The sequence below is a fragment of the Chamaea fasciata genome, unplaced genomic scaffold, assembly GCF_029207755.1.
Source record: "Chamaea fasciata isolate MVZ Bird 193981 ecotype frontalis unplaced genomic scaffold, bChaFas1.0.hap1 SCAF_1, whole genome shotgun sequence".
In the NCBI taxonomy this organism is placed as follows: domain Eukaryota; kingdom Metazoa; phylum Chordata; class Aves; order Passeriformes; family Sylviidae; genus Chamaea; species Chamaea fasciata.
This window is the reverse complement of record NW_027094086.1, coordinates 150,718,646-151,283,508: the sequence shown is the minus strand read 5'-3', so window position 1 is coordinate 151,283,508 and position 564,863 is coordinate 150,718,646. Positions and strand designations below refer to the sequence as shown.

At 46.6% G+C, this 564,863-nt stretch overlaps 17 protein-coding genes across 36 annotated transcripts in view; 11 read left to right on the top strand and 6 right to left on the bottom strand.

Moving 5' to 3' along the window:
- Positions 1-246, top strand: part of WNT3A (Wnt family member 3A) — a 14,033-nt gene extending 13,787 nt beyond the window's left edge. Inside the window, exon 3 of the mRNA XM_066193143.1 lies at positions 1-246. This exon is cut by the window's left edge and continues 8,109 nt beyond it. The gene's annotated coding sequence lies outside the window, so the exon portion shown is untranslated.
- A 100,494-nt stretch (positions 247-100,740) lies between these two features.
- On the top strand, positions 100,741-114,423 carry ARF1 (ADP ribosylation factor 1). Its single transcript, XM_066202094.1, has 5 exons — positions 100,741-100,856; positions 110,127-110,306; positions 110,919-111,029; positions 111,706-111,830; positions 112,804-114,423. Exons 2-5 carry the CDS (start codon positions 110,159-110,161, stop codon positions 112,963-112,965), a joined length of 546 nt encoding a protein of 181 aa, XP_066058191.1. The 5' UTR covers positions 100,741-100,856; positions 110,127-110,158; the 3' UTR covers positions 112,966-114,423.
- Positions 114,424-116,672: 2,249 nt separating this feature from the next.
- CUNH1orf35 (chromosome unknown C1orf35 homolog) lies at positions 116,673-120,094 on the bottom strand. 2 transcript variants are annotated; one of them, XM_066202013.1, is made up of 9 exons: positions 120,023-120,094; positions 119,021-119,155; positions 118,762-118,915; positions 118,628-118,673; positions 118,459-118,541; positions 118,296-118,368; positions 117,894-117,973; positions 117,469-117,627; positions 116,673-117,292 (listed from the first exon to the last, which is right to left on the bottom strand). In XM_066202013.1, the coding sequence occupies exons 2-9, from the start codon at positions 119,112-119,114 to the stop codon at positions 117,040-117,042; spliced, it is 942 nt and encodes a 313-aa protein (XP_066058110.1). In that variant the 5' UTR covers positions 119,115-119,155; positions 120,023-120,094; the 3' UTR covers positions 116,673-117,039. The 2 variants fall into 2 exon arrangements, with proteins under 2 accessions (XP_066058110.1, XP_066058102.1); XM_066202005.1 differs by lacking the exon at positions 120,023-120,094 and adding an exon at positions 119,774-119,958.
- A 61-nt stretch (positions 120,095-120,155) lies between these two features.
- On the bottom strand, positions 120,156-121,699 carry MRPL55 (mitochondrial ribosomal protein L55). 4 transcript variants are annotated; one of them, XM_066202082.1, is made up of 4 exons: positions 121,663-121,699; positions 120,998-121,082; positions 120,709-120,892; positions 120,156-120,371 (listed from the first exon to the last, which is right to left on the bottom strand). In XM_066202082.1, exons 2-4 carry the CDS (start codon positions 121,018-121,020, stop codon positions 120,228-120,230), a joined length of 351 nt encoding a protein of 116 aa, XP_066058179.1. In that variant the 5' UTR covers positions 121,021-121,082; positions 121,663-121,699; the 3' UTR covers positions 120,156-120,227. The 4 variants fall into 4 exon arrangements, with proteins under 4 accessions (XP_066058179.1, XP_066058151.1, XP_066058170.1 ...); XM_066202054.1 differs by having other exon boundaries at positions 121,610-121,670; XM_066202073.1 differs by lacking the exon at positions 121,663-121,699 and adding an exon at positions 121,613-121,661 and having other exon boundaries at positions 120,998-121,083.
- GUK1 (guanylate kinase 1) lies at positions 121,693-132,001 on the top strand. 3 transcript variants are annotated; one of them, XM_066202035.1, is made up of 9 exons: positions 121,776-121,812; positions 122,831-122,975; positions 127,047-127,160; positions 127,891-127,932; positions 128,670-128,766; positions 129,577-129,715; positions 130,951-131,035; positions 131,330-131,415; positions 131,824-132,001. In XM_066202035.1, the coding sequence occupies exons 3-9, from the start codon at positions 127,049-127,051 to the stop codon at positions 131,857-131,859; spliced, it is 597 nt and encodes a 198-aa protein (XP_066058132.1). In that variant the 5' UTR covers positions 121,776-121,812; positions 122,831-122,975; positions 127,047-127,048; the 3' UTR covers positions 131,860-132,001. The 3 variants fall into 3 exon arrangements, with proteins under 3 accessions (XP_066058123.1, XP_066058132.1, XP_066058141.1); XM_066202026.1 differs by lacking the exon at positions 122,831-122,975 and having other exon boundaries at positions 121,693-121,812; XM_066202044.1 differs by lacking the exons at positions 121,776-121,812; positions 122,831-122,975 and adding an exon at positions 122,981-123,055.
- Positions 132,002-135,080: 3,079 nt separating this feature from the next.
- On the top strand, positions 135,081-173,062 carry GJC2 (gap junction protein gamma 2). Of its 5 annotated transcripts, XM_066201969.1 has the most exons (4): positions 135,081-135,182; positions 135,680-135,759; positions 138,375-138,483; positions 166,990-173,062. In XM_066201969.1, the coding sequence occupies exon 4, from the start codon at positions 167,010-167,012 to the stop codon at positions 168,255-168,257; it is 1,248 nt and encodes a 415-aa protein (XP_066058066.1). In that variant the 5' UTR covers positions 135,081-135,182; positions 135,680-135,759; positions 138,375-138,483; positions 166,990-167,009; the 3' UTR covers positions 168,258-173,062. The 5 variants fall into 5 exon arrangements, 3 of the variants coding, with proteins under 3 accessions (XP_066058066.1, XP_066058074.1, XP_066058081.1); XR_010723601.1 differs by lacking the exons at positions 135,081-135,182; positions 135,680-135,759; positions 138,375-138,483; positions 166,990-173,062 and adding exons at positions 140,297-140,528; positions 146,007-148,500; XM_066201977.1 differs by lacking the exons at positions 135,081-135,182; positions 135,680-135,759; positions 138,375-138,483 and adding an exon at positions 140,300-140,528.
- Positions 173,063-177,345: 4,283 nt separating this feature from the next.
- IBA57 (iron-sulfur cluster assembly factor IBA57) lies at positions 177,346-181,185 on the top strand. 2 transcript variants are annotated; one of them, XM_066201956.1, is made up of 3 exons: positions 177,346-177,654; positions 178,525-178,857; positions 179,482-181,185. In XM_066201956.1, exons 1-3 carry the CDS (start codon positions 177,404-177,406, stop codon positions 179,801-179,803), a joined length of 906 nt encoding a protein of 301 aa, XP_066058053.1. In that variant the 5' UTR covers positions 177,346-177,403; the 3' UTR covers positions 179,804-181,185. The 2 variants fall into 2 exon arrangements, with proteins under 2 accessions (XP_066058053.1, XP_066058044.1); XM_066201947.1 differs by having other exon boundaries at positions 178,525-178,868.
- Positions 181,186-190,397: 9,212 nt separating this feature from the next.
- LOC136299914 (meiosis-specific coiled-coil domain-containing protein MEIOC-like) lies at positions 190,398-209,910 on the top strand. The gene is made up of 8 exons (XM_066201939.1): positions 190,398-190,457; positions 194,395-194,517; positions 194,755-194,906; positions 196,719-196,820; positions 197,364-199,167; positions 201,603-201,734; positions 202,386-202,566; positions 204,095-209,910. The coding sequence occupies exons 3-8, from the start codon at positions 194,776-194,778 to the stop codon at positions 204,346-204,348; spliced, it is 2,604 nt and encodes an 867-aa protein (XP_066058036.1). The 5' UTR covers positions 190,398-190,457; positions 194,395-194,517; positions 194,755-194,775; the 3' UTR covers positions 204,349-209,910.
- Positions 209,911-220,150: 10,240 nt separating this feature from the next.
- Positions 220,151-402,998, top strand: OBSCN (obscurin, cytoskeletal calmodulin and titin-interacting RhoGEF). 2 transcript variants are annotated; one of them, XM_066201928.1, is made up of 119 exons: positions 220,151-220,423; positions 227,997-229,138; positions 234,612-234,881; positions 237,341-237,601; positions 240,414-240,716; positions 242,270-242,536; positions 243,353-243,628; positions 246,914-247,186; positions 250,414-250,689; positions 251,556-251,831; positions 252,456-252,731; positions 256,677-256,952; positions 257,339-257,614; positions 258,752-259,027; positions 260,166-260,441; positions 260,751-261,026; positions 261,921-262,196; positions 263,056-263,331; positions 263,836-264,102; positions 264,567-264,836; positions 265,133-265,396; positions 266,954-267,220; positions 268,001-268,113; positions 269,095-269,248; positions 270,538-270,699; positions 270,819-270,923; positions 272,034-272,300; positions 272,890-273,159; positions 273,970-274,236; positions 275,709-275,975; positions 277,047-277,313; positions 278,190-278,459; positions 279,090-279,356; positions 280,088-280,354; positions 281,924-282,196; positions 285,902-286,168; positions 287,040-287,306; positions 287,920-288,183; positions 289,385-289,651; positions 290,490-290,753; positions 291,676-291,942; positions 292,997-293,263; positions 294,573-294,836; positions 295,684-295,950; positions 296,804-297,067; positions 300,099-300,362; positions 300,672-300,935; positions 301,238-301,501; positions 301,938-302,201; positions 303,160-303,423; positions 304,804-305,070; positions 305,922-306,185; positions 306,847-307,113; positions 308,183-308,449; positions 309,141-309,407; positions 310,663-310,929; positions 312,599-312,871; positions 315,275-315,541; positions 316,432-316,701; positions 317,292-317,558; positions 318,970-319,236; positions 321,059-321,325; positions 321,984-322,256; positions 325,600-325,866; positions 328,129-328,401; positions 329,601-329,873; positions 332,127-332,402; positions 333,883-334,155; positions 335,154-336,509; positions 337,056-337,334; positions 337,708-337,786; positions 338,580-338,698; positions 339,637-339,834; positions 340,227-340,259; positions 340,349-340,447; positions 340,903-341,121; positions 341,893-341,959; positions 342,065-342,084; positions 342,380-342,508; positions 343,248-343,387; positions 343,751-343,951; positions 344,289-344,371; positions 344,749-344,922; positions 345,955-346,114; positions 346,515-346,631; positions 347,831-347,995; positions 349,069-349,227; positions 350,289-350,466; positions 352,368-352,481; positions 352,891-353,058; positions 353,880-353,982; positions 354,534-354,663; positions 356,058-356,163; positions 373,344-373,604; positions 376,129-376,252; positions 376,578-376,711; positions 377,055-377,167; positions 378,386-378,554; positions 379,131-379,212; positions 379,722-379,922; positions 380,505-380,565; positions 381,191-381,268; positions 381,418-381,590; positions 382,142-382,168; positions 382,455-382,607; positions 383,341-383,386; positions 383,808-383,885; positions 384,745-388,354; positions 388,929-389,051; positions 390,717-390,827; positions 391,439-391,606; positions 391,957-392,079; positions 394,336-394,506; positions 396,441-396,561; positions 397,407-397,646; positions 399,285-399,508; positions 399,960-400,035; positions 401,175-401,324; positions 401,448-402,998. In XM_066201928.1, the coding sequence occupies exons 2-119, from the start codon at positions 228,010-228,012 to the stop codon at positions 401,623-401,625; spliced, it is 29,970 nt and encodes a 9,989-aa protein (XP_066058025.1). In that variant the 5' UTR covers positions 220,151-220,423; positions 227,997-228,009; the 3' UTR covers positions 401,626-402,998. The 2 variants fall into 2 exon arrangements, with proteins under 2 accessions (XP_066058025.1, XP_066058015.1); XM_066201918.1 differs by lacking the exons at positions 321,984-322,256; positions 325,600-325,866; positions 332,127-332,402.
- Positions 402,999-404,482: 1,484 nt separating this feature from the next.
- CYP8B1 (cytochrome P450 family 8 subfamily B member 1) lies at positions 404,483-406,163 on the bottom strand. Its single transcript, XM_066197194.1, has one exon. It carries the CDS (start codon positions 406,145-406,147, stop codon positions 404,618-404,620), a length of 1,530 nt encoding a protein of 509 aa, XP_066053291.1. The 5' UTR covers positions 406,148-406,163; the 3' UTR covers positions 404,483-404,617.
- Positions 406,164-407,958: 1,795 nt separating this feature from the next.
- Positions 407,959-411,479, bottom strand: ACKR2 (atypical chemokine receptor 2). The gene is made up of 2 exons (XM_066197081.1): positions 411,414-411,479; positions 407,959-409,912 (listed from the first exon to the last, which is right to left on the bottom strand). The coding sequence occupies exons 1-2, from the start codon at positions 411,457-411,459 to the stop codon at positions 408,798-408,800; spliced, it is 1,161 nt and encodes a 386-aa protein (XP_066053178.1). The 5' UTR covers positions 411,460-411,479; the 3' UTR covers positions 407,959-408,797.
- Positions 411,480-414,977: 3,498 nt separating this feature from the next.
- On the top strand, positions 414,978-420,613 carry HIGD1A (HIG1 hypoxia inducible domain family member 1A). 2 transcript variants are annotated; one of them, XM_066201906.1, is made up of 4 exons: positions 414,978-415,027; positions 416,860-416,967; positions 418,766-418,900; positions 419,674-420,613. In XM_066201906.1, exons 2-4 carry the CDS (start codon positions 416,865-416,867, stop codon positions 419,721-419,723), a joined length of 288 nt encoding a protein of 95 aa, XP_066058003.1. In that variant the 5' UTR covers positions 414,978-415,027; positions 416,860-416,864; the 3' UTR covers positions 419,724-420,613. The 2 variants fall into 2 exon arrangements, with proteins under 2 accessions (XP_066058003.1, XP_066057994.1); XM_066201897.1 differs by lacking the exon at positions 414,978-415,027 and adding an exon at positions 415,434-415,549.
- Positions 420,614-421,830: 1,217 nt separating this feature from the next.
- Positions 421,831-447,520, top strand: CCDC13 (coiled-coil domain containing 13). Its single transcript, XM_066201886.1, has 16 exons — positions 421,831-421,880; positions 423,795-424,012; positions 427,342-427,490; positions 429,390-429,532; positions 431,808-431,897; positions 432,131-432,247; positions 433,040-433,144; positions 434,322-434,486; positions 435,029-435,205; positions 436,599-436,787; positions 437,574-437,680; positions 439,724-439,807; positions 440,565-440,693; positions 443,038-443,177; positions 446,281-446,380; positions 446,563-447,520. The coding sequence occupies exons 2-16, from the start codon at positions 423,801-423,803 to the stop codon at positions 446,720-446,722; spliced, it is 2,067 nt and encodes a 688-aa protein (XP_066057983.1). The 5' UTR covers positions 421,831-421,880; positions 423,795-423,800; the 3' UTR covers positions 446,723-447,520.
- Positions 447,521-453,442: 5,922 nt separating this feature from the next.
- Positions 453,443-472,132, top strand: HHATL (hedgehog acyltransferase like). Its single transcript, XM_066201874.1, has 12 exons — positions 453,443-453,655; positions 455,704-455,852; positions 456,551-456,618; positions 456,912-457,025; positions 457,161-457,355; positions 458,938-459,147; positions 462,820-462,991; positions 464,337-464,481; positions 464,828-464,863; positions 465,616-465,817; positions 467,819-467,960; positions 469,217-472,132. Exons 2-12 carry the CDS (start codon positions 455,747-455,749, stop codon positions 469,336-469,338), a joined length of 1,512 nt encoding a protein of 503 aa, XP_066057971.1. The 5' UTR covers positions 453,443-453,655; positions 455,704-455,746; the 3' UTR covers positions 469,339-472,132.
- A 2,701-nt stretch (positions 472,133-474,833) lies between these two features.
- On the top strand, positions 474,834-486,634 carry KLHL40 (kelch like family member 40). Its single transcript, XM_066196953.1, has 6 exons — positions 474,834-476,097; positions 479,992-480,152; positions 481,533-481,640; positions 482,733-482,918; positions 483,536-483,682; positions 485,424-486,634. The coding sequence occupies exons 1-6, from the start codon at positions 474,952-474,954 to the stop codon at positions 485,533-485,535; spliced, it is 1,860 nt and encodes a 619-aa protein (XP_066053050.1). The 5' UTR covers positions 474,834-474,951; the 3' UTR covers positions 485,536-486,634.
- A 6,745-nt stretch (positions 486,635-493,379) lies between these two features.
- Positions 493,380-511,870, bottom strand: ZBTB47 (zinc finger and BTB domain containing 47). Its single transcript, XM_066201863.1, has 6 exons — positions 511,358-511,870; positions 499,932-501,299; positions 496,576-496,723; positions 495,183-495,298; positions 494,605-494,749; positions 493,380-493,865 (listed from the first exon to the last, which is right to left on the bottom strand). Exons 1-6 carry the CDS (start codon positions 511,358-511,360, stop codon positions 493,498-493,500), a joined length of 2,148 nt encoding a protein of 715 aa, XP_066057960.1. The 5' UTR covers positions 511,361-511,870; the 3' UTR covers positions 493,380-493,497.
- A 17,559-nt stretch (positions 511,871-529,429) lies between these two features.
- Positions 529,430-564,137, bottom strand: NKTR (natural killer cell triggering receptor). 7 transcript variants are annotated; one of them, XM_066201798.1, is made up of 17 exons: positions 564,101-564,137; positions 563,770-563,849; positions 555,487-555,561; positions 553,212-553,319; positions 552,532-552,576; positions 550,718-550,805; positions 542,675-542,704; positions 541,712-541,857; positions 540,568-540,790; positions 539,887-540,039; positions 538,768-538,855; positions 537,204-537,349; positions 533,339-536,275; positions 532,653-532,748; positions 532,464-532,523; positions 531,500-531,598; positions 529,430-529,769 (listed from the first exon to the last, which is right to left on the bottom strand). In XM_066201798.1, exons 2-17 carry the CDS (start codon positions 563,825-563,827, stop codon positions 529,691-529,693), a joined length of 4,431 nt encoding a protein of 1,476 aa, XP_066057895.1. In that variant the 5' UTR covers positions 563,828-563,849; positions 564,101-564,137; the 3' UTR covers positions 529,430-529,690. The 7 variants fall into 7 exon arrangements, with proteins under 7 accessions (XP_066057895.1, XP_066057913.1, XP_066057930.1 ...); XM_066201816.1 differs by lacking the exon at positions 564,101-564,137 and having other exon boundaries at positions 531,500-531,595; positions 563,770-563,894; XM_066201833.1 differs by lacking the exon at positions 564,101-564,137 and having other exon boundaries at positions 540,595-540,790; positions 563,770-563,894.
- Positions 564,138-564,863: the final 726 nt, after the last annotated feature.

Sequence of the window (564,863 nt, the reverse complement as noted above, 5' to 3'; positions counted from 1 at the left end):
TTTTTTTTTTTTTTTCTTCCCCTCTCTCTCAGTATTTTGTTAAGTCTGATGATTTTTTTTTTATGATTATTTATTTTATGAATAAATGTATATATTAGTAAGAGTATATATTTGCGGAAATAACTCATCGGGACAGTGTTGTTGCTCTGCTGTTGTGCTTGTGACCTCATTGGCTTTTACCCTATTTTCTACTGACAGCACATTAGCAATGTCTTGTAACTGTTTTTTGTTACCAGTTAAGTTTGATAGATGTGTTAACTTTATAATGAAAATTAAAAGAAAAAAAAAAAAAAGCATTAATTTTAACTTGTGTTTGGGTGCTTTTTCCTCACTGTTCCATAGTTTTGACTGGATGGTATTTCATATCACGGGCTGAGATTCAGCAGGAGGAAAATAAGAGATAAATATGCCTTCCTCTTGTAGGACAGGAGCTGTTTGCTTTGGAAGAAGAGATGTCACCTGTGTTGTCACCATTTAACCCATGCACAGCTTCTGTGGGTGGTGACAACCCAAATATAAAATAAATAAATAAAATAATACCACAATATTGAATTTTGAATAGAACAAATCCACTTAAACTACCACGAGTCCGTTTCTCAGCTGAGCATCACGAGGACAGCGACCCAGTTTCTTCCTCCAGAGCAGTAAGACCCCAACATGACAAAGGGATGAGTTTTCACAATGTCTCTGGAAGGCCCTAAGAAATTTTGTGTTGTTTTTGCCTATTCCAATCATTCCTTCCTTCCTCTGTTATTACTTCATGTTGGGGACCTCTTGGACAGTCCTGCTGCTTCCAAGGCTGCAATTATGCTGGGAAAAGGAATAGATTGCAAGGATACCATTAAGGGGGAGACACTGTTGACAGCAAAATAGGGAAAACCATGTTCCTTTCATTGGAACCACCGTGGCTGTGTGCAGATAAATCTGCTCCCAAAAGGAACCTTGGAACAGCCTTCCCCATCCTTCTGTCCTCAGTGAGGAAAGGCAATGGGTTCATGGATCCAGAAAGCAGCACAGCTCCTCTCTGGAATTTTCAGTTTGGCTGGATGGGGGTGGGTTGGCTGCAGTGGGGACAAGGCAGTATTTCCGAGAGCTCTGTCCTTGTTCGCCTCCCACCCCACTCAAACAGAAATGGATCAGGTCCCACAGGAATCCCTGTGGCCTTCACGTCAGGAGAGTTTCAAGCCACCCAGTTTTATCCCTCACAGACCAAGAACCTCCTCTAAAACCAATCCTGATGAGTTCTTTACAACTGATAGAGGGATTGAGGCACATCCAGAGATTTATCCCAGTTATTTAAACCACAGACCCGAGCTGGTATAAATCACCCTCTGGAGAAATCTGTTTTCTTAAAGAGGCTCTAAATAACACATCTATAAATGAAAAACAGCTTTTCCCTGGGAAGGGAGGCGGGCAGCACACTGGGACACCCCAGATGAAATATCCCCTCCCAAAACACCCCCCATGCCTGGATTTGAACCACACAGGTCAAACACCACGGAGAGCTTTCAGCATTCCGGGCTCAGCATATTTTCCAGAAATAAATGATAAACATTCTTATTAAAGAGCACTTGAGATAAGCCTATTTGTTAAGCTATGTTGCCTGCTTCATCAGGTTTGAGCAAGAGTCTTTTTTCTTTTTTTTTTCTTTTTGAACCTTGATAGGGAAAACTAAGAAATGAGTGGATGTCTCAGTTACTCTCAGCTTCCACATGCTATTAACCCCCCCAGATCCTTTTAGGGATGAAAGTAAACAAGGTCTTGATAACTTATTGCTGCCTCGTGACCTGGACTTTTCATTATTAGGGAAACTCATGAAGTTTCATTTTATATTTGTAAAAGAGTTATTTCCCCACGGGAAGGCAGCGTAAACTATGGCCACGTTTAACCATGGCAATGGCCTTTGCTCAAGGCAACCCAGGTCACAAAAATCACCTAAAACTGTTCCACAACCAGGTGGGAGATATTTAATGTGAGAGCCAAGAGTCGAATCTCATCCCCAGACATAATTTAAGGACTGACTGCAGAGGGGTATCAGGCACCTGACAGTCAGAAGAGTTGAGAGCTCCATGTTCCTTTGAGGAACAGTGCACCGAACTGGGTGAGGCTTGGTCACCAGCAAAAAGAAATCATGGAATTAGAATTAGAATTAGAATTAGAATTAGAATTAGAATTAGAATTAGAATTAGAATTAGAATGATTTTGGCTGGAAGGGACCTTGAAGTTCATCTCATTCCAGCCCCTGCCATAGGCAGTGACACTTTCCACTGTCCCAGGTTGCTCCAAGTCCTGTCCAGCCCAGTCTTGGACACTTCCAGGAATTCAGGGGCAGCCACAGATCCCCTGGAAAACCTGTACCAGGGCCTCCCCACCCTCAGAGGAGAGAATTTCAGCTGTATCTAACTTAAATTCCCCCTCCTTGAGTATGAAGACTTTTCCCATTCTCCTATCACTACAGTTCCCGATGAAGAGTCTTTCTCCAGCTTTCACACAGCTGCTTCAGATCCTGGGAGGTGCTGTGAGGTCTCCACAGAACCTTCTCATCTCCAGGCTGAACAGCCACAGATTTCTCAGCCTTTCACCCCAGCACTGACTGAGCTACTCCTCAGCAAACCATGGCCAGCTTCACACTTCTGGCAGCACTTCATGCCCTCTCCTGACTGCCTTCCTTGCACAGTCCTGCACAAACAGTACCTCAAACCAGCCAGGGATGTGCCAGAACCATAGGAACCGTGCAAATTGTCCTGTAGCAGAGTCCTTTCGCCCCAGTCTGGTGGAAACCATCCACCCTTGATGTGAGCAAGGCACCCAAAGCCTCCATGAGCTCACAGCCTTGCCACACAGGCTGCACGGACTGCAGGGAGTGGGGTTCAGCTCAAGGGATTCACTCACAGCAGTGAAGGTACCCACAGAACCACAGACAGGGCAGAAACACAGAGCCACAGACAGGGCACAAACACACATCCACAGACAGGGCACAAACACACATCCACAGACAGGGCACAAACACAGAGCCACAGACAGGGCACAAACACAGAACCACAGACAGGGCACAAACACAGATCCACAGACAGGGCACAAACACACATCCATAGACAGGGCACAAACACACATCCATAGACAGGGCACAAACACAGAACCACAGACAGGGCAGAAACACAGAACCACAGACAGGGCACAAACACAGAACCACAGACAGGGCAGAAACACAGAGCCACAGACAGGGCAGAAACACAGAGCCACAGACAGGGCACAAACACACATCCACAGACAGGGCACAGACACAGAGCCACAGACAAGGCACAGACACAGAGCCACAGACAGGGCACAAACACAGAACCACAGACAGGGCACAAACACAGAACCACAGACAGGGCACAGACACAGAACCACAGACAGGGCACAGACACAGAACCACAGACAGGGCACAGACACAGATCCACAGACAGGGCACAAACACAGATCCACAGACAGGCCACAAACACACATCCACAGACAGGGCACAAACACACATCCACAGACAGGGCACAAACACAGAACCACAGACAGGGCACAGACACAGAGCCACAGACAGGGCACAAACACAGAACCACAGACAGGGCACAGACACAGAACCACAGACAGGGCACAAACACACATCCACAGACAGGGCACAAACACACATCCACAGACAGGGCACGAACACAGAGCCACAGACAGGGCACAAACACAGAACCACAGACAGGGCACAAACACAGAGCCACAGACAGGGCACAAACACACATCCACAGACAGGGCACGAACACAGAACCACAGACAGGGCACAAACACAGAGCCACAGACAGGGCACAAACACACATCCACAGACAGGGCACAAACACACATCCACAGACAGGGCACGAACACAGAGCCACAGACAGGGCACAAACACAGAACCACAGACAGGGCACAAACACAGAACCACAGACAGGGCACAGACACAGAGCCACGGACAGGGCACAAACACACATCCACAGACAGGGCACAAACACAGAACCACAGACAGGGCACAAACACAGAACCACAGACAGGGCACAGACACAGAGCCACAGACAGGCACGGGGATGCCCTCATGGGATTTCCAGCTCCTCTGGGTGCTGCTCCAGGAGAACCACGGGTCTCCTGCAGGTCTGTGTCATGTCTGGCAGCTCCAGGGAGATGTCTCAGATCCCCCGGGATATGTCACCAGGCATGAGATGCTTCAGCAAAGTGACTGACCCCAATTTGCCTGAACTTGAGGTCTGAGTTCCAAGTTCCTGTTATGGTTCACAACAAGTCGAGGGGTTCATTTCACCATAAGGGCTGAGTGCTGCCTGGATCCCTTTGGAAGTCTGAATGTCACATGGATCTGGCACATACAGACCCTCTGGGAGGTCCTTCTGGGGGATACCCAGAAGAATTACACTGAGATAACCACAGATGGTCCTGGACACCTGTGTTCAGTCAAGCACACGGAAAATCCAGTCTCCACTGGCTGTAACAGGAGCTCAGAGCCTTGGAGCACATGCAGGCAGCACTTTGCATGCTGCCACCCAAATTATGATGTCTCAATCTGCAAGTTGAATCCCGCTCAAGCAATCAGTCCAATCCAACACCCTTTGAAGCTGCGAAATCCAGCTGAAAGCAGCTCCTGACCAGCAGCTCACCAGGCCATAAAGAAACACACCGTGACCCAAAAAAATCTGAAAGCTTTGCCATCTCATTGCTACCCATCCTGGCTTTGGAATTTGCTTACTGATGTCTTTTATTTGCAGGTGTGGAAGGGTTTTTTGTTTTTTTTTTTCCCCCCCCATCATGCAGTCATTTGGAGGCACATAGCCAGATTTGCATTCCACAGGGCTACAATCCAGTCTGGGATTTGCCTGCGAGTGTCAACAGGTGAAGTGTTAACTAATGAACTTGGTGGTGGTGTTAAGGTGAGGTCAGCTCAGTTTCTCTTCAAGTTGGTTTTGTGCAAGGACAGCAAGGTTAAATCACTTCAACGGTGATTTTAAACAAATCTGTGGTCTGGACCTGACCCTTCGAATCCTTGTGCCATTCTTCCTGGTTTAGGAACATCCCAACACCCTAAATTTCATCCACTCTTTCGCCAGAGAGGAGGCACAGCAAGGCTGTATTAACTACATCTCACCAAGCCCTTGAGCTCTCAGAAACACATTTGCAATATAATTCTTTTTTCCCTGGAATGTGTGAGATAACTCTCAATTCTGCGTGTGGGAAAGAGTGGGGTGGTGAGGAAGTGCCAACTTCACCGCAGTGAGAATTTCCTTCATGCAGGAATCCGGGGAGAGCCTTGAACCTGTTTGTTCTGCCCTAATCAATGCAGCTGGTTCGTGCAGGAAGTGTCTTTCATCCTGGGAATGTCGAGGTCTTTGTGGCAGCATATGGAAATCCAGGTCCAAGCCTCCCCTCCCTATCAGACAGAGAAGCCAATGCCCTGACTGAGTCACCAGCCATCTCCCAGGGACTGATCACTCCAGCCCGGTCTTGAGCAACCCTGCTGGAATTCCGGTTTCAACAAATTCCTGCTTTCTGGAGGACAAATGCTTCCTCTGGAATTTCTGTTCCTCAAGCTGCTCCTTCACAAGCAACACACCCAAATTCCAGGGGCCATCAAAAATAAAGAAGCAGCTTGGGTCCTGCTCTGCCTTTTAGACCCAAGTTCACTGAAGGGACCACAGGGAAGACTTTGGTTAATCAGGATGAAGATGGGGGAGATCTTTTGACAAAGAACTGTCACTGTGAGTGCAGGATGTAATGAGACACGGCCCCTTCAAACACCTACAGATGGTTTTATCTTCCACACTGCTATGCCAGGACTTTGCAGGGGATTTCTCTCTGTTGTGATTTCCTCCGTGTCCGCTGGGACAACGCCGTGTCTCAATGAAGTGGAGAGGGGCAGGACAAGTCAATAGCCCTGAAGTGGGCAAGAGAAGGACTTTGGCTGACATGAACAGCTAAATCAATAAGGAAACTCGCTCCTGGTTCAGCCATGGAGTGGGAACACCACCCTCCAAGCACCACAGTCACACAGACGGAGTTTGGCACACGGAGGGCTGGCAAGGAACTAACCTTGAGGCTTGTTAATGAATGATAATTGAGTGGTCCTCAAGAGCTCTGAATAAGTTCCCCGGCTCCCAGCTGCTGTTTCAGGCTGGCAGGAGCTGCTCGACACACCTTGCCTCAGCAGCAGATGTCGTTCCTGCTGGGGGAAGAGAAAGGTTACTCATTAAAAGGCAGCAGACACTCCAAACACGGGATAAAATGTGACCGAGAGACTGGCTGTGCAACTTGGACGGGTTAGTTTTCCTCCCCTTTAATTAGGATGTTTTGATAGCTGGGGAGCACAATGAGATCCAGGTGTCACGGCTGTTATCACGGCCTTGATCACAATGATAATCCTTGTTTTGTGGCGGTGCCTCTGGGCTCCTCACTCCTGAGGACCATCCCTCGTGCTGGGTGATGCCCAAACACAGCTCAGGGTGGTGGACCCTGTCCTAAAGAACTCCCAGGCCCAGTGATCTGCTTTTGGCTATCTCTGTTTACATCCACAGTGATGCTGATACATAAATCCAGCTCTCAGCCACGGCCCTGGGCTGCCTGAGCCAGTTTGTCTTTAAAAACAACTGTACCCAAGGAGCTCACACAGATCTACATGTCAAGCAGATGTCTTGCAAATCATCTCAATGCAGAAAAAGCATCAGATTATTAACAGCACAATGAGTGGTTAACTAGAGAAAAGTCAGGTCCACCTTTCAGCCTCATTTATCAAACCCATAATGTCAAGGAAATTACTTTTTTTCCACTTGCGGCTTGCAATTAGTACAAGCCAATAAAAAACTTAACGTTCTGCTAGCTCATCAAGCGGGTGGTTAGAGCTTGCTGGCATGAAGAAGGTGGGAACTGCTCTGTAAGCACAGGTTATATGGTGCAAGCCTGCATAATCCTCTGAAGAAATCCTTGGGGCAGCCAGGCTTTGGGACACAATAGTGCTGAGAGGTGAATATGGATCAAATACCCACCGTTTCTCATAACATTACACCCAGGAGACATCCACTGTAATTAGGGTGAGAGCAACAGAAAAGAGGTTTTCTGCTCATGGGGTTTGACGGAAGAAATCTCCGCCTCAGGGAGCTGTAGGTATTTAAATTTATCTGAACTTAAGAAGCAACTGGACAGTATTAACAAAGAAAGACACGTGAGGAGTTTTTATACTGAAAGACTCAAGTCTTTTCCATTGGAAATCCTAGCTGTGGGTTGCTGGAGTTGGGTGGGAGGATCACCCTGGGTTTGTCCCGTTCTCCTGCTCTTCCCCAGTCACACTTGGCCTGTGTCAGAGACAGGAGATGGGGCCAGCTCAACCTGATCATAAATTCATAAATGTCCATGAAACAGATCCAGCAGAAACTACTGTTCCTTCAACTCTTCAGGGTGGAATGACTTTCAGAAAAGGAGAATTTATTCTCTCAGTTTGGCTGAAAAAAAAGAAGACAGTGGTCATTTCATCTGACTTTAGAAAGATTGAAAACCTGACAAATCTTTACGGCCAAAGAGAAAGCGGGACGTGTCCAGAAAGTGATTTGCATGACCAACCTTGGGTGTCTGTTTTAAGAGATGAATCTCCCCCTCGGGATGACTCTCCTCTCCCCTGACCACAAAACAAGCCTGGGCTGACTAACTTGGACCTGGGCATCTCACTTTTAGAGGTGCAAATTAGGGCTGATGAAACCTTCCCAAAATTGCGTGCCTCACCTCAGATCTGCAGGTTTCTCGATTGTGAGGTGGAACTTGGGAAAAGTATCCCAAAAAAAAGGTATAAAACACTAAAGTAAAATGTACATGTGTTTCAAAACTGTGTTGCATGGGTTAGATAAATTTAGGTATCAACATTTTCTTTGAGCATGTCAGCTCCTGGCCCAAAAATAGTTCTCCCTGAGAAGTCTACAATGCCTTCCATAAGAAGGAAAACCTCTTGATAATCACAGGACCTGAAGAGTGAAGGCCACTTCTAACTAGGCAGAAACTTGCAGCTGAAGACACCAAAACAAATTCCATTTTTGACCCAAAAAACAGCCTCAATGTCTGCCCAGACCATGAAATAATAAATCCTTAATGGCATTAACCTGAACAGCTGCTGAAGAAGCACAAAAGGCTCGAGTTGAGTCAGCTGGATTTCAACTCTGTGGCTGCAAGGAAGATTCAAGCCTTGAAGGTGCTCAAACCCAGCCCTCACCTTGCTAAATCTTTCCCAGTGTACCAGTGGTGGTGAGTGGGCTCCTCTTCCCGATCCAAAGTCATCAGAGCTGTCATCATTCGCTTGCACAAGGACTCCTGTTGGACTCAGGAGCTGGCAGTAAATCCAAATTGAGGGTGATTTTGGAGGGTAAATTTAAGTGGCTGTAACTCCACAAACTCAGTTCATGCTGCTGTTTTTAAAGAAAAATGTGGATTTTCCACGGGAAAAGAGAGGAAATTTGGGACACTTCATTCCTAACCTGCTGCAGGTTGACCACTAAGCAGAATTAAATGATCATTCCCATTGGGAAATGAAGTCAGTCATGATTTGTGAGGACAGAGGAACTTGCACTTACTTCGTGTCCATGACCTCTTAGTCTCAGGAATGTTCAATTCCATATGAAATTCCCTGTTTGTTGGGAATACCCTAAAGTGTCCAGTTCGCAAAATGGTCTTTAACCATAAACTTCTCAAAACAAATAGAAAGCAAAAGTTGCCTCAGACTTTGCATAGTTTGAATCTTGGATATCTGACGGATGAAAAGGTTGGGAATCAGCAGTTTGGAAAAATGGTGGAGGTTGGAACAGAGTCTTCTGTAGGTGTGTTCTCCATGCTCTAAATTCATGGTTGGATGTTCTTTGGCTACTCCACTCCATCTTGGACACTCCTCACCTTGAAACCTCTTCATTAAAGACCATCTCTTCCATAAATCTCCTCTGACCTCCAAAGTGACCTCACTGGCACTAATCTTTCAGCAGTGCCACCATGGGCAAAAAGAGCTCCAGAGGGAATTTATTCCAGCCTCCTGAGCCCATGGAGATGCCTCAAAACCCATCCCTGAGGCAGACTACCCATCGAGATGGTGGAAAAACCAATTCCAAGCATCTGGTTTAATGAAGACAAGAGCGCAAATTTATAAATAAGCATTTTCTTCCATGTGACTTGACTTCCAGTTTTGTCCTCCTTGTTCACCAGGGCAGCACGGAGAGACATCTGGTGGCTGAATGATTTCCTGCAAGCAAAACTGCAGGAGGTGTGTGTTTGGGGAGGTGTTTTTGGAAGGGGGGCATCTCAAGAAGAACGTGTGCCTTAAGAGAAGTGACACCACTGAGTTTGTGTGAAGCACCATCATGTGCTGCCACGTCTCCCGCTTCAACAGCAAACCTTCCATCCGTTCTTTGGGGCAAAAAATGTGCCAAAACGTGTCTGTCGAGACAATGGATCTCTTCTTGGTGCCTCAAATGTTGGATTTCACTGGAAACTGCCGACAGCCTGTGTCTCTCATCCCAGTCCTCTCTCATTTCAGCTCAGGGGACGTCCAAAGGGTGGTGATAAATTGAATCTTGATTTCTCCTTTTCTAAATAAAATACTGGGAAAAAAGAAGGTTTTGTCCCACCAGGCTTCAAAAGAAGCTCTTCTGCACTTGACAGCAGAAGTCCAAGTGGGGCAGAAGGTTGGGTGATCCCTGAAGTCCTCCAAGAAAAAAATCTGTCTGAAGAGGTGCAGCACTAAAACCAGGATCTGGAATTTAATCCCACAGAGGGACTGTCAATAATTCATATAAATTCTTCACTCTCATGACATAAAACCTTCTCAAGAACTTCAGGTACTAGAAGCTGAGCATTGATGTTTCCATCCAGACACACCTTTTCTGGTTGTAAATCCCTCCAGACTCTAAACCAAAGAGCCACCAGCACAGGGATTTGATCTGGAATTTTCCTCTCACAGGATGAAATAATAGGGAAGAAAAAGTGACCCAAACGAGCTGCATCCTGCAGTGTTGTCCCACATTGCCTTGTTTTCCCGTTGCTCCTGGCACTTTAAGAGCTGAAGTGCAGTATTTCCATTATCCCTATTTTTTTTTTTTTCTGGGATTGGCTGAGGTACCTGGATCTCCAGTGGCTGTTGTAGGCTGCAAAGGACCCATCACCAAAGGTGTTTCCATAGTGACAGAGACTCTTTGCTCCTCTGTGTTGGGCAGGGTTTTTAGACCAACATTTCTGTCAGGTTCAAGAGTCCAAAAGTGTCAGCACAGTGAGGGATAGACCTGCCCACGAGGTCAGTTTTGGGCATCAACCATCCACCAGTGACAACAGCCCTCCATGCTTTTCCACCACCGTTTCTTTTGACAACAAATCATGGTCAGGGACACTTTCCACTAACCCAAGTTGCTCCAAGCCCTGTCCAGCCTGGTCTGGAGCACTTCCAGGGGTGACCACAGCACACACCTCATGTTCTTCAACACTTCTCTATCCACACCTTCTCTGTGTTGGGGCAGAGGCTGCTTATCTTTATTTTACAGGTGACGAGCAGCAGCACTAAGAAGCCAGAAGATGATTTGGGTTTTTTTAACCACCTGGCTTTGCTCTCCTGAAATTGGAGGTGTTGAGTCTCTTGCTGCCTCCTGGAGAGGCAGATGGAGATGTCTCATTCTGCAAAAGCTGCTGAAGTGAGGCTGGTGTGCCACACCAGGGTTTAGTGTCTCACTCGACCCCCAACACGGGTGGGATAAATCACTTTCCAGACAACCAGACATCTCTAACTAATTGCAGAAGGTGTAAGACTACTTTGGATTAGACATTAATTTTTTGGTAAATAATGTGAGATGGGTCCCACAGCAAATGACTCCCCCAGTGTTGCACTTGCATCACAGGAATTGAATCCCCGCATCCCAAGGGCCAACCCAACCCCTGTAAGATGCTTTTTGCCAATATTTGATCCACATTTTGGGTAGGGAATGGGTCTTGCGACACACTGGACTTGCAGCCTGTGCTCTCCAGAGCCTTCCATCTGTATCCTTAGGGATTGTACAAGTGATTGCAGCAGGAAAAGGCCCCTGAGGTTCATTCTGAGCATAACTTGATGAGATAAGGCTCAGCCCACGTCACAGATGGGAGGCTGCAAACCCTTCACCACCACAGGGCACACTCTAATCTACAGACTTCGTTTGCCTGATCTCTCCTAATTTTTACTAATCTAGATGAGAAGAAGATTTTGTGTACCCAGAAGCACATTGCTCCGCTCTGGTCATATCAGATGGCCCAGTAAAAGACATTCCCCCTCTCCACAAATTCTTGAGTGGCCTTTATCCATTGTAGGGTTGATTTTCTCCTGCGTTTATGGAGCATCTTTCAGTCTGAGATCGGGGGCTGGACCAATACCCCCAACAATACTTGACTGGAAGGAACACCCTCACACTTCTCTCCCCCCCAAAAAATAAGATTATCTATTTTCCATCAAACCTGGAGAACCCATGCAGACATCTCTCCTCTGGGGCAGTTGATATGGGGGCTCTGTGGCTCACAGATGCTGCCTGAACACGTGTTACTTGTTTTTATCATTCCCCATGGGCCATACGTGGTTAAAAATCCAGAATCAACACCTCCACCATGGACAGGGTGGGTATTTCTGCAGGCAGGGCAGGGCCAAGCAGTGGGGGCCAGTTTCCCAGTGGGGCCAAAAGCCTTAAAAACATTTTAAATCCAGGACAGAACATGCACGTGGAGGGAACTGAGCCACACAAAAAGCAATACTTGGCAAGAGGAAGCAGTGTGGAGGAATTCAATGAGAAGGTGGCAATTTCTGAGAAACCCAAATACACCACTGAGCTCAGGGGCACAGATTTTGTCCGCAGGTGACCCGATGGCATCTTAAATGTTTATCTCAGGGGCTGCAACAACTTTTGTGTGAGGTGTGCTCGCCCTGAGAACACAACCTGCAGCTGATCTGAACTGGCAGGATGAGTCCCACCTCCCATCTCAGATGAGAGGTCACCTGAAGGAGGGTTTGTTTCACCACCACTCCTGCAGTTCTAGATTAAGCTCTGGATTTTGGCTTCCTTTCCAATAAAAGAGGGGTAAAATTTTATACAGAGCAATTCTTCCACCCAGAGACATCTGAAACAGCTGAGATCCTTGTGAAGGAGCCTCTCACCCCATTATCCGGTGAGAGAGACGAGGTGGGGCAGCTCATGCTGAACGAGGTATTTTAGTAAAATACATTTTAAGGAGGAATACTCTATTTTTCCAACATGATGATGCAGATAACACTATGACCTGAGCACGGCATTAATGTGGTTTTATCATATCTGACCCTCTTTATGTCAGATATCTCTGCACGTTACCATGCGCTGTCCTACACATAGCAGTGTTTTAGTTGCCAAACAGCAAGCGCTTTCCTCAACGGGGTAATTCATCTGGAATAAGATCCCTTTCCTCTGGAATAGTGACACCACAGAAAGCTAATTCCAAAATAGCTATTCTGGTCACATTTGCCATGAAGACAAGTCCTAAGGAGATGTAAAACTGGCATCACAGACCTCGGCGTCGTGTCCCCTGTAGAGAATTTCTCAAGGAATGTCTATTGTCCTGCTTGCCTCTGACTGAGAGATGATAAAAAGCAAGGAGCTGAGGGGAGCACAGAAAGGAAAAGCTCTGCTGTCTCCAGTGTTCCACGTTGCATGGGAAATCTGGGCTCTTTTCTGGCAAATGTATTTTAATTACCTCCTTTTGTTTACGGGACCATTTCGTGTAGCACTGCCCTTGCCAGGCAGCCCAACAACCTCTCCAGGCATTTCTCTGCCAAAATTATCAGATCTCTTTTAAACATCGTGGCATCTTGAGAAATAATTCGTGCTGGATCCATGCAATTTATTTTATGAGTTTTGAGTCCTCACGGGAATGTTTCTCCTACCTGGTTCTGAGTGCTAAAAACCCAGGGAAGAGGTTTTGTTTCTTTTTCAGCTCATTTGTCACATGGCTGAAAATGTAAACGTGAGGAAAAGTCCAGATACAAAGGTCCGCAGTTGAATCATAAATTGCCATAAGTAAGAAAAAAAAATCAGGCAAAAAAGCAGCAATAATTCAACAGGGCACACCAAGTTATGCACAAAAATAAATGAAAACCATATTTGTTCATCCTGATGATGGTGTAGGTAGAGGAGACACCTTTAATAATTCTTGTCCAGTGAACACTGCAAACAAACCTATGTGAGAGTCTTGGAATGAAAGGATTAAACTTTTTCTAAGGCTATCCAAAGCCTTTTTTTACATTGCAAAGAGATCAAAAACTGCTGTCAGTGAAATCTCTGCTAACTTGGACTATAATGACTATGCAATAACGATGGCATTAAGATTTGTAACCAAAGAAAAAAATCACCTGGCAAATCCTCTTTGCCAAATTGTCATCCTTGACCAGAGTCTACCTCAGAGAAAGCAGTCAAAGGCCCAGTGCAAGGGGAACATTTTCTGGAGTAGAATTGATTCCAGAGAAATTCAGGAGGATCTGAAACAAAAAAAAAAAAAAAAAAATTGTGTGAATGAACAGATGAATAATTTCTATCTGGGACTTATTCACTCGTGGACTACCCACAAATTAAAAAGAAAGAGGAAAATTTGTTGGATTATTTCTGCTGTGTTGGGACTGCCAAGGGTTTGTTACTGTCCTTGTTTCTGTATTCCATTTATCCAGGATGGTCCTTGTGCCTGGAGTAGCTCTGCTGGGTTCAGTAGGAACCTTGCAGGAGTGAGGATCACCTGTGGCAAGGCAGCCCCAAAAAAAAAAAGCTCTGATCCTCCAGCTATCTCCAGGGCAGGGACCTTTCATTTTTAAATTGTTAATAAAGGGACGTGCGTACCACCGGCAGCCACCACCCACCTATTTAACAAGCTTAACTGTGAAATTGGATCCTTCCCATTTACCCTGGGTTTGCCTTTGATGCAGTTCCAGAGCTTAGGTTGCCTTATTTGCCTTTAATTTCCAATCCAGGCATATAGCCAAGTTTAGGACACACCGTCTCTTGTACAACAGTGTCTTCAGCACGGGCTGTAGCAGGTCCATGAGCATCCTACAGCTGGAGGAGAGCTCTCAAGGATCAACCAAAAGCCCCCTGAGCTGCAAAACTCATCTCCAAGAGCAGACAAAAGAGGACAGCTGGAGGTGACCATGAGAGAGTTTGGGAACGATCCCTGCGATGCTCCTTGTCTGATCTCCGAGATTGTGATGAGGAAAGCTGAGTGTTCTCAGGATGAGAAGTGTCCTTGAGAAGGTTTTTCTCCAACAAACTCCCTCAGCCACCCCTGCTTAGCCCCTTCCAGGTGTATGCCCTTCATCCTGCCCTCAGGTGTCCAACAAATGGTGCTGGGGAGTGAGGTCAGGAGCGGGAATCACAGCAGGAAAGTCATGGAGAACCCGATGGATAGTGCTGGGTGTTCTCTCCTGTGTATCCACAGGACGCGGTGTTCAAAGAGGGACTGGTGATTGTTGGAACCCTGGAGGCTGGAAATTTCAGCCTTTCTGAGCTGAGGGGTGCTGACCCTCAGGCAGGCACCACACTTGACCTGAGGCCTTGGAACAGGCTCCCAAGATTGAGTGAGAGCACTGGGGTTGTGGATGTGAAGGTTGAAATGGTGTTGTGTGATCACACAGGGTGAAAAACTTGGATTTAAGATTTTAGCATATAGTAATGTGTGTGAGCCAAGATGGAAAACTTTGGGCATTGTCTAAGTCCTTCTTCACCTTCTTCTTCCTTCTTCTTCATGGGTTTGGGTGGTTTTCTGTAATTGGGTGGAAAATGTCTGCATTGCAGGCCTTGCGTGGTCATTATTGGGTCAAAAACATAAATAATAGAGGTGTCAACTCCTTATTGGGCAATTATCACTTAAATAGCCTTGGAAAAAGTTAGAAGCTCTCCATTTTACCTCGTTTCTCTAACTTGCTAGTTAGAGCACATGGCTTATGAGACTGTAAATGGATAAGAAATAATAAATATCCAGGTCCAAACTCTAATCTACATTTCCTGTGTCTTTCATCCTGACCCCGGCAGAGACAAAGAAACCAGTACTGTAACAGGTGACATCCCTGAACGATGCCTGAAAAGGGGCAGAGAAGGCTCCAGGACAGCAGACTAATGGTGGTGAGGTCTGACTAACGAGGCAAAGGCGTGCAAGGCCATGAACTAACGTCTGAGGGATCTCTAAGGCAGGATTCCTTAGTAGAAGATCTCCTTATCACCTGCCCTGAAAAATCCAGGGATGTTTTTACCCTTGAAAAAGGGCCGGGAGCAACATCACACAAAGGTGCTTCAAGTGTTTTTTTTTTCTTCTGAGACATTCCCCGTGACCTCAGATGGAAAGCACGCTGATGCTCTCTCCTTCCTCGGAGCAGACTGAAGAGGAAACATCCTGAGGTGGGATGGGGAGTGAACACCTTGTCCAGAGGAAGATAACCAACAGCTCCTCTGTGTCTGGCTCATCACCAGACATGTCAGTGTCTTGGGCTGCAGTGTCATATCCACCTACACTGGGCTGACTCACTGGCGAGATCCCTCAACATCCTCCCTTCTTCTCCCACCGTTGCAGGTGATTCAAGCGAGCAGGGGTGAACTTGCCCTCTCTACAAGTGCCAGGAGAACAAAAAAAAAAAGTCCCCTCCCAAGCCAGCATTATGCCCAGGGGTAGAGAGACAACTTTATCCCTGGGAGCGCACACAAAAGAGACTCGACTCCAGAAAACACCGAGATAAAGCAATGCCTCCCTCCCTCAGCTAGCACAGCAGCCCTGGGTCCCCACGCCTTTCCCCCAGCCTAAACCATCTCAGGCTTCCTGACTGAGCTTGGCTGAGCTCTAAAAACATGAATACGCTTCCCCTGTCCCAAAGCCAACTGGCTTGGAGGGGACCCTCTGTTTGTTACGGGGAGAGCGGCCGGAGCAGTCCCCCTCGTCCAGCAGCCGCTGGTGGGGACAGAAGGACACGAGGTCTGTTTGCAGCACTGGACACACAACCCCTTCCAGCCCCGAAGACACGGAGCTGGCCCCAAATCTACCCCGTTCACCGAGATAACCTAGTTCTGTGGTCAATTAGAGCAGAGCAAAGCTGAGGGAGAATGTCCTGATTGGAGGGATCTCCCACAGAGGGACAGTGAGTGCCCTTTTGTCCCTTGATTTTCACCCCCAGCCCCTGATTCTGGGCTTTCTATCCACGTTATAACTTGGAGGGTTGCAGGCTTGTTTACATCCAGTTTAACTCTGCTGCCATCAGCTTTTCTCCAAGAAAAGATCTGGCATCGTGCTTTGTCACCCTGGTGTTGGGTTCTGGGGATGGAGAGGTTTTGTTTTGATAATTCGATTTTTTCCCCCTCCTCTCTTTTCGTACCTCTGCTCCATTCCTGAGAAAGCCTGGAAAAAGTGGCACACACTTTGTTGCCCAAGCAAAGGAGCTGTGACCCTGGGCTTCCACCCCCCAGGAAAGTTGGGGTGCTCCACACAGCCCACACCCAGTTTCTCTGGCTCCAAGGGACCAGCTGGGTTCAACATCCACGCTGTGTCCAGCAGCCTTTTCCTCCCATCTCGCAGACAATGCCTCTCCTCAGTGCATTTAGGGTTGGTGTGTGCAGAGGAAAAACAGCCCAGAAAAGAGATGGATCACACGTGAAAAGCTACTGAGTCCCTAAATAAAAGAGGAGAGTGATTAAATTGCTTGCCTGTATCTTCCCTGATGGGGTGAGGATGGACAGACAGGCAGGCAGACATTTCCGTACTGATCTTGAATGCCATTACAGTGTGCTAATTAAATACTTCTCTAAATTTAGCATTTTAAATTGACATTTAAAAACATGACACATTTTTCAGCCAGCCCACTGAAGAACACACTAATGATTTATTAACCGCTTCTAAACGTTAAAAATAGAAGCTTGAAAGAAAATGTTTCCCTTTCCTCTTCCCTTTTCTGGTGGCTACTGTTAATAAAGGATTTAATCACCCATTTTACATCCTGTTTGAAAAAGAAGGGGCTTTCCTGATAACAGATGCCCCTCTGGCCAACTGGCAAGGAAAAGGGGAATCTATGAGGGATATAAATGTATTTCAGAGGGGAGCCAACAAAAAGAGGGAGAGGGGGAGAGAGAAAGAGAGGGAGGAAGAGGAGGAGGAGGAGAAGGGGGGAAGGAGGAAAAAAAAAAAAAAAGAACCTGAAAGGATTAGAAATTAAAAAGAAGGTATTTTGTGCTGAGCTAAATATTATTTTGTTTCCATTGAAAGGGTTAAGAAAACAAAGACAGAGTTGACAATTTCTCCCGACTGGAAGCTGGGAATGGCCCACGGTGGCACAATGCTATTATTCTTGCATGGGCCCATTCTCACTGGATTTTCCACAAAATCTTTAATAATTTGATTCTTTTCAGCCTCAGCAGCCAGCTGAGCTCTTTAAGAAACAGTAACAAAAACCCAGAGAAAAACCCACTACTGAGAGGGGAGCTTTGGCGGAGAGCTGAGCTGAAGCCGATTAGTTTGGCCTGAATAGAGCCAGCCGGGTCCTCGAGCTCTTGCTCAGCCTGGAGCCCTCTGTCTCATTCATTGCAGTACAATATCACCACCAGAGCCCGGGCCTAGACACTAAATTACACTATTATAAAACTAGATTGATACACAAACTTTCCCTCCCAGGCTGAGTAGGGGACTTTTTTTTTTCTCAACAACTTTTTTTTTTTTTTTTTTTTTTGGGGGGGGGGGGGGGGGTTGGGGTTCTTTTTTGGGTTTTTAGTTGGGTTTTTTTTTGGTTTTTTGGTGGTGGGGGCAAGCTCGGGGTCTATTCATGCATTTTGAAGTATGGCCATTCATATCGAGCATATCAATTCTAAATGGTGCCACACACACAAATTGCAAGCACGGGGACACAACCCCGCGGGTTTCCCCCGGGGGGGGAGGGCGGCAGGAGCTGGCGGGGGTTTTTGTCGGGGTTATCTCCCCCCAAAAAAACCCAGCAGGGCGGGAGCCTTTCATCGGCCTGAGGCGGCTGGCATTGTCTCCTGGATTTCACATCGGGCCAGGGGACAGCGTGGAGTGGGAAAGGCAGAGGTTTGACCCCAGCCTGAGCATCCCTGAGTGTCACCTGTCCCCATCCCTGGATGGTCTTCGCATCCCCTGGGCCAGTCTGCATGTCCCTTGGGAGGGTGACATCTGTAAATGTGCATTTTTGGGGGGTGAGGGGGGAAAAATAAACACCCTCGAGGTCGCCTTTAGGGGCCTTCCTCTTTCATTTTGACCGGGTTTGGCCACATGGTCCCAAAAAAATGGAGATTTTGCAAGGTTGGCTCTGGGTCCTGTGTTTTAACCGCGCAAAACCTCATCAGCTCGGGGTGGCAAAATCTGGTTAGGTCACACAGAATATTCCTGCAGCTGCAAACCTTCCTGCAGCTGGTTTTGGGTTGTTTTTAAACCCTTGAGAAACACTAAATCCTTCTTTAGGAGGCACAAGGGTCCTCAGCAAGGAGCCCTCAGCATTGTCACCTCCTTCAGCCTGGAGGGAACCTCCTCTTTTGTAACACTCTTTTGTAACTCCTGTTTTGCTCATTTCGGGCTCCAAAACACGGGTTTAGGGACGGCACTTTGGAAAGGAGCAAGCTGGAAGTGGGGAGGGGAGGGAAAAGAAGGGATGTGGAGGAAAGAGGGGTTTACAGAGCAGAAAACATCCCTGCATCTGCGCATCCCCATCCCACACTCCCTCATCCTCATGGACAGGAGGCAAAACTCCATCTGAACACATGGGACACAAGGATGTCCATGGAAAGCTCTGCATAATCCCCTTTATGTTCATTTTCCAGTGTATTTTTGGGTGCAGGCTGCATGTCTCCATGAATCCTTCTGATTAATCTTTGCCTGAAATTTATCTACCTTAATCCCTGCCTAGTTGTTTGTTTTTTTTTTTTTTTTCCTTGCCCTTGCTGCAGTTATTTCTACTAAAGCAGATATTATTAAAAAAGGAGGAAATACAGGGTTTTGCTTTTTTTTTCCTGGGAAAAATGCATGGGGGAAAAAAAAATCCTCCATTTCCTTGCCTGTGCTGGCACTCGTGGAATTTATTTTCCCCAATTTTTCGCTTTCTTTTCTCAAAGCCACATCCATCAGTGAAAACAATCTCCCCCTCCTCTGCCTCCAAACCTCAGGCTCCCCAAATGCTCTGAATATATTAAAAGCAACACAAAAAGAGCAGCAACCCAACATGCAAATTAAATTAAAACCTACTCTCCGCAAGGGGGAAATAAACAAACAAACAAAACCCCCACAGCTTATATCCCCACAAAGAGGAGAAATTAAAGGAGATTTAACAGTTGGAGGAATTTGGACTCTTGTCAATGGTTTTTCTGAATGGGACCTGTTCCGTGACATCAGCACCAATTCTAATATTGTCTGGAAGGGAGACAGTTTTTCCCAAATCATTCATTAACCGGAAAGTGTTTGGAGCAGTTTCCACTTGGAATATTTTGGATATTGTGGGTAAAAAAAGTCGGGAAAAAGAATCCTGGCTACTATCAATCCCATCTTCATCATTCCAAAGTGTTTACGGGCAAACTGGGCGCATGGCTGCAGCAGGTTTGGAACCCCCTAATTAAGACAAGCACAATTAAGAAATGAGACAACCCATGGTTCTCTCCCCAGTGACTTTTATTTTATTTTTTTGTGTTGTCCTGAGTGTGGCTGTGGGGAGGGTTTGCTCTGGTGAATTGGGTGTGCTGCGGTGGCCTGGGTGCCTGGGAGTGATATGGAAAACCCAATTAGGGCAGGAGAAATAATTAGCATTGCAGCACATGGAGGAATGACCCTAAAACATCTGAAAGCTGCTGGCTGCTTGCAGAGGGAAACAAAGGAGCCCGAGAAGAGAAGAAAGCAGCAATTAGAAGGGGGAGAATGAGCTGGGGTGTTGAACCACAGATCTGCAAATGGACACAAATTGTCCCGGTTTTCCTTTTTTTCTTTTCCCTCTGCTTTCCTCTCAGGGGCTGGGTAGCTTCAGGAAAAGTCATTTGGGCAGGATTATATCAGAAGAAAAAATCCAACCGCCAGGATCCAGTCTCTGCATTTGAAGCCTGGTGAAGCCTCTTGGATTTTCACAAATTAATTCTGACCTTCACCAAGATCAACGGGAGAGATGTCTGGGGAGCAGCCAGGTATTTTCCTTCCACATCATGCTGATTGGGCACAGCACAATTTGCAGATTTCTCCTCAAAATCGTCCTCCACATTTCAACAGCTCCACGGGTTCAAGGCTGAAGTTATTCCTGGCAAGAGGCAGGGGAAGTGGTGGGTGGGAAGTGGCTCAGCAGCTGCCTGGCAGCAGCACCAGCTCCCAAGAGCATCCATCAACGAGCTGCCTCCGGGTCAGGGGCACCAGGTACCTCCCAACAGGTGACACACCAGGGTTTTCTTCATCAAAAACCTCGCCCTGAGCCCAAAACCAGCCGTGTCATTCTCTGGCAACGGAGCCGACAGCAGCAGATCGCACTGATCTCGGTGGCTTGCTTAATAATTAGGGTAGGAATCCCAAAAGGCTCCAAAACGGGAGGAAAAACCCCCAAATTTTGTTATTTCTGGGCATCCCTGCCGTAATCTGGTGGCCACAGGGAAATCCGTGACAAAACTCTCCTTTTGCTGCCAAAACATCCGTGAGCCAGCAGGTCCCAAACCGACACCAGGCTCACCCCGGGGAAAGGCGCGCTGGGAATCCATGAGGAAGACAAAGTGGGAATGACACGAACCAAAAGGGTTTCACTCTCCAGAGAAAACAGGATTTTTCATCCTTGCAGTGAGGGGGGGGACCATGGACAGCTGGGGTAGCAGCAGGAATGTGTCCTGTGTCCTGTGTCCCAGTCCCCCACCCTGTGACACCCAACTCCCCGTGGCCGGTTGAATGACAGGGAATAAGGAGCCACTGTGGAGAGGTGACTCAGGCCTGGACTGCCAGCCTGTGTCCTTCCAAACACCTCAGCCACCTCAGGTCCCCTCCCCAGGCACTGCCATCCCTCTGGGGACATCTTTTCCCGTGGCAGCAGGCAAATCCAGGGATTTGGAGATGCTCCCGTGCGAAGCTGGTTGTCCGTGTTTATCCTTGACGTGCAAAATTAGGGGCAGTTGTAAAAAAACCTCTTATTTCACTTATTCACTGGAACATGAGCACTTGTGAGCTGTCAGAGGTCCAAGCGCTCCTTCAGATGCTTTTACTCCTGTAAATCACTTTATTTCTCCATTTATTTCCCCCCCGCCTTTTCTCTTTTTATGATGGCACAGCAAGGAATTCCCCAGATGGGGACACAACACCCCAGCTGCCGATGGCTTGTGCTGGGTTTGCATCCCCGATTTTCACTCCGACAGGAACCCAGGTGATCCATCCTCTTCAGGAATGCCTTTCATACCACAGCCCTGCCTCTCCTTCCAGAGCAGACGGATTTTTTTCCCCCCCAGCTCCTTTTATGGAGCTGCAGCACCACAGCAAGACAGGTCGTGCCCTGCATGAAATCCCCCAAAACCCATCTGTCTCCCAGGTTTTGGGGGAGTTGAGCAAAGGGCAGATTCAGGCCCTGGGGTTCTGGGTGGCCTCATCCAGCAAGAAAAAACCTTGTGTGACACCTAGACCGAGCCAGAACGGGGTCCCAAACTGCTTCCTCACACCACCAATCCCCACACCCCCACAATTTGTTGTTTGTTTTTTTTTTTCTCTGCATTTTTCTGACATTTCCCAACGTGTTTTTTCTTGCGTTACATTTCTCCAGGAAGGCTGATGAGCAGCAAATCATTATTAATTCGTCAGGTATTTGTCCTGATACGATTAACCCCCAACACCCCAGGGTGCACTTCCCAAGAACCCCCGGGTCCACATCCATCCCCACCACCTCCAGGGTGGTGTCTAAAACCCAATCCATGAAGAAAAAAATTGTGAGAGCATGATCCAACCATTCATCCCCTCTGGATATGGAAATTTAGAGACACTGTAGGAGTCCATCTTAATTTTTCCAAGGTTTTTAAGGGACGTGTCCCAGGCGTCACGCCCACAAACCTTGCACTGCCCTCCACAAGAGGCATCAAAGCCACTTGGAGGATTTTCCAGCCTAAAAATTCAGGGGAAGTCAACAGCAAAATCCTCATTTCTCTTCTGGGAAAGCCAGTTGGAGAACGAATGACGCAGTCAAATTTTGGGGGAGCTCAGATAACTCTTTCTGCCTTATCCAGGTCAGAAGGACGTTTCTTTAGATTTCCCTGGCAACAGGATTTTTTTTTTTTTTTTTTTTACAGCTCTTGCACTGCCTCTTTTCTACAAAATCCAAGGAAATAGGGGTGGCCTCCCTGCCCGTGGTGGAGAGGTTGGAGCAGATGATTTTTAAGGCCTCTTCCAACCCAAACCACCATTCTGTGATCCCATGATTCTGTGGAATATCTCCCTGTGTCCCTCTGGGGAACATTTGGGTGGGAGTTTTCTGAGCACCACTACGGGGAATTTTCTCCCCTTTGGAAGGGGATTTGGTGTTTGCCATGAAAAAAAACCCCACTGGAACGGAAAACTGCTCAAGTCTGGTTCTTCTCCTGCAGTGGGGTGATGCAGGAGGGGAGGGAGAACTTAAAGCCCTTCCAGACAAAGCCACACTGCAGCTCCCAGAGTGCAGCCCGGAGCTGTGCCTCACTATCCTTCTTTTCCCAGGGGGAAACTGAGGCAGGGAGACTTGCCCAGACAGCCAGAGAACACACCTGACAGCTCACATTTACTCTTCTGAAATCACCCTGCTCCCAGTGACCGGAGGAAATGCTCATAAATATCTTTGGGGGGTGGTTTTGGTGTTGGTTTTTTGTTTGTTTGGGGGTTTTTTTTGGTTTTTGGGAGGGGTTTTTGTTTAGTTTGGGTTTTTTGGGGTTTTTTTGGTTTTGGTTGGGTTTTTTTGTTTGTTTGGTTGTTGGTTTTTTTTTTTGTTTGTTTGGTTTGCTTTGGTTTTTGGGGGGCTTTTTTGGCTGGTTTTTGGGTTTTTTGGGGTTTTTTTTGTTTTGGTTTGCTTTGGGTTTTTTGGGGGTTTGTTGTTGTTGTTGTTCTTGTTGTTCTTGTTGTTGTTGTTTTTACTGTGGTGGTTGGAGAAACCAAGATGATCCTTCCTGTGTGACTTTTCCTGAAACCACTTCTGCTACTTTTTCCAGCAGCCACAGCTTTAAAATCGGGCCTTTAGAGAGCAGAGCCCAACCCACCTCCTCTGAAGGAGATCTTTACAAAGCTGGTTGGGAAATCACTAATTTTTTCTCAACACCATCCAGGAATTCCTAAAGGAAATGTTACACTGAGAGGGGAGAACACCCTGTTTCAGATCTGGGACGTTGGAATTCAAAGAGAGTGTTGGGGATTTGGGCCAAACCCCCTGAAACAACCCCAGATTTGGGGCTGATCCCTCCTTGCTCGTGCTGCGCTGGGAACACAGCTCACAGCCCTTTTATTCCAGGGGGAATGTGCAGACAAAAAGCAGGATCAGCCCCGTGCCAGGCGGTCAGCTGGGCTCCAAATGCTCCGGGATTGCTGCTCTGGGATGCTGGCTGGTGAAGCAGGAGCTAAAAGGCAAATTGGGATCTCTGCAGCTCCAAGATAACCCGGGGCAGGAGGGGATAACCCGGCTTCCTTCCCCCGCCAGGTTGTCCTCAGCACCTCTGCGGCTCGCCATAAAATCATTAAATTTGGGAAAACCCTCTGAGACCACCGAGTCCAGCCCTATTCCTGCAGCATTTCTCGAGCTGCACCACTGCAAACTGAAGGAAAATAATTTCCGGCCCTCACCACTGCAAACTGATGGAAAATGAGAATTTCCAGCCCTAGTCCTGCAGCATTTCTCGAGCTGCACCACTGCAAACTGAAGGAAAATGAGAATTTCCGGCCCTCACCACTGCAAATTGATGGAAAATGAGAATTTCCAGCCCTAGTCCTGCAGCATTTCTCGAGCTACACCACTGCAAACTGAAGGAAAATGAGAATTTCCAGCCCTCACCACTGCAAACTGAAGGAAAATGAGAATTTCCAGCCCTCACCACTGCAAACTGAAGGAAAATGAGAATTTCCAGCCCTTTTTGGCTGCAGTTTCCCCAACCAAAGACGCTGCCCCAAGTCCGGGTCCATCCAGCCGCAGCCAAACTGGGGAAAGCCTCAGCGAGGGGCTGGAAAATCCGAAAGGACGTGGGACTGCCGCCTCCCCAGCCACGTGGATTTCGCTCCAGCATCCCACAGAAAGGAGCCAGCCCCGGGATAAAGGAGCTTGTTGACTTTTAACACCACCTGGGAGCGGGGAAGGGGCGCGGGGGAGGCAGCAGAGCAACAAACCCAGCCGAGGAGGAGGAGGAGGAGGAGGAGGAGGAGGAAAACAAGAGGTTTACAGCCTGCCTTGAAAAGCTCTAAAAAAAGAGGGGAAAAAGAAAAAAAAAAAAAAGAGTGACATTCTTGGCTGCCCTCACACCTATTAGTTTAGGAAATGGTGCCCGGTGTCCGCTGGGACCTGGCTGAGACCAAAGGCAGGGGACCTGTTAGCAGGTACTTGAGAGAGGAGCTGCTGCCCGGAGGGGGCTGCGGGGGTGAGAAGCCCCCGTTGAATCCCTCACTCGGCTGCTCTAATGACCATATAAAAGGCCCGGGGGGAGCAATCAACCCCCAGCCCCGCACAAACCCCCCGCCCGGAGCATCCCCGGAGGAACGCGGCGTTCCTGCATATCCATCCCTCCGTGCTGGGGGCTGCCGGAGCTGTTTGCCCAAGGAAAACCGGGATGTGTCACACTCCGGAGTCGGGAGAATTCGGCCTTTGATGTCTGCAGGAGCATCTTTGGGAATCCCAGATGTGCCGTGCCGGGATAAAGACAAACCAGTGCTGCAGGTTTTGTAGGGAAATCGCTCTTGTTCTCCTCCAGACAGGCATTGGGACTTCCTTGGTGAAAACAAAAATTGCTTCTCTCCACCCATCATACTGTTGGGGTTTTTTTTGGCCCCATATCCCCGGTCCTGAAATGCATTTTAAGTTTGGGGCAGTTTAACTGGTGGTTTTCCTTCATTTTGCCTTGTAAAAGACAAAAAAATGCCATTGTCTGAGGAAAATCGAACACTTTTGTTTCAGCCTTTCCAAAGGAAGATGTGCAGATTCCAATCTTCAACCTGACTCAATGACATCTTTGTTATCAAAAATATTTTTCCTTGGTTTAAACAATTTATTTTCAAGGGGATATTTGAAATGCCAAAAAAAAAAAAATTGATCAGACTTTGTCTCCATCACTTCTGAGCCATTTTTTCCCCACACACATTTAGTTTATTAGGAATGTAATTTTTGATTTTAATAGGTCACAGCCCTTTTTCTTGGTTTTTTTTTTTACTTGTTTTGAGGGTAGACTTTTACTGAATGAAGAGAATCTTCTGTTCCACCATAAGGCAAGTGGATCACTCACACTTGTGCGGGGTTGAAGAGGTCACATCCAGCATCTACCATCCGAAATCCAACCTCCTGTACCCACCTATGCTCAGTGAGAAGACTCAGGCACCCCAAGTACCTTAGACAATATCTCTTTCCCCATCACCTGGCCCCTAAATTTACACAGAATCTTGTATTTCCCTTCAAAATTAAATATTCTTTAGCATAAGAGATGCTCATGGGTCCTAAACACACAAATGCACCTCTGGTGTTCTCTTCCACAGGGAGGTCAAGGTTGCCCTCAAAGATCTTCCCACATCCAGGAGGTCACTGGGGCTTTTGGAAAGGCCTGTCAAAGGACTGGATCACCAACCTCTTCCTTTCCTTTCCTTTCCTTTCCTTGCCTTGCCTTGCCTTGCCTTGCCTTGCCTTGCCTTGCCTTGCCTTGCCTTGCCTTGCCTTGCCTTGCCTTGCCTTGCCTTGCCTTGCCTTGCCTTGCCTTGCCTTGCCTTGCCTTGCCTTCTCTCATTTCCTACAAAAAAGGGTGAAATAATTCAACCCCAAGTTTTTCTCCAGACCCCAGTTCCTGTGCATTCCCCCAGCTCCACTGGGATCTCCCATCCCTGAAATTGGGCACAAGAGCACAGGAAAGAGAAGCAAGAGACACTGAAGTTGTTCTGAGGTCACTTTTCAGGTGGAGGGCCTCAACCCAATGTTAGAAACTCTCCCCAGGTCCCCAAACAACTTCCTTCTCTCAATAAACCCCACACGTTTTCACCTCTTTTTCTCAATCCCATCAGCTCTGGAACTGAAAAAAAAAAAAAGATCTTCATAATCAGATCTTTTAACTCTCAGATCCTCTGGGTTTGTTTCAATAGATTCTCTGAGAGCAGTGCTTTCTTCTCAGGAAACTAAGAGGAAAAAAAACAAATAAAAAAAACCCCAAAATAAAAAAGAAATAAAAAACCCCAAATAAATTAAAAAAAAAAAAAACAAAGAAGAACAAACAAACAAAGGAAAAGAGAAAATAAAAGGAACTAAAAAGGGAAAAGAGCAGCTCATGTCTCCTGTCCCAACACACAGGAAGCATCCACAGAAGCTCTGGTTTCAAAAGGAAGAGGTGCTGCTCCCTCACTCTTTCCTACCTTCTGCCACGACAGCCTCAGCCATTATTGAAGCAACATCAGGATATTTCCCATGATAAATCACCCACTTCTGCTCTCCTGGCTGAATAATTCCTAAATAATTCCGCCTCCCCCAAAAGGTGAGAGTCGCTCACCCAAAAAATCCGTGCCATGGGAGCCTCTTCCCCCCTCTCTCTCTCTTTCTCATCCACATGGAGTGGCCCAGGCTCAGAGCCATCCTTCACCTGTCTTTGCCAGTAATTAATTAATTGCAAATTAACTGCACCAAATTGCAATTTGGTGCTTTGAAGCATTATTGTTCCAAACTGTGGAAGGACCTGGAAAAGGAGCTCTGGACACGGCCGAGGGGCAATCAGTGCTGAGATGTTGTGAGTCCTTGAAGAACAGCGACAGGTTGAAAAAGATGCTTAATGAAGCTTCATAAAGAGGCCCAGAAAAAGAGGGAATTCTCCTGAATTCCCAGGAGCAGCCACATTTTCACAGCCCTCAGTCCCTCCCCACAGTCTCCTAGAGGCACCCCAAGAGATGAGCAGAGCCCTGAGCTGCTCAGGTACATGAATGGCCTTTGCAGAAAGGTCTTTGATGTTTCTTCCTTTCACAAGAACAGCTGGAAGTTCAAAGCATTTATCAAAAAGCCAAAGGAATCCCATCACTGTGTAGATCTATGTTAAAAAAAAAAACAAAAAAACACCCAAAAAACAAAAACAAACAAACAAACAAACAAAAACAAACAACAAAAACCAAAACCCAACAAATTTTAATAGGACTTGCTGGGAAGGCTTAATCTAATTTCTCTTTCCCACTTGAAATCCCAAGTATGAGCTGCATCCTGCTGGTAAAAGGCGAATGCAGCGCTTAGTTTGGAAAACTCTTTCCTTGGAAATCTCTGCTGCGCAGGAACAGAGGTGAGCTGCTGTTTTGCAAGAGCTTTCCTGTCCTCCAAAAAGCTGGTACAGGAAAAACCCTCTCAGGTGTGTCAGGTGTGTGAGTGAAAACCCTCACATGAGTGCTGGAAAACCATTCCACCTTTGGCCACCTTCTCCTTCTGGAGGGTTTAAGCTCTTGATCTGAACTTCACATAACCAATTTCTAAGTTCTGAGTTCCCACTGCCTGGAAAAAAACATTTCAGCCAACCTGGAAAAAGGAATAATCCCAGTAATTTTGCTGAGATGAAGACCTGCATCTCCCATTCCAGAGGTGCAGAAGTCAAGGCTCAGCCTGAAACATCCAGCTCTGGTTTAATTCCTGTTTCAGTGGTCCTGATCCCCCTATCCAAGATCAGATCTTGGGAAAACATCAAGTCTCATTTTGGATTTATTTTGCTGCTGGTGCAGAGGAAGGCTCAGTTTATGATCCCAGGCTTTGCTTCAGCATCTTCTCTCTCATGTTTGATGGCATCCCAAACATGGCCTGTTTAAATTCTGGACATTTCTCCTGGCCGAGAAGATTGTCCCAAATCTTTCTTTCTGCTAGAGGCAAACAGCTGGGCTGGTTTTCCCTCCTGGGGCACCTCTGCCTTATTTCTATTGTGAATTGATCCACGTTTTCATCTCCTGCTCCCTGTTTTTGGGCAGATTGAAGAGCCTTTGAGCAGGCAGTGCTCGTTCCCCAAGGCACCTTTTAACGCCATCCTTTGAAAAATCCAAAAGTGCTTCCCCAAGATGGTGGTGGGAGGCTGTGAAGCAGAAAAAGGTGGGAGGGAGGAGGTGGTTTGGAGTATGGAGCCGTCACCCCCAAGGACAGTGACAATGCTGATGTCTGTTGATGTTTCAGATTTCATGTGTTTCATGTTCTGCGGTGCCCAGGGGTGCAGCTCTGAGCTCACAGTCAGTGTCACTCAGCTCTCTGCACACAGCAGGGACACTAAACAAATCCTTCTCCTGCTGCACACCAAGGACAACTGGCACAAGTGTTCAGGCCCCAAAGCACAAACAACGGTGGCTGAAGGGAGGAAACAAGAAGGATGGGACTGCATCACCTGCAGCTGGAATTGGACAATTCAACCCCAAGATGCAAATGGACCAAAACTGATCAAAGTGGGAGACCTCGTGAATGTTTGTCCATTTTGTGACCATTTTGTGACCATTTTGGGTCCACCTTGAGTGTAGTCCTAGCCAGGCTCTTGTCCTGCCCAAGGTGTGTCCTTAAAGGCCTTTTAACAAATATCTACTTTATTCTCTAGCTCTGCCCAGTCTCTTTTCCAGCTCAGCCTTCCCAAGGAAAATGACAGTGTCACCATTGTCACCTTGGTTTTGCAGGACATGGGGTCCGAGGCTCTGCTGGAGGGTCCCAGTTGAGTGTTCTCCTCCCTGTTGAGCCCAGCCTAAAGGGGGACTGCTCAAACTTTTGCCTCCAGCCCTCACTTCTGGGCCAAGTTTCTCATTTCTGACCCCCCAAAAAACAATCTCCTAATGGGCTTCACTGCTTCCTTCCTGTTTAGCAGCTGCTGCTTGCTGCTCCTCAGGCAGATCTACAATCGGCCGGAGCAGAAGTCACTCGGTGGGTCTTGCGCAAGGACAGGGGGGGAAAAAAATCCCCAGCCCATAAATAAATAAAAGAGGAAGTATAAAAGGCAAGGCCTCCTCAAAGCAATGGCTTGCAGCTAAGCATTTTCAGTCACCTCCACTGACCAGACAGGTTATTCGGAGTAATTCCAGCCCTGGAGATGACATTTGACATGACATGTACATGAGATGTGTCATTTAGGTCACTGTGCTAAAGCAGCAGACACCCCCCCCCCCCTTCCTCCTCCTCCCCCTCCTCTGTGCCCCTCGGGGAATCTCAGAGTTCAGGGTCTTTAAAGCTGAATTCCCTGCACAAGAGTTCAGCACCTTTCAACCTTTCCGGACCTATTACAGGAAGAAAACTGAGTGGAAGGAGTGTGGAGGGCAGGAGGGAGGGTCGGGGGTTGTCCCAAGGCAGGTTATTTACAGGCAGGTTTGGAAGCTGAAGAGAAAAGGAGCTTTTTGCAATGGTTGGAAGGGAGATAAAAGTCCCTGGAATTGCTCATTTCCATGGCCGGTGGCAGAGCACAGGCTCCTCCTAAAAGCCTGATAAATGCACTTTTAATTCTGCAATAATCCCTGCGTAATTGAGAGATAAAGGCAACAGAGTGGGATATCACCACGGGGCACTGGTTTAAAATTAAGAATAAAGACATCGGAGGGGGGGGAAGCAGCACAATCAATCCAGCCATGATCAACTGATTGACATTTGAGTTTGTGGGTTTGTGCCATTTGGTCTGGCACTGAGCGGCAGTTTGGGATGAGGAGGTGCTCGTGGAGTCTCAGACAAAGCCCTGTGCCATGATCAGATCAGCTGCTCCTACCAGAGCCTGCTGTAGGAGGATCACCCATCCATGAAAATCCACTGGGATTCATATTTTACTCTATTTTCTTTCCTTGAACCTGTTTATGTAGTTCTCTAAAGCTCCCAGCTCAGAGGAATGGCTGGAACTATTGATATATGAAGGATACAGCCCTGAGTGGGATCAATTCACAGGACCACACTTCCCACACAAGGAAATGCTGGAATTACCATCCCTGGAGATGTTCAAAAATCACGTGGGTGTGGGTCTTGTGGACATGGTTTAGTGGTGGCCTTGGCAGTGCTGGATTAACACTTGGATCTGATGACCTTGGAGGCCTTTTCCAACCTCAGCAATTCCATGATTCCATGAAATAGGAACGGTTCAGAAGCTGCAGGGAGGCAGATGGGGCATTGTAGGACACGAAAGAAAGATGAGAGACTCCAAATATTTCAGAAGGCAAAGAACATAGAGAAAAGGATTTATTGTCTAATTCTTACTACCTTTCATAAGGTGTCCTGATACAGACTTAACATGGTTGGTGAATAGGAACGACACCTCTCTGATCCCATGGGTTAAACCAGAGAAACAGCAAAACACCACCTGGGGAAAGATTGTTTTGAGGAAGGAGAGTTGTTTGCCAAGATTGTTTTGAGAAGAAGCTTTCTTGAGAAATTTTTCCTTGAGAAAAAAGTTAGCAGCTGCTAGCAGGCTAAAATCTCTCAGGCCCAGAAATATCAGGCCCACGCAGATGGGGCATTGTGATGGACAAACATTCCCTTGTCCCATCAGGAGAAACTTCCTAGGCCTGTCTGTGGTCACATTTGCAAGGAGCACGGGCAAAGGGACAGGGAGATGGAGCTGGAAGGGAAATGAAGGTGTTGTCAGGTGTCCCCCAGGTGGTGTTGGTGTCACCTCCAAAGTGTGGAATGTCTGCCTGGCACTGGTTGGGAGTATCAAGAGGTGACAGTGAAGGACTGCCCAGGAGCAGGGACACTTCTAGGAAGTGTGTCCACCTGTCCTGTGGGGGCAAAACAAGCCAGGGGCTGCCAAAAGCAGTTCCAAGTATGGCTGAATCCAAGGATTTTGGGGATGGAGCCAGGAGGGGTTTCACAGTGGCTGTGCTGCATCATGGTTGCTTGTTCCTCCCCACTGCAGGCTCTCAGCATGTCTCCTGGGATGCACCTTCTGGCTGTGAATGGCTCCTGAAGTTCTCCTGAAGTCCTGAGAGCAGAAGGAAACAGGCGTTGCAGGCACACAATGAAATTTTGGAAAGTTGGATTATCTTGGTACAACTGTTCTGGAATGATTTCTGTGAGAGGTCCCTTCACCTTGTCAGAGACCAGGGAGGTCTGGGCAGGTGGTGGCAGAGATGATCCAGATGATGCCTTAAGTTTTATTTTCATGTATTTCAGGTTCTGTGGTGCCCAGGGGTGCAGCTCTGAGCTCACAGTCAGTGTCACTCAGCTCTCTGCACACAGCAGGGACACTAAACAAATCCTTCTCCTGCTGCACACCAAGGACAACTGGCACAAGTGTTCAGGCCCCAAAGCACAAACAACAGTGGCTGAAGGGAGAGAACAAGAAGGATGGGACTGCATCACCTGCAGCTGGAATTGGACAATTCAACCCCAAGATGCAAATGGACCAAAACTGATCAAAGTGGGAGACCTGGTGACCGTTTGTCCATTTTGTGACCATTTTGTGACCATTTTGTGTCCATTTTGTGTCCATTTTGTGACCATTTTGGGTCCACCTTGGGTGTAGCCCTGGCCAGGCTCTTGTCCTGCCCAAGGTGTGTCCTTAAAGGTCTTTCAATAAATATTTCCTTCATTCTCCAGCTGTGTCCAGTCTCTGTTCCAGCTCAGCCTTCCCAAGGCATCACAGACACGGGTCTGTTGCACCTTGGAGATGTTCCCACATAAAGGACAAGTGTCTCCATCCCTGTCTTTTTTTCCCAGGGTTTGTCCAGCTCCATAGGGCTTAAACCAGGCAAAGTTCTCCTGTTATCCTCATGGCTGACTCATCCTGCAGGATTCATTGCCCCAGCTGTGGGACACAGCCCTCCAGTAACTGCGTCCCAAGTTCTCCAAGCTGCAGATTCCTTTAGCAAACAGAACATTCCCTGCTCCATGGATTTACATGTCCTGATTTTGGCCACACAAGCTGCTCTCACACTTACCATGCACTTGCAGTGTCACAAATATCCTGACCAATATCCAGGGCTCATTCTTTAAAACTTCAGTTCCCGTTTGGGCTGTTTGGGTCTCAAGCTCCCTATTCTCACTAAGTTGCTGTTTTTATTCCTAAGTGTGGGTGAGTTATTCCACATTTCAACCCAACTCCATCCCCATGGGGGTTTATCTGACTGCTCCCACTGGAAGAACCAACTAACTGGGTGAATGTGATCACCCTTGAGCCTGGAGAGAGACTCAAATCCTGGATGATGAATTTCATGGACCAAGAGTGGAGACCACCTCATCACCTCACAGCTCCATATCACCATCCGTATGGTTTTCCTTCCAAGTTTGCATCTTGGGAGGCTAACCGATATCAGCAAAACCTCATCCAAGTGGACCCCACGTTTTGGAAGGGAAGATCCTTGGCTTTGTCGGAAGCTGGAAATGAATTAAAACAATCTATAGTTGCCCAGCTGTAGTTCAGGATTTAAGAGTGACAATTGGCCATATTGGCCTTGTTCAATTAAGGAGAATTCAGCCAAGGATTTCATCCCATCTGAAGGGCAGAGGAGCATCCTTAGAGCTGCCTGCTTCCAGCAGTTGGGTACAAAAGGAGAGTGAGGAGCCTTGTTTGGCGTTGAATGTTTTGACCGCTTAAGACAGGTAAAACTATTCTGTAGCGAAGTGTCTGGAACAGCAGGTTTCCTTTGGAAGGCATTTGATAATTTGTGGCTTGATAATTTACAACGTAATTTATAAATTTATAATTTATAAATTTGATTCTTTTTCTTGCTCTGTCCTAAATGTATCCTCAGTCAGTGTTTTTCTGTCCCTGCTCTTTCCAATGCTCCTAGGAGAAAAGCACACACTGCTTCCCTTTCTTATTTCCAGAAAGCCTTGGAAAAACGGGGGTTCTCAAGGTTAAGTGGATAAAAAATATGTAAACATAAGCCTGAAACTCTTTGAATGCTCTGTGCTAGAAATGGGCACAGCTTCCTTTGGATGTCATTCCTTGGGTACCAAAAATTTGTGTTTTCCTGCAATCTTTTCACCTACACCTTTTACTTAAAGGAGAAAAATCTCATTTTGGCCATGCTACCTTCACATCTCTACATTTCATTTCTTTCTGCTTCCTTTGGGGTCGTGGACCTCTTTTTTTCACGTCCTCCTACAGCAGGGCTTGCTCCTGTTGTGTTTTCCAAAGCCCACCTAGACCCTTTGGAGGTTTTTTGCTGACCACTGGGCTTGGAAGCAGGTGGGGAACACCTGTGTTGCATCAAAAAACAGCAGTATGGAATTAAAAAAAAAAAATTATGAAGCATTTCTGTCCCAGCCCACCTTGTCCCAACCCATCTGCCAGATATAAAAGAGCATCCGTAATCTAATTAATTCTGAGCATTGCCTGTCACGGCTGGAAGGCAATTTTGAAAGACTATCGCCCTGTGTTTTACTCCAAAAGTTAATCTCCTCAAAGCACAGGGACTTCCCACTCCTCCCCAGCCCCACAACCCCTTCATCTTCCTCCTGCTCCAGAGGCTGCTGGATGTGGCTGGGTGGAGGAATGTGGAAGAGGGGGGCATCCCCTCGCCCTCTCCCAGTGTACAAAAGATGATTTTTGAGAGGAGCTGCTGCTCACCCCAGACTTCTCCCACTGCAGGAGGACCTCAGGAGGAGCCAGCTTCACTCTGGGCCCGGCCAATTCTATCTCTTCCATCATCCAGCTCTTTGCTCCTTCTTTTTCCCTCTCCCCCCCTCTTTTTTTTCCCCCCTTTTTGGGTGAAGATTAAAAGATCTCACATGCTTGGGGAGAAGAAAGAGCCTCCAGTCCATCTCCACCTTGTCAATTATAAGCAAGAGGCTGGGGAGGGTTATTGCACACTGTTATTGACTTAAGCACTTTGGGAAAGGTCATCTTCAAGGTCTGAACCTTCCCTTTTTCCACTCCAAGCTCACCTGGGCCCATTAGGGAGGAATTTCGGGTCCGTCCTTGTATTTCATTCTGGGCCCACTGGCACTTCTGAGGGCTAATAGACGAGGTGGGGAGGAGGGAGGAGGCGGGTTGGGGGCACCGAGGGGAAAATGAAGACAGGTGAGGGGAAAGAGAAGTCATTGAGAGACTTCAAAGTGGAACAAAGGCCCATCCAGATGTGAATAATTGCTGGGTCAGCGCGTTAATCACAGGCAAGGGCTCCACTGCAAGACATCCCTGGTCGCTTCACGGGGGCAAGGAGGGGAGGGGGGGAGACACAAAAAGGCAGAGATATGGGAACAAAGCTTTGATATAGCAAAGAACAAGCCTGAGAAAAACATTTTCCAGGTGATTATGTGAAGAACGAGCCAAGCTCTGTTTTATTAAGGGCACGGGCGGCCTGTAATTGCTGCAGAGGAGCTGCGGCTTGGGGGAAAGCGATGGACACACCAGCCTCTCACACAGCCCAACAAAACCCCACCTGACAGAGCATTTCCTGCCTGCCCAACACAATATCGGGGCTTTCAGATCTCACCGTGGTGGGAGGGAACGATGAGGGTTTTGTTCTTGTGCCTTTGAGTGAGTTACGACTCCAACAGCCTCTAACCAAAGGTTGAGAAGATGCTGGCTCGTCATCTTTGCTTTTTTTTTTATTATTTATTTTTTTTATTTTCCCCTCTCCCGTGTTCCCGTGCCACAACACCAGCTGTGTTTATCTTGGAAAGGTCTTTCTTCTAAATCAAGCCACAAGGTTTCACTCACTGCAGACAAAACACCTTCCCACGTGGCTCTTTGCTGTGTAAATAAACATCCAGCATCTAAACAGCTCGGGGAGATGCTGCACTGCTGATGTTTGCATGTTCCCTTATTATAAAAGGAGTTTCTTATTGCAATTGCAATATTATTTTTGGGGCAGCAGCTGGTATCTCTCCTTCCCTGAGCTCATTTTTCAACCGGTGTTTTTTATTTAAAAAAAAAAAAAATCTTATTTTTATCCAATATTCTTCTTTTAATATCTGACCCCTTTTCCCAAATTAAATGACGTGGGATCTGTGCTTTCCTCCACAGAGATGTTTGGGGTGGTGGACTCAGTTTTGGTTGGTTTCAGTTGAGTTTGGTTTGGTTTTTTGTGGCCCTGCTATTCTCAGTGAACGTCTGCACAGGGTCAGTGCTAGTGAGGGAAGAGGAGGGAAGAAGTTCGGGCTCTGCCCCTGGAGCAGGTGACGTTCCCTGCTTGTAGCAGGATCTCTGTCCAGGGCTCCAGCAGGCTCCTGCAGCCTTGTCCTGGTGACAGAGCATCCCCTCGAGCTATGAAATGCCATTTCTTCATCCTCCCCTTCCATCCCCTTCCTTTCACCACCTCCAGCTCCTGTGCTAGGATCCTCCATTCCTAACTTGGGGAAGTCTGGACACAGTCACTGCATTCCTTGGAATCCCCCTGATCCAGCTGGGACCTCGACAGTGGCACAAAAACTTACGCAGGAAATTTAAACGAGGTTCCCCCTTTAGGATTCTCCACCTCCATCCTGGGCAGAACAGTTTGTATCAAGAACCTTCCAGACTGAACCTCACCTGCCACAAAGACCTCAGATCCCTGATCCACAAAACCCTGGATTTGTAAGGAATTGGGAGGGCAGAGACTCCTCTTGTAGTGATTCTCTTTTACTGCAATTTGTGAGGTACTGTGAGATACTCATTTGGAGTGCAGACACAAAATCTGGAGTCAGGAACAACCAGAAAAGAGAGAAGTTCCTGACTTTAAAAGTATTCCTTAATTAAGCAATGTGTAAGTGAACAGAGTCATTGGTTTAGTTTAGGACACACAATTTTAAGTAAGAAAATTTGGAAAAGGGTAGAGAAAGGAAAATCCTTATCTACCTAGGGAAAAAAATTAAGAGTAAGGAAGCTTAGAAGAGATTTTGGTCTGGAAAAAAGGGGTCTGAAAACCAGAAGCAGAGGCTCTCACTCATCAGAGGGTTTAAAGACAAATGTCTGCCCAAAACATCTCGACTTTTGATGGAAGACAACTATTGATATAAAACATTTCTCCCATAAAGTCCTTTGACAGTTCTCAGTCATGTCCTTGCCGTGACCAAGAGCTCTGTAGAATCTCCACAGGACAATGAAGAACATGATGTCTGCACAGATAAAAAACCCCAAATCATATAATAGTTAAAAATAAATGTTGGAAGGGTAGGAAGCCTCAAAGTACAGGAGGAGAAGAGCTCATGGAGGGAAGGTCTGAAACAACATTGGAGTTCCTACATGAATTTGTCAGGACAGTGAAAAAGATGGGATTTCAGGCTGTCCAGAATGGTGAGGAAAGGACACCATGGACACTTGTTTTCCATAGAGCTCAACACCACACTCTTCTTCTCACACGACCTTTGCTGTCCTCTTTGGATGCTGGAATTCTGGAAACTTGGATTTTGGGATTTTAGTATATAGTAATACATGTGAGTTCAGATGGAGGGCTTTGGGTGTTGCCTAAGTCTTTCTTCTTCACCTTCTTCTTCCTCCTTCTTCATCTTCTTCTTCCTCCTTCTTCATCTTCTTCTTCCTCCTTCTTCATGAGTTTGGGTGGTTTTCTGTAACTGGGTGAAAAAAGTTGGCATTGCAGGCCTTGGGTGGTCATTGTAGGTCAAAAGTATAAATGGTGGTCAAAAGTATAAATAACATATGTGTCATCCCATTATCGGGTAAAAATAACCAGAACCATCACACTCTTTGCAAAGAGCTTCTTGCTCAGCTGCCAGGACCTGGGGAGGACTCCGTTCTTGCCCGTCCATCCCACGGCCGGGTTAATTGGGAAGAGTTCCTCGTCAGGATTCCCAGGGAATGCAATAAGCTCCCTCTGTGGCTGAGCCTGGAGAGATGGGGCTGTGCCAGTCGTGGCTCAGAGGAGCTGTTTGGCTTTGGCACTACCGCTGCCTCATAAACACCTCTCTGGCCTCTGCCTCATCAACATCTCATAAACAACGCTCTCGGCTAGCTGTGGGTCTCCAAATTAGTGTTTATAGCCGTGCAGAGAGCAAGCTGCTTGCATAAGTAATCCTGAAGCAAATCTTGCTTTCTCAGCCAAAAAGAAGAAAAAAAAAGTAAATAAAGGGAAAATTGCTCAGCTGCATCTCCTGCTTTGCTGCATGTGCACGGGGGACATCGGTGCCACCAGGTCTCATGTGGCATTAACCCCAGGGACAATGCTCTGCTCCTGCAAACCAGGCTCTGATTCCTCGAGTTGAGGAATATATTTCATTTCCTAGGTTGATGATCTGCGGATTCCAGGTGCCTGGGAATAATGAAATGGTACAGAGCTGAACAAGTCTGGTGTTCAAGCTGGCACAAGCCAGCAGAGGATGGGATTCGTTGCAGTTCACCTCAGATGGGAGCTGCTCACACAAGAACCCTCCCAGGGTCAACAGGGAGGAATAAGGATTAAGGAATCATTTTATCTGATTTATCTAGGGTGGTTGTGCTTGGGCAGATAAACCCTAAACAGCACTGGAGAACAAGAGGACCAGAAATCCAGAAATGTAGAAGCAGAGGTTGCAACACTCAGGGGACAGAGTGGCAAAGTTTGGGGTCCAGGTCACTGTAGCAGAGCCGTTTGATTGGTGTGAAGGTTTTCCTTGAGCAGGTCTCAGCTCCCTGAGTTCCTGTGATGATGAAAACTTCATTAAAAACAGTCAAGCTGCTGCCATTTGTTGGTTGAAGTGCCATTCTTGGAGCTCTGTGCCCCCAAGGAAACTGCAATTCACACAGAACGTGCAGTTTTTACCAAATTTTCATTATTTCCACCTGCGTGGTGGGGTGAGTGTTGCCTTTTGTGAATCTGAGAACAATTCCTGACAACTCCTGGGATATCTCTGCCAGGCCCAGCTGGACTCAGGGCAATGCTTTGCCCTTCCTCTCCCTCTCCATCACCTTCATCACAAGCTCTTTACGGTAAGAGCTGCCCCTCTTCAGCAGCACAAAAAAAAAATAAAATAGGCATAGAATTGAGGATTATCCGTGTTTGATTGAATTTTTTAGCCTGTGCCCGGCACATATCGACCCTGTCCAGTGGCTGGCTCAGTCTGGGAGCCTGAGGAAGGCACTTGGGATGCGGCTGTACTATTTTCAGGGAAAAGTGAGTTTGGATGCCAGCCAGGTGGTTCCAGTTGTCTGCATGACTGAGGACCAGCCCTTTGCCCATGCACAAATGCAGAGTTTAAGTTTCTGCACAAAACCAAGCACAGTGGAGACTTCATTTCATGGAGAATTGAGATGCTGCTATTAAAAACAAACAAAAAAAACCCCCAAAAAAACCCAAAAAAACAAGTTTAAAATGGCAACATAAATCAGCTTTCTGTGGCTCACGGAGCTCTTAGCCAGGGGTGGTACCTCTGTCCACCATCTGCCTGCCAGTTGTGTTCCAACACCAACACAATATTTCTCAGGGATATTTATCAGTTTGGGGTTTCAGCAGCAAGAGGAAACTGTTGCTAAAAGGAGGGGGAGTTCATCTGTAAAGATGAGTCAAGGTAAGAGGGTAACTCAAATCGACCTGTGTTTATTTATTCTGGTTCTAGAGGAAAGTCAAAGAAAAGCTCAGGAAGGCCTGAAGTGAGCTGATGTTGGGTATGAGTGTCCCAGTTTGGGGGGGATTCATGAAAAAGTAGAAATTCTGCTCTTTTCCAACTCAGTTTTGATGCTCTTCTGGCTTTTACTGCAGCAATCACTGTTTCATTGAGCCACCAAGTCAAATGAACAACTCGGATTTTTTTTTTTTTAAATTTGCAATCCCAACAAAACACCCAGGGCTGCAGTGTCACGGAATCACAGAATGTCCTGAGCTGGACAGGACCCACAAGGATCATTGACTCCAACTCCTGACCCTGCATAGAACAGCTCCAGAACTCCCACCATGTGCCTGTGGCTCCTGGAATCGTCAGGCTTGATGCCACAATCACTTCCCTGGGAAATCTGTTCCAGCCTGGGCAGCATTGACTCGGCAGCTTTGTCCTCAGCAAGAAAAAAAAAACAAAACCCAAAACTGTATGTAAAATTATGAGAACCTATCAAATATATTGTAATTCCTGACCTATACAATCCAGATCATTTTTTTGTATTCTTCTTGGAGCTCTGAACATTTCTACAGCCACAGATAATCCTGCTCAGAGGAACTTGGAGAAATCTGCTCCCTCTCTCTCCTCTAAGCAAAATTAACTCTATTTTAAATATAAAATCCCCTCAAGGATGTCCCTAATTGGCTTGTTCTTATCACAGTCATTCCATTTCTGCAATACAGCATGAAAAGGGTCGGTTTTTCTTTTTTTTTTTTTCTTTTGCTGTCAGAGAGGAAATATGACTCATTATGATTAATTATAGATTTGTGCAAATAATTGTCCTCTCAGAAATTTCAGTTTCTGTGACATCACTTTGTCTACTCATCACATCCTTCCTCGGAGAAGAGGGTGCTGCTTCCCAGCCTCTTTTAAAGTCGGAACCTTCAACCAAGGTCATAAAGGGGATGAAGGGAATTACAGAAGGATATGAGAGGTTTTCTTCCCAGCTGGGATGAAATGAAGATTCTGGGGTTATAAATGTCCTGCTATCCTGGAGCAGTTCTAATTTTAAAGTCCAATACATCACAGCCTATAAAAACAGTCCTTTACAAATGCCAGTAATTATTTTATTCAGATTATTTTTTAAAAATTCTTTTCTTTTCTATTTTTAGTATTTGTTATTTATTATTTTATTTTTATTTTTTAAATTCTTTTATTTTTATTTAGGCATTTTGAGATAGAGTCAATTTTGGCTTTAATCCCCCCTCTCTCTGCTCGTGGGTCAGCAGAACTGTGTGAGGATCCTGCTGGGAGGTGTGGGAGAGAAAGATCTCATCCTTGGTCGGCCACAAGATGGAAAGGGCCCAGTTCCTGCAGAAAGCTGCCAAACCCCCCTCAGACTCCCTGCCTCTCTGGGAGTGCCCAGGGTTTGCCTCCATCAGATTTCCAGTGCCCCTTCTTAAGCCTTTTTTCACCATTTACTACTTTCAAACAAATCTGACCATCTCGAAGCCTTTCAAGCAAATTTCCCTTTTCTTTGCTTGAGTCCCTCCTTCCTGAGCTTGAGTATTTATCACAATAAACATTTTTCCCTGTTCACTACGAAATTTAAGTGCTGGTTCCATAATGCTAGGATCAGTTTTGATCTGGCCATATTTCAAAAATTTCCCATCTTGAGCCATAAATCCATAGAAAAACTGAGGTCAGAAGAGACAGAGCTGGCCCTGAGCTGAGGCTTCCATCAGCCTCCGGGAGAAAAGCAGGGATCACCATTCCCTCCATGGAGGAGAAAAGAAGATGCCAAGGGGGTGCTGAATGTCTTTGAATAGAACTTGGAGATTGTGTGAGCGATTTCAGCCTTGATTAACGAGGCCACCCCTCTTCTCACACCTCCTCACGTCGTGTTCTACCCTCACCCCATGGAAAGGTGCCATTGCCCCTGAGGAATTGCAGGATTGGGAATAGGATTGGGAACTGGGTTTGAGATTCACCTCCTCTTCTGAGATGTTCACTCTGATTTGGTCATCCAGGGCTCTGCTCTTTCGATCCCTCCAAAGATCCATCACTTTGGAGTCTCTGGTGCCTGTGCCATGGCTGTCAACTTTCCTGCCTGTGGCAGGTCCTCCGAGGCATCCCAAAGGGCTGTAAAAATCTCCTTGTGGCTCCAGACCCTGTGGTCAGTGGGAAAATCGTCCTACATTTGAGAATCTGATTGGATTGAACCTACATTGGAAAATCTGATGACTCCAGTGAATCCCGGAATCATGAGATTGATCCCAGAAAGTTTTGGGTTGGAAGAGACCTTTAAAGCCCATCTCACCCAACCCCCTGCCATGGGCAGGGACACTCCAATAGGTCAGGTTGCTCAGGGCCTTCTACAAACTGGCCAGGAATATTTCCAGGAATGGGACATCCACCACCTCTTCGGACAACCTGCTCCAGCGTTTCACAACACTCATTAATAAAAACCTTCTCCCTAAAATCACCCTCCCAAGGCTCTGACCTGTCCCCATCGACCACGGAGACAGCTGGAACGAGCAGCTCAGGTGAAAAACTTAATTTTCAGGGGGCTGAACTGGCTTCCACCTTCCTGATACCACCTTCAGGAGCGGCAGCTGGCTCGGTTAGGGCTGCAACCACCAGCGTCTTATTCCTGCTTGTGCTGCAAACTCGCTCGGGGGTATTTGCGTGTCCCTTCTCGCCCTCCTGCCCCGGGGGCAGCAACACTTCCTTTGTTGTCTCCCTGTGTCTTGTTTAGACTCCGGGGTAGGGACTCTCCTTTGGAACACCTCGCCCCGCAGGACTCGGATCATGGCTGAGCCTCTCGCTGCAGGAGTAAATAATAATAACATGCATTAGCTGCTAAGTAGGGGAATTAGGGGTTAGCTTATGTATAAGCACCGTGCATGCTGTAATGATATCCCCGTGCTTAATGCAACTGGATCCTTCCATTATTAAAGCAGCAGGAGAACTGATGTTTGATCTACAGGGCTAATTCTAGTTTTTGGAGACATCAAACAGCTGCTTTTCTTTTCTTTTTATTCTTTTTCTTTTTTTTTTTTTTCCATTTGGCAAATGCGCATGTTATAAGCAAATCTGAAATTACCAGGTTCACAAGTTGAGTTTCATGCAGAGAAATGTTTACTTTGATGCCAGAGGACCTGGCTCATTTCCATTTACAGTAAATGAGGAAGAAAATTGATTTGCAGCAGCAGGAGGGGTGTCAAACCTTTATTGCTGCTCGGGACATGTATGCACTGCTAACCAGGAAGATAATTAACCTAAATTAACCTTCTGCCTTGAGATGAGTCATAGTTTGGGGAGGGGGGAGGTGGGAAGCGGGGGTGGAGAGGGTGTAGGGAGGGGAACAGTGCTGTAGAGCTGCATGGACATGTCCTGTGCATTTCCAAGCAGAAACGATGGGCCCATGCAACAACTGATTAGATTTAAATGGAAATTCTCGATGGGCATGAAGGAATTAAGAAAAAGAAAAAAAAAATCTGATGTTTAAATTAGGGCTGGACTGTGAATTGCATAAGTTGTGCCTGTAAAGTGGGGCAGAAAAGTGCATTTCCAGGTGCTGCTGAGCCAGGAAATAGCCAGTTCATGTCTTTGACCTGCCATTATTTACTGGCCTCATCTGAAGGTCTGCAGCTCTTATCCAAGGCTGGGGAGGAGCTGCCAGGGGTGGGGGTCTCTGCTCCAGACTGCTTGGATGAGGTGGTTCCCAGGTGGATGTTATCCACCTGCCCAGTTAACGAAATCTGAATTTCATTATTAACTCAAAATAAATAACCATATAACCATTCCAGGCAGTCATGGGTGATGGAGGTGGAATACTGGCTCTGTTCCAGTTTTGTTTGAAGTAAGAGCCTGAAATCTGGATCCTTCATTTAGTGACGTTGGAAGGTTCTAGATCCAGACAGATCCAGCAGCCACGTGCTCCATGTCCTAGGAAATCAATCATCAGAACTGACCTCTTGTGATGGAACCATTAAGGTTGGAAAAGACCTCCAGGATGTCCAGAAGCTGTTCCATGACCACTCCAACCTCTTCCAGGGCCAGCAGCAGGTGGGCTAGAATCTCCTTTGTCTGGATTCAGGCCCTGGACATCCTCTGGGTCAGGGAACGGCTGCGTTACTGCTTTCCACTCCCTTCACCACAGAATCACCAACACCTCCCAGATCACCGAGTCCCGGCATTAACCCAGCACTACCAGAGCCACCACTTTGTCCCCAAGTGCCACATCCACACGGCTTTTAAATCCCTCCATGGACGGTGACTCCACCACTTCCCTAGAAAACCAGGCAAATTCAGACAAAGCCAAAGCTGGATCTCTTTTATTTAAGGTTTTTTGGAGGGTTGTTTGTTTTTGGGTTTTTTTTTGAGGGGAGTGTAAGGATTTCAGATGCCCAAATGCCTTTGACACAGCTCTGTACAAAATCAGAGTCCTGGAGGCAGCAGAGACTGACCTCCTGCATGCCTGGATCCTTCATTTAGTGATGGAGGCAGAAATTTATGATGAAGACAGAAATCCCTGCAGAGTCACTCATCCAGAGGGAGGATGTCCTCATTCCCAAAGGATGGGTGTCCTGCTGAGGAGGGTCCATGGGAACAGCCCTGGATCTGTGCCCACAGCCCTGCACACCCTAACACAGCCCTCCAAATCACCCCACACTCCCTCCAAATCACCCCACATTCACCATCTCCGCTCCCCACCTCCTGGAAGAACCTCCATTCCGGTGAGGCTGTGCAGAGCTCATCCCAAATTAATCCTCATTCCCACCAGCCGTTTCACAGTTCCTGCCCTTCAGAGGTGGAATCCAGGATACTGGGCAGGAAACGCCTCTTCCAGGGAAACAAATCGCAGGCCAGAGGCGTCCAGGCTGAGAAAGGGACAGGCAAAGCTGATCCAAGAGCCAGGAGGTCTCAGCTCTCACCTGAGGGACAGGTGTCCTGTGTGGATCCTGTGTGTTATCCATCCTCCCCCTGGAATGGTGGAGATAATCCAGGTGTGAGGATGCAGACACTGAGGAGTGGGTTGACACCTCAATATCATGATCAGTCAAGCCTCCACTTCTTCTCTCTCCCTCATCTTTGAAGGGGACAAGTTATCAGTGACCCAACACAGCCTTGACTCATCTCAGGTCGTTTTTTGGGAGAATTTATGATGATTTAAGCCAAAAGCTCTTGGGGAGGTGGGGGAACATCTCAAAAAAGTCAGACCATGATTCTGTTTTCGCCAGACATTTCTTGCCTTTAAACAAAATCAAAAATTAAGTAATTAAAACCACCCAAAGCTTGGGAGCAGCACAAAATGGGCCGCTCTGGAGCCGAGCACAGCATTCCGCTCATCTCCAGGCAAAACGGTTTTGACGTTTTTTGGTTCCCTGAGCAATTTGGGAACTCAGTGAACCAAAAGAGCAGCAGTTGTGTGCACCACCCTCCACCTGGCCGGCACAAACATCAATAAAATGATGAAATGAGAAACCAGACGTGGAAGCAAATGCATCCTGCACCTCTGGTGGGGTGCATCCGAACACGTTGGCTCTCAGCGGGGATTTGGGGATTTTAAACCACATAGGCCACCCCTCATTTCCCCCATGAACTTTTTAAGCTCCGCGTTGGCTAAATCCAGCCACAATTTAACAGTCCTGTTGACGGAAGCCCTTCCACATCCTGGTGGATCCGTGCAGGACCTGCAACAAAAGCGCTGCTCCCACTTCCCCGAGCCCAAACCGGGGTCTCCCCTCCTCCAGAGACAAACAGGATTTCTTTTGAAGTCTGAATGTCTGTCCCTGGGCCAATAAAGCGCCTCATTTTCCCAGCGAGAAGGTAAAGGTGGTGAAAGGTGTTAGAAGCACCTCCTTGTGAAGTGCAATTAGCAGCTGGGTGAAGGGGGGAAGTGCTGGCACAACAAGGGGAGGCCGAATGGCTGTCGCACCTCACCTCGCTTGGGATGGGCCAGATGGGCCAGGCAGGAGCCCAAACACCGGCCCTGGAGACCGTCTGGCACGGCCACTGGAGCCCTCCAGGAAGGCAGAGAGGTTTCCTTGCTCCATGTCTCATCCTGCTGGTTGTGGGAGATGGATTTGTGGAGAATTCTCAAAGCCTGACAGAAGGTTCACACAGTCTTGTGCATCTGTGTGCACAACTCTGAGTTAAGAAATGCTGACTTAGAAATGCCATGGGATAGGACTGACACTGTTGAGAGAGAAATGGAACTGGAAACAAGTTTCAAAGGGTGGCCTTGCAAATAAGACTGGATACTTTGGAGAAATTAAACTATGAAAGGTGCATTGTAGTAGGACTCACAGGGGGTGATTTTAGATGATTGGCTTTAAGGCATTGACAGCATTGTGTGGCAAAAGCTGATAGGCCAAGAAACGCTTATAATGGGTTGTAATTAGGAAATAGTTTGGCTTCTGATTGTGATGGCGTGAATTATAAAATCTGTACTGTCTCACTCTTCACATGAGACTGAAAATGGAATGAAAGTTTTTAAAACGCCTCTCAGTTGCCCCATCTCTGGGTCAGAAAAAGGGTATAATCCGACAAAGCTGGTGACACATGGAGGGGGTTGGATGAGCAGAAGGGGACGGGAGCTGCTTGTGGAGTTCAGCAAAGCAGATATTTGGGGTGAGTCAGAAGACAGGATCATGTTAATCTTCTGTTAATAGCTGTTCTTCTATATTTATATTATTATACCCAATTCTCGGGTATAAGAATTGGCCATACAACCAGCCCCAAACCCATCTAGCCCCAAATACAGCCCTTGTAGACAGTAAGACCTGTTGTTTCAGGTCTTTCTTTGTTCCTCTGGTGTCTCCAGAGGACGTGGCTGTGGAGGGAAACCACTCAGAGTCAGAAATAGGGAGGATTCAGAATAGAGGAGAAAAGTGTGGCTACTGTGAGAAAAAGGACATGGAAATGTAACCCTGTTAGAAGATATTCCAGGCAATTTTCCAAGGTAGCAATGCTTCTCTAAAAAAAAAAAAAAAAAGTAACCAACAAAAAACCACCAAACAATCCAGGGAATGAGAGGAAAATGGAAGAGTAGTGAAACTCCATAATGTGGTTTCTGGTGTCTAATCCTCCAAAAATGAGCCACACGAGGTTCTGACTGGAGGTGGTGGCAGTTTTGGGGTGGCAGACCCTGAGTAACACGATCTGCTGGGGCTGGGGCTGTTGCCTCCATCTGATCTCACCGTTAAATGAAATAAACCTCAAGCAAACAGGAGAACACAAGGACATCCCTGGGATCAAGCCATAATCACACCTTTAAACCTAAACCCAGCTCCCTCCACCAGACACTGTCACATCTACACAGCAACCCTTACATCAGCCTGCCAGCTGGGGAGAAAATGTCTGCGTTTTGGGACTCAGGTGGATCAAACATTCGAGAAATCTGGGGTTTGTACATCTGCTTTTATCAGCAGGCAGTTCACTTGTACAAACACATCCAGTCCAAGGGCAAGGCGAGCCCTCTCCAATATTAAGCCACTAAAAGACAGGGGAATAGGTTAAGGACTGGCTAGCAGCCAATGGGGTTTGCAAAACAGTGGAATCTAATAAAAATAATTGAAATATTTAAAGGCAGTTGCTTCACTTTATAAAGAAGCACCTGCAATGATTACCCAAAACATTTGCAGGTGGAAAAAGGGCTGAGCACGTCATTGGTGTTAATATCATTTATGCTCAGAGGGCAAATTAGGCGTTGTAATTGTCAGGAACCATTGGAGCTATTTCAACAGTGGGATGAGTCTGATAATGAGGGATGATTCCTTTAGATCACCTTCAGTGTGTAACAGTGCAAAGCCAAGGCTTGGGTCTGTTAAAAACCTGACATCGAGGTGAAAGGTGTTCTCTGCTGGATGTCCCAGGGATCATTTCCCATCTCCAGCCTGTCCCTGTCTTGAGAAAACTGAGGCTAATTCACCTAAACTCCCTGAAAAATCCCTAAATCCACCTAAATCAGCCAATCCAGCTGATACAGCTCAGCGCATTTCCACTGACTCAGTTAGGAAGCTGCAATTCCATTCCATTCCGTTCTGTTCCATGCCATGCCATCCCATTCCATTCCAGCTGAGCCTTTGGCCTTTTGGGTTTTGGTTTGGGTGCTGATCCATCACACCCCTATTGCCTGGATTCTGGAGCACGAAGGTGTCACTTCAAAGAACAAACAAAGGATAGAGATGCACAGGGAAGGGGGATTTTATATCCACATCTTTTTATCCAAATGGAGCCACAGGAGCAGCCAGACACCAGCCATGGCAACAGCCTGTCACCAAGCAGAATTTTGGAAGCAGAATCGCCTGTTCTCTTTTAAAATAGGTGTATTTAAGCACACACCCCACCCTCACTCTCCTGGGTTCCCAGCAGGATATTGCCACCCCTCTAGACCTGATACAAAACCCACTTATTTCCACGGAAAGACACTTTATTTCCCATAAAATTTATACGAAGCACTGTTAAAATTCATTTCAAGAGTCGGCAAGCAGGAGGAGTGAGCCTCTGCTTGTGCCACCAGGCAGACTCTTGGCATCAAAAAATAAATGCACTGAAGAGCCTGGGGTACAGAAAACTGTGAGCCCAGTTAGTGCCATCCCAGAGCCAAATAACTTAGGAACTAAAATATGGAAGGGGACAGCTGGATGTTGTTTGATGCCTTGCTGCCATTTTTTAAAATCTTGTTCTACAGTTGGTGCCTTGGGTGTTTTCCATCCCAGGAGAAAGAGGACTGGAAGGGAATATTCTTTTCCCTGAGGAGCACTTCAGCCTTTATAGAGGATTCACAAATTTAGAGAAGACTTTTCATACAGAAGCTGGAGAAGACACTGTGCAGACACCATCTGGCCAAGTGCAAACACAAAACAAAGCCTTCTGGCTTTTTTCTGGTCCTCGTGGACTCCTTTGAGGGACCATGGAGATCTGGACAGCACCATCAGTACAACTTATCTCACCCTAAAGCAGGAAAGCTGAACCTCATCCTTAATTCCCACTGGATCCGAGGATCTGAAAATCTCCAGAGGGGCAAATTGTCCTGCAGGAAGCACAACAAACGTGAATTCCAGAGTATTTTCACAACGTTGGCCCCAAAACTTGGAGACTCCTGCCCAGCTCTGGCAGTGGCTGACCAACCACCTCTGCTGAGGAAGTACATCACAACATCACCATCATCTGGGATACAACTTCCTTTCCAAGGAAGATGTCTCCAAGTCCCTAAAGTCCTTAAAGGCTTTGTGCTGCTGCTCATCACCTTTTCCTTTGAGGATTTGAGCTTTGGTGCCCACAGGTGGGCACAGATGGACAACTAAGCCAGGCATTAAGCCAGATTTTGTGCGTAGCCATCAGCCTTTCCCAGAGATCTGTAAATTCCTTCCTAAAGCAAATATCTAAAATTAGACAGATGAGTCACTAGATCAGCTGGGGCTAGAAATAAAAAAAATCAGCTTTCAACTAGGACTGGAATTAATCTACTAGTTAATGAGACAAACTCATTAAATCATAGAATCATAGAGTGGTTTGGGTTTGGAGGGACTTTAAAGATTATCTCGTTCCAGCCCCTGCCATGGGCAGGGACACCTTCCACTGTCCCAGGCTGCTCCAAGCCCTGTCCAGCCTGGCCTGGGACACTTCCAGGGATCCAGGGGCAGCCACAGCTTCTCTGGGCACCCCGTGCCAGGGCCTCCCCACCCTCAAAGGGAAAAATTTCCGCCCAAGATCCCACCTAACCCTGCTCTCTTTCAGCTTGAACCCATTCCTCTTAATTTTGTCACTACACACCCTTGCAAAACCAGTGCTGTCCTTTTTTCCACAGAGAGAGTTTGGATTGGTTTTTAAAACCTGCCCCTGAAATCACCAGGTGGAGTTGGTTTTGTGTAATGCTGGGGATCGCATGGCCCTTGGTGTAGTTACCCACCGGTTTTAGGAGTCTAAGAGTTTAATTTTTTTATTCTTGGACTTTACAGCTTAGTCTGTAATTGCCCCCAAAAAATGCCATCATGTGAGGTTGGATTTGCAAAGATCAGCTGAAGATAAATGAGAGGAGAGGAGAGGAGAGGAGAGGAGAGGAGAGGAGAGGAGAGGAGAGGAGAGGAGAGGAGAGGAGAGGAGAGGAGAGGAGAGGAGAGGAGAGGAGAGGAGAGGAGAGGAGAGGAGAGGAGAGGAGAGGAGAGGAGAGGAGAGGAGAGGAGAGGAGAGGAGAGGAGAGGAGAGGAGAGGAGAGGAGAGGAGAGGAGAGGAGAGGAGAGGAGAGGAGAGGAGAGGAGAGGAGAGGAGAGGAGAGGAGAGGAGAGAGGAGTCCAGCTGCTGCAAGAACTTTTGCATCTGAACTTTTTCCCTCGTGGCAGGACACAGCACGAGAGAAGCCTGCTTGTTCCCAGGAGACACTAGCCTAATTGCACAGAGTCAGCAAGTTGAGGCCTTTGGAGCATTTTTGGACAACATCCCATGCCTCTCACCTTGCACAGCCATGCCCAGTGCCCTCCAAAGCCTGCTTGAAGCCTTCTGCAGCACCAAGGGCTGTTGGACCAGGTTCACAAACCCGAGCACCATTAAGAGAAAATCCTACCAATATCAGCACTCTCCGCTCACTTACACCTACTTTACATTTTAAATGCCAGTAAATGACTGCCCAAGGGAACAGAGAATCAGACCCATCAATGTGGGCACATTTCAGCAGCCCAGACCCCAGGAATTTTGGAAGCGTACCAGCATTAAGCATTATTAATGCATATTGAAAAATAGCTGGAAATCTCCCCGGCATTGTTAAAGAATCATTTAATTATTATTAACTGAGTCACGGAGGGCAGGCAGGCGAGTTTCTGAAACCGATACACTGAGTAACCGTGGACTCTGGAGGATGAGGTGGTTCTAATGCCAAGGTTTGTAATTAAGCTGTGGCCCAGGGCCGGGCGCTGATGCATTCAGCAAGTGCCCTCTGCTGGACTCTCACACCAGCTGGAACCTTCCCCATCCGTCCCTCACCCTCCTCCTCTGCACCACGGCATCCCCCCAGCGTGGCTTCCAGCCCGCTGCCCTTTTTCCAGCAGCCACCTCCCATGAGGTTTCTCATCAGGAGCGATTATTCAGGAAAATAATAATAAAAAAAAAACAACCCCAAACCAGCACTATGAGGTCACACCCCGTTGGTTGGGCTGGAAATGCGGGTGCAGCTCTGGGGAGCTCACTGCCCTTTCCTCCCCCATTCCCAGCAGGGACTGGGAAATGTCCATCTCCAGCGGCTTGTTCCCGATGACTAAAACAGGTGGGGCTCAGATATGATGTGAGAGTGCAATTAAACAACAGGGCTTTCAACACCCAGCTCCCAGGGCCCTTATTTAGCTAATTAAGAAAGCCGTGCATTCGCTCCCCTGAGGTGTTTCCAGCACCCTCCAGAGCGCTGCCAAGGTCAGATTTTTGCTGCTGACCATTCACAATGGCCCGTGCTGACCATTCATAATTCACAATGCCAAGCCACAAGAGATTAAAGAGATTTGGGCTTCCCTAACTGGGACACATAACAGTCCCAGACCTCTAACTGGTCACCAGGAGTCCAGCACTGCACTGGCCACTGCCAGGGCTTTTTGCTCCATTCCCATTTTCCATCCCCGTCGCCAGGTTTGGCTGCCAAGGTACTCAAGGCAGGAACGGTCTCTCTCCTTAGGCCCAGCACTGCAAGGCCTCTAGGCATGCTTATAATGCAAACAGAGAGATTAGATCAGGTCTGGCCTCTCTCTCAGCGCTGTAGGCAGCAGAAGAGTGGAGTGTTTGCCTCTTATCTGGAGTCTTGGGGGATTGGCCCAACATATTGACATAAACTCCTGCCAATGTCAGTTTACACTGAGGAAAATGGGTTGTAAAATGTGTTGGCTCGGGAGCAAGATCCGAGTCCTGGTAAAGGCATCTCCTCTGCAGAGCCCAGAACCTCCCAGGGAGAGGAAGGGACCATCCAAGCCCCTCACAGCTTTGGACCCCCAAATAAACAGGGGTGCCTGGGCAGGGGGCTGTCACTCAGCAAGGCTCCAAGGCCAGGAGTGTGGGACATGTCCTTAGTGGGTTCCAGACACCTGCAGAGCTGCTCAGAGTCACGCAGAAAGCAATTCCTGGCAACCTCAACAGTTAGAGGAGGGAAAGGGAAATTTCAAAGTGATCTCAAATGAAAAAATGTGTTATCACATCAAGGATTGTCGTAAGAAAATGGAAGTGCAAGAAAGACTTCATTGAGTCAGACCAGGAACCTGTCTGGGACCTCAGGGACAAGAGATGCTCTCCAGGGTGGTCACTTTCTGCAGTCACTGCCCTCAAGTTGTCCCAGCTGCCACCTCCATCACCCAGGGATGCTGGAGAGTGTCCCTCTGCTGCTTGTCCCTCCATCCATGGCTCAGCCTGGTATCCAAAAGTTTTTGAACCCAATGATATCATGTGCCCTCAACAACCTTTTGCAGCAACAGATTCCAGGAATTCACCAGTGGGTTTTTTTTCACACGTAAGAATTAAAATTCATGGAATCCACAAAGTTGGAAAAGACCTCTGAGGTCATGGAGTCCAACTGACCAAATATCTCCATGTCCAGTAAACCAAGAGCCTCATTGCCAGACTCACACCCACGTGCTGGGTGTTTCCAGGGGGTCTTGGATGTCAGGGCTCCCACTGACAGTCCCTGGTGCTTCAGACTGACACAGGGCCATGGAATGTTCTCCGTGGGAAGGGACCCACAAGGATTATCTCATCCAGCTCCTGGCTCCACCCAGGATACCCCACCAATCCCACCCTGGGCATCCCTGGGAGTGTTGTCCAAACGCTCCTGGAGCTCTGGCAGCCTCGGGGCTGTGCCCATTCTCTGGGGAGCCTGGGCAGTGCCCAGCACCCTCAGGGGGAAGAATCTTCTCCTGACTGCGGCTTCAAAGGGTGCAGGACTCCCCCAAGCCCTGTGAGCAGCTCAGCTGAGCCTCTCAGGAGGAGATCCCAGGGATCCCACACCTTTTTTTTTTTACCTCTGTCATCATTAGGAAGTCTCAGGCACGAGCTTAGAAGCTGAGGACATCTAAATGTAGGTGGCCAAGTCTGGTGCTCAAACCCACCCGGAAACATGCTTAAATTAGAAGAGACATTTTTGAAATTTAGGCAAATTTGAACATTTTGGTTTTCAGACACCGTTTTCTGTTTTTAAGTGAGGAGATTAACCAAAGAATAGGCTTAGAGCATAATTCAGTTTGGAAGGGTCTCCACCTCTCCTCCAACCACCGGCTCCAAGCAAGGCCAGCTGTGAGGTCAGACCAGGCTGCTTGAAGGAACAAACCACAGAATCTGGAACTAGAAAATCCCAAAACAAGGTCCAGAGCTAAGGAGCAACGTGGTTTTAGAGCATGGCTTGACAGCCAAGGTCCCTGACAGGAATTTAATCCAGACGTGAGGGAAAGCTTTGGATGAGCACACAACAAGTTAACAACCACAATGATAATGGTCCAGAGGTGAGGCATGGAAAGGAAGGGACCAGCAAATCTTCATAACCACACAAGAAAGAAGAGCAGGTCAGGGGTTAATGTGGATTAATGACAGCCAGGTTTCAGTGAAGAGCCAGACAACCATGTCCTCCAGCCCCATTGTGCTCCGTGAGGGACACTGGAAACACACAGGTGGAACCTGAGTGCTGTAAATTGGGCCACACACCAAAGACCTTCAGCATTCTGGGAAATTAAGGATGGAAAGGATTCATCCATCACAGGCTGTGTCCCAGGGAGAGGAATTCCCTACAACCCTCATCTTGAAACAAAGGAGGAACAGATCCAAGTGGTCAAACAGCAGCAGCTTCAACAGGAGAGACTTCACATGAGTCAATATGTGAAGTATTCAAGAGCGTTTCTGCTTGCTGATTTAAAATCTACGGCCCTTATCAACAAGGAGAGGGACCATAGTGGCTTTTCTTTAAGGCAGATTAAGAAGGAAAACAGAAGTAAGTATTTAAGATAAGAAATGAAACAAGCGAGTTGTTGTATTAAAATAAAACCAGCATAATGTACAGTTAAAAAAAGACATTTTTGTCCTAGCTAGAGCTCAGGAGTGGGGGAAATCAATGAGGGAAATAAAGGACTTGAAGAAACATTTATAGTCAGCAGAGTCAAGGCTGAAGAGAAGGCACTTTTCTTGTGCAAGCAACAAAGAAACCCTGACGAGAGCATTAATTTGTTACTCCAGGGGAATGGTGGAACCATGGATAATAACCAAGAAAAGCCCTGGGTGTTCAATAAAGACCTCAGTTCTGCATTTTGAGAAAAAGCTGCACAAGCTACTTCTACCACATGCTGCTGATGATCACACTTAGGGCTCTAACCATAAGCAAGGAGATGGTAATCAGCATCTCCCACAGCTAGCCATTAATAAATCTGCAGATTCAGATCATTTACATCCAGGAGGTTTTAAAGAGTTGGCCAAGAAGGCATTGGATCCTTTTCAAAAGACTTTGAGCCCCAGGGAAGTTCTAGAGGACCAGGAGAAAATGAGTGTTTTGTCAGTGTTTTAAAAGAGGACAACACAGGTTCTAGAGTGCCAGCCTGCCATTAATCCCAGCAAAAAAAAAAAACCAAAACACACCAAAAAAACAATAATGGAATAGCTCATATGAGATTTGTTTATTATAGAATCAAAGGAAGGTAATATAATTGCTGCCAATCAACTTGGGTTTATGAAAAATAGATCTTGTCAAATTAATTTGATGTATTTTGTGATAACAGCACAAGCGTGGTTAATAAGGGGAAGAGTGCTGATGTAATTTTACTTGGATTTTCCTCAAGGCAACTGCCTGGGTACTGCGTGATATTTTGATTAAGAAACTGGAGTCCCAAACATGGCACACATTAAAGGGATTAAAAACCAGCTAACGTAGGTCTCGGAGCGTTCCTCTAAACAAGGGATCTCTGCCAGATGGGTGTGTTCCCAGCCAGGTCCCACTGGGAACCGTTCCTCAACGCACTTTTTAACATTTTCCTCATGTCCCGGGGAGGGGAAAAAAAAAAAAAATTAAAAATCGCTGATGGCAACACAAGGCCTACTGGATTAGCAGGTAAGGAAGAGGCTGAGGTCAGTGGGGTGGAGGGAAAGGATTCCCTTGTTGAGGTGGGTGAAGGCAGGTGAGGGCCAAATGTAAAGGCAGATGTGCTGAGGAGAAGAAGATGGCTTGTTCCCCCTCCTGGGAAGGAGCAGGAGAGATTTGGGCAGCACAGCAGCAGCTGTAGGGGGAGAGGCTGAGGGCACTTGGTTTGCTCAGCTGGAGCAGGGGAGGCTCAGGTCAGACCTCAGTGGGAGCTGCAGCTCCTCCAGAGGGGAAATGGAGGGGCAGCTCTGACCTCTGCTCCCAGAGACTGGGGACAGGGCCCAAGGGAAAGGAGCTGTGTCAGAGTATTCAGTGAACAATTCCTTGGGTGAATGATGATCTGTGAGGAGAACAGCAGTGGGACACCATCCTGACACCAGCACCATCCTGGATAAAGATCCAGCATTCCTGCTTGAGGGTGAGCAGAGCTGGTTCTGTGTAAAGGAACCAGCTCTGAAAGGGTGGGTTAAAAGCCTGACTGCTTTTCCCACAGCAGGAAACGGGACTGGAAGGTAAAATAAATGAAGAAATGCAAGAATTCTGTGTGCACGGGAAGGAGAGAATTGGAAAACCAAAGGGACTTTGGAAACCCTTTGGAGACACAAGTCGGAGTTTTCCAAGTGACAGAACCATACAATGGTCTGGGTTGGAGGGGTCCTTAAAGACGATCTTGTTCCAAGGTCTAGGTTGGATATCAGGGAAAGGTTCTGCCCCCAGAGGGTGGTGGAGCAGTGACCAGGCTCCCCAAGGAATGGCACTTTCCCAAGGCTGCCAGAGCTCCAGGAGAGTTTGGACATCGCTCTCAGGGACAGGCTGGGATCGTTGGGGTTGGACTCATGATCCTTGTGGGCCCCTTCCAACTCAGAATATTCCATGATTCCATGATTCAGCCCAGCCTGCCTGCAGCTGGGGTTTATTGATGAAATCTCCAGTGCTCTTGGATGCTGGGAAGGAGGAAATGTTGAATTTTTGGGATGTGCTCATGACCCCACACCCCCCGAGAGCCCTCGGATTCCCCTGGGCTGCTCCAGCAGGCAGTGGAGGGAGATGTTCTTGCTGGGCAGGATCCAAAGCAGTTATCAGGGATGGTGAAGGAGGTGCTGAGTGGTCCTGTTAAGTCTTCCCACTGCCCAAGCCAGTCCTCCCAAACTGGGCACAGCTGAAATACGAGGAGGCAGAGTCATGAAAATGTGCTCTTAAATCAAAGAGGAGCTGGAGGTGAGTCTCAGAAATGGAGGAAAGGTTGGAAGTCGTTAGAGGAGTTCAGTCCACCAGCTCCATGGACAGAAAGCTGGTGGTTTGTGAGCCCATGAAGAGTCCACTGAATTGATGTTCAGAAATAAAGAGCTCTCCAGTCTGTCACACAAAGGTGTGAGGAGGTTTAAATGCAAATAAGGTTAGCTACAATCAAACACCAAACATGGCGCCTGTTTTAACACTGAACTTGACTGTGTGATGGGGAAATTCAGCAGGGAGGATGACAATTCACATCACACTGGCTTTAGAACAGACAAATGTTTTATCTAAACATATTTTCTACAAGGATTTTTTTTTCTTTCTCTGGTTTTTATTTACACAAGAAGTCTGTGAGTGGCATCCCAGCACTTCTCTGGGCTATTTAAACTCCCTAAGCTGAGGCAGAGGATGAGGAGGAACACTGTCCTCTGAGAACCATGGGAGAATCATCTCATGAATCACTCCCAGCCCAGTTAGGCTCCCACACAGACACCATCAGATGGGAATTCGTCATGAATTGCCTGGAGAAAGAATTACACCTGTGAAGACCACGATTCTCAGAAATCCTCTCATCCTTTCTGTCAAGGGAAGAGTTTCTTTGCATTCCTCCCATATTTGGACTCCTCCTTTCCGTTTGTGTGTTCACACAAACTCATTCCATTGAACCTCTCCTATGAGGAAAGGCTGAGAGTGTTGGGATTGTTGAGCCTGGAGAAGAGAAGGCTCCAGGGAAAAATGCTTATAAATGGAAAAAGGAGAGATTTAGGTGAGATATTATGAAAAAATCCTTCCCTGTGAGGGTGGGGAGGCCCTGGCACAAGGTGTCCAGAACAGCTGTGGCTGCCCCTGGATCTCTGGACGTGCGTTAGGTTGGATGAGGCTTGGAGCAGCCTGGGACAGTGGAAAATGTCCCTGCCCATGGCAGGGGGTGGGACTGGATGGACTTTAAAGTTCCTTCCAACTCAAACCATTCTGGGATTCTGTGTCTATGAAACAGCAGCACCTTCTAAGAGCAGCAAGGGCAGCTTTGGTGCCTCTGTTGAGAACGAGGCCCCCACCCATTTGCCTTCCTCCCATTTCATCTCCTGCCATTGCTCAGCCTAATTTTTAGACTCTTATATCGGTTCAATCAGTCCCAGTCCAAACCCACCAATGGTAACTGGATTGAGGAGTATTCCATTTTATCACTGTCTTATTTAGGAACCATCTCATATTTACACTTAACACATAAATATCCAGAAGGAAATCAGCTCTGGGACCAAATCTATCAGGAGGATAAACCCATCAAAATCAGATAAGCCTACAAGAGGGGAGGCCTCTGGATCAGAGAATGTTCCCCACACTTCCAGGCTCCATCTCTTCCCATCTCCTGCCCACAGAACTCATCTTCTTCAGGGTTTGCTTGCAGAGGCCCTACCACAGACAGACCCTTTTCCTGGTCAGGACCTGGACTCTTTCACTCAACTACAGTGTGGGAGGATGTCATTCCCACAAGCCATCCCAGGGAGAGCAGAGGGAGGGGACCTGGCTGTGACGAGCCCGGGATGCTTCATGCTGGACTCTGGGAATAACAGTGGGATCAAATCCTCCAGCCCCAGCACAGCATGTCACAGTGACAGGGAACAGCATCACCCCATGGCCATTCCTCACCCCATGGCCCCTGTGGGTTTAACCCACACCTCTGAGGGTCCAGCGTAGCAGAGACGTGGCAAAAATCATTTAGCGAGATGGCACGATCGAGTGTGTCTTGAAAAATCAGAAAGGTTTTAATAAAGAAAGAAAATAATACGAAAAACAAAGGCAAAGCTGAGCACAATATAAAGTCTTCTTCTTGCTACAACACCTTGGAAAGCCTGGAACTTCTTTATTCTTTCTCCTTAGTACTCAACAGTTCAGGTGGGCTTTTTGACTTTCGGCCCAATGAAATTAACAACAGGCTTTGAGTTACACTCTCGGAGCCCAACCCATGATTTTGTGCTGAGCCAATTACAATGAGAAAAAAAGCAGAACTATCTAGTTAAACTTCCTACAATGTCTAAAGGCAAACTGAAACTCTTTCCCTGTTTGAGAGCACCTGCTGGGGGTGTGGGGTGCATTACCCCAGGCCCCACACACCAGGTACAGCCAGTCCAGGGGCTGATTTGGGGACAGCTGTCCTGGGACAAGAGGCTGCTCCTTCCCCAGGCCCCGGTGCTCTTTGAAGGGATGTCTGATGAAATCTGCCCAGAAAAGCTTTTTATAAAGATATTTATGATGCAGGCATCACTCAGGGTAGTTAAGCCAACACCACAATCCTGCCATAGATTGTTCTGGGGAGATCAGAGCCCAGCTCAGCTCCTGGCCAGGACAGCACGAGGCCAGGGGAAGGGCCAATTACACCCCAAAGTGCCTGGAAATCAGTCCCAAATCAAATAAAGGCAATAGCAGCCCCTGGCACCCTGAGGTTTGTGCTGTGGGGGTCACAGCCTGCTCGGATTCACCTGCTCCAGAGTCCTGCTCCCACCACCAGCCCTGCCAGGGATGGGATTCCTCCCCTTGGTTTTGCATTTTTGGGGATGTAGGGAGCTGCCGCTGCCCCTCTGGAGTCAGGAATCAGAGTCACTGTAGATCTTTTTACCCCTGTTCTTCCCTCTATGCTGACTTCACATCATTTAATTTGGATTAAAAGCAGTATAAACCCTTTGCATACAGACTGATTTTGTCCCTGTTATATATATAATTAATTATTTATTCATTTATTTATATCTATTTCTTTATATATACATACACAAATTTCTTCATAAATATATATATTTATATATATATATCTTTTTTGTATATATTTCTTTGTATATATTACTTTATAGTTATATATAAAAATATTTATTTCTTTTCATATCTATTTTTATGTATTTCTTTATAAATATATATAAAGAAATACATATTTCTTTATATTTATTCCTATATATGTATATATAATATATTTTAATATATTCTTTATTGATATGTATTTTTTGCTCTTCTTTCTATTTAAAGACATCTATCTACACAGACCTTAGACACATATATACCACATACATATATATATAAGGATAAATATGAATATAAATATATATATATATAAATATATAAAAATAAATATAAATAATATAAAATATAAATATAATGTATGTGTATATATATATATATATAATTTTGATGTTGTGTGTGTACCCCATAAGGCTCCCCCATACCTGTTTCCCTTTTGACAGCTGTGTGATCAGTGTTACCCAGCACAGATAACACAGGTAACACCAGCCCAGCCCTCTCTGGCTGTGAGCTGCAGTTTATTGGGCTTACAAAAAAGGCATAAACAGGGAAATGGAATCAATCTCCAAGGACTTAAAATTGTAGAACCAGTGGATGCAGATTTTTAAGATAAACGTTCGTTTTTCAAAAGCATCCACCTGTCAGTGCCTGGAAGTTTATTTCTAAACTCACAGAGCCAGGGATGTGCGTCCCATGGACCATCTGTTCCTGCTCAGAACCCTTTGGAAACATCCACCCAAAATTCATAGCAGGAAGAAATACTTCAGAATAAATTGTTCTTTGCCCCAAATGTATTAATCACCTTCCCATCAGGAGTTGTACATTATCCTCAGCCTTTGGTCTAAAGGGATGCATTTACACAAGGAATGGTTTTTATATGAGAGGTCAAACCCCTCACAAGACATTAAATACGAGTATTAAAAACGGGCGTGTTTTCAAACGGGACAGCAGGGCTTGGAGTTTTTTATGGCTGACAACTGAGTCTTGAGACAAAATTTTGGGACTTGGTGAGCCAAGGGCAAGGTCCTCATTCCAGGAGCCAGTGCTCGGTGCCAGACAAGGCAGGTGATGGCTGGTGAGCAGCAGGCTGGGAAGGTGGAAACACCACGCTTGGCAAGGGATTGCAAACATCACTGAGTTGGGATGGACCTTCTAGGTCTCACCACACCAAAACCTTGCCAAGGAGAAACACCACACCCTCACAGCAAGCAAATGTTTCCCTCCAGACCCCAGCCAGCTGTGAGGGAGGGCTGAGGGTGTGGTAATGCAATCCCTACACCTCTAGCAGGTGCTTCCAAATAGGGAAGGAGTCTCACTTTTACTTTTTGACATGTTAAGAAGTTAGCTGGGAAGTTCCGTTGATTTCTCTTTGTAATTGGCTTGGAGCCAGCCCAGAAGTGTAGACTGGACCCTGGAAATGTTACTCAAAGACTGTTGTTATTCTAATTGGGCCAAGGGCCAAAAAGCCCACCTAAGCTATTAAGTACTAAAGAGAGAAAACAAAGGAACTCCACGTTTTTTGAGGTGCTGTAGCAAGCAAGGAGTTTGTCTCTTCGCTCTGCTCGGCTTTGTTGTTTTGTTTCTTGTAATTTTTTCCATCTTTATTAAAACCACTTTGATTTTTCAAGGCACTCTCCATCAGCCGTCTCGCTCCTTATTCTAGCCACGTTCTGCCAGGCTGGCCCTCAGAGTGTGGGTCAAACCCAAATGGGGGTGTTCCTCAGCACCTGCAGCCTGGCTGGGCTCAAGGCACAACCTCTTTTCCTCCAGCTGTTGCCCAGCACAGCCCCTCCCTCGTGGCACCATCCCACTGGGACACTCCAGGCCAGCATCCCTGCTCCCCTCGCAGCTGACAGCCCTTTGAAGGGCCTGAGCCCTGGGTTTGTCTCCAGGATTTTTCTAATGAGCTCTTAAACCTTCTATCAATGACACATTCCATCAGTGGATCAAGGCACCTAAACAAAATTGACATAAGGCAAGGGCCTTTTAATTATCCAATTATTTTGTTTCAAGCAGCAGCTGGTAAAAAGTAAAAAGACTTAGTGTTCTTCTCTCGTCTCTGTCGACATAAAATCAAGGATCAAAGCCCCTTAATTTTTGGCCTCTGATTTTTCTTTCCTTGATTTAAACACGCCTGTTATGAGTTCAGTGGCCTTCCTGCCCCTTTGCTTATTTAGCAGTGATTAGTGAGTGCTGAAGCTGCAAAGCCTCCGAGTTTTGCTGTCATGGGGTGAAGCCCCCATGGCACTGGGAGCTGATGCCCTCACCCCATCACCAAAACAGTTTTCAATCCCAAGAGTGAGACAGGAATGATTAATCCATGGGGAGCTGACACAGATGAAGGGCTGCGTGGAAAGTGTTTGGGAGGCAAAAGCACCTGGTGCAGGTCACACCTTTGTTCATGGACCTGTTGGAGGTGCTGGTTTGAAATTCCATCAGTGCTGGGTCCTCAGTGTCTGACCAGACTGGAGATTTTAGGTCCTGCCTGGTTTTTACTTCCCTCACCTTTGCAGAGAAACCTGTAGACCCAGCTTGGATCTCCCCTGGATTTGTTAAATACAGATACTCTGTGGATACACGTGGTCACACTGATTTTGCACCAGGTTCCGTCTGAGATGAAATTTCTGAGGAAACCTCCTCCCTATGGGCAATCTGGACCACCCTAGATTAGACCTGCCCCTGGAGAGGTCTGTCACTCTCTCCAAGAGAATGGTGATTCCAGGTTCCAGGAAGGTGAGAGGGAGAGATCAGGGCTGTAGCACAAAAATAAATCCCACTCAGTTTCCTGATTTCTCCTTGCTGAACCTGGACCTGCAGGTGTGGTGGACTGCGAGTCTCTAACTGTGGGAAATGGATTTGTAGAGAATTCTCAAAGTCTGACAGAAGGCTCACACAGTCTTGTGCATCTTTGTGCAAACTTCGAGATAGAAAATGTTGACTTAGAAATGCCATGGGATGGGATGGGACAGACATTGCTGGGAGAGAAATGGAAATGGAAACGAGTTTCAAAGGATGGCCTTGCAAATAAGACTGGATACCTTGGAGAAATAAAACTATGAAAGGTGCATTGTAGTGGGACCCACGAGGGGTGATTTTAGATGATTTGCTTTAAGGCATTGACAGCATGGTGTGGCAAAAGCTGATAGGCCAAGAAACGCTTATAATGGGTTGTAATTAGGAAATAGTTTGGCTTCTGACTGTGATGGTGTGAATTATAAAATCTGTACTGTCTCACCCTTCCCATGAGACTGAAAATGGAATGAAAGTTTTTAAACTGCCTCTGAGTTGCTCCATCTCTGGGTCAGAAAAAGGGATAATCCAACACCTAACCTGGGATGCAGAGTCCATCCATCCACATGCATTCATGGACAGGGATATTCGTGCAAGGATGGACAGCTCTGAGGGGCATGCAAGAGCCCAGGGGAGGGTCCCCAAGAGTCTGACTGGGCAGCAGAGGCTCTGCAGGAGTCTCTGTGGAGCAGGGAGGTGGTGGCAGAGCGGGGTGCAGGAGGACACTCCCCTGGCAGGAGCAGAGCGTGGGGTCCCGCGTGCTCCGGCACGGCCCAGGGGCTGCACTTCCGGGAAACACGGGCTCATGCAGATGTCTCCATGGGTGAGATCCAGCAGACACCAGCACTGTGCAGGAGGAGGGCTCTGCAGAGCCCAAACGAGACAATTTTGGGTGGTATCATTTCTGGGTCTGATATTTCTGGGCCCGAGAGATTTTAGCCTGCTAGCAGCTGCTAACTTTTTCCCGAGATAAAATTTTTCAAGAAAGTTTCTTCTCAGAACAATTTTGGCAAACAACTCTCCTTCCTCAAAACAATCTTTCTCCAGGCTGTGTTTTGCTGTTTCTTTGCTTTAAACAATGGGATTAGAGAGGTGTCGTTCCTATTCACCAATCATGTTATGTCTGTATCAGAACACCTTATAAAAAGTAGTAAGAATTAGACAATAAAAACCTTTTTTCTATGCTCTTTGCCTTCTGAAATATTTGGAGTCTTTTTTCGTGTCCTACTGCGACAGTATCAGGTACACCCAGCTCCTCCATTGACTCTGGGTGTCCTTGAATAAAGTATTTTTAAGCCTCTCTTGCAAGACTGGCACCGAAAAGCTTTTAAAGCCCTGCCAAGGCTGTTAAGCTGGGCAGTTTTAGGTCAGCTCTAAGTGGGCAGAGCTGGTCTGAAGTTCTTCTTGTCACTCAGGACAGCCATGCTGGAGGACCTGCTTCTAATCCATGCAGCTTCCTCTCATCCAGTGCTCCCAAATCCAAAGAAGATCTCTTTTGCTGTGGTGTTGGAAAAACGCAGCTCTACAGAGTCGGGGAAACTGAGAGGTGCTTGTAAAAGATTTTATTACATTCTCAATCTCACAGAAGGGTGAGGCACAAGAGGTGTAAAACTCCATGCCATTCTATCAGAAGCCGACCTATTTCTTTGTTACAACACCTTATAAATGTTTTTCAACCTATTTTCTTTTGCCACACAATGCTGCTAATATTTCCATTAACACTAATCACCGATTATTTGACCCCACGTGGTCTTGCTACAATGCATCTTTCACCGTTCTAATTCCCCAAAATATCCAGGTCTGTTTGCAAGGCCATCGTTTGAAACTTGTTTCCAGTTCAGTTTCTCTCTCTACAACCTCTCTATCCCATGACCTTTCTAGGTCAGCACACCTTATCTCAGAGTTTGCACACAGATGTACAAGACTCTAAGAGCTTTCAGTCAGGCTTGGAGAATCCTCTACAAATCCATTTCTCACACTATGGGACATTGCAAACTCCAGGCTCCCCACCACCAGGAGAAGCTTGCTGAGCTATCCTTCACCTCCCCTTCCTTAGCTGCAGCTGTGAAAGAGCAAAAATTAAATAGATGAGTGATTCCAATGCCAAAGCAGCCTCTTGCCAGTAGCACAGGGTGGGAGGTGAGGGGCACATTCGTCTTCCCAACCAATCCCTGCAACAGAATGGTGACTCCATGAGTTCTTTGAACAAACGACATGCTCAAAGTCACCACCACTATCTGGAGTCTCTCCTAGGGTGTGTCTCTGGGTGATCCCACGCTGGTTTTATGAGAGGACTTTGCTTAGGAGGTTGGCTGATTCTAGGGCTCCTGTTGATAAAGCCAAGGAGGCCAGGGTCATTCTTTGTTGTCTAGAGGAGCTGGACAGTAAATGTTAACCCCATGGGCAACCACACATTGTGCTGCTGATGTCTCCAGGCTGGAAAAATTCCTCTCACCAGCTCTTCCCCTTCAGTTCTGTCCTGTCATGGGTCTGGCTCCTTCTGTGACCTTGGCCAAGCTCCTTTGCCTTGTGCTGTTCTGTTTTGCAGCTCAGGAAGGTTTCTTTGTGTCCCAAAGGTCCAGCTGACAATGTCCAATTTACTCTGATAAATGTCCACCTGTACAGTGCACGCCACATTCAGAGACTCGGTCACTTTGGCTGCACCAGGGGTTGGACTCAGTGATCCCTGTGGTCCCATCAAACTCAGGATATTCCATGGTTCTGAGGACACAAATATAGCCCAGCTGCCGTGCTCCCTGTCAGAACCAAGCCCACATGGAGACCTTGGGAATTGTCCAACCCTCCTAACTTTGAACATCCAGGGAAAGTCCAACCTCTCCCATCTCCCAGCTCTCCTTAGGCTGAACCTTTCCTCAAAGCCCTCCTGTTTTGTTTTTATGGGCATCAAAGGGCAGGAGACAATCCCAGGGTGCCAAACCAACCCTGTGGCCATCTAAAGGCAGGTGTGGTGAGCACCATCCTCGCTGAACCTGCTGCACTTCAGTCCAAGCCAAGGGGGCTGAGATTTCTCTGAGCTGGCACCAAGGGTGGCTCCAGGTGTCCCAAAATCCTGTGATGTCCAGGCTGCCATTCAGCAGGGGAATGACCACAGAAGAGCTGGGACAGCAGAAAGTCGGGGGGCCAGGGTTTAAATCTGAAAAAACCCAGCTTTGGCATCACCTGAGGACTTGGGGCAGCCTAAGGAGCAGAAAACTCAGACCTCAGAGTAAGAGTCCATCTCTGAGGATGCAGCTTCATCTGGGGTTAACAGGAACAGCATTTGGGAAAAAGAAACCCAGAGCTGGGTTTGAGCACTCCCACAGACCAGAGTTTGGGGTCTGGTAGCCTACAGACACAGGCTGACTCAGGTTAAAGCTGTATGGGAAGTTGGGTAGAATTTGGGTTTCCAGAGCTTAATCACTTCAGCAATCCCAGGTTATTCCTTTCAAAATTAAAGAATAATTAAAGAAGAAAGCCCAGGCAGAGCTCAGCACTGGGTCTCGCTCAGAGGAACACGGATTTCACACAGCAGGCACAGGAATGACAAACCATAATTAACATCTGGGAGCAACCAGTGAGGACCCGGAGAGGGAATGACTCCTGTTGTAAATTAAATATCAGTGTGGTCAGAGGGTCAATAAAAATAGGCTTTCACCTGCTCCTAATTATTTCTCCCACTACAATAGCTGTTTGTTCCCACTCAGGGGAGGACAGGGCTGTGAGACTGAGTGTGGCAGAGGGTGGAATTCACCTCTCTGAGGCAGCTCTGACCTGCACACATTCAGGGCTTGGCGAGGGCAAAAATCCTTGGCATAAAGGCACTTTTTACCCCCGTGTGAAGCTCAGAGCACCTGAAAAATTGCGTATTTTAATCTGCTGAGCCCGTGGCTGCTGCTGGCTGGGCTCTGGCAGCGATGGAAGTGGCTGCAATCCAGCTGCAGAGCCAGCCCTCCCCGTGTGTTCGTGTGCAGGCAGTGTGTGCTCGTGCATCCATGCAAACGCACCAGCAGCGTGGTTTTAATGCGTTCAGATTTCATCACAGCTTGAAGTTAAAAACAAAACAATAAAAAAACCCCATAAAACCCAACCAACCAGAAAAAAAAAACAACAAAAAAAAAAAACAAAAACCAAACCAAAACAAAAACAAACAAACAAAAAAAACCCCACAAAACCCCAAACAAACAAAAAGTATTAGAAAAAGAAAAAAAAAGAAAGAAAGAAAGAAAGAAAGAAAGAAAAAAGCCCCACATTTTTTAAGCCTTCAAAACAAACGCTCTTTTCAACCCACTGGCAATTAAGGAGAGGTCCTGATCCTTTCTGCATGTTACTGTCAAACAAGTTTTCAGTAGGATTCAATAAAGTGATCTGACATTTCTTTGGAGATCTTTACACACGGTAGCTCAAGCCACGAAAGAACTTTACTTCTGGCAGCTATGTGAATATTTTATTTTGCCCAAAGCTAGACAGGTGTGATCAAGAAGAACGGGGGGGGGGGGGAAATATATTAGCAAAAGGCCTTTCAGTGGCAATACAGGTGTTTGCTGGAGTGTAGTCGGTTTTGGGTTGTGTGTGTTTTTTTTAAAAGAAGAAAATCTTAGTAGGGTTAAGATTAAAGGCACAGCACATTTATTTCTCATAGACTGAAACTCGGGGAAGCATTTTCTAAAAGAGAGGGCAGGGTTTGCCCCTGGAAAGGGCATTTTGAACTAGATCTGAAATAAGGATTAAGCTCCTATTCCCATAAGCTCAGAGAGACTTTGGCACATTAGATATTCCCTGGATCCGAGCCCGTCTCACCAAGCACTGGGGAGTCACTAAGGAGTTAAATGAGTTTATAATTCACGGAACAAGTCAATACATTCATTCAAACAGTTACAGAAAGGTCACAGGCTGGGATGCCTGAAACCGGCTTAAGCAACAAATTTTTGCTGCTAAGGTAAGGCGAAACGCAGGGCACGTTTCCTGGAAGAGGCTGGAGATCCTGCTAAAGCACCAGGACAGGGGGAAGAAGCTGCACTGGGCTTTTTGAGGTCTGGGAAGCCTCCTCCCAGCTCAGAGGCTCAGGGAGTTTGTTGGAGATGAGAGACGGGTTGAGAAAAATCTGAAATTGAGTGTGTGTAGAAGAGTCTTTAATTCAATGACAAAACGTGACAGAGGAGTTGGGGCCAGCCTGGATGGGGGCCAGCAGGAGGGAGAGACCGAAATCCCACTGCAGCCTCTGCCCTTGGCAATGCTGGGACATTCTGAGGCTGTGTCTGGAGCTGGGATCCAGGAGAGGCCAAAGGGAAAGGTGAGGGGCAGGTGGCCTGGAGGGAAGGAGCAGCTGGACAGTGGACCAGGGTGATTCATGGAGGAGGCAATGATGCCTTGAGCTTTAGTTGGTATATTTTCACATTCTGTGGTGCCCAGGGGTGCAGCTCTGAGCTCACAGTCAGTGTCACTCAGCTCTCTGCACACAGCAGGGACACTAAACAAATCCTTCTCCTGCTGCACACCAAGGACAACTGGCACAAGTGTTCAGGCCCCAAAGCACAAACAAGGGTGGCTGAAGGGAGGAAACAAGAAGGATGGGACTGCATCACCTGCAGCTGGAATTGGACAATTCAACCCCAAGATGCAAATGGGGTTAAAACTTATCAAAGTGTGAGACCTCTTGACCATTTTGTGTCAATTTTGTGTCCATTTTGTGACCATTTTGGGTCCATTTTGGGTGTAGCCTTGGCCAGGCTCCTGTCCTGCCCAATTTGTACCCTTAAAGGCCTTTTAATAAATACCTACCTTATACCCTAGCTCTTTCCAGACTCTGTTTCAGTCAGCCTTCCCAAGGCATCAGCAAAGATGATGTGTCCGAGTACCTCCAGCTGGGATGGCCTTTGGAGATCCTGCAAGGTGTCAACTTGACCCCAGACTTTACAGAACAGGGCCCTCAGTACCTGAGCTCACAGCATTTCATGTGAAAATCCCTCTTTCTGGTTCATAACCTCCATCGGCTGTTTCATCTTTGCACCACTGCACACAGGTTTTCAGGATCTCACACAGGGATGGACGAGAAATCAACCTGCAGGGGTTTCCAAAGCCTGAAGGAGAGCGGCCCTGGTGAGGAAGAAGAAGAAAGAAAAACGCAGATGAAATAAAAAAAGTAAAAGAAGGAAGAAGGAAGAAGGAAGAAGGAAGAAGGAGAAGGAGAAGGAGAAGGAGAAGGAGAAGGAGAAGGAGAAGGAGAAGGAGAAGGAGAAGGAGAAGGAGAAGGAGAAGGAGAAGGAGAAGGAGAAGGAGAAGGAGAAGGAGAAGGAGAAGGAGAAGGAGAAGGAGAAGGAGAAGGAGAAGGAGAAGGAGAAGGAGAAGGAGAAGAAGGAGAGGAAGGAGAGGAAGGAGAGGAAGGAGAGGAAGGAGAGGAAGGAGAGGAAGGAGAGGAAGGAGAAGAAGGAGAAGAAGGAGAAGAAGGAGAAGAAGAAATAGAAGAGAAAGAGGAAGAAAAAGAGGAAGAAAAAAGATAAAGAGGAAGAAAAAGAGGAAGAAAAAGAGGAAGAAAAAGAGGAAGAAAAAGAAAAAGAAAAAGAGGAAGAAAAAGAGGAAGAAAAAGAGGAAGAAAAAGAGGAAGGAAAAAAAAAGAAAAAGAAAAAGAAAAAGAAAAAGAAAAAGAAAAAGAAAAAGAAAAAGAAAAAGAAAAAGAAAAAGAAAAAGAAAAAGAAAAAGAAAAAGAAAAAGAAAAAGAAAAAGAAGAGAAAGAAAGAAGAAAGAAAAAGAGAAAGAGTCACTGGAGGGAAGTGGTATATTTTTCTTTAGGTTAAGTCTCTTAAGTCTCGCTTTGCATTGATCACAAGCACAGTGAGGCACAAGGGATCCCAGCTGCCATAACCAGAGAAGAAATGTATTTAAGATCCTTCAGAAGAACTGAAAAACGACCAGGAAAAATGATCAGGAAAAATCAGGTGCCTCTGGGACCTGAGTCAGGGCAAAACTCCATCTCAGGAGCTCCAAACGTCCTTGTGGAGGAAGTTCCTCCCCGAACCCAGGGCCGGATGAGTTGGGAGTTCCATCACCTCACTGAGGTGCCTCCATCTGACCAACGTTAGCCCTGTGACACCTTTAGGGGGCTGGCCCATGACAGGTCCTCATTTTTTTCAGCAGGAAATGGAAGATTTGGAGCTGACGAGCACAGATGGGACAGCACAGGATAAAGAGAAAGAGACAAGGTTGTTACTCAAACAGAGCGGGCACTGGAGGTGTCTGGTGTGGGCTCTGGCACCTTTTGGGGCTATCGGGGTGTCAGGGACCAGCAGCCCTGTTGTGACTCGCCATCGGAGGCTGCCAACATTCCCTGGACTGTGCTCCCGGACAGCCCTGCTTCCCTGCAAGGTGAATTTCAGACTGACCACAGCGGTGTCCTCCCTCCGCCACGGGCAGGCTGTGACCCACAAACGCGTAAATCACCTTCGGAGGTCAGCCCGAGGTGAGCTGCAGCCAAAGGGGAAGAGCAGGTTGAATCACGGCCGCGGGTCAGCAGCAAACCCCACCCGCTCTGGGGAGTGACAGCAAGCTGGGAAAAACCCAGGAGAAGCCACACGGCTCTGGGAACTCAAGGCCACTGATGTGGCATTCACCACCCGGTCACTTCTCCGGGTGAAGAGCCATGTGAAAATCTTTTCTTTTTCTTTTTCTTTTTCTTTTTCTTTTTCTTTTTCTTTTTCTTTTTCTTTTTCTTTTTCTTTTTCTTTTTCTTTTTCTTTTTCTTTTTCTTTTTTTTCTTTTTCTCCTTCTTATTCTCCTTCTTATTATTCTCCTTCTTATTCTCCTTCTTATTCTTCTCCTTCTTCTTCCTCTTCTTTTCCTCCTTCTTCTTCTCCTCCTTCTTCTCATCCTTCTTCTCTTTCTTCTCCTTCTCCTTCTCCTTCTTTCTCCTTCTCCTTCTCCTTCTCCTTCTCCTTCTCCTTCTCCTTCTCCTTCTCCTTCTCCTTCTTCTCCTTCTTCTTCTCCTTCTTCCTTTCTTCTTTATTTACCTTTTTTCATTTCATCTGCATTTTTCTTCCTTCTTCTTTCTCACCAGGGCTGCTCTCCTTCAGGCTTTTGAAACCCCTGCAGGTTGATTTCCTGTCCATCCCTGTGTGAGATCCTGAAAACCTGTGTGCAGTGGTGCAAAGATGAAACAGCTGACGGAGGTTATGAACCAGAAAGAGGGATTTTTCACACAAAAATCACAGCAAATGGGCCACCAGACTTCACTCGTGGTACCCCAGGGCCCAGATAAATGTTACCCGTGTCCAGAAGTGGTGACAGGGTGACACAGGACATGTTTTCCGTGTGGGGAACCCATGTTGGGTGTGATGGTTTTGGCTTTTTTTTGGTGGTGGTTTTTTTGGGGTTTTTTTGGGTTTTTTTTCCCTGCTAGGGTTAGGATGGATAATACAAGGGAAAACGAGGGATCGAGTTTGGCCTTGGAATGTTTATTATATTTTATTGATTTATTTACAATATTTACAGACTGAGGACCTGTGAGCCTAAACTAGTAAGCCAGAAAAACGAGGTAAAATGGAGCGCTTTTAGCTTTTTTTAAAGGTTATTTAAGTGATAATTACCTAATACTAAGGTGTACTTCTATTATTTATACTTTTGACTTAATAATGAGTTAGACACTCATTACTATATTACTAAATACTAAAAATCTTATAGTATATTACCATATACTAAAATCATTACATATTACTATGTACTAAAATCTTAGTTTCTGGCATTCCAGCAGTTGGGAAGTTCCCTGAATTACTGAAAACATCTGGTTCTGTTTTGGGGAGGAAAAACCACTTTTCTCGCTGTTCATTCAGCACAGCCCCACACGAACGCTTCAGGATCTTCGGAGCCTCTCAAAAACCTTTTAACTACCTTTGAAAAAGGACAGGTCTCGCTCTTCGGGGAACATCACGAGACCTGAGAGCAGAAAAAAAAAAAAAAAAAAGCTGAGAGAGCTGGTCCCACCGACTCCCTGCTCCAAGCCAAACAGGTTTGGCCAGCCCTAATTAAGGTAATTAATATCCTCAAGCCTGTTATTAAGCGAGAAGCAGCCAAAAGGGAGTCTCCCCTTTACCTTGGGGTCCTGCTGAGCTCCTCAGCCCAACAAGCAGCCCATTGTCAGCCCCAGGGCTGGTTCCTGCTGCTCAGGGGGACCTCAGGGTGTCACCAGGTGAGCCCCCGTCCCCTCCTCAGCACTGGAGAGGAGATTCCAGGCCGTGTTCCAGCCACATGCTTTGGACACAGCGATGCCTGGTGGGATGTTTTGGGCAGTGGGAGGAGTGGGAAAGGTGGCCAAAAAAACCCCCAAAACTTATTCCCTGCTCCTCACGGATCAGGGTGGGTCAGGTGGGACCATCCCCAGGGCAGGGTCAGGTCTGCACATCACCCCCCGGAGTGCTGGAGTGGGAATTTGGACCTGAATTTGGGCCTTGGGATGGAAGACCCGTGGAAATGAAGCAGCACTGGAAAGGGAGCTCATTTCAAAGACCCTGGTGAGCCTTCAAAATAAAATAATTAACGTAAATTGAGAGGGATAATTTGGAAATCACATTTAAATGTAAGAAGCAGCTTTTTCACTGTGAGGGTGGTCAGACAGAGGACAGGGTTTCCCAGAGGAGCTGTGGCTGCCTCTGGATCCCTGGAAGTGTCCAAGGCCAGGTTGGAGTAGCCTGGGACAGTGGAAGGTGTCCCTGCCCATGGCAGGGGGTGGCACTGAGTGAGTTTTGATGTCCCTTCCAACCCAAAACCGTTCTGGGATTCTGTGACCCTGTGAATTTGCTGCATATCATTATTTAATACATATTTAATTTCATAGAATCCTGGAAGAACTGAGGCTGCCAGGGATCTCTGGACATCACTCTGCTCAAGCAGGGCAACCTAGAACACGTTGTCCAGGACCATGTCCCATTGGATTTTGCCTTTCTCCAGAAATGGAGGCCACAGCCTCCAGCCCAGCCTGTCCCCACCCTCCCAGCCAGGAATTCCTTCCCAATATCCCATCCATCCCTGCCCTCTGGCACTGGGAAGCCATTCCCAGTATCTTGTCCCTCCATTCCTTGTCCCCAGTCCCTCTCCAGCTCTCCTGGAGCCCCTTCAGGCTCTGGAAAAGGCTCTGAGCTCTCTCTGGAGCCTTCTCCTCTCCGAGGGAACATTCCCAGCTCTCCCAGCTTTTTCTCACAGCAGAGATGCTCCAGCCCTTGGAGCACCTCCATGGCCCTGAATACACATAAATATATAATATATAATATATATAAATTATATATATTTATATATTAATTAAATATATATTACATATTATATATTATATTTATAAATATATTAATTATATTTATGAATATATTTATTCTATTCTATTCTATATATTATTATTTATATATATATGTGTGTGTATATGGATGTATAATGTACACCCTGGTGGAACACAATGTATTCCAGCCTTCCTTTCCTGATGGGCCTCACCCATCCAGCTTCACCAGGAAAACACCACGAGGCATCCAAGGCACCCATCCCTGGTGCGCAGCAGATGCAGGAGAGATGCTCTGCCACCAACCTCCCCGTTTGCTTGTGCAAAAAAAAAAAAAAGGGCCTGACCATTTTTTTTAACCTCATACCTGTCTGTTCAAGCCCTTTTTTCCCCCTCAGCGCCCCCAGGTAGGAAAATTCCTCCCAGAGGAAAGCACTGTTGCAATTTATTTTGTTTCTCAGTTCAAGTACAAGAGTTTGGTATTTTTCCACTGGAAATTCTTCTCGGATGCCTTCTCTCAGACATGCCCAGAAGTAAAATTTGCTTTTCCACTGCTGGCCTGTGAGGGCCCGAGGTGTCAGGCTGCCCTGCAGGAATGTGGGGTTGGATACTGTGGGAGAGGGAGCTCCAAGGAGAAGAGCAGCACACCCAGGGAATGGCTGCTACATCCCAGCCAGCCGTAAAGAGGGAAGGGAAGAGCTTGAGGGCTCAGAAAAGCAGCAGCAATGTGGTCCTGGATGGTTTTCCATAGGTGGAAGGAATAGGGGTATCCCAGTGTGTGCTGGGAGAGACCTGCACACAAGCAGCTGGAGGTGTTCAGCCCAAAAAAGCACTTTCAGCCCAAAAATGGCACAACTGAAGGACATTTCCTATAGCAGCTGATATTCTGAGCTTGATAAATCCCATCCCCATCCTTCCACTTCCCTGGAAGTGTCCAAGGCCAGGCTGCATGGGGCTTGGAGCAACCTGGGATGGAGGAAGGTGTCCCTGCCCATGGCAGGGTTGGAATGAGATGAGCTTTAAGGTCTCTTCTAACCAAAGCTGTTCTGTGACTCTGTGAGATCCTTCAGGGTCTGGGTTCCCTTTTCATGAAGATTTATTTGTCAAGCCTTGCTGACCTCAGGGTGGATGACAACCGCTGGAATGGAAAGTCACTGAAACAGAGAGCTTCAAACTCTGACCAGCACCATCCCAGGACCAGGACTGGCCGTGGCAATGGCTCTGTGCTTGGAGGGTTATCCATGAGGATGGGATGTGGCAGGATTTGGCCTTCGCCCTTTTTAACTTTAGTTTCTCCTGGTCGTGTGCAAACAGGAGTTTTCCTCCCTGGAGGAGGACAAAATCCTCAGTTAACTGGATTAACTGGGGTAGAAGGTTCTGGGGTAAACTGGGGTAGAAGTTCTTGCCCCAAAAATGTGTGAGCTCACACCACCAAAGCCAGCAGCTGCTGCTGAGAGGAACAAACCACCGAGATCTCCGCTCTCAGCAGCAGCAAATAGGCAGACGTGGGCTTGGGAAATTTCATCCCAAATACTGAACGCAAAATTTCGAAGACCAACTTCCAGTAGGAAGCGTCAGACCAAATTCCAACGGGGCTGGACAGAGCCCAGGAGACAGGAGAAGCTCCAGCCCTCTGCTCCAAACCACCCTCTGTGCCAGGACCTCCCTCATCCTGGTCAGGCACCGACCTTCACTTCACCAGCTTCATGCCCTACAGAGCTGGAGAAGAAACTTTAATTACTCCAAACAAAACCTTTCAAAGCTTTATAGGGACAGGTAAAACACCCATGTACCTGTGGAAAAGATAATAAAGGAATATTTTTTTAAAAAAAATCAGGCTTTATCTGAGGTGTGTGGTGACCCTGGGGAACAGAGAACGAGATTCCAGCTGGTTTCAAAAGCAGAGTGGACATCGATGCAGATGGGGATTCAGAAGAGTGACCCCTCTGGTGCCCAGCAGGGAGAGGATCTCCAGTGCCTGGCATTCCAGGGCGGGGGGGGTTTGGAGACAAGCTCTTTCTTCATTTGGAGAAATCTGCTATTTATTGTTTTGCTGCTCAGGTGTGAGTTTGTGGGCTCAGAGAGCAGTAACTCCGCATTGACTGCAAGAAGCTTTGGATCAGGCACAGAATGAACTCAAAGCCAACATCTTCCAGCTTCCTAAGGAGAAATTCCCTCTCTTCACATTTCTGAGGCCAAGCAAACACTTTAGCACAGTGGCTGCTTTCAGGGCTGGGCTCAGGTACACGGCCTCAAGTACATTTGCCACGGCCAAGGAGGAAGCTCTCCACATGAGTGGGGGCTTTTCTGGTTGGTGGAGGAGAAATCTCTTCAGCAGAAAGTGTCTGACTGGACAAACATCCTTCCTCAACATCGTCCAGCCCTGATAAGGTGCCAGCACTAGACAGGCAGAATCACTGCAGAAAACCTCTCTAATAATTCTTCCCCCTCTTGGGCAGGTGCCAGTTGCTCAACCCAGGGTAATAATTTGCTTTGTGAGTGAGAACACTCAGATCCCTCGTGCTTGACCTGTGTCCTGCCTGGAAAATTCAGGGGAGTGACCAAGGACCCGTGGTGGCTGTTGGACAGAGCCCTGCTCCCACGGGAATGTCCTTGTTGGCTTCTCCATCCTCTGCTGGCGGGTTGGGATGGAGGCTGGTACACAACTGGTGTGCAAAGCCAGGAAATCAGTGTTGTCCCCGTGAAGACAACAACTGGGAAAAGCTGGATTTTATCCTAAATTCCTGGCCTGGGGAGAGCGGCAGGCAGCCGTGCCAGCAGCCGGAGCTCAGCTCAAGCTCTCCCTCCCAGTCCCGCCGGAGTGCGGAGCCAACAATCTGTCCGGGGAGACGGAGGGGAAATGTACCAACACCAGATCTATATTTCTTAAAAGGGATTAATTAAATCGACCCAATTCACCTCGCTTCACGCAGTCAGCAGCCCGTCACCGAGCACAACAAAGGGAGGGAGGGAAAGGAGGAGGATAAGATGGGCCAGCTCCGCTCCCTCCGACTACGCCGGAGCAAATCATGCGGGAGGCTGCCAGCCTCCTCTCCGTGCCCTCCCGAGGGATGCACGACGCTGGGGAAGCACATCCAGATGCCTGCAGGGAGGGACAAGTGGCTAATTAGAGTCCTGGCCATGAAGGGCACTCAGCAGCTCTCCGAGGGCCTCTCCCTGAGCCCAAAGATGAGCTGCCAAAGGGAAAACGTGCCAGGGGCAAGCTGGCAGCTTCAGTCACACCGGTTTTTCCCGTTTTTTTTTTTTTTTTTTCTCTTCCTGGTGGTGTGATAATTTTTTACTGATTATCAGCTTGTGTTGCTTTAACCACCTCAGGAGCACGGGGCTGGAAACTCAAATATCTGTCGGCTGTTGAGCAGTGGAGCTCTTGGAGGGATGAGAAGGTTGGGATCAGTGAGGATTCCAAACTCACGTAATCGTTTCAGCCACACGGACTTTGGGCACAGCCCCTCTTCTTTCCATCAGTTCTGAATCTGTAGCTTTTCCGTGATCTGTTGTGCTCCTCCATGAGCTAAAAGCTGCTGGTTCCTCAAGAGGAAATCTTGAAAATTCCAGGAGCCCAGAAGCTGAAAGAGCAGGAGGAGAAATGTCAGGAGCCCCAAGCATCACACAGCAGTTGGTAATGCTGAAACCATATTCCCAAAGGGGGGAAAAATAAATCTGGAAAAAAACACTGAAAATAATTAGTAGGGAAAAAACCCTGCTGAGGTTTTCTCTAAACCAGTGTATTTATTTTGCCGTTCAGAATAGCAGAGGAGCTTTGAAACTGCTCCTGGCTTTTTTAGTGAGTGGGAAAGTGGGGCTCAGAATGATCAAATCATGTTTCTGAGCCCAGCCAAGAATTTTTTTTCTCCCTCTTTGGGGCCCTCTGGCTGCCCTCATTTGGACTTGCCTTGGGAGAGGTCACTAAATTCAGCTTTGGTGATGCACCTAAAACCAGCATCCATTTTTCAGCTGCAGAATTGAATTCAAATAAAGTAATTTACCAGAAATGATTAGAAAACCTGAATTTCTCACCCTTGCCTTGACCATATATCAGAGAGGGCAACCAAATTTTCCCCAGGTGATACTGCACTCGTTCTTCTCTCTTATTTTAAAATTTCTTTGGAAGAAGTTCCTATCCCCACTTTTTGTCCTCAGCTGTCCCCCTGAAGTCTCCAGCGGAGGTCACAAATGAATCATTTCTGCCATGGGCTAACCCAAACATTTACTTGCAGAAACTGAGAGGTGAAAAGGGCTTTTTCAATATTTTTGAACTATTTTGCTAGTTTGTTCCACTTGGGCTTACCCGGATAAAATTACCACCCAATTTAGGCCACCAAAAATGCTGTTCAGAGCACTTGGGTGTGAGTTGATGTTTTGGACAATTTTTGGAGCGTTTTTTATTTCATAAATTAATAAAACTGTCTCAGGCACATCCCATTTCGCACCAAAGTTGCCAGGAATCATTTTTTTTTGTCCCAAAATTTCTGATTAAAAGAAGTGGAGAAGTATCCATTGCAAGAGCAGTTCATATCCACTCTAATGAGTAATTAAGTAATTGCATCACCAAATCCCTCCCTCCCTTGGGGATTTTATGATAAGGGCAAGGCAGAGGGAAGGAGAAAGTCAAACTTGGATCTCTGACCTTCTGAGGGGCTGATCCACCAGTGATCCTCACACAGAGCTGCTCCTTGTCCTTTCCTTGGTGGCCTGGATCTCACCTTGCTGAGGAACGGGAAAAATCCTATTATTAAGATAATTTCTCCCCCTGTTCAAGCTGGAAGGAACCTACTGGACCCCACACAACCCACAGGGGCCTGAAATATGTGGGAATAAAAACCTATTCTGACCCTTGTGCAAGATCTTCCCAAGGCACTGGAGAAGGGGACACAGGAACAGGAGCCTGGGTGGCCCTGCCAGCGTCAAAGCAGCTTTTTCAGAAGCCCTTAAACAGCACTCAGGGCTAGATCTGCTGGCACATCTTTTATTTATTTTAATGCAGAGCATTTCTTTCTTGGCACACAGGAGGCATTGAATCCATGACTTAATCCAGCAGATCCGCACCAGAAAATCATCCAAGTGTATTGGCCAAAAGGGGTGGGGAAGCAAAATGAAAGAGGGGAGGAAAAAAAAATCAACAGCTGGTTTAAAGTCTAAATAACTGTGTTGGGTGACAGCTGCAGGTTGAAATCCTGAGTGGGGAGACGAATGGAAATAACCCCAGAACACAGAGCTGGTGTGATATTTCCCATCCCCTGTGGAGCCCACGTGGCCAGGCTGGGTTTGTGTGAGAAGAAAAGGAGGACAGAAGCTCTAGTGAGGAATTGTAGCGTGGTCCCACCACTTCTAATTGCAGCTGAGGTGGGATTCATCCCACCTAAGGATAGGGATGAAAGTCAGCAGACGAATTAAGGCCCCCAAATTGAGGTGTTCATACAAAATGTCCTCTTAGGCACCTGATGTTTGAGCTCCTAGAGGAAAGAGCGAAGATCCTGAGCTTTGTCCAGGCACTAAAACCTCGAAGAATTCAATCTGAAAGATGTTTTTCCACTAGGACCTGAGCTCCTGAGCACAGGCCTGTCGAAAACCTCTGCTCCACCTTCAAATTTTCTTCCTGATCCTCACCTGGGGAGGCAGCAGCCTGCAAAGAGGCAGACTGAAGCATCACCAGCCTTTGGCGTTATCCATCTGCTTGGATTGGCTCCATGTGACACGAACACAAGCACGCTGGAAATGCCAGGAATTGCCCCATTTTGCTTCAGGGAGGGCCGTAATTAGATAAGCACGGGAGAAGCCACAGCAGTGCAAAAGCATTAGAAGGCATTTCAGAGCCAGCTTTGTCACTCAAGAGGAAAACGATCCGGGGGAGGATGGCAGCTTGCCACGAAAATGTTCCCGATCCTCACGTGGCATCGGGAGCTCCTTGCCTGGGACGTGTCCCGACACAGAACTCCACACCTGACACGCTCCACGGCACTGCCTGGGAGATGGAGAGGCCTGGAGTGGACAGGAGCCCGTTCAGACCTGGGGAATTGCAGTGGAGAAACCAAATGTTGCGTGAGAAGAGGGCCCAGCCCAGAATTACCCAACTCGACATCGTTCAAGGGCTTAGAGGGCCGTGTTGGAGCACTGGTGCCTAAGGTGGGAACAGGGAGGGAGCAGATCTCTCCCAGCAGGGAGATTTGGTGGGATCGGTGGCCCCGAGAAGGTGCCTCTGTTGATCATGACAGTTGCTCAAACGGGGACATCTCAGATTCGGTGGAACAGGTTGCCTTGGGAGGGAGAGAGCTGGGGATACAAAACAAGAGGAACCCTTAAGAATCCACCTTTTCTCAAGGCCTGGTGGATCCAAGCCTGGGAATTGCACTCAAGGAAGTTCATGTGAGGATTTCACTGGCCAGGGCTGCGCCAAACACACCCAGCACTCCCACAGGGACCAAAATGAGGCACAACCCGAGTCAAAATGAGACTCGAACATCAGCTTGCAGGAAACTTTTGGGATTTGGGCACCTGAAGAGGAGCAGGTCGAAATTAAACCCTTCCTCACAAAACCAGTGATATTCCCAAACAACCAGCCCTCAGTGTCCTTGTGCCTGAATTCCCTCAGGAAGCCCTAAGGACCCTGAGCCATCTTTTTTCATGGGGATGGTCGCAACTGGCTTTGCAGAGGTGGACACAAACTCATTTTGGGTCCGTTTTGGGTCCACCTTGGGTGTAGCCCCGGCCAGGCTCTTGTCCTGCCCAAGGTGTGTCCTTAAAGACAATATTTCAATAAATATCTACTTTATTCTCCAGCTCTGTCCAGTCTCTGTTTCAGTCTCTCTTCCAAAGGCATCATCAGCACAGTGGTTATGGAGAGGGATTTTCCAGATCCTATCAAAAGACCAATTCAAGGAGGGGGAAAAGCTGGGCAGTGCACATGGAGTGAAGCTGATGATGCTGCAAGCAGAGTCTGGAGGCAGGAAAATCTGCAGGATCCAGAGGGAGAGGAGGAGAAAGTGACTTCCCTGCTCAGTCCACGCCCAGGGAGAAGTCAGGGTTAACCTGGCCTGGAAAATACCCACAGGTGGTCCATAGGGTCTGGACACAAGGGATGAGGCTTCTATTCCAAACCGCCACATCCAAGCTGCCTCTGGAATTCTCAGTTTCCCCCTCCTCGCACTGTTTGGAGTTTTTTTTCACATGTCTGTCCTCACCTGCACAGCTTCAGCTAAAAGGCTGCTCGGGAGGACGTGATAAGGTGATGTGAAGGCTGTTTGCCAGCCTGCCCAGCAGCAAGAAGCTGCTTTGACAGCCAGGAATGACAGGGAAAGAGGAGAAACTTGGCTGGCTGGCTGCCCTGGGAGCAGGGAAAACAGTCAAAATGTCCATGGATTTTTATCTGAAACGTCCAGTTACATGCAGGAGGTGAATGAGGAGCAGGGGAGATCCACTGATCCTTACCACGCCCAGCATCTCTCTACAAAACCCAATTTTCTGCTCCAGGGACTGTTTCTCCAGTGCATAAAATTCCCAAAACTCGCTTGTCCCTGCTGGTGACCGGGGTGGTGAATGAGAGGGGACATTTTGGGGTTTTGCACATCACTCAGTCCCCAAGCACTCGCTGGCATCTCCTGGGAGAGTGGTTTTGTAGGGACGTTGTAGCTGAGCACAGATCACCACCATCATAACTTTTAAAATTATTATTATTAATAATAATAATAATTGAAATAATCCTACCAATAACTGCTCTGAATTATTACTGAAGGTGGCAGTGGAGGGGGCAGACAGGAACTTTCTCGAGACAAAACCAGTGAGTTTTGTCCCCCTGATCTGCCTCGCAGGGACATCTCAAAGCCTTACATCAGTGGGAGAAATCAAAGGAGCTCATCCTGGGAGATCAGCAAGGCCACGCTGAGTGTCCTCCTGGGCCTGAGCAATTCCCTCACCCACCAGGTGAATTTCACAGTGAATTATCAGTTTCTCTGTGCTCTGCTGTGCAGTTCTTGGCTGCAGCTGGGACTGGGGAGCTGAGGAGCTCTTTGTTGTCGCCCGGATGTCCAAAAACAGGTCAGCTGTTTTCCATCAGCTTCTCCTGCTGGAAAAAAGCACCTCCTGAAGAAATTCCCAGCTGGGGATGGCCAGCTGCTCTCACAGGAGACAGGTGAGCAGTGATACAGGCGTGAAGGTGGCGGCTGGTGTTGGATGGAGCCCCTTGTTCACCTCCCACCACTTCAATATTCACCCTCTACTTCATTATTCTCCACAATTAATATTATTAATTATTATCGCCACCGGCCACCACGCCTCACCCCCGTGCTGGCACCCATGTGCTCTGAAAGTAAATTTGCTTTGCAAGGAGGCTGAAAAACGTGCACTTGAAGAGGAAGGGAATAGACCCAACTCGTTTACACAAACAAGCAGGAGAACAGGCTTGTCACATTCCAGGCGTGTTTCCCCCGGCTGCCGGGCCCCCTCCTGCTCCCATGAAGGGGAAAAAAAAGGCTTTTTCAAAAGAAATCCAGCATGGAAAGCTCCCCATCCACAAAAAAAAAAAAAAAAAAAAAAAAAAAAAAAAAAAAAAAAAAAAAATCCTGAGGGGGATCGATTTGTGAGGTGACCTGGTTATATTTGAGCTCACGGGGTGATTTTTCCATCCTTGTTTTGAAACACGGAGGGAAAGGGTTGAATTTTCCCCTTGGGAGGGATGCCAATGTCTCAATCCCTTCCCTGAACGACATGGGATGGCTCCTGTCCAAGCTGGGGAACTTTTTAGTGTCCAAAAACAGGGGCTGCGCTCTCCATTGGGGAACATTCCTGGATCCACTGCCTCTGGGAAGATTCCAGTGAATCCCACCGGCACCTTACTGATGCTCCCTTGGGATGTCTCGGTCTGGGAGAGCCCGGAGGGCAGGCTGAGCCTTGGTTTGCAGGGCCGGGGAAGAGAAAAAGAGAAAATCCAGGAGGGAAATCAGATAAGGCGCATTCCTGGGCGAACGTTACTGGAATGACTCCGCGTTGTTGTCGCCGCGTTAATGCCCATACTTGACCGAGGAGCCGCACAAACCCACTTGATTTATGGAGCAGAGGCACGGGCAGAGCCCGCCCGAGGAGGGAGGGTGTTCTCCCACCCCCCGTGGAACAAGGACAATGTCTCTGCTGTGTGTGAAGTGCTGCGAAGAAATGGGAAATGCCAGGGGAGAGATAAGAGCTGCTCCAGGCAGGAAGGCAAACCCGGAGCGTGTCCGTCACTCCTCGGCTCCTTATCAGCCACCTGGGCACCTGGATGAAGGGATCCTGCCGGCTAGGGGCTTGCAGGCACGGAAAGAACTCGATATTAATGAGGGGGGAAAGCAGCTCAGCCTCACCCCACAGCACGGGGTTGTCCCTGTCCACCCCACAGCCGATGGGCACCAGTAATGATGGACTTCGACAGCTCTCCACCGTCCCCAGGTCTCCTCCACACACCTCCCAACAACAGATTTGTTTTCCCTCTTTCTCACTCAACACTTAGCAAAGAAAATTTCGGGATGCTGTAATTATGTTCAGCACACACCTCAGAATGGTTTGGCCTGGAAGGAACTTTGAAGATCATTAATTCCAACCCCCTGCCACATGCAGGGACACCTGGTGTCATCCCAGGTTGCTCCAAGCCCCATCCAACCTGGTCCTGGACACTTCCAGGGATCCAGGGGCAGCCACAGCTCCTCTGGACACCCTGTGCCAGTCCTTCATCACTCTCACATTCAGGAATTCCTTAATAAGAATGAATTAAAAAGCTCCTCTGTCAGTTTAACCATCACCCCTGTGGGTGACACTTGGATTGGTCTCATTCTGCAGAGGAAACTGAGGCACTAAAGGGACAGGGTGACATCCATTCTCTGCACCAGTGACCAGGCCTGAAAATGGGCTGGAATTGCCTGTGCTGATGCTTCAGCTTCCCTGGGAGAAAGTTCTTTGCCTTCACTCCTCAGGCTGGAGGAGGAATTCAGGAGGGTCAGATGTGAAAAGCCCCGTTGGGATCCAGCCCTGAGAGCTGAGATTTGGGGCTGTTTGTTTTCTGACCCCAAGAGAAATCAGGGTAACACAAGGATTCAGAAACACCAGAAACACGGGCTGCCAACTCCTGTGTGCTCTATGCCTCAGTTTCTCCACCTCCCATGGGATGAGCTCTGCTTTGATCCCCCCATCCCAGCAGAAATCCAAGGGGAGAGATGTGATTTCACCCAAAACCAGGGCTGGCTGCAGCAGCCTGGCTGTTCCTCAGCAGTTCAGCCTCAATCTGCACCGGGCTCAGCTCCCAGCACAGCCCAAGGTGCTGTGATTATCAGCCCAAACCTGATGTTTTGGGTTGTGCTGCTATGGCCCCAAAATTCCAACCCCCTGACCACCACCTCTGTCCATCCCAGCCGTGGGGTTTCCTGGCTTGCGGCTTGTTTACTCACATTTCCTCCCCGAGCCGTGACTCAGGCCTCACGTATTTGAGAATTTGGTCATTCCTGAGCTCGGTCACCTTCCCAGCACTGGGAGGGGAGAGATGGAGCACCCAAATTCCCACCAGCCCTGTCTATGGCATCGTTTCCCCTGTCCCAGGCATCCCTGGAGTGATGGAGAAGCCTGCAAGGGATGACCCCAATATGTGCCTTGACACCAGAGGGAGTTTTTTGGGGCTGGGGCCAGGACAGAGAAACCAGACCCACATCTTCCAGGTCCAGCTTGAAAAAGCAGCAGCATCTCTTTTTTGGGCAAGTCTGAGGCTTCTTGGCTGGGGGTGGAAGGCAGGAGGTCTCGGGGCTCAGTGTGGGTTTGTCCTGGCATGGGGATGGTGTGGGACGTGGACACAAGGTCCTGCACTGAACTCACTGCTCCTTGATGTGCTCCCACAGTTCCCCCTGTGAAGATAATTCAAAGCCACATCGATGCCCAGACGCACCCAGCAGAGAGCAGGAGCTTGGCTGAGCTGCCTCAGTTGGGAATTGGACATTTTCTGGAGCCCGGGCACCTCCAGACTCCAAACAGTCCTTCTGGGCCGCAGAATTCCATGGAATGGCACAAACAGGAGCTGCCAAGGGCCTGAAATCTGGGGGGGGGGGGGGATCCAAAAACTGAGCCTGATGTGAAGGCTCTCCTCTAACTCACAGCAGCACATCGTGTCCCAGAGACACCACCCAGGTGAGGGACAGCCCACACGTGGCACAGCAGCCCTGAGAGACCCTGGCACAGGGTGTCCAGAGAAGCTGTGGCTGCCGCTGGATCCCTGGAAGTGTCCAAGGCCAGGCTGGACAGGGCTTGAAGCAACCTGGGATAGTAGAAGGTGTCCCTGCCCATGGCAGGGGTGGAATGAGAAGAGCCTTAAAGTTCCTTCCAACCCAAACCTTTCTATTATGAGGTAAACTGAGGCACCAGCTTGTGGGAAGCCCCATCCTGGAGGCTCCTGCTCATGTGCCACAGAAGGCATTTCCTACAGACACAACCAGGGCTGAGGGACCACAGCATAAATATCCCCTTGAACCACTGGGAAAAAACACTTTGGTGCCTAAATCTACCCCATTAGGTCCGAACACAGGTATCCCACGTGGATGAGGGATGGGGAATCTGTCAGGGAAGGAGAAATGTGCAAAGGGGTTTTCTTTGATTGGTCTCATTTTGCAGAGGAGACTGAGGACCAAAACGTGCTTTGCTCTGCATGTTCGGAGCAGCTACGGCAGGTGGGGACGAGCCAGAACAGCCCTGTGCCACCACAGCAGGCTCGGATGAGAGCTCCGAAGGACGCCCCTCATCCCTGGAGAAACCCCAAAACACATCCCTGCAGCCAGTTCATCCCCAAAGCAGGACAAGCAGCCCGGGCTGACCGCTCCGTGTTCCGTCCGTCACCTTTTAATCCCCAACCTCTGACCTCCCGCCTTTGTGCAGCCCGGGGGGAAAACGCCCGTGTTAAGGCAACAAGGAAATGACCCCGAGTGTGATCCCCCCTGATCCCTGCTCCTCCTCCCAGGATGGGCCGTGGCCCTCGGCAGCCAGAAGTTTAATCAGTCCAAGTGCCGAGTCCTGCACTTCGGCCACAATAACCCCCTGCAGTGCTTCAGGCTGGGGACGGTGTGGCTGGACAGTGCCCAGGAGGAAAGGGACCTGGGGGGACTGGTGACAGCAGCTGGATGTGAGCCAGCAGTGTGCCCAGGTGGCCAAGAGGGCCAATGGCTCCTGGCCTGGATCAGGAATGGTGTGGGCAGCAGGAGCAGGGAGGTCATTCTGCCCCTGGACTCGGCACTGGTGAGGCCACACCTCGAGTGCTGTGTCCAGTTCTGTGCGTCTCAGTTTAGGATGGACAGTGAGATGCTCAAACACATCCAGAGGAGGCCACAAGGCTGGTGAGGGGCTTGGAGCACAAACCCTGTGAGGAACGGCTGAGGGAGTTGGGGTGGTTTATCCTGGAGAAAAGGAGACTCAGAGGTGACCTTATCACTCTCCACAACTCCCTGAAAGGTGGCTGTGCTCAGGTGGGGGTTGGTCTCTTTCTCCAGGCAGTAACTGACCGAAGGAGAGGACACAGTCTTAAACTGCACCAAGGGAAATATAGGTTGGATATCAGGAAAAGGTTTTTTACAGAAAGGGTGATAAAATATTGGAATGGTCTGCCCGGGGAGGTGGTGGGGTCACCATTCCTGGATGTGTTTAAGGAAAGACTGGATGTGGCACTCGGTGCCGTGGTTTAGCTGAGGTGTTAGGGCTGGGTTGGACTCGATGATCTTGGACGTCTCCTCCAACCTACACATTCTGTGAATCTGTGATTCTATGACCCCAGTCCCACCGAGGGACGGTCCCCACCCAGCGCAGGACACCGAGCATCCACCAAGGGCTGGCCACCTGTCTGAATGCTGGAAAAGGGCTTTTCTGCCCCAAATTCCCTCCGGGCCCGAGGTGGAAGGCAGGGATGGAGAGGATGAAATACGAGCGGGTTATTCCTTCATGTCTAGGGGCACTGCTCCATCTAGCGCTGGAAATGTCCCTCCAGCAGCCGGGAAGAAGCAGATCGGCAGCCTGGAAAACGCGAAACTGAAAACTTTTCTGGAGGAGCACAAAGTCCTGGTGGCTTAATTCTGTTTGGTTTCCGGGTGGGGTTTTTTTTAATGGGTGTTTTTTTTTATTTTTTTATATTTGCTTGGTTGATGGGGTTGGGGTTTTTTTGTTTGTTTTGTTTTTTGGGTTTTTCTTTTTTTTTTTTTTTTTTTTTTTGGCATATGGAAGGGGTTTTTGTTTCTTTTGGGGTTTTTTTGTAGGTTTTTCTGTTGTTGTTTTGGTGTTTTGGGTTTTTTTGTGGTTTGTGCTTTTTTGTTTTGTTTTTTGGGGTTTTTTTAGGGGGGTTTGGTGTTTTGGTTTTTTGGGGGTGGGGTGGGGGTTTTTTGGTGGGTTTTTTGGTTGTTTTGGTGTGGGTTTTTATGTTTTGTGGGTTTGGGGGTTTTTTGGAGGGTTTTTTTTTGGGGGGGTGGGGGTTTTTTGGTGAGTTTTTTTGTTTCGGTTTGGTTTTTTTCCAGGAAGACCTGTCTCTTTTCTCTTACACATCCTAAAAACTTTGCCAGGTGATCTCCAAAAATTCCACAGAAGGAGCTGGAGAATCAGATCAGCTCCAAGCCTACAAGTGTGGGTGGTCACTTTATTCCCAGATCTCAAATGTGACACCATGACCCCCAAATGAAGCTTCAGGTTCAGGGGAAATCAGGAAAACCCTCCAGCAAAGTCTGGCACAGCCAAGGGGAAGAATTCATGATGTCACACAAAAAAATGCCACCAGCAGGGTTCAGAGTAAACACTTTCTCATTTTGGGAAGGCAGCTGTGACTCTCTCCAAGGAATTTTAGCAGGAAGGATGATTTGCAACCTCTCTGTAAACCTTACAGCCATCTCAGACCAGCCTGGGATCAGGAAGTTCTCAAGTTTTGGGGGTGAAACGGAGGAAATTGGTTCCTTTTTCAAAAATAGCCCAAAACGACCATTTGTGTCTCAGCTGGGTCTACCATCCCTGGGATACCATCCCTGCAAAACCCCACAGGCTGTGGGAAAGGGGGGAAAGGAGACCCTTACCCAGCATTTTGAGAGAGCTGGAGGGTTTGGATCCTGCTCCAGGGGAAGTAGGATCGGGTCACACCGTGGGGAACCCAAATTGCAGTGTTGATGTCGGGAACCAAAAGTGCCTTCCCCCAGTCAGCAGAGTGAGATGGGCTCTGCTGGGGCAGCTCTGGGCACGGCTCCGGTTTGAAATCCCTGAAGAAACATGATGCTATTGGAGCATTTCTAAAAAGAAATTTAAAAATTAAAAACCCAACTCCTCTTCTCCACCCAAATGATTATCTGAAACAGTCATGCTCCCAAAATAAAATGGATTTTTTTCTTCCTAGCTTGTGAGTAACACTGGTTGCTTCCAAATTGTTCTGATGAAATGTCTGTGAGAGCAAAGTGAATTTTAAAAATGCTGGGGTGGGAGAGAAATTTTAGTTTTTTAGGAAGCGCCACATATGGATCTGGGTCGATGCCAGAATAGAACCTTTGGGACCTTAACAGAGTTTTCCAGGTCTGAAAGGAGGCTCATAAAAAAGAGGGGCAGAGACTTTTGAAACAGGCAGGCTGTGGCAGTACAAGGAGGAATAGTTTTAAACTAAGAGAGATGAGTTTGGAATTTTGGGGCCATAGCAGCACAGCCCAAAGCATCAGGTTTGGGCTGATAATGAGAGCTGAGCCCGGTGCAGATTGAGGCTGAACTGCTGAGGAACAGCCAGGCTGCTGCAGCCAGCCCTGGTTTTGGGTGAAATCACATCTCTCCCCTTGGATTTCTGCTGAGATGGGGGATCAAAGCAAAGCTCATCCCATGGGAGGTGGACAAACTGAGGTAGAGAGCACACAGGAAACACAGCTTGTGTTCCTGGTGTTTCTGAGTCCTTATGTTACCCTGATTTCTCTTGGGGTCAGAAAACAAACAGCCCCAAATCTCAGCTCTCAGGGCTGGATCCCAACGGGGCTTTTCACATCTGACCCTCCTGAATTCCCCCTCCAGCCTGAGGAGTGAAGGCAAAGAACTTTCTCCCAGGGAAGCTGAAGCATCAGCACAGGCAGTTCCAGCCCATTTTCAGGCCTGGTCACTGGTGCAGAGAACGGATGTCACCCTGTCCCTTTAGTGCCTCAGTTTCCTCTGCAAAATGAGACCAATCCAAGTGTCACCCACAGGGGTGATGGTTAAACTGACAGAGGAGCTTTTTAATTCGCTCTTATTAAGGAATTCCTGAATGTGAGGGTGATGAAGGACTGGCACAGGGTGTCCAGAGGAGCTGTGGCTGCCCCTGGATCCCTGGAAGTGTCCAGGGCCAGGTTGGATGGGGTTTGGAGCAGCCTGGGACAGTGGAAGGTGTCCCTGCACGTGGCAGGGGGTGGCAGTGGATGAGCTTTGATTTCCCTTCCAGCCCAAACCATTCTGGGATTCTCCTTCAGAACCTCTGGTGGTGTCCCAGCTGCCAGGACAGACCCTGGAGTGGCAGCTCTTGGCTTTGATGAACCCCTCCAGCTACCACAGGAATGAGAAGAGCCTCCAAACCCACGGGCAGACAGGACAGGAGCAGGGACCTCTCATGTCTTTGGGCTGCAGGATAACTCAGGTGGGAAGGGAACCTCAGGAGGTCTCAAGTGCCCAAAACACGAGGGATTGGGGCAGACCAGGAGGTGCAGGACATCACTCAGAGCTGCCCTGAAGACTCATTTTGCCCTCTGCTTTATCCCTGATGTCAGTGAAGGGAATGTGGGTGGAGGAATCGCTCTCACACAGCAGCTGGTGACCACCCCATGTCCCAGGGGCAGGAGTGGGGTAGGGATTTTGGTGTGCAGGTGTTTGTCAGGGTTGCATCATTGTCGGGTTTGGTCTCCTCACCTGAGCTTAAAGATGGTAAAAAGTTTTTTTCCCTCTGAAAGCCCCGAGCCAGGTCGCAAGAAAGAAGCGGAGTCTTCAAGGTCTGGTTTTCTTGATATTTCGTGTTGTTTATTGTTTCATATCTTAAAATGTTCCCCGTGCCTGGCCAAGGTCTGAACAGCGGCTGGGACACGAGGCGAGTCCCCCCACAGTGGGATGTCACAGTCCCTTTATACAGGAAGTTACGGATCGCCTGTTTACACTGAAATTCCAATACCTATCACCTAGACTAAAATGGTCAACTTTGCTCTAATCCAGTCTTCTTAAACTACTTTGGGGCACCGTCACCAAAAGATGGAGGCCAGGGGAGAAGAAGGAAGAACTAAGGGCAACACCCTAAATCCTCCATCTCGTCCCCCATGTACCTATATTCTAAAAACTCAGACCTACATGCTTTTCTCATCCTATACCAAACTAAACTACTTTTTTCATCTTTGTGGGTTGTAATTCTTCCCTCAGTGTTGGAAGCCGTTCCCATGGACTGAAGTCAAAAGGCAGTGTCCTCCTGAGCTCCGTGCCAGGGTCTCCAACCCCCCTGTACAGCTCCAAAACCCCCCTGTACAGATTCCAAACCCCCGTGTACAGATCTCAAACCCTCTTGCTCAGGTCTGTGGCCTCCCAGGGCATCCAGAGGAATGCCCTGGACTCTGACACATCATCACTTCAGAAAACTTCAGTGACACTTCTTGTCACTGCAGAAATTAGGAGAAAGGGAGGAAAGCTGCGGGAACAGGAGCTGGCAGCGAGCACAAGCCCCTCTGTGCATCCCATGTCCCTTCCCAGCCTCGCACACCTCCTGTCACGGCTGCCCCAGCGGCCACCAAGGAGTTTAATCAGATCATACCTTAAAGCCAGGGACATTCCAGGAGGAGCTGAATGCGCTTTTGGCTTCCCCCCCACCCCCGAAAACAATTCCCCAGCAAATGGTTATTTTGAACGGGAGGTTTGCCCAGGACATGAGATCGCCCAGCCCTCGGGTATTTCTCTCGGCATTACACACTCTGAATGCTCCGAGACAAGAAGTTACGCAGAGAAACGCCTTTTGTCTGGCAACACAATCTGCTTTTTTGTTCCAAGGGGGCCAAGATAATTGGAGCTGCGAAGCGCTACCTTAACGCTCTTCCACCAGTCATGGACTTAATTCTGGGGAGAATAACTCCCCGCAGTTATTGCCATAAAGCAAACGCAGCGATTCAGAGAGCCCTTTTCACTCGCCGGTGCCGGGGGGGGACCACCCAGGCGCCGGCAGGACAAAGCCACCCCGGAGCCCGCTGCGAGGGGCAGAGCCGACCTGGGGCCGTGGGGAGGGACGCCCCTGGCTCTGGTCCCCCCCCGGGTTTGGGGCAGGGATGCAGGTCGGAGCCCCGGAGCATCCCGCACGGATGAGGCACGTGTAGAAAGGGATGTGGGGCTCGCTGTGGGGGCTTGGCTGGGATTCGTTTTTTAGGGGTGCACAGAGGCGGCCGCCCCCTCTTTGCCACCTCTTCCCTGCTGCTGTGCTGGTGCATCAGTTGCAGAGGCGTTTGCCGGCTCGGGAATGCAAATCTGTGCATATAAATCCATAGAAATGTATGTTAAGGGGGAAAAAAATCAACCTTTTTTTTTTTTTTTTTTTTTTTTTTTTTTTAACAGCCATTATCTGGTTTCTACTCGTGTGGATTGGGACTGGATAGTCTCCCCTTCTCCCATCCTCTTGTCCTCTGGAGCGGGGCATGCTCAGACATCAGCTCCCTGACCCCACAAATAGGAGCTGTCCAGAAATCTGAATTAATTCCAGCAGAAACGAACCTGGAGAAGGGCTCAGCCACATCCCCCGAGCCACATCCCTGAGCCATGTCCCTGAACTACATCCCCTGGGCCATATCTCTGAGCCACAGCCCTGAGCCGTGTCCCTGAGCCAAATCCCTGAGCCACATGCCTGAACTACATCCCTGAGCCACATCCCCTGGGCAACAGCCCTGAGCCACATCCCTGAGCCATGTCCATGAGCCACATCCCAGAGTCACATCCTTGAACTACATCCCTGCCAGATCAGGCTGGCTGTGTTGTTCCCAGTCCCCAAGGAATGCCCAACAGGAGCACACCAGCATTCCCACCTCTTAATGGAGAGAAAAGTCTTAATTTTCTCTGTCCTGGGGACCAGAGGCCCCTCTGCCATTGCTGTGTGTGGCCTTGGGCACATCACTTGTCCCTGTCCCCCTCCCCTGTTTACACCAGGCACGGGCTGGATGTCTGCTCCCACAGGGATTTCATTCAGTATTTGGGAAGAGCATTTTCCAGAACTGGGCAGAAATGAGCCTATAGAACAGGAATCCTGTGGGGAGGACGCACCAATGACATCAGACCCCTCCTTGATTTCAGAAAGTTGGCTAAAAAAAGAATTAGAAAAAAAGGGGGAATGTTCATTAGGAAGCAGAGATTATGAAGAGACTGGCTGAGACTCCCAGAGGAATCTCCACTGCGGAGAAATAAGGATGAAGTGGTCAGGTTCTGTCTGTGCTCCCGTCCACTCCAGCCCCAAACCACTGCAGGAGGGGATTTGGCCTCAATATTGAACACACGGAATGTTTCTGGGATCATTGGAATGAAAATTCAGTGTCTGGGGGCATTTCTGCTCAGCAGCCCCCCACATCCAACCCCAGCACCGGGAATTTCAGGGGAGGAGGAGCTGCTCAACCCCTCTGTTGGACACGGGGTAACACACACGATCCGCTGGGATTTGATGCTTTGCTGTGGTTCTTGGCTCATGGACGAGGCGTTTCTCTCCTGAAATCCCTGCTGGAATCCCGGGGTAGGATGCGGGAGCTGCCCGGACCTGGCTCCGGTGGCTTCTCCAACCCGCTGCTGCCATCTGCTGCAAGAGACCTCCCTGGGAGCCAAAAATGGGGCTGGAAAAACTTTTCCCGAGCCAATCTTGCCGCCGTCACAGCTGGGCAGGTGCCCGTGCCTCAGTTTACCTGCAGGGAGCGTCTATCCCTGTAAAACCCGCGGATCCACGCAGCTGATTTCAGCGTCAGCCCCGTCGTGAAGGGGTTATCTCAGCCAAAGCATCGTACGTTTATTCTTTTTGATGCAATTCAAATATCATCCATTTCCCCTCCAGGAGGAAATACGGAGACTTTCCAACGGGACAAATCCTCCCCCGTGAGGCTGTAATTCATGGAAAGCAAAAAAGAGCAGAAAAAGGCCACGTTTGATGCAGTTTCTCCCTGGAGAAGAGTGGTCAAAACATTCCAATCTGGCTCTTTTTTTTTTTTTTTTTTTTTTTTTTTTAATACTGACCATTTGTTTTACTTTTTCTGCCCTTTCGCCCCCCCCAAATTTCCATGGTTTCCTACTTGATCTCAAGCCAGCTGGGACCAAAATGTGCCCTCTGCCATTGAAAAGAGCTGTTTTTATTATTTGGCCCCAAATTTAGGTTTTATCCAGAGTTCTGCTTTTGTTTCAGTTGGAGAGGGAATAAAAGAAACAAACAAAAAATAAACAAAAAACAAACAAAAAAAAAAACCCCAAAACAAAAACAAAAACCACCCAAAAAAAAGACCAAAAAAACCAAAAAACCCCCAAAACCACAAAAAACAAACAAACAAAAAAACCCCCAGAAAACCAAGCAACAAAAAAAAAAAAAAAAAAAAAAAAAGGAAGAGAAAAAAAGAAATGGAACCACAGAAATCTTCTCAGAGAAGAGCAAGTCCTTCTCTTGTCCTGCTCGAATGCAAAGAGCAGCTGTGGCTGGACCAAGGACTTAAAAAAAACATTTGTGATCTTCTTAAAATGAGGGCAGCAGCCAAAATCATCCCAGCATAGCCTTCAGTTCCCTGCAGACAGGATTCGACCTGTTGGGATCTCAGAGCTGGATTTGGGATCTTTTTGGGGGAAAGAACCAGCAGAGAAATCAGGATGATTGTTCTTGGTTTAGGAGATGTTCTGGAAAGCTCTTTAACCCAGGACCTCCTGGAGCAGCTGCTGGAGGGATTTCAAGCCAAGGAAACTCACTGCTGTAGTTTGTTCCTTGGAAAATGAGGATTTGGGCCCAGACTCCTCCTGGGAGGTGTTGAACTGGAGTCAGTGTGAGCTGGAGCAGGAGCCAGAGGGGTGGAGGAGCATCCAGGGTGACTCAGACTCGGGAGTTCATGGATCAACAGCTGATCCTGTGATGGCCAGAGGGAGACTCTCCCTCACCAAAAGCTTGCACCCAAGGAGAAAGCCTTTCAGGGAACTAGAGGTTGGGATTGAGCATTTTACAGCTAAAGAAATTCCAGGTGGCACATCCCAAACCCATGTCTTCCCCTCTGCTGAAGCCACCAAACCAGGAGGAAAACACCCCCACATGAAATCCTGTCCCCACCTGAGCTTCACCTCCACCCAAGGGCCCCATCCCAAAGCCACGTCCCCACCACACTCGTGCCGTGCCCAAGGACCAAGCCCAGGGTGCACAGAACTCACCTGGAAAATGTGTTTCCTGTACCCGGCTGTAATTACAGGTTTCACACCTCTGGAAATCCCTGGGTTCAGGTCCTGGATGCTGGGCTGCCAGTGGATGACAGAATTCACAGAATTTATGGAATACAGAATCACCAGGTTGGAAGAGACCTCCAAGATCATCGAGTCCAGTCCAGCCCTGACACCTCAACTAAACCCTGGCACAGAGTGCTACATCCAGTCTTTCCTTAAACACATCCAGGGTTGGTGACTCCACCACCTCCCTGGGCAGACCATTCCAGTACTTTATTATTCTTTCTGCAAAAAAACTTTTTCCTAATATCCAACCTGTATTTCCCTTAGTGCAGCTTAAGACTGTGTCCTCTCCTTCTGCCTGGAGAAAGAGACCAACCCCCACCTGAGCGCAGCCACCTTTCAGGGAGTTGTGGAGAGTGATAAGGTCACCTCTGAGTCTCCTTTTCTCCAGGCTAAACACCCCCAGCTCCCTGGGGAGAGCTGCTCCCCAGTTCACAGCCTCAAGTCTCCATTTTCCCGTGCCTGCCTCTCACACACTGACGGGAAGAGGGAGTTGGTCCCCTCCGGCCTCTCCATCCCACTTCACCAGCTCCCAGCCCCCGTGGTGAGCTCACATCCATCCCCGCGTGTCGTCGAGGTTTCGGCGCGTCCCCACTGAATCCCAGGAGCTGGGTGGTTGTGAAAGCAAAGCCCTTTATTGCATGGTTAAATCAGTCCCATGAAGGAAGAGTTATCAGAGTCTGCAGCAGCATGCAGAAGGCTTCTAACACAAAATTTCCAAGTCCCAAGCAGAATCGGCAGCCACAGCACTCCTAATCTGTGTCCTGTGAGCGTCTCATCAACAGCAGTCACAGCAATATCAACTACAGCAGCATCAACGTTTCTCATGAATCTCTGTGTGTAACGTTCTCAAAGCAGTGGATTTTTATTCTATTTTTAGCCAGTCAGGTACCTACACGGATTTTCTACAGTCTTGCTGCACCAATCCTAAGTTAAGATTGATGTGCAGCAATATTTGTAATTTCTTACAAGAATTCTACCCATACAGCTCTATCTGTTCTATCTAGGAATGTTTTAGCAAGGCTACATTATTTTTGTTATGACTAGAATTTAACCAACTTGGCAAAAGGCAATGCCACTTGAACTTTAAACCAGGCTTTAGGGCTTCTCTTACTAACTAATACAGGCTCTTATTTGTTTAAGGCACTTAAAAAATCTCCATTTATTTGAAACTAAACTTGCATTGCTACCTCATGTCCGTGTGGATTTGTGTATTTTACTTTTTCCGAAGGTTCTAATTCAATCCTCACATTTCTGGGCACTCCTGGGCCTGTGTGGGTTTGGCCCAGGGGGATTCATACTCCAACACCCTCAGAATAAAACACGGAATCATCCTCTATTGTGGCTGCAGAGACAAGTTTATTGTCACATCCGTTTTAATTAGTGACCAGCACGTGCTCTTCAGAGCCTGGCCAGTGGATCAGGGCAAGGTGGAGCTGTTTTGGCAGCTCTGGAATCAGTGATAGCATTTTCTGTTGTATGCCCAGCTCCCACCGGGGTGAGATCATTATTAAAAACCTGATTCATTATATTGCCTTGGTAGCTGCATCATGGGCACAGGCTTAAATGCTAATTGCAATCTCTTTCCCGAGGATAAATCCCAGCTGTTTCCCTAGAGATGAGTGTGGCACATGCCCTGAAATTGTAAAGAAAATGAGTGTTTTTCCAAGGGATGGCAGAAACCCAGGGGAGGGATTTTAGGTTTTACCCTCTTTCCCTGAGGTGCAAGATAAAAGACACACCAGGATCTCAACCACAGGGTCGTCCCTTGTCCTTGCTGATATATCAAGTCCTTCCCCTCTGCCTTTTGGTTTTGGGCAAGGAGATGTCCTGGCAGGTGATTCCTGAACTACAGAGACCTCTCGAGGTCCTCATTTGTGATGTTTGGAGGTGTCACATGGAGTTGTTGATAAATGTCATGGCCACCCATGGTAGATCCCACCCAGGGCTGCTCAGAGCTGGAGTCCTTGAGGGCTTTTCCCCCTTGGGAATTCTGTTGGATCTCTGTGAAGTTTCAGCACTGGCAGATTCCACCCTCACCTGCAGTAAATGGGAGGGTGCTCAGGCTACAAGCCTCGGTTATTTCATGCCTGAATTTGCCTTTGACTTCAGCAGATTTACCTTTGGTCGGAGAAAAACCTCCAGATCCAGCCCACGGGAGCCCAGAAGCAGAATCTGCTGAGTGAGCCCACCACACCCCTGCCACCCAGGCAGGTCCTTTGCCCCATGCCCAGGGAAAGAAGGGAAAAAATGTCCTCAACTTCCTGTTGGTGGGAAGGTGCAGGAACTTTAGAACACAGAGAGGGATCTCTGCTCCTGGGGGCAGCTCTGAGACCCCTCAGGTCTCACCTGAGCTCTGCATAACGGTAGGGAGAGAGTAAGCCCAGGGCCTCTCTCATCCCTCTGGATATTCTCTTTCTTCTCCTGGCACAGAGATCTGTAAAAGGAGGATGGAGATGCCCCAGCCCTGGGAACATTCAGGATCGTGTTGGACAGGGCTCTGAGCAGCCTGATCTGGTTGAAGGAGCCCCTGCCCACTGCAGGGCTGGACTAAATGTTCTTTAAAGGTCCTTTCTGACCCAAACTGTGCCATTTTACTACGATTCATAGGGAATGAACTTGTCAGGGGGCTGCTCACGGAGACACAAAACGAGATTAAACGACCCTGTCCTGTTGGGAGTTAGACATTCACCACTTTTTGACCTCCTGGTCAGGAAAAAGTTTTTACAGAAAGGGTAATAAAGTACTGGAATGATCTGCCTGGGGTGGTGGTGGAGTCACCCTGGATGTGTTTAAACAAAGACTGGATGTGGCACTCGGTGCCATGGTTTAGTTAAGGTTAGGGTTGGGTTGGACTCAGTGATCCTGGAGGTCTCTTCCAACCTGGTGATTCTGATTCTGATTCTGATTCTGATTCTGTCTGCACCACACCTTTCTCCTACCCTCAAACCCTTCTCCGTGGCCCTTTCCCCAGCAGCCTCCCCAGCCCAACTCCTTCTGCCTTGCAATCTAACCCTTCCATGCTGCCATTCCTCCCTCCTGCAACGCTCATCCCCAGACTTCCAGCAAAACGACGCCGGCGGAACAAAGCCCTTCAAGGTGACATTTTTCCAGCCTGGAAACAGCAGCTGGACCCCACTGTCTGGGGTTTGTTTGTTGTTTTTTTGTCTCTCTCCATCAGGCAGGTGTCCAGTGAGGGGCTGTGACCTGACATTGATGTTCTAATCAGGCTGGTTTCCATCTCTCCCCTCCCGGACGGAACAATCGCCGTCATTCTTGCTGGCGGTCAGAGTTCACCCAGGGCCTGGCATGGCTGTGACATTGATTGGCAGGTCCCAGGGCAGCCAATGTCTCCTCCTTGTCAGCTTTGGGCTTATCAATTAGTGGCTGCACAGCTTAATGAGGTTTTGATGATGGAGGGCAGGCGAGATCTCATTCCCACCCAGGCAAACACCGTGGCAATAACTTCGCTCCCGGTGGTGTGATATTTTCTTCCAGAGCTCCACAGCCAAGTGACTTCATAGGGAAAGGAGGAGCCTTTCTCTCTTTTTTTTTTACAAGGAATTCTGGCTGGAAAAGTGTCCTGAGTGGCAGGACGCAACATTAAGAGTTTCTGAGGTGGCAGCTTTGCTTTGGGGTTTCAGAGCGCTCTGCTGATGTGAGGGGAAATATTTCGGCTGAGCTTTAAAAGTCCATGCTTTCTGTCAGTGGTCATTAAAAGCAGGAGGGTTCATGCCACAAGAAATCCCATACAGCAGCGTGGTGCCCTGGTGATGGTCAGACAGCTTTCCCCGATGGAGCTCCGTGAAACTGCACACAGCTCTCCAAATGGGATGTTTTAATGCTCCAAATTTTGTTTTAAATACTTCGATGGGTAATCCCATGGCCCTGCCATGAAGACCTTGAGGAGTAGCTGGTGTCCTCTGGGGATGCCCAAAGACAGGGGACAGTGGTGTTTGTCCATCCCCCCCCACCCCACGTGGACCTGAGCCCCATGGATCATGACACCTGATGGAGCTGCCACGTTACCTCCAACATTAAAACACTAAAAACCCAAAACTGGAGAAGGTGGAGGGAGGCACCAACCATTTGTGGCACCAACCATCAGCCTTGAGCTGCACAGACCCCAATCCTGGGCTCAAACATGGACATCATTCCTCACTCTGATGCCTTAAGTTTCAGCTTTCATGTATTTCAGGTTCCGTGGTGCCCAGGGGTGCAGCTCTGAGCTCACAGTCAGTGTCACTCAGCTCTCTGCACACAGCAGGGACACAAAACAAATCCTTCTCCTGCTGCACACCAAGGACAGCTGGCACAAGTGTTCAGGCCCCAAAGCACAAACAAGGGTGGCTGAAGGGAGAAAACAAGAAGGATGGGACTGCATCACCTGCAGCTGGAATTGGGCAATTCAACCCCAAGATGCAAATGGACCAAAACTTATCAAAGTGTGAGACCTGGTGACCATTAGTCCATTTTATGACCATTTTGGGTCCACCTTGGGTGTAGCCCTGGCCAGGCTCTTGTCCTGCCCAAGGTCTGTCCTTAAAGGCCTTTCAATAAATCTCTCCTTTATTCTCCAGCTTTGTCCAGCCTCTGTTCCAGCTCAGCCTTCCCAAGGTATCAACTCCTAAAACACAAGCTTGAAACTTTCAGGTCCTGCTGCAATTTGCCTCAGCATCTCCCCACACTGGTCAATTCAGTTCATCACCCCCTCTGAGTTGAGGTCTGGCTGTCCAAAAAAGAGATGGGGGCTCAGGGCTGTGTTTCTGCAGCTGCAGGTGCCCCAAATGCTGCCAGCTGTGGCTCTGGCTGATGGTGACCCCTCTGCACCTCAAGTGCTCTGGGGAAGGTATGCAGCCAGTGAGTTCTCCTTGACCGCAGATGTTTGAGTTATAGGACAGGCTGAACAGATCACAGCAGGTTTTTCAGGCAAAACATCCATCCAGAGTACATTTTCCAACCTAAATACTGAGTAAATTAAGTGCTTGGGGTCAAAACTATGTGGGAGACATGGCCAATCCGTGCCTGTCCTCCCAGGGGGAATCCCACCAGCTGAGTGTGGTCATCTCCCCAGGTGATGGAGCCTGCTGGAGGTGATGTCTGCAGCAGGATGGGTTAATCCTCTCTATCTCCATTGACACCTGAGGGTGGGGAGGCTCTGGAAGAGACTTTCTGGTGTTTCTGAGTCCTTGTGCTACCCTGATTTCTCTTGGGGTCAGAAAACAAACAGCCCCAAATCTCAGCTCTCAGGGCTGGATCCCAACGGGGCTTTTCACATCTGACCCTCCTGAATTCCTCCTCCAGCCTGAGGAGTGAAGGCAAAGAACTTTCTCCCAGGGAAGCTGAAGCATCAGCACAGGCAGTTCCAGCCCATTTTCAGGCCTGGTCACTGGTGCAGAGAACGGATGTCACCCTGTCCCTTTTGTGCCTCAGTTTCCTCTGCAGAATGAGACCAATCCAAGTGTCACCCACAGGGGTGATGGTTAAACTGACAGAGGAGCTTTTTAATTCGTTCTTATTAAGGAATTCCTGAATGTGAGGGTGATGAAGGACTGGCACAGGGTGTCCAGAGAAGCTGTGGCTGCCCCTGGATCCCTGGGAGTGTCCAGGGCCAGGTTGGATGGGGTTTGGAGCAACCTGGGGTGGTGGGAGGTGTCCCTGCCCACGGCAGGGGGTGGGATGGGGAATATTTCAAGTCCCTTCCAACCCAAACCATTCTGTGTTTCTATGGCAGCACAAAAAAATCAACTTTTACTGCCCATGCCACCTCCCCTGGGTACCAAAAGGCATCTCCAAGGCTGCCCAAAGAGGGCATCACTGCCCCACTCCCGAGGTGTCAGCAGTCAGCAGCGCCGAGGTCAAACATCCCCTCGCTGCCGGGTTACCCTGCACTCCACTGAGTCATGTAGAGCAGCTGCTTCCAAATGAAGGAGGAGAAAAAGAAAAAATGAGGCAGAGAGAGCTGAGGCAATTTTCCCAACATCCCTGGGGAGTCGGTGTCAGAACGTGGAGCTGATCCTCTCCCTTTGCTCTCCAGCCCTCAATTCCACAGCTGAGGGGCTCTCAAAGGTGCTCCAGCTGATCCTTCTGCCACCCAAATCAGCTCTGAGAGGAGAAATCACGGCAAAACAAAAGCTCTGGCTGCAAGTATTCTGATTTTTCTGCCTCTCCAGGAAGCCGTGTAGAGTTTTTCTTGCTTTTCTCCTCTTTCCAGCTTCCTTTTTCTTCCAAGATGGTGAAATATGAGCAGCAACATTGGATCTGTCATGTTTTCAACAGCCCAAGCCCATCTAGAGGTGACCCCGGGACCACAAATCCCAGGAATCGTCGCTATTTTTGGTAGGCAACATAGCAAATTGCTGGAGGGGTGGAGGATGGTGTAATTTCTCAGCTCCTGTGGGTAATTGCAATTCTCACCTCAAGGTGACAGACTCGGAGGTGAGAAACCCTCAACCTGACAGAAGCCAGGAGCTCCAGGGCAGCAGAAAACGGAACAGCGATGAGCCCTGGTGTCCTTCAGCCCCTTCCACCCTTTTTATGGTCAGGTGTCCACCCCAAAACTACATTTCCATCATCACCAGGAGGGATTTAATGGTTGGATATCGCTGCCACCTGCTCAGGGGTCTCCACCACCACGTCATTCCAAACATTCCCATCAAGAATCTTCTCAATAAAGACAACTTGCCCACGCTTGGGAGAAAAGATTATTTTGGGGGGACCCTGAAGCAAGAGCAAATCCAGCCTGTGGTATTTTTTCCCTGGGGGCAAATGCAGAGGGAAAAGCACGGCTTGGGAAGCGCTTTGAGGCTCTGGGTGATATTTTTATAACCTCAGAAATCGCCTTGCACAAACAATTTTTTTTTTTTTTTTCCTGAAAGGGCAGCGAGAACAGGGCGTAGTTCAGATGCAGATTTGTCATCAGAGGCTCCCAGCGGGGAGGAAAACTCTCCAGCTCCAAAGGGGCCATCCAGGAAAAGCCAAAGGGTTTTCTGGGAGCACCCAAAAACTGATCTGAGCTGCCCTGAGGGATCCCTTCCTGTATTTTGCTTCTCCCACAGGGGTTTTTCTTAGGATGGAGAAAGCAAGGGGCGCTTCTTCTCCCTCAGCTGAAACAGAAACTGAGGCCTCTTTTTTCTCCTTTCCACGAATGCTGTGAGTCACGGGGCAAAGGGTTCCAGCTGCATCACAGCAGCCTCAGGAATGAATCAGGAATGGACCTCGAGCTCAGCATCCACTCGGGTCTCCACAGGATGATAATGATGGAATCAGACCTCACTGGTGACGTGTCACGGACCATAACAATGAAATCACCTCCTCTCACTTGCTCTGCACCCCCACCAGCTGGATTTTCACCCCGATGGGGTGGAGGGGTTGAGCTTCTTCTGCCCTGAGCGAGCTGAAACGAGGAGTTGATCTGGGTTAAAAATAAAGAAAGAAAAAAAAAAAAAAAAGAAAAAAAAAAGAAAAGAAAAAAGGGAGAGAAGGGTTATTTTTAACTCAGAGCAGCCCTGATCTGGTTCACCGCCCGGGCATGGAGACAGGGTTGTGAAACAAGGGCTGCTCAGCTCAGCTGAGGCCAGGAGAGGATTTGGGGATGGGGAGAATTTCCTTAACGAGGTTTTGCCGTTGATTTGGAAGCAACTTCCTCCTATCACGGACACACAGAGCCTCCCAGCTCCGCTCCTGCCCCAGGGCTCACCCAAAATATCCAGCAAGGACAGAGGCAGATACTCCCCAGAAGCCCTGAGCAAAGTCTCCTTTTTCTCCTCAAATCTCACTTGGTATTTTTGGTTCAGCTCAGTCTCTCTTAAACCGGCTGTGCCCCAAACAGGTCACAAAGGCAGGGCTGCACTGAAGAGACAGGGACATCTGTGATCCCAGTGGTAGCTGTCCATCGAGGTGGGCAACAATCTGTCCCCTGGAACAGTTTTCCTCTTCCTGAAACCCCCTGTTTCAGCCAGGCCAGCTTCCACAGTGCAGGAAAACGGGATTAATTTGATTTCTCAGCGTGTCTTTGCCATCACTTTCTCAGCCCATCAGTGCTGCTGAGTGACCGTCTGGGGAGATTTAATGCAATTTAGGCACTTTCTTAAGCAAAACAATAATGATACTAATTTATACCTGCTCTGCATGGGGGTGGTGCCTCCCTGGAAGAAGCACAGGGATGACCTTGCCTCTTACCCAGGCTCCCTCCTGGCACTTCTCAGCCCTGTTTGCTGCCATCTCTCTTGCGTGTGACCCAGTTTTTTTTTAGGAAAAGAAGCTTTTGGGCTCACGCCCATCTGCGTGTCTGCCTTCTCTGAGTAATGCCGGGTGATTTCAGCTCCATTTGACAGGGGATGGAGGTCTTCGAGGTATTCATTTCCTATGAGCATCAGGGGGGAAATGTGGAAACAAGCAGTTTTGGCGGCTTCCTGCTGTGTTTCAAAACTTCTCGTCCTTGTCCTTAACAAAGGAAGTATTTAGTGTTTAGCCTGGGACAGCATATGACCTCGATTTATCTCAAAGTTAACCCAAACCAGAAAGGAGATAAGCCCAAATTTATTACGCACAGTTGTTTCTACGCTGACCTCTTTGAGCTTTGGAACCATGTGAATTATTCTCTTTCCACGTGGAGATACCGCTGTGCTGACCTGTTCCCTCTATCTATCCCGTGTAACGTAAAATGAATTAATATAAGTTTAAATAATGACATTTAATTGCTTAGGTAAAAAATAAAAGTAAAAATAAAGGAATTTTTTCCTGTATGGGGAAACTGAGGCACAGAGAAGCTGGAGCAGCACCCAGGGTGTGAGAGCTCAGAATGGATCGATCGCTGGCTGCTTTGGGAATGGGGAATGGTGCAGGAAAAGGGGGAATGGTGCAGGAAAAGGGGAAGGATTGGTGCAGAGAAGATGAGGGAATGGTGAAGGGAAAGGGGAATGATGTAAAGGAAGGGGAATGCTGCAGGGAAAGAGAGAACGATGAAGAGAAGAGGGGAACAGCGCAGGGAAGAGCGAAGGATTGGTGCAGAGAAGGTGAAGGAACGCTGCAGGGAAAGGGGAATGGTACAGGGAAGAGGGAAGAATGGTGCAAGGAAAGGGAAGAAATGGTGTAGGGAAGGTGAAGGAACGCTCGAGAAGAAGGGGAATGATGCAGGGAAAGGGGGAGCGGTGCAGCGAAGGGGAGGGCGGGGTGTAGTGAAAGGGGAGCCCTGCAGGAAGGGCAGACACGGTCCCCACGAGCTCTATTCCCATTCCATCCCATTCCCGCAATCCCGGGGGATCCCGGCCCCGCGCACGTCGCGGTCCGAGTGGGCGTGACCAATCCGCAGGCCACGCCCCCGCGCCCGCTTCGCGCCTCGGCTCCCGCCGTGGCCGCGCCCACTCACACCAGACCACGCCCCCGTCCTCCCAGAGCTGTCACTCCCGATGTAGCCACGCCCACTGCGTCTATACGCCACGCCCCCGTTCATCCCGGCGCTGCGGCAGCCCGCGTTGGCCACGCCCCCTGCGCTCAGGCCACGCCCCCCTCTCCCTCCTCGCCTCCCCGTGGTGCCTCGCGCGGGGCGGGCACTGACGTGGCCGCATCGCGCCGCCATCTTGTGCTCCAGGGCGGATCGCGGCCGGGGCGAGCGGGCTCCGAGCGGGACCCTCCGAGCGCAGCCAGACCCACGGCTCCCGACGACGCCGGTGGGTTTGCCGACACCTTCCTCTCCCCTCCTTTCGAGCCTTTTTTCCCCGCCTGGCCCGCCGCGCCGCGCGCCCGCCCGCATCCCGCGGCCTTGGCGCTGAGGGGAGGCGGCGGCGGCGGGCGCTGAGGAAGCGGGGCCGGGCTGTTCTTTCCTCCTCTTTCCTTCTCGTTCCTTTTAATTCCTCCTCGCTCCATTTTGTCTCTACTCATTCCTTTTCCCCCGCAGAACCGGAGGCCTCCGAGAGCGGCGTTGCCCCGTCCTTCCCCCATTCCACGTCTGTGGGGCGGATTTTGGGGGGGGGGGGTGGGGGTCGGGCCTTTCGCTTCCCTGCCTGTGGGTGGGATGGGGTGGGAAGGGCTGGGAGAGGCAGGGCTGGGAAAGGGGAATCGCTCCAGCTCGCCAGCAGCTGCACAAGGCCCAGCTCCGCTCCCTCTAGCGATGGGATTAGACGGGATGGGCTCGTCCTCCCTTCCCCAAACTCGCTCATTCCGGCCTCTGCCCCGCCCGTGGCCAGCTCCGAGGAAGGAGAGGCATTTCCTCCTTCTCCTCTCCCCCCAAACCCCCTCCTCTGCTGGGGGAAACGAGGCCGGGATGAAGCTCGTGGGGCAGAGGTTGTTTCTCCCTAAGCCCTTGGCTGCTGAGTTGGTTTGTTTTTTTGTTTTTTTTTTTTTTTGCTGGGCTGAGGAGTTGAGCTTTATCCAGGAGAAAACAAGTCCTGTTTGCCGTCCATCGGCTGGGGTTTGGCGGTGCGGGAGGATCAGCTTTCCTCGGCGGAGCGGCTCCCGGTGGGAGGATATTATATTCTCTCTGAAAATACTCTGTCCTGTCTCTCGTGAGAGGTGAACGTGATACTTTGGGGGCTGATAAACCTCGGCGTGATGAAGTGATCGCCCCGGGCTCTGCCCCAGCAGAGCGGGACCAAAACTCTGCCGGGGCCATAAAACTGCCCCAAATGTTGCCGTGTTTGACATTGACCTTGTGGCTTCGCCGCTCGGCTCCTGCCAAAGCAAATTCCACAGGTTGATTAAAGAGTCGGGACCAGAGGTCTGGTGGTGAAATTGTAGCTTTGTCAATAAATAAAATTCCAGGTGTTTATTTAATACTTGGAGCTGTGTCTTGCGAGGCTCGCAGCACCTCTTTGCAGGGTATTCCATTAACCTTATTTTCCAGGCAGAGAAACCGAGGCAAAGTGGATTTTTTCCAAGGTCATTCAAGCAATATCTTTACTGCTATTTTTGCTGCTGATTTGGAGCGCTTCTGAGGGGGAAAAAAAAAAAAAAAAAAGGAAGTGTGGCTGAAGTGGGGGATTGCTATTTTGCTTTTAATCACGGTGTTTATAATGGAATGAAACAGGAGGGCAGCCTTGTGGATAAAAGGATTCTGTGAAAGGAAAGCTTTGGGGGTCGGTTTGATGCCACTGGTTTTCTCTGCTGCAAACGTGTCTGGAGAGCCCTGTTGGGCCGCTTTCCCTGCTGGAATAATTGCACTGGGTGAAAGGGTGAGGAAACTCACCTCGATTGAACCCTCCACGGCTTTGCCAAGTTTGTTGGTGTTTCCTGTGGTGGAGCATCAGGAATTAAAACGGGTTCTTCCCCTCAAGAGGAGCTTTGTGTTCGTGATGTAAGTCCTGTTCAGAGTCAAACCTCCTCGGTGTGAATGGTCTGAGGATCTCGGCTTGGTTTCTCTGAACAGTTTCCTGGGGTTGTGAAATAGCTGGAATGTGGAAGGGCCTGGCAGGAGCTGTGCACCGAGTTCCCTGTGAGTGTTAGTCATGCTGACCGAGTGGGGGGAGGACCAGGCACAGCTTTTCAAGGCAAACCGAGCCTGTGTGGGAGTAGGGGCTGGATTCTGCTCCTGGGAATTCACCAGTGTGCTGTGCTCCAGCTGCTTCGAGCACAGGAGCATTTATACAAATAATTATCAGCTAAGCCATTGATGACATTGATTGGTGGAAGGGAGGAAAAGCTCAAGACCCAGGGTTCCAGCTGAAATGGCAGCGGTGAGGTTTAAAGAACCACCTCTACACATCCCAGTGGCTTTTATTTCTAAAACAACCTCTTCTTTTTAAAGACGGGCTTTCAAGCAAGAATCCTTGTGGGTTTCAACAGCCTTCCCAAGCATCCAGCTTGCTTTTACAGTGGATGAATTTGGGGAACGTGAGGTAACTTTATCTGAAAAGGAATACTTCTGATTCTTTTTATAGAAATCTCTTGGAAGTTCTGCTCCTGGAATGCTACAAGAGCTTGTGTTAGAGCTGGCACCGTCCTCAGCCATTCCCTTTCTTTAACTGATGAGTAAAGAAGTTCAGAATCAGCTTCCTACTACAGCAGCTGTTTTTTCTGTATAATTCAGCATTTTTTTCCCTTTCTGCTTGCGAGTATCCGATTTTATTCCTTATTTTTAACGCAGGCAAACGTCTGAGGGGCTGTGGTGGAGCTTCTGCTGATGTTTCAGTTCTGATAAAACTCTCGTGTCTAACAGGAGCTCTTGTTCCTCACAAGTCAGAGGCTCTGCCTTGACATTTCCTCCAAACCAAAAGCCAATTTCATTGCTGGATGGAGCTCTCCTGTGAGTTCTTGCCATTTCTACTAGGAGTGTAAATGTTGACTTAGTGCCCAGTTCCTGGGAATGAATAACAGGATATTTGGCTTAAAATTGAAGATTTTAAACTCAGGAACAACTCAGCCTCAAAACCAAAAAAAAAAATACCCACCCCAACTGTGCACCTCTTATCTGAAAAGAAATTCATTGTACCCACCAGTTCTCCCAGCAGTGTGTACCCAGTGCTGAACTGGGGAGCAGCAAGTCACAGGCCATTCTTGGGGTTCACAGCTGCATTATTGGCACCACGATATTTCCTGAGCAGGGAGGGCATGGATGCAGCCCCCTCTGTGCTTTAAATGAGATATTTTTCAGACCAGGTACCTGTTTCTCCTCTTGGTTGGTTTGTGTGCTCTCCAGTTATAGTAGTGTATAAATCTTTAAAGTAGTTGGAGGTTTTGTTGTGAAACAGCCGCAGTTTGCTTTCCCTGCTTGAAGAAGGTGAGAATAAGGGAATAATTCTGGTTTGGGATTTGAGTATCAACCCCCTGTCTTTGATACTGACTCTTTATTCTGGCTGTTATTTTAGGAGTGAGATGTTCTCATGTCTGAGAGACAGGCATGACCCCAAAGGAAATTTTCACTCTTTTGTCCTTGTTTTGATCTTGTAAGTGAAACTCTTTTCTGTCTTCTGCCATTCCAAGCCCAGCACTCTCAAGGGAACGTTCCAGCATGTGGGAAATGTCCTGTCTGGGTTAGGTGTGCAGACAGCAGGGTCTTCAACCTCCTTGGGTGAAACAAAAGTGCTGGACAAGGAGATTTCTGTCACCTGGTGTCTCACCTGTGCTTGGCTTGTCCTCCATCCGCCTGGGACATGCTCTGTGCTTTTGGACCCTTTTTAGCTAAACCCTGCAAGCCTTTGGTGCCCCAATCCAACAGTTCCAATTTTTAGATGGCAGCACAGTTATGACTCTTGAACTTTTATTTCAATGCTCCCACCTTTTCCCTCAAATAACCAGGTTTCGATCCTTCAGGACACCTTTTCCCCCTCAGGCTTGGCAGAAGCACTCCCAGCATGAACTGGGGGGAAGTGGTTGCAGTGGTCAGTGTTGATCTCCACCCTCCTGGTTCTGATGGTTAAAATTATAAAGGAGTTAGGACTTAGTGAAGAGCTGTGGGAAGATGTTGTTGCCATGGCCTTTTTTACAGTGCTGTGTGTGCAGGGTAATGAATCACCTGGTGAACAAAGGGCCTGGCCTGCCTTGTTGGCTGCTCTTCCATTTTACACGTAATCCATGCCTGCTGATACTGATATGCTCTAAAGGAACTCAAATCAAAATTACCTGAGCTAAATTTCCCTGTTAAAGCCCCCAAGTTAAAGGGTTTGAATTGATAAATTGTCACCTCTCAGGTTAGCAGATGTGGAAGGCCTGTAAACAGTTTCTAAAAATAGGTGAATGTAACTGCACTGGGACAGTGTATTGGGCCACCCTGGCTATATATAAAGAGGTGTTTCCAAAATTTGCTGTAACAGAACACTTTAATCTGTAAAGGAATTATTTCAAGTTCAAGAGAACACATCAGTGCTGTTCCCTGCTGAGTGGGGGTGTGAAACACTGGGGCTGTAGATTAATCCTGAATTTTAGCAGTGTTCTATTCTTGTTGGATCTCTTCTCACATTTGCCTTTAAATCACACTTTATATTGTTAAGAGCAAGCTGTCGGGTTAGACTTGCACTTTAAATTATTTGCCAGTTGTTCTTGCATGTTACACCAGGAACAGCTGCTGGAGTTGCATGGGTTTTTTAAAAAATACTTTCTCACCTCTTATTTGCACATTAGTTTGGTGATCTCTCGTGTGAATATTTCGCTTTTCTTGATAATTTAATTTAAAACATTCTGGAATGCTGTAAATGAGAAAGAATGGTCCAGGCCAACCAGTGATAACTGGCTGAATTTCAAATCAATATTTCTGGTAAATATCAAACTGATCTATTTTTGTTCCCCTGGCACTGACAGAACCAGTATGTTAATATGAATTAATATGAATTATTATGAATTACGGATTTGAATTATGGATTTGGGGGTTTTCTAATTGCTTTAGACGCGGAGTTAAAGCTTAGGCCAGTATCAAGTAGATTTTCCTTTAAATGGAGGTGGAATTTCGGTAGTGACTCCACTGCCTTTGTAAGGAGGCCACTTTTACTTGCCAAGATGCCCAAGCAAATGGAACAAGGTGCAAGAAGCAGCTTTTTGGTAAAGCTGCAGCTCTTGGGGGTTTTACCTGTGCTTTAATATTTTGTGTGACTGTGGCTGTGTAGCTCCATGTGTCACTGGTAGTGGTGCCATGTTTCTCTCCTTGAAACGGGGCTTTTAAACCAGGATAGGAACATCCCAGGGAGACAACAAATGCCCTCTGTACCTCTATCCCAGCCTGCAGTGCAGGGGAGGGGCAGAGGCTTCAACTTTCCTTCACTGATCTTATCACAGAACCATAAAATCCTAGAATGGTTTGGGTTGGAAGGAACCTTAAAGCTCTTCTGGTTCCAACCCCCTGCCATATTCGTGGCTGCTGGGATTTGCAGATTGCCAAAATGAGGGGCCCAGCCAGCTTGATTTTAACACTTGCAAGGTTTGGAGCCTTATTTTGAGCTTTATGTGATTAATGCTGCTCCACGGAAGTGAAATAAATGTATTTCTACAGTGCAGTATGGTTTGATTAAATAGTGCACATGGCATCCTCTGCCTTGGCCTCTCATTTTGTCTCTGGTCTGTTTAAAGAAATGGTGGGAACCTAAAGGAAACACAATTCCTGTCTCAGGGAAGTTTAATCGCTGCGTGGTCTAAAAGAACTTTTCCAGAGGTGTAAAACTGAGGTTCTGTGGGGATTTCAGGGGATATTTGATGGCCTGTACACCCTTCTGGTCATACATCCCTGGGGTTCTTAACCAAACTCACCCAAGGAGTTGGGAGGTCAAGCAGCAGATTGGACTTGTCATGAATGAAATGACGTTCAAATGCATTAATGCACGTTTGGATATGAAATGCTGCACGACGATTAAATGTTTAATGCTCTTTGGCCTCGAGATATTCCTCAGAGCTCTTTTATTCTAACCACCTACAATTAATAAAAGGAGATTCTGCTTCTTCCTCATGGGCCGTATCGCTTTAACAACCGCCGGGCCGCTGCTGTTGCAGACGCTCATTCATTTTTAACTCCTCACTCGGAGCCTCTCTGCAAAGGGCTGCCTATTCTCCTCATGGCTTATCTGAATGTATCACTTACTAGAAAACAGGCGGCTGAAAATGCTTTTGTTTCACGAAACGAAACTGCAACTTCCCCATTGAGCGTCAGCGCTGCTGTTTACCAGTGGCACGTTGCGTCTCAGCCGAACCTGCCTGACGGGTTCTTAGCGCTGCTCAGTGTGTTAAAAGTGCTCTAGGGTTTCCATGGGCAGGGACGGACAGACAGACAGCGCTGGGCTGATCTGGGTCTGCTCAGGGGTGCTGAGTTGCCTTTTCCAGAAGCTGCAGTTGTGCTGATGGAAAATCCACGCGCGGTGCCCTGTGAAAAGAGTCTGTGCTGTTTATTCAAATCGTTCCCTTTCATACTCAAATCTTCCCACTTAGCCTGATGGATCCCTCTTTTGAAGATGTGCTGCAGCACTACAAGCAGCTCACAAGCCGCAGTCTTTTATGTTTTCGGGGAATTTTATCCACCTCGTGCTCCTAAAACGATCAGTGTAGCAATTACAACATTTGGGTGGAGGGGAGGAGGAAGTTAAACTTTAGTAAGGAATACAGATCAGATATTGGTGAGTCAGGATACACATTGCAAGGGGTGAAAAGTAACAGGGTTTTTTGCTTAACTTAATATAGGAGGAGATTGCAGACTTTTCAAAGTGTGCACGTTCTCGTGGTGCAAGTAATGGGCTGGGCTGGGAATTGAAGCTCAGTGCTGGAGTGCAGAGGGGGCAGTCCCGTGATCCCTCAGCTGAGCTGGATTAACACAGGCAGCCAAGGCTGGGGAGCAGCTCGGGCCCATCCAGGCAGTTCCTGTGGCAATGCAGGGTGACTTCCTTCCCTGTAGGAAGAGATGAGTGTGAGGAACTTGTGGTCAGGGGAAGGCAGGGACCCTTCCCCAGCCCCATCCAGCAAAACCCTGATGGGAACCAAAACAGTTTGTGTTTGATGAATTCCTCCTGGTTTGTTTGTTTGTTTGTTTGGGGGGTTTTGTTTGTTGTTTTTTTCTTTTGGACAGCGAGGATTCAGCTACTTTTTAGTCAACTTGTAAACACACTTTTCTTGCAGGAGTGGGCTGTAAACTCTACTGTGCTGCCTGTAAAAATAAATGTGACTTTTCATAATGCCACCTACCGTGAAGTACCAAATAAAGTTACAGAATCGCTTTGGAAGAGAACAAGAGGGAAATGGAATCCAAGTGCTTAAATGGATCTTAACCTCTTATTCTTCACAAAAAGTAAAAATAGGGAGCATGGGTTGCTATAAAAGCAGCTTCAGTGGTGAAGGGCAGGCTTGACCTGGAAATAGCTGCCAGGAAAACAAGGATCTAACGGGATTCACTGCTGTTAGTGCCAACTGCAAGCAACTCGTTCAGCAGCCTGCAACTCCTCTGGTGTGTGGAAAGATGTTGTGGATATAAATTACAGGATTTTGCTCTTTTACCTAATGGCTGTGATCAGTCCAGGCACTTGATAACCTATGATGCTTTTAAACGTGTGCAAACCGAAGAAAGGCATTCTTTGTGCAGGCTTCTAAGGTTCTCCGGCTGCAAAAGTTCTTGCAGTCCCATTCTGTGAGCTCTGGTAAAAGGTCACAGTTCAGGCCTGGCTGCTGCTTTCCAGATGAGGCAGGAGATAGAGGTGGCATGAGCAGCCAGACAAAGGGAAGCTTTACAGCCTCGCTGCCCTCCAGCCCCGGGGAGAGCTGGGCTGTGGGCTGGGATGGGAGATTTCCTGCTGTGGAGAAACGGGGACTGCAGCAAAACTGTTTTCTCTGCTTCCTAATTAACCTTCCTGTTTATACAGCCTTCATCTAGTCCAGTGGAGGGGGGGGGGAGAATATCCATGGTCATGCTGCAGAAACACAAAAGGAAATGGTGGAATAACAGAATTTTTAAACCTTCCCTTTGGTTTGAATCCCCAAGCTGCCCAGTCTGGTTTGTAGAGGAGTTCAGTTTTAAAGCTTCAGGGATATAAAATAAATGAAATTTTGACTCAAGTTGCTTCAGCAAGTTGGTGGAGCTCTGAAGTGGACTCTGAACTTCCCTGTGAGCTGTGTGTCCTTAACACGTGACTTGGTTAATGTTACAGAGTTTAACTTTTGGGTTAAAAATGGTATCCAGCCAAGCTTTCTGGAGAGGACAGAACTGCTCAGCCCTTTCCCAGTGCAGAGAATGGGGAAGTCAGGCTTCAGACATGACCAGGACATCACTAAACAAAATGGGAAAAGGCTCTTGTGTTGTGGTGTGCTTTTCAACCCAAATCTTGCTTTATTTTTCTTAAAGACTGTAAAGTCTTTCTAGGGAGAGTTTTTCTTTGAGTACAACTTCATAGTGAAATACAGAACATTTCCAGAGATGATTCAAACTTCACTTTATGCTTTAAATTTGATTTGGTTTACAGGAAACTCATGCTTTGAATCTATTGGCTGTTTGTGCATCTCGTCAGAAACTTGAATTTTCAGTTGGGTTCTCTCTCTCTTCTCAAACTGACATCTGAGAGCTTCTAGAGGCAGCAGCAGGGAGGGTGTGAATTGTCCCTATCAGCCTGTAAGGTGTCTGTGAAGCTTCCAAGCTGCTTTCTCATGCCTTGTATGAGCACAGCCATAGTTCTCAGGGGGATTTCAATTCTGCTGTAAACTGTGCAGGAGTAAGTTTGGAAAGTGGGGGGGATTTGTGATGGGATGGGTCAGGTCCCAAGGGCACAGGGATGTGTCTGAGGCTGGAGTGCGAAAGCAGCTTCTGCACTTCCTAAACAGGAAGCTCCTGCTGACATGAAGTTAATCACTTTAATGACCCAGGCGGGAGCCTTGGCTGTGAAGGAAGTGCTCATCTCTGAACCTGCTCATTTAACGTGGCTGTTAATTCTCCATAGTTAACTTTGATTAAATGTGGGTTTGTTTCCTACAGAAGGTCTCCCTCCGCTGTTAATGAAAGTAACTGCTCTGTGTTTATGTGCTGTTCACAGCCCATTTCCTCGGGGATGGAGGGGAAGGAAGCTGTTCTGAGGAGGAGAAAATCCCAGCTGCATTCAGATTTTCCTTCCCAAAAGAAGCACCAGCTATTGCTGTGCTAAGCAAAAACTTGTTATCTGCAGGTCAACTGGGAAAAGTTAGTTTAATGGTGAAACTTTTCTGCAGATAAATTATCCCGTAACAGTGGGCAGCAAAGTGGCTGAAGTGGTCAGCTGCATGAATTTTACAGGCAAAAGTTTGAGAACAGCAATTTATGCTAAGATCTCTGAAAGAGTATTTGAAGCATGTCAAGCACTTCAAGCTATTAAAGTTATTTCATGAGCACCGAGTTTTAGCACATCTGTTCATCTTTGTGTTGCTTCAGTGAGGGGAAAATGTTCAGTGCTGGCTGGGATGTCTATAAGTGATTCACATTATCTCTTACTTTGGGGTTTTTTTGTGGTGTTTATGTCGTGGTCAGAACACAGCTGTCAGTAACTCATGAGTGATACTCTGATCTTTTTTTCCTCCAGACTTTCCTGGCCAGTGAGAACATATCTCAACCATGGGAAATATTTTTGCTAACCTCTTCAAAGGCCTTTTTGGCAAAAAAGAAATGCGTATTCTAATGGTCGGCCTGGATGCTGCAGGGAAGACAACTATTTTGTACAAACTTAAACTTGGTGAAATAGTAACTACTATTCCTACTATAGGTAAGAGTTTTCTGTTTCTCTGACTGATGGCTTTGAGATTTGGGTCTCAGCTGATTTAAGTGACTTGTCTGTCAGAACAAACACTTGCTAAAGCCCGTGGTGTGAAGGTGGCACAGCCAAATGTTCTGCCATGGGAGGGGATTGTGACTTTTCTCACTCCACTCTCTCTCATCAGTTGCTTGTGGAATGAGCTTTGTGGGCCACAGAAGGGCAGTTTGTCTCCCAGGCTGTTGTGGCATCCTGTCAGTCAGATTGAGTAGCAGAGGGTTCACCTTTTTTTTTTTTTTCCTTTTTTGTTTTAATTGGAAGGTATTGAGATTTGCAGTTCTTTAAACCCAGGGGAGGTTGGGGTTTTTTTGTGGGGTTTTTTTAGGCAACATAGTTTGCTTTTGTAGCTTTTCAGGTAGCAATTAGATTTTTTCATTCGGTGGTGGTGGGAGCAGGACAACCCCTGTTTGTCTCCTTCAAGACCTTCAGCACAGGACTCTGCTGGTTTAAAGCAATTCCAATTTTAACTGAACTTCTTTTAACGATGCCAATCTGAGCGTGACTTTCTAAACACAACAGGCCAGTTATATTTAAGTGAGATTTGTGCCACAATCTCTTTTTTAGGTTTCAATGTGGAAACAGTAGAATACAAGAACATCAGCTTCACAGTGTGGGACGTGGGCGGTCAGGACAAGATCCGACCACTCTGGCGCCACTACTTCCAGAACACACAGGGTGAGTGTTCTCCACATTCCTGATTCCCAGCTCTCCACAATCTAAGAGAGGTTTCCGACTCTCTTCACTGAGTTAATTTTGCAAGTTTCTGTGTCTCCAGAACACGCAAGGTGAGTGTGTTCTCCACGCTCCTGATTCCCAGCTCCCCAGAATCCAAGAGAGTTTTTTGACTCTCTTCACTGAGTTAATTTTGCAAGTTTCTTGGAGAGGAGTGGAAATACTTATTTATTATAGAAGGGTGTGTTTGTGTGCTGCTCTGGCTCTTCTCTTAAGCCACTGCAGGTTCAAAGAGGGATGGGAAGAATTCCAGAAACCAGTCTTCCTTGTCCTTCTGACTCAGAGCGAGTTCAGGAGTTTGTTTTTCTTCTGTCTGCATCACAGCTCTGCTCTCACTTCAAAGCAGAGTCTTCTCTGAAAGCTCTGCAGCCCCATGAACTGAGAGTTTGTCACTTGTGTCACTGCTGGGCCTTTTTCATGTGCCTGTCTTTGAGTCCTGTCACAGCATCTCAGGAGCTGCTGCTCCCTGGAAAATGCCAAGTGGTTCTGAAGAAAAAATAACCAAGTTGCAAAAACAAATGTGAACCAAAACCAGTTTTCACCAACTTCCAGCAAGAACAGACTTTCTCTCAGATGTGAGACTTCAAGTTTATGTTTATTCTTGTTTGTTTATTTTTAGGTCTGATTTTTGTGGTTGACAGCAATGACAGAGAACGTGTGAACGAGGCCAGAGAAGAGCTTATGAGAATGTTGGCAGAAGATGAGCTCAGAGATGCTGTTTTATTAGTGTTTGCTAACAAACAGGTATGCCCAAGAAAGGTGTCTGTCTGTCAGAACCCTTGAAAACTTCCAACATCCTTTTTGAGTGCCAGATCTTGACCTTGATTTTCATATTTTCAGTGTAATGATAAACTCAGAGTAAATGGCCGTTAAGGTGTGTTGAAGGGAGAAAATGATGGATTAAATTCTCACCTGGAAGGAGCATCATTCTAAACAGTCTTGGCTAAGAGATTTTCAGTTTTAGTAAAAACCGGTTTGATTTTTAAGGTTGCCATGGCTCCATTACAGCACCTGCCCAAACTTCCTCCAAATAGGAATGCTGGAATGCCAGAACCTCCCTGAATTCCTCATTTAGGGTGTTGGAGGGCACTGCTGGTGCTGGTGGAAGCACTGGAGTTTCAATGTGCTTGTGTTGACCTGCGAGCAGGGCTCCCCCAGCCTCAGAGTGAGCTGAGACTTCTGCCTTTTATTGCTCGTTTGTAAAGGTCTTGGCAGCTTAACCCCAAATGTCAAGGGCCTAAAATGTGACCAGGAAATGTAAAGAGGGAATAGCATCCTGCTCCACTGATTGCACAGCCTCTGCTGGGAAGGGTGAGGATTCCATGTGTCCAGGAGTAGGAGAGGTGGGCTCTAAAGGAACTGGGCTGAGCAGAATAGTGCTGGGTGATCAAAGTTGATCTTAAATCATAGCTGCAGTCACAGAAAGGATACTCTGGAGTGGAAACAGACTTGGAATTGTGAGCAGTATCAGCACTGGGGGAATGACTGGATCCAGGCATCAGCTGCCTGGCTTCCCTATGAAATATTCCATAATGTTGATTTAGATTGGGCTGTTAAACCTCTGAGGCTTTGGTCAGTGTTGGGGAAATAGCTTGAATATCAAAGTAATCCACTAGGGTTTTCTGAAAGAGTTGTTCTGAGAGCTCTCAACTTTGTTGTAATGCTATTAAAGCTGGTGGTGGAAAGAGTGGGGAATGACTGTTGTTGCTTCCCTCAGGACCTGCCCAACGCCATGAATGCAGCAGAAATCACAGACAAACTTGGACTGCATTCTCTTCGTCACAGGAACTGGTACATCCAGGCAACCTGTGCCACTAGCGGAGACGGTCTCTATGAAGGACTGGACTGGTTGTCCAATCAGCTCCGAAACCAGAAATGAAACCATAAACCTTCCTGTTCCCTCTTTTTCCACCCCTCTCCCTCTTATTTCCTCCTATTCGCCCTTCGCTTTACTCTAATGTGGCAAACTGTGCTACTTTGTGGTATTGAGTGCCGGAAGCTGTTTTCATTTCTTTTTTGTCACAGTATATATTGCATCATGCTGTAAATGTGGCAAATACAAGCCTGAAAACAGTTAGGTTTCTTATTTAATGTAAATAGTTTTTGTTTCCAATGAGGCAGTTTCTGGTACTCCTATGCAATATTACTCAGCTTTTTTATTGTAAAGAATCAAGTCACTGTTTAGTACCTGGAATGGAATTAAGTGGGTTAATAACGTAAGGGTTGCCAGTGGTCCTTGTGCAGTAGAGCTGGATTCGATCTTGGTTGGGTTGTGAGATCTGTGAGATCCATTTTGGTGGTTGGTTTTTAACCTGAATTCTGTATTTTTTTAAATAGACAAGGAAAAGTAAAAACACTTAAAACACACAAACGTTTGACATCGCTTCTGCTGCTCCAGCTCAAACGTGTGGTGACTCTTGATTCTTTTGAAAGGGTGAAGCAATGACTGACACCCAATTAGCTTCATCTGCCTAACGAACAGATCATAAGTAGTAGATCTCTGGCTCTTTCTGTAGCTCGTAGTCTGTGCTCATCTCCCTTCACAACCGTTCAAAGATTGGCCGGGCCTGGTTTAGATGAGCTTTGCAGACTCATGCTAAACATCTGACTTTTGGTTCAGGTGAGATTTCTTGTTTCCATTGAACTTGAATCATTTCCAGGTGTCGACATTTTTAGCCGGTCGTATTTGTCAAAAAGTGTTTTGTACTTTTCTTGTGTGTAAACCACTCCAGAAGGCAAAACCTTTCCACAGGAAGCACAGCCTGTCCTAGTCCTAAGCTCTATAGGCAGAAAGTACTGTACTTAACGTAAGAATTGCCATGAAAAACACCAAACATCTATGTATAGTGTCTAGGGAAAAAAAAAAAAAAAACAAAAAACAAAAAGCATGAGAGTTTGGAGAGTCATTCCACTCTACAAGTATTCAATCCCATTCTGGAACAATCCCATATCTGTATATGTGTGAAAACCCTTGGCATCCCTCATACTGCAAGGTTCAGATTTGCCATCAGAAAAATAAAAAAAAGACCTCTTTACTTTTCTTTTGTATTTTGATAAACACTGAAGAAGCTGGAGCTGTTAAACTTTAACTCGAGGAACTATCAGAACTGGTTTATTTAGTGTTGTGGAAACCTTTATTGCTTTCAATACACAACTAGTAATCAACTGTTTTGTATACTTGTTTTCAGTTTTCATTTCGACAAACAAGCACTGTAATTAAAGCTATTAGAATAAAATCTCTTAACTATTTCATGTTTTTTATGCCTTGCTGTTCATTCGATCATCTTGGCAGAATCATAATTAAATACTTGTTGAATAAAAAGTTTCATGAAACTTGCACTGGTATCGTGTTGGTTCGTATCATCTTTGTGCAGGAGATCCAAATCCAAGGCAGCATTTTGCCACGTTGTGATTTGCACGAAAATTTGAGGGTATCTCCTGTATTTTCCAAGAAATGTTATCACTCCTGGTTGGAACCCTGCAGGTGAAAGGGTGGGTGATGCTTGTTGGGTTCTACTGGATTCATGTTGTTACTTCTGGGGCAACAACAGGGCTTCATCCTCTTGAGTAGCCCCATCACTTCCCCCCCCAACAGGTTATTCCTCCTGCTGGTCCCAGTTAATTATGGGATCTGTGAATTAGCATTTTGTGGGGAAAAAAGTAGGAATTCCACCTTCCTAAGTGTTTTGTTTCGCATTTTTCCTTTCTGCAGTCCCCTCTGGATCTGGGACAGAGCTCCTCTTTTGGATGATCCTCCTGCCTTCCTTGTCAGCTGCAGCTTCTCCTCCCCCGTGCTCATGCTCCTGGCTGGAGCTGCAGCAGATTCCCCCTTACACAGGCTGGAAAGCTGTAGGATGAAAGGTCTGACCTGCAGGTTAGAGAGCAAATTCCCTGCGGGGAAACCTGGGACTCAGGGTGGGTAACAGGGACTGTGGCTGGGGCTGTAGCAAAGGGTAAATAGCACTGGGCAAACTGGGATCACAAACCTCCTGCTGGTCAGAAATCCACCTTGGAACTTCAAGCTCTGAATCAGGATATTTGCATCCCGAATAGGGCAGGACAGCTCTTTATTCCTGTTCTGGGAGGGAATTGTAGGGCCAGCTGGGTTAGGGTGCTGCTCCTCTGCATACAGAATTTGCTGTGGAGAACAGGGAATGTGGTGATGTTACCAGAGCTGTGGGGGCTGTGCTCTGCCCTCTGCTCTGGGCAGCACAGGCTTTGCTCTGTTCCAGGCTCTCAGCCTGCAGTTTTGGCCACCCAGCAGCGGGGCAGGAGGTGACTCAAGCTCAGTCCCCCGGGAACTTTGCAGCAGCTGGACAGGGAGGTTTGGGGGTGAGGAGCCTTGGGACAGGGATTGGGCTCCTTTACCCCTCTCAGTTTTGGCTTCCCATGTTTCTCAAACTGATTTCCTCAGATCTTGGTTTTGAGAGTGAAACAGGAAGGGGGCGGAGAGCAGGAGAAAGCCCTGGAGAGCTGAGCTGAGCTGGGCCAGCAGTGCCCCAGCCCCCCTGGCACAGTGCTGGGCAGATCAACACCCTCCCTTTGCTGAGGAGCTGTGGGTGCAGATTATCCTGGCAGCGCCCAGCCTTGCCACAGCACCCATCCCAAATCCTTGGAGCTGAAGAGGGGAAGTGGGAGCCCATGGAGGGAGCAGGACACTGGGATTTGTGGGTTTTTTTTCCTCTGCTTGCTGTGCTGTTTGCACTCTCCCATGGCCCCTTTTTCAGCCTGTTGCCCAGTTCCCTTTAGGCACAGTCCTGCTCTGGGATGTTCCCAGCAGGCTCCAGCCACAGTTTGGATCCCAAAATCCCGCGGAGCTGACCTTGAGCTCAGCCTGGGTGCTGGCCAGGGAGTACAGGGCTCAGGGCCCCCAGCTGGGGATCCCTTGCTGGATCTGGAGCTGCAGCTGCTCAGAGCACGAGGAGCAGCCCTGGTGCCAAGAGGCGGCCAGCCCCAAAATCCGTGCTGGGGTGGGGATCACCGAAGGCTCCACAGCATCTCCCACTGCCGGGGCCGAGCACCTCGGGACAGAAGGGCTTTGTCAGCTCCTGAGCACGGCCCCACTGGGCTTTTGTCCACCAGGGACGCACAAACCCTCCCTGTCTTCAGTTGCATCATTAATTACACAAATGAGGCCCTTGTGCTTGGCACGGCCGGCGACGCTCCAGAGCCGCTCGGGACACCCCCTTTCCATTCGGATCAATATTTCTGTTTATTGCTGTAAAATCACCCTCTTTCAGCATGCCAAGAACATCAATAATCACGTGCTGAGGGTTTAAATCCTGGAGGGGAATGGAGTTTGCTGCTCCCTGGGGTTGTGCATGTGGCCAGGGCAAAAGCCTATGGAAGACACCTGGTCCTATCCACTTTCTCCCCATAAATTGAGGGATTATTTAGGTATCCAAGGCCAGGTTAGACAGGGCTTAGAGCAACCTGACCCAGAGAAAGGTGTCCCTGCACATTGGAACTAGATGAGCTTTAAGCTCCTATCCATGCAGCTGATGAACTTCAGGAATTTTTAAAGAAATTAACTCTTCTTGTACTGGCAAGCACTCAAGGGCAGGGAAAGAAGACAAAACCCCATAATAATAATAATAATAATAATCTCTTCCAAAGTCTCTATACATAAACACGAGGTATCCACAGCATTTTCAGCACCACAGCCAGAACCACCCCAGCACCAGCCCCCACCCACAGCATCCTCCGTGCTCAATCCTGCCTGGATGGATTTTAGGGAGTGAGGAGAAGGGTGCCCAGGCCCTGCTGCCCCCCGCACCCGCTGCTGCTGCCCCTGGGCGGGCAGGGAAGGGGCTCTGCTGGCACCACAACCTCGATGCCCTTCGCCAGACTCCGCCCCGGCACCCGCGGGGCTCCGACATTCTTTAATTTAATCACCTTAAAAAATAAAAATCTCTTGGAAGATCTCCCTGAAACAACCCCCAGCGCTCCTTTCTCAGTCCTCCGAGTCGGTGTCGCGGCGCTGCCGGACCCCGCGGGCCGGCGGGGAGCGGGACCGGCTCCTTTTCCTGCCCTTTCTCCGCGGGGACGGGTGGCGGCCGCGGCCGTCCCTGCTCCGGCTGCGGCGGCGGGCGGGGCTCGGGCCGGACCCGCCGCTGCTGCCCGAGGATTCCGTGTCGTGCCGCCGCCGGCCGCCGTGCCGCGGCGCCTCCGAGGGCGGCTGCTGCTGCGTTTTCCTGCGGTGGTGCCTGCGGGGACAGCGGGGAAAGTGACAGCAGGGATGGTGGGGATGACAACAAGGCGATTCTGCGGGTGAAATAGGGGGTTTTGGAAAGGCAGGAGATGCCAGCCATGACCACGTGGCTCTCTTGAATCCTTCCTCCCGTTTTTTTCCACTGATGATGCCCCATCCCAACCCAGCTACCTCTTATGCTGATCTGGGGAAGAGTCGGAGGATGATGGGGCTGCATCCTTCTTGGAATGCTTGTCCTTGTCCTTCTTCTTTTCCTTCTTATGTTTCTTCTTTTTCTTGTTCTTTTTCTCCTTCTTTTTCTCCTTTTTGGATTTTTTGCTGCTCTCAGGTCTGCAGGGAAGAGGTCAAGCAATGAGAATCCCTGCATTGTGCATCCCTCTGGCTCCCAGAACTCATCCCCATCCCTTTTTTCCAGGCACATCCCACCACATCCCTCCTTTGCCAAAGAGAAGCCCACAGAAGCTTTTGGGGATGATTCAGAGAGATGCAAAACAAGCCCAGTGCCAAGAAGAGCCATGGAAACATTTTGTAAAATATTTCCCACAAAAGCCAGGGCATTTCTGGTGGTTTCCCAACAAAGTGGGAAAAATTCTCACCGTTTCTCCTCCACCTTCTCCTCCTTTTCCTGCTTCTTCTTGGAGCCAGGTATCTCTGGGCTGCTGGAGACTTTCTGGTGCTAGAGTTGGAGAGGGGGAAAAAACACAGAGTGAACCCACAGCTTGTAGTTACAAGACAAAGGGTTTTTCTCCCTTTAAAAATTAAACTTGGAAAAAAAAAATTGCATTTGGGAAAAAATGAGAATTCCCTTAAGAGCTGCTTCTAAATTAAAGCCCCACAAATGAACTCTGTGCCAACAGGACACAGGAAACTCCTGCAGGTCTCTGTGCTACAATACCCAGATGGGTTTTTAAATAAAACATTCCAAGTGTGGGGCACTGCTCTTTGCCTTTTTCCATCTATTTTTGAACCTTCCGGGGACAATGTGACGGGCACCGTACCGTGAAGACCGAGAGCCCCATCTTGGCTGCCTCTTTGTCCTCCTTGGAGAGCAACACCCTGCCAGCGCTGCCACTGCAGAGAGACCACACAGGAAAAGCATAAAAACACTAAAATCAAACAAATCATTCAGAAATTGGTGTGGGATCCTTGCCCTCTCCTTACCTGGAGCTGCCCAAACCCACCACCCGATCCACGTCCTTCTCGTCCCGCTCGGCGCCGTCCCTCTTGCACACTTCAGCCAGGTCCTGTGGACAAGGGGGACAGTGTCCTGTGTGTGTCCCCAAAATCACAGCCGTGGGGACACTGGGGGGACACGCGGTGCCCCTGTTACCTCTTTGCTGAGACCCGTGGGCTGCCTCTTCAAGTTCTTGTAGCCCCTATAAAAACAAGAGCGGGCGATACGTGTGGGGACACACACACACACCTCCCCCGTTTTTTTGGGGTTTTTGTGGGGTGTGAACTCACAGTGCTGCCATCATGGCCTCCTGCTCGGCCAGGCGGACAGCAGCCAGCTCTTCCTCCCGGGATAACGGGGGCCCCGTGTCCTTCTTGCCCTTGGCATACCAGGTCAGGTCCTTGCCCTTCTGCCACCGCCCCACCGGCGCCATCAGGGAGTTCCCTGTAGGGGAACAGTGACCCCCTCCTCCTCATCACCGCACCCCAAAACCGCGGCAGAGGGGACAGGGAGGGTGGGACAGGGGATCTGAGCAGGATCAGCCCTTACCCAGATAATTCTCACGCTGTTTGTCCGTCTTGACATCCTCCCAGTTGAACTGATCCTGGCCGCCCCGGACCCCGCCCCGGGAGGAGCCGAACATGATGCCACACCCGCAGCAGGTTCGGGGGGGATTCTGGTGACCTGCAAAGAGACCAGTCCAGGGTTCACCCACTTCAGATCCTCCACGCAGCTCGGGGAGGGGCTCCTGAAGGTGTAGGGAACCAAATTTGCCCCCCCAGGGGTCAGTGGAGTAACTAAAGGCTTTTGTGGGGTGGAAGGGGGGGTTTATAACCCGGAGGTGGGAGGGGATGCAGGGCTTAGGGAGGGTCCCAGCCTGGGAAGGGGTTGCTGGGTGAGGAGGGGGGTTTAGGGCAGCCTCGAGGGGGTTCATGGCCTTGGGGGGTTCAGAGCCTCAAGCTGGGTTTAGGGCCAGCAGTGGGGCTGTCACAGGCTGGGGGGTTCAGGGTCTGGGAAGGGGCTGCAGAGCAAGGAGGATTCACGGCATGTGGGGAGAGAGTTCAGGACAAGAAGCGGGAAAGTTCTGGGTCTGGGAGGAGGTTGCAGGGTTGATGGAGGGGTTTAATGCCTGCACGGGGGTTCTGGGTTTCAAGGGGAAGGGCTCATGGCCTGGGGGGGTTCAGGGTCTGGATGGGATGAGAGCTGCAAGAAGGGGTCATGCCCTGGGGAGGGCATTACACGGCCTGGAGGAGAGGTTGTACAGCCCGAGAAGAGGCTGCACGGCGGGCGGTGGGACATTACCTAAGGGAGAGTTTCAGGGTCTGGGAAGGGCGTCAGGGCCGGGGGAAGCTGCAGGACCCGGGCGCTGCAAGGCCTGAGGCAGGAGTTTGCCCGTCCCCAAGGTGTGTGAAAGCAGCTCGGGGCGGTTCCCTGCACCCCGGGCCCCTCCGGGTTAGGGAGTGCGAGGACCGAGGGAGTCCAACCCGCGGGGTCACACCCGGAGCCCCCAAATCCACAAATCCCAAAGTCGGCCCCACTCCCCTCACGCACCTCCGGCCGCCGAGCGTGAGCCCGCCCCGCCGCTACCACCGCGGGCACGGCCGGAGGGGGGAACAGACGGGCGGTACCACCGCGCCGCCCAGCGCGGGGGGAGCCCCGCAGAGCCGCACCGCCGACACACGGCTTGTACTTTTAGATATACGTTTATTTATTTATTTATTTATTTATAGGTTTATACATTTCTGCTTTCAGCGCTTCACTTCTTCCAGAACTTCTTGTAGGTGTCCAGGTCGATGCCCTCGAAGGTTTCCTCCTCCTTGGCCTTAGGTTTGCTGGGGAAGTGTCGGCGCAGACGAGCCTTGCGCTCGGCTTCGGGCAGCGTGCTGCTGTCCAGGGGCATCTGGGGACACGGGGATGAGACAGCGGGGACACAGTGTGACTACCCTAGGACACGGCATGAGCTCCATGGACACAGCAGGAGACGCCGGGACATGGTGTGAGGCCCCCCAGGGACAGGCATTAGCTCCCAGGACATGGCGGGAGGTTCTGGGACGTGGTGTGAGACCCTTGGGATGTGGTGTGAGACTCCCGGCAGGCAGGGTGAGCTCCCAGGGACATGGCGTGAGCTCCCAGCACACATCATCACGCCCCGGGACAGAGTGTGAGACCCCAGGGGGACACGGCGTGAGCCCTTGGGACAGCGCAAGAGGCTCCCAGGCCTCTCGCTGTCCCCGTACCATGAGGATCCTCTTGGGCTCGCCGTAGCGCAGGCGGACGGTGGAGCCGTCGGTGTTGACCAGCAGCACGGGGTAGAGGCGGCCGTAGAGCTGCCGGTGCAGGTGGGAGATGGCGGCGCGGTTGGAGTTGCTGCGGACACAGGCCGCGAGCGGCAGCCGGGACGCGGCCTGGAGGCGCAGGGAACTGGGAGAAGGGAGGGAGAAGGGCAGTGTCACCCTGGGGGTGACATGAACTCCGCCAGGCCGCTCCCAGCGCCGTCCTGCTGGGTGACAGGCAGGCCGTGCTCACCTCAGCGCCCGGCTCGCCGCCATCTCAGCCCAGCTGGCAGAGACGGGTCCAGCAAACGGAGCAGGTGACACGGCCTGGGGACACGCTGAGGGCAAGGAAAGGTCCTGGTGTGGCTGTGGGGCGACCCCGCCGTGTCCCCATCACTGTGAAGCTTCCGCATCCCCTCAGCAGCACGGAGCAGCCCCACGACAGCTCCTGCCATGGTTTGGCACCATGATAGCTCCCCCCGCCCCCGCAATGGTTCAGCCCCAAGAATGGTTTCCCCCATTCCCGCAATGGTTTTAGCCCACCACGTCTTCCCCAGCCATGGGTCGCTTCCATGATTAGCTCCCCCCTCTCCCGGTCATGGTTCAACCCACCACCGCCTCACCACGGTTCAGTCCCATAATGCCTCCCCCCACACCCACCTTGGTTCAGCCCTCCCACCTCTCTCCAACCATGGCTCCCGGCGCCCCAGCGTGGCTCGGCCCAACACCGCCCCCCCCCTCCGCCCCACCTATACTGCCTCCTCCGTTCTCCCCCAACTCCCCCCTCCATCACGGCCCTGCCGGTGCTGCGGTGCTGCCCCCCCCACCATCATGGTTCATCCCCACGCGCCCCAGCCGCGCTCACCCTCCCCCCCCGCCCGAGGCGGCGCGTGGTCCGTCCCGCCGCCCCGCACTCACGTGACCGCCCGCTCCCCAGGGCCCCGCCCCCGAGGTGACGTCAGGGCGCGCGGCGGCGGCGGCTCGCGCTCGCGGGGGCTGCCGGGAGCGCCCCCCCCCGGCCCCTCATGATCCTCGGGCGGATGCGCGGGGCGGGCATCGCCCGGGCGGGTGAGCGGGGACGGGGCCCGGGGCTCGCACCCTCACGGGGACCGCGGGCTGAGGGGCACAGCCGGCCACGGCGTGCCGAGACCCTCTCAGAGGCCATGGACGGAGGGGGTGCAACCAGCCCGAGGAGCTCGGTCACTGACAGGGGTCCTCGGCCGAGTGGCCTCAGGGGCGTTCAGCCCCTCACGGAGGGCCTGGAATGAGGGGTCCTGGCCGGCTCCGGGGTCCTCTGCCCCTCACAAGAGCCCTTGGCTGAGGGGGCCCAACCAGCCCTGGAGTGCCGAGCTCCTCACGGGGTTCCTCTGCTGAGAGGTCCCGGGGGTGCTCAGCCCCTCCTGGGGGCCCTGGGCTGAGGAGTCCTGGCTGGCCTTGGGGTGCTCAGCCCCTCGCAAAGGCCTTGGGCTGAGGGGGTCGGGCAGGCCCCAGGATGCTCAGCTGATCACAGCGTCCTGGACTGAGGGCCCTGAGCCCCTCATGGGAGCCGTGAGCTGAGGGGTCCCAGCTGGCCCCAGGCTGCTGAGGGCCTCGTGGTGGTCCCGGGACACTGAGGTGCCGATCTGGGGGTGCTGATCCCCCACAGGACCCCTGCATGAGGGGGCTGACACCCAGCCCCGGGAAAGCTGAGCTCCCCCTGATCTGCTGCGTCCTCCGTGTCCTGTGTTACCCGTGTGGGATGGGTGAGGGGGGTGGGACAGGTCACAGCCCCACAGGGCTGTCCCTGGGCTGGCTTTGTGCCCTTCCCAACATCCGCATCATCACTGAGCTGCTCCAGGGTGGCTCCAAGATGTCCCTGGTTAGATAAGCCAGATAGGGATGCCCTTGGGGAATCAACTGAGGTTTGTGGGGTGTGGTGAGGTAAGAGGGGTTTAGGGATAAGCATCCCTCAGGTATCCTAAAACAAACACCTGCGGGGAAGTGGGTGGTAAAACCACACCTGTGTGAGCTTCGCCTGTGCAGAGGTTTTCCCAGGTGGGTAAACTGGTTTTATCCTACTGGTGGGTTAAACTGGTCTGGTTTACAGGAGGACATGGTCTTGGAATAACTGGCTTGGACCTCCCTGGTTTCTGCAGTGACCTTGAGCAAGTGGTTTGTGTTCTGTCTGCAGCATCACTGCTCCCTGCGAGCTAGGAGTGCAGCCAGTGGAGTGGCTAATTACTGCTTTTTAGGTAATTATTTCCAGGAAAAAGGTGGCTGAGTTCCAGCTCTGAACTGCTGTGCGATGCTCTGCTCCTCACAGAATCACAGGGTGGGTAAAGTTGGAAGGCTGGAACCTCCCTGCTCCTGTGCTGCGGATAATTCCCTGTCTGTCACAGCAGGAGCTCTCTCTTTTTGGAACCTGTCCCAAATCTTAGAAAGGTGGGGGTGGCACCTTTATAACAAACCTGCTAAAAATAGGGGCTGGGATTATAATCCTAATCCGGGAGACCTTTCTCAAGGCTCCAGGGAAACTGTGCTTTAATCTTCTTTCCTTCTTCATAAGGGGGCTTTGCCTTCCCCGTAAAGCCTCTCTGCTAATCAGTTTTAATTTGGTTAACTCTGGTGATGTCTGTCCTTTGCTTCCCTGGTTATGTTGCCACCTACGAGGTGAAATCCAGGGTGAATTTAGCAGCAGGAGCAGACCAGGAACCATTCCTTGCATCCTCCTGTGACCACCTCATCTTTTTGCAGCCCGGGAGGGTTCTGTGTGGCTGTTTGTCCTCAGTCCCAGGTGTGGGAGATAATTAATATTCTCAATTAGCTGGGCTGTTCTCTTGCTGATCAACTCCACAGTGGTTTTGGTGGATTAGGCTGGATGCCAACCCATTTTTTTTTTTTTTTGGGAAACCTTCTGTGCTGGGTGTTTGCAGATTGGCTGCTCTGAAAATGCCAAAATCTGACAAAAGTGGGGGGGAAAAAAACTGAGCTTCTGCCTAAAATAAATCCATCTTTATGACATTCCTGCTGCAGCCAGCTTGGAAATGTCATGCACTGATGCATTCCTGGAACCAAACGGGAGAGAGAAAAAAGCCCCACATCCACCAGATCTGGGGTTTTGGGGGATGGTTTGTTGCTTTAGCTGTGAGTTTTGTGGGGTGGCGTGGGGAGGAGCTGTTTGGCAGGGATGGGGGAGCAGGGAATGAGGGCAGGGATTGCCTTGGGAAGTTTTGGATGCTCCATCCCTGGAAATGTCCAAGGCCAGGTTGGGCACTGGGGCTTGGAGCAGCCTGGGATAGTGGGAGGTGTCCCCATGGCAGGGGTGCAACAAGATGAGCTTTAAGGTCACTTCCAACCAAACCTTTCTGGAATTCTGTGAAATTCCCGGTTCCTTTCCACAGATTCCACAGAATCTTTCCTCCTGTGAGGGCCCAGCCCCATCCTCTGGGAGTGGAAATGGCTTTTGTTCCCTGTCAGTTTTCCCCTGCAGATCCCCAGCAGGAGAAGGGATTCACGAGGGAGGCAGGAGGAAACACCTGCAAGTTTTCAGGTTTATTTTTAGCCCTTTTGAGAGAAGTGAGACGTGACCACAACCCAGGTGTCTTTTCTCTGAGTTATGAGTATTTGGGGGAAAGAAAAGGGAGTAGAGTGAAGGAGAGGGTCCTGCTGTGGAAGTGGTTTGGATCTGTGAGCAGGAGAAATTTTCTGGTTGTGGACCTGAGGTGAAGCTGTGTGGATTTGGTCCAAAGGAAGAGGAATGTTCCTGCAGAAGGAAAGTGCCTGGGAGTGTTCCAGCTTGGATGGAGCAGCCTGTTCTAGTGGAAATTGTCCTTGCTGGTGGCAGAGGTTTGGAGTTAGATGGTCTGGAAGGTCCCTCCCAACACAAACCATTCCAGGATCCTACACAGACACAATCCCTGTGCCTTCTGTGACTGCAGGGACAGGGACAGCTTTGCTGTTTCCCATAATCCCAGCCCAGCAGGGGCTGGAGCCCCTCAGCTTTTTGGGGCTGTTGGATGCAGCTTTTCCAGCCAGGAGAGCAGCGAGTGGAGGAGGCACCTCCAGGGGAGATTAAAGCTCAGCAGGATTGTTCTCATTGGCGGCTCATTAATTAAGGCTTTAGGAGCTCACAAATAGCCCGGCTCTGTCCCCGGGAGCCTGTGCTGCTGCCAGGGGCTGCACTGCTTTCCTGGGCTGGAAGGGAGCACAGGGGAAAGGTAAGGATGTGTTGGAGCCTGTTCCCAGCCCATTCCTCTGCTCCCTTCCCCAGTTTGTCTGGGCTTGGATGGAACGATTTCGGAAGGGATTTGGGGCAGCTTTCGATTTCTGCTGCTGTTCGCTGTGGAGCAGGTGCAATTTTGAGGGAGAAGAGAGGGGGAAAGCTCTTTTCCTTCTGGCTGGGATCTGGGACTGGGATTTGTGCATCCAGCACAGTTCCAGGAATGGAATCTGGAATACCTGGAAATCTCCTGCTGGCATCCCAGTGTCACTTGTGGGGTTTTTGGGGTGCTTATGGGAGCTGGTGTGTGATGGAGGAGCATTGTTTGGGGGCAGATGTGAAGCACATCAGGGTGGCTGAAGGGGATGAATTTGTGTGGAGAGGTTTGGTTTTTTTCCAAGGAATGCTTAGGGCTCACCTGATGGAATTATGTGGGAGAGAAGAACTGAGGGACATGAGAGAGGGAAATGTTTTGGATAACTCCTCAGGGACTGCTCTGCTCCCTTGCTGCAAGCACCGAATAGCATTTCCCTGGTGCTTTCTTCTGGTATTGAACATTCAGGCAAAACCTGAGTTTTTTGGAAATTACACAAGTTTAAGGACCAAGGGAATGCTCGGAAGGTCCCCAAAGGACTTTCTAGAGTTTGTTCAGCCCTCTGTCTTTGGGATGATGGATCCTAATCCAGCATTGGTCCTCCCAAGATTTCCTCTGTTCCATCCCTGAGGCTGCAGCGCACTGGGGGCACCAAGCAGGAAAAAAAAAGAAGGAATAAAAGAATTTCCTTACGGACGATTACTGACCACGGGTGTTTTCCCCGCCCGCCTTGCCGCTGTTGACGCCTCCTTATCCTTTTGTGCTTTAACATCCCGTCCCTTTGGCGCAGCCTGGGATGAACCGCGGTCAGACAAGTGACATCCTCAGGGAGCGGAAGGAAAAGTTGTGTAATTAATTCCCCGGCTGTCGAGCTGCCCGAGGGAGGAGGGATTTAGGGCCGAGGAGGCGTCCCGCTCACGCAGGCGGGGTCAGGGAGAGGGAGCCCGGCGGGATTAGCCCGCGGCCGCTCTGGTGAGACAGCATTTGGCTTAAGGCTGTTTGAAAAGTGATGTGTGAGGTCAGGGTGACATTGCTGTGAGCTAATTTAAAATGGAAAGGCATTATCTGCCTCTTGGCTGGTGGATCCCCAGGCCACACCCAGCCCAGGAGGAGAAAAAAAAAAAGATTTTCCGGGGATTTTACTGCTTGCTGTGAAAGGGCCTGGTTTTAAATTGGAAGAATTTGTTTGGTTTGTCTCACTCTCACCATCACTTCTGGCCTGGAAGCTGCTGATGGATGAGGGTCCCCAGTGGTACCCCCTGCACCTTCACACAGCATTTCTTCTTTACCCGTGAGGATAGTTGACCTTTCTTCCTCTCCAGAGACACAGGAACATGAAAACACTTTATCTTTCTGGCTGAAGAAACAACTGCAGCAAGTTCTGTGTGCCCTCAGGCTGCTTTTTTTCTGACTGATCTCTGGGATCTCTTTCTTCCTTGCCATGAAACACCTGCAGATGGAGTTGGTGCTTCAGGAAATACAGGAATAAACCCCTGAGCATGTTCCTGGCAGTGATTGCACCTGAGTTCAGATGCTGTTGCGAGGGTTTGGGGGCTGGTGATGCAAAATCTGATCTGCAAACTGTCCTTGAAGCTTTTTTTCTCTCTGTGAGAGGGAAAGGGCTGGGACTGTACCTCTGCCCCATGATCCCAAATGCCACCAGGATTTTGTTCCTTTTAGAGAGAGTTTTCTTTAGGATTTTGGCCCCAGTGAGACCCAGCTGCGATGGAAAACAGCTGCCTTGACTGATCCCAGTTTAGTGGCAGCAAAATCCCAGTTTCCTCCTCCTTTGAGTTACATCCTATGAGTTTAACCTCGGTCTATTGAGAAGTATTTCTGCACTCCCAGTACTTCTTATCAGCTCTAGGCTTGGGATTTTGCATCATTTCAGATTTTCCTGCAGAAATTTGCACCCAAGGGTAAAGGATTGATGCAGTTTGGAGGGGCTGAGCACTGCTGGGAATTCCCATGGGTGTTTCTGACCGGACGCATTTTCCTATCTCTCCCCAGTCATGCAGGGACCAAGGCCTGTGGTTCTGAGTGGCCCATCAGGTGCAGGGAAAAGCACTTTGTTAAAGAAGCTGCTCAAAGATTATGAGAATGTCTTCGGCTTCAGCGTCTCCCGTGAGTATCCAGGGCTGGGCTGGGCTGGGGAGGAGCTCAGAGGTGCCAGCTCAGAGTTACCTTTATTTATACCCCAAACTGTGGTTTTTCATGGTTTGGCTGTGTCCCACTCTGTCTGTGGGCTCTTGGGGGTGTTTAAATAGTTCAGGGCACCTTTTACTCCTGGCAAGTCTAGGATTGGTCTGGAGTAGCGCCTTTCCAGGTCTGGTGACTCCCCATATCTCTAAACACAACTCAGAGGAAACAAGAACCTTCTGAGTGATTCTTGACTCTGAAAGTAACAAAATCGCCCCACATTTCTGCTTCAAAAGCCATTTGATTTTTCCTTGGAGCTTTGTAAGGTGTTTTTAGGTCCATTACCAAAATGTATTTTATTGTCCCAACACTTTGCATACTGCACGTAAAATCTGTGCTTTGAGATCTGAATTTACTCCACCGTGAAAGAACAAATACTGGATGTTTAAAAATTTGATGATATGGGAGGAGAAAAAAAACCTTAAAATTATCTATTGTGTGAGTGTCCATCATCCTGTGCTCCTGATTCAACTGAATCTCTCATCTCACTCCAAACTAAACCTTTTTTTTCCCACATTGCCTCTTGGTAGAGATTCTTTTCCTAGAAGTCCATGTGCCACTTAGACCTTGGCATTTCTTTGATCCTGCAACACCTGTGGGTGATGTACAGAATTTAAAGGGCTGTTTTTTCTTTTCTTTTTTTTTTTCCCTGCAGATACCACAAGGCAGCCAAGACCTGGAGAAGTGAATGGCAAAGGTGAGCCTGTTGCAGTCAGGTCTGTCTCACTGGACTCTCCAAATAATTCAGGTTTTCAAAGCAGGGCTCTCATTTTAGGTGCTATGCTCTGAACTTGGGTGTTGGGTGATTTGATTTTCCAAAGTTCCAGGTAGTCCTGGGGAGATATCTCCAACGGCCACTGCTTTGGGAAGTGCAGCTGCCGAATGAGATGGTTTTAGCTGTATTAATAGCTTGTGCCCAGCTGTTTTCTCATGTATTTGCATATTTAAGAAACAATCAAATGAGGTTTATTCCCAATTTCCAATGGCAGTTTTTCCCTCTGAAGTGAAAGGAAGGAATTTCAACGGAAGATAAGGAAATATTCCTTTTTAGTTAGTTTGGTTTTGATGTTCCCTTTTATCTCCTTCTCTCTCATCCCATTCTGGTCTTTAATTAGAAATCCTTTCAAATGGAATAATGTCTCCCACACCTGCGGGCAAGAGAGGAGAAATTCCCACTGCACCAGACATGGGAAAAGATGTGAAAAATGGGGTAGAGCAGCATTTTTGGCCACACAGAAAACTCCAGAATGTTTTGAGCAGGTGTTTGGACAGCTGGTGTGGAAGTAGGCAGTGAATCTCTGCAGTCTGCCAGCATTGTTTAAAGCAGATTTTAAGTGTCTTCTCCCCCAAAACCCCATGGGTATCATTTTCACCGTGAACTTTACCTTCAAAACGTTAAATTTCTGTCCATTTTTCCCGTTTTCCCTTCTCCAGATTATCACTTTGTGACCAGAGAGGAAATGCAGAAAGAAATCGACGCTGGTGAATTCATCGAGCACGCAGAGTTCTCCGGGAATATGTACGGGACAAGGTAGGTCAGGTGTCCCTGCCTGTGCCACAGGGGCTGGGATTAGATGGTCCTGAAGATCCTTTTCAATCCAAACTGTCCTGGGATTCTAGAAAATAAATACAGAATCTCTCCAAGCCCCTGAGGATGTTCCTGCTCAGATGTGGGATAAAATAGAGAGTCCCTCATGCTCAGCAGAACAGTTGGAGTTCTCGCCAATCCTTTCTGCTCCCTAAGTCTCATCAATGAATAATAAATGATTAAAAAGCTTGAGGTAATTCCCCATGTTGGGGAAGAGAAATTGTCTTTGCAGCATGTAAAAGCCACCACTTGAAAAATTAAGTGGAGGATTAAGTGACCCAGATGGAGCATCCATGTCCATCCAGCATCCTTCAGGAGAGTGTCTGGGGTCAGTAGATCTCTGGAGAAAGGGAGTTCTCAGTCTTTTGCTCTTTGGTGAAGGTTGTTCCCATGTTTGTCACAGAATCCCAGGATGGTTTGGGTTGGAAGACACCTAAGAGATTATCGAGTTCAACCTCCTGCCATGAGCAGGGAACTTCCCTCTAGGTGGTGAAGTGGGATAGTCACACATGATCCATTCCCACACCTTCCAGCATGGCTTTGCCAGCCTCTCTAGTAGGAGACAGCAGCTCCCTGCTCCACCCAGAGCAGTGACACTTGGAGAAACTCTTCTATCACGAGCAGAGCAGGCTCTGTCCTCTCCTGCCACAGTCTGGGCACAGGGGAGCCCTGCGAGGTTCCCCCGCTGCTGGAGGGGGACACCCCAAACTCCCTTGGCCTCTCTGACCCCTTCCCTGTGTGCTGTGCCCACAGTAAAGGAGCTGTGCAGGCCGTGCAGGCCCAGAACCAGATCTGTGTCCTCGACATCGACATCCAGGGCGTGAAGAACATCAAGAAGACGGAGCTGAACCCCATCTACATCTCGGTGCAGCCGCCGTCCATTGAGATCCTGGTGAGCGCCCGCCTTGCTTTGCCCGTAGCAGTTAGAGGTAATCAGCTCTGCAGCCATGGGGCTCCCTCTTCCCTCGGGGCTCCTCAGGGCCCTGCACTGCCTGGGGAGGACATTCCCATATCTCACAAGGATGGTCAGGGGCTTGGAACACAAGTCAGGAGCGGCTGAGGGAGCTGGGGGTGTTTATCCTGGAGAAAAGGAGACTCAGAGGTGACCTTATCACTCTCCACAACTCCCTGAAAGATGGCTGTGCTCAGGTGGGGGTTGGTCTCTTTCTCCAGGCAGTAACTGACAGAACGAGAGGACACGGTCTCATGCTGAGCCAAAGGAAATACAGTTTGGATATTAGGAAAGAGTTTTTCACAGAAAGGATGATAAAGTACTGGAATTGTTTATGCAGCGAGGTGATGGAGTCACGATCCCTAGATGTGTTTTAACAAAGACTGGATGTGGCACTTAGTGCCAGGGTTTATTTGAGGTGTCAAGGCTGGGTTGGACTCGATGATCTTGGAGGTCTCTTCCAACCCAGTGATTCTGTGTGTGTGATCTCTGCCCAGCCCAGCTTTCCAGACTCTGGCTCTCAGGGATGCATCTTCCTGTGCTTTGTTTTCTGAGTCCTTCCTCATATGCTTCCCACACCTTGATTATGGACTCCACTGTGGCATGGCCAGTCTTGAAATGCATTAATTGTGCTTCATGCTGTGCTGAGATTTGCCTCCACAGTTAAAATTAAACCCAGGGAGGCTGGTTCTGTGCAGCAGCTTAAATTCTGTGCCCCTCTGGTCTTACCCTAAGTGATTGCAGTGACTCTTGCAGAAGTGGAATCAGTGTCATGGTTCAGAGAGGGCTGAGGACACATGAGGACAACTCCTGACTCTCCCCTCTTGCTCTCAGTACATCAAGGCAGGTTCTGTTTCTCGTTGAGTTTGTGGAGGAGGAAGCCAGCAGCACCAGATGCCAGAGCCCAGCAGAGAGATCTCATTTCCAGCAGTACCTGGAAAAATAAATAAATGAGAGGGAGGTGAAAGAAACCTGGGACCCTGAACTCTAGGTAGGAGATCCCAAGCCCAGTTTGGCCACTGGTTTGCACTGGGCTGTGAGTGAGGCCCCTCACCCTTTGCAGGGTGTTCTCACGTGCCCGTGGTCACAGACAACACCAGCCTGAGGGTGGGGGTGGATTCTGCCTGCAGATTCCAGAACACTCATTTCTCCCCTGTCTTTGTCCCTGGGTTTAGGAGAAACGACTACGGGACCGAAAGACTGAGACAGAGGAGAGTTTACAGAAGCGTTTGACTGCAGCCCGTGTGGACCTGGAGCTCAGTGAGTGCTTGGAGTGTGGTGTGTGCTGGGTGATTTGGGAGCTGCTTTTTGTGGGAACATCTGATTTGTGCTCTCCAGCAGTGCTGGCAGGGCTTGCCAAGAGCTGAGTTGGGTCACTGCTGCATTTCCCACTGCAGATCCTTGGGGGTGGTTGGCAGAGCAGTTCATTAGCAGCAGCTGAAATAATAATAATCATGCTGAAAAATAATATTAAATGCCACGGGACTTTGCGCACGAGAACTGACACAGGGAAGAAAAATTCTCCTCTAACTTTGTCCTCATCTCCTTTCCCAGGTAAAGAGCCTGGGCTGTTTGACCTGGTCATCATTAATGATGATTTAGAAAAGGCCTATTCCAAATTGAAGGAGGTGCTGCTGGAGGTGAGTCCTTGGGGATTTTTTCTGTCTCATTCCTGGGCCAGGCAGGTGAGGGTTTGTTCTCAGGCAGCCACAGAAATGTCAGCTCATCCCACACTCTGCTTTGAGCTGCTGAGGGACAGATTGAGTGCAAGCGATGATGGATCAGTGGCCTTAGAGTGGGAAATAAATCCAGCACAATCCTGAGCTGGGGCAAAATAAACATTGTTCCCTGGGTAGGAGAGAAGGGGATTCCTATTTCTGAAGCTTCCAAGTCAAACCTTGCCTTGTCCCTAAAGCTGAACTCAGGGCTTGGTCCTGTGATGTTGTGGATCTGAGTTGTTGGTCACTCCTGGTCTCCTAAGCTGTGTAACCAAGAGTTACTTCCCAAAGAGTGGCAGATTCTCAGTCTCTTCCGTGATCTCCTTGCAGGAAATCAAGAAGACCGAAGAATCCAGGAAGTCCTGAGCTGACCCTGCTTGGGCGTTTCAATTTTGCACATCATTCCCGAAGCATGTCACACTGTTTTATTCCAAAAGACATTCCCTGTAGGCTGCTCCTGCCCCCAACTTACTCTAGGATGTTTATATTAAAAGGAAAGAAAAGGAAACCTGGTCATGCTTGTGTTTCTGTTTGCTGCATGCTCAGTATGTGCTCCCCCAGGTTTGTACCTCTGGATTCTTTGGGAGCTTCTTTGAAGGCAGCAATAAATCCCTTTTCCTAGGGGGAATCCACTGCATCCAGGAACTGCTGCTTGTACAGGTCTCTGTTCTGAGACCTGGAGAGCTTTGCGCTTCATTTCCCAAGTTTTCTTTAGCCTTAGCATTGATGTTTCCATGAAACTTCCAAGCCCTTTGGTCCCTCCAGCAGGCCATATCCTGAGTGTCCTTGGGTTTGGTTTCTCACACTGTGAAAACTGGGGGGACAAGCAGGAGGGCTGGGAATGTTCACCTGGAGAAGAGAAAGCTCCAGGGAGAGCTCAGAGCCCTTGAAGGGGCTCCAGGAGAACTGGAGAGGGACTGGGGACAAGGGATGGTGGGACAGGACACAGGGAATGGCTTCCCACTGCCAGAGGGCAGGGATGGATGGGATATTGGGGAGGAATTCCTGGCTGTGAGGGTGAAGAGACCCCAGAGAGGCTGTGGCTGCCCCTGGATCCCTGGAAGTGTCCAAGGTCAGGTTGGACAGGGCTTGGAGGACCCTGAGAGAGAGGGAAATGCCCCTGCCCATGGCAGGGGACTGGAACAACATGGGCTTTAAGATCCCTTCCAACCCAAACCCCTCTGGGATTCCAGTCCATGGAATGTCCAGTCTGTCTGAGCTCCCATCCCACAGGTGGGGTCTTCAGCTGCTTTCCCCCAAACCACACAGCCCCAGAGAGCTGGGCCTTGCACTGCCAGGCTGGGGTATTTCCTCACCCAAACCACATCTTACCAGAGCAGGTTTGTGCCTAAACAACTCCCATTTTTGGGTTTCATCCTCTTCACATCCCATCCCTCCAGTTTATCCTGCTGCTCTGCAGTACCTCTTGGTCCGGGTCATCTCCTGGCTTCCACACTCCACTTTATGGAGACAACAAGCAGAAACCCCCCTTGAGCTGCCTTTTTAGTACCTTGCATTCACAGCCATGATTTGATGATTATTTTGATCATTTACCTTTTTTTGGACTGGTTTGATACATCTTTCCTAGATTTCCTAGAAAATATCACTTCCCGTTGTGGGTTTCCCGCTGCTTGGTTCTGGAATTGGGCAAACAAGCAGGAAAAATCCCGTATGGATTCGTGGTGTGAACCACTGTGTCCGGGCTCTTCCTGCGCCATCAAGTGACAGGCTCGGATCATTTTTCCTTCCGAATCGTGGGAATTTGTTACAATTTGACGGACGCGTTTGCAGTGGGAAAAGGTCTCCTCTAGATGGCAGGAACGGCAGCGGGAACGCGCCGGAGCAGCAGAGCGGGAGGTGCAGGACACGGCGCTCGCCTCAGCCCGCGGCTCTGCGGCCACCGCGTGGCACCTGCGGGGCTGTCACCAGATGGAAGCGCCCGGCTGCTCCCTGCGGATCCCTCCTGCCAGCGCCCCCGGCCCGGCCTCGGCTCATCCCTGTGGGACAGGTGAGTGCCCCCGGGAACGGCGGCGATGCTCCGGCCGCCTGGCAGCTCTTGGGAAACGGGGAAAAAACAAATCCTTTGGATCGTTTGTGTCCCTCTTTCCCTGGTGAAGGGGAGGGAGAGGGGAGTCCCAAATGTCCCAGGCTGGTGGGGTGCCCTGCCGGAGCTGCCGTGTGTGACGGAGCTGACGGAGAACGCCTGGAAAGCCGGCACTGACGAGGTGACGGGATGGCCATCGGGATGGCGATGGGAAGCACAGGGAGCAGGAGTGGGTGGTGGAGTCAGGCTGCTCCCCGGGCTCTGGAGCATCTCCAGGGAGTAATTTTGGGTGCTGTCAGCTGTGCCCCTCTCCAGGGTTGTATTTTAGAGGGGCCGTGCCGTGCATCGAATCCCAAAACTGAGCGGGTGAAGGCACTTGCTGAAGTTTAATTCCTGCACCCTCAAAAATGGGATGTCTGCTTTGTTAATTGCATTTGCAGCCATAAATCCTTTTCTGGATCTGTGGGTTTGCTACTGGCTCATTGGGGTATCCCATCCCCACATCCCTGGGGAAGGCAAGGACCACGCTGAGCATGGCAGGTGTCAAATGCTGGGTTCTCCACAACTGCAAAAGATCTGCTCCCAGTGCTCCATGTGGGGCTGGGATTGAGGGATCAGACTGGGAAAGTGAGGATACAGGAGCCTTCCAGCCCAGGGGTTGTCTGTGATTAAAGATGGTCCTCCTGGAGGACCGTTTTCCCACCTCAGTCTTCCAGGCAGGAAGGTGCTGTTCCCATCTCAGGGTACACCCAGGTAAAGGAGCAGGCCTGCTCCTGGGTTGCTTCCAGAAATGTCAGAAATAGGGATTTTATGTAACTATATATTCACTGTTCCGTCAGATTGAGATAAATTTGGACAGACTTCAGCTTTTTTCAGCTGAGATGCTTTGCGAAATGTGGCAGTACCTACATCCCTGCAGGAAGAGGATGCTGAGGGAGGAAGAGGAGTGCAGGGGACAGTAAAAACTGGGAAAAAACCTGCCCTGGGAGCTCTCCTGTCTGAGGCTGAGGATATTCTGGAGCCAATGCCAAAAAAAGATAACAACACCCTGTAGCACTTTTGCTTCAAAGCTGTTGCTTTGCAGTCATTGCATTGTGTTTTGCTGAATCCAGGCTGACATGCTGGTTTTGAGGCAGGAGCTGATTATTTTCCCCCCATTTCTCAATTTTCCTGCCTACCCGAGATCTTTGGCAATAAAAATACTCCTTTCAAGGAGTGAATGTGAGGTTTGTACTCCGAGGTCACCTCTGCTCTCACCCTGCCTGGGAAGGATGTTGTGCAGTTCCCAAAGCCCAAATCATCCAAGAAAGGCTGGAGCCACACTCCAGGACACCTCGAAGCAGCCAACATTAGCCCAAAGCCCATTTCCCCCCATCCTGATGAGCCCACGGTCCAGAGACTTGTCCTTGCCGTGCTTTTCCTTGGCATCTCAGCGCCGTTGGAGCCAGCTCTGATTTTCAGCCTTCCTTCCATGCCACTGCAGAAAGGCACCGCGGGGCAGAGCCAGCCTGGGAAATAATTGGGCAGCCGGCGTAGAAAATGAGCAATGAGGGGAAGAAGGAGCAGGAATAACCCTGATTTTCCCGCTTGTCCGTCAGGGTCCAGCTCGCGTTTCCCACGGCGGCGCAGGGATTGAGCATCCCAGGTACAGAAGTGGGAGGGGATTTGCTCGTGTCGGGGCACAGGGAGGGTGTGTCATGGGTGTCCTGAGTGCTGCCACAAGTTATCTAGTGAGGGAAAACTCCTGGGATCTTTTGGAGAGGCTGTTCAATGGGGCAGGCAACTAATTCCTGCCTTTTTTTTTTTTTTTTGCAAAGACAGCTTTCCTGCTCTATCCATGATGGAAATATCTTCTAGGAAATCCTCCAACAGTCTGTATGGCTGCAAACAGGAGAGCAGGGGAATTGGGGGTCTCATCCTCATCCCTCCACAGTGGAGCCACCTGCCGTGTTCGCCAGGGTGCAAACACCTCTGGCAGCTCCCAGCTGCTCCAAAATGGATAAAGTGGGACAGAGGGAGGTGGGCTTGGGATGGATTTCCTCAGCCATGTGATTCCTGGGCTTTTTTTCAGGGGGGTGCAGCTGGGCTGGGTGGTGTGATCCATGCCAGGGATATCCTGATGTCCCTTGTGCTGTCCCACAGGACAGGGAGGTGACCACCACGCTCCAGCTGCTGCCACCTCACGCTGAGACACCGACCAGCACCACCAACACCGACCACAGGTAGGTCCTGTTCTCCCACACCAGCCAATCGCCCTCCCTGGGATAACTGATCCAGCTGGGACTCAAATGGATCCGTGCCAGCATCCCTTGGCCAAAGCATTGCTCCTCCAGGGCTTTTCTCTGCCTGTGCTGCTGCTGGAAAGGAAGTTGAGTGGGAGGATGGAATTTTCTTCCGAGCGTCCCGCGGCTCTGGATGCTCCAGGGATGCTCATAGGAGTTCTGCCCTGCCCGTCAGCTCCACGAGGCTGAGAGCGGCCCTGGCAGCTGGCTCAGGGTTTGGGCTGTGCCTGCCTTGCTGGGAGCTGTTATTTGGGTCAGCCACATCGACTGGACGTGCAACTGTGTCATCCCTGGAGAGCGCGGGACGCCGATCCATAAGCGCGGCCGGCTCCGGCCGGGATGGCACGCACGGCCCCGCCATCCTCACCCTGCTCAGCCCAAAACTCAGCAATCCGGTACAGGCTCCACTTTTTCCAACAGCAGCAGCTGTGACTCCGCTTGTCCCGGACATGGCTCCAGCCCTGTAAATAGCCAGAAGCCATCTGCAATTCCCATTGTGCCGTGGCAACTGGTACGGCCACCGGAACAACCGGATGCTTGTGGACTCGGGGATGTGTCCCCCTCCTGATCCTGATTCCTCTCTCTGGCCACAAAAAAGAGGGAGAACAGGATGGGTTTTTTCTGGATTTTGTTTTTCCCTATCTGCAGAGACGCAAGGGAGGTAGAAAAGGCAAAATTCTAGTATCCAGGTGGAGCTGGGCAAACATAAATAAATATATATATATTCCTCAATTCCCACACAGAGGGGCTTATTTTACTGAAGCCATGTGGGAATAAGACCCCTGGGAGCTGGGTCCAAGGGACACAGGGAAGGTGCCAAGTCATCAGCCCAGCGTTAATTTGGAGATATTCCCTGTAGGATCAGGGATTGCTGCTCCTGTTTGTGTCAAGTCTTGATGGAAAACAAAGTGTCTGTGTGGTGGGCGCTGAACTTTAGGTATAGCCTGGCTCCCTAATGTGGAGTCAGCATGAAGGTGATGGAAAAGACTCAAAAAGCCAAGAACAGTGCTCCAGTCACCACCAATGTGCTGACCTGGATATGCTGGGAATAGGATGAGAAAATAGAGGAGATTTATTATTTTTCCCAGTTGGAAGTGCAGGATACGTGAGCTGCATCCCTTGCTTTGAACATGATTGAGATCCTGTGATGCCTCCTGGATGTGGGGGCGAGGACTGGAGGGAGAAAACAGCACCCCAGTGCGGGTGGAGAGGGGAAACTGGTGCCACAGCCCAGAGCCGAGGGATAATCTCCCTCCTTGTCATGGGGTGAGTGCCTGTCAGGCTGTCCCCTGAGCAGGGAGGGGGACCTCACTCATTCCATCCATTTGGGCTCCCACTGCTCCTTCCTGCTGCAGCCCGTGGCTATCCCTCCTCTGAGCTGGGAACATCCCTCTGCTCCCTCCTCCAAGGGCTGCTGCACCCCCTGCCAGCGTCCCCAGGAGCAGCCTGGCTCCATCACAGCAGCGTTTCTATGTTTAATTTGCCTTTTTGTATCTTTTTTTAATACATAATGTTTTATTCACCCTGTGTGCCTTCCCAAGCACAGATGCTGCTGCTCCATGGGGTCATCCCACTGCAGCTTCACCCCACAGCGCTGCTGTGGTGGCATCTCTGGGATCTTTACTGGTTTTTTTGTTTTCTGAAATTCAGCCTGATCCCCTCTGTCCTATAAGGAAGACATTTCACTGGAGTTCTTGCAGCGGCTCCTGGTGTTTCCAAAGGCAGGCAGGATCTTCCCTTGTGCATTCTCACCACTGTGGCTGCCACAGATGTGCTGCCTCTCTGGGCCTTGGGTGCTCTGAGAATATCTTGGCTCTGTTTTCTCACCGCTTTCCCATTTAGGAGTTGTATTTATCAGTGAAGTCTCCCTGCTGAGCCTCCCCTTGTGCACGACATCCTCCAGCCCTGCCCATGCTCCCTGCATTTCCCAGAGAAGCTGCGACTGCTCCTGGATCCCTGGAAGTGTCCAAGGCCAGGCTGGATGGGACTTGGAGCACCCTGGGATAGTGGAAGGTGTCCCTGCCTGTGGCAGGGGGTGCAGCTGGGTGAGCTTTAAGGTCACTTCCAAGCCAGACCATTCTGGGATTTTAAGATTTCTCCAGCTCCTCAGTGTGCTCTTCCCCTGGAAGCAGCATCCAGATGGAAACTCCTGCAAGGATCCCAGCAAAATCTCCCTGGGACCATTCCTCTGTTTCATCAGTGAGCTGTGAACTCCCATTCTCAAGCCAACCCTCCCATCCCCTTTGTCCCCCCGATTTATTTCACCCAAGATCCTGGATTGCCACCCAAATTCCCTTCCTCTCCTGGAAGGAACCTCACCCCGAGTGCTGCTGTCGAGGCAAAACTGGGATCCAAACCAAACCCTCCTGCTCTTCTCCAAGTGGTGGTTCCAAGCCTTTTAGGAGCTCCCTGAGGAGCAGAAGCTTCTCCCTGCGCCACCACCCGCCTCGGGAGGGGACAATGGTGCCATTGAGAGGGGACAGTGACACGCTGCCGTATTGTGCCTGGCAGAGAGATGCCCGGGAATAATCAGCTCCTCCTTGGCTTTGTTGCAGGGCTGTGCTGGAGCTGCTGCTGCAGGGCTTCTCCCCACCCAGGGCTCCGGTTATGCGGTGAAGATCCGCAGCTCCACGAGCACCTTTTTTTTTTTCCTGGCTGTGAAAGGTACAGCGTGGGGGGGCTTTTGGTGGGGAGGGGAGGGATTGTGGATTTGGGAGCAAAAAGGATGTTCCTCACCCCAGGGATGCCGTGTCGCTGTTTCGTTGGTCCTTGTAATATGTTGTGTGTTTATTATATTTTATGTATTACACAAAGGCAGCGCTGAGAGCCGTGAAAATTATAATTTCTTCCTGTGCCTGCAAAATGTTTTGCTTTAAATAGCTGCGTAAGATACAGAAATCCAACCTCACCTGGGGTCTGGGCAATCCCTTAAAATTCGGATCCAGGATTTTGCTCGGAACTGTTTTATGCACGGCTGAATGAGAGTTTGCTCCGAGTCTGATACAGAGCGGGGCTGAGATTTTTTAGGAGCATACTTAAGGTTGTTTTCAAGCTGTGTAAATATAAAAAGGATTTCCCTATACATTTTCTGGTAAGGGTGTTTTCCTTGCCCAAAATTCCTTGAAATCCTTGGATTTGGGCTGAACTTTGGGCTTGTGACTGTCTCAAGGGCAGCAGCAGCTGCAGGAGCAAGTGCTGTGGTGATGCCTCCCTTCTCCCTCCTCCTCCTCCTCCATCCCTGGAGCATCCTAGGAGCTGATTTCCTCTGGAAAACTCCTTCTGGGAACACATAACCCCTGCACAGTCAGCCAGGCTGTTCCCAGCTTGTTCCTCCCCTAAAGCAGCTGGAGAGCAGAAACACACTTGAGAAATTAAATTAGAGGATGAAAACCTGACTCCCCCATCCCAGCTGTTCTGAGGAGCAAGGACAGCTCTTAAAATTTCCTTCAAACCAGGAAAAGCGAGTTATTTGGAGGAGTTTCACGTGGTGGGAGCTGCTTAACACATGCTGAGGGTCATGTATGTTTAAGAGATGAAGAGCCACGAGATTTTAAAGGTTCAGGGCCTTCTTCATGACCAAATTTGTTCAGTTTGGGGATTTTCTTTAACTGCAGCGAGTAAAACCTCACTGGTTTGGACTCCTGGAAGCCAAATCTCCCCTGACAACACGGGGCCTTTAAGGAAAACATCAATTTTTGTGAGGTCAGCCATAGAATCATGCGAGTTGGCAATGGGAAGGAACAGATGAGGACGTGCCAAAGGTTGTGGCCTCTGCATGGGGCAATTATTGAATCCCTGTTTGTGGGTTTGAGTAGGGGCAACATCCCCCCCTCTGCAGCAGAGATGTGCTCGGGGGGAAAAAATCCCTCTGGCAGAGAGCAGGAGGGGCTGGGGGAGGAGGAAAATGTCCCTCTGTCCCCTTCCAGCTGTTCTCCCTTCCAGCTGTTCTCCACACAGCAGGGAGATGCTTCCAGCTGTTCCCCCCACCCCACAAAACGGGGTTGGGAAGGGAGAACAGGGATGAAGAAGGGCAGGGATAGGAGCCTCTGGTCAATATAAAACATTAAAATACAAGATTTAGGCAACAGGCACTGCTTGGGGCATAAAAACTGTGGGGGAAAATGAAGTTTTTTGGCAGTGCTGAAGTGTTTCACTGTAGCTGTAAGGGCAGAGACTGCTTGTAGCCAACTTTCCACCAGGTTTGGAGCAGAAAGGAAAAGAAATCCCAAACAAGAAGGAAACATTTCTTATCCTGCTGCAGCACCTCCGCTTCCCGCCTCCCTCTCCTGCTCCAAGGAGCTCCTTTTGCTATTTTTAGCCCTGAACCCATCGACTATTTGAATAATTCTGGTGGTTTTTTTTTTTTTTTTTTTTGGTCCCATAAGCACCACTCTTGGCTCTGGAGTTATTCATCTCGCTCTCTCCTTTTTTTTTTTTTTTTTCCACGGCGATTTTTATGCGTGCTGAGAAGGAAAACCCGAAAAAAAAAAAAATAAAGGGAAGCCAAAAGGAATCCTTGCTGTCCCGGGGAACGCTGGGGTTGCAAATTCAAAGGAGCTTTCCCGTCTCCACGTCAGAGCCCGGTTTTGGCGGGGTGGGAGGGAGGACAGCGGCTCTGGGAGCGGCCGGAGAGCGATCCAGGATTCCAGGGATCCACAGCTGGCCAGGATGGGAGAGTTTTTGGGAAGGACTGAGCCCAGCGCTTCTCCGTATGTTACTTTCGTGTTTGTTTTGTTCTCTGTTCTCCCTCCTCCTCGTGTCGATGTTTTGCCGGTGGTTTTCAGCTTGGCTGGCTCCCAGCACTTCGCAGATCCCCTCCCCGTGCTGCAACTCTCCCCACTCTGCTCCCACCCTGCTCTTCCCTGCTCCTCGTTTTCTGCCTTTTCTCAGTTATTTGGGTGGGAAATGCGTTTGCTGAGGCTCAGTGTTCATGTGGTGCCTTTCCTGACGGGGTGAGAGACACGACATCCCTATTTGGCATCAGTTTGTGCACACTTCGCTGGCATGAATCATCCCCCGGCGCCCAGGGCATTGCAAATCCACGTCCGGGGAGTTGGGGATTAAACCAGCGGTGGTTTAGCTTTTTCCTCATGGAAAAAGGAAATAATTCTTCCCTGGGAAGGTGGGGAAGCCCTGGCAAAGGGTGCCCAGAGGATCTGTGGCTGCTCCTGGATCCCTGGAAGTGTCCAAGGCCAGGTTGGACAGGGCTTGGAGCAGCCTGGGATAGTGGAAGGTGTCCCTGCCCATGACAGGGTGGGATGGGATGATCCTTACGGTCCCTTCCCTCCCAAACCGTTCTGGGATTCTCTGAAACTCCTCTGTGCTCTGGGACCTCCTGGCCAGTCCCTATCCCAAACCTCCTCTTCCCTCAGACCACCCGAGCTCAGGGGAGGAACACCAGACTCTAATTTTCCTGCTGAGCCTGTCTTACATTCCTGAGGCTTCTACAAATCTGGGGATGTGGCACCCTCCTGGTTTTGGGATCATCAGCTTAGATCCCCCTGCTCCTGCATCATGAGCTGGGCTTTGAGGGCAGGCACAGCTGGAGAGCAGCACCCACTGGGGTTCATCCCAGCAGCAGGTGGGGATTTGCAGCTGGTGCCTCTAATCCATGAGAAGTTTCTCTTCTCTGTAAGGTGCTTTTGGCTTGTTTTAAAAATAAGGTCCAAGGCTCTTGGCACAGTTTTCATCTTCGCATCCCAAACACCTTGCAAAGGCTGTGTCCCCTCCTGTGCACCGGGGGAAACTGAGGCAGGGTGAGCCCATGGCTTGGCAGCACCTCCACCTGTGGGAGCGGAGCCTGCTCCTTGGTGACCTCCTCTTCTTGGCCAACCTTCCTTGAGAGAAAACTCTCTTTCCTTTGGCTGCCAAACACCCAGGATGCTGCCCTGGGGTGGGATCTCCAACCTGGATCCCTCATCCCCACTTCAGGGTCCTCAGACGAACCTCAGGTGGAGATGCTGTTGCATTTCCACAGCTTTTAATTGTCCCATCCTTTAAAATAAAGAATAATCTTCCCCATAGCTGATGGGTGACCATGAGTTCTGTCCCTTCTACCTCCAGATCTCTGCAGATTTAGTTGCAGCCAAAGGATTTCCTGGAGAGAGGGGCTGGAAGGAGCTCCTGACCCTCCCTGTTCATGAGGTGGTCTGGGAGGGAATTCCTTTCTCCATCCTAAAAAGCCTTTCCCATCTATCCCAAGCACAGCAGCTTGGCTGAATGAATTTAAGCTCTGCTTGATGCCAGAGAGCTGTGTCCTCTACTGGTGGGAGGTGAGCAAACATTCCCATCCCCCAAAGGGGAAACAGAGTCCATTAAATCCTGGGAAGCCACAGGCACCTTCTCCTCCCACCCAAATTTCCTTGGAATGCCACAGGAGGGCCACCTGCCCTGTGTCCAGAGCTTCCTTAGAAAGTCAGAGGGAGGAAATCCCAGCATAACCCAGCTCCAGACAATGGGAACAATCCATGAGGCAGATGAGGAATCTGCACCTGGTGCTCCTCCTGCAAGCTGGGAGAGCCATTTCTGAGACAATCCTTGGATTTTGTCCAAGACCAAAACACCAGGAGGGTTTTTTTGTGTGTGTGTGTGTCATAAGGAAACCCCTCCTTCCCCAGCAATCTGAGATGGTGTGCACCATATTCCTCAATGATCCCTGTGCTGGGGAGAACCCTCTTCTCCTGTAATTTATGGCCTGGTTGGAGTTCTTCCACCCAGTGTCCATCCCAGCATCCCAAGAGTCAGTTTTAAGGCTGCACAGCTCCCTTTGACCCGCTCTGTCCCTTGGAAATTGTGGTGACCAGCCATGAAAATCCACGTGGTTTCTGCTCCTGCCTGCCAGCAGAAGGGAAGATAAAGGAGGTTTTGTGGGATTTCTGCACGTCACTGTTGCAACCTGGGGCTGCGGCAGCAGAAGACAGAAAATTGTTACAAAAGGAGGAGCCCCATCCTCTAAATTAATTAAGGCACATGAGAATAAACTTTGCTGGAGCAATTTATCTCCCATTTTTTGGTGCTGTGGGTTGTCCCACTGTTCCTCTGGCTGCATCCTCAGAAGGTGAGGATCCCATGTCCCACCCTCAGGTGTCCTGAGCTGTCCTCAAGGAGTGAAGTGACTTTTTAAGCACAACCCAAGCCCTCGAGCAGGTCAGAGTTGCTCCTCTAAGAGCTGCACACTGTCTTCTGCAGTCGGACTTTTTGCTCCTTCTCCATCCTCTGGGGAAGATGCCAACTTTTCCTGGCTACCAGTGGGTGTGCAGGTGTGGGAAATGCTGAGGGCGAGTGGTGCAATCCCAGGACAGCAGAGGCTGAAGGTCCCTCAGGAGGTGCAGCTGCCGCCAGCTCCCCATGCCAGTGTTTGTCAGGGAGACTTTTATTCCCTATCCAGCTGAAATTCTTCTGGCTGCATCTCGTCCTTCCGTGGCCTATTTTTTGGGGTGTCTGTGAGGACCCCCTACAGAGCAGCACTGCTCCCCACCAAAAAAACCTGTCAGGTCCCATCACCCTGATCGTTAATGACACTCCACAGCCTCGTCATCCCTGGGAGATGCCACCACCAGCTGGGACCTGTCAGCACCAGGGGGGTGACAGGGTGGCACCAGCTGCTCCACAGGAGCCAGGACGGTGCTGAGGTCACCAGACCCTATTTTCTGAGGGGTTTACACCCAGCGTCCCCATTTCCTCAGAGATCAGGTCCGTTTCGGCAGAGCGAGGATTGAGGGAGCTCGGCACCTCCCGAGGCTGTTTCTGCTTGGCTTTGTTATTTCTGATCCTTTTTAACACCCTCCTAAACTGCCCCGGAGCTGTGGAAGTGTCTGCTTGGTGTGAAGCGCCTCTCCAACACAGGGCGGGGGCCAGCGAGCCCCTGATGGCACCACCAGTGGGATGGAAAGGGGCAAAATCACGGGAAAACAGCCCAGAAATGGGGCTCGGAGCGAGGCATCACTCCCAGCCCAGCCCTGAGCATCTCTGGGTGCTTCCATCCCTTCTCTTGTGTCACCCGCTGGATCAAGGCAGAGTTAATCCACCCCACGACCCCAAATACTGTTCCCTACCCCTTCCAGCCCCACAGAACACCCGCCGCATCCGGAAGCCTCTGCTTCGGAAACCTGAAGCCGGTTCAAACATGAACCCGAGCCAAATTCCTCCAGGCACGTTTTTATCATCCTTTTTTTTTTTTTTTTTTTTTTTTTCTTTTGTCTGTGTGTGTGTAGGTTTTTTTTTCTTTTTTTTTTTTTTTTTTTGTTTTTTTGTTTTTTTTTTTTGTTTTTTTTTTTTTTTTTGTTTTTTTTTTTTTTTGTTTTGTTTTTTTGTTTTTTTTTTTTTTTTTCCTGCCGGTGACAATGGATTTGCTCAGGGCTCTGCCCAGCCCTTTCCTCTGCGCTGCCAGACAGAAATAGTTAACCAGGTTGGCTTAAGAAATTAATGTCCTCGTTTCCTTTTCCCGGGCAGGCGGCTCCCCCCGTCTCCCCCTTGCCCGTGTCTCCGCTCGGAGCCCCGGGGAGGAGCCGCTCTCCGGGGCCGTGATGCGAGGGCAGACGATGTCTCTGTGACCCGGTGGCCCGTGCCAGCCCTGCCAGGTGCCCCGGGGCTTTTCTGCAGCGCTTCGCTCGCTCTCCGCCTGCGATCGGTGCGCGGGCAGCACCTCGTGGCTCCGGGGGAGATGGGAGCCAGCGCCGGCTCTGCAGCTCGCAGTCAAAACAGATCAAGCTGATAATAAAAAAAAAAAAAAAAAAAAAAAAAAAAAAAAAAAAAAAAAAAAAAAAAAAAAAAAAAAAAAAAAAAAAAAAAAAAAAAAAAGCGGTGCTGGAGAAGAGGAGGGGAGGAGAGAGAGAGGGAAAAGATGATGCCACGGGCGTCGCGAAGCAATCCCTCCTGTGGACACAACCTCGGTTGATACCGTGGCTCCTCCTGGGAGTTGTGGTTGGATCCCCCAGGAAAGGGGAGACCACCAGGGTCAGGACCCTCAGAGCCCACGGGGTGTGACAGGGACATCCCGGGCTGCTTTGGGGAGGTGTTTAGGGTCAGCCCAGATGCCACAACCCGTTAGTTCTGCCGGGGCTCCGGGGAGGGCTGATGGCTCCCGGGTACTCCAGCTGCTCGGGAGGAGCCTCTCCTGCGAGGGCATCCAGAGGAAAGCTGCCTCTCTCGGGGCTTTGTTGCATGCTTGGCTTGGCTTGGTGGGAGGTGGTCGCTCTCGGGCTTGCAGAATCCCCGGACAAAGCATTTTCCGTGCCGCGGGGCCGCGGGGAGAACGGGTGAGATCAGCCGTAGCTTCAGCGCCTGCTTGGATGGAGGCGGAGGTTCGCGGAGGATGGAGGCTGGGGAGCGCTGGCCTGCTGGAGCATGAGACATCCCTGCCCGGGGCACGGAGACCTGCCCGGCGTCCCGGGGGGAGTGCAGAGAGGTGAGGAGCTCCAGCCGGGGAGCAAAGCTCTGCCGGGAATCCCCGGGCCCGGGGGATGGACCGTGTGCCGCCGGGATTTTGGGAGAAGGGAGGATTTCTGCGCCCTCTCCTTCGCCCCCAACCTGGGGGATGACCTGGGGCTGGTCTTTCTGTGGGTGGGACCCAGGGCAAAATGAGCAGGGCTGGGGCTGCTCCAGACCTGCCCCTGTTCGCCTCCTGGGGCTGCCACAGGGCTTGGACAAAGCTGTTTTCTGAAAATCAGGGAAAACTCTGATGGCAAATGCGAGGTTTGATCTCAAGGTCAGGGTGAGCTGAGGGGGCTCCTGAAGCTGCTGTGTGGGATAACCTCACTGCTGGTTGTTACAGCACAGAGGGATACCCTGGAAAACAGAAGGAGAGGGACGCGGCCAGCTCAGAGGAGCAGCTTTCTGCAAGGAATTCTGTTTATAAGGGCAAACACATGCGAGGTTTCGTGCGCTGGCCAGGACACGTGTGGGCGTGGAGCTCCTTTATTTATTCCTCCATCAGCGGAGCTCTCCCGGAGCTGCCGAGGTTGGGAGGATGAGGAGGAGGAAGCTCAGCTCCGGGCGGCTGCTTTCTCGCAAGCTTTCACCCTGCTTGTCTCCTCCCTGCCTCCCGGATCTCGTGGCTGCAGAGCCTCCTGGCAGCCCCACGGCACTTTTTTTTTTTTTTTTTTTAGCCATTCCAGAGAATTTGAGCAGTTCTAGCGAAGGCGAGCTCTGATTTATAGCGAGTGTTTTTATGGTGTTTATGTTGGCAGGCTGGAGTTTATGTTCGGTTTGAAATGTTCGCCGGAGCCTTTTATCGCCGGGGCTGAAAAACAACAGAGCGCTGATGAAAAGTCCGGTGCTAATTGGAGAGGGGCTGATTTAGGGCTGGGGCTGCAAAATTCCCGGCTCCTGCTTGGCTCCCAGGGGGGGCTGCTGCTGCCTGCAGTCCCCGCGGGGGAGGAGAGAGGATTTCATCCATCAGCGAGGTGGGATCCGTCCAGGTTGAGCCGTTTTGCCACTGGAGGTCACATCTGGCACTGAGAGGGACAGACCGTGGTGCCTCGGGCTCCTGTCCCTGCTCACAGCCTGACAGAACAAGATGATCAGCAGATGCAAGAGGCTTCAGCTTGGGGGGGAAAAAAAAAAAAAAAACCAAACCAGTTGCTTAAATATGGTGTTGTTGGGTTTTTTTTAATAACCCAGAGCACACTCTGATGTGGGGCAGCACCTTGTGCTGGTGTTGGAAATGCAGCTTGTTTTCCATCCCATCACTCCTCTCCCCATGTCTTTGTAGGATCTCAGTGTCCCAGCTCAGGTTTTGGTGAAATCAGTGTCTTGGTGAGATCCCATCATCATCTGTGGGGTTTGGAGTGATTGAACCTCACGAGCCCCTCACAAGGAACAACCTCCTGCTCTTCATTTTCCACTGGATTATCCCTCTCCCATTAGTCCTGCAGAATCAGTCTGAGAGTAGGAAGCTTTTTCAGGCGCCAGCAATGGGTCATCTTGGAGCACAGGGAAGGAATTTATCCATCTGCCATAAGAAACCTACTTTAAAATCAACTCCTGATCCCTCCAGTCGTGTCCACCTTCCCTTCCCCAGCATCACAGGTGCTGAGGAGAAGTGGGTGATCCATGGGGTGCGAGCAGCACCTTGGTGTGGGATGGGGAACCCTTGAGGGCAGTTTAAAATGCAGAATAGCAGGAAAGAGTCACAGGGGGATACCACATCTTGGGCAGGGTGTCCTTCGGGTCTCCTGGTTCCTGAGGGCAGGTGGTGGAATCCAGAGGAGTGGAGAGAAGAGCTGGAGACTGAGATGAGTCCCAGCCCAGCCCTTGGATGTCAGGCAGGTCACGGAATCCCAGAATGGTTCTGGTTGGAAGGGCCCTTGTTGTTCCAACCCCCTGCCACGGGCAGGGACACCTTCCACTGTCCCAGGCTGCCCCAAGCCCTGCCCAACCTGGCCTGGGACACTTCCAGGGATGGAGCAGCCACAGCTCCTCTGGGCACCCTGTGCTCAGCTCCAAGAAGGGGCGACCACCCAATTTTGGACAGTGAAATCCCACCCAAGTGTCCTAAAACCAGTCTTGGAGGATCCCACAGGGATTTTATCCTCTTGAGGAGACCATGGCACATGGTCCTGCCTCCACATCACCCCACAGTTGCTCCATACCCCTGCAACCCTTTTCCCAGAAACATCTACTGGGACTCCCCTGCCAGGCAAAAGGGCACTTCACTCCAGGACAGTTGTTTAGGAAAGGTCCTGGCTGGCATTAGGCACTTCAGTAGATGTTTCCTGTTGGATGGATCCTAATAAGGAGGGAGGGCAAGAAAGGCACAGCATTACAAGCACATCTACGTGCCTCTGGCCTAGTCACACAGACAAGAAAATTTAAGGAATTTTGTTCAAAGTGTTTTAGTGAAGCAGAGAACTTTCTATTTTAAGAGATTTCTGATATCTCTCAGCCTGCATTGAATCACACAGATTCTAAAAAGAAAAAAAAAAAAAGACACAAAAGCAACAAATCCCCCAGTTCTGCTACTGGCAATAAAATTTTGGCTGACACATGTGAGCCTCTATTAACCCGTGGCCCTGTGAACGTGCTGCTCGGGGACAAACCTTACAGTAGGAGAGTCCATCCTGCTGTTATTCTTTGTAATGGGAAGAAAAAAAACCCAAAAAACCTCAGCCAAAACAAATATTTGGAGGAAAGGCAGGGGCTGCCTGGAGGGAGCGACTCGGGCAGGAATGCTCCTGCCACCGGGCAGGAGGTGACATCATCCAGATTCCTTCGCTGAGGAATGCAGGATTTGGTCTTCCCTGCCAGTAATTGCTTTTCAAAAACAGACCTGCCCAGGGAAGCAGATTTCACCCAGCCCCTTCCATTGCACGGCAGAGAGGCGGAATGTTCCCAAATCCCCTTCTTGTCCCTAGCTTAACGGGGACGTTGCATGGAGAGGCAGGGTCTGTCCCAAAACTGGTCATCTCCCAGACTGCAAGTGAAAGAATCCAAAATTCCAAAAGTGGGAGCTGGACAGAAATCTGGGCAGGGAGAGCTGGTGGGACAGAAATGACTTTTTGGGGCTGGCCAGGATGGGGCAGGTGATGGACTGGGGGTGTGTGGGGACCTCTGTGCTGGGCACACCTTACGGAGAGCTGCAGGAGGAGCCCATGGTGACCTCCAGGGTGACCTCCAGGGTGACCTCCATGGTAACCTCTGTGGTGACCCCATTTTCTCAGTCCTATGAAGCCCAGTGACCACACCAGGTGTTTTTGAATGTAGAACTTCAGTGGGTGACTGGAGAGTGTTGGACTTGATGGTCCTTGTAGATCCCTTCCAGCCTGGATGTTCTCTGGTTCTGTCTATGGCTGGAAGAGGTGCTGAGGTGCAGAGCATTCTGGCCAACCTGCTGACACCTGGCTCGATCCAGAGCAGGGACTGTGCCCCTGTGCTGGCACTGCTGGGACACCTTGAATTCTGTGTCCATGTTTGGGCCCCTCATGACAAGAAGGACACTGAGAGTCTGGAGCACCAAGAGAGGCTGAGGGAGCTGGGAAGGAGCTGGAGAATCCCTGAGGGAGCTGGGAAAGGAGTTGGAGAATCCCTGAGGGAGCTGGGAAAGGGGCTCAGCCTGGAGAAAAGGAGGCTCAGGGGGGACCTTGTGGCTCTGCACAACTCCCTGACAGGAGGGGACAGCTGGGGGGGTCGGGCTCTGCTCCCAGGGAACAGGGACAGGAGGAGAGGAACGGCCTCAAGCTGTACCAGGTGAGGTGTAGATTGGATATTAGGGAAAATTTCTCCCCTGAAAGGGTGGTCAGGCATTGGAAGGGGTGGCCCAGGGCAGTGGTGGAGTCACCATCCCTGAAAGTGTTCAAACACACGTTGAGGTGGCACTTGGGGACATGGTTTGAGGTGAACACAGCAGTGCTGGGTTAATGGTTGGACTTGATGACCTTAGAGCTCATTTCCAACCTTAACGACCCTTAATGATTAGTCTGGCAGGGCTAATTCAGCAAGGCCACCCTACTATGAAGCTTTTGACTTCTCCCTTGGGTTGAACATTCCAAATCCCATCTCCAGTGCCTTGAGCTTGCAGCCCTCCACCCCTGGCTCCACAAACACCTCTGGAAATGGATGTCAGCAGCACTTCCAGCAGCAGCAGAGGGGTCAGTTCCTGTGGGATGGAGGCTGCTGCCCTCATTTCAATAGGTGGAACTAGGTGTAGTTCGGCTGCCCCCGTTACCAGTCCAACGGGGTGATTTAGTGCCTGCAGAGGCCCGAAATATTTTGCTCTCAGTGCCTGACAGAGGATGGCTGGCAGGAAACGAGCTCCAAGGCAGGGCAGGGCTTTGCTGGTCCTCTTATTTTCCACCAGGTTTTTGGAAATTCTTGGCAATGAAACGGTGAGCAGAAAAGAAGGGCTCCGGCCAAAGGAGGAATCCCACTCGGTCAGCGGGATTTTTGGAAAGGGTGGGGTGAGGAGCTCTGAGCGGGCAGCAGCAGGACAAGGGCTGGATCTGCCCTGCTGGGGTTGAGGGATGTGGTGCCAGGTGTTCCTGCTCACTTTGGGGGCCAGCAGCACAAGTGAAAACAGTGGGGATGGACACAGAGAGAGGTCTGGGGTGGTGATATGGAGTTTTGTCGGGGCAGAACAGGCACATCCATACAGGAGGTAATGATCCAGCTGGTTGGGATCAGGTCCCACATGGGACAGGGTAACAGTGCCATGGGAGAAACATCCTGGGCTTGGTTTGGATATTGTCCCCCACCAGGCAAGTCCCTTCCCATGTCATATCTCAGCCACCCTCCATCCCAGGGCTGTGTCTGGTGCTGACAATCCCCGTTTGCAGGGCTCTCACAGCTCAAGAGGAGACAAAAACTGTATTTCCCTTGTTCTCTTTGGGAGGTGGGGGGGAAATCACAGAATCCTATGGCGTGGGTTGGAAGGGACGTTAAGGATCATCTGGTTCCCAAAAGGAGAATGCAGGCACCAGTCCCGTTACTTGGCACAGGCTGAGCGAGCACTCCACCACCAGAGCTAATCCCCTGTGTGACACAGGGGTGGGACAGGGAATAAAGGGCATGAAATGGGGATCTCCTGCTCATTTCTGCCTGGAGTCACCCTCGAGGCAGCACAGAGCTGGCCAAGCAGCACTGACATGAGCTCCAGAGGATTCCAGTGGAGGCTCCAAAGGCTTTGAGGTCAGTAGAGACCAAAAAACAGCCAGGAAAAAAAAAGATGACAGTGGGTGCAGATCTGCTTTTAAATAACACAGGGAAGCTGAGAGACTCCGTATTTATCACAGCTCAGTGAGTCAGGTGCCACCAGTCAGGTGTGGGACTGCTCCTCTGGCTCCAGGCCCCTCAGCAGGACATGATTGTGGGGGTTTGGTTCATGTTGTTTCTTCAAGTTTCTCAGAAACACAGACGGTGGTGTGGTTTCTTAATTATTTCTGTCTGGAGGCTGAAGGGAGGATGACTTGGAGAGGAAGGGAGAGAAAGAACCAGAGATGGAAAGAGTGAATTTTCAAGAAGAGCCTTCCACCACTTCATCTCCTTTCCTCAGCTTCTGGTAATGGCCACGGTCAGTGACTGCAGCTTTTCCCTCTAGAAAATTCTCAGGGGGTTTCCTGGAATATTGAAATGTGGCGGGCTGAGTGCCCAGCCAGTGACCACCACAGCAAAGAGGATGGACCTGAGCTGAGCAGCAACAAACCGAGACATGTCCCAAAAGCTGCCTGGAGGTCAGAGACTCTGGCTTGGCATTTTTAAGGTCTATTTATCACCAAGTGAAGGAGAATAAGAGGGTTTTTGGGGTTCTTTTTGGGGTTTTTTTTTGGTTTTGTTTTTGGTTTTTTTTGTTTGTTTGTTTTTTGTTTTTTTGGTTTTTTGGGTTTTGTTTTGTTTTGTTTTGTTTTTTTGTTTTTCTCTTAAATTCCCTCTTTCCACAGCATTTTCTGTGCTGTTTTCCTCTTTAAACTTAGCAGAGGAGGCTGAGCCAGCCCTGGGCTGGCAGAAAGTGTGGAACAAATGCGAGCACCAGTCTGGGAGCCTGGGAAGGGGCTCGCTGCACGTCATGCAGGGATTTTGGTATTACTGTGAATTAAACCATGACTGCAACATCCTCTGTGTCCCATCCCCAGCCTCACAGTGGAGCTTCAGGCACCCCTGCCTGGGAACCAGACAAATTCCCCAGGGGTGCCTGCCCTGGCAGCAGGAGCTCCCCTCTTCCCGGGGGCGGTGGAGGGTTTGGTGTGAGCAGGGCAGGGCTCACCTGAACTGTTCATTTCTCAAGCAAAACCTGCACCCACGGGCCTGGTGCTCCCTTGGAAAGATCTCTGCATTCAGGACCAAGCTGAAAACAAAGACAGAGCCCTCATCTCACCCTTGTCTCAGGCTGTGGATCACAGAATCACAGAATCACCAGGTTGGAAGAGACTTTCAAGATCATCAAGTCCAACCATAACACCTCAATGAAATCATGGCACCGAGTGCCACATCCAGCCTTTCTTTAAACACATCCAGGGATGGTGACCCCACCACCTCCCCGGGCAGACTATTCCAGTATTTAATCACTCTTTCCATGAAAAACTTTTTCCTGATATCCAACCTATATTTGCCTTGATGCAGCCTGAGGCTGTGTCCTCTTGTTCTGTCAGTTTTTGCTTGGAGAAAGAGACCAACCCCCACCTGAGCACAGCCACCTTTCAGGGAGCTGTAGAGAGTGATCAGGTCACCTCTGAGTCTCCTTTTCTCCAGGATAAACAACCCCAGCTCCCTCAGCCGTTCCTCACAGGGTTTGTGTTCCAAGTCCTTCACCAGCCTCATTGCCTCCTCTGGACACACTCAAGTGTCTCAATGTCCTTCCTAAATCAGCCCTGAGCACGGGAGCGTTGCTGGCTCAGGCCCTCAGCCACAAGCTGCAGTTTCCCCTGTGTAACAGCCATGGAAGGGCTGTCCACCCCCTCCTCCTCCTCCATCTTCCTGCCTTCCCCTTCCGCCTCAACGTGCTCATTCATGAAAAATTCCCCAGTTGGATGGACGTGGGGAGAGGAATTGATGTTGGCGCGTTTCTTCCCGCACGCCGGCCAAGGGAGGTCGTGGGCTCAGAGGGATTTAATCTTTGTTTTCGCAGCTGGGTTCCATATTATCCTTTCTTCTCTCCAGCTTTTTATTGCTGCTCGTTCCCCGGAGCAACCTGTTGGGAAGCAGAGTGTGTGTGTGCTCATGTGGAGCACAACCTGCTGTGGCCACCCGAGGGGCAGCGAGCGGTGCTGTCCCCACCAGGACTGGTGACATCCCCAGGGGTGCCCAGGACAGGATGAGGAGCCAAAAACATGAGTTCCACCTCAACATGTGGAAAAACTTCTTCCCATGGAGGGTGGCAGAGCTCTGGAACAGCTGCCCAGGGAGGGCATGGAGTCTCCCTCTCTGGAGACATCCCAAACCCACCTGGATGAGTTCCTGTGTCCTCCTGAGCTCCAGGTGACCCTGCCTTGGCAGGGGGGTTGGACTGGGTGATCTCCAGAGGTCCCTTCCAACCACAACAACTCCGGGATTCTGTGATTCCATGACCTGCACAGCCCCATGTGTTCATTAAGGATTGAGGCTGGAAGGAATTATGTTCTCCTGCAGTGGGGCCATGCAATGGATCCTTTTTGGGGAGGGAGGGAGGAAGGTGCCATCCCATAATGGTCCCCTGAGGACACCTGGCTGCAGCCCAGATTTCCTGGCTCCTTTTATCCCGACACAGTGTGGGGTGAAGGCAGCTGGGCAGCAGGAACCAGCTTGGTCCATCCCTTGGTAGGACAGGGCAGGGGGCAAGGTCGGGAGCCTTGGCCTGGAGAATGATGGGATCACAGCAAACCCTCGGGATCATGGTCCCAACCTGGTCACACCACGAGTTTGGGGACTGCCCTAGGGTTTGGTGAAGGTGGGGCATGGATTGGTGGTGTGGTGTAGGGTTTGGTGGAGTTGGTGTAGGTTTGGGGATGTTGGGGGTACTTTTTCATGGTGCTGGTGTAGGCTTGGTGGTGCTGGTATAGGTTTAGAGATGCCAGTGTAGGCTTGGTGGTGTGGTGTAGGTTTTGGTGCTGCTGGTGTAGGGTTTGGGGATGCTGCTATAGGTTTGGTGGTGTGGTGTGGGTTTGGTGGTGCAGGGTAGATTTCTGTGGTGCTGCTGTAGGGTTGGTGGTGCTGGTAGAGGTTGAGTGGTGCCAGTGTAGATTTGGTGGTATAGGGTAGATTTTTGTGGTGCTGCTGTAGGCTTTGGTGCTGCTGGTGTAGGTTTAGTGGTGCCAGTGCAGGTTTAATGGTGTGGTGTAGATTTCTGTGGTGCTGGTGTAGGGTTTGGTGCTGTGCTGTGGGGTTTGCCGCTGCTGGTGCAGGGTTTGGGGATGCTGTTATAGGTTTGGTGGTATAGGGTAGATTTTCGTGGCGCTGGTGTAGGGTTGGTGGTGCTGGTATAGGTTTAGTGGTGCCAGTGTAGGTTTGGTGGTGTGGTGTAGGTTTTTGTGGTGCTGGTGTAGGGTTTGGTGCTGCTGGTGCAGGGTTTGGTCTGTGCTGTGGGGTTTGGCCAGCAGGCAGGTGTGGGCTCATGCCCACTGTGGTGGAAGGGGTGGAGAAGGTGCTGCTGGAGCCCCTCTGGATGCCCAAAGGGCTCCAGCACTGCAGATCTCCGGATCTTTGCTCTGAGCAGCAGCGTGGCCCAGGGCCAGCTGGCACAGCTCCATTCCCACCCGGCTGCCAGCCTGGGGGCACCTTCCCCAGGCCACTGTCCCACTCCTGAGGGGACAGAGGGACCCTGGTCCAACACCCCTCCAAAGGGATGGAGCTTTGGGGCTGGACAGACACGTGCTGTCCCTTCTTGGCACGGGGCACCCGGAGCTGTCCAGATGTGAGGCAGGAGCTGCTGACCTGCAGCGTCAGCGGGTGGGGGCCACCTATGTAAACACATCCAGGAATGTCCCTGTCCCTGTTCCACCCCCTGCTCTCCTCTGGATCAGACCTTCAGCAGACCAGGAGCTGCAGCCCTCGCCGATGCTCCATCCCGGAGCCCCGGGAAGGTACCGTGCCTATGGCCCAGCCCTGGCCTCTCCTCTGGGCATTTCTCTCTCATCCTCCTCTCTGCACGTAAACCTGGCTGTGTCATTGAGTCTGTGGGTAATTACCTGAGGGGTTGTTAATTATTTGCTGCTGATATTGGTGTAATGAGATATCTCGGTGGGCAGAGTAGGAACCTGCCCTGGTTCGTGCTGGGAGCCCGGCCAGAAGGGTAGGAAAGCACTTGTGGAAATAACGTTTCCTTTTTTCCCCCCTTATTTTCTGTTGTGTTTGTTATCTAAAAACAGCTGGCAAGAGCACATCCAACCCATTTGCTGCCTTATTTCTCATGCTCGAGTCTCTGTCTTCCCTTTTAAGTACATTTAGGTCTAATTAGTAATGGGGAAATGAGCCACAAAGTCACATCTAAGTGTCTTGGACTATTGCTTTGGCATTTTCCTTCTTGTCTTCATAGAATCCCAGAATGGTTTGGGTTGGAAGAGATCTTAAAGATCACCTCATTCTAGCCCCCTTCCACTATCCCAGGCTGCTCCAAGCCCCATCCAGCCTGGTCTGGAACAGCTCCAGGGATGGATGGGGAAGGCACAGCCTCTCTGGGCAACTTCTTCTTGTCTTCAATATAATTTTAAAGTTGCTGTTGAGTTTCTTTACCGTAAAGATTTTGTTACCATAAAGAAAATCTGGTGTCCAGGTGTCCAGGGCTGTGCTCAGGAGGACATTTTGATGATTTGAGGTGGCAAGTGTGCAGCAGGTTTATTTGGGAAGGGCACAGGGGTGGGTTTATATGGTTGAGAGAAGGGTTTGACAGCTGTTGCCAGCCCTTTTCCCTGTTTGCACAACACTTGGATCATGGAGCAGCCTGTTACGGCTCTGTCTGACCTGCCAAGTCAGAGGCTTCTCCAAAGCCAAAAGATTGGGAAATAGATAAAACAGATATCCCAGGAACGAGTGCTGGAATCTGCAGAAAGGTTTGGTATTTCAGATATTACGGTTTGAGTAAGATTTTTGTCTTTTCTCACAAGTCCTGCTTCACCTTAGCTCCTGCAAGCAGAGCCCCTGTGGTGGGTGACGGCTTTGAGAGACCAGAGGGATGAGAGAGAACCTCTCCTGTGGGGAAAGACTGGAGAATTGGGATTGTTCAGCCTGGAGACGAGAAGGCTTCAAGGTGACCTTGGAGCCCTCCCTTGTGGCTGAAGGGGCTCCAAGAGAGCTGGAGAGGGATTTTAGACAAGGGATGGAGGGACAGGACAAGGGGGAATGGCTTTAAATTGGTACAGAGTAGCTTTAGATGAGATATTAGGAATACATTCTTCCCTGTGAGGGTGGGGAGGCCCTGGCAAAGGTTCCCAGAGAAGCTGTGGCTGCCCCTGGATCCCTGGAAGTGTCCAAGAGCAGGTTGGATGGGGCTTGGAGCACCCTGGGACAGTGGAAAGTGTCCCTGTCCATGGCAGGGGGTTGGAACAAGGTGGGCTTTGAGATCCCTTCCATCCCAAACCCCTCTGGGATTCTGTGATTCCATTCGTGGCAGAGCAGGCTGCAGAGTGTGACTCAGCACCCTGGGAAGACGACACACCACAGCAGGACCTTGACGCTGCTCTCAAGCACAGCAGCTGCTCCAAATGACCCCCAGGTGGTCTTTAACCACCTCAGAGCTGTTAAAGTTGTTCAGAGCAGCAAGACACGAGCTCTGCCCCAAGGATGGTGCAGGACAGGGCAGTCTCAGTGCTCCCAGGGTCTGGCCAGGGCAGTACAAGGGAATATCCTGAGAACCAGGCAGAGCAGGGACCTGATGCAAATACCTGGGCTAGGTCCTGTGGGTCCTGTTCCTGGGCAAATTTATGGAGCACCTGCTCACTGCAAGCTCCTGGCCCATGAATTGAGAATTTCCTTTAGAGTTTGAATTGAGAGTTTTCTTTAACATCAACCTTGGTTGGCAAATTACAGATATTTTTGTGTTTGCAAAAAATTATAATCATAGAGTTGTTTGAGATCATCACCAGCCAACCCAGGACCATCATAACCACCCCTAAACCATGTCCCCAGGTGCCACATCCACAGTTTTGGAACACGTCCAGTGATGGTGACTCCACCACTGCCCTGGGCAGTCTGTTATAGTATTTTACAACTCTCTCTGTGAAGAATTTTTCCCTGATATCCAATCTAAACCTTCCCTGGTGCAACTTGAGGCCATTTATCCCTGTCCTGTCGGTTGTTTACTGAGAGAAGATAAAAACATTAAATAACTTGGGCCCATTTCTCATGGCTGTCCTGGCTGGGTGTGAACAGCTCGTGCCATCTGCTGCAGTGGCTGTCCCCGTGTCTGACATGGGTGAGGTGTGTGATGACAGAAATGACACCGTCATCTTTTCCACTGGAACTTATGGGGGAAAAAAGAGTCAAACTCTCAGGGTCAGCAGCCTGACTGTGACATTGAGAAGCATTTTCCACACACAAAACCACCCCAGACCTCTGAGTATTGCAGGTGTTTGCAAGAGGAGATTGTTGAGGAAAGCTGGAGGAGGGGTTGAGCATGTCCTGCTTCCAGAGAACCGTGAAATCATGGAATGGTTTGGATTGAAAGGGACCTTGAAGCCCATCCAGCCCCACCCCTGCCATGGGCAGGGACACCTCCCACTATCCCAGGGTGCTCCAAGCCCCGTCCAACCTGGCCTTGGACACTTCCAGGGATCCAGGGGCAGCCACAGCTTCTCTGGGCACCCTGTGCCAGGGTCCCATCACCCTCCCAGGGAACAACTCCTTCCCAATATCCCATCCATCTCTGCCCTCTGGCAGTGGGAAGCCATTCCCTGTGTCCTGTCCCTCCACCCCTTGTCCCCAGTCCCTCTCCAGCTCTCCTGGAGCCCCTTCAGGCCCTGGCAGGGGCTCTGAGCTCTCCCTGGAGCCTTCTCCTCTCCAGGTGAACATTCCCAGCTCTTCCAGCCTGGCTCCAGAGCAGAGGGGCTCCAGCCCTGGGACCATCTCCGGGGCCTCCTCTGGAGTTGCTCCAACAGCTCCATAACAGCTCCATGCCTTTCTTGTGTGGGTCCCAAGGACAGAACTGCTCCCCCTCCACTTTGGGGGTTGCTGTCTTTATGCTCAAGCTGTCCTGAAGGTGTTTCTGCTCCCATCCCCTTCCCTCTTCCCACACTGGCACTGGGAATGTGGTTTTCGTGCAACCGAAAGATCAGGGAAAATGTTCCTTCCGTCCACTTGGCACCACTCGGGGACCTCACCCAGCAGCTCTTGAATGCAGCTCAGAAGCTGTGGCCGAGCTTCCAACCTCTCCTGACCCCTTTTCCTGGGGCTCTTCCAAGCCCCCTCCTAACACTCCGTCTCTGCCCATCCACAGGTGTTCGGGGAAAAAACCACCAAACCCTTTCTGGAGCAGCCAAAAATGTGTCCGTTTCCCCTTTTTTTTTTTTTGTTCCAGCATTCCCCAACCTTTCCCATACACCCTGACCCTTTTCCTCTGCCCCCACCTGCATTAAGGCACTGCTGTGGGGTGAACTGTGGATGGAGGAACGTCCACATGGACAACAACAGCAGGAGGAGGAGATGAGCTGTGAACTTCTGCACGGCCCAGGGATGGATTTCCTCTGATTTTAATTGAATTGTTTTAATTTTATTTTTTTTTTCACTCTTTTATACAAGTTCAGGAAGGTCCAGAGCAAGTCAAGCCTGGCTTGGCTTCACAGGGCTGGCAACACCGAGTGGAAATTTTATTGCTTCCTGTTATGAGAGCTGAGGGAGCCACGATGGGATTTCAGGAGGAACACGGGCAGCTCTAACTCCAGGGATGACCCTGACGGGTGGGGTTGGAGATGGCCTTTCATCATTCCCATTGCTCCTCCAGCTACTTCAGGAAAGGGAAGCAAATAGAGGAGGGAATAATGGCTCGGTTTGACCTCTGGCTATCGAGGCAGATGTTTTCTTTGGAGCAGGAATAGATGCTGAGGGAAAAAGATGCTATAAAAGGCTTTGCTGAGCCACGTCCTGGGGCTCCACCTGAGGCCTTTCTTGCCACCTCTCAGTACATTCCCTGTGTCATCTCAGCACCTCGGACACCTCAGCAGAAAGGTTCCCCTCAGAAAAATTAATGTTTTATTTCACACTGAAATTTATCTCGAGAATGCAGTGAAATTTTCAGCTGGGAAGGGCTGGAATAAATCACTTCTGCTTTCCAGCCCAGGTTTAAACATTTCCTCTGGGCTTTTGTACTTTAGAAGTTGAATCTTATTGTTATTTAACCATATCAGATGAGGTTTTAGGTCATTTTCAAAGTGTAGTGCTTTTACCTTTCCACAGTCATAAGCCAGCGATATCTGAAGGAAACTTTCCCCTGTTTCTCAGCAGAAATGTTATTTATTCTGCTAACAGCATTGGCTTTTGGCTCCAGGCACAAACCAATGCAAACTTCACAGAAACTTCACATTTTCTGACCTATCTTTGTGCTAACCGAGGCATAACCGTGGTCCAAATGTCATGGCAGCTCAGAGCCAGAGTTTACATTTTCAGAGTGCATGAAGGAAAACATCCCTCACCTCGCTTTCAAACAGTCTTACATTATTCAGCCAAAATCCCCACGGGGCTTCGGAAAAATGTGTAAGACCAGATTTTCCCTGTTTCATCCTTGCAAAGAGCCAGAGACCAACCACATAATTCTTTTCCAGATCAAAACCTTCTCGGGTTCATCCAACAAGCAGAGCTGGGCGCAGGATAAAAATCAACCTGACGATGATTAAGTAGAGATTTTGCCTTTCTGTCCTTCAAATGACACGTTTGCACTGGGGCTGTCGTTACCACTGCCCTGAAAAGTCCACACAGAGTTTTGTGATGGAGCAGATTTTAGCAACAGACCCTGGCACAGCTTTTTCTGCTGCTTGTAAGTTGTTTTTTTTTTAAAGAGAGTTAAGGTTCTGGCTGAGTTCTTAGGATGCGAGCCCTGATTAGCCCCAAATCTTGGAGAGCACCCAAAGTTCTGCGTAAATGAGGGAAGAAGTTTGCACAACTGGGATGGTTTTGGTGTTAAGTCAGGGAGTGTGGTGGGACTGAAAGGGAGCCTGGAGGCCCTGGGCTGGCAGGGCTGAGTCAAGCAGGGGCCAGTCCCACCTGCTCCCTCCTGCCTCTGCTTCCCAGATCCTGAACAGCTCCCTGGGACAGCCACGCTTGTTCTTGATCCCATCACCCCTGAAACTGTTGGTTGGGTTTCTGTTTCATGAGGAAATGGGCTGGTTCTGCCCCTCCACCCATTGACCAAAGTTCTATCCCAGTGTGGTGTTTCCATCCTCACTGGGAGGTGCTGGCCTGCCCCAAAGCACACGAGAGATGTGGCCCAGCCCCAGTCCAGCCGTGTCACCGAGCTTGGGTCCTTGGGGACACAACTTGAGTCCTGGGGTTGCTGAAGGAACCAGCTGGAGGTGGCTCTGGAGACTCCAGGCATGAAGAAGGGGGCTCCAATGGAAGCTGGTGGCCTCTTTCCCACCAGGAAATGCAAATGGAGATGTCCCAGTGGGACACACACTTGGATCTCTGGTCCAGAGAATCTGGTCCAGTGGAAGGTGTCCCCACCCATGGCAAGAGGGTGGAACTGGTGGATCTTTAAGGTCCCTCCCAACCCAAACCATTCTGGGATTCCCCACAGTTCCCCACTCACCTTGTCCTGTCAGCCAGGCACAGGCCACTGGAAACGTCAAATTTGCAGCTCTGGCTTGAACCAAACTGGTTGAAAATGAGCCCGAATCCTCTTCTAAACCCACGGATGCCCCCATGCTACGCGTGCGCTCATGGGACAGCAGCTCTGGAAGCAGAAGAGGGGCTGGAGGAAAGGAGAACACATTGAGGGGAGGGAGTGTCAATCCCTGAAGCCCATCTTGAATGGGATAAAACCTCAGCGTGCCTCCCTTGTCACTCTGTCACTCACTGACCAACCTGGAAGCCCCCAGATCCCTTTTCCCCCATAACCGCCACCAAATTACAGGCAAATAAGAATAACGACACAGTTCCGTGGGGTTTTAGTCTGTGCAAAAGGGGAAAGAAGATTTTCCAAGTCCCAACTTTCCTTTTTAGCAGTGCCTTTGCCACGCTTTCCATCACAAATCCCTTTCAAAGTGGATGGCACCCACAGCCATCCAAGGTGAGGGTGAGTCCAAAAGCCAGGGAAAAAGGTTTAATGCAGTTAATCCAACAGGAAAAAGATAAGAACTAAAACTGCCGCTTCAAATTTTGCTCTCGCTTGTGGTGTCCAAACATTTTTGCTTCTCAGATGGGAAATTCCACCATCTCAAAAGCCCAAACCCAACAATAGTCAGTAAGGCAAAAAGATGGCATTTTTAATTTATTCCAATTTTGTCACATTTGTCTCAACAGAGTGGGCCTTGTTTTAAAAACAGGCTTCTCATCTGCACAAAGATGCATATCTTCACTGCACTTAGTTTAAAAACTGAACAAACGAACATCCAAAAGAGGAAAATTAGAGATGAAAATGACCTGTCGGCACAACCCAGCACAGAGCTTTGTAGGTTCGTGCTCAGAGCGTGTAATTACGGTCACTCCTCATCCCTGACGTAGCAGGGAGATGTTACACCAGGTCTCATTATCACTGGTGACAGCATTTATTCATTTCAATAGGACATTTTAAATAAATATGTATAGATCACTGCTCTGAAATGGTGCCTGGGGGAGAGGTGGCTTGGAGAGGTGACTCCCAGCAGCAGCCAGAATTATACAAAGCTCCATCACATCCTTTCCTCCTCCGTCTCCTCTCTTTTATTCCCATTTTCCACAGCCAGGCATCGAACTGAGGACACGGGATGCTGCAGGGGTGGGTTTTCCCCTGTACGCTCCTTTGTGGCTCTGCCTCCTGCCTTCTGCCTCCTTCCCTGGGTGATGGTTTGGTGATGGGAAGCCCTCAGCCCCTGCCAGTGTGATGGCTGGGGCAGGAGCAGGTGTTGCCTGGCCTGCCTGAACCGCGGATGCCCCAAAAAACTTTGCCCAGGCATGAAGTGCTGCGAGTATAAATAACCCTCGTGGTTAGAAAGCAAAGAGCCTGGAAAATCTGCCTGGCCCACGGGACTGGGGCCACGCTGAGCTGCCTTTTATCTCTGAGCTGCTGCAGAGCCTGGGAGCTGTTCTCAGCTGGTTATTTTTAAATAAACAATAAGGAAAAACGCTTCCCTGCAGCTCTGCCCCGCACCAGGGGCAGCAGGTGGGACTTTCACCACGGGTCCTTGGTGGGAACGAGCTCTGGGTGGCCGTCCCTCAGCTCTGGGGGATGTCAGAGGCTTTCAGAAGGAGCAGGTGTGGCACATGCTGCAGGGACCCTGCTTGCTTTGGGGCATGCACCCAAAGAACATTCAGTGGCCCCTGCGGAGTGACCACGAGGTGACCCACTGCTGTCTCCAGAGCTGAAGGACCTTGAGGGGAAGGAGGTCACTGCCCCAGCGTGCTGGAGGCCAATCCCTGCCCCAGGAATAAGCAGGGATAATGTGGCCTCAGCCTGCTGCATGCTCTCACCCTCTCAGTGCGACATCTCCAGGGAGGCTGGGGTGGGTTTGGAGATCGCCAGCCCTGGTGCTCTCCTCTCCTCTGGAACATCCCTATGTCCAAGCTGCCATGTGCTGAAGTTGAAACATGAAGCCAGGGTTGTGGTAATTTAACTTTTTTCGAGGTTTATTTCCCCCAAAATGCCTCCCAAACCCTGGTTTTCCTGGTGTGGCATATTCCCACAAAGGTGTGTTCATCCTCACACCTCACTCAGCTGATGGGGCTTTTCCTGCCCCATCTTAGGTGACTAATTCCAAACAGAGAATTGACTTATCAGTAATGATGAGTAATTCGTTTATAACAGAAGACCTCGAGGAATGTTACTGCAACAAAATGCAGCACAGATGCTGCTCCTTGCCAGAGCATCCAGGCAACCTGTTCCAACGAGCAGGAACTGTCCTTCCAAGTCCACTTAGGCTTCTTTGGGAAACCAGAGGTCTGAATATCCTGCTTTGTCAGCACCAGGGATAAAAGCTCCTGATAAACCATATGGTTTCCAACACCCCCCTCCATCCCAGTGCAGATCTTCCCAAGCTTTCTGCCCTCAGAGATCTGATCCCTTCCATGACCTGGCTGCTGCTGTTGCTTCCTTCTCCTCCTCGCTGGCCCTTGGGTGGATTTTCTGCCTTGATTCTCCATTTCCAGCTCAGCAGACACCCCAAGCCCTGATGCTGCTGGAATGGCAATGCCAAAGCTCCTCATGGATGGAGCAGGTGATCCTTGGACCACCAGGGTGGAGTTTTCTTCTTGAAAACCACTTTCCTCAGGCTTCCTGTGCATCCCCATCCCAGCTATTCCTTCCTGCAGCTGCAAAGAAGCCAGAGAAGTCTCTGTTGGTGCTCAAAACCCCTTTCCCATCCTTCAGCTGCTCTCTGCTCCCTCCACCACCTTGAAGAGAGGGGAACCACCTCCTTCAGGGACAGCTTTTCCTGGGAGTGCAGCAAAGCAGGAGCTTCAGGGCAGTTTTTCCCACTAGCGAGCTTTCCCTCCTTTTTTTTTTTTTTAATATTTTTTCACCCCCAACAGCCAAGCAACTTTTTTTTTGCCAGAATGTGTTTTCCACATGTTCCCTATTAGTCACGCTCTCCCAGCCTTCCAAATCTGTTACAATCAGTGCCACAAGCCGATGCTATTAATTTACTCCCAACCGACGCGAGGGCTCGGCAAGCAAAATTCCAGGCAGCGTTCCTAAAAAACCAGACCCGGCGGCTTGTTTGGATTTAAAACCAAAGCCCTTCTCTTTGCCTGGCGTGTTTGGAGAGCACCTTCCCGGGTTTTTTTTCCGAGGGGCAGGAGGGTCGGCACGGGCGGTGGGAGCGGGCAGGGGCTGCCCGCAAAGGCGGGGTCTGACAGCGCCTTAAATACTTCCCTGGAGCTCCGCTTCCCAAGCGCTGGAGCACGGCCGGACCGAGCCGGCGGGGCTTTATCTAGGGCAAGGAGCAGGGCTGGGAGGCACAGGAATGTCGGTGGAGGAGGGAAAGCCACCGCGAGAAGCATCATGTCTCCGTAAGTAGATTTTTTTTATCCTCCCTCCTCACCCCGTTGTTTCGCCTGCAGTTCGGGCAGCGGAGCGAGAAGAGTGCAGAATGGAAGGACATCCAGCTAGCACTGATTTATAGATAGATAGATAGATAGATAGATAGATAGATAGATAGATAGATAGATAGATAGATAGATATTTTTAAAATTCTATGGCGTATTTTAGACTCAGTTCTTAAAGTTTTCCCAGTTCCTACAGCTGTGCCTGCAATTGTGTGGAGGGGTCAGAGGGTTTTGGGAAGTCAGGGTGGTGAGAACGTGGAGCCAACAGCTCATTCCTGTGCTGGCTACACGCAGTTTTGACTCCTTTAGGAGCTGGTGGTGGTTTGAGCAGTCCAGTCCCTCCTTTGCAGCTGTTTTGAAGTGAAGCTTGTACCCTGTGTGTGTTTCATACTCTGTGTGTCACCTCTGGAGGTGGCATGTGATGATGGATGACTGAATGAATGGATTTCAAAGCCACAGGGATGGGGAGTCCTTTCTCAGGGAGATAATTGAGCTACGTGAACCACCTCATCCAATCCTTCCACCTGCTGCAGATCCACCCAGATGTTTTGTTTGTTTGTTTGTTTGTTTTTAACCCAGACTACATAACTTTCACACTGCACAGAGGAATTGGAATAGAGGAATCTGTAGCAGGTGGAAAGATGCAAAAATCCATGTTCTGTGCTTTGATGGTTGGGATTGTGTGAGGGGAGGAGAAACAGCTTTTCCTAGCACAAATCTATTCATCAGCACTGGGAACAAGTCTTTCCTTGGAAGCTTGTTATATTTATAATTGATTCCAAAACACCACGGTGCACTAAACCCCCACCCAAGCAATTAAAAGCATTAAAACCCCACAGAGTTCAGTCTTTGTAGCCAGTGAGCCCTAAAACCCACTGGAAGTTTAACCAAGCTGATTTGTAGGGAGGGGTTTTTACCTCATTTCCTTCGGCTCCTGTTCTCAAATACAATGCCAGGAGGGCAGGTGGATACAGAGGGGTGCAATCCCAAGGTGTGGCCCCACACAGGGGCACAGGAACAGCTCGGGGCTGTTTCCTGCAGATGTTCCTGCAGATCCAGATGTGCACAGAGGGCTGAGCTGCAGCGGCAGTGGCAGGACCTGCAGCTCAGGGTGGTGGCTGGTAGCCAGGGGTGGTCTTCTCAAAGCAACAACCCGTCACTTCTGGTATTTTACAATTTCTTTCCTTTTCCTTGGCTCGGGAGATTTGGGAGCGCTTAATTTGGTTCTCCTTTCTAAAACGTGTCTCCTGAAGGAGACAGGGGGTGCTTTGCTAACAGCCCTGACAAATACCAGTGCAAAACTTCAATGTTTACTCCAAAAGCTGTCACAACCTTGGTCAGACCCTCCCTGCCCCAGCAAACGGCTCCGGGGAGATTTGGGAATTGTGTCCATGGGTAACATTTGCAAAATGGTGAATTGTCCTCGGTGTGGGCTTCAGAAACCCTTTAGGGGAGCACTGAATTTTGGATGAACTGCTCCACAGGACATTCAAAGGGCATTTTTAAGAACATTTTGGGGCTTGCAGCTAATTTGGGGTGCAGATGGGAGCTGGTGGGGGGCTGGACACCTGCACGGGGCCAGCCAAGGTGGGGCTGCATCCAGCCCTGCCTCATCCAGACCCGGATGCTCCACAGACAGATGCACCATGCCCCACACCCAGCAGGGTCTTCCCTTCCCAGCCTCCCCTCAGCTGGAGCTTGGCTGAGTGCCTGGATTAATTCTGCAAATCATTTAACACCCTCATTTGCCCATATCTGAATGAGAACACAACAGATGAAGAGTTGAAGACCCCTTAGGGTGTACCCACTGTAAGGAAGCAAAAAAAGGCATTCAGAAAGGGGAACTTGCCCATCTCACCCCTGAATAAACCAAATTTCCTCAACAAATAAATAATATCTCAGTGGGCATCACTTTCCGTGTCCTGCAGTGGCTGAACTGTCCCAGCTGCCCAGTTGCACTGACCAAGGCATGACTTTTGGGGCAGAAGAGGGGGATTCTGCTCCCAGCAGCTTTGAGGGTTGAGGGCAGAGAGCAGAACTTCCTCACCTCTCCTTCTCCTTTATGACCCAGCTGTTTCTCCCCTCCCTTGCCTCAGTTTCCCCGGGACAAGAATAGCACCATCTGCAGAGCGCTCCCACAGGCTCGGCCCGGCGTGTGAAGACTTGGGGGTTTGTGTTCGCAGGGGATTTGTTTGATCTGGAAATAGCAGGGTTAGAAAATTCCATCTGCCTGCTCTTGAGAGCCCTCGACAGGGGCAGCGCGGCGGCAAGCGCTGAGCAAACCGGCCCTGCTTGGCTCCTGTCCTGGGAAGCAGCGGGAGTAAAATCACATTCCAGGACAGCTGGATGGGGAGGACAGAGCAGGGCACGTTTCCCTTCCTGCTCCCCCGTGGGGTCGTGCCCACCACGGACACCCCACAGCACAATTCTGTGTCTCCAGTGGTGCAAAGCCAAGTTAGGGCCAGGCTCAGGTCTCCAAGCCAGGTTGGATGGGATTTGGAGCAGCCAGGTCTAGTGGAAGGTGTCCCTGCCCATGGAACAAGATGATCTTTAAGGTCACTTCCACCCCCCAAAAGTTACAGGATTCTGGGATTTTATGATCATTTTCCCCCCTGGATCTTTCACCCGACTCAGCCATGCTCGCCCAGCATGGAGAGTTAGGGTTGATGTCCCTACTCCTTCCACATAGGAAAACAGCTCCTTTCTCTTCTCTTTTCTCTTCCTCTGCTGTTCTTTGGGTGCAGGTGCTTTCCCTACTCCTCTCATCTCTCAGGATCTGCGCCAGCCAAGCAGTGAAATTGCCTCCTGTCTTTAGTGCTGCCTGAGGTCACCCAAGGAACTCGGGCTGAGGCCCCACTGCAAGTTAAACTAAACACAAAATGCTTGTTACAAGCTCTTCCTCCCCAGCTGTTCCAGGTCTCCTAATAAATGCATGGTTTTCTCTTGAAAGCTTCTCAAGGTTTATTTTTGAAACAGTCTGTATTTGATTAAAGTTTTGTTTTGTTTTGCTTTGTTTCAAGAGGAACTTAAAAGGGCCATCAGCCTGTAAACATAAATATTCCCATTCTTTCGCCGATGCTTTGCATTTTTCTGGGTTTGCTAATGAAAGATGTTTCAGCACGGCAAATCTCTGTGATGTGGGAGCATCCTCGACTGCTCCAGCCCTGACCACTCTTTAAGGGGAGGAATTTTCCCTAGTATCCAACCTAAACCTCACCTGGTGCCAATTGAGGCTGTTCCCTCTCCTCCTGTCCCTGGGAGCAGAGCCTGATCCCCCCCCAGCTGTCCCCTCCTGTCAGGGAGTTGTGCAGAGCCACAAGGTCCCCCCTGAGCCTCCTTTTCTCCAGGCTGAGCCCCTTTCCCAGCTCCCTCAGGAATTCTCCAGCCCATTCCCAGTTCCCTCAGCCTCTCCTGGTACTCCAGACCCTTTCCAGCTCCATTCCCTTCTCTGGACGCGCTCCAGCCCTCCTTCTTGTCATGAGGAGCCCCAAACTGACCCCAGGACTGGAGATGTGACATGACCAGTGCCCAGCACAGGGGACAGTCATGGTCCTCCAGCTGACCTTACAGCCACGGTTTTTATTTCCCCCCTTCTGCCCGCAGGTTATAACTGAGCAGCCCTTATGACCAACATGAGCTGGAGCTTCCTCACCCGCCTGCTAGAAGAGATTCACAATCACTCCACCTTCGTGGGGAAGGTCTGGCTCACCGTGCTCATCGTCTTCCGCATCGTCCTGACGGCGGTGGGGGGCGAGTCCATCTACTCGGATGAGCAGAGCAAGTTCACCTGCAACACCAAGCAGCCGGGCTGCGACAACGTCTGCTACGACGCCTTCGCGCCGCTCTCGCACGTCCGCTTCTGGGTCTTCCAGATCATCATGATCTCCACGCCCTCCGTCATGTACCTGGGCTACGCCATCCACCGGATCGCCCGCTCGGCCGAGGAGGAGAAGAAGTTCAAGGGGTTCAAGAAGAAGAAGCAGTTCGCCCTGAACTGGCAGGCCGTGCGCAACATGGAGGACGCCATGGAGGCCGACGAGGAGGAGCCCATGATCTCCGACGACGCGGCCGAGCACGAGAAGGCCAAGGCCAAGCCCAAGTGCAAGGAGCAGCAGAAGCACGATGGGAGGAGGCGCATCCAGCAGGAGGGACTGATGAAAATCTACGTCTTCCAGCTCCTCACCCGGGCTTCCTTCGAGGTTTGCTTTTTGATAGGGCAGTACCTGCTCTACGGTTTCGAGGTGGAAGCTTATTACGTCTGCAACAGGGTCCCCTGTCCCCACACCGTGGACTGCTTTGTGTCCCGGCCCACGGAGAAGACCATCTTCCTGCTGGTGATGTACGTGGTGAGCTGCCTGTGCCTGCTGCTGAACATGTGCGAGATGTTCCACCTGGGCTTCGGGACCATCCGCGACGCCATCCGCAACCGGAAAATCAACAGCTTCCGGCAGCCCCCCTACAACTACGCCTACCCCAAGAACATCTCCTGCCCTCCCGAGTACAACCTGGTCGTCAAATCCGAGAAATCCACCAAGATCCCCAACAGCCTGATGGCCCATGAGCAGAACTTGGCCAACGTGGCTCAGGAGCAGCAGTGCACCAGCCCGGACGAGAACCTGCCGGCGGATCTGTCCACGCTGCACAAGCACCTGCGGGTGGCCCAGGAGCAGCTGGACATCGCCTTCCAGAGCTACAGCAGCACCCAGGCCAACACGCAGCCCTCTCGGACCAGCAGCCCCGCCTCGGGGGGCACCGTGGTGGAGCAGAACAGGGCCAACACCGCCCAGGAGAAACAAGGTGCTAAACCCAAGGCCTCCCTGGAGAAAGGCAGCTCCAGCAGTAAAGACGGGAAGACGTCCGTGTGGATATAACTCTGTCGGGAAAGGCGAGAGGGCGGTGCGTGAGCGGGGTTTTTAATTTGGGTTTGTTTCTGGTTTTCGGTGTTGTCTCGCATTTGTTTCGCAGGGCACGGGTTTTGTGTGGGAGTCAGGAGAGTGAAAGGAGTTTCGGACCAATTCAGTGCTGTCTTCCAGTGCGTTAACAAAAGACATTTCTTCCCCGTTTCCAACGTGTTCTCCAGCTGGGAACCTCCGGTGAGTGACAGGAACCTCCAGTGAGTAACAGCAAACCCCTCCACACCTCCCAGCCCCTGGGTCACCGCCGGAGCCCCCAGCAGAGACTGGACAACGAGCTGTGGTGGGAAGAGGAGCTGCTGGTGGCTCAGGAGGGAAGCGAGGCTGGCAGGGATCAGCCACCCTCCTGCACGGCAAGGCTCGAGTGCTGCAGGCCAGGCAGTGTTTAATTACTAAATACCCTTAATCAAATTAATTTCTGATCCTTTGGTAAGAAAACCACTGACATATTGCACAGACCTTCGTGGCAGGCTCGCAGCTGGTGGCCTGCCTGGGCTGGCAGATGCCAATGACGGCCTCGTTGGATGCTGTGAGCCAGAGCTGGCACCCATGTCAGGTCTGGGGCAGGAAAACAGAGACCGCCTCACACAGGGAGACCTAAAAACCAGCACAGGGCTGAAGGTTTCATCTTTTCTTCCTCTGCGTTGAAGCAAAAAGCAAATCTGCTCCAAACCCTCCGGAGCAGGAGCGAGCAGTGACATTGCATCCTACTGGTGCCTGTGTAGCACTTGCTACAGATGTGATGGGAATTGTTGCAGTTACAGAGTTTTTAACAAACTGCTGCTTCACATCATCAGAAAGTGCCTTTATGCAACCAGGAAAACAAAAGCGTAAAGAGTTTAGGCTCCTTTACTTGCTGAATTTTAGATGACTGGCATCGGCAAATTTGTTTCTCTGATTAATTGAGGAAAAGCACCGTTGGAAAATTTGTTTTTTTCTGATTAATCAGACCCTTATAAATAGTGGCAGGTGGCAGATCTATGCATAGTGTGCTTCTGGGGTGTGTGTATGTGTGTTTCCATGTGTAGATACAGACACGTGTGAACACGTGCATGTGAACGTAGACATAGAGAGATAGGTGTAAATGTAATATCAACCCTCTGCTCCTTCTACAGCCTTCCACCTCCCCTGAGAAAACCCAGCTGCTCCAGGACTGGGGCTGATCTCATCCTGGATCTTTTAGCCTCCAGCCCCACCTGGGGAACTGGGAGGGTTCTCACATTTGCTGGGGGGGCTTTGCAGAAGGTCTGGCTTCAGTGGGGACAGGACCAGGACAACAGCAGGAAGTTTTTTCCTGAGTTTATGAGGAATTTTTCTCAGCTGGGCTGGACTTTAGGGTGGTTTTCATGCACTTACAGTACTTTGGGCGCATGTTAAAATCAAGCTGCTGAGCTCCAAGGCTCCTACTGTGCTTTGTCAGAGGTCTCATCACCACCACAGGGAACCCAGATAGGCAGAGCCTTCAAGATCAAACCTGGTGCAAAAGAAGGGAAATCTCCCTGAACTGTCCCTGTGCCAAGCTGTTCCCTCGGGCTGTGCCAGGATTTCTTATCCATGGGATATCCCTGACTTCTCGCTGGACATCACTCTCATGTCCTTGAGATCAGTCCCTAAAAGCCCTGAGGATGCCTGTTCCCCAAGTGTCCAGCCCTTTGGCCATTCTTGGGAGGAGGCAGAGAATTTGGATATGCACTTCATCTCCTGGGAACTTCGGCTAAAAACAGTCCTGGAAGCAAAAAAAGTAGAATTCAAAGGAAAGCAGAGAAACATCCTACGAGGTATCCAGCAGCAAATATTCAGCTTTGTGGCTTTGTGTCTAGGGAACGCTTCCAGGCTTGTTCCTGGTCCTGCTGAAGGTATTGGTAAAATGCCTGGAATGCTCTTTGCTCTTGCAGCTTGAGACCTTCCCCTCACAAATGGGATCCAAGAGGAGGATCTGCACAGCAGCAGCCTGCAGTGACATCCATCCATCCATCCATCCATCCATCCATCCATCCATCCATCCATCCATCCATCCATCCCCTTCTGCTGGGAATTTTGCAGGAAGGGCTCAGAAAGGTCACACCACAGTGGTGGGGAGAGAAACACATCCAAGTGCTCTGTTTGTCCTTGTCCCATGTGTGGGAATGTGCTCTCTGCTGGTTGGGGATGTGCTGGGCAGAGCAGGAGAGGCTGGGTGCTCACAGGGCTGCTGTCACCTGGAAAAAATCCCTGCAGGGCCACAGCCCAGGCTGCTTGAGAGGAGAGAGGTGATCCTGGGTGGAAATTTGCTCCCTGGTCGCTGCAGCTGTCCAGGACACGAGCTTGTCCTCTACATCAGTGGGACTTCTCTTTAATTCCCAGCCCTGTGTCCCACGGGAAACCGTGTGTGTTTAAAGTCGTGATCCCAAGGGAAGGATGGGAGCTCTGAGGGTAACCATGGTTGGATGCTGCTTGGGTTCTTCTGATTCCTTTTCCATGAGCAACAATAGCACAGCCCCAGATAAACCTGAGCTTCCCACAGGATGCTGGAAGGCTCCGCCTCGTGCAGGATTTGGGATCTTGGATTCCTCCTGCCCCTACTAGCGTCACTTCCCTCAGCACCATTCATGGCCTGAGCACTTCCTGGTGACTCAGATCTGCCCCGCAGCTCCTGCTGACCTGCAGATCCCCCCTCCGTGAGTCACCACACCAGGACAGGAATGTGACTCCCTTCCAATCGCTCCAGGAAAAAAAATCTTGACAAACGTTCTCGCAGTGGGGAAAGCGTGGGGGCAGATTTTAAGGCAAAACCCCCCAAAGCTGGTCACAGAGACTTGATCAACTCATTAAACCCAGTCTGTACAGCAGGGCTGCACCTGCTGCCCCAGCAATGCCCCAGCAGTGCCCATGGGAGGAGAGTCCAGGTTCAGAGCAGGAGGGTGGGAAAAGACCATGGATCTTCTTGCCAACTTGCCACCATCAAAGGGTGACATGAACCTCCTCTCTGCAGCCCCATGGAGACGTGGAGAAGTCTCATGCCTTTAACCTCTGCACGTTTTGGCTGTTTGGAGACTGCTTTCACCCCCAAATCGGCTTTAAACTGAACACTTCCAGTCTCATCAACCTTTCTCCAAGGGCTGCTTTTCTAGCGTGGCTTCCTCTGGTGTCTTTGGACCAACAGCAGCCACCTCAACTCTTCCCAGCAGTGTGGCACTGCTGGTCCTCGTGCCACCTCCCCTCCCTTCTCTTCTTTCTGCATTCTGGTCCTCCCCAAAACTCCATCTCCTGCAGGCCTGGGGATTGCTCCCCTCTCCAGATGTGTGATTGTACACTCGGGAGATCTTCCTGCCCTCCTTCAAAGCCCCTTTTTTATTGTCACACAGCGAGCCAAGGGGGCTCTGAGTGACCCGTGGGTCCTGCAGAGGCTTCGGAGCCTCCTCCCAGCTGGTGTCACCCTCACATCTCGTAGGCACACGCTGTTTTCCGTAGGGAGAGTCAATAACTGCAATATTGACGAGTACCAGACCCAGGGCAAACTCTTGGGGGATCAATAACCCCCTCGTCGGGCAGGGACACGGGGTAACCACTCCCAGCCCTGCTCACCCCTCAGGCCTGGAGTACTTCCCTGCACAACATCCCCTCCCAATAGGAGCTGATCCTGCTTTTGCCATGTTCTCCAAGTGTTTTGACAAGGACTCAAGCACAGGGGTGTATTCCCAGCAGGAATACTCTGGTGTCAGGGGTGCCTGGGAGGGATGCAAAGTTGCCTGTGAGATCCCAACCAGCCTGGAGGACACTGCTGATCCTCTGAGCCTGGGGAGGAGGGATCCCAGTTCTCCCAGATCCCAGGAGCCAGCACCTAGGAACAGAAAAGATTATTATTATTATTATTATTATTGCTATATATACTGATTTGCTCACTTCCCCTCTTCCTCCTCCCCTCTGTGACCTAGAAACCCTTTAGGAATTCGGGTTTTTCCACTGAATCACTGCCACAAAGGTGACCAGATGCAATGATGACTCTGCAGGAATGACTCCTTTTCGGGCCAGGAGCAACAGTCCCTTCTTTTATCCTGTCAGTTGGGGCAGGGAAAGGATAGAGCAGCATGATATTCACAGCCACAAGCAAAAATCCTCACCACAATTGTTCCCAACTCAACCAGCAGCTCGAGGAAATTCATTTAGGGGGCGGAGCATCAGCCACGGAAGAAATGCCAATGGTATAATTAATGCTTTGCTTTTATTTTTTGTGTTTTCTCCAGGTAGCAGTTTTGTCCACACACAAGACAGGTTTAGCTTTGTGGCTGAACTAGTCATAAACGTTGACTCTCTCGCTAAACTCGGTCAGATAAAGTGCCCACACTTAGATTTCTCTTCTTACTATTCAGGGCCAGGAATGTCCCACAAAAGCCAGATTACCTTCTTGCTTGCATTGCATTCCACTGGGAAATACTTGAACTTAACTCAAGGCCATAACCAGTCTGTGCTGTTACAAAGTATTTGGGATTGGTGGGGGGTACTTTGGTTTTCGTTTTGTTTTGTTAGTGGGTTTTTTGTTTTGGGGTTTTTTTTTTGGGGTGGGGTGTTATTTTTTTTTTAATGTACTAACTGTATTTGTACTAGAAATTTTTGGAGTATGAGGTTGAATCTGTAAGTATTTTTCAGTGTAAATGTTACATCTGGGCTGTAGTTAGAATATTAAACACTGGTTAAAAGGGAAAGGGACATCAGTCCAACTCAACTGTGGCTATTCCACATCCATTACTAATAATACGGAATAAAACTTACATTTTGTTACAGTACGTAAAGCGTGTGGTGCTTCCTTGAGAAGGGCTCTGAGTGATGAGAAGAAATCCTTCTCCATCTCTGATTGGCCTGCTTTAGCCACGCAGGAGCTCTGTTTTCCCTGATATGGCTACAAATCATCACAAAATAGTTTTGCCTTAAGAAGCGTTTGACCTTCGCGTTGTTTGGGACGCGTTGTCTCCCTGATGAATCACTGCCTGGAGGTCCCTCAGGCACAGAGCTCAAACCGCTGAGGGAAGCCTGGGCTTTCAAAAGCAAGAAAACTTTGGGGAATCTTCGGGAGAAACTGATGATTCAGGCTGAGCAAAGGATGGGAAAGCGCTCTGTGAGAGAGCCTGGCTTTCCAACCCCCTCAATCTCCGCTCCCCCCATTAAACCGCAGACACTGTTCACTCACAACCCGTCTCCAAATGTCCTCAGGAAAAAAAAAAAATCTGGACTCAAACATGCTTTTTTTTTTTCTGTTTCTCTGGAAGTTGAGCTAAGTTGACAACATCTGTGGCAAGGGCAGGATGTGGTCCCACCAAGAGACAGAGAAGGGCCAAGGCCAGGTTGGATGGTGCAGCCTGGTCTGGTGGGAGGCATCCCTCTCCTGGGGGTTGATCCCAACTCACAGAAGGAAGAATGGCAAAAGCAGCCCCCATCCAGCAGTTTTTTGGGAACAGGCAGAGCAATGGCAACCCCTCCCATTGCTTTGGAAAGCCAGACTAAAGTTGCCAGTGACTCTCCAGTTATCTCTGGGATCACAACACTCATCGTTTTCACTGGTTGCTCCTCGATGCAGACAGAATTCCAGTCACAGCACCCCACTGGCTCCTAATCCCTCCTCCCAGGGAAATGCAGTAACAGCTCAGGGCATGGTTTGGTCCCTTCCCCTCAGTCCCACCAGCAGCAATCACAGAGCCCTCAAGGCTGGCAAAGCCCTCTGAGTTCATTGAGTCCAACCATTAACGCAGCACCACAATCACTAAACCCTGTCCCCAGGGGCCACATCCACACATTTCCAGGGATGGTGATCCCACCACTTCCCTGGGCAGCCTGTTCCAATGTCTGGCCACTCTTTCAGTGAAGAAATTTTCCCTAATATCCAAGTTAAACCTCATCCAGTGCAACTTCAGGCTGTTTCCTCTGTCACTTGTTCCCTGGCAGAAAAGACTGACACCCGCCCTCCTTTCAGAACAGCCTTTTTGATGCACAAACTCACTCCCTCCAAGCTCAGCTTCCACTTTGCTCTGTTCCTGCATCTTGCCTGTTGTACTTGCAATTTCCCTCTGTCATCAGTGATTTTGCATAGCCCAGGCCTGCCACAATCTGTGTTTTCCTCTCCAAGACTGTGGGATATTGTCCCAGAAGCGCTGCTACATCTTACCACAGCCCCGTGTCCCAGCTGCCTGTGGCTGACCTCCCAGGGCACAGCTCAGGGAATATTTAATGCACAGGGTTAGGGAGGAATAATTGCAGCTCACATGGCTTTGTGGATGAGGTTTTGTGCTTAAAACCCCGAGAAAAAAGCTGGAGAAAAGGAGTTTATTCTGCCAGCATTGACCTGCAGGGCTGGCTGCAGAGGTTATCCCTGGTGAGGATGAGTTATTGACAAAAAAATGCCAAGGATGAGCCCTCACAAGTGGGAGCCTGAGGCTGTCCAGGGTTTCAGGCAGTGGGAGAGCAGAGAGCGGAAAGCTGATGGAGCAGGAGGCTGATGGCAGCTTGTGCAACCACCCAGGGGCTGCTGAGGGACAGGGAGGGAATCTCTGTCCTTTGTCACCACCTTTGGAGCTGTGGGAAGGGATCCTGAGCCACCCTGACACATCTCACTGGATGAGATGAGTTCCACGGAAGAGGGAATTTGTGTCTTGTCACTCTTTGCCACCAGCTTGCCCTCCAAAAAATACCTCTAGAAATTACAAAGCTGGTGGGGGATGATCCATCAGGGGCAACATCAGAATCCCACGAGGGTTTGGGTTGGAAGAGACCTTAAAGATCACCTTGTTCCAGCCCTCTGCCACAGGCAGGGACACCTTCCACCAGAGTTCCACACCTTCCACTAGAAATTAATGTCATGGAAGCTCTGGGAATTGTGTTGTCCCTCCCAGCAGGGTTCAGGTCCCCCATTTTTTAGTGAAGACAGGCACTCACTCACTGAGGGCCTTCCCAGGGCTCTCGGTGTTGCAGGTCTCAGTCACACTATGGATTGTCTCAAACCATCCCCTGAGCTGATTTAATGCACTATAACTGGCAGAATTGTAGTTTCTGACACTGAAATATTTCGACATGACTTTACTGGCTGCAAAGCTCCATGAGAAAAGAAAACCAAACCCAGAGGGAAGGGAATAAAAGCGGTAGGAAGTGGTAAAACAAATAAAGGCTCGAACTGGCTGCCTGATTGTTTTGCATTTTCACTTTTATTTCCCTTGCTGCCCTTTCAAATATCTCCGTGGGGTTTGATACAACAAACAAATCACTCTGGTGGTTGGGAATGCAGGGAGATGGCAAAGGGCTGCCTGAGGGATGGCCACTGATGACCCCCACAGCTTGGTGGGTGAAGGAGGGATGTGGAAAAGGCAAAAACCTCACAAAGTTGGATCCAGATGTGGGTTTGTGGTGCCTGTTGGACTCTGGAGTTCCACCCCAGCCGTTCTTCCAAAAACACGGTTTTCCTTCCTTCTCCCAACCCTTCAAAAAGCAAACCCAGCTCCTGCTCTGGGCACATTCCCACTTCCAGAGAGAGAAAAGAACCACTCTGGGCATCAGCTCTCCGTTCCTTCAGCTGCCTCAGAGCCAGGCAGGTTCCCTCAGCCCCGCTTTTGACACACAGCTCGTCCCAGCAAGTGGGCAGAGCACATCCACGTGCCAAGGTCACCTCGAGTCACCTCTGTCCACATCTTTATTTCTCCACCTGCAGGGCCAGCCCCAAACTCCAGGGTGAACACCCCACATCTCTCGGCACTGCCGGGACACGGGGATGTGTGATAAGGTTATCAGTGCCGGGGCACGAGGGGATAGCCCAGCCCTGCCCAGGGCCAACTGGATCAACTCACAGCTCGTTTTAAGCTCCTGGAAAATGAGTCCCCCTTCACTCAGGGTTTTGGGGTCGGTGGGTTTGTGGTGGTGCTGCCTGTCCTGGGGGTTTTAGCGGGGTCATTCGGGGCCGGGCGGCTCCCCCTGCCCGGAGGGATGCTCATGTGCCGGCGTTGGCAGCGGGAAGGGGCGGGATGGCCTCAAACCGAACGGCAGCCGCTGGAGAAGGGGAATCGCAAATGACAGGGGTGACTCACGGCCATTCCTTGGACCGCGGGATGAATTCCAGCGGAACGAGCCGCAGCCAGACCCGGGGCTATCCGGGCCCTTCAGACCCCACTTCCCAGAGCGCCGGTGAACATTCCAGAGGGAGGGAAAGAACGCTTCAGCTCCATGATTTTAACTGGGGAAGTTTTAACACAGGGATTCCCCATTCCTGGAAATATTCAAGATCGGTTCGGGCTGAGGCTCTGAGCAACCGCATGGATTGAACATGTCCCTGTTCCTTACAGGATGTTGGAATAAATGACCTTTAAAGCCATGCCATGATTTTATTTCCATGCAATGCTTAGCAGAAATTCCCACTGCCAAACATTTTAATTTACTCGAATACGGCAGTGCTGACAGTTTTCTCCGAGGGTGTTAGAAGAGGATGGAGGGCAGCTGGTGAGTCCTGTGGAAACAAACCAGTGGAAAACAGGAACCTTTGGAGTCTCTTTTCCACCTTAATAGCCAAAATGCACCTGGAAGGGGGGAATGGCTCTGTACCCTCTCTGTTTGCAGCAACCAGTGGATTTTAGGCTCGGCAGGAAAGGAAGTGCTTAAGGAATAGCTGGACGCGGCACATAGTGCCATGGTCTAGTTTACATGGTTGGACTCGGTGACCTCGGAGGTCCTTTCCAGCCTGACTTATTCTCTAATTAACCGGGGAGCAGCCGGACAGCGACAATTGGGCTGGGCAGCCCCCGACGGCGCCCACAACCAAACCGCGGGACGTGGGAGCGCTTTGGGCTGTTCCCCTCGCTCGCTCCATGGCCGGGGAACCCGGGAAAGGCAGGGGGAGTCCCAAATTCCTCCTTCGGGATCGCGGGGAACGCCCGGCTCCGAGGGGCGTGGCCAAACATAGGGGCGTGACCGCGGCAGTGAGTGGGTCCCGGAGGGGGTGTGGTCACGGCATCGGGGCGTGGCCTGCCGGAAGGGGGCGGTGCCCCGCGGCGTCCCGACCCCGCCAGCAGGTGTCGCCCTCCCGGCGGACACACACAAGATGGCGGCGGCGGCGGCGGGCGGCGGTGGCGGGGGGAGTCTCTGACGGCGCCGCCATGTTGGTGAGGGCAATAACGGCTCCCGGCCTGCGCCGGTGGTGCGGGGGCCGGCGGGGCGCGGCCGCCGCCTGTTTCCCGCTGGGCCGGGCGCTGCTGGGCGTGCGGGGCGCCGATGCCGCCGTGTTCCTGCAAGGGTTGCTCACCAATGACGTCACGCAGCTGGTGGCGGCGGGCGACGCCCCCCCCGCGCTCTACGCGCACGCGCTGAACGTGCAGGGCCGCTGCCTCTATGACGTCATCCTGTACAGGTGAGACCAAGCGGCGCGGCAGGGCGGGGGAGAGCTGGGAGAGACCATTGCGGGGGGGGGAGGGGGGGACGGGGGGTGGTTCTTGTCACCGCCGTGGGACATTTCCGGCTTAAATTTCTACATTAACGTGCAAAAAAAGCGCTTCCTCCGTGTGTGTTTGCCGTCGCTTGATGCGGATCACCTCAGCAGAGAAGTGTGATGCCCGTAATATCGCCACGTGTGGATATTGACTCTGCTCTGGAGCCAGGCTGGGAGAGCTGAGCGTGCTCACCTGGAGGAGAGAAGGCTCCAGGGAGAGCTCAGAGCCCCTTCCAAGGGGACAGATGGGATTCTGGGGATAAATCTTTCCCTCTGAGGGTGGGGAGGCCCCGGCACAAGGTGCCCAGAGCAGCTGTGGCTGCTCCTGGATCCCTGGAAGTGTTCAAAGCCAGGCTGGACAGGGCTTGGAGCACCCTGGGACAGTGGAAGGTGTCCCTACCCATGGCAGGGGGTGACACTGGGTGGGATTTAAAGTCCCATCCAACCCAAATCCATTCTGGGATTCTGTGACAGTGGAAGGCACAGCTGAACAAAGCTTCTCCCCCAGCTGAAATTCCCTTCACTGTAGGTGAGGATAGAGAATTCCACATGGACAGACCTGTTTCTGCCCCTGGCAGAAGTGAGGGCAGTGTTTGCTAGGGCAGAGTACAGCAGGCGTCTGAAACAGTTCAGGTGTTTCACTGTGGGGACGTGGGTGCTGCTCCCTGGGTGCCACAAAGACTCCCCAGATTTCTGGATTCGCACCGGGATCCAAATAAAAATCCAACTTTGGCTCCTGCTGCCATGAGTGTTTATTTCCCTGACCTTGGGGGTGTGACTCTATATTTTTAGACTCCATGGAAGCACAGCAGAGGAGCCTCACATCCTGCTGGAGTGCGACAGCAGCGTGCTGGATTCCATCCAGAAACACCTGAAACTCTACAAGATCCGCAGGAAAGTCACCATTGCCCCCTGCCCTGACCTCTCCCTGTGGGCTGTCATCCCTGGGGAACAGCCTGGGGACGCCAGTTCCCTCCCAAAATGTGCAGACCCGGCTCTGCTCTTAACCCCTGACCCCAGGGCAGAAGTCATGGGCTGGAGACTGATTGCAAAGAAAGGAGCAAACCTGTCAGAGATTATCCCTGGGAGTCAAGTTGGAGACGTTCAGGATTACCACAGGCACAGGTATAAACAAGGTAAAGCCAAACCCTGTTTCACACTGTGGATTTTGGGAGTCCACATGCTGATATAAGGCAGGAATAAGTTACAAACCCTTCATTCTTATGTTTTAATGCATTTGTTAATTAATACATGTATTAATAGCTATTTTGAGTGTTAAAGTGACCTGGTCTTATACTTCTGTCTGGCGTTATAATTGTCTGTTACTCACATTATGGGGATTGGTCAGGAATGCTAAAAGAAAGCCAGGATTATTCATTTTCTTAGAGAGAAGCTTCTGTGGTTTTCAGTAATTTTGATTATTTTGGGATGACGCACAGCCCGGGTGCTTTGCTTGTGGCTCAGGAAGGAAAGGAAACGCCCAGACTTGGTTTCCTGAAAATTTTGTGCCTGGATTTGCCAAGTTAACTCCGAGGCCAAGGAGTCTGGACAGGGATCCCAGCGCCTTTGATTTTAGAGTGTCAGGGCCAATAAAGGCTTAAATTAATTGGCAGAGGGAAAGGTGATGGTCCTGTGCTGAAACTGGGATGAGTTTGGGTTGGGAAAAAAAAAATCAAGCTGAGAACGAGTCAACTCAAGAGCACAAGTCTAACGAGCGGTGTTTCCCTGCCGGCTTTGTTCTTGCCCTAGGAATTCCCGAGGGAGTGAAAGATCTCCCCCCCGGCGTCGCCCTGCCGCTGGAATCCAACCTGGCCTTCATGAACGGCATCAGCTTCTCCAAAGGCTGCTACATCGGGCAGGAGCTGACGGCCAGGACACACCACATGGGCGTGATCCGCAAGCGGCTGCTGCCCGTCAGCTTCCAGGAGCCCCTTCCCACCGCCGGCATTCCCCAGGGAGCCGAGATCCTCACCGAGTCGGGAAAACGAGCCGGGAAGTTCCGTGCCGGAGGAGGAGAGCTGGGCATCGCCCTGCTGAGGCTGGCTCACGCCAACGAGCCGCTCTGCATTAACCTGGGAGGGGACAGCGTGAAGCTCAAAGCCACCACACCCCAGTGGTGGCCCAAAGCTGCTGCTAAATAGAGGAAGGGAGCGCCCTTTGCCTTCGGGAGAGGCCGGGCTGTGTGGGGAATTGGGGAATGCTGCTGGTTTGGGGGTGTTTGGTGGGGAGGTCTTGCAGGATTCCTCAAATCAGGAGTAAACAGCGGCAGCCCGAAGCTGTGGCACGTCGCTGGGTTGGATCTTCCACTGAGCGCCGTGGAGAGACAAATCCAGGGAATTGCACCTTTTCCTGAGGGTAAATCCCCCACTTCTTAGGGGTGCTGTGGGATTGTTGGGTTGGTCCCTGTGTATTTAGGGGGTGCCCTGTGTTGTTGGGTTGGGCTCTGGATGGATCTCCAGGCCGACACTCACTCCCTCAGACTGTGCTCCCTGGGTGTTCCAGCTGAAGCAGTGGGATCAGGAGTTTCCCTGTTCCATGCACTGATTTTTTTTCAGCTCAGAATAACCATTCTGCGGTATTATAATTTTTTTTTCTTTTTTTTTGAGTGGAGATCATGCTGCTCTTATTAAGATGTATTCTCATGCTGAAGTTGTTTTTTTTTTTTTTTTTTTTTCTGCAAATCCCTCCTTGCATTGAGCTTCTTAAACTTGCTGATGGGACTGGCGTTGCTTCCTACCACTGGAATTGTGCTCAGGAAGAAGAACACCTTGATTTTAACTCATCCCAGCTGGGAAAGAAAGGTCTCAAACCTCCTGGCCCTGTCTCCTGCTTTGGTCCCAAGTGGAGGGAGCACAGCCAGTTCCTCAGACTCCCTTCACTCAAACCATTTTTCGGGAGAGGGGAGGGATATTTTCAATGCCACATGTGCTGGCTTAGCCTGGCCTTCCTGAGGGAGGATTTTCACCGTGTTCTGGCTCTGCACCTTCATGCTCTCTGTACCTCTCACACCTTGTCCCTGCTGCCACCTGCAGCTGAGGTTTTCTCCATCCACCACCCCGAGGGTTTTCAGAGCAGCCCAATGCCTTGGCATTTCTTTACTTCCTTTTTCTTTTTTTTTCTTTTTTTTTTTCCTGGCTGCCAACACTGCTCTGCTTCCCCAATTTTTCTTCTTGCTGCAACATATTCCTCTGTTCTTCCAAAGCCAACCAGCTCCGTGCCTCCTGACCCTGTCAACGTGCAGTGATGTATTTTTGTATTGCAATAAATCCGTTACACAATGAGAGAGCTGCCCAGGTGAGATCACATTTTGCCCAAAAAAAAAAAGCCTTTGCATGAATATTTGTGACAAAACCCGTCCAAAATCACATTCTGCCTCTGTTTCAGTGTTACTGTGAATTTGTCTGTAAAAAAAATGCTTATATTGATTAAAACTCTATGGTTGCTGTAAAATGATTCTGTGGAATACCTCATTAATTAACCTCTGATTTTAATGTGACTCCTCTGAAAGAGAAGATGCCTTTTTTTTTTTTTTTTTTTTTTTTTGCTTGGAGTGAAGACATACAACAGAATAAATGCATTTTCAGGTTGCTTGCTGACAAGAGTCATGCCTTAGACTTTTGGTCAGGTGTGGGATTGGTAACAGATTCTTTCTGCTGGGAAACTAAAAGAAACGGAATCCTCCAGAGGCCACAAAGGCGAGGCTCTGCTGCCCAGCTTGGCCTTAAAGCGGCTTTTCCTCTCTGCCACCCCTTGTGCAAAGCCTGCTCAGAATGGTTTTATTGTCCTGGGGTGAGCAGAGCCTGAACAAACACTGGATAAACTGCTTGGGGAAAGCCCTGAATCTCTTCTGCCTCGGACACACATTTCTTTTGTCTTCTTCACAGTGTTTGAAAGGCTTTTGTTGCTGCCAGCAGCTGCAGGTGACACCAGGTTAGACAGGAGAAGGTGGTGCTGGAATGAAGAGGTGTTTGATGGCTCCTGGGGAAAAAAAAATTAGGTAGAAATGGAGAGGAGCAGCCCCAATCCATGTTATCCTTAATTTTTTTATTCTCCATCACAGCCTTCTCAGCCATTAATGATTTTAGCCAGGTGAATTTGGGGCTGGAGGGTGCAAGAGTTAAGTTTGCAGGGATTTTGCCTCTCTGAGAGCCATGGAATTATGAAGGCTGGAAAAGACCTCTTGGATCATCAACTCCAATCCTTAACAGCACTTCCAAATCCACCTCTAATCCATGTCCCCTGGTGCCACATCCACCCATTTTTTGGACACTTTCCAGGGATGGTGACTCCACCACTTACCTGGGCAGCCTGTTCAGGGCTTGACTTTTCCAGTGAGGAAATTTTTCCTGAGCACCAGCACAATGCCCAAGGGGGGCTCTCAGGTGACCTGCTCAAATTCCAGCCTCAATCCAAGCAGCTGCAAAATGTTGGGCCCTCCCTGACGCCCTTTTTCTGTGTGTTCCCCCTTGCTGCCTCAGTTTCTCCTTCCTCTGCCTCAGTGATGTTTTCTGAGGGAAAAGAGTGGAGCAAACACTTGGAATAACCTGAAATCCCAGTGGGATAAGACAGGAGTCACTGGCAGAGGTTGCAGAGGGGAAGTAAAATGGTTGCTTTCAGGAAGAGGAAGTTCTCATCTTTTTTTCTGATTTTATTTTATTTTTTAATTTTCTGGGAGCAGTGCTTGTCTTCATTGTTACATTTTTTACCTTCCCTGTCACAGTAAAATAACCAAAAAACCCCAAAAAAGTTGTCTTGATGTGGTGAGGAGTCCAGAAAAGTGATTGCTTAAAAAGACTTCAGCCTATTCTAATAAATATAAATATAAATATAAATATAAATATAAATATAAATATAAATATAAATATAAATATAAATATAAATATAAATATAAATATAAATATAACTAACATTACATATATAATATGACACACACACACATTATATATATTCTACTGCAGGTTATCAAAATCACTGCTATTCCCTATTAACAACACAATTCCTCACAGGGATTCCCACTGCTGTGGCCAGGTTTTGTGGGAGCATCTTCACTCTGGATCACTTTAAAAAGCCCTCACCAATATTTGTAGCTTAATATCAGTATTTTGGGTGGGTTTTCCTGCTGCTGAGGCAGTGCTGAACCCTTTCAGCCCTTCAGGGAGTGTCCAAATACTGCTCACAAATAGGATTTATTTCTCCTGGGCTGCCTTGGTGCTGCTTTTCCAGGAGACTCAATTTCTCCAGGGTTTTCAGGGCTGGAAAGTTTGGCAGCTTTCATCCCCTTTTCCCAACTATTCCTGCTGGAACCATTCTCTGCATGGGCATTGTGGCATTTTGAATGTTGTTTTGAGAGGAGGGTGTAGCTCCTGCTACTTCTAATTATTTGATATTTTTTGGGAGCACAGTTTCTGCTGGATCAAAACAAAGACAAATGCTGCATTTTGGCTTTAAATCCTTTTCTTCAACCATTTCTCTGCATCATATTTTGCTTTTTTAGACTGTGAACCCTTCAAGGAAAAGTCTTGGGGTTTTTTTTTTGCTGTAACCCGCTGTTCTTGAGCCAGCGGAAATAATTTCTGCCTAAACTGTTTTTGTGGATTTGCGTCTGGATTTCCTCTTTGCCTCTGTCCATCCAGGCCAGATGAGTGTGGAATTCTGCTGTCTCCTCCTACCACTAAAATCAGAGTTTGTACTTCAATGCTCTGCTGCCACAGCTCTGGAAATGTTTGGGCTTTCTCTGTTTTCCTTCATCCCTGCTTGAGGTTTTTGATCTTTCAGGGAAGAAAAAAATGGAAATGAATATAAAAGCTTCTTGTTTTTGTTTTCTGTATTATTTTATTCTCCAGCTGTGCTGACTTCAGGCAGCTGGGAGGAGCTGGAGGGTGTCTGGGAATGTCATTGGAGGTTTTGGGACAGAAACCAGAGGGGAAACAGCAACACAGCAAACAAAGGTTGGGGTTTTAGGGAGAGCTGACCTCATTTCCTACTTTGTGCTGTGTCAGAAAAGCTGCAGGGAATGAAAATATTTGGGGAAGGTTGTGTGCTGTGTGCCACAAAACAAAACATTTATTGATATTTTTGAGTTTAATTTAAATAAATGTATGTGAAGGTTGCTTTTGTAAATTTTTGGATGGTTTTTTTTGTGGTTTTTCTTCTTAAACTGAGTGGAAATTTAGCACTTTCTCTTTTTTCCAGTCTCAAGATTAATAATTCCTGACTGATGATGGACTCCACTTCCCAGCAACCCAACTAAATTGCATTTTAACTGGGTTTTGTGTCATTTTCTTCAGAAAGATGGAGCTGGATCCGTTTGCTATTTCCATTGGCTCTGGATACATTTATTTACTGAAGTTACATTTGCTTTTTTTTCTTTTTTTTTTTTTTTTCTTTCTTTTTGGTAGGGTGAAAAATAGAGTGCTGTGGGGATGATCAAGATTTATAATCTCAGGCAAAAAATTGTGGGGAAACCATGACTTTATTAAGGAAAAAAAAAAAGTTTAAAAGGTGATAAAATGCAACTGTCACCGAGATACTTGAAAAAAGAGGAAAAGGCAAGTCAGCTTAGCATGGAAGAAAGCTTTACTTAAAATAAACCTAATTTTTAATTCTTTTTAAAAGGGCTTGATTTCTCCTTCATGGTTACACAGCTGGGATGAGCCAAATGCTTCTTTCAGTGGGGACACACGAAATGGAAGTGCCAGAATCAAAAAAACATTAATTCCAGTGAATTATTTGAGATGCCAAACCCCCAGAGATACAAGAGGTGTGCAATCCGTTTAGTGTGAAAAACGATGTAATTGGATATTTATATGTCTATTAAAGCAATTAAATTTTCCTTACTGGGTTGTGCATCCTGATTACAGCTCAAATGGTTTGGGAATATTAAAATATATAGTTTATTACTGTATTAGTATATAGACACTAATATAAATACACTTTTATTATATGTATGTATTTATTATATTATTTAATATATTTCTATGTAAGTATATAAATATAGTATATATACAGGAATATATACTAATATAAATAGTAATACATATGTAATTATATATATAAATATATAGATACAGTATATATCAATGAATATAAACACTTATATATATGTACTTTAATTTATATACTTTATATATATACTTTTATACTGATATTCTATTTTTTATATATATACTTTCACAAATACATATAGTTAAATTATATATATATAGAGACATGGTTTGATATATATACTTTAATAGTTATATAATTTTATATATGTGTACTTTTATGCATATATACACTTCAAATATATACATACATAATTTTAATATATATATTTATACTTATATACTTGTATATGTACTTTCACACATACAATACATATGCACACACGTTTACTTTCACATATACATATACATAGTTATATATACTTTTATGATATGTACTTATTTATTATTTAAATATATATGTATGTAAGTATATATGGTATATATACACTAATATATCCACTTATATATGTACTTTAATTAGGTACATTATATATAGTTTTATACTGATATTTTTATATATATATATACACTTTCACACATATATAGCTTAAATATATACACATACATACACACACACACTTTGATATCTGTGCTTCCATAGTTATATAATTTTTATTTATGCACTTTTACACATATGAACACTTTAAATATATATACACACATACTTTTATATATATTTATACTTATATACTTATTTATATGTACTTTCACACATACATATACATATACACACATATAGATATTTTTTATGATATGTATCTATTTATTTATTATTTAAATATATATGTAAGTATATAAAAATATATATACACATATAGAATATATCCACATATATATGTACTTTAATTTGTATACTTTATACATATATACACCTATACACACATACTTTTATACATATTTATACTTATATATTTTATATGTGTTCTTTCACATATACATATACATATACATATACATATACATATACATATACATATACATATACATATACATATACATATACATATACATATACATATACATATACATATACATATACATATACATATACATATACATACTTATATATACTTTTATGATATGTACTTATTTATTTATTATTTAAATATATATGTATGTAAGTATATATAGTATACATACACCAATATATCCACTTATATATGTACTTTAATTTAGGTACTTTATATATTTAGTTTTATAGCGATACTCATATATATATACACTTTCACACATATGTATAGTTCAAACATATATACATATATATATACATACACATTGATATATATGATTTTATAGTTATATAATTTTATATATATACTTTAACACACATATACACTTTAAATATATACATATACACATGCTTTAATATATATTTATACTTATATACTTTTATATATGTATTTTCACATACATATACGCGTATACATACACACACATATACATGCTTATATATAAACTTTAATATGTGTACTTTTTAATATATATATACATTTATATATAAATACAGAACAGTGGTCACCTGAGCATAATTATTCGATAATTATTTCCGCTAATTTGGGAGGAGAAGCCGCGTTTCCCGAACTCCCGGGCGCTGCTTTCCCACCGGGGCAGCGTCTCCCGGTTAATGGCTCGGCTCAGCCGCGCCTTCCCGTGGGTGCCCCTAGAACTCCCCGGGAAGGGGGATCCCAAAGCTCGGGAAAAGGGGAAAGACTGCAATTCCCAGAGTCCTCGCGCATCCTGGCCCTGCGGTGACATCAGAATCCCATGGCCGGCACCGGCTGGGCAGCGACAGCGCCGAAATGTGAGCTCGGCTTTTCTCCCTTCTCCAGCGGGGCCTTTCTGCAGCCCGATCCCCGCTGCCAGGGCACCATTCCCGCACCGCCGAGCGCTCTGGGAGGGTGTGTGGCCCCAACAGACGGGAGGTGACATCTCGGGGACAAGGCACCGGCGCCGTTTCCCGGCCGGTTCGGGGACCCGCGCGTTGCGCTTCCCCTGGCGGGGCCGTTCCCTGCCCGCAGCCCCCGATCCGCCGCTTTCCCAAGCGTTTCCCGCTGCTTTTTTCCTTCGTCCCGCCGCTCCAGAGGGGTGGAGGAGACGCTTTATCCATAGCTTGGCAACAGAGTGCGTGTAGTAACCCGCGGTGTGAGCGGGGATCCCCCGCCCAGGGGACGGGGACGGCGGGCTCGGGTCCTGCCGGGCGCTCCGGCTGCTCCAGCCTCTCGTTTCCCGCTGGAAAAGCAGCCAGGGAATGAATGGCTGGTGGGGAAGCGATAACTGCGGAGGTTGGTCTCGGTGGAAGTCGGCTCTGGCTGCGGGATGAGGTTTCTGCGCCTCCGGGAGGGATGCTCGGGATGCCCGGAGGGATAACTCGGGATACCCGAAGGATAACTCTGGATGCTGTCCGGAGGGATGCTGATGGTTTGAACAGCTGGAAAACCACCTAGGACAGTGATTTCTGCTCTGTAATGTTTGCTGAGGTTGTTGTAGTTCAAAGCAAAGTGTGCTGAGTTACTTCCCTGGAGGTTTCTCGGTGCTTTCAAGTGATTCTTTGATGTGAATGCCTGACAAAATTTCCGTATTTCTCCAATCGGATATCTCGTGGTGCTGAGCACCAGAGTCTCCAAGCAGGAGGCTTTAAACAGTGAATAGGAAATTCGGGAATGCTTGCTGTCATCTCTCCCCTGAGAAGTGTAGTAACTTCACAACCAGGTAATTAAAACATTAAGACTAATCTGTTTCTCTTTAGAAACAGTTTAGGTGTTTGAAGGGACTTTGTGTCAGTGCTCTGTTCGAATCTGTAATCCTGAGGACACCTAATTAGCACTTTGATTTCACAGAGTGAGGAGGGAGTCAAGTGTGAAAAGTGGCTTTATATCTAATTTGAGTAGTCTAATGAAATTAAGACATAGACATTTATATAATATTTAGTGGGTCCTGATCCTTGTGCAGCTGATTTAAAAAGTTCTATTTATTTCTACATACGTTACACCACTTTGTAACTTCAAAAAGTGTGGGTTTTCCCCATTCAGCAGTGGATAATTTCAGCAGTTTTGTGTAGTTTGATATTTGGGATGTATTTGGGAAGAGTATATATATAAAGTATATCATTTTGGAAAGAGTTTGATTTAGTGGAATTTAAACTGTACTGGATAGGTCAGAATGAATTGGGAGAAATATTTTGTAACTCCAGCTGTAGGTTTATATTCCTGAACAAAAAGGTTTATATTCGTACCAGTAATCCCGTTTTCCAGCACAGGGCATTATCTACAAATCAGGAACTTGAAGTGCCTTTGGATTATTTGACTTTAAAGTGAGTGGAAATCCAGTAAAAACTCGTTACCTGTTTGTTTAATATTCCCTTGTGTTTCCCGGGACTACCAGCAGATAATGGAGTGAGACACGTGATAGGAATTGTACATGAAGGTGAATTACGTTCCCTTAGATTTTCATGGAGCCTGTGGGAAAAAAAAAAATAAAACCTGAAACTTCAGAGTAAGGGTTTCAGTCATTTTTGCACACAAAATACTTAATTTGTGGATATAGCAATAGTGGGACTGGAGTGTTCAGAGTACTTGTGGCTTTGGACAACAATGAGGAGTGTGCAGAGCTATAAAATCTACCATTAAAAACAGTATTAGTAGTTTACCGAAATAATTTAAATGAATGTCAGAGCAGGGCTTTGCTTCTAAACTATCTGCTGGCAAATTATTCTTTTTTTTTTTTTTTTAAGAAAGCGAGAATTTCAGTCAGTAGAGAGGTTATGAATTAGAAGCTTTAATAAAAATGCTGCAGAAATGTTCTGTGTGTTTGGGTGGGGTTTTTTGGATCAGGAAGAGGTACCTGGCAAAGGTAATGCTACCTTGTGTCAAGGGTGGAATTGAGGAGTGGGTTGGAATCTCTTATCCCCAAAAACTTTCTGCCACGTAGCTTTGTAAAGCGGATAGGCCTAAATATAAAATAAATCCAAAACCAGAAGATGTCTTAGAGAGAAATGTGGATCTTCAAACTTGACACCTGAATGTAGAACTTGTAAGGTAGGAGGAAGTTTTCAGGCCTTCCCCTTTATCTCCCTGAAACACTGAGGTAATGTTTGAAATCCCCTTTTTATTTACCAGTAGTGCGAGGAGCATCTGTTTGTAGCGACCCTTAAAGGCAGCCACAGACAGTGAGCACAGAAAATCCACTTTTCTGAAGGGGGCTGGAGCACAGGGGCAGCACTCAGACCTGTTTGGAGCACCTGTGTATAAATGTTAAGCTTCACTTGGACTCCTGCTTGTGTTGTGAAGCCCAAACACAGCAGCTGCAAGGGTTTGGGGGTTTCCCATGATTTCAGGCAGTTCCTGTTTAGAGAGACCGAGGGATTGTTGCTTGGGCTTCAGGATATCCATGAGTGCCTGCTGAAATCCACTCCTAAAGCTGGAAATAGATGGGCTGTGGCACAGAGGTAATGATTAACCAGATCAATAATGTGTATGGTGAGGGGTGCCTTGACAGAAAAACTGCTGATAAAAGGTTGGTGTGGTAGGATCCCGTTTGTGGGAGCAAAACCCAGCTTGGACATCAGATCAGCCAAATCCTGAGTGCTGCAGGTTGGGGGAGATCAGCCACAGTGGGATGTGGGTACGGCCTGACATCATCTCCTTCCTTTAGGACAGGAGCAGCTGCTTTGTCAGGTTTTGAGAATTTATTATAACGTGACTGCTGCAAAATTTATCTTCATTTATGTTAATCCTAAAAGCTGCACTGAATTTCACTCAGTCAAAGCTTTGTGGCAGTGATGATGAAGCCTTAGGTGTGTGCAGGGCATTGACTTGCTCACCTGGGACATTGTTTGGCTGTGTCCTGAGAAGTGTCACAGCGTGGCAGGGGACAGCTGGACACTCTCTTGTACCAGGGAGGTTGTGCTGTAACGGGTCAGTGTGGGTGTGCAGAGAGCGCAGGGAAGGATTTTGGAATCAGAACATCCCACCTGGAATGCTCTTGGGCACGTGGAATTGCTCAGGTTGGACAAGACCTCTCAGGTGGTCAAGTCCACCCATGTCCCCAAGTGTCACCTTCAGGTGCCTTTTGAGCACTGGTGATTCCACCAGTGATGGTGGTGGTGGTGGCTTCCACCACTGTCCTGGGCCTGTTCCAATGCCTGACCACGCTTTCAGGGGAGAAATTTTCCATAATACCTGACCTAAACTTCTCCTGGCACAACTTGAGGCTGTTCCCTCTCCTCCTGTCCCTGTTCCCTGGGAGCAGAGCCCGACCCCCCCAGCTGTCCTCTCCTGTCAGGGAGTTGTGCAGAGCCACAAGGTCCCCCCTGAGCCTCCTTTTCTCCAGGCTGAGCCCCTTTCCCAGCTCCCTCAGGAATTCTCCAGCCCCTTCCCAGCTCTGCTCCCTTCCCTGGCAGGATGGACTTCCCCATCTTGCCTTGGGATAGGAATGGCTGCACTGGAGGAGCCCTGGGGCTGTGAGTGGGGACAGCAATGAGGACGAGCTAGAAATCAATCTTATGTATAAATACAACTTTGACAGACCTGCTAATTGGTGGTTTTTTTTGGTGTTTTTTTAATTGCCTTTAAACAGGAGAAGTTGGTCTTTAGGAGTCTGATTGCTGCCTGCACGCGATGCTGCACGCTCCAGAGGACAGAACCTGGGTGCCGGCAACAAGGACGTGGTCCCAGTGCCACCCCTGGGCACTGCCAGCCACAGGTGAGTCCAAAACTGAATTTTTGCGGGGAGGCAGAAATAAAAACTTGTGTGAGGTGTTTTATTTATAGTGAATAACCACGTTACACAAAACCCTCAGCACCTGGAGGGAATGTTGCATCCCAGATGGGGCAGCTTTCCCTGTTTGTGTCAGGGCAGGAGAGGGATCCTCTGGTCATGGGAATCCCAATCCCTTCTTGTCTTTGTGAGACTCACCACAAAGTCCTGAAGAAAAACTGCTGGAAGTTAACATGGATCCACAAAAAAAAAAAAACCAAACCCCAAAAATCTTTGTTAGTATGAAATGAGTATTTAGATGCTTGTGTTAAAACAAAATAAACAAATGGCCTGTGAATAATCTTCATTGTAATTGGGGGACAGAACTCATATATTGAACAAGCACCTCATAAAATTGTTATTTTTATGTCCTCTTATTTTTATTTCCTCTTATTTTTATTTCCTCTTAATTTTACTTCCTCTTAATTTTACTTCCTTTTAATTTTACCTCCTCTTATTTTTACTTCCTCTTAATTTTACTTCCTCTTATTTTTGTATTACCTTTATTATCGATTATTTGAATTTTTATTATTTAATATTTTGGAGTTTTATTTAATCTTTTTTAGTTATTTTTTATTTTTAATTTTTAAATTAATTTTAATTATCTTTTAAAATTTTTCTTTATTTTTATTGTTGTTATTATTTTCAATGTTATTATTATTTATTTTTATTCTTTTATTTATTCACACACACAGCCCTCCTTAAAAGGTGCTCTTTTAAAAGTGCTTTAGACCCAGGTAGAGAGGGGTCTGGTAGACTTGGGTCCTTCTCAGGAAAAAAAATAAGTTTCCTGGTTCTTAGGCTGCTGAAAAGGAACTTTTGCTGCTGTGACAAATCTTTTTCATGATGTGAGTTCAGGTTTTAGAGGGGAGTCTCCAGTAATCTGCCATTTTTATGGTTTTATCCCTGCGGTCTGAATAACTGACTTATTTTCTCCCCTAAATTTGGGGTTCTACGTATTCTTGTTGCCTGTTTACTTCTGCTGCTTCATTTCCTGGGAAACCCAAAAAAGCAATTTAGATATTTTTGTTTGTTTGTTTTTAGCTTTGGTTTTTTTAACCGGTGTTTTCAGAGAATCCCTGGCAGTGCACCCTGGATGAGTCAGGCGGTCCCAGATTAACACATCCATAGGTGGGAGTTATTAAAAGTCTTAAAAAAGCCCCAAAACTGTTCTTTTTTTTTTTTTTTTTTTTGTGTTTGTTTTATCCTGCCAAGAAACAAAACCCAAGGAATAAACAGGAAATACTTATCCTGCCAGGAAATCAGAGCAGAATCCCCTCAGTGTGGATGTGATAACGCTGCAGTGCTGCTGTTTACTGTTGTTATCAGGGAAGTTCTTGCAGTGCTCTGGAGAAGGGAGATCCTGCAGCTTTAGGATAACTGGCTGTAAAAAAAAAAAAGCCTTTTGGCTGATTTTAATACTTTTTTTGGAAAATCAAGAACTCCGTGAGGCGGGACTTTGTCAGTGGAAGCAGTTCCTTCTGATGGTACAGTGAAGAAATAATTAGCTGTGATTATGTTATTTTTCAGCTTATAAAATATCTTTTCAGAGAGCTCTTAATCTGATGTGAGCCAGAAGCTGTTCTCACCTCTGAAGAGGAAGAAATCTTTTTTAAAGGGTGATGAGAACCTGGCACAGATTCGCGGAGAAGCTGTGGCTGCTCCATCCCTGGAAGTGTCCGAGGCCAGGCTGGATGGCGCTTGGAGCAACCTGGTCCTGGTGGAAGTTGCAGGTCCTTTCCCACCCCAAATCATTCGGTTTCAGTCCCCCAGATGTTCATAACCCCGGCAAAATTTAGGATTCTCCATTGAAATTCCTAAATCTCTTTCCAGGCTGCCCCCGGGGCCTCTGGTGCTCTGCCAGCAGCTCCTGGGAGTCACAGCCACAAGTCTTGAACTGCTTCCAGTGCTTTGCTGGACAACACTGGGAACAAAACCCTTCCAGTAAAGAGGAATAACGTGGGAGTGTCCTGGTGTGTTCCCAGTGCTGTGGAATCCTGGCAGAGAGGGGATTTTCACAAGATGCAGCTCTCTGTTCCCATCTTGGGCAGTGCTGGGGAGGCAGAAGCCTCTGTGTGGAAAATTCCTCTTTCACTGATCTTGCAGATCACAGAATCCCAGAGTGGTTTGGTGTGAAAAGGACCTTAAAAATCACCTAATTCCACCTCCTGCCATGGGCAGGGACAATTTCTACTATCTCAGGTTGCTCCAGCCTGGCCTTGGACACTTCCAGGGATGTGGCAGCGACGGCTTCTATTGCAATCTCTGCCAGGGCCTCACCACCCTCACAGAGAACAACTTTCTCTTAATTTCTGATCTAAACCTCTCCTCCTTTCATGTCACAGATACCACAACAATATCAACGTCTAATAGCTTTGATACTATTTAATCTGTATATATTTATGCATGAAATATTAACATTTTACTGATGAAGTGGTGCTGATATATTTTTCCTCAAAAGAAACTTTGGAAGAGAATCAAAGTACAAAGAACTGCTTTAGGCTTTTGGAAATAGTGAATGGTTTTGGTAAATCCTTTTTTTTTTTTTTTTTTTTTTTCCCCTGGCTCCTTCACTTTTTGAATGAAAAAAAATTAGTCCAAATGACCTGTCTGGGCTTTAGATGTAGTTTTTTATTGTTGTATTTGAAGGTAATTTAGTAAGTGGCTTTCCCAGGATTTGCAGGGGACTAAAGTAAAAGCCCTACTGAGGAGTGTAGGAGTTAAAATTTGATTTTTTTTTTTAAAGGCAGCATTTAATTTATTGACTTTTAACTTTGAGATTGAGTGATTCCATCTTTTTTTTTTTCTTTCCTGCAGCTTGGTAGTGGTTCCTATGTAAACCCCAGAGGAGAATTTGTGTTCGACTGGGTGGAAGGACAGGCTCCAGTGTTTTGGAAGCACTGAGCCTTATCTAGGGTACATGAAGTCCCTCTCCTCCTGGGCTTTAGACACATTGTCCTGCACTGCTCCCATCAGCAGTGATTAATGGCTCTGAAAATAAAACGTAAATCCATTTGTTACGGATCCTATTTTTAATCTGTGCTCAAGTATTTTATACTCTGGCCTAGGAGCAGGAATTTCTCTCTCTCTGCTGCTTCCTGGTAGCCCAAACAGGAGCAGGGGCTGGGCACTGCCGTGGGTTTGCTGCTGAATTCTTGTGGAATTCTGGCCTTGCTGGATCCTAAGGGATGCCTGTGTTTCCTCGGGAGTCATTTGGAGCACAGAGTGTGGGTCACACCCTCCTGTGCTCCCCTGCAGGGTCAGGGTGGACCTGTGTGAGCTGCTCTTGTGCCTGATCTGATGACAGAAATACTGACAGAGTCTTGACATGGAATTTTACAGGATATTTGTGTGGCCTCCACAGGGTCCTAGTACCTCTAAATTCTGTTATTTAACAGGGATTGGTTTGGATGAACAAAATCGGTTTATAGCAAGTGATAAACTGAGTGTAACCTTTTTCTTTTTTGTTTAATTTAAAAACATTCACTGCAGGGTTGTTCTGTTCTGCTCTTTGATAGGAACGCACCTGACCAGAGAATATTTCTGTCCCACCTTTTCAGAAAATACCCAGGAAGGGAGATCTGAGTCTTTGACAACTTTCACTAGGCCAAGGATTAATAGTAAGGAAGATAATTAAATTCAGAGAATTCCAGGTTGGAAGAGGCTTCGAATATTGTCTGCTCCAGTCTTTCTTGGCATAAACAACCTCTGATTAAATAATTTATTTGTAATATTCCTTTCTGCAGCAGTTGGGTTACTTTTCTTAGCTACATTTTGCTTTTTGGAGTTTCCGGATGCTCCTCCCTTCTCCCCACGGGCTCTTCACTGGAATGTTTTGTGGTTTTGGGGGGTTGTAACGGGGATGATGATTCTTGTTTTCCAGAGGGGATGTGCTTGCCTGGGACAGGTGCATTCCCAGTCTCACAGAGCAGGAGGTTCTGAGCTGTGAACGTGCCACGCCAGCACCTAAAATGTGAAACCTGGGGAGAATTCCTATTACTGTGCAGTAAGTCAACTCTGTTATTTGCATATTTATTTTTAGAAGACAGATTTGGGTTAATTTAAGGCAAGGGAGGGAACATGATTTAAACTTTATCCTTTCGTCGTGGCTGCGTTACGCATCCCTGAAAAATTCATTTAGTTCAGGAAATAAAAGCAAAGCTTTGCTTTGCTGCCTTCACTGCCCACCTGATGAACAACTAATATTAAAAAAAACCCCCATTTCTTTCTCTGTTCAATGCAGGTAAATAGCAGGAAGCAAACCATGGACACTCAGTTTTTCTCCCCATTACTGGGAGCAGTCCCCAGTCCCCCCACGCCTCCGGAGCGCGACTGGCTGGGATGTGCCGAGGACTTTGGATCCCAAAATGCCTTCCAGGAGTGCCCAAAGAAAAGGTATCAGCGTTCCTGCTGTGGCCTTAGGGCTTCTGCATCACTGGAATTCTCACGTTGAAGAACAAATGGGAATTCTGGATGTTTTTCGGGGAGAGTTTCTGGCGTCTCTGGGAACTCGGTGGATGTTCTTTGCTCTGTAATGGTTATTTCTGAGGTGGTGAAAACAAAAAGGTGTGGGGGGGTTTTCTTTTTTCCATCTTAAGACCAAGTGATGGTGACAGAATATTGCTTTTTTTGGAGGGAAATGGGTGATAGAGACTGACATGACAGCTTTTGAGGAGAAAAGGCTCTTTTAATGAGCATTTCTAGTACCTCACTGCATTTTTTTATCATTTGCTTAATAAAAAAGACAAAATCTGAGGTAGGGAGAAAATGGAGTCCACTAGCTCACAAAGTGCTGAAAGGTAACGGTTAAGGAAGAGACATGGATTGCAGTAAACCTGAATTTTTTTTTGCTGGTTTTCAGTGGGAAGGGTCAGAGTGATGTTTATTTTTGAATAAAAGATCACCCAGCTTTGGTGTCGGCTGTAAGAGTTAAATTTAAGCATGGAGTGGCAATTTGCTAATTAAAATATACAGTGTTTTCTTAAAGCAGCCTTTAGATTATTGCAAGGTAGCTTTAAAAAGTTATGGAATTAGAATTAATCCATGTCTGCACCCATTCTGAGCCTGCAGATACTCAGAATTCCTTGAGGTCTCCTTAAAAAAAAATAGGAAAAGCAAAAAACTTTGCTCTGTGACCAAGACACAGGAAAGATCCGGTTATCAAATATCAGTTCTGCATTCACTAAACATTTTCCAGAGTCTTTGCATTTCTGTGCATCCTAAATTAAATCCAGATCCCTCAGAGAGGAAACTGAGCAGTCGTGGAGTAAATCAGGGGCTGAGTTAGAAGTGAAACTGTGGTGAGGTCTTAAAAGCCAGCAGGGTGTAATTTTCATAGTGACAAGAGATTAAAAAGGTGATTTTTATGAGAGTTTGTCCCACATTTTATGGTCTCTGTTCATCAGCAAAGTCAGTGAGAAATTATGTGGTGGCTGAGGTGGTTTGGGTAAGGTAAACCTTACCCAGACCACCAGGGAAAACTCAGAGACCTTCAGGGACACTGAAAGGAATCAGAACAAGGTGGGGAGGGAAGTTTATTGGAGCAAAACAATGAGGATAGAGGGAAGGAGATCTTTAATAGCACTGTGTTAATTAACTTGTGAGGAAGAGTCAGGAGTCACTACAAACAACTCTATGAAAATCGAGTCTTGCACCTGAAGTAAAAGTTGGATTTGTTTAAAAATTGTTGATAACCTTGGGTGTTTACCAGAAATACTTACTAAAATTTTGACCTGTCCAAAAGGGGATTAAAAAGTGGTTCAACTTAAGTATTTAAAACTTACATATAAATTATTTTTTGAGATTAACGTGATAGGTTTTGAATTATTTGGCAGTAAATAAATTAGAATGCTCCAGACTTTGAGAAAATATTGATCCTATTTGTGTTCCAAACAAGACATTCAAGGTTTGAAGGAATGTCCATGAGACAGTTTTGTTTCTTGGAAAGAGAGGAAAATTTTTGCTGCTTGGAAAGTCTCTGGTGAAACAAAAAGGAAAATAATTCTACTTCACTTGGGGTATGGAATTCACAGATGCAGGAAGAGACTTCTGTAAAGAGATTGCTGAGGATACATTAAATTCAGAACGACTAGAAAATGCTGCTAAAATAAAGGTTTGATCCTCTTCTTTTTGCCTGTTTCGTTTAGGAGAAAAATACTTATTTGAAAGTTTTACCTTGGTTTTGTTTTGTTTTTTTTTTTTTTTCAGGGCATCAATAAATCTTTCTTACTCTGGCAATGGCCCTGATATGTTTGGGTTGGTGTCGAGCATTTTGGAGGAGCCAAACAAGCCAGAGCCAGCTACAGATTGGTAAGTTTGTTCTGAGAGTTCTTCTCATTTGTGTGCTGGTGTTCATGCCCATTGTCTCACAGACATGATACACATTTTTAATTATTTCAGAGCAGAGTAATGAGCCTTTTAAATCCCATTAAAATGTGGAAGTGTCTTTACTTCATTTGCCAGTAAAAAAAACCCAACAAAACTGAACTGTTGAAAAATGCAAATTTATAAAGAGTTTTTCATCAGCTTTACAGCATTTGAGGAGGGAAAAAAAAAAAAGTTGATAATTAATTTTAACCAGTAGGGAGTTGACTGAGTACAGTGGAATCTGAGATATTTAATAAAGCCAAATAAACCCTGCGTTTCTGAACGTGCAGGAATAAACAGTGTGGGCGATGAGATTTCGCAGAGCATTTGCTCAGCTGCAGTGGGAATATTCCTCCTCCTTTTGAGGAGAGCTGTGCGTGGTTGGCCAATAATGTAACGCTGGGGGAATAGCCATCATGTGTGAATTATTTTAAAAGTAAGAAACGTTTGAGATCCTGACCGGAGGTTTGTTCAACTCCGTTGCAGGAATTCTCTATCCAGATTGTTTCCCCCTGTGTGGGCGCCTGACCTGGGCAGCAACGGGGAGTTCCCAGGGCTCCCGGCTCAGCACTGTGTCCAAAATAAGGATTTTCCCAACTTGCTGGGCACCAGCTGCCATCAGGAACCCCTGCAGGAGCCTCCTGATGTGGAGATGCTGCACAGAGGCTTGGGAGACCTTCAGCTCCTCGAGTCTTGGCTCTCTCCCCGTGCTCACCCTGCCAATGCCCCGAGGAACGCCTACCCTGAGAATTCCTCTTTGCAAAACAGCACCACAGCAACCCAGCAAGGGTTTCCCCTCCCAAATGGGAGCTGGAACCAGCATTTGTACACTTACGACCACGGGAGGTTAAATGGAGGCTACGAAAAATGTGCGTCCAGTTTTAGTCCTTTTTCACCTCAGAACGGGATGAAAGAAAGCCCCAGCGTCCAGAAGGAGTTCTGGAAAAGCGAAAGAGCAAGAGGAAAAGCTCTGAAAAATTATGCTCAAGGACAAACTAAGTATTCCCCTGATCTTTCCAATCAGCCTGGTGATAACTCTTGGGGTAAAGTACCCCAGGACAGCCTGCTGTTCCCTAAAAGATGTGAAAACTTCACAGCTGCTCACAAACTGCAGTCAACTGTCCATCCAACACTTCATTTTTTCAATCAGCCCCCTAAGGACAAGAATTTCTCTAGAGAAACAGGCGGGAAACCCCCGGAAAGCCGTGTGCAGAATGGCCATTGTGGCTTTACTTCGGGGGATGCTCTTAATAATAATAATAATAATAATGAGTGTAAGGTGAATATGGGCCCTAAGGAAAGCTCTCCTCAAGCCGCTGAATATGATTTATCTGTGAAAAATGCTGTGCAAAATGGGAATTACTCCTCATACCAGGGGTGTGCCTGGCTGGATGGGAAAAGCCTGGCAGCTGCATCTGAAATCCCATCTGGAAAACAAATGGCAACAAGCCCCCAGTCATCTTCAGGGGTTTCCACCATGTCTGGGGGTTCTCCCACCCACCAGCCTTTCACACAGCCCTCCTACTACTCCCAGCTCCTTCCCGCCCTCCCTGCCAGGAAAGATGGGAGGTTACCAACGTCGAATGGAGTTTCCAGACGTTTGGGGGTTCCTCATTTCCTCTCAGAGAGCCAGAAGCAGGTGAGACCCGTTGGAAGATCCCAGGAGGACGCCGGGGTGAACAAGGAGGGGCGGCGTTGCAAATTCCCCGTTCGTTTCTCACCCGACTGGTTGGCGCAGCAGAAAGCTGCAGGGGAAGACCCCGCTGAGAAATTCCACAGGTTCCCAAAAAGGCAGAGCCAGGAAAGTGGCAATAAAGATGACAGAAGAGGTAGAAGGAACTGGATCCCTCATTTGGGATCTACGGCCCCGAACCGCCGGCCCTTCAACGCGTTTCCCAAAAAGCACGAGCAGAACGGTGGCAGCTTGTCAGATTTCATCAATCCTTCTCTGCTCCCTTCTTTCCCGTTTGTGAATGATTTTAAGCAAAATCCCAGCTTCCCTCCATTTAATCACCAACCGTTCTCATCAGCAAACAATTTTAATTTCCCTCCGCCACCGCTTCCGTTCCCGGACCTCGTTGATCTTTTTCACTGCGACGACTTTAACCCCTTGAGTCCCTTCCTCAGTGATCTCTTCTCTGGGGAAATCCCTGCCCCCTGCTTTGCCTTTCCCACCCCATTTAACAAGTGCAGACCTCCCAGGGGCCGCAGTGGCCCCGCTAACGAGCTCCACGTCCGGCTGGAGGAGTGTTACGAGCAGTGGAGAGCTCTGGAGAAGGAGAGGAAGAAGGTAAAACACAGTTGGTGATGGTTCCTGATGAAGAATTGACTGGTTTTAAGAAAGAAAGTTCTATGGTGTTTCTTCTTTGGTTTGTTGAGGTTATTTTGGGTTTTGGGTGTTTTTTTAGTTGTTTTGGGGTGAGTTTTTTATTTGTTTTGGGTTTTTACTGTCAGTGATACTGCTTCCTCTTTTTTTTTTTTTTCTTGTTGTAGTAAATCTCTGGCTTTAGTAAAAAAAAAAGGGATTCCTCTGTGCCTGTAGAGAAGACTTACAATAATTTTCTTCTTCCCAAAGGAAATTTCAGTTTATGCTCTTCTCATTACAGTCACTTTCCTGCCTCGGGCTCATTCCCAGAACTGTTGGCAGGGAAGGAGCGCACTGATAATGAGGGTATTGCACTTGGCAATGAAAGCTCTGTGCTCTGAAGGAGCAGGAGGAGCTTTCCCAAGAGGAGTCAAATCCCTGAATTCCATGCCAGGACTCAGAAAATAGATTGTCCACAATCCCTGGTTCTCATTATATACTGGGTGGTGTGAGAAGCCTCCTGGTCCTTGGATAAAGGTGTCTGAGCAAACTACACCTGGAAAACACCTTTTTCTTTCCATCATCAGCTCTGGGGCCTGGCTAATGGACTTTCAGAATTGTAAATGGATGTGCCTGTGTGGTTCTCTCGTGGATGCCTTTAAACAGGACTCCTCTCTGCCAGTCTGGCCTTCCAGGAATTCTCTGGAAGTGATAAAAGGATGATTCTTGCTCCTGTGTTTGTTTCCTGTTCTCAGGCAGGACTTGGGACAATTAAGTCGTTGGCAAAGACCAAGTCATAGTTTTTGTCTCCTGCTTTTTTATTTCATCATTAAAGGGCGGTTGTTCCTCCTCATGCTTACTAATCTAAAGGGCTTAATTGACCCCTTGATCAGGTTCATTCCAAGTGATCCAGTTTTATCCCAGTGAGCTGCTCTGGGTTTCTCAGGGTGTTCTGTGGTTACAGGATATAAACGGTTCTCAGTCCTCAAAGCCAGCTGCCATAGCCTGGCTCCCATTCCTGCAGGCAAACCACATTCCTCAGGAGGGGATGACTGCAAGGAGAGAGAAACTCCCCCTGGGATTTGATTTCATTCTCTCTACCTTGTCTAATCACTCAGCCCTTTCAGCTCTCTGAAACCTGTTCACTGCAGCTACTTTGGGGTCACAGCTCACCTGTCTCCTTTCATAAACCCCACTTTTCCAGGGATCTCACATTTAAAGCATTTCCACAAGTTAGGAATTGTCTGCAACATTAAATGTGCTTGTAGTTCAGTTGATTGCTTATTAACTGTAATTCTTAGTTACTTGGTGTCGTATAATGAATCCATGACCCTTTCTCCATCCTTTTTTTTTTTTTTTTTTTTCTGGATGCCTTTCAGGCTCCTCAGATGATGAGTACAGGTGCAGTCAGCTCTTGTAATCCATGTTAGGCCAGGGCAGGGACTGAATAACGTGGAAGTAAAGCAGAAAGAGAAGGACTTCATCCCATACTTTCAGTACAAATAATGCACAGTGTGAATGTGGACTGAGCCTTGCCTTGAACTGCAGAGCAGCACCTGACCCCTCTCTCCTACATCCATGGTACCCTGGAGAAGGAGTGGGATCAGGAATCTACTGCTAGCTGTGTCTTCTATACTCCAGGTGTAAGAGTTTCCTATCCAAAAATAGGTTTGGTGATGTTTAGTCGCTGTCTGTGTTAGACACTGGTTAAGCCACTCTTTCTCAGTGGAAGTTTGGCTGTTGTGTTAAAAGATTTTCTCTTTTAAAGAAAAAGATCTTCTCAGTTAAAGAGCTGGTATCAGTTTATGTTAAATGTGGTTTCATCCTGATGCACTTGAGGTGTGATTTATGCTGCTGCTATCACCTGGTTCTGTATTTTAATAATTATAATATGTGACACTTGAGAGAAGCAGTGAGAGGTGTTGAACTCTGAGGGAGAGCTGAATTAGAGAAGTATTTCTGCAAGGAAGGTGGAGAGGGACTTTTGGCAAGGCCATGTAGTGATAGGTCAAGGGGAATGACTTTGAACCAAAAGAGGGCAGGGTTAGATTAGATTTGGGAAGAAATTTTTGCTGTGAGGGTGGTGAGGCTCTGGCACAGGGTGCCCAGGGAAGCTGTGATTGCTCCTGGATCCCTGGAAGTGTCCAAGGCGAGGCTGGACGGGGCTTGAAGCAACCTGGGGTGGTGGAAGGCGTCCCTGCCCATGGCAGACGGTGGAATAAAATAAGCTTTAAGGTCCCTTCCAACCCAAACTATTCTGGGATTCTGTGATATTTGGGAACATTTTTCTGTCAGTGCGGTCAGAAGTTGATAGGGCGCTCACTCCTGATCCACCTGAAAATTCCACCCAGCACCAAAAACGGATCGATGACACTGCACTGATTACACGCCACCACACTGACAAATTATTTCCCTTCCAGACCGAGGCTGACCTTGCAAGACGCTTCCCAGGGCAGCAGCACATCTCCAGCTCCAGCCCCGTGTCCCGGCTCCCTGCCAACCCATCCCGCGTGGATCGCCTGATCGTCGACCAGGCCCGGGAGCGAGCCAGGGTAGGCCTGCTGGAGCTGCCATCCCTCCAGATCTTTTGGGATTGGCTTGTTTGTTCATTGTTGGAATCTGCGTGGGGCCAGAATGTTGTTAACTCCAGGGAGGTGGGAGGGTCACCTCACCTCAGAAGGCTGCCCACAGCCTCAGAAATGGCTTTTAAAAAAGAGCCTGACGGCGCGATGGGAGGTGTTGGGAAAAGCAAAAGGTTTTAATAAAGATGAGAGGAACAAGCTGTACAAAACAAAAGAGAAATAAGCCGTGCAAGGAGAATCCTTGCACCTGCTACAACGCCCCGAAAATGCCCCAAAAAAATCTCCTGCTCTCCTTTAAGTGTGTAACGATCTAGGAGGGGTTTTTGGCATGCTGCCCAATTGAAATAGCTACAGGTCTCGAGGTACAGCTCAAACCATCCAACCTTTGTGTTGGAACTGGGCCAGTTATGGTGAGAAGAACATCAAAGTTTCTGATTTTTTTTCCTTTTAAGACAAAATACGAACCAGACCAATTATGGTGAGAAGAGCATCAAAGTTTCTGGTTCCTTTGCCTTTATAAGACAAAGGGTGAAACTCAAATCCTTTCCTAATATGGAAACCCCTACTACTGTGGGGAGAGCATTGCTACAATTAATGAGTGGTTTTGGTGTTTTCTGCCAGGTGCTGGCACTGATAGGAAGGATGGAGAGGCTCTGTGGTGCTCCCGTGCACAGAAACATCTCCAGGACCTTGGAGCTCCACCTGGAAGCCATTCAGGTGACCCAGGCACGTCGGAAGGATGAGATTGGGAATGCTGCACGCCCCCAGGGTCATGGGGTGCCACGCTATAACAACGAGAGAGGTAATGCTGCCTACTCCTGGAGCCCTCAGAGCTTTTTCAGGGATTTAATTGTGAATATGTTCCGCTTGAAAATGTAAATTTGCAATGCCCAGCAATTCTTGTCACCCTAGCAAAAGAAAGTTTGTGAATACGCTCTTGTTACTTTTTAAGACTTTTAATTACTTGGAGTTCTGTTGGGTTTTTTTTTGTTTTCCTGTTACTAGTTTTAAAAAATGTGAATTTTTTTTTCCTGTTGACTAGAAGACAACTGGAAAAACTCCTCAGTGACATTATATAACCATAAGTGGTTGTCCTAAAAGCAAAAATGTGCTTGTTTTTAAGTAGAATTACTTCCTGGTATGGCTGAACTTTTTCTCTTTAGCTCATAAAATAATAAAAAAATTGCCAGCACTGTGCAGATCAATTTTCTGTCGCAAACCCACCAGGAATGGCATTCCACATTTCCCAAATGCTGTTGGAAGTAAAGCCAGAATAACCTGGAGCAGCAGTAAATGTGGCAATTTATGGTTTGAGGTTAAAAGGTCATATTATTTTTCTATAGAAAATAGCTGTGTCTCAGAACAAAAGAGGAATTCACTCCTTACAGCTGAAGTGGACAGTGAGGTTTGGCTGTGGAATTGCTCTTCTTGAGAGGGAAGGATAAGCTGGGAAGAGAATCAAAATGTTTTGCTTTGGCAGTTCAGGTGTCAAAAATTAAAATATAAAATGTCATGCCATTGAAACAATAGTCCTATATGCAGATTGGCTTTCAAAATGACTCCTAAAACTTTCATGTGACTTTTAACTCCAAGTGTGAGTCAGCAGTAGCAGAAGGAAGGTTCTTGGCCAGGCAGGAGAAGTAGGACGCCGTGGTTAAATGGATGATTATGATTAGATTTAATGCCAATACAGCATCTAAATCCTGCCAATACTATAAATAACAGCTCTATCACCTGTTAAAATGAGTTATGGTATCATCATATGGTCCTTCCTGCTGAGTCACAGGTTTTGGTGAGACCCCCCTCTCCCTTCCTGAATTCCCAGAGAAGAGTAGGAGCAGCTTGATCCACTTAGTCCCAGATTTCATCAACAACCTCTGTCTGAAAGGTCGCAATATCTGCACTTTTGGCTGGAAATGTGCAGGTTTGCAATCCCTGGCCTTGCAGGATTCACAGCTGCAAACAAATCCCCTATGGAGCTGCTTTAAGATTTCATCTCTGTATTTGACCAGATATTTACGCTTTTACTCACCCACCCAAAAATCAGTGTTCCCTTCTGCCTGCAAAATCAAAAACCTGCCTGCAGCCTCAGCAGACCAGTTTGCTCAGCGTCCCACCAGCATCTTTGGACGCTTTTTGCAGCATTTTGGACCCTTTTTACACAGACAATTCATGTGAAATTCATGTTGTCGCTGTCGTTATCAGTGCAGCTCAGCTGCTCCTTGAGCACAGTTTGCTCAAGGCCATGAGTTAAACAAATTCATGCAATTAAAAAAAAAAATTTAATAAAGTTTTCAGGCTTGTCCAGTGATGTGTTTTTCCTGTTGCAGATGTGCTGGCCCTGGCAGCTGCCCTGCGAGCCCTGGCTGGTGCCACGCGCAGGGCTCGCACCGCGCTCTGGTGCGCGCTGCAGGTGACTCTGCCAAAATCCCCTCCTGCTGCACCCGAAAATCAACAACTTCTCCTTCAAGGGGCACTGCAAGAGCCTTGTCCTTCAAGCACAAGCAGCCAGGAAAAAAGCAGCGTGGAGCACGAAAGCAGAGGAAGTGAAAAAGCTGAGGAAGCGACGAAGGTTTTGGAATAGTTGCGGATAATAAAAGGAAAGCCGAGGATGGAGGAGGAGGAGGGAAGGGCTCAGGTCCTGCCCAGCACCGTGAGAGGTGGATTTTCATAGGATGCCAGGAAGCAAAAAGGGTTAATTAAGGTGCTAATTAATTAACCTGGTCAGTGCTGCAGTTGTGGTACTGGGATTCTGGTATGGAGAGACACAGCTTTTGGTGGTGGTCATGCAGTTTTAATATTGCTGGTGTGAATGCTGCTGAGAATTTCAATGTTCGGAGGAGCTGAACAAGAGCTGAGCGTTTCCTCCTGTGCTTACCCAAAGCTCTGAGTCAGGCCAGGACCTGAACAACCAGAGTGTGGCAGAGCTTAATTCTCCTTTTCTTTTTGGTTAATGAGACAATTTAGCGTATTTAAAGGTACTCAATAATCGTTCAGGGTTTGTTTTATTTTAATTTTTTTGCGCCATGGCTAGTTCTTTGCAGAGCCGAATCGATCACTGAGCAGTTTGCACCCCATCGCTGTGTCAGGGGCTGCTGTTGGTGGTGGTTTTTTTTGTGACAGGTTCTCTCTCAGTTTGACAGGAATAATGGGTGTTGGGTGCTGCTTGTGGGAGAGGCTTCAGCAGTTCAGTTTCCAGCAAAACCGATGTAAGCTGAGCTTTTCCATACAATTGTCCACTTCGGTTTTCCCACTTAAAAAAAGTGGATTTTGTGGCTTTGCAGTGTGAACTGCATGGAAGTGCACGTTAGCAGGTGACAGAAAACTCGCTCAGGATGAGAAATTAGATTTATTGATTCCTCAGTGGGTTTAAAACCAGTAACAATATAACATAGTATGCACTTAATGAAAAAAAACCCCCGCTATTATTTGTTATTAATATGTGTTCATGGTACTATAATATTTTTCAGACACATTCCATATTTATTTCAATGTCTCCATTGAATGTTTATTTAAAAATCTATTTTAGTAATACAAAGTTAAATATTTTGCCAAATCTTCCGAATAATCAGATTTAATGATTTACTCAGGAACTCTGTATATTATTATATAAATATACATGTGGTATATAGGGATTTTTTTGGGAAAGGGATGTTTGCAAAATATTTACACAAACCTAACTAAGTACTAGGTTACCAAAGCTCTTTCACTGTTTGTTTGGGGGTTTTTGGGGGTTTTTTGGTGTTTTTTTTGTTGTTTGTTTTTGGTTTTTTTTTTGTATGGAAGGTTTAATATATTTAATTGCTGTTAATTAGTCTCCATTGTGTGGCTTAGACAATCAGAGTGTGGTTGTTCAGGGTGAAAATTAGTAAAGAATAATAAATTCAAGGTGTGATCCTAGGGCATTTAGGAATATTTTAATGCTGTAGCGACTGTCTTACGCAATCTCCTAACGTACTAATAATTATGGTTCTTGAGTATCAGGATATTTAATGAACAGCTTTGGAGAGCAGTTCTTGGGTTTAAAGTGAATTAAGTTGGGGATATAAGCAAAATTTGAAGGACAAAAATGCAGATTTTTATGTCACGTTGTGTTCAGTGTCGAATTTGACATCTTTGTGGGTAATTATAGAACTGTTCCCATATATATTTGTACTTGCAAAACTGTTCCAAATGCAGTTGTGTAGTTCTGGATGTTTCTAGAGCAGATTTTGTCTCGGTAGTGCCATCCTTAACTCTATTGAGGCGTGGAAATTTGTAGCTAAAATTTACCCAGGCCTTATTGTAATCCACTGAGTAAAGTTTAAAAAGCAAAAGTAGATAGAAATCAGATTCTTAGTGTAGCAAAATTATGGTTTTTTTTTCCCCTAAAGAAAATGAATTCCACCTAAAAGATTATTTTCAGCCTTAGCCTAAAAAACAGGTACCAGAGTTATTTCAGTGGGAGTGTTTTCTCCATGTACACCTGCAATTTATTTGCACAAACTCATTCAGGAAGGTTCGATCTGCATATGTGAAACTGTGCTCCACAGCTTAAAAGTGGAGTTTGCAGTATTTCAGTTCGTGGGTGATTTGGGGGTTTAATGACCCAAATTAAAATTAATTTACCGTTGCTGTGTTGACAGGAAATCAGAATTTGAGAGTCTGGATCTTGTTTTTTTGGTTTTTGTTTTGGATTTTTATTTATTTATTTTTTTTTCTGTTTACAGAACCAGGGTTGTTTTGTAGTGGTGAATGTTTAGGGCGTAATTGGTTCTTATTGTACTGCTCATGTGTTAATTAATGATCTTAATTAGTTCATAGTTAATGTGCCTTTAACAATCTCATCTTTCCGGAGCGTTAAAAAGCTGTGCGCTCGCTTCTGGCTCCAATTTCCGTTCAAAAATGCATTTTAAAGGGTTACACGTGGCTGCATGTGACTGCAATCAACACACCTTGTTAATTATGTTAATTGCACACACAGGATCATCCAGGTTCGGGTCCTTTAAGGAGCTCTGGAATGTCCCCCTGGATCATGAGCCCGGGTCAGGTGCTCCTTGTCGTGCCCTACAAATGCTCGTGTTTCACTTTGCCTCGCTCACTTTTCTTCACAAAACCTCCAGGTCTTCAAACAAAAATTTTTACTGTTGCTTAGCGCCCCTTTCTTCAAGTGAGCTGGTTATGGACAGCATCAGACCCAGAATGAGTTTTGTCTTCAGTTTTTAATTTCCGAACGCTCCACTTCTGTTGTTTTATTACAAATCCTTTCGCGTTTTAAGGGAAAAAAAAAAAACAACCCAACAGAACAACAAAACCCACTTTGTTTTGTAAAATAACGCCTGGAGTTGGAGCAGCCCTGTCAGTCAGAACATATTTTTTGCTGCCTGGTGTTTAATTTGGCACCAAGACACAAATTCTGCAAGCCTTGCACTGAATTTTTGCTGTGAATAAGCACCAGTATAATGCTTGTGGCTTTAGGGACTAATTGTATTCACATTTTACTGACTTCAGGGAAAGCAGAATTGAAGTTTTGGGTCATGCTTAAGCCAAAGAGGTGATTTTGGTTTGGAGTTCGGTTTGGCTTTTAGAGAGAGAGAAAAAAATCCCCCTTTCCCTCCCCATTTTGGGAAACAATCAGGTAAAATTCAGTTTGTTCCCCTTTTTTCCACTTCCAGCCCTCCACTCAGCTTTCTTGAGATTTAATTGTTTGGGGTTTTTTTCTCTGTTTTGATCTATACTTCTTTAAATTTTGAGGGTGAGATGAAGAAGGTGGCAGAGTTGTGGCCAGTCCTGATGGCACTTTAAATAAATGGAAAATTCAGTTGTCCCTTTTTGAGTCAGGATCATTATCAGGGTGCTTTTTGATAGTTGGTAGTGAACCTTTAATGTTTTAAAATCCCAAACTGATAGTCCAGTACAACATAGACTTAAGAATTACAATTATTTCTGTATTCTGTGTAAATAACTGGAGGCTTTGGGTGATTCAAGCTTATTAATTCCCAGAAGGGAGGCCAGCAGCAGGGGGAGAACTCTTCATTAATTTTTTTTTCTGGTTATAGTTTTTTGTATCTCTATTTTTTCTGTATCCACAGGGTCCCCCTGGCAGTTAAGTTTCTCCGATGCTATTTTTATAAACTAAAACTAAAAGAAATTTGCATTAATTTGTTATTTGCATTAGAGCAGCGTGCAGGGAGGTTATTTAAGTTCATGGTGCTTGTCTTGCTGTGGCCTTTCCAGGAGTGGGTGACATTTAGTTCCCAAACTGTTGCTCATGGATTTTTATCCTCTCCAAACTGAATATTTTTCTTTGCTGCTGGGATTTACCACCACTACCAGTATTTTTTTGTCTGTAGCTGGGTGTGTGAAATTTGGAATTTATTTGCCTTAGTCAGGACTGCTGCTCCAGTCCACAATAAGTTTCTTACGGTTTTTCCTGGTTATTTCTCTTGGAAGGAAATGAATGGTTTAAGGTGGGGATTATGAGAGTGAGAGGTTTTGCTGAGATATTTCTGTTCCCAGAGAAGTGTGGGGATACCCCAGGTTTTTGTGGAAAGCTCCATGGCTTTCCTGGGCACTTTTCCAGAGGTGACCACGAGCACAGCTCCCTGGGATTGTCTTGGATCTGCAACCCTTTTTTTGTGGGGATTTAAAGGAGGAAAAGGGAGCTTTAGGAAGGAGGGAGCCCCAATTCCAGTGGAGAGCATCTCTCTTCTTTTGGCTTCCACGGTCAGGAGGGCTTGGGGGACCTGGAATCTTTCCTTGAACCGAGATTCTTTTCCCCACTGGATGCTGGCAGGGTGCAGCTGCTGAGATTTTGGGCAGAGGTGGATTCTTCCTGCCCTGCTCTGGTGTGCCCAGTCTTCCTTCCAGGTGTGTTTTCATCAAGCTGCAGAGACCAGGAGAGGGCTTGGGGACAGCTTGGGAACAACTGGCCCAAGCCCGGGGGTCAGCATCACCTCCTCTCCTGGCTGCCAGCAGAGAAGGGGCTGAGGCAGGATTTAAGCTCAGCTTAAATCTTAAAAATCTTAAATCAGCTTTTCTAGACTCGGGAAATGGCAAAGAGCAAGGAGAACTGAGAACAAAACGAGTTTGGTTGGTGATTTATATCTGCTCCTTCTCCAGAGGCAGAGTCCAGCTTGGCTCCGTGGGACATTCATACACAATTTACTAAGTCACCATTAAGTCACAGCTCTGATTCTGCAGGAGGTTAGATTTTATTTTGTTGAAATACTCTAAAAATGATGCAACAAACAGATCTTAAGCCTGTATGTTTATTATTTTTACTTAATTCTATTTTTCACCTGCTCTGGAAGCTGGGTATTGGAATTTTTGGGGTTTTTTTGGGGGGGCCATTCTTTGTTTGAGAGCTGCAGTTTTGACAAGTGCTGTGTGGTGGCACAGCCCAAAGCAGTGGGGTTTGGGGATTTTTGTTCTTTATATCTTTATTTCTGTGGCAGAGTATGTGATTACGGCCACAGTCTGCTACAGATTTATTTATTTATTTTTCCTAATGGAGTCGTTCAAGTGGAAGAACTTTGAGTTATTGATGGTTGGGTGTTTGTAGATTGAACAGGAGCAGGGAGCACTTCACATCAGTCAATACGAGGGCAGTGGAGTGTGGAATATGTATTTTAATTATTATTTTTGAATAATTGGGGTGCTGAAGAGCTGAGTGTGGTCCTGCTTCCATTGAAGCCACAGCTTTTAAGAGATTTCTGTCTTGGTTTGGCTTTGTTGCTTTACCCTGAGTTCAGGTGCTCGTTAAACACCACAAGCTCAGTAGTTCACCTTGAGCATTTATCAAGGAACTCTGAGTTCCCAGCCGCTTTTATAAGGATTCTTGGAATTAGCTGGGATAATTTTGCTTTCTCTTGAAGCTGAGGAATGTGCCTGCTGCAGAAACTGGGGCTGCACTGGGCGGGGGGTTTCTGGGAATTTTTGCACCTTGTTTTCTCCTGTTCTGCTTCGAGGGAAATAGAGCCTTAACCATGCTGAGACCTTGATGTATTCCCTGTGCAGTTTATCCATGGCAGTCACCAGCACTTTTTTTAATTTTTTTTTTCTTTTGTGTGTGTAGCACTTGAGATGTCTGATTTTTATCAATTACTATTATTTTTAGTAGAGAACTGCTTTGTAATTTTCTAAAATAAAATAATAACTTTGCCAAGCAGATTTATCGGTGATATAGAATGGAAGGTCCTTATTTTTCTTCATTAGCAATACTGTAATCAAAGGTGCAAAATAAATGTGCTTAATGTACATGTCTGTGCTGTTAGAGGTTGAAAATATATATTGGGTTAGGAGCAACTTTTAAACAAATTGAGGAGCTGGAGTGCTAAATCCTCTTTGCTTGTTGCCAAATGAGCTTTAAAAAGGAAAATATTTGCATATAGTGTATAAAAAAATGCACTGGTTAGAGGAAGAATAAATCAGAGAAAAATTTATTGCCGGACAAAGATTGCTTTATGTTTTTTACTGAATAAAAACACAACTTGTTTATGCACAGTAGTAACTTAATGAGCATAGGTTTTTTTCACAGAATTAGGCTGTTTCCAGTATATAGATGGGAAAAATAAGTTTCCTTTTATTTTTTATGACAGATACACAAAGATGAATAGTGTCTATATTTTAATATACCTGTTTGGTGTCTGAAGTGCATCATTTACGTGTGTCTTGGTCAAACTCATTTCCTTAGAATATCCCATTTTACACTGCTAGTGAAATATTGCTGAAGGAGGTTTTGATTGGGGCCCAACAGAAATACGTGAAATTACAGCTTAGCTTAAAAAAGTAAATTGTTGATTATGCAAGATTTTAATCATTAATCAATTTAGGCTTATTTAAGTGTTTCTGTAAAACAACTGTGGATGTTTGAACGCTGCAAAAATCTTACTTCTACCTCTTGTGTAACATCCTTAAAGTTAATCCCCCTTCACAGATGTACTCTGACGCCACAGGGTGTTGGTGCACCTTAACTTGGGAATTTCATCTGCTTTTCCTTTTGTTTTATTTTTTTATTGTGGAACACCAGGATGCCTTGTTCTGTCCACCTGTGTTGAACTGACCGGGTTTATGTTACATGTGTGAGAGTCTTCAGAAATAGGAGAATTCTGTGATAAACCATGGCCAATGTAATTTTCTGGTATTTTCTATGTACGTGGTTTGATTCCTTTTATTTAAATAATCACCTGTGGTTGTGTGGATGTCCCTAATAAATAGTGACAGCTCGTTTAGATCGACTCACACTGTTTCTCTGCTGCTGAATTTCAGTTTGGTAATTCTGCCTTGAAAAGACCTGTTGTGTGTCCATGACAGAAATTAAAGTCCTTCGTGTTTTTTGTGACTGGTTTCATTGCCTGTATTCTGTGGGAGAAGGGGAAGTTTGGGCACTTGTTGAACTTGGGGCTGAGGGATCTCTTGGGTCACACAGAAAATTCAGATTTGCATCAGATAATCATTCTCAGTTGAGGAAAAAAAGGCAGGCTTATTAAGGACTTCAAGGGATGTTGTGGGGGAATTGGGATGAATTTGGCCCTTTTCTCAAATTAACAAGTGTCCCAGATCTGGTTCTGTTGGCAGAGATCAGAAGCACGAATAAAGAACTGCACAGGTAACAAGAGATTTTGGCTGGTTTGTCCTGTGGAGTTGAGTGTGATGTTCTAAACCTTGACAGGGAAAAAGTTCCTTGCTTTAGAGTTTAAAATTAAAAAGCGTTTTTTTTCTTTTCTGGTGACAGGCAGAAAAATAATTGATACGATTGTTTTTCATTGGTGGGGCAATTATAAAAATGTCCACGGTGCTTTGGATGATCTAAAGATGTAATTTTGCGGTGTTTCCATCTTCTTCAGCTGGCCTGTACACATGAAACATCCCAAATCATCTCTTCCGTGCAGATTTCTGTTGTTGTTGCTGTTTGGACGCGTGTTTTATAAATGAGTTTTGAGGACACAGCCAAGAAGCCTCGTCTTTTTTTCCTCCTTTTCCCAGAGAGAAGGGGATTTCCAGAGCAGATCATGAGAGAAACATCCCTTCCCTGACAGGCATCTCTGCTTTTATTTGTCTGCAGCTTGGTTGCTTTGATACTTGTTCCAAAACACCTGTGGTGGAATAAATGCAACTATTTTAGTGGGACTGTGCTGGCAGCTTGCCAGGGGAGATACTTTTGGAAACAGGCACAGGGAAATGTGTTCTTCCCAAATCTGTCTGATAACATTCGGTATGTTGATTTTTAATTAATATTAATCAAAAGTGCTTTAAATCCACATTTGTGTGATAGGCTGGGCTTTGTGAAGCTGCGAAATTCAGTTGTGCTGTTCTGATTTGAATTGCAGTGCCACATAAAAATCAAAACCTGTTTTTCCGCAGTACCAACTCCCTCCACTTTCTGAGGAGATCTTTGATTTGGAGCTGATGAATCAGGCTGCTTAGATAAATATTCAATTTAAGAGGGGTTGCAAAAACAGGGGATTTAGATAAACGGGAAAAAAGTAGTTTTGGCTGTTGCTTGTGGTACAGAATTCCCAGATCCTTTTGCCGTGGGCAGGTCATGACTGAAGGAGCCGTGGGGGCATTCTGATTTACAGAAAGAATTTATGATAGCACAGATCTTCAACTTTGCTGAGGGATGTTGGTTTGAGAGATGCGGATGGATTTCAGAGCTCTGAGAAGTCACTTGGTTATATCCCAGAATGGTTTGGCTTGGAAGGGACCTTAGAGCTCAGCTTGTTCCACCCCCTGCCATGGGCAGGAACACCTTCCACTATCCCAGGTTTCTCCAAGCCCTGTCCAGCCTGGCCTGGAATAATCTCTCATCAATAATTAGAAGATGTAGTGTCCTCTAGTGAGTTTTGAATGTCAGGCTTTGCTGCATTCACAGTTCTTCAGCTCATCCTCTTCTCTAAATCCACGCCTTCCTCCCTCTCAGGAACTCTTCCTGATCTCTCTTCTTTCTGTGCTACAGAACCTGTTGAAGGACAGAATTCCTTTTGTTCTTCATGAGTTTGAGGGTGGCTTGTCAATTGTTGAAGCAAATAGGGAAGAATTCAAGGTCTGCTTGAGTTTAATAAATAAAATTGTACCAGCGTGACCCTGGAAGCTCGAGGATTACTGCCAGAACAGGAAGGACTGTAATCACTTAGATTTGAAAAATAAGATGGGTGAAGGTGTATCAGAAGTTGAAACAAAAACAAGAGGGTTTAGAGGATTGACTGAATTTCTGGGGTATTGCTTTATTAATTCTGGAATCCATAAATCCATTTTCAGCAGGCATCTGACCTGTTGTAAAGGTGATTTTAATGGAAAAGATGAGTTTGTTATCCTGCTAGATCCCTGGCACAGCAAAGGCTACAGGCAATTCCATTAAAACGCAATGTGCAGAAGAACAAACAGCTCTTTAGGAGGGATTGAACAGAGGAAGTCACAGCTGTTAATGGGGGAAATAAAATCCGTCTGGCTCGTGTCAAGGCTTTTTATCAGGGTGCTCAAATGATTGGTGTCACCAGGAAGAAACAGGGATGGAGGCATGTCTGGAATTCACTCTGGGGTGTTTATTCAGCCTTCACAAACCGTCGCAGAGTAGGTTGCACCACTCTTCTTGCAGATCATGGAATCCAAGAATGGGTTGGGTTGGAAGGGACACTGAAGATCATCCTATTCCACTCCCTGCCATGGGTAGGGACACCTTCCACTATCCCAAGGCCCATCCAACCTGGCCTTGGACACTTCCAGGGATTCAGGGGCAGCCACAGCTTCTCTGGGCACGCTGTGCCAGGGCCTCCCCACCCTCACAGGGAAGGATTCCTTCCCAATATCCCACCTAAACCTCCTCCCTTTCCATCTGAAGCCATTCCCCCTTTTTCTACCAAAACGAGTCCTCGTCCCAAGTCCCTCTCTCAGACCTCGCCCCCGTTGTTTTTCCAGGGCATGAACAGCCCTTGGCAATGATGTTCATGATGTTCTTGTCCTGTTTGTGCAGCTGTTGCTGTCCCAGGGTTGGTGCAGCTCAGCTGATACCACTGTTGAGCTGAGAGAGCTCTCTTCCCTCTGTTCACCAGAAACATCATTTACCATGAGCAAACATACATTTTGTATCATTTATACATTTGGCTTTAGTCAGAATCGCTTCAAAATCCAAGCCGAGTATCCAAGTTAGATTAAAAACAACTTCTGGCAGCAGCTGTGGAGCCAAGCTATTCTGGGATGTAAATGTGTGTGTGTGAAAGCTTTCCTGGGTGCTTAATCATCTTGTAAATGATTGATTTGTGTTCCAGCTGAGGAGCATTTAAGGGCTGAATTCTGTTGTGATTTGGAAAGAAATAAATCCACTGTGCAGGCGCTTTGTGTTTTTCAAGTGTGGATGTGCATCCTGGTGGGACATAATCACACTAAAGATCTGTAAGTGACACTGACTACAGCCAGTAGTTGTATAAATAATGATATAAATATCCATCATTAGATGAATGGGGCCCTTTGAGGAGAGCATACTTGAATAAAAACTTTGGTGCTCACTCCTGCTGTCTTTCCTGAGGGATCTTTGCCTTCCAGAGGGTAATGAAAAAAAAAAAAAAACCAACAACCCAAACAACAAAATATTTATATACATTCAAATGATGTAAAAAATAATTCAAAGTCATTTTCATGCAAGTAAAATATTTCAGATAGTTTTATTAATAAAAATGACCTGATTGTCACCCTTTTATCCAAATTTTCCTTCATGTATCAAGTCTTTATAGCCACTTTGCTGAGAATGTCACATCTCTGAACAGATTCAGCTTTTCACAGAGGCACTGATGGTTGGATTGTCCTGGGATTGATCCCTGAGGGGTGTTGGAAGAATTTAGAGGTTAAACATCTCTATTGGCTTCTCCAGCGTGTCCAAGGTGAGTCACAAATAGGATGTGCACTCCGTTTGGAATTCCCTGGAAAGCAGAACTCACCTCACCCAATAACAATGTGGCCATGAAAGCTTTATTTTGGAACAAAGCAGTCACTGCCGCTGGTTGTGGGGTGGGCAAAAAAGGGAAATAAATGGTGTCTCTGTTGATGATAGTGTGTGAGCTGGAGAGGCAGAAAGAGTGGGAAGAGCTGAGTCACTTGGCAAGGCCTGGGGAATGCTTGGGATGAGGGAATGAGACAATTTGGTCCACGCTGGCACATCTTCCTCAGCTGAAACCAGGGCAGAGATGCATGTGTGTGACCATGTGTCCTGGTTTAGGGCGAATTTGGGAGGAAACCTCCAAATGGGGTCCCTCTGGAAAGCAAACCCAAACAGCCTCTTCCCCAACTGGGAAAAAAATCTCCTTAGGGAAAAAGTGGAAAAACCCAATTTATTTAACAAACAAAGTGCCCACAAGAACAAAAAATGAATAATATGAAACAATAAAACCTCTCATTCTGAAGAGAGATGGTAAATTGAGAAAGTCCTTGAGGGTTTAGCTTGGCTCAGTCAGTCTCTTCTCAGTCCCTCTGGTGCTGGAAAATGCCGAGGCTCGGGCCCCGTTGGGCCACAGGTGTGAGATCTGAGTGTCCCTCTGGGTTTTTCAGTCCAGAGCAGGTTTAAACAGTCCCAAGAAAAAGAAAAAAAAACAGTCCAGGGAGCTTTTCTGTCTCAGCTAGCTGAAAACTAACTGAAAGCACAGGAGATCTCTGTCCCACTGTCTGTCCGTTCTGCAGACAGCACGGTCCAGGAGCAGAACGTGTAGGAGTCAGGCAGTTTCTGAAAAGAAACTCAGCGCTTCTTTTTTCCTCCCCTTCCGTCTCAAAACCAGTCTGAAAGGTATAGAACTTAATATCCAGCATAAACAGAACAGACAGCTGGGGATGGAAGCATCATAAAGTCACCCCAGGACACCATGGAGCATCGGCCTCATCCCGGTGACACCCCTGGTGCTGCTTGAAGACCTAAAAATGGACATTTTGTACGGGAAATTTTCTGAAAGGGGTTAAGTAAAAGAAATTTCAAAAGACAAATTAAGCTTCAGACTCCTGGTGTCCTGCTGTTGGCTGAGTGTTTGGACTTTTTTTTTTTTTTTTTTTTTACATGGGGCAGGTTGAATGAGGCTTGGAGCAACCTGGGGTAGTGGAAGGTGGAAAGAGGGGGTGGAAAAAAGATGGGTTTTTTGGGTCCTTTCCAACCCAAACCACTCTGTGATTCTCTGTTTGGGTTTTTTTTTTTTTTTTTGTTTGGTGTTTTGTTTTGGGTGGGTTGGTTGGAGGAGTTTTTGGTTTAGGGGTGGAGTTTTTTGGGGTTTTGGGGTTTTTTTTTGTGGTTTTATTTTTGTTTTCTTGTTTGTTTGTGGGTTTTTGGTTTGCTTTGTGCTGTTTATTTGTTAGTTTTTTTAAATAGGACTATTTCTCAGGTTGCTCAGAGCCCGACCCAACCTGGCCTTGAACCCTTCCAGAGATGGGGAGTCCACATCTTCTGTGGGCCAAAAGACTTTATTATACCCAATGTGATGTTTTTCTATGGCAATTGCACTGCCCTCAGTGCAAAAGAAGCTGTAAAATGTGTATTTCTACCAGTGTAATTTTTCTTTTCTTCCTCTAGGAAATAAGCTTGACACTCTCTTCTCTGAAAGACCTGTGGACAGTTTTGAATTGTGGTGTAGAGCAGGTGCAGGGCTTTATTCACTGTCTAGTAATTGAAGGTTTAGTGACAAAATGGAAGGACTGGCCCAACAGAATCATCAGATTTTGCCATCAGAGCCATATTTTTACTGAAAATCTGATTTTTGGCAGAGTTCCTTGAGGCTTCAGTCAGGCTTAGAGTTTTCAAAATTCAGGAAATGTTTTTTTAACCTTTCATTTATTGGTTTTCTGGTTTTTTTTTTTTTTTTGTTTGTTTGTTTTTTGTTTTGTTTTTAAGTCTAATTCTTAATGCCAGGAAAATGCTGCTCAGGTGCAGCTCTGTGAAGATTTGGGGATTACTGGGAAGCACAGGTGGATTTGGGGTCAGCAACTCCTCAGTTGTTTTGGGCAAAAATCCATAATGGGATGCACAAAGGTGTCCACTCTTCAAGCATCTCCAGGCATCCTGACAAAATGTTTGGGATATACAGGGTTAAATCACAGCAGGAATTTTAAAATTCAGGTATTTTCTTAGCAATATAGAAAAAAGTTTAATGTTGGGACCAGAGAAGCTCAGAAAAGCATTAAAGAATTTTTTGAAGCCTTGGCAAGATGTATCCCTTCAGCCTTGTTTTTTGTTCAAAATTTTTTTGTCCTGTAATTCTAAAAAACAAAAAAAAAAAAACCAAAAAAAAACCCCCAAAAAGCCATTTTAAGAAAAATTAATCCAGTTAGGAATTGAAGAAAAATTAACCCAGCGCCTCTGTTCTTCTTTAAATCAACGTAATACTTAATTTGCGTCAATGTATTAATTTTCTGTGTCCTCCATGACTTTCTCAATTAACCTTGCCTGGTATAAGTAAACTTTTTAGGGGAATGTGTTTCCTCATGCCTTAGGGAACAGCTTGTGAGGTTTAACTCAGAATTAGGTGCTCTTCCCCATCAGAATTAGATGTGGTAGGGGAAAAAAAAAAATCTCATTTTCTGTAACTTATTTCTGTGTGAAGTTTTTATTAGCATTGATTTTTATTTAATTTTTTTTTTCACAATGTTAAATTGGGAGACAAAGCGTCAGGGTTTTTTAGTCATAAAAACTGAGTAAACATACTGAGGAGAAATAAATTATGTCAGCTTTTAAATTCTTGTGCAGTATCACATGGGGAGAAAAATCAAATTAAGTTCTCCCACAGAGAGAAGCAGGAATAATTTTATTTTTTTAACAAAATCCTGCCTTTTTATGCAAAAAATCTCCTACTTCAGAGGAATATTGAAACAAGACATAACGCCTCAGGCCTTGCTACTTATTGTAATTCAAATAATTTAAATTGTTTTCTTGGAGGAAACCCAAACACAACTTATTTCCATGGCTGTAAACTCTAGTTAATTCTGTTTGGCATCTTTTTATTTCCTACTGAAGTGTTCAGATGAGCAGGTTTGGAGCTCAAAGATACGGTTTTCAAGTGCAAGGAAAGATTTTTCTATGTTTTAAAACTCTTTAAAAAGAGTTCCTGTTTCAAGCACATCTTCCTGATGATTGTTGTGGGGAGAAAACACACTTATGGAAAACTCTCCAGTTTTATTTCAAAGAGGGACTAGTGTGCCTGATGACATTTTGTCTTTCATCCAGATTCACGGTTTTATTCAAGCCTTTCACCGTTCTCTCTGTAAATTGGAACTTTTATTAACTCATCATTTTAAGGTGCTCCTTTATTTTAAACCCATGACAAGCTGTAGTTCCTGAATAGTTTGATTACTCATCAGTCCTGGAGATATTTCTCTCTTTTTAATTTTTTGTGACTTTTAGGGGTACCTCGGACAATCCAACTCATGTCAAGAGAAGTAGGGCAAAAACGGAGGGAAAAAGGAGGTTCAGGGGAGATCTTCTGGCTCTGCACAACTCCCTGATAGGAGGGGGCAGTCAGTGGGGCTCGAGCTCTGCTCCCAGGGAACAGGGACAGGCAGAGAGGAAATGACCTCAAGTTGTGCCAGAGGAGGTCTGGTTTGAATACTGGGGAAAATTTCTTCCCTGAAAGTGTTGCTAAGCCCTGGCACGGGCTGCCCAGGGCATTGGTGGAGTCACTTTGCAATTCTGGTATATACAGGTGGTCCCTTTCCAAAAAAAAATCCAAACAGTCTCTCAAGGTGGAGATCGTAAAGTCTCTGAGATCTTTCTCGAAGTCACCAAGGTGTTAAAGGATAGGCGCTGCTTGTTTAATCTCATAAAAATCTGGCTTGTGCCTCTGGCAATTGCACAGTGCAGGGAAATGCAAGCAAGGTGGTGTCACAGAGGGCTGGGGAACAGCAAATTCGCTTTGGTTTGCTCCAAATGGACACTGGTTTATTCCAAGTTACTGGCTGGGGACGGACCTTGAAGTCTGTTGATGTCCAGTTTGTGGAGCAGCACAAATGATCCTGTTCAGAAATCAAATCCTGCTGCTTCAAAGGTGTGCTGAGAGCTGCTGCTAACACACCCTGGGCACATCCCTGTGTCTTTGGGAAATCTCTGGAAGTCAGGCAGCTAAAACTTTAAACCACCTTCAGAAAGGAGGGAAGGAGGGGCACAATGGGCACTGTCTTTAAGAGGGGATGAGTTTTTCACAGAGCTTTTAAACATTGGATGAAGTCCCTCAACCAATGCACAGGAAGTTCAGGTAGCACCTTAAATCTTTTTTCTCCTCAATCTTGCAATTTTATTATTAATTTTGATAAAATCACAGAATAATTTGGGCTCTGAGGGACCTTAAACCTCATCTCATTCCACCCCCTGGCATGGGCAAGGACACCTCCAGCTATCCCAGGTTGTCCAAGTCCCTTCCAACCTGGCCTTGGACAATTCCTGGGGGATGAAACAAGATGATCTTCAAGGTCCCTTCAACTCGAACCATTCTGAAATTCTGTGACTCTCTTCAAGCTCTGCTTTTGAAATTTCAGCTAAAACTCTCTTTTGCTACCTTGGTGGTGGTTTTGTGCCCTGAAAAATGATTTAACACAACCTATCACTGTGTCTTCAGAGCCTTGGACGACACAGCACCTTATCTGCTTTGTTTACTGCCAAAAATAAGCCTATCTTGCAGTTCCCTCCTGATATTTGCACAGGGCTGAAGTGGTTGTGGGGGAGCCTGCTGGGCTCTGTTGTAGCTCTTCGACCATTAGCAAAAATTAGTTTTAAATTTAAAATACTGCGATTGCCAATAAGAATTGGCGTGGACTCGGTTTTCAGGACATCGCTTTTAAAAACTAGAAATTTTACTTGCAAATATAGAAGTTATGGTCTGGAGCCTCTGAGATGTGATGGATTGGCAGCTCAGGTGATTTTTGCACGGATTTCGTATTCACGAGGCAAAAAGGTGGGGAAATGTATAAGCTATGTATTTAAAAGGTGAAGGGGCAGAGACACACTTGGGATTATTACCTTGCTGTTGATTTGCCATTGTAACAGCTCCTGCCTGGGAGGTTATAAATAAACCTACTATTGATCTGATGCCTTTGGGAAAGAATTCCTGTCCAGTGTACAATGCTGATAAGACAGCAGCCGCCTGCTCCTGAGTCCCCATGTCACACTTAGCACTTGGCTGTGGGATGGACCCTTGAGGAATGGTTCTGACCCACCTTGTCCCTCCAGCCTGTCCCCCACACCACCCAAACGCTCACTTCTGATGGGGTTTTTTCCCCCTCCTGTTGCTGGGCTGTCCCAGCGAGTCCCTAAAACGCTGCCCTTTCTCCTCTGTCCTGCAGGAAATTTAATCTCCCCGGTAAATGACACCCAGAGCTATTTTGGAGCTGGGCTGCCGAGGGGAAGAGAAGCACGTCAGCGATTTGACTGGAGGAGGACAACCCAGAGGAGGGTCGGAGGGGGGGTGGCACAGCCTAACCCTGGGCAGCAGAGCCACTGCCAGGGGACTTGGGGGGACCTTCTGCTGCACATCCCTGCCATCGCTGGGGTTTCTGTTTTATTTTCCTGGAGGGGAAAGAGGGGGGGAAACCCAAGCCAACATGGTCTCCCCATGTCCTCTGTTCCCCTCTTCCCTCTTCCCCCTCCTTTCATCTCAGTAGGAATCAGCTCTTTCTTCCTCTGCCCAGACCTTTGTCTTCCTCAGACTCAGACAAGACTCCAGGTAAGACCAAAACCTTCAGCTGTAAGGAGAGGTGGATTTGGGGATGCTGATGTCCAGCAGGAAGTGGAGAAGGTTGTTGATAGCTGAGGGAGGGGTGAGGTGGTTTTCGTGCCCTGCTGGAGGATGTTTTGCCTTATGAAACATGTTTGGGATGGAGCTGAAGGTGCAGGTAGTAAACCCATCCTTCCTTTGCTCTGAGCCAAATGTGGATTGTTCTGCTGAACTGCTTCTGAACAAAGATCAGCCTCCAGAGCAGAAAAGTGAAAAAAAAATCAGGTTTAGAGCTGTAGACTCAACTTGATACACTTTGTCCCCAAATCTGAGACTGAGCATGGAGAGCCTGGAAAACATAGGGAGAGGTGGCGGAAAGGAACGTTTTGAAAAGTTTAATTTCTACGGCATAATCTCAGTGCAGCTTTTCTCTTCAGCCAAGATTTCTTTCCCTCTGAGCTCCTCTCTGGTGTCAATACAGATTCACTCTGCAACCCCCCACCCTCCTCCCATTTCTCCAAATGGCTCTGAGGGGAGATGGGGAGAGATGGAGCTCGACAGCTGAGGCTATTTTGGGCCCTACAGCTCAATGAGGTGGAGTGACTGTAATGACAATGACGTCCACTTGTTAAAATACAAGGGCTTGGGTTGGAGCCGCGGCTGATTGTCACCGAGGGAATTCTTTGTCCATATGGGAGCTGTGATCCTGCAACTCCCTCGTGTAGGAAATCACATGGCCTAAGACAGGAGCTTTTCTAGCTTCGCAAGTCTTTTTTTTTTTTCTTTTTTTTTTCTTTTTTTTTTTTTTCTTTTTTTTTTTTTTTTTTTCCCCTGGGATTCTGCCACAGCTGCTTCTCTCCAGGGCTATGTGTATATGTGTAAAGCAAAATGCAGTTGGGTGAAATTCGTGATGTAGTTTCTAGATTTACATCGCTCTTTTTCTGTCTCCAGGGTGGAAACCCCAGAATTTGTGTCTTTTCTCTCCATTTGTCTCCTTTATTCTCAGCCCCACAGAACAGGAGTGAGCACAGTGTGCCCAGACCCCCCTGGTGCTTTGGCCTTTTGCTGTTGTCAGAGCAGCCTTGGGAAGCTCAGAAAAATAGAATGAAAAGTGGCTACCCTGGAGTCTTGAGGGGCTGCTTTGTGCAGTTTTAGGGGTGGTTTTGTAGCTCCATCAAAGGTGGAATGTGAAGTGAAGTCCCCATGTTGCAGTGAAACCCAAGGAGGATTAAATCCTTTCTCTGCATGGAGTTTCTTGGAGCTCTTAGTGTGTTGGTGGAAAATGTTTTCTGGCCAGCTAGTTGAAAGTGGGATGAGTTCTGTAAGATAGGTCTGTCTTTGCAGAGAGGGAAGATAGTAAGTGTTTCAACCATATGAATCATCTAAGTGGCTTGAATCTGTCATGGTTTTTATGAAGTGTGTGCTGCCAACGTGGCTGGAAGGTATCTGACCCTCTTGCCCGGTGACGTGCACAAACCACGTGATTTGTTCTTGCTCCTTGTTGGAATTTCTAAATGGTTGAACCTTTGCTTGCCACCAATCATTGGGAATATCCAGGTTATTGGTAAGGGATTAATAGGGGGATTATGAGGGGATGCTGGTCCCTCTGAGGCACTTGGTGCATGTTTAGCCTTACCCTGAAGGTCAGAATTGCCTCGAGCTTCTTTTCCCTGAGGGCTGCTCACTGTTTAACAGTGTGTCAGCCCCTGACCTGCTGTGAACTTTTCCTCAACATCTCCTGTGGATTTTGGATTAGGATGGAGGCTGTGGATGGGAGGGAATGCAGACAAGCCTTACTCTGAGTTGAGTTAGAAGCTCCTTGCAAAAGGTTTCATGTGCGGCGGGTTCTCTGTGTCCAACGTCTCCAGTGACCGATCCGCCACAGAAACCTCTCCCATCTGCTCATCCAGTGACCTTTGGACATGCCAAAATCAGTTCTCCCTCACTGGAGTGGCATTCAGAGTAGCCCAAGCTAAGCCCTGAGCCCAGCTCCTCGGCCACAGATACCGTTCCTGCTCTGGTGGAACGGGATAAATCCTGCCTCCCTGGATTAGAGCGCTGGCACAAATCCGCGCTGAGCCCCGATTTAGGGGATGTCATGGGCAGGCAGCACTAGGTGTGCTGGTGTTCATTTCACCCCCAGAGCTCCCTGTCTGGTGTGATGGCTCTCAGGCACCCACCAGAGCCCAGCTGATGTCACCCAACCTGCAGCTGACACCCAACACTTGTGCCATTCCAAAGTTGTCCGTTCCCTGGGAGGCTGCTGGAAGCGAGAGGGCAGCCGGGTTACTGCTGTTTTCCCTCAGCAGAATTTTAAACATCAAAGGAAACCCAAACTTCCCATTTGACAACTCATCGACTTCCCTTCCCACCCACAGATTCCATTTCCTGATGTTTTTAGATGGAACAATACGAGCAGATAATTCATGTAAACTGCAGTAATACCGGTGCTGCCTTGATTTTTATCTGGAGCTTCTGTTTCAGTGGTGTTCTTTGAAAGCTCAGGATTCAGAGACAGGAGGTTCACTGTAAATCCTGCCTTTCCTGTCAGGAAAAGGAGTTGAAAGGATTAGAATTTAGCATTGCAGAGGAAGTTCAGGAAACATAAACTCCAAAGGCAAGAAAAATACCTCAAATCAGCATATTTTTGACTTGGGCAAAGAAAGGGTAAAAGAGGATTGAGGAAATGAGCAATCAGGGTCATGGTGGGCTTTAATGTGGTGTTGAGAGAAATTCTGTGCGTCTGATCTGTGTTTGGACCTTGGTGATCTCTTAGGTGTAATTATGTCCCCAAAGTCTCTGATTTTGCTACTCATGGCCACCTTTGTCTGGGGAATATTTCGTGAGATGGATTGCACGGTGCTTTCTGCTCTTTGTCCTGAGGCCTGGCGGACAGGATTCTCTTTCTAATCCTTGAATGGAAAGGCTGGGACAGAGAATAATCTGTTAACCCTCTCTCACACAAAGAGCTTCATCACAGGCTGCTGACAGCTTGAGGGACAATTTACCATGGGGGGACCTCTGCCCTCTCAGAGGTTGTTGAAGGCTTTCCAGGTGCAGATCAGCATTAATGAAGCAACGTGAAACCAACCCAATCAGCCAGCACTGCACAGTGAATCCCAGGAGGTTGGGATGGAGCCAGACTGGGAGAGCTGGGAATGTTCACCTGGAGAGGAGAAGGCTCCAGGGAGAGCTCAGAGCTCCTGCCAGGGCCTGATGGGGCTCCAGGAAAGCTGGAGGGGGACTGGGGACAAGGCGTGGGGTGACAGGATAAGGAGGAGTGGTTTCACACTGTCAGAGGGCAGGGATAGGTTGAATATTAGGAAGAAATTGTTCCCTGTGAGGCCCTGGCACAGAATGCCTAGAGAAGTTGTGGCTGACCCTGGAAGTCCAAGGTGAGGTTGGATGGGACTTGGAGCAGCCTGGGATTGTGGAAGGTGTCCCTGCCCATGGCAGGGGGGTGGAACGAGATGATCTTTAAGGCCCCATCCAAACCAATCTATTCTGGGATTTGGTGGCACCACCCTCAGGGTCCTCCACTTCCTGATGGGTTCCACTTCCGAGTACTCCAGCAGGAACTGGAAAACTCTGTGGTTGTTCCCACTGCAAGGCACTCATCCCCTGGGCAGACACTGGCAGTGGTGGGACAGGAGGTCTGGACCAGCTGCATGTTGGCTCCAGGGCAGTGATTTATTTGCATTATCTGTCATCTCTGTGCAGTTCTGCCTCTTTCCCCAAACACAAACCAGGGAAAATCCGAATGAATAAAGACATAAGCAAAATTATAAGTGCTGCCAGTTTGCCTTTGGCGTGCTCAGAAATACCCCAGGTGGGAATGTGATCTCTGCTGCAAATGATTAATCACAGAGGGATTACATGGGGAAATATGACACTGGCAAACGTCTGAGATTTATTGGAAAGGGCATTTGCATTGACTAGCTTTATTCATGCTTTGTTGCTGGTCCTGTTGCTTCCAAGGGAGCTGTCCTGGCACTTGCAGAGAGTTACCATTTTTTAAAAAAGTTTCAGAGTTCCTGGGCTTTTTTGAATTTTGCGTGAACATGTAAATAATTGAAATCAGAGTAATTATTGAATAAGTTGATTGACAAGTTACACAGCAGAAATAATAAATCTTGTCGTTCCAGTACATTCACAGGTCTGTCTTCTCCTGGCTCCTAAATCATCAGAATCCAGTGTGAAGTGTTTTATCCCATCTGAAATTATAAAATGTAATTTATCTAGTGCAGCCTGTCTAACTTGGTAGATGTGTTAAGATACATCCACAGCCTCATCCTTGCTGTAGGTTAGAATTTCATGCCTCTTGCTGGATTTCATGCTCTCCACACCCATAAAACAAGTTTTCCCCCTGCTTTTTCAGATGGGGATCAAAGATACAAGAACTGGAGTTTCTTTCTCATAATTATAAAAGCAAGCCAGCAGCAGAGCAAGGAATAAACCCTGGTTTTCTTTCCATGTTAGAAAAATATCTAAAATAATGATGAGCACACACTGTTTTCACTGATCCCTGGATTTCCTTCTGGCATCCTGGCCGTTCACGATGGTGTAAAAACCTTAGAGTGTGAGGGCCCATGGTGAAAGCTGCTGGAGGTGTAGGTGAGAGCAGGAGGTGTGAGTTTTCACCCCACAATAGGAGGTCTGTGGACACAGGATCTTACAGTGGAGGGGGAGAAGTGAGTTGCAAACACCAGATGAGGACATGGAGGCTGAACCTTGAGGCCACTGAGAAGAAGAGTCTTGGATGGATTTGCTGCACTAGTTTGGTCCAGGAGCAAAACCAACAGGCATCTGGTGCAGGAGCTTCCCTGTTTTTTGACTGTTCCCGACTATCAGAGGTACCAAGAGTAACTGGAGTGTGTTTGGGCAAAGCTTAGCATGGAAGGGCAGGGAGAGAAGGATGCACTTTAGGAAGTGAGCAGGGTTCCTGCTCGTTTGAGAGCCCTCACCCTGCTCCAACAGAGCAGAGCTGTCCTCCAGGCATGGAAAGATGTCTTGGGGCCCAGATGATGGAAACAACACTCAGGTGGGTTGAGGGAAGCCCCTGGTTGCTGAGAGGTCCCTGGCTGGTTCCCAAACAGCTCCTCTCATGTCTCTGCAGCCACCTCAGTGCTCAAGGCACTTGTCCACGTTATGAAGAGCCCAGTTTGATGGAGAAGTGAAGCAACTCTATTTTTCAGCTCTTTTTTAGCTACTACAAAGCTGGAAATAAGTCAGAGTGATGCATCTATTTGACCCAGGAAGGGTGAGACATGGCAGTGTCTTCTGAAGGTGAATCCAAGTGCTTTGGTGGCACAGTGCAGCCTGAAATTCAAGTTAATGGCTGAGAAATATTAGGACATGAGCTCTGAGTCTGTGTTTTGATTGTTAACTCTTAGTTAATGCAGTGAATGGTTCTGCTGGGCTCGCCACAGTTGAGCTGAACCTCAGCATCTCCTCCTGAACATTGAAATGGTCCTTCCCCAAATGTGCAGAAGACTCTGATTGTCGATCAGTTGACTTCAGTGGAAATTTCCACTGACTTCAGTGTACTTTGGCTCAAGCCTCAGGCTCCTCTCTGCCCCTTCTAACCATCCATGCAGCTTCTCTGCTTGAAGCTGCACAAGTGTTTGTGGAAAATGTGTTTTAAAGCTCAGCTGAGGGCAGAGGTTGGAGGTAACGAGGGGGTCCAGAGAAGTTCAAAGTAATTCACAAATTTCTAGACCAGTTTGAGACCAAGAGAAGAAGAGATCTTTGTACTGAAGGCGGCCACTTAACAGAAAATCAGTTTGTCTTAGAACTGATGACTGCAAGTCTAATCATTCTTTACCCTCTTAGCATTTACTAAAAGTAAATTTTCCCCATTACATTTTATTCCCCTCCCAGATTTAATGTTTGAAACCTGTTTCTTAATTTTCTAAAGATTTGTGGCAGAGTAATGAAATTTGCCCTATACCAGGAAACAAAAGCAACCAAAATTGAATTAGTTTGGGAAGGATCGATCTCATCTAAAAGGAAAAGTCTTTGTTTGCTTCTTGTTATTTTGTGTGTTCTTTGGAGTGGGAGACACAGGATAGGACAGGACAGGACATGGTGTATATTTTCTGTTAAATGTAGAAAGATTACACTTGGTTTTGCCTTAGATCTGTGACACAGATGAAGTTTGAAGTTTGGCTCAGCAATACTATCTTGAATGATAGTAATGGTCACAAAATCATAAAATATCCTGGAAGGGACCCACAAAGACCACTGAGTCCAACTCCTGGCCTTGCTCAGGACAACCCCAAGAATCCCACCCTGTGCCTGAGGCAGTTTTCCAAAAGTTTATTGGGCTCTCATAACAAAAAACATTTTGTATTTTTGTGCCACCCCCTTTCCAGTATATGGATTTAATTGTAACTTGTCTTTTTCAATCCCCAGCAGCATAAATGGAATGAAATTTGTAATATGTAATTAATTTTCATGCACAATACATCATTTAGCTCAGCAAGTACATTGTCATGTATACACTGAGCATATAATTATTTGTGAGCCCATCCCTATCTTGACATAAAGAAGTGTGAGGGGAGAAAAGAAATTGGGAAAATAAGTGATTTTTTCCGAAGGTCATGCAGCAGGTCGATCCAACCGTCACTCCCTGATGCCATCAGTGGTTTCTGCGTTAACATAAATGCACTAACAGGAGCTGGAGGAGGATGGAGAAATGGTGATTTAAGAAATTAAAGCAGGGTTTTGGCCTGCTCCCATTGATTTCTGCTGAAGCAGGGTGGGGAGATGGTGAGAGCACCTGCCATTGGGTGAGAGAGTGGGTGGGTGTGTGGCCAGCAGGGAAGCCAAACTGCTGTAGGATTAAGAAGGATATTTCTGTCTCACTGACTGGCTTTTATTTCCTTTCTGAGATACAGCACGCAGAGCCCTGGTCCTGCTGTGTGCAGCACTTTGAAGGTAAAAAAGCAGGGATGTGCTCACCTGGAGCAGGACCACTCCTGTGGCTCAGACAGGAGCTGCCAGGACAGAGGGGTCTGGCATCATGAGGCCAAAGAGGTTAAGCAGCTTAAAGAGAAATGGTGCACTCAAATCTTCTTGGAAAACCTGGTCTAGGGGGTGACATCCCTACCCATGGGCAGAGGGTTGGAATGAGATGATCTTCAAGGTCCCTTCCAACCCAAACCATTCTGTGATGGAGGTGGTGTCTTGATGGGCAGAATTTCTCACAGAATGTAGTGTCCAGTTTTTTCCTTGTGGTTGCAGAACCAGCCCATCTGTCACACAGCTTTTGTGCAGATCACTTTGAGTGCCACAGATGAAAGGCATCATCATGTTCCAACTGTATGAACAGCCCAAAGAGTTCTGTTTTTCCCAGAAGCTCTGTGGGGAAGAGCTACATTATCCAGCACTTTATTAACCTCAAATACAAGAAATCCTCAAGACCAATAACATTCTGAGACCTTCTCACCCATATTGAGAAGGGCATTGAAAACATGAGGGTTCCAGGTGACAAACACCCTGATACCACAGGAGTGCAGCCATTCTTGGGCTGCACCCTCTGCCCCGCTCTCTCCTGACACTTTTCTCTGTCCCCCTTTAGGAAGGAAGCCAGGATGGATTACAGCTCGCTCAGCGGGGTCCCGCGCTTCCTGACCCGGCCCAAGGCGTTTATGGTGTCTGTAGGAAAGGATGCCACCCTGAGCTGCCAGATCGTTGGGAACCCCATCCCAGTGGTGAGCTGGGAAAAGGATAAACTTCCCGTCCAGTCTGGGGGAAGGTTTAAAACCACGGAGGATGGGGATTTGTACCGGCTAACCATCTACGACCTGAGCCTGGAGGACAGTGGCCAGTACATCTGCCGGGCCAAGAACACCATCGGGGAGGCTTTTGCTGCCGTCAGCATCCAAGTGGGACAGGAGACCACAGTCACGGAGTCAGCTCCTTACTTCATCCAGAAACCTTCCAACATCAAAGTAACCTTGGGAGAAGACGCCATGTTCAAATGCAAAGTCCAGGGCAGCCCTCCCCTCTCGGTGAACTGGGAGAAGGATGGCAGGTACCTGAGGAACAAGGCGGATGCTGGACGCTTCCAGATAGAGTCTGCTGGGGAATCCAACGCTCTCACCATCCAGTGTGCCCAGCTGGGGGACAGTGGCACCTACACCTGCCGGGCAGAGAACCTCATTGGCTCCGCCAGCGCCTCAGCTGCGCTGGTGGTGGAAAGAACGCACGGCTCCTCCAACCCGGGCAGCAGCAACTTGGACAGCAGCTGCGGCAAGACGGCCTCCTTGCTGTCCCACCTGCAGAAGAGGCGGGAGGAGATCAGGAAGATGGACATCTCCCACGGCACTCTGGACTCTACCTCTGCCCAGTCTTACTCCGCAGTAGAGGGGCTGTCCAGCATTGGGTACAGCCTGTCCCGGGATTACGAGCGGGCGGCGGGACTGACCAAAGGCGCCCGCAACGCCACTTTTGGGGCGCTGACCCGCATGTGCAGCGTCACCGAGGGCAAGCACGCCAAGCTCAGCTGCTATGTGACGGGCGAGCCCAAGCCCGTGATCGTGTGGAAGAAGGACAACGAGGTCATTTCGGAAGGCCGGCGGCACGTCATCTACGAGGATGACCAGGAGAACTTTGTGCTGAAGATCCTCTTCTGCAAGCAGACGGACAATGGGCTGTACACCTGCACGGCCTCCAACCTGGCGGGGCAGACCTACAGCTCCGTGCTCGTCACCGTCAAAGGTGGGTGCTTGTGGTTCTCAGCAGGGTGGATGAGCCTGCAAGGACATGCTCTTGAGTTGGGGTGGGGGTTTGAACAAAACTTCTGCCTTCAAACTGCTGTGGGGGAGCGTGTTTCGATGTGGATAAAGCCCTCCTGGTGGAAAGGGCTTGTGCTCTTGAATAGATGACCTGGGGAGAGATTCCCATTGCTGGTGGTTTTTAGGAAGGGCAGTAAAGAGGGGTAGAGCTGTCTGGTTGTGGGGCAGCTGGGATGCACCTGATCCCTAGGGCTCCCACCAGTCCTGGTTTTACAGTGATGTAAGAGATCCGTTCTCCTGCTCTAGGTCAGTGACTGCCAATGACCCTCCAGGCTTTAATCACATCTGGGTTTGTGTTCACCATGGGGTTTACTCAGACATACCATTTGCAGCAGTAGTGGAAACCTCTCCCTACAAGATGAGCGTGTCAGGCTGCCTTGGATCCCCGGGGGGACCTACTCCAACTCTAATTACAGTCCAGCTCAGTTTTCCTGTACAGTGACCCACCAGCAGCCTTGTTCTTGCCAGGCTCTTCAGCCTTCTCCCAGCTTGAGTTCCTGGGTAGTCTGTGTTCCTTGAATGCTCCCAGAAAACCTCCCAGGACCAGGATGCCTTTTTTTGCCATAGCCAGTGGTGAAGAACTTTCCTTCAGGGCGTCACTCCACACTTGTGAAGGTCAGACCAAGTTCTTCAGGATGGCAACAAAAGTGTGACGCACAGTTTTTACAGAATCCCAGAGTGGTTTGAAGTAGAAGAGGTCTTCAAAATTACCTCATTCCAACCTCCTGCCATGGGCAGGGGCAGCTTCCACCAAACCAGGTTGCTCCAACCTGGCCTTGAACAATCCAGGAAGCTCTAAATTTTCCAGCTGCTCTCCCATTTGGCAAGGGGACAGCAGGCAGTCTGCAACCCAGGCAGCACCTGTAAATGAGCATCAGAGACAAAGGATTTTGTCACTCGAGTGGTAAAGCTGATGATTTTTTCACTGGCAGCAAAATAAATTTGAAATCCAAATAAGTAGGGTTTATCTGTATTTCATACTCATCTTTAAGACTCTTAGGTGTTATTTGATTTTCTGTTTTCCCTTTTTTGGACTTCTCCTTTTACATTCAGAGTCTTTCCCATCAGTGGCTCAGGCCCTGTGTCCATCAGTGACACCTGATCCCTGGAACTCACTGGCACTTGTCCCACCCATCGCTGTCCCTTGGAGGTGCTGAGTGGTGCGGGGAAGGGCATTTGTCCTGTTCCAGACAGGACTCAGAGCTGAAGATCAATCCTGGCCCTTTGGTGGGTGATCACTTTGAGGATGGATTAAGCTCACTTCCCTGCCCAACACCTTGCAAAAACGAACACCCCCTGCTCTGCCTGTGCTTATCTTATTGCTCTCATGGCTGCAACCTGTTCCAAAGGAGGTGGGGAGAGCAAGGGAAGCAGCCAGTCTGGGAGCAAGCACCATGGGAAAAGGTTATTGACCCACGTCTGTTGTCCAGAGCTGCCTGGGAGTCAGGAGGCTGAAGTGGAAATGTTTATGGATTGATTCTTTTTTACGCTGTACCACGTTTGGCTCCCTCTCCAGGCCAAGGCTGCCATGGAAAATCTACGTGTGTTGGCTATAATTAGGCCCTGATAAACGACTCTCCTTTGTGTCACCAGGAGTTCTTCTCAGCCCTTCCAAGACGGGTCAGAATGATGCAGCAGCGAAAAAAACTTTTAATTCTGTTGTTTGTGTCACTGGTGATGCCATTGGTTCTTCTGCTGCAAGGCTTAGGGAGGGAGATCATCTCACCATGAAAACTCTTTGCTCAGCCATGTAGGAGAGGCTGAATTCTCCAAGCAGCCACCCTTAGAATTATAGAATCAAAATTGGTTTGGGCTGGGAGGGACCTTAAAGGACATCTGGTTCCAACCCCCTGCCATGGGGTTGCCACTCACTAGATCAGGTGTCTCAGGGCCTTGTTCAAACTGGCCTTGATCATTTCCAGGGATGTGACATCCATAAAAAACCTCCTCTATTCTGTCAATCTAGATCCTAGGGACCCAAGAACCCAATATTTGTGAACACTTGCTGAACCTGTGGCTTAAAGCTCACTGAGATGGGGGAAAAAAAAATGGAGGGGGTGGGATTTTTGAGCTGTTCCTAAATGAGATTTAGTGAATCAGACTTAAATCTCAAAGAAAGGCTACAGGGCAGAGAATCACTCTCCTAAATAAGGAAAACTGAAGCTTGATTAGATTCAGAAGTGTGTCTGGAACGGAGATAAAATCACAATCTGTACTCTGAGACGTGATCTGTAAAAGAATTTGGGGAAATTCTTCCCAAGAATAAACCTTTAGCAAATCAAGGAGTGGGGAGGATGGGAAGAACATAAATAACCAGCTTGGGTTTCCTAAAGACTTTGGAGATTTCCCTAGGCCATGTGTAAAGTTGGTGAGAACAGAATTCAGGTCTCCACCTTGGGCCAGACTGTGTTCACTGGAGTCCCTGAATAAAGTAACCAGGTACTGGATGAGAAGGTTAAAGGTTGCAAGCCAAACAGGATGGAGATGGGAAAAACACCCTGGTGCTGAGGCCACTTTGTTCTCCCTCTGATCAGATGTGATTTTGGATGGCCACTGTCATGGCAGTCACACTGGGGATCTGAAAGAGAATTGCAACTTGAGAAATGAGGAGGTAGAAAGGAAATTTGGAAAGCACGGTAACTAGGAAGATCAAAGGCTCAGGATGGTGGAAGCTTGTCGCTCCACCTTTAGCCAGCTCTCACTGGGAGGGTTTTCCATATTCTTACCTTTCCTGGATCATTTTCATTAGGCAGAGGGAAAACTTGCTTCTGGAATAATAAATGTGAGAATTCCAGCAATAAGAAAGAGGAAATGTAGGCAAGTGAAAAAGTGAGGTCGAGAGGACAGATGTGCCTTGGTAAAGTTAAGTAAACATTGGGCTTCTTTGCAGGCTGCACCTATTCTTAGCAAAATATGTGTTAGCAGGACTTGCTTTTTAAAAATAACATCATCTCATTGCCACTTTGCTTGCTATGGACCAAATAAAAAAGCCTATGACAGACTGGAGAAATATCTCCTCAGGATAAGCAGCAAAATTAATCTCTGATCTAAGTTCTTGCAGTTTCCTGCTAATTCCATGAGCTGCCCTTGCTCTGTGCCCCCTCAGTAGTTTGCTCTGCTGTGCCTCTGACATTTTTCCCAGTGGGCAGGTTTTGGCAGCTCTCTTATTTGCTCTCCGATTTGCACCTCTCTGACCTGGGTGTGGGGCTGGTTATGGGCCAGATGATTTGGGATGCCTGCTCTCAGGAGACGTGTGGTCCTTCTGTAGTCCCCTGACACAAATCAAACCCCCTCTGCCTGACCAGGCACATTCTAGATCTTGTAAAGAGCATGAGGATACGCTCAGGAGCAGGATGGTGGGGTTTGGAAGCACTTTCACATCTCCAAAAGCCCCGGGCTGGGTTCATCCCAGGCTTCAGTTCAGTTTATCAGCTGCTGTTGCTCCGAAGCTCCATTCAGAGGGAGATAAGACATGTGTGCACATGTCAGCAGGACGAAAGCAGAGTTGTTTTCAGAGGATATCTGTGACCCCAGGCTGCCAAAGATAGCCTTGCACTGCCTTTCCCTGGCTGGGAGAGCAGTGTTGTTACTGCATCATGCTCATAAGAGTCAACTAACCCTTCTGTGCTTGAATGTTTTAAGAGCTTTTTCCTGGAACAGCTGCTTTTTTTTTTTTTTTTTTTTTTTTTTTTTTTTTCACTTTAGGTACTGCTTAGTGGACTGTAAAGGGAGAGGGGTTAATGATACGGCCAGCTGCTCCAAGTATGGCAATACACTTGTGTGTTTCTCAGGTGCAGCTTGTGTTTCTTTTTGGCCCCTGTGCAGGTCTGCGTGTTCCCAGGGTCAGCTCCAGCCTCCCTCCTGCCAGAGGGCTGCATCCTTCTGAGCAAAGCTTGCTTGGCCTCACAGAATCCCAGGATGGTTTGGCTTGGAAGGAACCTTAAACCTCATCTCCTTCCAACCCCTGCCATGGGCAGGGACACCTTCCACTATCCCAGGTTGCTCAAAGCCTCATCCAGTCTGACTTTGGACATTTCCAAGGACCCTGGGGCAGCCACAGCTTCTCTGGGTGCCCTGTGCCAGGGCCTCCTCACCCTCTGAATAAAGAATTTCATCATAATAACTTATCTAACCCTGAAAAAAAGAATCAGGAAAAAAGGATAATCACCATCTGGAGTATGGATAGAGCAGATCTATGTAACCACAGCTGAAGGCTTTTCAGGGCAAGACTTTGTCTTGCCTTTAACTGAGGTGTATTTAGGCGTTTAAAAAAAAAAAAAAAAGAAAAAAAAGAAAGACCAAATTGGTGTGGTGAGTCAGTGTCACCTTCCTGCTCCTGGACATATTGTATGGGTTCCCAGTCAGGTTTTAGCCTCAGGATAACAACCCAGGTAGTCCTGGGGTTAGCATTGCTCCCTCTAGGTGTCCTGTCAAGCCTTTAGAGTGTGGTACCTTATTTAAACTGAAAGAGGGCGGGTTTATATCAGATATTAGGAAGAAATTCCTAACTGTGAGGGTGGCAAGGCAGGGTGGAGTCACAAAAACCAGCTGGGAGCTGGCACAGCCGTTGTTGGAAGGTAAAGGTACATATCAAGGCACGATCTCTCACGAAGCATGAGCAATGTATCAGCACTGGCTAATCCAAGTGTGTGACGTGACTGTGGCAGCAGTCCCGTGGCCCTGACCGCCGGCTGTCCTCATCAGTCCAGCTCCCCTTTCTCCACTTTAGGGCTGGGGTATCAGGGTGATGTCACAGCGCAGCTGTCGCTGGAATTCGGCATTGTTCAGTTCAGAAAATGACTTCCCTCACTGTCATGCAGCTGCCTTGTGTGTTTGATCTCTGCTTGGGTTTGGCCCTCAGCCGGAGCACTGCAGCCCCTCTGCTGGAGGAGGGATGAGGCAGTTGGGAGGCTGGGGGTCATTCTCTATTTCTTTTATTTTCATTGACAAAAGCTTATGCAGAGTCTTTGGTGCTGGTGGGGAGAACAGAAAACTCCTCCTTTTGTGCTTTCCCCCACATCTGGCTGTGCACAGCCACCTCACAGCTCTCTGTGCCCTTTTAGATCACTCAGCTGAGCTTATTTCTGCTGTATAAACCTTAAAACATTGGTTCTTGCACGAGCTCAGCTGCTCACTCTCACCTGGAATTTCTGCCCTGTGCTCTGTCCCATGACCAGCTGGTTTGTCATTAAACCAGTTCTGGAAGGATTCCTTTTAAGGCCTTTTACTCCAACCTGGCCTTGACCACTTCCAGGGATGAGGCAGCCACAGCTTCCCTGAGCAATTTATGTTAGGGCCTCACCACCCTCACAGAGAAGAATTTCTCCCTAAATTCCCATCCAAACCTACTCTCATCGTAAACTCTTATTTCTCCTTCCTGTTTTTCCCCTCTTAAGAACCCACCATACCCTTCAAGGCAAAACTGCAGGACCTCGAAGTGAGGGAGAAGGAATCTGCCACCTTCCAGTGTGAAGTGCCCGCTCCTGGGACGGAGACAGCTTGGTTCAAGGAGGAGACCAAGCTCCAGCAGAGCAAGAAGTACAACATCGAGGAGGAGGGCACCTACCGCCGGCTCACCGTGCAGAACGTCACCACGGACGACGATGCTGTCTACATCTGTGAGATGAAGGAAGGGAGCAGGACCATTGCAGAGCTCTCTGTCCAAGGTACAAAAGGCTCTTGGTGTTTCAGATGGGCCAAAAGTGTGGGATTTGACCTTGTGAGCAGAATTGACCCCATCCATGTGGGCACTGAAGAGGAGCAGGGTCCCTTACGGTGGGAAAATGTGGTCAGTGGGTCCCTGGGGCTCCTGTCAGGGTGTCTCTGGACACAGGGACACAAAGCAGGGACAGGCTGTGTTGTACAAGATGTCACCCAGTGGGAACCCATGCTGAAAGAAGCTTCCTTCAGCTGTAGCCTGGCCCTGTAGGCTTCTCTTTGATGCCTTGGAGTGGTGACCTAAACAGAGGCTAGACAAGATTAAGAGAATAAAAGTGAGTGTTTGTTAAAGGCCTTCAATAGGTACACCTTGGGCTGTCAAAAGCCTCCGAGGGGCTACACCCGAGATGGATGATGGTCACGAGTTTTTCATACAGTTACCATTTTGGTTCATTTACATACCAGGGGTTAATCCTTCAATTACAACTTCAGGTAATGAAGTAATTTACTCCAAGTTTTCTCCCCCCCGTTCACTGCTCTTTACGTCTCTTGGGGCCTGAAACAGTGAGGTGCCCTTGAGTTTCAGGCCCAGAGAGGAATTATTTTGTCTGAATAAAACAGGAGAACAGCAGATGACAGGCTATGGAGTTTTAGAGTTATACACTAAAGCAGTACAGAATCCAAAAAATATAAAAGTTAAATCCTTAGGCATCACCTTAACATGACCCAAGGCATCAGACGTGTCCCCTGGCACTGTCACACACATCTTGGCCAGTGAACAGAGTGGTGACTCTTGTCCAGGAGTGGTGCTGACCACAATGGAAAGGGGGTTTGGCAGCTGTGCTTTGTGGCCAGATGTGTGGTGCAGGCTGCAGCCAACACCAGCATGGTTTAGATTGGAAAACACATCCATGCCCCAGACCCCTGGTGGCTGGAGCTGTTCTCTGGGGTTTGGAAAGGGGACAAGGAAAGGACAAAGTGTGGATGGTCATGTCCAAGTGTCCTGGGTCTGGTGGTTCAGACTGAAGTGGCAGTAGGTGTAGTTGGGTATGGTGTGGGTGTCTCTAAGTGAGTAGACACAAACCCCAGAGCTGCAGGCACTGGAGACTGCCACAGCTCTAGGATTAATCTTGTCCTGACTCAGTGGAAGCCTGAGTATACTCCCAGTGAAACCAGAAGCAATTCTTCGTATATAAATTGCTACAAAACAGCTGGGTGATGTGCATCCTCGTGGAAATTCCTTTTTGTACCACCAGTAAAGAGCTGGAAGTGGACAGAGGTGGATGCAGAAGGTAAAGTTTAGTCCAGAGACTTGAGAGAGTTCAGACTGACATCTTTTTGATGCACCTTCCTTTAGGTTTGGACTCGCCCACCCCGTAAGTGTGTTTGGTCCCAATAGGACAGCTGGTATTTTTTTCACTTGTTTGTGCCTTAGTGGTATGTTCCATCCAAAAGAGAGTGACTGAGCCAGGTGGAGCTCTCTGGAGGGAAAGCAGGCAGAGCTTTCCTGGGGGAGCCTTGTGCCTGCCCTGGGAGGGGATTGGAGAGAGCAGCGTGGGGTTGGGACAATGTGAAAGCTTGGCAGGAGGTAAAGGGCTGTGGGATGAGGACACTGCTGAGGGCAGAGAGGTCAAGGAGGGGGATAAGCAGAGAATCAGGTCTTGAATCTTGTGGTGAGACTGTGCCTGATCTGTTACTTCATGAGGGAATTCAGCATTGCTGTTCATTAAACAGCTCTGGGTGATCTCCGTGGGTGAAGCCTCTTTCACCTCTCAGGGACCGCTCTGGAGCTAGAGCCAGTCACCATTGGTCATTTGGGGTGGTCTCCTCATGGTCTGTCCAATTTTTCTGTGAATAGTCACATCTTACAGCTTTGAGGTTATCCTAGTAAGGGATGATAATCACAGTCACTTGGAAAGGACATAAATTCATTCAATGTGAATTTCTATGTTGATGCTAAGAAGAAACCTGAGATTTTTAGTGTCTCACTAATTCAAATAAATTTTGTGTTTGCCGTGTTGGTTATGTTGGTTACTTTGGTGGAGGCGCAATCCTAAAGGCAGAGGAGAGACCTGTCTGGCTTAAGACTGACCTACTTCAGCAAAGATTTAACTTGAATTCCCAGCATATGTGGGCAGTGAAAGCTGTCAAATTTGGCCATGTATATTTTGTGTTTACCAGCAACTGGTTCTGTTTGGTAGACGAGACGCCTGAGTGACTGCAGTCAAAAAAAGATTTGCTTTTCTCTCTTTGAAGGCCAAAATGAGTCCTTGGGGTCATCTGTTCTGTGTGACTCAGAGCCTTGGAATTTATTTACAAAAAAAATTAATTGATTTATTTCTGCATGGTGTCTGTAATGTTTTGCTTGGGCGTGGACTAGCCCTGTTTCAGTCTGGATGGTCTGGTGATGCCAAACATGCTTTAATATCTGCCATTTGTCTGACTATGATTATTTTGTAATTTGAAGGGAACATCATAAAGAAACTTCCACGGAAGACTGCCGTGTTCATCAACGACACAGCCACCTTCTGTGTGGAGCTGGACAACGACTGCCAGAACATCCGGTGGCTGAAAAACAAAGAGGAGGTGAAACCCAGCGACCGAATCTCCATCACGTGCTCTGGCAAGCAGCACACCATGACCATCCGGGAGTGTAAGATGGAAGATGCTGGTGAGATTGCCTTCCTGGCTGATGAAAGCAGGACTACCACCCAGTTCACTGTGACCAGTAAGCTTCTCTTTTGTTTGGCCTCGTTGTTGTGTCTTCCTGTGGCTGCTCCCGTGGCAGCGCTGTTGTTTCAAGTGCCACCGTGATTATTTTGGTGTCCAAAAGCAGCTAAAGGTTTGATGTCAAGGGAAATATAGGTTGGATATTAGGAAAAAGTTCTTCATGGAAGAGTGATAAAGTACTGGAATGGCTTGCCCGGGGAGGTGGTGGAGTCACCATCCCTGGATGTGTTTTAAGAAAGACTGGATGTGGCACTCAGTGCCATGGTTTAGTTGAGGCGTTAGGGCTGGGTTGGACTCGATGATTTTGAAGGTCTCTTCCAGCCTGGTCATTCTGTGAATGTCCACCACAAAAAGCCAACAGCCTGACTGTAAGTGTAATGAGAGGTTTGGAGGGACCAAAACAGAGGGAATATCTGAAGAGTCATGGAGTGGATTGGGTTGGATGGGATCATCACATTCCACCCAGTGCTGTGGGCAGAGACACTTTCCATTAGACCAATTGATTCTTGGTCAATTCTTGATTGACCTGAGAATCTTGGTCTGATGGAAAGTGTCCTGAGAATCTTGGTCTGATGGAAAGTGTCCGTCTTTACAAAGGACACTTTCCATTGTGTCCAACCTGGCCTTGAACACTTCTGGGGATGGAGCTTCTACAGCTTCTCTGGGTAGAAGCAGTGCTGGGGAAAGAGCATGGCACAAACGTTTCTTACTTGACAGAGCAGTAGCAGCAGGTGCAACATTGTCAAGACTGGACTTGAAATGAAATTTTGGTGAAGTTGCCTAATTTTATTTGGCATTATTTTGATGCCACTGCATTTCCCAGGGAAAATCTGCTTTATTTAAGACAAAAAAATACACTTGATTTCTGTCTGTGTTGCAGTTCTGGTTCATATATGAAGAAATCATCCACTCCAGTCACAATTTGTTAAGAGTAATTCTTCTTTTCTCCCACCACTGCAATTAGTCTGTGGCAAAATGGAATAATTTATTTAAAAGATATGTAACTGCTATGTCATCTAAACTTTGGGCATTCTGATGCTATTGAACTGAAATGAGGAAAAAATGAGGAAAGTGTCACATTTGGTCTTCGTGACAGTTTCTAAGGTATTTGTAAAGCTGTAACATCCAAACAAGCACCTATACAGTGGGAACAATAAAGTTCAGTTTGATTTCAGACTCTGCTGTTTAAATTATGAAGAAAGTGTTGATTAATGGAATAGAAATTATGAGAAGCTGCCTTCCCACAAACAGGTATTGCTGGAGAAAATATTGCGTTACCATTTCTGATGGCAAGGTCGAAAGATCTCATTCCAGGGCTTAGTGTTCAGCTTAGTGTTACCTTAATGGGACCTTTGACATCTATCTGTGACCAGCAGTTACTGACAGGCTGGTAACTGTGCACCCCCAAACACTTCTGTGTCTATTTATGTAAGGAAGGAAAAGCGTATCGCCTCGAGATTTCCTATTTTTACACTTTGTGCGTATCGGATTTACTGCTTGGAGAATCCTGTGTACTATGTCCACATCTTTTTCAATTAGCTGGACGAGGTTGGTGGTGGCTGTTCTGGTATCTTTTACAATGTACAGGCAATGTTTGTGTATTATTTGTAGCTTTGCGTTGTTACCACGCCCATTTTAAAGATGGGGAAACTGATGCAGAAAGGAGCTCAGTTGTCCCAGAGCTCAGTTTTTAGTTTAGGCTCATCAATAGACTCCATCTACAGTCAGGAATTCTTGAGTATGTCCACTCTGTGATTGTTTCACCCACCTCCCACACCTTCTTTAAGTTGGATTGATTGCTCCTGAGTGTGCTGTTCATGGGATCCCAGCTGGAGTCTGGTTGACTGGCTTAACCCAGACGCCTTTCAGATAGCCAAAATTAAATGAAATGAATCCTGTGCCTTGTCAGTAGAGGTGTAACTAGAGCACATCAGATAATTCCTCTTGACCATATGAGTGGCAGCATGTAGTGAGTAATCCTGATGGGACTTGAGCCTTCTCTGAAGGGTTCATGAGGAACGAAAGGGTAAAAATAAATATTCGTTATGCAAATACCCACAGGAATATGTTTGTAGCCTCAGGTACCATAAAATAGCCACATCCCCTCAAAAGTTGGTTCTCATAGTGGGGACATGTCGTTATGTAATTTCCTTTTGAAGTTAATTCCCCAATCCCAAAAGCTGGTTCTTCATGAATTAGTAAAACAAAGATCCCAAATGGTATCACTCTTGGGAGACAATATTACAGCTTCTGAGTAGGGGTAGCATAAAATTCAGGAGCAGGACAAATACACAGATGAAAGAGGCTGCAGGGAATATCCAAGCCTTAGTGACAAACTGAGGTCTCCATAACTCTTAAAAGATTTGAACAACTTTGCTGATGGTTTTACCCATCTTCTAAGTGAAAATAAGAAGCTGTGTGTTACTCTGCATTGTCCAGGAGCTGTGAAGGGAAGAAGTGTGGATCTGTATCCAGCACTAAAGATTTAAGCCTACAAAACATTTGTTGAAGACTCTCTGGTTGTGTTGACAGTTTTAATATTGTGTAGAAAATCACTTACGTTTAGCTGTGCAATAGAAGTATTGGACATCAAAGTTTGGACTTGATCTGGGATGATAATGATTCTGTGATCTTTGTGTAAAGCAGCCCCAAACATCTTACATCTATTCTCTTGCTTTTCCATCTCGCATCAACGTTTTATGGAGGTTTATTGAGCAAGAAGAACTTTTAGTCTGGCGTAAGCCATTTTGGCCTTTCCACTCTGATGTGACTCACTGCTCTGTTTTGCTTTGTTTCTTTTCCTTGCACAGCTCCTAAAAAACCTCCCACCCAACCCCCAGCTGACCCTGTGGTGAAAAATAAAACAGAAACCTCAGTGACACTGGCATGGTCCCCTCCGAGGATGGACCGGCCCATTCCAGTCGACGGATACATCGTGGAGCGCAAGAAACTCACCGGCTTCACCTGGGTGAGGTGCCACGAGTCCCACGTCCCCGTCCCCGAGCTCACAGTCAGCAACCTGTCAGAAGAGGCTGACTACCAGTTCAGAGTGTCTGCAGTCAATTCCTACGGACAGAGCCCCTACCTGGAATTCCCTGGGAGCTTGCACCTCGGTGAGCACGAAACTGGCATGAAATGGGGTGGTTGGACACGTGGGTGCCTTGAGAGCATTTACGGTGGCCTTGAGGATGGAGCAATAGCCCAGCAAATCCTCTTTGCCTTCACTGGTGGTTCTCCTGCTTCATGTCAACCACTGACCTTCTCTTGAATTTCTCAAAGAGCCAGATGTATTCAGCTCTGCAAGGGTTTCAATACCTCTGGGGGTGTCTATCACCTCACAGAAAATGGCTTAAATAACTTTGTGAGATGTCGAGTGTGTCTTGAAAAAGAAAAAGGTTTTTATAAAATAAGAGAATAATACAAAACAAAATAATAAAGCCAAGCACAGTGTCGGGGCAGGTCCCACATACCTGCTACAACACCCCAAAAATGTGCTGAGAAGCCTCGTGCTCTCCTTTAAGTATTGGACAATTTAGGTGGGGTTTTTTGGCAAACAGCCCAATAGACAATAGCTACATTTCTGAGGAACAGCTAAAGAGACTTATTAGTGGTTTTGTCTTGGCATTGCACCAATTACTGTCAGGACAGCAAAGAAGTTTCTGGGTACTTTACCTTACAAGAACAGCAAGGAGTGAGTCTTAAACCTTTTCTAATATGGAAACACCTGCTCAGGTGTGGGGTGCATTCCTACAACCTTCACCAAAGGGAAGAAGGAAAAAATCCAGAACCACCCCAGTGATGGTGGTTGGGTTTCTGTGGAAAAGCTGTGGGTGTGTTCATGGTCCAGTATCCCACATCAGGCTGTGGGAGAGGCAGAGCCCCCAGCCATGGACCTTAAACCTGTAAATGCTTCTTCTGCACCTGCAATGAAAAGAAAAATTGAGATGGCCTAATGGTACAATTTTCAATATATAGATGTGAGATATTGATCTTGCACCTAGAGAATGTTTATGGGTGATCATACCATCATGGAAACTAAGTTCCAGCCAGTCTCCTTTTAATCTAAGAGTTTCTAGGAGAAATCCAGGGGTTTTGCCTTATTTCTATGGTGTGATGTGCCCACAGAATCATTGGGTGCAATGGGATTTCCTCTTCCTTTGAGTCATTGCACTAGAAAATATCTGTACAGATATTGAAGACTCACACAAACTTTGATCATACTGTGTCTGTGATTGTGTCATCCTTGTCCCTTGCTGTCTGAATATGCCTGTATTGTCCTAGAATATCTAGAACTGACTCATATAGATATCTAGAAGTCCCTCTTTCTGAAATCTAAGGATAAAATTGTCTATTCAATAAGCAATACACTTGTAGGGGACTTAGGTGTTTCAGGCCTAAGCCTTTATGCATTTTAGGGATAAAAAAAAAAATCAGTAAAATACGCCTGTTTCTCTAGACCTGCAAAAACAGAACTCCAGAGGTCAGTTAGCTGCAGCTGAAGGACACAAATCCTTTAGGCCAACCACGCATTTCCTTCAGTGCATGAGAATTTTATAAGGCTGCATTAATTTATTCTCATGTCTTGTTACCCTGACGATTTGGTTCCTATGAGATATCCTCCAGCATGGCAGTCTTGTTCTCACAGGTGTTTGTTGTTCTTTCCTAGAACCCATCCTGGCTGTGAAAAACCCCCTGACAACAGCTGAAGTTGCCCCTGGAGGGGATGCCCTGTTCACTGTTGATCTGACCAAGACAAGTTCCGGCGCTTGGTACCTGAATGGAAAAGTCTTACAGGAAAGTGAGACCTACATCATTAACAGAACCCAAACCACTCACACCCTGGTCATTAAAAATGTCACCAAGAAAGATGATGGGGCAGAAGTGAAATTTGTTGCCAACGACATTGAGACCAGCACCAAGATGAGAGTGAGAGGTATTTATTGCCATTGCTGTCTATTCTTCTCCCAGTCAAGGGGTGGTTGCTGAGACTTGAGGATTAAAACTGGGGCCGGAGGCTTTCCTTGGTCTGTGGAAAGCACCTGAAATTGTGTCATGTGATTAATGTGTGTCCTGGTAATGACCTCACATGACAGCTCAGAGTGAGTTGATCTGGCCAGCTGGTGGTATCTGAACTAGATTGCTTCGCATCAGCTCATGAATTTCTGTCAAATTTATATCATTCACAACCATCTGTCAGTGGATTCTGTCACTAAATATGTCACTAATTCACCTTAAAGCTGTAATTTCAGCTCTGGGTTTGACCAGTCTCTTTGACTGTAATAATCTTTCAAAAGTAAAAGAGCATTCATTTCTAACAAAGCTTTTCTTGTAGGTTTTTTAGTCCACCATGTGTGGGATGTACAAGTTAGTATGCTGGAACTTGATTTAAGATCAAGGTTTCCTCTATGAAATGACAGTAACATATTGCAAGGCAAAACATAATTCATTCATAACGAATCCTTTATTCTGGAAGGATGTATTTGGCTTGGGGGAAGATCTCTGCAGAAGCATGTTTAGAGTATTATTTATCAGTAGAAAAAAGATGTGTCGTGTTTCTTTTTCTTGGTGACTCTGGCAATAAAAACAGATCAAGTTTTCTGAACTGGGGAAGAATGCCCGGTATTGACATGAGTGTGAGGGTAGGAACAGAATCTAATACTTTCAGAGATCTCACAGTCTACAGCAGACCTGTCTCAGGGATAAGTTATTGTGATATAACTTGAAATAACGTATCCTCTTGTCCTGGCAGGGGCTGCAGTGAGATTCACCAACAAGAGCAAAGACATAGAAAAAGTCTCTGCTCGGCTGCGGGAGGAAGCCAAACTCCAGGCTGAGCTTTCAGACACAGAGGCCACTGTGAAGTGGATGAAAGATGGGAAGGAGCTCAAGGCCAGTGAAAAATACGAGTTCCAAACCGTGGGGAAGAGGCGCATCCTGAAAATCCGCAGCGCTGCCGAGGAGGACACAGGAGTCTATGAGTGTGTCTGTGAAGGGGATAAAATGCTTTATCAGCTCTCGGTGAAAGGTGAGTGACTGCCTGGGCTGCTCTGCACTAATGATGTTCCTGCCCTAAACCCATGGAGCCATCAAGGCCCACAAGGGGAGCGCTCCAGAGGGAGTCTGGTAATTGCCCATCAACATCCAGCCTTGGTAGTGTGGTCCCACAGCAGAGCTGGGGAGCAAATACAGCAACTGGCAGGATGGTAAGAGCTGTGTTTTCACTCCAGCTGGCATCTTGATATTCCAGGGGATTTGGTATAATTTTGTGAGGGCGAGTGGTGGGTAGGGAAAAGTGCTCTTGGGATGAAAGAATCCAGCCTCAGGGGCAGGACATGACACAGGGTCCCATGTCTGTCCCACACTTGCTGTGTGGCATCAGACAAGTCACTGAAGAGAGACTTCAGCTCTGATTAAGGTTCTGATTGTACAAGATCATCTTGGCATTGTGGGATTTGGTTTGGGGTTATTGCAGGTTTTTTGTTGTTGTTAGTTTTTCACTGGAAGGGTTTTTGGGTTTTTTTTAATTATTTGTTTGAGGATTATTTTATTCTTTTCTGTCACTGTGGTGGATAAGAATAGACCTTTCCAGGGCACGCTGGATGGCTTAACCCCTTCCTGTTTACAAGGTGTTCAGATGTGTAGAAAAAACAGGAAGATGGCATTTTATTTTGATATTTCTTGAACCAGCACTGTTTTACAGCTGCCCTATTTATTTTTTTTCCTGTTCTTCCTTTAATGACATTTTCACCTTTACCCTGAAATCAACACCACTAAGCCTCCCCCTTGCAAACCCTCCCATCTGTGCAAGATTTTATGAACTAGAACAAAGCTGTCTCTGCCTTGAAGGGAACCAGGTTTTGCCTAAAACCCCCAGTCTATCCCCAAACTGTTCCTCACATGGATCATCAGATGTCTGCTGAGGTTCAGAGCACACAGTCTTACTCCAGGCCAGTCCAGCCTCTTGTCAGACTGTTGCTGAAACTAAGGGAGGAACAAAAACCCTTCAACAACATTTTTTAGTGTTAAGAGAATCAAGGCATCACTTTATTTCTGGCCAGGATGTGCAACAGAAATAATTTCACCCACACGTTGCCCAGGTCATGCAGAAAAAATCATTCCATCACACATGATGTTTATTAGATTTTTCACATACTTATACAGTCAAAGCCTGAAGAAATTAATTGGTTCAATGTTCATTGGTCCCAAATGATGCAGTTCTTAATATTTGGATTCCTGTTGGTTATTGATCCCTTTGCCTTCAATGCTAATTAGGTTCTCATTCTTAATTATTGATTTTTCCAAGACCAGGTGTCTCCAGCCATGCCAGGAGTGATGTCTGGAGTTGATGTTCACTAATGGTGGTTATTTTTTTATGTCTTCTGTGCTACCCCCAGTCTGTTGTGATGTTAAGCTCATCAGGCCTCAAGTGGTCATACAGTCCTTCAAAAAGAAACTTCAATTCCTTTCCTCCTGGGCAAAGAAGAACAAAATGCCTGACTAAAGTTTTATATAAAAATTAAATTTTGTATTGTTTCCAACAAGTCTGGGGGGATTTCAGTACCTATTTTTCTTTGAACTGGCAAGTTCACTCTGTAAAGCCATTTGATTTAAATGTTTTGTCCCACAGCTCACCCTCACCTTCCTTTCAGCCATGATCACAGTGTTTCTGCACAGAATAAGTCTGAGGTATTTCAACACTGTGTTCTGCTGGCGCCTCATCCTCCCTGGTCTCTATAGAAACAACAAAAGCCTGAGAATATTGTGGGGTTTTACCCCATTTGACAACTTGTGTGGTTGTTTCAAAAAGCAAACTTGAAAGAGCTGAAAAAAAATTAAAATATGACTAAATCCATATATAGAGGAATTTCTGTCTACAATTGGCACCTGCTCCTATTTTTTTCTCTCTTGCACTGCCTCTTTAGCATAATTTTTTATGCTGACAGTTCTACCCACATTTAATTGAATTACTTGATGGATGTTCCCATGTTTTTTTCACTGTAGTGTGACTATCAAACGAGTAATCAGTGTCATTATTTTAAAATCTGCATTGGCAAGCTGTGATTTTGTAGCATTTCCAATAATTTAAATGTCGGCTGTTTACAGCTTGCTTCCTGGAGGATCACCTTTGGTACCTCCCATCCTTGTGGAATGAGCCTCAAAAACGCTGTATTAACATTTTGCCTTCCATCACCAACAACTTTTTATCAGCCACAGGGAGCTGGGAAACCATTTGAGCAGCAGGTCAGGCTGGAAATGGCACGTGGGCATCACGTGCCTGCCAAGGGCCACCGTGCCAAGCCACGGCCACCGTGTCACCTCCTGGGCCTCCTGCCCAAACCAGCCAGAAATGCACTTGCCATTTGTCACTGCAGTGGCCTGAGCTCCACGTGCCAGGCACCCTCTGACATGACCTCCTGTGGTGACAAGGGACATCTGAGGCGTCTCTTTCGGGCTGCTCTGGTTGTATTTTTCACTCTGGTTTTCTGAGGAAGGGAAAGGTGAATGAATGAACTCATCTCCCTCTTCTTCCTCCCACAACTTTGAACCTGTGGACTGAGTTTCAGTAATGCTGGGGAAGGAATGTCTTAGCTGTACCCATCCCATCCCATCCCATCCCATCCCATCCCATCCCATCCCATCCCATCCCATCCCATCCCATCCCATCCCATCCCATCCCATCCCATCCCATCCCATCCCATCCCATCCCATCGCACCCCACCCCACCCCACTGTAGTTTCAGCTTGGATGTTGGTGGGGGTTGGAATATTTTGCTTTGAGGCAATTGGTGGCTCAATTATTTCATTCCAAGTTAACATGATGCCAGATTTATTGTTTATTTTCTATGCTCCAGTTAATTTCCAGGAATAAATTTCTTTTCATTTTGGTCCGGTGAGATATCCATATAGATTATTAATTTTATGTAATTGAATTTATCTAGGTTATATTTTAACCTCTTCTAGAGTCAGTTTATTTTCCAGGTGGTTACAATATAATGATTAAATAACCTTCCTGGCTTTACCACCAGTTTATTTATTTCCTCACCTCTCTTCAAAATGTTATTTTAAAGCTCTGTTTCCTGAGGCTTCTCCTCCTTGACTCAGCCTCTTGTGCCATCTATGTGCTCTGCTTTTTGGACACGGGATAATCAGGAATATGGTTGGAAATTTGTCTGCTTCTGCTTTGGAATCTAGTAATTAGATCCATAATTAAATAAATAGATTTGATGTTATGATAAGTGAATAACTCATGTGGATGTCAATGTGCTGTGCACAGAGTTCTTTACCAGAGCTGTGTCCGTGTTTTGTTCCAGCACTTGCAAACTTTGTAAACAAAGAGAAAACTGGAGGAGTTGTCAAGGCCATCGCTGGGAAACAGGCTGAGTTTGTGTCTGAGACCTCCGAGGCCAACATCATGGTGAAGTGGTACAAAGATGGGAAGGAAATCACAGCCAGCAAGAAATTCACCGTGGAAGACAAAGGAAAACTGCACAAGCTTGTGGCTTCGGCTGTGACAAAAGAAGATGAAGGAACTTACACCTGCAAAATTGGGGATGACACCCTTACCTTTGATTTAAAAGTCTCAGGTAAGTTTGTCCTGCAAATATGGGATCAGAGTATGTGTGAGAAACACAGGGTTTAGTTCTTTACACTTCTCCTACCTTAAAAATCTACAGATTTTTGGGTCAAGGTTGTGCAACACTTTCAGAGACTCAGACCCTTGCTCTGAGATTCTCACCCTTGTGATTCTGATGCAAAACCAGAGTATGGGCAAATAATATAATGATGCTGTGATTGATTTGAGTCAGCTCAAGCTTTTTCTGGGGCTGGAGCACAACCCAAACCCTGAACAGCTGGCAGCCACATCTGGCCTTTATTCTTTTCTCTCAGCGTGTGCATCATCTTAGGACCACCTCGGTCAGGGGTTCAAAGTCTTGCTGTGAAAGCCGTGTGCCCTCCTTTGACAAGTTTAATTCCTGATTTTGAGAGTTAAACATCTCCTGCTGTTCCCAAAGGACACTGTGGTCTCAGAGATCACTCCCTGTGGTACTGTAAGCCACTCCATCAGTCCGTGTCACGTGCCCATCACACAAAGCACGTGGTTGTCAGGTCAAGCCCAGAAGAGAAATGCTTGTCACCACTGCATTCCAGCCCAGGATGGAGCCAGAGTATAAAATGACACAAGAATTCGTCGGTGAAATTCAATATCTGTGAAATTGAACTGATTCGAGTTGCATGTTTGTGGGAACTTTTCTTCCAAATGGGGTTTTCTGGCTTGTGCCTGGAGCCTGATTTTTAAGCGGGTCCTAAATATAAGATTGGAGCTCTCCCAAAAGCTACTCCTGGCACGTCTGCAGTACAATGCAATTCAAGAGAAGTCACCGCTGAGTGCCTGTGACCTGTAACAGAATATCCAGGTTACTGTGATGCTGTCCATGAGTAACTAAAGACTCTGCAAAGCTGATTAGTTTAGGACAGCACTTTTCTTGAGGGATTCTTGCAGGATTTAGTGACCTGGAGGGAGTGCTTCCAGCTGGCGTTTGCTCAGGTATTCACTCTGCATCTCACCTCCAGCTCTCTTCTGAGAATCCAACCTTATGCAATTTCCCTTGGAGTGTAATTTCCAGTCCCTGGCTTTACCCATTGAAAAACTGGTCTGAAAGAGCCAACCAGGCTCTGCCCAAACTGACCCCTCAAAAGGCAATTTGTGCAGTCTGATTTATGCTGTCTGATTAGAGCTCTCCCAGATGGATTTTAGAAGTGTTCTGGTTGTGCCTTTGTCTGAGCATCAGGTACAGAGCATTGCCTGAGCTTGCAATAAAGTTTTTGCTGGCCATGGGCAAGTTGGGTGAATCTCACCTGCAACTCCTGAGAAAAAAACATCACATGGCTGAGGCAAAGAAAACTGCCATCTGCTAAATCATAGAATCACAGAAAGATTTGGGTTGGAAGGGACATTAAAGATCATCCCATTCCGCCATGGGCAGGGACACCTTCCACTATCCCAGGCTGCTCCAAGCCCCATCCAATCTGGCCTTGGACACTTCCAAGGATCCAGGGGCAGCCACAGCTTCTCTGGGCACCCTGTGACAGGGCCTCCCCACCCTCACAGGAAAGAATTTATTCTTAATATCCCATTTAACCCCGCCCTCTGGCAGTTTGAAGCCATTATCCCTTGTCTCATCCCCACAAACCTTTTGGTGAACAAGGATTGAGTTACACCCTGTTAACAACACCTTAGCCAGGGCAGCTTCCTCCTTGTTTCATGTGTCACCATAAAAATTTTCCAGAGTGCTGAGAAGCAGCACTGCACAGTCAGGGGGTGGTCTCAGGGGAGGGAATCAATCTGCCTTGAGGGTAATGGGATACCCCAAAAACCCTGAACAGCAGGATTCTGGAGGGATTCTCTCTCTTTGGTCAGCTAATTGTTGAAGAATAGGTGAGTCCTAACAAATGCAAATTTTAATTAAATACTTGCCTGGCCTGGCAATTTTCCTTGGGGTACTCAGTGACTGAAAGCAACAGTTGCTGCTTAAAGAAATGCAATACTGAACTGAGGCTGCCTCTGAGTGACAGCCCTCAGCCTGCTCCTCAGGCCAGGGCTGCCCTGATGGAATGAAGGCTCTGAAATACCTGACATGCCCATTAAATATTGCTCCTTAGCTTAGGGACAGGGTCTGTTGAGGAGGTTTGCTCACATTTTACACCAAGGTCTCTGTCTTCACTTCATTGCCTTCACTTTTGCCTTTACAAAGACACTAGCAAAGAGTGTTAGTTGATAAAAATGTTGTATTATTGCTGCCTACATGACAAATACCCTGTGTTTGCACAGCCCATTACTGTGCTTGTCAGCAGGGTTTGAGCTGAGCTATCCATGCAGGAACCTCAACTGAGTTGTGTGAGCAGTTCTGGGTTCTCTGCTGGGAAGATCAGTTTCAGCCAAAAGATATGAGATTATTGACTCCTGTATTGATAGAAACAAGGAATTGTTTGGGCTGGAAGGGGCCTTAAAACTCATCTCCTTCCACGGGCAGGGATGCCTTCCACTAGACCAGATTGCTCAGAACTTTTTCCTAACCTGAGGTTGGAGAATATTTTATCAATGAGATTCTCCCAAGAAGAAGAATTAGTACAGTAAGACTGATACTATGAACATAGAGCTGCAGGAATGGGCTCAGAAACATTTAAAAAAGGCTCCTTATCACCTCTAATTAGATTTTCTGGGACTTCCCAGGTCTTTTCAAAGCTGTTTCTGCCCTCAGACATCAACACATATCCCCCAGATCTTGCTAGACATTGGAATCAAGGAGTGGTAAATGAAGTGTGAGCAACTTGAGGGCATCTCAGCTTGATTTGAAACTTCCAGGAGGATGTAAGGCAGATGAAGGGGATTTCACTGTAATTGAGAGCAATTATCTGAAGCTCAGAGGAGTTTGCACCATCTGTCAGAGAGACATCAACTGTGTGTGACAATGGAATAGCGATCAATAATCCCTATTCCTAATTTTGTGCAGATAAACCTGCACCAAGGCATAAACTTCTCTTCTCTTCTCTTCTCTTCTCTTCTCTTCTCTCTTCTCTTCTCTTCTCTTCTCTTTCTCTTCTCTTCTCTTCCTCTTCTCTTCTCTCTTCTCTTCTCTTCTCTTCTCTCTCTCTTCTCTTCTCTTCTCTTCTCTTCTCTTCTCTTCTCTTCTCTTCTCTTCTCTTCTCTTCTCTTCTCTTCTCTTCTCTTCTCTTCTCTTCTCTTCTCTTCTCTTCTCTTCTCTTCTCTTCTCTTCTCTTCTCTTCTCTTCTCTTCTCTTCTCTTCTCCAGATGAAGCTGTTACCTTTGTCAACAAGCCCAAAACGACTCCAGAAGTGTCAGTCAGTCCTTCTGAAAGCCTGGAGCTGGTGTGTGAGGTGTCAGCTGCGGGCGGGGCCGTGGTGTGGAGGAAGGATCAGGCTGAGGTGAAGCAGGACCAGAGGACAACCATTGTCTGCCAGGGGACACAACGCAAGCTCATCGTCAAGAAGGTGACACAGCAAGACCAAGGCAGCTACACCTGTGAAACGAAGGACGACAGAACAACATTCCAAGTCAAAGTCAGAGGTGAGAAAATGCCAGGAATCCCAAAGGCAGAGGAGAATTCCATTTTGAGTGGTGTCTTGCATCCAGAGGATCATCTCACAATCTCCCCGGGGTGAAAGATCTCAGCCACTGTACGCGATTTTTTTGGGGCAGCTTTCATAACAATATTTTATGTACATGGTTCTGCATCCATGACTGGTTGTGACCAAAAAAAAAATCATAGGGAAAGATGGAAATTCCTTCTCCTCTCACAATTAGCTGGCGTGTCTGCAGAAAAACTCCCACGGGAAAATAGTGTGAGGCCATAGCAGAGGGATGGATAAAGGGGAAGGTGTTTGAAGAGCTCTGATTAGATCCCATCCCTTAAAATGTTGGATGGGTCTTGCAGCAACGTGGTCTAGTGGAAGGTGTTCCATGGCAGGTGGGTTGGAGTGTGGTGATCTTTAAGGTCCTTTCCAACAAACCATTCCATGATTCCATGACTAGATGAAGAACAATGGATTTGTCCCAAATAGGCAGAAAAAGAGCAATGATTCCTGTACAGGAGGATACAGGTGCTGTTCCCTTCTGATTCACTGGAGTCTTGGGGTGACATAGGGAGAGAAAAAGAGAGAAGAGGGAGGAGGGTTCAGGCAATGCAGGCTGGTGCTCCAAGTCCTACATTTAAATCTGTCCTAAAACTGTGAGTTTTTAATATCACCCCAGAATTCCCGTAAAATTCCCATTCACCTCTTAGCAAGACAGGGATGAAGATTCTTTCTTGCACTAATAGCCCATCATGATATATTACCTGTCAGGGCGAGTGCAGTGAAATAGGAGGAACTTGATTAAACACCAGAGACAACGACTGCAAAAAGCTGTGCGTGACTTTTGGGGTTTCCTTGCAGAGACAGAAGTTGTGTTTACAAACAAGGAGAAGGTGCAGAAAGAGGTGAAGGCTGCACTGTCAGAAAATGCCACGCTGAGCTGCGAGGTGGCCCAGGAGAAAACAGAGGTGAAGTGGTACAAGGATGGGAAACTCCTCACCTCCAGCAAGAAGTTCAAGGTGGAGTCTGAGGGCAAATCTCGTCGTCTGGTGGTGGGTCAGGTGGAGAAGAAAGATGCAGGGGAGTACACCTGTGAGGCTGCTGGCCAAAAACTCACCTTCAGGATCATTGTTACAGGTGGGAGATTGTTCATTCTCATCACAGAAAGGTCCCTTACTACCAAAAAATGTAGCTCCAGTGTCTGTGCAGCCTAGAACTTCCTTGAGTAGTGATGGAGATCAACCACTCATCCACTGTCAAATTGATGCTGACAGCTGGACATCTTCATCCATGGGATGAATCCCCCTCAGTGCCCCTTGGTGTTTTCTGATTTCCCTGTAATAAAACGATAGACAAGTCTCCATTCCATTGTCGTTTATAGGGGTAAAGGTAAGGTTGTCTCCCAAATATGTAGGAAAAATAAGTCCAGAAGAAGTAGGAAAAGAGGTCTCCTAGAATGAGCAAGGCTTCCTTATGGGTCCCAGGGGCAAATGAGATTTGGTATTTATTTGTCCATTACATTATGGAGCAAAGCAATGGATTTCTTGTAGAGATGGGAATAAGCTGAAATCCTGAGGCAGTGGATCATTTTTCTCAGAAATGGCTGATATGTCGTCCTCAGGCATGACAAAGGCCCATGTTCTGTCTGAGCATTAAAAAATACCAGAGATGTGGAAGTTGTCATGTTTTTTATTTGGGTTTGATCACTTTAGACAGCGTCAACTTACGTCTGATTTTAAAATGACTTCTCCCACTCCACAGAAGCAGAGGATGCATTTATCAACAAGGAGAAAGTGCAGAAAGAGGTGAAGGCTGCACTGTCAGAAAATGCCACACTGAGCTGCGAGGTGGCCCAGGAGAAAACAGAGGTGAAGTGGTACAAGGATGGGAAACTCCTCACCTCCAGCAAGAAGTTCAAGGTGGAGTCTGAGGGCAAATCTCGTCGTCTGGTGGTGGGTCAGGTGGAGAAGAAAGATGCAGGGGAGTACACCTGTGAGGCTGCTGGCCAAAAACTCACCTTCAAGATTGATGTCACAGGTGGGAGACAGATTTTGGTTTGTATTTCACTGGCTTTTCTTTGTATCTGGGTGTTTTCCTCCATTTTCTCTCACTCAATATTAGAAATGCTGTTGAAGTGCTTTCTGATGCTGGTCTGAGCTGCTGTTTCAGTGAGGTTATGTAGGACTGGGCAGATCTGGAGGTGACTTGTAGATATCATGATGTCAGCTCCTCACCTCCTTGTATGTCTCCTTCAGCTGAGGTAGTGAGCAAGACTTCTCACAGGCAGGCACTGTCTTAAAAAATCTCTTCCAGTGTGATCACCAGTGCTGGTATTCCTCTTCCAGTTACGTGTATTCTTCCATGAAAATCAGTGTTTTGCTTCCTCGTTTTTTGCAAGTGATAGGGCTAGAGTGAATGGTCTCAAGTTCACTGGAGGTTTAGGTTGGACATCAGAAAGAAATTCTTAACTGGAAAGGTTGTTAGGTGTTGGAACAGGCCGTCCAGGGAAGCAGTGGAGTCCCCATCCCTGGAAGGATTTAAAACATCTGTGGATGTGACACTTGGGGACGTGGTCAGTAATGGGAAACAGTTGGACTCAATGATCTTCCAAGTTTTTTCCAGCCTGAATTATTCTGCGATTTCTTTGGTCTCAGTATATTTTACAAGATAATCTGGTGAATTTTATCTCAGGCTCCAGGCAGCCATGGACACCAGCTACATTCTGAGTGGTCATTTCTGAATTGGATGTTATGAAAGGGTTTGGTTGTTTGTTTTAATATTTGTAGCACTCCACTGACTTTACAGCCAAATCCTTCTTTATTAATCTTAAAATTATTGTCTCATATGCAGAGATGATCAGAACAGGGAAGCAATTTTCACACCTGTTTTCATATAGCACCAAGGAGAGTTTGTATTTTATGGTTGGCATAATATATATAAAATATATTAAAAACTGATAAATATAATCATTGATACATGAAATATTAATAACAAATGTAATTCATTACTACTATATATTTAATAATATGATATATTAATAATAATATGTAATAATACATAATAATGTTTGGCATTTTACCAGTTGTGTAGAGAAACAACGGTGTTGGCAATCTATTGACTCTGCTCTGTGTGGGGTACCCAGGGTGTGAGCTGGGGCATTTTGACTCTTTTTCATTCTTTCTGTAGCTCATTCTTTGGCTGAGGGAGCTGCCAGTTTCAGAGGAGGATGGGTGAGGAAGGATAAGTAAGGATAGATTTGAGAGGTGTCTTCCAGACAAAATCCAATATGGACATCGATAGACCATCGTAAAAACACGGAGTAATTTGAGTTGGGAGGGACCTTAAATATCACCTTGTTCCCACCTCCTGCCATGGGCGGGGGCACTTCCCACCATCCCAGGTTACTCCAAGCCCCATCCAACCTGGCTTGGAAAACTTCCAGGCATGGGGCAGCCACAGCTTCTCTGGGCAAAATTGTTATAAACCAAATTCATTGTTCACTGCTGACACCGGTTCTTGCATTACTGCAGAGATGTAGTCAGAAAACAGAAATCTAGTTGTCTACACGCGAATTTCTCTCTCTGAGGGAGTTGTCTGCCTCAGAAAGCAAAGGTTTCCAGCTCTCTTTCCAGCGGGGTGAGCTCATGGTGGCACAGGGTAATGTGACCCCTTGCCCTGCGCTGTCAGCCTGCCTTAGCTACCGTTGCTGTATTTCTCATGGGAGCAACTGCAACACGACGTGCAAGTCCAGCACTGGCTGGAAAATGATCCAGGGTGAAAGCCAGGAGGGATTATGCGTACTCGGAGTGGTTGGCTCTTCTGCAGCAGAAACCCTTCTCTTACTAGTTTATCCCGAAGTGCAGCGGATTTCTGGGTCTTAATTTATCCCAGTGCCATTGCACTTGGAAAGATTTTCAGGGTTCCTGTACTCCAGGGCTCCACTGGTAGCACAAAGCCTTCCCTGTTAAAGGACAGGTGGAAGGTTAGATGCTCAGTTCTGGATTTGGGGATGCCACTGTAGTTTTTGGCCTAATATAAAAAAAAAAAATACCAGCTGCTGCACACCTTGGGACTGAGTTGGACACGTAGAAAAAGAGCTGATTCTGAAATCCCAGTATTCCAGGATTCAGGGTATGCAGTGAAAACCATATTTTAAATCAGTGAAAGTTTCATGACCTGAAAATATTTTTTCCTCATTTCCACTGAAACTTCAATAACCAGTTTCATTTAAGGTTGGAAATGTCATCTGCACTGAGTGCTTGTTTAAATTTAAAATAAGTTTCTAAGAGAAATTATCAACTGGTGTAAATCACTTTGGAAGCTGATTAAAAGTTTTAGTCACACTTGATATCAGTATAAAAATGGTTTATATGAAAGGTCAGGAATGGAAAGGACAAGTGAGATGTGTCTGGAATATTCCTGCCCTGCTAACCTGACATTTTAAATACAGCCCTTATCAACACACACTTGTTTTAATACCTATTGAATACACCCAACATATTCACACTCGAAGTTGGAAATGGGAGTTTAAATATTTATATTTTTGCAATCAGTTTTGAATGCAAAGCTTGGTGTGTTACAAACTCTTTCAGGTGTCAAAGCGCTGCTGACGTGTTCCTTTGAGGAGCTTTGCATCAGCCGGCATAGACCATGTGCCTCCTAAATGACAATGACATCTCCTCACACCCCTTCTACAGCCAACACAAACAGAGGAGCTCAAATTCTGAGCCCCTAAGCCGGATTCCTGCTCCTGCAGAACACCTCTCTTTCCATGGGCTGTGCTACGTTCATAGCAAGGCTGTGATGTGGCCCAGGACCACGTGTGGTGCCACTGTCAGCAGTGGAGGAACTCGACCTGAGCTTACCCCTTCTCCTCACCCTCCCAGGCAGCTGCTGCCACTCAGAGCACAGACGTGATGGAGACAGGAGAAAGTCATCCCAGAGGAGTCAGGGATGGCCCCAGGAGGCTGCAGGGAGTCACTGGGGAGAGGAAGGCAGTAGCACAGGGGATGGAAGTGGCTCAGCATCCCCGAGCGCCTCCCAGGTCACAGAAGCACTGAGGTTGAAAAAGTCCTCCCAGACCATGGAGTCCAAGCTGTGCCCAACCTTGTCCCCAGCCCAGAGCACTGAGTGCCATGTCCAGGTGTTCCTTGGACACCTCCAGGGATGGGGACTCCAAACCTCCCTCAGCAGCCCCTTCCAGTGCCTGACCACGCTTTTCATGGGGAAATTCCTCCTGATGTCCAACCTGACCCTCCCCTGGCACAGCTTGAGGCTGTTTCCTCTCATTCTGTCTCTTGTTCTCTGGGAGCAGAGCCCGACTTCCCCATGGCTGCACCCTCCTGTCAGGAGGCCAGTTTGCTGGAAAATCACAGGGGGTTTTTAGGAAATGAAAATACACTTCAAATTTTTTATGCTAGTTTTATGTGTAATGTTCGTCAAGTACTTTTTCCATTTTGAGATCTGTGTCCTTTCTTTGGGATTGGGTTACAAGGTATTTTCTGAGCAACAGCCAATTTTGATCTAAAATATCTGGTAAAATCCTCTAAATAATGTGATAGTGGAGGTGGCAACTCACCATTGTGCTACATTTGGCTTGTTCCAAATGTGGGGAGTAGAAATATCATAAAGACACAAAATAGAATTTCAGCTTTATATTAGTTGTAAGAAATTTGCAAATGAAGTGGTTGAGCTGTTAAATGAGAACGAGTCAGAGAGGGATGATAATTACATGGACTGTATTTTGAGGGTACAATGCTTTATTTATGGGATAAATAAAAGTGCAAAACTGTGTTACTCACAAAAGTTTAATACTGAATTATTTATGTTGGAAAAGACCTTCAAGATCATCTTGTCTGATGGCAAAACCAGCACTGCCAAGACAAGATCCTGGAGAGCATCTACACCTCATACAAGTAAGAACTCCTTGACACAAGATATAAATATCTTATATGTTTTCCCCCTTATGTTTCTATATTTCAGAGGCAGAAGATGCCTTTGTCCACAAGGAGAAGGTGCAGAAAGAGGTGAAGGCTGCACTGTCAGAAAATGCCACGCTGAGCTGCGAGGTGGCCCAGGAGAAAACAGAAGTGAAGTGGTACAAGGATGGGAAACTCCTCACCTCCAGCAAGAAGTTCAAGGTGGAGTCTGAGGGCAAATCTCGTCGTCTGGTGGTGGGTCAGGTGGAGAAGAAAGATGCAGGGGAGTACACCTGTGAGGCTGCTGGCCAAAAACTCACCTTCAGGATTGATGTCCCAGGTGAGAGAAAATTGTTTAGCCCGGTTTTCCTATTTCTGAAATGTTTAGAAAACTTAGTATTATTGTATATATTCCATGTAAAACATCAGAATATCTTTAAGACATGGAATTCAATCCTTGAAAACCTTTAAGTGCTACTCATCTGTGTAGAAACAGGGTCATGAAAAGGAAAGTATTGATTGCATCTCTCCATCCCCACATGTTGATGAAATTAAAACAATTGTTCAGTGCAACTGATTTTCAGTGAATTTCAAAGTAGAGTCATGATGAGGAACTACAGGAAATCTGCCCAATGTCTTCACTCACCAAAATAAAACAGATATAAACTCATCAAAAATCCAGTTTGAATAGTGCTACTAATTCTCTGGATTTCTCTCTCTTTCCAGAGCCAGAAGTTGTGTTTACAAACAAGGAGAAGGTGCAGAAAGAGGTGAAGGCTGCACTGTCAGAAAATGCCACGCTGAGCTGCGAGGTGGCCCAGGAGAAAACAGAGGTGAAGTGGTACAAGGATGGGAAACTCCTCACCTCCAGCAAGAAGTTCAAGGTGGAGTCTGAGGGCAAATCTCGTCGTCTGGTGGTGGGTCAGGTGGAGAAGAAAGATGCAGGGGAGTACACCTGTGAGGCTGCTGGCCAAAAACTCACCTTCAAGATTGATGTTACAGGTAGGAAGAAGATTCTTTGGCCCATCAGTCTTATTTCTAGAATCTTTAGAAAAATTAACATTTAGAAAAATTAACATTATTTTATAAGTCCTCTTCATGTTACGCTTCTATTTTTTGGAGTACATCACTGGCATGGCCTAGGATGGGTACAAATACAAGACCCGTTTTCTTCATATATTCATTGCAAAATATTTAAAATCCCTAAAATGGGGAGCTGAATCCCTGGAAACCTTTGGAAGCTACACATCACTGGAGGGAAAGGGCTGTAAAAAAGAAGGTGCTGATTGTGCATCTCTTTTCTTCAGTCTTGGTGCAACAAGAACAAATCTACACCACAGCTCGTTCTCAGTGCAGGGTGATGGTGGAGAACCTGCCCAATGTCCATATTCCTTTTCTTTCCCTTAGAAGTGCTCATTTCAGCCTGAAAGGGAGTCATGGAAGTAGGGCTTGATATATATTAAGGTCTTTAAGGTTTTCAAGAAAATGGCAAGTAAGGAAAGAAGATGTCATGGAGGCCCATTCCAATTGCATTTCCCTACTGGGGCCATAGAGAGGTAGAATGGATTCAGCTTCCCAACTCCCTCACAGCTTCCCAATCCACATTCAGGTGGTGTGACTGATGTGTCTTCTGGAGTACAAGGGGATTTCACCATTTGGATGTGAGCTGAGCTGAGCTTTTCCCAAGGTTGCACTGAGAACAAGTAACAGGGTCCTGGACATGTCATTGCTGGTCTTGCACCTTTCTCATTTAACAAAATGATCTAAGAAGGAGCAGAAGCAGCTGCTGGGAATCAAAAAAATCAATTTTATGGGACTATAATGCGGCACAGAACAGCTCCGTCCTCTAAAAACTTGATAGTTTGCAATTAACTTCAATCAAAACATGTCCTGACTTGACTGGGTCCTGCCAGACAATGTTCTTATGAACCATAGAGAGATTACTGCTAACAAAACCCACAAAGTAGGCAAAAACTCACGTAAAAACCCCCACCACAAAGTCCTTTGCATATTCTTCTGATAGACTTAGATATGGACAGTCATGTCAGAGGGTTTTTTCCAATGTTACCTGTAAGCCACGATAAGGGGATTGAGCAACATCATATTTCAGAGAAACTCTGGATTTCTCTCTCTTTCCAGAGCCAGAAGTTGTGTTTACAAACAAGGAGAAGGTGCAGAAAGAGGTGAAGGCTGCACTGTCAGAAAATGCCACGCTGAGCTGCGAGGTGGCCCAGGAGAAAACAGAGGTGAAGTGGTACAAGGATGGGAAACTCCTCACCTCCAGCAAGAAGTTCAAGGTGGAGTCTGAGGGCAAATCTCGTCGTCTGGTGGTGGGTCAGGTGGAGAAGAAAGATGCAGGGGAGTACACCTGTGAGGCTGCTGGCCAAAAACTCACCTTCAAGATTGATGTTACAGGTAGGAAGAAGATTCTTTGGCCCATCAGTCTTATTTCTAGAATCTTTAGAAAAATTAACATTTAGAAAAATTAACATTATTTTATAAGTCCTCTTCATGTTACGCTTCTATTTTTTGGAGTACATCACTGGCATGGCCTAGGATGGGTACAAATACAAGACCAGTTTTCTTCATATATTCATTGTAAAATATTTAAAATCCCTAAAATGGGGAGCTGAATCCCTGGAAACCTTTGGAAGCTACACATCACTGGAGGGAAAGGGCTGTAAAAAAGAAGGTGCTGATTGTGCATCTCTTTTCTTCAGTCTTGGTGCAACAAGAACAAATCTACACCACAGCTCGTTCTCAGTGCAGGGTGATGGTGGAGAACCTGCCCAATGTCCATATTCCTTTTCTTTCCCTTAGAAGTGCTCATTTCAGCCTGAAAGGGAGTCATGGAAGTAGGGCTTGATATATATTAAGGTCTTTAAGGTTTTCAAGAAAATGGCAAGTAAGGAAAGAAGATGTCATGGAGGCCCATTCCAATTGCATTTCCCTACTGGGGCCATAGAGAGGTAGAATGGATTCAGCTTCCCAACTCTCTCACAGCTTCCCAGTCTACATTCAGGTGGTGTGACTGATGTGTCTTCTGGAGAGCAAGGGAATTTCACCATTTGGATGTGAGCTGAGCTGAGCTTTTCCCAAGGTTGCACTGAGAACAAGTAACAGAGTCCTGGACATGTCATTGCTGGTCTTTCACCTTTCTCATTTAACAAAATGATCTAAGAAGGAGCAGAAGCAGCTGCTGGGAATCAAAAAAAATCAATTTTATGGGACTATAATGCGGCACAGAACAGCTCCGTCCTCTAAAAACTTGATAGTTTGCAATTAACTTCAATCAAAACATGTCCTGACTTGACTGGGTCCTGCCAGACAATGTTCTTATGAACCATAGAGAGATTACTGCTAACAAAAACCACAAAGTAGGCAAAAACTCACCACAAAACCCCCACCACAAAGTCCTTTGCATGTTCTTCTGTTAGACTTAGATATGGACTGTCATGTCAGAGGGTTTTTTCCAATGTTACCTGTAAGCCACGATAAGGGGATTGAGCAACATCATATTTCGGAGAAACTCTGGATTTCTCTCTCTTTCCAGAGCCAGAAGTTGTGTTTACAAACAAGGAGAAGGTGCAGAAAGAGGTGAAGGCTGCACTGTCAGAAAATGCCACACTGAGCTGCGAGGTGGCCCAGGAGAAAACAGAGGTGAAGTGGTACAAGGATGGGAAACTCCTCACCTCCAGCAAGAAGTTCAAGGTGGAGTCTGAGGGCAAATCTCGTCGTCTGGTGGTGGGTCAGGTGGAGAAGAAGGATGTAGGGGAGTACACCTGTGAGGCTGCTGGCCAAAAACTCACCTTCAGAATTGATATCACAGGTGAGAGAAAATTGTTTGGCCCAGTTTTCCTATTCAATCCTTGAAAACCTTTAGGCGCTGCTCATCTGTGTAGGAACAGGGTCATGAAAAGGAAAGTATTGATTGCATCTCTCCATCCCCACATGTTGATGAAATTAAAACAATTGTTCAGTGCAGCTGATTTTCAGCGAATTTCAAAGTAGAGTCATGATGAGGAACTACAGGAAATCTGCCCAGTGTCTTCACTCACCAAAATAAAACAGATATAAACTCACCAAAAATCCAATTTGAATAGTGCTACTAATTCTCTGGATTTCTCTCTCTTTCCAGAGCCAGAAGTTGTGTTTACAAACAAGGAGAAGGTGCAGAAAGAGGTGAAGGCTGCACTGTCAGAAAATGCCACACTGAGCTGCGAGGTGGCCCAGGAGAAAACAGAGGTGAAGTGGTACAAGGATGGGAAACTCCTCACCTCCAGCAAGAAGTTCAAGGTGGAGTCTGAGGGCAAATCTCGTCGTCTGGTGGTGGGTCAGGTGGAGAAGAAAGATGCAGGGGAGTACACCTGTGAGGCTGCTGGCCAAAAACTCACCTTCAAGATTGATGTTACAGGTAGGAGAAGATTCTTTTTCAGAATTCAGTAGAGGTCAATAAAGTAATAATTGAAATAGCTATTCCACCATGACTCAGTTGTCAAGTCTGGGTTTTGTTATAGCCAGCAGGGTTCACCTGATTTTCTGTCCTTGATTGCCTGGATTTCTAGAAATGGGCATATTTGGCTTTAGCATGGTGCAAGTTCTGTCTCATTCTTAGTGGGTCTAATAGTTGCAGTTATAAATATAAAAGGAATCAATAATGTTCCGATCCCTTCCATTCCTGGGATCCCAAAGGGTGATCCTTGTACACTGAATTCTTGAAAGGAAAGAGCCCTTACAGCATCCCTTCCTTGTTAGTCTTGGAATCCCATTTTGGAAGACTTAGAGGCTGGAATGTGTTTTGTCATTTGCAGTATCAGCAGCCACACATCTCAAGATGGGTTGTAAACATCACTTTTTCTGAATTTGGGCTGTTGTGTGATTGAGATCTCAGTGTTTTGAGATGTCTTACTATTCCTGCCAGGTGCTAAATGCCCCTTTGATTTGAAATATTCCAGGAAATCGCTTTATTGTGTCGGAGATCTTAAGTAAAAGGAATCTGGGAGCTTATAGTGATATGCAGCACAGATGATCTCTGGGAAAGTTTGAATGAAATATGTTTTTATCTGGTGACTTGCAACTGTAGGGTTGATGTCAAGGCTCCTCTTGGCCCTCTCCTATCCCAGGCTCCTACTTCCCAATTTTCCAAGTGGCAACTCCATCCCACAGAAGGGTAGGAACTGCTCAGTGATGGCAATTGGTTTTGTGACAAGTGACAACCTAAATATTTTCCAAACCCCTCCACAGAAATCTGTAAGATCAATCTCATTTTAACCCCTCAACAATTACTTTCTTCTTTTTCTGTGCTCAGAGCCCAAACCCGCATTTATAAACCAGGAAAAGGTCCAGAAAGAGGTGAAGGCTGTCCTGACAGAAAGTGCCACCCTCGTGTGTGAGGTAGCACAGGATGCAACTGAAGTGAAGTGGTACAAGGATGGAAAACTGCTCGTTTCCTCTCGGAAATTCAAAATAGAGACCGTGGGCAAATCCCGGCGCCTGGTGGTGGAGCAGCTGGAGAAGAAGGATGCTGGGGAATACGTCTGTGAGGCTGCAGGCCAGAAGCTGACCTTCAAACTGGAACCAACTGGTGAGTGCTCACTTCGTGGTGTGAAGAGTCTGTTTCTTAGAGGAAAACTGGATATTCCCAACACAGCAGCAGTGATGCAGCGACTGTCTCCCCTGGAGCAGCACCAGAGAACCACATGACACGTTAATTCTTAATCTAGCAGTGTAGAGGTGGGAAATTTGGACTTTTTGGGGGGTCTGGAAATGCTACATAGCTTTTTGCTTATCTCTTTCACACACCATGTCACCCAAGCTCTTTCGGTGGTGGGGAACTGAAAGTAGACGTGGGGAGTTTGCAGAGTAGCAGTGGAGCTATGGGGGAAAAGTGACTCAGAAAAGCTGGTCTGTTGCTTGTGCCTCAAAAATGATTTTGTGGCAAAAGGTTGTACAGGATAGAAAGGAGGCCAAGAAGAAGGCACTGGAATCACAGAATGGTTTGGGTTGGAAGGAAGTTTAAAGATTGAGTTCCAGTCCTCCTGCCAGTGAAGAAAATAGAAAACACACTATAAATTCATCCTATTAATGTTTCTTATTAATTTTATCTAAAATCCTAAAAATGGGATGGGAAAGAAAATTATATAGATATTTTTGCTTCTAAGAAACAAGATTTTTATGGGCAACGGATAAAATATAAATATTTGCGTTTCCTTTCCTCTGCTGCTTTTCTAAGCAGAAGCACTGGGTTGCCTGAGAGACTGTTTTCTTTCTTCCCACTCAGGAAATGATTATACCAGCCACAAATATTCAGACATATTCCCTGGATTATTACAGGTTATGGGTGATCTGGTGGTGTGAGTCCTGAAGAGAGAGAAACATTAAACTGCTGTGTCAAGGATTTGAGCATAAAGTTCTAAATTTCCCTGGTTTATTGTCTTTTCCAGAACCACAGGCTAAATTCGAAAACAAAGTCGTCCAGAAAGAGCCTCTCCTTGTTCAAGAACACGAAAGCATCACACTGACAACCTCAGTCACGCCCGAAACAGCTGCAGTGAGATGGTTCAAGGATGGCACAGAAATCAAAGCCAGCAAGAAATGTGTCATCAAGAGCGAGGGTGCGTCCAGGACGCTGACGGTGAACGCGGCCGAAAGCACGGACTCTGCCCTCTACACCTGCCAGACAAAGGATGACAAGCAGGAATTCAGGGTCCAGGTGAAAGGTGAGCAGTGCCCAGGTCATGGCCCAACCCAGCAGCTGCACTTCCCTCATGGTGGGATGGAGGTGAAATCCAAACTCTTCTGGAAACTGTTCTGACCTCAAGGCTTGTTGCACCTTCTCTGGATGCCCCACCATGGGCCAGCAAAGTTCTCCAGCTTCCAAATTTCCAGTTTTTGTCTTTTGCTGGCCAGTTTGGAACATGGAAGCCTATGATGGGTACTTCTGGTGTTTGCTCCCCTCCTGTTTCTGTATCCTCCTATAGCATGACAGGGATCTGAAAGTACCATGTCAAAGGAATCTGCCTGAATTTCCACATTTCCCATTAGATTTTGTCTCCCCTGGACCCCAAATATTTAGGGCCATTTTATTTATTTATTTATTTATTTATTCATTCATTCATTCATTCATTCATTCATTCATTTTCAAAGTTGGACAGAACCAGTTTCTTAGAATGGGCTTCTTCTCTTTTTCCTCCCTCTCAATTCCCTCTTCTCCTGGATCTCAGAAATCCCGGTGAAGTTTGCCAAGAAGCTGGAGGCTGTGAAAGCCGAGATTGGTGGCAGCGTGTCCCTGAGCTGTGAGCTGAGCCATGCCAAAGGGAAGGTGACGTGGAGCAGGAATGGTGTGGAGATCAAACCCAGCAAGCGTTTCCAGATCCGGGAGGAGGGAATCAAACGAACCCTGACAATAACGGGGATCCGGGCTGAAGACGAGGGAGAATATTCCTGCCAGTCCAGGGATGACAAGAGCAGCATCACCATCATCCCCAAACGTATGTCTCTAATGGTGGCAGGGCGGAGGGACCCCCTGGGTTTTGTCCTCAGCTGTTACAACCCTGCAAAGCTGAATTTGTTCATGTGTCTGGGCTGACTCCTGTGTTGAGAACAAAATACAGAACTCCCCTCTCAGTGTGAGTGGAACCTCTATTTGTGAAAAACATAATGATTGTGAGACCTCTTGAGCTCAGGTCTCTTAATATTGACCTTCACATTGCATTTGAGCCTGGAATTTAATTTCCCAAATAAAAAATGGGATTTTTTCCCCCCTCTCTTTTTTTGCTTCTCTTGGTACACAAAATTTACTCAGACATGGGAAATATGATGATCCACTATTGTGGATTACTGTAAGTAATCAGATTGCTGCTTCCAGTAAAGTCATGGAAGCTTTTGACTGTTTGAAGGTGCTCATGCCATGCCTCAAGGACATGGCCCTGAATATTTTACTCCTATCCATCAGCTCCCAGAGTGGTGAAATTTGTTACAAGCCTCAACAGCGTGGTGTCTGAGGAAGGAAAAGAGGCCGTGTTCAAGTGCACCGTCTCCCCCAGTGATGCTGTGGTCACCTGGCTCAGGAATGGTGCCAAGATTGAAGCCAGCAAGAAATATGTGATCTGTCAGAAGGACACCAACCACAGCCTCACCATCACTGACCTCAGACTGGAAGATGCAGCTGAAATCACCGCCAATGCTGAGGGCGTGGAAAGCACAGCCAACCTCAGAGTCCGAGGTAAGAGGAACTTTGACAGGCTGGAAATGGCAACCTGCCCACGGCAGGGGCTTGGAATTAGGTGGTCTTTAAGGTCCTTTCCAACCCATTATATGATGATGATTCTATGGTGATATTTTATGTGGCTTTCCCACTAATTAAATATGTTAGCAGCGGGGAATTTCTGCTTTTGCATCATTAAATAGGGGTGCCCAGAACACTTTGGGTTTGGAGAGACATGAACCACTGGTTTAATTTTCTTTCAAAGCCTGTTTTCGGGATCTACCAAGTTCTTACTAATATTTCCTCTCTTGCAGAGGCCTCAATCTCCTTCAAGCAGAAGCTGGAGCCCAAAACAGTTGAAGAGAGGGAGACAGTGACCTTGGAGGTAGAGCTGACCAAGCCTGCAGAGGTGAAATGGATGAGGAACAGCATTTTGCTGAAGCCCAGTGACAAAATAGAGATCAAAGCTGAGGGAACAAAGCACACCTTAGTGGTCAAGGACATCTCCTTCGCAGACCGGGGCTTCTACTGCTGCGAGAGCCCCGACGACAAGACCCAAGCCAAGATCAACGTGGAAAGTGAGTTCAGCGAGCCTCAGTTCTATAAATACCCCAGGCAGGGTTTGGAGGTGGATTCTGGTCTCTGCATTATCGTGGGACGAAAGTGTGGGCTTGGCCACCAGTCAAATGACTGAGAGGAGGTGAAAGCTAAGCAGTGAACAGAGAATGTCTGACTGGTTCCTGTTGCCTCCATCTCATCCCACCAGCTTTGACCATTAAGCCTCTTGAAAGATTCTTCTCTTTATTCTCTTCCTCACTCCCTGATATGCTCTGTGTTTTTCCTTGGTTTGATTTTTTAGCAAAAAGAAATGTCCCTCTTCAGTCATCCGTTGTCCGGATTTTTCTCTGCACGCCGCCTTGTTCAGAATGTCTGTTTATATTCAGTCAGGGTCTAAAAATCTTCAAAAGCAAATTGTCTCTCTGAGGATGTTTCTCTCTTGGGTAAACTAACAGTGCCTCATCCATAGCCCTGTAGTTTTGTCCCTTTCCTACATCTTTTTGTCATAATTGTCACAGAGTAGGTGAAGATAGGATTTAATCACTCAAGGACTGTTTAATTTTGTCCATAAAGCCCTTGCCACCAACTGGTGCTGGGCTGGTTCTAAATAATAGGTGAGGAAGGACTTGAAAACAATCTTTTGATGGTACTTGATGTCTTACAAAGTGGAAGGGAACAATTTCCATGATGCCAGGAAATAATGGACTTCAGTGCAGTGAGAAAGATCCAGGTTATATTCTAAAAAAAGCTTGCTAATGGTCAGATGACGGAACAGTTTGTCTGGAGAGGTCTCAGAGCCATCATTGTGGGTTGTTTTTTTTTTTTTTTTTAATTGGTAACTTGATTATTTTAGTGGTGATACAAGTTTAAACACTAAATCCATTTTACAGGATGAGACGGCATGGGTGTCTTGTCACAGGAACAGGAAATATCCACCCAAACCACGGATGCTTTGGCCACCAACCTGTGAGGTGTCAGCACTTTTTGCACCATGTCATGGATTTTTTTTTTTTCCTTTTACTATAGCTTTTTCCTCTCATCCTTGTTTTATCCTAACTGAAGAACCGCACAGTATTGCCATAAACTTACTTGTCTTTCTTTTACTAAAAACAGATAGACCTTGTTAGAAAGTGTGGCCAGTGTTTTCTGTGATATTTGGTTTGTCTTATGAAAACATCCATTTAAAAAATAGCAGCTATGTTAGCGGTGTGGTCAATGGATAAGTTTTATTTCCTGTAAAAGTGACTGTTTAATTGGCAAGTGCCAACTAGTTGGTAGGGAAATTGCATGAGCAATAGGAAGATCAGGAAAAAGTATTTTACAGAAAGAGTGTTAAAGTGCTGGAATGATCTGCCTGGGGAGGTGGTGGATTCAGCATCTCTGGATGTGGTTAAGAAAAGACTGGATGTGGCACTCGGTGCCAAGGTTTAGTTGAGGTTAGAGGGGTTGGACTTGATGATCCTGAAGGTCTCTTCCAACCTAATGATTCTGATTCTGAAATAATCCATTTAGGAAGTCCTCAGGCTATTTCACAGCTGCCAGTGTAAGACCCACAACTTTTCCACGTTGTTTTCCAGTGAGGCAGATCAAGTTGGTGAAAGGCCTTCAGCCCCTGGAGGTGACTGAGAAAGGGACTGTCACCTTCGAGGTGGAGGTGTCACACGAGGACGTGGAGGGGACCTGGCAGAAGGACGGTGTCCGTCTGAAACCTGCGCCCAATGTCAGCTTCGGTGTCCTGGGCAAGAAACACTCCCTGACTCTCTCCTCGGTGGCTCTGGAAGATGCAGGGCTCATCTCCTTCAAAGCAGAAGGCATTAACTCCTCAGGGAGGCTCACTGTGACAGGTACATAGGCACAGAATGTTCCAGCCCTGCTTGGGGTGGGTGCAATTGTCTTCTCCTCACCTGGAGAGTGAACTTAAGCAAATTTTCCTTGTAACTGAAAGGGATGCAAAGCACGCCAATGTTTCATTCTAATGCCAACAGGATCACTGTGGCATCACTTTATCACAATGTTAAAGTTCCCAATCCTGTCGTTGTAGAGATGGTTACAACATATAGAATGATATGATATTAAGGTTTTAGAAGGTTGGGAAGGCTCTTTATCATGGTTGCATGCTGTTTTTTATGCAGTTTTTATAAACTTTGAAGGCAACTTCTAATTAGTTAATAGCATTTTTTGTTAATTGTTTTATTAGTTAGTAAAAAAATTTTACTTGTTTATCAAATCCATCTATTCTCAGATTGTTTACATATTTTCTTTACTAATTCACATAAGACAAATTCTTTGTTATTATACGTGCACTTATCTTTTACCTTCAAAATACATTGTTGTGTTAAACAAACTTCTCATTCTCAAAAGAGCTTTATCTAAAAATTTACAAATTACTTATTAACTATACTTAAAAAAAATAACAAACTAGCCTTTTACACTATTCCTACACTTTTAATGCCAACATGATCGTTGTGACATCACTTCCCACAGAACAATGATAAAGTGGGAGGGATTGATAAAGTGCCCAAACCAATACAAATTTTATTTATCACAAAAGCCAGGCTCTGCCTACCCATCAGTGCTTGTGTGACTCCATTCCCCATTCACTGGACTTTCTCTTTCCTTCCCAGAATTGCCTGTGAGGATCAGCAAACCTTTGGCAGACGTCAGTGTAACTCAGAAGCTCAAGGCCACATTTGAGTGTGAGCTGTCCAAACCCCATGCCAATGTGAAGTGGTTCAAGGTACAGCACTTAATGGATTGTGATATTTTAATTTCTGACTTCTCTGGAAGGGAATGGGAGCTTTTAATTCAACTTGCAGGGAATATGAGCCTGAGCCTTTGCAGTAAAGCTCTTAGCATTGCTCTTGTCCTTATGTTCATTTACTCTCCCAATTTATCACTCGCAGGTTTTTATTTACTGTATTTATATATTGGATTGAAAGTTAGACTTTTCTATTCTTGCACAGAATGTGAGCACTGCTGTTACAGATTTGCAGTCTTGTGCTTCGCTCCACAGCAGGCAGTATTCACCCAGGATTTACAGCCTTTTTGGGAAATGTTGATATAAAGGAAAGCCTCAATTTCCTTTGCCAGCGACAATCTAGTTCCCTTTCCTTAAAATGTCATTTTGAGGATCAGCTCTGGCATTTTATGTGCCTCCCTTGGGGTTCAGCTGATACCTTCCATAATTTGAGGTAGCAGCAATTCTTCAAGGTAGAATTTGGGCTGGAAGGGTCATTCTCATTTCAAACCTCCTGCCATGAGCAGGGACACCTTCAACCAGATCAGGGTGCTCAGAGCCCTGTTCATCCTGCTCTTGAATGTTTCCAGGGATGGGGCATCCACCACCTCTCTGGGCTACCTGTGCCAGTGTTTTGCCACCCTCATCGTGAAAAACTTCTTCCTTATTCCCTGTCTAAATTTGTCCCTCTTTTAATTTAAAACCATTCATGTCTGAAGGGACTCACTGCCAACCCTGCATGGTGTTTTAAGCCTTCAAAAAGGTGTCTGAGATCATCCAAAATTTCTGTGTGTTCTCCAGCCATTCCAGCTTCCTGAAATTTTTGTCCTGTGATGAGTATTCAACATATGTTCATTTAAACACAATTTTCCATTCAGTCCAAAGAGAAGGATGAAATAAGCACAGATCTGAATGTCTGTTTTGCACACTGCAGATGTACAGGAGTTGAGGGTCATCTGCTTTGACCTTTTCCCCTTCTAGGATGGGAAGGAGATCCGGCAAAGTAAAAACATTGGAATCATCTCCCAAGGAAATAAGAGAAGCCTCATTATTCACAAGTGTGAATATGAAGACCAGGGAACCTATACATGCCAAGCAGCTGAAGACAAGACATCAGCTACTCTAAAGGTTCATGGTACGTTTGGCTGAAGTAGGAAAACACATTTGCTGCAGCATTTTTGGGTACACAGAAAGAAATTCTTTGTGGAGTGTTTGTCTTTCACAATTGCTCGTTTTAGTTACGTTTCTTTTCCTGGTGTGAAAATGCTGGCAAAGCTGTCCTGTGCTTGCTCTATCCTTGCAGTATTTTTGGAAGAGGCCCTAATTCAGTTTTCCATTTATCTTAAGTGATTTCTATTCTCTGGAATCCAAATGGTGTTTGTGGATTGGCACATCAGGAAATACTGGACAGCCTGGCCCAAGGTGGTTGGTGCTGATGTGCTTTGGTGGCAGAGTTGTCACAGAGTGACTTTGCCTGAATGGGGACTGGACAAGCCTTGGGTATGAGCTCAGGAAGTGCCCTAATTTTTAGGATGTAAATGCTAAGAAAAGGGTATTTCTGCCTGCACCTCTCCTTAATGCTTGAGGCAGTTTTTCCATCTGAGTATTGCAACTGATGAAGCACCAGGTGTGTTTAGTCACCAGGATCTGAAGCACCTGAGATAAGCTCTGAGATAAAGCCAAGTTACTCAACATGCAGCTCTTCTGTGCCCTGATAGATGTTATTTTCCAAAGGGGCCTCTGAAAAACTGATCAGCACTTAGTGAAAGACAGAGCATCTTTCTCATTGCTTACTAGATGCTGTCCTCATGTGGCCGCTTGGGTTCAGCAGTGTCTTCGTGAACATCTGTCCCATTGCACTGTTGAACTCCCCCTTTTCTCCCTGGTTTTGGGATTGGGATGGGTTGCTGTTTGCATTTCAGCTCTGCTCCTGAACCTGATCCAAGGTGTGGATCAAGGCCTGCTTTTTCAAAAAGAAAGGGCTGCAGTAGCGTGGATAAGTAGATCAGTTCTGACAAAAGGAGCGCCAAGGTGCAGAGTTAAAGAGGATTATACTCAGTTCAGGAGACTCAGGAAAAAGGTCTCCTATGTAAAACAGAGGAGAAGCATGAATGAGACAAGTTTATAATGATCTAAGATTTTAGACTGGTATTAAGTTTTTCTTGTTGAATTTTCTTTCATTAATATGTGTATTTCTTTCATTAATACCTGTATGAAGTTCCAGCATCTGTAAAATCCTCTTGCAATAAGCTTCAGCCATAAAAAGTATTCACTGTGTTGAAGAGAGAAACTACCCAGAAAGAAAGGCTGGTCCTGAATAAAACACATCCCCATTTTTTTCCATGTAATTATGCAGAAAGTAAACACACCATACTCACTTATGGAGAAACCCCCAGATAAATATTTATCTTTGTCATTTCACAGCCCGAGATGTCAAGATTGTAAAACCACTGGAAGACGTGGAAGTGAACGAATACGAGAGTGCGTCTTTCATCTGTGAGATCTCACACGACGAGGTCGAGACCCAGTGGTACAAAAATGACAACAAGCTGAAGACTTCCGACAACATCAAAATGCGGCAGGATGGTAGGAGGAGAAAAGGGGGATTTTGTTCTGGAATGGGGGTGGGTTGGAGGAGGGAGACTAGAAAATAGGGTTTTGCTCTGGAATAGCTGAGCTGTGTCTGTTTGTGTGTCTGTCCCCAGGCAAGACCTATTCCTTGACTTATGCACGTGTCCACGTCGAGGATGCAGCTGAGATCAAATTCGTAGCAGAAAAGGCAGAATCTCGTGCTCATCTGACTGTAAAAGGTAATTCTGCTGTTCGTGCCAGCGCTGCTTCTGCTCTCTCACCTTGCAAATCAATTCACTTCCCTCACTTTGCATGTGAAGGTTAAAAAACCTCCTGCAGTGTTCAGGAAAAGAAAAACTGCCTACTTTTACTGCCTGGGTAGATATCACCTGGGAGTTTATTTTGACTTAATTTCAGTTCATTTTCTTAGGAGGCTGGATTTGCACCTTTAGACATTTAAAGTTGTGCGTGCAATTTGAGGGGCCAAAAAGCTGTAGCTTGTCTTTTTCTTGCATTTTCACTTTCTGGTGTATGTTATAACAAAACCCAGCATTTTTGGGTGTGTTTAACTAAAACAATGTGATAGAAGGAGAGAAAAGGAAGATGTTTGAATTGACGCTGATGAGGAACTCAGGAAACTGGCGATCAGTCCCTTGTTTTGCCATAGCACTGCTGTGAGATGTTGAGGAAATCGTAATCGTTATGGCTTCTTTTTCTCTCCTAAGGTCAGGATTAATACACAGAGTTGCAGTTTGTGTTTGGACTTGGATTTTTATTAATTCTTATCTATATTATAGTCTCACGAGCTGTGAGCTCTAACAAGCAAGTTAGAAAATGAAGGTAAAATGGAGCACTTCTTTATCTCTACAAGACCTTTTCAAGGACTGTCCATCCAATTATGAAATGCTACCTCTTTTTTTTTTTACTTTAAACCCAATAACTACTTCAAGTCCACAATGTGGACCCCATCAACCAGTTACAAAAAGCCACCCAAACCCATGAAGAAGAAGGCAGAAAAAGGTGAAGAAGAAGGACTTAGACAATGTCTAAAATCCTCCATATTGGTTTGCATATTACTATATACTAAAATCCCAAACCCCAAGTTTCCAGTATTCCAATAGGAAACCACCTGTTTCTTCTGCAGTTCAGCCACTCCAGTGGTAAAATATGGAGGAAAGGTTTCCCTTAATTAGCTCTTACTAATTAAACTTGTTAATTGAGTGCTCAGCATAGCGGGGATTCCTGTCATCCTCCAAATTACTGGACACAGAAGAAATACTGCCGATGAGTTTTTATGGAGACCGTACTGTTTTTATGGAGACTGTATTCCATTTCCTTTGTTCTCGTAGAGCTGCCCGTGAAAATCGTGAAGCCTCTGCGGGATAAGATCGCCCTGTGGAAGCACCGGGGGTTCCTGGAGTGCCAGGTGTCCCGGGCCAACGCCAAGGTCCGGTGGTTCAAGAAGGACGTGGAAATTCACCACGGGGACAAATACGAAATCGTGAGCGAGGGTGTCTACCGGAAACTCATCATCAACGACGCTGACTACGAGGACGAGGACACGTACACGTGTGATGCCTTCGATGACAGAACCAGTGCTAATTTCTTTGTTGAAGGTAGAAAACTCCTCTTTTTTTTTTTTTTTCACCCCTAGAATGCACTGGGTGGAGGGTGGGCTGGCTGACTTGATGTTTGCTTTGGAAACACAATACTGCTTAAAAATGGATTTTTTTTCATGTTATTTCTTCTGAAGTCCGTTGGTGTTGAATACTTTTACACACAGGAGCACCATGAGGAATAAATATATGGTACATTCTCCTAAGGAAAATGAGGAAATTCCCATTCCAGAGATGTTTATTAAGTGTATTGGATAAAGTCTGTTTTTCAGATAAATGTTGCAGTTCCTTTTATCAACATCTGCATTCCAATGAACCTTCTTGTCCATTTTATAGCACTACATGTTTGATATCAGGATAGGAAGGTAACTTTAGAATTAAGACTAGGAACCAAGAGATACAGATTCACTTTCTGGCCTCTGACCAGCAATATCTGTTTGCTTTTATACAGAAGAAAAAAAAAGAAAAGAAAAAAAGATGTTTTAAGGCCCTTTGAGTTCATAAGTGCAGAAAAGATGTCAGGAGTGTTCAGGCTGATAATGGAAAAGCTTTCATGACTCCTAAATCCCTGTTCTCTTGTTCCATCCAGAGCAAGCCATTAATATTGTAAAAGAGTTGTGTGATGAGGACGTGACTGAGCCTGAAGAAGCCAATTTTGAATGTGAGACATCCATTCCATCTGTGAAACCTGCCAAGTGGTTCCTGAAGGGAGCAGCCCTGCAGGCTGGCAGAAACATCATCATGCAGCAGGAAGGCACCATCCACAGGCTGACAATAATAAAAACAAGTGTTGATATGACAGGCACCATCCAGTTCTCCATTGGCAAATCCAAATCCACGGCGAACCTGCTTGTCAGAGGTAATGTGATTTTCAATATATATGATGCGAATCAGAAAAAAGATCTCCCCTCTCACAGTGCCTGGAAAGTAATTTGTCATAAATATTCTCTATTCTGGGCTGGGTTCTTGGAAATGTGTGTGTACCTGGAAGATCTCTTTAGTTCCCAGCTGTAAGTTGTTGGGGGCAATGCTGGATGCACCAACTGAGCCAGAAATGTCTTAGGAAGGGATCTGATTAAATGACTTTGGTGGCCCTGGTATGCAAATCTTTCAAGCTAAAACTGGTTTCTGGTTTATTTTTATTCTCTTGACTTTACCAAGGAGGACAAAACAGATGAAATTTGCCAGGAGAGTTTATTTTGTCCCATTTCTGAACAGACAAGTTTGATAGCTCATTTACTTAATTCATTTTGTCATTGACTTGATTTGGACAAAGCCTTAAGGCTTTTTATCTTCTGCTGTCACCATGGTAAATCTCTCCAATCACATCCTGAAGTCCTTGTCTTGTCTTTCATTTGCTCTTACTTAAATGAAAACCTCAATTAGAGAGCAATTCAGCAAGCACTGAGACAGAAGTGGACCATGAATTTTGGTGGTTAATATACAGTATTATCTTACAGAAATCAGCTTTCCTTATAGACCATCGTGCTGTTGTAGCTTCAAAGCACATGAGCTCTGTTAGAGACACTTGTAGCAGGATATAGGTAGTTCACAAAACAGTTGTGGAAGTCAAATATGGAATTAATGGGCATACAGAAATGGAAATACAGATTAAAGCCTTCCTCTTCTTTAGATTGATCCATTCTTCTTCCCCACCCCTGATTTGCAGATTACCACATCCAGATCACCAGGAAGCTGGAAGACAAGATGGTCCTGGAGCGACACTCAGTCATCCTGTCCTGTGACTTCAGGCCTTCCCCAAAGCACGTGAGGTGGTTCAAGGGCCAAGTGCTCATTGAGCCCTCAGAGAAGTACAAAATCAAGAGGGATCAGTACTCAGCAGAGCTCAAGATCATGAAGGTGAAGCCCGAGGATGCCGGCGTGTACAAGTGCAGGGCTGGGATCGCCGAGACCGAAGCCACGCTGAGCGTTGAAGGTACGAGAGGTTTGCAGCAGCAGGGCTGGCCTGGTGCTGGTCTTTGTGATTCTCTATTTCACTCAGGGTTCCTCCTCCTGAGGAGAGGTTGATTCCCATAGTTATCTTCTAACTTTATATAAATGGGTTTTCACGAGCAAGCTGCTGATTCCACCAGCCTGAAATCCATCTCTCGCTCTGAAGCTGGTAATGCGTGTGGGAAGGCACCATCTGGGTAAGGTACAAATTAACATTTGTCAAGACACATTATTGTCCATTTCATACAAGGAATGAGACCTCTGGTGCTTTTAACTAAAAATATCCTTTATGTCAAACTGCCACAGGCCTCCAGTTCTGGTCATCCTGGCTGTGGTTTTCATTTCCTGACGGCGGTGTCATCTTGTCTACCTGCTATATATTTGTCTACCTGCTATATATACATTTTATAGCTACTATTATACATCTGAATACAATTGTTATTCATAGTGATGTTCTACCCCATCTGGGCATGGAACTTTTTGTAGCCAGTTCTTCCCCTCACGTGACACTGCAAGGAAAGATGTTCACTGTGTCACTTCCAGCAAGACTTGGAGCTGAGGCACAAAATCATTTCCAAAAGTCCAGGGAGCATCTCTTGGAAGCAGTTTGGCTTTTCAGAGGTTCTTCATTGAATGTGTGGTCAAACATTGAAATGAGCTACTCAGGGCAGTGGTGATGTCACCATCCCTGGAGGGATTGAAAAGTTTTGGGGATGTGGTTTCAATGGTGACCTTGGCAGTGCTGGGGGAATGTTTGGATTCAATCTTAGAGGTCTTTTCCAACCTAAATGATTCTGTGATTCCATTCTATCCAAACAAATATATATATTTAAAAAAAAAAATAAAAAATCAAGTAATAGTCCCAAACCCTCTTCGGAGTTCTCATCCTTGAAACCAGCATTCCATGAGTGGAGAAGCTGCAAGGAGAAATCTCTGCCCAAGGACTGGGAAAGAAAAGAATCAAAATCCTCTTGCTCCCTAAACCTGAGTAAATTGCAGAATCTCTTTGTACTTTGCCTTTGTGGCCAAATCATTGCCTTCACCCCATCCTCTATGTCACAGTTTCCCTAGAAATGAGTGACAATTTAGTTAAAAATGTGTTTGTGTGCACAGTGACAAACACACAGGGATTGGAGCTCTGTGGGATGCTTAGGGTCACTGTAGCATCATTTTGGAAAAAAAGTACTCTTTTTTAAATAGAATACAAACAAACAAAACATCCAAGCTGATTTTTATATAAAAAGAGAGCTGAGGGTTCTAGAAAATTTTAATTAGTCTTATTAATAGATTTTTTTTTTCTTTTGGAGCAAATGCAGAACTAAGTAAGCAATATATGGTGACCAAAGGGTGTGCAGGAAACCAGAACAAATAATATAATAACCTCCATAAAATTGTGATAACAACTGATTTATGATGATGGTGGTGATGGTGCCCCTTGGTTTCCCCAATTTCCAGCCCGCAATGTAGAGGTCCTCAAGCACCTGCAGGATGTGGAGATTGAGGAAGACAGCTCTGCTGTGTTCTCCTGCGAGCTGTCCCACGATGACGAGGACGTGGAGTGGTTCCTCAATGGCACCCTCCTCTACACCAACAACTACAATGACATCAAGAGCGTTGGCAAGTGCTACACGCTGACCATGAAGCAGGTGAAGCCTGAGGACGCTGGTACGGTGACAATGAAGTCAGACAAGGTGTCAGAGACGGTGCGGCTGAAGGTGATAGGTGGGTCCAGATCACACTCCTGAATGAAAATTAGAGATGCAAATGGGCCATTATTTACCAAATCCATGGAGCAATCCTGCTTAATAGATAAAAAACGTTGAGCTGTGACATACGGGCCATGAGGATGGTGAAGGGTCTGGAGGGGGAAGCCTTGAGAGGAGCAGCTGAGGTCACTTGATTTGGTCCGCTGGAGAAGAGAAGATTGAGGGGAGACCTTGCTGTGGGCTTCAACATCTTCATGGGAGGGGAAGTGGAAGCGCAGGTGCTGATCTCTTCACTCTGGTGGTCAGTGACAGGACTTGAGGAAACAGCTGGGTCTGAGTCATGGGAGGTTTAGGTTGGATATCAGGAAAAGGTTCTTCCCCCGGAGGGTGGTGGGCACTGAACAGGCTCCTCAGGGCATGATCATGGCCCCAGTGCTGCCAGAGCTCCAGGACTGCTTGGACAATGCTCTCAGGGACAGCGTGGGTTTGTCGGGTGTCTGTGTAGGGGCAGGTGTTGGACTGGATGATTCTTGTGGGTCCCTTCCAACTCAGGATATTCTGTAATTCTATGGTTTTTAATACATCAGTTCTGGAGCTGGACTCAATCAGCCATGAAGACAGTTTCCTGCTGTCCTTCATACATCCTAAAGTTCAGTCACACAACTGGATTTCTGTGGTTTATCATGTTCTTGGGCACCCTGAGCAAGTGTGCAGGTGACACCCAGTGTGTCACTGGAGGGTATGTGACGTGCCTGAGAGTTGAGGTGCCACCCACAGCGACATGGACATGCTCAGGAAATGAGACCATGTGAACCTCTTGAGGCTCAACAAGGCCAGTGTGAGGTGCTGCACCTGGGCCAGGACAGCCCCTCATGTCAACACAATCTTGGGATGAAGGGGTTTGGAGCAGGATGAAGAATTGAGAGCAGGATGAAGGACCTGGGGGTGCTCTGGAGTCATGCTGGTTAAGGTTCTGATTGGTATCAGCAATATTGCCAAGGGCTTATTAATGTCTCTAAATATTTGATGGCAACTGAAATTGTCCCAAACATCCTGGTTTTTCTCTGTTTTGCCTCTTGACCTTCAGAGAAACCTGCTGTCTTCATGAAATCCTTGGATGACGTTTTCGGTGAGGAGCGAGGAGTGATCAAATTGGAATGTGAAGCCTCCAAAGAGAAGGTCAAACCTGTTTGGAAAAAGGATGGCGTGAAGATCACTTCTAGCAAGAAGTATGAGGAGATACAGTCTGGGAAGACCCTGTGCCTCCTCATCCATGACCTTGAAAAGACAGATGCGGGGTTATACACCTGTGACATCGGCACTGATGTGGCCAAATCAAAGGTCAGCGTTCAGGGTAAGTGCTGTACACAGGGGCCTCTCAAGGCGGGTTAAAAATATGGATGGGCTTGGTCCCTTGGGCTCTCACCTCTTCCTGAACAAATCTTGCATAATACAGCGAGGTCTGAACAATCCCTGTTAATTTTGGTGCAAGTATATCTGGGGTTTCTATGTGAAAATCCGCTGTCAGGAACCTAGTGACAGTATTTTCTTCCTCAACGTCCCTAAAGTGCAGAAATCCTCCTAGAAAAGCAAAAATTACTCCCAAAAAGATCCCAACAAACAGCAGAAAATCCCCCAGGCAGCCTGGTTCATATTTGGAGCTATTGCCTCAGAGTGCATTGTAGGAACACAAAAGCAGGACAACAATATCTTTGAGGAACCCAGCTGTTCAGCCTGTCCTCTAATCCTTGTGTCAGCCTCAAGGACAAAGAATTGTTCATGGCTTCCAAACTCATAATGTTAATGAGAAAAGTCTTGAATTTGCCTGGTTTGAACAGCAGGAGTAACAAGTCAAAAATTTCAGACATCCCATTTCTCCTATCAGCAGGGAGAAGAACCTCAGCCATTATCCCAGAGGCTTATTTTCTGACAGCTTTTCTCTTCTCTAACTCATTGAACCTTGAATCTTCCCCACTGAGCTCTTCTTCATTCAGTCCTTCCTGAGCACAGCCAGGAGATTCACATTTCTCTTTTTGTACAACTTTGAGATGATTCTGAGTCTGAAAAATCATCCCCATGTCACAGTAAGGGAAGCAGTGGTGTCCTGCCAATCTAGCAGATATTAGATTAGATTAGATATTAGATTAGATATTAGATACTAGATTTTAATTCATACCCCTTGTGTGAATTAAAATTTTTAACTTGTATTAATGTAATTTTTGTTCTCCAGAACTGAATATTGGCATCACCAAACGGCTCAAGAACACTGAAATCCAGGAGGGAGAAGATTGCACTTTCGAGTGCATTTTGTCCCATGAAAGCATTGACGACTTCAACTGGACGCTGAATGGGAGAAAAGTGGAAAGTGCGGGGAGATTTAAAGCCTCCAACGCGGGTCGGAAATACACACTGAGCATCAAAAATGTCATTCCTAATGACACTGGGGAAGTCATCTTCACTGCCCGTGGGCTCACCTCCAAGGCTTCCCTGGTGGTGAAAGGTAATGGGGTCAGAAAAGTCCTGGGTGTATTTTCATAAGGTTTCTCAGCAAACACTTGCTATGATCTGAGTTGACAGCAACCTTCCCTATGAGCTTTGAAGAGCTGAGATTTTCCCTTAAAAACAAGTGAAATGATGAAACTTTTAATAGATATTTGAGAACTGACTACACTATGTAGTGTGTACAGATAATTACAACCCAGACTGTGCATCAGAGATAATCACCCAAAGCTCCTGCACGGTCAGTGGAGAGATGAAATTAGTGGTTTTCAGACATAGTTCATAATCTGCAGTTAGTCCTTTTTCCATAGAATCAGGAAATCCCAGAATGGTTTGGGTTGGAAGGAAGCTTCCATCATCTTGTTCCAACCTTGCACAGGTTTCCCAGAGAAGCTGAGGCTGCCCCTGGATCCCTGGAAATGTCCAAGGCCAGGCTGGATGGGACTTGGAGCAACCTGGGATAGTGGAAAGTGTCCCTGCCCATGGCAGGGGGTGGAACTGGATGATCTTTGAGATCCCTTCCAATCCAAACCATTCTGGGACTCTGTGATTTGAATTGCAAAACTTCCAACCATACATAGAGATGATTTTCATTCCAAAGTCCTTTTTCTTTTTTTTTAAATCTCTGCAGAAAAACCCACTGAGGTTACAAAACTGCTGGAGGATAAAACTTCACCAGCAGGGCAGGACATCAGCCTGAGCTGTGAATTGTCCAAAGCTGATGTGAACATCAGGTGGTACAAGGATGGCAAAGCAATCAGGAAAAGCCAGAAATACGACCTGCAGCTGGAGGGAACACGGGCCACTCTCATCATCCGTGACTCCACGGTCAAGGACAGTGGGGAATACACCTGTGAGACAGAGACATCCAAAACAACTGCCAGGATCACTGTGCAAGGTCAGCTGAGGGGTGCAGAGGAGCTGGCAGGTTCAGAGGCTGGGTGTAAATATCTACAAGCATGGGAGATTTCTTCTCCTCCATCTCCTTGGGCAGGATCAATTTTTATCTTAAAAAAAAATCATTGATTAAAAGCTTAAAAAAATAAATATGAAAAAAGGACCTTTTGGATGCTGAACAATCTAATGGGCTCTGTAACAAGCCAGTCAAAGCTGGCAATTTGAATTATTCTGTTTTAAATATGACTGATGAAAACTGTTTGCAAGAGGAGACCTCACCAGTACATGGATCATGGCATCAAACTTTCCTGGAGATATTTCACCTGATACGTCCTGTGACAGGAGAGGAGCCTGGTGATCTTCGGTGCATTCCATCTGATAGGATGGGAGGAAATGGCCTCCAGGTTTAGATTGGATGTTAGGAGAAATTTCTTCATGGAAAGGCTGGTCAGGCATTGGAACAGGATGCCCAAAGAAGTGGTGGAGTCCCCACCACTGGGGGGATTTAAAAGATATATAGATGCGGTTACTGGGGACGTGGTTTAATTAAGTTAATAGACCTGGTGATCTTAAAGGTCTTTTTCTTCCTAAATGATTCTCTGATGATTTTTTTGATGATTCTATTAGTTGGAGCAGAGAGGATCTAAAGATGACTCTGGATGCTCAGGTTTAGTTTGGGTAACAAATCTGTCTCTCTTTTAATTTCTTTTTAATTTTTTTTTTTCATTCCAGAAAAGCCTAATTATTTTGTCAAGGAGCTCTCAGACCTGAAAGCTGATGAAAGTGGAACTGCAGTTTTTGTGTGCCAGAGTGAGAGAGCTGCATCCTCTGTGGTCTGGAGGAAAGGCATCGCTGAGCTCAGGGCTGGCAGGAAATACGAGATCACACAGAAAGGACAAGTCCTCCAGCTGACCATAAAGAACTTGGAGAAAAGTGACAGTGACACCTACAGCTGTGACATTGGGGACACCCAGTCCAGAGCCAAGCTAACTGTGCAAGGTATGAAGGAGAGGAATGTGACTGTACATCCCTTTTCTGCCATGGGAAACATGCACAGGCAGCGCTGTATCTCAGCAGGGCAGCAGAGCCGCTGATTTCTGGTTCTGTGTCTCCGATGATGGCAGGAACACGTGGCCAAAAATACAGGAATGTAGAGCTGGACATGCAGAGCAGTTTGAAGCAATTACACCTGGAGCATTTTGGGAGTGATTTAAACCCCCCAAAGGCTCATGTGAGGGGAGAGATTGGTGTTCCTGTGTGAACATAACATGGATGTGATTCACAGTGCCTGCCGCTGGATGGGGGAAAATTATCCTGCCTTCAGGCTTTTCTCCATACCCGTTGGTTCTTCTTCCCAGGAGCGGTTTCTAAGAGGTGGGGGATAAATAGAATGGTCCATAGAATCATTGAATGGGTTGGAAAGGAACCTAAAGATATCCACCCCCATCTCCTGCCACAGGCAGGGATACCTTCCAGTATCCCAGGCTGCTCCAAGCCCCGTCCAACCTGGCTCTGGACACTTCCAGGGATTCAGGGGCAGCCACAGCTTCTCTGGGCAGCCTGTGCCTCACCACCCTCACAGGGGAGAATTCCACCCCAATGCTCCATCTGACCCTGCCCTCTGGAGAAATGATTCCAGAATAGTCAGATGGAGGTGCAGCAGCGTCCACTTGCTAATTATTGTAGCTTTTAAAGACAAAGGGGTAAAGTCAGACTCCTCCTTTTATCATCTGCCGCAGCATCCTTGAGAAGCAAAGAAATGTGTTTAATCCCCATCATAACCTCAGGCTCTGAGCTGTCTGAATTCACTCTGAGGTTTTTAACACCAGCTTTTCTGAGTGGAAAAAACACTTCTCTGTCACGAACATCAAAGTAAAACATCCCTGTGCTGGTTTTATAAGTAGGAGGAACTTCAGAGACATTTTCGTATACAGTGATAACCCTCTTATATATATTTATAGTGAGGTTTATCTTTGTATGTGTGTTTATATTTATATACCTATTTTTAGTTAGGGGTGTATCTATCCAGGCAGGTAGGTTTTCAGGGCAGATGTTTTGGGGTTTTTCTACCAAAGCCACAGTCAGGTATTTTCTCCATTTCCCACTGTGTTTGTGGTTGGACTGATCTTGAAGAAGGTGTGGGATCGGTGGTGCTATTCCATAGAAAGGAAGTTGTTTTTGCTGTAGAAAATCAGGCAGGTTGTCAAGGGAGAGATCATCTCTTGGTGACATTTAGAGCCCAATAATGCTGTCAGAGACTCATCCTTCCAAACCTGTCCAGGCATTTCATTAGGAGAAAATTTACAGCCCTGGATTTGCATTGTACTGGCTACTTGTTCTGCTTTGTGTTTCCTGGTGCTTTAAAGTTGTCTTCACCCTATTTTTTGTGTGTCCTGTACATATTATCTTCCTGTGAGTGGGTTTTGTGGTCAATATTGGGGGAATTCTGTTTCAATCTTCTCTGTCACGAATGTATTTCTTACTTGGGAAACCTTGGGAGTTTTCCGTGTCGATTTTCACGCCAGAAACTGAAGATTCCAGTAATTGATGTATTTATGTTCCTTTCAGGCCAGAAAGTGCTAATAACGGAAGACCTGGAGGATGTGACTGTGTTAGAAGGAGAATCTGCCATGTTCAAGTGCAGAATCTCTCCCGTAGACTATAGCAGAGTGCAGTGGTTTTTGGACAAAACCCCACTCCATACCAATGAACTTAATGAGATCCAGTCCCAGCCTGGTGGATATCACCTGCTAACGCTGAAAAAGCTCTCACTGAAGGACTCGGGGGTCATTACATTTGAAGCTGGTGATAAGAAAACATCTGCCAGTTTGGTTGTTAAAGGTAAATCCATCATCACACCTGCAGAAGAGGAAATGCTGGGTAGAAATAAGCGGGGGTTAATGTGGGTAGGTGGAAAAAAGAAAAGAACAAAAATGCTACAAATTTAGCAGCATCATCGTATATCTGTATATGTTCAAGAATGACATTAATTACATAATGAAATTATGGCAGGAGAATGAGCTCTTTGTAATCCTGGGCAACACTTGGAGTGTTCATTGGATTTACATGGGAATGACACAATGCAGTGATGCTGCAGTGGATGCCTCGTTCAGTTTTCCTCAAGCTGATAAGATGGTGATGATTCATGAGGAGAAATCAATTAATTCAATAAAAAAAAACAAAAAAAAAGGGGGGAGGGGCAGCCAGTAAGTTTTAAATTCAGTTTTCCTTGTTTGAAAGGCAACATTGCATGTGTTCCCTACTATTCATTGTTGACAATGGAGTGTTTTCTCTGGAGAAGTTAAATTGAGGTAAAACTGCAGTGTTTGGTAGAAAAGACATAAAATAAATGCCAGACAGCCTAAGAATGTGGGATTAGAGGGATGTTTCCTTACTGGAAATATAAATATTTCTCGTTGCCTAGAGATGTAAAACACAGTCTCCACTGTGTCAGTTCATAATCTCATTTTTTTTCAGAATAACCACATTTATTTCTAAGAACTTTTCTTTTTGCAAAAGCTGAAAATTTGCCCAAATTTTGCTAAGCTGCTGAAATGCAAATGGATTTCTTTTTCCTGAGGGAAGACAAAAGGTTTTATTTGCAAAACGCTAATTATTTATGTTCTTCAGCAGGAATCTTTTCTTCTCAGTTTCTCCCAGCTATCATTTTATAGTTAAACATTTTACAACATCACTGGTGCCTTCCTGAGGGTTTTATAGTCATAAATACCAAAATTTTTGTTACCATAGCTTTGATACAAGCAATCCTGGATCCAAATCTCACAGATTACTTGTGATCTGAGAATCCACAGCTCTTCTGAATAATGTCAGGTGGTTTTTATAAGAATCTGGAGAAGCCCTGTGTCTTCACAAAGGAGCTGGTGGACGCTGAAGTCACTGAGGGGGGAGGATGTGAGCCTTCAGTGTGACACCTCCAGATCAGCCAGCCCTGAGAAGTGGTGCAAAGATGGGAAGAGCCTTAGGAATTCTTCCAAATATAACATCAGGCAGTCAGGGTTTGAAGCCAAGCTTGTCATTCACAGGGCAGAAGAAAGAGACAGTGACAGATGTGAGTGTGAGGCTGGTGCTGCCAAAAGTAGTGCAGTCATCGCTGTCAAGGGTAAGAACTTTTGGAGTGATGGTTTGAGTCCTAGCACCGAGCCCAGAGTAATGAATTGAAATGATAAAAACATGAAACTACACTGAAAAGGGACCTTGTGATGTGCACTGAGGTGTTCCCATCTGGAACAGCAGCCAGAGAGGTGACAGAATGGGAAACAGGAGAATCCTTCATCTGACTTGGCTCTAGCTCTGTGGAGCTTTAGTGCATCTGAAAATCAAGGAATCCTGTGATGGTTTGGGTTGGAAAGTACATTAAAGAACACCTCATTCCAAACCCCAAAAAGAGAGCAGTAGGAGAACACCCCAGGCTAAGAGGTAATCCACAGAAAGGATGGATCACCTCCTGGAGCTGTCTCCAGTGATGGCTCTCTCCAAGGAGGAGACTCCCAGCCCCACATCTGTCTGTGCAATTGCTTTAGGCAGCCAGATTTATTCAGAGCATCACGGGGCAGGAGGTGCTCTTCTGCTTGATAGGACTTGGGAAGATGGTTTAGAGTAAAAGAGGGTTAATTTAATTAGATGTGAGGAAGAAGTTTTTTACAATGAGGGTGGTAAAACACCGTAGGAGGTTGCCCAGAGAGGTGGTGGATGTTCCATCCCTGGAAACATTCAAGGTCAGGTAGGATGGGGTTCCGAGTGCCTGGTCTGGTTGAAGATGTCTGGGGTCATGGTAGGGGGGTTGGACTAAATTAGTTTTAAAAGGCCCTTCCAACCCAAAATGTTCTATGATTCTCTGATCTAAAGGGCTGTTGTCTGAGCTGAGGCAAAAGTTCTTAGATGAGTCTTTTATCTCTGAGTTAGGTATGGGTTGGATCTCATCCAGGTCAGAACCAGGCTCACCAAATATCTTAAAATACAAGATAATTGCCTATTATAACTGCTTCTGCCTTTCCTGAGTCACTGTCCCAGCCCCAGGCTTAGGAGGAGCTCTGAGTTCAATTACTCTGTGAGTTCAATCACTCTCCTGGGCAGGTATGAGCAGGCACAGGGAGGATTTTACAGACACAGGCTATGTTTATCCAGACCAGAGGATGTCCTGTGTGCAGCTGGTGCTACACCCTTGGGATGGACTGATCAGAAGCTGCATCTGGGTTAAGGAAGTCAGTGTGAACAAAAAAAAGCATTTGGGTTGCTGGGATGCTCAACCTGAACCTCAGAGCACTGAGTGGGAGGACAAGCTGCTCACAGGATTTTTCTAGAGCACAAAGAACCAACTTGAGACTGTGAAAGAAAGAGAAGACCTTGATGATGCAATGAAGAAGAGCTGGTTGTTAATTACCCTGATTTTCTGTCTTTGTGTAGCACAAGGGTATTTTCCCCATATCCATTGCACACAAAACAAAGATCTGTGCTGACTCCAGTAAGACCTGGATGAACTATTTTCTGTTCGAAAAGAACCACGTTTGTGATATTCCCACAACAATCCCATTTTTCCCCTCACAGAGAAGGGTGTGGATGGATGTGGGATTTAAACACACAGATTCGGATCAAGGAGTGAAGTCAAAAGGATGTCTGTAAGAAACTGTGCTGTTGGAAACCTTTCCTTTAACTATCAGCATCACATCAGAACAGCAGAATGCAAAAATAGAAAAAAAACACTCAGTAGTTGTGTGACACTGAATGTCCCAAACTAGAGGTAATAGGGAGCAGGATAATTGGGTGTAGATTTTCACCAGCCACAGGTTAAGTGCATCACAGGTCACTAGCTGGCTTGCATATTCTTAAGACAGCATAATTCAAGAAGAATTTATTTTTTCCTTGTCTGAACATTTCAGTTGTTTTTCCCCCAAAAGTGCTTTGCCTGCACTAGCTCACCTTAAAGCCTTGAGTTCCAGGCTGTGACAGAGCCTGCAGGGGAATCTTCACAGGGACCCTGTCACGTTCTGCTGTGCTTCCCTCTCTGTGTTTGCTCTGTGCTGGTTTTAAGTCTATGTTCTTGCTGGATAAAAAAAAAAAATACACTGTAGGTGTTTCTTGTGATGAGAAATCAATACTGCTGGTCACGATAAAGTGCTTTGCCATTCCTCTGTGTCCTCTGTGTTGTGTTTGAGTTGACCTCAGTGAAGTTTTATGTTTTTTGTGCTGGTGATCCAGCTCTGAGCAGCCGTCTGCAGCGCAGTTTGTGTCATTAGCTGCAGTGCAGCATCTGCCACTGATGTTAATAATGAAAGCAGTAAGAGCAGCAGCATCTTCAGCAGTGCAGATAGTGGTTAAAAAGAAAATAAGCATCTGTCCTCAATTTTTTTTTTCCAGCTGTAAAGTGCTGGCAGCCAGATGTGAGATGTCAGAATCTGTTTACTCTTCACTAGTGCTTTTTCATTCCTGTGGTTTTCTGTCTCACAAAATGAAGTCTGATACTAAAAGAGAAAAGTAATTTCTAACCTCATGTGTTCCTTTTAACATTTGTGTTATCCCGTTTCTCAGAAACACCAGTCCTTTTCAAGCAAGAGCTCCAAAATGAGGAAGCCAAAGAAGGAAAGCAGGTCAGGCTGACCTGTGAGCTCAGCAAACCTGGCACCCCGGTGAAGTGGATGAAGGGAGACACTGTCCTCTATGCCAGCGAGAAGTACGAGTTTAAGCAGCATGGGACTGTGGCAGAGCTGATAATTCGAGATGTGAAATCCATAGATGCTGGGGACTACACCTGCAGTGCTGGGGAGCTGAAAACCACTGCTCAGGTCAAAGTGAATGGTGGGTACAATTTGAGACATGGCCACACTTAATCAAGTTGAAATCTATTAGATCTTATTAAACATAGATCTATAACTTTATAGATCTATTACACAAAAATAAATCACATAACACATTTTTTTTGTGGCAGCACCATCTTTAATAAGTAAAATTTAAAGGTAATATTGGACCCTTGTAGGCACCTGTATGTATTTCATTAATATGATCTCATATTCTGTGTCTGGGGTTTTCAATCTGTAATTGTGTACAGGGAAAAAAAAACAATTAGGTGTAGAGGATTAATTTTCTCTGTGCTGTAGTTCCTGCCCTATCAGCTGCTTTATATGGCTGTGATTAAAACTGGAGTGGGAGCAGGAGACCAGTAGTACTGGAGCATAATGATATGAAAACATAAATCCAGTCCCTGGAAAATTGAAGGTGATCAAGTAATTAATAGACTCCAGACTCCCCAAAACATCCTTTCAAAGACTCTTAGATGCCACCTCCACTCTTCAATGCCCTTAAACAAATACACCGCCTTTAGTAGCATGTGCTGGAGCAGAAAGCAGGAGAAATATAGGATATGAATGTTATTTCAGAGCCCTGCAGGAGCAGGGAATTCATTAGGTGATGGTGCCCAGAGGGATCTGAAAGGGTCCTTTTTAAAAATAAAAGAAACTTCCCCCACACTTCTAGGAACCCACAGTGAGAGGGAGAGATTTATCTCTGCTCCCAGGCAGAATCTCCTTGATGCCACACAGCCAATGGAGGGCTTAGGGCTGCTCTGTTCACTTGGAAAAGGCCTGGATTTAAGAGGTGACAGCTCTCATGGGGGGAGTTGCTGCAGAGCAGATCAAGAGGGCCTGCCCTAACCCCTGGCTCTGTGTTCCAGCTGTGCCTGTCCTTTTCAAACAAGCCCTGGAGAACACGGACACGGAGGAGGGGAAACCCGTCTCCTTGCGCTGTGAACTGACAAAAGCTGATGCCACCGTGGTGTGGAAGAAGGGAGAAGCCACGCTCCAGGCAAGTGCCAAATATGAAATGAAGCAGAAGGGAACAGTGGCAGAGCTGGTGATTCATAATGCAGAGCCAGAAGATGCGGGAAGATACACCTGTGACACTGGAGACCAGCAGTCCACAGCCCAAGTCAAAATCCATGGTAGGAATGAGACACCTGCTTGTGACCATTTGTTGTTGTTCTTGCCGTGGTCCTGCTGCCCCTGGACACTTTCAGAGAGTGTTCAGGAGAACAGGAATCAGCACAAAACCAAGGCAGCTCTGGCTGGGTCTGTTATGTTCTTTGCTTTTTGGGTTGATAATTTCATGCTAAAATGTATCAATCAAAGGTACCTGATAAAGCAATTTTTTCTTCTCTGTGAAATGTCTGTCATGCTTTGGATAGAGGTGACTGTCCAAGCTCTAAGCCAAGAGGTAAGAAGGATCTCAGCTACACCTTTTATTAAAGAATATTCCATTCTTCCCTCCACTTTCTCAACAAGTTTTTACATGTCTGTGACCAACAACTTTGGGCAGCAGAAGGGTGATTGTTTTGGTTTTCAAATTTTTGCAAAATAATTGTTCCTTTTTTTATTTGGACCAAAGCTCTTGCTGCCATTGTAAATATCAGCAGACTCCTGGGGGTGCAGGTAGGTCAGAGCTTCTTTGCTGTGTGTGCCAAGAGAATTTGAACTTGTTTCGGATTTGAGTCCCGTGTGAGGTCACCAGGTGGTGATGATGCGCCCGAAGTAAACTGAGAATGCTTCACTCCTCAGCTGTGTCTGTGCTCTTCAAAGAGGAGCTGAAACCTGTGGAAGCTGTGGAAGGTGGGACAGCCACCCTGCGGTGCCAGCTGGGCACAGAGGCCCCCGTGGAGTGGAGGAAGGGGCAAACTCTTCTCCGGGCCAGTAACAAGTACAAGATGAGGCAGGAGGGCACCGTGGCTGAGCTGCTGATCCACGACCTGGAGCCAAAGGATGCTGGAGACTATTCATGTCTAGTGGGGAGCCAAAAAACCACAGCAGCCTTGTCAGTGAATGGTAAAAAGGCAGAAATAACCTGTGAAACTCTGGAATGTTTTTGTCCACTTCTTCCCTCCTCCTCTCTGTACATTCCCTCACAACAACTTCCTCCATGTCCTGCTTCCACTGCTTTCTTCCATCCCCTTGCTTTTGTCACTCCTGTCCCCAGTCTCCATTTCATTAATACCCCATGCTGGACGTGTGTTGTGTTGTCTTCTCACCTTCCCTTGAGTGAAGGATGTGGTCCTGCATGTGTGTTTTCCTGAATTAGCATGGAAACATAAGATTCCTTAGGATTTTCTCTTTCAGAGGGTTCATCATGTGTAACGATGAGAACGAGGCCGTCTCTCTTGATGCATGATTTCAGCAAAGATCATGGGTTTGCTGATTCCCACAAAACAATTTACTAAATAATTTCTTTTACCATCCATGAAAAAAAAAACCAGGATGTGCTTAAGGATAAGGGTGTTGGAGTAAAGTATCGTTATGATTCAGGACAGCTCACGTAATGACACATAGAACTCTGATTTCTTTGGAGGGCTTATAGCAAAGTTTATTGAAAGACAGATTCTTTTTTTACGGTGTTTGTGTGCAATGAATAGGATTGGTCCTTTAGGGCACCACCTTTTTGTAAACATCTTTATCAGTAAACAAGCTGGAAAAAGACCAGGTGTCAGGAGGAGGAGATCTACAGGATTGTTTTGGGTTCTTCTTTATGGTTTCTCAGGTCACACTGAGAGAGTTCTGTACTTGGCTTTTTTGCAGGCTTCAAGCTTCTGCCTGGAGCCTGAGAATTTATGTTCTGACCACTGTCAGTGTCTACAGTAAGGCTTAGTCAGGCACATGATAAATCACAATTCAGCCTCCTAGTGGGGTGTAGTGTCGCAACAGGACACGAAATAAAGACGCTTGACTCCAGTTAGAAGGCAGTAGAAATCAGAAGGTGTATTTACAATTCATTCAGGTCTTTTATAACATGCTGCACTAAGAAGACATGTTATTGGTCCATAGGACTGACACCTCTCCCATTGGCCAAGCAACAGAAATAGCAAACAACACCTGTTGTTATGGGAAAGGAATATTGTTTACACAAGGTTGTTTTGGGAAAAAGAAAAACTGTTGAAAAGTTTCCCCTGGGAAGAGGTAGCAATTCTCAGGCTCAGAAAACATCGGGTCCACAGTGTAGGGTGGCAATCCCTTTCCCTTCTGCATCTCCCAGCCCTGCCAGTCCGTTTCAAGAAAGAGCTGAGGAACGAGGAGGCCACGGAGAGTGGGACGGCAACGCTGCAGTGCGAGCTGAGCCGGTCAGGCGGCTCCGTGCAGTGGAGGAAGGACGGGAAGGAGCTGATCCCAAATGGAAAATACAGAATGAGGCAGGAAGGGCGCTTCGTCGAGCTTGTCATCCAAGACCTAGACCTGACGGATGCTGGGAGCTACACCTGCGTGTGTGGAGAGCAGGAGAGCACAGCTGCTTTGAGAGTGAATGGTAACCCTCCTAGCCACGTTTCTCTTTAAACCCCAAACGTTTCCTGGTCAACCAGAGCTTGGTCAGTGTGGTTTTTTAGGGGTTTCATGTTCTTGGCTCTGTAGTGCCTGAGAGTCACCCTATTAGAGAATATTCTCTTGTGCTTTTTTGCCTTGAGACAGCACCTATATGTTATGTATTGTAGCACTGCACCAGGTAGTTGTTTTCTGTGTAAGGAAAAGGGTCTCAGTTTCACCCCAGGACCTTTTAAGGGAAGAACTCTAGAAGTTTCCATGCCCTCGTGATCACAATTGGCTCAATGCCAAGACAAAAACACTGATAGGTCTCTTTATCTGTTCTTCAGAAATGTAGCTATTCTCTATTGGGCTGTTTGCAAAAAAACCCACCCAAATCGTTCAATGCTCAAGGGAGAGCACAAGGCTTCTCAGCACATTTTTGGGGTGTTACAGGAGGTGTGTGGGACCTGTCCCTACACTGTGAACAGCTTTGTTCTTTTGTTTTATATTATTTTCTTCTTTTATTAAAACCTTTTTTTGCTTTTTCAAGACACACTTGATCATGCTGTCTCGCTAAATATTTTAAGCCATTTTCTGTGAGGTGCTGGACACCCTCAGAGGTATTGAACCCTCTCAGAGCTAAATACATCTGGCTCTTCAAGAAATTCAATAATATCTTGTTTAATTTATTTCTCTCACCTCTAGGAGGTTTTACCCCCTTTTTCAGTTGTTCCCACCTAGAAAAAGAGCATTTTTGATTGAGTGTACACACTGCATCCCAGTAACTCCAGTTCATTTCATTCTGCTGCTGATTCCTTCTCTGTTGATATTGCGTCCTTCAGCCTTGCCTATCCTCTTCCAAGAAGAACTGACGAACAAGGAAGCTACAGAGGGGGAGGCAGTCACTTTGCACTGCAAACTGAGCAAATCAGCCCCAGTTGAGTGGAAAAAGGGGAATACGGTGCTCAAGCCGAGTGAAAAGTACAAAATAGAGCAGGAAGGTCCCTTTGTGGAGCTGAAAATCCAGGATTTGGATTTGGCAGATGCTGGGGATTACAGCTGTGTGTGTGGAGACCGACAGACTACGGCTGCTCTGGCAGTAAATGGTAAAAAAGAAATTCTCAGCGCATGTTCCAAGTCAACCTGTGTGATTCCAAGACCTCTTCCTCTCTTACTTCTGCTTCCTCTGGTCCCTGTGCACTCCAAATCCTCCTTTCTGCTGATTAATTTTCCTATCCTTTCTTCCTTCTCTTTTTCTCCTTTCACCTGATGACCTGCTGGTGTGTTTCCAAGGTGCTTTAGTCAAAAGACAAGTGGAAAACAGGTCCCAAAGTCAACACAACCTCCCTAGTCCAGAATAGCTTCTTGTTTAGAAGTTTTCCCATAGGAACTGACCTAAAAGTGGGAATAATATTTATTTTCTGTCACTTAGACCGTGGCACTTGTTGCTCCTAAGAGGAACTGGTTTTCATCAGTGTATGATGCTACACAAGGACAATCTTAATAAAAAATAGGCTTTTAATGCTCCTGCTGTTCCCAGCTCTTTTTTACCAACTTTGGCTTAATACTTCCCAAGCAAATATTTTATATCTGCAAAAAAAACTGACAGCATGTTTGCAACTGCTCTGCTTTAAGGGAATCTTATTTATAAAAATTCAGACAGTGCCATGAATCAGGCCCTTCTCTAGAACTCCTGCTTTTCTCAAGGGAAGGAAAATTCTTATACTGAAATACTCCCTCTAATTTTATGTCTTTGATTTTATGGTGCATAAAGTAAAGGGTAGTTGTCTTGTCCACTAATTTGCAGGTAGACTCGATTTTAAAGAAAGTTTTAAAGTGTGAAGACAGAAAAAAATAAAATTGGGCTGAATTATCTTTTGAAAGGCTAGAGGTTAGAGAAAAACTGTGGAGGAACTAAATCCTGGAGGAGACCAAGAAGGTCTGGTGGCTCCAGGGAGATAAAAGAGGGATTAAGTCATGGACTCAGGCTTTCCCAGGGCTGATGCCATGTCCGTGTTTGCTCTGCAGTCCTGCCTGCTCTTTTCACCAAGGGACTCACGGACAAAGAAGCTACTGAGGGTAAAAGTGTCTCCCTGCACTGTGAGCTGAACAAGGCTGCTGCTAACGTGGAGTGGAAGAAGGGGTTCAAGACCCTCAAGCCGAGTGACAAATACAAAATGAAGAGGGAAGGTGTCGTGGCTGAGCTTATAATCCAAAATCTAGACACGGCGGATGCTGGGAATTATTCCTGTGTGTGTGGAGACCAGCAGACCATGGCAGTTTTAACAGTTCATGGTAAAACAAACAGAACAAGGCGCATCCTGAAAGTAACTACCCTGATTTCTCTGTTCCTTTGGACAGACCCCTGGCTACACTCCCATCTCCTTCCTCAGCCAGACCTTTATCCACAGCTCACCAATGCCAGTGGAGTGCATCCACTGGCATCTGTGCAGCTGGAATTTTTGGCACGAGAGGGATATTGTTGTCCAAACTTGGAGTGTGGTTACCAGGGTTGCTGCCACTCTTAATTAGGGGCCATCATTTTGCTTTTCCCTTGAAAGGTCCATGTTTAGACTCCCTGTTGTGCACAAGACAAAAAATGGGTTGCTTCAAAGGGATTATGTCTTAGGGATTTTAAGGTGGTGTAAAATTCCAAAAGGTTAGGTTATTCCATGGAATCTTATGCCCATACTCTATTCCTGAGACAACAAAGTGCTTTGATACTTATAGCCCAGTTGTCACGGAATCCAGTTATTCTGTGTAAAACCAGCCCAGGCCTTCTAAAGGACAACCATTATCAGGGAGAACTTTGATTTTTACTGAACCTGACATCTTTGAAAGGGTATGTCAGTTCAGGTGAAAATGCTTGTTTTCCCACCATGTATTGAAATGAACAATTTCATTTCAAACTGACATTTAAAATGAAACTCCAGTGTTTCATTTTTTTAAAAAAATGTGAAATGTCTCTTTGTTTGCTTAAGTATGTGGAAACACAGCAAACGTCCTCCCATTGTGGTTTAAAACTTCATAAAAGAAAACCATTTTCTTTCCAGAAATTTCAAATTGGTGTTTGTTCTTTTTGATTGAAATTTCAAAGGGGAAAAAAATGGTGTTTTGAACTCTATTTGTATTTATTTGTGGCTCTAAGTGCATATAAAATACTTCAATTAGATTACTGCAAGCATTAAATCCTCTCCTGGTGATGACATTTCTTTCCCAACTCTGATTCATGGAGAATCTCTGTTCTTGTGTTGATAAATCAGTTCAGGATAAGAGGGAAAAGGAAGCTTAAACATAATTTTAACTCTTTGGAGCTCTACATCTCACTGCTGATGTTGCTGTCCTTCAGCTTTGCCTGCATTTTTCAAGGAAGGGCTGAAGAACAGGGAAGCCACGGATGGTGCAACAGCCACGCTGCGCTGCGAGCTGAGCAAGGTCGGCGTCCCGGTGGAGTGGAAAAAAGGGGACACGGCACTCAAACCAAGTGAAAAGTACAGGATGAGGCAGGAGGATACAGCTGCAGAGCTGCTCATCCGAGATCTGGAGGTGGAAGATACAGGAGAGTACACCTGTGTGTGTGGAGATCAGAAGACCTCAGCTGTCTTGACAGTCCACGGTAAAAAAGCCGTTCTCCGTTGGGATAGCAGTGCCTCAAGGACATCCCTCTTCCTCTCCCTCCTTCCCACCTGCTTTGGTGTTTTGACTCTGCAGCATTTTCTTGGCTTGCTGGTGCTGTTTCACCCCATCTCCCACTGTCTGTAGAAACTGGTGGCTTTCTATCAGAGTAGAGAATAGTTGTGAGAATTTCTCATCTCAGAGAGCAAGAATGAGATGACCTCCAGCAGAAGATTGTTCTCAGGGGGGTTCTCATTGTGTCTCGCTGACGTCAGTGGATTTTCATGCTTAACCTGAAAGAAAGTTCTTCAAATCTGCTGAGCTCAGTCAGTGAGAGGTTTTTCCATTCAGGAATGAGTGACTACCCTCCTCTTCTGCAGGATTACGGTATATTCTGCTGAGGAAATGGTAATTATATAAATCTCCACCCCTCAGCATTATTCTGCAGATCCTGACTTAGGGAATAATGGGGGAAATTTTGTTCCTGGCTTTGCCAGGAACACTCTGAACATTTATCACTCTGAATGTTCATACCAGGAACATTCATCACCCTGAATGGTGATAAGCTCTGGTTGCTCCTCCAGACGGAGAAGTTCTTGTATAGCTCCCATAGATGGAAGAACAGGTTTTATTTAAGATACCTCTTCTGGATAAAAAGCTTCCAAGGGCAGGGGGAAATTGAGGAGGCAAAACTATTCTCCTAGATTTTCTGCACCCTTTTTCTTCATCTTCTTTCTCCGAACTGGAGGAATTCCTGTTCCTCCCCTCTTTTGACCTACCCTTTTCATCCCTGTGTCACTTGCATTTTATTTTAGTAGCACATCATAAGACAACGTTTTGGATGCTGCTAAAAAAGCCTATAAACCTGATATTAGTGTCATTATATCTTTTGAAGTCTTGGGTTAAAGGTGCACCTGAAGCTACATAACTGGTTCTTTTCCTGAACCAGGAATTTAAATTACCATGTTCGGAAAGGCAGGGATCTCCAGCAGTCCTGTCATCCTGGCTGACGACTTTTAATCAAAATTCGGGTCATTAATGTTCAAGGTAGATTATTTCAGAGTGGAATAGCTAGAGAGGAGTATTGGAATCAGCTGTGAAGTGGTGAACATGAACAAGTTAATGTTAGAAGCAGGTCATAGTGGAAATCATCCCTGTGGGATCCTGTGGTAGTTTTCTGTTAGAGACAGCTTTCCAGACTGATTTGTTTTCCTGCAACAGTGAAGGACTGGCCACAGACCCCAGCCCTGAGTTCCCCAAGGTCTGGCTAATGGTTTTGATGTCCTCTCTGTTTATATTACACCCCATAGCTCTGCCTGCACAGTTCAAGAGAGATCTTGTCAATGTGGAAGGCACAGAAAACAGGACGGCTGTACTGCAGTGTGAGCTGAGCAAACCCGCCCCGGTGGAGTGGAGGAAGGGGCAGGAGGTGCTCAGACCTAGTGACAAATACAAAATGAGGCTGAAGGACACCACTGCTGAGCTGACAATCCACAGCCTGGAGGAAGGAGATGCAGGAGATTACACCTGTGTGTGTGGAGACAAGACAACCACTGCTTCCCTGACTGTGCATGGTAAAATATCTGGGTTAACAGGAATTTTCTGCCTTGTCATCTGTGATCCTCCTGTGGGATCACAATCTGCTCTTGATCCCTTCTGTTATTTTAAAATGTTATGGCAGCTGTTCCAACCGCTGGGAATATCTTCCACTGAAAGCCTTTCCTTTGGGACTGATAAACAGCGTCACAGAGTCTTTTCAGTCCCTGCTCTTTCTTGTTGATGGAATTTGGAAGTGGAAAATGAAAAGCTTGATGAAGTCAGAAATAGCACTTTGGAATATTTTCACTCATTAAGTTCTTTAGGGCATATCACTGAGATTTGACTTGTTTTTCTTGGATGAAATTGAAATGTGATGAAATTTTAATTTTAAACAGCGTGGTGTTCATTTTCATTCTTGATCTGGTTTTGAGAAAGAGCTGTGCATGGTTCCTTGAAATCTTGGGCTCAGCTTTCTGTTATTATATCTTAAAATGCCTTTAAAACATCCCTCCCAGTACTGATATTACAGTTTTATAGATTTCCAGATCAGTGAGAGTTGAGGTGTTGAGACTGGTGTGGTTCTCCATGTCATGCCATGTCTTATTCATGTCATTAAAAACACCCTCTGATTTATGAATAAGGTGTTGTCCAAACTCACTCTTTTATGGTTCTCAGAGTTGTTATAACTCAACACTTGATTTCCAAGTCATTGTGAAATGTTGAATGTCTTGCAAAGCACAAACCAGGGGTGCCCCTCGAATCATCCTTCGCACTCAGATTCTGTACACTTTAAAACATTTCAAAGTATTTTAATCCAGTAGTGCAGTCAAGACATGGTATTTGCTGAATTTTAAAGCTCTCTCTTTCACCTGTGGTCTTCAGCCCTCCCTCCTCACTTTAAGAAGGAGCTGAAGAACGTGGAAGGCACAGAAAATGGCACGGCCACTTTCTGCTGCGAGCTGAACAAGGCTGGAGCCGCCGTGGTGTGGAGGAGAGGAGACAAAACCCTGGGAACAAGTGACAAGTTCACCATGAGGTGCCAGGGCATGGTGGCTGAGCTGGTGATCCATGATCTAGTGCTGGCAGATGCTGGAGATTACACGTGCTCCTGTGGAGAGCAGGAAACCACGGCGGCACTCAAAGTGAATGGTAAAAATAAAAAAATGGAAATGCGTAATAAATTAAAGAGATAGTTTTCAAACTTTTTTTTTTTTTTTAAAAGACATAGGAGTGTCAGCTTTGGAAGTGCAGCCCTGTTTTTGATGAGCTTAGCAATATCTGGTAGGATGTGGGAATTTTGGGCAGTGTCAGGTGCGGGTTGGATGTTCATGGCAAAAATTGCAGATTTTCGTCTTGGTGTTAACTCTTTTTTTGATGGTTATGTTCTGGGGTAGGTACTCTGAAATGGAAAATCACATTATTGTGATATTGATTGTAAAGATGTCAGAATCCTTAAGTTGAGAAGATTTGTTGATGAGATATTTTTGTGACAGTTATCAGGGTTTCAGTATAATTTGATGGTCAAGCTCTGCTAGACCACTGTATGAGGTGAAACTAAAGAATAGTTTGGGTTGGGAAGGACCTTTTAAAGGTCCCTCATGGAAAAGTGAAACTGATGCCTCAGATATAGGTTCATTTATGCACTTTTTCAGTAACAATTTGCATTTCCATAGAATTTAGATGCTCTGGTTAGGCTTTATTTTCCATTTCAGCAGGCAATATCCAAGGTAGGTCTCAGTCATGCAGGTCTGAAATTGAGACTGATGTGGTTCTTCACTTCATACCATGGAATTCACCATAAAAAAAAAAACCTCTCTGACTTACGAATGAAGTGTTTTCCAGCTTTCCAAAGCCACTCTCTTATGGTTCTCAGAGTGGTCATCAATCCTGATGGATTTGATTAGGAAAGGCTTTGCTTATCACTTGTGGCTGTCAGACCACATGAAATGGTTGCTCAAATTGCTGCCATGGTCCCACATTCTGCTCCTTTTGAACCCCCCAGCCCTGCCTGTGCACTTCCAGAAGGAGATGAGGGACGAAGAAGCCACAGAAGGTGCAACAGCCACTCTCCAGTGTGAGCTGTCCAGGGCTGCCTCAGTGGAGTGGAGAAAGAAACACAAAGTGCTCAAAGCGAGTGAAAAATACACCATGAGGCAGGAGGGCACCACAGCCCAGCTGCTGATCCATGCTCTGGAGGTCAGGGATGCTGGGGAATACACCTGTGTTTGTGGAGAGGAGAAGACAACGGCGGCACTGACAGTGCACGGTAAAGAGCACAGAAATTGGACGTTTTTGGGTGGTGTTTGTACCTCCTCCCCCTCCTCTGGAAGCCTCAGAACTGACACACAGCGAGTTCTTTCCCTAATCTTGCCATCGTTAATTCTGTTCATAACAGACTTTCTTCTTTTTATTGTGGTTTTTGTCTAATTCTAACCATGATTGTAGTTCCATTGATTTTACTAACATTTTCCCTGTTTATTCACCCTGCAGTTGTTGGTGCAGGGCTGTATTACTTTGTATCACACCAAAGGCTGAAGGATGTCACAGATTTGCTTTTTTTTATTGTTTTACTCACTTTTGACTTGAACCTAGACAGATGGAGCAGCAGGAACATTCATAGCTCTATAAAAGAGACATTTTATTTCAAGTTGCATCAGGATTTGACAAGTAGTTTTAAATAACAAAAAAGAAAACTTGGTTCAGTGTAACTTTCTTTGTAACTCTGATCAAGGATAATGATGATTTTTATTCAGGTACTACAGAATGCTCAGCATTAGAGTAGGAGAATATTTCACAGTCCTCAGCCAAATTTATCTGCAAACTTCCCATGGAAGAGAGGGAAACTTTATTTTCACTATTAATGCAGGACGGTCAGAAGTAGTTTCAGCCCCTTTCTCATCTGGAAATCCAGTAGGTCTGAATTCAGAGAGTTGATTTCTTTGCTTTTCTGCCCATCTTTGTATTTGCCAATAAAACAGGGATTGCTTCAGTCTTGAACTTCCAATTTAACCATGAAAAATGGAATTGAAATGGACTTGTACAGGTCAGTCCATCCTTGAGCCCCAAGTCACCATCATTACTGCCAGAAAGTTCTTCTTTATTTCAACAAAAGTCTTTCTTGAACCATCTGAAGTCATTACTTCTTATTTCAAATTTTTTCAAATTTCATACAAATATTTCTCCATTTCTATAAAAAGAAGTAATGTGACACTTCAAGTTATACATCTTCATTATGAGGATGTCTTTATTTGCATCAGACTTGAATTTTTTGACTTGTATTTGCTCCATGGACTCTTGTAACCCCAAATCCCTCACTGCAGGTCTGCTCCTTCTTGTATTTGTGTTGTTGATTTTTCCTAAATATTTTCCATCTGCCCTTGCTGAATTTCAGCCTATTTTACCACCACTACTTCATACAAATCTTCTATATCTTAATCCAGTTTAAAGAAGTGTTTTCACCCTTTCTCTCTTCCCACATTGAGATAATCTTCAAAATTAATGAAGCTTTGCATTTCATTGTCCAAGTTGCTACAGAAAAGGCTGAATAATCCTGAACTCAGGGAAGTGAGAAAATCTGCTCAACTCATTCTTTCATTGTGAGTATAATCCCCAGTTCAATATCCTCTGTGGTTTTAAGATCAGTAGCACTTTCCTTCTGTAATTCTACCTATATCTAAGTTAAAGTTAAAACTTTACTAAAATAATAATGTAGAACACATAATGTGCCTTTTTGTCAAGGAAGCTTGATCTACGCCAAGAAAAAAATTACCCTGGCCCACTCCTCCATGAAGAGAAAAGCTCTTGGCAAATCTGTGTTTTTCAAAGAATTAAATTGAGATCGTCATAATCCCTTGAATCCTCCCTCTGCTCTCTCTCTCTCTCTCTTTTTTATGACACACATTATGAATGGGATTCAGCTTCTAGACTGAAGAGTATTCCTAAATTCCCATTTTTGTCAATGGAAGTCTATCAAACTCAGACCATGGGAAGCAGGGCAGCCTCCAGCTCTTTTTAAGGCAGAAATTTACAATTTGGAGTTCTATCAGCTCCACTGACTTTAAGGAAGTGATATTTTTTTCTTTGCTGTCTGGGATTTTAGAATCTCAGTTTACATGGCAAGAACTGAATGTGTATATTTCTATCTGAGGTATATTTTTCACCTCTTAGTTTCTGGTTTTTCCACACTTAAGGAACATCAGCCACTCTCTTTGATTTCTCTAGTGTCACTGTCAGTGTCTGAAATTGGTTGTGCCTGCACCTTAAGAATTCCAGGACAAATTTGATCACACCAAGCTGCTCTGATAGTATTTATTTAAATATTGTCTAATCCTTCTTTATTTTTTTTTCTTTTTTTTTCTTTTCCAAGCCAGATTTCCTAGTACTTCCTTAATTAAAACTAACATTTAATAATAATGGAGAGAAAAGTATTAAACACTTCAGGTTCCCCCATGTCCACTCATCATGAACTTACATTCCTGAAAGATAAGCAGACCAACATCTTCCTTGTTGTTTTCCTTCCTTCTGATCTATTTACATCAATGTCTACACAATTATCCTCCATATCTTTATTCTCAATTATTTCTTTCTTGCTGGTCAGGGTCAGGAATTGGAGACCATTCTCTCAAGTTCTTTCTAAGCTATTTTATATCCAAATGTAGTTCTCACCCCATTCCAAAGACTTAGTGGATGTCATCCCATCCTACTGCTTCCGCATATTGCCCCATTTCCATCCAGTCTTACTGTCTGAATAATTCTGTTTGTTGTTCCAAAAGGGATGAGGTGTCAGGAAGCCCCTGAACTCTCTGGGATGAGGGATTTATGGCAGATTTCTGCAGTGGCAACATCATGCTTCTCTTTCCTTTTTATTCCTATCCAAGCACTTTCAGGATCTCTCTCAGATTCTACTCTTCAGTCATGTCCTAACTCTGTTAAGGCATCCTTAAAATGTAAATTAAAAGGTTATAATTTTTTCCTTTAGCATTTTCCTGTCATGGTGTAACCTGTTGTATTAATTTTCTAGGCTGGGTTACACTGAGAAAGTTGCAGTTTTGACCATACATGAAGTTTCCCCATTTCTGCTGGTTTTATTTTCCATACATCTCTAAACCGATCAGCAAATTTATTTAATATTTGCAGAAAGAAATGACGAGACCCTTTTTGTCCATGACACAAATCAGCACCTTCCTTCTGTGAGATCCTCGTGTCAGTAACCAGGCAGGGTTGGTGAACACTATTTATTTTGGTGGTCAAGACAAGATCTGCTTGCCATGAAAAACCTTTGCTCCTCTGTTTCTCAGCCCTTCCTGCTCTGTTCAAAGAAGAGTTAAGAGACGAGGAGGCCAAGGAGGGTGAAGCAGTCACTCTGCACTGTGAGCTGACCAAACCTGCCCCAGTGGAGTGGAAAAAGGGGCACACAGCCCTCAAACCTAGCGAGAAATACAGAATGAGGCAGAAGGATGTCACTGCAGAGCTGGTGATCCACAGCCTGACCGAGAGTGACGCTGGGGATTACACCTGTGTGTGTGGGGAGCAGCAGTCCACGGCTTCCTTGGCAGTGCATGGTAATGAACCAACTCCATCCGGATGCCATCATTATTGAGATTGAATTGTTTTATCAATTTTGTCATTGTTATCTGTGCACAGTTCCTCTGAGTCTGACCTTGCGCGGCATAACCACCAGGATGAGTTTTGTGATTTAGGGGTAAAACCTTTCCCCAGTTCCATGCGCAAAGTGGTTTTGGGACCCAAACCCTGAAGCAGACGTGAGGCCAAGCCTGAAGACACCTCCCCACCTTTCCTTCCCCACCCATGCCCTCACCTGCAGGCTGTGTTTGCTGCTGCCTTTAACCCTGCTCCCATTGCATCCCCAGTGCTGCCTGCAGGCATCCAGGAGAGCCTGAAGGACGAGGAGGTGACCGAGGGTCAAGCGGCCACTCTGAGGTGTGAGCTGACCAAAGCTGCCCCCGTGGAGTGGAGGAAAGGCAGTACTCTGCTCCAAGCCAGTGACAAGTACAAAATGAGGCAGGAGGGCACGGTCAGGAAGCTGCTTATCCAGGATGTGGAACTGAAAGATGCTGGAGAGTACACGTGTGTGTGTGGAGAGCAGGGGACAACAGCGGCCTTGATAGTGCATGGTAAAAAAAAATATATATTTATCTGTATTATTGTGGATTTCTATGCCAGCTCGTTGCTATTGGTTGTGTGTTCACCTGTGGCTGAATTGTTTCTTTAAATCTGTAAACTCTCTGTAAGACCTGGTTGTATCCAGGCTGCTGTTCTCTTTCTGTCCTCTGGTTTGTCCAATGTCCCAGAATTATGAGGAAAACACCCTGTTTCCACCCTAAAGCGTTCTCTGCTTCTGTACCACCCCACCCCTCCTGTCACCTGTGTGCCACATGACATTTTTAATGTCCTCTGTGCATTTTGTGACCTTCAGCCCTGCCAGCCCTTTTCAAAGAAGACCTGAAGGACCTGCAAGCCACGGAAAGCCAAACAGCCACTCTGCACTGTGAACTGAGCAAGGCTGCAGCTGTGGCGTGGAAGAAAGGGAACAAAACACTCAGGGCAAGTGAAAAATACATCATGAGGCAGGAGGGTGCCCTGGCAGAGCTGGAAATCCATGACCTAGAGCTGCAGGATGCAGGAGAATACACCTGTGTGTGTGGGGACCAGCACAGCACGGCCTCTCTCACTGTGAAGGGTAAATTCGGATGATTGTCCATGTTCTGTTTCTCTGAAACACCCATGAAGTGTCCGCCTGTTGTTAACTCGTGTCCAGTTCTTGTTCAGGTGTCTGTTTTTTGTCTGGTGTTGCTGAAAAGGGGGCTGAGGACAGGACTGTCTCTCCTTGCAGGCACATTGCTGTGTTGTAGGTTTAGGGGAATTGCACCCAGGAAATGTTGGACGAGCTGAGATGTTCTGTGCTGTGATAAATCCTTTAAATTCTACCTCAAACCTTGTACTTTGGCCTGTCATCTCAGCACTTCTTGTCTTACTGCTGGATTCGGTTTTCCAGACCTTCATAGTGATAACCTCAACCTCAAACCCCTGATTCGGCCAGGTTTGAACTTCAGCTGGGAATTCAGGATGCTGATCACTTCGTTTAAATACACTTTCTATTGGCTTTCCATTCCCAGCCCTGCCAGTGCTTTTCAAGGAAGGGCTGAAGGATGAAGAAGCCCAAGAAGGAGCATCAGTCACTCTGAGGTGTGAATTAACCAAGGGATCTCCCGTGCAGTGGAAAATAGGTCCCAAAGCACTCAAAGCAAGTGGCAAATATCAAATGAGACAGTCTGGCACCACTGCAGAGCTGCTCATTCATGACCTAGAAGTAAAAGATGCTGGAGATTACACCTGTGTGTGTGGTGACCAGAAGACAACGGCAACCTTAACAGTTCATGGTAAAAAGGACTTATTAAAATTGATAGATATCTCTTGAGATAGACATAATTCTGAAATGTAGTTGTTTCTTCCCTGGGTCAGTAGTTTGTCTTTGTTTTTAGACTTTCCTCTTCCTTCATTCTATTTATAACTCATTTCTTCCTGAGAGTTGCTCATGGTGAATTTTTGGGTCATTATTAATCTGTCCTTTAAAAAGGAGAAGTTTCCTTCTGTGCATGTCTCCTCTTCTTGGATATTTGCATTTTCCAGCTCCAATCCAGCAGGTCATTTCACTCCACCACAGTTTCTCCAAAACACCCAGATGTAGGCTGTCAGGTCCTTCTTCTCCAGGAGCTGGAAAAGGAGAAGTGAGGGTTGGGGGAGCAGAAAGAGGAGGAAATTCTCTGGCCATGGTTTTTTTCTGACAGAGTGAGATAAGTGTCATCATTCCAGAGCTTAATTCCTGTAGGTTGTTTTGTCTGTGTTACAATTTCCAAAATGAGGAGTAATAAGAATCTAAAATTCTTATTGGATGTAATGGCCCTTCAAACTTCAACTTAAGACTAGGGGTAGTTTTATTTTGAAATCTGTCTGCTTTCATGTAGATGGGGCTGTAACAGTTTAGTAAAAACAAACCAGAAACTAACAGCAGCCTCCAAAAAATGACATTTGTGTGGGTAAAATAGTTCTGTATCCAGCAGTGTTATTTGTGAGTGCTGTTGATCTGAGGTCTGGGTCCTTCTGTTTTTCTCTTTCAACATAAATAATAACAAAAAGCCAGGGAACTGATCCCTCAGGGTGATTGCAATCATGTTACACTCAAAAAAAGACACTTTCACAGTTTCTGAACTTGGTTATGGCTAAGAATATCAATAATAGGCTGAAAAAAAGGCAAGAGGGGAAAAAAAATCTCAAAATAGAAATGAGGGGTTTAATTCTGGTTTTCTGCTGTCCCTTTGTCCGTGTTGCATCCTCCAGCTCTGCCACCACTCTTTAAGGAAGGGCTGAAGGACAAGGAAGCAGAAGAAGGTGGAGAAGTCTCCCTGCTCTGTGAGCTCTCCAAGGCTGCTCCGGTGGAGTGGTGGAAGGACGAGAGGATCCTCAAACCAAGCGGGAAATACAAAATGAGGCAGGAGGGGCTCAAGGCAGAGCTGGTGATCCATGAAGTAGCTGAGGAGGATGCAGGAGACTACACCTGTGTGTGTGGAGAGCACCAGACTACAGCTGTCTTGACAGTACAGGGTAAAGCCATCCCTGACCTCCTGTTTCCTGACTGGAAACCTCTGTCCTCTACTCTAAGCTGTTCAATTTTCCACATCTGTCTGTTCATCCTTATTAACTGAACTTCCCTTAAGTTGAAAATGTTCCCTGCCCTTCCTCATCTGCAGGCTGTGGATACTGGGAAATACTTGTCTGCATTTCTCTGTGCCATCCTTTTGCCTTTTCCTTTCCTGAAACACAAGCCTGCTCTCCTTTCTTTTTTCCCTTCTGCCATTCCTTTCCTGCCATGTAACCTCATTGTTCTTTGGTCTTTCCTTTCCTGCATTTATCCTCTAAACCACAGAGCTGTTTATTCTTTGCCATTCCTTTCTGGAATTCCCAATACCAACCATTCAATTCTCAGTACAGGGGATAAGGAGTATCCAGAATAAGGCTCTGTTAGTTATAATTTCCTCTGCACTAAGTTATGTCCATTCTGGGCTTTGTGCCACAATCTCTGTCCTGATGCCCAAAGATAGATTTTCATTGGGAGACTGATTTTTCTAAGGAAGGAATAAATTCTTTCTCTGACCTCCTTCTGGTCTTCCTTTGTTGGAAGAACAATTTGCTGGACTAACAAGGCTGGTGTTTCAGCTTAACACAGCTGGAATGGGAAATGTGCCAGATCAGGGCTAAGCCTGTTTTCTAGCCTGGATATTTTAATTAAGTCTCTAATACTGGACATTAATTTTGAGATCTGTGATATCCAACCTTGCTAAACAGATGAAGCATCCCATTATCCCACCTAGTTAATAGAGGGACATATGTGAAGGTCACCACATTTATTTCAAGGATGCAAGTTGTAATGGGTACAAGAATTATGTTAAATGGGAAAAATGTGTTCTGAGATGAGAACCCAGGCTGGAATTCAGCAGCTGGAGATTTACTCTGGGGTCAAGAAGAACCTGTGAGTCCCGGATGTGCCTCTTCAAGGATATCTCAAGGAAGAAGGAGTGAGGATGAATGAGGAGCTGTGTCAACAGTCAGAGCACTGCAGAGCAGCTCTGTGAGTAGGAAAGAGAGTGCAAAGCCATGAAGTTTGTGGAAGACACCAATACATGTGAATTAAGGAGGTCAGAGTTGGTATTCTGCTTTTTTCTGAGTAGGAAACTGGTAGAAAGCACGTGTAAATCTATCGAGGACTGTTCAGTTTTGCTGTAGGAAGCCAGGGTAAATCCAAAAGGATTAGGATGTCTATTCCCACTAGGAAATTTTCATTTCTCTTTCATCTCTTTGTGGCTGATGCTCACCCATCCTTGACAACTTTCCTCTGTCACAACCTTCACAACTCTCCCCCATCACTTCCTCACCCCTCCCTGGAGACACCCTCAGTTGGTAACACATTTTACCTGCATCCTTCAGCTGTGCCTCCATTTTTCCAAGAAGAATTGACCAGCCAGGAAGGGGTAGAAGGTGGAACGGCCACTTTGCACTGCGAGCTGAGCAAGGCCCCTGCCCGTGTACAGTGGAAGAAGGGCCAGCACGTCCTCACCTCGGGCACCAAGTACAGCATGAGGCAAGAGGGACATGCTGTGGAGCTGGTGGTCCATGGTTTGGACCTGAGTGACACTGGGGATTATTCCTGTGTGTGTGGAGACAAGACCAGCACGGCTACCTTAACAGTTCATGGTAACGTAATCCTTGGGGTGGACGTCCTGCAAACCTACCCAAATATCTATTGCCGTGTTCCTGTCCCTTCCTGTTTGCTTGGCCTTTTGATTCCTTTGGATTCTCTGTGCCTCCTCCTTCTGTAGAATTGGGAAAAACATTCCCTGTTGGTGTTTGTCCCCCTCAGCTGTGCTGGTTCTGATGCCTCACTGTCCCATCTGGGTCACCAGAAAGTGATGCCTTGGGAAGGCTGAGCTGGAACAGAGACTGGACAGAGCTGGAGAATAAAGTAGATATTTATTAAAAGGCCTTTAAGGATACACCGTAGGCAGGACAAGAGCCTGGCCAGGGCTACACCCAAGGTGGACCCAAAATGGTCACAAAATGCTCACAAAATGGACAAACAGTCATGAGGTTTCACACTTTTCTAAGTTTTGGTCCATTTGCATCTTGGGGTTTAATTTTCCAGTTACAGGTTCAGGTTATGAAGTCCCATCCTTCTTGTTTTCCTTCTTCAGCCACCCTTGTTTGTGCTTTTGGGCCAGAAAATTGTCCTTGGTCTTCAGTAGGAAAAGGCTTTGTTTTGTCTCCCTGCTCTGTGAAGAGAGCTGACTAACAATATGAGGCTCAGAAATGCACCCCTAGGCAACACAGAATCTGAAATACATGAAAGCTAAAACTCAAGGCATCATTTCCTCTCACTTTCCTTGCCCTGATCCAGTGTCCAGGGAAGCTGGGGGAGATTTTCCATTGTGTTCCACTGACCTGGATCAGGGCTTGGTGTAGCCCCATGGAACCTCTCCCCCAAGATCTCACCAAGCCGCGTTTTAAGGAAAATTCACCCTCTCTGTGGTAACTCTTTTACTCTTCAGTGCTGCCTCCAGAATTCAAGAGAGAGCTGAAGGACCTGGAAGCTGTGGAAAATGGCACAGCTGCTCTGCAGTGTGAGCTGACAAAGGCTGCTGAGGTGGAGTGGAAGAAAGGGCAGGAGGTGCTCAAAGAGAGCAGCAAGTATGAAATGAGTCAGGAAGGTGCTGTTGCAAAGCTGATTATCCATGAGCTGGAGGAGGAGGATGCTGGAGTTTACACCTGTGTGTGTGGAGACCAGCAGACAACTGCCACACTGACAGTCAATGGTAAAAAAACTAAGGGGAAAAGGTGTAACGTTTTCTGAAAATAAAAATAGCAACTGTGGTTTAGTGTTACTTAAGGAAAAGATTGTAAATCATAAGGTGTGCAGAATAGTCCATGCAGCTCATGGAGTGGCCAGGCAGAAAATGGGAATTGCAATGCAGGACTAAGTGCATCTTTTCTGTATTTTGCTGTCAGAGTAATCAAAATCTCTCCTGCAAGTGGCCTGCCTCAAGAGGGAATCTGAACCCTTAAAATTCCCTGCCTTAAGAGGGAGTATGAACTCTTGCAAGTCTCTGTATTAGGAGGGAATCTGAACTCTGAAAATTCCCTGCTGATCTTCAGAACACTTCTTCAGTGATCAGGGCAGCACGCTGGCTACTTCTACAGTAGGAAAACTATTATTCCACTTTTAGATCATAGATTAGGTTCTTTATATTTAATGGCAAATGTAACTTCTTGAAATCCATTTTTTCTTCCTCTGCACATATTCCTATTCTCTGGGAAAACAGCTTCATAGTTTGAAACTAGAGCATTGAGGTTTAGAGACATCTGGGGAAAAAAAAACCAAAAAAACATCTCTCTTTTGGTGCCTTTATTTTTCCTCTACTTCCTTTTTCCCAAGCCTCAGCTGCAGCAGGTCCAAGTCATGTTTCTATTTTATAGCCCTACCAGCCCTTTTCAAACAAGAGCTTCAGGACACCGAGGCAGAAGAAGGTGGCACGGCGACACTGAGGTGTGAGCTCACCAAACCCAAGGCTCCAGTGGAGTGGAGGAAAGGGGATGTCACTCTTTACCCGGGTCTGAAATACGAGATGAGGCAGCAGGGCTGTGCTGCTGAGTTGGTCATTTATGACCTGGAAGTGGAGGATTCAGGGGTTTACACCTGTGACTCCGGACACCAGCGGACAGCGGCTGCGGTGGCCGTGCATGGTAGGCAGTGGTGACCCTTGGCGCAATAGGAGTGGAGTGAAAGGAGCTTTTCCTGGTGTTCTCTGCAGCCATCGATTTGTTTTGCTGCTGGCCCACGCCGGAATAAATGTTCTTCGTGGGCGTGGCACGCAGAAAGATTGAAAGGTTCTTCTTGCAGTATGGGAGGTGTGAAAGCAATGAAATCATAGAATCCCAAAATAGTTTGGGTTGGGAAGGACTTTAAAGCTCATCTCATTCCACCTCCTGCCATGAGTAGGAACAGCTTCCACTAGACCAGGTTGTTCACAGCCTCAGCCAAGCTGGCCTTGAATGTCATAATGATGTAAAAATACACTGAACCCTCCTGCCCTGAGTGCAGGGAGTGTGGCTGGATAGGGGAATGGGATAAGGGATGCCTAATGGGATGTAATGCCTGCCTGGGATGGTAAGAGATGCACCAGTTAGGGGATAAGGGATTTCTGGGATATATGAATGTGCTGTATTCTTACTGGAGACTTTGAACTTTTGGTGCAAATGCTGACCGCCGACAGTTTGAATCCACACCTGTGTTCCTTCACTTCTTCTACCATCCAGAGCAAGGCCTTAACTGAAATCTGGATTTCCCTTCCCATTTACCTCTTCACTGTGATCTCTTACCAAGAGATCAATACTAATCTGATCTTTTATACATTGCTAGAAGCCTTATTTGGGGCAGAAATTCTCTTTGTTTAATATTGGAAACTCACAGACCTCTATTGAGTCAGGGATCTGTGTAAGAGAGGCTGTTCCCAGTGATCTTTGCCTAAAGCATCCACAGGTGGCATGGAAACTCTTCCACAGGAAAGTCTGACTCCTTCAGACCCCAAACCAGGCCATTCTGTTGACCACAGAGACCAGATCTTTCCTAACTTTGCCTGTCCTCAGCACTTGGTTCCCACAGTGGTTCAAAAGAGAGATTCTGCCAAGATGGAGAGTTGCATCCCCAGGATTATGGAATCATTAGAATAAGTCATACCTGAAGGATGATGGTAGGACTGGATCCTTCTTGCACTAAAACATTCTTGAAACATTTTCCTCTCGAATTTTACAGCTTTGCCTGTCACGTTTAAGGAACCTTTACAAAGTAAGGAGTTTGAGGAAGGAGGCACAGCCACATTCTGCTGTGAGCTGTCGAAACCCAGTGCTGCAGTGGAATGGAGGAGAGGAGGCGTGGGGCTGCAGCCCAGCCAGAAATATGAAATGAGGCAGAGGGGATGCCTGGTAGAGCTCTTGATACACAATCTCAGATTAGAAGACACAGGAGAATACAGCTGTGACACAGGGGACCAGGAAACCAGGGCAGCTCTGAACGTGAAAGGTACGTGGTGTGAGCTGGCTCCTAAAGGAATAGGTACCTCCAACAGGCAAAAAATCCATTTCAATATTAATATTTTTAAGTGCATTGCTCTTATTCTCTATGAATATCTTCCTTTTCATCTGATGTATTAGGATTTTATTTTTAATGAGAATGGAAGAGGATGATAATTTGTTTCTCCAGTGCTCCGTTTGAGTTTTGGGTTCTAACAGGAAATACTTCCAAGCTTTGTGCCTGAGGAGAAATTAAAGGAAAAGCAATGATTTGGCATAACATCTGGGCATTTCACATGATATGTGGTTTGAATATTTAAAAAGAATATTTTCTTTCAAATCCTGTAAGAAGACAGACAAGGACATCCCTGACCTCTCAAGGCTGTCCACGGAGTTTTGAAGTTCTTTGCTCTTGAGATCACTGTTAGATCAACTGAGGGATAAAATCATTCAATGAATTCACCACTGGGAAGGATTTGAGTCAAGGAACAAAGGAAATAAATGTTATGGGTGCAGATGGCTTCTTCTGATGCAGCAAGATCTCCTAGTTGCACCAGGAAAATTACAAAACATGGATCCAACCTAGGAATATCACAGTGAAAAGCAGAGTATCTTGTTCTCCAAGAGTCACTCTGTGTTAACCAGGACCTGACTCAGGCTTCACTAAAAGATCCTGTTCATCCTTTTCTTTTCTCTTTTAGCTCTGCCAGTTCTTTTCCAAAAGCAGCTCAAGGACGAGGAGGCAGAAGAAGGAGCCGCGGTGAAATTCCAGTGTGAGCTGACAAAGGATAACGCGGCCGTGGAGTGGAGGAAAGGCACCATGGAGCTCTTCCCGTGTGCCAAATACGAAATTAAATTAATTGGGCGCACAGCTGAGCTTGTGATCCATAATGTAGAGCCAGAGGATGCCTCTGATTACACTTGTGACACGGGAGACCAGCAGAGCACTGCAGCCCTCAGAGTGAATGGTCAGCATTGCACCCGCCTGGGATGGATGGATGGAGGAGAAGAGGCATTGGTGGAACTGTGTGAATGGTGTTATTTAATCCAAAAGTTGAGATAATGAGGAAAAGAACTGCTCAGTCATGAAGCAGAGTACAGAGAAGTGGATCTGGTGGGGCAGGGTTCCTATCCAAGCCTGTAAAGCACAGAGTGCAGTGCACTGACCCTTTCCTCTGATATGATAAAAGCAAGAAATTCTGTGTCATGGGGATTTTGAAATACTAACAAAACTTTTTCTGGCACTTTGCAATTTTTCTGGCTCGTCTGAATCAATAGCAAAATTGCACATCATTTAAAAAAAAACCAAAACATTTTGAGGTTGCTATTTTTAATCTCCCTGTGAAGATCCCGAGAATGCTGTGTTTAACCTAACCAGGAATAATGTCTGTGATTGATCATAGAATCACAGAATGGGTCCAACCTCCCTGCTCAAACAGGGCCATCCCAGCACCATCTATGAGATGTTTGTGATTGTCTCAAAGCTGGGTGGAACTTGTGGCTTTGATCTAAGCCATAACTTTTCAAACAACATATTTTTGCCGACTCTGACTCAAAAAGCAGCCACAGGGTCAGCTATGGGTGAAAGAGCCCAGTGATTGCATTACCTGTCTCACAGTAGTGCTTTTACTGGAACCACAGGCACTGAGATTCCTGTTTTTCCTACTGCTCACACACACCCCATGGCTATCCCCTTCTTGCTTCCATCAGTGACAAGCTGCTGTCTGAGCTGTTCCATGCTCCACTTGAATAAATGCCCATTTGTGCATCATCTGGAAAGACTCACCGATGATGATCTGGGTCCTGAAAAGACAGCTGAGAAATCAGAAATTAGTTTAAAACTTTACATTATTTAGCTGTTGCAAATCAGGAGTATTTCTGTAAAAGTGAACAGATTTTCCCTGGTTTAAACAGAAAGTGCCGGGTTTTGTTTAGTCAAAACCTTTGTGTGTTGGAGTTTCCAATATGCTGAGCAGATGCATAAAAAATGTGATGTGGATACCCTGGACCTTATGAGATATAAAGATATTTGGGGAACTTTCTGATCCTCTGGTTGTACACAATATAGGTCTATTTATAGTGGAAAAAAAAAGGTTTTATTATCATATCACCATTTAATGTGAAATTGTTCTTCATCCCCAGAGCCCAGGTGCCTTGTGCTGAGCTGTGCAGACCTGGCATTCAAGCAAACAGCTCATGTATTATTTATTTCTCATTTTGCAGCCATCAAACCCCAGCTGAAGCAGCAGCTGAGGAACGAGGAAGTGGAGGTGGGAGGAACAGCCAGGCTGCGCTGTGAGATTTCCATCAGCAAGGCAGAAGTGGAGTGGAGGAAGGATGGAGTCTTGCTGCACTCCAGCTCCAAGTATGAGATGTGGCAGGATGGGACCCTCAGGGAGCTCCGTGTTCACCGCCTGGAGCCTGGGGATGCTGGAGAATATTCCTGCAAGGCTGGAGACCAGACCAGCTCTGCCAAACTCACCGTGAAAGGCAAGACCTGTTTGTTGGAACGAGGAGATTTTCCCTTTAGGAAACTGAGAATTTGCCATATGACTGAGTTATATACACATGCATTGCATGAAATGAGTTATTGTGATCAACACAGAGCATAGGAAGGGTATCATAAAAAAAAATCTTATGGTCAGTGGATGCACCAAAGCCAAGATTGACTTGGTGGACAGGAGAGGATAAGGCAGCTGTACTCTATGACTCATGGCTTGGAATATTTTCTTGACATCACGTGCATGGGACTGAACAGATGGTCCAGCCCCAGCTTCCAGTCACATGGCAGCTGCATCTGGCCTTAATATCATTGCAGAGCTTAGGTTGGACCACTGGTGTGGAACAAACACCCCCAGCATCTCCACAGGCTACTCCACGTCGTAGATCCCCTGCACATCACACACAGCTGCACCGTTTTTCGTGCAGATGGTGACCTCAGTTGTAGGAATATCCACTGTGCTTGCTCAGAGGGAGATTCGGCTGCTTTTTGAATGGTTTCACTCAATGATTTTAGAGGTCTTTTCCAACCTTAGTGATTTTATGATTCCTTTGGTATTCCCCAGTGGGTTTGGGATATTTACAGCTTCTGCCTGATGGGGGATGTCTGTATGATCCTTGCACAGGTGCCCAGGTGTCCTAGAAGCAGGATTCAGGCAAACTGCAGTGCAGAACCCCTGTGCTCACATTAACCCAGTGAGTCCTGCTGGGAGGACAAAGCCAGCCAGGCCTCAGCCAGTTTGGAGCATCAGCATGGAGTAAATGCAAATCTGTTCACAGAAATACAATAGAGAGGATCAGGCTTTAACATAATCCTGTGAAGATGTCCAAGTGTAAATGGAACAAATTTCAAAATCCCCATTTTGGCATCCAGCATTCACACCTTTTTCACCCAATCAAGCATAATTTAAAAAAAAAAATCAATATGCAACATGTCTCTTAGCAAGGGCAAGTGGCAAAGTCACTATGAAAAAGTCATTTGTCCTGTTGCCAAGTGCACTGAAAGCAGAGTTTGAAATGTGGCTTGAGAGTCTGTGTATTCTCCACACTTGGAGGTCCTTGAAGGACAAGGTCCTGAGCAACCAGCAGTGGTTGCAGCAGATGACTTCCAAAATTCCACTGCAGCCTGCCTTATTCATGGTTCTGATGCCTTGGGAAAGCTGACCTGGAACAGAGATTGGACAGAGCTAGAAAATAAAATAGATATTTATTGAAAGGCCTTTAAGGATACACCTTGGGCAGGACAAGAGCCTGGCCAGGGCTACACCCAAGGTGGACCCAAAATGGTCACAAAATGGACAAACGGTCATGAGATCTCACACTTTGAAAAGTTTTGGTCCATTTGCATATTGAGGTTTAATTGTCCAATTCCAGCTTCAGGTTGTGAGGTCCCATCCTTCTTGTTTTCCTTCTTCAGCCCACCCTTGTTTGTGCTTTTGGGCCTGAAAGTTGTACTTCTTGTCCTTTGTGTGCAGCAGGAAAAAGATTTGTTTTGTGTTTCTGCTGTGTGCAGAGAGCTGAGTGACACTGGATGTGAGGCTCAGAACTGCACCCCTGGGCAGCACAGAGTCTGAAATACCTGAAATCTAAAACTTAAGGCATCAGTTCCATGATTTGGTTCATGTTTTCCCTTTCATTTCCCATTTCTGCCTCCTTGCAGAGCCTGACGTGACCATCGTGAGCGGCCTCAAGGACGTGGTGGTGTCCGAAGGGGACGATGTCACATTTCGGTGCCAGGTGTCCCACGAGAACGCCAGGGACGTGGAATGGAAGCTGCAGGATGTGGCCCTGCAGAACAACGAAATGAACGAGATCTCGGTGGAGAAGGGCAAGATCCACACCCTGACCCTGAGGAAGGTGACTGAGCAGGACATTGGCACCGTCACTTTCCGGGTGGGACCCCACACGTCGACGGCAGAGCTCACGGTGAAAGGTGAGGGCTGCCTGTGGTGTGGAACAGGATCAGTGGGAACAGGGGGTGCTTTGCCTCTGCTGGCAGCAAATTCAAAGCTGTAATTCACCCCTGGTGCCTTGGAAGTGTTTGTGCTTCAAAGCATCTGTGACTGCAATCACCACGGATAAACAGGACATTTCACCATCTTCCTGAAGGTCACAGGTTCCCAGAGAAATTACTAGCTTGGCTTTACTACTTGGATGGATAGACCTGGAATATTCATTGCTTCCACTACCCCTTTTAGAATTATAGAATAATTTGGGTTTGGAAGGACTTTTAAAAGCCATCTGGTCCAATCCCTCTACACCTTCAACCAGATCAGGTTGCTCAGATCTATTTTTTTATTTCTTTCTTTCTCTAAACATTATTTTGATTAAATTCTCCATCCAAAATCTTTCTCCTTCCCTCCCAGAAGCATCTTTTAACCCATGAGTGAATAACAGAGAAGTCAGAGCATGATTTTGATACTCAACCACTCGGCTGTAGCTTTAACACCGCAGGAAATGAGACAAAGGTGCCTGCAAAACAAAGCAAACAAAGCAAAGAAAGCAAAGCAAACAAATCCTTTGCTTAGTTGTAATTTCAGTGCCACCTCCAGTCTTTAAGGAGAAACTGCAGAGCAGGGAAGTGCAGGAGGACACAGCTGTCCTCTGCTGCCAGCTCTCCCAGCCCAGTGCTGATGGGAAATGGAAAAAGGACCCCCAGGTCATCTCCCCGAGCTCCAAGTATGAAATCAGGCTGGAGGGAACAGTCCATATTTTAAAGATCGATCACTTAAAACCAGAAGACTCTGGCAAACACACCTGTGATAATGGAAATGAACAAACAACAGCCCCTTTGACTGTGAAAGGCGGGGTGTGTTGGGTTTTTTTGAGATAAGAAACTTGCTCCACTCCCTTTGTTAGGCTCTGCCACGAGGATTTTTTTCTACTGTCCTTCATTTCAGACATGCTGCTGTGCTGTCAAAAGCAGCTGAGTCCTTTTGCTTTTGGAAGTCCTGTGGTGTCTTAAGCAAAGAAAATGCAGGGACCCAAGTTACTTCCACACTTTGGGACCCTATGGCCTCTCTCTGGTCACTCAGACAACCAGGGCTGGAGCTAAAATTAAGACAGGACTATTTTTGAAGCCTAATCATCCTTTGAGCTGTAGTTTTGACTGGAAAAATGGTGATCCAGGTGAAATTGTTCAAGCTTAGACCCGACTCCAGCTAATGAGCAAGGCACTTAAATGCTTCTAGTACCACGGATCTTTAAAATATGTGTAATGTGACAATATCTCTCTTTTTTTCCAAATCTGATCTGATACAAATTCAGTATCAAGGTGACTTTTTCTGAGACACGTGATCAGGAAAAACAAAGATGAGCCAGGATATTGATAAATCCCACCTTTTGAAATATCCCTGAGGGCTCTCCCATGAAGAGCAAGCACCTGCCTGCAGTCACACTGACTCCACAACTCGAGGATTCCAGAATATTGGTGCTGTAAGCAGGTCCTCTGATTTGTCTCTGTGTGTGATCTCAGCTGCTCCAGCAGTCCTTGAAAAAGATTCCAAACCCGGGAAGCTGGGGAAGCCTGTGCAGTCATACTGTAAATACCAATTCAGCCAATTGGCTGAAAATATATATATAAATAATAAATATAACAAGTAAACAAGTAGACACAAATATAATATATCTGTATAATATATAAAATAAATGTATATAGTATAGATAAAAAATATTTATTTACTATTAATATATTTCAGCCAATTGGCTAAATTGGTATTAATATATATATTAATATAAATATCAATAAGTGTGGAATCGCCGAGGTTCTTCCAGGGAACTGGACTTGAGGAGCTAAACTTCTACATGAGGCACTTCATAAATCCACCCATCAAAACTCCACCTTGACCCACCAGTGATAACATCAGCACAGAGATAGCCAGGGTTCCTTTCTTTGCTGGTCCAGTTTTCAAATAAGGAATTTTATAATTTTAGGATTTTTTATAAGGAATTTTAATAAGGAATATTATAGAAAGACACTTCTCCATGCCCTCTCCCAAATACAGAAGAACTTGGATTTCAGGAGTAGCCTTTTGAGGTCTGGTACCCATTTGGAGACACATGCACTGAGATGCTCAAAACTCAGTATTCATGACCATTCCTGTGCAAGAAGGAGCATAATCCTTGAGGTGTTTAGTGTGTGCAGTGTCCAGTGATTCTTCTGGAGTGCAGAAGAGCTCCTGGAAATCCAGCACTTTCTGTCATTCGTTGCTTTGCTTTTAAACTAACTTTGGAATTGAGTTTGAACCAAATTTAGGACATCACCAGAGTTTCATCAAACACAAGGCTTAGTTACGCAGTCAGCAACGACATAGGATTTTTTCCCCCTCTGATTTAGGTTCTCCAGTCACCTTCACACAGCCACTCAAGAGCCAACAAGCTGAGGAAGGTGGCACTGTCACGCTGAGCTGCGAGGTCTCCAAACCCAACTGCACTGTGCAGTGGAAGAAGGCGGGCACGGTGCTGCGCCCCGGTGACAAGTACAAGATCTGTCAGGAGGGGTCCCTGGCTGAGCTGACGATTCACAACCTGAGCGAAGCTGATGCTGGGGAGTACACCTGTGACACAGGGGACCAGCAAACCATGGCAGCAGTGCACCTGAAAGGTGGGGCTTTGCATGGGGAAGGGCTGGGCACCATGGCAGGGGCACAGGAGCGAGTAATTTGGCAGCTAAACCTTGTCCAGTGCCACAGGGATTTCTGAGATGAGAGAGGTTTCACAGGGCTAAGAATTGGGTCAGTTACCTCTAGAAATGGGTCTTTAGTCACTGATTCTGTGGTTTAATGATGATTAATTTCTACCCATGGGAATCTGTTGACAATTTTTTCACAACACACAGGTTATGATTATACACATATTAAATATTTACCATACACACAACACAGTATCACTTGCAAGCTTCTTAGACTATCACATATATGTGTGCATAATACACATGCAGACATGAATCATGCATCTGTAGCACTGTAATATGTTGCTATGTGCCTTTGTACCTGCATTTCCATGAGTCTAGAATCATAGTATCACAGAATGGTTTGGGTTGGAAGGGACCTTCAAGATAATTTAGTTCCAACCCCCTGCTATGGGCAGGGACATTCTCCACTATCCCAGGCTGCTCCAAGCTCTGTCCAACATGGCCTTGGACACTTCCAGGGATCCAGGGGCAGCCACAGCTTCTCTGGGCAGCCTGTGCCAGGACCTCACCATCCTTACAGGGAACAATTTCTTTCTAACATCTAAGCTAACCCTGCCCTCTTTCAGTTTGAAACCATTCACCTTTCTTTTGTCACTATCTACCTCTATAAAAAGCCCTTCTTCCTCCTTTTTATAAACCCCCATAAACCTTCTCTCCCAAGCTGCACACGCCTAGATTTATTAATTAGGGTCTCACATAACAACAGCATAGAACTTGTCAAGAAAGAGGCTAACAACATGTTTAACCCAGGAAGCATCACTTGAAAGTAGATCTCAGACTCTGTTGCCCTTTCCATGAAGAACCAGCAGCCACCATCGTGGAGAGGCTAAAGGACGTTGCCACGTACGAAGGGGAAGACGCGGTGTTCGAGTGCAGGCTGTCCCAGGAAACAGCTCAGGATGCCCAGTGGTTCTTGGGGGATGTTCCCCTGCAATCCAACGAGATGAATGAGATCAGAGTGCAAGGAACACGTCACAGTTTGATCTTGAGGAAGGTGACCCTGGAGGACTGTGGGTCCGTCAGTTTCAAAGTGGGCCAGCTTTCATCAGCAGCGCAGCTGAAGGTAGAAGGTGAGCAGCCTCCCAGGACGAGGGGTGGAGCAGGTACAGGCAGGCAATGCTTTGACTTCTGGAGAGGTGTATTTGGGACTAGGGAGCCTTGGAAATTTCATGAGATTCTGCTAATCTAATTTTGTAATTTAGAGAGGTCCATCTGAGCCAGTCATTCCGGTCAGTTTTATTGTACGTGGAACGAAGATTAATATTAACATCCTTTGTTTTTTATTTAATATAATAATTAATATTAACATTCTTTGATGTTATTTGAGATAATCATTAACATCCTTTGAAGATCATGCAACTAAGCAGCTGATGATATGTCAGAATCAATCCTGAAGAGTGTCAAGAATATGCACTGGACTAATCTCCTACTTATGATGCTTTTAGATCATATTTGCGAAAAAAAAAAAAAGTCTGAAACCTCTGAGAAACCTTTCTTTTAAGAGATACAGAATGATTTTTGAAAGATGGCCCGTGGCAATGCCTTGTGTTGTTTGTTCCTCTTGGATCTGGTCGCGACGGTAACGACAGACACCCAGCCCTGCCCTGGGGGTGACGCTGGGTGAGGATGCTGCAGCAGTGCTGCTCCCCTCTCCCCACAGCTGCCCCGGTCAGCTTCGTGAAGGCGCTGCACAACCTGGAGCTGCAGGAGGGTGGCACTGCCCACCTGTCCTGTGAGGTGTCCAAGCCTGATGTCCCCGTGGAGTGGAAGAAGGGCACGTCCGTGATCCACTCCAGCCACAAGTGCAGCATCCAGCAGGAGGGGAAGGTGCACACGCTGGTCATCCGCGACCTGAACCGCGCCGACTCCGGGGAGTACAGCTGCCACACGGCTGCTGGCAAGACCGCGGCCAGGCTGGAGGTCAAAGGTATGGTTTCCTCTCTGCCCAGCGGTGCTGAGAGGAGGGAGCATCAATTTTTAGATCTCTCTACTACAAGAGAGACACTGATCAGTGGAGCAAGTGCAGCAGAATCCACCAGGTTTGTCAGGGGGCTGGAGCATGTGAAGTACATGGACAAACTCTGTTGTGATAGGACAAGGGGCGACGGTTTTAAACCAAATGAAGGACAATTTAGATTAGGTATAAGAAAGATATTTTTTACAATGAGGATGGTGAGGGCCTGGCACAGGTTGCCCAGAGAGGCTGTGGCTGCCCTTGGATCCCTGGAAGTGTCCAAGGCCAGGCTGGACAAGGCTTGGAGCATCCTGGGATAGTGGAAGTTGTCCCTGACTGTGGCAGGATTTGGAAAAAGATGACAGGACCTTCTAATTTAAACCATTCTGGGATCTAAGTATAAGCAGAGGCAAGGGCAGCTGTGTTTGATAGCTGAGGAAGAGAAAGTGGAAGGGAGACCTCGCTGCTCTCTGCAGCTTCCTAGTAGAGATCTACAGAGGAGAGAGACACAGAACTTCCTTGGAGGGCTCAGTAAAGAGATGACAAGCAATAAGTGCAAGCTACAGTGAGAGAAATTCAGATTACAAAAAACCCCCAACCTTTAACATGAAAGAGGGGTCAGACATTGGAACTGACATCCAGAGGAGTGGAGGAATCTCCATCCATGGGGTCCTCCAGAGGTCCCTTCAAGCCATAACTATTCTGTAACTGATCTCTGGCTGCAAGATCTGAAGCCTTGGATTGTAACCCCAGATTTATATATTCTATATATATTCTAATATTCTAATATAATTGGCATATAATATTCTAATATAATCTACATATATTATTCTCTATATTAATAATATTTTATATAATATATTATATATTATTCTATTTTGTATATTATTTTATTATACTAGTCTACATATTCTATATATTCCATATTCTAATATATTCTGTATGTTCTAATTTACTGATATATTCTAATATATATTTATATATACATGTGTATGTGTATGTATATTTAATATTTTATATCTATTTGTATGTTCTTTGAGTGACTTTATCTTATTCTGTGATTTTATTTCAAGGATGGAAAACTATCTGGCCTTCAGTAATAATTACTGAACTTAGTTGGCAATTCTTTGTCAAAAGGAGTATGGGATATGGGGAGAGAAATGTAGCTCACGTGGAAATCAAATTTTTCTGGCTGATTAACTCCCCTTCCTCCATCTCCTCCTCTATCTAGGTTTGACTTTGGCATCCCTGGAAGCTCTCCTTAGGGAAACCCAGCCGGAATCGTCCACAAACTTCACCAACATCTCTACCCACAGCTTAATAAAACATTCCTCTGTTTTCTATTTTTGCCTCGCCCATTATATTTTGTTTCCCCCTTTTCCAGGCCTGCCTGTGCTGTTCAAGCAGTGGCTGAAGAACGAGGAGGTGGAGGAAGGGCGCACGGCCGTGCTGCGCTGTGAGTTGACGCGGCCCCACGCCCGTGTGGAGTGGCGGAAAGGGGACACGGTGCTGCAGCCTGGGGACAAGTACGAGATCCGCCAGGAGGGGACACGAGCTGAGCTCCTCATCTACGAGGCTGGGGCTCAGGATGACGGAGAATACACCTGTGACTCGGGGGATCAGCAAACCACAGCTTCGCTGCACGTCAAAGGTAGGACGAGGCTTGTTTGGGGGCAGAGAAGGCTTGGCCGTGTCCATCCTTCACTGGAGGGATGCTGGAAGCATCCAGGCCAGGCTGGATGGGGCTCTGAGAGACCTGGTCTGGTGGAGGCTTCCCTGCTATTGGCAGGGGGTTGGAACTGAATCTTTAAGACCCCTTCCAACCCAAACCTGTTGCAGTGCATTTCCACACCCGAGCAAATGTTTCCAAATAAGGAAAAGGGGTTTCAGTTTTTCCCCTGACTTTTATGGGAAAGCACCAGAACTTCCTGTGTTTCTCTCACCGTGGCTGCCCCAGCGCCAGCACAGGGGCACTGGTTGGGCTTTGGAAATGTTTCTCAAAACCTGTAGCTGTTTCTATCGGCAGCAAGCCAAATTGCCCCTCCTTGATCGTTGTATACTTGAGAAGAAGCACAGAGGTGCTCAAGTGCTTTTTGGGGTGCCTTAGCAGGTGCAAGAGGTTTCTCTGCACCGTGCCCGTCTGTTGTGTTGTTTCTGTATTGTTTGTTATTTTCTCCTTTATTAAAACCTTTCCTTTACAAAGCACACCTGAAGAGCCATCTTGCAATTATTCTAAGCCATTCTGAGAAGTGCTGGACACCCTCAGAGTGTATTGAACCCTACTAGAGCTAAAAACATCTGGCTCGATGAGAATTTCAATACGAACCATTCTCTGATTTAGTTTTAATAAGACCTCTGGGAACACTGAGTCCAACCAGCAGCACAACACTGCCAAGTCCACCACTAAACCATGTCCCCAAGTGCCGCATCCACATGGACATTTTATTGCTGAGTTATCACTGACACTCTGTGAAATCAAACTGGAGTATTTCACCATGCCTAGGACAAGTCCATTTTAAATTGATCCATTGTATCTTTTAATGCCTGAGCAGCCCATGAATTGTGGCTCTTTGCCTTTCTTAGTGGTTGTGGTTTTGGATTTTATAGTTTCATTTATTTTGTATTAAGAATTCTTTGATTTTGGATTTTATACTTTTATTCATTTGCCAGTAAGAAGTCTACGGTTTGGGATTTTACAGTTTTGTTCATTTTGTGCTAAGAATTCTTTTGGATTAGATCACACTTGTAGATTGTGGATTTAGTCACCATAACAAATTCCTGCTCAGAGCATGTAGTTTCAGAGATTAAACACCCAAAATCTCATGTGCCAGCTGAGGGAACTGGGGTTTTTCAACCTGGAGAAAAGGAGGCTTGAGGGAGATGTTATCATTCTCTGCAACTACCTACAGGAGGTTCTAGTGAGGTAAAGGTTGGTCTATTTTCTCAAGTAACAAGCAATAGGATGAGAGGAAATGGCCTCAAGTTGCACCAGCGGGGGTTTGATTAAAGGTATTAAATAATTCTCCACTGAAAGGGTGGCCAAGCATTGGCACAGACTGCCCAGAGAAGCAGTGGAGTCACCATCCCTGGAGATATTTTGAAGATGTATAGATGTGACACTTGGGGATGTGATTTAGTGGTGGATTTGGCTGTGCTTGGTTAATGGCTAGACTTGATCTTAAAGGTCTTTTTCAACCTAGAGGGTTCTGACCCTCAGTGTTGTGATTGGTGGTGTTGTGCTTACACTGAGAATGGTGAGTATGGCCGTGTGAAGACCTTTAGAGGCCCTGTGACCTCTGGCAGCCCTTTATGGAGCAGCATTGGACACCTCTGCAGTATCAGCAGCTGATTCCATGAGCGGCTAGCAGGCAAACTGTGCTTCAGAAAGAGGGGGAACAGCCCAGCTGGAGAAACGACGAGCAGATTTCTCACCTCTGAGGGCTGTCACTGATGCAGTTGCTTCTCCACTGCAGTACTGCCAGTGCTGTTTAACAAAGAGCTGAAAAACGTAGAGGCTGAAGAAGGGGGAACGGCTGTTTTGCACTGTGAGATCTCCAAGCCGGACGCTCCCGTTGAGTGGAGGAAAGGAGGGGTGGTCATTCAGCCCAGTGACAAGCACGAGGTGAAGCTGAAGGGCACCGTAGCTGAGCTCATCATCCATGGTGTAGAACCTGATGACTGTGGGGATTATACTTGCAGCACTGGATACGAGATCACCACAGGGTCTGTGTATGTGCAAGGTAAGGTGGTGAAACATGGTGGAAATGCCCTGGTTTTCTGCCTGGGTTTCTTACTTCGAAATCTTCAACAGTAACTGGCCAAACAGCAGAAAGTCCATTCATTTCTTTCCTGATTCCAGTGAAGATACAAACACTCCACCTCCAGGCTGGGGTTTGACCCATCTTTTTAAGTTAAACTAGTTTGACCATACTGTGTTTCAGAACAGATGGTAGTACTGCTGAAAAACTTGGAGCAGTGGTCATAAAAATACTGAAATTCTTGTTACAACTGATTGCAGCTTCTCTCATTGTTGATAATCTTATTACCCCTTTAAAGCACCCAAGTGAATATTTGAATCTTTGAGTACCTCTCTGCCTCATGCAACTTCTGCAGATGCTTGCAACACACAGGAGAGCCAGGAATGACCTGGGCAAGGAGTGGAGTTTCCTCCCAGTGAAATATTTGACACACACGCTGCTCCTACAAGCAGCTGGAGGGACGGAAGGTGGTTTCTAGCCCTCTTCAAGAGAATTTTAGCTCTTTTTTTTTCCCTTGGAAAAGCACAACCAGTTTAACTCTCCTGGAGTTGCACTTGGGCTTGGGTTAGTCCTGCAGGGAGCAACTCGTGTGCGTTTGTTTTTGTTTTCCTCTGGCACCTTCTCTTGCTCTGTCACGCAGAAGAAGCAGCAGTGGTAGTGTGTGGTTTAAGGAACACAGACGTCTTTGTGGGCGAGTCAGCCACCTTCACCTGCGAGCTCTCGCACCCAGGAGTGAAGAACGTGCAGTGGTGGCTGGATGGGACCCCCCTTCACAACAACCTGGTGACCGAAATCTCTGAGCAGGACGGCAGGATCCACACTTTAACCCTAAATGACGTGGCGTGCCATGACTCGGGCACCGTCACCTTCAGAGCTGGGTCCCTTATATCTTCAGCTAAATTATTAGTCAAAGGTATTTTCCCTGTGAGCAAGAAACATGTGGCCACCTCTGGACTTGCTCCATGTGCTGGTGCTTCTGCCTTCCAGGCTACCCTTACTAAATCCCTTCACGGTTTTCCAGTGCCCCTGCAACCCCTCACACTCTGGAAGTCACCCACTCTCACCCCAGAATTCTTCTGGGTACAACCACACTGATTTTTGCAGTGGTTCAGGTAAGGGAGGGTTGCAGGGTCAGGGCTGCTGCTTTCAACTGATGTCAAAGAAGAGATGAACACGAACATCTGTGGTAGAATCCCCACTTCAGCTTTTTTTCATAATACCACAAAATCTTGCCGAGGTGGTAATTCCCAAAATTGCCACTGTGCTGCTCCACAGCTGGGCTACTGGTGCTGAGCTCAGCATGATCCCCGGACAGGATTTTGGGCTGTTCCTGGAAACCAATGAGTGTGTGACATTCCAGTAACACAGATAAAATGTGCCTTGTTTTTGAAAGTTCATCCCTGCACTGGCAAAGTTTTCTGGTCTACTGAATAAGTATTTTTCTTATTTGGTAAGGGTAGCCTAAAGCTGCAAATAACACTGAGCTCCAGACTTGACAAAGCAAGCTCCTTCTCACCCAGTCCTTTTATAGCAATAGGGAAGATCTGTTGTTTTTCAGGCAAAATTAAGGCTTATTGCCCGCCTTGGAAAAGGGACCTATACAGAGATATAAAAGGTGAAAAGTTCTTTATTCAAATCTACTCCTGTGCTATAACTGGGCCATAACAGGAATGATCCGAAATACAGAATTGTAGCCAGTGGTTGATGTCTCCTTCTCTGCATCATGTGTCCCTTGTACATTCAGGAAATTTGGTTCTCTGCAAAGATAAAATGCAAAATCATTTCTTTGTGAAATAGAAATGATGCAGTGACAACACAGTGCAGACCCCGTGAGTCCTGTGTCAGTTTGCACCCATTTTCAGAGACAGAACCTGGTTCTGAGCTCTCCAGGCAAAGAATTCCAGTGGGCATAAAACAGAAATTAAAATTAAATGCATTGTTAGGTATTCTACTTAGTGAGTTGAAGGGCTCCTGAGAAATTTCCATTTCATGGAATCACAAAATCATTTATTTTGGAAGAAATCTCTGGAGATCATCCAATCCAACCCCACAGCTTGTGGAGGTGCACACATGTATTTGATATTTTGTGCTTCCATGAAGCCAAGATTCCTGAATTGCAAACCTGAATCCACAGCAGCAGTATTTTATAACTGGATTGGGATAACCCCAGTTACACTGTGCTCAGTAACTCTTGATTTCATAGGAAACACTTGTAAAATTCTAACCGTCCTTGTACTGACAATCCTGTACTTTATTTTGTCCAGAAATTTAAACATAAATCTTCGTTTGAAATATATTTCAGTCTGTCAAGCCATCCATGGCTTGCTCTTCATCAAGGAGCAAGTTGACTTTGTTCCATGTGCCTCATTCTCCCGGTTTAAAGCAAGTTGGTAATTGGATTTATTCTGTAACAAGTGAGATCTCAGCTTTTCGTGCTGGGCCTTCACAACATCATTGCCCTACAACTGCCCTACATTCATTCCCTGACCCGGAGTGATGGTTCACAGATGATGGGGGAGAATGGAAAAGGGTGAAGGAATTACTGCCATTTTCTAGCTCCTCTAGGCAGGTGAGGATTGCAGGTTCTGGGGCGCATGTTGGCTCCTGAGTCCCAAGGAGCTCCTGCACAGGTGAACAAGGCCACCAAGGTCCTTTCCCTGGATATAAGTGAGGGGACAGTGGAACCAGGACCTTCTCCAGCACCACAGGTGATATTTGCTGTGACAAACACATTATACATCTTATGGAAAGGGATGGGGTTGTGCTCCCCAGCTGTGCAGACACCTGCTTGTTTCTTCAGCCAGCAAAACATCTCCAAGATCTTCCATGGAGGCCTCCTCTCCACGGACACATGTGGTAGACACTCAGAGTGGCAGAGGGAACTTTAGTGAGCAGGATCAAGCCTTGCAACAAGTTTCCAAATGATGTTTGCAAAGCACTCTTTGCTCCCCAAGGTCTGCCAGGAGCATCCCAAACCCTCAATCTGCTGCAGCAGTTTCAAGAGGAGCATTCCAGACAGAGATCCTGTGGGGGTTATTCCAGCTGGTTTGTGAGCAGAACAACTGTTTGAAGAATAAGGACATGATAAAATCACAGAATGTCCTGGGCTGGAAGGGTTCCTCAAGGATCATCGTGTCCAACTCCTGATGATACCTCAGCTTTCTCTGATTGTCATCTTTTTATGTCCCTTTGTAGCCCTATCATTTTATTTTTAAAGCTGACATAATTCTGCCAAGAGTGATGTTTCAGAGAAACTTCCATTTTTAGACTGCACTGAGATTTTTCCTTTTGCTGCATATTGCATTGTACATGGATGGTCCAGTCTGACATCTCAGGAGGGACTCTTGGCTGCTTTGGAAGCTCACAGTATTTTACTTTGCCTTACAGCTGCCTCACAAGAAGCCAAACTTGGGTTTTAAAAGTGCTTAAAAGCAGCCTCATGGATCTCGCCACCTTCAGAGGAGCTGCATATCCAGCTGCTCTCAGCATTTTATGGGCTCTCAGTCTGAGATGTCAACGGTTCATGATCTTTCAGTGATTTTTAGATAAAATACTGTGAAGGAAATCTTACTGTTTTTCTCTAAACAATGTGTCTGCTGCAGGGGAACACACAAATAATCAAAATGACATTCATCTGATCCTGAGGACAGCCCTTTTTTTGTTACACTTGTCCAGGATATTTGCTCCTCGCATGACTTCTGACAGCCCAAGACCACCCCAGGACAGGAATGAGTGTCTGCATTTGAGGACTGTGTTCCTTTATGATGTGTAGTTATATTTTAGTCACACAAAGAGCTTCCAGTAGAGTTTGTGGTGTTTTCCTATTGCTCTGTGAGGTTGAGAGTTGCAGGGAACCACTCACTGCAGTCCTCTGCATCACACTTCTGCTCCACATTCGGGGAGCAGAAGTGTTTCACATCCAGTGCTTTTTAGTCTGAAAGATTTCAGAAACACTGAGCCAGCAGTCCAAACTCAGGACTGTTCCAGCACAAGCCTTGATTCCTGGTGGCCCATTTCCCAGTGCAGTGGTCATGTTCTAATGCACCAGCCTGGCTTTCATCCTGCTTGATGCTGACACAGGCACAGACTAAACGGCTAATCCTCAGCATGCCCAGCCACCCCTCTGCTTGCACTGTCACTCTGCTTGCTCCCCACGGGCTCTGTGCTTGGCAAAAAAAAACCCAAACAAACCCTCCAAGGGGTGATTTCCATGGGGATCCACTAATGCATGTCCTTCCTGACGTGTTGGTTAACAGATCCCACCATTGAAGTGGTCAGTCCCATGCAGGACTTGACTGTTGATGAAGATGGCCCAGCAGAGTTCATATGCCAATATTCTAGGCCAGTGCACGCCATCTGGAAGAAAAATGATCAGGAAATACATGCAGATGGGCAGCGAGTGATTATCGATCAGGACTGGAATGTGAGCATGCTAAAAATTAACCCCACGGTCCCAGAAGACACTGGCATCTATTCTTGTGAAGCTGAAGGCATTAAAGTGATGGCTACACTTGATGTTCAAGGTGAGGTCTTCCAGCCAGAGAGGAAGACTACCATGGGTTCCAAATCAAAAGGGTAGAAAAATCATGCCAAGGCTTTGCAATAAGGGTCGCATCAGATACCTGCTCTTGGTGTTCACTCCAGTACTGAAAATGAGGATAAAAGTAGTTGGGGGGTGATGGGAATTGAATATGAAGCTGCAGCATTATCTTATTTCTAATTAAAACTCACTCATTAAACCATTCTAGCCATCCCACCTCTTCTGCAATGAGCTGGAATGTCGGTGTGATGGGATGTCTCCTGCTGAATTGTTGTAAAATCACAGCTGTATTGTTGGTCCAAAGGAATAATATGAATATTTTTTTGCTGTAATGAGCACTTTTTACAGCATGACATAAAACCAGTAACTAATGGATAGCGTGGAATTCCATTTTATTTTGCTGAGTAAAGGAGCTCGGTAATTTCAAATAGTGATCTCTCAGGAATTACCTCCTCACTCAGCACTCACATTTGTGGAGATCCTGAGGAACAATATATACAAAAAAATAACAAAAGTTAGGATTTTACATGGAAATTTCTTATTTTTTTCTGCTGCATATGGAATTCCTGGGTTTGGTTATCAAGTGAATTGGTGTGATCAGCAACAGCGGGTTCTGATTTCTGAATATTTGTGGCTATTTTGCCTTCTTGCTTAACTGGAGTTGGTTGTTAGTGCAGAAGAACAAGGTGTTATTTATTATAATGTTTTCTACATTGATAAGCACTTTCCATTGTAGGGATTTAAAAAGATTTTAATGAACATAATCTAAAAGCATCCCAGAGGAGGTAGGTTTAGCAATTGGCTGCTTTCCATAATTAGGGAAACCAGCACTTCCAAAGCACACAGATGAACAATTTGGGTTGTTCTGACAAAAATTATACATTCTCCAAGAAAAATCTGCAACCTCCTCATTGTTCTCCATAAGTATGAATCTTATAAAATTCAGATATTTTTTTTTTTTTTTAGTGTTATAGAAGCCCAGAATAGTTTGGATTGGAAAAGACCTTAAAGGTTATGAAATTCCAAACCCCCTGCCACGGGCAGGGACACCTTCCACTACCCCAGGTCGCTGCAAGCCCTGTCCAACCCGGCCTTGGACACTTCCAGGGATGGGGAGTCCACACACATCATCTCTGGGCACCTTGTAATTAGTAATAAGTTAATAAATATCTGGTAACTTGTGGGTTTTGGGCATGTTTGTGTTTTTTGCCATTAAATAAATGTTCAGTTTAGAGATTTTTAACATTTTAAAAATTTTTACTAATTTTTTACTTTTTTTTTTTTGCTGAGCACAGTTCCAGATGATCTCTAGAGATCTAAACAGGGGTGTCTCGAAGTCTCGGTTTATAACACAAATCATGCTGACCATTTTATGGCATTTGTGTAAACTGTACTTACATAACCGTGTGTCCCCACCCTTGTGCATGTCGTTTGTCCCTGCAGCAACATGAATTAAACCCACGTGCACCAGCCCACATTTAATTTGGCATCGAGCTAATTGTTTCTGTCCACGTGGAACTGATGCATGACTGGAGTGTGGAGGTTTGTGCACGTTTCTGACCCCATAACTCACCACACAGCATGGGAAAATAAACCTAAATGTCACAAAGCTTTTATAAGAATTCAGAAATTTACTATTCAAAGTAGTCTTGATAAGAGATTTTGGCTTTCTGTGTGTTTCCTAGAGGCAGAATTATCTTGGATAATAGTCACTATAGCTTTGCCAGCCATAATATTCTCTTACATTTACTCTGCAAGAAAAGTAATAAGATTTTATCACAAGCTATCAGTGGATTCACAACTCCCCAATCATGATGATAATTGCGCTGTCTGGGAAACCTTTGGGAAATGTTTCCTGTCTTAGGACAACCGGAATTTGGTTACACTTTATCTTCCTGAGCTATGCCTTCCTATTGAATATTGACCTGATTCATACAAATATGACCACTTTTTTTTCTTTATAACAAACAGTCAGGGTTTTTTTAGGAAATCTAGAGGTTCTAGATTAAATGCTGGAGGTTCTAGAGGTTTATCATTACTTTTAAACCGTCTTTAAATCTTTTTATTATAATATTTTGTTAAAGCGTGGTGGCAATCAACAATTAAACCTACAAGCACAGTTTATCACATCCACATTTTTCCATCAGCTCTGCAGCAGTGGGAACCATCTCGTGCTCCGAGGCTTGCAAATATTCAGAGATATATGGCCAAATAATTAATAATGTTAATTGTCCTTCTTTTCTAGCCAAGAACAGTATTGTCCAGGGCTTGGAGAATGTGGAGGCTGTGGAAGGAGGGGAAGCCCTGTTCGAGTGTTACCTCTCCAAGCCTGAGACCTACAATTACAACTGGCTGATTGATGATGAACCTGCCAAAACCACAGAAAACACTGAGATGGTTTACTTCGAAAATGGGCTCAGGCACATCCTGCTGCTGAAGAATTTAACTCCCCAGGACAGCTGCAGGGTGACTTTCATGTGCAGCGACGCGGTGACCTCAGCTTTCCTCACAGTGAAAGGTAACTCAGGTGCTTGGGCAGAGGAAACCTTCAATGTCTGGTTGGAAAGGGGAAAGAAACCAGGAAAACATGATGAGAAGCAGCAAGGAAAATTGCATTTGTTGTTTGTCTCTCAGCTAAATGTTCTTCTCACACGATAAATCATAGAATCATTCAGGTTGGGAATGATCTCTGAGATCATCAAGCCCAACCTTTAACCCAGCTCTGCCAAGCCCACCTCTAACCCACAGAGTCCCAGAATGGATTGGGTTGGAGGGGACCTTAAAGATCATCCAGTGCCACCTCCTGCCATGGGCAGGGACACCTTCCACTGTCCCAGATTGCTTCAAGCCCCATCCAACCTGGCCTTGGACATTTCCAGGGATCCAGGGGCAGTCACAGCTTCTCTGGGCAACCTGTGCCAGGGCCTCGCCACCTTCACAGGGAAGAATTTATTCCTAATATCTCATGTAAACCAATTCTCTGTCCATCTGAATCCATTGCCCCTTGTCCTGTCACTCCATGCTCTTGCAAAAAGTCCCTCTCTATCTTTCTTGTTGGCTCCCTTCACATACTGGAAGGTACAAATTAGATCATCCCAAAGCCTTTTGTTTTCCCTGAAAAATAAAAATCTGAAAAAATCCATTTCTCTCACCCCTAAATGGATGATGCTTTACAACTTCCTTATTTTCTTGTTCTGTAGGATGTGACATGGTTTATAAGCAGCATCCGTTGGCACTGAGTTAGCAGCAAATGACTTTTTCATTTGTCATGATTCTGATGAGCTTGGTAGTGTTTATTGGCACTTCAGGGCTTCAGAGAGGAGGGTTTTATCAGCAACAATATTATCTCTGTATCCTTTTACTTTATGCTATTCCTGGAGACCCCAGTGGGGACCAGGACCCCTTTCTGTACAAGAAAATAAGAGTACAAAAGCAGAGATCAGTCCCCACTTACGGATTAGATGGGGCTTGGAGCAACAAAGCCTTGGTCTGGTTAAAGGTGTCCCTGCCCAAGGTAGGGCATGCAACAATCTGAGCTTTAAAGTCCAAACCAAACCATTCTGTGATTCTAAACCTTCTGTTCTGGCAGTATACACAAACATTTTAATGATCTCTTTGGTCCCCAAGTCTGGCTGTTCAGAGCTTCAACACAAATATTCATGAAATCTCTTGATTGTTTCTGTAACTGAGGGCTTGATCACTGATTTTAACCTACAGGGTGGCGCCTGCAGTTCTTGCAGCCCCTCAAGGATGTGGAAGTGTCTCTGGGGGAAAAGGCAACATTTAGCTGTGTCCTGAGTGAAGCTGTGTCAGTTAATGAAGTGGCCTGGTACAGTAATGACATAGAGATCCAGTCAGGTGAGGACTGGGAGGTACAAGCAGATGGAAACAAATACAAACTTATTCTGAAAAAAGCCCAACTGCATCATTCTGGAGAGGTGACCTTTGCTTCCAGGGAGGCCATTTCATCAGCCAAGCTTTCTGTGATAGGTAAGTGTGTGTTGTTCCAGTTCAGGGGCACTCAAAATCTCAAACTTTGGTATTGAGCTACAACATTGAATTTCCCAGTCTTTGTGCTGATTCTTTCCACTTCACCTCACATGTCCCAAGATAGTGTTCTTAGGCTGAGAACACACTACTGGCAACTTGTTCTTCGACCAGAAGTAATCCACCTCAGAAGAAAAATGTATCAGGCTAGTGATGGTAGAGATGCTCCCCAACTTTCTTTAGCTGCAGTCTTTTGTACAATGTAATGCAAACTCTAACAAAAATTCAGTATTCTCAGAGTTCAGCTTCACTCTCGGCAAACGTGGACACAGGAGGGAGCTGAGCTAGAGTCCATGTGGAAAAATGATCCAGGACAGCAGAGGAATCTTTGAGATCTGCTAATCAGCTCAGGTGCAGGGCAACCCGGTTTCCAGATTAATGAGTAGCATATCAAAACCTTCAAGTGGGGGATGCCCATGAAGCACACACCTCCTGCTTCAGAGACACAAGAGTTAATAGTTAAGTAGGGAAGGTGATAATTCCCTAATTCCCTCATGGAGCAGGTTGGATAATGACATGTCAGTGTCCATTTCAGCACCAAGGATCTGGTACCTTCCCGCAGTGGGACAAGTGGGTCCCAGCAGTGGTGACACAGCACCATCCCAGGGATGGTTGTGAGATAATTAAATATATTTTAGCTGTAGCTGAGATGTTAAAGAGTCACTGATGAACCATCAATACTTTAAATGACTACAGGTAGTCTCTGTCTAATGATTTCTGAGACTTTAGGGATCTCTGTTACATATTCCAGTCATTTCCATCACAATTAAAAAAATAAAAAAAATTTTGAGGGGTTTACATCAGCTTTTTCTAATTGTGTGTACTTCTATTTAATGAACTTCAAAATAAAAATACAATACTTTTCCTGTTGACAGACTTTTCTGTATGAAATTTGGCTGACAACAGAGAAAAGATTTTATGTTGTTCTTGTCGAGGCCAGAGTTAAAGAACTGGCTGTTGGCCACATTTGCCTTTAATTCTTTGGACTGGTAGATCATGGCAGGACATTTACATCATGAATATCTTGAACTCAAGACTGAAAGAATTATTTCCATCTTTAAGGTCAAAATGTTTTGTAAGTGAGGAACATTTTCCAGTGTACTGAGTGTAGGCATTGGGATTGGATGATCTTCGAGGTCCCAGCCCAAACCATTCTATGATCGTGGACAGTAGGACACCAGATCATTCCCATCACATATCTACTGGTCATTGCCTGATGCTGTGACATATACTGCAATTACACAGAAGTGGAGTGACTGTTATTGAAATATTTGAGTTATTCTTTAGTCCCATAATAACTTTATTTTGATTAAGACCAGACCTAAAATAAACACAATCAAGGCTCAAATGTGCCTGAAATTTTCAATTAAATTCCTTGATAATATGTAGGATTATCTTTATTTTGAGCTTGGTGGGACAAAGGCAATACAAGATGCTAATTATGTGAGATGAGAGTTGGAAAATGAATGTTTGTCACTGGCAGCACAGACCAGGGCGGACAAGGATAAATCAGTGGTGTACAGGTACTCATGGTTGTGACTTTATGATGACTTTGCACTCAGCTTTACGTCAAGGAGAACACTTGAGTTCAAGACATTTATGACATAAATGACCTGCCATGATATACCAGTCCAAAGAATTAAAGGCAAATATGGTCAACAGTCAGTTCTTGAACTCTGGACACCACAAGAACAACATAAAATCTTTTCTCTGTTGTCAGCCAAATTTAATATTTTTCATTTTACCATGTTTATTGTCTGCATTGTACAGCCTCGAATGTAGACCAGGGACAAGAGCCAAAAATGTGCCAAGGATCCAGGGTCATATACCAGACAGATGGGGTGGTCTTGAGGTCAGGGTCCAATAGGGAAAGGTGGTGCAGAGGGGCGGCCAGGAACCAGGAGGACTAATAGGATCACAGGAGTGTGGTACTGTGGCAAAAATAACCCAGTGGGATTCAAGGAAAGGAAGAACATTCTGGCAGGTGTGCATATATGGTAACAGAGTGACATAAACTTAACAAACCAATGAAACAAGGAAACCTAAGAAATATTAACATGTGTCTGCAAAGGCCTATGGGAGGGAAACTTTTTTCACCCTAATCTAAAAGGGTATCTCTGCTGGTAGCAGGCCCCTGGGCCTCCACATGTGTTACTGCTCACATCATGCATCACAGGACCTCTGTTGTGCCCCCAGCCCTCCCCGAGCCACCTGAAGAGCCACAAGTTCTAAAACAGAGCAGCCACTCCGTCACTCTGTCTTGGCACAAGCCGCCAGGTGACATCCTGGGCTACAAGGTGGAGAGGAAAATCCCGGGTGTTGGCTGGCAGTCCTGCAGCGAGGGCCTCATCCAAACCACGGAGTTCACGGTGGATGGCCTGGCCCCGGGGGAACCCTACAGATTCCGAGTGTCGGCCATAAATAAAGCTGGGGCCAGCGAGGCGGTGCACTTTCCCCAGATGGTGAGGCTAGGTGAGGACGGACACAGGCCCCAGGGAGGACTGCAAGCTCCTGCAGACCCTACATTTTGCATGGCATGCCTGCTTCACCCACTCCAGGCATCTCCCAGTGCAGTATCTTTCAGTGCTTGGCTGCCAACACAGTAGAGGAGGAAGAGCTTGGGATTAAAGAGTCGTTCTGGGCTGCTGTGAACAAAACCTGCTCTGTTTTTAGCACTCAGCACTGGTTTCCTCCAAACTGCATCCAGCTATCTTGCAGCCTGCACTGCATCATCCATGTGCTGGCCCATCACCATGGGTTTCTTGCACAGCATCCACGTGTTGGCCGGGCACCATGAGTGTCTTTTCTGGTGGACTTAGGATGGAATGAGTGAAAAAGGGCATGCTGGAATGTGTTTGGGGTAACCAAGACCGTGGGCTGGCAGTGTTGTCTTCTTCACCCATCTTTCTCCTTTTTTATGTTTTTAATGAGTCTTTTTCAAGAATCCCCACAAAGAAAAGCTGGAGGACACAGTTCCTTTGCTGTCTGAAGGTGAAACTTTGGAAGCTACAGTGGGATGGGGAGTGTCTCTCTCAGTCCTTCTTTTCTTGCAACTCTTTCTCTGGTATCACTCGTGTAAATTCTTGAAAATGAGTATAATGATAAAAAAAAATACACTTTTGCTTACACAATGACATTTTTTTGCAACAATAACTGCTGCCAGTGCTGGACCCTGATGACTCTGCACATGCTAACTTTGTCAACAACAAACCCAAGGCATTTTGGGCAGCCATCCCCTCACCCTGGTGAAATGTGCAGAGGGGAAGGTAACCTTGAAGGATGTGCTGCTTTTGGGAACCCAGCGCTGTCTTTTACTTCACAGTCAACATCTCTGAATTTAATGTGGTTTTCTTTTAGTTATCATGGTTGTATAAACAGCATTCTGTTGGTGGACCTCCTTAAAAAGTAAAGAAGATGCAGAGAATTTTTGGTTTTAAATTATTTATGCTTTTTGATAGTTTTTACTCTTCCTATGATAGCATAAATATGTATATCTATTTTTTTTTATTTCAAGGCAGAGATGAATGCCACTTTGAATAATCTCTTCTCATTCTATTTATTGTTTCTTTTTTGTCTCACATCACAACTCCTTCACTTCAGAATACTTAAGATCTAGAAATATGTAGAACTTCTTTTATACTGGTGATGGGTAAATGAAGACCAGCAAACAAACACAGGAATGTGGAAAATGCAACCACTTCTGCATGTATATGTTTAGATTGAGCTGTTTTAAGCACTGGGAGAGCTTGGAAAGTTGTCTTGATATTATCTTTGGAAGTGCACACTTTGGATGCTGCCAGTCTTCTCAAGTTTTTTTCTTTGGTTGTTTACAACAGCGAAAAAATCTGTAAAGGATGGATGGGATGCTTGGATATTTTATGGAGTGGAGTGTCTTAAAGCCAGATGATAATCTGTTCTTTGCGTTAATTCAGTTTATTTTTTGTAATTGCAGAGCCTCCAGTTACAGTCACCCAACCTTTGGTGGGAGGTTCTGTCTCGGAAGGGGGAGTGGCTCGCCTGGAGTGCACGTTATCAAGTAAAACTGAGGAGAAAGTGACTTGGTTCAAGGGCAAAGAACAAATAAAAGCTGGAGGGAGATACGAGATCCTCTCTGATGGAGCGAAGCAGATACTCATTATCCGTGGATTTAAACCTGAGGATCAGGACAGCTACACCTGCATGGCTTCTCCAGAAGTCAAATCTGTTGCCAGCCTGTGTCTTGAAGGTACAAAGTGTGAATTGCTGGGGTGTTAGGTCTGGTATGGACATCCAGGGACATCTCCACAGTTTGGACTGGAATTCATTTTCTTTTACAAGCTATGATAACAATCCACAAGGAATTGTTATTTTCCTGTATCCCAAATAGGTTTGAGTTGCTCAGATTAGAGTTTCTGGAGACAGATATTTAAGGTGTGACATTATTGTCTCTACACGAATTTTTGGTGCCCTTTTGAGATGCTTTAGGGTATTCTGTGGATGTCCCAGACCACCTGGAGCATCTCAAAAGGGACTGGATGACATGTAGAGGCATGTAAATGTGTCCCAGACACCTTCAGACTTAGGCACATCCAGCCAAGCAGGTCCATGTGAGATGAGAGTCCCAGCTCCCAGCACAGCCACTAGAGATCTATTCAGGACACACAGGGAAGCCCTGAACATCTGGGAGTTAGGATGAGCCTGGATAGCTTTCCAGGCTCCGGTGGCAGTCTTAATGACCAGTTCATCAACTGCAACATTAAAAAGGGCAGATCTATTTATTGGGTTCAAATGTGCAAGGAATTTAAAAAAAAAAAAAAAAAAGTTGTCAATGTTTTAAGTACATGCATAGAACCACAGGATTGTTGAGGTTGGACAGACCTTCTGAAGGTGGTGTGGTCCATCCTCCTCCTCAAAGTGTGGTCAGCTAGAATGAGTTCACCAGGACCAGAATTGGTTATATCAACTTCCCAGAGATGGTGTGAAGTCTCCTCCTCTGGAGATATTCAAAATCCATCTGGACACTGAATATTGTCATCTAGGGGACTGTGCTTGAGCAGGGAGGTTGGATCAGATGATATCTGGTGGTCCCTTCCAACCTTCCCCACACTGTGATTCTGTAAATTCTCACTTTGTTCTCAGTATGATGCTTAGTTAAATGCCACTGAAACTCTCCTGTAGAACATTTCCATGTGTTTTCTCAAAACTCAAAGATATTTAACCTCTCATCTGTTGAATTCCCTGCAGTTCCGACAGTGTCGATGCTGAAGGAGATTGCCAGGGAAGCTCCCGCTGCCAGCCGGGCTGAAGAGCTGGTGGATGGGCACATCCAGCCCAGCCTGCCCCCTGAAGCTGCCCAGGAGGGAGATCTTCACCTCCTGTGGGAAGCCCTGGCCAAGAAACGTCGTATGAGCCGGGAGCCCACCTTGGATTCCATCAGCGAGGTGCCTGAGGAGGATGAGAAGCTTCAGAAGCTGAGGAAGGAGGAAGCAGAGATGTCTCACTACTACTCGGAGGAGTACTCCACGTGTGACGAGCTGGCCAGGACAGGAGAGGCAGATTTCTCTTTCACAAGCTCTGATGATGAGTCAAGAGCTGGGACTCCTTCCCTAGTAAACTATCTCAAGAAAGCTGGGAAGAAGACCATGAGCGTTACCAGCAAGGCTCAGTCCACCTCCACAGGAAAATTATGGAAACAGTGGGAGACATCCACTGTGGAGACCACTGTGACCACCACAGCTGCTCAACCAGCTGAACCAGAGCTGCCAGATTTAGATGATCCCTCCATGAACAAGGCGGCTGTGAAGATCCAAGCTGCTTTCAAAGGCTACAAAGTCAGAAAAGAGATCAAGCAGCAGGAGTGCCCGGTGTTCACTGAGACCTTCAAAGACTTCTCTGGAGAGCCTGGAAGCACCCTGCACCTGGAGTGTGTGGCCCACAGCAAAACCGACATGAACGTCCGGTGGCTGAAGGACGGGAAGGAGCTCTCGGACGGTCGTTACTACCACATAGACAACTACAGTGATGGCACCTGCTCCTTGATTATTGCCGGCCTGGACAGGAAGGATGCAGGGAAATACACCTGCGAGGTGTCCAATAAGTTTGGCAAGGCCTCACACAGCGCGAAGGTGGCGGTTGGCACTCAGGAACCTCAAGCTCTTTCCAAGGAGAAGCGGGGTAAGCAGAGCACTGACAGCGAGACGGAGAGCTCGTCTGGCAGCGAGCTGGACGATGCTTTCCGAAAAGCAGGAAGGAGACTCCACAGGCTCTTCAGGGCCAAGATCTCCACGGAGATCTCTGATGTGGAGGAAGAGCTCTTTGTCAGTGCAGATGAAGGGGACGTAGAGGTGATCGACCACCAGACGTACCGTGAGGATGACCAGTACATCTACATCAAGTTTGAAATCATGTCTGAGGCCAAAACAGCTGTCACTCGGTTCAGGGAGATGTTTGGTGCTCTGGGAATTCCCGTGGAGATCAACATCTTGGAACAAGGCCCGAAAAAAATCGAATTGCGCATTGGGAAGGCATCACCTCCCACCTTTGGGAAGTTTGCACTTCCAGTAGCGAGACCTCCACCACCTTTGCTGACTTCTGACACAGGTAGGGGAAGCAAACCTTGTTCATTCCTTGAAAAAGACAGTGGGAACAGGTCACAATATCATTTTTTCAGTTCCAGGCAACTTTTTTTTTTTCTTTTGATTTGGTGCAGATATTTTTATGAAAGCTTTGCACTTTTAGGAAAAATAATGACTTTTTATTTTGAGGGAGAGAAGGCGCATTGCTGGGGGGTTTGCAATGTATTGACTTATCTATGAAGCCCCTTTTCATGCTAGGAATGTCACCTACTACAACATGACCATAAATATATGATTATTGTACTTAAATGAATTATGTAGGGTTTAGAATGGTTCTGAAGGAGACAAATCATTTTGGCAAGGAGAGGAGCAGGGACAATATACAGTTGGCAGCTGTGGTGTTGCTGGGCTGATAGAATATCTTTGTAGTGCTAGGAAGTTTCTTGACTCTTTTCTAGAGAAAAGATATTACTCTGCAATTAAAAAACTAGAAACCAGAAGTCTGGGCAGAAGTGGCCTAAAATACACCTTTAGATAAAATCAAACTTTTCTTTCTTCTCCCCAACTTCAGCCCCCATGTTCATGACTGAGCTCCAGAACCAAGAGGTCCAGGACGGGTACCCAGTGAGCTTTGACTGTATCGTCATTGGCAAACCCCTGCCCACGGTTCGCTGGTTCAAGGATGGCAAAGCCATTGAGGAAAATGATCACTACATGATCAACGAGGACCAGGAGGGCTGTCACCAGCTGATCATCACCGCTGTGGTCCCCACGGACATGGGCGTCTACCGCTGCCTCGCTGAGAACAACATGGGGGTGGCTTCAACCAAGGCTGAGCTTCGTGTGGACTGTAAGTCTCAAAACCACCCTGGAAAAACCAAGGATTCTGCTGAGACCTGGTCAATTTTATTTTTTTTCCCCCAAGGAAAGCACCATTTACATTTTAAAGAAAAACTTTCAGCCACAAAATTTCCACTTGTAAACCTCTTGGGTTTGGCTGGGTTTTGCCAGCTCCAAGGCAAGGTTCAGAGCAAAGCTTTTGGGGTGAACAGAGGTGTTTTCCATGATCCAGGGATGTGTGGGATCCTGCTGCAGTACAATATAAAATCTACCTGCCAGTCACTCAAATTAGCAAGGGAACTAAAATCAGTAAGAACTACTCAAGCAAGTAAAATATTTCCAAAGCTCAGATTATTCAAGACCTATCTTTTTACATTTGACAGTGACCAGCACAGACTATGAGACAGCAGCAGATGCAACAGAGACATCATCTTACTACAGTGCCAAGGAATATATTTCAAGGTAAAATATGGAACTCTGGCTCTAACCTTTGACTCGGCGAGATCAGTAGTGAAGGTTCTGGCTTCTTTTTTTCCTTACCAAGGTCAGGATTAATACACAGGAAACGTAGGTTTCGAGTTCAGACTTGGATGTTTATTATTTCTTAACTATTTACAGACTCATGAGTTGTGAGCTCTAGTTTCTCTAGCAAGTTCGAGAAATGAGGTAAAATGGAGTACCTCTAACTCTTTCCAAGGCTATTTAAGCACTAATTACCCAATAACGAGGTGACACCTACATTATTTATATTTCTGACCCAATAATGATCACCCAAGCCCTGCAATGCAGAGCTTTTCCACCCAATTACAGAAAACCACGCAAATGAAGGAAGAAGAAGGTGAAGAAGGACTTAGACGATGCCCAAAATCCTCCATCTTATCTCACATGTATTGCTATATACTAAAATCCCCAAATCCAAGTTTCCAGAGTTCCAATAATCAATCTGTGTATTTATGTCAGGGCTGGGTTTGCTGTGTCAAGCAGGGCCAGGTTAATGCCATAAAGGAGCATCCAGCCCAGCCCAGTAACTGCAACATCTACAAATTTCTCATGGACAGACTTTCTCTGGAGCCTTCAGGCAAGCTGGGGTATTTCCTCACGGAATCATTCTGTTACTTTCAATGTCAGATGGTGCAGAGTCTGTTCACAGGATGTCAAAACTCACAGACTGAATTTATCTAAAATAGGTCCTTCTCGTTTCTAACTCTTACCTGGCATCCTGATTTTCTTCTTTTTCCTTCCAATTGCTGCTTAGCCGAGAACAGGAGGAATCCACTACTGAGGAGGAGCAGTTGCCCCAGATCTTTGATGAGCTTCATGATATTCATGTAGCACCTGGAGCCTCGCTGGCTAAATTTCACCTGAAGGTGAAAGGTGAGTGGATCCCATGGTATTGTCAGTTTTCCAGAACTAGAATCAGGTTGAAATGCTGGATTTTTCCAAGGTACTCTTCTGCAGCTGTGTCCCTGGGCTGAACACCTTGCACCATTTTTGGACAAATCAGCTGGGGAATGTGTTTATGCTGCTGAACAGGGACTGTTGGAGCAGACTCGGGCAGATTAAGTGCCTCATTTTGTGTCCATGTATCCAGGCATAATGACAGGCACATGCTTCTGAAAACTGAATTCTGGATTTCTCTGAGCTCAGGAGCAATAAGGAATAATAATCTTGATATTATTATTATCACTATTAATAACTACAATTATATTGTAATTATATGTAATTATAATTATATGTAATATACCTATATTTTTATAACTAATAACTGTATCTAGTATAATGTATTAATAATAATCATGATAATATTAATAATATTAATGAAAATTAAGTCAGTCTTCTTCATTCTCTTCAATAAATTTAGCAGTTGTGGACTTGTCTTCCTCCATTAAGGGGTTGCTCCTACAATGTAAAAACTGCAAAAACATCCCTCTGATGTTGACTCTGGTAGGGAGAGGTAGGGATTTTCCTGTTTTTCCCTGTTGCTGTCTATAAAAATTCTGAGAATGCATTTGGCTTCAACATTTCCCCTTGTGAACCTTTCAAATCAGACCTAAGTGTTGATTTTTCAACCTCTGAGACGTTTGCACGTGCAGAAAATATGGGGAGTGTCAGAAACAGAGGAGACAGGAAAGAACTTCAACAGATAAATCGAATTGAATGCATTTTTAAGCATTCCTAATTGGTTAAACCCTTGAAACAGCAGCCCTGTTAAACCCATGAAACAGCAGAGGACTTGGCAGTTCGGAGATGCTCCCAAATCAGTGCTGCCAATGAATTTTGTTCTTCTCTGTGTCTGTAACTACGCCTCACAGGGTACCCTCAGCCTCGTCTCTATTGGTTCAAAAATGGGCAGCCCCTAAAGGCCTCGGATCGTATCCTCAAGACCGACAGACAGGAATTCCACTCCCTGGAAATCCGCGACGTCACCAAAGCAGATGCCGGCCAGTACTTGATATTTGTCATCAACTCTGCTGGCTCTGCATATTCCTCAGCCAGGCTGGTGGTCAAAGGTGGGTGTTGCTCTATTTTGGGCTGTTCCAGAGGCTCTTACCATTTTGTTCAGTTGGTTTTTGCTGGGGAAACCTCCCAAGGTAACTCAGGTGAGGTGGGGAAGTCTCTAGGTAAAAGATGATGTGCTTTACTCTTGGTTCACCTACAATTTTACTGCTTAAGAAGATGATGATGCCACTTCTCTGAGGTCTGACTGTTGTCTCATAAATAGGTATTTTATTCTTGCCCATCCTCGTTAACCTTAAAAGTTAATTTCATTAAAACTTAGGGACTCTTACAAACCACACCAATATTTCTGTGTAATATGTGACTGGAGTCACTTCGGGAGCTTTTTTCTGCAACTCCTGGACACTTATTTGTATTTGTCATGTTTTTTCTCCTTGTGTTCCAGATCCTTATGAGAAAGAAGAGCCATCCAAAACAGGTGAGAGAAGCCACAGCAGGTGAGAACAGAAGCCCCAGGAATTTTTTCAGTCTAAACTCACTGTTCTTCATCAATAATATTATTTCCAGATTCCCATGAGCAGCTGATACCCCCAAGATTCCTTGAAAGATTTACAAATAAGAAGGTGAAAAAGGGTGCAAGCATCACATTATCTGTGAAAGTTGAAGGTAAGTGAGCAGATACTTCATGTCTCTGAATAACAGCTGAAATGAGGAACTTCAAAACACATTCTTCTCTCTCTGCCCCCAAGTCATTGTAACTTCATTTCCTGTATCTGAAGTTTGTGATTCTACTTACATTTCTTACAAAGACACTTCACAGTTAAGCATCCTATTTTTCTTCACCTTCTTTTTTTCTGTATATAAAAATGGGGATAATGACATTTTGTAGTATGATGCACGTTGATTTTATGGTGATTGAAAACTTTGGTTTTACAAAAAGATTTAATGTCTTCATCAACTCAACGGGCCGTAGAAAGGGGTTTCCTCCATTATTGCATGTTATTGTTGGGAAATTATCAGAAAATGGATCAAAGCAGCATTTTTTTCACTGCAAGGCTCATCTTTTTAAGGGAGGAATGCAATTAGGAAGGCTAAAGCTGATTGCACCGATTTTCTTTTAGGACATCCGCCACCAACAATCACTTGGATGAAAGAAGAGTCTCGGGAAGACATCCTGTGGATCAAACCAGACACTCCTGGGTACAAACTTGCCAGTTCCAACATGCACCACAGCCTGATCTTGTTGGATGTCAAGAAGAAGTTCAGTGGAGCTTACACCTGCATTGCCACCAACAAGGCTGGCCAGTCCATCTGCACCGCCAACCTGGAAGTTGCAGATGGTAAATCTTTGCTGCAACACAAACACTTTCTCTATATTTCCCTTTTGTGCAGTGCCTAAGGGAAAAAATCAAGCGTGACTGTTAAGGAAATTACCAATTCACACCCAAAAAAATGTGTTTTCTCAAGGGCAGCCATGATTTTGCTTGTCTTGCAAATGGTTACCCTCTTTACTTCTATAATATCTCAGATTTCTGACTGTCTTGTATTAACAGCAGCATATTTTCTGTATAAATAGAAGGCAAGTCTAAGGAACAACCAAATTAAGCACAAATTAAAAAAAAAAAAAAAAAAAAGGAAAGAAAGGCAATGTAAAGTACCTAGAAAAAGTCACCGTTTGAAAAGTTATTTTGCGTGCTTCACTCTTCTGAGGTATTTTGGATTGTATGAGAGTTGTTTTTTTTTTGTAGAGCTTTCCAAGACCTCTTTTAACACAATAAGATGGGGAAAAAACAAATATATGCTGGGAATTGGGACAGAGCTGTGAAGGATTCCATTTTTCTGTTATCCTGCCTTCCATCCCACATTCTTATTGTATCAAGAGCTGCAGGAGCATAACTTGAGCAGTGTGGAGAAATGGGGCAGTTATATATTTTCCATGAACAGGGAGAGGAGGAAACCATTGCCATCACAGAATTGGGAATACAATCCCAGGTCAGGAGCTGCTGCAGTGCTCCCAGTAATCCAGGTCTAGAAAATGAACCTGCATTAAATACCTAAAAAAAGGACATTCTGTGCCTTCTGTCCTCTAATGATAAACCCCAATCTTGCAGTGAAAGAGGCTGAAGTGCTGACCCAGGAGCGTGTGATGGTGTCAGAAGCCATCATGACCACACTGGGGTAAGCAATTAACTGTGTGGGAGAAGGGGGGACGTGTTCCTCATTTAGCTCTCCTCACTACCCATCTTATTGCAACTTTTAACTCTGCTTTATTTTCTTTTTCAGAACTATTCAGTCCTCTGAAGGTAAGAGAAGCTGTTTTCTCTCTCTTCTTCCTGTCCTCTGTATCTGCAGCTGGGACTGTCAATGTATCTTATTTTTGACCAGTTTTCTTGAAATTGCCTGAAATGTTGGAACCTTTCAGGACTGCTCGCTGTTCAAGGGTGGATTATTTGGATGAACTGGGAGCAAGCACAGTTTTAAAAACAGGAGGAGGGAAGAAAATTAAAATCTTCCTTCCACAGAAGCTTTTATTACTCAAAAAGAGATGAATTTTCAATGACACTGCCAGCTTAATAACAAATTCTCTTTTTTTTCCAGGAGACCTTGAAGCTGGCAGAGAAGGTGTGCCCAAAAGCCCTATTTCATTAGCTGATGTTGGCTCAGAGGAGTTCTTCCAGAAACTCACTTCACGTATCTCAGAAATGGTATCTGCAAAAATAACTCAGGGTAAGGAGTCTGGAAAACACAGTTTAATTATGGTAGGGAAAAAAAAAAGCAATCTCTTTTTTTAGGTGTTGTTTAATTATAAGCGAGATTTATGCAACTGGTTTTGAGACAATCATTCTATATAAGCAAATGAACATTTGTCAATGCTTAGGGGTAAGAAATTTTAGTAGGAGTCCGTCCAACCTGCACACCTCAGTCTAGAATTTTGAACTAGGAAAAAAGCTATAAGAGTAATTTCTAAAAATAGGAGTGTATTTGGCATATCCTAGGTGCTTTGAGTTCCTCAGATATTCATCACTCCTAAATCCGAAAGCAGTCCTGTTTTCTGTACTTCTCACATCTTCAAATTTTAGCTCACAGTGGAATTTTAAAATCAAATTAAGGCTGAAAACTCTGTGCACAGCTGTGCAGTAATCCAATGATTTGTCAAGTTGAATGAAAAAATCTGGTTTGTTCCTGCCCTGATTATCTTGTAGAAAAAGTGTAACTTGGAGCAAAAATAGAGACAGTAACTCTCCAACAAATATTCTTGCAGCGCAGTGGCAATATGTGCAATAGGCCTGCAACACCACGTATTAAAACATCCAAATTATTCATTTAATCCATTTAATATCAACAGGAAATCACACCAAGTGTTACTATGAATGCTCTTCCTAGGAAGAAGAAAAATTATGATAATTTGCTTCATGTTTAAATTGAGGATACTTATTTAACAGTTGGCTGTTGCTCTGCTTTTCAGCTAAACTTCGAGTACCGGGTGCAGATAGTGATGATGAGTCAAGAACTCCCTCTGCATCTCCTCGCCACGGACGATCCAGACCTTCATCAATTGCTCAGGAATCCTCCTCTGAATCCGAGGATGGGGATTCCAGAGGGGAGGTATGATATCTTTATGGACAAGTTGGACACAAGGGGAAAAACTAAACTTAGAATGACCAACCTACTATGGTGTGGGGATCTCCATCCTCTTTCGTGATGTAATTCAATTTTGTGGGTGTATTTAGTAGTTAGATGTACAGAGAATGAAATTCTGATGCTCACCCTGTGATCCTGAACAAGTCATGGAGTCAACATGGTCAAAAATACCCATGACTTGGCACCTCTTGCGTTCATGGCTGAACTTCAGAAAGTCAGAACTTGATTTTCTGTGGCTTTGGATAGAGTTGGATGGAGGAGACTTGTTGCGAAGTTTTTCATGAGGGAAATGAAGAGCACAAAGTGACTGTAGTTTTGTACCTGCAGATCTTTGATGTCTACATGGTCACTGCTGACTATGTGCCCGCTGCGCCTGACAAGGAGACCATCACCCTGAAGGAAGGACAATATGTGGAAGTCCTGGACTCAGCTCATCCTCTGAAATGGCTGGTCAGGACTAAACCCACGAAATCAAGTCCCTCTCGACAGGGTTGGGTGTCTCCAGCTTATCTGGACAAGAAATTAAAGGTGACTGACCATGTCTGGGTATTTCTTGTTGAAAACGTCTTGTTCCTGTTGCAGTTTCAAGCCATCCCTTTTGCAAGGAGTGATGGAGGAGGGGGTTGTTGAAGGGGCTTGGAACAAGGTTTTACTTTTTCATGGTTTTTATTAGACAATATTTCTGGTCTGTGCAGTTGTTTCTGGGTTTTAAAGACCTAAAAATTCTCCAGTACAAAAGAAATTTCACACCAGTTGTTGAACTAAACAGGACTGTGAACACATGAGAGATATTCCTCAGTATGTATAGATAAAAACACTGTTCACTTCCAATAATTGTTTTAATTTTTTTTTCCTAATGTTGTAGCTGTCACCAGAGTGGGGAACAATGGAAATTCCGGAGTTTCCTGGAGAGTTTGTTTCTGAAGATGAATACAAAAGGAAGCTGAGGTGAGCTCGTGTCATTTGGTATTTGCGTGTTTGAATTTTCCTGCCTTTCAAGCCACTTGTATTTTGTGATTGATTTCAGCCTAGGAAAATTCCAGGCAATCAAGATCACAGAATCCTGGAATGGTTTGGGTTGGAAGGGACCTTAAATACCGTCTAGTGTCAATGAGTCCCATGGGCAGGGACACCTTCCACTGGCCACTTCCATCCATCCACCCATTCATCCATGTATCCATCCATCCCCCAGAAGGGATCTTTCAACACACCCCAGGAGTCAGTTCCTCTGATCATAAATCTCTATTTTACGGCCTAAAAGACTCTCAAGGACAATTGTGATGATTTTTCTGTGATTTCTTTCTGCCTCTCTGTCTCCCCTTCAGTGTTCTCATTCAGGAGCTGTTGATCTCAGAGGAAGATTACATTCAGGATTTACAGTTCCTCCAGACTCATCACCTTAGGTACACTGAGACCTGTCCCAGTGTGCCAGGAGCTGTTGCCAGTCAGAAATCCACCATCTTCAGGAATATTGATGACATTGGTCGCTTCCATTCCAGGTGGGCAATCCCAAGTGCCTTCACTGGCCACCAAAGGGTGGCATCATCATCATCATTCTTATTATGTTTTATTTATTTTATATATATATATATATATATATATATATATATATATATATACACACATATATAATATTTAATATATTATTATATATTATTATAATTATATCTTTATATATTATTGTTATATATTATATATTATTATTATTATTTCTTCTATTGTTATTATTTTTATTGTTATTACTACTACTTATGATTACTTTATTGTTATTACTTCTATTGTTACTGCTACTTTTCTTACTATTATTCCTGATGTGAAGCACTGGCAGTGCTGAGGTGCAAGGGAATTGATGCTCCTTTCATGAGTGGAAATGATGGCATGGCTTAAATCATAGCACAGGCTTGGGACTTCCACAATCCCCTTCAGAGCTTCAAGGTTTCCTGTGCCCAGCTTATTTCTTTTAAGTGAATTCACTCTTTTAAGTGAATTTAACTGAGAAACAGTGAATTATGTTAAAAAGGCAGCAAGATCTCACAGGTATGCCTGTGGTGTCTTCACAGAGACATTCATTCACATAAAACTGATGTCAGCATCCATGCATTTCAGGACACCTTTCACTGTCCCGGGCTGCTCCAAGCCCCATGCAACCCAGCCTTGGGCACTTCCAGGGATGCAGGGGCAGCCATGGATTCTCTGGGAAATCTGTGCCAGGGCCTCCCCACTGTCACAAGGAAGAATTTCTTCCTAATATCCCATCTAACCCTGCCTTCTGTCCGTTTAAAGCCATTCCCCTTTGTCCTGTCCTCCCAAGTCCCTACATACCTCCAGGCCCTTGTCCAAAGTCCCTCCACACCCATCCCAGCCAAGAAGAACGGCACCTCTGGGTGAAGAGGTGCTGATAAGTGCAACATCCCTCATTTCCCCCCACCATTTCCCTTAACCTGTGTCAGCCTGATATCTCCTGATCCGCAGTCTGGCTGCTGGGGCTGTGTTTTAGCCTCATTCCAGCCCCTCTTCTCCTGTCCCCACAGCGTCTTCCTCCGGAGCCTGCAGAGCTGTGACACTGATGACGACGTGGCCATGTGCTTCATCAAGCACGAAGCAGAGTTCAGCAAGTACATCCAGTACCTGGTGGGAAGAGTCCAGGCTGAGTCAATTGTTGTCAGCAAAGCTGTCCAGGATTTCTACAAGGTAAGGCAGGAGCCAAATTCATCCTGTAACCCACTGCAGCAAGAAAGGTAGTTATTAATCATAAAACCTCAAAAGGATTTGTAATATCTTTTCGCTAAGTTATAATATTTTTTAGTTCACTTTCTAGATTTTTCTGGTAAGTATGGCCGATATGGGAACAATATTTACATATTCCTATGCATTTGTTAATATTATAAAGATTATACAGACGTGAGTGTGGCTGTGCTTATGTAATTGTAATTAAGGGACATTTTAAAAGTCACCACATTATAAGACCAAGAGAACCACATAAATCATAAATACAGATAAGCAAATCTTGTTTCTCTGCTCCAGCTACTCAGGATTTTTTTTCTACTGCTCTTTTTCTACCTTTCCTTGTTATTCCATGTATTTTTTTCAGAGATACACAGATGAATTTCTAACTAATGAAGATCCTTCACAGCCACTTATCCCACCACTGCAGCACTACCTGGAAAAACCCATAAACAGGATCCAGCAGTACCAGACAATAATTAAGGTAAAGAGATGTTGTCACAGGTTTATGTTCTGCTCCGTGCAGCTTGTGAAGAAAAAGATTTTATTTTTATTTCCTATTTCTTGGCTTCCTTCTGATGCAACTACAATTGAAAACTGCTTCAGTAAATAAGAGGTTAATCATCACCAGTGGTGGTGTTCTCTAAATAGAATTGTAAATCTAAATGCAGATGGAGATTCACAGAATCCAACCCCATAAAGTTCAGTGAGCTTTATCTTTAAATATATGTAAAAATATATTATATGTATAAAATAATATATGACAACATGGATGACAGGTATGAATTTTCTTCAAACTTAGCAACATTTATGTTATAAAAATAAGCAGTTTCCATGTCTGAGATAGTGACTTACCACTTCTTTTCTTTATGTTTTATACTGATATTATGGCAAGATGAAATTTTTGTTTTCTGACAAGTTTTCCCCCATTCCACCACCCTGAAATATTTTGTCTTTCAGACTTGCATCTGTCCTACTGTCTTAGACCATAAGCAAACATTTCAGAGCAGCAATTTAAACAGTATTTTCATGGGAAATAGCACTAGGATACTCGGGAAGGAAACAATCATGGCAAAATATTTATGTATTCTAGTGTTGTATCAATGAACAGATTGAATATTTGGAAGAACTTTCTACTTTTGAACATATTCTTGCACACAAACACCAACATTTTAAAGGGTCTCTTGAAGGAGAAAAGGCATTTTCTCTACCTTCATTGCTGAAAGAGAGGAACAGGAACAAATGTAGGAAGAACAGAGAAAATGTAATTTCACCTTTTTTCCAACATCTCGTTTTATTAATCTAATGTTGATTCAGCACAGCCACATGAATCCCTTGTCCTCTGGTACTGTGAGAGTATGCAGAAGAGAAATGCAATGGGTACATTTGGGGTCACTTTGGAATTTTTGGTTTTCAACCACCAAATCATATCTGGTTTTTGTTTCAACTTCATCTTTGCTTAATATCAACTGATGTAAGGAAAAGCCGGACTGGTTAGTCTTTAAGACTGCAGAATAGGTAGGAAAGAAAAGACTTTGTTAGTTGAAAAGCACATGGTGAAAAATGGGATAAAAGTTGCTCAGGTGAAATAGCCAGAGCAGATACTGAGAAACTCTTCGGCTCTGAAGGAACTGCTTTTTTTCTCTCTGATTTTCCACTAATATTTTCTTCATTCACCTACAGGAATTAATCCGAAACAAAGCCAGAAACAGCCAGAACTGCACTCTGCTGGAGCAGGCCTATGCCATTGTGTCTGCCCTCACCCGAAGAGCAGAGAACAACCTCCACGTCTCCCTCATTGAGAATTATCCAGGGACCTTGGAAAGCCTTGGGGAGCCCATCCGGCAGGTAACTGGAATTTCCCAGTCGCTGTTGATTCCGTGGGTGCTTTCACCAGTTTCTGAGGAGGTTTAATTCTTAGGAGAAAATCCTTTAGAAATTATGTCTGAAAGAGATGATTTTCTTATTTCACTTACTGCTGTCAAGAAATGGGTGTTCTGCCTCCGCTAAGGTTTGAAACACCACAGCATGGATGCTTATGGAGTAATTCACACATAATGCAACTATTTGCCTTTGTGACCTGCTCATCAAACAGAAATAAAATTGTTCTGGGCCCCTACATGATCTAAAAGGGTTTTAACTCATTCTCCCATTATTGGGAAGCAACACGGGGCAGCTCCTGGAGTTACTGGCACCAACAGACCCATGTGCTCCCCCAGGTTTATCCCATGAACCAGGTGTGTGGCTTTTTAGATTATTCAGCTATTAGGACACTTTTAGTCTAGGAATTCCAACACCCTCACTCAAATTCCTGTTTCTTTGTAGATTTACTGTGTTTTACCAGGCAAGTCATTTATTCTGTATCCAATGTTTTCCATGGGAAGCAGGTTGTATTGCTGAGTGGAGTTGTAAGGCTAAATTGCAGTGATACTGTGGTGGGCATTCATCTCTCCACATTTAGGCATCCAAAAAATGTCCAGCAACACCCCTCGAGTGTTTACTTCTCCCTAGAGATGCCAGGGGAAACCCATGTCACTAACTGAGCTGTGTTTGAATTGAGTACTTCCTGCTCTGGTGAAGGTGACCAAATCATCATATAAAGTGTCAGTACAATACACAAAATACAATTTTCCTTTTAATATTTCCCAGAGTGTGTCTGCATGACTAAGGCTCTCTATTTTTCTGGCACAAAATAATACCATTTAAATGAAGAAGTAATGACAACCACTGGCTGTGCCAATGACTGATGAGCCACCTTTCGCATTAGAAACCATCTGCTGTGCTTTAATAAACCAGAAATACATCAGGGGATGATGCAACAGGAAACATTTGTTATTTGTGCACTGAAAAATGATGGTGAGACAACTGTGGTAATTATTCCAGATGTTTGACTATGTGCTCTTTCTTCTTTTTCCCATCAGGGCCACTTCATTGTGTGGGAAGGAGCTCCAGGAGCTCGAATGGCATGGAAAGGACACAAAAGACATGTTTTCCTCTTCAAAAATTATATTGTGATCTGCAAACCAAAGCGAGACACAAAGACAGACACCTACAGCTACATCTTCAAGAACATCATGAAGGTCTGATCACTTTATCTTCACACAAAGCATTTCTCTGACAAATAGAGCTTCACTTTTATATCCAGCTTGGACATTCTTCTAATCCTTCTGAGCTACTCCTTTGCTTCAAAAATTCCTTGAAACACAAGTAGAATCTACATTTATCCCAAAATATCTTTTTTTAACCTCTTGGAAACATGTCAAAAATCATCAGGGTGGACTTTCACCATGCAGCAAGGAGATTATAAATACAAACATTTATTTGTCTCTGTTACCTCATTTAATTAACAGCATAAATATATTATATTGATGTGGATTTTGCTGCCTACAGTATTTTCTTGCATTTGTAAATCTCTGGTTTTGGCAGTCTGTAATATTGGGAGTAAATTAGAAGGAATCTTATTTGCTAAATTCCATCAGGTTCTCTCTGCTGGTTATGTCCTTTCTAGACATCAATTCCTGTTCAGAAATGGAAAAATTCAGAGGATTTGACTTGCTCATCTTCAGATATTCAGGGTTAAAACTGCCAGAAACTGAGGAGAGAGTTTTCACAAGGCAGGAGATGCTCAACTCCAATAAAAGCCAGCCAACAAACCGAAATACCCATTGAGTTCATGACCAAGCCTAGCCAAGACCTTCTGAAAGTCCTTATCTCCGTCCTCATCAATATTCATAGGCAGATTTTATTTTCCAAGGAAGAAAAATGGAAACATTTCCATGCTCTGTTCAGACATTCTCTGTTCTCTATTTTTTTCCATGTCGCCTGGGCCCAACCCTTCAGGGTTTAAAAAGTTTTTAAAAGTTATTCCACCCTTGGGATAACTTTTAATGCTGGACATTAAAAGTTTAAAGACATAAATATTAATTCCAGGAAAATGTTGGTTTGGTAACCAGAAAATCAAATATAGCAGGGAAAATAACTCTCAGAATAGCTCCGATTGCTCTTCAGCCAAAGCCACGCTGCATTGCTCACGCAACCTGAAAAAGCCTTTGAAGGGAGTGCAAATTACCCCTTTTTGCTCTTGGGGATTCCTAAAAACACAGGATTTGTGGTGACTTTGTTGCCCTTTTCTGTCACTCAGCTGAACAACATAGACGTGAACGACCTGGTGGAAGGGGACGACCGGGCCTTTGAGATCTGGCACGAGCGGGAGGACCTGGTGCGCAAGTACCTCCTGCAGGCGCGCACCGTGAACATCAAGAACTCCTGGGTGAAGGAGATTCTGGGCATCCAGCAGAGGATCAGCGAGCCCATCTGGAGTAAGTGTGGCACAAGACAACCCAAACTGTGGCTTTTTATCTTCTTTTTCTGCCAGAGTGAGATGGTATTTTGTGTTTGGACTCAGGCATTTATTAATTCTTATCCATATTACAGTCTCACAAATAAGTTCTACAGCACTGCTAGTTAACAAAATAAAAATGACCCCCCTATCTCTCTACAAGGCCTTTAAAGCACAAATTGCCCAATTAAGAAATGACACCTAAATTATTTTTACTTTTAACCCAATAACCAACCACCCATGGCCCACAATGCGGACTTTTCTGTCCAATTACAAAACACCACCCAGACCCATGGAGAAGAAGGTGAAAATGAAGGACTCACCCTCCGCCCTAAAACCTCCACCTTGCTTTATATCTATTACTGTATTCTAAACCCTTAAACTCTAAGTTTTCCACCCTGTGATATTGCACACTTCTATTCTAACTACACACCCATAATCCCAGTGCTGTCACTCAATTTTGGAAGCCTTTTCCACGGCTTCAGGTCAAATGCAGAGTTTGCCTGGGGGTCAGTGCCTGTCAGCACAGAAAGTCTGAAATTCTCAGTGACCATGGTTCCAACGCCAAACCTCACGGGTGTTTTTTTCTTGGATGGTCTCCTTGGTTCAGGAAATTATAAAGGAGGGAGAGAAGCTGTTTATGGCTGTTTAATTTCGGAGCAGGTTCAGGGAGGGGATTCTGCCCCTCTGCTCTGCTCTTGTGGGATCCCACCTGCAGTGCTCTGTCCAGCTGGGGGATCTCCAATATAAAATGGATGTGGAGCTGCTGCCAGCAGTGAGTCCAGGAGAGGCCATGAAGGTAATCTGAGAGCTGAAACACCTCTCCTGGAGGAAAGGCAGGCAGAGTTGAGGTTGTACCCTGATCCAGAGTCTTACACACCCCAGTATAAACAACCCTGTGACTTTGCTGGGTTTCAGACTCTTTACTCAACTCCTGGCTCATATTGCTCTATCTCTGCACCTGGGTTTGCTCTGGAATTTTGTCTGATCATTAAGGCCTCATCATTCTCAGTGTCATTTGAGATTCCACCAATTTTCAATCCACAAAAATCTAGCAGCAGGGATATTAGATCCTTATTTTCCAGGCATAAGCTACAAATGATGTTCACTATAGCGTAAGGATATTTGGCATCTTAAAATGCCAGAACAGCATTGGATTTAGTCCATGAACACTGAAAAACAAGTCTGGGCACTTCATTTTTGCACCTTTAGTGACATGTTTTAGTGAGGAAGACTATCAGGATAATTTTGTATGGTTTCATATGGTAGCAATGAGTTAAAATAAAAGTCACTCAGTAAAGGAACAGGTTGCCCAAAGTTGTGGCTGCCCCATCCCTGGAAGTGTCCAAGGCCAGACTGGATGGGGCTTGGAGCACCCTGGGATAGTGGAAGGTGTCCCTGCCCATGGCAGGGGTTGGAATGCAATGATCTTTAAGGTCTCTTCTAACCCAAACCACTCTATGATTCTATGATTGAATGAAAGCATAGATTTTATTGTAAGGACACCAGCAGAATACTAGTTTGGGTATCCAGGCTTCATTTTATTTGAGGAATTATCTCTATGGTAACAGATGTGTGGTGTCTGAATAACAGATGTGCTTACTAAAATCATGGTCTAAAATAATTCCAGATCAGAAAAATTCCTTTTTCATATGGTCTAACTTTATAACCAACAACCAGACATGTTAAAGACTGAATTTAGTCTCAGACAAGCAAGGAGAGCATGTCACCTATAAAGTCTTGAGCTTCTAAAATTTCCTGTTCAGTTTTCCATTCTGAACCTCACGGATTTGCAGAAATTATTCTTACCTCACTTAGCAACAGCCATGCCATGGACAGAACCCCCTCCTCCAGACTAATACGCTTCCTCTGATGTTTCAGTCCCTCCAGACTTTGAGGAAGAGCTGGCAGACTGCACAGCTGAGCTGGGAGAGACAGTCAAGCTGGCCTGCAAGGTGACAGGAGCTCCCAAGCCATCCATCAGCTGGTACAAAGGTACGAGAAGCAGGGCATGAAATGTGTCCTCCAAATGTGCTCCCTGTCCATATTGTTGTGATAACTGGTCAGTGGATAATCCAAGAGCTGATCCCCCAGAGCTACTCAAGTCTAGAGACTGTGTTTTTGGGAATTTCGGGTAAGGTCCTTTGGCTGGAAAAGCAGAGTTATGACTGCACAGAATGTACTCTGGGATAATTTCACTTTTAAACGAGGAGTGGTGATATATCCTTCAACACTACTTTGCCCTGGATGATGTTTCATGGAGAGCTGGATGAAGATGAAGAGCTGATTCCTCAGCTACCAACATCAGCTGCAAAAATACGGCTCTCAGAATGAAAAGCTGGATGAAATTCCTAAGTAGGAAACTCTTAGAAAGCTATTTTAAAAGAAATAATTTCTCTTTCAGATGGCAAGCCCGTGGAGGTGGATCCCCATCACATTATAATAGAAGATCCTGATGGCTCCTGCACACTGATCTTGGACAACCTGACAGGGGCTGACACAGGACAGTACATGTGCTTTGCTTCCAGTCCTGCTGGGAATGCCAGTACCTTGGGAAAGATCCTTGTTCAAGGTAAAGTCCTGCACAGATGCAGCATTTTAAGGAGGTCTGCTATGGAATACCTGAAACTTGTACCAGTCATGGTACAGACTGTCCCCTGTGCTGGCACTGCTGAAGCACCTCCAGTCTTGGGGACAGTTTTGAGACATGGCAACAAAGACATTGAGAGGCTGGAGCATGTCCAGGGAAGAGAATGGAGCTGGGGAATGGTCTGGAGAATCCATGAGGGAGCTGGAAAAGGGGCTCAGCCTGGAGAAAAGGAGGCTCAGGGGGGACCTTGTGGCTCTGCACAATTCCCTGATAGGAGGGGACAGCCGGAGGGGTCGGGCTCTGCTCCCAGGGAACAGGGACAGGAGGAGAGGGAACAGCCTCAAGCTGGGCCAGGGGAGGTTTACATTGAAGATTATGGAAAATTCTTCACCTAAGGTGTTGTCAACAACCACAACAAACTTCTTAAGGAGCTGGTGGAGTCACCATCCCTGGAAGAGCTCAAAAAACATTTAGATGTGGCACTTGGGGACGTGGTCTACTGTTGGCCTTAGCAATGTTAATGGTCAGACTCCATGACCTCAGAGGTCTTTTTCAACCTAAACGATTCTGTGTTTCTAAGATACTACAAATATTAAGACATTTCAGGGGTTCTATACAACATATACTGGATAATATTAAAAAAAATTAAAAATTGATGTACAGGTGCAGGCAACTGTTTTTAAGTCAAAAAAATTGGTCTTTAGTATCCTTTAGATCCAGTGATAATTATCTGGTCAGGAACACACCCTTCCTATCTGTTCATATTTCCAGCTACCAGTCACATTTACCTTTGCTTTTTGCAGTGCCCCCACGGTTTGTGAACAAGGTCAGAAATGCTTATCTTGTCGAGGGTGAAGATGTCCAGTTCACCTGCACGGTGGAAGGAGCACCCAGGCCTCAGATCAGGTCAGTCCTACAACTCACACAGGAGCAAATCCTGGTTTCCCATTTTGCATAGTCAGAAAAGTAATTTTGAGTTTATGACCCTTTCTTTTACTGTGTCTTCCATCTCATCTCCATCCCAATGCTGGCTCCTCATGATCCAGACATTCCTGAGATTCTCAGCAATTATTCTAGCTAGCATTTGAAAAGAAATACCTACAGATAGACCCTGAGGAGGACTCTGTCCAATCTAAAGCCCTGGAAAACATTTTATCATTGTTTATCCTCCCTGCCTTACACCTGACTTGATTTTATCAGGTATTCAGATAAAAAGCTCAGAAAATATTGTCTTGTCGTCATTTAAAGCCCTTTTCCTGCACTGACTGAGGAGATCTCTTAGGAAGAATCTCATAAACGTGTGCAGTTTAATACCCAGCTGCAGCCCTCCCTTCCAGGATCCAAATGTTTGTCTGAGGATTAACTCCTGAGTTGTTTGATGGATGGATCAGTGATCTTGGGGACCACTTGATGCTGCACGATTTTTCCTGGCTTACACTCCATGTTTTCCCACTCAGATGGTACAAAGATGGGGTGCTGCTGAAGGACACCAGTAAATACCAGACTTTCAGTGAACCACGGAGTGGCATCGTAGTGCTGGTGGTCAAGAACCCTTCCAATGAAGATATGGGACACTATGAGTGTGAGGTAAGTTTGGAGAGATTTAAATATCTGTTACCTGAAATGACTCAGGCAGGAGAATTCATTTTACTGGGAGAGACCCATGGCTGAGTAATTGCTCATAAAAATATTATAGAAGGTCAAGCTGAACTAGATCTGGACTGTGGCTGTCCAAAAGCTTCAGAATATTCTGATCTGACAGTTTGTTGGTAGAAGTAAGAATTGATGGAGCTTGTTCGGGAGCATAAACTCAGATCCAGTTCTCTAGAGGAAAGTCTTACAAAATTTGAGACTGTTCCTGATGTGTTTCTGGACTGTCTTTAAATTATGACTAATTATGACTAAGAAACCCTCCAGAGCCAAAAGGAAGAAATTATGTCTAAATAGAAGAATAAAGCACTGAAATTCCTGTTTTGTTTAGCAAGCATATGTGGAATTAGCTGATAAATTTTTTAAAATGTAAGATATTTTATGAAAATTAGTCATAGTCTATGCATTCATTGTAATAAAACAGTAATAAGTTTTGCGGGCTTGACAATAAATGAAATTTGTCTTGGTTTAGAAAATTATTGTGGGTCAGCTGCTTCATGGTAAATGTTTCAGCTCACAAAAATATTTAGGATGTTTATATACTTTAAAGAATTCTACTGGAATTTTAGCAAAACCAGACTACCTTGCATTTGCCACTGACCAAGATCCTAAGGTCCAGTATTCCCTTGGTTGAGTAAAACTCAGTAATTATGGGATGATAAACAAAACAAAACAAAACAAAAAATCCTCTTTAATGGCCACCTAAGTGTGTGTAGAGCAGGAATCTGGGCCCGTTGGTAGAGACAGAATTACCCCAGGTGCAAGTCCCAGGCTGCAGAGCAAACACCCAGTAATTAAGTTTGCCGACATGGTGTAACTTGTCTGAATAATTTTTGGTAAAAGACCACAAACTCCACTGTCTCTGTAGGACATGAAAGACTCCAAATAATTCAGAAGGCAAAAGGTATAGAAAAAGAAGGCTTTATTTTCTAAATTTTTGTCACTTTTTATAAGGTGTTCCAATACAAACTTAACATGATTGGGGAATAGCAATGACACCTCTCTAATCCCATTGGTTAAACTAGAGAAGCAGCAAAACACCACTTGGAGAAAGATTGTTTTGAGAAAGGAGAGTTGTTTACCAAGATTGTTTTGATAAAGAGCTTTCTTGAAAAACTTTTCCTTGGGAAAAGGTAGCGGCTGCTAGCAGCCTAAAATTCTATCAGGCCCACACTCCACTGAGCAGCAAAGTGTCCCTTCAAACTCCAGCTTGGGGTCACGCCTTCACCTGTTTCTGCCAGCGCTGAATTTTCAAGGGTAGCACAGGCAGCATTCTACCATGACAAAAAAAAATTCCTGTGTTTCATTTGGCACTGCACGATTCTCTTCAGCTGATGAACAGACTAGGGTCTGCCAAAAGTGGAGCAGAGCTTTACCACCACAGCGCCGCTGCCCTGACCCAGGAGAGGAGAGGAGACCAAGCCATCACCATTGAAGGTACGACCCTTGCCCAGCTCCATACGTACGCCAGCCCATTGCCCTAAAAAACACTGAGGGTCCAGTATCTTTTGCCACCTTATCCATGTTGGTCGTTGGTGTCCGTGTATCTGTACGTCTTCTGGAGATGTGCATGGGCAGAGGGCAGCTCGGCTCTCTGCCCATCATCATCCGTTGATTTCCAAGCCTGGGAAATCAACCTCATATAATGCTCGTGAAGTGCATTATATGAAAAGAAGGAGGAGCAAAATGAAGGGTTGGTCACGCCACCACTCGTGCAAAAAAGAAATGTTGTGCGTTGTTGGAATACTTGAAAATGTGTGTCAGCCGGGCAGAAATGTTACAAGGGCCGCTAAGCAGAGGTGGAGGCATATTGTGATTGTTCCTGAAAGACCACTGAAGGACAATGGGGCATGAACTGACAGCAGGGTGTCCTGAGCAATGGTTAGTTCATCCATTATTTAGGACTATCCAGGGACAATCAGAGAGTCTGCTCCTGGTTTTTTTTCTGCCAGTTTCACCTGGATTGGTAGGGTGATAAGGATTGATTTTACACCCATCCAAAACCGCATCTTTCTTCACAGCTTTTAGTCATCACTGCTGAAAGTTCCCTGCTTTTCCCAGGGATTTCCACAGGGACTGTGTTAGTGCTTGCTGTAAACCCATCACAGCCCAGTTTAAATGGCTACATCTTCCTAGGGAGCATTTCCTGGCACAGGGAATTGGTTCTCTGTGCATCTTGTAAGTGTCCTTGTGTGGCTGAGCGTAAACCAGCCAGTCCCGTCCCTCTGGAACAGTTCCCAGGGGCAGCTCAGGAGATGATACAGCCAAGGGACCACCTTTAATAGGTAAGGGACAGGTCTGGAGGGCAAGAGAGGGGACTGGGATAGGCACAGGCCTTTCCAAGCCAGCAAACCTTGGTGTCACAGGCCTCTCTCAGATGTGGTTGGTGGAGACATGGTCAACAAAAGCCAAAGTTTTGCCAACAGCTCTAGGACCTTCTTTCCTCAGCTTTGGTGTTTCCACAGTGTCTTGTGACAATAACAGGAGTTCAAGTGAGTGTTTGAAAGGGCATAGTTGACATTATCAGCGTCGACTGAGAGGCAACATTCTGACTTGTAAGGCTGCTGGGCAGAAAATGCTGGAGTCTGGAAAAATATCCAGGGATAAATGCTCCTCTACTCATATTTTTTCATCATTTTCTACAGTCCTCTGCTGTTGGCCCTGTTTGAGGCAGGACCCTGGTCTGGCTGGACCTTGGGCCAGCCCTCTGTAGACACAAAATGTTGTGCCATTACAATGAGAGGATTCATCCATAGTAAATTATTAAGATTAGCGTCCTGATCTACGAACTTTCTTGACTTCATTTTAAACACATTTTCCTTTTAGTTCTTTCCCAGAGTCCCATCAAAAAGCATTACAGGGAGGATGGTGTAAGTGTAGAAACGCTGTAATTTTTTCAGCCAAATAAACCTTTAAGTCCTCGAATTCTTTGTCTTCTCTATGCCCCAAAGAGAAAAAAAAAATTATTTGTGTGCAGGATGTAGAGGAACACAAACAAACCCCTGTCAGGGTGGTGTATCTTGATGAAGTTCCCTTCAGGCAGATATTATAAAAGCAAACAAGGGTTGTATAAAATGTTAGGAACATTTTCAGCTCTGGGGATTGCAAATGCGTATGTTCAGTCCCAAATTTCTCATCTGCTGTTATTCCTGAAATCATAAACAAAACAAAACAAAACAAACCCCAAAACTGTGAGCTTGGTTAAAGAAATATAATTGGAATTTTCCTGGAAGCTTCAGAAATGTCATGAAAGAGCTTTGTTCTGTGATGTGCCATTCCTTGAACTTGGTAATAGGGAAGAAAATAGATCCCTGAGTCATCTCCAGGGAGAAACAGAGGGAGAGCTGCTTCAGGCCAGTGGAGAAAATAGGCTCATCCATGGAGCAAGAGGATTGTTGTGAGCAGAATCGCACCAGGGATGAATTTGGCATAACGCACTTGACCGAGGAGGGAATTCCTTGCTTTCTTGAGAATCAATAACCAGCCTTGATCTGCCTGGGGAAAAAAAAAATCAGGTTCATCCGGCAAAGAACTGGAGGATAGGTGGATCTCATGAAGGCTATCTCTTTCCATCCTCACAATCCTTCCTATTTGTGAAAATGGGATTACTTGTAACTTCACCAAGAGGACAACATTACTGCTCTCACGACAGGAATAGATACCATGTCTGCTTCCTGGCTCATGTGCACCCTGGGTCTGGGTTTTACCTGATTTATCTCTGTTCCTGTGAAATGACCATTGTCTGAGTCCCATGAGGCACCCAAGGGGCGACTGTTTTAATTTTTATCCTCCTGCCTTTCTGTACTGTTTATTCTGCTGAAGCAAACCCACAGTTTGGGATAACCGCTAGTCCAGTGGTTTATGAGCCCTGACCCACAGCTGGTGATGGTCCACAGCCCAAGACCATGGGCATCAAAACCAAAATTCTTTGGTTTAAATTCACACAGTGGGAGTTTGCAGGTCCCTTGGATGGACTAAATCCAAAAAAAGGATGGAAACCACTGGACTAAGGGATCCCGTGTGAGCTGAGAACTGCCTTCAGCCACACCTGGTCACTGCACTGAAGTCAATGGAGGGTTGCTTAAAAAAAAAAAAATCCTCTTTCTGTGGATATTGGAAGAATTTGAGACACTTTTTTAAAAGTGTAGCTGAAAGAAGATCCTTCTCTTTGACTTCCAGTTGACTGTGTCTGCTTTGCACCTTGCTGCTTAACCTGCACACGGCACACCTGGGCTGATGTGCTCTGGCATGCTCTGGTGTGATTTATCCATCCAGGCTCACTAACTTGATTATTTGTTAAGGAAAGCAAAGCCCAGTGCCTTGGAAAGGTGTTGAATTTCCATAAGGGTGGGCAGGTCAGGACCTAGAAAGAGACAAGGGGAGGAGTCAGGTACAGGAGTGGAGATAAAGCCATAAATAAAAACTCCCGAAGCAGCTACAGCCAGGAAACAAAAATTCCTTCCCAGATTTGCCTCAGATTTCATGCAGAGCCTTGGGAAGGTTCTGCAGTTGCCTTGTAGCAGCCACCTTGTTAAAAATCAGCAAAATTCTTTGAAGTTCTTACAAGGAAAATTTAAAGCACAGAGGAGCGTGAGATCTCTTAGTGTTACTGAAGAAATCGGGCACAGGAGTTTGTCCCCTGACCATTTTGGTGCTCCCTGGTTAGGGTGATGATTAGGGTATTTACCTCATTATTTTTATTCTCTTACCACCATGGTTTAGTCTCATTTTTGGGCACACCAAAGGGTTTTCAATGAAAATTCAGGAGAGCCCCATCTGCCTTTGCAGCCACATCGGCCACTGCAGGAGTGGAGTCTTTTGGTGGTTTGGGTTTGGAGGTTTTTGTTTGTTTGTTTAGGTTTTGGTGGAGTATTTTTAAAAGAGATCCCAAAACACTTGCATTTCATTCATAAAATTAAAAAAACCTCTTATATTCATGAATTGAGCCACCAACCCTGGAGGGATCTCCAAGCTCTGTGGATTTGGCACTTAGGGACAGGGTTTAGTGGTGAAGGTGACAGTGCTGGCTTAGCAGTTGGATTCAATGACCTTAAGGGCCTTTTCTAACCTCAGTGATTGCAAGAATTCCTCATTTTAGGATCAGTTTTAGCAGTTCTTGTCAGGTTTTGCAGATTAGTCTCCAAAGTGTAGCAGAAGGAAGTGAAAACAGAACAGTGCTCCTCTGGTTCCTGTCAGCAGCCTGAACTGGGCAGCAAAATTAGGTTTAAGCTTCTGTGAGTGGAGAAAAGAGACTTAAAAATTGTAATAAAGGCCATAAAAACCCTTCCATCCATTCAGAGCAAGGAGAACTCACTTATCCTCAGTGTTCCATCACTTGTAAGCCACTGTTTTAATATATTAACCAAAGAGATGTCTGGTCCTACAAAAGCACTGGCTGTCCCTAATGCTTACAGCTTTTAACCTGCTTATCAGGGGCTCCCTGCTTTGCAAAGCTGTTTGCCTAAAATGCTCTTGAAAAGTTGAAATGATAAATCCGGTGCTAAAAACGGATGCAGAATATTTTCCTCTCGGGGAAAAACAACAAGAAAAAAAAAAAAAAAAGGAAAAAAAAAAGAGAAAAGAAACCCAAATTCTCTCATCCTACTTTCGTGTGGTTCTATCCTTCAATATAGGATTGCTCAAATCCTCCCTCACGCCTCGGACAGCACATATACAATTTATTAAATGCCATTTTCACCTTTCTCATCCTAGGCCTCCTGAACTTTTGAATATTGAATCTCTTTGACATCCACTACAAATAGAAATATCACAGTTGGTGTCATTTGGGAGAACTGCAAGAACAGAAATTAATAGAGCAACCATTAAAGAGACTTTTTCTTACAGACTTTGTGAGATTTCATTTAATTTATTCAACTATTTAGTTTATATTATTTAATTCTCATCTAAATACACTTGCAGCTAAAAAAATTGTAGAAAACACCTATTTTCAAGTGTCTAATCCAATTAATTAAAACATTTCCATCAGAACATCAGTATTTTTACTCATATGCTTGCTACATATGAATTACTGTCATTGTATTATTTAATGAGATGTTCTAAAAGTTATTTGAAAATTGCAGAATAGTGATTTAAAAATTCAGTGAAAATCTCTAACCTGAGCGCAGTAAATTGTTTGAGCACTCAGTTCATCTGCCATCACTGCAATATTATAATTCCACCATTTAAAACAAGGTTTGAGTCATTAAAAAAAAAAAAAATTAGGGGTAGGTAAATGGTTTTATTATAATTGTATCCAGGTATAAATATTTGAAAATAATTTTGCTCTTTACTTACCCAGTTAGTGTAAACTCAAATTTCCAAACAGATTTTGTTTAAACTCACCCAGTTCTGCAGTAACTCCTTTGAATCTCTGGGAAATGATTCCAGATTTTTACAGGCGTAAACAAGACAAGGCTCTGCAAAAGAAACATGAGCTCTAGGTCAGATAATAACATTAATATTTGCACAAAATTCTTTTTCATTATGGTTAAATTCATGTTCTTACCTGAGGCGGGGAAGAGCTCTTGGAAGTGAAGTGGAAGGAAAATTAGGTTAAAGTACTCCATTTAATATTGAAAATGTATTTTTAATTTTCAGTCAATGCAGGTTTGGGGGCATCATTGAAAACATCAGCACTAATCATCAGTAATTTAACAAATAATATAGACACTCCAGATTCCCTGGGCAAGAACTGTTTGTGATTTTATAGATATTTTTAAGTAGCAGTTCACTTAAATTGCACTGACTGAAAATTACCAGAGCTTATTTATTATAGGCTGGCTGGAAAATTGAAAACCAATTGCTGGAGATTAAATTATGGTTTGTTTTTTTTTAGATATTTTGCTAATTTATTAAATTAAAAGTGGGGCTTGGTGATGGTTTTTTTCCTAGATCTCAAATAGGTTCAGCAGTTCAGAGTGTGCTCAAAGCAATGTGGTTCAAAGAGTGCCTAAATTTTATTCCAGTGGATAGGATGGGATGGGAAACCAGCTGAAAATCTCAGTCAGTTCTTCAAATGGTATCTTTCTACTTTTTTAGAAATGTCAGTTTTAAGAAACATTTGCATTACCATGAAATAATAACTTTTGATCTTGATATGCATCAACAGCTTCCAGTTGGTTATGGGAAAAGGGTGAGGAAAAATTGCAAATTAGAGGAATAAAAAAAAAAAGAAAGAAAAAAAAAAGAGAGAGAGGGAGCAGACACAGGGCCCTCCTGAGTTTGCTAGGATTTGGGGGTTTTTGATGCAGATTCTCTCTATTGATGATAATGACATTAATTTTCATATTTATCAGCTTGGATTTTGCATCCAGTCCACAAAAGTTTGGCCACAACCCAGTGTTTGGGGGAACTCTTTTTTTTTCTAGGAAGTGAAATCACAGTTTAAAGAATTTCAGCTCTCCAGGATTTTCCAGATTGAGGCATTTTCAGGTTTCTGACACCATCACTACATTATTATAGGATAAAGAAAATTTAAATAAGGACCTTGTTTTCTAGCTTTGACCTACCAAACAAAAACGGTAGAATAAACAGGTTTTGCCAAATTGTTCTCCACAAAATATTTAATTTCAAAGCCAAATGATCAGAGAGCATTCTGGATTCTCATTCCTGGTCAGAAACACTAAAGTCAATGCTGGAAATAACCACAGAAAGCATGGATGGGATGGTACAGTTGGTTATTTTTCAATCCAGTTTATGTTGATGAACTGAGCAGAGATAATTTCATCATTTCAGCTTTTGCCTTTCTTTAACCCCATGCTGTTCATACTGTTCTCTTTGTAGTCACTGAACAAGAGACTAAAGTGCCCAAGAAAACCATCATCATGTAAGTGCTGATTTTTTTTTTTTTCATTTTTTTGGGTAACATTTGTGGGTTTTTTTGCCTTGCTGCCTCTGCATGATCCAATAACAAGCTTGTGTTCACTGGCTATGCAAGTGTGTTCATTCCCAGCCCAGCAGATCCCATGGAATTCTGTGCCCTGTGAAGTGATCACCTTAAAAAAAAAGTCCTTCTGTTCTTTTCCAAGACTAGCAGCACTGGTGTTAGACGCAGCCTGAGGCAGTTGTTTTATGATATTACAAAGAAAAATATTCCCCCGAATGCTGATAGAGTTGCACAAGGGTTCAGGAAGGTGGAGTCTGACTCTCAGTGTTGAATGAAACCAGCTTTGAAAACCGTCTACCTGAAAATATCCACCAATTTAACAAATATCTCAGAGCTTAGAGTGATTTCTTCTGGCTTTATTTTAAATGTTTTCAGGAGAGCCTTGTATGATGAAGCAGAAGGAAGATGAATACTTTTATCCCCTTCTATATTTCTAATATAAATAATTGATTTGGTCTTTTTAGATACTTTGAGCCTGGTTTATACTGAATGCCTGTAAAATACAAAGATTAGTTACTACAAAAGGCAGTATTTTCTCAGTTATACATAGCTTAGAAGCCATGCATCCATTGAAATCTTAATTTATCTTCTTAAGTGCTATAGAGAAATACTTAATAAAATTGTTCCACGTGCTGGAAGGGGGACACTGGCCTGTGACAGGATTTCAGAGCAGCTCCAACCATGCCCTGATGAGGGCAGGAAGTAGTTAAGCAATGGATATTTTTGGGGAAATGCCTTCCCTCAATAGCTGCACTATTGCTAAAATCAGCCCTTGACTTGGACATGAGTCTTAAGTGGAGGTATTTTGATTTTTTTTAACTTTTAAAAAATTATTTTTAAATGTAATTTTTAAAAAAAATTTAAATTATTTTTAATTAAAAATAATTAATTTTAATTTTTTAAAATTGCAACAAAAGGATGGTTCAAAGTTGTTTACCCTTTATCCCTTTAAGTGTTTTCTGTGAGGATTATTCCTTTAGATCCATGCACTTGGCCCTTTTGGAGGCAGTGGTTTATAAGTTGTCCCCCTTCCCAATAGTTGCACATAAGCTCAGTTAAATTCCCAGCAATTAGACCTTTTTCACCCTGCAAAAAAAACAGAAAATAAAGTGGTTTTACCTATACTGCCTCAAGAACCAGGATTCAGACTAGGGCAACTGAACAGAGAGTTATTTTATTATATCTCGTTCAGAAATATCCCAAGAAAGTTGTGAGCAGGAGGGAATCTTAGAGCCAGACCACACTTAAAACTTGGTAAATCGAATTTATCCACAGCTCTGTGCCTGTATCTGGAGCAGCAGCATCAATACTGGTGGATTAAATAATATTAATTAAAAGAAAATACCATCAGTTTAGCTGATTTCTAAATTTCTGAGATCTAAATTTCATAGGACAGCTCCAGAAGGGAATCCGAAATCAAGGGCTGCAGCCTCTAAGGAGTTTGGTAAATTTAGAGGTGGGATCCCAGGCAGAAATTCCCCTCCTTTTATGGTCATGAACTTTAAAGTAGAGTGGACCTCAACTGAAATTGGGATAGTGATGGGAAAAAGTTTGGGAATAATTTTGTAAGGGCAGATTCCAACACTTAATCTCTAGCAAGCTGATGAACAGAAGCAGCTTAAAAACCAGTGGCAGAAAAAAACAGGTAATTGAGAGATGGGATTGAACAATGTCCATATGTACAAATCCCAGACCCCCAAAAACCCATTTTAATTTTGCAACATAGATTGAAGTCTACTGCAAGCACCCAAGGATTCATTCTCCTCCAAAATGATTTAGTTTTGTGTAATTCAGAAAGGTACCATAGGCAGTAGGAAGGCTCTGCACAGACCTTAAAGGTCTACAGAGAAACTGCAGAAAACTTAGGGAAAAGAGTAAATCAGTGGAAATGAGCAGTAGAAGAGTGTGCTCTGCAAAGAAATAAATCTCCTGTAGCTAATGCAGTCCTGAACTGCACCATGTCCTCAAAGGGAGAGATTGATGGTGTCAACAAATCCAATCTCCAGAGGAGAAGGAAGTACAAGTTTTCAAAAATACAATCAGAAGAAGAGAAAGGCTGCAATAAACCCAAGAGGATTTAGTCTTCCATGATGGCTATAAAAAGGTTCTCCATTCTCAAGGGCAAAATGAGAACAGAGATGAAGAGCAGAGGGGGTGACCTTCAGCCCCACGAGGCTGTGACTGGAGGATGGTGAGGGGGAAGAGAGGAATTAAAAAGCTGCTGTCTCCATTCTTAATCTCAGTTCAGGCCACTGTTTGACCCTTCAGTTAATTCTTTGGTTTTAACCCCATTCCTTGGAGGTGGGGACAGAATCTCAACACAGAAACAAAATGAGCTTTTCCTGTGATTTCCACTGGAGCAGATGTGGAGCTTTGGCTTCCTTGTGCTTGCCAGGAAAACACTGCCAGAAATCTATTTACCTGAAAGTTTTTCTGTGTAAGAAACAGCACAGAAAAACCTGCAGGAAAAACTACATGCTAAGTCTATAAATAAGGAGTACTGAAGCCTGAGTTTAGGCCTTGAATTATAATTTTAGGACTTTTAATGATAATTTAATTTTAGGACTTTTAATGATAATTTAGTCCAACCCCTTGTTGTGAGCAGGGACAATTTCACCTTATCAGGCTACTCAGAACCCCATCCAGCCTGACCTTGAATGTTTCCAGGGATGAGGCATCTACCACCAGCCCAAATTCAGTCAAAAAATCTAAAGTAAAGCCAGCAGAAACACTCTGAGAAATCATCATAATGCATCCCAATTTGGCTTGGTATTCCTGTGTCTATTGGAGGCAGCAGTGTCAGGCTGTGTCTGCACTAGTGGTATTATGAAGAGTAAAAACAAATTCATTTTGGCAAAGATGACTTGTAGAGATGTTCTAACTTTCTTTTCCTGGTGATCTCCACATTTAAGCATTAATTCATTTCAATGTCAGTGTTCTGCACGAGGAAATGCAGATCTCTGGTCTCAAAAGAGGCTGTAATAAAAAAAAAAAAAAAAGGAGATACATTACATTAATTAAATATTGTTAAGATGCTCACCCTACAACAATAAAGAGCATTTAGCCATTGAGGTGGATGGAATTAGGATTTTAGCCAAGGATACTCAGGAAAAAGTTAAAGTCTTTGAGTGTTTAAAATTTTGGAGGGTCCAGAGTAGCACAGTAGGTGATCAACACAAGCACATGAAATACAGCAGCACCCAGCAGAGCATCTCTCGGCTGGACAGGGATAAATATTTGAAAATAATTTTGCTCTTTACTTACCCAGTTAGTGTAAACACAAATTTCCAAACAGATTTTGTTTAAACTCACCCAGTTCTGCAGTAACTCCTTTGAATCTCTGGGAAATAATTCCAGATTTTTACAGGCATAAACAAGACAAGGCTCTGCGAAAGAAACATGAGCTCTAGGTCAGATAATAACATTAATATTTGCACAAAATTCTTTTTCATTATGGTCAAATTTGTGGTTTTCACCTGAGGCAGGGAAGGCCTCTTGAAAGTGAAGTGGAAGGAAAATTAGGTTAAAGTATTCCATTTAATATTGTAAATGTATTTTTAATTTTCAGTCAATGCAGGTTTGGGGGGAGGTCAATAAGGTTGGGAGGTTTAATAAGGAAGTTAATGGAGCTGGGCTTTTCCCTGGGGAAAAGGGCACTGGGGTTTTCCCCGGGGAAAAGGACACAGGGGTTTTCCCTGGATCAGGAGGCAGAGACGGGCATGTGGGTGTGTGTTCTGCGTGTGTGCCCCTCCCAAAACAACTGCTCCCCCAAAAGCTGGAATACTCACCCAAACTAACCCCACGTGGTGCCCTGGCCAACCACAGCATGTGCTGGTGTAGTGTGGCTCCCCGAAAAGTCTCGTCCTCCCCGCCAACTCCACCCCTTTTTGCCGTCAGAGAGGAGACCATAACCACAGTGGTGAAGAGCCCAAGACAAAGGGGAAGGGTTTCTCCTGCACGTTCTCCTTCGGGTCATTCTCCTTCTCGCTCCCCGCGGGCCGAGCCGGTTCCGGAGCCGGTTTATGTCTCCAAGATCAGGCAGCCTGTCCACAGACATGACCAGGAGGCAGCACCAAAGTCTGCTGCTGTTCCCAGGCTTTATGTCACAGAGCACGAGGAGATGCAAGGGGCAGTGGCGAGGGACGTCGTTGTGGAGAGCACAGTGGAAGAGAAAAAGCCCAAATGGGTCGAAGTGGAAGAAATAATTGAATTCAAGGTGAAAAAATCACCAAAGCCCACAAGGAAAAGAGGTTCTTCCCCAGCAAAACAAGAAAAAGATGACCCAGGGGTGTTAACGTTCACTTTTCCCAGCTCAAGGCCAAAGCACTCCCCAGAAGATGATCCAAACACAAACAATTCCAACAATAAATTGGTGGAACAGTCAAAATCTCTGCCAAATGAGGGTCTCTCTGAAAGTGACATACAGCCTCTGGTGTATACGACTGAGCAGGAAGGACCTCAAGTCAGCAGCGAAGAGAGAAACTCTCCCTGTGGGTCTGAACAATTAGGAAGTGATTCATTCATGGATTATGGAACTGAAGGAAAGAGCTGCCCACAGGAACCACGTGCTGACTGCGGGTCAGAGGCCACCTCCCCTCTGCTTGCCTGCGGGGGTGAGCCTTTGGTGTTCAGTTTTGGGACAGCTGCTGGACACCAGCACGAAGTTCTGTTCTCCCCAGCGAGTCCAGAGGACAAGGAAGGGGTTGATGAAGTGGATGTATCTTGGCCTGTTGGACAGGAGGTACCCGAAGTAATACAGGATATCCTTCCCGAAGAAGACACCGTCATAGTGGATGAGCCAGAGGAGCTACACACGGACGACATCAGCACCCGGGACCGCAAGATTTTAACCCACAACGGCAAACCCTTAACTCTGGAGGACCTGGAGGATTACGTCCCTCAAGAAGGCGAGACCTACAGGAGCGGGGATCAGAAGCAGGCGGCGGAGAAGCCCTGCGAGATCTCCGTGCTGCAGACGGAGATCAACGAGCCCACCATCGGCAAGCCGGTGCTGCTGAACCTGGTCAGGCCCATGGTGCCCCAGCCCAGGCAGAGGTTCTTCAGCCAGTACGAGGAGCACGTCCCCAGGGGAGTGTTTGTGTCAGCCTCCCGGGTGGGGCCCTCCAACATCTCCTTCCGCGTGAGCGGAGAGCCGCGCGCGGCTCCTCCCGGCCCCTCCTTCACCGTGAGGCCCTCGTTCTGCACCGAGGTCCAGCGCTCGGCGGACAGCGGGCAGCCCAGCTTCAAAACTGAAGTTTCCACCAGGACCCTCAGCTACGGGACTGTTGGCGAGCCTGTCACCTTGCACATCAGCACAGAAGACCTCTCTCAGAGCTGAGCAGGCACAAGCATAATTTTTAACGCCAAAGAAAGCAGCTTTATTTTAAAAAATTAATAATCAAAATTGTTGTAGGCGAGGGGAATTGGTGGTGAAGATTACGAGGTAGCAAGTACAAGGGAATACCTTAGAGGGAAATGTATTTAAATATGATGTGTCAAGCTTTTCCAGTCTTAAAGGGAACAGTCTGTCAGAACAGTTTGTAACTTAAAAAGCTTTGATCTAGGTGAACATGTATCATTCCATAGCGGGGCAGTGATGGGAGGTTTAGGAAAAGCCTGATTCTTCTACCTATGACAGAAATAGAGATGAAGAAGTGTGTTTTTTGTCCATGAACTTAATAATTGTTTCATGTGCCAGTTTATGGTGTGGCAAGGAGGTGAAAGTATCTAAGCTTTTCAGCATCCTTCAGTAGCCCAGGACAGGGGCTGTCTCCTGTCACCATGTGGGCCCAAAGGTCATGAAGCTTCACTCTGCTTTGACTCTGCTCTACACTTGTGACACCAATTAGCTCTACCAAAATTTCTTCATAAACCTTTCAACACGCACATTCTGGTTGCATTATTTTAATCTTCTGCCATATAATGATATATATATATATTAAATATTACATATACCAAGGATTCAAAGGGCTGCTCAGGCCTTTTGGTTGAAATCCCAGTTTGACTCTAGTCAGTGGTGAGAGTGCCACTGTCATGAGGAAGCAAGCATTTTGTTGTTCTCTTCTGCTTTTAAGTGAAAAAGACTATCTTTTCTAAATGACTGATATTTTCAAATCCACTTCCTAGTTGTCTGATAATGTAGGTGTCATTATTCTGCATTCTAGTGCGGTGGATTTATAAACCATATCTTTTGAAATATAATTTAGTCAACATGCACTGAAAGATTAAAGCGCTGCACAAAACAATTTCTGCATCTGCAATCAAACATTAACAAGTACAAAGGACCACAAATGTGGTCTTTGCCAATAAATATGACTGGATGAGTATTTGTTCTCCTGAACGTGCCAGTGGTGAAACATTCCTGCAAACAGATTGATCCATGATGTCCCTTATATGTGATAAGAGGAATTTACCACTGAGCTATGGCAAAGTAGCAGGAGCACAAAAAAAATTAAAAAAAAAACAAAAGAGAAAAAAGAGCTTTACCATAAATATTCAGTTAAAACATCGATCTGTTCCAAATGTATTGGGCTGCCAGTTGCAATTGCATTGTATTACTGTAACCAGGAAGGTCGAGATGCCTCGAGGAGGAGCTGACTGTGGAGTTCCTCTGGAGCTCTGCAGTGGGAATGCTGCGTGAGGGGGAGGCTGAGATGCACTGAGCACAGCCCATCCCTGCTGGCTTCACCAAAAACGGATGTTGCCCAGACCTCCAACAAGCTGCTCTGAAAAGAGATGAGCTCCCAGCCCCAAATCTTGGTGCCAGTTGGAGTCAGAGCCCTGCACTGGCCCTCTCTGGTGACAGAGATGTGGGGTCAAAAGCCCCCACACCCTGTCCCAGCTGAGCTCTGTAGAAATGTTCAGTAGAAGCTGTTTAAATTTATGGTTTAGGGAAACCAGAACTGCTCAGGCACAGCTGAATTTCTAAGCAGCATGAGGAGAGAGGGTGGAGTGAGTTTCTGCCTTGGGAACGAATGGATGATGTTGGCTCCGTGTTTCCCAGCCAGGTGATATTGAGGAGCTTGTTCTGGAGACTTGGGGCAATATTCCTGCCAACAGGGACTGAATTCACAAAAGGTGCTTGTAGAAAAGTAATTTTTTTTTTCCCTTCTGCAGCTGCACCTTGTGCTGACTAAAATGAACATGTTGATTTCACAGCCTTTCACTTTCAACATCCACTCAGGATGTCGTGTGCACTACCTTCATGATATAGGATGCTTTTCCAGTGGTGAAGGAAATCAAGCTTCCTTTATGGTACTATCCCGTTTTTTATAACATCTCCTTGGTTTATACTGTTTGTTTTATAATGGAGCAATACGATGGATATATATATTAGTGCTTTTTTCATATATTGCACTGTACATTGAAAAGTAACAGACACACAACAGGGAAATGCTTTCAAAGCTAAATATATTTCTTTTATTTTGATCTTGATTCTGATCACAGTTATTCCAGTATCAATCTAGAATAATTCCACAGAAAGAAGTGGAATTGATTCAGATTTATAAAGACACTGCTGAGAAAAGAATTTGCCCTGTGATAGCCTTCAAAAAATGTAATATTCAAACAAAAGATAATGAAGATGTGTAAAGGAACGTGGAGGTTTCCTCCTGTCGTGGTCGACACTCAGGTTTTTCTAAAGAAGCTCTAAGGCTGCACTTCAGATGGTCATAGAAGAAATATTTATACTTTGATTCATTAGCTCAAAGCAATTAACATCTGTTTACATTTTCTTCTGAAATTTAAGCAAAAGAGAATCAATTGAAGGGAATTTTTAAAATCCTATGCAGGGCTTTGTTCAAAAAGTGAAAGGTTTATGAGAAGTTCATTACATATACTTTCAAAATATTTTTCTAGAGGTTAAAAATTATGCTTGTAAGTGATTAAACTGTGTAGATAACTAATGAGATGTGTGGGGATTTATTTCCTGTAGATGAAAAGATTCAGCTGTATGAAAGATTTTAATACAATGAATGTTTTACTGAAATTCCTGGAGGTAAATGGGTATTAATAAAGTGGAAACTTCAGTTTGCTTGAGATACAAAAAAGAAAAAAAAACCACACACACCAAAAAAAGTCAAGTGCAAGATGTGCTGTTAGATGCTGAGTTTAAATCAATAAATGTCTTGCATCAGCTGTCACTGAACTCATTGGGTTTCTGTGTTCTTTGTTACAGCACTTGATATTCCATCAGTTCATCCTCTTCTCCCGCTGGCTTCAGCAGGAGCTGGGTTGCAATCCAAGAATATTAATGCAGTTGGGCTCTGGCTCCTTTTTAATGAACGGTTTCAGGAGTGTTGAAGTGAAAAAAACCCTGGTTTTAGGGACATTTCCAACTCAGGAATCTTGAATGACTCACATCCTCTTGGGTCCTTCTCTGAGACCGAACTGGAGCTGCAAAATATGTGTCAGTCTTGAGTTCCTGGGGATGGGCTGGAGTTGTGGGGTGGAAAGGCTCAAGGCTGAGATTTTAGAGCTGGGAAAGAGGTTTTCCATCACAGGGTGACATCACTGTGGTGTTTGCTAGTTCTCTATATCTTGGGGGATATTAAAAGTTCCTCAGCCTGAACCAAGTGTCCAAGAGAGAGAAGTGGTGTAATGTCCCCTAGGCAGGGTGGATAGTGATGATGCTAGAGCATGGGGTAGACCAGTGATTATAAATAACCTCTGTATCTATATCTATACACCTGTGAATATATTTCCTGACTGTTTCATGCCTTTCCAATCATTTCGCTCATTGGCAACTGCTCAGTTCACAGGACAGCACCATCTGGCAGAAATCACTGCAGGAGCACCAGACAATCGAGGTATTTCTCTAGGAAAATATTTAATGTTTTCCTGCCAGCCCAGTGCTGAGAACACTGATGGGCAGTCCAGGACATCATGTGAGCAAATCTTGCTTTTTTCCATCACGAAATTCAGGCAAGAAATATTTTATCACCATCGTGATAATTGAAAACAAAAATCAAGTGAAATGTCTTCATCCACACGTAGCCATCAACTTTATTTTCTCAGGTCTTCCATGGGAATCAACTTTCTTGAGGCCAGAAAAGGAGCAGAATCAAAACCCCTATGGGACATGCTCATTCATTTCAATGACATTAAACAAGTCAGAGCTGTTTATTCCAAATGCTCTTTTTTTTTTTTTTTCTCAAACCATGTGATGGTTTGAGTTTTCTCTCTTGCTTGGTGAGCAATCACATCATGAATATGATCAGTATCTTAACCTGACCTGCATTTTCTCTGTCTTCATGATTACCTGGGGGCTTCCCTAGGTACCATGCATCCCTTTGTTGTGCCTCTTCAGGATCTGTGGAAGGTTTATCAGGCAGGAGATGGGGTGAGATGAGTTCCTACAGTCTGTGATCCCATCCCATCCTTCTACATCCAAACCCATCAGAAATATTCAGATATTGTGAAGTAGGACAAACACATCACCCTAGAGCAAGGAGTGGTTTTTCTGCCAGACTTTGACGAAAAGGAACAGCCCTCCCTTCATTCCCCTGCCCTTCTCCAGAGTCTCTGACAAGGCTGATTCCTGTTCAATCCTTTTCCTTCCCTGTGAGATAACGTCTTCCTTGCACGTGGGGTCTGTATCAGTGCAATGGGTTCATTCCATTGCTCTTATCCAGTGGTTGATTCTTCCCCCAGGGGGTGCTGGGGCACTGTCCAGGCTCCCCAGGGAATGGCCACAGCCTCAAAACTGCCAGAGCTCCAGAAGTGTTTGGATAAAATCCCAGGAACAGGGTGGGATTGTTGGGGTGACTGTGCAGGGCCAGGAGCTGGACTTGGATGATCCTTGTGAATCCCTTCCCATTGGGAATATTCTGTGATTCTATGATTGACAGACCAACCAATGTCAGGTTAAGCTGGGAGATGGATCCTTTGTTCCACTGTCTGGGAACAGGCCAGGTGTTCACATAGGTGGCACAGTGTCCCCAGCCTGCTGAGATACAACTTTCCAAAGCCTTTTGTGCCAACCTTCTTATTTTAACTCTCAGCTACATTCCCTCTTGCTGGAATAAGCATTTCTTTATGAACTCTTCTCTAGGAGGGGAAAATGATACGGTTGCAGATATTTCCACAGGTTGGATTATGGGACTTTTGTTTTATTTTCTTCTGTTAGAGACAGGATTAAATGCTCAAGAGATGCAGTGTTCGTGTTCAGACTCGGATATTTATTATTTCTTATCTATGTTACAGTCTCACAAACCGTGAGTTCTAGCTAACAAAGTAGAAAATGGCTCTGTCTCTATCTCTTTACAAGGCCTTTTAAGCACAAATTGCCCAATTAAGAAATGACACCTAAATTATTTTTACTTTTAACCCAATAACCAACCACCCGTGGCCCGCAATGTGGATTTTTCTACCCAATTACAAAATACCACCCAGACCCACGGAGAGGAAGGTGAAAATGAAGGACTCACCCTCCGCCCTAAAACCTCCATCTTGCTTTATACATATTACTATATTCTAAATCCTTAAACTCTAAGTTTTCTACCCTGTGATATCACACACTTCTATTCAAACCCCACACTCACAATCCCAGCGCTGTCACTCAATTTTGGGAGCCTTTTCCACGGCCTCAGGTCAAATGCAGTGTTTGCTTGAGGGTCAGTGCCTGCCAGCACAGAAAGCCTAGGATTCTCCGTGACCAGGGTTCCAACACTGGATGGTGCTGCTGTTTTCCCTTTTGCCCTGAAGAGAGAAAAGTTGTTGTTCTTGTCTGTAGGAATGACTCCCCCCCAGCCAGAGACGGAGACTACAGTGCAGGCCTCGCTCCAGCGCGCCGATAAGGAGATCAAGACAGCCCTGAGAAAGCTCATGGACTCGGCGTCCCTGCTGGTGACTCTTCCCCCGGGCATGAGAGCAGATGGTGGCCTCGGCCTTGGCCCTGCTGGGTCTGTCCCTCCAGAGCACCCAGGGGCAGCAGCCGGGCCCTCTGTGCTTGTCCATGAAGCCAGTACCCAAACCCAGACTGCCAGCAGCCACGGTAGGTTGGGCATGAAGGTGGGAGATGTCCCCCTGGGAGTTGAGAGGCAGAAAAATATTGAAGGTGCCAGTAATGATGTTTTTGGTCTGGGCATGAAGGTGGGAGATGTCCCCCTGGGAGCTGAGAGGCATAAAAATACTGAACACTTTTTCAGTGTTCAGTATTTGAACTTTCATTTGGCATGAAGGTGAGTTGTCCCCCCCAGGGAGCTGAGAGGCAGAAAAATATTGAACACGCCAGTAATGATGTTTGTAACCTCATTTTTCTGTGTCGTTGTGTTTTTGAGCAGATTAGGAGAGGGCATCCAGACCCAAAGAAGTGTCAAGGGTGGGCTGGGGTTGAGTTGGATCTAAGTTTGGGGCAGATCTTTGTGGAAGCAGGAGGTGTTCGAAAACCATGTCTGAATAGAGTTTGGTCCATCACCTGCCCAAAATTAAGGGATAAGAGATTTTTTTCCACCTTTGGGCTTTTCCCCTGGTCTTGCTTCAAGTACTTTTGGGAAAGAAGGTGGGGTGAGATCCCTCCTTTACATTCAGAGAAGTCATTTGGGTTTTGATGTGGTCGGGTCGATAAGGGGGTTTGCTTTTATTTTATTGTTTGTTGTAAACAAGCTCAAAATGTCTTTAATATCCTGGACCAAGTGTCAGAGATTCTCCAGGAGTTGGGTGCCTCAAGTTCACCTGCATTTCTCTGACCCTGGAGCCTGGACAGGCTCCTTTGCAGCTTCTGTGTGACTAAAACCAACCGTGTATGTGGCTGTGTCTTTCCAGGAGAACAATTCCTTTGTTTTCCTGTTGTTTTTAAAAAATCATGGATTAGCGACAAGCCTTCCACTCTTCCTCAGCTTCTGCCATAACAATTTGTCTAAGCTGTCTCTGTGTCAAGTCAGAATAACTGCTCTCCACCGCTGTTAACTTAAAGGACAATGCCAAGTAGCCTTCAGCCCTAAAACTACAGATAATTCATTAAAAAATGAATATTCTCACTTAAAACTTAGCAAGAATAAAATCTGTTCATGGAATCAGACGCAAAATAGCAGCATTAAAAAAAATGTCAGGGCTTTAAAACCTTTTTTTTCCCCTTTCTAGTAGGAAATCATTTTTGGAGATAATCCTCTGGTGGAATGGGATGACTCAAAAATCCTAAGTAAAATGGCACCTAGAAGATAATTTCCTCAGTCACAGCTAAAGAGAAAATACATTAATGAATGAAATGGTTTGGCAGGTCTTTCATCTGAGCAACACTGAACATGTTATGGGAATTATTTTAATCAGATGGAGACTTGACACCTCTCTCTATGATCACATGCCTTAAATAAAAAGGAGGTAAAATTTCAATAGTGCTGGTGACAGGAAAGCACAATCCCACAACCTGGGATCTTTGATCCAGTAATGCCTTGAATAACCACGTTTTCCACCCCAATGGAGCTGTTTTATGTGATTTCTAGGAACAGCTGCTCATTTCCAAAACCAGCCAGCACCAAACATCCCTAGAACGCTCCTCAAACTATTCCTGCCTGCTGGGTTGAAGAATCCTCTGGATTTAGCCATTTCTCCTTAAATGAAAAAGGAAATAATGATGCACTTTACCCAACAGTGTAATTCCAATGGTCAATATCAAAAGACAATCAGGAGGTACTCTCGGAATGTGAGATCAAACCAGGTTTTGAAGTTATATCTGATAAAATAATTAATATTAAAAGAAAAAAAAATAACTGAAATGTCCATGAAGCTGCACTATCTTTTGGTTTCATCAAGCCCCAGGTGCCAAACCTTGTTCTGGTGTAGCTTAGAGCTGTACAAGGACGTTTTCCAGTGGAGGTGGAGCAATGTTGATGCTAAAACATCACAGAGGTCCTCTGTAAGTGTCCGTATTATCTCCATATCAATCACATCCTCAGCCAGGACCGGCTTTGACCACCAGTTCACATTGATGTGAGTCTCGCTCATGTCCCTGATGCTGCCTGTGGTCACAGCGAGGAGTTAGGAATTGTTCTAATGCACAGCTGAATGGAAGAATTCATGTGGGCAAAGCTAACACTGGCTTTCCCCGGAATGCATTTCAGTGGTGGACTTGGCAGTGCTGGGCTTGTTTTTAAAGGTCTTTTTTTAATCTGAATGCTCCTAGGATTCTATGATTTTCTCACAGCCATGAGCCAGAACTCAAACACAGCTAAATTCTCTCTTGTAAAGGCTGTGTGAACCCACACTGTCCTTCCAGCTGACCTGTATTTTCCTGCCCTTACCAACTGCCTTTCCCACCTTTGTGTGTATTTCCTTACAGAGCAGCCAGTTTAGCCCAGCCAGCTGAGTGCCACCACTCTGGTGTTGTCCAACCCCTTTGCTTGGTGTGCTCTTTGCAGAAGTGCCAAATTCTCCTCTAACCCTCAGTGGCTGCACCAGCTGAGGTCGGGTGGACCCAGTTCTGGCACGAGGCACACCAGAGATGGCTCCAAAGGTCAGCTCTGGGTTTTGGGTGCGGTTTCATGGGGGGTGTGACTAACTTCCCCAATTTCTGCTGCCAGCCAAAGCACAGAGGCAGGGTCCAGCTGGAGAACCAGGGGTGCCAAAGCCCAGCCCTGCTGCTTCCCAGGAAGAGGAGGCTGCAGGAGATGAAAGTGCTCAGGAACGCACTGTTCCCATCAACAGGTAAACACCCACCTCCATATTTCCAGGTGATACATGTGGATCTATGAATGGGGCAGGCTTTGGTGCAAGAAAAAACAAGTCCTCTGTGGTGGACCTGAACAGTTTCCTGTAGGTTTGTCATTATTTTTAGAATCCTGGTGACAATGCTTTGTCAAAGAAGGGTAAAAAAAGGTTGGAGAGAAATTAATCCCCCCCCCCCCAACCCAAAATTTTTCCTGTATTAATTTTAAGCAAATAACTCATTGTCTGCTGGTTAAATAGGGTGTAATCCTCCACCTTTTGTATGTGGCTTTGCCATGATTTTTTCTCTTGGGTTTCTTGGAAGGACATCACCAGATGCAGGGGCAGGAAGCTGGTACAGGAGAGAAGGAGATGTGGTCTGGGATGTGCACAGTGAAGTTTATATCGAGACCACAGAAAGAACTCGTGTGTATAAGACTGAGGAGAAGACTCCAGCAAGTAAGACCAAACCCTGTTTCACTTTCCCAATCCCATGTTTGTCACTGTCTTCTCTTTTTGGTAACAACTCCTGACTGATTTTTTTTAATATTCCAATTTTTTTTTGAGTGGTAACTATTTATTAAACAAGTAATAGGTAAGTGTGAAGAAAAGAAACCTAAAAGTAATGCCAGCATGAAGAACCCCAAATATATTGCTGTTGTATCTCTTGATTTGACTTTAAACTACTGTTACATCCTAAATGGCCTGTCCTATAAATCCCACTGAGTAACTCCACCTCTGTCAGCACGCTGGAAAAGAAGTTCCAGTGCTGTGCATGCAGCAAATGCTCTTTTCCCACCAGGTCCTCCCTACATGCAAGTGACAATAGAGGATGTGCAGGTGAACTCTGGGGAACGTGCCAAGTTCCAGGCAGTCATTGAAGGAACCCCTCAGCCCACAGTTTTGTGGTTTAAGGTGAGTGCAGACTCTTCTCTGGCTGAGAGTGAGGACCATGGGAGGGGCTGTAGTGCACTATTCCACAGGGAATTCCTCCCACACCTTTCCTACTGATTCTGGATCATGTCTGAGGCGTTTGTGGAACCTGATGTTCTCACTGAACCACCATCTGTGCATCCTGCCCTGGGTTGTCACCGTGTCACCCTGGATGCTTTTGCAGAGAGGGAAACCAAGATGATTTGGGGGACTAAAAGGAGCAGGAAGAGAATTTGCTTCCACCTGATTGCCATTGAGATGTGTGCTGGAGTTTAGGGGGGCAGGAATGGGATTGAGTGATTTATAACAATTGTCATGGTGACCCCCAGGCTCTGTATCTTTCCTGCAACTACTTGGTAAAATCAGTGTGACTAAGGACAATGAATATCCCATAAAAAGGAGAGAAATTATTTGTTATACCTTAGAATACTGTTGTCATATCTTGCTAGAGCCTCCCTTCCAGGCTGAAGAGCCCAAATCTGCTGTCAATCCTCATCCAGAAGCTCTTACAGAGGACACTGATGATGATGTACCAAACAGTACCACACCATGGGCAAACCAAGCATTTATCAAATGATGCTTTGTGTCTTATCCTTCATTTCTTCCCTAGTAATTTCTAGTATCTGATACCTTTTACCTTCCACCAAGCATTGAGTTGGTGATAGCGTGGAATTATTTACTCGAACTTAGATTTTTGTTACAGTTTAATAGGGAAAAGCCCAGAAACAGAGATTTTATGTGGGAAAGCAAGATTGCATCACATCACATTTGTGGTATTATATACATGCATGTAAATATTGAATTATATATTTTTATCTTGCATTTTACTGTCACAGAAACCTTTAGCAAACGCTCACGATCTGCTCTGTGTCACACACACTCCATCCTGCCCCTTTCTTCAAAGTATTTATGAATATACAGAATCACAGAACCATTAAGGTTGGAAAGACCTCCAAGATCACCGAGTCCAACCTCTTACAGAACACCACCTTGTCCACCAGACCCACATCCAGTTGTTTCTTGAACACTTCCAGGGATGGTGACTCCACCACTCCCCTGGGCAGCATTTTCTCCATGAGGTTTGCTCACATAAATAGCCTGTGTTGTAGCTCTGCTTCCATATCTTGCTTCTTGAAGAGAGGAAATGTCTGTTTCCATCTCAGTTTTTTCCAGTGCCAAAATGTCATTTCCTTCCCTCAGGGCACTTCCCTGCTGACAGACAGTGACAGGGTCCACCAGGGGAAGGAAGGAACAACGTATTTCTTAGTCGTGGACAATGCTGCCTTGGAAGACGGTGGTGTTTACACCTGCGTTGCCAAAAATGCAGGAGGAGAGGTTTTGTGCAAGGCAGAGCTCGTTGTACGTGAAGGTAATGCCATGTTCTCGCCTGTGGAAGCAATGCCACCCTCTTACCTGTGAAAGCATTGCCACCCTCTCACCTGTGGAAGCAATGCCACCCTCTCAGCTGCAGGAGTTGTTCCCACTGTCATGGCAACATGTAATTTGCTGCAGCCATGTTCTGGTACCTGTGTGGAATCTGTTCTGTATTCCTGTGTAGCATTCATAAATGGCCAGTATGGAAGGACCCGGGACAAAAGCAAATCACAAAAATCCCAAAATGTTTTGGGTCGGGAAGGACTTTAAAGATCCTCTAATTCCACTCCCCTGTCATGGGCAGGGACACCTTCTACTATCCCAGGTTCCTCCAAACCCCATCCAATCTGGCTCTGAACACTTCCAAGGATGGGGCAGCCACTTCTCTGGGCAACCCCAAAGTTCATTTTGACACGTTCTGTTATCAAACAACGCCACTTAATTCTCCTTAGAAGTTTAGAAGATCCCTCTAATTTTTCCTGCCTTAAATTGTCCTGTAATAACTTTGCACACTATTAGCAAGGCATTGTTGTCTGAATAATTACCCTTCTGTTTTCCTTCATTTCCAAAGCTAAGAAAGACCAAGAAGGAAAGAAAGTGGCCACCAGGAGAAAGCTCCACTCCCATTATGAGGTTAAGCAGGAGATTGGAAGGTAAATGAATTTTACTGCATCACTGCCAGGGAATATCTCACTGCCCATCTGAGCTGCTGAGGCAGAGGTGGGTCCTGAAAAGCCTGAAAAGGTGGAAGTCAAGGCAGAAGTGGGAGGTCACTCCAAGGTGTGCGGGGGCAGCTCCAAGCAGAAAAAAACATCCCAAGGCTCACAGATTAGGAGATTAGGGTTAGGAGCCTGGATGTGGCTCCTTGGCAATGGGATCATCCCAAGCCCATCACATCGGGTCTGTCCAAGGGATCCCAGAGCATCATGCTGATGCCAGCATGAACCTGCAGCAACTGCAACAGCTTTTTCCCCCTTGATGGGAGCACGTTGCTTCCCTTTGGAGACAGCCAGGAGAGGGCAACAGCACCTCACACACAGCAAAATTAGCTTCTCCTGCTGGAGAACTGAAGCACCGAGCAGCAGGGAAGCTGTCCAAGGCCAGGGTGTGGGGAAATCTCTGCCCAGGTCTGATCAGGGCTTGTCCTTCGATTCCTGCACAGGGGCTGCTTCAGCTTCGTGAAACGGGTGGTGCACAAAGGGAACAGGGTGTCCTGTGCTGCCAAGTTCATCCCTCTGCGGAGCAAGACCAAGTCTCGAGCTCACCAAGAGAGGGATATTCTTGCCTCTCTGTCCCACGACAGAATTACCAGGCTCCTGGACGAGTTTGAAACACGAAAAACACTGATTTTGATTCTGGAGTTGTATCCTTTTTTTTGTGCAGCTGTCTGAAGAGGCTGGGAAGTACTGGGTAGAGCTCATTTATTAAATATCTACATCTTTTATTATTTAGTTTTTAATTAATTTAATTAAAATTATTAAAATTTATTTATTTATTTATTTTAAATTCCTTTTTTTCCTGAGAGAAAAGGACACACACAATCCTATTCTGCACTGGAGGACAGCACAGCTCTGTAAGAGCTCCACTGCAGCCCTCAGCTTATGCTGGGTGAGAAAAATCAGATTTGTGTGAAAGAGTTATTAGGCACCAACATTATTTTCTGAAACACCTGGAAGTCATGAGCTCTGTTTCCATGAGATCCAGTCTGGGTGAGCATGAGGGAAATGCAGAACAGAGACCCCAAAATCAAGAGGCAGATTTGAGAAGTGGTACCAGGTTTAGAGCAGCTCAGTTCTGCAGGGACTCTGCTGCAGCAGAGACTTTTATAAGGATCCCATTGCCTGAGATCACCTCGTGAATTCTGCTGTTGGCTGGATGGAGGTGGTTCTGCAGCCAGAATAAGCTTTTTCCATGTGGTTCTGTTGTCCCTTAATGCCACTGCCAGATGCTCCAATGAAGAGCTCCTGGACCGTTTATTCAAGAAGAGCGTGGTCACTGAAGCTGAGGTAATTTTTCCTTTGAAAGCCCAGGTTTGGTTCTTTTTGCATTTCCCTCTAGGAATATGAGGAATGTCTTTGAACCAGTGATAATCTAGCAAAGCAGAATCAGCCTTTACCATGTGTTCCCATCAACTTTTATTGCTAGTTGCATTCTTTTGGGGAATAACTACAATCAGCCAGGGGCTTTGACCACCAGCATTGCATTCAGCCTAAAAAAAAAGATGATTTTTGCTCCACGGTCATAATTTCTTTGCTATATGTCATCTGCAGCTCCTATCTCTGCTTACTTAATGCCACTTTATCCCCTTGTAACTGTATTCTGTCTACTCCCTTTCTGTCTTTAAAAAAAGAAAAGCTGGAATTATGGTTTCCAAGGGATTTTTTTTAAACCCTTGGTGCCAAAAGTTCAAAATGTTTCACATCTCCCATCAAGTAGCCAGGTGTTCAATATTTATTGGTAAAATGAATTTTGTTTTTTCAGAAATTCTCAGAGGGAAACATCACAGAGTGGTTTGGATTGAGAGGGACCTTTAAAGATCAAATCTTGGTGAAATCAGGGACTCTCCTATTTACCCTCCCTGTTTACTAACTTTTTATTTATTAATTGTTTAATAATTGACTCAATCCTTAGGTCAAACTGTACATCAAGCAAATTTTGGAAGGGATCAAGTATCTTCATGACAACAACATCCTTCATTTGGACATCAAGGTAATTAGCAATGACCAGTCTGGCTTTTCCCAGCCTCTTGTTGGCCAGGGATTGGGTGTTCTCTCTTTGAATTATTCTTACAACTGAAAACACTCCCTGCTCTGAAGAAAAAATCCCCCATTTATTTATTTATTATTTTCATTCAACAGCCACTAAATATCCTCATGGTTTATCCTGAGAGGGAAGACCTGAAGATCTGTGACTTTGGATTTGCCCAGAGGATCATACCCGTGCAGCCCCAGTACAGCAAATACGGCTCTCCAGAGTTTGTTGCCCCAGAAATTGTTTCCCAGTCACCAGTGTCAAAAGCAACTGATATCTGGTAATTTCTCATTTTCTCAAAAAGCTTTTCCAGGCCCTCAATGGCCTGAATTTCCATTAGCTGTTAATTAGTAAATGGAGCAGTGATAATAACACAGGAAGCTGAAAGCAAACGCTGACAATCCAAAAACCATCAAGGCTCTTTAAAGCTCCTTCTGTCTAATTTTTTTCAGCCATAATTGAACTCTGACTGCTAATTAAGGCAAAGGAGCATCTTAGAGGACATGATCTCTATTCCAGGCATCAACTAGAGGGAATGATCCTAAAGGGCTTTCTAGAAAAGGCTCACAAAATAATAAAAAAAGAAGTATTTTGAGTCTTTTCCTCTATCTGTGCTTTAAAAATGAAGGATTGCCTGAGAACAATTTTTAAAAAATGTTAAAGGGGAAAAATGAATGGAATAAAAGCCAGTAGCTTTTGGGATTTATTATCCTTGAAAGGTGAAGGAGAAGGTGATCTTGCTGTTCCAGGGTGTCTAGTGGCAGGAAGAGGGGCTTGAGAAGGATGGAAAGATAGCGACAAAAATGATATTTGTGTTCCCTCTCTCCTCAGGGCTGTCGGAGTCATCACATATTTAAGGTAAATAAATCTTGGAAACACTCCTTCAATAACCCTTTGTCCATCAGAGCCCTCCAGTACTTTCAAGTGAGAGACGTGAGTGGAGCATTCAGTCCTTTCATAGTGAGGACAATTTATTTTGTGGTTTCCTCATTTCCTGGTTGCTCCTCATGAACATTGCAAGTCCCAGGCACGGAGCCCCTCAAGTATTTAAAACCCCAATTAAGCATTTGTGCTTCTGTAATCTGAACAGAAAATAGAAATCTAAAATCTGTCTCATTTCATTTTATGGTGTTCAATAAATAAGCCTCACGTGCAAGTCTCCATTTGCTGGGGAGAACGACAGGAAAACTCTCCTAAATATCCAGAACGGGGAAATTTCATGGACCATTCCTGATGTTGTTCACTTGAGTGAAGATGCAAAGGACTTCATGAAGGGGATCCTGCAGCAGCACCCCAAGTGAGTGCCCTCCTGTGCCTCCCTCTGTGCAGAGCTGTTGGTGTCCCAGCAGCCGCGTCCCAGCTCATCATTTGGTTTGAAAAGTAGAAAGCTGAGTGAGATGTGGTGCGTTTTGCCTTAATTCTTCCTTATTGTTCCCCATTCCCCAACCCACAACTCGGATATTTGCCAAATTGGCCTCCCTCTGGTGTGGTGATGTCCTTGCTCCCTGCCTCCTCCAGGCTGAGGAGTTTGTGGAATAACGCAGATGAGTGGGAAGAGCACAGACTGGTACAGAGGGAGTTATGCGAGAATCAAATAACATTGACCACATTCATTAAGCAATTTCAAGCACAAAAGTTGGCTTGAAGGCATATTTACAGGCACTTGGTTTTAATTTCATTTCTGCTCTTTCTGCCTGGTGCCAAAGCTATTTTCACTCTGGTCACCTAAAGAGGCAAAGCCACTCTCAGAGCTGCCCTGGACACTTTTGAATCCCTGCAGAGAGCCATGAGCTCTTCCTGAGCATCTGTGGGGAGTATCAGACTGAAAAATGAGGATATTTTCCCCTCAGGGGAAGGAAACCTTGAGTTAGAAGGTTCTGTGTCTTTTTGGCTTCTCTGCTCCAAATCAGCATCCCAAGGACACAGCCCTGAGTGTAGGTGGGTGTCTGCATGCAGCAGCACCTTCAGGAAGATCAGTGAATGCTGTTGGAGGTGATTTCCTACTAAAATGTCAATTATTCTCTTACCAGGTCCAGGCCAAGTGCTTTGGACTGTCTTTCCCACAAATGGTTCATGGTAAGTTTGTCCTGGCCCTTTATTAGTCAATTTTCCCTAATATCCAACCTAAATCTCCCTGGTGAAACCCGAGGCCATTCCCTCTTGTTCTATCACATCAGTACAGAAATGAAACTGGCCTTGCGGACTAAAGTTATGGTTTATACTCCAAAGCCTTAAATCACTAAGGAAAAGAGTTAAAAATTAATGACAGCAAAAAGGATTTAATGACAGGTATTGAACAAGGCTTGATTTGATCACTGAAAAGCTGATTTTATCTGCAATTTAACTACGAGAGGAGTGCAGCATTTGATCTACTGTAACTCCTAAATTAAACAATTGTGTAAAGAGAGAATTCTAAAAAAAAACCCCACAAAAACTTCTGAAGAAATGAAATCAGGATTTTTTAAACCAATGGTTTTCCTCTCCTTCCACCTGGCAGCACAATGTCCCTCTTGAAGCAGCTCATTTCATCAATACCAAACAGCTCAAATTCATTGTGGCTCGGAGCAAGTGGCAGGTGAGTTGCCCCTAATCTGTGTCGATTCTGTTTAGTTATATCTATTTTTAATTGCATCTGAATCTTTGAAAATCTTTTGGGTTAGGACAGCGAGCTCAGCAGAGATCTGAGCATGGCAGGGAGTTAGGGAAAAGCCCAGGAGAGATGGAGGTGTCAGGAATTAATTACCTAGGCTTTTACTGCCTGGAAACCCATGCAGGTGCCTGTAAGACACAAGGTTGTGTCTAAGTTAGGTGCCCCCAGGTGCCTTTGCAATCGGAGCTGAATTACAGACAGGTGCCAAGAAAATGCCTCTTGGCATTCATATTCCTGAAGTTCTCTCAAATAATTGGATTGATTGCCTTCTGGACATGCCAGTTTCTCTCTGCTGGCTGGAAGGAGAGGCCCAGCTACAAATGAGATGCCCCACACGGCAGAATTTAGAGCAGAGGAATCCCATGTCCTGCACTTGGTAGGTCTTCTGCTGGCCTAAGTCACTGTAGGTTGCATTGCAGTCAGAGGATTTAAAGCCATCTACTCCAGCAAGTCTCTCATCTGATGTTTTCCATCAAAAACTCCTTTCCATCTGTTTTGAGTGGCCAGATTGACTCTGGAAATCTCTGTAACAGTCTTGTTTCCCCCAGTCAAAAGAGCAAGTGTGTTCCCTGAAGTCAATTTAATTTCATGTCTGTGAATGAGGAAGAGGAAGATTTGGAGAGAAAGTGAAGCCTGGATTGGTGACATTATCAGGGGCTGGCAGTGTCTAATTAGACCCATGGGTGTTGTAATTAGGGGTGCAGGAGTTCATTTTGGTGTGTTTGCTTTCCCTACTCCCACCATGTGCCCATCTCCTTGTGCTGTGCCTCATTTTCCTTCTCAGCGCTCCCTGATGTGTTACAAATCCATCCTGGTGATGAGGTCCATCCCAGAAATCCTGGAAAGAACCCACGACAACAGCTCCCTGGCCATCTCCCGACACCTCATTGAGGAAAGCACTTCATCCAGCACCAGTGGCTCCTCTTCTGACAACGAAAACTCCAATTTCCCCGAAAAGAGGCACTTTGGCTCCACCCCCGAGCTGCACTTGCCTGTATTTGATGCCCCAAGCCATCCTGAGCCTCTGAAACGTTCAAGTGAACGGGAGCACTCCAAAGCCTCCATCCCTCCAGTGAAACCCATGAGGAGGAAATATGCTTCGATGAAGGCTGAGGTGGGGGACAGATCACCCGCAGAAAGCAAAGAGCTCATGGCGAGTGGCTTACAGGAGAAAGAGGAGAGGCTCCTTCCCAGCCTTCGGGCAGAGCCGTCCCAAAAAAGTGTCTCTGCTGAGCCTTCATCCCTGAGGGCTTCCACAGAAAGCACACCACCTGCGCATCAGAAAGAAAAACCAGGCACATCTTCATCTGAAAAGGACAGAACTGAAGAGGCAGGGGATGGGACAGAAAAGCCATCTGCCTGTGTGCCCAGGCAGAGTGTCATTAAAAGCACCTTCTACAGCCAGGCAAGTGAGCTGCCTGCAAGGCCGCCCTCCTCACCAGGCAGGGAGTTCAGGAGGCACCTGGACAGAGCCAGAAGGACTTTCCGGAAGGCTGGCTATTCAAAGGTGCCCCTCAGTGGCCTGCGTGAACCCCTCCTTGAGCAGTTTGAGCTGGAGGAGGAAGAAGAAGAAGGAGGAGATGATCGCAGAGAAGGTCTGCTGGGATCCTTGACCAAATCGGCGTCCTTTGACACGGCCAGGAAGCCACCGCACCCTGCCATCGCTGGGGCCAGCCGCAGCCGGTCCCTGGATGACTACAGGCTGAGGGCCTCCAGATCCTTGAGGGAACAAGATATTCTGGAGGAGGACTGTGATGTGTTGTCCCAGGAAAGCTGCCCTGAAGGCAGTGACCACTGCGATGTTTCCGCAGGGCCTGGCAAGGGATGTTCTGCGGACACAGCAGACCAAGGGGTCGCCGGGAGAGCCAGCAAGGATTGCTCAGGAGAGAAGCCCTCTCCCTCCACACACTGTGAGGGGAATGGGTGCTCACCTGCTCTTATCCAGCAGGTGGAGGGACTCCCAGTGTCACCTCACAGGAGTGAGAACAGGAAGCGTTTGCTGAAGAAGTCGAAAGCCACTGAGATTGAGGAGGACGTTGAATGTTTGGAAGGCAAAAGGCCCATTCCAAGTGCCCAGTGCTCAGATGTAACAGCACCATCAGCTCCAAAACATGAGAGCACAGAGGGTAAATCTGCCCCTGGCCATGCCTCTGACTCTGCTTTTCAGGAGGGCAGAGAGTCCATTTCAACCCTCACAAAGTCAGAGAGCACCCCAAAGTCATCTCCTCAGAGTAAGGGAGGCATGTCTCTGCCACAGGAGTCTGCTCCCACCGACACCCACCCAGATCTAACAGCTGGAAGCTTGCTTATCAAAAGGACAGCCCCAGCCCCACCTTGGAAAGACAAAAGGCAGAAACATTCAGATGAAAAGACTTCTGCTCATGGCACTGCTGAATCTGAACTCATGGAGCATGAAAGCTCTGCTGTTCCAGCAGAACAAACAGAAACTGATTCACTTCCAGTATGTAAAGACAAAAGTGAGGAAGTTCCTGGGAAAAGTGTTCCAGCAGCTACTGTCATGCTGGGCAAACTTCCAGGTACCCTCACAGCTGGTGAAGGTGTTCCTCAGAAGATGAAGACCCGTAAAGATGTGAGATCTGCTGTCCTGGAAGATGCAGAAGCAGCTGTTACAGGAATCACTCCACCATCAGCCCACGGTGATGAAAGCCAAGCACACAAGAAGGCTCCTGTTCACCTAGACACGGCATCAGCTGTCTTGAAGGGAGAGCAGCTTGCTCTTCCCAAAATCCCACCACCAGGATCAGTGCCAGCTCTGGTCTCCCATGGAGCACAGCAGGCTCTCAGCAAGGAGAAACTTGCACAGCAGGCTCTCAGCAAGGAGAAACCTGCTGCTCTGAGGAGTAAAAGCTCAGCTGTCACAGAGGTTGTTTCCAGTTTGGCCCGTGAAGCAGCTGAGCCCTGGAAGGTTCCTGAAGGCCATGGCTCAGAGCCTACTGATCTGGAGAGCAGACACCCAGCCAGAGCTGCGTCCTCCCCAAGCACTGCCCTCCCTCAGGTCTGGGAGAGTGAAAAACAACAACATACAGAGGTGTCAGTTCACAGTGAGATGAGATCTGTTGTGACAGCAAGTGGAAGTGGAGCAGCTGGACAAGCTGTGGCTGCTCCTTTCCCCAAGGCTGGACACGGGGTGTTTGAGCAGCACAGGGCCGAGATTTCACACGGTCAGAAGAGTGGCAGTTCAGGTGCATTAACTGCTTCACAACCAGAAGTTGCTCCAGCTTCAGCCTATGAACTGGAATATGAGGAATATCCAGAGGTTTATGGTGAGGGTGGAGGCATTGCCTTGGAAGGTGGAAGATGTGATGCTGGAAAAGCTTCCCCACCACTGCTCCGCAGGGATCATGGTCAGCAGCTGTCACACCACAGATCTTCTTTTTACAGTGACGAGGAGTCTGCTGTGCTGGAGGGCTTAGTGGATGAGATGGTTTCCCTCTCCGAAGAGATGAATGTTTGGGCAGAGTCAGTTTCTGAAGAGAAGGGAAGCAGGAAGCACATTTCTCCTCAAAGAGGGATGTTCTACAAAGGCAGCCAGGCACACATGGACACCTCCTTCCCTTCTGTCCAACAGGGTGGAAGAGGAGAAGTCTCTGAGCAGGATGACCTTACTGAACCTTACCTTGCTGTGAGTGAGGAGCCAGGAGTCCTGGAAGAGCAGGGAGCACAGACAGTTCCTCATGAATGTGAGCACCTGGAGGACTTGGCATTTGAGACTTCTCCTTCCAGCCGCGAGAGCGTTTCCTCCACAGAGAGCTTGGACACTGCAGAAAGACCCATCCACGTGCCAGTGATCAAAGACACTGGAAAACACCCAGAAGTTTCTTTGGTGAAAATCAAAGACCTGTCAGATGAAGCTCCCAGTCATGGCAGCGGCCCCCAAAAATTCGACATCTCGGAAGTGGAGCCCGCCTACTTGAATTTCTCAGACCTGTATGACATTGTTTATTTTCCATTTGAGTTTCTGAGCTATAAGAAGCCTTCACCCAAACCAGTCCCTAGACGGTTTATGCTGCTTGGTGAAAGGGCAAGGTCCCCTCCTTCAGGACATCTCCATAAGGATAAAAGACTGTGCATCAGGGAACAGGAAGACAAGAACAGGAAGAACCGTTTGGAAATATCCGAGGATTCAAAGGCAGCTAACTCATCAGCCATGGGGAAAGGGGCAGACGGCCATAAGGAAATGTACAGCTCCCAAAAGGACTCCAGTGGGAAGCAGAAAAGCTCCTTCCACACCAAGCCTGGACTCTTTAAGCCATATGCAAGGTCTCATTCAGTGGAGCAATCGGTGGAGCAGAGTCTGAAGAAGAAAGTAAAAGCTTCTGTTGCCCATATTTCAAGAATCCTAAAAGGAAAGACATCTCCTGAGCCAGAGGAAGGTAATTATTTCCCTCTGTTCCTTCACAGATTTGCTGCCATAACTGGGCTCTGCTACAGTTGCCCTTTTTTGTCCCCCAGCTTATTTGAAGCTGTGGTTAGACTGGAATTGCAAATCGGGCCGTGGCAGGTTCTGAATTCAGTAGTTTCCACCATCAGGTCTCTGTTACTGGCTGGCTTCAGTGCAGTCAGCTGGGTTAATCCACTGATGGAAGGGGCTCAAATTCCCTGTCAGAGGTTGCACAGATGCAGATCAGGGCTGGGTGATGCTTTCCTTGCTGCAGTTGTCACCTGTCCGTGGCAAATCTCTCAGGGTAAAGTGACTGGGAGAAGTTGAAGTCACCCTGGCTGCTGGACATGGGGATGTGTTCTTTCTCTTCTGCCATCCCTGGACATTCCCTGTTCTTCCAGGACACTGCTCTGTTTGCAGCAGCTGTCACAGACTTCCCTGTAAATTAACTCTGGTTAATAAGGGAACCTGTGACTATTTATGTGTGAAGGCAGAACTGTCACTGCCAATGGATGCCAGAGGGAAAAGGATGGCCTTGAATGACTTCTCATCCTTTCTCACAACAGAGTTTGGTGAGCTGGGAAGTGAGGCAGCAGAAAAGGAGCTGTTAATAGGGGCTGAAGGATCTCTGAAGAGGAAATCAGCGCTCCCTTCATTCAAGCTACCAAGCCTCATCCCAAAGGAGAAAGGTATTGTTGTGGCAGGAGTAATTGGTTTGTTTTACCCTCAGAGGAAAGAATTCAGGAAAAAATTGCTTTTTCCCTAGCAGGTTTTTCCTTGACTCCATCAGGAGCAGTTTCTGAGGTCATGTTACTGTCCTAGCACTTAGCAAAGCCCAGATAAACACTGGGAAGGGCAGTTGTGGGAGGCTGGCCACTGTGGAGAAAACTCACGAAGAAACACAGAAGAAAACCTGAGTTCCCCCTTTCCCATGGAGATAGGAGCAGATTTGATGCTCTGTAGCACCAAACTTCTCTCTTCTTGTGTTGTCTTGATCATAGAATCATTTAGTTGGCAAAGACCTCTAAGTTTACTGAGTCCAACCATTAACCCAGCACTGCCAAGGCCACCACTAAACCATGTCCCCAAGTACCACACATCTGTTAAATCCCTCCAGGGATGGTGACTCCTGGGATTCCTTCTCCAGTCCTTGACAGCCCTTTCCATGAAGATATTTTCCCTAATATCCAAACTAAACCTCCCTTGGGGCAACTGGAGGCCACTTCCTCTGGTTCTATTTGATCCCCTCATCCTTGAAATTCCGTAATTCAGTTTTGCCCCCACATTTAGGTTTGGTCAGAGGAAAACCCTTGTTGTGACAGGGTTTGTCTCTGCTCTGAGCTGTTCTGCTGCTTTAGCAGTACCAGGGCTGGCCAATGAAGATATCCTCCATGGATTTTCCGTTGATCCATCTGGATCTGTCACACTACACCCATGGGTGAACAGGGTTCCTTCACCTGTGAGCTCTGTGCCTGGCGGATTCTCCAAATGGTGGTCAAAGGAATGGGAAAGCATGAACCAGAAAGGCTCTTGACCCCATTAAAAATGTTTTCTGATGTCCTGCAGGGGTTTGTCTCCCACAAAGCTCTCCAGGCTATTCTGAATCACCCTGTCTTCGTTTTGAAAGACAGGTGTCTGCCAGGAAAGAGCCAGAGCCTGCCTTGGAATGGAGAATGTAAACCCTCTCCCTCTGAATTATTTTATTTTTGAAATTAAGGGGCTCTCAGACAAAGATATGGGAATAAGAATAACAGTTCTTTACCAGGAATATTAAAAATGCAGTAGTGCAAAAAAGCAAACAAACAAAAAAAGAAAAAAAAAACCACTAACAGAGTCAGAGCATAACCTGACACCCTGCTGGTCAGTCCAATCAAGTCCTCCTGCAGTGACAGATGTGGTTCTGTTGGAGCAGAGATGATCCTGTAGAAGGGTGCAGTTTCCCTCTGAAGGTCCAGTGGTGCTGAGATGGGTCTGGTCTCCCTCTGGGAATCCAGTGCAAACAGGCTGTGCTGGTGTTCTGACTCTCAGATTTTATCCAAGAAGGAATGCTTGGCTCCTCCCCCTGGGTGGAGCATCTCCCAATGGGATGATGTAATTGTATCAGCCATGCAGTGAGCCTCGATGGCCCATTAACAGCAGATATCCCCTGGAGGGAGGATGGGTGGTGAGAGAGATAAAGAACACTGCCCCACCCGGTTTTAACAGCTGGCCATTAACAGAAAGACACCTTCCACCTCTCCTCTCCGGAGTTATGAGATAAAGAAAAAACATCCTTTCACCTGCTTTCAACAGATTGGGAATAGAATAGATATTGCATTGCAACCCAAGGCAAACCCTTCCCCTCCTCTCTGCAGCCCCGTCGTTCGTCGAGGAGCTCATGGACCAGGCTGCAGCCGCTGGACAGTGCGTGACGCTCTCGTGCCGGACAGCAGCTCACTCCTCCCTGCACATCAACTGGTTCAGAGGTGACACTGCCACCCCTCCAGAGAGTCCCTGACCCCCAGGACAGGGCTGCAGGGAGAGCTTTAAACACCTTGGAATCAATTTGCAGGGCACTTACAATCTTACAGGAGGCCAGCCTGTAATGAGCCCCATGAAGATATATGTATCAAGTCCTGAGGGCTAACCTGCAACCTCCAAGAGTGGCTAAGAGTAATATTTGCCAGACAGCTCCTTGAGCATGTTTTGTAGAGCAAAAGGCTTTAATAAATGAGAAAATAGCAAATGATACAAAAATAAAAGGACAAAAGCCGTGCACAGGTGTTAGAGAAGCCCTTACACCTGGCTAGAACACCCCAAAAAGCCCTGAACACCTCTGTGGTCCTTCTTAAGTACCTGATGTTTTAGGAGGGCTTTTAGGTTGCTGCCCAATAGAAACTAGCTACATTTCAGAAGAACAGCTACAGAGACCAACAGGTGCCTTTGGTCCCTACCATGAGGGATGAACAGAAAGTTCTGGTGCTTCTCCCTTAAAAGTCATGGGTGTAACTGAAACCCCCTTTCCTTTTTTGGAAACATTTGCTGGGGTGTGGAAATGCACTGCTACAACTTACCTCTCCCATCTGCTGCTTTCCAGATGGGATACCTGTCCAGAGCAGCAGCCGGATCCTCATCTCATCCACGCTCAAACACTTCCAGCTGTTAACAATTCTCTCTGTTAATGCTGAGGATTTTGGTATTTACACCTGTGTGGCCACAAACTCTCTGGGCTCAGCATCCACCTCTTGCGTCATAAGAAAAGCAGGTGAGGGAAGGAGTAGCTGCAGAAATAGGTATTTAAGTATTTCTGCCCCCAAAAATGTAACCTATCAATACCTCTGAGGTAAGACTTTTGCACATTCCCTCTTCTTCACTCCCTATTTTCTCTTCTGAATTAAGAGCCACTCCAAGACAAAATCTTAGTACTGAGTTTAAATTAGTGATGGTAAAATTGCTGTTCCACTAGCTGTGTGTATATATATATACATTAAAAAATACATGTTATATATATATATTTGTGTGTGATATCTGTAGCTGAGATATGCTGGCTGTAGAGTTTTTTATCACAGCAGTGCTGCTGTAAACACTCATGGGGTTTGTGCCTCCTCTCCACAGAGGTTCCCCCCAGCCCTCCACCCCCTGACATCGTGGAGGTCTACAAGGATGGAGCACAGGTGGTTTGGAAACCTGTGGAAACCAACACCCCTGTCCAGTACACTGTCCAGTGCAAGACTGAAGGTAAAATGCTGTCCTTATGCTTTGCAAGGAACATCTCGGTTTGTATGATCTCTTCACCAGCTGGATATTTCATTGCTGTTCAGAAAAAGTCTGCTGTAACTCCCCAGTTTAAAGCTAGGAATGGGATTCATACAGCTATCATGTAACCATGTAAAAGTTAGGAGTTGTGCTGGTTTAATCGGCCTGGGATTTGCATATTCATACCAAGGCTTTGCTAAAGTGTGAATCAAACAAGGCTGCGTGGAAAACAAACAAAAGTGAGCAGGTACAGGAGAAAATGACTGGTCTGATACGCAGCTCTGAGTAAGCTCACAAAATTAGACACTAATGAAACAACATCATCCCAGACTCATGTTTTCTGTACAGTCTTGGAGAAAGATAATTTATCAAACAGGCAATTTATCCTCTGCTGAACAGCTGTGCTTTCTTTTCCCATTGAGTATGGAGGAACCTCAGGGGAAAGAGCCAGGATAAGATATCCAAAGTCTGACAAAACTGCATCAACCCTTTGATATTCTCTTTTGAGGCTTGGTCCAGAGGCTGATGAAAGTCAGAGGATCATTTAATCGTGGAATGGTTTGGGTTGGAAGACACCTTAAAAAAATCTAATTCCAGCCCTCCTGCCATGGGCAGGGACACTTTCCACTATCTCAGGTTGCTCCAATCCCTGTCCAACCTGGCCTCAAACACTTCCAGGGATTACGGGGCAGCCACAGCTTCTCTGGACATCCTGTGCCAGGGCCTCCCCACCCTCGGAATAACAAATTCTTCCTGACATCTAATCTAAGTCTCCCACAGTTTAAAGCCGTTCCCACTCATCCTGTCACTATCTGCCCTTGTCAAAAGTGGATGTTTTTCTGTTTAGTTACAAAAGCTTTGTATCAAATCCTCAAGGCTGTTCTGCCTCTCCTGGGATGGATTTGCTGTTGTTATTATGAGTGTGATTTCTGATAGCAATTCCTGCTGCAGCCACACAAACACAGCCTTTCAGATTCATCCGCTCCGTGTTCCTTCACTTAATTCACACAAACAAACAAACAAACAAACACATGAACACTCCCTTCTGGATCAGCACGGGCAGCAGCTTTCTGCCTTTTCCCTCTGGAGCTGGTGTGAGTCACCTTCCCTCCCAATACCATTTTCTTCAGCATTATTCCTTCTGACACAGCTGTAGGAGAGATTTTGGGGAGGATACAAACACAAGTCCTTCCAATTAGGAAGAAAAATGGGAAACAGCATCTACAATTTTCCACTGCGTTCTGGCAGTTCCAGTGCATTTGGCAGAAACATGCAAAATTCTGCTCTCCTGAACACAGGAGGATTAAGACAATCAGGAATAAATTCCTTGTTTTATCCATTATTTGAAAACAGGCTTTTCTACACTGCTTCTGTACATATTTATTTCTAAGCTGTACCTGCTCCTTCTTGCACAAACAGCCCCAAATTCAACCAGTACCCTGTAATATCATTGACATCTTGGGTTTGGGTGGGGAATTGTTGCCTATCTAATCACTTGAGGCTCTTCTCCAGAGTTTATTTGAATGGAAGGATGGGTTTATATCTCAGGCAGTTGCAGGGAGTTGGGTTCAGTCTTGAGCAGAGCAGCAAAACAGGAGATGCAGCATCATGGGGGAGGAATGCTGATTAAATGTTTGCTGGGGATTTTCTCCTTCCTAACTTACTGCCATGAATAATGAGTCCAGAACGTACCTACAATTCCAGTTCTGTGAGAAATCATCTGAGTTTCATAAAAGCTGAGTAAAACCATCCATGTTTCAAACACTGGGTTTACCAGGATGGTGTTAGTGGATGGTTCTGTCCAGGAATCCTGCACCTCGTGGTCTCAACTGGATTCAAGACAGAGCCAACAGGAAAATAAAATCCTGATATATGTTTTGTTCGGAGTTCTTGACATATATTTCAGTAGTGTTTGATGGTATGAATTAGATAAAAGATAAAAAACTACAGCAAAATTTCACCACTCCTCTGGAACAATATTGGCACAACTTGGAATTACCAGATAGAAATCAGCTGATTTTAAAGAAGAATAACACAGGTATAGCCCCAAAGTTGGCCATGGTGAGTTGGTTTCTCCACATTCCCAGCACATAAGTAAAGCTAGTGGGAAAAAAAAAAATAAACCAACAATAAAAAAAGAAAACCACAACAAAAAATCCCAAATCTCAAAAAACCTCCAACCCATTGTGACCATCTTAAAATGAATCCTGATCTCTTTTCTCTCTTCCCTTGGCTAAGATGGGGAGTGGACGACTCTTGCTTCTGACATCACTGACTGCTGCTACTATGCCAGAAATCTGCCCCAGGGATTCATCTACCACTTCAGGACAGCCTGCACCAGCAAGGCAGGGATGGGCCCCTACAGCCAGCCCTCTGCCAAAGTGAAAATCACTGGGAAGGATCAGATGGGTAAGACCAAACGCCAAGAAAACTTTGGGATATCCTGCATCAAACCCACTGCATCCTTTTAGGTGTGGGCCCAGAAGCCAAGAGCAAGTGAATCAAGGCCAATTCCACTTTGTTTAGGGCTTTTGCATCTAAAATTAAATTATTTTCTAATTGTTTTCTAATTCTGGACACAGGGGAATAAGTATAAACATTAAAAACCCCACTAAGATAACAACATCATGTAAATATAAACAATGTGTAACTATATGAAATTCAAAATTAAAACAAAAACCTGGGAACTGTAGATTACCTATTGAAGACAGTTTTGATTTGAGATGATGAGGAAGTGGGTCTTGTACAATAAATTTTTTACTGTGGGCATTTATCTACTGATACAGATCTTGCACTGTTGAAAACTCTGGACTTGCTTATTTTATGGACTAAATCCTAAATTCAGTAGTTAACTTGTCTATTCTGGTATTTTCCATTGGGAATCATTGTCCTTCTGTGGTGAATTTTCCAGCTGTCTTTTGTCTCTGAAGTTAAGAAATCTTGATTTACTATTTTTGTCACCTGTTTGACAACTTTGTACTGCACACATGTTTTTAAAATTAAGAGATCCATGGCCCCACAGCAAACATATCCTCATAGCAGGGGAAATGTCCTTTCTGTAAAGAAACAGAAGGATGATCTAGCTGGAATTTCCTCCCAATGGAGAGGATTGCACTCTAAAAATCAGTTCACAGAGATATTTTTAACTCACCCTGTCCTTTTTCTCTGGATTTGTTACCACATCTCAGCGTGTCCAGCTTTTCCAACCAGATGCTTTAAAGGGATGCTTTAGTATTTCAGGGAGTGCTGGGACACAACCACACACCAGAACCAGAGCGACAAGTTCCAGCTGCTGCTTTGAAATGTCCAACCACAAGGAGTTTCTAATTTCTTGTCAGTTTTCATCATATCCTGAGGATTTTCTGTGTGAGAAAATAAGAAAACAGTGGCTAAGATGTTTGATACCATAGCACACAATACAGAATCCACCTCGTTCTGTCTGGAGTGGCCACACCAGGGAATTTTTGGGTGGACAGAGCAGAATCTGTTGCATTCCAATAGCAGCAGGTGTTGGGCCACAGCTGGAACACAGGGTCACCTGGAGGAAGCCCTGCTGACATCAAGAGGTCTTCACTGAAGACCAAAAGCTGGGTAGTTGTAAAAGCAAAGTCCTTTATTGCTTTGTTAAAATCAGTGTGAGGAAGGCATTGGTGTCACAGTTCATGCCAGTATGCCAAAAGCCTTCTGGCATAAAGTCCCTAAATCCCAAGCAGAAGCAGCAGGATCATAACAGCAGCAGCGACAGCACCTGTAATCTGTGTCCCCTAAGTGTGCTAGCATCCTCAAAGCAGTGCATTTTTATTCTATTTTTAGCCAATCAGGCTTAAACACAAATTTTCTACATTCTTGCTGGACCAATCCTAAGCCAAGATTGATGTGTGATAATATTCGTAATTTCTTGCACAAATTCTACACATATAGCTCTACCTGTTCTATCTGGGAATGTTTAGTAAGGCTACATTGTTTTTGTAATGTCTAAAGCTTTTAACTACCTTTGCAAAAGGCAATGCCACTGAACTTTAAACCAGGCTTTAGGCCCTTTTCTTACTAACTAATTCAGTCTCTTATTTACTAAGCCACTTAAAAAATGCTCTACTTATTTAAAACCAAACTTTCATTTCTACCTCATGTCCGTGTGGATTTATGCATTTTAGTTTCTCTGAAGGTTTTAATTCAGCCCTCACATCTTTGGACACCCCTGGGCCTGTGTGGATGGGGCCCAGGAGAATTTTGCACCCCAAGACTCTGCTTGTTGTTCATAGATGGCAGGGGAGACTCAGAGAGGCTCCAGTTTCCACACAGAGCTGTTTTCCCATATATCCCTTGTCCTCTTCTCCCTGCAGAGCTTCGTGCTGCCACTCAGGAGAGCCCATCAGCTGCCCCTGAAGAAGAGAGTGAAGTGATCACACCTCCTGAGCCCTTCCCAACCTACCAGACCTACGCCTTCCAAACCGAGATCAAAAGGTAGAGGATCCAGTTGAGTTCCTAATGACCCAGAGGGAAATCCCACATGTGATGGAGCAGCTCTCCTACAAAGAAAGACTGAGAAAATCGGGGTTGTTCAGCCTGGAGAAGAGAAGCTTCAGGGTGGCCTAACTGCACCTTCCAGTACCTGAAGGGAGCCTACAAGAAAGATGGAGAGGGGCTTTCTATAAGGAGATTTAGGGATAGGACAAGGGGATGGATTCAAACTGAAAGAGAGTCGGTTTAGATTTGATATTAGGAAAAAGAATTGGTCCCTGTGAGGGTGGGGAGGCCCTGACACAGGTTGTCCAGAGAAGTTGTGGCTTGCCCCATCTCTGGAAGTGCTCAAGGCCAGGTTGTTTTACCACTCTTACTGTAAAAAAACCCCAACTTCTTCCTCATATCTGGTCTAAATCAACCCTCTTAATTTAACACCATCCCCTCTTGTCCTGTCACAACAGACATGCTGGGCAGGGGGGCAGCCACTCGATTTATCATGAAATGAGCCCAGACAAAGTTTCTTGTCCTTGCTGCACCAGCCTTTGCAGAAAACACTTCAGTCAGGGTGCTGGGATTCAACTTTCTCAGCCTGGAAGAAAGACACTGATTTCTGTTGCCAGCAGGGGAAGGTAGTTCTCTTGCTCTCTCCTCTCTCCAGAGGAATTAAGCTCTCACTCCTGTAATTTAAAGTGACTGTACAGTTTAAAGACACAGGAGGATGTGCAAACTGTGACAGCAGATGCAACAATCCCCCATCAGGCACAGATGAAGAATAGCCTGGTATCCTGGTGGTTTTAAAGAACAGGAGAGAAGCTTAAGGTGCCTTTTGTGTTCTTTTGTACCAGGGGCCGATTCAGCATCGTCCGGCAGTGCCGGGAGAAGGTGAGCGGCAAGGCTTTGGCCGCTAAAATCATCCCTTACTGGCAGGAGGACAAACAGGCTGTGCTGCTGGAATACCAGGTGCTGAGGAAGCTCCACCACACAAACATAGCCCAGCTGAAGGGCGCCTACGTCAGCCCCCGGCACCTGGTGCTGATCCAGGAGATGTGTGTGGGGCCAGAGCTGCTCCACTCCTTGGCATTACGGTAAGAACAAGAGGGAAGAGTTTTCCAGTCAGGGCTGCTGGTGGGAGGAAGAAACTGATACAGTCTCTACTCGTGGCCAGAGTGTAATGAGCCCTGTGAAGATGTACCAAGTCTGAGGGTTGACCTGCAGCCTCCCAGAGTGGCTTAATAATATTGCCAGACGGCTCCTTGGGTGTGTTTTGTCAAGCAAAGGTTTTAATAAGAGAGAAATAACAAAAAATACAGAAACAAAAGAACAAAAGCTGTGTGCAGGTGCCAGAGAAGCATCTGACACCTGACTAAGCCACCCCAAAAAGCATTGAACACCTCTGTGCTCTTTCTTAAATACTTAACGTTTTAGGAGGGACAATTTGGTTTGCTGCCAATGGAATCTAGCTGCACTTCTGAGGAACAGGTAAAGAGACCTATCAGTATTTTTATTCTGGCATTGAGCCAATTACTGTCAGGAAAGCAAAGACATGTCTGGCATTCTTCCCTTACAAGGTCCTGTACTTTGTAAGGAACCCTTTTCCTTATATAGAATCATTTGCTTGGTGTAGTGCACAAGATACCTGTTGCTTTCTCCTGACATCATCCCTCTCAATCTGTTCCAGTGTGTTGTCATTACACACAGGATTTGTAAAGCGTTTTTTCTGCATCTACTTGTGAGATCAAAAAAATTACTTGAGTTCCCTCCAGGGGGACAACTCAGGGCCACCCAGCAGAGATGTTGAAAGCAGTTTACAGTGGTTGATATGAAACTCTATCTCCCACAATGTGATACATGAAGGGTTTCCTTACACCACCACCTGTTAACCCCAGCACCATAACATGGAGGTTACTGTGGGTCAGGAAGATCCATTGTTTCTAGTTGGATTATGCTTGTTTTTTTTAACTTAGACATAGGGCAACTGAGAGGCGTTTTAAAAATTTTTACTCCATTTTCAGTCTCATGTGAAGGGTGAGACAGTACAGATGTTATCATTCGCACCATCACAATCAGAAGCCAAACTATTTCCTAATTACAATCCATTATAAGCATTTTTTGGCCTATCAGCTTTTGCCACACAATGCTGTAAATGCCTTAAAACCAATCATCTAAAATCACTCCTCATGGGTCCTACTACAGTACATCTTTCATAGTTCTATTTCTCTAAAGTATCCAGTCTTATTTGCAAGGCCACCCTTTGAAACTTGTTTCTAGTTCCATTTCTCTCTCAACAATGTCTGTCATATCCCATGGCCTTTCTAAGTCAGCATTTCTTATCTCAAAGTTTGCACAAAGATGCACAAGACTGTGCGAGCCTTCTGTCAGGCTTTGAGAATTCTCCACAAATCCATTTCCCACAGTTTCTCACAATGGCAGAAAACGGATCTGCTGAAATTCTGTGATTAAAAAAGAGGGAATTGCGGGCATCAAATCTGCTTACTCTCTTTCAGCTCTACAACACCCTGAACTTGTTGCATTTGTAAATCTGATTCACAAGGTGGACCAGCCTCTCCACACAGAGCTGATTTGCTAAACTGGAGTTGTTTCTTCTTGACTCTCAGGGGTCAGATGAGATCAGACACCCAAGGGAGGGTGAAAGTGGGTGCAGAAAGGCATTTTTGGGCATGCAGACAGGACATCTGTGTTTTCTATCCCCTTTCTCCCACCAGGACCTCGTACTCGGAGGTGGAGGTCCGAGACTACCTGTGGCAGATCCTCAGTGCCACCGAGTACCTCCATGCACACAACATCCTGCACCTGGACCTCAGGTCAGAGAACATGATCATCACTGAGCCCAACCTGCTGAAGCTCCTGGATTTTGGGAACGCACAGTTCTACACACCAGACAAATTTATTACCATGGACAAATGCTCGGACTATGTGGAAACCATGGGTGAGTAGAGCTCAGTCACAGCCACTCGGGGCTGATCTGCAACCTGGGATAAACAGAAAGACACAAACATTGGTCAGGGCAGCAGGTGGTCCCAGCAAGAAGCAAGAAAAGCCTTCCAGGTGCTTCTCTCCAGTGACGGTGTGAGTTTGTGGGAGCAGTGAGTGGTGACAGCTGTCCCACTGCAGACCACAGGGGACAGAGCTCACTGCAACACCACTCTGGCTGGCATCCATGTGTCCATTTATCCAGGGAGAAAGCATTGCTGCCATCTGCCCAGAGGTTCTCATGGTTTCACTGCAATCAGCATCCATGTGGAAGCTCCTTAACCAGCTCCCTGTCCTGGGAGCTGCCTCTTCTTCCCTCTTGGGAAGGCAGCAAAGCATAAAAGTGCCTTTGTGCTGCTCTCGGTGTGTTGGAGTGGAGCTTGCCTCACACCAGTTTACTTTTCCAGCTCCAGAACTGCTGACAGAGCAAGGAGCCCTTCCCCAGACTGATATTTGGTCCGTCGGAATCACAGCCTTCATCATGTGAGTCAGTTAATTGTTCCCTACCCTGTGAGTGGCTTTAAAATCACAATTTCAGAGAGTTAATCTCAGCTGTGCCCCTCTTTTAGCTATGCCATGGAAAGCTGGGGGATGGATGGGATGGATGGGCAACCTGTGCCAGGGCCTCAATGCCCTCACAGGGAAGAATTTCTTCCCAATATCTAATCTAAAGTTCTTCTCTTTTAATTTAATACTGTTCACCCTTGTCCTGCCACTACAAGCCCTTACTCAAAGTCCCTCTCCAGCCCTCTTGCAGCCCCTTTATGAACTGGAATGGGCTCTAATGGGCTTCAGGTCTCCCTGAAGGCTTCTCCAGGATGAACAATCCCAATTCTCTCAGCTTTTCCCCAAAGGAGACATGCTTCATCCCTCTGCTCACCTGGGTGGCTCCTCTGGACTCGCTCCAACAGCTCCACATCCTCCTCATGCTGGGAGTCCCGGAGCAGGAGGCAGCTGTTGGAGTCCAGGGCACAGGGAAAACCCCTCAAACTGCCCTAGGGGGTCCAGGATTCCTGCTGGGACCCCAGGAAAGCCTTGCCTTTGACCTTAGTCCATGGGAAAAATTGCCAACACTTATGGAGGAAAAGAGAACAACAAAAATTTAAATTAGATAGTAGTTTAGTTTGTCACACGGTGAAAATTTGTAGTTTTGGGGTTTTAGAATGGAAGTAGATAGAGGCAAGATGGAGAATTTTGGGTGGTGTCTTAAGTTCTTCTTCTACTCCATCTTCTGCTGTGATGGTGGCACAAAGACTTTGGTAGAATGTAGGCGATGAAAAAAATGGCGTGTCTAGAATTAGTAGTAATTACTGGTACAAAACTGTAAATATAGTATGTTTTAAGAGTTAATTGGCTTAGAAACTTTTAAAAGACCTTGGACACCAGGTCTCGTGCTCTTGGCAGCGGTGTCTTTCAGTGTGCTAAACCTGATGTTAGGCAGTGCACTGACCTTCAGATAAAAAACTTAATAAACACCTTTCAAGACCTAGCTGCGAGATCCGCTCTTCTTTCTAACTCTGGCACGGGACTTTGAAAAGGGAAAAAAAACGCTAATTAGGGGAATCTTGGGCTCAAAACACAAGAGGCAGCTTCATGTTTTCAATTCTCTTCTCCTGGGGCAGGTTGAGTGCCAACTACCCCATAAGCTCGGATGTGCCCTGTGAATTCCTGAGGACAGCCAGGAAGGGAAAGCTGAAGCTCACGCGGTGTTACGCGGGTCTGTCCGGGGGAGCAGTGTCCTTCCTGCAGAGCACTCTGTGCGCAAACCCTTGGTAAGAGGCTGCCTATCCTCCCAGCAGCACAGCTGGGGCAGACCCTGGGTATTGCCCCTTCTCTCCATTTGCAAGGAGCAGCAAATGGATCCCTGAGTGACCTCTCACCCTTGTCTGTCCTAGGGGAAGGCTGTCAGCCTCCGAGTGCCTTCAGAGCCCGTGGCTCCAGGAGACAGGTCTGGACAACAGGCAGCAGGCACTGGTCACCTTCCCCACCACCAAACTGAGGAATTTCCTCATGGAACGGGAAAAGAAGAGGGGCCTGCTGTGCTCCAAGTATGGCCTCATGATTGCACAGTGACATGGATGTGGTGACAGATGGGAATCACCTCTCTGTGCCCTCCTGCACCGAGTGTTTGGTACCAAAGCCTCCTGCCAAGCTGTGGTGCAGCAGCTGAGCTGGGGGAGCCGATCTCTGCCCGACCCCTCTGTGTTTTATCCCTGTGTCCTCCCTGCCAGGGGCTGTTTCTGTGTATGTGTGACTCGTGGGGGGAACTGGGACACGGGACAGTGAAGGAAGCAAACCCAACAGTGACCTTGTAACGTGCAGATTTTGTACCACTAAGAGACTTTGAAGCTGAGCTGTTCTTCCCTGGGGAGCAGGGACACGTCTACCTGGAGATGTGGCAGCAGTATCCCTGGCAAAGGCTGAGTGCTTTAATTCTTTTTAAAAATCCTGAAATGTCACGTTCCTCTTTGACCTTCAAACCCTGCTTTCCTCTGCAAAGGATGGTGTTGGCTGTGTCATTGCTTTGTGCTCATAACTCCAGTGTTCCTTTGAGTTTCTCTGCAGTGATTGATGTATCCCTCAATTTTCCGTATCAGCAGCAGTAAGAGGAAGCTTTCTCAGAGCTGTGTCTGGCTGTGTTTAGAGGAAGGAGAACAGGAAAACAATTGCTAATGCGTTACAGTTCAATACTAAAAGTGGGGCTGTTTGTCCAGGAATACTCTTTTCCAAAAGTTTAACCCATGTTGTTCCAAAACTGAAAGATGGTGCATTGTGACTCCTTCCCTTGCTGAGCATGCAGAGCAGGAATTGTGACTGAGAGCAGAGGAGCTTTCCCTGTGCTGTGGAGAGCAGGCACCAACTCAATAGACTGTAAAATTTGGAATGTTGAAGTGATATTATCTTCACTGTGTGCTACAGGAGAGAAACCCAGGGCCAGTCTGGCTTAGGGCCAGACTCTGTGCTCAGTTCTCTGGGAGGAGAGGAGAGTTACACGAGACAGACACTGCAATGAGGGCTGCCCCCCAGGAAACCTTTCAAGACTCTGAATCCTGTACAATTTAACTTCTTTCACAAATCCAGTCAGGTTTTTGTTGGCACAGGCTAGTTCTTTGCTCTTGCTGGTGCACTTTGGGATGGAAAGCTCAGTGCCAGGGAAAAACCTATCTAAACATAAAACTTCATAGCAGATTAACTCACTTGGAGCTTTCATGCTCTTCCATATATGACTTCTTTTCTTTTCTGCTTCTCACAACTGCGTGCATTTGAGCATGTCTGCGCTCTTTTATAGACTCAACACTGTTTGGTTAAATAAACAAACCATTCTGACAAGCAAATAAAGCCAGATTTCTCTGCTGAATCGTTGTTACTTTTACATCCCTTCCCCAGTCCCAATCCACATTTGTGCAGCACACATCCCTCACCCCCCAACTCTGACCTGGGCTCTTTGTGATAACCAGTATCCACTGTCTATTAACTGGGAACCACTTCCATGCAAGACATCCACACAAAAAAATCTTTTTTCTAGAGCTTTGGAAGGAGCACATCACTTGGTCAGGGATGTGATGATGACTCTGAGCTGCCCAGCTACCCCAAGGCATTCCTGGGCATGGTTTGGAGCTTGCACTGACCAGAATGTGAGAAGGAGTGAACAAACATAGAAGTGACAAAAAAATAGGTGAGAGCTGTAGATGGAGCATGGAAGGAGTGAAGAGGTGCTGGAATTGCTAATGGAAATATCAGCTGTCAAAGTCAAGCCTTACAGGTAGTTTCTGTTTTCCTTGGTTCTGCCACAACTGCTTGATAGTTTCTGCCTGAATTTCCACCACCACCGTGAGGTTGGGGCTAATGACCAGTCTGCCAGGCTGGGATAGTTTGCCTTTGACATGCAGTTACAACATCACCCTGCCCTTTGCAGAGCAAAGCAGAATCTGGATCTGATGTTTGGACATGTATGAAAATGTTTGAGTTTCATTCCTCGATGACAAATAATCACCAAAGTTCAAAGTTAGTGTCAGCAATCCACTGTTCTCCATGCAGGAGAGGCTTGGATTTGACTTCCGTAAGGAAGTGGTGAGAGCCCTAATTGTTGAATGGTAATAAAGCAAAGCAGAACATGTTGAGCAAAGTTATATCCTGCACTGATCCAGCAGATAAAACATATATTTGAGGAGTATAAGGTCACAGTGGCTGTAGCCCTTAAGGGATTGAGGTTGCTCTGTTTGGAGGCCTCATCAGATACAAGAAGTGAACCATAACCAAGAAAATTTGAAAACCCCAAGGAAATTCTTACATCTCTGGAGAGGATATTTGCTGTTCTCTGACCTTTCAGGGGTATACCACAAGCTGATGCTATCCTGCCAATGATACTTCATGTGGAAAATAAATCATCAGGTGCAGGATGTGACCAGACAAGTCTATGGGCCAGTCACCTATTTGCACCCAACCAGCCCTTTTCATCTCCTTACATCTTAATTTTCCTCTCCAAATCACCTAAATCCCTGCTTTATCCCCCTTTGGTGCCTCCCTCAAACACTCCATTATTAGAAATCCTATGCAATCCCAAATGCTCTTCCCCTGCACACGATAGGATGTCTGCCTTGCCTTGGCACGATTTCCCTTATCCCCAGCAGTGATCCAGAGAGCTGTTCCCATGACATATCTCCATGGGAGTCATGCTGGGACTGTGGGGCTGATGCTCTGCTGGGGCGGCCCTGGGAGGAACCTGGACAAACCCCTTGTTCCTTGGAAGCCCTGAATTTGGGTTCCCACTTGCCAATCTGACCCTGTGCTCCTCCTGGCTTTCAGTGGGCTGATGGCCCCTGAAAGAGGCTGGGAGTAGCCTGGCAGGGCAGGTTTTGTCTCTCTGTGCAGATTAACTTCTATCCCATAACCAACAGAACAACACAGCAGCAGCGCATGAAGTGCACGTAAAAACAAAAGCCATGATAAACATTAGGCAAACAAGATCACATCAGTGTTGGTGCTCCACGTATCTGATAACCACAGGATCAGACAATTTATCCCGTAGGTGACACCAGAACAAACACCACCAGGACTCCCCAAGTTAAAAGCGTGGCCGGAACCTGAACCGAACGTCATGGATGGGCTGCATTGTCCCGAATCCCCAGCGGCTGATGTCTATGGCTGGGATCTCCTCCTCCTCATTGACCAGCTCCAGCTCAAAGTGACTCAGCATCAAGAACACAAACAATTTCATTTCAGCAGTAGCAAAGAACCGCCCGGGACAGGTGGAAACTCCTGCCCCCCAAGGCATGTTGACAAACTTCAGCTTCTTCCCGTTTCTGTAGAAATCTTTCCTGGTTCCATCTGGGTTTACGAAACGGTCGTACTTAAATTTGCGAGGCTCCTCGTGGATTTCTGGGTTCATCTGCACGGAGATGTGTGGGAACAGAGCCACCCTGTCCCCTCTGCGGACGGTGAACTCTGTCCCACTGCTTGTCCTCAGGCTGGTGTCCTCAAGGACAGCTCTGACCAGCATTGGGGCCGCCACCAGCCTCAGGGTCTCCTCCAGGGCACTGTCCAGCAGAGGAGTCTGGTTCAGCATGTCCCTCGTGACAGTAACTGGGGGGCTTCCTGCCTTTACTTCCTGCCCACTCTCCCTCGAGACTTTATCCACCTCATCTCTCACAGCCTTCAGAGCCTCTGGATGTTTCAGCAGATACAAGAGGAGCCAGAAAGCAGTTGGGCCCGTGTTGCCTTGGGATGCCCAGAGGAGCATGAACATGAAACGGTCCTGCATGTACTCAGGGACACCATTTTCTGCCAGAAGCTGGACTTGATCACTTAGCCAGCCACTGATATTGTCCTTCTGCCGGACCTTCTTCATAGACAGTGTGTTCCAGAAGTGTCTCTTCAGCTTCTCAGCTTCTCTTTTGTCCTTGGGAGTCAACAGAGCAAAGGACAGCTGAGGGAAGAGGCGGTCGTACTTCCAAAACTCCTGGAAGAGCTGGTTGGAGTGGAGGCGATCCTGCTCTTCAGCTTTCTCCTTGTTCCCTGCCCCTCGGGGTGGCTCGGTGCCATACAAAGCCAGATATCCAGCTCTGAAGACGATGTTGTAGCAGTAGTGGAAGAGGTTTTCCTCCTGCCACACTCTCTTCTCTCCTGAGCTCAGGCTGAAAAGCAGCAGCTTCCGAAAGCTCTCCATGGTGGCTTGTGTGAGGACAGTGAGGCCATCTCCCATCAGGTGCTTTACACTTGATGCATGAACTATGCTATGAGTGGCTTCAGTGGGCTTGTAGCCAAAAACCCGCATGACCAGCTGAGCTGCATTAGTCCTAAAGTCCAGTTTAGATCGTGATTCCTTCACAATGCTGCCAAAGCAGAAGGGATCCATCACAAAGGTGAAGTAATAGCCACCGATCAGCACCGTGAAAACTTCCCCATGTTTCCTCTGCATCCTTTTGAGAAACTCTGAGCTGTCCTTTCTGAATTCCAGCAGATAGCCCAGCCAGGGAATGGTACCTTTGTCCAGGGGCGGCTCATTGGGTCTCCGTCTCCGAAAAACACCCAGGACATAGAGCCCACCGAGCAGTGATGACACCAAGGTACAGAGGAGAATCACCCAGAGCACCATGAGAGCTCTGTGCCCATCCAGGAGCTGCCACTAGAGACAGGTTGGGGAGGGGACGTGCATTTTATCCTCACCCAGCAGCTGATAGGCAGATGCAGAGCTGATAACGTCTGTCCTCATTGGCTGCAAGTGTTTGCCTTGCCCCTGCTGTGTGCTCCAGAACGAACTTGTCCCTGCATGAACAGAGATTTTTAAGGGGGAAGGTATGTTGGAATCCTGCTGGAGTATCCATGTTGTGTTAGGGGGATGGGTTTTGGCATGAGGCAAATTCCCTTCTCTAGGCTGCATGGAGCCCAGTTTTTGAAGGGAAAATGTTCAGAGAATTCAGTCTCCCACTCTGTGATTTCTGTCTTTAAGACCAGGCTATAAACACCCACTGAAAAAAATGAAGCCAAGAGTGGATTTTGGAAATGCTACTGGAAATGAGCACAGGACCGAGGGAAGGGGTCACAGCTGAAGTGATTTGGTCTCAAAAGCCAAGAGAAGGGAAATTCTCTGACATTTCCATGTTCTCCACAGCACATGGCATCCCAGGAGTGCTCTGCCAATGAAGAGTGGAAGTGCTACTGCTCTGTCTGAGTGCATAGCAAAGCAGCTGAGCTGCCTCACGAGAGAGGAGAGCTTGAGTCACTGCATTTGCTTGGCACCAGGGGAGCCCAGAGCCTTCAAATGACCCACCCAGCCCCTGGCTAGGGAGCAGTGCCCTTAGTGACCACAGCACTTCTGCTTTACCCACTTTCCCTTCCGCTTCTTGAACTTCCCTGCTACCTCTCTCCAAGTAGAGTCTGGGGACAATGTCAGAGACCCTGTGTCCCATGTGGCACTGCTCCTCTGGGTGCTGCCACCCTGATCTACCCAGACTGTCACCACAGCCTGTCCCAGCTGCTGCTACTTGGACCCTTTCTCATGCAGGATGGAGTGACATTAACTCCCCTCTATTTCCTCACCTTTGCTCTTCCCCAGAGCATCCCATCATAAGTTTACCACAGTCCCAAGAGCCTTTCTCTGTCTGGGATCACAATCTTCATCTTCTTTTTAGCTTCCCAGCTGCTGTCCCTTTCAATGTTCCCTCAACTGACCTGACCCGTGGAGTGAAGGCCACATCATAGGATCAGATAAATATTTATTCTGGCTTTGTTTTTTCTAAGAAAAGTTCCCAACCTTACCATTCTGGAAAAAAAACAAAAAAGCACTGTAGCAATGTTGGGAAGAAAAACAACAGCCATGATCAACTCAAAGCCCTTCTCAGTCCAGTAACCTTATGTAGTAATAAAATAAATGTGATGAGTGCTTTCTCTTAAATTAATAATTTTATTTGTACAACTCTAGGCAACTTCCAGACTTAATAGGTTTTCAGGATGGAAAGGGACCATTTAAGGTTCAGGAGCATTTGGGGTGAATAGTGCCTTCAGATAAAAGTCAGCAAACTCAGAACCTTGAACTTCAAAGCTGCACTGGGTAATTAGGATTGACCATCAGCTCTCTGTGCTCTTCTGTTCAGGCCATGCTCTCACTCCGCAGTGTTTCAAAGCCAAAATTTACATCACAGGTGGTATCCATGGATGGTATTCGTGGATCTTTTTTATCTTGTCAAACCTGATCTTGGAAGGCAAATATCTCCACCACTGTTCTGCTGAGCCTGCTTTTTATCTCTTTCTTACTGATTGTTACTGGTTTGAACTTTGCCCTGATCAAACTGGTCTCAAATTGGCTCGTGATCGAACTGACCTCTAGCCAAGGCTCTGCCCCTTGGAGAGTCACAGTTTCCTGTTGCAATAGGACACGAAATAAAGATGCTAGACTCCAGTCAGGAGGCAGTAGAAATCAGAAGGTTTTATTTACAATTCATTCAGCTCTTTTATAACATGCTGCACTAAGAAGGCACATTATTGGTCCATAGGACTGACACCTCTCCCATTGGCTAAGTGACAGAAATAGCAAACAACACCTGTTGTTATGGGAAAGAAATATTGTTTACACAAGGTTGTTTTGGGAAAAAGAAAACTGTTGAAAAGTTGCCTTTGGGAAGAGCTAGCAATGCTCAGGTTCAGAAAATATCAGGTCTACAGTTCCCTGCTCAGCAAGTCTGAGTGTGGCACATCTCATAATCACAGAGAACATCTCAGCTTAAAAGGTGTCCAGTCCTTTCTGTAGAAAACAAGATTGTCCTGGTTAAATCACCTGGCAGATGGTAAGATCCAGGAGAAGCAAAGCCAACCCCTGGCAGTGTTTCTGGCCTGATGGATAAGCATGGAAGTCCATTCCTCAGCACATGCCAGGGAGGTGGAAAATCTCTTCACAAGGTTCAGTTTGTATTTTTTAAGGCACAACATTGAGAAATCTGCTCCTTTATTTGCTACTGCCTCACATACTCCAGATGGGAACTGGGTTTCTTCCACTAGAGTAAATCCAGGACAATCCTTCCATAATAGTTCCACTTGCAATAGAAACAGATCCCACATGTACTTTTCCAATCCCAGTATGGAAAATCCTCATCTCAAGGTTGTGGCTAGGATGAACTCTCTGGTTATACAGTGCCATGGGCTCACACCAACTCCATCATGGACAGGGCTGGTAAAATGCAGCACAGAGGGCACACACATAATGTAAATACTGTAAATACTGTAAATAATGTAAATAATGTAAATATTTATTATGCATTTGTGAAGCTCAGCATTTCTATCTCAGCTGCGTATCTGCTGCAAGATGGGCTCGTCTGGGAGTCCTGGATGGGAAAGAAAGTGCCTCTCCTGAAAATGGCCTGAGGTATCTTCCACAAATATGCCCTGAACCGTTTCTTCACAAAAGCATAGAGCAAGGGGTTGAGACAGCAGTGGACAAAGGACAAGCTCTCCGTGATCTGCAGAGCATAGTCCAGTTTCCTACTGCTTTCACAGCTCCTGATCACACCGACATCTTGCAGGGAGTGGAGGATGAGCACAACGTTGTAAGGACACCACAGCACAAAGAAAACCCCCACCAGAGCAAGGACTAAGCAGAGAGCTCTCCTGGAGCCAGGTATCTGTGAGGTGTGGAGGACACACACGATGCGGGAGTAGCAGAACGTCATGAAGAGGAAGGGCAGAAGGAATCCCAGGATGTTTTGAATCACCCGAAAGACAACTTTCCAAAATAAGTGTTCCTGGCCATAATCCTGGGTGCACATGATGGTTTTGTTGTTAATTTGCCTTGTGCTGGTGAAGAGGCCATCGGGAATGGAGAGAGCTATGGAAAGGATCCACATCACCAACAAGACGAGGATGGAATTCCTCCACACCGTGGAGCTGCGAGGAGAGCAAGCATGAACTATCTGCAGATACATGTCCAGGCTCATGCAGCTCACAAAGAAGATGCCACTGTAGAAGTTCAGAGTGTACGTGACGTTTAAGAATGGGCACAGGATGTCCCAGGTGACCCACTGAGAAATGTACAGAGCCCAGAAAGGAAGGGTGAGTAGCAGGAAAAAGTCTGAAACCACCAGGTTCAGCAGATACAGCTCAGTCATCTTCTTCTTCTTCTTGATGTACATGAGGAGGACAATAAACAGGAGGGCATTCCCAACCATTCCAATCAGGAAGATGATGGTGTAAAATGATGGCAGGAAGACCCTGCTGAAGGAGATCACCTCCTCTTTGGTGCAGAGGCCATAGAGCCCATAGTCCTCCTCATCCAGGTACTCGTACGGGTACTCACTCATATTGGCAGCATCCTGCCACGTGTCTGTGGTTGTTACTGTCACTCCTGAGGTTTTGTTTGACCAGCGGCTGCCTAGGAGCAAGGGAAAGGGATCAAAGTGTTATTCCAATTCACACAGGAAGCAAACATCACAACACAGAGGGTTTTTCTTCAGCTCAAAGAATCATGGAATGGTTTGGTGTGGAAAAGACTTTCAAGATCATCTCGTTCCACCCCCTGCCATTTGCAGGGACACGTTCCACTATCCCAGGTTGCCCCAAGCCCTGTCCAGCCTGATCTTGCACACTTCCAGGGATCCAGGGGCAGCCACAGCTTCTCTGGGCACCCTGTGCCAGGGCCTCATGGCAAAGAACTTCCTCCTAGTATTTGATCCAACCCTACCCTCTTTCAGTTTGAAGCCCTTCCCCCTTTTCCTGTCACTCCATGTAAAAAGCCCTTTTTTGTCTCTCTTGCAGGCTCCCTTCAGGTACTGGAATTTCACGGTTTTAAATTTCTGCCACTGCCTGGTGAGTATTTTGTGTCCTGAACACCTTGGCCTTTGGCTAAGCATGGGGATAGCTGTCTACATGTACATATATTAAAAAAAAAAAACAAAAAAAAACAAACCAAACAACAAAACCCACGAAACAAAACGAAACTCCAAAATTAATTCTGCTTTCCTTACTCAGTCACATAAAACTCAAAAATGAATGAGCATGGTTTCCTCTCACATGAGTCACTTCTTCCTCTTGACACCACCACAAGCTTTTAGTGGAGTTTCTGCTCCAAATTACAGGAAATCCACCACCACAGCTCACTGTCAGCTGCTTATATTCACCTGGGTCACTACTAAGAAAGCAGCATCTCAATTCTTGGTAAAAGAACCTGCCACCAGCACCTGTATGTCAGTAGGGCTGTTCCCAGAGGGGAAATGCTGAACATCTATCTCTCTGCTCCTGGGAGGACACTGACCCCTCTCCATGCCTACTCTAGGACAACAAGACATGGATTCTGGTAAAAGGCATTAGTAAGTGGAAAATAGAGAATCCATAGGATCCCAGAATGGTTTGGGACCTTGAAGATCATCTTGTTCCAACCCTTCTGCCCTGGGAAGAGACACTTTTCATTATCCCAGGCTGCTCGAAGACTCATCCAAGGCGAGGACATGGAGACACCGCAATCCAGTCCTGAATTATGGTGAGAGGGAGAGATTCAGCTGGAAGAAAATTGCTGGAATCAATTCTGCATGAGAAAAGGCAGGAGACAACCCCTGCAGTGGTCACTCCCTGGAACTGTGGGCGTCAGTGTCTAGATAGCTGCAGCCCAGATTTCAGGAAATGGTGAGTGATTGGGAGCCTCCTACTTTTGAGATCTGATTTTCAGGAAAAAAGCTGGTGCTGTTAATCAAGGTTAATCTTCAGATTCTGACAGCAAAACAAAGAACAGTTTTGCAAAAAGTCGTGTAAACACCCCTCCACCCCTAAACCACACGTTTTTTGAGCCACGGCCTAAGCCACCCATATTTTCCCTGGGGCTCATTTTCCAGCAATGCCAAACAGGCCTGGCTGTGTAGCTCCAGTCTCTCCTCGAGCACCTGTTTCTCCCTGCAGAGATCTGCAATCACTCAGAAATGAGAACATGAAGCTGTTGGTCCCTGGCTGTGCTGTGCATCCCAACGAGGACATATCCCACGGTGGATCTGCAGGTTTTAGGGATGGCTCCCTCCCTACAAACACACAGGGAAAGGGGAGCCCCTCCACCCCACAGGCTCAGAGTGGTTGTGCAGCTGTCAGGGGTGAAGCTCAGGACGTGCCTGCTGCAGTCCCATGACTGAAATTGCTTAAATACCCATTCCAGGCAGTTCCAGACAGCTGAAAAGAAAAGAAAAATGGGTTTGAGCTGGATTGAAGTGTTTTCGTGCCGTCTCAGAGTTCTTTTCCAAGGGCTGGAGAGAACTTCAGACAAAGCAGTGGGAGAGCAGGAATCTGCCATGGGAAAGTGCCGCAAAAAGACTTGTCTGGGAATAAGCCTTTTAAAATTTCTTTTCTATATCATATTTAGAGGAAATTCGCCCTCAGCTGGGACTGCAGGCCTTCGACAGGAAACCAAAACCGCCCACCCTGCGGATCACAGCAACACCCGAGACTCCTAAACACCTTCCCCCTCGCACCCCCTCTGCCCACACCAGGACAAACCATTCCCAAAATTTGCATTTGAGGTCTATTCCGGCCCACTGAGATGCCTTTTCTCCCTCTGCCACATCCTTCTTCCTTCACATTATCTCGGCACTGGCGTCCACATCCCCATCCCGTAGCTCAGAGTGGAAGGGAGGGCTGAGCTCAGGAATTCATCCCAATCCCAAACTGGCTACCTTTCAAAACCAAAGAGAACCTTGCCAGGTTTCTTCTGTGGCTTTGTCTACAAGCAAGAAGCAGAAAAGGCACTTACAGGAGCTCCTCCTGTTTCCATCCTGCCAGAAGCTTGAACCAGGCTTTTAGGAACTTCTTTCACTTGAGAAAGAGGACAGTCAGGAAATGTGAGCTCCGCGTAACTTCCCTGATTTTGTTTTGTTTTTCCTGATGTTGATCATTCCCTGGCAGCACTGGAAGGATGATCTCCACCCTGTGTTTGCGCACATCTACAACAGCTCCCAGGGCTGAGACCCTGCTGTAAAAAAACATGTGTTTTCCAGGAAATCTGAACAACCCACATGCCACCTTGGATGCTTCAGGATCCTCATCCCCTGGCCTCTGCCAAAGGTGCTTCTGATGAAGTGGTTCATTGGAGGAGTTTTTGGGCATTCAGCATGGGTGAGTGGTTACACTCCTGCTCGTTTCCTCATCTCACCAACAAACAGGGCCATGGGAGCACCCTGGCTGTGCCAAAGCTTCCCCTGTGCCAATCCCAGTGTGTTTTATACACCCCAAACCACCCTGGTGAAAACAGGAGAGCAGAGCAGCAGTGATGGCCACAGCTCCACATCCAACCTGCCCTGTGGCAGGTGGATCCACAGAGAGAAATCTGTGTTATTTTTACCCATTTCCATGTTTGCCACCATCAGCTGCTGCTGCACTTAAAATATACCCTATAATAAATAAATATTATTATAATGTGTGTGCAACACACCCATTAGCAGAGAGCAAGAAGCCACTTGTAGAGCTGAGACACTGGACAAACACACAGGGAAGCTGCAGGTGACAGAGGTTTCATTAGGCCAGCATTTAAAATGAAATAAGTTTTTGTTTTTAATTGAGTTTCTGCCCTGAAGCAGAGAATTAAACGTGCCTCTGAGAGTCACTGGACAAAGTGGCCTTCACTGTAATTTATTACAAGATTTTAACTCAATTTCGGGGCTGGTAATTGCATAGATTTTTTGTTTCCTTCCAGACTGCAGGGCCCTAATGGCTTTGGCAATTAAGGTAACCAGATTAGGGGTAATGGGCAGCACATTTAGAGAGATGTAGCTCTTCTCTGAGCCACTTTATTTTGTGCTGCCCAAAATGCCACATGTCGGTGGCAGAGTGACCCTGCAGGAGCAGCAGCTCCGTCTTCCCCCACCTCGGAGATGGGGAGGTACAAACACCACACAGGAGCACTGGGTTTAGAGACAAAAGGATTTATCTTTGCTGTTTTGCTCTGACGACCTGTTCTCAGATTTAGGAGAAGGTTTTAGGCATCTTTTGGATCCCAGTGGATTCTTCTTCCTCTTCCAGGGTACATTTAAAGTCAGCAGCAATTCCTAGGTTGTCTTTGGGCATCAAAATCCTGGCACACAGTGGGGGTAAAACAAGGTCTGCTTGAAAGCTGAAATATGGGAAAACATAGTCAATGACATAATTCAGTGGGAAGAAAATCAGACTGAGGGAAAGCCAGAGAAGCTGTGGCTGTCCCATTACTGGAAGTCTTCCAAGTTGGATGGGGCTTGGAGCAACCTGGTTATGTGGAAGGTGTTGGCAGGGGGTGGAATGCGATGATTTAAGGTCCCTTCCAACCCAAACCACTCCATGATTCTGACATCAAGTGGAAGCTCTTCAGCAAAGGATGGAAGTAAGAGCCCAAATTTCACAGTATCTCAGAAGGGTTTGGGTTGGAAGGGACCTTAAAGACCATCTCATTTAATAGGGAAAATGTATGCTGATGTCTTTACAAACAATTCCATAGGTGAAGGGATGGCTGTTAACGGCTTTGAAATGGGGCTTAATGTCTCTACCGACTTTCAGCAGCAGGTTTGTTACAGAGCCCAGTTTGACTCCTGAAACAGCCAAATGGGGCTGCACAAACCTGAGTTTCCAAACTTTGGGGGTAAATAACGTATTCAAGGGAGGACATGTGGCAGGTGGTTGGGGAAGGCTGCACCTTCCTGGTACCTTGGCCAGTGAGGGAAGGAAGAGGGCAACGAGTGGAGTTTGGGATAAAAGGCCCTCCCAAACCTCGAGAGAGAAAACTGCGTGGAGGTGTGCCACAGTGGCCTCTGTCCCTTTATCTGAATAAAGCTGCACGACTTCTCTGTTTCCTTTATGGACACTGGCTTTTCCCAGCGGGATTTCCCCCACACATCCCACCCCTACCATGAGCAGGGACACCTTCCACTATCCCAGGATGCTCCAAGCCCTGTCCAACCTGGCCTTGGGCACTTCCAGGGATCCAGGGGAGTGGATTCCCACAGCTTCTCTGGGCAAAATGCGCTGGGGCCTCACCACCCTCACGGGGAAAAATCTTTTCGCAATATCAAATCTAAAGCTCTTCCCTTTCAACTGAAAACTGCTCGCCCTTGTCCTGTCACTCCATGGCAGACAAGCTGCAGAAGCCACCGGCAGCAGGTTTTTTCCGCCCTGCAGACGATGCCGGACGCGCAGTTTTGGGGTTAAACCAGAGCCCGGCCCCGCCCGGCTCCCGGCACCGCGGACACGCACAGGCCGCGACTGAGGCCGGGCTGGGCCCCGCAGCGCCCCCTGCCGGCCGCCCCGCTCCACCGCCTCCCCGCCGCAATGCGGAGCGCCGCGCGCTGACGTCACCGCCCGCCCCGCCCCCGAACCCGTATATGGAAGCATTGGCCGCGGCCACGCTCCGGATTGGCTGCCGGCGGGCGCGCGGGCGCGCGGCACGCTGGGAGTTGTGGTCCGGGTCGAAGGGCGGGGCGGAAGCGGCCAATAAGAGGCGGGGGCGGGGCCAGGCGCGGCAGACGCCGGCCGGTTTCGGAGGAGCGCGGTGAGAGCCGGGCTTGGGGCGGGCGGGACCCGCGGCACAGCCGGGACACAGCCAGACTTCTGCAGGGGGGTGCGGGTGCCTGCGGCTGGAGCGAGGACGGGCTCCTGTGTGGGGTGAAAGTGACTGGGGCAGGAGTGGAGCAGAGGCCCCGTGTGGGGTGTGGGGGCGTGGGGCAGAAGGCCGGAGTGCCGTGAAGGTGCCTGGGGCCGCAGTGGGGAAGAGTCCCCATGTAGGGTGCGGGGGGCTGGAGTGGGGAAGGTTCCCCGTGTGGAGCTGGGCAGGCGGAAAGCAGCCTGGGGGTACCCAGGACTTCCCTCTTGCCGAGAGGGATGCTGGGACTTGTCACTTCCCACCCGTGGTGTGTCCTCTCAGTGTCTCCCGCAGGTGATACCGGTCACACAGGTGCCCTGACCTCCCTCTTCGGTGTCGCAAGGTCAGGGCAGTCGGGCCGTGTGTTTCACCCCGTTTCTTCTGCCCTGTGCCCATCTAGGTCTGAGCTGAAGGTCACAGAAAGTTCTCGTGGTGAATGAATTGTTTCACTTTTAATATAATTTTCCTGTGTAAATCTCACCTCTGGCTGTCTCCTCCTCTGCTGAGTGACAGGGTACTCTTGTTCCCTTCTCTAAATGAGTCACGCTAAAATTATAGTTTACATTTAGGAAATGAGAATGGTTGTAGCAGGCGCAGAGAGACCAAATCCTTTGGCCTTGTAGAGGAAATGGTTTGAGAACCAGTCAGTCTGCTCACATGGGTGTACACGAAATGCTGATTAACCAATGAGCACAGCCACCTCTGAGATGTCTCTTCTGCCTATGGTTACTGGCACCTGCTTAATGAAATTCTTCTTGGTTTATTCCGAGAGCTTAGAGCCTTTCCACGTGCCCCTGAGCTGTGTTTTGCCGTTGGTGGCAAAGCTGAAGAATAGCAGTAGAGATTTTTCTAGCAGGGCCGTCTGTGGTGTCACTGGCAGAAGTTGTCGTTAACTGAATGATGTTTAAGCCAAGCACTGAGAAGGGAACAGGTCTTGGTGTAATCCATGCAGTTCCCAGCACAAAAAGCTGGGAAGTTCTGGAGGATGGTCTCACTTTGGTGATGATGGTTCTGTGAGTGGAGCCCTTCTCAGGGCTGTTGCTGCTTTTAGTTTTTTCGGGAGGAAGGTGAGAAATCACCTGTGGATGACTTCTCCTGATGTGACCCCACACGAGTGTGCACCTATTGAGGGCTTCAGGACTTGCTCCTGCTCCTCGGTGGTGGCTGTTCTCCATCCCTGTGTTCTGTATCAGGAATTTGGAATTAGCTGTTGTGGGATAGGCTGTGGTGAGTGAGGAGCTGCCAGGCAGGCCTGACCTTGTGCAGCAGCTCGTGCTTCCCAACCCGACTGCTGTGGCTGCTGCTCTTGGCAGGGAATGAGGGGCAAGAAGTGAACTTTGCTGAGGTCAGAACTGCCATAAAGGACCGGCCTGCGAAAGCCAAGCGGAGCAGTGAGGCATGGAATTCCTAAAAGGAAAGGCAGGCACTGACCAAAACTTTCTGTGGCTGCCTGTGGGCATGGGAGGGAGTCACTGGGATCTGTAATGGTGTGGAAACAGATGGCAGAAATTTGTTGCTTTCCTACTTTATTTGGTTTTGTTTTGTTCTTACCTCTGCTGGTAAGCAACAATCCTGCTTCCCAAGACTTCACTTGAATTAAATCATCTCTCCATGGCGCCTGTTCTTGTGTCTCACTACCTGGATATTTGTGACTGGTGGAATACACAAGGGATTTTCTTTTCCTGAAGATTCTCTTTATTTGGGGTTTCCAAAACCTGAAGGGAGGCTCTTTGTCTTCACAGCCGCCATGTCACCCAGCCAGGAATCCGTTTTCCCTGAGTATGAGACAGAGACCAGCCAGACCTCGAAGCTGATAAAAAAATTTAAGGAGACGCCGTTTGTGCCCATTGGTGAGTTCAGAAATTGAGAAATGTGTTTGCACAGTCGGTGTGGGAAACACCATCACTGTTCACCTTTTTTCTGTGAACAGGAAATTACTTAGAAATTACTTCCCCTTAGCTGTGCTACAAGAAGGAGGGAAATTAATGAGGTCTGTTACCTTACATAAAAAACTCAGATCCTACAACTGTAAGAAAAACCCCAAACCAAGAAAGCCTGAAAGGCTTTTTAGGTGAGGCTAGAAAACATGTGAAGGTGATGCTGTCAAGTTGTTAAGGAGTGTATTATGCAGCTGTTCTGGAGCTCAGTTCCTGGGAATTATGTGACCATTACAAAGTGACTTAAAAGCTATCAAAATACAAACTAGAAGGATTAAAATTACTGTCTGGTAAACGTTTCAGCCCTCTGCTGCCATCACTTAGTTTAAAATGCATTTTTTTAGTATCTTTTATGTTACCCCAGCTTGAGGAAGTTGTTAAAGTCCTCAGCCTCTCTGCTGAGATTCCCAAAAAGCTTCTGAGGAGAGCAGGGATCACCTTTTGTCTGACACAAGACACGTTTTGATTTCCAGCCACCTTAAATGGAGAGCAGCGGGGTCACTCGGGGTGAACTGTTCCCAGCGTTTGCCAGCAGATCTCCGTCACTGTTTCTGTGGTCACTGGACTTTGTCTCCACCTTGCTGGGCTGTACTGTGAACTCCAGGAGTTCCAGTTCCCTGAAGCAGATTGGCAGAACTCACCTTTGACCTGTGTCCGAGCTGGGTTGAAGGCCCTAAAACTCTTAATTGGTGTTTAATGAGAGTGAGTTGAGTGTTTACAGCTTCCTAGTGGCACTGGTAATGCCCTGGCTCAGGGAAGACAAACTGCCTGTGCTCTGCTCACTGAAATATACACAGCACTTAAAACTTGGCATCCACCTATGAACTGTGCAAATTATCCTAAAAATGGAATGAAAGAGATGAATTGGAAAAGTTTGTGCATTTCTGCTGTGTATTCTCTGAGAGCATCAGTGTTGGAGCTGGCAAAGCTGGGGCTGTTTGCTCTGCTGAAGCAGAATTCACTATCAGTGAATTCTGGCCCTGGGAAAGAGACCTGGCAGAGCCTCCCTCCTCACCGCTTGGGGACAATAACATGTGACTTGTCCTGTCCTGGTGGCACCTGGCCAAATGTGACAACACCCAAAATAGCAACTGCAGCAGACAGTGGATACATCGGGGAGCATCCCCACAGGGAGACTGAGCATCAGCTGAGTGGGGGTCTTGGATGTGAGTGTCCATGCAGGAAAGGAGGTGCGAGGAGCCCTGGTTCTGTCTGAAAAATATCCAGGGATTTCTGACACCTTGAGCTGCTCCTCTGGTATTTTAATGCTGGTGGCAATCTCTTGCTTTTCCCTGCACTGACTTGTGCATCGAATGAGGTGGCACTGGAGTGGACCCAGGATTTACCACTGCACAAAACCAGAGTGATTAGACCAAAACAGGCTTATTTTTAGGATGAGAGAGAATGGGCTCAGGTTGTGCCAGGGGAGGTTTAGACTGGATATTAGAAAACATTTCTTCGAGGAAAGGGCTGCCCAGGGCAGTGGTGGAATCACCATCTGTGTAGGGATTGAAAAATTGTATAGATGTGACACTTGGGGACGCGGATTAGTGGTGGCAGTTGTGGGGGAGTGGTTGGACTCAGTGATCTCAAGGGTCTTTTCCAACCTGAACAGCTCAGTGATTCGCAGGCTGTTCTGTTTAGGTGGGTCCCTTCTCTCCTCCTGGTGCCCTGGATCTCCCCTCAGAGCCATGGTCTCCTTGCCTTGCAGGGATGGGTGGCTTTGCTGCCGTGGTTGCCTACGGGCTGTACAAGCTGAAGCACAGAGGTGACATGAAAATGTCCCTTCACCTGATCCACATGCGTGTGGCAGCCCAGGGCTTCGCCGTGGGAGCCCTGACGTGTGGTGAGTACGGAATGGGAGCCATCCTTGGGAGTGGCAAACCATGGAGAGCCTCTTGTGTCTCTCCCAGTGGATAATGCAGCTGGCATGGCTGGGTGGAAGCATCCAGAAGGTTTATTTCAGGATGTTTGTGCTCCTTATTGGTGCTCGATCAGTCTTTCTGGAGTAATCTGATTTTACATACTTGAATATCTAATTTCAGAGTAACAATTTTGATTATGTCTAGACATGGAATGTGAGGTTCTGCATCTCTGCCCTTACAGGCCAAAAAACCCCAAACATTAATATTTTCCCTCATAAATATGCCGCCGTTTCTGAATTTAATACACTGGAAAATCTACAACATGTGTAGACCACAATGTTATATATATTTTTAGTATATATTTATATGGATATCTATTTTTTCAGGACTGGACTTGTCTCTGAATGTACAGGAACACTGTGCCTGTACATCCCAGGTCTCATCTGTGTGTAAATGTACATCCCATGAAACACTGTCTGTCCATACTGCATTCCCAGCAGGAACAACAGAAAAGCTTGACTTGGGCCACAAAATCAACTAGAATTAGCTCAGGGTCTGCATTTTCATAAATAGTATATTTTCATACGCAGTTTCTCTGTATACGAAGAATTTTGTTGTGTTCATCACTGCTATTAAAAAAATGCATCTGAGGAGGAAAGGAAATTCTGTCTTGCTGAGAACTGTTCAGATTTTGAAACCCATTATTTCTTATTTAACACGGTTCTTTAATTGTGCTTTTCTTCCTGCCTTGCAGGCGTGCTGTATTCCATGTTCCGGGATTACGTGGTGAAGCCCAAGGAATAGTGGAAAGCTGTCTGAAATCCCTGTCCTGGTGGTGGCCTGTGTACTGCAGCTCCAAACCTCCTATCGAGGGGTTCTTGAGGAAAACAAATAATAGATGGCATTAGAGAATTGTTCTATTTTGTGTATGGTACACTGTGCTGAACCTGGCAGCCTCAGAATGTGCCCCGGGGGAACGGGTATTGGGGTCTGGGTCTCCCTGATTGACACCACCACATCCCAGTTTTTGGGGGATATCGTGGAGTGCAATCCCTCTATCTTCCCCTTCAACTCAGTCCTAAAACTGATGACTTCTTTTGCTGTTGTTGCCCAAAACCATGATGTCTGAACTGGCTTCTGTCAGGGAATGTCAGGAACACCTTGCTGTCATTTTCTATCCTCTGCCTCCAACTTTGTAATTTAGAAGCTTCCAGTAGCACTAAATGACTTCTAAAATATTAAGAGATATATATAAACATCTATTTTTTTTATTTAAGGCATGAGATAACTATGTTGCAGCTATTTAAATGTTATATTTATTCATTGTTAACGAAGGCACAGGCTCCCTATTTTTTGCTATATCAGACCCTTGGACTAAGATATTTTGTAACTGTATTTACAGTGTTCTTCTGAATAACATCTAAATGTAACATTTAAAATATATATTGTGAAAACTTAATTGGGTGGTTTAATGCAATTAAGACCTTAATTGGGTGGTTTAATGCTTTTAAAGTGTATGACATAGCTGATTTCTGCAGTACTGTTTCCCGCAGAAAATTTTAAACCATTTAAATCTGAAAAGCCCCCCATCACCTTTGAGGTGTTAAAGTCCTTGTCTGTAAGTTATTTTACACCCAGACTCCTTGTACTTCCAACAGCAGTCGCAAAAATAAAAGCCAGTTTCTAAAAAAGCACATATTGTCCTGTTAGCTGACATTCCATGGTGACAGGCGGAGATGTTACAGATACCACAAGGTACAAACTGCACCTGTCTGTGACCTGTTGTACAGAGCGGGGGGGGGGGAGATTAAACATGAATAAAAGTGAGCAGTGGAGGTAACAATTGTTTTCCTATGGATTTGTCGGGGAGGAACTCCCATCCCTTTGCACAGGGATGATATTTAATAAAAAATCACCTGAGGAGGGTGCAGCGTTCCTGGGAAGGGAATTCCCAGCCGGTGCTCTCCTGGATTCCCAACTGGTATCACACCTGCCCTTGGCTGCTCCCACACGGATGGAGATGGGGAGGGGCTCTGTGAAAAACAAGTTCCACTCTCTCATAGTTTAATAAAAAAATAAAAATAGACAATAAGGAGAGAGAATAGGCGAAGGTTTCTCGGCTGAGGGGGCTTGGCACAAGGTCTGCCCGTGGCCCCCCTCACCCTTTTAGGACTTCTCTCTTCAGGGAGCTTCTATCTTATGTTGAATATTCAGTAGATGTTAATCAAACAATTTTTTTTTTTTTAATTTAAGTATCCCCGATCATCTCATCAATAGATTTATTTTGTGGGTGGCTCCACTTAGTCTGGTAACATGGGTATAAATTTTCTTTAGAGGTTTTCTGGTTCTTTTCATTTGGGTAAGAAAACAGAAAGTTAACAGTTTGGTTTGTTTTTTTTTTTTTTATGAAGGGTCACAAGGTGACCCCCCCCTCCCAACTTCTGGCTCGCTGGTTTAGACGTTACAAAGAAGAGATAAAAACCCCTCTGTTATACACATTAAATACACATTCATTACCCTTCTAAACCCTTACGAATAAAACACAATACAGTACACTTATATATAGAGTAGTCATGTTAATATTTGCGAAAAGCCGACTATACAATACGTATTTATAACAGGCTCCAACGCATTTTCCTGTTCCTAGCACCGCGAGAGCGGGGAGGGAAGGAGCCGGGGTCGGTGCGGGCATTGCGGGCATGGCGGGAATTGAGGGAATTGCGGGAATTGAGGGAATTGCGGGCATGGCGGTGCCGGGAGCGAGGCGTGGGGCGGGAGCCATCATGGCGGCCGCGCTGAGGGGGAGGGCGCGCGCGCTCCCGTTGCCATGGGCACCGCGTCGGGCCCGGAGCGGGGAGCGCGGCCCGCAGCCGGCGCCGCATCTGCGCTACCGCCGCTGCCCAGGAGGAAAGCGGGACAGCCTGGGACACGCTCCCGGTGCTCTCGGGAAACGGGGCTCGGGTAGGGCCGCGGGAGGTGCGGGAAGCGCGGGCGGGAGTTTCCGGGATGGGGAAACAGCGCGGCGCTGCCAGGATTTAGCAGGTCCTGGCAGGTCACAGGGCGAGGAGGGAGGGTGACAATCACAGTTACGGGTTTGCAATTAAAACGTATAAATGTAAACACAGCAAGTTCCGGCTCAAAATGGGCAAGAAATTTTTTCCTCTGGGGGTGGCAGAGCCCAGTCTCCTCCGCTGGGGACTTTCCAAACCTGCCTGGAGGAGTTCCTGCGTCACCTGCTCCAGGTGACTGTGCCTTGGAGCCCTCCAGGGATGGTTTGGATGAGTTATTCGGGAATATTTCTTCACCCAAAGGGTGGCCAGGGAAACATTGGCATCACCATCCCTGGAAGTGTTCAAACCCCACGTGGATGTGGCGCTTGGGGATGAGGTTTGGTGGTGGTGGGTTAATTGTGGCATCTGAGAGGGCTTTTCCATTGTGGCATTGCGTGATGGAGCCGAACCTCGAGCACCAGGCACATTTCTGGCCCATAGATAAGTAAATAACTCAGCAAGTTAAAAAATATTAAATTAATCAGTAATGCAGTCTAAGTAAAGAAAATTCTGTGAAAAATCATGAAGGTGATTTAAGGCCTAAAATAGTTACTCTACTAAGAATTCTAGGATATTTCTAGAACAGAGACAACTACTGTTTGAAGATGTTCTTGCTTATCTTTGCTGTCTTTAAGGTCAGTGGCTAAACCCATGGAGAGGTCTGATCTAATTATAAATTTAGTTATCAACCCAAAGGTTACTGAAACCGGAAAAGCTGTATAAATTTTGTATCCAGTTTACTTAAGTAAGTGGAATAGACTCCTTATCTCTGTGGGCTTTTTCCAAATCTCAGAATCAGCTTTAATCAATGAAAATTAATTTTCCAACCTCACTGATTCAGTAATTCTTTGATCCCTCATGCCCAGAGCCCTGGGGCTGTGCAGAGGCACCAGACTCTGCTCTTTGCACTTGTCAACCCTCAGTGCACCTTGTCCCGGTGACTCTCTGCCCATAAGGTACACAAAGGGACATTCTGCATTTTGATGCATTAATCAGGATAATTTGATTTCCCTCAGTGTGGGAAAGGCCCTATGTTAATTACTCAGGGCAGGGCGTGCCTTTGGAGGTATTTATCTGTTGGTTTTCCTAGACCAAAGGTACAGTAGGCTTTTTTTGCTGACAATAAATGTCAAACAGAAGGAGAAAGCGGCTGTAATTTATCAGAAAACTGTTTTTGTCATCCGAAGAAAATGTTTGGGTAGCAATGTTATTATTGTAAAATATCTATTAATAATACATTTTTAATTAAATATACTTAATAATTAATATATTATTATTTAGTTATTTAATGCTATCACTCAGGGATGAGAAATTTGGAGGGAAGGTGTTAGCCACACTTCTGTCTTGCCCCAAGGGAGCATAAGGGAAAAAAAATATTTTTCCTCCTCTGTCAGTCCCCCATTAACCCAAAAATGGGATTTGCACCTTTCCTGAGCGTGGGCAGGAGGCTGGATGGTCCCAAACGCTCCGTGTTCCCTTTAGCCAGGCTGCCAGATTGGATTTGGCCCCAACCCGCTCCTCTGTTAAAATGTTTATTTAAACAGGTCTTTTTAAGAACATTCGGTAAACGTTGCTTTTTTGAGTTCTGGAGTGAAAAAGACCCGACAACTTTTTTTTTTTAAGGGCTGTTTAAAAGCCATTTATGGAAAAAGGCGCTCGAAGCAAGGCCGTGGGGCTGGAGAGGAGGAGGAGGAGGTGGTGGGAGACTGGGCAGAGGTCAGGGAGGAAAAGCTGCAGAGCAGCTGCCGGGAGGGGATGTTTTTTTCAGTGCGGTGCTGATCTCTGCTCTCTGTCACTTTTTGTTTTCCTCTTGTTATGCTTTTAGTTAACAATGGAGCCAGACATAAAAGTGAATGAAGATTTCAAAAGCCAGTTTAAGGCTTATCAGGAGCAACAGCAAAGGCGGCTGCAAGATTTGATGGAGAAGAAGGAAAAGCAGAACAGGCAGAAGAGCACTGGCAGCACAAAGGAGACTGTAAGAGCACCGAGTGATCTAAACCTGTTTAAAAAAGAACCTCCTGTAAAGGAAGATGCCAGCAAAAGGTAAAGGTCTGGAAGCACCGTTTCTTCAGGAAGTAACTGGAATATATTTTGCTTAGGATCTCATGAAACTCAATATGATTAAGTTGACAGGACACTTTCTGTCTTCACACACTGGGCTTTCATTATCCTGAGGAGATGCTCCCTGTCCATAATTATCCTCAGGGCATTGTGTTGTGCTCTTTAATATCAGTATTTTACAAATGAAGGGGCACCCAGGTGCTACCTGACAAAATCCAACCTTTTGGGATCACTGGCATCCTCTGAATTGCTGGTTAGGTCCTGCCTAGCTTTAAGCAAATAGGTTCCCCACATGAATAACTTCCAAAGATGGACAGAGGCAAAGCAGCTAATGGGAGCAAGCCACAGGCCTGCAGTGCAGAAAAGTCTTCCCTGGGATTTCTTTGCAATTTATCCTGGTTGGGTGGATCACAAGATTACCAGGACACTGGGCATTTTGGTATGGATCTCCCTTAATCTTGTGGGGTTTTTTTACTTTTTAGCTGAATACTGGAGCAGAGATTAAAAGCCCCAGCTGAGATAATTTCTCTTCCTCCCAGGATATGGTCAGCCTTTGCTTCTGACCCAATTAATACTTCTTTTGCTGACTAGAACAGGTCTGGGGTTGGACACACCCCAAAGGTGTCTGCAGTGCTGGCTGTTCAGGGCTTTGCTCTGTGGTAGTGGTGAAGCCAGGTGAAGAAATTCCTTCACACTCTGGTGCCTCACCAGAGCTGTCTCATTTGCCAAGTTAAGCCCTCTATCTGACCTCTACCAGCTGTCCTCTTCCCTTCAACATTTTTTTCTAATAATCTGTAGAAGATTATGATGGAAATCTGATTTTTTTAAAAAAAATTTCTGTGAGGCTGATGTCCATAGTTCAGCTGTTTGGCAGAGGAAAGGGATTTATGTGCTGCCATGGCACATCATGGGCAGTGTGCAGTGTGCAGGAAAGTCCAGTAGTTCTCTGCTATTTAGAGTTCAGTACTGTAGGTCTGAGTAATCCCAGATGTTTTATTTACCTCTGTTTCTATGTTACTGGCTGTCAAAAGTGCCCATTTGACATGGCAGCTGTGACAGATATATCTGGATTGTCCTTTCCTTGTGTACATTCAGCAGAGGAGTGGTTGTGAGTGATCAAATCCAGGCAGGATTTGTTTCTGGAAGGGATTCACTAGGATGTTCTCTGCAGTATTCCCATGACAACACATCAGAGGATTGTTCCAGGATCACAGGACTCCACATGGCCTGCAGTGACAGTGATTTCAGCTTGTCACTGTTGTTTATGGCAAGAATTGGAAAACATTCTCCTCTTAGAAGTCTCCCATCCTCCGAGCCTTGGGAATTCTTTCTTCATCCCTCCCAGCCTACTCCCAAATCTTGTTTAGACAAGTGTTTAGCTGATGTTCTGTTATATTCTCTTTGTTACTTTATTCTCCTTTCTCTGTTTCATTCATGTACTTGAATGTATCTAAGGGACTCTCCCCATCACGTGGAGAAAAGCGTTGGGAAAGACACGATTTGACAAAAGTTAAAATCCTTACCTTTTTTGGCTTGAACAAGGCATGCAGTTTGGGAAACCACCTGAATTCCAGGCAGAGCTCTGCTCATGAGCTCCACCTGGCTGTGATTCCTTGAAGGAGAGTGAAAAGGGGCACTTTTTGCAGCCCATTTCTTTTGGCTCATTTTCTGTAGCTGAGGCACTCGGGTGGATCTGCTGCCTCTCTAACAGGGAGAGTCACTCTGGGATGGGGTGGGAAGTTCCTCAGAGGAGACTCCAGCTCTGTGCAGTTGGGATTTCTGTTCTTCCTCCTCTAAGTGCTTTTCCTCAAGGCTTGGACTCCAGCTCTGAGAGAACTTCACTGCTCAGGTGTGTTAAGAGCTTAAAACCCTTTTTCCATGTTAATCCCCCAGCTGTTCAAAACCTTCTGGTTCAAGTGTCTCTAATTGGATCTGAATTTCATTGCTCGCTCTTCTGAGTGGTTCTTGTGGGAATAACTCCGTTCTGCCTTTCCTCTGCTCACATTGCTCCTTGCTTTCTTCTCCTTTGTGAACAGCTTTGATCTCCCTTTGATTTGCAGCTTTGAAACACAAGTGCATTTCTTAATTATGCATTGTGAGTCCTCTCCTAAACTGCCCGTGCTGTTTATGGCAGTGCCTTAAGGGGTCATTTATTCTGACATGGGCAGATGGAGGGTGCATTTAAAAGCTCTCAGGCCCAATGTGTGCTAAGAGCTTGCTAAAACTTTGGAATAAAAAAAAATGAGATTATTATTTAGACATCTGACTTGGCTGTGTCTACAGGTACATACTGTAACAACGGGGCTTTATCCAGATCACATCTCCAAAGTGTAAACACTTAGAAAATAAGAATCTAGGAGCCAATTCATCCAGCTGATTTAGGTGTCTGGACAACTGATATGCTGTAGATTATCAGGAACTTCCACATGGGAATCACAGGGCACTGGAGACCTCCATCTTCCACCAGCAGCAGCTGGGCAGCTCAAATGTCACCTGTGTGTGGGTAATTGTATTGATTCCCAAGTTTTATCAAGGACCCTGCGTCAGGGAGCTCAGATAATTCTGAACTGCCACAATTGAATTGAGCCCCTGAGGCCACAGCTCCTGGATTTTATATTTGAAGGACCCATCACATCAGGGCAGTAAAGAGATTAAAGTTATTAATTCCCTGGATGTCTTAGAGAGATGAAACCTTTAAATGTTGCTAAATGTCCTGAAGAATAGAAGAAGCAGGGCTGTTTCTTTCCGTTCAGAGGGCCTTTTTTTTGGATATTCTCTGTTTCTAAATGAATTCCAAAAGGCACCATTAACAATACAAATGGATGCTCACGGGGTTCCCAGAGAATCAGCTGAGGACACGGGAAATTGGTCTTTTATGAATTGCTCTAAAACATTGATTTTTTAAAGGACCCCAGGGGCAGCTTTGTAGTCAATGCTCTGTTGGCTTCTCTGTTGGCTTTGTCAAGTGTAGAAAAGAAAGTCTGAATATCCCACATGCTGAATGCTGCCTGATTTTCTCTGAAGAACCAGGTAAGTAACACTGAGATGACACTATCTGCTAGCCTCAGTACACCTGTTCTGTGGTGTTTTGACCCAGGCAGCTCAAGAAAATGCAGATTTTTATTTTTATTTAAGATTAATAGATCAGATAATCACCTTGTATTCTTATCTGAGGTTTAGGATATTCTGCCTAATTCAGTAAAGTCACTCCTGGTAAGCTCAGCCCACCTATTGTGCAGTTGTTTCATTATTTTTTTTCTGGGAGCACCTATTTGTACATTATTTGCCATTATGGGTTATTTTTTTCCCAGTTTGCTTGAGACTGAGAATGAGCGGCTGCAGGATCAGCTCCGAGAGGCCCGGGATGAGAACTCCAGGCTCTACAAACTGGTGTCAGAGAAAGATTTTGAAATAATACAGCTCCAGAAAAGAGTGGAGGATGAGAGGTTGGCTCTGTCAGGTAAACACAGCAACTCTGGATTCTCACCATGTTGGTTTGCTTGATGCTGATGATAAAAAAAAGTCCCTGAAAAGAGCAGTGCTCTTTTAGGGTACACAGTGATTTCTGTTCCTCAAAGAACTGTAAACTTGCTATTATTGGCACAAAAATAATAGTGTTCCATAGAAATAATATTCTGGAAAACTTCTTGTCAGTGTCAAGAAGCTGCAACTTTCTCTACTCTGTAGGGTTAAATTTCTTATTCAGGCTCTTTTTCTTTTTTTCTGCCGGAACAGGGCATAGGCAGGGTGCTGGATGCATGCAAAATTCAGCTTCTCAAGTGATTTTGGTGTCTTTTGAAAGCTGAACTGTGCAGGCTGCACCTCCTCCACTGGGTGCCACTGTTGGTCAGGGCAGCAGCGATGACCAGGCTTGAAGAGAAGGGGGAAACCAGCAAGGAAGACAACTAAATAACATTAAATTACACTTTAATCCTTGAAAAGCAGCTGTAGTTTGTGTGTAGGAGAGGTGATAAGCTCTTCCTGGTCAGGACCAGGAGCCAGATGTGCTGTTGCAGCTTCTCTGGCCGAGACCAATCCCTGTTTCCCCTGTCTGCATTGTGGCAATCCCCACGTTGCTTGGGAATGAAAAGCCTTGGTTGAGTTTGTGCAATGCATTTGAAGACCATCAATTTAACATGGGAGCAGCAACCTGGCTTTGGTTAATTCAGCATTTACTGTGATTCTCAGCAGTCATTATTTATCCTGAAAACTGAGGTAAAAGTAGCTCCTAGGTGGGAGGGGTAACTCAAACCACACAAAGGAGTGAAAACTGTGGAAATAATTTTTAAAATAATGAATTGGTTCTAAGTGCTTTTTAAACTGCATTTTAAGTGCTTTTGAAATAAATTCCTTTAAAACAATAAATTGTGTTCTTTGCAAAATATTTAAATAGTGGTATGGGAACAAATTCTGTTCTCAGCTGTATTCTGTGTAGCCCCATTAATGTCTCTGGGGCAGTGTGGGCCTCAGCATTCGCTTGTGAGTGATCTCTCATCTCTCATCCCACCCCAGTTCATGAATATCAGAGAAAAGTGATCACTGCAGACCTCTGAAGGAGGATGAAAGAGTTAAGAGCAGCCAAGTTCAGTCTTCACACCTCCAGCCAAGGGTTTGTTGTTGTAGGCTCACGTTCCTTGCTGAGCTGGAAGCTTCTGTGGACATTGTTTGCCATGAGTTTGATTTTTCACTTGTTTAAGAGCTTTCCTTCACCTGTGTGGTGTTACCCAGAGCCAGGCCTGGGGTTTGCTTTGTTGGTGGCACTAATCAAACCCTCCCTGATGAGGGAACCAGTGAGGTGGCTTTTAAAAAGAGCAATTGAGAGTCATCCAGTAAAGCTCCTTGTGTAATCCCAAGGGAGTTATAAATAGGCACAATGAAATTTCCTGGACCTTGTCCAACTGTAATATTGTGCCTGACCTTTGAGGGCTGATGTCTAGAAATGTTCACACCACTGTTCTAACAACTCCTCCAGTAGTAAACAACCAGGCAAAGCAGGGTGTTGCCTTTTTCTGTGATAATGTCAAAAAATCCTCTTCCCAGCTGCCCTTCCCAGCAGTGAGTAGGAAACACTCCTCCTTCTCTAGGTAATAATGCTGCTACAACCACTGATGTGGCCTTGTGACACGTGGCTTTTGCCACAGTGGGAAATGTGGCCGTGGGGAGCTGCTGAATCAAAGGATCAACCCGTCCAGCTGGCACCTCTGACATCTCTTCCCTCACTTGTTCATTTAAGTGCCTGGCACAACTCTGAGAGGAAGGGATGGGACAATGAAAGTCCATTGTGACAGAGAACAAAAGCATCATCTATTCTGAATCCTGCCTGTAAGATGTGCCCTCTGCTTTCATGTGTTCTTTGCAGGGGTGTCTGGTTTAGCTGGAGATGTGGCAGCCACTAAAATAGTTGAGCTGGCCAAAAAGAACCGGGCGATGACTGCTGAATTTGAGAGTGAGAGAGCCAGAGTGAAGCAGCTGAATTACAAAATCAAGGAGCTGGAGAGAGAAGTGAGGTGTTTTTCTTGTTCTCTTTTGGCACCCTAAATCATGGAAATCCAGCCTTTGGGATAGAAAGTGGGTTTGAGTCATGTTCCCAGGTTGAATTTGCTCTTAAATCCGTGTTTACTTTGGGTTGTGGTCATTTCTGTCCATGATGTGTTCCCTCTGCAGACAGGAGGAGCTAGGAAAGGATATCCCCAAGTTTTAATGAGCCGAGGATTTATTAAACAGCAATTAGGAATGTTCATTTGTAGAAGCACAGAGACTTTTCTACCAGTTTGACAATGATATTTCTCTTATTATTTATTTTTTTGAGGAAAAGCAAATTTCACACCTTTATGTCTTACATTCCCACCTCGTTAATACCAGTCAGTAATTAGTTTTTTATTCTTCTAAGCTTTTGTCATCCCCGTAATGAAAGCTGTTTTCTGGAAAAAGTACTTACAGAACTGAGACAACACTAAACTATATCATATAAGACAGCAAATCGTCACTCAGGCAGATTAAATTTTCTGGTTTACTGTGACTTTTTGCCAACCTTTCACAGAAGTAATTTTACTCAGGTGGCTGCTGAACTGAAAATGAGATGTCCTGATGTCAATATTTGCCTTCTCCTTTGACTGCTGCTCCTCTTCCTTAGACACTGTTAGTGATTTTTTTTTAATATAATTTTTATTTTTTTTTCTGAACTTTGCTTTCTTAGAAGACATCAGCTAAATGAATCAATAATGCTGACAGATGCATTTTGACTCAGTCTATCACCATCCCTTATTATCATGAGTCATGCATCTACCTGAATTGCACCCCAGCTACGTGAAAGAGCAAGAAGTCGTAGATTAAATTAAATTTTGGAGAACTTCTGCATAAATCCCACAGTGTTCTGGTCAGAGGGGTCTTGTCAAACAGTTGGCAGGTTGGCAAACAAGTATCAGGTGTAGTTTGGGACCTACAAAATCACACAAGTAGTGGAACAATTCCTGAGTAATATAAGGAAAAATCAACTTGGTTCTGCTCCCCTACTGCAGAAGTGTAATGACCATTACTGAAACAGAAACATTAAATATTCTCAGATTTTGACCCGAAAAGAAAGAAGCACAAACATTTCAGGAAGAAGATGAAGATGTTAATGATGTGTAAAATGAAAGCCATGTTTGACACTAGGATTTGACACTCCACATCTATTAAAAATGTGCAGTGATAGTAACAGAAACACTCTTATTTTACGTATTTTTAGCTCTTTCGTTGCATGAAAACTGAAAAATCTGTAAATCATAAGTATTTCACCATGATTATGTTCCCCCCAAACAAAATGGAAGGTGTGGCCACTGAACAATCACTTGGCAAAGGGTGGCCCAAGTAAGCAAAGGGATGTTTGCAGAAAATTTCCTCAGAACTTGAGCCAGCAGCTTCCAGCTCCAGCTGAAATTCCTCATTCTCAGTCCATTGACTACAGAACTTTATGAACTGGGTAGAAAGAGTGGCCCTAACTCATGAAAAAGGGGGAAATTAGAGCTGGCTCTGAGTTAGTTTTTTCCCAGATGCCCCTTTAATGAAGGAGCCCAGAGCCTTCTTTAACTCTGGCAAATAATCAAGATTTTCCACCCACCTCAAAGAATGAAGTCCCAAACTTTTAAAACAACACTTCCTGGCCTTTCCAGCCCCAAATTCCTGCACTCTCATCTATTTAGAAATCTTTGCAACAGCTACATAGGGCATGATTCACAGCAGGAGGGGTTGTATATCTGTTTTCTTTTGCTGTGGTAAGCAAGAGGAGACAGTCTTTATTCTTCATGGGTTAAAAAATGCTACTTTAACGCTCCCAGCTAAAGAAAAAGAGCCTTAACCCCATTAAATCTCAGTTACAGAGTGCCAGGTAGATTTCTCCTTTTACATTCCTCTAGTGAGTAGAACTATTTGCTTTTTATGAAATAGTCTGGGCTGGACAAGATTTGGATTTATGTATTTAAACATTTATTTGGGGTATTTTTTGGTGATAAAATGCCTCAGAAGTCCCCATACTTGAAATTTGTTAGCAAGTCAGAGATGTCTTCTGAAGTTTTTCCACAGTAAAATATAACATGGTTCTTTGGGAATCATTTCAGAAAAAAATAATTATGCTTTCCTACTGATTGTGTTAAAAAAAACAAGGGAAAATTACAGTTTGGTTTTTTCTTTTTTAAAGTAAATAACATCCAAGTTATACTTTTTTTTTGCTAATTAATGCTCCATGGAGTGATGCTGTTCTCTGCATCCATTCTACACTAACAATGGGGTTCTTTTCCAGCTACAAGCAGCCACAGAAAAAATCCATTCCCTTGGTGGTGATGCTGCAGGAATCAAAGGATCAACTCTGAAAATGCTGGAAGGAAACTTGGTAGGAATTGTAATTGAAATGAGGAAATCAGCAGCTGATACTCAGCTCCTTTGTAGAGCAAGGATGGGTCCCTGTCACCAGTTTTGGGACCAAATCCCCGTGTACCTGCTCTGTGCCCCAAAAGTTAGGTCTGGAAAAACTAATTCAGCGGTCCTGATGGATCCATGGGTGTTAATCACTTCAGTTTTTCCCTGAGGGTTCTGTTCTCACTGAGTACATTCCTCTCCTCAAAGGCTGAAAATCCAGAGGTGAAAGCGCTGCAAGAAAAATTGAGTGCGGCCAACGCAAAAGTGACGGAATATCGGAACCAGCTCCAGAATGTGAAACAGGAGCTGAAGCTGACCCAAAAGGTACCACTGCAGGGAGCAGTCTGGGGCTGGCACCCCTGCAAGAGGTTCAGTCTTGGGAAATTGGGAGGCTTTTGGCCTTTGGTTGACCCCCATGTACTATTCCAGTGGAGCAGGGAGGTGAGGAAGACACAGGATAGGGGTTGGAATTGAAATTGTGCTCCTGGATACAGGGATCTCATGTTTTTCCCCCACTGTCCAATGGACCCAAATCCTTTTGAGTTTTAAAATCCCACATCAGCAGAGCTGTTTGTGACATACATTCAGGTTCATTCCTCCTTTCCCATACATTTAATTATGTACTTTTAATGTTGGTTTCCAGTCCCATGGGAATCAATGGGATTAAAGGCCATGCTTGAACTAAAGCATGTGTTTGTTGAAATGACATCCAGAATAACCTTTTCCTCTGATTCGTGATGGATTTAAGTGTTATTATGTGCTCTGATTCTCTTTGGTTTCCCTACTTTGTGTAGGAGACCTGCAATGCAGATCAGAGTAGAGAATATGGTCCTAAAAATAGAACTCTGCTGACCTTTTTATAAATAATTTAAATGCTCTTCATCCTAAGTTTAGCTGTGTCAGAATTTTGCAAGGGGGATTGGCTCAATTCCTGGTGTGTATGAAGACAATATCTCTACTCTTCTCCTGGTTAGTTATGGGTAATATTCATCATATCAAAAATAATTGTGCATATTGATAACTGCTTGTATTCCCTGTTAGAGAGAGCTGCTTTTCCTCCCCTCTCCCCAACACATCCTTTTAAGCCTTATTGTTGATGTTAATCCCTTTTCTCAGATTTTAGCCAAAGAAGTTGGGGAAGATGTGAATATCCAAAGTCTCTTGACCAATTTTGGCAACTGGCGTGGACGAGCTCAGCAAATTCTTCTCCTCCAAACCAGGGTGAGTTACAGCCCTGCACGGTGCCAGTTCAGCTGGAATTCTCTTTCTAAGTAAAGATAACACCTCAATTTAAGGTAAAAGTACTGTTTGTTCTTCATTAATTCTTCACATCTCTCTGTTGATGTGTGCACACCATGTTAATGACTCTGTTGCAGCCGTGCAGGCTTTGGTATTTCAGCTGGGAATCTTTCACATCTGTGTCAAAGGAAGGAGTTCAGTGACCTTGGAGAGCTGTGGCAACCTAGTTCAAGTCCCAGGGTGTTTTGAAGGTGTCTCTCCACTGAGAACAGAGGGAGCCCTGTCAGTGCCTGTGCTCTGACTTAGACACCTTTGTTCAGTGCTTGGAGTCAGATGGGAAGAATTGAGGCCAGATCAGGTTTTCAAGTTGTTCCCTCGGGAGCGTCAGTAAAATCTTTTAACTCTTGAGTCTTCTGAAGGGCAGAGTTTAGCTGAAATGTCAGCAGGAGGCAGGGAGGCAGTTTTGTCTGCATCTAAATAAAACTTCTCTCAGGCAATTTGTCACATAATTTTCCTATTTTTCTGCTATTCAATTATATGCCATCAAACTGTGATTTTTTTTTTGCTGTCTGATTGACTTGAGATTTTTAACCTCTGCTTTCCCTTGAGAAAATTCCATTTCCCCCTGTCATATCCCCTGCCTGGGGTTCATCTGAACCTTGTTCCTACTGTTGTCTGCTCTAATGTACAAATTTCTTTCTGATCCAGACTCCTCAGGCCCTTCCTGTAGTCAGTGGGGATCTCATAAATCCAGTCACTAGATCAAAAGTGAGGCAGGTTCCTCCAAGACAGGGCAGCGGAGCTGAGTTGTGGCAGTGCCCAGTTCCTTCTGCTGGCTTTGAAAGCAGCCTGCAGTGAGCAGTTGACAAACTCAGTTCACTTGGATTCACACAGCAGCAATTCCAAATGCTCAGGAGTGCCTGTCTGGACTCCAAATGTGGCTCCACAAAGGCACAGGTCTCCTAGATCTCCTTCCTGCACAGATGCCCTAAAATCTGTATGTTTATTAGCAGCTCAATTTCAATCTGAAAGACCAGACACTGTTCTGTGTTAGTTAACCACGATGATATCAAGAAATAATCTGAGCTGCCTTTGGCTGTGTCCTCTTTGCTCTGTACCCCTGTAAAACTGTGGATGAGTTGTCATTATTGTGCCACAGGTTAAAGAGCTGGAGCATAAACTGAGTCAATACAAGATCAGAACTTCACTGCTTGAGATGGGTGAGGGATTTCTGGCAAGTGCTGATCCCAAGAAGTTGTCAGTCCAAGAGAAGAACTTGCTGAAGATTCGCAGCTTGCAAAAAGAAAAGAAGGACTCTTTGGAGGTACAACCCTGTGAACTGACAGAGTCCTGTTTAGGTGTGGAGCAGTGTGTAATAACTTGTCCTGCCTTCAGGGTGTGTTACACCCTACCTAAAACCATTTCACAAACCCACTTGGTCTGCTGGAGGAAGCTCTGCCCCACTTCACAGCCAAGCACTGCTACAGGTGCACCCAAACTCCTTAGCCCTCCTCTTGCCCCCTGGCCAGGTATGCATTCCTCATCCCAAACACAGACATCCCCTCACACCTCCTGCATCTGTAGGGCTCTGGGCTTCTCCATTTGAACAGAATAATGGAGAACCAGGATCCAAATAATGGGGAATCAACCCAGACCACCTGGATTCCTGGGCAGACAGACCCTTTATGGATGCTGCCAAGCAGGCAGGAAGTAGCGTTTATAATTTCTACTTCCTTAGGAATAATACAGTATGCCAGTCCCATTTTTTAGATTCTACCCAGGTAATATGTGGTTCTTTTTTGCTCACCACAGCGTCTGGGGCTTGGTGATGAGTTACAACTTCCATTTCCTTTTGCATTTCTGCAGAAACTCACGGGGCAACACAACGCTCTCCAAAAAAACCACGAGGAATTGAAGAAAAAATGTGATGCCTCAAAAGCCAGGAACCAAATGCTGTGTGAAGAAGTGAAGATGCTGAAGGCACAGATTGGAACCTTGCTGGAGAAAGGGAAACACGATGATGAGCTCATAGATGCCTTGCTGGTACAGTCTGTGTCTGTTGGTCCTAGCCCTCTTTCTACAGGTGATAAAACATGATGTCACTTCATGGCACACACAGCCTTAGGGGGTACAGGAGCCTGATGGATCCAGCTGTGACAGCCAGAGGTTTCCTTGTCAGCTGAAGTCCTTCAGCATTTTGGATCAGGTCATGTAAGTGCTGTGGGGCAGCACCAGGTGTGACAGTTACAGTCAAGTGGCCCTGAGCTCAGGGACTGGCACAAACATTTTGCAGAAGGATTGAAGCAGGTAGAGGAAGAGCTTCAGTCCTGACCCAGGGTACTGGCCTGTGTTCTTTGTTCTGCTTTCAGCTCCACTGGTAGATTTTTTTTTTCCCGTAGAATGCCTGCAGTCCTGCAGGAATTTTTTTGTTTGTTACAAAGCTTCCATTTATTTTGTTACACAGCCCACAACACACAAGCTGAACTGTGAGTACTGAACCATGTTCACACTCACTTGCAGTAGCTGGAGCTGAGAGGATTTGGCCGCTTCAAAACCAAAAGTTTTATCAAAGGCTCAAAGATGCTGCGAAAGAAATAAATGGCCGCTGGCTTGGTCCTGCCATGGTTCTAGACAGCCTTCCTCAATTAAAATAGCAAATACATTAGTGAACATGCCACCTCCTAGCAGGGTTAATTCTGTGTTTCCTGAACCAGCTCCTCACTAGTTTCAAACCACTCAGATTTCCCTGCTGCTGTGGGTGGGTTTTAGCTCAGCTGACATTCACCCTTCTCCCACCAGGCGCGGTGGGTGCTGACCAGCAGATATGGGGGAGCCAAAGAACTCTTGTCAACTTGTCACTTTTTCTGAGTATTCCCACTAAAATTAGTACAGAAAGATGAAAGTTTATTTGGGAAGGGATGGTTAAGCTCTTTTATCTCTTCTATCACAAAAGCACTTTACTTGCAGGTTGTTGGCCTGACAGAACAAACTGCCTGACAGGTATTAGATTTGTCAGCGTGGAAAAAAACCTTCCCAAACCACTGGTGAAGCAGCCTGACCTCGTATCTGTCACCCCGTAGTACCCTCAGCTTTTAATATCACTGTCACACAATCCGATCATGTTCTAATTCCACAAAAAGCACATTGAAATCTTGAGTTTCATTCAGTTTATGGAAAAAGCCACTTCTTTATCAAAGGCCAGCCTTTCTTGCTCTGTTTTCTGCTACACTGAGCAGCAGAGTTGGCAGCAAATTGAATCTGACCATTGCTCAGGTCAACATAACAAATCAAATTGCCAAAGTGACACCAGTGTGCTCCCACCAAGGAATGGGTTTGCCCTACCATTCCTAAATGGATATTTGTCTTGGGGGGGGCGGGGGATTTAGAGCAATCATTGTGTACAAAATAAAGATATCACCTGTTTCTATTTTACCAGAGCCAGCAGAAGCAAATGCAGGAGATCTTAAAGGACCTGAGCATGAAGGAGAATGAGACGATGGGGCAAAGCTTGAACAGTGAGACACAGAAACAAAACAGCCTGATAGCCCAGCTTGGGAGCATGGTGACTGAGCGAGAAACAAAGATTAAAAGGCTGGAGGAGGAGCTTGGGCAACTCACACTTCTGGTAGGCAGAACAAATTAATTAGAGGAGCACACTCGGTAATCATTTTATATCTGCTCTTCCACTTCCCTGTCCCTTGTTATCTGAGATGGTCACTGCCTCCAGACACTGATCCCTGTTCTACTGACCGTCTTTCCTGATGGAATAATAAAGCAGGAATTCTCTTTTGTAACTTCCTCAGTTTCTTTTCTTTCTGCATAACTTCAGGCTGCTTCAGCAGCAGCAAACACAGAAATACCAATCACATCCACGTGTCAGGGCTGTCACTGACTGACAGCAGGACTTGGGCCTGCACTGGGGGCTCCTCCTTGGCTTCTGGAAGGAGGAAGCAAACAAATGTGTCACCAACATCAGCAGGTACCCAGCCACTGCTGTGTCACAGTCAGGATTTGTGAAGAGTGTTTGGGCATCCTATTCTCATTGATCCAAACCCCTCCTGGGGTTATGGTGAGGTCGTGAATCTGCCAGAGACCTCAGGAATGGGGGCTGGAGCATGGAACCCAACATCAAACCTGGGTTAGGGACACAAACCAGCTGTGCTGGCAGTGATGGTGCTGCACTGTGGGTGATTCATGCGCTCTGATTTCACATGAAACTGCCCATCTTACTGATTTCTGCTTTGTTTTCATCCTGCAATGGATAGGAATTAAAGCAAAGCTTCTGAGGAGGTCGTGTAAATCAAAAGTTCTGGCTTGCTTGTAGCAATAATCAAAAGCTGATGATTTGGCATTGGTGCAGCTGTTTTCCTCTGAACTATGTAATTGGTTTTATTACATGCTCCACCATTAGCAGAAGAAATCTGCCCATCCACGCGACAAGTCAGGAGCTGCTCATCCACCACCCCCTGACCACTCAGGATCAGGCAGCAGCCAGGCTGGGAGGACAGAATCTGCCCGGTAAGAAGACCAGAAAGTCAATATTTCAAGTTGTTTGAGTAAATCCAGGAGCCTGGTTTTCCCAGGGAGTTTCATCAGACCACAAGTGCTTTGTGCCAACAGCTGTGGCAGCCTGTTTGTAATATATGGGAATCTCTAATCACATTATCTCTTGGGCTTTTGTCCTGGAACTGAGAAGGATGTACAGACTTGCAGACGTGACTAGATTTGGCATGGTGGCAGTGCAGCTATTTCTCCTCCTGCAGCTCAGATAATGTTTATGTGGTCAGCTTAAGTGCCTGGGAGTCTTTTCCCTTATGAGACACAGGGGTACTTGACAAGCAGATTTCTGTGAGCAGGGTGGGGAATGAATGCAAAGGCCATTTTAGGTGAGCACTAAATAACTGGTACATTATTTAAATCAATAAATGCTCTTTGAGTAGGATTTACATACAAGAATGTTGAAAACCCACCACATCATTTGTCCTTACCAAACACCCTCTTTTAAAGGCTCGCTGAGGACTGTGTAAATTACACTAATCTTAGTGCAGCAATAAATCTGATTTCTGTTTACACTGATGTGACTCCGGGTCACTCTGGCTCTGTAAAGGGACCATGGTACCACAGCAAGTTATATCCTTTCCTGTTAAATTGCTGCTGGGTTTGTTGCTGAAGAGTTCATGGCCTAATTGACAGTGAGGAGTTGAGACTGGTCTGATGGGGATGGGGGAGATTTTTCATTAAGTTAAAGTTACAACTGATCTCTTCTGTGTAATTTCCTACCTCATTACTTTAGACACCAAATTTGGCTTCAAAATCAGCTCAGTATCCCTGAGTCTAAGTAGAGCATTACTATAAAATTTAAGAAAAATTCTGTGGTTTTGAGTTAGAGTTAAAAAAAAATCCTTAGTTTGAAAGTTTCTGCACCCTTCTGGACTGTTTTAATTCTCCCCCTTCTAACTCTGCAGAAGTTGTGCTCTCCTGGACTAAAACTATATTTTATCTCCTTTTTTTTTTTTTTTTTTTTTAACCTCACATGTCTGCTGATGGTAAGCAGGAACCAAAGCTGGGTAATGGCTTTGTGGAAACCACTAAGTGCAATGCATAAATTATTGCTTGTGTACAGGGCCAAGGGCTCTGTCGTGGAAAGAGCTGACGTGTCAGGTGGGCAATGAATGATCCTAAAAATCTCTGAGAGCTGTTAATAACTTGGTCAGCAAGGCTCACTCCTTCCATTAACTTTAATATGCTGATGAACTCTCAATTCTGTTTCACTGTAGTGAATCATCTTTCCCTATCAGAAAAGGTGAAATGAAAAATGCTATAAATAGATGCTGCACCCTTTGGAGGTGGCAGAGTAAAAATCTGCATTTTTAGACTGGGCCAAGGCTGTCAGTATCAGCCTTAACTTGATTTTAGGATTAACCACTCCTAGCCTAGAAGGATATCTATCACTTCCACTATTTTAAGACTTTATCCTCCTGTTAGCTACAGCTAAACTAAGGAAACGTGGGATAAGTCTGCAGGGACTTGGCTTTGGGCAGCTGAACTCATGTGGAGGAAACAAACACCCCCTGAAATGTGGTGTCCCAAACAAACACACATCCAAATGGGATGTCCCAAACCAACACAAACTGAAATGGGATATCCCAAACAAACACCCACTGAAATGGGATGTCCCAAGCACACCTCCTTATACGTAAAACTCATCCAGGCTGGCAGTGGTACTCCGGTGTTATCAGCTGCCTCCTCCTCTTACAACAGTGAACCTGACAGATCTTCCTGAGGGTTTTCACCAAGCAGATTTCATAAAGCTCTGTAAAATATATTCTTGAAGGGCACTGGGAAATACAAGTTGTGCACTGCGTTGCAGAGCAGGGGTGGCTTTATTAGGAAAATCTGTGACATGCAAACATCATCAAACTGCAGATTGTCTCTCCCAGTGTTGGGTGAAGGTGTGAGGTGAGGGAGCTCTTCCCTACTAAACACTGACTTTGGGAAAGGACTGGAATTCTGGGAAGAGTGCCCTGTGTGAAGCCCCTAACATAGCTTTCCTCTCCCCAGCGTAGTGTCCACGATGGGCCACACACTCGTGGAGTCAGCAGCCACAGAACCTTTCTTCCTCAGTGATACCACCTCATCTGGAAGGTGAGTATAGGAACTTCGTAATCAGCAGGGAGGTGCTCTGCCAGCTGCTGGAAATCCTTCTCCTGCCTGCCTTGTTTCTGTAAGGAAAGTTTCTTGCACCATCCCTCCTGCCTGACACTGTCTAAGAGCTCTAACATCTGATTCCTCTCTGAATTTTGTAACTGATTGCTTGTTTGACACCAATCTTTCCCATTTTTACTCCCAACCACCGAGATTTCTCCTGCCTTTTTTTTTTTTTTGTTCTAAAGGAGATCTTCCTGAATGCAGAGAGGTCAGAGAAGTAATGAAGTACATTATAATGGGATACATGGGAAAACTGCCCCTTCCTTTCAGCACATATTGGACACAAGAACAGCCATTGTGCAAGTGCTGCCTGAAGCCTTTCAGAGGGAGAAAATCAATAGCAGGGCATTTAATAGTTCAGTGTAGCACTTGGGAGATACAATCTCCTTTTACTTTGGCAGTAGCAGTGGGAGGAAAGTCAGGGGTAATGAATTGATCAGAGGTGGAAGTTTGTTCTCAGGGTTGAGGGGAAGCAGCTTTCTAACGACGCTCCCTGTGACTTTATATCCAAATATTTCTGTTCTGTTTATTGCAGTCTAGGGATGGGTGCTGGGGGGAGGTAGTGAGCCTGGCTCTGCATTCTGCCTTCCCCTTCAGACAAATGTATTGGAGAGAGTGCTCAGATCCTGCCTTTGTTTCATTTCTTTCGTTTAAGAAGTGGGGAACAGACTCTCTGTGCTTGTGCTTTCCTCAGGTCTGCTGGCACGGACAGCTCTGGCTGGGAAGTGCTGCAGGGAGAGATCACAGAGGAAAAGGTTCTGGACCTTGTTGCTGAAGTGGAGAGGAACAAGATCCTGGAGCTGGTGGCTGTGCTGAATGACAGGTACAGCCTGATCCCAGCAGCATCCTTTGTGGGGTGCTGTGATCAGGGAACACTGCAGAGTCTGGGACATGCACTACAGTACATCACACGCTGCCATCCTTGCCTTAAATAGGGGCTTTTCCATTTTTTTTTTTTCTGCTCAATTTCCCTGCCTGGCTGATGATTCATGCTTTTTATTATTCTTTTAGAACAAAGGGCAGGGAAAAAAAATGGAGCCATCTTCCAGCTTGCTGCACCCAGATAAAACCAGAATTGCTGTATTTATATATGCATGGCCTTATTGAGGCAGCAATATTATTCATGAGTAGTAAATACTATAATTATTGTTATAATATTCTCTTCCAAAGCTTTTCCCATTCTTTTTAAGTTTCATTGTATCCATTTCTAAATGAATTTATTCTGGTTTAACTGAGGCATAGCAGTGATTATTTTTTTTTTTAAATTTTATTTTCTAGGATTCAATTCAATGTAAGATGATGTTAAGAGCCAACCATGTTTTAAGAGAGAAGGGAAAGCAAAGTAATTTTTCTTTTGGACACCTTTCAGCTACTGGGTTTTTTTTTTTCCCAGTATGTGTTATTTGATTCCCAAATTTGTATTCCAATATTGGAATTCTCAAATCTGTTTTCCAATACTCCTGTCTGTGTGCTTGTCAATACAATAAGCACTCTTTGTTACTTGCTGTAATTTACCAGTTATCATTCTCACTTGTAGAACTTTTGTCCTGCATGATTAATCACAGTCAGAAAAAAACAGATTTATTTTATTTTTTCTTTTAGAACTGTGAAAAAAATGTGCTTTTAAAGCTAAATTCTGGAAATACATGCTGGGAAAAATCTTTTTCATGTTGGTAAGCCCAGTGACTTTAATAGAGCTGTGCAGCCAGATGAGGATGGGGCTGTGAGTGGTAACTGAAGTGTGGCCACCACCAATATGGGATGATGAAAAACAGAGTCAATGAAATGCACAGTTGCTTGTGAAATGTGCCATAAACTGATGATTCAGCAGCTCCACAGTTATCACACACTTATCAAGCAGGTAACATAAATTTTGTGAGACCGTGTGCAATAACTCTCAGAAGACCTCAGGGTAATATAGCACCAGTGAGATTTTCAACGTGAATGTATTTTTAAAAATCAGGTTTTCCTCCTCTTCCCTCCACTGCTAGGGTGTAACAAAGCTCAGGTAACAGAGATGATGCTTAAATCAAGAGAAGAGCCCTGGGAATTGTTACAAGTGGGATTTTTCTACAGCATTTTAGTTTAAATTATTCCATTTGGCAGATAATTCCATTTTAAAAATCCCATAGATATTGCCATTTGCCTCCAGTTTTTGTGTAAAGTGAATGCCAGAGGAACACCAGGGTCAAATGAAAGTTTAGTGAATGCAGAACCACTGAGAGGAATAAAATGTCTCAGAGCACATCACCAGCCTGGGAATTCACTGCCACAGGAGGTCGAGTCTTGCCTGTAGCTACATTTTTAAACCAGTGGTATAATTTTATTAGAGTTGTAATTTTTTTTTTTTTTTTTAGTTTTACCGGCTAAGAGGGAAATAAACTAATCAAGTCTCTTGATTCAGCGAGTAACCAACTTCTACCCGTGGGTTCAGGAGGGAAATTCTCTTATTCAATCCAATCCAGCGAGTCAATCTGTGGGGTTTTTTTAGCTTTAAACTCCTTGGAATCACTTGGTGTCACCCACTGCGCCACTGGGTGCACATCAGATTTTTCGCAGTTAATTTTCTGAGAGTTCATGCAGGGTGAAGAGAGAAAATTTGCTTTTTTGTGATGTAACCACCAGTTTCTTTTCCACCCTCTCCCATCCATGGTCGTGTCTAATGGCCAAGTTTATTAAAAGCAGCCTCAAGTTTCTTTTCTTCCTCTCACATAACTGACGCAAATCTTAGGCTGTGTTTTTATAAACTGTTTGCCTTCCAAGCTTTCCCAGAGTGTCTAAAAAAATGCAGTTTATTATTCCTGTAATACAGGATCTCTCTCTCTCCTCAGCAATCTGCAGCTTTCCTGCTCATCTGAGGGGTGAATTCACACAGAGAGCCAGAATTAAGGGATCTGAGCAACCTCCATTAACAAACCCATTGTTTCCAACTGTACTCATTAGTTTAATTCTCTTTTGCATATTTAGAAGGTGTCACCTGATCCAAATTTCACGGGGATTTCTGCCTTTGGATGCATGGAAAATTCTTCCCCTTCTGTTGGGAGCTCTGCAGGAAGAAGCAGTATTCAGTACCAAGGCTGATTTGACAGTGACACTGACATGACACAAATGAGCTGAACTCCCTTCTTTTTGTGGTTTTTTTTTTTTTTTTTCTTTTTGCCTGTCAGGGTGGGTGAAAGCAGCCACAAAGTCTTGGAAGCTGAGAAGAATCTTCAGGAAGACTGTTGGCGGAGTGACATCTTGGAACAGCAGCTTGATCCAGGGAGCAGCACAAGTGCTCAGAATCCTTCCCTGAGCAGCACAAAAGGTGAGGGAGAACCTTCAACCACAGCCAAGTCCCCTCTTTCACCTCTGGGCTTTACAGACAGCGACAACATTCAGGCTGCACCTGCCAAACCTGCTCAGGCCCCGAGAGCAAAGCAAAATCCTGGCCCTTCTTAACTGAAGAGGATTTTCCCACAGCTCTGAGTGGGACCAGGATTTTTGCAGTGTGTTTTTTCCATGGGATAACTCCAGGAAAAAAAAAAAGCTTTCCCCTGCTCTGTGTTGCCCCCAGGCCCAGAGCTCCCTTTGCACTCGTGCCTGAGGGATTCAGCTGAAGGTTAAGAGCAGAATTAAAGGACGCATCCCAATTTAAGGCCTGTCAGTGCCTATGAAAAACTATTGCTGGTGATGAAGTAATTAGATCTGGTGTAATTTATTATCCCATGAACGTGATAATCTCCTGCTATAAATATGAAAGCCTCCCTGGCGTAGTTAAAGAAGAAGAATTCATGGTGGATGTTAAATTTTTATTTCCCTGATCAGATCCTTTTATTGCTTGAGGACTCTGATTCTGTAAAGTGTCTAAACCAATAAAACAGCACATATTCTTAAGGAAAATTTTCCAGTGGTTTCTCTTTTTATGTGTATTTTCATAAAGTAAAAAAGACTTCAAATGCTAGAAGATGAACAGCAGGGAGGGGAATTTCAATTTGGCAAATGTTGGGGTGGTGTCAGGCTGAGTTAGGGTGACCACAGGGCTCATCAGAGACCTTGGATGAGCCCTTCAGAGGAACCTTTATACTGAATGGGGCCTGAATGGGTGCTTCAAACCTACTCCTCTCTGTAAAACACGGATTTGTTCCTTAGAGCTGGATTGCTGTGTCCTTGGAAGGGGCTCCAGCCCACACTGACTCATTCCCATGTGGTTTTTTGTGAGCACTGATTCTCAGAGTTGTCTCACCTGTATCGACTGAGAGCAGAAAAATGTAGATCCCAATAGTGTGGGAACATTTTGGTGCCGCTTTGTACAGAATTTAACTGAGTTTCTGAGTGCTCAGACTTTTGCACTACCTGGTGAAGTGTTGATGTGTTCTGTTATCAAAGATTCCCCTTGCAAGCTCCAAGAGAGAAAAACCCTCCAGGTCCGGAGGCTTTTTGGTCAAGTTTTGTTGTGCTGTAGTAAAGTTTTAGTAACTCCCCTCTGGCAGCCGGCGTTTCATAGCCAGAGGAAGAAGCTGTTTTCACCACTGTGACAGATCCCTTCTCACTTAATATTTAGTTCATTAATCTCCTCTGCTTAAGGACTAAAAGCAAAAGTAGAAAAGGATTGGCAGTGAGGCTAATAAGGAGAAATCCTCTCTAAATCCACGAGATGAGTAGGTAACAATCTATTTCACTCCCCTGCTTTGATGAGAGCTTTGTGATGTGCCAAAACTGGAGTTTGTACAAGAACCAAGTCTCCAAGTCTGTAATACACATCTTCAGCAGAGCATGGAGGTTATCTCAATGCTTTCATGCCAATGGTTGAGGAAATAAGAAGAAATGAAAAGCTTGAATGCAAAATAGAGACTAGAGAACCTGCTAATTAACATAATATTTTCCTTTATTTCTGAAAGTGCAAAATTGGAGAGAGCTGATCTAATTGCTAATCTAATGTTTCTGGTCTCCTCAATTCAAGGGAAGTAGATAATGATGCTAAGGAGCTGGAAACAACTCAGTTGTCTTTTAAAATTATTCAGGCTTTTCATTTTCTGTATTTTTTCCTGTTTTATCCAAATTCCAAATTATCAAAGAATAATCCCAGAGGAGGGGTAGGTGAGTAACAGCAGGTTTTCCTCAGCCCTGTAAAGCACAGCCTCAAGATCAAAAGCATTTTTTAGTTATACAATGCAGCCTTTTCTTCTCATTTGTTTTTGTCAGAGTTCAGTACTCTCCAACCAGGTTCTTTCAGATAATTCCACACGAGGCGGATTTAGTATTTTAATACCAAATGTACTTATTTGAAGATATTTGATGTTATGAAGGATATGAATTGGGAAAAGAGATACAGAAATGTGCCAGTGACAACACAAGCACTGACCAGCAATTGCAGGGTTCAATAGAATCACAACACAGGTTCCAGCCTGGCTGTTCCTTGTCATGGTGCTGTATTCCCATTTACAAGGACTGCAGCCAGCTCCAGCTTGTTTTCCTCATTTAGCTGGTTTTTTGGGGTTTTTTTTAATATAATTTATTTGGGGCTGAAACACACAAATCCTCCCCTCATGTTACCTGACTCCAGGTAGGTGGTGCTGGCTATTGATTATTGTAGAGAAAGTAATTTATTTACATTTGCTAAAATGATTCAGCCTTCTATCTACAGCAGAGATCAACCCTGCAGTCCTTCATAATGAATTCAGCATCCTCTGCAATAGCTGTGCTCACTTCCTGCACTCCTTTATGAGCTCCCTGGACATTTCTCTGGTTCTCCTTCCACTGTAGGGATTCACTGGTCACAGGTTTTGCTTCTCCAGTCCCAGTTCTAAATTTGAATTATATTTTCTCTAGAACCCTGAGAAAAAAGTTTCTGAATTTTTTTTTGGAATGACCAGAGCTGCCTGTTTTGGGTAGACCTTTATTTAGGAATGCATTCCTGAGTTAGAACCTTGGTTTGAAGTACACCTTGAAGTACATTTAACCTACATTTTGTTCATGCTGAGGGTCAAAGTGCTTTACTAAAGTTGTTTCTATGGGCGCCACATGCAAACTTTGTCCCAGACATTCAGGAAGCAGCATCTGTCATAGTCTGAAACACAATTACAAGATTAACATCAAATTAATCCTTTTCAGCTGTTTGTCACCTCTTGTTTTGGTCACTTCAATATTTTGAAGTCATTGTTTTCCTCTCTACATATGTAGGCACGTATTTATCCCTGAAATGCAAATTCACCATGTTTTCATTTTGCTGGAAGGAAATTAAAATAAGTCTGTCATGTATTTATGAGATGTTATGGATGTAACGTAGAATTTGGGAGACTAAACATTTATTTAAGAGATTAAATATATTATTTGAGAGAATATTTATTCAGTGTTTCTTGATATTGACGCAGTGCTGCCAAATTGATTTGCTCTTTTACTAAAACTCCATCCTGTGATTGAACCTACAGCCCAGCCAATGCCCCCTTTGTGTGTGAGTGACAGTGAGGAGCTCCCTGCAGCCCTGGTCCAGCTGCCCCTGGGATCCCAGGTGGAGGAGCTGATCCTGAGGTATGTTCTCCTTTTCTCCATGCTGGGATCACTCTTTCCTACCTCAGGTGGAGGAGGAACAAGCGCTCAGTCTGCTCTTTCTCAGGGCTCTCACAAAATCACCTCAGCTCCTGGGTTTCAGTGTTTCTTCCCCAGAACAAAGAAGAATTTTTTTTTTCCTCGTTTCTTTTGTTTCCTTGCAGGCTTGGGATCCAGCTGGATGAGAACAAAGATTTGAAGGCTCTCCTGGAGGAGACTCTGAGAGAGAGAGGGGATGATTTAAAACTCTATCAAGTCTTAGTGGAGCAACTGAGGGACACGTTTTCACAGGACTTTCAGCAGCACAAACAAGGGAAGAGTTAACCCAGATATTCCCAGTCCTTTGGGCTCCAGAGCAGGGAGGGAGCCCAGTGTCATTTTGCAGCCTCAGATCGTGTCATTTCTCTAGCATTTGCAGCAGAGGATGAGAAACAGAGATGAAATACAGCAAGTGAAGGTTTTATGTGTCAGCAGTTTGTCTGTGAGGGTTGGCAAGCAGGGCTGGTGGGTGCAATTTGGGGAGCTGCAATTCTGCAGGGGGATTTTGGGCAAAACCTCCCAGGTTTCAGCACAGTGTTCCCTGAGAGGGCTCGATATTCAATCTGCTGCTGCCTTTTATCAGCTCAGGTAGGAATTTGCTGTACAAAAGCTAGGCCAACCCCCTTCCTTAGAACAAAACAAGCTCTGTTTTTATCCCCTCACTGCTACCTGCATGTCTCAGGCTTTCTGTAGCACTTCAGTGCTGAGGCACAGGATTAGCCTGACCTGGGACTATCTGCAAATCAGTTTCGGGTGGGCTCCTCTCATGATCTCAACCTCTTTCGTTGCTTGAACACACTGGCAGCAGTTTCCTGAAACTCCAGTGAGTCTCCACTGAAAAGCTGTGCAGATTACCCCTGCAATGAGTCAACCTACCTTAAATGCAGCTCATCCCATACAAAACTCACCATCCAGGTTATGAATTCCCTGTTTCTGGGTCTCTGCATTAATCCATCAGGCAGATCTTGTTCTCTCTGGGAAGAAATGCTACAGAATGCAGGCAGGTCTTCACTGCAGCAGCGCTGGGACTTTTGGAGCTGCTGCAAACCCTGCCAGCCCTGTCCTTCTCTCCTGCAGCACAGTGAGGACACAGAGTGCAAGCTAATCAGGCATTGCCATGCAGCCTGCCAGTGCAGAGCAGCCTTGGGGATTCCAGGCAAATGGAGAGCCAGGCATTTTTGTACACTGCTGCTTTGTCTCTCACTTGAAAGTCTTGAAAGCTTTTCTTTTTCTGCTTTGCTTTGTGTCAGCCTCTTTTTATGAGCCTGAAGTTTGTCAGGCTTTAACCCCAGCCAGCACCAGCAGTGCAAAGTGGATTTGTGGGCATGAAAACCACTGCTCCCTTCCCCAGCATGGGGATTTCATCCTGTGCGGAGTGGAAAAAAAGCAGAGCAGGAGTCACTCCAGATGTGTTGTCCCTGTCTTTTTTCCTGCTTTGGTTCAGAAATGTCTCTCTTCAAGAAATGTCTCTTTTCAAACAGTTCCTGGAGTCCCTGATGGAGGAGGTCAGGGAGCTGGGGATAAGCTCAGCACCTGGGAGTTAACAGGGAATTAACCCTCCCTGTGCTCATGAGGCTGCTCCACTCCCCCAGCACTGCCCTAGAGCTCAGCCAAGCTCTCAGGGGCCTCTCTCACAAAAAGCAGGACCATTCATTGCAATATTTTTCCTGCCAGTGGCATCAGAGGAAAAGCATTTTGCAACCCTCAATCATCTCTGGACAACTTGAGGAATAAATCCTGGAGTGAGAGCGAGCCACAGCTTTGGTTTCTGTTCAGCTGCATCCTGATGTCTCTGTATAGGGGAGGGATCTTCTGTTAGGGATTTTAAGGACCTGCAGGAGTGAGCAGATCCCTTGGAAAAGCTGCCTGAGCAGGAGCAGGGCTTTGGTGACTGTGCTGGGCAGTGGCTGCTAAATTCAGGCTCTAACTTGGAGCTGCAGGTTCTGATTTCACTTACACAGTAGTGTGAATCAGTGATATTTTCCCAGGAGCAGAGCAGAGCAGAGGCATCTGCTGCCCTTCCTTGTTCCCTGTCCCAGGGAAACTGTGAAGATCAAACCTCTCTCCAGGAAAAGGGCTCTGAGTCAGCCCCTGAAGCCCAGGGAAGAAACTGGGATGTCACAGAACACACATGGCTCTCCTGCAAACCTCTTCTCAACTGCTGCAACACTCATTTCTATAACCTTGTGCCTTTTTGGGGCTGCACAGAAGCATTTTCTCCTTTTTTTCTGCACCACCAGATGCCTTATCAAAGAAAGAATCCAACCACTATAAACCAGTTTATGTAGGCAGCCTGTACCTGTAAGCAGCTGCTCCTCATGGAAATGTGCAATCTGTCTCCTGTCACAGAGTGGGGGGAGCAGAATGTCCAGGGCTTCTCAGTATCTTGAAATACACTCCCCCTGCCCTTCCCCAGAGTGACCTGGATTGAATTCTCCCTGTGCTGGCTCTTGCTGGTTCCCAATTTTCAAGGTGTGAGACCAATTTTCTTGCAGCATTTTGCTAAATGTAAGAAACGCTGGCAGCCCCCTGTACCCCAACCCACCACTCAGAGAACAAAATCAATGGCAATATTTTCCTTTCTGCCTGAAAAACCCCCACACTGGAGATCCTCAGCCCCAGGATCTCTCCAGCACACTTGTGCTGCTTGAGCTGCAGCATTTCCTTCAAGGATACAGCTGATATGAGATTACCATGACCCCCTGCTTCCCTTGGAACTTTCGGTGGTGGTTTTTTGTCTTTTGGTTTTTTGGGTTTGTTTTTTTGTTGTTGTTGTTATTTGGTTTGGTTTGGGGTTTTGGGGGGTTTTTTGTTTGTTTGTTTGGTTTGGGGTTTTTTGTTTGTTTTTTGGTTGTTTTTTTGTTTGGTTTTTTTTTTCCTCCCAGAAAAACACCAGCCTGTTAAAATCCCGTATTTCAATTCTAATTTGAATTTCTCTGGCTCCAATTTGCAGCCAGCCATCATTTTTCCTCTCAGATAAAAGCATTGTGAGTCCCTAGCATTTCCTCACTGGGACAACCCTCATCCAGTGAGAAGTTGTGTCCCAGGCAGCTTTTTTGATAAGCTCTGAGTTTTTTCAGTCTCTCACTGCAGCTGATGGTGGTGACAGGCTGAAGGTGACAACGCTGGCACGGGCTGGTGGCTACAGTTAAGGTTAATTTTTGCTGCCAGTATTTAGTTATGGGCGCTCCTTGTTAGGATTTGGCCAGTTCTTACCTCCAAATACGAGTTCTCCAAACACTTGGGCTGAGCCAAATTTATCTCCTGCCCTGGGGCTGGGCAGAGCTCTTCCATGGAGCAGCCATAAAGTGCCTGATGGATGCATCCCATTTTACAGTACAGCTGAACTGCTGGGAATAAATGATCTTTGATGAATTGTTCTCCTTTCCTTTGGGCCTGTTGCCAGGAGTTTACCTGCAAAGAGCTTTCCAAAGTGGTTGTAATGTGAATTAAGTTGCATTAGGGTAGTTAAACATAGACACTATTGACACAGGAGAGCTCTCCCTGCCCTGGGATGAGGGGCACAGGATCAGCTGGGGGGGTCAAAGCCCATCCCAGGGGAATTTAGAGCTGTGCATTGGGGCTGTGGGTGGCTCCTGCCCTCCCTGAGGCTCCAAAGCAGGACAGGGATGGCAGGAGGAGATGGATTTCAGCCCTTTATGTGGGAGAAGTGGGGAGGAAGCTGATGGCAAAGGGGAACTGAGTTGGAAACTGCTTTGCTAACCCCCCACCCCAGCAGCTCCAGCCATCAGCTGCCACTGCCCTGCAAGGCACAGTGCAGGACAAAAGGGAAGAGCTTCAGCTTTAAATGGAAAAACACTCTGGCAGAGGCCCTGTGCTCTAAATTAAGCCACGACAGAGCCAAGGGGGGTATTGGGTTTCTCATTTCTCCCTTTATCCTCTCCCCTCCAGGCCCAGCTCCTGAGCTGGCTGCTCCCATGGGACAGGGTGAGCCTCACTCAACAAATGCCACCTAAATCCCTGGGAGTCTCTGCTTACAGCTCCAAAACCATCCTGGGCAGGGGCTGAATCCTAGGCTCAGAGCAGCTCAGTGGTCAGGGACAAGGGGGGTCTATGGGATGCAGTGTGGCAGCAAGGAATAGAGGCATTATTCCAGCCTGTCACTGACAAAATTGGGGAATTTTCAGGGAATGGGAGGGGATTGTGAGGAGAGGAGCTGGAGGCAGTGGGGTTTGACCTGATGCTGGGTAAGGGGAGGTGGTGGGAGCCTCCTTCAGAGCCTTTCCCTGGGGTGGGTGGAGGTTTGGGACCTTTGATGGGGTCAGTGGGTGCCATGGGGGACAGGCAGAGCCGTTCTGGGGGTGCTGAGAGGGGTCCTGGAGGTGACCATGGATGGATGGATGAATGAATGGACGACACATCCCTCTCTCCTGAGCCATCCTGGTGGGATTGGCATGTTCCCAGTGATGTTTGCATGAGAAACCCGATGGGACAACCTCAGGCAGTAAAAACAATCCTTGTGGGATCTACTGAGAGCACAAGAGGGACTCTGGACAAGGACATGGAGTGTGGGAAGAGGGGGAATGGCTTTAAACTGACAGAAGAGAGTGTGTTTAGAAACGGAGATTGGGAAGGAATTCCTGGCTGGGAGGGTGGGGAGGCCCTGGAATGGATTTCCCAGAGAAGCTGTGGCTGCCCCTGGATCCCTGGAGGTGCCCAAGGCCAGGTTGTACACTGGGGCTTGGAGCAGCCTGGGATAGGGGAAGATGTCCCTGCCATGACAGGGGATGAAATTAGAGAAACTTTAATGTCCCTCCCAACCCAAACCATTTGACCATTGAAACCTTCTGTGCTTCCCATACAAATTTCTGCTCCAGCAGCAGGAGCACAGCGGCCAGGGAGTTTGTTTGATGTCCCCATTAATGTCCCCAGTTTGTCCCAAACCTTCCTGAGACAGAGCCAAACACCTTTCCTGGAACCCCACCACCCTTCTCAGGCACTGAAGAGTGGCCTGGCCTCAAATCCTGGGCCACAACTTCCAGCATCCCCCCAAATATTTGAAAAAATATCACTTGAAGCAGCTCAAAGCCATAAACACTGGGGCAGTAAAACACAGAAATGTCCCCAGTGCTGAGGAAGATGCCTCGGTCACATTAAAAATAAATCTTATTATACTAGAAATCAGGAGTGAAGGGGGATTTAATTTTTTATAATATCTATAAATTAAAGCTGAGTTATTTTTATCACCACAGCTCATGAAAAACTGCTGCCTGGCCCTTCACCTCTGTTCGTTGCACTTTGAATTCAGCAGGATCACGGATTTCTCAGGATTAAAAAATAATAATAATAAAGAGGGTGAAAATCTACCATCTGCCTGAAACTCTGTGGATGGCAGTGCTCAGGGGGAGCAGCACGATGGGGAAAAAAAAGGGGGGGGGGGGAAATGGATTTGAGGGCCTGGATTGGAATGGGGAGTGAGTGTGTTTGGGAGCCAGGGGGGTGACACTGATCTGCTTTTCCTCGTTGCCTCCCTGCACCTCCCCACCACCACACTGAGCTGATGTCCACCTGTGTCCACAGACTTGTTTTCCCTGCTGCTGAGGCTCCTTGGCTGGCCGTAAACCTCTGCCTGCCATGGGCACCGGGAGAGCAAGGAATTGTGAGGAATTATGAGGAATTGTGAGGAACTGTGAGGAATTGTGAGAAATTAATTATGACAAATTGTGAGGAACTGTGAGGAACTGTGAGGAACTGTGAGGAATTGTGTCCCGTGCTTATCTGCACTGATCTCTTAATTCCCTCCTCTCCAAGCAGGCAGTCAATTCTGGCGAGGTCTGCCCCGGGCAGGGATGGAGCTCCTGGGCATCCGAGGGTGAATCCTGCCCTGGCTGATGCAGATTAAAGCTCCTCGTTAGGTGCTGGAAGTGTCGCCACACAGCCCTGGCCAGGCAGAGCCTCTCTCTGTGCCCACCAGGTGGAAAACGGTGCTAAAAATGCCTTTTTGTTCGCAGACAGTGCAACAGGTCTGATCCGAGGGCTGCAGATCCTCCCAGAATGCAGCATCTCACCCCAAAACAAACAAATCACGGAGGGATTTATAAAATCCAGGGCTCTCTGCCTTGTTTTCCTGTGCTGACCCCTCAGGGAGCCCGGAGATGCTCACGGAGCTGGCCTGGGGTGAGCTGTGCCCGGATCTCACCTGGGGACAGATGTGGGCACCGGGCACAGGCCTGACCCTGAGGCTGTGCTGACTTCTCCTCTTGGCCGAGCTCTGTTTGCCCACGCTGAAATAACAGAGGCCACAACCCAGCCCTGCCCTTCCTGTCCATCCCCATCCCTGCTGGGGATGCTGGAAGCTGAGAGGGAGACGCCAAAGGTGTTCTGTAGAGATCCCAGGATCACTGAGGTAGGCAAAGAGCTCTGAGATCATTGAATCCAAGTGTAAGCACTGCCAAACCCAGCATTAAATCATGTCCCCAAAGTATTACTCTGTGGTTTTTTTGAACACTTCAGGGATGGTGCTTCTACCCCTTCCCTGCACAGCCTGTTCCAGTGCCTGACAACACTTGCAGTGAAGAGATATTCCGTAATATCCAACTTAAATCTCCTCTGGCACATCTTCCTCTTGTTCTGACAGTTCTCACCTGTGAGCAGGAGATGCTGCAGCCTCCGATCTTCACTTAGATTTAAACACTGCTCAAGCCGAGTAGGAATGACACTTCCTTTTGGCTCCGTGCCTCAGTTTCCCCATCCCCATGCTATGATATCTCCCTTTAGAACAAGGTGATGGGGGTAACCCCCTCCCTTGCAGGGCTAAAAGTGGGGACCCAAACTCCCCCTGGGAAGGGAGCCGGTCCCTCCCTGGGGCTGCCGTGCCCCGGGGCTCCCAGGGTCGGCTCCCCTGGCTCGGGGTGAGCTTTGGCAGCCAGCACGGGTCCTCTCAGCAGCTGCCGTGACAGACAGCTCCCGAGCCACCCCCCTCTGCAGTGCTGCTCTAAAATAAAAATACCTCCCGCCTGCTCCGCTCCACTCCCAGCCAAACTTCCTCCAGGGGCAAGGTGGGGGACGGCAGCCCAAAAATACCCGCGCCCCCCCCCGCCCCAAGCCGGGCTGAGAGATGCTGTAGGGCAGATCAGCGGCCCCCAAGCCCTCGGTGGCTGTCCCCTCTCCCTGTCCCACCTCCTGCCCCCCCATCGCGGTGCCGGACGCTGGATCCCCGACCCTCGCCCGCCTCCCCCCGCGGCCCCGGGGCTCAAGGTCAGTAGCGGGGAGCGATGCGGGGCTGGGGGGGCCACGCTGAGGGTTGGTGACAACGCTGCTCCCGCAGCTCCGGGGCTCTCTGTCACCTCTGCCTATCCCCAGCGCCCGGCCGGGCTCCGGGGAGGGGAGCGGGGGGAGGAGGATGATGAGGAGGATGCTGCTGGCACTCGGAGCCTCTGCTGGGACCCCTCCGATCCTCGCTGGGCAGCCCGGGAGCGATCAGGAGTTAAAATTGTCCGAGGGGTCCCCGGCGGCCCCCTCGCCCCCCTCGGGGTCGGTCACCGCCGGCTCCTTTTCGGGGTGGCCTCGCCCGCACCCTCGCCAGAAAAAAAAAAAAAAAATTAAAAAGAAGCTTTGGAAAGCGTGAAAAGGAGGAAGAAAAGCTTTTTAAAGGCGCCTCCGTGTGCGCCCTCCCGCCGCAGGGGCACCGCAGCGCCCGCCCGCAGCGGCCCCGCACCGGGAATGACCGCGGGGCCACCCCCGAAATTCCCCCCGGGGATGAACCCGAAATTCCCCCGGGAAAAACGCGTTTGGTCCACGCCGGGGGGAGGTGGGCTCACCCCTCATCGCTGCCAAGGACCTCCTCCACCCCCCTTAAAAACCTCGGCGACCAAAAGAAAAAAATAAACGTTCAAAATGAAAACAATAATTTCAATATTATTTTAATTTTCGTGCGGGATTATTTTAATAACCGCAGCGGCTTTGCAACGCGGAGGGTCACCCAGAGCAGGAGGTGGCCGCGGCGCCTTTTACGCCTTAATCCCTTCAGCGCTCTCAGGGATGGTGGCGGGTCGGGAGTGCCAGCTCCGGGGGACGATGTCCCTGTCCCTTGTGCCTGTCCCTTGTCCCTTTTCCCCGCATCCCGCCTGCTCCAGCCCTGAGCCGCGCTTTGGCAGCTGCCGGACACGCAGTCGAGGAGGCTGAGGAGCTGCAAGGCACGTCGCGCCGAGGTTAATTAACCTCGGCAGGAGTAATTAGCCCAGGGCTAATTGCAGGGCTGGGTGTCGCCATCGCCCGAGCGCTGCTGATGCCGCCGGGGGGGGGCTCAGCCGTGTCTGCGGGGTCCTAAAGGCTCCTGGCAGGGGAAATTTGGGATCTGGGAACTTTGGGAGCCCCCCAAGAGCCGGAGATTGGGGAAAATCTCAGCAGAAGGTGAGAGGAGAGGTGGGGAAACCCATCACGTCCCCTCCACTAGTGGTGTCTCCGTGCTCTATCCTGGATCCCTCTCCACGGTTCCAGCTGGGAATTAGAGGTGAGGACATCGCAGACACGCTGGAGGAGCCCCACCCTGGACATCCTGGAGCAGCTCTGAACATCGGGATAGATGGGAAGAGCCCCTCATCAGGAGCACCTGGCCCCAAATCCCGGCCCCCGAGTGGGGTTTGCAGGAACCTCTTTGCACCTGAGTTGTGCCCCGGGGACTCAACTGTGACCCTCTTCTCCTTCCCTTCAAAGCAGAGCTGGGGAGGAGCGGTAGGAATTCAGGCTGTCTGAGGGGTAGGAGGGTCTCATCCCCGGTTTTCCACCCTCCTGTTAGGAAAATTAATCCACAAACGCCAGAGGTTTATGTCCAAAAAGGAGATAGAGGAGTTCTTTAACTTTATTCGAATAAAGGGAAAGGCCATGAGGCATTTCCCCTGGGATCTCTCAAATTTTGGAGGACGCAGCCTCCTCTTTATCCCAATTTCTCGTCCACATTTCCCTCTCTCTCTCCCCATTGGCTGAGGTACTTAAGAGTTGTAGACTTCCCGGAGTGCCTAATACCTAAAATTCCTCTTTAATATATAACCCCCCTTTTAATTTCTCATTCTTACGGAACTTACGGCTTTCCCCTATTGTTTCTTTCATCTTTCAACATCCAGTTTCATTTATCAGCAAACCCACGGTTTGTTTGTAAAGGCAATTATCTTCTTTTCCATCCATCGACCAGTGGGATCCTCCCCATTGTTTCTTTCACCTCTTCACTGCTGGTTTTATCCACCAGTAGACCCACGGCTCGTTTGTAAAGACAAATCTGCCATTCCTCTCCTCTTTCCCTTTCCCAGGTGTGCATCCCTCCCTGGTGCCGGGCTGTGACCTCCTCCCACCATGGGGGTTAAAGCGATGCTCCCCAGCTACGAGCTGGGGTTTTACGCCCTGGTGGTCACCTGTGCTGTGCTCTACAGCGGCAGCGGCATCTTCGAGGCATCCAGAGGTAACGCTCCCCCATCCCATCCCCCGGGTGGTGCCTGATTTTACAGCTGTCGATACCAGCGGCAGAAGCCTGGCTTTAACTTTTTGCACAGAACAGCTTGGAAATCCTTTTAAAGGGATTTTTGCCCTTTTCTTTCTGCCTGGTTGTCTCTTTGTCCTTATTTTTGCTGCTCAGGGCAAGAGGCTGCAGGATGTCACAGGTCCCCAGGCAGTGCCACACCAGGCAGCCACCACCACCTACGAAGGGTTGATTCCCCTTTTAGTTTGTTTGGATTTTTGGATTTCTTTTTTTGTTTTGTTTTGTTTGTTTGTTTTGGGGTTTTTTTTGTTTGTTTGGGTTTTTTTTTTTTTGAGGGGGGCGGTTTGGGTGTGTTCGTGGGGGGTTTTTGGTGGTTTTTTGTTTGGTTTTGGCTTTTTTTTTTTTTCCCTTTGGTGTTTTTGTTCAGAAACCCACAAAATTGAAAACTTTATGGGGTCATCCAGGGAATGTGTAATGGGAAAAAGGCTTTGCTGAAAATTCCTGCAGGAACCTTTGGTCACTGACTCTTTTGGTTGTCCGTGGCGACCAGGCACTTTTGGGACGGGGTATTTGAGCCCTGATGGCTCATTATCACAGCGATGAAGGGGCTGGGCCTGGCTTGAACGCGGATCCCATTTTCCAGAGCTGTTTCTCTCCCCGTAACTCTGGTTCTTTTGCAGACAGCATGAACAGAAAAGCCTTTCGGGACGGCATAAAGCCGGGCTGGCACTACTTCGGCAGGAAGATGGTGAGTGAGGAGGTGCTTTTCTAGCTACAGACAGCCTGCCCAGTGGAGAAACAGAGCTGGTTGTTCTGCTGCTGACGCTCATTTGTGAAGTCCATGTGACTTGTATTTTTCTCCCTAAAATAATAGGGAAAATCCCAGCCCTGTGGGGCTGTGGATGCTCCATGAGTGACCTCTGTACATCCCTCCTGGCGTTTTATGCCTGAGCTAAAGTCCTCTTTGGTACAAAATGGGCAGAAAAAGCTTTAAGAGTCGTGGGGCTGGGGGCAGTGAAGTGTCTGGTGCTGCTCCTGCAGGACGTGGCCGATTTCGAGTGGGTGATGTGGTTCACCTCGTTCAGGAACATCATCATCTTCGCCCTCTCGGGACACGTCCTCTTTGGCAAGATCTGCTCCATGACTGTGCCACAGGTGAGCAGGGGTGTGGTGGGCACGGATCTGAGAGCACCCAGGGGTGGCCTGGGATTTGTGGAAGGGGGTTTTGGGGGGATGTTGTGGGGCTGGGGCTTTCACCACGCTGACCACGGCCGCTCTCTCTCTCCCCAGCACCGGGCAGTGATGTACATGATCTACGGGGCCCTGGCTGTGCTGGCCAGCATGGGGCTGGTCTACCTGATGATCATCCTGTCCCACTGCCTGCTCCTCTACTCGGTGGCCCTGGCCAAGCAGAAGTGGCTCTGCTACGTGGCCGGGCTCTGCTGCCTCGCTTCCTTCAAGGTGGAGCCCTTTGGCTCGTGGCAGGTGGGTGCTGTCCTGGCCCTGTGTCTGCCTCGTTCCCAGCCCACTGGTGTCCATCTCCTTGGGGTTATCCCCAAGGAGGGCTCCTGGGGCAGCCCCAGGCCCTGGCCTGGCTGCATCAGAGCTCTCACAGCCTTTTAGAGGGAAGGGACTGTTGAAGTGTGAGTATGGGGGTAATCCCACAGTGATAATGTCATGTTTTGGTGACTTCATGCTGTTCCAGTTGAGTCCTTCTTGTTGTCCAGGCAGCAATTTGTCAGCCTGTTGCTGCCCTGTGCCTCAGTTTCCCCAGCTGCAGCACAGAGCTGGGATGGATTCAGTGATGCACATCTCTCAGGTCACAGCCTAGCTAAGATTTTATCTCACTGGTGAGTGGAGAGAAGCCAGGAAGGACATTACAAAAATATTCAGACCCTCTGCAGGACAGTGTTGCCTCTCCCTGCCTCCAAAGATGTGTTTCCTCCCTCTCCATCAACCCCATGCTGACTCTGCTTTACCCCATGGGGACACCAGTGACAGGGTGACATTGCCACCCCAGACCAAAGCCTGTGTGACCAACAGCTGCTTGGTGACATGGCCAAGGGGACATACCCCTTCCTGGCTGCTCTGAGCCACAGGAGCCAGCTGGGAAATCAAGCCCCAGTTTTATCTTTCCAGCTCATTAACTTCAGAGACAATTGGTGTCAGAGCATAATTAGAGGTTTTCCTTGAACTGAAAACTAAACTGACAGAGGTCAGGGTTAGCTGAGATGTTAGGGAAAAATTCCTTACTGTGAGGGTGGTGAGGCCCTGGCACAGGGTGCCCAGAAAAGCTGTGTCTGCCCCTGGATCCCTGGAAGTGTCCAAGGCCAGGTTGGACGGGGCTTGGAGCAACCTGGGACGGTGGAAGATGCCCCTGCCCATGGCAGGGGTGGCACTGGATGGGCTTAAAGTTCTCCCCAACCCAAACCATTCTCTGCTGCCCCAGGAGTGGTGTCCTGTAGGAACAGGGTAAAAAGCTACCCCGTCATTTCTCCTAAGTGCAGCTAACAAACGATCTGTAAGTTCCCATATGAAGCTGTTTTGAGAATGAGAAGTTCCTTTAACACACCAATCCATTCTGAGGGTGAAAAATAAGTGCACTTGTAATAACAAGGGCTTTGTCCCACCAGAATCAGTAAAGAAAATATGTAAACAATCTGAGGATAGATAGGTCTGCTAGACAAGTAAAATGCCTTTTACTAACCAGTAGAATAATTAACAAGAAAGATGTTATTAACCAATTAGAAGTTGCCCTGGAGGTTTGTAAAAGCTGTGTAAAAGCCAGCATGTGGCTATATAAATACATATAAATAATCAGTAATATATACAAAGATTATGTAAAAATAAATAATGTGTAATATATATTATTTAAATATATATTATATAATATATTATTTTATACATATATATATAATAATAATAATAAAGGGCTTTCTGAGCCTTCTGGATTTTTATGGTATCACTCTTTGTGTTGTGACCGTCCCAACAGCAGTGTCCCCCACAAAGCAAGGCAGGACAGGAGTGACATCACACTCCTGGCGGTAACTCTCTGTCTCTTGTCCAGAGCGGGTTTGTGACAGGAGCTTTTGATCTCCAAGATGTCCTTTTCTATGGAGGTTGCACCTTCACCATCATGCGCTGCATGAGCTTTGCCCTCGAGAGCTCCGAGAGGGAAGAGGGCATCTACTCCATCTTCGACCTCCTCAAGTACAACTTCTACCTCCCTTTCTTCTTCTTCGGGCCCGTCATGACGTTTGACCAGTTCCACGCCCAGGTGAGTGATCCTGAGGCCAGGCTGGAGCAGGGTTTCTCCCCAAAAATTTATTTGCTTGGGGTTGTTGTCTACAAAAACCCCCAACTTTTGCCACAGCGAAGATGCAAATGGTTGTGGCGTTCCTTGTGGTCACCTCTAGCCTGCGGTTGTGCATTTTTGTGGGGAAGGGCATAAACGGCTGGATTTTTAACCTTCTTTTTTGGCTTTTTTTAGCTATTTCCCCTGACCAATTCACAATGGGAAATCTTGTGATGTCCTTGCTCCCTGGGCATCTGCACTGCTCGGTGCCTCAGTTTCCTTGTGTTGTCACCCCAGCACCTTCATGGTGAGGGTCACACGTGTGATGCCCACCCATGGGGCCTCACCATGCTGGGACAGCAAGGACGTTTCTGTCTCCCATTTCTATCCAGCTGCTTCACGCAGGGAGCAGGAGCTTCCAGGGATGGCTTGTGTGTCTTTAGATCAAGTTATTTCTCAGGAAATAAGTAAGATTGGGTGGAAGGCTGAGTTCCAGCAGCTGGGGGCTCCATGAAATACCCTGATGTCCCAAGTCTTTGCCTGTTCCACACAACCAAGGGAGCTTTTGGATGAGCAGACTCCAAACAGAGCTGGAAAACACCAGAAGCAGCCTGGGATGGGATCTCTGGAGCTGTTCCACGGTCCAAGATCAAAGAAACCAGCAGTGCTGTGTCCCCCTCACTCTTCCCACCTCAACCTCCCTCCGCACCAAGGATCAGCCTCAGCAAACTGGTGGCTCTGGCAAAGGGAGGTGTTTGGTCAGCAGTGATGTTGTGGAGGATTCCCACCACCACCTCTGGTTGCTTTTGCAGAAGAACAGTTACATCAATTTGAGTTTTTAGACCCAAACTGATGCCACTGATGCCTGGGTACAAGAATGTTTTGGAAAAACATTTGTGAATTCAGAAGAAAAACCAGCCCAGGGCAGGGGAGAGCAGCCAGAGCCTCGTAGTGAGGAGAAGACACAAGACCCACCAGCCCAGCACCTTCTCTCACACCTGGTTCTGGTTACTGGAGAAAGGGTCTGCACTGGGATGTTTCCTCCAGGATGAGCCATGATCCCAGTCCTGCTCCTTGCCTGCTCTTCACCTGTGGAATGAACAACTCCATGATGCCTCTTAAAAGGAACAAGAGCCCTCGGGTCTTACTGGGTTTATTTAAAACGATTTTTAGAGCATTCTACCCTGAAGATCAAGTGTTCCCATCAGGGATGCAGCCAGGTACCTGTAAATGGGGGCATGAAAGTCCTCATGTCTCCACCACCTTCTGAACTTCCACTGCTCTTGCAGAGCTGGATCCAGGGGGAGTTTTATTTCCTGCTCATTTGCACAACCCCAAACCAGGATGTCTAAAGCCACTTAATGAGCAATTCCCTTCTCTGTTGCTTCAAATGCTCATCCCAAAGGCACAAGGATTAAGTCCCCTGTCCCGGCCAGGGGTCCTGGCTTGGCCTGGCCACCACTGCCATCTCCTGGCTACATCCCCCCTGCACTGCTGGAGCTGTGTCTGGCTGCAGAGGTGAATTCTTAATTCTCCAAGAACAATTAGGGCAGGAGGCAGATGGAACCCTTCCCCAGGGTGGAATGGGTGGCCCAGTTAGAGATCAGATCAGATCTGTCCCTTTGGATCTTACTGGTCCTACTTCCTGGTGGAGCTCTTGCATCCCTGTGTGAGATGGGAACTCAACTGTACCAGGGCTTGGCCAGCCAAATTTGGGTGGAGAAGCACCTTTCTGACTGAGATCAAGGGAACAAATCCCCTTCTGTAGGGTTGGGAGTGTGGGGAACACAGCCCGGATCCCAAGGGGACAATGGCCAAGTGCTGGCACCACACACAGATGTGAGGACGAGAGGAAACAACCTTGAGTTGCACCAGGGAAGGTTTAGACAGGATACTGGAAATAATTTCTTCAAGGAAATGTTTGTTAAGCATTGGAACAGGCTATCAAGGGCAGTGGTAGAGTCACCATCCCTGGAGATGTGTAGATGTGGCATTTGGGAACAGGGTTTAGTGATGGGCTTGGCAGTGCTGGGTTAATGGTCAGACTCAATGAACTTAATGGGTTTTTCCAGCCTAAACCACTCTGTGATTCCATGGAAGGAGGGTTCTGTGTCCTCCCTCACGTTTCCATGCCAGAGCCTGTCCTCCTTCAGCTCAGGGACCAGCGACCTCTTTGCATCTTCAAAGCACCTGGTACTTAACAGCCACCAAAGAAAAAAAAAAAAAAAAAAAAAAAAAAAAAAAAAAAAAAAGTCAGGCAAAGGCTTTAATTCTCGGGAATCATCTGGATTTGACAACAGGGCTGGTGCAGCAGCCTGTGGATTATGCAGGGAGAGCTCCCACCTCTCGCAGGGAATAAAGGGGAAGTAATAAACATAAGAGGATTTTGAATACAGCAGCAATTTTACGGTGGTGCGGGGAAGCAAGGACATGGCTCTGCCCCGTGTAATCCTGAGAGCTCACCCTGCTGATGTTTATGTGACAACGACCAGAGATGTGACAGCTCCTGGAGGCAAACCCCAGCCCCTGTTTGTGCAAGACACAGATCCCCATCAATCAGGTCCCACTGATTCAGGATGGCCCCTCAAGCAAGTTTCCCTCTGGTTTACAGCCGGAGGCTGCAGCAGAAGCCTCAGACATCATCAGTTCTCCTCCTCTTCCTCCCAGATGACCCTGGACAAAAATACACCAGGCCCTGGCAGAGCTGTCAGTTTGGGATTCCAACCCTGGAATCTGCCCTGGAGATGTGATGGGTGCGAGTATTTGTTCCCTCTTGGTGTCTTTTGGGAGGAGTTGTCCTTGAGCACTTTTGATTTTCTGAGCACATCGCTGCAGAAAGAACAGGAAGCCCTGGGAGCTCCCTGGTCAGAGGGGATTGCACCCCACCTGGAGTCCCTGAGTACAGCCAGACCTTTTTGTCTGACCACATGCCTGCTCTGCTGGGAAACCCCTGGGAACAGCAGGATGCTGCTGTAGGGACACCCCTGCTGTCCTCAGCACTGCTGTTGGTGGGACATGTCCTGTTCCTTCTGGATGTCTCACCTAAGCCAGCCCTTGGGTCTTCTTTAATCAGCAGAAATTTGGGCCACATAGTCCATGGTGTGATTTCTAAAGGAGAATGATGAACCAATCCCTATTTGGACCTTGACCATCCTTCTGTGTGACAGTTTTGGCTTCTTTTCTTCTCTGCCAAGGTCAGGATGAATATACAGAAACGCCAAGTTCGGACTTGGAATGTTTATTATCTCTTATCTATTTACATTGTTTACAGACTCATGCACTGTGAGCTCTTAGAAACGAAGGTAAAATGGAGAGCTTCTAACTTTTTCTGAGGTTATTTAAGAGAAAATTACCCAATAACGAGGTGACACCTATATTATTTATCCTTTTGACCCAATAATGACCCCTCAAGGCCTGCAGTGCGGAGCTTTTACACCCAATTACAGAAAACCACCCAAAAATGTGAAGAAGAAGGTTGAAGAATGTGAAGAAGGACAAAGACAACACCCAAAACCCCCCATCCTGACTCACATGTATTACTATACGCTAAAACCCCAAATTCTAAGTTTCTAGGAGTCCAAAACTTCTGGAGGAAGGAACGATGCCCATCCTGCCCCTGGGCTCAGCCCTGCCCTGGTTTGTCCCTCCCTGCAGGTGAGCACCCGAGAGCTGCGGCGCAAGGACGACGAGATGAAGAGCATCCGTGTCAATGCCCTGCTCCACGTGGGGGCCATCATGGCTGTGGACATCTTCTTCCACTTCTTCTACATCCTCACCCTCCCTTCCGACCTGAAGTTCGTGAACCGCCTCTCGGACTGGTCCTTGGGTGAGTGGCCGTGCTTGGGCACGTTCACCCCTGTGCTCAGCTCCAAGGCAGTGGTGAGTGATCCAGATCTCCATCCACCCCTCCCCTGAGAGCCTTTGGGAATGCCTGTGTTGGACAGGTTTGAGTAAAAACCCCTCGTCCTCCCTCTGGACATGCACAGGGATGGGGTTGGGCAGCCCTGGAAAGCACATGGTGCTGGTCTGGGCTTTTCACAGTGTAAATCGTTTGGTTTGGGGTTTAGGAAGTTGAGTACCAAGATTTTTTTGTTCCCTTTGGACTGGAAGGGAGCTCAGCACCTCTAAAAAATCAGCAGGACGCAGCAAACCACACACAACAAGGCAAAACCTGATTGCGTGTAGGGAAAGTTGACCGTAGAGTAGTCGAACACTGGGAGAAGTGTCCAGAGAAGTTATGGATTTTCCCAAAAGAGTAATATTCAACACTTAAATGGACAATGTCCAGGGCAGCGTAATGTCTACCTAAAGTTGGGTGTTCTCCAAGCATGGCTGGGCTAGAGACCACCAAAAGGCAAATTCCCAGGATAAGTGATGGAAGAAGCACTGGCTTTCAGTTGGCAGCGGGATGGAGGATTCCAGATGATCAAACACATCTGATGGCAGCATTCCAGACACCACCACACAGCAGAGGCCAAGCAGGGGCTGTAGGAGCCTCATGTCTCTCCAGAGTGGCACCTCGAGGCCAGGATAAAATCCTAGTGCAGCTGGAGTGACACTAACATGGACTTAGGGTGTCTCAAAAGCCCTGGCTAGACGGATCCCATGTTACTCCAGAGGGAGCTGAGCTTTTCTGACTGTACTGACCACACCTGCCAGCCCACGGTGGGAGCATCCCTTAACCTGGGTGCTGGATCCCACCAAGATGGGGGAATTTTTACAGCTCTTTGCAGAGACATTTGAAATCTTTAGTAGCTGCCCCTGCAGGGTTTGTTTCCCAGTGTCAGACACCTCTTTAAGCCAGAGGTTCTGACCCTGGCTCTGCTGTAGCATGGACATTACATCCGTGGCCAGAGGGAGCTGGGGTGGGGGGAATTCTGATGGAGGTGCCAATAAAACCTCGGAGGCCAGGCCTGAGAACTGTGATGAGCTCATCACAGCTTAACACGCCTCAGAGGGAAGGCACAGTGATGGAATAAATGACTGTACAGACAGAATTGCTTGGACTACTAAGACCAATGAGCACTTTGCTCCCTAATACCCTGAGAAGAAATTGTCCTTTGGTTCAAGCCTCTCAAAAAAACTTAGTTTTAAAATATTTGCTCTGCAGAAATCCTGATGCATTCCGTGTTCCTTTTTCCCCCCCTGTTTGACTCCCATTTTTGCTCCAGCTGGCCTGGCCTACTCCAATTTGGTGTATGACTGGGTGAAAGCTGCTGTCATGTTTGGGGTCATCAACACCATCGCCAGACTGGACCACCTGGACCCACCCCAGCCCCCAAAATGCATCACCATGCTCTACATCTTTGCCGAAACGTGAGTACCCCCGAGCGCAAACCAAAAGGGTTTGAGCCGGACAGGACCTGCCTGGAGGGGAGGACACCTGGGCTGTCCTGGGCAGCTGCTCTGTGAGTTGGAGACCACCTGAAACCACAGTCTAGACCTGGCCAGAGCCCAGAGAAATATTCTTGGGTGGGGAAAAATAGATAAGGAGAAAAGTTAAATCATATCTCTATTGGCAGCTGTCCAAGGAAGGAGCCTGGAGGATTTCTGTGAGCAAGGTCCAAGATGTGCCTTGGCAGGGGATTGAGTGTTTTCTCTGTTTCAACAGGTTTTCATTGTCATTGTGTGTTTTAACACTGTTCTTATCATCTTATTTTAGGCATTTTGACAGAGGGATTAATGACTGGCTGTGCAAGTAAGTGTCCAGTGGACCACCTTTAGTCTAGTTCAGGGTCCTCCCTTCCATCCCAGAGCAATGAAGCATCACATGCTGTTCATCCCAAGGTGGGATGTCCTCTCTTCTGGATAAATCCCACTGTTTGCTCTCTTTAGCCCCAAACCTGTTGAATTAATTGCACAAAGAGCAACAGCCCCCTCCTCCAAATCTGGTAGTAAAAGAGTGCTGTCCCAAAATCCTTTTGGGTCTGGTGGGTTTAGCATTCCCTCAGAGGAGGAAGAGCCAGCTTTATTTTCCTCCAGGAGGAAAGGGGAACTGAGTCCTGTAGCTCCACCTGCATCTTCCTCAGCCTTTCACCTCCCCTCATCCCTGACTTCACACCAGCAAACCTCTACTGAGGGGAGTGGTGGCTGATGTGATAAAATCCTGAGCACCAGAAAGTCTGAGAGAGCCTCCAGCTCTAGACACCCCAAGTTTTACCTGCCAGAGAGGGAAAGGTGGATATTTTGTCCTTGAGTATTTATAGGTTTGTAGGAACACAAGTCACAAGCGGTTGGGGCTCAGCAAAAATCAAAAGTTTATTGCAGAATGAGCAAAAAGTTTGAAGTTTAAAGCAAAAAGTTTATTGCCAGAACGAGTCAGCCAGAACATCCTCCCTGTTTTACTGGGATGTTCTGGACTGACCTGCCTGTGAGGAACTTGGGGGAAAAAAAACTGCAGAGTGGTCTCCTGGACTAGAGGGAGCACCAACCTCCTTCCCTGGCTTTTAGGTACGTGTATGACCACATTGGGGAGAACCACGACCACATCCTGAAGGAGCTGGTGGCCAGCACTGCCACCTTTGCCATCACCACGCTGTGGCTGGGGCCCTGCGAGGTCGTTTACATCTGGTCCCTCGTCAACTGCTTCGGCCTCAACTTCGAGCTCTGGGTGCAGAAGTTCTTCCAGCTGGGGCCCTTTGCCAAACTGGAGGTGAGGAGCTGGGCTGCAGAGGGCATGGGGAGAGGTCGGGGGGGGCTGGGGAGAAGCTCTGGTGCTGGAAAATATCCGTGACTGCAGGGAGGGAGCTCACGCTGGTTTGTAGGGGTCAGATTTTGAAGAGCAGAATCCCTGAGGATGCCATGAGGCTCCATGGGCTGGCCTCCTGCATGGAGACCTGGAGCTCTTTCCTGTGGCCTTAAAAATCATGGAATCATTAAGGCTGGAAAAGACCACCAAGTCCAGCTGTCACCACTAAACCACATCCTCAAGTGCTGTATCCACACATTTTTCTGAACGTTTCCAGGGATGGTGACATCCCTGGACAATCCTTGGGATCAGCCACTGAACTGTGCAAGGGAAGCACGGTCCTGGTGCTCTGTGTCCCTTCATTTTACCCACTTTGCCACCCACCCAGAGCAAACAAACTCCTGCCCCTGTGATGCTTCACAGGAAATTTGGATTGGGGTGGAAATTCCAGAGGGAGAACAGAGGTCCAAGAGAGGCAGGAATGCATCTCCAATGAGGCATCAAAGTGCCACAGATGGACACAAAAGATGAGGTCTGTCCTTGGGAATTCGTCCGTGCATATGGGGAATATTCCATAGGGAATACCCAGATTCTGTGATCCAATGGGGAAATGTTTATATATTTTACAACATATATTATATTTTATATATATATATATATATAAATATATATATTTATATATTTGTATATTTATATATTTATAATTTGTTTTTCTTGTTCTCCAAAGCATCTTGGCATTTTCAGTGGTTTTGATCTGATTTCTTTCAAAAGCAAGTGTCTGGATGCTAGAACAAATGATTTTTTTAAACACTCCAAAGCTTAGTGCCCTGTGTCTGTTTGGAACCAAGGTGTCTCAGGGACATACTGGGGAAAAAAACAAACAAAAAAATTTTAAAAGTCCTACCCTGGAAAGAATTATGTTCCTTATTTCTTCTTCCCAGTTTAAAAGTCTGCAGGTCTTAAATTAGTTAAATAAAGATCTATTTTGAATAAAAGCCGTGGAGAGCAATCCTCCTGTTTGCTCTCCCTGTTGAACTCCTAATCAGATTAAAGCTCTCACAAGCAGTGAAATCTCCTTCCCTGCGGCACCACAATTGCCAGCACTAAGTGGCCTGGGGTTTCATCGTGCTCTTTGAAGGCTCTATAAACTCCTTCCCTGCTCCACTCACAGCAGCTGATCCTGGAGATTATGTGCCAGTGACAATTCCACTCTGCTGCTGTCATTAGTTTTGAGCAATTTTTTTTTTGCCTTTTTTTTTTTTTAAAAAAAATTCCTAAGAAACTATTTTTACCAGGACCCAGGAGTGATTTGCACGTAGGGCTAATAATAATCCTGAGATACTACAGGATCCTTCTGCCTTCAGGAGTGGCTTACCCAAGACAAGAGGCGGAGAGAGCAGGACTCCACCATTTCATTTCAAAGAGGCTCTGAGAGAGCTGGAGAAGGACTTGTGACAAGGATGTGGAGGGACAGGACAATGGGTAATAGATTTAAACTGATGGAGGGCAGGGTTAGATGGGATATTGGGAAAGAATTCTTCCTTGTGAGGGCACTGAGGGGTTGGAATAGAATTCCCAGAGATCCCTGGAAGTCTCCAAGGCCAGGGTGGACAGGACTTGGAGCAACCTGGGATAGTGGAAGGTGTCCCTGCCCATGGCAGGGGGTGGAATGGATGATCCTTAAGATCCTTTACAACCCAAACCATTCCATGTGTCTGTGATTCTGCAGTTATCATGAAACTGTGTCTGATATGTTGGCCCTGCCCATGGGACCCAGCCCAGGGTCCCCAAAGCAGCAGGGCAGTTTTGCCTTGTCCTTTTATTTCTTCACTCCAGAGGCACTAAAAGCTGCTCTGATTTTTGCCTCCTCCCTGGGATCCCAGCTGGAGTTGGCTGGAGGAGTTGCACCAGTCACCCCTTTTCCTTACAGACCCTTTTCCCTCTGCTTCTCTCCCCCCTCCTCAGGCCAAGCTGTCAGGGGCCATGTCTCGGAGGATCAGGGCAGCTTTTGGGGCAGTGAACTTCTGGGCCATCGTCCTCTACAACATCCTGGCCCTCAACAGCCTGGAGTTTGCACAGCTGGTGACCAAGAGGCTCCTCGTGCTGGGTAAGGTGCTGCCAGCCTGCCCCACTGAGAGACCCCTGTCTTAATGGGGGGACACTGGCACAGCAGCCGAGGACGGGGATTTTGGATCCATTTGGCTCCAAAGTGCCCTGGCCACTGGCTTGTGGTGTGGCTGCTCCAAATGTTCCTTAATTCTTAAGGTGCAAAAAGTGCAGGCAGTGGTTTCTTAGCCCCCACGCTCCTCTCTGAGTGCTCTGGGGTAGCAGCTGCCTTCCAGGTGTGCTTGCACAGCCCCTGGCACTGGTTTAGTCTCCCTGGAGCACTGCAAAGGTCACGTTCCCCTCACCAGGCAGGGCTGAGTCTCTTCCTGTGAAATTGTCCCCTTGCTGGAGAAAGGGGTTGATTCATGCTGCCTCGTGCCTTCTGCTCCAGCAGACATTCCTGCATCATCCCGAAGGTGACAGGTACAGATCCTCATCCTGCAGTCTGTACATTTCTAATCAGTGGACTGTGGCACTGCTTTGAAGTCCTCTTGATCTGCCCAGGGTATAAATAGCCATGAGGAACCGTTGTCCTGCAGCCTGTGTGGGACGGGGCTGGCACAGGGAATGGATAAAGTCACACTCGGTGTGCCAGGAGTGCCTGCCCGCTGAGCTCGCTGGCTTTTGCTGGTTGCATTATTCATTGGAGAGCTCCTGTTTTAGCAGGGACAAACCCTGGATCCACCCCAGGATCTGCTGTGGATACCAGATTTGTGATTGCAAACACCGTCAGACCCTTCTGAGGAGGAGGGAGAGCTCCAGGCTCTGTCACTGACGTAGGTGGCAAAAATATGTTTTCCTGGGTGGACACTGTGTCTTCACTAAATACAGGACAAGGCTGGGGTTGATCCTCAGCATCAGTGGGGCCCAAATCTTTCAGAAGGTCAGAGTGTTGAGCAAAAATGGACATGAGCAGGTTCAATGGGCAGAAAGTCAACTGTGATTTATGAACTTGGGGAGCAGAAGGATTTTTGGGTTTAAAAGGAGATCAGAGCCCCTCCAGCACATCCCCACATTAGCTGCAGTCCCTGGTGCCCTGGTGGGCTCAGGAAAAGCTTCTTCTAAAATCCAATCCTGCGGATTTCCCGCCTCTCCCAGTGACGCTGCCAGGCTGGATCTACGATGAAAAATGTCATTGGCCACCATGAGCCTGTGGGACCTCCCTGTGCCACCTGAGAGGCAGCTGCGCTGGTGGGGAATTGTCCTTGTTGGGCCAGCAGCCACAGCTGGATGACCATGTCTCTCTCCCTGCCCTAGGTTTTCCCGTGAGCACCTTGTCCATCTGGTTCATCACCTACTGCGGGGTGCAGCTGATCAAGGAGCGCGAGCGCATCCTGGCCATCGAGGAGGACAAGGGTGACAAGGCCAAGGAGGAGTAGGGCAGGCACCACAGGCTTGTCCTGAAGCCTCCTCTCCCTCCCAGACACTGCTGCCAGGCCAGCCACTGGCCAGGGCTCTCCAAGCCCTCCTGACAATCGGACTGCTGTAGCTCATCCACGTAGAAGCCACCTGGAAGGCACAGGTCACCCCCTTGCTGCAGGAAAGGTTTTCCATCAGGCACAGCGGGCGTTTCACAGTCTCCCCAGGCGTGGCAGGATGCTGAGGCAGCTCCCAGGACATTTCTTTCATGCCAGAGCCGTCCCCATTGTTTTTCTGACCTTTTGACATTGTGCAGGCCCAGAGATTTCACCCCCTGCTTCCCATAACGCTTGATCCACCAGCACTGGGCTCCCCCACAGCCCTTGTCTCCCAGAGGAGACTCTCCAGGTCCCATAGCTGGAGGTTTTAGGGCCCTGCACTGCTGGATGTGATCACCACGACCACCCCTCTGTGACATGTCCTGGGACTCAAGACAAACCCCACCTCAGTTTTTTTTATACGCCATGGACAAAGCTCTGAGCTCACACTCCTGCCCACGGCTGAGGGACAGAACTGTAGCCAACCCTTGCTCATCTCCAGCCACTCATCCCTTTCCTCAGCTGCCTTTGGTGTGCACAGCCCACAGCTGCAGGGCTGAGCGAGCGCACGGGTGAACACAATCAAAGGAGGAAAAAACCCCAGATGAAGGGCCGGGACTTGGGGCTGGGTGGTGGAGGGAAAGCCCATGGGAGACTCCTTGGAGAATTGGGCTTTGGGAGTGTGTGAAACACGGTGCCTTTGGGGGAAAGGTGGGTTTGTAACAGAAGAATAGCTCTGTCTCTCTTGCACTTTAGAGTAACTCTCAGTGGCCTTATGTCTGAGTTATGTCACTGTTTGGCAAGGGCAGGATCCACACCCCTCTGCAACGGGGGTTGAGAGCCTTGGTGCATCCCTGTGGATGAAGCAGGATGGGTTCCTAGCCAGCTTTCAGCTCTGCCAAAGTAATTTGTGGAGTCCCTGGTAAATGTCACTTATTTATGTAGCCAATAAATGTTGGATAACTGTGGCACCTGCTGCTCATCGCTGTCACGCTGCAGGTGACACCCCCAGTAACACCTCACCACCGGAGCTGAGAGGAGAAGGATCTGTTTGCAGGTCCTCACCTGCCCCCCAGAAAGAGTGACACCAGACATTTTTGACTGCAGCAGAAACCCACTTTGGTGTCATCACCAGACTGAAGGTTGTGCTGCAGCTGGATTCATACTCAGCTTTATTTTGCCTCTGCTTTCATACATATCTTGAGCTTGTGGCCAGCAAACTGTCACCCATGTGGGCTTTGGGTTAGAAGCCGGGTTGGTTTTACTTTTGGGAGCCTGAGCAACAATGCTGGGAGTAAGGGCAGGTGTTGTGCCTTGGTGGCATCTTGTCACATCCCTTTTAGACGCATCTGTCGCTGCTGGACTTTTCATGGGTGTTTCTTGGCATCTCCATTATTTCGGGTTTACTTTTTCCACCAAACCAGTTCTGCCACCATGTGCTTCCTGCAGGGTTAAATTCCTCTGAGGTGCTGGCACCAAGAGCTGTGTCACTGTGGTGGCTCACCTCAGGTCTGTGGCTGCCTGGGAGGACAGAGTCACCTCCCAGTGTCCAAGTGGGTGACTCACATGGCAAAGCCCAGTGACTCTGCACTGCCCTCCTGACTTGGATACTCCAGGAGAGAAAATAGCCCATTCACTCAGGGTCTATATTTACCCAGCAGCTGCATCTGCTGAAGCTGCCAGAAGGAGCTAATCTTAGACACCAACCCAGCCAGTGATCTGTTAGAGACAGTTCATGGGAGAATTTGGGCTTTTTCCTCCTTTTCCAGGAGTTATCCCTTCAGCTTTTGCTGCTCTGACAAGCCCAGGGGGTCTGGTGGGCCAGGAGCACTCTGGTGCTGTCTCAACCAGCTTAACCTTGCACAGAACACCCTCAGCCTCACTGACTGCCTCCGTAGGATTGGATTTATCCATTGCTCATCCCTCTGGAAAAGAGCATCTCATCTGCCCTGGTTATTATTGCCTGCCCCCTCATAAAACTCTACCAAGAAGCCAAGAGAAGCAAATTTTTTATTGCAATTACAAATCCCAGTTAATAGCCCTACACTGGACACTTTCTTGACGTGGCTAAAATTCCTTCATTCGTCCTTTTTGTTCTAACATTTTGTGTGGGCAGGAGTGATCCTGCAATGCTGCATCCCTTCAGGATGTACCTGTGTATCCTCACTGTCGTGGTTTAATCCCACACAGTTTTTCTTTCACCCGCTCATTCCCCCTCACCCCATGAGGAGAATCAGAAAGAAAAGGTAAACAGGTAAATCAGTTGAGATTAGAACAGTTTAATATTGAAAACAAAACATAATGATGATAATAATAATGAGAAGAGAAACAGCAACAGAACCCAAGAGAATCAATTCATACACAATACAACTGCTCATCACCCACTGACTGATGCCCAGCCTGTCCCCAGACAGCAATTTGGCTCCCGTCTGGGTAATTTCCAAAGTTGATACCCTGGAAATGATATTTTGTGGTATGGAATATGCCTCTGGCCAGTTCAGGTCAGCTCTCCTGGCCATGCTGCTTCCCAGCTTTTGGTGCAGCTCCTCACTGGCAGAGCATGAGATGTGGAAAATCCTTGACTCAGGGTGAGAACGACTCAGCAGGAGCCAAAACATCGGTGAGTTATCAACATTATCCTCATCCTAAATCAGGAAACACAGCCCTGTGGGAGGAAAAATTAACTCTCACAGACAAAACCAGGACATTCACCCACTCTGGTGTCTTCGGGGCTATTGCCCACTTGGGGACACACTTAATGACTGTGGCAGTCCACTGGTTGTTGGGAATCCCTGGCTGTGGCCCTGTCAGATCTCAGGGACAGTGCGCCCAAGGCTCTTGGAAAACCAGGGCTGCTTCCCCAAGCTTTGGAGCTGCTCCAGCTGCTGGGCAAAGCCGTGGAGTCCCCAGGGCAGGTTTGGGACCAGCACTGTGCCCTTTCCCTGAGTGAGCCACCAGGTCCCAGAGCTCCTCTAATGGTTGGGCTCCAGCTGTGTTTTAGCAGTGGCGCCTCGTGGGGTGGGGCATAAGGAAGCAAAACTCGGGTGGCAGCACAACGAAAAGGAAAACAACGCAGGGCTCAAGGGAGATTAAAGGCAGAGGGAGGGGGGGAAATCCCAGCTGGTGACACAACAACACGGGATTAAAGTTGGGATGGCACAGGGCTAATGCAGAGGGAGCAGAGAGGGGAGGGTGGGGGTGTCCAGCCCCAGATGTGGGGGAGCAAAAACTCCTGAAGTTCAACCCAGTTCAATGACCAGCACTCAGAGCTTGATCCTGTCACAGATGAGCAGCACAGAAGAGCTTATGATGTGAGCTCTGAAAACAGCTTGTGATTATTTCCCTGCTATTTTGGTACTTCCCAGATGCTGCTGGAACCACACCAGTACAGAAGGGCTTCATACTGGTATCGCTCCCTCCCTCTCCCCAATTCTAGAGATAACCCATCATGGCGATTTTTATAAATGCATCCCTGCCAGGGTAAGGGGTTATGTGGCTTTAAATACACCAAGAATAATGGCTAATATTTTTTCATGGACTTAATTAAATCGTTAATTAAATCTATGCCATCACTGAGTGTCAGACAGCCCAGGGGGTCCACAGTAAGAGATAAAACAGATTCATGCATGAGTTTTACTATGGCTATAAATAATTATAGCTGCTCTGCTCGCCCATGTCTGTCAAAACTAATTTTCTTCTTTGTGAGCTCCATGGGAATAGCTGGACCTGGACTGGCCATTTGAGGGCCCAGGGGACTTCCTAGACATCCATAGCTAGGCAAGCAGGACACAAGAGCTGCTGGAGAGCTCAGCCACTCTGCAGCATCAGCTCCAGGCCAGGCAGGTTGTCCTGCTGTGGTTCTAGACTTCATCATGGGGGTGATGAGCCAGAAGGCCAGAGCAGGAGACCTTCAATTTATTAGAAGGTATTTGTGTTTAGATGTCTTAATCTGTGAGTTGAAGCCCACCATTGCATTTCTTTCACTTCTATTCTGCCTCAGACACTCTCTCTGTCACCAGGATCTGGAAAGGATGGATTTATTGGTGCCAAGTGTTACAGCTCTAGCTCATTTTTCTCTGCCAAGGTTCGGATGAATAATACACGGGAAGCAGATTTTGAGTTTGGACTTGGATGTTTATTATTTCTCATCTATATTACAGTCTCACAAGCCATGGGTTCTGCAGTACCTCTAGGTAACAAGGTGCAAAATAGAGCTGTTCTCTATCTCTACCAGGTCTTTTCAATGACAACCTGTCCAATTATGAAATGCCACCTAAATTATTTTTGTTTTAAACCCAATAACTAACTACCTGAACTCTGCAATGCAGACTCCATCAATCAATTACAGAAAACCGCCCAAACCCATGAAGAAGAAGGTGAAGAAGAAGGCAGAAGAAGGTGAGGAAGAAAAACTCAGACAATGCCCAAAATCCTCTGTCTTGACTCACATGCATTACTATATACTAAAACCCCAAATTCTCAGTTTCCCAGAATTCCAACACCAAGGTGCCCAGAGACTGTGCCACTGGGGCCATTTGCATGTATGACAGAGCCACAGAATCAGCAAGGCTGGAAAAGAGCTCTGGGATTGACTCCAACCTATGGCTGAACCAGACCGTGGCCCTGAGTTCCACGTCCAGTCTTTCCTTAACACCTCCAGGGATGGTGACTCCATCACCTACTGCAGGGAAAAAGAGCCATCCCCCTACCTCAGTCCTCAAATCTCCTGCTTTGGTGATAATTTTAAAGGAACTTCCAGCACAGATCTCGAATCCCATACAGGGCTGTAAATGAACATCTCTATGTCCATTTCCCACTCCCTTCCAGACTCCTGAAAAGTGACTCTAGAAGAGAATAAAGGACAAACCTGTGCACCAAAGCAGCCCTGAGCGGGAGCTGGCTGGAGCTGGGGATGCCACAAAGCCCACACAAGACCCTCCCTTAGCGCATCTTTCCAGTTTTGACTTCATGCTCTATTTTTTAGCTCAACTAAAGGTCCAGCACTTTCAGAGCAGCCCATTTAGCATCGTCAGGAGGAAACCCCAGCCTCGCCACCCATGACCCAAAAGGCAGATCGGGCTGTTAGATTCACCCAGAGGCCACTTCCCAAGCCCGTGGGTCACACGTGTCCCCCGTGGTGTCACAGCAGCGACACCTCCTGCTCCCCCCGCGGTGACTCACGAGCTGACAGACCCTTCCTGAATTACTGAGGCTGGAATTGCAGCTGTTCCCCCGGCCCCCTCCCTTCCTCCTTGTCCCATGTGTCATATTAAAGGGTGATCGGCTTACACATGCTGCAGTATGGATTCCTTAAGCTCTGCAGAGCTGTGTCTATATATAAAGCCCCGAGCTGGGAACTGAAGTGCACAGACAGCTGGGAGCGTCGCGAGCGTTTCACATTCCCGGTGTGCCGGCCAGCCCGCGAGGCTGTGAGCTCTGCTTTCAGCAAGTTTCTTTACTCAGGTGTAGATATAACCCACAACATTTATCCATAAAGGAAGGATCGGGGCAAAGAACGAGCGGTTCCTCATCACCATGGGTTTGCCTCTTGATCAAGTGGAAGAATTGCGTCTCTACCAGCAAACTCTTCTCCAGGACGGGCTCAAAGACATGTTGGACCACAATAAGTTTCTGGACTGCGTGTTAAAAGTCAAAGGGAAGGAGTTTCCCTGCCATCGGCTGGTGCTGGCAGCCTGCAGCCCCTATTTCCGGGCCATGTTCCTCTCAGACATGGAAGAGAGCAAGAAGAGGGAGATCAGCTTGGAAGACGTCGACCCAGATGTCATGGGCAAGATCCTCCACTACATCTACACCTCTGAGCTGGAGATCACCGAGCAGAACGTGCAGGACATCTTCTCCGTGGCCAACATGTTCCAGATCCCCTCCATCTTCACCGTGTGCGTGTCCTTCCTGCAGAAGAGGCTCTGCCTCAGCAACTGCCTGGCCATCTTCAGGCTGGGGCTGATGTTGGATTGTGCCCGACTGGCCGTGGCCGCCCGGGATTTCATCTGCGACCGCTTCGCGCTGGTCTCCCGCGACGAGGAGTTCTACCAGCTGTCCCCCGACGAGCTGATTGCCATCATCTCCAGTGACTCCCTCAACGTGGAGAAGGAGGAGAGCGTCTTTGAGGTGGTGATGAAGTGGGTGGGGACCAAGGACCGCGAGGCCCGGCAGAAGGCCCTGCCTGTCATCTTCGAGAGCATCCGCTTCCGCCTCATGCCCAACGACTACATCAGGGACCACGTGGAGAAGAACGCTGTGGTCAAGTCCAGCCCAGAGCTGCTCAAGAAGCTGCAGATGGTGAAGGATGCCCAGAAAGGCAAATTCACCGTGGTGAAGAAGAAGAAAGTGAGGAAGAACAGTGAGAATCAAGCAAAGGAGAATGTTGTCAATGGAGATGTAGATGAAGGGGAAAACGCAGAGGAGGATTCTCTCCCTGGGATCTTGAATGACACGATGCGCTTTGGGATGTTCCTCCAGGACCTCATTTTCATGGTGAGCGACAGTGGGGCAGTGGCCTATGACCCCAATGCCAACGAGTGCTACTTTGCCTCCCTGTCCACTCAAATCCCAAAGAACCATGTCAGCCTGGTGACCAAAGAGAATCAGATCTTCATTGCTGGAGGACTGTACTATAACGAGGACAACAAAGAGGATCCCATGAGCTCCTACTTCCTACAGGTACTACCTTTATCTTCCTTTTGTTTCTTTGACCACTTGGGAGCATCACCAAGCTTTGGCTTCCATGCAAAGCCCATAATATTTGTTGTCATGTGATGTTAAAGTGAAAGTTGTAAACAAAGGAGAATGATCTGGGTTGCTTTACTGGAGATTCTTCTCCCTTTATTTTTAAGGCAGGTGCCAATGAGGGGTGGTTGTGATAGATGAGGAAAAAGGTTTGAAGGAGTAGGAAATAGGAATGAGCCTTCCTGATCCAAATCCTGAAGAGAGCATTGTTTAGAACAGTGAATTTTGCCCAGCCCTGGCTGCCATAGGGTTCACAAACTGGGAGTTTCGTGGCATCAGACGCGGGTTCTGCTTTGCATCCCCTGTCTTCCCTGGTTACAAACCCCAGGAAAACCTAAGGGTGACAAAAAAGGAGCAGCAGCAGCTGCAGCCACAGAGCAAACACCCCAAGGACACAGGGCATGTCCCTGCCTCCCAACACGTGCCCCATTCCCAGTGCTGTTCCTGCCCCTGGAGATGGGCTTGGTCCAGCTCAGAGTCTCTGCCTCAGCCATTTCCATCCTGTGAGGGGGAAACCACCAAGAGGTGTCACTGGGGACACTCCTCAGGGGAAATGGTTGTTCTAACTCAGCAGCGACCAAACTGCGACTGGTTTGAGCTGTGCAGGCAGTCTGAGCCCCAGCCTGGGCTGCAGCCCAGATTTCTTTCCTTGTAGACAGCTAACACAAGGAGCCTACCCTTCCTGCTGACCCCGAGGAATCCAGTAAATCCTCCATTCTTCCTCCCATACCAAGAAATCCTTTTTTTTTGTTCCTCTCCATGGCTCGAGTCTTCTGGGAAGAAACAATAACTTGTCCCAGGCTCACATCTTCTGGGGAAAAACAATAACATCTCCAGGCAGAAAGAATAAAGCGAGGGTGGTTGCCAAACTTAGAGCCCTGATCCCTCCCTTGACTCGCTGCCCTCATCAGTAGGGCTGCACATCATGCAGGGACCATGCTCGTCCTCACCTGGAGAGGGGCATGGGGTTGTGCAGGCCAGATGAAGTCCAGGGAATGAGAAGCCAGGAGGAAGAAACCCTAGCCCAAAAAAGCAGGAGGGAGTGGGGAAAGCTGAGGAAGTGCTGGAGGTGTCCTATTTGAGATACAGCCCTTCACACTGGACAATCCATGATGACAGATGTGCGGCCAACCCCACCAGTTACCTGAGAAGAGCAGGCTGATGCATTCAGCCCAAACCTGGGCCTAAAGATCCATCTTCCCAGCAGAGGTGGAGCAAGGTCCAGAGAGGTCACAGAACCTTCATAGGATCATAGAATGGCCTGGGTTGAGAGGGACTTTGGAGATCACTTAATTCCAAACCCCTGCCGTGAGCAGGAACACTTTTCACTAGACCAGGTTGCTCAGAGCTCCATCCAACTTGGCCTTGAACACTTCCAAGGGTGGGACAACATCTTTGGAAACATTTAATATTTGACTGTACAAATGGGAAACTGCTCTAACTCCAAATCTGTGCCCCTTTGAACTTGTGGGTTGGATGAAAAACCTTTGGTGGTCCTTCACCACAAAGTACTCTGTGGTTCTGAGCTGCAAACACCAAGATTTCTCTATTCAGCCCCCAGTTTGACACTGACTCAGTGGCAAATGCCTTGAGCATCGTGGGGTCAGTTTTATCTCTTCCCCACAAGAAGGGTCTCTTCACACATCACCATGTCCCTTGTGCTTGCGAGAATCAGACAAATCCTGGGATTGGAGAGTGCCATCAGTTTGCAAATGTTTGATTTATTACATCAGTGTCATTATGTAGCTCACCATTGCTGTATGAGCAAGAGAGGTTCTGAAGCCCTTTTCTTCAGCTCAAAATATTTAGACATGCAGCTCTATGAGAAGCCACTGTGCCACAGCTCCCTACACCTTCTGACTCTTTCTATCCTCCCAAATTCCACATTCCCCTTGCTGAAGTCAGGGGCATTCGGTCAAGGATAATTTAGATTTAAGGACAGGCACCAAAACATAAAAAAATGCTGATAAATCCCAGGGGCCTTGCAGATTTTGGCAGGAGCAAAATGATTCCGTTGACATTTCGGATGGAAAAGGGTATCCTTTCTTTGTCACTTGCAAGAGTTATGACTCGAAAACAATGCTGAATCCATCAAGAAGCAGGAACTATCCTGATGACTGAACTGCTCAGGGTTGCACTATAAATAACACATGTGTGGACCACAGCTTACAAAGAGACAAAAACCACAGGCAGCCAGCTGAGGCCGAGTCTTTGGAGCCAACCCATCAGGCTGGAGCTCCTTGGCCTGAGCCCATGGCAAACAATGCTCCAGGCAGTGCTGCGTCACAGCTTCATCCTGCAGCCCCACAAAACGGGCTACAAGACACCCCTCCCTCCTCTATCAAGCTACATTAATTTTTTTTCCCCAGTTCTTATTAAGCCACAGTGCTCAGAGTCTCCAATCGAAGATTTTTTTTTTCCTGGTGGGAGGTGAGGCAACGCCTTGATCTACAGATGTCCGAGGATTTGGTGATCTGATCCAGCAGCTTGCTCATCTGTCAGATGGGTCTGGCACACTTTGTCTGTTACCTGACAGATGGAAAATACCAGGATGAAATACTGTGAGGTGTTCTATGCATGAAAAGGTTCAGGAAAATTTCTAGGATTGAAATGCTTCAATTCCTCCGGTCCTAGGAATGATCTATTATTAGTCCAGCGAGGGAGTCTTTCACCCAAAGATGACCAAGCTTTTTCCAAGTTCCAAGTCAGAAGTGGAGACTCAGGAGAGAGTTTGTCACTCTACAAGTCCCTGAAAGGAGGCTGTAGCCAGGTGGGGGTTGGCCTCTTCTCCTGATGCCTTGGGAAGGCTGAGCTGGAACAGAGACTGGACACAGCTGGAGAATAAAGTAGATATTTATTGAAAAGGCCTTTAAGGATACACCTTGGGCAGGACAAGAGCCTGGCCAGGACTACACCCAAGGTGGACCCAAAATGGTCACAAAATGGTCACAAAATGGACACAAAATGGATACAAAATCGACGCCTGGTCACAAGGTCTCCCACTTTGATAAGTTTTGGTCCATTTGCATCTTGGGGTTGAATTGTCCAATTCCAGCTGCAGGTGATGCAGTCCCATCTTTCTTGTTTCCTCCCTTCAGCCACCGTTTTTTGTGCTTTTGGGCCTGAAAACTTGTGCCAGTTGTCCTTGGTGTGCAGCAGGAAAAGGATTTATGTCCCTGCTGTGTGCAGAGAGCTGAGTGACACTGACTGTGAGCTCAGAGCTGCACCCCTGGGCACCACAGAGCATGAAATACATGGAAATAAAACTTAAGGCATCACTCCCAAGCAACCAGTGACAGGATGAGAGGACAAGGCCTCAAGCAGCACCAAGGGAGGTTCAGGTTGGGCATCATGGAGAATTTTTTTACTGAAAAGGTGGTCAGACATGAGATGGGCTGCCCAGGGAAGTGGTGGAGTCACCGCTCCTGGAGGTGCTCAGTAAATGACCTGATGTGGCACTCAGTGCCATGGAATTGACAAGGAGGTGACTGGTCAAAGGTTGGGCCCCATGATCCCAGAGGTGTTTTCCAACTTTGATGCGTTTCTATAAAGTCCAGGCTTTGATGAATGAAGCAGAACGTGTTGCTGCAGACCCATCTCTGCTCTTACACCTCATCATAAAAGATTTATCATACAGCATCTGACTTGGGTTTGCTCTCAGATCTCCCCTCCTGCTCCAGGTGACAGAGGCACAGCCACAGGAACATTGCAGGCAGTGCTGCTGGGCTGACCAAGCTGCACACGGGAACAGACTTTGCCCTCCACCTCTGCACCCTGACTTTTGCTGACCAGATGGGCACACCCCAGTGACCACATTTTCCCTTCCAGTACGACCACCTGGATGCAGACTGGCTGGGGATGCCCCCCCTGCCCTCCCCTCGCTGTCTCTTTGGGCTGGGGGAGGCGGAAAACTCGATTTTTGTGGTTGGAGGGAAGGAACTGAAGGAGGGAGAGAAGACCTTGGATTCAGTCCTGTGCTACGACCGGCTGTGAGTGTTCGGGGCCACTGTGGGGTGGGAGGGGGCTTGGGGGACAAGGTGGAGCAGCTGCCATGCAAAGTGACCCCATGCAAAGTGACCCCAGCTCCCCAGGGGCCAAAAGGTCTGGGAGAAGGGCTTGAACTCTGCATGTGGATGCTGGGACTGTCTGAGCTGTGCCCTGGGGCTCTGGGCTGTCTCGCTCCAGCTGCTCCCTTTGTTGAGCCTCCTGGAGAGGGAAGCCTTTATGGGGATATTTTATTACCTGATATTAGTAGATGTTCATGTGAGACATGTGCAGAGGTTTTTTTTTTTCTTCTGCTGAGTCTTCTGCTCTTGCCCGTTGATTAAAGGTCCAGTGACATCCGCTGCGGTCTCACCAAAAGGGGTCTGAACAGAGAAGGTTGTTTTTAAAGTGTTCAGATGTGTCACAGAATGGCTCATGCTGATTGACATCAGGCTTAATATCTGATTATTTTTGGACAACGGGCTCTGACCCATGCTGGCTCGTGAGCTTTATTAAAAGGCACCATCCTGTTCTTCTCTCGGGAGACAGAAACTTCCAAAGCCTGCTGCTCTCTGCCCCAAAGAGCCAGAGCAGCAGGCATCAACAAGCCTTTGCTTGGTCTATATTTAGATGTGTGTGCTTCCAACTCTGTTTTATAGGCAGAGATTTGAAACCAGTTCCATCTCCACAGAGCCGGGCATTTATCTGCCCCTGCAGACTCTGGGAAATAATTTTTCTGCCCCCACTAAGCGCTCAGGGGTGGTTTGAGTATCAGTTTGAAGCTGGTAGAGATGTGACCAGCATCTCTTTATCTCTGGTTTTGTTTGGTTGTTATTATTCTGCTTGACAGTGACTGAACATGAGCCAGCCGTGTGCCCAGGTGGCCAAGAAGGCTGGTGGCATCCTGGATGTATCAGCAGGACCAGGGAAATGTTTCTTCCTTTGTGCTTTGGGCCCTGTGAGGCTGAGCCTCAAATCCTGTGTCCAGTTTTGGGCCCCTCATGACAAGAAGGACATTGAGGGGCCGTAGTGAGCCCCAGGAAGGGAACAGAGCTGAGGAAGGGTCTGGAGCACCAGGAGCAGGTGAAAGAACTGGGGGGGCTCAGCTTGGAGAAAATTAGGGTCAAGGGGTCATTACTGCTCCCTAAACCTACCAGAAGACCTCAAGAAAACAATGGATACTAGCATAAATATTCTGCTTATTTTACTGTCACCAACTTTTGGGATCACAACATTTACTGCGTGAGCCTCTCTCATTGCAGACCTTGTGTTTCTGAGATTGAGTCCAACCCTGTGCTCCCCTCTAGGTCTGGGAAATGCCATCTCCTCTAGGCATCACCCAGCAAGCTACAAATCCTTTAGCTTCCCATCTCTCTCTGACCCAGGTCCTTCAAGTGGGGTGAGGCCGATCCCCTTCCCTACGCAGTCTATGGCCATGCAGTGGTGTCACACAAGGACCTTGTCTACGTCATCGGAGGCAAAGGAAGTGACAAGTAAGTCAAAAAAGAAAGAGAAAATCAAGGAGGCAATCCCCCAAACCAGTGGGAGTGCAGAGCTGGTACCTCCTTAGCCTGGCTTAAGGAGGGCTGGATGGGATGGGAGATGTGGATCCTTCCCTCTCTGCTCAACTTTGTACTTGCAGCCCCTTCCAAAATCTTGGGAGGCCAGCAGGGACATCAGGAGCATGGCAGCATCCTCACAGGAGAGAGAACGTATTGTCCCATCCCTGGAGGCAGGCTGGAGAGGGCTTAAAGGAAAACTGGCCCTGCCCATGAGGGTTGGAATGAGATGATCTTTAAAGATCCTTCCAAATCAAACCATTCTGTGATCCCCTTTGCTCACAAAAAAAGTAAATGTCACACAAATTGAGAGAGGCATGAGCAAGAATCCCCCTCACTTTTAGGGTCTCCTGTCTTGGACTTGTGGAGCAGAGTGGTCACCATAGTCAAATCCAGACGTGAATTTGCAACAGGAGGGAAAAACCTCATCCTCCCTGACCCCATCCCGCCCTCCTGCAGGGGATGAGCCCAGCAGGAAGAGCCTCTCTCAGGATCATCACAGTGGCTGCCTTGCAGGGCACAAATGTGACTGCTGAGCAAACATTCCACAATCCAGCAAGGATTGGTCCTACTCGGGAAGGGTTTTGATCTGAAAGGTGTGAACCTGCATATAATTCACACCTCACACTGCCCACCTGGCGACAGGAACGTCACTGAGGATATTTTGCAGCATCACAGTGGATCAGGAGCACTAAAACAAAGCCTTGATGGCTGTGGGAAATCCTGAGAGGCTGTTGGCTGCCTGGACCTGTATCCAGGTGTGTGAGCACCAAGCTGAGCTCTCAGGACTCCTATCCAAAGTGGGCACAGCAGGAGGGAATGTGTTACGTACAAACGTGGTGACTCCAGGCATGGACAGCCCAACAAAGAGGCTGTGTTCCTCCCTCCACTCATGCCGATGCGAAGGAACAAAATCCTCCCTAGAAGACCCCACCTTCTTCCCAGAAGACACCCCCAAACCCCTGCAGTGCCAAACCACCCCTTGGCAGGCCATCAAGACTCCTTTTCCTTCTCGTTTTTCGGCAGGAAGTGCCTGAAGAAGATGTGTGTCTACAACCCAGCCAAGTTTGAGTGGAAGGAGATGGCTCCCATGAAAACTGCCCGCTCCTTGTTCGGAGCCACCGTGCACAAGGACAAAATCTACGTGGCAGCCGGTGTGACAGACTCTGGTTTGACCAGCTCGGTGGAGGTCTATGACATTGCCACCAACAAGTAGGTCCTGAGTTGTGGTTACACAAGGAGTAGGTGCAGGTGTACCTTCAGCAACTTCCAACCATTCTGGAATTTGTTTGTGGCTCCTGATAAACTCAGTATTTGTCCATGGCAGGGGAGTTGGAACTGGATAATCTTTAAGGTCACTTCCAACCCAAGTCATTCCAGGGTTCTATGGTTCTTCAGAGAGCTGGGTGTCACCAAAGTCACTGTGGTTGGATCCACACCTGTGGATCATCTCAGGCTCATCCTCAAAGTGGTTTCACCCACTGTGCCATCCTTGGGTCCTCTGGCAGCTTCACCCAACACAATAAACCCTCTGAGTTTGGGTGGCTCTTGCAGCTGCAGTCCCAGCACTGGGACATACTGGTCCATGTACTCAAAGTAAAACAAAGCTGAACAATGACGATGGGAACAGTTTTCCTTAAAAACAGCCAAGGTGTGGTCCCATCCCACCTAGACCTGCACAACTGGATCTGTCACTAGTGAGCTCAGTTGTTGAATCCTGATTTGAGGCCATGGATCTGTCGCTAGTGAGCTCAAATCCTGATTTGAGGCTATCCTCAGTGTGAGGGTGGCCAGGATGCTCTAACTTGTCCCCTCTCTCGACGTGGCAGGTGGGACACCTTCACTGAGTTCCCTCAGGAGCGCAGCTCTGTCAGCCTGGTCAGCCTGTCTGGGGTGCTCTACCTGCTCGGGGGCTTCGCCACGGTGGAGACGGAGTCAGGAGAGCTGGTGCCAACGGAGCTGAACGACGTGTGGAGGTGACAACCTTCCCTGGGGCTGTCCAAGGGACTGTGGGAGGGATCTTAGCAATGATGATGCCTGGAGAGGCAATTGGAACAGATGTTTGAGCTTTCATGTATCTCAGACCCTGTGCTGCCCAGGGGTGCTGTTCTGAGCCTCACATTCAGTGTCACTCAGCTCCCTTCACAGAGTAGTGAGACAAAACAAATTCTTTTCCTGCTGCACACCAAGGACAACTTTCAGGCCCAAAAGCACAAACAACGGTGGCTGAAGGGAGGAATATGAAGGATGTGACTTCATCATCTGAAGCTGGAATTGGACAATTCAACCCCAATATGCAAATAGACAAAAACTTATCAAAGTGCGAGACCTCATGACCGTTTGTCCATTTTGTGTCCATTTTGGGTGTAGCCCTGGCTAGGCTCTTGTCCTGCCCAAGGTGGATTCTGGAGGCCTTTCAATAAATACCTACTTTGTTCTCCAGCTCTGTCCAGTCTCTGTTTCAGGTCAGCCTTCCCAAGGCATCACAGATGCTACACAGTGTTAAAGGAACAAAATAGGTATCTATTAGAAAGGCCTTCAGAGGATGCACCTTGGGCAGTACAAGAGCCTGGCTGGGTTTACACATATGATGGAAGACCAGCCACAAGGTCTCACACTTTTATAAGTTTTGGTCCATTTACACATTGGGGTTAATTGTCCAATTACTGCTTCAGGTTATGAAGTCCCATCCTTCCAAATTGCCCTCCTCAATTCGCTGTTGTTTGCACTTTATGGGCCTGAAGCTGCAATGGTGTCCTTGGCTCTTGGGCTGGAAAAGGACTGTTTTGTCTGACTGAGTTGAGGAGAACTTTCTAACACTTTATGTGAAGTTCAGAGTTATTTACCAATGCAGTACAGAATCTGGAAAAATGGAAGATAAAACTTGGGGGATCAGTGACATAGATAATTTCTGTCTTTTTTTATGCCGTCAGTGTGAGATGGAGGTTGTCACCCCAGCACGAGGCTGCAGGCTCAGCACAGGGTGTCTGGGAAGTTCGCCCTGTGCGGTGCTGGAGGGCACATTGGTGCTTCAGTGATCTCTCCCTGCCTCACACAGCAACAGACCAGGGAAAACCCGCTCCTTTGGCTTTGTTGTGCATTGACATTTTGCCTGGAGCTGGTTCCAGCCTCCCCTTTGGTGTGGAGCAGCATCTGTGCAATGCTTCCTCTCCCTTTAAACAGCCAGTGCTAGGGCTGGGAAGCAGAGTCTGGGCTGGGAAGCAGATAGTCCGGGCTGGGAAGCAGATAGTCTGGGCTGGGAAGCAGATAGTCTGGGCTGGGAAGCAGATAGGCTTGGCTGGGAAGCAGAGAGCCTGGGCTGGAAAGCAGATAGTCTTACATGCAGCAGGAGTGGGCAGAAAGCACTCAGTGACAGCTGCTAATGCAGCCTTGGCTGCTCCCATCCCTCACGTTGGTGCTCTGGCACCCTCAGCAGGATCCTGCTGTTCTTCACCATGGATGTTCCACCTTGGTGCCATCAACCCAATTCCCAGAAGGAAAATATCCCCTTCCCTGCAAGACCACGTGCTGATATCCACGTCCCCCAAACCAGAGCACGCCAGGGCTGAAAGTCCCCATGGGGACTCTTGTGGCCAAATAACCCCTGCTGGATGTCACACCACGCACTGACCAGGGCTCCCACCACTGTGGAGAGCAGCTGGAGGGAGGGAGAGGAGACCTTTCCTCGCCGCTAAGTGTCTGTCTGCTTCTTCCCAGGTATGATGAGGAGCAGAAGAAGTGGGAAGGGGTCCTCAGGGAGATCCAGTATGCCTCGGGTGCCACCTTCCTGCCCGTGCGCCTCAACGTCCTGCGCCTAACGAAGATGTAACCAGGCTGGATTGGGCAACTTTCCACAGGGTGTGGGGCAAGGAGGGATGGGGGCACATAGGGAGATGCTTATCAGGGATGTGGCATCTGGACACTGCCCAGGACATTGCATCTGTGATTGGTATTTTTTTAGATAAGTGGGAAAGAGAGGGGAGTATCTGGAAAATCTCTGGGAACTTGAAGGTGCTCGCAAGGTAATTAGAGAGGGGATCTGGAGCCTGCAAGGAGCTGGGGAAGACTGAGAAGCACAGAAAAATTAGTTATTCCAGTCTCAGGAGACAGGCAAATAGATCATACATTCTTAAACTTCTTTCCCCATCTTTTCAACTGCTGTTGGACCTCTCCAACAAACAGTGGATGCAGGAAGTGGGGAATAAGATGACATTCCCCAGGGAAAGGTGTCTACAAAGTATTTCCCAGCCTAAAGTGTCTGTGAGCACAGTGTTCCTTGGAGAAGAGAAGGAAGGGCTAAAGTGACGTGGTACAGGAGAGAGATGATAGGATTTGATGAGTTCCTGAGTGAACAGGATTGTTGGGGTGAGACAGTTAAAAGAAAATATCATGTGAGCAGCAGAAGCATCTTGGAAGTTGCAATGAAAAGCAAATAATCTTAGTTATTTGCCTCCACTTTGACTTTGGAGTGATGAGAGGAGAGTCTCAGGAAGGGAGGAGTCATGGAAGCTATAGGGTGGAAAGGGGAAGAGATGGACAGGAGATGTCACGTGTGGTCATCTCCAGCCTTTTGGGCTCCTCATCCCCAATCACAGATCACAATGTCCTCACCTATGGATGGACAAATGCTGTTTTTAAGGGAAAGGTTTTATATTTTTGCTGTTTCTTTTATTTTTAATGTTCAGACTTTTTTTTTTTTAAGAGTATTTTACTTTGCTAAGGAGATCTCAGATGTGTTTGGCTCAAAGAGAGCTTCCGACTGAGGAAAAATGTGTATTTATTTCAAAGTTGTCAATAATGATGTTTTGATAGAGACATGACTGTACGGGCAGCAGGAAAAAAAGATCTGCAAGAGCAAAAATCTCCTGATGCCCACACCATCTGACCAGTGATTTATTTTAAAATAAATGTGACTGTTCCAAAAGAAATACCCTGTGTTTGCACATTGATAGAGCTGAAACTGATCCTTCACAGCAAACAAAGACAAGGACTGAGCTCAGGTTGTGATGGACACATGCAGCAAAACAGCCCCATGGAGAACTCCATCTTTTCTTGTTATTTTCCCCCATTTGAGAGCTGAAATTTTGGGATCTATATCCTTACAGCTCTTCCCCATGGATCCCACAGCTAGTAGTTTACCCAGGACTAGAGGGAAGGTGGATGCCTACACTGACAGGGTGAGAGACAACAGCCTCAAATTGTGCCAGGAGAGGTTTAGATTGGATATTAGGATGAGTTTTCTGACAGAAAAGATTGTAAAGCACTGGAAGAGGCAGTGGAGTTCCAGTGGTGGAGCCATCATCCCTGGAAATATTCAAAAATTTGTGGATGTGGCACTTGGGGACATGGTTTAGTGGAGAACATGGTGGTGGTGCTGGGCTGGTGGTTAGACTCAATGAGATTAAAGGTCTTTTCCAACCTTAACAATTCTATGATGTCATAGTACCATTAACAGGGGTGATAATCAATGATTTTTTTAAAAAAAAGAACAAATACAAACCTTGCAAAATAATTGCCTCAAAGTGGTATGAAAATTCTGGTATCACAAATGATATCTGGCTGATTCATCTAGATCAAAATGCAGCTGTGGAGAAACTAAAACATGTTTGGAAGGAAAAAGAATTCAAGGGAAGTAAAGGAACCAGAGACTTGTCCTGGTTTCATTTGAAGGATTTAGGAAGTTACAGGATAAGCTCCTTAGAGGACAATCACATCAGAACAGTAATGAAATATTTCAGAAGAAAAAGAAATCCAAGGTGACTGGCTGTCATAAAGTAGCTTAAAAAAAAAAAAAAAGGAACAAAAATCTTTGAAACAATCAAATGTGTGAAAAACGCACTGAAAAGAAATAAACACCTTCTGCCTAGTTTTGCAGAAATTCACGTAGACAATTCCCAGGCTAATTAAAGATGAATCTTCCAAATAGCTTCTGGCAGAAAAGAAAAAAAAAAAGAAAAATTAAGAAAAAAAAAATTAAAAATAATCCCTGCATAGAATAACCATTTTTAGAAGTCATTTATTGCAGTGTCAGGATACCACCTCCTGCCTCCAGCAACACCATCCCTGGAAGTCTTCAAGGAATGAGTGGAAGGGGCACTCAGTGCTCTGGTCTGGTTGACAGGGTGGTGATTGCTCCAAGGTTGACTCAATGATCTTGAAGGTATTTTCCAGCCTTAATGATTCTGTGATTCCGTGACCTTTTTTAACTCTTCTTGCTGAATGCAGGCCGGAAAGTTGTTGACGATCCTAATAGAGGTTTAATTCCCACTCAACTCCTGCCACATTTCTTGGCTCTCCTGGAGGAATTCTGGGCTCTTTAAAGCCAGCGGGAGAATGCTGCTGACCTTCCATGAGTTGTTGTGATGTGGTCCCTGATAAAGGCTCAAGACCTTTCAAGTAAACTGGAGTTTAGTGGTCATGTGTGGTCCAAATCCATTATAAAGCTGTGGAGAAGCCACCACTGGCACAGAGCAGGAAACTATAAAAGGACAAAAAGTTGTTGTATAGAAAGACCCAGAAATATCCCATTTCTTGAGCAACGAGAGGCAAACCTCAGCACTTGTTGGTCCGAGGAAGGAGGCGAAGCTGGACATCACCAAGCGAAAGTGTGGCCTGGGGATGTTCCTCCACATCTCCAAGAGGCTGTGTCAGTTTAAAGGCCATCACAGACAAGAGAAGCCACCAGGAATGCTCAGAGAGACATCACTCCTCCATGCTGCCTGGAGTTTTCCTGGCTCAGATGCAACAGCTGCAGTGGCACATGTCCCCCTACAGATAATGAGAGTGGCAAAGACTACATCCAAAGGCTGAGGGAAAACTATCTCTTCTTCCATCATCTTCCCAAAATCCATCCTGATATTGTTGACGAGGTTCACCCTGCTCCATTTTTGATTAATAAAGGCACTGGGTGCTTTTGGATGTGCTCCTTGATTTCTCCACTGCCAACAGAGGAGATCATAGAGCCCCTACTCAGAGTTCACACCCACCTGATGGAGCCAGTAGGACCAGGTGCTCAGTCCTTACTCCAGGGCTGTAAGCGCCGAATTTCTTCTTCTATCCACTCATCACCCTTCCCTGAAAAGCTCTTTTTTTGTTGGCCCCACAACAGTCAAGTTGTCTCACACACACGCACACACCTCCCACCAAACTCAACACAGAGCCTAAACATGCCAAGGAGTGGCAGCAGTCAACATTCCATAGGAAGCTCATCCTCCCTGTCTGACTGCTCACACAGTTGTCTGAAAAAAAACCCTTTCAAATGAAAAACCAAAAGAAAAGGGGTAAAGAAAAAGATAAAACAAAATTAAGGTAACAAAGAAAGTGGTGGAGCTTTCGGTTTTCTTTTATAAAAGACAAATCGTTTATTGATTCAGTCCTTCCACTTGCAACCTCTTTGGTAACAGTCATAACACTTCCAGACTGGGAGAACGCAGTGGAAAGGCCCAGTTCTGACCTCTCACCAATTTCAGAGCTCAGCGAGCCCCGACGTGCCTTGGTGAGAGGCCAAAAGCAGATTTCAAAGCATGGCCAAGGACCTGGCCTCAAGGGACAACCCAAACCAGCCTCCCCACCATGACTCGTCACGGTCATGCTCGTGGGCAGCACAGAGAGCAGCCCCAGCACCCCCAGGCAGAAGATGGCTCGGGATGGGGATGTCTGACTGGGAGCTGTGCCCTGGGAGGTGGCTTTGATGAACTTCTTGGGACCTCCTGGACATTGGCCAACGGGACCATCGACGAGGCAAGACTCGCCCGTTCCTGCGGTAGACAATGACTTGCCTCAGCTGGCCCCACGGGGATGGACTAATCCAACCATCTCAGCCTCCCCCTCCTCACACCATCCCAAAGAGAGTAACTGCTGTACTTGGAGTTAAAGATAAACATATATTGATTACACATGGTCATAAAAAAAAAAAGTAATAATAATAATAATACATTTCCTAGAACATTACTTAAGACGCTTCCGAAAAGCATCCAAGCTTCCCCTTCCCTCCCCGCCTTCCCTTAATCTATACAGAATAAAGTGCTTCGTTTAGTTTGTTCACACTTGTAGAGCCACCAATACACTCTTAACTTGGCATGTTTGGGCAACCGATACTGAATGCCGTAAAATAATACAGAGCCAAACACCAGGCATGAGAAACTAGTTTTGAGGCAAGTGCTTGGGGTTTCATTCATTTCCTTCAAGTTCCATGCTACAGAGGTTGTTCTTATTCCTATTTTTTTTCCTCCTTTTTAAAAAATTATTATTTTTCCTCCTTTGTAAGTTCAACCCAACTCCCATCGTGGTTCCGTGTCTCTAGGCAGGGCTGCGTGTGGGGAAGCTCTCGCCGTCCGTGTGAACAAAGGGCGTCTGTCCGTCCGTCCTTCCCTCCTGACTTCGGGCAAACCAAGAGTCACCTCAGAGAAGTTGTCTAGCAGCGGATGCTCATCTCTATTGCACTGTCACAACCATCCCCACCCGTCCGTCCGTCCGTCCATCCATCACCTTCCCACCGCGCCAGGGTTATGGCTGTGGTCCGAAGGGCCAGCTGTGCCTCATGGATACGTGAGGCGAACTGGTCTGTGCTACCAGGCTCCTGGGATATATAAACCAAAAAATGACCCTCCCCACATGACTCCCTCCTTCCCCAAAGTTCAAATTAAGGGTGGGGTGGGGGGGAAAAATAATTTCCAACCCAGACAGGTCTGGGGTTTAGGTGTGTGGGAAGAGCTGTCAGCTGAACGTTGCGCTATGGCGTATTCAGGAACTGCGTAATGGAAATCGAGCCCCTCTCCACCCTCACGGTCTGTCAAAGAAGGGATGTGAGAGATTAAGGTGCAAGAGTTAAAAAAAACCAAAACAAAACAAAACGAATTTAAAAAAAATTAAAATAAAACATAAAAAGCTTGAAAACAACGGACCCAGCTCTCCTGCCTCCTGAGCTGTCTAACCCCAAGGGGTGCAACAGCGCCGGGCGGGACGGATCCGGGATGGACGAGGCACTGCAGGAGCGACTCGTCTGAGCTCTTAGTAGGCGAACGAAAACCAGACATGAGGACACACTGGGGCTGAGCCAGGGTGTAGACAAAAGGGCTCAGAGGCCTTGTAGGACTCCTGGGAACTACCCAGGCCTTGGAGAGGGGAGGGAGCAGCAGGGATCTGGTTCTCCAAAGTGCTGTGTGCATGGTCACATCTCGACGTCTCCAAGTGGCTCCACGAACAGGCTCTTGAAGGGGATCAGGCGTGGCTGGGATCAGTCATTGGGCTTTCCGCTGGGCTTCCAGCCTCGAGGAAGTGCTCTCATCTCATGGAGATGTCCAAGAGGGGCAGGTCCTCACTGGGAGAGGATGAACCGGGACAGGAACAGGGAAAGCCACCTCCAGGCGAATGGAATAAGGGAGCGCAATGTTGGCACGGGGGTTTACACGGGGAGAAGTCTATCAGCTGTTGGGCTCCATCACAGAAGACCATAAATGCAAGGGGAGCCCTCCTGGGGGCACAGCGCTCCCATCCTGGCTCAAGGGTGAGCATGAGGGGAAAGGAGCACAAGGAAGCCCAAGGGGATGGGATCTGGGAGGTAGCAGAGGGGGAGACAGCATGGACCACTCCAACACCTCCACGGGTTTCACTGAATGCTTCTCTACAGCAAACATTTTCCAGTATGGGTCATGGTCCCTTCAGACAGCCAACGGCCCCAAGAGCCCTCATCCCTCACAGGTGTGTTTGAGAAGGCTTTGCACCATCCCAACGGGCCCCAGGGTCACGGAGGGGGACAGCAGGGAAGCCCTGGAACCCACCTGAGAAGGTCAATACGGCGAGGCAGCTCTGCCACAGCAACCTCCTCGTGCTTGGAGCTGATGGAGAAGGGTGTGACTTTACTGGTACTGAGGGCCATGCTGGGGATCCAAAGGACCCCAGCCAACACAAAGAAAAGGACCTTGTGGCTCCAAAACGCTAGTATCAGTCAGCTTTCCCAAGATGCCAGGCACCAGTGGGGCACCACTCAGCAGGAGGTGACACCTGTCACCTCAAAGAGCACTCAGGAGAAGGGCAGATGCTCCCCAGTCCTGTCCCCATCACGCTCCTGCATGTCCCCAGTCAGCAAAGCCCCTGAGCATGTGGCTGAATCCTCCCATCTCTGCAGGGACAGCCTCAATGCTGCCCAAGTGCTTGGCTGACTTGGTCCAGGAGACAAAGCACCAAGACTTCTCACAGACCCAGATGTGGCTCCCTGTCCCCAGCACTCTGCTGTCACCCAGCACAAGCTGCATATGAGAAAATGTTCCTGCAGCCCACTCTGTGACCTCTTCCCTTCTCACCATCACCTCCTCCACGACATGACCCACAGGTGACCTCAACACTGGCTTTAGAAGTACTGGATCAGCTGGAAAACCCCCCCACACCTTTTGTCAGCCCTTCTCTGCCCATGCTGGGTACTCTCTGTACCCATGCTGGGTGCTCTCTGGCTCCAAAGGGGACACTTCTCCAGGCAGGGACCACACGGCCATGGTCAGGACAATGCATGGCACCCTGGGGCATAGCATGGCAGCAAGAGACCCTGCTGGGACCTCTGTGCTAAAAAAAGGGGGCAGCAAAGCCTTCCTCTTCTCCTCCTCCTCAGCATGAATCCAGCCATATTATTTGTAAGTGAAACCAAAGACTAGCTCGACTTCAACATCTCCAACAAGCACCAAGAAACACCACAGGGCATCACCAAAACAACCACAGCCCTCACTGGTCCCCTCTGGTCCCCCCAAACCAGGACAGGGTAATGAATGCCAGCACCACAAGGAGAAGTGAAGCCTGGGAGAGCAACGCAGGCAACAAACTGGAGATTGGGATATCATCATCCCCAGGATGAACAGGGTCTTGCTCTAGCTCTGAACCTTGCAGTGGGACCAACCTGGAGCTCACCCATCCCTCAGGAGTTTATTCGGATTGTTAAGGCACTATTCTGGGCCGATTCTGCCGAGAAACAGAAGCGTCCTGCTCCTCTGTCCCAGGCTACCCTCCTGCTGGTCCCAAAGGTATCTGAGCTCTCCCAGGAACAGCTCCCCGACTCCAGAGCATCCCCAGGAGCCCAGCTTCTGCTGGGATTAGCAGAGAGGGCACACCAGAACGCAGTTCCCTTAGGGCACCCCCAAACTGAACTGACAGCGAGCTGTAGATGCCCCGAGATGCAAGGTGGATGTTTGTGCTTTTGCCTGTGGAGGAGGAAAACCTGTTGTAGGGAAGGAAGACATGTCAAGGACTGCTAGTGAGAGCATGCTAATGGCTTTCCAATGGGGACACCTGCTCGGTCACCACGGGCCACTGGGGCTGGCAGTGGAGGGCTCCTCTGGGGTGCCCACCTTTCAACCCCGTGGGTGAAGAGCCTGACTTGAAAGACCAGCTTTACAGTACAGGGATTCAAGCACCACTAACTAGAATTCGGCTTAGAAATATTGATGCACCGGCCAGCAAGCTCAAGCCCGGATATCCTGCTCCTCCCAGCCTCACCAGCATCCCAGCAGGAAGATGAAGCTGGGTTGTGGGAAGATGAAACAGAGAGTGACACCTTTAACCTACACCCCTTATGGACGGACGGCAGTTCCCCCCCAACACCCACTCTCCTCCCGGGGGACTTCCTCCTGCTTCCCCTCTCTGCAGAGAATGAAAAAGGAATAAAAACCCAAAACAAACCCAGAATGAGGAGGGAGGGGGGGTAGAGAGCAAGCAAAGCCTTGGCTCCCCGGGGGAAAGGCGTTCCCGAAGGGCAGAGCAGTCCATGCAGGCGCATGGCCGGGGTGGCTGTGGAGGGGGGGGGCACCTAATTGTTGTTTGAATTTATCCTCCCCGCGGGAAACAGGGGAGGGGGCGGCGGTAGGTGAGGAGGAGGAGGGAGGGTCTGTGGAAGAGGGTGGAGCAGCGGCAGGGGCAGGGGGGAGACACCGGGGCCGGGGGGCAGCGGAGCCGGGCTGCTGGCGGGTTGGGGGACGGCTGTGTCCGAAGCCAAGGGGTTGCTGACGCGGAAACATTTCTCCTTGTGGGCTTTGAGCATGTTGGAGAAGCGGAAGCGCTGGCCGCAGACGTCGCAGGGGTACGGCTTCTCCCCGGTGTGGGTCCGGCGGTGCCGCTTCATGTTGGGGCGGCTGGTGAAGCTCTTCCCGCAGATCTCGCAGATGTAGGGCTTCTCCCCTGAGGGCGGGAGGAGAGGGGGGAGTCAGAGACTGGTTTGGTGTCTAGAGGCATTTTGGGGTGCACGTGTGTGTGCCATCCCAGCCCTAGAGCCTGTATCCCAGCTTGGCAGTGCCTGTCAGTCATGGCACACGGGAGGCAATGCTCCACTCTCCCCTAATCCACCTCCTGAGGGGCCAAATGACCAGAAATCCCATGTGGGAGAAAGGGCTCTGAGGACCATGGGGTGTTTAAAGCCAAACACCAGGACATCACGTTCATCATGGCCCTACCTTTCTCTTGGAAGTTCTGTCTGAACCCAGGAGTTGGTAGCTATATATGTGCTCTTCTATATCTTTTCTGTGTTTCTCTACTTCTAATTCCCTCTCCTTGGAATATGGCGAGCACCTTAACATCAAACCTGTTTAAAGTTTGCTAAGTTGAATGGGCCAAGTTAATGCTGTGAGAAGCGTTTTATGTTGGTTGAATGCTGTACTAAACCTTTTGCCAAAGTTCCTTGATTTTTCTCAAGTTTGCCAGCAAACTTTTGTGTTGTTTCGGCCTCTTGAAAAGATCATGTTGGTCTTTCTCCTGTGTGTCCAGCTCAGACATCATGAACCATTGTAAACTCTTCAAAAAGTCTCACTGAACGAGTTGACTGGGGCCTTACCAGTGCCCCCCAAAATCCCAGCCTGCCACCCACCCTAAGATGTTACCCCCACCCCATCACTCTTTCCAGGGAGATCAAGGGGGGTCTCACCCGTGTGCGTCTTCATGTGCTCGTCAAAGTACTGCTTCATGTTGAAGTCCTTGCCACACCACTGGCACATGAACTGCTTGTGGCCGATGTGGATGCTCATGTGGGAGCGGAGCTGGTACTTGTACTGGAAGCGCTCGTTGCAGTTCTGCAGGGGTGAGGAGTTGTTGATGAGTACCCACAATATCTCCACATTCCCCTCAAATCACCAGCAGTGAAGAAATCCCTTTTTCTTCCCCCCAGGAAACCCCCCAAGTCAGGCGTTTTGGGACATACCCAGCCATGTTTGCAGGCTGGATGGGCTTGGGATGGGTGCAAAATCCAGGCACCTGGGGACAGATCCTGGCATTGGTTTCACCCTAAAGTTGGTGGGACCCAACCAGTCAGAAAACTTCCTGGACAAGTTTCATCGCAAAGTTGGTGGGTGATGCAAAGTTTGGAAAAGCTGTGGGATCATCCCTTCAGCTGCAATGGCACAAAGCACAGTGGAAGCTCCAAGGAGTGGAAGATCTTTCCCCAGACCAGAGTTTTTGCCCTCGTTTGAGAGGCTGAGGGGGGGGGGGTGACAGCCAGGACCTTACCTCACATTTGAAAGGCTTTTCCCCAGAGTGCTGGAGCGAGTGGACCTTGAGGGACATGCTGCGCTTGAAGGACTTCCCGCAGGTCTCGCAGGTGAAGGGCATGTCCTTGGTGTGTGCTGGCGGGGACAGGGGCAGGTCAGGAGCCCTCCACGCACCTCCACCATCCATCTCCCCACACCCCAGCTGTGGCTGACCAACCCCAGCAAACCCAGAGCATCTCTGGAAGATATATGGCAGCAACATTGGAAGCATTTCCCTTCCTGTCCTAGGGTGACTTTATGATGCTTGTATCCCCAGTCATCTGTTCTGTTTGTGCTGTATGTTGAGTTCTGTGCCTTTAGGACCGGTTTTGAGAGTGAAGCAGGGAGAAGAAGCGTGCAGTTTGTTTTGAAAAGAGCACCCATGCCCTCTGCATTCCTTCTCCGGACTGCGTGTGTTCATCTGAAGCACAGACCAGCAATGGGACAGAAAACTCTCTGCTTTTAGTTAGTTTTTAGCTAGGTGAGGCAGGGAAGCTTCCTGGACTGTATTTTTCTCTTTTTCTTGGGACTGTTAAAACCTGCTCTGGACTGAAAAAACCAGAGGAGCACCAGGAGCTCACACCTGAGGCCCACCAGGGCCTGGACCTCCAGAGGGACTGGTGGGAGACTGGGCAAGCCAAGCTACCCATAGCAAGGACTTTCTGAATTTACCATCTCACTTCAGAGCAATGAAAAGTTTTATTGTTTCATCCTATCCATTCTTTATGCTTGTGGGCACTTTTTTTGTTAAAGAAATAGTTTTTTCCACTTTTCTCTGAGGAAGTTTTTTCCTGGACTGGTTGGAGGAGGGGCCGTTTGGGTTTGCTTCCCAGAGGGATCCCATTCAGGGGCTTTTCTCCCAAATTTGCCCTAAACCAGGACACTTCAAAACCCCCATTCTTTTGGATCTCTTTGGTGGCTCCAAGGCCCAGGGACCCAACCACCACTGTCACATGCGATTTGCTTTTCAAAGCCCAAGCCCTGGTGCAGTCTGGTCCTTTCACACTGGTTACACTTCAAACCTTCCTCTGATCACTTCTGATCAAATAAATAAATAATAATAATTTTTATTGTAATATATCTTATAATAATTATATATATATATATATATATATATTAGATATAATAACAATAAATAATTTCTGATAAAATAAATGAGATTCCCCAGCACCACGTCCAGACCCGGCACTGAGCAGACATTCGCTCAGCACTGAATATCAGGACAAATTTCAAGATGGGGATGTGAGAAAGCTCACCCAAGAGTAAGCTCAGCCCGGAACACCCAATATGACAGTAACAAAAAACACCTTTCATTGCCAAGTTGATGGAGCAACAACCGAACAAGATCTCCCCATGGTGCCTCCCGCACTCACCAACCATGTGTTTGCGCACGTGGGCCATGGTGTAGAACTTCTTCTCGCAGATCTCGCAGGAGAACTTCTTCTCTGCATAGCCATGGACGATCTTGTTGTGCTCGTGGAGAGACCAGAGCTTCTTGAATCCCTTCCCACACGTCACGCACTGCAAGGACACAGGAGATGGTCAGGGAAGCAGGGGAAGGAGCTTCATCCGAGGAAAGGGAGCATCACTGTGAAAGCTACAGCTGATATCAAGAATTATAACAACCTGCAAGTCTGATAGGACCTTTTCACTTCAAATCCTCCAGAATTCATATTTCTACCCATGGGATGAGCAACGGACAGTGACCTTCCGGGGAAGGATGTGGAATCTCCAACAATGGCTGTATCAGGACTTAGATAAGCAAGAGCTCATGCCCTATTCCCACCTGGGAATTTTATTCCAAAATGAGGATGCTATGTAAAATAATCCCAACCCTCTGTGCATTGGAAATCTGCAAAAAAAATATAAAAACAAGGAGAATCCCAAGCCAGAGAAGTACAACTTCAATCTTCAGCAGATATTATAGATACTTCACCACTAAAATGGTTTTCCAAACAGATCCAAAAGGAACAAAATGGACCCAAACCACCAGTCCATCAGCACAAGGAGAACGTGACATGCAAAGTCTTCCCCAAGAATTTAAGGTAGAGAATCTCTTCAGCTCCAATAAGTTCAGTGTTCCTCTGGAAGCTCCCAGAAAAAGCTCCAGATTCAGTGTGAGACCTCTTGGAGTCATGTGAGACCAGTTCAGTGGTCAGGGAGACACAGGAGAGAGATGTCCACAAAGGAAACCATGCCAGGAGCCAAGGGTCAGCTCCTTCCCCTTCACCTTTCCATGGCTCACATTCCTCTTGGTCAACAAGAGGATAAAACCATCCCTTCTCTCCTTGCAGATCTGTTGAGAAAATAATTCATGCCTTTGAAGGCATCTTGCAACAGCGTGGCTGAATTGTGCTGGTGAACCTGAGGAGGGATTCCTCCACTTCTCTTCCTTCCCAGAGGAACAGATGCTCCTTGATGGGCTTCAACCAAATTTTGCTGTCATACTGTGGAAAACACGCCATTATGCTGTGAAATCACAGTATTTTTCCATATATATCTATATTTAGGGGCCTCAAAGGAAAATTTAAGGTAACAGAACCATTTCCAAGCCTCATCATCTTCATGTTGCCATGCTCAAGTGTCAACATGAGTAGTCCTCCAAGTCCTACTGTTCCCAAGTATGTATTTCCATGGATAAGAACCGATTTATCTCTGTTTTAAGGGATATTTCAGGGGAAATTCAGGACTAGAGCCTGCTACCAAAGACACATCAATATCCATTTTCTCCAGTTAAAATGAAAGAGGCAGGGGAATTTAAAAATGAAAGGTAGAGGGAAAGCAGCAGAGGTAGAAAAACCCCCAGGGCTGGGACCAAACACCTTGGAGGGGTGAGCTCTGTGTCCTCACTTAAAGCTGAGAATCATCACTCAAAAATATGAAAGTAATGTCCAAATGAGGGGAAAAAAATGAGGATATAAATTCTTGCAGGTTAAAAAGAAAACCATACTGAAGCTGGCCAAAAAAGAGCTTGAGGGACAACTCAATAAAGCAAAGGATGAATCACGTTTCAGGTGACAGAGGAAGAATGCACATTATGGAGATGGGGAATGAACACAGGGAGCAGGATGATGCTTAAATTCTAAAGCTTTATGGATGAAATTTGGAGACAAAACCGGGAAAGAAAGCAGCAGACCAAACTGGGAAAAGATGTATAGTCCCTCCATGGATCTGATTAAAACACAAGAAATAAAACCTATTCTAGGTAGAGTGCCGAAAAAAAAAATCCTTTTCCATCCAGGCATAATTGTGTGGGATGTTGATAAAGTTATTAAATACTATCAGAGCAAATGGAGTGGATCTGGCTATTTGTAAAATTAAAAATGCTCAATTAAGTGGGAGACAATGATCCCTCTTTATGCAGAAGGAGGTCACTACAGGGGCAGTTGTGGTTCATCCTATTCCAAAATGATCTGGAAAAGGGATACAAAAGGAGAGGGCAAAACAAAAAACAAGCAATGAGGTGACAGTTCCATGTTATCCACCTGGAAAGCAGATGATGCTGAATAAATATTCTGGTAAAATTCCTTTTTAACTGCCCAGGATTTATGTTACGCTCTGGAACAGCCACCACCATGCAGATATTGGAGCTACACTCATCCATTCTGGGAATAAGCATCCAAAAAAAGCAACTTCAGTGCTGTGAATCTGTCAGGAAGATGCACCAAAAGGTTGGAGACTGCTTCACCTATGAGCCAAGACTGTTCCTGCTTTTGTGTTCCCTGCTTGCCAAGATCTGCCTCATTCCCTATTTCATTTGGGATACCATCAGTGAAGGGCTCCAGTAGCACTTGGGTTGTGTTTCCTTCATCAAGGAGACCTGTGAGATCATTCAAAATCTGGTGGCAAGGGTGATGGGAGAAGCTCTCCATGAATTGATATATTTGTAACTATTGGCAGCAGCATCTTGTAAAACAACTCATCAGGAATTAGGAGACGGGAATTTGGAGGCATCTTCAGGAGCACAAGTGTTTGCTGCTCTGATTGGATGCCTCCCTATCCCCCCCAAAACTGCACTGATTTAACGAAGCCAATTTGCCAACACACGATCTCATTAGCGCAGGGAAAGGCCACACCAAGCCCGAGCCACGCATGGATGTCAAACGCACTCAGGAATTTGCTAATACACACAAAAAAAGCACAAAAGGCAGATTAAAACCGTTTTAACTCCTGTCAGCAAATCTTCAAATTAAGCTAAAATGGTTTCAGCTTGGGTGGGAACGCCGGAGTGTGTCTCCATCAGGGGCTCACAGTGTTTTATCTAGATTAACTGAATAAACTCAAAAGAAAAATTACTCCTCAAAAATTAACTCCATGTTTCCACCCAACCAGTCAAGGGGAAGCCACAGCCCCCATGGCACAAATCCTCTCATTCCAGGCCACTCTGGGACCCTCCTGAGTCCGAATACAAGTCATGGGTGAAGGAAGGTCCCCTCCCAACTGCCATGTGCCAACTGCAACATCAATATTATCTGAGCACGAGCCCATCCCATGGTGTAGCTGGACGGGATGACCCCCGTGGTGTTTGGGATGCCCTTCCCTCACTGGGATGTCCCACAGCAGTGGGATGCTCCTCTTTTGATGGGATGTCCCCACCTTGATGGGACATCCATCCCCTTTGGTGGGACATCCATCTCTTGTGGGATGCTCCACCCCGGGGTAAGGTATTTCCCCCTCAGTGGGATGCTCACCCCAGTGGGATCCATGCCCTGCATGGGTCCACGCTCACCTGGATGTTCTTCTCACAGTCGGTCTGGTGGTGCAGCAGGAGCTCACTCTCAAGCAGGAAGCGCTTCCCACACTTGTCGCAGATCTGCATCCGGCTGTGCGTGACGTTCATGTGCTTCTCCAGGTACCAGCGGTTGTTGAAGATCCGGGGACACTTCTTGCATGGGTAATGCTGCTTCTCCTCCAGCTTCACCTTCTGCCCCAAGCCATCTTGTTCCTTCTTTCTTTTCCTTCCCCTCTGGCCTTCTTCTTCCTCCTCCTCCTCCTCCTCTTCCACCTTGGCCATCTCCTGGGACCTGGTCGCCATGGCAGGTTTCGTGGCTTTGGATGCCCGGCTGCCCCGGCGGGGCTGCCCGCTCTTTTCCCTTTTCATCTCTGAGGCATCTTCATCGTCATCATCCTCTTCTTCCGTCGTCTCCTCCAGGTCTTCCTCCTCGCTGCGCTCCTCCTCCTCCTCCTCCCCCACCTCCGCATCCTCTTCCTCTTCCTCCTCCTCCTCCCCTTCCTCGTTCTCCTCCTCCCCATCCTCCTCCGTGTCACGCCCATCCCCATCTGGCCGCCCCATCACGGCCGCCTCGCTGGCGGCCGCCTTCCCCTCCGTGCCCTTGGAGACGTTGAGGGTCTGGTTGTTGAGGTTCACCTCCACGATGATCTGCTCCCGGTTGTAGGAGCCCTGGCTGTCCAGGTCCTCCTCGGACTCCTCGCCCTCCATCTTACAGACAGCACCGGGACCTCCGTCCTTCTCCTCCTTGTAGTACTGCTTGGCCGGGCCGGGGGGGAGCGTGCTGCTGCCTGTCCCGTCCTCCACCCGCACCGAGAAGGGGTCGTTGCCCTCCCGGGCGTAGATTTTGGGGTGGGGAGCGTCCACCTCCTGCTTGATCTCGCAGTAGTAGGGCGGGGGTCCGGCGCAGCCCTCGGCGGGCAGGGCCATGTCGGTAGCCAGGCTGAGCGAGCGGGTGTCCAGCAGGTCCTGGCAGGACGACGCGATGTTGTTCATCTGCAGCACGGCGGCCGCGTTCAGCACGTCCTGCACATTGCAGGAGTTGACCAGCAGCTTGGAGGTGTAGATGAAGTTGAGGATCTGCTGCAGGCCCTGCGAGGTGAGGGCCTCCAGGGAGAGCTCCACGCGCTGCAGCTGCTTGTTCTGGGTGAAGAGGGAGTGGAAGAACTGGCTGTAGGCTGCCAGGACCCCCTTGTGCGCTGGGAAGATGCTCTTGTGCTGCACCAGCACAATGTCCACGTCGCACAGGTCCGGCTGAAAGAGGCGCTGCTCGTTCAGTCTGTCCATCAAACACGTGAAGTGGAGGGCTACATCCTCCACCAGGGAGTACTCAGCCGAAGGGTAGTCAGTCGTTTTTTCGACTATCAGCTGTGGGGAGGAAAGAAATAAAATCATTCAGGGCTCTCTCCCCCAAAAACACCCTTCTGGCCATGCCATCCGTCCCTGCCCGTCCATCCCCTAAGTCAGAGATGCCACCTGAGAAGCTCTACTGCCAGCCCCCGCTTGGAGGTGACAACAAAAACATTCCAACACCAACCCCAGCTTGAAGATACTAACCATGAAGTTCTACCACCAGCCCCAGCTTGCAGATGCCAGCCAAGAAACTCCATCACCAACCCCAGTTTGGAGATACCGGCCAAGAAACTCCATCACCAACCCCAGTTTGGAGATATCAGCTGAGAAACTCCATCACCAACCCCAGTTTGGACATGTCAACCAAAACGCTCCACCACCAGCCCCAGCTTTGGAAAACCAAGAAGATCCACCACCAGGCCCAGCTTGGAGACACCAACCAAGAAGCTCCAGCAACAACTTGAGTCCAGAGGACTCAACCAAGGAGGAGAAGCCCCAGAGAAAGGGCAGGTCAGGGCCACACGAGCACCCTCTGATATTCCTTCAAGGTGGGTAAGAGGCACCACGGCCACCAAGGAGGTCCAAAGGCAGGCTCAAGTGTCCACACTCACTCAGAGATGTCACACAGGAGAGGGGATGCCTTGACCTCTTGAACCAGATGGAGATCCAGGTGGATATCTGCCCCAATTTTAGGCACCTGCTGAGATTTAACCCCCTAAATAAAAGGAAATTAGGACTTCATAGCTCCCTGCTTCTACAGATAATTACATAAAGCCCAATATCCTCTGATATTTCTGAATTACGCCGTGTGCTCTCGCTCACGACAGCAGCTCGCTCACAGCTGGATTCATTGGGATGATTTATGCACTTTTTAATGCTCATTTTCCATTGCCTGGGGAAAGGCACTACCTGGAAAAATTCAAATCAGGGAGCAGCACTCCCAGGCTGGGAAATGCTGCGACTGCCAACCCTCCCCAGGCTGAGTTTTCTGGGTATTTAATCCAACTCCCACATATTTCACATGGTCCAGACCATCCCTGGTGTTCATCCCCTCTCCCGGTCATACCTGAGCCCCAGGATGAGTCTGCCTGCTCCATCCCAAATCCAAGGGATATCCCCCACCCTAAATCCTGTGTCCTGTATTCAAAGAAGGTGGGACACACCCTTTCCCTCTGCTTCCTTTGCTGAACACCCAAATCCTGGATGGAGACAGATCCAGACCCCATAACACCCTCCTTCCTGACCTTTGTAGGATGTGACCAAGGACATGGCGCAGAACCTCCTGCTCCAAAAAGAGTTTTTTCAGCTCCCATTTTTTTCTGGAACAAATGGCAGCTCTTGATCAACACACAAATTCCAGCAAGACGTGTTCTGTTTGTCTTTTTTTTTTTTTTTTTTTTTTTTTTTTTTTTTTTTTTTTTTACTGGTGAGCCAAAGGCAAAAGCACACACAGACAAAAATGTTTAAATAATAAAAAAGGGTGTTTTCTTCTCTGTTTTCCCAATAAGCAAAAAACTTCTTCCCCTTCCCTGCCAATTTTTTTCATTTTCATTGGATTTCTGCTCCACAACCAACCCATCCAATCAATTGGGATCTCAGCTTTGCTTGGTCCTGATAGCCCTGGAGAGCCCCAGCAAGTGCTGGCACCCAGAAAAAACATGGAAAAAGGAGTTCTGCTCCAAACTCTTGGCTCTGCAGCCTGGAGTGGGGCAAAGAGGTAGGAAGTGTTGGGTGTTTATATATTTTTATATACTTTTTAATAATTTATATATATTTACTATTTTCCATATTTTTTTACATTCATGCTTATATATAGTTAAACTTACACATAAATATATATTTATATATTGTGTATAAATATATAAATATATACATAAACATTCTTTATATAGGTATTTGTTACAAAAATGCTGCATCCCAGCTGGAATATCCATCCACCCCACCATTTTCTGAGCCTCTCGCGACTGCCAAGAACATTTTGATGAGATCTTGGATGGTTCAGCCCCCACCCCCAAAACACGTAGAAAATAATTAGGGCTATAATAAATATCAAAAACTGACGAGACAGCAGGAATTCAGCAGAGCAGCTTGCTGTTTGCCAGGTTCCCTCCTGAAAAGAAAACCCCTAAATTCAGGTTTTTTCCTCCGGGGATCCATCTCACCTCATTCCCCATTTAGGATACCCCAAGCTTGGCATAGGGACAACCACGGAGAAATGGGTGCAAAACAGGGGGAAATGGGTCTGTGGGGCGGCATCGCCCAGCCTGGAAAACAAAAGCCGTCTTTTTTTTTTTTGTTTCCCCCTCCGGATCGAGGATTTTTGGCAAAAGGGGCTGATCCCTCACCCAGCGCCGGTCCTTGCCAGGCAGCTCTAATCAGTCCCAGCAGCGGCGAGGACAATGCGTGTCTTGGCCGCGTCCCGCCGGTGACTTCAGCCCGGGCTTGTCAGCGGGATCCTTTTGCTCTTTATTGCTCTCAGATGCTTTTCGTGAGCCTTGCCCGGAGCCAGAGCCCCGGCCGAGACAAGAGGCGCCTGCCGGGGTGAGATCCCGAGAAAGACCCCAACTTGCCCCAAAATGCCCCTCCGGCAGCTCCCGTCCCTGCAGCTTCACTGGAGCGGAGAAGCCTGACTAATGGGGATTAATGGGAGGGTTAAATCCAGGGCTCTTCCTCGGGGAAAATGCAAATATTTGAAATATTTTTTTTTCTTATATTAAAAATATATATTAAAAAAAAAAAAAAGGAGAATCACGAGTTTTGCTCTTTTCCAGCATCACCACCTTGCCCCTCTGACTCCTTTTTGTGCCAGGTGCAGGTCACTCACCCCATCTCATCCCATCCCATCCCATCCCATCTCCATCCCCTCCAGGACCTGGGCAGCTCACTGGATGCACTAAACCATGGTGAACCCAAAAACTGCGGGGCCCCACCACACCCTGCCAACCTCTAAGCAAGGTTCTGGCATCGTCAGCGCAGGAAAAAAACACTCCTGAAAATTATTAGAAAGCAGCGTGGCCATGAATTCCACACCCCGAGGGGCCGGCGGCGCCTCCAACCAGCCCTCCCCACCCTGACGCTGCCCTCCAGCTCTCTTTTAAGAGGGTTTTCACGTGATGCTATCCAAGTCCCATCCCAAAACAGCTGCTGGGGCAAGAGGGCGGCCAGAGGATGGGGAGGATGCTCGGGGTGAGGATGAGCCCCGAAGGCAGGGGATGGAAGGAAAGGATGAGTGAGGAATGGAGGTGGAAGGAGATGCTGATGTTCACTGGAGCAGGGCAGCCTCTCTCCAGCCAAACCACCAAAAATCCCACCCCAAGCTCCATTTCCACCCCGCCACGTGCCTCAGTTTCCCTGAACAGCCCCACCAACACCTGCCCGTCTGCCCTGAAAGGTGTTTGCTGCTGGATTTAAATCAACGTGACAAAATGCATTTTCAGCAGCTGTTGAGAACGAGATCCCCGGAATGCTCCTGCAGCTCTAAACCTCCCCAAAGGACCAGAGGGTTGGGCCACTCTGGATATATTTAAATATTCAAATCCTGAGTCGCCCAGAAGATCATCTCTGACCTTGACAAGCCTCTTAGTTATTTAATTAATTAATTATTAGTTTCTAGCGCCCTCATCGCCACAGCATTGAGGGCCATGAGTAATTCTTTCCCACATAAGCACAAGGACAGGGGGTTTTAGGGCATAAAATTCACATTTAAGTGGTGACAAGACCAGCTGCCTGTGAACCACTTTCCATTCAGTACAAAATTTGGGGATGTCTTTAAATTTTTCACCCACAAGATGTTAAAAAAAAAAAAAAAAAGAAAAAGCAATCTGCTTTTCTGTATCGTTTCCAACCACCAAAGCATTCATAGCTGACCTTCAGTATTAAATTGCATTAAAGAAAAGTGCTTTAATAAGGAGCTAAATACAATGTCAGCACTTGCTCCTCAAAAAAAAAAAAAAAAAAAAAAGTCCCCCATATGCCCTCTTCTCAATTTGGACATTGCTGCACTTCAGGACAAAAGAATTGGACTGGAACTATTTAATGTCAAAACTTGACTTTTTGCTAAAGAAAGAAATAACATTAAACCCCCATTTTTACAGATTAGTTCGGATGGCACAAAGGGGCATCGTTACAAATCCCAAACACTCGCGCTTTCGGTTTTAATCCTCGCCCTCCTACAACTTGCCCTCTGCCTTCCAGACCCTCGCATGAAACCTTCAGCCTTTCCTCCTTAGTTCTGAGGCCATCAGAAGATTTATTTTTTTTTTTTTCCCAGAATGATGTGACGCTGGCGTCTGCCCACAGCCTCCCAAAACCGGGATACACCGAGACGAAGCCGCCCCAGAACGAGCGGCGCTGCCTGGACCGTGCACATCCCATCCCAAACCGCAATGCTGGAGCACGGAAAGCTGGCAGAGGGATGGAGCACATCCCAAAGCGCCCGCCCCTCGCCTGTCGCCTACCTTCACCTCTCTGCTGTCCCCTCCCTCCCCGGGGAGCTCCCCGTGGGTGCTTTCGTCGCGGGACCGCGCTGGGGGTGGGGTGGTCCGCTCGCTCCTCCGACGGGTGTTTTTATTTAATTAGGAGAGGGTTGTCCGGAAAAACAAGCAGGAAGGGAAAACAATAGCCCGGCCACAGCCCCGCCTGGCGAGGCGCCGGCCGGCACGGCCCAGAGCGCCCACCGCCGGCATCCTGCCCGCCGGGATGTGCCCGGCCCCGCTCCGGAGGCTTCAGGGATGCTGCTGACACCATCCGAAGGGGTGATTTTTTTTTTCTCTGTATGTTGTCTAAAAGGGTGCCCAAAGCAGAGCCATGTGCAGCTGCAGCGAGAGCAGGAGAGGGGAAGGGGCTCAACCTGTCTCGTTTCAGGGTGTTGGACACCCCAAAAAACACCTCCCAGCCTCTGCTGGGTGAAGAAGAGCATTAACCCAGCTGCGGGACAGTCAGACGCTTCCCAGGCTTTCCCCCCCCACACACCCTTTTGGTTGTTCCTAATTTTTTATTAATAATATCCAGCATTTACAGGCTTTGGCTCAAGGATGCTTTTCCCAGGAAGTTGGTAGCAGTACCAGGCCCACCAGTGCAACGGGACAGGGACAACTCCTTCCCCCATCCCTGTCTCCCTGCAACCAAGAGGACACCTTTGCACAGGGGAAAAGGTTAATTTGGGGTTTCTTTGGAAGCACCATGGCCACCAGCAGCGTGGGGAGAGGAGCAGGATGAGGTGGGATGAGCAACACAAAGCTTCACGCACTGGGAACAGGCACTGCCTTCCCAACAGCACAGCCCACAGAGGGTTAAAGGCTTTGTGCTTTTTTTATTTCTACCATATTTTTAATTTTTTTAAACCCTACCAGCTACTCTGGGTGCTTTTCTCCTCTTCTTTTGCACACAGAGCTGCAAAGCCACTGTGACACTTTCGAGGATGGATGGACCAACCCCACTGTCAGCCCCATCCCCAGATTGTCCCCATGAGGTGATGCTGCTCCTGGGGGATGCCACCACCGTGATGGCATCAAGGACACAGTCGCTCTGTTCCACCAGGGGTGACAGTGAGGGCAGTGCCAAGCCCTGGGAGTCCATCCCAACAAAGTCAAGCACCATCCCCTGCTCAGACACAGCCTCTGCTGCAGAAGTACAGAAGCTTCAGCAACGTTGCATTATTTTCATCCCAGGACAAATTCCAATCCCTCTGAGACAGCAGAGGCACCAAAACGTGGATGGATGCACCCTTCTGTGTGTCCCTGTCCCCTCAGTCAGGGCTGAAAAAGGTGCAGCTCAGTCAGACCCAACACGTGGTGCAAAAGCTCTGCAGGTGATTCCGGAGCCGCGCAAAGCCAGGTCTGGGGTTAAATCCCGAAAGGATGATGCTGGATTTCAGCAGAGCTGGCACAGCCCTGGCAAACACTGAGGGCAGACAGGACAGACAGGACAGACAGGACAGACAGGCCACGGGGGCCCTGCCAGCGCCTGGCACAGCCAGTGACACCCGGCTGATGGAGATGTCCCCGAGCCACTGTGCTGGCATGGCAGCAGGCAGTGGGATGGGATAGGGTGGGGTTGGATGGGATGGGGTGGGATGGGATGGAATGCTGCCCTCCATCTACGGGATGCAGGCCCGCCCACAGAGTCACTGCCGGGGTGGAAGAGCCCGGGGGACACGCGCACACACACGCAAAGTCACTGTCCCCCTCCCTCCCCTGCCCGAGAAAAACAAGCAGAGGGAAGACTGAGGGAGGAAACGAGGACAAAACCCCAGGCTGACCTCCCCAGCTGGGCTGGCGGCCAAGTGGCTGCGCCAGGGGCCAGCTCCGGACCACTGCCCAGCCCAGAGTGCCACAAAGGAGGAGGCATCACCCCCCAGAGATGTCCCCACTGCCACTGAGGGAGGGCATGGATGCAACAGGACAGGCGGAGCTGAGAGCCCCCCACAGCTCACAGGATCCCCCCCAGGAACCCCAAATTTAGTGCTGGGAGCAGGGATGGGTGCAGCAGGGCAGCCACCACGTCACTTGTGCAGAGCCTGAAGGCCAAGACACTCCACTTCCATGTGCAGCCAGGCAATGGCTGGGAAGGAGCTGGGATGCCCAGAAGCAAGGATGGATAGATGGAGGGAATGAAGGGTGGATGGATGGAGGGATGGATGGTAGATGGATTAGGGATGGATGGATAGAAGGATGGATGGAAGGGTGGATGGAAGGGTGGATGGATGGATGGTGGATGGAGCCTCCTCCCAGGCACTGTTGAATGAGTTTTCCATCAAAGGGCAGCATCCCCTGCCTGGCACCACAGTGCCCATCCCTGTGGCTGCCACCACAACCTTCCAGGTGGATCAACAGCATGGTGGGATGCGACACCTCCAAGGTTTGCCCCACATCCAGCCCTCATTAAAACCCAAAACCACAGCATTTCCTAACCCAACCACAAACTTTCCAGAAAGATCCAAGACTGATCCCACCCCAACATCCTGGGCAGGATTTTCCATCCATTCTCTCCAAACCCTGGCTCTGACCCCAGGGATGGGGTCCATCTCCAGTTCCATCCTAACCCCAGCCTTGACCGGGGCTCTTTGGGAATGAGCCATGCTCCTCTAATCCAGCCAAGGAATAGTTTGGGCTGGATGGGAGCCTAAAGATTATCTTGTTCCAACTTCCCTGCCATGGGCTGTCTTCCTTTAGATCCAGTTGCCCAAATCAAGGATCTGGATGCACCCAACACTTTCAACATTTTTATCAATGTGCATTATTTTTATCCTTATTTTTATCACAATTTTTCCAGTAGCTCGGGAAGCAGGGCTTTAACAGACAGGGTGTCAGCAGCCCTGGCTCCAGGCAAAAGATATAATCATAAAAATAATAATAAAAAAGACAGTTTATTGTAATGAAGTCTTCTACCCACCACATCTGAGCCACCGTGGCCAGTCTTTCCCCATATCCAAAGGCATCCCAGTTTTCATCATCAGAAGAGGTGGGAGCTGGCTGAAGAGGGGACAGCAGCCCCAGAGGACACAGGGGACAAGTCCTCAGGTGTCCCCATGCAGGAAACCCAATGGGGCCATCCCTGCCCTGCACAAACTACTCCAACAATTCCCTTAAAAATAAGGAAAAATTAGGGGCAGGAGGCACATGGCCTGACCCCGAGCTCATCCTGCCCACCAATATCCACTCCTCCAGTTTTTACAGGGGCCCGTGGAATGTCAGGGGACATTTAGGACACAAACCACATAGGGGATTTAGATATCCACATTTTTGGGGCCAGGCAAATGTGGCAGCAAATTAAAAGCTTCATCCCTTGCTCCTCCTGGAGAGTCACTTTGTCACGGCCATCACCAGGTCCCCTCTATAAAGGCGTGGGAGAGCCCTCAGTTTTCTCCTCCAGCTGGAGCACGGAGGGAGAACGGCAAAATCAGCATTTCCCCAAAAACCTTCAAAGACCCTCCGATGCTTTGACACATTCAGTTCATCCGCAAAAGGTTTGGGGGTTTTTTTTTGTTTGTTTTTATTTTTGCCCCCTCCCCCCTTATTTTTCCTTGAGCAGAAAAATCCACATCTTAAAAATAACCAATATTTAATCAACTCGCGGGCAACCGACCTCTCCCGTTTCTCCCTCCCTTTTCCAAAGGATCCATCTCCAAAGGCGGCAGCGGGTTATTTTTGTGGAGGGGGTGACAACGTCTCTGCTCCAGACGCGAGACAGGAACACAGGGCCGTTTATCTCGCCTGCTGATAGCTGAACGCTCCGTTAATTCCTTCCGGGGAGAACAAAGCTCCGCCGTCATTCCAAGCCCAGGTGGCAAAGGGGACCCTCCGGCCATCCCCGGGAAAATTCCCCCGGAGCGGTGCTGAGCCCAAGCTAGCATCCTCGGGGAAACTCCGCGCTTGGAGGCAGAACGTTTGCACCCAGCGAGATTTCACCACAGATCCAAGGAGGGGGGAAAAAAAAAAAAATTAAATAATAATAAATCCCTTAGTGTCTTTCCAAGGAGGAATTTTGCTTTGTAAAGCAAATCTTCCTCTGGGTCTCGCCGAGGCAGGGTGTGGAAGGAAGGCTGAATTCCCAACTTTTCCCCGTCTTCCTCGCGGGGCTGCTGGCTTGGGTGGGCTCTGGGTATCTCCATCCCCACCTCAGGGCATGAAACGTCCCCCAAAACACCTCGGGGTGTCCCCGGGTCCCTCAGCATCTCCTCTGGGAAGGGATGCAGGGGCGGTTTCAGCAGGGATTCCACGCCAGAAGGAATTTCACAGGCCGAGTGTGACTGCCCAGCGTGATCCCAACCCCAATCCCGACCAGTTTAACCCCAGTACCGCGGTCCGGGGGTGCCGAGCCCCATCCCACCATCCCATCCAAGCTTGCACTTTCTTCCCCTTTCCAAAAATTCCACTCGCACGCTTCCCGGGGCGTTAGGACGGGCACGGAGCCAGCGCTGGGGCAACCACAACCCCGCACTTTAAGGGATGGGGGAGGCTCCGAGGTACCAGGAACCGCGATCCCGCGGTCACGGCACATCCCAGGGGGATTTCCCGTGGATCTTCCCAGCTCAGGCCTGCCCTCCGCAACTCCAGATAACCACCACCACCCCCCCCCCCCCCAAAGAAAAAAAAAAACAACTCCACCGGCCGATAAAATAGGTCACTGCTGCAGGCGAGAGCCCCAGCTCCGGTGTCATTATTATTATTATTATTATTATTATTATTATTATTATTATTATTATTATTATTATTATTATTACTTTTTTTTTTTTTTTTAAGAACAGGACTGGAAAATCGCTTTCCCGACCCGGAGAGGGGTGGGATGCTGCGCCCTCCCTGCAGCCTCGCTCCTCCGGGATGTTGGGGAGCGCCCAAGACACCCCCCGGGAAAAGGGGGGCCCACGACGGGAACCAGCCATAGCGAGGGGGGGGAAGGCGGGCAGGAATTGGCAAAAGGATGGAGTCATCCGGGGAATGGGAATGGCCGAGGAAGCGGCAGATCCTGCGCCCCCCCCCCCCCCCCCAACCACCGGCGAATCCTCTGGCCTGGGGGCCCCAAAAGTGTGTGCGTCCCCCCAGATCCTCCCAGTGACCTCCGAGCTGGGCTGCGACCCTCCCAAAGAGGGGGAGGGGGGTCAGACCCCTCCTCACGCCCCTTCTGCACCCCCATCCCCGCAAAGGTGGCGTGGGGGGGGCGCGTTTATAGTGCCATTTTCACCAAAACCAACCCATTTTCGCCTTGCGGGGGGGGGGCACCCCCATGCAGCCGCCCCAGCAGAGCAGCACCGGCCCCCAAACACGGCCGGGCTGCGATTTTCGTGTCCTCCTCCCCCCTGGAAAATAATCCACGACACCCCGTCCCCGCCGCCACGCGTGGATGCAGCATCGCCCCTGCAGCCTCTCCCCCCCTCCCCGCATCCCTCTCCGCCGCCCCGGCCGCGATTTTGGGCAAGTTTCGAGGCCTTTTGGGAAGTCGGCAAAGGCCCGGGAGCGCGAGGAAGCGGCGGAGGAAGGAAGGAAGGAGAAGGGGAGAGGTGGAAAATAAAAGCGAGGAGAAGAGGGAGGAAGGGGGAGCGGGATGGGAATGGGGAGGGGGGGTTCAGGCTCTACCATTTTGATGCAAAGGTCTCCGCGCTGAGGAGTCCCGGTCCTCCTCCGCTGGCCTGGGGTTTGTGCTCTCCATGAAAAAAACAAGGAATTGGTGGGTTGGGTGGGTTGCTGGTTTGGTGGCTTTTTTTTCTTTTCCTTTTTTTTTTTTTCTTTCCTTTTGGCTGCCTTATTTCTGCTTTTTTTTTTCTTTTTTTTTTTCGCCTTTTGGAGGAGGAGGGGGGGCGGGGGGGAGGAAATCACCGCGCCAGCGCTGCTTGCATCCCCGTCCCTCTTTTCCTTTTTTTCCCCCCTATATTTCCCTTTTTTATATTTTTCCTCTCCTCCTGCTTTATCTTCTTCTTCCTCTTCTTTTTTTTTTTTCCTTTCTTCTTCTTTTTTTTTTTTTCTTTTTTTTCTTTTTTTTTTTTTAATGTTTTCCTCTCCTCCTCCTCTTCACCTCATCTTGCCCATCGCCATGTTCGCCCCTTTTGGGAAGCCGGAGGAATGCGGAGCGGCGGCGGCTCCGGCTGCCAAGAGCCCCGGGGCCGCTGATTGGAGCCGCCGCATCAGCTGGGGCCGCGGCTGCCCCTTTAAAGCGACAGCAGCCACCGCCACCCCCACGGGGACACCCCCTTGTCCCCTGTCCCCGCACCCCGAGCCCTCCGCTACAGCCGCCTCTGCAGCGCAGCATCCCCCGGGAGCATCCCCTGCATCCCGCTGCCGCGGGGAAACTGAGGCACGGCACAGCCGCCTGCACAACCTCGTCGAAACACCCCGAGGGTTTTCTTTTTGTTTTGGGGGGGTGGGTAAAACCTTAGTTTGAGGTGTTGTGGGTTTTGCTCATAATGGAATTTAAAAATGTGTAAAAGCTTTAAAATTTAAAAAGCGCTTTAAATAATCGTGTCAGTTTGCTTAAAATGGGATTTTTTTTTTTTTTGGGGGGGGGGAGTGTTTTCCTGCTGGCTGGATGAAATGGGGATGCCCCTACCTGGAAGTGTTTAAGGAGCATTAATTGGAAATATCCTCTGGAGCCTGCTATGGCAGGGGAAACTGAGGCACACAACTCCTTACCCCCTCCCCAAACCCAATAAAAAGGCCCCAGGGCGTTTTGGGGACATAAAACCTCAGTTTGGGGTGTCGTGGAGTGACAGCAATTTACTTAAAATGGGATTTTTGGATTGTTCTCCCAAGGGTTGGAGGAAATGGGGGTGCCCCACCTTGGATGTGTTTAAGGCAGATTTGGTTCTTGGGAGCATCCTCTGGATCCTGCTGTGGTGGGGGAAACTGAGGCGCACAATGCCCTCACCCCCTCCCCAAACCCAGTAAAAAGACCCCAAAGCTTTTGGGGGCATAAAACCTCAGTTTGGGGAGTTGTGGAATAAGGCTGGTTTATTTAAAAATGGGATTTTGGGGTGTTCTCCCACTGTTTGGAGGAAATGAGGATCCTCCACTGGGAGGATGCCTTTGATTATTGGGAGCATCCTCTGGATCCTGCTGTGGAGGGGGAAACTGAGGCGCACAACCCCCTCACCCCCTCCCCAAACCCAACAATACCACCTCGAGGTTTTTTGGGGCTCAAAGCCCCAATTCGAGGAATCGTGAGGCGACATTAATTATCACAAAAAGGGATTTTTGGCACGTTCTCCCACTGTTCCGAGGGAATGGGGATCCACCGCTGGGGTGGTGTTTAAGGAACGTTTCCTTACAGGAGAGGGGTCCCCCAAACCCCCTCAGGGCCTGGGATAGGACCTGTGGGACACAGCCAGCCTCCAAAATAAAGCAAAGCGTCACAATTTCACCCCCGGCTCTGCTTGGCTCTCTTGGCTCTCCCCGATGCTGAGCGGGGGGTGGATTTTTATCATCCCAACACCCCCAGCCTCATCCAGGACCTGGGTACCCTAAAATCCTCGTTCTGGGGACCCAGGGGGCAAAGCTGGAGCAGCTCCAGGGTGTCCGTGGAGGCCCCATGCAGAGTCCCAGGGTGCTCCCACACTTCCAGCACCAGGACAGGCTCTGCCCCTCGGCAGGAAAAGCCCCAGGAGGTGCCCAAAGAGGCTCATCGGGATGGTGGCCACCTCCAAAACCCATTCCTGCTCCCAACCCTGCTGCAGACACCACCTGAAATGTCACTGGCACACGGATCCCCTTCCACCACCCTAAAAGCAGAGCAGCACAACAGCTCTGAAGGGCACTGGGGACACCCCCAGAACCCCCAAAACGGGGGATTTTCATCCCACCTCCCCTGCTCCCCTGGTTCCCCCAGCCACTCCCAGCTGCAGACATCCACATGTGGTAACGTCTTGCACTTGTTTAGACTCAGCCCTGGTTGCCGTGTGCAGTAACTCCTTCCAGATGTGAGCAGCTCTTTGCATAACATCCCCGTGGCCACGTCCTGCCTGCACCGGGTTCATTTCTGAGCTTTTTAAATTTTTTTTTTCTTCCTTTTATTTTTTAAATGCCCTTTCTTGCTCTCAACCCTGCACTGCTCTATAGGGAAAAAAAAAAAAAAAAAAAAAATCCTGGCTGGTGCCACCAGAACATCTTCCCCATCAGAAGGCTTTTTGTGAGATGAGTGTTTGGCCTGTCTGACATCTCTCCTACCCTGGAAACTTTTCCAGAAAGCTACATAAGCTCCTGGAAATGCAGCCAGTGCTGGGGGTGAGGGTGAGATGAGGCTGGAGGTGGGAGACAGGGATTTAAGCTCTGCTCCAGAGCCCAAATCCCTTTGGCCTTTTCATGGATGCGGCACAGGGGACCAGGGAGCTCCAGAACGTGGAGTCCTCATAGCTCTGAAATATGAAGGTCTGAAGCGGTGGTCCAAGCTCTGATGCCACTCTGAGGGGCTCACCAAGAGGTCCTGGCTTTTTGGAAGAAGCTGAGCTCACCTCTCACATGGAGATCTGGTCTTTGCCAGGCGCAGTTTTTGCTTCCTGATGAGGGAGAAGCTGCACCTGCAGTGGCCACCAAGACAAGGGGAAGAACCTTGGGAGGGGCACAAGCAATGACACACTTGGGTGAAACCCTTCATTTGAGCACAGTGACCACAGCAGTGATCCCGAGAGACAAAACTGAGGTGGTTTCTCGGCCACAACCACCCAGGGGCCACGTGGGGTTTGCTGAAACAATGAAGCTCCCTGCAAATCCCACCCCACCCAGTTTGGAGAGATCCCATCCAAAAGGAAAAGCTCCAGGAGGTGCCCAAAGAGGTTCATCGGGATGGTGGCCACCTCCAAAACCCATTCCTGCCCCCAACCCTGCTGCAGACACCCCCAAAATGTCACAGGCGCATCAGCTTGTGCCCCTACCGAGGTTCTTCCCCTTGTTTTGGTGGCCACAAGCTTCTATCATCAGGAAGGAAAAAACGCACCTGGCAAAGACCCGATCTCCATGTGAGAGGTGAGCTCAGCATCTTCCAAAAAGCCAGGACCTCTTGGTGAGCTTTCCTTTGGTTTGGGGGATTTGTTGTGTTGGTTATTTGGGCATGTGGGTGACTGATTCCTCGTTGGAGCTTCTTCAGCTGCTGGGATTTCTGACTGGGGCTAAATCCAAGCTCTTGGTGCCTTCATAGAAAGTTCTGGAAGTTCTGGAGTCTTCCTGGAAGGCTGTGGGCTGGGAATTGGCTCTGGCATACCTTGCACAGCATCACTGACTGTGAAAAATGATGAAGGAAGGGTTAAACAGGGTCCACAGAGGGATCTGAGGGTCCAGAGCTCAGATCAGTTGCTGGTAGGGGACAGTTCTCCAGAAAGTTGAAGTTCTGGAGAAACTGGCAACAAGGAGCACGTGGAGTGAACTTGTTGACACAGGAGAAGCGTTTGGTCTCCTCCCTGGAACCTTCCCACAGCGTGGTGGCCACAAAAGGGACATCCCCTGTCGCTTCACCCCTTCCTTTCTCTCCCCAGGCCATGAGATGGCAACTGCAAGGTCATGAGGGTCTTAAATGAAAGATCAGCCACAACAACACAGAGAAAAATGTTTGGGAAAACCGGAAGAGATTCCTATTTCTTGGGTTGAACTGACAACCAATATTTCCATTTGCATTTCCATAGTTTCAGGCTTCTCCAAAGGAAGTGTCATCAAGGACAAGGGACAAGAAGAAAGCTGAGACCCTGTGAGAGCTCAGAGAACTTTGGGCTTGTGAGGAACCGTGGAAGAACCTGGAGGTGTTTGTGTAGAGGGGGCACTTGGGGAGAGAGTTTGGTGGTGGATGTGACAGTGCTTGGCAGTTAATGGTCAAATTTGATGATCTTGAGTGTCTTTTTCAACCTAAAAGATTCTGTGAAGAGCTGAGTGGACCTGGAATGATGAACTCCAAGGTGGAACCATGGCTCTGCCTGCCTGGGATTTCCCTGCTTTTACAGCTGTGGTCAGCTGAGCATCTCCTGCAGGCTGGAATTCCCATGGAGAGGTGCTCCAGGCGGTGGTGAGAGGAGGTTCTGTGGTGTCCACCCTTCCTGAGGGGGTCAGGGCTTGGGCAGAGCAGGAGGGAAGAGCCCTCCAGGTTCCCTCGGGTCACAGGATGGAGGCTGGGGACATGGTCAGCCCTTTAGGGACATACCCTGGGCTTGGCCAATGGTTTTCACTCAGCAGCTGGTTTTCTGAGCAGGATCATGGGAAAGAAGGGATCAAATCAGGCCAAGGGAGGGAGGGAGAAAGAATAAAAAATAGGGGAAGCAAGAACATTCCTGGAGGCTCTCTGGCCTCTCTCCCTCCAACCTCCTGAGAGGAGCAGGAGGAGGAGAGAGACAAAACAAAAGGCACAAGAAAAGAACGAGCCAAAACAACACTAACACGAGGGTTGTGAGGTCCAAAGCAAGCAGCGCCGGGGCAGGCCCCTTCCCAAAAACCCGTCAGCTTTCGGAGGATCCGGGGGTCCTGCAGAAAACGCTGCCCTTTTATGGCCAGGCGAGGAGGGCCGAGCTCGGGATGCTGCCCTACTAAGGGAAAACATCTCCCGCTCAGTGTTTGCAAGGAGAACACCCACAGTGAGTATAGACAAGCTCTCAAAGGACGACTGAAATACTGCTGCTCGTGTTGACCCCGATTCTTCTCTTCTTTTTTCCTTTTTATTTTATTTTTTTCTCTTTGAGTTCTCACTTCTGCCTCCAAACCGGGGCCGGGGGGGGTGGAGGAAAAAAAAAAAAAAAAAAAAGAAAAAGACATTTAAAAAGAAAAGTGATGATCCAGGCAGGGCTGGCTGGGTCCAGGGGACACCCTCCTAGGTGGGGAGCAGGTTCAGGAGGGTTGGGGTGGGGAGGTGGGTGAAGCCCCCTGAGCTGTTCCCCTTCCTGCAGGCAGCAGAGCAGCAGCTGTGCCGGTGTTTATCCTGCCCTGGGCCGGTGTTTATCCTGCCCCGGGCCGTGGAAGGGCTGCGATCCAAGCAGGGAAGACGTTGTTACTCCACTCTCAAACACGACAATCTGTGCCAAGCCCATCCATCCACTGCTGCGAATCCCGGCCCTGGCTGACCTGGAATCTTGATGCCTGGGAGGGAACCAACACCTCCCAAAGCTGCAAAAACCATTCTATGCCATGGCAGGTGGTATTTTCACCAGGAATAACTGTTTGCCTCTGCTTGGCTGGGGCAGGGAGGGAAATCCACACAAGTAGGACCCTGACTCATAGAAACCTCACTGAATTTGTATTTTCTGTATTTTCCATGCACTCAAGAATTTATCCATCCGTGGGTATCTTCTGCATCTGGCAGCAGCCAGGTTTTATTTCTCAGAGGAGCTCACATTGGATTCTTGGCCTTTTTTTTTCCTACCAACTTTGTAACCACCAGGTTTAATTTTATATTTGGTAACACCAATACTGGGAAGTTTTATCCTTTGAGTCAGTGCACAGTGATGAGATGATCCAACAGTTAATGAAAAAAAATGCTTAGAGGAGTGAATTTGGTTTGGTGGCCAGGTTTTGGTAGTGGGGGGCTACAGGGGCGGCTTCTGTGAGAAGCTGCTGGAAGCTTCCCTGGTGTCCAGCAGAGCCAATTCCAGCCGGCTCCAGGACTGGACCCAGTGCTGGCCAAAGTCAAACCCATCACAAATGGTGGCAGCACCAATGGGGAAAACAAATTTGGGAAGTGGGAAAAAAACACCAAACAACCCTGTGCAGCTGCAGACAGAGAGTGGAGTGAGGATGTGTGAGAGGAACAGCCCTGCAGAACCCCAGGTGAGTGCAGGAGGTCAGTGCAGGAGCCAGAGCTGCCATTCCCCTGAGATTCCATGGTGCAGCCCGTGGAGAGGCAGCTCCTGCAGCCCATGGATCCACCTGCAGGACATGGAGGAGCCCGTGCTGGAGCTGGAGGATGCTCAAAGCACCTTTTGACCCCGTGGAAAGCCCAGGCTGGAGCAGGCTCCTGGCAGGACCTGTGGATCTGTGGTGGAATGAGCCCACCCTGGAGCAGATTCCTGTCCCACGCTGGGGCTGCATCCATCACAGCCCAAACATCTGCCCAGCTGTTGGACTTCAAGAAGAGCTTATTGGGTACAGAACTGGAGCCAGGTGAGGCTGTGCTGTGTCTCTCCACACTGCCTGGCTCAGCGTGGCTTCAGTGTCTGTGTTGATGTCGGCAGACACTGACTCGTTAGAGCTGGGGCCTTGGGGGATGTTTTCATGGAATTCTGGAATGATTTGGGCTGGAAGGAACCTTAAAGATCGTTCATCTTCAACCCCCTGCCACAGGAAGGAACACCTTCCACTCTCCCAGGTTGCTCTAAGCCCTTTCCAGCCTGGCCTTGGACACTTCCAGGGATGGGGCAGGTGGGTCACCTAAATGTGTTACGAGCGAGGAGATCATGGAGCAGCTGCCATGACCCTGCTTTTGGAGCTGGCTCTGCTCATCTCTTTGGATGAGTTACAGCAGAGCACTGCCAGGTCTTCGTTTTGGGTGGAAAAGGGCTTGTTTGGAGAGTTATTTAAGAGCAGGTTTTACGACCAAGGTCTGTGCTCTGCACGCACCGAGCCAAGCCGAGCCAAGCAGCCCAAGCCAAATTGTCCTCACTGCAGTTGTGTTGGAGGAACAATCTCTATTAACAAACTTGACTTGGCGGTTTCAACATTTTGGGGAAAGAAATATTTTTATTCTCCCACCAGGCCTTTCTCCAGCCATTATTGGCTACTGCTTTCCTGCACAAACAATTTAACCCCCGTGATGTCCAGGGCACTGGGCAAAAGTAAATTTAGTAAAATGTCACCTTTTCTTGATGAAGCACGTGGATTCTGTGATCTAGGTGAGAAAACCACAGGATTTTATGGTTGGTTTTTCTTTTTTACAGCCTTCACAATACAATTAAATAAACTGTGTTGCCACATGACTGGAGAAAAGGTCCTTTTGTTGCTTGAAAACTGGTGAAAAAGACAGAAAGTGAGAGGTTTCAATGTTAATTTCTCAGGATGGAAATGAGTCCAGGGTGTGGTACAGCAGAGATTGAGTCCAGGGTTTTTCAACATCCTCCTCCACAACCTGCAGGAGCAAGAGCAACCCCACATCTCCATTTCTGCAGGAGAGATCTTCTGAGGGCATCAAGTGCCGCACTGAGGGCAAGGAACTCCAAAAGGCTCTTAAAAAAAAGGAAAAGCCTAGAAGAAATTTCAAATAGGCTTTGATGTAGGAACAGATAAAGCAAAGCATCTGGAGAGAAAAAAGATTTGAACACTTCCCGTGCTCTGCTGAGGCTGGGCCTGGCACCACGAGCTAAGATCTTGGACTGCCCCCAGAAATCACTGGCTCAGCGTGTGGCCAAGGAGTGCTCAAGGTAGCAGCTAAAAAGAGACAAGAAATTGTTGTTGCTCAGCCTTCCCTGTGCACATCCAAGGCTGAAGGCATCGCTTTGCTGCTGCAGGAAGCCCTGACGCATCCTCCTTTCTGTAGCTCTGTAGCCCTGATCTCCAAGGGGAGCGTGGTGGTGTTGGAGAAGAAGAAAGAACAATAAAGTGACCACTGGGATGGGGCAGCTGCTTTACAAGGTGAGATGGCAGCTCAGGGTTGTTCATCCTGGAGAAGGGAAGGCTCTTGAACCAGGAGCAACAAATCCTGAAAGTGATGAGGTCAGTGAACGTGAGATTATTGATCAAATTATAGAGATCATAGAATCCTGTGGTTTGGAAAGGGACCTTAAAGCTCATCCCATTCCACCCCCTGCCGTGGGCAGGGACACCACCCATTCGACCAGGCTACTCCAAACCTGGTCCTGGAGTGTTGCCTCCTTTTGCTTCTGGAAAAGACCAAAAAGGTTTGATAAACTCACAGGGAAACAGGGCAGTTTTGGGAGACTCTCCCAACTGCACTCGGATCGCTGCTCACCACCCGCAGACTTCATCAATCAGGAGGCAATAAACTCCATCCCTCATCCAAAGGTGGATTAGACAGTTCCTGCGTGCTCCTGTGCAAAGTTAAGGACGGGATTCCTGTGACAGCTCCTGTGAAGGGCGTCGGTGTCACCCCCGGCTTTGCCAGGTGTGGATCTGCACGGTCTGCCCAGCACGGGGCTGGCAGCTCAAAGGCAGCTTTGCATATCAAAGGAGAACACGGTGAGAAGCAGCTTTTCATTAGTCAGGAAGTTATAAATTGATACCTTGATTGAAATAATTATCAAGGATTACAGGAAATACCCGGAGATGCATTTATATTCAAGAGAGTCTCCAGGGAGTTGGGGGAACTTTGCCCCAAGAAGGAGTTTCTGTTTGGGGATGCAGCACTGCAAAATGAAGCCCCACCTTTCAAACCCCCATTATCAATCCTGCCTTTTACCTGTTTTCTTAGAACAGATCCTTATTTTCTCTTTTTTAGGTAATCCTGATTTTTAAGGCTGCTCTGGAAGTGCTGGAGTTGCAAAGCAGATACACAGGAACTGCGATAATTTCATAGCCCTTTCTACCTCCGCTGGCTTCTAGGATTCCCTGGAATCCACAGGGAACTACCCATCATAACAGGAGTATCCAGAGAAGCTGTAGCTCCCCCTGGGTCCCTGGAAATGTCCTGAACTGGTCTTGGAGCAACCTGGGATAGTGGAAGTTGTCCCTGCCCATGGCAGGGGATGGAGTGGGATGAGTTTTAAGGTTTCTTCCAACCCAAACCATTCTGGGATTCTGTGAAACTGGTAAGGTGAAAGACAAGAAACCACCTTACTCTGTAAATATTCATATACAGGAAATACCCAGTGAGTTTTTCTCCCCTGTCTAAGCCATGTTATATAATGCCCCAAACAAAAACAAAACATACCAAACCGAAACAAAACCCTAAACAAATAAAACAAAACCAAAACCAAAAAAACCCCTCCAACCCACAAAAAACCAACCAACCAATAAAAAAAAAATCCCAAAAACCCCACAAAACAAAACAAAATCAAAAGAAGAAAAAAATCCAGGAAGAAGATCACACAGAAATAGCACAGAAATAGTCTGATTTATATAAGTGCCAAAATCCCCCATTAACTGCTGGGTTTTGTGCTGAAATACTCTGCAGAGAAGGTTCCCTGCCCAAGGCAGGGGTGTAGGAGTAGATGACCTTTTAGGGTCCCTTCCAACACCAGGTTTTCCATAATTCTATGATCCTAAGGACGCAGGGGTGAAGTGGAGGCCTCAAAGAAGTGTCTCAGGGTAGGAAGCTCAACTTTTCAAGGATAAATTTACAGGGGGAATTAGAAACACCAAGGGTTGGTGTGGAGAAGAAGCCACGGGCACCTTCAGCCACGGTTTTGTAAGACTCAAATCCAGAAGCTGAAGTTCAAATTAAATTAAGATGCCAGGCAGCCCCTGCTCACATCCCTGCAGCTCCAGCACAGCTGGAAAAGAGGGAAGATGGCAGGGACAGATGACACGGAGCCGAAGGGAGGCAGTGCTGGAAGGAGGGAACATTGCTCACAGAAGTTATTTGTGATCCGCCGGGAAAGCGAGGAGATACACAGCCCGGGACTCCCTGGGGATCTGTCCCAGGCCTGGCACTGCTCAAAATATTTTTTTAATAATTACTTGCATGAATAGAAAATTTGCTTCTTACAGCTGCAAATGATACCGAGCCGGGAGGGACTCGAAGCGCTTTGGAGGATGGGCTGGGACTTCAAAACAATCTTGACGCAGTAGAGAATTAGGCTGGGGAAAAAAAACCCCAAAAAACAACAAAATAGTCTGCAATTTAGGAGAAACAAAGGGAAAATGCTGCTTGTATAAGAGGAGCAAGGCTGCAGTGCACGGCCTGGGAAGGGAATGGGGGAGCTGGGATGCGGCAGAGGCGTCACATTCCTGCCTGGGATGAGCAGCCCTGCTTATCCTGAGGAAAAAGCAGCAAACCACAGGCAAGGGCAGGTGAATGTTGCCTGCAGGACACGTGGAGGGGTGGTTTAGATCCATGTGGCTCCATGGATCCTCACCAGGAGTGGGTTGTCTGCATAGATATGGGGATCTGGAGGAGGGTTGTGGGCTGGAGTCCAGGGGTTAATCAATCTCAGAAGCTGGAAAAAGGAATCAAAACAAACTGACCCAAACTCCAAAAGCCCCTTGAGCTCCCCCAAAATAATCAAAGGACTTGGAGTTATTTGTTGCAGAGAAGACCAGCTTTGGGCAAGAGCTACCTTGCTACCTCAGACCTTTTACAAACATTTAAGGCAGTCTGTTCTCTTCTATTTAAATATTTACAGGGGCTTGGAGTGACAGGACAAGGGGGAATGGATTCACACTGCCAGAGGGCAGGGTTAGATGGGATATTGGAAAGGAATTCTTCCCTGTGAGGGTGCTGAGGGGTTGGAATAGAATTCCCAGAGAAACTGTGGCTGCCCCTGGATCCCTGGAAGTCTCCAAGGCCAGGTTGGAGATGGGGTTTGGAGCACTGTGGGGCAGTGGAAGGTGTCCCTGCCCATGTCATGGGGTGGCACTGGATGGGCTTTAAGGTCCCTTCCAACCCAACCCATTCTGTGATTCTTTGATTTTATTAGAAGGAAACAGGTCATTCTCTTCCTCTCTGTGACCAGCAGTGATGGGCTTAGGCAACAGAAAAGGATCTTTAATTTAGACAGCAACAACAGCAGCAACACCAAAAATGTGGGGAGTTTGTCTTGGTTTGGTTTTGGGTGTTTGTTTTTTTTTAATAGAGTGCCTAGTTCAGGCAATTTGGTTTTGGCAGTCCAACTCCTCAATATCAGCCCTGTTTTTTTTTTTTTTTTTGATTTTTTTTTTGCAGATTGGTTGGATAAGAACTGCTGTGATTTATACAGCTGGAGTTGATCCTCACTCTGCAAAGGAGGAAACTGTGCAGAGCTGAAGAGGTCCCTTTTTGCCATGTTCTCTGGCACAAACTCCTTGTGAAAGGTGTCAGTTCAGAGCTATTCATGGAAATGAAAAATGGGCATAGAATCTATGCAGCTTCCTGCAGAAAGTCAGTAGGAAATCCATTGCTAAAGCTGGATTTCTCCATCAGTATGTGGGGTTTTGTTACAGAGAGTGGTTTTGAAAAAACAGAAATTTTTCTTTTTTTTTTTTTGCTTTGTTTTCCCTCCTGGTTTAATAGAAGACAGGTGTATTGCTGCACTCCTGGAATCAAAAATCACAACGGAGACACAACCAGGCAGCCTGGGTTTGAGATGATGTGAGCTCATATTCCCACATTCCCTACTGTTGACCAATTTTTCCTTAGACAGCTCTCACTTCTGTAAGAACCAATCCTGCCAAGCCCAGAAGGGAAACACATCTTCACAGCAACCTGTGAGCTCTCAGGAGCTGAGAATTGTCCCAGATGATACTCGGTGGCATTGGTGGCACAGAGAAACCAACGTGTCCCTCAAAGTCTCTGGAAGGGCTCCCACTCACCAGCCCTGCTTCCCACAGATGAGAACATCGAGTCCTTGCTATCCTCCCTCTGCCTTGGGGTGTTTTTTGGTTTGTTTTTTTTTTTTTTTTTTTTTTTTACAATTTTTCATTTTTAAAAGGAGCAATTGCTTGTCACAAAGGGAAAGATCTGATCCTGGAAGAAGGGAGTGGTAAGGCCCAGGGTCTAGAGCCCACGGGCTGAGGGTGATTCCTATTTAGCCAGAGGTGAAGAATCTGGAGGTCTGCGTGGAATGTGAGATTTCTAACATGCTCCCTGAAATCATCACAGAATCCCAGAATGGGCTGGAAGGAACCTAAAAGCCCATCCAGTGCCACCCCCTGCCATGGGCACCTTCCACTATCCCAGGCTGCTCCAAGCCCCATCTAACCTGGCCTTGGACACTTCCAGGGATCCAGGGGCAGCCATAGCTTCTCTGAGAAACTTTTTCCAGGGCCTCACCACCCTCACAGCCAAGACTTTATTGCTAATATCCAACCTAAACCTATTTTCTCTCAGTTTGAAACCACCCCCCACCCCCCCCCCCCCCATCCTGTCACTCCAAGCCCTGGAAAAGTCTCTCTCTGTTGTTCCTGTAGCTCCTCCAGGCACTGGGAGGCCACAGTGAGGTCACCCTGGAGTTTTTCTCCTCCAGGCTGAACAATCCCAGCCCTTGCAGCCTTTCCTGGGTGCCAAACAGCGATGGCACTTGGGGAGCAGCAGCTGCTCTGTGCCAGTGACACTGGGTGACACCAGCAGCTCATGGGGACACCCCTGGGCAGCCCCAACCACAGGGACGGATCTGTCCCTTCAGGGGAGGCACTGGGAAGAAGGGAAATGAAGTGACAGAGGGTATAATATCTAAAATTGACATTGCTTACCAAAGTTGTTGTTTTTTTTTTTTTTTTTTTTTTTTTTTAGTTTTTCTTTATGCCAAAACACGCGTCCCTCTCAATGGAAACGGGTTTGTTCTCATTCTTTCTCATATATCCTGCTTCTGCTGATTGATTCATTTCACATTCCCAAGAGCCAGGTGTTTCTTCCAGAAATGCAGCAATCCTTGCCCTCTCCCCTTCACAAGGACTTTCCCAAATCTCCTCGTGCTTTTCCATTTGCCAAAATCCGTTGGGGTAAAGTTACATGGATGCTGCCCAAGTGGGTGGCCAAGGCACCAAGGAGAGGGGAAGGATCTTCCTCATCCTCCCTCAGAGTGTGCACCATGAGCTGGAAGAAAAACACACCCCAAGAGGGAGGGCAGCCCCTTCCTGTCTGAAGGAATTAATTAAGGAATTTCACAGCCTGAGGCCAGGGCTGGGACACAATGGCAGAGTGGGAGCTACAAGTGTTCACAAGCTGTGTGGAGCTCAGAACTCTCCGTGTCAGAATCACAGAATCCTTAAGGTTGGAAAAGAGCTCCGAGATCGAGTCCAAGCATTGCCCCACCACTGCCGTGTTCACCACAAACCCTGTCCCCAGGTGCCACATCCGCAGATTTTTTTGAGTGCTTCCAGGGATGGTGATTCCACCACTGCTCTGGGCAGCCCCTTCCAATGCCTGACCACCCTTTCCATGAAGAAATTTTTCTTGATATCAAATCCAAACCTCCCCTGGCCTAGCCTGAGGCTGCTCCCTCTCCTCCTGTCCCTGTTCCCCGGAAGCAGAGCCTGACCTCCCCGGCTGTCCCCTCCTGTCAGGGAGTTGTGCAGAGCCACAAGGTCCCCCCTGAGCCTCCTTTTCTCCAGGCTGAGCCCCTTTCCCAGCTCCTTCAGGAATTCTCCAGCCCCTTCCCAGCGCTGCTCCCTTCCCTGGACACGCTCCAGCCCCTCAATGTTTCTTGTGGTGAGGGGCCCAACCTTGCACACGTGCAAAGTCAGAGATAAGGACATTCCTGTCCCTGGGCTGCACCCCATTCTTGCAAGGACAGACACACAGCAGAAATATCAATTAATCCCAAATTAGTTAGTGCCAATCCCTTCTATGTGCATCCACCATGCACAAATTTATTACCTCCATGAAAAAAACCTCCCCAAATCTGGCCTTCTGATTTCACTCATGCAATCCCATCCACTTCCCAGGCATTACATAGATGTGATGAAATTCAGGCCTGGGCCCCTTTAATTGTTCAGATGATTTGTAAGCAGTTTTAATGTACCAGGTGGAAAATCATTCCTGTTTCACCAGCACCCAAAAAAGAATTATTTACATGGCTGTGAAGCAGGGGCGGGGCACGCAGAGCTCGATCTCCTCCTGATTTAAATCCCAGGCAGCAGCTCCCTTTGGGAATGACACCAGATGGGATTCCAGGGTGCAGCTCAAGGTCATCCAAACACTACGCTCAGCTCCGAACTGCGAGTGGGATCATCAGGAACCACACAAAGCCAGAAGAGAAATTTAATCCACTGCCACAGACCCAGGGATCCTCAGGAAGAGCACTGGGAATGCTCCTTGCCCTCGAGTTCAAGGACACTAATAGCCCTTGGTTGGAAGTGATAGAGTGGGAAGGAAATCTCCTGGCACAGAGGTATGGCAGGCAAAGTGTGTTTATGCTGTGGCTTTGTAAAGCTGTGATTTGTAAGAGGAGAGGCAGATGGTTCATTTAATATCGTCTTGTTTGAGACAAGGCACTCACCTGCAACTGGAGACAGAGCCACTCCACAATATCCTGTGGATAACCTATTCCCAAACAACCCCAGACCTGCACACCAAACCTTGCCTACAGCTTTTATTTTTATTTTTTTTTTCTTTTTGATGAAATCACTCCTAATTGAGCACTAATTTCACTTCACTGCAGGATTTCAGACCTGTTTCAATCCTGAGCAGTCCATGCCTGGGTGTCACCACTCTATTTTTACTCAGCAATGCTCCAGCCCTGCCTCCAGAGCTGGCTCAAGGTGACAGCGTGACCTCCACAGCAGCAGCAGCACCTGAGAGCAGCCCTGGGATCCCCAGGATTGACTCCTGCAGGGAACATGGCTCTGGAAGCATCGAAAACATTCTGTTCTTAAGGGAAAGGTTGGTGACTACTTCTAAGACCCTGTTAGGGAGGGGGTTCTGCCCCTTCAGCCCACCCTGCTGTGCTGTGCCCAGCTCTGGGGTCACTGGAGCTGCAGGAGCAGGGCCAGAGGAGGACACGGGGATGTTCCAAGGGCTGGAGCCCTCTGCTCTGGGGCCAGGCTGGGAGAGCTGGGAATGTTCACCTGGAGAAGGATCCAGGGAGAGAGCTCAGAGCCCTTCCAGGGCCTAAAGGGGCTCCAGGAGAGCTGGAGAGGACAAGGGATGGAGGGACAGGACACAGGGAATGGCTTCAAACTGAAAGAAGACTGGGTTAAATGAGACAATGGGAAGAAATTTCCAATTTTCTCGCAATGGCACAGGTCTCCTAGAGAAGCTGTCCAAGGCCAGGCTGGATGGGGCTTAGAACACCCTGGGATAGTGGAAGGTGTCCCTGCCCATGTCAAGGGGTGGCACTGGATGGGCTTTAAGGTCCCTTTTGAGGTCCCTTCCAACCAAGTCACTCCATGACCAGCTGGTTTATGCTGCCCTGTGACACAAGTGTCCAACACTCACTATTTTATCTGCTCTGTGGTGGTGCCACACCCCCTCCAAGGTCAGGCAGTGCCAGGTTATCCAGATCACACTCAAGACCAAGGAACCACCTCCCCTCATCCTTTTTACCTCAGGCCCAGGCAATTCCTCTTTCCCCCATGCCAAAGGCAGCATATTTCCACTGCAATCCAGTTTCTGTGGAACAGAAGGTCTGAAAGACTAAAGGATCAGTCTGCAAGCCACCACATCTGCTGCCATGGACTAATAGCACATTTCCAATATGCTGAGGAAATGATTTGGGAATGTGTATTTGGGAAAGGAGATTTAGCAGAGTGGATAAGCTCAGCCCATTCCCAGATTTCCGTGGAGATCTGTTAAGTGTTTCTTTTCACCAAGGAGAGAAACCTTTTATAGATCTCGAGGAAATGGCCAGACGTCAAATCACTTGGAAATTTCAAAATATTTGTTCCTCCAATGACTATTATGTAAACCCCGAGTCCTGCTGAGGAATCATTCCCCTATGTAGGTCAGGAAAAGGAAAAGCAACTTTGTGTCTGAGTCTTGCAAGGGACAAAAGTGGATTCTGAAAGTGTATTTTTAATTTTCCTGCCTGTTTTCTTCAAGCAGCACCATGGATTTTTCCAGATGTAGAGAAAACAGCATTTGCAGATATGTACAAAAGTTTATTTTACAAACAGCAACTACTTTGGAATAGCAAAATTGCAAAAACAGAGAGCAGCGTTAGAAAACCAGCTCAGGGGGACATTTTCTATCTGAAGCACAATTTAACAGATTGCACTAAGTAAAAATACCCCCAACCCTTCCCTCAACCCCTCCCCAACCTTTCTCTACCTGATGGAATTTCTTTATAAACCTTTGACTGAAGATATGAAAGACTTTAGTGACAGTGCAGTAATTTTTGAAAACTACAGTTCATTGTTTGACTGTATTTCCATTACCTTTTCCTGGCCTTAAAAAGTCAAATCAGTCCTGAAATATGATAAAAATCTGATCCTGGAGCAGTATTTTCACTTATAGATATTGAATAGCAATGGTTATGTTTGTATATTTTTAACACCATGAACCCCCTAGTTCTATTTTCTTAGTAAGGGAAGAAAAAAACAAGTTACAGTTGTACTGAAAATGATGAAACAACAACAAACATCACTGAAATATTTGCTCAGGACTCTGAGATGGTTGCTGCTGTTAGAAACGCATCTGTAAATGTATCCTGATTTGGATATTAAATGTATTTGATGCTAAAAAGCATAAGAAGTTTACCAAAGGGTGGAAAGGTTGCAGGCACACACTTTGTCACTGAATTCTAAGTGTAAGGGTAAGAGCGGAGTTTTGGGTACTTCTAGAAAAGTGAAAAACCCCCATGGCAAATTCAGTTTCAGGAACATGCTGTGGGTGGACAGAAATGGAGGGAATCATCAGCATCTCCCTCTGAACTTGCTTTTCATGTTTCCTAAGTGTAGCAAAAATTCATTGAATTTAGGGGAGCTTAATTCAATCGAAGAGAGAAGGAATTGATGCCTCAGCGAGAAATTACCGCTTTTAATTGTCAAAGCTACTGGGTCCTGATGAGATTAAGAAAAAAATCATTTCCAATATTTGCAAATGAGGAAATGAAAGCATCTCCAGATACTACAGAAAGTCAGTAATGGAAACTGTTATGGTGCAACAGTGCTTGTTAGCTCTAATCAAACCACATTTGTTTTGTCACTACAGACCCCAATTTACAGGTTACATTATGCCATTAAAAAATCTGGTTCTCAATACACAACTTTCTAAACCCCCCCAAAAAACTTTACAGATTATTTTAAATCAACTCAATCAGAATATTGCAAGAATTACACAATGGTCTTCAGCCTGAATCTATTTATTTTTTTTGCAAACCATTTACCAGTAACCTAAGAGTAATTTTTGGTACTAAACTTTACTTTGAAACTATTGTCCATGTTTTTCATGAGGCATCTCAGTATTTTTTTAGTCCTGCTTTAACAAGATATAGTTCAATATCTGCAATATCAGTATCTGATATTCCCTGTGGTGAATGGGATACAGAGCTTTTATAAAGGAGGTTTTATAAAGGAACCTTTATGACTGGTTTTCTCAGAAAATTATCATCATGTCAGTTTTTGAAAGAGTGCTTTGGACAAGCTCATGATACACTCATGGTTTACAACATTCAAAATGTGTTGAAGGATGCCAAGCACTGTAATAGGAACTGAAATCAAAGTCAGGAAGTGTTTAGAAACACTTTTTTTAGTTTCTGAAGGACATTGCTGTTTATCACAAAATTCCTCTTTCAAACATAAAAAGTTTTAGACAAGTTGGATATTAAGCTCCAAACTCATTCATCACACTTTTGCTCACTGCTTGTCAGTTTGACAATTCCCACTGTGCATCATCTCACCTTTTCCAGCAGAATTCTGGAACATCACAGTTCAGGAGGGATTAAGACAGAGTGGCAGGCTTTGTTTTCCTCACCTATATCCTGTATAGAATGCAATAATCAACAATCAAGACAGCATGGAAACAGCTTCCAGCAATAAAAAAAAGCATTTTCATCAACTAGAAATGGCAGCCTTTTTAAGAAATTGACTTCACAGTTTAGTAGTTGCTAGCACATCTTTCCTAAGGTGTTTTTATAAACAAACTTGAAGGCAGTCCTGACTGCTGCACCCAAAAAGTGGCAGCAGCAATTCACCTAAGTGTCATTCATGGCTTGGAAAAGCTGATTCAAGGAAACCAAACTGGGGTTTTTATTATTATTATTTTGTAAAAGTTGCATTTGACATAAAAAAAAATAAAAAATAACATCAGCTGTCGAGCTCAGTCCTTCTCTCTGTAAGCAGAGAGTTGAGTTCCCTGTTAAATGGGAAAGTTTCAGCTAATTCAGCAAACAACCTTCACTTGTGACTCTGTCAGAACAGTTTTTTTTTTTGAATATAACACTGAAAAAATTCTGGAATACAGTTTCCATCCTCAAAGGAACGTCCTCAGCTGTATCTGCTGCTCTCACTGGGGCTCCTGTTGTTGGAGTAGCTGCGGTCACTGTCGCTGTCGGAGCCGTAGGACCTGTAAGGGGAAAAAAAAGATTTAAATGCCCCCAAAGCTGCAGTTTGAGCTCCAAATTCAAATTGCATCATGTCAAGAAATTGTCACAGATAAAAAAAACACACCAGTCTTTTACAGGATTGTATTTCTTGCAAGTGAAGGATTCATTAAAAGATACTCAAAATGGAAATAATCATTAACTTCATATGATGAAAAATCCGTGTAACTCAAGTCAAACCGTTTGTAACTTCTTGCTTTCTCCGTCACAGCTAAAAACCATCCAAAATTAATGTTTTTATATAAAAGCTAATTGAGCTGAGTGAGAAGTGTATTCTAACAAGTGGAATTTTACACTGCAAGCATTTCTCAACTAGGATAATTTCACAAATCCTTGATTTATGTATTTTATTTTCTTGTTTGAAGGAGGGTCTTAGAAATTAGGCCCCATAACCACAACAGAGGTGTGTTTGTGTGTCTGCAGTGTGGAAATTGTACTTAAAATGTTTTGGCTCCTCCAGACAAATTCCAAGCTCAGCACCTGGCCAAATGTCAACACAGAGCCCAGATGGTTTCAGACAAGCCACAGGACACGTTCAAATTACACAGAACAAGCTTTCAGAGATTTTCCAGCCTCCTGCCTGTAAGGGAAGCTTTCTAAGTGAAAGGTGAGCATTTCCTAATCCCACAGTGTTTCTCTGAAGCTCCTCAACATAATAAAGCAATGGTTTTTAAGTTCATTTCCACATTCTTCATTAAATCTCATTAATTTTCCCTCCAACACAATATGAAAATTGTCTTGTGCAAATGGGTGAAAGCAAAGTTCCATTAAGAATTGGTAAAAAGCTGTGAAAAAATTCATATGAGGAGAGGATGAAAATGTACAGTAGTCTTAGAAACCTGATTTATTATAATAGGGGGCATATTAAATGTATAAAACAAATCATCAGTGATATTAAATATATCTACAACTCTCTGTCCATACCTCTGTGAAATGTGCTCACTTATACTTACATAAATCCCCTGGACTGAGGAGAATAAAATTTATTCTGAACTCATCAGATTTGCAGGTGAAAATATTCTTTCAAAATACATCCTACGTAGTTAAAAAAACTAAATCTGGATTGCAGCAAAACTTTTAATTTCCTTTCTAGATTGTTTTAAATCCATTTCTACAGCACAACCAAAAAGAATTTACCATCCAGTGGAATTCTCTGCATACCAGGCAGCTCTTAATCCATTACAGAGCACTTGATTTAAATCTTGTGAGCTATGTGGGTTTTAAGAAACACTTGAATATTATTAAAAAACACCAGATCATAGAATCATTAAGGTTGGCAAAGACCTTTGAGATCACCAAGTCCAATGGTCAACCCAGCCCCACTGTCTTCACTATTAAACCATTATAAACTATTAAAATGCCATTTCCACAAGTTTTTAACACTTCCAGGGATGGAGACTTCATCATTTCCCTGGGAAACCGTGCCAATTTTGAATGCATGGACACAATGAACTGGAAATCAACTTCTTCTTATCCTGGTTTGTTTCCCCATCCTCATATTCGCAATGTCAGAACTTCCAACTTCCTCGCTCACATGCATGCTCTGGTTTTAACTACAATTTGGTTTGAATTATTACTTTTGCTGAGTGTATTTCTTATTCTTATGGGGGGAAAAAACAGCACTGTGGCCTTGTTAAACATCCTCTGTTTGTGTTCAGCAAATCCATGTGCACCGAAGCAGGGTCACACCCACCTGGATCTCCGGTCGTAACTCCGAGATCTGCGGTAGCTGTCGCTCCTCTTGCTCCTGCTCCGGCTCCTGCTGTAGTAACTGTCATAGGTGTAGGACCTGCTTTAAAGCGGGGGGGGAAAAAGTGATTGTGAATTCACAATATCTGGTCTAAAATGCTGCTTTAAATGCTGGTTTAAAGGATATTTATATACAGACTTGAGGGGCTGTATGGAAATTACTTTCAAGGATGTGGTGAACAATTCTACACTTTATAAAGGTTTCAACGCAACAATCTTCAAAATAACAGTAAAAATCTCAAATTTTATTAGGAAGGGTATACTAAGCGTTTATAAAGTTTTGTGCTTTCTCTTTTTATTCTAGTAAAATTCTTGTTTGCTGATACTTCTGAAAGCAAGCAAAGCAATTCCATTTGTAACTCAAATTTATTTAAAAAAAAACTAAAGTAAATGTGTTCACTACTGCTTATAGCATTACCTGCAACTGTAATGCCAGGATGGTTTGGTTATTTTCAGCTTTTGGAAGTGTCTTGTGTTCATTTTGCTTTGATTCAAGCTGCCATCATGGTATTATAATAATAGTTTTAAGTACTACAGATCCCTGGAACTGTCCAAGGCCAGGTTGGATGGGGCTTGGAGCACCCTGGTCTAGGGGAAGGTGCCCCTGCCCATGGCAGGGAGTTGGAACTGGATCATCCTTAAGGTCCTAACTCAAACCATTCTGGGATTCTTTGAGATAAAAGTAATCTTTAAAAAGTGTTTTTATTAATAAATATGTATTTAGCTAAGTAATTGTATTACAGTGTGCATAATAAAATAGGTAGTACGTACAATATATAATAGTATCACATACGATAATTATATAATAAAGTCTATTTTAAAGAAATGTAAATAAAAGTACACTTATACTAAGATGATTTGATGGGCAGCACATTTCTTGCAGATTTCTATAAAAGGACAATCCATACCTGGATCGACTGTGGTGACCATAGGAACTGCTCCTGGATCGGCTCCTGCTATAGCTCCGACTGACAAAAATCACAACCACGGAGGGGTTTTTAGTCAACAGAAAGCACAAGTGCTGAAGAGAGCAGGGGCAGAGGGGGAACAAGAGGAGGAGAGCACAACTGGCACCATCTCCAGCTGGATGAACTCACCTACGGCTCTTGTAACTGTGGTAGGAGCTGCTGCGGCTCCTGGAGCGATCTCGGCTGTACCAGCCCCGGCTCCGGCTCCTCGAGTAGCTCCTGGACCTGCAACCAAAGACACCAAGAGAGAGCACAACTGAGAAGAGCAGCAGAAAATGGGAGCCAGAAGAGGTTACGGATCTTTAGCTTTCTAGCTAAATATTTATTCCATATTTGCTAGATGATATGAGTTAATCCAAGGGCTGGAGCCCCTCTGCTCTGGAGCAAGGCTGGGAGAGCTGGGGGTGTTCACCTGGAAAGGAGAAGGCTCCAGACAGAGCTCAGAGCGCCTTCCAGGGCCTAAAGGGGTTCCAGGAGAGCTGGAGAGGAACTTTGACAAGGGCCTGGAGTGACAGAACAAGGAGGACACTTCACATTGACACACGGTGCCCAGAGAAGCTGTGGCTGCCCTTGGATTCCTGGCAGCATCCAAAGCCAGGCTGGATGGGGTTTGAAGCACCCTGGGATAGTGGACGGTGCCCATTGCAGGGGGTGGAACTGGATGGTCCTTAAGGTCCCCTCCAACCCAAAACACTCTGTGGTTCTATAACACAGGACTGTTAAAAAACAAAAACCATAACCTGAAAAGCATTCTTTGAAAACATAAGAACATTTATTTTATCAGGCTGGCTGTGGGAGCAGCACAAGCTTCTCACCTATATGAATATGTAGAACTTCTGGATCGACTCCTCGAGTGACTGTAGGATATGGACCTTGTTCTGTGTCTGGATTTAGACTCAGATTTACTTCGTGACCTGCTGAGGCTCCTGGAAGGGCTGTTGTCATCTCTGCTTGGAGATTCCTCCTCACTGGAACTTTCTTGATTCCTTGGCCGACGATTTAGCCGGGCTGTTTTCCTCACTTCATCAAAAAGAGACCCAGGCCTTACTTTATTTTTTGCTTTTATTTCAATTCTTAAACCTGCTGGTTTAGGCTCTGGTGCTGATACTACATTTTTAACTTCTGTGGTCGTACTAATTGTTGCTGGTTTTAAGTTACCAACACCTTGCAAAGGCTTCCATTTATTATCTATCATATTGCTTGGTGTATTTTCAGAAATTTCACTTTTTAAACTACAGTCTTTAGCACCAGACGCAGGGGCAGAGTTATTTTCTTGCCTTCCCGTTTCTTTTTCTTCTTTAATATTAATAAAGTCTCTTATGTTGTTTCCCAGTTTGACAGCATCCTGCTCAGGGGTCTCAACCTGTAACTCTTTTTTTACATCAGTACTTAAAGGTTTAGCAGTGAGAATGACAGGAGACAAAACATCCACATCCACCTTCCCTGGCGAGTTACGATCCGGAGTACAAATCTCCATATTGTCATCTGTCTGAATAACATCTTCCAGCCCATTCTGGTTATTTTCTTCAGCTTGTTTAATCTCACTCTTGCAGGCAGCCACGTTTATTCCTGAGTTTAAAATACCGGTTGAAGCGCTTGTTTCAATGGGCTCTTTATTAAGGTTGCTGCGATCTGGCGAGGCCCCACATGTGGTGTTTTTATCTAAAAGGTTTTCATTCACACACGACTTTTCACCATTTCCCATTTTATCTGTGACTATTTCATCCTTTTCATAAACTTGTTTTTTATCCTTTATGTCCCTGCTAAGCTGCTTTTCTTTTTTATCATCCTTAGTAACCGGCTTTTCATTTATCTCATCGTCCTCTTCTTCCCCAAACTCAAGGGGGGGCTGCCAATGAAACACTTCTTTTCTTTTCTGGACTTTGTGTTTTTTCTCCTTTTTGCCTTTCGATTTTTCCTTTGCTTTTTTGGAATGTGATTTTTTAGGAGTCTTTTTCAAACCATGTTTGTGTTTTTTTGACTTGCCTCGAGTGTCTGCTGAGCTGGAACAAGAACTCTCAGATTCAGAAGATGACAACTGTTTGCTTGTCTTCCACGCGCAGTCAGAACCCAAAAAGCCCTCTGAGGAATTGGATTGTTTTTTTATCCTTTTGGTAACACTAAGCTCAGTGTCAGACCCTGAGGTGGCCTCTCCTTCTTCTTTCCCAGAGGAGGGTCTGGAATCCCCCCTATTATGCTTTGCCTCTCCTCTTTCTGAATTCGACTCCGAGTCCCATTTGCTACCTGAGTAGGATTTGCGTTTTGTTTTTGCACCACCTCTGGGTTGCTCCGAGCATTTCTCCTTAGCTGCTTTCTTTTTAGAGTGATCAGAATCCCGCTCACCCTTGGCTATCTCCTCCCTTCTCTCAGAACTCATGCTATTTTTATCCTGTTTCTCAGCATCCCCTTCTAATGGAAAGTGGCCTTCTTTTTCTTGGACCGCTTTGGCTTTGGCAGAGCGCTCGCTGTCGGAGGAGAAGTCTGAGGATGACAAACTGTCACTCTCCTTCAGCCCTTGGGAAGACTCATCGTAGTCCTTTGGATGCTTGTAAGGCAAAGTGCTTTCAGAGCTCGTTTCCTGCCTCAGTTTGAGGCCCCGAGCTTTGGGATCGCTGGATGTGGATTTCCTTTTGCTCCTGTGCCTGTCCTCATCGCTGAGGGAATAGTCGGATGTGGACTCGCTGTACCCTGACCTGTCGCTGTGGTATTTACTTGGAGACGGTGACCTGCCAGAAGAAGGAGATTTTGTCCTTGAACTCGATGGGCTTCTAGACCTTGAGTAAGATCTGGAGTATGACCGGCTTCGAGAGGACCTGCTCCTGGACCTCTGCCAGCTCTCTGAGCTCCTGTCACTGCGGCCTTTGGAATAACCGCTCCGATCGCTCTCGGAGCTCCTCTCCTGCTTGCGAAAGGAGGAAGAAATGTTGGCCTCCTTAACGACCACTAAATTGTAGTTAGTTTGGGTGGGAATTAAGTGGGTTGTTTTAGCTTTCATCTCCTGAATTCGCTCATATGATGGCTTCCAAGGTTTCTGCCCAGGTTTCCATCTTGAAGGTGGGGGACTGTCACTTAAGGGTATGACAGGGAGGGTTTCTGGGACAACTGGTGGCACGATAACCTTGTCACTGGGCAGTATCACTGCTCGGACAGGCTCAGCAGCCTTGGCCAACTTAGTGTCATTTAACCGTGCTGAAGTATTCCGTGGAGAGTTGGGAACAGTCTTTTGCTGCCTGGGGTTAGAACTTGACCGTGACCTACTTCGAGATCGTGATGATTTAGAGGCTGATCGTGATCTAGAACTTCTTCTGGAGTAAGATCTTGATTTAGATCTAGACCTGGATCTGGACCTGTAGTATGACCGAGACCCTCTGCTTGATAAAGATGACAAGCTCTGGTCTTCCTTATCAGATTTAGACCAGTCTCTCCTGGATGAACGCCTGGAAGACAATGAGGAAGAACGAGATTTCCTCTCACGATCACAAGACGGTTTTGTCCTCCTGTGGAAGGAATGAGAGGATTCTACATCTGAGGAGGCTGATGTTTTCTTTTTCTTCGTTTGCTTGTGCTTCTTGAAATGCTTCTGCTTTTTAGATTTCTTTTTATGCTTCACTTTCTTCTTCTCTTTCCTGTGCTTCTTGTGATGGCTGGAGTATCTCACAGTGCTTAGATCAGCATAACCATTATGGGACCAAGACCTGGATCTCCGGGATGCGCTTCTCTCATCCCACCTGCTTGTACAGGGGTCACTCAACCTGGAAAACAAACAGATGAACTCCAGACTAAGTGCAAATTCCTTAAAAACCTTTAGATAAATTAAATATTTTTCAACCTAATTTTAAATAAGTTTACATAAACCCTAGCACACACACTTTAACACCAGAGAACTGATTTGAGCTCCTTACACTAATTTTAAGATACAGAATTACATCACTATCAAGAGCTACTTCTCCCTGAGAAATAAATCAGCCAACACCAGCAAATTTTGCATATTTTAGGACCCGTGTAAAGAGATTAAAGGTTTTAATTACCCCAGTCTGCAGGACTTTGACCTCTACAGCTACAGGATCCTTAAACCACACTTAAATACAAGTTTTAAAACATCTCAGTACATAAAAAAGAATAATCAGAAACACTTGCAATTATTAACTGATAGTTATATACAATATTTTCAAGTTTTCCTTTTAAGATTTATCTCTCATAATTTGATAGAAGCTCATATTTAATACTAAGCCATCAGGAGTTTTGGAGAGCTGACTTCCATCCATCATACAGTTTGCAACTGCTGAAAGAACATACAACTAAAACAGTAAAGGCTTAGTGGATTTGATTGTTTTACTCCAAAGGAACCAAGTAATCCACTTTGAGGATAAGGAAATCCCTGCATCCTTAAGGTTGGAAAAGACCTTTAAGATCACCAAGTCCAACCACCAACACCACCACCTCATTCAGCACTAAACCACGTCCTCAGGTGCCACATCTACAAGTTTTCTGAGCATTTCCAGGGATGGTGACTCCCCACTTCCCTGGGCTGCCTGTGGAAAAAAAAATTTCCTAATACTCAACCTAAACCTCCCCTGGCACAACTTGAAGCCGTTTCCTCTCACCCTGGTACATCTACCCAATCAATCCGGGCTTGTCAAAGCCCAGGACAATTCCAAGCTGTGCTAGGGCTGATCTTACTTGTCTCCTTTGCTCCACTTCTCCCCGCTGGGCGCTCGGTAGGTGCGCAGCCTCTGCATCTCCTCCTTCCAGTGGGGAGGGGTCTCGCTGCTCTCGTCGTCGTCGGACTCGGAGCAGGAGCGGGAGCGCGGCGGGGTGTGATAGCGCTGGGACAGCAAACACACACAGCTGCAGGGAGGGTCTGCTCACACAACTGCTGCATCTTTTATACTCTTTTATACATTCTGCAAAGCCTGAGAGAGGCCAGCAGCTCACCCAGCTTTTTTGAAAGGAAGAATCAAGGAAGAGGCCGCGGATTCCCTTTTGGAATAACGCGATTACTGCAGATAACCACCCTTGTTTTTAAGGCACAGATGTTTTGCTTTAGTCAGACACTTCATGGTTTGTAGGAGTACAAGACAAAACCCCATTTCAAAAGTTACTGCTGCTCAACTCTTCAGAAATGGAAATCCAGATTAAGTCACTTTAAAGCAATTTAAAAAAATATAAAACCAAACAAAAAAACCCTCACAAGACACCTCCCAAACTCTTTCACAAAAAAAGAGCAATGATGCTTCACATTTAAAAAAAATATGCATAGGCAGAGCATTTAAGTAGGCAACAAGAGCTACTTGTGCAGCAAAGAAAGAAGAACTGTGCTATTGCTAACTCATTATTTTCCATTACCCAGTGGGATACACACTTAGGTAAATTCTGTGAGGAAATCAGATGCTCCTTGACTCAATAAAAGCGCATCTGGATTTGACTCAATTATTTTGAGCCACTTATGAAAGCAGTGAAAATGGGGGGGCGAAAGTGTTGTCCCCTAGAAAAAAATCACAACGATGCATGTATTTATTTATCCAGGTAATTAGAGAAAGCTTTAAGACATCCTTCTTATATTAAAAACAAAACAAAACAAAACAAAAACCACCAAAATTAAGATAACCTGCTGCTCAGAGCTTCCCTATTGTTTCAGTTGAAGCAATGACTACTTAAAAAACAGCTTTTACAGGAGAATGGCTGAAAAGATTGCAGAGTGTCACGGACCTCCCTAATTTTCACAATTTATACTCTGGAGTCTCATGGAGCCTACAAACAAGTATTTTGAAAAACACCAGTGAACCTCACCTAGACAGAAACTGTGCCAATAAAGACTATTAGAGATGGAAGGAAAATGTGCTTCTCCAACTGCCAGCTCTAAATGACATCTTTTTTCATTCTTAATTTTGCTGAGAGGGTGCCAAATTGGTGAAAAAAAAGGACACAAATCCCAATATCTGGCAGAAGCCAATTTCACTCTGCTTTAAGTTATTTTTCCCCAAGTCTTTATTTACATAAGTATTTCTAAACATTGCATTTAGGCTTTTTTTCTCCAAACAGTCTTTAAGTAAAAAGACAGTAACAGGAAGGAGGGAAAAAAAAGTGTTATAAAAAATCAACTACCTGACAAGATTTCAAAACTGGATCCTACAACATGTAAATAAAGTGTCATACAAAGTCCTCCAGGGAAATTCAAAGCTCAGAGTCAGGGAAGATACTCTGGGTGAGAGGAAATAAAGAAATAAATAAAATTGTCACATACTATTGTGCCTCTTCCTTTAATTTTTCGTCCGGATTTAGAGACTGATGGTTTCTGGTCAGTCAGAACTGGAGCAGCATCAAGAAGTTTCCTACATAAATAAATAAAGCATGAAGTTACATAGCAAAAGAAACCTCAATTAATTTACAATTAGTTTAAGTTAAAAATGAGAAATATTCATCATCTTATTCATGCATTTTCAGACAGAATTCAGCATTTTTTTTTTCAAGAAACAAAGCAAGAGAGTTCTGCAACAAAAGGCAAATCAGCATGTATTTGTTTTCAACCAAATGTGCAGCCTGATGTCTTGACACAGAAATTAATGCTAACAATGAACTTGCAAAACACTGTCACAAGAGGTTAACTTGTGTTTGGGGCACAAATCCTGAAGACAACAGGGGCAGAAGAGTTTCAGGATCTCAGTTCAGGATAGTTCACAGGTTCTAAAGCTTTCCTTCTTTCACCTTATCCCCAAAAGTAGTAAGTGAATCTTTGGGAACATGAGTGATGTTCCAAGATAAAGACTTACAGGAGACTGTACCATTAAGGGAAATTAAAAAACCCAACATCAAACAAACTCAACACTGATTTTAGAGGTATCTGGCACTGTAATGGATTTGCTCAGTTACAAAAGTAAGGAAATTTGACAGCAGAGGTAAAAACACATTGAAAGCCTCTTGTGAACTTGTGACTTCCTTTTTAGCAAGAGAAGAGTATTTTCTCTTATTCTCAGACACTGATAAGTCACAAAATTCCAGGTGATTGATTCTGAACCAAAGTTTCTTCATCAGTCTTAGAATCACCTCTCCCAGACCCAAGTTTCCCTTGCAATCAAGTATTTCCTCTGGTTTGCATTGCATGATTACTTCTGAAATTATTCATTAATTGTTTTAAATTGAGTTTAACATCCTTAAAGACCAATGAAATCATCTCGAGATCTCACTGAAAACCCGTGGCACAGGTCACAAGGAATATTACAAAGGAAACTGTAAAAAGGCCAACGAAATGACCTCATGCAGCAATTCTGACACTGCAGTCAGCAGCACCAGGAAGAGAACGTTAACAGGAACATTTCATGCACACTTTTCAGCAAGTCAGAATAAAAAGCTCGGAGATCCTTACGGTTCAGGCTCTACATTGACAACAGGCACATCTCTTCTGAGCAAAAATCTATTTTCAGGCACTGGGGGGATTTCTTCAGGACGTACCACGGGCTTGTCCCGCTTTGTGCTAAGGTCAACTTTGTCTGCGACATCGCTCTTGTCAGAAAGGCTGCTGAGGGAAAGAGCAGGGTGAGAAACCACAGTTACCTGGAAAAATCCCTCTTCCAAATGGATTCCAAGACAAGATGCATGGAACTTAAAGTTGGCTTAAAAACCAAAATGTGTTCCCCCACCCATTACAGGCTAAAGGGAGGACGGGCCACTGTTACTGGAGAGAAAATTCAGTTCTTGCTTTACAGCAAATAATTCTGCTTTTCATTTACAACTCGTTGTGAAATATTTTTAAAATCCAATCAAATATATTTACAAAGTTCTGCAATTTGCCTTAAGTTCCACGTTTACACAGGTGTGCTGAGCCCTGAATAGTTTCACATGCTGGGATTTAGTTATTTCAACATCAATCTTCAATTTCATGGAAAACTCAACATGCTCAGCTTTAGGGCTTTTTGTTTGTTTACAAAATCATGCACCAACCCCCAAACTTAAAAGCATTTTCATATTTACTGCTTGAGCACTTCATGAAAACAAAGCAGAATTTCCCAGATTTCACTGCAACTGTTGAATTTAAGAGACCAGTCACCGTCTTTGGCTTGAGGTTCGCTTGCACCTTGGATCCTCTTTCTTCCTCTCCTCCTTCCTTCGTTTCCTGGACTGTTTGGTTTTAGTTCTTCTCTTCCTCTTTCTCCTCCTGCTCCTTTCATTCTCAGCCTCACTCTCAGATGAGGATTCTGAAGAGCTGGATGCACTGGAGGAGGACTCTGAGGCTTCTGAGTCAGAGCAAACCTTCTTCTTCTTCTCCAAAGCTGGAACAGTTATTTTCAATTTACACTGTGCACATGTGTGTGCATGTCAAAGCACAAAGCACACAAATTAATACATGCATAAATACACAAATGGGCCATCTTAAAAAAGCTCAGGGAACTTTTACACAATATTGAAGAATCATAACAAAAATTCACCTGATTGTGCCCAGTCTAAATCCATGTTGGCATGATACAAATATTTTCCAGCAAAGACAGAATACATGAATAAGCAAAGACCACTCCTAGTAAAAGAAGTTACGTGCTTTTGGAAACAATGCACAGGTTGCAAATCAAAGATTAAGAACAAATTAGTTGCTGGCTCAGTTGTGCATTTTTTATTCTTAAAACTTTGTCATGTTCTCTTTTCTGCATCCTCATACTTTTACACTATGGCACCTCATGACTTTCTTTAAAGGACAGAAATAACCACCTTATCCTTAAGTAAAATCATAAATTAGGTAGAAAATACAAACTTATAACACTCCACTAATTCACAGACACTGTCCAAACATATATTTAAGATCATTTATTCTCCATAAATCTCCATGAAAAGGAAAATAAGCTTGACCACATATATTAACTTGACAGAATCTTGAAATGAACCTTTGGAAAGTGCACAAAATCCAACCTGAAGAAAAGTGCATTTGTGTCTCCCTCCTTCAAACACAGAAAAAGAATTTTTCACTCCTTTTTGAGTTTGTCATGTCAGCCTCTAACACGAACAGGGGACAAACGTTGAGGGCAGAAAATATGTTTTGTTTTGCTGTGCTTTCCTCTCCTACACCAAGATTTAAGTTTTACAGTTTCGCAGGAATTAATTAAGATTCTGCACGTTGACCATAATGATTTTTAGCTGTTGGTGGGATTTCTGCACTCTCTGAGAACAAGAACATCACTAAGTTTGGGAATGCTGGCACTCACCATCTTTAGCTGACCTGGTGACCAGCACCCCGCAGTCAATGACCCGGACGTCTGCGTAGGGCCTGCTCGCGGTATCGGTTTTGAGATTTTCTATCTGTTCTATCACTTCAAACCCAGAAATAACCAGTCCAAAGACAACGTGCACGCTGCAAAAGAAAAAAGTATTCACAAAGTACAAAACACCTATGAACCACTGTAATGATTTTCCAATTGATTTCACATTTAAAAAGTCAGTCTGAGGTAGAAACATTGAGCTCTTAATGCGTTAAATAAGATTTTTTTAAATGATTTTAAGTGGAACATTGGAACAATGCTAAGATTTTATGCCATGTGAAACAAAGATCCATTCTGACATCAAGTACTTCCCTCAAGTTGAAGGAGTCCCCTCTCCTCAACAAGGGCAGGGGAAACAGATTATAATTCCTAACCCACCCTTCTATTTTTGCAGTTTTGTGCAACAGAGATCAAAAGCCCATCTATAAACATGACAAAAGACTTCCCCAGAGAAGAAGAATTTATAGGTCCCTACAAAACCAGGATACAATTCCCCCCTGGCATTGTAGGAACAGTTAAAATAAAGGAATCCTTGGTTTTGTTCTATGGTACCACATTTCTCTTTCTGTCTTCCATTTCCCCCATAAATTTTAGGGATAAAAACATGCCCCAAAAGAGATGACTGCTCAAATATATTAAACTTGGCAATTCAAATCCCAGATTGATGGGCTGAGGGCAGCAACCAGTTTTAAAGAAATAATCTTAGGATTTAAGACAATTCAAGTTTTTGTCCAGCTTTAGGAAATAAGTTGTGACTTGAAATTTTTACAGAACTGAAACTTTTGTTTTCCATCTCGTCCCATTGTTTAATCTTGCACAGAATTAAGGATTTGTTTCCCCATTGTTGTCTACTTTCAATACAACCCTCAAACTTTAGGAATCATTTGAGAAATTGGAAAGGGTTCTTACCCATCGAGATGAGGAGCAGGTTTTGTTGTTCTGTTGGACAAACAGCAAGATGGGAAGATGGTAAAATAAAATAAAATCAGGGATTCAGATGAAGTAAAAGAGGAGAATGACACAGAAAAAAAAAAAAAGAGGTGAAGGTAAGACAAAAATAGTGAAAAAAAGCAGTTAAATACACGGAATTAACAAATTAAAATTACAGATTATACACATAGGCTTTCTTAAACTTTTACATGGTATTTATTCGAAGTTTAGCTAAGTGTGCATACTGAAAGCTGTACCAAGTATCATTTCATGCATGCAGTAAACGATTTCCAAGTGTCTTTAAATATACATTGAATGTAGCTTTATGATTTTTAATCACAGAGAAGATATTTGGTGATAAATATTAGGTGACCAGTGGGATTTAAATGTTTCTGAGCTTGTTAGCTTCTTAGATTGCAAGGTCACTTTAAAGACAGTTTATTTTAAAAAAAGAAGAGTTATGGTATGTCAGAGATTCTCTGCTTTCCCTCACTTCCCACCACTTCTTTCTCACTCCCCATTTACCTGCTTGGCCTCCTGACTCAGAATACAAAGCAATATTTCTGTCTTAAATCATCAAACACTTCAGCTCAAAAACTCACAGGCTTCCCAAGATCAACAGCAGACATTCTGTGCCACCTACACTTCACTGAGAAATGCAGATTTCCTCCCTATTTTTCAGCTTCTCAACATTGAGCCTGAATGGAAAATGCAACTGCCTTTTGTAGAAATCTTTTGGATTCTAATGCTGTGAATCCTTTTTCAATACCAAACTAAAGTCACTTCTCCAAGTGAGCCTGAATTCCTGCTGCACAGGGGATCCTGCTATGCAGGAATATTGAGTAAAGAACATCAGAACCTGCTGAAATATTGGGGGAGAAATAAAATAGAAATCACTTTTGAAGTTACTTTAATATGTGAAAACATTCTTCCTCTCTCTCCTCCCAAACACTATTGTGCTTTTAAAGCCTTCTTCCAATGAATTTCCCTCTCTCAAAATAAATAATCAATCACGGGTGATTTTTCTAAATTTACAATAACATAGATTTGATATGAAGAAGTCAGTTTTTCACTGCTAGAATAAAACATTACTTCTTAAACACTTCTCTTCCCCTCGAGTTTTGAACTATTAGGTCACAAAACACTGCAGTGCTGAACACATCCCGAAAGGTGGAACTGTGAACCAGGAGTGTTTATACTCTTGATGGCTTTTTTTTAAGCTCCAAATGTCAACCAGCCCATCCACTCCTGTAATACTGAATAATGCAGAAAACTTCTTTGGGTTAGCACAGGGGAACAAATGCTATTAACACAACATTAAATTTCTCAATAGCAGTGGGTGTTCTCTGATTTTTTCCTTGCTAACACAGCATACTGCTACAAAGAGAAAAATCCTTACGGCTTTGAAGCTCTTGAAGCAAGAGTTAACTGCATTAACAACCTGCTGTTAAGTAAACAGTTTAAGTGGGTTTAATTACGAAGCTGATTTAAAGGGGTGAAGAAAATAAAAGTGGGTTACTTCAATGAAACCAATAGTAGTGAAGACTTAGTGTTTAGAATTAGCTGCAAACAGCAATAAGCTCAAACCCAGGGCTGGGGAGGCTGCAGGTGCTCCTGCCATGCTGCAGCAGCATTTGAGACTAATTAAGTGAATTACCTAAGCAGGAGCTGCCTTTAGACTGGTCCCTACTAAGCAGAGAAAGGGGTGGGTGGTGCATTAAAACCCAGCAGAGGCTTCCCCACTGCCCTGGCAATTGGAGAGATAAAATGGACACGGTTTCTGTCCTTGTTCACCAGGAGAACCTTTGTCCCGAAGGGAAACCTTTCAGATGCACCACAAGGACTTGGGTGACTGAACAGCTTCCCATGGGAAGCAGAGCCCCAGATCCTTGTGATGCCTTTGAAAGTTTTCTCACTTCAGTGCGAAGGTTGTAATCTGACATTTATTCTGCAAAGGTGCACTTTGAAAAAGCATTTCAAGGTTTTCTGCATCAATCTTTGGATATTTGCTTTGGCTTCAGAACTTAACCAGGAGTAAACCTAACTCCTGTCTTGGCACTATGGAAACCCAAAGTCATGATGAGTTCATCCCCCAAAATAATATTTTGTTAGAACATTTTTATATAGAGCTCTCATCATTTAAACCATTCAAAATCTGCCTTTTAATAGACACTGTTATGCAAGTTATTTACAGAAGGACAAATACCTTGCTTCACTCAAGTTTAAATTGGCTTAAGATACTCCTGAAGAGAAAAATATCATCTTTTTGATAAAAGCACCTTCTCACCCACCCTCCCCAAACAACCTCAGGCCTAACAAAGGGTTCAATGCACATAACAATATGATCAGAAAAACAAGAAAGATAAAAACAGAAAAGAAAAGGAAAGGACACAGCCTTAGAGGAATGAGACATTACCTTTGGAGCGCACGATGTAACACTGTTTCTGTAAATTTTACACAAAAATGGCAGAAATAAATTGTAATACATTTTCAGACAAAACTGAGTCTATGTTTTTATTAAATACAAGTTTAAAATTAATATTAATCAAGTTGTATGCAGAAAAAGGATGCCTAAAAGAGGGCTCTAAATTTTCTTTAGAATACAAGGTACTTTGAAAACTAAAGTTCTCCTTAAAAACAAAAAACAAAACTCAAGACAAAACCTGCTTGCAAAGCTACTGCAAAAACAAACAGTTAGAAAGAGAATGCCCCCACTCCCCTCTAAGTCTCAATCCAACAAAAAAATGCCCAACTTGAAGCAGATGAAGAACCAATTTCTGTGGGTTTATTCACGTGCTTGCAGTTCCACAGGGGTTCAAAGGTTCTGCTGAATCCATCCCTAAGCAGAAACTTCCCCGGCTGGCACACAAATGTTTGGATTCACAAAGGAAACGTGCACAGCCAGGAAATTCACAACTTCAGACATTTCATAATCAGCTGCCATCCTCCTCCTACTATGAAGCTTTTCTACAACTAAGGAAAATCGGTGTTTTCTCTAAAATATGTGCATTGATTGCTTCTGTTCAGAATTTTAGAACAAAAACCACATTGCAGCTGCAAAAAAGCCTAAACAGCTGCAGCAGCTGGTACTGGATTTGTCCTCTGGTATAATTCTGAGCAGCAGCAATGTTTAAAAATTGGATTATCAGATGAGCTTATCCACAGCACCTCCCGCCCCCCCCCCCAATAAACTATCAGTGATTAATTATCTCTGCATAGTCAAGCACTGAAATGATATTTTTGTTACTGATTAAACATGAAAGCATCCTGGGAATGTCTTCATTTTTCCATCAGCTTTTGATCGAGCCAATGGGACTTGCTTGTGTGAGAAGTGCACATGTACCAATAATGCTCAAAGATAATGCAACATCAGCCCCTTCCATTTGACATTTTTTCATTTTTGTATTAGTCAACTGTTCAATAATTAGCTCAAAGGTATTTCACTCACCACAAAAAAAAAAAAAAAAAAAAAAAAAAAAAATATTAACTGTTAATTACAAAAATACCTGGTTTGGGACACTAAAAAGATATGAACTACTTTTAATGAGCTGGTAACATCCAGAAATAATTTGTAAAATCAAAATAAGAGTTCTCCCAAATTATTTTATCCTTCATTTAGCAGATCAAAGCGGTCCCTTTGTTTCAATTTATGAACTGGGCATGGTACCACACGTTAAAACATTTTTAAAACAAAAAATCCTATTTAGTTCTGAGCAAGAAAGCTGAACTTGAGAGACACATTAAACCAACAACACCCTCAATAAGGAAAGAAAAAATAAATCTGTCAGTAATAGGAAATCAGAGTCAAGTTTTAAATAGCGGTGGAACAGAGGCAAGAACTCCAAGCATTTGAACTGATAAGGAACAGAATCCAGGACTCCTCTTTAGGTTGCACTAAGGGCTTATTCCTCAGCAAACTCCACAGCTGGATGAGGCAATAAAAGAATTATTACACAAAACTTCCCTCTTTTAACCAAGAGGTTACTTTGTTTTGTTCCCTATTGTTGCTTTACTCTTCCTTCCCAGGGGCACTTGTGGTTTGTTACAAATGTAGCTTGGCAGATTTGGTGTGAGAGGGGAAACAGAGCTGAGCCCCTGGGAGGGTCAGGAGTGTCATTAATGTGACTTTATTCCCTCATTTTCACTATTTTGTGCGGTGAATTTCCTTCCTGGCAGGTGGGGATGGCCACAGGAATGATGGAATGGCTCTGAAGAGACAAGATATTCCCAGATGAGCTGCACTGAGAAGGGAGCACATGGCTCCAGACTATCACCCAAAGGAATCCAGGCACTGAGCTGGAATGTTCAGGAACGGCCCTGGATATCAGGGCCCTGAAGAGCTCAGCTCTGTCTGTGAAGAGCTCTAGATGTGCTCCCTCAGTAACTACTGCTGATGTTGGCAGCAGCAAATCGAAGCAGCAACCAGAGTTAGAGAAAAAGAAAAAATTCTGGAGGGGTTCCTGCCAATCTCTGCCCCATCCTAGGGATTCTGCACCTCAGCACCCACATGGAAACAGGACACTTACAGATTAACATCCCCAGATGGCCTTAGAACACTTGCAAAATCACTGAGGGTTCTGCAGGAAGTTATTCACAAAAAAAAAAATTAAAAAAATCAGAGTGAGGCTCCCCAAAAACAAAGAGCCAGTTTCTAACCTGGTGCCCTTACAGCTTTCTTCAACACAAGCCTGCAATGAACTGCTCCAAGCCTTTGGGTAAGGAGAACTGGAACTGCAGAATTTCACAAATCTAAAGGGATTCTCTCTGGATCCTTTCTGCTGGACTGCAAAACGCTGTGTTCCTCCAGAGCAGGAAATGTTTCTCAGGCACATGAGAGCAGACTTGGCCTATTTACAGCACACGTGCACGGAACTCACAATCCTCCCTCAGCTACACGTTCTCCTTCCCACCCAACTGTTGCTCCTACTCAAGTGAAGGGGAAAAAAAAAAAAAAAAAAGGGAGGGAGAATTAGTCTACAAGCATTAAAGCCAGCACTTCTGATACTACAGATACACTTGTGACTCTTCACACCTCTGCACTGTGCCACTCTCCACCAGAGCTTCCATTTCAGCCCATGCCTTTCCCTGAAGCCTCCTAACATCACCTCCACTACCTTTTCCATGCCCAGTTCTCACTGCTGTCCATAAATCCCCCAAGCTCTTTCATGCCAGAGAAATTCCTGACTAATCCAGGAAAGCTGATGATTTTTAAGGATGGGTCAGATGCCTGTTTACATTAAGGCGACTCTGGAGATTCTATTTCAAGTGAAACTGACCACTTTAAACCAATTTTTAACAACTCTAAGGTATTGCAGAGTCTTGTTGTGCCTGGTTTGCGGGTGCCTGATTACCTCCTGTGAAGACTCCTTACTCCAAATAAAACTTTTATGTGGTTAGCAAGGAATTCTGATGAATTAACAATACTGTTAATAGCAAGGATCCTTGCAATTATTTTAGCCCTACTGGGACAAACTGTAATATAAAAGAAACTCTTTTATTTGCACTCCTCATCTGCTACATTAGATGTGTACAAGATACAGTGTTCTCATCCCTGAAAACAAATGCAGAGCTCTAAAGAAGCTCAGATGAACATACCCCTTTCTATACATTTAATCAATGACATTAAATAGATACAAATACTTAAAAAAATATCAGAAGGCTACCCCTGAGGATTGCCTATCACACACTTTTCAGGTTAAACATTTGAAGAGTATTTTCTCTAAGGATAAACTAGAGAGAAACTGAGCATTACTGGGAGTATAAAAAACCCCCCATTTTAATTTCAGCTTAAAGTGTAAAGGAAGAAAATATTTTCTTAAAGGAAAGCTCTATAGATGCACTGTATATTCCCTAATGTAATCAGACAAATGCCACCCAGCAAGACTAACTGCTTTAATAAATTGCATTTTAATGTGAAGACAGAAACTGCCTTTAGATAAAACCCCTAGGAGCTGATTTTCCCACTTGGAATCCTGATTGTCTTCCCTGGCTCCAGGGCAGGCTGGTGCCTTTTCAGACATTAAAGATACCCCAAAAATCTGAACAGGCAGGCAGGTAAGGCAAGAGCTCCAGAACATCCTCACCCTGAAGGCCACAGAGGACACCCCAGGAGCTTAAACCAGCTCTGGATTTCTCAGGTGAATCCAGCTCATGTGGAAGATTTTAGGTCTCTTCCTCAATTCCCACTGAACTCACACTTCTCCTTAGAGTGGTTCTATGAAAAAAAACCCAGAATTTTTCAAGGAATCTGCACCTTTCAAAATACTTCTGTATTTGATGAAAGTGCTTTATAAATAGTCTTCATTTATTGTCCTGTATTAATTATAATTTAGTATCCAACACAACCTCGGGTTGTTTTGGTGTGTGGGGAGAGACAAAGTGTTTAAATCTGATTGAACAAGCTGAGCCTACCAAGGATCAGGGAAAGAAGATGACTTTGGAATCAAATGCAGGAGAGAAAAGAAACTTTAGAGCCCTCAAATGACAGCTGCTTGACTGATGTGACATCATTAGGTTTTCACGTTTAATGTTCAGATAAGCTTAAAAATGGAAAATTAAGGCAAGAGAACCCAAAAGCAAGTCATCAAGTGAAAAATAATGAACAAATGCCTACAGAGAGCTTATTAAGCCATGGAGTTTTATTTATATAAACTGTTTTCCATATTAATGTGCACACATATCCTTTCAGATTTATTATAATGAAGCACAACATCTAAGATTTCCTTTGAAGGGAACACAAAACAAGCTTTTGAAACAATTTTATTTCTCTTACAGTCGTAACTGTAAAAGACTTTCTTTTAGGTTTCTATGCATCTTCCATTTTTAGGACATTTTTTAGGGAAAAGACCTAAAAATGTTTCTTATCCGAACTACATCATATCATACTGAAGATCTTTTTCAGGCAAAGGAAAAAAAAACAAAAACCAAAATTCTTGAGGACAATTTACTCCTTTACTGAAGACAGGGAAGCGCCATTCATTCTTATCCCCCAAGAAAGATGGCAAAGAAAAGAAGACTTTTTCTAGTTAAGTAACTATGCTAAAATTTACTTTTGAAACCCCAGTGTTGCTTCAAAAAGTATTTCTAGACTTGAATTATCAACCTGCTCTTTCCAAATACAAACTGTTAAACATTAACAGGAGGCAATTTTGAAAAGGGAGTTAACAAGAGGAATAATCACATCAGAGTTTGCAAGCTTAAAAATACCGATACTTAACCTAAAATACACCTGCTTTGACCAGGAAACCCTCAATTATCAGACCTGAGTGTTTTATTTATGAGTAAATGTAAATGTGTTTTCTGTAATTTCTATAATTTAACAGAATGTGGTTACTAGAATGGTATTTTTTAAAGGTAATTAAGGAAAAAATCTGGTTATCAGCACATAATTTTACACAGTGTTGGTACATGCACAAGTTAACAGAATTATGCAGAATATGTACTAAAAAAGCATGTCAGAAACAAGCACTTAAAAAAGTAATAATAGTAATCACCATAATCAAATAAAAAATAAACAAATAAACAAAATAAACAAAAGCCCCACTCATTCTCCTCCTGAAAAAACAACAAACAAAACACCCCCCTCAAAAGGAAATAATAAATCATCATTTTTTCAAGAGCAAACCCATCCAAACCACCTCTAGATCTCACTCCCCCTTGAATACAATCCTCATCAAGGCCATTTGCAGATAATCTGATGAGATTTGTGCATACACAAAGGCAAAGAATCTTTTTTTCTGGCCACTGAGAACTGACCATAAACCATATTTTTAGAGAAAAAAAAAAAAAAAAGCCACAAAGGAGGAACATCCATGGAGCAATCAGCTTTAATCCAAATGAATGCCACAAGGAAATAGTGACCTCTAACATTTCCTCCTGCAGGTGCCACTGAGTCCTAGCCAGGATCTGGATAATGGATAATTTAGCAATCAATGGATATGGAGAATTTAGCAATACCATCTTTCTCATGAACAGCGCTTCTCTGTGTAAGAAAAGCTCCAGTGTGGGATCACATCTACTCACATGAAAAATTGGGAACCATTGGTATGTTTCCCTCGGTTTGCCATTGACAAAAGGAACGCTCTGTCATGTTTGAGAATAAAGTTTTCATCTGTTTGAAGAAAAAATATGTTTGTCAGATTTTTCCCTGGCAAGGGAGGCAGGTTGTATTCTTAGTAAGTTACGGATGCTCTAAGGAGAAATTCTGCTGCTGCTAGAGAAAGGGGAACAGGTTGGAGGAAAAACAACAATCAGGTTTAAACAAGTCTCTTCAACTCAAATTACAGTTGAGACAAAGCTTTGTTTCTTAAAGAAAATGGTGCAGACATAGTGCAAACATTTCCAATTAAAAACAATTCAAGTCCTTATGAGTGACTTCAATAAACATAAACAATTCAAGTCATTATGAGTGTCTTCAATATACATTTGATTATGGATTTAAATCCTGAATTATTTGGATAAGAACAAGGTTGGTAGAATTACTGACATCCTAAACCGAGCATTAACATACATTATATTGTTATTTACACTCCAGGTGGAATGATCAGGAGAAAAAGCCATTTATTTCCTTGCTATGGCACACTAGAAGATGCCACCTCTCCAACCAAAACCAGAAATCTCAAAGTATAAAATAAAAAAAAACCTCTCTACATCTGAATCTAAGCATAAAAACAATTAAGACTAAACTGAACATGCATTTCATATTGCATGTGAATTAAAGAGGAGTTCTGGTTTTACAGCAGAATAGAAAACCAGACCTTCTCAAGGCCATTTCCAAGGATAAAAATACTAATTTGAATGTACAAAGCTATTAATTTTTAGATCACACATCAAAACACAATCCTGCATATTTAGCACTCACTGTGAGAAACAAACCCTGAGTAACTTCTTAGTAAATGGATTTGTTCAAGCCTTTCCTTGACTAAAAACTTTAATACTTCCACATCAAACTACATCTCTTTTTAAGAGAAACTTAATTTCATGCATCTAACCAGAGCTACTTGCAATATACACAGAACCAGAGGCTGTAAATAAATATATTCACTTAACACTTGAGTATCACAGTAACCACCTGTTTTTTTTCAAGAAATAATTGCATGTCTTTAAACAAGCAATTTATAAACTCACCAGTTTCCTTCCAACAGATTTTTAGAAGAGGTAATTGCACATTTATTTACCAATTCTTTGCAAGGAAAACGACTTGTGTAGCATATAAATAAAGTCAGAAATTAACCCTGAGCATACAAACCTTGAGCAGGGAAGGGGAGGAAAAGGGACATTAACAAAAAAAGAAATCACTGTTTAGAGCTGGAATTATGGAGATTCTCTCTCAGAATAAGTCATTAACCCTCAGAAAGGTTAGACACAGAACTCTTCATTTCTCCAAGCAACACAGATATCCATCTACAAAGGGACTTAGCAGTTGTCTATATATTTACTAGGGAGGGGACAAGGGAACAGAGTTTGAATTTGTGTTACTGAGCTTTTTTCTCTTACCTTTTCATTTTGCAAAAGACCACATTCTCTATAAACAAAAGAATATGTTGACAGTTTTAGGCAGGAAGATAGGAGTTTATTCATGAATAAAGTTGCCTAGCCTCCATGCTGAAAGTCATGTTTAACCAATTATGTTAGCCTTAATTATTGTCAATTTAAGTTAAATATTAACAAAAAAAAATTATCTGAAAGTCATGCATATAAAAGGAATTCTCATGCAACATTAGTTTCATGCAAAAGGTGATCTATGAGTGGACCTGTTTTCATTAAGTAGTTTGGGAATCAAGACTTGTTTATCTCAGAACTGAACAAAGAATCTGCAAAGACATATTTGCTCTTACCTTTAAAATAGCCACCATAAATAGATTCACCTCCTTTTCCATTACCTACACATTAAAAAGCGGCAATTAAAACTTTTGGTTTCATTTATACAAAAGCTCTGCATAACATTCCACCAGCACCTGACTCTCAAAATAGGATATGTGAGGCTCATTTCATCAGGCCCAGGATTGCAGGACACACTGAAAACAAATATTTTGGTAAGGACAGGTATTTCAAGAAAGGAATAAAAAATCCTGGAAAACTTCTTCTGGAGACTTTTAAAACATTTCTAGGTCATTCAATGCTTTATTATTAATTTTAAACTTATTCGAACAGTTACATTCCTGTACCAACAGAATATCATCAGTGTTGCCTCTACTCCAGTCATAGAAGTGAAAAGCAGTTAAGACTCGAGTTTGGATTTGAATTGTTTTAATAAGATGGGATATGATAAAATCCTCCAGTGAGGAGTTTTTAACACACTTTTCTAAACAAATATTACATCAGTTGAAACATTTTAGAACTTTAAAAATTTAACAAGGAAATGGGTGATCTGTGCTCTACTTCCCAGTAAATGAAGTATATTTTTATGGCATTTTAATACTTTCATGGTATTCTCTGAAGTTCTATATCAGGAACACATCAATGATAACGTTTCTGTTCCATTTTAAACCCGGCAGTTTTAAAAAGGCCATTTTACCTTCGCTGAAGTCCCCACCCTGAATCATGAAGTTTTTAACCACACGGTGGAATGTGGTGCCTTTGTAGCACAGCTTCTTTCCCGTTGTTTTGCCAATTCCTTTTTCACCTGCAAGAAGGTGAAACAAAAAGAATCTACAGATTGTCACTGACCAAATTCCAAAGGCTTTCCCTCCCTAGTTCTAATGGACGTGGGAGCCATAACTAAAAGATAACACAGTCCTACCTGATGCCTTTTCACCATCCAGAAGGGGGATCTTTACAAGGGGACTCTGAGGTGAAAATGAAATTGTTTCTTTAAAAAATTTCCTCCCCCTGCCCAAGAAGGAATGTGTAAATCTAGTCAGGATAATTTATTAAAAAAATGAGAGTTCAGGATAATGGTGGGTTATGTTCTGTGGGTACAGCTACACTCATGTGCAGGTCCCAGTATCCTCTTCAAACTGTGCCAGATGATTCCCAGAAGAAAAGCAGGAAAACAGGTTTTAACTCAAGTCTCAATGTGATCCACACTTGGAAAAGTGGCATTGAGCTCCCCCAAGCTTCCACACCTTCACCAATCCATGCACAGTGTCAGGCCACCCCTTTACACCAGCTGCAGATCAGGTGGACTGGGGATTTTTGAGTTAATGGTCCCAGAAACTCAAGTTTCATCAGCATTTCTTCCAAAATTCAGAGGAGAAGCTGCCCTGGGCTTGTGGATGAGGCCAAAATGACTGCAGGGCTGAGGTTCTACAGTAGGTTCATGAGGGATTTATACTGGCCAAGAGACACTGACTTGAGCTTCCCAGAAGCAGAAGAATGTGGCAAAAATTAAGAGTAAAAATCCCACATTATCCACATGTCCAGGAGATGCTGTGTACTGAAACACCAATCAACAGGATAAATAACCCAATGTTCAGTTTCATCCCGTCACTGGTTATGGAATAGGGACTTGGCACTGGGTTAGAGGATATTTCACCAGATATTCTGCACTCTCAGAAATGCAGGTACACTCATTACCCAGAGCCAACACTCCCCAGCTGCAATTTATTACTCTGCCACCCCAAATTAACTGACAGCCCAATCATCCCAATTTTGCCATTCCACGCCCATCACTGCCAGGATGAGGGCAAAGAGCAGTTTGTGGCACAAAAGCCACTCAGGGCATTGCTGTTCATCATCCTTCACTCATGGGATAAAAGTTATTTACCTGGCTCTCCACACCCATAATCCCAATCCATGCCTCCTCCTCCTCCTCCCCCATTTTTGTTTTCCAGATGAGTTATGCAAGCAAAGCTATTTATTACAGAGATGGGCACACTCCTCCCCAAAACATGCCCCTCTTTGCTGCAGCACTGAAAACCTCTCATCAAACAACACCATGGAATATCTGTCTGCATGTTTGGTCACATTTCAGGATGTTCCTCAGGGCTGTGGAAAATCCCCTTAGAGAATGGGATGGCACCTGAGCTGGTACACTTAGATGGGAACTTTGGCCAGAAGTCACAGTCCCTTTTCTTTTCCCCTTTAGAGTACTGCCAGTCCTTTCCCAGTCAGGTAAAGGACACAGCAGTTGTTCCCCTGGCAAGAGCTGCAGCGCCTCCCTGAGCTCAGACACTTTTCCACCACAACCAGGACACTGCCCATGAGCTCAGCTTCTCTTTTGTTTCAGGCCAAATACCTGCCTTGTTCTTCCTGCTCTAGACATGCAGGAATTTTGTCTGGGAAAGAAAAATCGTTGTCTTTGAGCCCCATCTCCTCACACCCTTCTTGCCTAAGGAGCTCCTTCCATGCACTGCAAATCCCTTGGAAACGGGATGGCAGAGGAGAAGCAGCTGCCCTGCTGACACCTGGACTGGCAGCTCAATGTGACCCACTCGGAATCTGGTGCCAAGTGGTGCCCGTTGGAGACCAGAAGGGAATCAGCTCCTGACAAAGCACCACAACAGATGGGGCTGTGCTTATTCCATAGGTGAGCAGCATCTGCAAGTCCAGCTGCTGGAATTTAAAAGCAGGAGCCTCTCCCTGTCTGGGCAGAAAAGACCTTTCCAGGGGCCAAATCTATTTCTGACAGCAACTCCAGAATCACCCTGTCCTCCTCCACCTGCCAAAAACACCCTGGCTTGATGATGGCTTCATGCAGATTATCTGGTCCAGAATGGGACAGCATCCCCTCTCCATTATAATTCACCTCCTCAGGTGGGCACAGGCCCTGCACGCAGCTGTGGTTTGTACTTGTATAATCAAATAATCATTGTAAACAACAGTAAAAATCTGAAATATCAGCCACATACCTGAGCACAAGCAAAGGAAGTTTTTACAAGTCTTGGGACAAATGTCTGAGAAGAGCTGAAACATAATTCGACCAACTAGAAAATAATAAGAATAAAAAAAATAATGAGAGTTTTAGAACTGGTTGGAATAAAAAAATCTGCATATAAATCAATCTGTACATTGTAAAAATGTAATTTTCTGAGAGAAGGTTATTTTAACAAGCAGAATAAGAAAACACCTTAAGTATGCATATATTAAAACACACAGCAAGAAAGAAAAATAACATAATTGTAAAAAAAAGAAGGACATTAAGTAATATCATTCCATTCAATTTATCAGAAGTCCTAGAGATTCCACTATGATTAGAACCTGGAAAGCCAAGCTGATTTACTAAAATAGTTTAATCATGTCAGATCTTTTCCATTCTGAAAATGATTTCCCATAAATACAGCTCCTCAGAGAGCTGGAGCAATTCCCTCCCCAATTACTGTGTTTATACAAATACACTAATAATTACATTTCCACAGTTTTCCCTGTGATCATTACCTACAAAATCCAACTGGCTTAGCTCCATATTGTGCTGAGGATTACAGCTGCATTGGCACTCTTGGCCTAAAATCCTTTAGTTTAAAAAAAACCCAGATAAACCAAGCAGGGAAGATGAAAGGCAGGCAGGACAAGTGCTCCACTTGCCAGGTACTATAACCAAATATTTTCTTTTTGCTGCTGCTGACAGTTGTGCTATGTACCTTCCAAAACTATTAAAGTACTGCTGAAAAGTGGTTGAATATAAAGAAACTGTTTTAAAACTGATTTACATTTTTTTATTTTCCAAGATACTGGGATGTATAGTACTAAAAAAAAAAAACCCACAACAAACTGCTCCCAAATGTATGAAATCTTTAAAAATACGTAATTAATAAAGAAAAAAATTGGTGTCTCTGCAGGTTGTAAAATAATCCACAGGAGCCTCACTGTTGGGCAGGATTACAAAGAGAACAGTAATAATCTGTCAATGAGCACTACACTCTAGTGGTGCACACTGGTAAGACCTCATCATTTTAAAAAGTAACTACTCTTTTCTTCCCTTTAAAGAAAAAGAAAATTGAAAGTTCAAATGTATTTCATTCAATTCTTAGTCACAAAAAAAAAGAATTTGAGAGGCTCCTAAGAGGCTCAATTTTAAGGTGCTGTCCAAATCTATACAATTATAAGATGGTGAATTGCTGGTTCAGAAAGGAAGAAATAAAATGATAGCACCAGGACATGATAATCTTAGATAAAAATTTAAGATGCCTTGAGCTGTTGAAAGGTCTGTATCCCATTAACTGCAGGAAGAATGTTCTCTAAGTATTCATCACTACAGCAGGAAAATCCAAAGGAAATGGGTAATGAAGAAATAGGGAATATTCAAAGATCCCTCATCAAACAGCAGTTCTGTAACTCCCACTATTTGCAAGTGAAGAAATCATTCTAAGCTGTGAGGGCTGAAGATTCCTACAAGGAACACAACAGAGAAGACAGTTTAGTATGAGAGTTATCGATTTTCATTATAGCCCAGGAATTCAGGAGAACACAAACCCCATTCCTCTGCTGCAAAAGCACCAACAGAGCAGTGCCTGAGTGCTTCAGAGAGCCATGTCCAGATTTCACAGAATCATGGGAGAGAGTCCCAGAATGGTTTGAGTTGGAAGGGACTTCAAAAATCATCCAGTTCCAGCTCTGCTGTCACATGCAGGGACACCTTCCACTAGCCCAGGTTGCTCCAAGTCCAACCTGGCCTTGGACACTTCCAGGGATCCAGGGGCAGCCACAGCTCCTCTGGGAGCTTGTGCCAGGGCCCCAGCACCCTCAAAGAGAGAAATTTCCACCTGATATCTCATATAAACCCATCCTCCTTCAGCCTAACCCCACTCCCCCTTGTCCCATTGCTCCATGCCCCAATCCAGATCTCTTGGGGCCCCTCTAGGTCCTGGAAGAGACTCAAATGTCTCCCTGGAGCCTTCTCTTTTCCAGGCTGAACAGCCCCAACTCTTTCTGTCTGTGCAGGAGAAGATTCCTCCTGCATTCACTGTGTGAAATAACACAGGACACTTTCCAGGGAAAAAGCTGTCACTACCCCCATGCTGCTCTCCAGCCCAGCTGCTGCTTCACCAAGGTGCCAAGTCCCTGCAGGCTCCAGAAGGGACTTGCACCCTGAGGCATAAATTGTAGAAGGATTTTGCTGCAAGCCCTACTTACAAACCCACCACATTTAGCACCTGAAGCAGCAGACACCACCACTGTGGTTGGTGTACCACTGCAAGAACTCTCTTATGTTCTTGCAGATGACAAGGCAGAAGATGGAAAGAGACATCCAGAACTAAGGGATCAGCTTCAGCAGTATTTCTTCACCAGGGCTTTGTCAATAACAAACTCTGCCAGGTGCTCACAAAATCACAGAATGATTCGTGCTGGAAGGGACCTTAAATCATCCAGTTCCATAAGCAGGAACACTTCCCACTAGATCAGGTTACTTCATGCCCCCATCCAGCCTGGTCTTTTTGTGCCCTTTAATCCTACAAAATGTAATGTACGTGTATCCAACATCCAAAGATTACAGATTCTAAGGTAAGGGCTGTCTCCTCCATAAAACCTGGAGCACTGCTCACCCAGCTCCATCCAGCCACAGAAAAAGCTGCTGTCTGCTCCTGAGATACAAACCACACACTGTGGATCCATCTGCTGGGTTACGGGCTGCATTTTACTGCAACTGCACGAATACCATTAGCACTGAGAGGTTGTGTTTTCCACTGACAAACAGGCAATGAAATGTGCCAGAGAAAGATCAAAGCCATTTTCACACCTTGGTCAAAGATGCATGAAAGAACAGCTGCTAATAAAAAAAGAGAAAAAAAAATAAAAGTATGGATGATTAGAAGTTAAAAATCTTTCTCTTGCCTCATCCCTCACAAAAAAAGAAAAATCTCATTTTAAGCTTGGAGCTGAGGTGTGTGCTGATATAACACAGATAAAAAAAGCATTTGAGATGCTACTTATTTCCCCAGATTTAGACACCTCTTCTCTGAAATGATCCACCTTCACTGCAGAGAATTTCCAAAGCTTTCTTCAGCTTCATTTCCCCGATGCAAAGGTTAAGTGATCTGCTGAGGGAACAAGCTGCCTGTGACTAACCATAATATTTGAACAGCAAATTAAATAAACAAACAAAAATCACTAAACAAACCCCAGTCAAGTAGGCAAAAGCTGCTCACAAACCCACCCAGAGACTTCAGTTGGCTTTAATAAAGAAATGAGCCTGCACAGACACCTCAATTCCAGGCTAAAGTAAAAATTGCTGGGATTACATATGTCTATTACTTATAAAACAATAATTTGATAAAGTATGATGTGTAAGCAGGCTTTGAACTTATTTTTTTTAAATAATCAGAGTAAATGGTGAAAGAAATATGTACATTACATACAGCAAGTGATGCCTATTTAAAATCTCAGCTGTTTGGAAATTTGATGAAGTGCTCTCTGCAGCTAATGAGCTGTACCAACTACAACAAGAAGAAGGCAAAATGACCAAAAATAACCCAATTTCAGAACTCTGTCTTCAAAGCAAAAGATGAGGGGTTTCTGTCTTTTGTTTTTTAACTCCTCAACAATTTTCTAGCTGAGGAAAGACTAGTACTTGATACAAATTAGGTGGAAGAAACTCAGGGTAGGAATATCAATGCAACACTGAAATAAGGGCTCCTGCTAGCAAAGTTTATTAAAATAATAATTGATATCAAATGTTTATTGTTTCAAAGGTAAATCCTCCCATTTAGCATCTTAACTTTTTGGAAAAAACCCTTGGGAGCCAAACACATATTGATTCAAGTTATTTTCTAAGTGACATGAACCGTTTTTGCTACATTTTATTACATTTGGACCACACAGGCATCAAGCTCAGCTCCGCACTCCCAAAACAAACCCGGTTTTTCAAAGCTGTATCTACTGGATTTTATCTTTTCTCAATTTCTTCGAGTAAACCCAACAAGAGGCATTTTTCCCCAGCCCATCAGCAGGAATATCCTGCTGAAGGAGAAAGGAGGGATTACAAGCAGTGAGACAATGATGCACAGCCCAGGACAGCTGCCAAGGCCCCAAAGGCTCAGACAGATTTCCATACGAGTTTAAATAACAGCTCACTAAAAGGGCCCCATTTGAATTTTATTCATTTGTTTATCCTCAAATCTGTGAACGCTAAGGCACATGAATTTAAAAACAAAAAAAAAACCCAAAACTGCTTCAAAGGAGAAATGTAGCCACAGTTTTCAAGGAAATAAAACCTCAGCATGGGACAAGAATGGATTTTATTTAAAACACGAGTTTCAAGGATGGATGCCCCAGTTCCCCTGAGCAGGGATCTGCAGCCCTGACAGATGAACACTTTGTTAACACCTCCCTGCCCCACCTGCTCTCTTTGCAAGGAAAACCTCCATAAACTTCTCTCCTCAGCTCTCTCAGCCCATTCCTCCACAAACACCACCTGAAGTTCCCTCCATTCCCTTCTTCCTTGGTTTCCACAAAACCAAACTTATTTCAGTCCTGCACACACCAAACATTCCCTGTGGATATGAAGTGAGAGGCAGCACTTAGCCTTCTCCTGGCAGAGGAGGCTGAGCAGTTTTTCTTTCATTTACTGATCCAACTTGTTCCACACCTCAAGGTGAGACCTGAAGGTATTTCATCCTGTGCTGAAAACAATTCCACATGATTATTCTGAATAAAATTTTGATTGAATCACTTCCTTTCCAATCTCCATCTTACCATCCCTGAGACGGGTTTTCTCCATCTGGGATCCCCCCGGCTCCTGCTGTCCCACACACAGTGGTTGCCAATGGCTTCAGGGACAGCCAAAGTTCTGGATTCTATTTTCTGCCATACAAATATACAACGTTTTTCCCTTATAATGATTAAAAGTTAATGTGGAGCTAGTTGAGAACAGTTTCTGTCTTTAGGGAAGGTAACAAAAACCCCACAAGGCATCACTGGGTCTGTTACTGGAGGCACAGTAGAGTGATTATTGCAGCGGAGCTCATTTCACAAAAATAATAGTTACTAAAATCCCAAAATACACCAAACTTCAGGCTACAGTGACGAGAGAAGTAAGGAAACACCAGGCTGGCTGTTATGGGAAGGGCCACACCCCAGGAATGAAAGAAACTGAAGTGGAACAAATCCATGAGCCAGGGGTCAAACAGAAGACAGGAGGAAAAAAAAAAAAATAAGAAGAAGAATAAAAAAGATTTGATAAATTATTCTATGAATAAAAATGAAACAAGGCAGACCTGAGTAAATTTACCAAACTTTATGATGGATGAAGCCAGTCAGGGGGTGGGGTGAGGAGGGGAGATGTGGGAAAAAGATCTTGGATGGCCACAGGAACTGCTACAGCAGCCAACTGCATCTGTGACATCCTGGTGGGACATCTGTTCCAATTATCACGGTACCTGAAAGGCTGCAGCCTCACACAGATTTTGCCTCACAGAGAAAAGACAGAATTATTTAAATAGGCATCTGCTGCCATCCCAAAATTCCTGGAATACTGTAAGCAGTTTAATCCTGTGTGCACAGTCTAATGTGCCCAAATCCACTGGTAGGGGGGCCCAAAAGAAGGGAGAAGCAAAGTTTGTGCCAGCAGCAAAATAAATGCTTCTTCCTGATTTGTCTTCCATTTGCCCTTTAAAAATTATGAGCCACAACCTGCATTCATCATTAAAAAAAAAAATGCTTAACAGGCAACTTATTTAAAAGCAGACTAAATTTAGCTTTTAAAAACCACCAAGCCAACCAAGTTTGCCCCACTGCAAGAGGCAATACAAGCTGGCACAGAGTTTTAGTCCAAGATTCCGTAGCTGTAATAAAATATGGACACAAAAGCTGTAATAAAGCTCCTGGAAGCACAGCCAAAGCAGAGATACTCACTTCTGCATTTTCCAAGGGATCTTATTAAGAGTAAAAACTGATCTGACTTTTAATTGCTACAGGTATCCTGGCACACCCCGGCTGGGCAAGCAAAGCCAAGATTTGGCAGCTGCGTGGGGGGAACGTTTTTGGACTGGCAGCAACCTAGGGTGTGAAAAATGACACAGTTTTGTGTTCTGCAGGCAAAAAGATGCTGCCAGTGCTGCAAGAGGCACGTCCCCTTCTCTCTGCATCTTGTGGAGATGTTGGTTCAGCTTTTTCATGCACACAAGGCTGGGCGCAAAGCCTTTTTTTCTTGGCTGGCAACAAAATGCAGGGCTGTTCTGCTCCCCACATCTCCTGAAATTGAATAAGTGTATCACAGCTTATTTATTGAAGTCAAAATGAGCAAAACCTTCATTTGGAAATCTGCTGGCAGCTTCAAAGTTCAAGTGAATACCTCACTAGTGCCAGCAGGTGAGCCCATCTCTCAGAGTTAGTGCTTGGTGTCATCTGGAAGCACTGATTTACCACTTGATTCAGCTTGTGAAGGTCATCTTAGAGCTAAGAGAGCAACGTTTAAGCTTTTTAAATATATCCTTAAATCCCGAGACGGAGCTGCAGGGTGAATGAATAAACAGCGTGCCCAGACAGCACGCAAGTCCCAACACCAACATTATACAAACTGGCATTTTTTCCTGAAAAAAAAAAAAAATAAAACCAATAAAAAAATCCAAGCCATGAGTCAGGTGCAATGAAACCAGCAGGGCTCCAAGTCTGATGTGGAGCTGGGAGATTCCTGTTACTTTCAAAAAGGAAAAATAAATGCAGGCAGACACAAACAGAGCCAAAGCCCTGGGTCTGCTCCAGGTAACCCAAGCTCTGCACCAGCAAGAACAGCAAGGCTGCAATTCCTCCCTGACAGCTCTATCAGTCACCAAACCCAAAGAGGTTTTTGGGGGAAAACAAGGTAATCCACTTTCACTGGAGATGTACAGCTCAAGGCTGAGGAGGGGGACGAGGCAGGAGGAGAGATTATGAAATGGGAGCAGCAACCTGTGCAGGGAGAGCAGAGGAAACAGCGCAGGGAGAGATCCTTCAGATGCAGTCAGAACAACAACAACAAAAACAAAAAAACCACACTAAACCTAAAAAGATTAACAGCAAATGAGATTGAGAATGAATTGTCTTTGCTCTAAATCGATCCCATCAAACTACCATTCCTCACTGGAAACCCACCCTACCTGAAACAGTTTCAGTTGTCTCATTCCATAGTAAATTCCACCCGAAATTAAAGCAACGGAACATGTCAAAACTCCATTCACATCACCACTTATCTCCTCGTCGGAAGTATTCAGAAAACACAGTGTCAATCAAAATAGCTCAGACAGGAGTTACAACAGCCACAGATTTATAGATATGCCCTATCAGGTCTCTGAAGTTAGAACAGAACCTCTCTTCTGAAATCGTGGTGGAAATAAAACACTTAAAGTGCTTCAGTTGCATCTGAACGAGGCTGAAATTTGGAATCTCTGAGACACAAGCTCGTAATTCAAAGGTTTTAGGAGAAACATTGAAGCAGAAAATGAAAGTGAAAGCGTAATGAAGCCATCACATACATTCATTTTTTCCAGAGACAAGTGGTAGCAAGATAAAGCACGGAGTATGTGTGAGACAACTAATATGCATCGATAAATGCGTGTTCAAAGAGATGAGTGAGAAAATCTCCACTCCCATCTTTACAAGGGAGGGGGAAAACACAAGAGGGAACCAAGCGGCTGTTCAGCATTAAAACTCACAGCCTACCGCTTCTGGGCATTACACCTGTATAGGGGAAAATCTGAGTTAAAAGAGGGATTTCTTTTAATTATTGGGGGTTTTTTAACAGGCCAGCATGTGAAGTGTTTTGTGCTTCTATGACTGAATGCCCAGTTCTTCCTTTACATTCAGGACAAGTAAAGATTTAGCCCAGATGACCTCCTAAAGTTCTTTCCCAATTTTAATTACTGTATCATTAAAAATACTTATAGGAGTAAATATCCAGTCTCCTCACAGCCTGCCCCGATTTTCTACAGTTTATAGAAGTGGCATAACAAAGGTATAATACAAAAGGTAAAATAGATCACCAGACGGCTTTTTTTACCTTCTGAACAGCGCTTTTCAGCCCTGCCAAGCTTTTATATTCATGTATGCAAATAAAAACAGATCTCAAGGGAGAATAAGGAGCACCCAGCAATCCAGAAAAACATCCGAAGTTATTAAAAAGTAACTCAGAAATAACGCATCAATGGCCAAACTCGCTGCTAGCGGCTTGGGCCCATTACGCAGGCAAAAGCGTGATTTAAAAGCCCCCAACGCAGCCTTACCTGGCTCCCTGTTGATCTCTATCTCGAAGAAGCACTGGGGCCGGTCCTGCACCCCCATGGCCGCCCCTCGGCCTCGCCACCTGGACACAAAGCACAGAAGGAGCCCCCGCGGTCCCTCCCTCCGTCCCTCCCTCCTCACCCGGGGGTTCAATTACAGCGGGGCGGCTCCGCCTCAGCCCCGACCCCGGCGGCGGGGGAAACTCGCTCTGAGGGGAAGCGGTTCCTGCCGCCAACACGCAAGCCGGGCTCGGCGCCGTCAGCGCGGCCCATCCCCTCCTCCCTCCAGCCGCTCCCCATCCCTCCCCACGGCTCCCTTCCCCCGGGCTTTTACCTGGCGGCTCCAGCGCTTTGTCCCCTCACGGCGCGCCCCCCTCAGCCCCCGCTGCCCCCCCCGCCCCGCCGCCAGGCGGCGCCGCCGCCCCCGGCCGCCATTACCCGCCCGGCCCCAATGGCCGCGCCAGGCCCCGCCCCCTGCCCGCCCTGCCCGCCGCGCTTTCCCGCCCTCTGCGTGAGGGGCCGGGGGGGGGCGGTGCCGCGAGGGGCGCGTGATCCGCCTCCTCCCGTGCCGCGTTTGGAATTATGAATGTTTAAGTAATAATAATAATAACAGCGTGAAAAATAAATCCAACTCTTAAGTCATACTTTGCCGGGATGGGAGGGGGGCGGGAAAGGGAGTGGTGCCAATGAGGGGAAGGGGGCTCTCCTCGCTCCTAGACATGGCGTGACCGAGTTTCCCCCTTGCAGCGTTTAAAACGATGAATGTTAAAAAAAAAAAAAAAAAAAAAAAAAAAATCCAACTCTTAACTCATGCTTTCCCCCTCTGGGAAGTGTAATTGCCTGTAAGTGGTAGGCTGTGAGTTTTAATCCTGGAAATAGCGTCTCGATTCCCTCTGGTGTTTTCCCCTCAAGGTAAAAAATGGGAGTGGAAATTCGCTTGCCCACCTCTTTAAACGCGGCTCGGGGAGGAGGAAGGGGCTTTCCAGAATACATAACGAGAATAAATAGCATCATAAATAACCTTTGCCGAATAAATACAATGAATAAATAACAGAATAAATAACCTTTACAGAATAAATAGCGTCCTCACTGCCCTG

Bases quoted from the DNA above. Each gene is read 5' to 3' on its own strand.
- ARF1 (XM_066202094.1), top strand. From the start codon at position 110,159: ATGGGAAATATTTTTGCTAACCTCTTCAAAGGCCTTTTTGGCAAAAAA. The intron at 110,307-110,918 runs GTAAGAGTTTTC...TCTCTTTTTTAG, and splicing joins AACTACTATTCCTACTATAG to GTTTCAATGTGGAAACAGTA. The intron at 111,030-111,705 runs GTGAGTGTTCTC...GTTTATTTTTAG, and splicing joins CTACTTCCAGAACACACAGG to GTCTGATTTTTGTGGTTGAC.
- CUNH1orf35 (XM_066202013.1), bottom strand. From the start codon at position 119,114: ATGTTCGGCTCCTCCCGGGGCGGGGTCCGGGGCGGCCAGGATCAGTTC. The intron at 118,674-118,761 runs GTGAGTTCACAC...TTGTTTTTATAG, and splicing joins GAGGCCATGATGGCAGCACT to GGGCTACAAGAACTTGAAGA. The intron at 117,974-118,295 runs GTACGGTGCCCG...CTCCAACTCTAG, and splicing joins TGGGGCTCTCGGTCTTCACG to CACCAGAAAGTCTCCAGCAG.
- MRPL55 (XM_066202082.1), bottom strand. From the start codon at position 121,020: ATGGCGGCGAGCCGGGCGCTGAG. The intron at 120,893-120,997 runs GTGAGCACGGCC...CCCTTCTCCCAG, and splicing joins GCGGCGAGCCGGGCGCTGAG to TTCCCTGCGCCTCCAGGCCG. The intron at 120,372-120,708 runs GTACGGGGACAG...CCGTGTCCCCAG, and splicing joins AGCCCAAGAGGATCCTCATG to ATGCCCCTGGACAGCAGCAC.
- GUK1 (XM_066202026.1), top strand. From the start codon at position 121,770: ATGATCCTCGGGCGGATGCGCGGGGCGGGCATCGCCCGGGCGG. The intron at 121,813-127,046 runs GTGAGCGGGGAC...ATCTCTCCCCAG, and splicing joins GGCGGGCATCGCCCGGGCGG to TCATGCAGGGACCAAGGCCT. The intron at 131,416-131,823 runs GTGAGTCCTTGG...ATCTCCTTGCAG, and splicing joins TGAAGGAGGTGCTGCTGGAG to GAAATCAAGAAGACCGAAGA.
- GJC2 (XM_066201969.1), top strand. From the start codon at position 167,010: ATGACCAACATGAGCTGGAGCTTCCTCACCCGCCTGCTAGAAGAGATT.
- IBA57 (XM_066201947.1), top strand. From the start codon at position 177,404: ATGTTGGTGAGGGCAATAACGGCTCCCGGCCTGCGCCGGTGGTGCGGG. The intron at 177,655-178,524 runs GTGAGACCAAGC...CTATATTTTTAG, and splicing joins TATGACGTCATCCTGTACAG to ACTCCATGGAAGCACAGCAG. The intron at 178,869-179,481 runs GTAAAGCCAAAC...TTCTTGCCCTAG, and splicing joins CAGGCACAGGTATAAACAAG to GAATTCCCGAGGGAGTGAAA.
- LOC136299914 (XM_066201939.1), top strand. From the start codon at position 194,776: ATGGACACTCAGTTTTTCTCCCCATTACTGGGAGCAGTCCCCAGTCCC. The intron at 196,821-197,363 runs GTAAGTTTGTTC...ACTCCGTTGCAG, and splicing joins CCAGAGCCAGCTACAGATTG to GAATTCTCTATCCAGATTGT. The intron at 202,567-204,094 runs GTAATGCTGCCT...TTCCTGTTGCAG, and splicing joins ACGCTATAACAACGAGAGAG to ATGTGCTGGCCCTGGCAGCT.
- OBSCN (XM_066201928.1), top strand. From the start codon at position 228,010: ATGGATTACAGCTCGCTCAGCGGGGTCCCGCGCTTCCTGACCCGGCCC. The intron at 237,602-240,413 runs GTAAGCTTCTCT...TTCCTTGCACAG, and splicing joins CACCCAGTTCACTGTGACCA to CTCCTAAAAAACCTCCCACC. The intron at 301,502-301,937 runs GTAAATTCGGAT...TTCCATTCCCAG, and splicing joins GGCCTCTCTCACTGTGAAGG to CCCTGCCAGTGCTTTTCAAG.
- CYP8B1 (XM_066197194.1), bottom strand. From the start codon at position 406,147: ATGGTGCTCTGGGTGATTCTCCTCTGTACCTTGGTGTCATCACTGCTC.
- ACKR2 (XM_066197081.1), bottom strand. From the start codon at position 411,459: ATGTTCTCATTTCTGAGTGATTGCAGATCTCTGCAGGGAGAAACAG. The intron at 409,913-411,413 runs GTGCTCGAGGAG...CCTTGCTCCTAG, and splicing joins ATCTCTGCAGGGAGAAACAG to GCAGCCGCTGGTCAAACAAA.
- HIGD1A (XM_066201906.1), top strand. From the start codon at position 416,865: ATGTCACCCAGCCAGGAATCCGTTTTCCCTGAGTATGAGACAGAGACC. The intron at 416,968-418,765 runs GTGAGTTCAGAA...CTTGCCTTGCAG, and splicing joins GACGCCGTTTGTGCCCATTG to GGATGGGTGGCTTTGCTGCC. The intron at 418,901-419,673 runs GTGAGTACGGAA...CCTGCCTTGCAG, and splicing joins CGTGGGAGCCCTGACGTGTG to GCGTGCTGTATTCCATGTTC.
- CCDC13 (XM_066201886.1), top strand. From the start codon at position 423,801: ATGGAGCCAGACATAAAAGTGAATGAAGATTTCAAAAGCCAGTTTAAG. The intron at 435,206-436,598 runs GTACAGTCTGTG...CTATTTTACCAG, and splicing joins AGCTCATAGATGCCTTGCTG to AGCCAGCAGAAGCAAATGCA. The intron at 437,681-439,723 runs GTAAGAAGACCA...TCCTCTCCCCAG, and splicing joins GGGAGGACAGAATCTGCCCG to CGTAGTGTCCACGATGGGCC.
- HHATL (XM_066201874.1), top strand. From the start codon at position 455,747: ATGGGGGTTAAAGCGATGCTCCCCAGCTACGAGCTGGGGTTTTACGCC. The intron at 455,853-456,550 runs GTAACGCTCCCC...GTTCTTTTGCAG, and splicing joins CATCTTCGAGGCATCCAGAG to ACAGCATGAACAGAAAAGCC. The intron at 462,992-464,336 runs GTGAGTGGCCGT...TTTTTGCTCCAG, and splicing joins CCTCTCGGACTGGTCCTTGG to CTGGCCTGGCCTACTCCAAT.
- KLHL40 (XM_066196953.1), top strand. From the start codon at position 474,952: ATGGGTTTGCCTCTTGATCAAGTGGAAGAATTGCGTCTCTACCAGCAA. The intron at 476,098-479,991 runs GTACTACCTTTA...TTTCCCTTCCAG, and splicing joins TGAGCTCCTACTTCCTACAG to TACGACCACCTGGATGCAGA. The intron at 482,919-483,535 runs GTAGGTCCTGAG...TCGACGTGGCAG, and splicing joins TATGACATTGCCACCAACAA to GTGGGACACCTTCACTGAGT.
- ZBTB47 (XM_066201863.1), bottom strand. The intron at 495,299-496,575 runs GTGAGTGCGGGA...TGTCCCCGCCAG, and splicing joins CGTGCGCAAACACATGGTTG to CACACACCAAGGACATGCCC. The intron at 494,750-495,182 runs GTAAGGTCCTGG...TCACCCCTGCAG, and splicing joins AAAAGCCTTTCAAATGTGAG to AACTGCAACGAGCGCTTCCA.
- NKTR (XM_066201798.1), bottom strand. From the start codon at position 563,827: ATGGGGGTGCAGGACCGGCCCCAGTGCTTCTTCGAGATAGAGATCAAC. The intron at 540,040-540,567 runs GTGACTGGTCTC...TCTTTCCCTCAG, and splicing joins CGAACCTCAAGCCAAAGACG to CAGCCTTTCTGACAAGAGCG. The intron at 538,856-539,886 runs GTAAGGATCTCC...TTATTTATGTAG, and splicing joins GTCAATGTAGAGCCTGAACC to GAAACTTCTTGATGCTGCTC.